Source organism: Strix uralensis, chromosome 5, assembly GCF_047716275.1.
Source record: "Strix uralensis isolate ZFMK-TIS-50842 chromosome 5, bStrUra1, whole genome shotgun sequence".
Lineage (NCBI taxonomy): Eukaryota > Metazoa > Chordata > Aves > Strigiformes > Strigidae > Strix > Strix uralensis.
In genome coordinates, this window is record NC_133976.1 from 72,792,890 (window position 1) to 73,231,118 (window position 438,229).

The 438,229-nt window shown below is 43.9% G+C and overlaps 7 protein-coding genes and 4 long non-coding RNA genes across 32 annotated transcripts; 3 read left to right on the forward strand and 8 right to left on the reverse strand.

Annotated features, from left to right (window-relative positions):
- Nucleotides 1–12,676: 12,676 nt before the first annotated feature.
- SLC6A12 (solute carrier family 6 member 12) lies at nucleotides 12,677–52,434 on the reverse strand. Its single transcript, XM_074871636.1, has 15 exons — nucleotides 52,410–52,434; nucleotides 42,629–42,825; nucleotides 38,748–38,882; nucleotides 37,366–37,506; nucleotides 35,670–35,757; nucleotides 34,165–34,297; nucleotides 31,147–31,281; nucleotides 28,889–28,992; nucleotides 27,190–27,314; nucleotides 26,793–26,905; nucleotides 25,288–25,425; nucleotides 23,744–23,846; nucleotides 17,363–17,463; nucleotides 16,117–16,287; nucleotides 12,677–12,820 (listed from the first exon to the last, which is right to left on the reverse strand). Exons 2-15 carry the CDS (start codon nucleotides 42,819–42,821, stop codon nucleotides 12,677–12,679), a joined length of 1,824 nt encoding a protein of 607 aa, XP_074727737.1. The 5' UTR covers nucleotides 42,822–42,825; nucleotides 52,410–52,434.
- An 8,309-nt stretch (nucleotides 52,435–60,743) lies between these two features.
- Nucleotides 60,744–106,691, reverse strand: LOC141944658 (sodium- and chloride-dependent GABA transporter 2). 6 transcript variants are annotated; one of them, XM_074871622.1, is made up of 16 exons: nucleotides 104,910–106,691; nucleotides 102,561–102,727; nucleotides 91,230–91,448; nucleotides 87,762–87,896; nucleotides 86,599–86,739; nucleotides 85,898–85,982; nucleotides 82,996–83,128; nucleotides 78,872–79,006; nucleotides 68,912–69,015; nucleotides 65,964–66,088; nucleotides 65,238–65,350; nucleotides 64,954–65,091; nucleotides 63,710–63,812; nucleotides 62,953–63,053; nucleotides 62,350–62,520; nucleotides 60,744–61,254 (listed from the first exon to the last, which is right to left on the reverse strand). In XM_074871622.1, the coding sequence occupies exons 3-16, from the start codon at nucleotides 91,441–91,443 to the stop codon at nucleotides 61,135–61,137; spliced, it is 1,818 nt and encodes a 605-aa protein (XP_074727723.1). In that variant the 5' UTR covers nucleotides 91,444–91,448; nucleotides 102,561–102,727; nucleotides 104,910–106,691; the 3' UTR covers nucleotides 60,744–61,134. The 6 variants fall into 6 exon arrangements, with proteins under 6 accessions (XP_074727723.1, XP_074727722.1, XP_074727726.1 ...); XM_074871621.1 differs by lacking the exons at nucleotides 102,561–102,727; nucleotides 104,910–106,691 and adding an exon at nucleotides 93,026–97,127; XM_074871623.1 differs by lacking the exons at nucleotides 60,744–61,254; nucleotides 102,561–102,727; nucleotides 104,910–106,691 and adding exons at nucleotides 61,819–62,109; nucleotides 93,026–97,127.
- A 137-nt stretch (nucleotides 106,692–106,828) lies between these two features.
- Nucleotides 106,829–158,481, reverse strand: KDM5A (lysine demethylase 5A). 2 transcript variants are annotated; one of them, XM_074871619.1, is made up of 28 exons: nucleotides 158,002–158,481; nucleotides 156,005–156,082; nucleotides 154,847–154,969; nucleotides 152,526–152,696; nucleotides 151,892–152,026; nucleotides 145,601–145,706; nucleotides 144,959–145,047; nucleotides 141,831–141,989; nucleotides 139,338–139,457; nucleotides 138,069–138,227; nucleotides 136,293–136,474; nucleotides 134,375–134,537; nucleotides 133,422–133,541; nucleotides 131,979–132,173; nucleotides 131,688–131,869; nucleotides 131,292–131,416; nucleotides 130,891–131,041; nucleotides 127,725–127,842; nucleotides 124,098–124,453; nucleotides 123,428–123,566; nucleotides 122,308–122,487; nucleotides 120,621–120,782; nucleotides 119,059–119,610; nucleotides 118,135–118,278; nucleotides 114,834–114,993; nucleotides 114,320–114,540; nucleotides 111,718–112,128; nucleotides 106,829–109,505 (listed from the first exon to the last, which is right to left on the reverse strand). In XM_074871619.1, exons 1-28 carry the CDS (start codon nucleotides 158,164–158,166, stop codon nucleotides 109,293–109,295), a joined length of 5,079 nt encoding a protein of 1,692 aa, XP_074727720.1. In that variant the 5' UTR covers nucleotides 158,167–158,481; the 3' UTR covers nucleotides 106,829–109,292. The 2 variants fall into 2 exon arrangements, with proteins under 2 accessions (XP_074727720.1, XP_074727721.1); XM_074871620.1 differs by lacking the exons at nucleotides 106,829–109,505; nucleotides 111,718–112,128; nucleotides 114,320–114,540 and adding an exon at nucleotides 116,078–116,137 and having other exon boundaries at nucleotides 114,909–114,993; nucleotides 158,002–158,283.
- A 2,335-nt stretch (nucleotides 158,482–160,816) lies between these two features.
- On the forward strand, nucleotides 160,817–174,595 carry CCDC77 (coiled-coil domain containing 77). Of its 2 annotated transcripts, none has more exons than XM_074871637.1 (11): nucleotides 160,817–161,159; nucleotides 162,548–162,764; nucleotides 164,061–164,203; nucleotides 166,234–166,330; nucleotides 167,662–167,728; nucleotides 168,511–168,605; nucleotides 169,903–170,051; nucleotides 170,414–170,654; nucleotides 171,527–171,652; nucleotides 171,738–171,890; nucleotides 173,627–174,595. In XM_074871637.1, the coding sequence occupies exons 1-11, from the start codon at nucleotides 161,128–161,130 to the stop codon at nucleotides 173,771–173,773; spliced, it is 1,467 nt and encodes a 488-aa protein (XP_074727738.1). In that variant the 5' UTR covers nucleotides 160,817–161,127; the 3' UTR covers nucleotides 173,774–174,595. The 2 variants fall into 2 exon arrangements, with proteins under 2 accessions (XP_074727738.1, XP_074727739.1); XM_074871638.1 differs by having other exon boundaries at nucleotides 162,548–162,722.
- Nucleotides 174,596–183,101: 8,506 nt separating this feature from the next.
- B4GALNT3 (beta-1,4-N-acetyl-galactosaminyltransferase 3) lies at nucleotides 183,102–251,745 on the forward strand. Its single transcript, XM_074871639.1, has 20 exons — nucleotides 183,102–183,266; nucleotides 223,665–223,768; nucleotides 224,448–224,525; nucleotides 232,304–232,399; nucleotides 232,957–233,047; nucleotides 233,934–234,034; nucleotides 234,393–234,460; nucleotides 235,021–235,099; nucleotides 235,525–235,591; nucleotides 237,366–237,509; nucleotides 237,920–238,029; nucleotides 238,948–239,048; nucleotides 240,367–240,443; nucleotides 241,040–242,048; nucleotides 243,620–243,918; nucleotides 244,311–244,464; nucleotides 245,225–245,297; nucleotides 245,760–245,913; nucleotides 246,641–246,767; nucleotides 247,564–251,745. The coding sequence occupies exons 1-20, from the start codon at nucleotides 183,122–183,124 to the stop codon at nucleotides 247,670–247,672; spliced, it is 3,186 nt and encodes a 1,061-aa protein (XP_074727740.1). The 5' UTR covers nucleotides 183,102–183,121; the 3' UTR covers nucleotides 247,673–251,745.
- A 1,615-nt stretch (nucleotides 251,746–253,360) lies between these two features.
- NINJ2 (ninjurin 2) lies at nucleotides 253,361–330,930 on the reverse strand. Of its 3 annotated transcripts, XM_074871654.1 has the most exons (5): nucleotides 303,243–303,282; nucleotides 266,295–266,389; nucleotides 257,681–257,912; nucleotides 255,305–255,489; nucleotides 253,361–254,409 (listed from the first exon to the last, which is right to left on the reverse strand). In XM_074871654.1, the coding sequence occupies exons 3-4, from the start codon at nucleotides 257,907–257,909 to the stop codon at nucleotides 255,326–255,328; spliced, it is 393 nt and encodes a 130-aa protein (XP_074727755.1). In that variant the 5' UTR covers nucleotides 257,910–257,912; nucleotides 266,295–266,389; nucleotides 303,243–303,282; the 3' UTR covers nucleotides 253,361–254,409; nucleotides 255,305–255,325. The 3 variants fall into 3 exon arrangements, with proteins under 3 accessions (XP_074727755.1, XP_074727757.1, XP_074727754.1); XM_074871656.1 differs by lacking the exons at nucleotides 266,295–266,389; nucleotides 303,243–303,282 and adding an exon at nucleotides 330,912–330,930; XM_074871653.1 differs by lacking the exon at nucleotides 266,295–266,389 and having other exon boundaries at nucleotides 303,243–303,376.
- On the reverse strand, nucleotides 304,897–313,247 carry LOC141943811 (uncharacterized). The gene is made up of 2 exons (XR_012629064.1): nucleotides 313,006–313,247; nucleotides 304,897–308,639 (listed from the first exon to the last, which is right to left on the reverse strand). It is a non-coding gene; the product is annotated as an uncharacterized LOC141943811 (long non-coding RNA).
- On the forward strand, nucleotides 330,811–436,200 carry WNK1 (WNK lysine deficient protein kinase 1). 12 transcript variants are annotated; one of them, XM_074871641.1, is made up of 33 exons: nucleotides 330,815–332,545; nucleotides 366,022–366,194; nucleotides 370,413–370,633; nucleotides 372,652–372,809; nucleotides 389,747–389,835; nucleotides 391,195–391,414; nucleotides 391,638–391,974; nucleotides 393,056–393,243; nucleotides 396,330–396,587; nucleotides 398,354–398,782; nucleotides 402,032–402,103; nucleotides 402,723–402,872; nucleotides 403,931–404,404; nucleotides 405,523–405,804; nucleotides 405,940–405,993; nucleotides 406,478–406,569; nucleotides 407,124–407,286; nucleotides 407,693–407,809; nucleotides 409,258–409,431; nucleotides 410,181–410,232; nucleotides 410,393–410,533; nucleotides 410,885–412,311; nucleotides 415,037–415,120; nucleotides 419,551–419,637; nucleotides 420,317–420,386; nucleotides 421,893–421,972; nucleotides 422,496–423,154; nucleotides 424,115–424,317; nucleotides 425,567–425,761; nucleotides 427,015–427,107; nucleotides 429,487–429,528; nucleotides 432,651–432,838; nucleotides 433,146–436,200. In XM_074871641.1, the coding sequence occupies exons 1-33, from the start codon at nucleotides 331,757–331,759 to the stop codon at nucleotides 433,458–433,460; spliced, it is 8,076 nt and encodes a 2,691-aa protein (XP_074727742.1). In that variant the 5' UTR covers nucleotides 330,815–331,756; the 3' UTR covers nucleotides 433,461–436,200. The 12 variants fall into 12 exon arrangements, with proteins under 12 accessions (XP_074727741.1, XP_074727748.1, XP_074727742.1 ...); XM_074871642.1 differs by having other exon boundaries at nucleotides 427,015–427,086; XM_074871640.1 differs by lacking the exon at nucleotides 405,940–405,993 and having other exon boundaries at nucleotides 330,811–332,545; nucleotides 398,354–399,574.
- On the reverse strand, nucleotides 362,056–366,127 carry LOC141944667 (uncharacterized). The gene is made up of 2 exons (XR_012629302.1): nucleotides 366,005–366,127; nucleotides 362,056–364,928 (listed from the first exon to the last, which is right to left on the reverse strand). It is a non-coding gene; the product is annotated as an uncharacterized LOC141944667 (long non-coding RNA).
- On the reverse strand, nucleotides 366,245–370,014 carry LOC141944666 (uncharacterized). Its single transcript, XR_012629301.1, has 2 exons — nucleotides 368,084–370,014; nucleotides 366,245–366,562 (listed from the first exon to the last, which is right to left on the reverse strand). It is a non-coding gene; the product is annotated as an uncharacterized LOC141944666 (long non-coding RNA).
- LOC141944665 (uncharacterized) lies at nucleotides 372,989–378,074 on the reverse strand. 2 transcript variants are annotated; one of them, XR_012629300.1, is made up of 3 exons: nucleotides 377,943–378,074; nucleotides 374,543–374,602; nucleotides 372,989–373,224 (listed from the first exon to the last, which is right to left on the reverse strand). It is a non-coding gene; the product is annotated as an uncharacterized LOC141944665 (long non-coding RNA). The 2 variants fall into 2 exon arrangements; XR_012629299.1 differs by lacking the exon at nucleotides 377,943–378,074 and having other exon boundaries at nucleotides 374,543–374,898.
- Nucleotides 436,201–438,229: the final 2,029 nt, after the last annotated feature.

The window sequence follows — 438,229 nt, forward strand, 5'->3', positions numbered from 1 at the left end:
AAGGCAGAGGAAGAGGGATCCTTCTCATTTGAGGTGTCAGGTACCAGCCACCAGCCAAGGAAAGGAGCCACAGGCTAATGACCACAGGCTTAGTGTGTAGATCCTGTCATTGGCTCTAAAAGGAGTTGAGTGAACCCTTTATTTCCCTTTTCTTTTCCTTTTTGGGGCCCAAGACAATTTGCATCCACTGGGAACATGGAGAAGTCTCCTGCAAAGGCAGTGTGCAGGAGCTGCTGGCTCTGTGAGCACTGCCTTATTAGCGGCAGCATTTTCAGAGGTGCAGGGGAAGTAGCCCAAGTGAATCAAAGTATAATTTTGCCCAGAGATTGCAGGTAAAAATGACACCTTCTCACTTACCAGCTCCTCTCTTTGTGTGAAAGCAGAGCTGGGTATGCTTAAATTAGTGACAAAAGTACACTTAGCAGCTTTCAGTGCTGCGGAGACTGTATGGCCAGTGACCTGGATTCCCCTCCATACCCTCCAGCCCATATATGAGGGTTTGCTTCATCCTAGCCATGATCCCACACCAGCTCCCTGGATGATCAGGGGGGGCTGAGGGTGCTCCAGCAATCCCACACGTTTTATTCCTCATTAACAGAACTCATCTTCTTTAAAAGTCCCCTGTGTCTCCTTAGAGCAGGCAATCACACCCACAACCCATCACAGCTAAACCTAACACAGCTCACCTGCCAAAGCCCTTAACCCATATGGATGGGTAGGAAAACAGGCTGCCATATATCTTTGCTGAGGTTGCTGCTAGTGGTTCCATCTATGTCTGTGCTAATATCCTGCTAATGGGTTACATTTAAAAATCAGGTTTCAGGCTAAGCAGGCACTAGAGGAGCATGGAGGAGGCTGTAACACCCCCACCAGGTTATTTCGGCCATTAAAGGAGAAAGATAGTGGTGCCAGGAGGGCTGGCAAGAGGGAAAATGACAAAAGGAAATTATTTTTGCTGGGTAAACCCAGGAGGGTTTGAGACTTGAGTGGGAGGATTGCATGCAGGCTGGAGGCATCCTGACAAACAGGCATCCTCTCTAAGCTGAAGCAAATGCTGTGAGTGGAAACCCCTTCTGAGAGCGAGTCAGGGGTCTGACAGAGCACCTTGATTCCTCTCCTCTGCCAGGGAGCCTGTGTTCCCCACACCACTCTGTGAGCTTGAGTATTTCTTATTTAACAGCTAATAAAAGAGAGGTAAACTACATCTCTCTCATAAATCTTTCCTTTAGACTCTTGTCTAGGATAAAAAACAGTCGGTGAAAATGTGCTGCCCTCGCTCCCTAGAAAACCCATTCTGCATTTTTGCATGTGAGCGTAGCCTGCACTGGCCAGACCTGCAAGGACAGGGAGCGTGCAGTGCAGAACAGGGAAATCATTATTGTCTGTCATGCCATGGAGCTCTGCTGGAATTGATGACAGCTGAGTCCCACAGGAGCGAGATTGAGTCCCTGCCCAAGGCTTACAGTGTTTCGGAGAGCTTCTTCCCAGCTCTCAGTGAAAGCGGGACTGGCAGAGGTGTGCTTCCCCCGTCCCCTGGGGAATGCATGGGCACAGCCCTGGATGTGCTGGACCATGTAGGAGGCTCAGCTCTCACTCATCTGCCAGGCTTGCTTTGCAGCTGCCACGGGGCCCAAGCTAGCAAAGGGCTTTTTGAATGTAATGCTGTGTTACCAGGTCAGATTTGCTTCAGCCAAACAAACCAAATTAGAGCAGGTACCTGCAGATGGTAGTTTCAGTGGGGAGCCAGCAGCAAAGCCCCTGGCCTCATTTTGTCAAAAGGAATGAAACTTCAGCTACCGAGATATCATAACTCACCCTTTCCTGAGCATACCATGCCTGGCATTAGCCTGTCCATCACTGTTCCCTCTTGGTCTTCGATCTCTCCTCAAGGCCCACTGCTGATGTGACACCTCCTAAAATAAACAGACAGAGAGAGATGGTAGCAGTTTGCTTGCAGGGCAGGTGCAGATCTCAGGTCCGAGGAAACCAGCCTGTTATATGCATTTTCACAGCTCCCCACAAAGTCCTGGCTGAGGAACACCTGAGAACAGCAGCAGGTCTGCTGGAAACACCAGTTGCCGTAGGCATAGACATTCAATCCTTTCACTGGAAGCACAGCAAACCATCTCCCCACTTCATGTACAGGTGGTCTGGAGAGAAAACAGGCCAGGAAGCAGTCATTTCCACTAAAGGGATAAAAATTGAATTTGAAAGCAACAAGTGTTTTCTGTATAACAGTTGTGTGAGTGAGAGGCAGAAGCAGGCAGTGAGTATCAAAGGCACTGAGGAGTAGGAATGTCTCTCAGCATCAGTCAGAGCAATCCCTTCCTTTCCCAGAAGAAAGGAAAGTGGGACCAAGAAAAGAAGGGAGTACATGCATATTTCATACTTGGCTAGAACTAGACACGGACTGGTAAGCCCAAATGAATTTGGAAACATGCCTTAGGAGAGAAGCGGAATTTGTTTGGAAGGGTGGGATTTGGAGCTGTTCTCTTGGTTGTTGTCCATAAACATTCATGAGACTAAATTTTGATTCACCAGCCTGTTTCCAAAAAATGGGAGCTTGGCAGATACTCAGACAAATAGTTGCTGGCTTGAGTATTCATATTTGAAACGTTTGGGCTGCCACCTCCAAAGCTTTTGGTGGCTTGGGAAGTATCCAGCAAAAGAGCCCAACATCACCATATAATCTGGGTGAGTAAACACAAGTGCAAAGAGTGTTTTCTGAATAACAGCTATGGGATGTGATGACAGCAGTAAAAGCAGCCAAATAATCAGGCTAGCCATCTCTTGGTTTAAAATTCATTTGCAAAAATCATTAGCACAATCATTGTAAAATAAGCAGAAGTATAATCACTCAAGGATAATTTGCAAAGAGGAATAGGGCTGTGCTCACTGAAAAGAGCTGCTACTAGCTGTGAGGCTGCCTGGCTCTGACTAAGCCCACCAAGTCCACCACCTCCAAAGGAAAGCAAAGCTGGCCACCACAGCAGGTCTGGCAGGCATTGCTTTTTTGAGCCCAACCTGAGGCATGGCCTTCTCCTCCACAACCTCAGCAATTCTGCCAGCCTGTGGTTGGGAGGCCAAACTGGCTTGCCTCCTTTCTCCCTGAGCAGGCTGAGACCTCAGGTCTGGTCTGCCTTCTGCCACCCAAGCCATCCTCCCCCAGACAGTGGTCAGTAGGGTATAGACAGGGAAAATATGTAAGACGAGGGTAGGTAAGGCAGGACATTTCCTGTGCTCAATCCTCCCAGCTTCCACCCACAGGTGCTATACAGGACTCCCAACTCAGGTGGCCTGTTGAAAACTCCCCTGGAGGGGTCTAGGATTGCTTCCTGAGCAGTGGCTGGGCTGTTAATACCCAGTAACGTCATCACCTCCCAGCCTCGCTGGCTTCTCCCCAGGAAAGCTGCCAGAACCTGGGCTCCTCCTGACCTTGGGCAACTTGTGCAATTGCTCTCAGTCAAGGTGGGATAAGCCAGTCCTACAGCATAGGGAGAGGTCTCCCCCACACATTTATATTTTTCCACAGGCTGCCAGGCATGCTCCTGGGACAACCATCTTCTTTGAAATATCCTTCCAGAAACCTGTCCAATACTTTCCACAGCTAGCACTTTTATTTACAGTTGCCTTCACCCAGTGGTCTTAAATCTACATTTATGCCACTTGCTCCTGCAGCTGGTAGGAGCCCTTGGGAACAATTTCATCTGGAGATCACTTGTTTCAAAGACTGGACGTTTTTAAATCACTTCCACTGCCAGCAGTGCAAACAAAGCAGAACATGGTGGAGGAACAAAAGATGTAAAAGAAATATAGTAAGAACAAACTGAAATAAGTATGAGAAAAGAAAAGGAATATTCACCCTGGAGGAGTTTAAAGGTGACCTGCAAAAGAAAAATAGATTGGGTTGAAGCACTTTTGTTCAGGCCTCACCTATTCGGTTTTTTTCCCCTGGAATACTCTGGACACAGGGAGAACTAGTGAGATAATGTCACTGGAGATACTGGCAGTAAGACTTCATCCACTGTGAAACAGCCAAGTTCTGTTAAGCTCAATGTTTTTTCTATTGTTTGTCCTGTGCATTTCACCTTAACTCATGTGGCTGAGAAATGCCTGGGAGAAAAGCTTCCTCTGCTAAAGATTTATCAGCACTGAGCTTTTGGTCAGCAAGTGAGACCTGAAGGACCAAGGGTCCTCCAGCACAAAATGAAGAAGATCAATCTGACAAGTCCTGAAATGTGTTACAGGAGGAGAGGGAATATTAGGTAGAAGAGAAAGAAAAGGCCATTAAAATAAAATCCATGCATTCAAAGAGGTCACAATGGCATTTTTCCTACTTTCTTTCAGTGAAGAGCCTTCACTTCCAGTTTGTTTGGACAGAGTATTTCTAGGTGTGTGACCAATTTTTCCATTTGTTTGAAATAAATAAAGCTGTATATACAGAAGTTTCTGAGAGGAGAGAAACACTGCTTCACACAGGGTAGCATGCCTATTGATTTTGTCAACAGCTAAAGCACAGTGAAAGCTCAGGCCTCTGCACTGTCACAATGCCTCCTTCTCCGGCTGCAGCAAAGCTGGCAATGGTGCTTGAGGATGGCCTGTACCTGTGGGTAGCCCAGCCCGTTCATCTCATCAGGCTGGTAGCTACAGCACCTCACTGCAACACAGAGTCTGTTTCCTGCTGGGCAAAGACAGACCCGAGTTGCCCTTCCAAAATGTGAGGTTTAATTACCAGCGCCTGCCTCCCAGGAGCTGCCAGAAAGCTCTCAAGCTGACTGCTGGTTAGTCTCTAAGCACTGAAAAGGGTACAGCACCCGCCTGTGCGCTTTTGGCTTTCTCCAGAGATGCTCTGAAGGCCAGAGTCCCCAGACTGCAAGCATGCCTGGAGTCCAGGTGACACAGGGACACTGGTGTTGCCAGGGGGCCCCACAGGGTCCAGAAGGCCATGTACCAGTGGTGTCCATGGTGGGATTTGGGAGCAGACTCAGCATGGCAGAGTCTCCCCTTGCCCCTATTTTCCCAGGTATCTCCCCTGTCGCAGGGGTATCTGAGTGAAACTGGATGCCCAATGCCCCTGTGATTGCACATCCTGGCCAGCACACCAACAAGGAGCACGAGGCCCTGGGAACCAGAAGCAAGCGCTATCATGGACACCAACCACAGGATTTCTGCAGGGAGAAGGACTTCTGGCAGGGCTTGTATAACAGCACGTTTACAGTACCTACCCACTGCAGGGAGCTCTCTTAGGTCTTATCTACGCATAAGCAAGCAGTGCTGCCCATCTAAATCAAACCCAGTTAGGCTAAATTAAATCAGAGCAGCCCACTTTGCAAGCATGATTATTCTAGTTTAAAGACTATTTGGGTGATAGGCAGACATAGTCACATTGATAAAATTGTGCCTGTGTCTGCAGGTTGTTCTGATAAATGTAGTTAAAAAACCTGAGCATCTTTCTATGAGTGAAACTGCTCTCACAAGGGTCTGTGATGATTTAGCTCTATTGCTTCTAATCCATCCAAAGCAGTGTGAAAAGTAACACTGTGTTCAACTTAGCTCAAACTTGATCCTGATGGACTTAATATAAATTCAAATTAATATGAATGGAACATAAATAGAAGTGTCCTAACATACTTTGGAAAATTTAACTGAAATCACATATCCTAACTTTAAAGTAAATGTGCCCTTAGGTCTAGTTACATCGTTGGTATAACTCTGCCAGGAGACTGTATGATTTTTCCCCTCTTTATTAAGAGGCTTATGCTGATAAAAGCTGAGGTAGGTGCTTTAAATCAGCATAAGTACAGTCATACTAATGCCACTTCTCAGTACAACTGCATGGCAATGTTCTCCTAGAGGGAGAAGAAGCCTTGCTGAGTGACTGTGCTTGACCTCAAAAGCATAGGGGTGTGGGGAAAAATGTGATAGGTGTGGAGGAAAAAGAGGATGAAATTGAGTATGAGATGCAAGCCAGGGCAATTTAACAACAGAGGCAGTGTAACCAATGCCCACCACAGGTGCTCCATCATGGTAAGTACATGGGCCTTGGGGACAAGAGGAGGAGAAAAAACAAAGGCCCAGCTCCTCTGTGAAGTGCCACACAGGTGCAACCTCATTTATCACCACGTAGGAAGGGATGGTGCCTGCACCGTGGGGGAAAATGTCTCCAGCCTGCATCCTTGCTGCTGCTCGCCCATGTGAGGCACACAACCAAAACAAGCCCTTGTTTGCGACAATCACAATCCTGTTTCAACCCCTGGGGGAATTGCTTCTATTGATAGAATCAGATGGCGGGAAATTGCTTTGCTGTCATTCAATGTGCCGTACATCAGCCCATTCAAGGGACTTTGGCCAGAACAACCAGAAGGTGCTGCTGACACCTCTGCCCAGGGTCAGTAAAACACACTTCCCTTCCTTACAGAGAGGGAAGACATTTTAGAAAGTTTTACCAAGACTACAAATTACGACTATTTATAGTCAAGGTCTGGACGCTCACAAACTCGAAACACCAGCAGCAACATATTTACTCACCAGTGTCTGTCACAACATGGACATCAGTAGTGTGATCAAGATACAAAAAAATACCAAAGCATAATTCTCCCCAATGCCCCAACACACATGCAACCATGTGGAGATGCACATCTCCGATCAGTATCTCTAACTTTCTGAAAGGGACCAGCCCCCTTTTGCCCTTCTCCCCTTCACATGAAGCCTTTTGGGGCCCGAGGACTGAACTGTAAAGGTTTTGCATCTGCCTCCCCAAACTGCAGGCTATGACAGCTGCTTGGAGAGACCCCACAGAAGTAACCATACAGATCAGCACTCCCCTGACCTGATAAAGCCCAACTCCAACTGCCTGGAGATCAGGGAAGCAGGAAACTGGGACTGAGCTCGACCACCCCCAAATGCAAGGGAAATACCACCCCTGTCTTGAATTGCAAAAGATGCTGGGGTCAGGAGTCATATTGAAAATTACATTATGTAAAATTTTAGGCACCAAATAACTTTAAAAAGCTGGATCTTTTAACTGCTGTCCAGGGCAGGTAGCTCACAAAAAAAAAAAAAACCCAAAAAAAACCCACAGGGGGAATTAATTCCTGGCATTTTCCCAGTTTGTCACTGTAAAATTAAAATATTCAAATATCCCTCACCCACAGCCTCTGAAAAAAACTACCTGTGCCTGACCGCACCACTTGCCCACACAGAGACAAATGGTCCTATGCTTGGGCTCCTGGACAAGGAGGTTTATGGGACAGGACAACTGGAGGCTGCCCCCAGGCTCATTTTAGCTTACACTTTAGCTAAGCATCGGGTGTAAAGTTGAGCCCTACAAAAGCAGCCAGGAATGGGAGAGCCCGGTGTTGGTGACAGGACAGACACCCATGGGACAGGGCTGCGTGGGGCATGGGAGAGAAGACTCCACCACCATCTCCCTGTTACATGACTGATGTACATATCACACCAGTGCCAATGGGAGCCGCAGTCCCCCAGCCTGCCTGGGGAATTCATACCTCATCCAGAAGCATAACACAAAAAACTAACAGTGCCTGGACATTTTTACCCCAAAGTTATGAGATTAAGCCCCAGCACTGGGCCAGTTCCCATTGCCAGGCTGCCTTCCGCCATCCTGAAGAGGCTAAGCCAGGGTTTCCAATTTACACCACTGTGCCTTGCCACTGGTGGGATTTCTCTTCAGCAGCTCCTGGGCCCACCTGTGCGCTTCTTGCAGTACCCCAGCACAAAGCCCTCTGCTCCTGGAGAGCCTGGTCAAGAAACAGTGGGCTCCAGCTCTCAGGTCATCCTCAATTCAAAGCTAGTGCATGGGGAAGGAGGTTCATGTTGCACGACATGGCAATGGCCCTTCTCTGGGATACGGGAAAGTGACCAGTTGTATTTTTGTTTGGGGATGGGTCTATTTCTCCATGAGAAAAAGAAGCTCGTTTCATCTCCTTTTGAAATGCGAGGTCAAGAAAGGCACCAGACTGCCTGTAATGACTCACCCTTCTCCAGAGACCACTATTGACACCATAGCACAACAAAAACCTCACACTCAATAAAGCATATTTGGGAAAAGTCTAGTGGCCACTGGCAAATAACAAATGAGCGTGAGCACACCTCCGCTCCAGAGCAGTCATCCTAGACAGCTAGCAGGGCAAAGCTTCCTATCTTGGCTGTAACCCAGACAAGGCAGGAAACTATTCTACAGCCTGTAAAAAAAGGAGAAAAAAATCAAAAGACCATTTCACAGCATGATCTTGGCATGTCACCAAAAGCAAGACAGGACAGAGTCACCCATGACTGGCTTTGCACAGCCACTGAAAGCATTTCTCCCTGGGAATCCCTTTCTTTTCCACATAGCTTTCCAAGCACAGGCTTGACAAACCAGAACAGACAGCTCCAAAAATACATGTCCTTCTTTGTAGAGACAGTCATGGGTCAGGGATTCAAAACAGAGCCAGGATCGTGCTCTGAGAGCAGTCAAGGGGACAGAGCTTATTCTGAGTTTCAGAACAAAACAAAGCAAAACAAACTCCCCACTGCCCCCTGCCAAGTGCCGTTAGACACGTTTCTTCTCTTCCCTTGGCCCTAGCAAGAGATTTAGGAATGAAGTCTTTGACTTTGATGCTCCAGCCCTTCCCTGCAGCCCTGTGGGGGGAACTGGATGGCAGCATATACACATCTTCTCATCCCTTCAGATTTTAAAATGTAATTCTTACTTTTTGAAAGCTTATATTATTTTATCTTCTCCTTTGATGAGCATTACTCCCTTCTTACCCTGTTCAAACCCGACTTAGCTAATTAGTAAGAGGTTACCGTTCATAAGTGCATGTAACCTAATAAGGCAAAGAACAGCAAGACAACCTGACTCTCCTTATATCCTCATGACTGCAGATCACCTCTCTCTTGGCACTTGTTGGCTGTGCACACAAGTCACTTGGCTACTTATTTCTACCTGGGCAAGGCCCACCTCCCTTCAAGACCAGGAAAGCACCTCACCAAGCCTCTCCTGCCACACAGCAGGAAAGCAAAAGCTCAGGAAAGTTCCCAGATGCAAGCACAAACCACACACACACTGCAGAGCACCCATAAATCACACAATGCAAACATCACCCAAGGTCCGTGGTGTCTGAGAAACCAGTCTCCCCTGCTCTTCTAAGGGTTTTCACAAAGGAAAATGCCCTGCTTCCTCCAGCTTAGTCCCTACTGCCCTTTGTCCTCTACTGGCCCTTGGCAAGGTACAATACATGCACAGGATCAAGGGAAAATCAAGAGGTTTGCTGAGCACAGAGCTGTGGCTCCAATCCTTGGTAGCTAACCCCTGCACTATGTCTATCTATCATGGGCATAGCTTCACTCCACCCAAAAAACTAAGATGAAGGCTGGAGGGAGGGCACAGCTGCATCTTTAGCTCATTGGGAGCTACAATAGATCACTGTCCTTTGCTTGAAGGGTACCATGGTCACCTGAGGCAGGGAAAGGTTTGAGAGAGGTTCTGGAGAGAGTGGTGAAAATGGTCTTTTAATTAAAAAAAAAAAAAAAAAAAAAAAAGAAAATCCAAAAGTGGTAATTAGGTGGTTGATGGATGTCTGTCCTTTCTTCTCTATACAGTGTTTTTCCTCTGACTAGGAGGAGCAGCGAAGTATGGCATCTCATAACTTCCCTTGGACTTCAGCTTCAAATGCATCATGCCTTGGCCTCTTATCAACAATTACAGGGGAAAAAGAATCTCTTCCTCCTTTCCATATCATCCTTTCAATATGTAATCAACCCTTACATGCTGATGGCATGTAGGAAGGGAGCAGTTTTCCATCAGATAGACTCAGAAGCCTCCAGAAGTGCCTACTTCCAGGCGCTGATGAAGACCCATCAGATCTGTCATATGCACGCAGCAATGCCTGAGATGTTGGTGGCATTTTCCCTTGTTCCCCCAGCTGGGTGTACCTGGGTCACTGAGCTTTCCTTTAAACTTCCTTAGACTCTGTCAATCCCATCCAAAGCATCTGGATTAATTTCCTGATCCTGGGAATTTTGTCATTTCTCTCAATGGGAACAACAATACCTCCTCTGACTTTATTAAAATATGCTGCCTCCTGGCAGAGGTGGGATGCTACTATCAGATTATACATAAGCAACAGAGGAACCAGTTCATGCAGTATTTATTTTCAATAACACAGCTCCATATTTGTGCTTAAAATTGAAAAGTGATTTATTTCTATCTAGGATTTTTGCAGTGTTATCCGATGACCTCAGAAAAAGGAGTGAACACATCTCCACAACTTCTCTGGCAGTATGACACTACCTTACATCTTAAAGGCATGGCAGCAGGAGGAAAGGGGTTAAATGTCCTACCAAGGGTGGTACAAGAAACCCGTGCTAATGCCTAAGACTGAACCTGGATGGCAAGTCCCAGTCCTTTAACTTTCCTTTCGGTTGCTTGAAGAGAAAAGGCAGGTTTCCTTCTCAAAGCCAATACCATCATTCCAACCATGGGTACTGTCAAGGCAGCTGCAGCCCGTGCCTGAAATCAAACCTCTCGTGCATGGCCCTGTGGCAGCTTCGAGTGTGGGGAAGTAGCCACAGAGCAAGCACCCAGCGGGCACCCAGCATCCCCTCAGGGCCAGTGACTCCTCCAGGTGATCGGGCTGTGCCACCCTGGCACTGCTGCTCCTTGGTGGCAGCCACTGGCTTTTGCTCCATCTGCATGTGGAGATCCACTGCAGGGAGCTGCTCCCTCTCACCAAATCGTGAGCAACACCACTGAGAGGGAGAGGAAAAATACCATGAGGCCTCTGGATGTTAAGCTCTTCCCATGACTATCACTGCAATGTGACATTTAGCTCTTTAAAAAGTAGAAATAAAATAAATGATGTCTTATGTGATGCTGCAGTCCTTTGCAGGGAGCAAGAATAAGGTTTGCCAGCTATCTCTGCCTTTACAGTAAATTATCTCCAGTCAAACGATAATCTCCCAGAGAGGTACAAATTTTGGTACTTGAGTTTCAGTGTTCATTTCACCAACAATTTTTAGGTTTTAGTTTTTAAAGGAAATGAAATTAAATGGGGAAAAGATTGCTTTTTGCTATTTCACCAGTTAAACTCACAGGAAACTGCAAAAGATAAGGTTCCCATAGCAATTGGAATAGGTACCACATTGCACAGATGAGGTCCGATTTTCCCACTTATTTTCAGTGCCGGTGGTTTATCTCCACACAGCACAGGGAAAAACAATTACTTGGAATGAGGAACAGGGAAAGGAGCCTGTGACATCTCTGATTCTTTTTAATGTCCATTCTCCGGTGTGCTTTGTCGCACCACTATTGCAACACAACCATGCACTGGTGCATGTACCCTCGACCACGGCAAAGCTCCTGAGAGGAACTTGTCACTGGTTTTTCCTGTGGTTTTAGCTGTGAAATTCTGATAGGCGTTCAAGCAGGTTTTGGCTGGGAGTTTTACAGCCCCTGCCTCCACAGGACAGAGCTGTCTGGCACCGTACCAAATGCCGCATCCAAGTGCAATCCCTCCCAGCCATCGCCTCACATTCATGACTACCCTGGCAACAAGAGACCTTTAATACAACAGTCTGCTTCCAATGAACCCATCTTACCTATTAATTATTGCTTTATCTTGCCTGACCTTATGATTATTGCACCTGATTATGTCTTCTTTATCCTCTGAGCAGTCATCTGCAGCAAAGCCAATGGAGCACAATCCTTCTTCCACCCGTGCCCCAAAGACACTCTGCAGCACAGAATCAGGCCCATCAACTCCTCCGTTAATTCCTCTACAAAATGCCCCAGCAGTGCAGTTAAATTTGTGGGCGTGCAGTCCCCACGGTCTCATTTCTCCCTGCTATGCTGCAGCTCAATTTTTATACCAACTGCTCTGGGACTCTTCCTGCACTCCATGAATTTTCTGAAAGAATTGTCATTCAGCTGTTTCACTCTTGGATGCATTTTCACTGAGCTGTGTAGTTTTGACCAAGAGCGAGTCCCCTAGATAGTTATTCCTCACCCCCTTTCCAGTCTGAGACTGCCTTGAGATCCATCATCAATATCTATGATTGCATCGAACACCCTGTCACTCTCTTCCCTTTCAGTGACAACTGAAGCTGTAACTACTAACGCTGCAGCCTCCTTTTATCATTGCCTATGATATGTTCCTGACTCCCTCTCCCTCGTACATAGGTGACCTCGCAATGCACTTTCCTTTGTCATCCTCCAGCTTATGTACTTCTGAACCAACTTACTTATTCCCTGTGCTAACGCCCCATCATTTTGTGCCTTTGCATCCCTAACTTTGCTCCTGCACACCTTTATTCTCTGATTTCTCTCACCACTGTGGTTTCCTTTCCTCCTCCCAACACAACCACTTTTTTTTTATTTTATTTTTTTGTTATCACGTTGTTTTTCTCTTCCCCACCAGTGTCAGTACTGAAGGACACTTCTGACAAAAGCGTTGCTCTCTCCCCGGCTGCTGACAGGCAGAGTTGTCCCCAGGGTGTCAAAAGAAATGCTGTCCCCTGGGGGTGCAACCAGCTGTCTAGAAGGAGAGGGTATCCCAGATGCTTCTGTCTCAGATGTGAAGGAGAGAAAGGAAGAGCCCAGGAGAAAAAAGAAACCACTTCAGGAAGGAGAGAGCGAATCAGTCCAGGGTATGGAGGAGACATCCACGGTGCCCTAGAAGTGGGTTTCTCTCTCTGTGATGCTGAGCACCTCTTGGACTGGAGGGGACCATCCCTTGCGTTTCAGTTCGGACAGCCCCGCCACACGTTTCTTCGGCTGCGGCAGATCCTCCGCTGGGGAAATCAGCTGTGTTAGCCGCTGCAGAGAGGAAGTCTGTTAATTAAGCTGATAAACAAACTGACACCCAATAGTGATCCACAACCACTGCTGGGGGCAAAGGCATCTAGAGAGCTGATGCTCCCAGCTCCCTGCTCCTCTCTCGCTGAATGGCTGTGAAAGGGAGAGGAAGGAGAGCAGGCTTACTCTTGGTGACAATTATTCCACCTCTAGGCTCAAACTTGGGCCATGGACTGACAACCTGATGTATAGGGCTCCTCACAGACATGTTTCTGGGAGCAAGGATGCTAGGGATTAGCCCCACAGACATTTTCTGTGGCCATGTTAAAAACACCATAAAGCCTTTTTTTCCCTGTGCCAAGTAGCTGTGCTGTGCATTGACTTTGGAGGGAGCTGTGGAGCCTTCCAAATGATCTGACCATCAGAAAGTGCTGGGCATCTCCTGATATGGTCCAAAACAGGGTGGCAGGTGATACCTAACTCAGTGGCACTTCCCTGGTAAAGCAGTCCCTCCACAGACTGGTTCCTGCCCCCAGGACATCCCAGATCCTCTCTTTGAGCCAACCAGATTGCGATGGCGAATGCATGGGTTGTGGGCCAGCTGCCTGCCGTTAGCTCTCACCATCCTCTGCCAGGCATGGGTGCTGCAAGCTGTTCCACACACATGTACTCTAGTGTTGTGTCAGCTTTGGGGACTCTACTCTTAAAAAAATGCAAAGAACTTGGAGCTCTTTGTCCAAAAGGTGCTGGCCGGCAGAGACAGGTTCTGGTCTTTCAGAGACATTTCTGGTCTTTCTCATCCCATTTTTGAAGCCCCTCTGGTGCCACACACCTTCCTGAGCACCCGGTCTCCTCCCAAAGCCAAGTAACACATGATGTCCTGCAGACACCTGCCTGGCTCCATGGGCCAGAGTATGATTTCCCTGCTGAAAATCAACTTTCACAGTTACTAACTTATTCCATCACAAGCTGTTCAGGCCAGTGCACGCTCCTCCCTTGCACAGTGCATCACAACCAGAGCAGGCAATTCATCCATGACTGGTCAAATTGATTTCAGTCCTTCCACTCCTTGTGAAGTGTACCAGAATCCCCGATTTCACTCATTTTTTCAAAACTATTTGCCCCATGATTTCTGAAATTGGCCTTGGCCTGCAGCTGCTCTGTGAACAGTTCGTCATGAGTTTTCAGTCTTTGCAGCTTGAGTTGTCTTAATCAGACACATTAGGAAACAACATTTGTGTTTCTTGGTCAGTCAAGTGTAACAAGAGGAATCATTTTATTGCAGTGACTGACCATAATTACCAACTACAAACTTGCTTTCAGTGAATGGTTTGCAATATTCAGTTGAAAGGAACTGTACCTGGAGGATCTGTGTCAAGAAATTAATTCAGTACATTTCTGTGGTGTAACCGGAAAAGGAGAACAGGTAGATTTTGAGAAAATCTGTTTTCAAAACAGGTGCAACTATTCCAGAAGGTATCATGTGGTTGGCTTTGTTTCTCCCATGAACTGGCCCAGGATTAGCAGCTGATTCCTTCCTAAACCATGCCTAAACCATATCCTTGGAAGTTTCTTCATACTAATATAACTGAGAAGTCCCTGGAAATTACAACAAATATCATTTAAACCAGGACAAATAGAAAAACCCTCCATCTGAAATTGGCCAAATTGATTCCTCAGATGTGCTGTAAAATAAGCATTAATACTACTCACAGCAGCATTTCAGTCCAAGGGCTCAAGACACTTTGCAACAGGTGACAAATATTGCTTGTTTAGCAGGTAGGATATTTGAGCAATTACTTCACTGACAGCTCCATGTCCTCATTTAGACATATGAAACCCCTGAGCTGAGGGAAGTCAGACATTGTCAGCCACCCAGTTAAACCCTGCAAACCAGCCAGGGGAGAGGACAAATGCATTACCACTAAATGGTAACAGGAGAACAGGAGGGGGCTGTAAGAGGCAGGACTCAAGGTCTGAACTTGGAGCAAACCATATCGCAGCACCTTGGCACAAGATTCACCTGGAGTTCCTCATACTGGGAGGTGTACAGTTCCCAGCTGCCTGTCAAACTCTCTCTTCGTAGCCACCAATGGCAACCAGGAGGCCCAAGGGCCAAAGGCAGCTAAACAGGAACTATTTCATAGCATCACACTTCTCCACCTTCCTGCCTGCATGGTTTGTGCCCCTCTCATTGTTTCACTGAAGACTTTCATCGCTCCCGTTCCCATCCAGGCATTGCACTGTATCTTCTCCTGAGCCTGAGATGGGCATTAGCCAGCTCTGCCACAACTCCTGTCACTCCCTATTAAGTCACATCTCCCAGCCAGTAAATAAGAGTTTCTGTGGGCATAGATTCACCTTCCCTGAGGCAATGGAGCCAGTGAGGACATCCTGCACCCAGCCTGTCTCTGACTGTGTTGGCAGTGCAGGGTCCTCCTCCCCACGACCCCACAATGTGACCGCCACACCTCCACCACAGCCAGAGGGATGCTCCCATCCACTGTTCCGCTGCTCCCCCCCACAACTAGCCGCAGATGAACCTGCAGCCAGTGAGGATGGGGAAGGACCAGAAGACAAATTGTGCAGAAATTTATATGCACTGTACATCACTCAGATCTTTCTTCATGGGTCAGGTGGGGTGTCATCTCCATGACACCATCTTCTTAGACACAGTTCTTCCTAGGACAAGGTGTCTACAGTGAAAGGGGACAGACTTGGGCATGGCACAAGGTAGACCTTTACAGCTCTGTGAGCATGTCCTCTTTAATAACTATGGATAATTTCTTCAGAGAAAATAACACGGTCCTGACCTAGGACTAAAAGGGGAGCAGGAGCAAGGGACAAGAAGTAAGGGCAAAACAGATCCTGGTTTTGCGCTTGGTTTGCACTGACACCAGTCAGTAACAGAAGAGCAGGCAAAGGTGCCATCTTTACTTACATGACCAGTGGGACCACCTGAACCATAAACCAAACCAATCAGACTGTGGCCTCAGGTAGCCCACACTGAGATGGTCCTCTACCATCCAGTGGAGCCAGCGTTAAGAGACACTGCATATGTCTACCTATTGCACCCAGCATGGTGGTGCAACGTCTCACGGAAAACTCTGGACATTTGATGATCACCCTGGGAGCTGTGCTGAGATGCTCCAAACTCTTCAAACTGCCAGCAAGAGCTACAAGGCATTCTGGGGAAAAGCCACCCTCATCCTCCCTTGCCTTCTCTGAGGAGAAATATGCCATGTTCCCTGGGGCCCTTCCCATGAACTGTCTGGGGGAAGCAGCAGCAACTCGCCCAGTGACCACAATCCCAGTACCTGCTTCAGGGGTCCTTTGGTTTTCAGGAGGATGAAGATGGCGTAGAGAGGAATGCAGACCATGGAGGAGAGTGCCATAAACCAGCCCACCACATAGCCCCAGGGTGGGTACACGTAGGAATTGTTGTATTTCAAGGGTGTGTACTTGATCAGGGAAAACAGGAAGACAGCCTGAGGAGCAGAAAACACAGACATAGCCAGAGCAAAAGGAGCAGTCAAGCTGGGCAGCCTGCCCACCCTGCAAGCACCAGCTGGGTGGCAATGGGTGTGCTGCTTTACATGAGCTAGCGTGGACCTTGCTAGCTGCAGCAAGGCAGAGCTTGGTGCATGCTGACTGCACAAGGAGTTATCTCAGAGCCGGGGACAGATTTGTCCACAGTGTAAATCCTTTAGGCTTCCTAAAAGTTCAACCTAGGCAAAGTTGGCAGCAGCTTTGAGGGTCCAGCAACATTCAGACAGCAATTTATTCATATTAAAGTCAGGAATTGTTGTTGTCTCTGGCAGAAGCCCTCCAGAAGTACCACATGGGCACAGATTTACACCTCTTGGTCTCTCTAGCCACAGAGCTCTCTGATGATTTGGGCTGGATCAGGCTTGCTTTGAAAATTTCCCTGATATTCAACTCCTGCTGGAGCCTGAGGACAAAGGACGAGAAATCTTTTGTAAGTAGCTATAGATGCCATCTGTGTTCCCACTGAGGTCAAAGAAAACAACTCTCAACATCAGATGCAGGAGCAGCATTTGGCTCAGAAATCATGTAAAAGTCAGTGGAGCAAGACTGGACATAAAACAGGCAAGAACTCGCCTGACTTAGGGTGCATTTTCTTTAAACACAGTTGTCACAGAAGTTTTAAAAGAGATTTAATAACAAAAGCAAATGGCTGTGGAAAGATATTTCTGAACCACAGGAGGTCACAGGAACACAGGCTAAAGCAAGTCTTTCAGAACAGAGTAATTCTCACTGGTCTTCTATTCAAAAGTAATTTGACCAAACCTCTCCAGAGTTTGAGGATACATTTCCCTTTGTCTTCACAGTAAACAAGTGGCTTTTCAGGCTCAGTTAATTTTCTAGGCAAAAGATAAGGCTTTACAATGGAAAAAAATAGCCGCTTCAGCTGTGGACAATCTTCTGCTTCTCCATAGCAGTTTCAAAAAATTACAGCAACACCTTGAAGACAAATCAACCTTTTCCCCTGAGAACCCAGGGACCCAGAATAATATGCCATGTTGTCATAATTGTACTTACCAAGCACAGACCTGGGGTGAACACCAGCCAGCATATCTTGATCAAGGGCCATGGCCGGAAACCAATCATGTCCTCAATGTTGTCGTAGAAGCGGTTGGCACCTTGGCCACCAGCCAGCACAGAGACAAAGTCATAGGTCAGATCGTCGTTGTTTCCTTCAACCACTATTCACATCAGATCCCAATTTTCTTTATCCTCAGTGTCTACTCCTGGCAAAACCACGGCTATGCTAATAATATGGCATCAGGTATCGGGCTTTTCTGGCATTGGAAAGGCACCCATCTGTGGCTACATACAGATGGAGGTTTTTAACTTCAGCCATAAGTTATCAGAAAGCTTGACACAGAAGAAATGCCCTGTCCCTCAGACAGCAGCAGCTGTAATGAGAGGGTGCAGCCCATGTACCACCAAGAGCTGGTAAAGGACCAGCACAAGGCAAGGAGGAGTGTCTGGTTTATAGGTCAGCAAGGGAAAGCTCTTGCAGGTTGAGCACATGGGATTGTGTGAGCCCATAGTGCTAAAAAGAACAAAGAGAGTGGGGGACACCAAACAAACCCCCTTCTTTGTAACCAGACTGGCACACCAGTGAAGTCATGTCAAGAATCCCCACTGAGCTAGGCCTTACCCCTGTCATCAAGAACCTGCTTTCCACAGAATTTTAATTCTTTTTGGCATAAACCCAGAAGACCTCACAATCAAAACTCTTCTGGAAACCAGATCTTCCATCTGCAAGTGCTGCTGTACTGTCCAATGGGAGTTGTCTGGTGGGTGCCTGATCTCTTTCTTCTCCTCTCATTAGTTTCACTTATTAGATTATGTTGTTCACAGTATGAGGGCCCCACCTGAATCTCAGGGTGAGCCAGAGTGGGATATACCTCTGAAGAGCATCTAAAAGCCCTGCCACTGGCTCTTCCCAACCCAAAGCACAAAGATGAAATGGACGCAATGGTATAGAGAGGAGATGGCATAATGCAGATGGACATCAGCAGACCTTATAGTAAGCTCTAAGATGTCTTCAAGGAACAAAAGCCTAATGTTGGTAAAAAAGAGATGTAAAATGAAGAGGAATCAAAAAGTCATTCATAAGATGCCCTGAATTCTTCCTGACTAGAGTTAACCAGAGGTACTATATCAGACTGCCTCAGGTAAAGTATTAGACAAAAAAATTGAGCTAGACTGTCCATAGAAAGGGTTACTAATTAAGCACCTCTGGGATGAAATAATACCCTATTTGTCTTATTGAAGTTCAATCATGGTGTTTAGCTGATACAGAATGGCTCTGCCTTTAGGGGTGTTCATCCTGCTGTGAACTCAAGGTTGTGCCACAGTTCCCACCTACAAGCATGATGAGACCTTACTTCTTTGCATCTTAACATCAGAAGTCTGGGCTGCGCAAAATATATGCCTAGAGCACTGGCCACACTTGTGAGTGGTTGGGGTTTGGTAAGTTTTATTTTGTTTTGTGTATTTTATGTCTTTTAGAATTAAATTGCCATATTATGTTTCCTTTAAATATATGAATTCTAAAAAAGCACATTATGTGTGCTTTTCTTTTTTTTTTTTAATTCTTTGCATTATTTGCTATATCCCATGACTAATGTTTGCAGGAAATCTTCTTAAATGTAGCTTTTTGAAGTATTTAGGCTGAGGAGGGCAGGTTCCCATCTTGAGTTGGCAAGTTAACAAGTAGCCTCAAGCAAAGACAATAAGCTGTGGCATATCAAGGGACATGCAGCCTTGTGTGGGAGCCCAGCCTACACCAGAGAACAGAACCCTAAGAATTCCAAGCTGTAAATATCATGAGGCTCCAGATAGCATTTCTGAAAATATACTGGGGATGAAAGGGAGATAGTATAAAAAATTTATCTTTCCAAAAAGCCAAAATCTTCCACAGGGTGAAAAAAAAAAGGACTGAGATATAAATGATGCAACTTCCAGTTTAGAATATGAGCATAGCACCGTCTCCTATACCATACAGTGTTTCCACAAAACTGTGATGTCAGACATATGATGGATAAATTCATTCACAATACAACTTTGAGGAAGCCAAAGTTTTGCTGCAAATTTGGATCTAGGATCTAGTGGAAGAGTCATAGCAATTAAAGAACTACAAAGATGCCAAGTAACAAGAAAGACACAGCAGACATCTATCCTTCACCAAGAAAACCCAAAACTTACATTGTTAGTTATGGTGTGCCTCCAGCTGTACTTATCCCTATTCTCTGTAGTACAACCATCAGGTCCTGCATTTCCACAACCACTGTGGCAGTCAGTAGGTGATGTGATGAAATACAACGGGGACTAACATGGACATCCTCAGAGAGTATATGAACAGGAGGTTTTACACGTTCTGCATTTCACAGGCAGATGAAAAAGTAATCAAGCTCAAGAATTCATCAGTTCAATCACTCAACATTGGCTTTTTGAGAAAAATTAGAAGCTGGAGGTTACGTGCAGTCCTCCTTCCTTCCCAGCACATTAAAAGGATTAGATAAAACTCCTGCAGAGAAAACCATAAAGATTTCCCCAAAGAGATTTTTGTTGGAGTGAACAAAGATGTTTGCTGTTATCACCAATATCTTAAGACAAGGAAGAATGGTATGCAGGCACAGGGCAATTATCCATGCATGCTGGTACCACTTCTCTTGTGCTGACCAATCCCATATACCTTCAAAGCTGTTGCATGTTTTTCTGACAAATCATTTAATTTTGCTACATAAATTCATAGGAATAAATTTCACATGAACTCAACTAGAGATTTGCTTACAGCCTTATGTCTTGTCCTCATGGAGGCCTTCTTATTTTACGTAGCTTATAACAAACTGAAAGGGACAAAGATTTTATTTTATTTTTACAATGTCCAGAAACAGTAGTTTCACAGATCTGCCAGTTTGGAATTTATGAAAAAGCCCTCCCCTTTAAATTTTTTATCCCAAGCTGCATTTATTCTCATTCATCTAAATCAAATTTCATCCACAGGATTTCAACAGGTGATGACCCCGTCTCTATGCCATAGTGCTAAGCTTGTATCTGGTCCCTCTCTGTCTCAAACCTGCAGCATCAGCAGTTGTGCAAAATGCCAGCAGCAGAGATGTTGAGGCACTGCAACAAGTGCGCACCCTTTGGGTACCAGGTGCACAGAGCAGGCCCCTTATGGTCCATAAATAAGTGTGTAAGATTTCCTGTAGCCAGTGCATCCAAGAGGATAAAGCACACACAGCCAGAGCAGGCCTGACAGGCAGGATCCAGGCAGAAGGAGGCTGCTGTTTCTGGTAGCCACGCTGCACGTGAGCAAGAGAGCGAGAGAAAGATTTATTCCAGCACAACATGGGTTCACCCTATGGCCACTCACAGGTACCCGCTGGCATCAGTTGGCTTTAGCTTTGTAAACAGTTCTAATGGTTTCAGCTCCGGCTCTCCTGCAGTGATGGATGCACTCACTTTCTCCTGGAACAGCGAATCCTAATGTGCATGCTGTGACTGCCTGGAAAATTTCCTCCCTGCAGCATGTTTCGGTGGCATCATGTTGTGAATCCCCGTGCTCAAAACCCATGCCTGCTTATATGAGGGCTGCCTGTCCCACAGTGGAAGGGAGAGAGGAGAAGGGGGAAAAAAATCCTGAAAAACCCTCAAGCACTCCCCTCTAGGGAATGCGATCAGCAGGCCTGATGCCACATGATCCTTTCACAGGCAGAGTGCAGTACGCAAGGAAATCCTCAGATCTTTTCGAGAGCAGCTGCCTGGCAGCAGAGGGAAGCTGCCAAGTGGTGGGTGGCTGGCGTATGTGCTGGGAGAAGGGAAACTCAGAACACGTATTTGTGTTAGCAAAAATGTTGTAATTCTTCACAGTGTAAGCAAGAGGCTCAGTCCTGCCAATTCTGAGACTGGGAAAAGAAAACATTAATTGGCACCAGACACTTTTTTTTTTTCCACTAAGATGCCTCACCTTGGCCCTCTGACTACATTTCAGACCAGAATCAGCCTAATGGATGTGAAGCAGAACATCAAGAGGGTAAAATCCCACTGTGTGGAGTGGGGCAACTGAACCCATGGTGGTGAGGGAAAGGGCCATTTCTCAGTCCTCAGCTGCTCCGTCCCCCTTCCAGGCTGCTGGGGCAGCATCACCTCTCCTGCTGCTCATTGTCTGCCACTGCTCCTCTCCTTGGAAGAGGCATGTGGCCTGTGTGAACGTAAAAATGGCAGGGGGGGTTCCATACGTTAAAATATAATTCAGTTTAATGTAACTGAGCATGCTGATGATGAAGCCCTGTCACAGATGAATGGGAATCTCCATTTCCCTGTAAATCCCACAGGGACTGGGTAGAAGGTGACTCTCAGTTTAAATCTGGCCAAGGTCTGGCATTGCAAGCTCTCAGGTGAGCTTCCCGTACAGGACATCTCTCTAGAATAAATCTCTCTTACAGATCTGCTTCTCTTGCATTCCCTGAAGGTCAAACCCAAGCAGCTGGACCTGCCACCATTTCAGTAAGAGAGGAGTCCATGCAGACTAGCAGTTGGCTCCTACTGTACATAAGCTTTTGGAAACACTGGTAACTCCTTCATCAGCAACTGCACTGCAGCCAATGCAACCTCTACAAAACTGTAAGCACTGAAGAGAGCACACAGGGACTAACTGTTCACTGTCTCTTCTAAAATAAGGCAAGGGTGGCACCAAACGAAATTAACAAGTGGCAGATTCAAAACAAGGAAGAGAGTGACTCCTCACACAACACCTGATCAAGCCGTGGAGCTCCTTGCTGAAGCATTCTGTGGATGATAAATGCTTATCTGAGTCAACTGGAAAAATTAACAGAAGAGAAATAGATTTTACTTCTTGCTCTGGATAATCCCTGGGCAACAAGCTGAGTATTGCACCTGGCTCTGGGACTCTCAGCACAAGACATGGACCCGTTAGAGTGGGTCCAGAGAAGGGCCATGAAAATGATCAGAGGGCTGGAACACCTCTCCTATGAAGAGAGGCTGAGAGATTTGGGGTTGTTCAGCCTGGAGAAGAGAAGGCTCCAGGGAGACCTTGCTGCAACCTTTCAATATATAAAGGGGGTTTGTAAGAAAGACAGACTTCTTACTGGGGCTTGTAGTGACAGGACAAGGAGTAACAGTTTTAAACTGAAAGAGGGTAGATTTAGACTGGATATAAGGAAGAAATTTTTTACTATGAGAGTGCTGAGACACTGGAACAGGTTGCCTAGAGAAGTTGTGGATGTCCCATCATTGCAAGTGTTCAAGGTCAGGTTGGACAGGGCTTTGAGCAACCTGACCTAGTAAAAGATATCCCTGTCCATGGCGGGGGGGGGGGGGGGGGGGTGGACTAGATGACCTTTAAGGGTCCTTTCAACCCAAACCATTCTATGGTTCTATAATAACTTGTTAGAAGCTGGAAAAATATTCACAGAAAATATCATTGCTAACTTTTCTGCTATTATACTCTTTCCTGAACATCTACTCCTGGCCATTGAAAGAGACACAACATGGTGCTTGTGCCTGCAATCTTTTCCTTAGTTTGGGATGGCCACACTGTTTGGCGTAGCTAGGAGCCAGCACATGCGTGACTGTGGGATGTTGAGGGCCTGGCCTAAGCTGGCATCTACTATAGCTTTGCACAATCCTTACAGGTACTGAGTTCCTGTAGCTCCATGAAGCCAAGGAGAGAGAGCAGCTGCTCTGCATCACACACAACTAGATCCTATGCCTGAAAACCACCAGACCCAAGGCGAGCTTCAGGGAGATGAACTGCATTCTGTGTGCTAAGGCACCATTCAGCAGGGAAGAGATCTCCCATAGGATATCACAGGATACTCTTCTTACTGCACAGACCAACAAGCAGTTGGTTTCCTTCTGACAGTTCATGGAGCTTGGTTTAATCCTGCTCCTGAGTAGTTTAGTTACAGACTTCACTGAGAGCCAAAGCAGTCCTTCCCATTTCTTTTAGGAGTGCCATCACAGCCCATGCAAACAGGAAGCATGTATCATCACGGAAGTAACATACAGCAAATCTGCATCCCAGCATTTTGTGTTAAATTAACTGACAGGACTAAACTAAAGGTACAACATAAGCAGATAGTAACAAAGAGCAAAGAACAGCAGTGACTCCTCTATAGCTGATTTTCTAATTCAAAGGGCAGATGGGAACAGTGGCAAGGTAGTTCAACATGAGGAACCTTAAGAGAGGGAAAAAACATTCCTACTCTGAATGTGGAGCAATTAAGAAATGTTGCGAGGAAACACGGTGGAAAGAAGACAAGAAAGAGAGTAATTACAGTATTTCTTTGCTCCCTAAGGATCTTTTCTATCCACTCCCACTTCTCAACACCCCATCCTTGCCTTGAGAAAGAGAAACACGGGTTTTTGTCCTCCACTTACCATACACCCACCCTACACAGATGACTTCAAAAATGGCCAGGAAGAGCAGGCACATGCCACTGGCAGCATAGTAGTCAAAGAGCTGGAAGATGTACATCCCCCCCTGTTGAAGAGGTAGGGAACAGAGTGTCACAGCAAGACTATTCCATGTGTGGGAAACATGACTAAGGCAAGCAGAAGAATAGCAGCATAAACACTGCACCTAGAGCAGGTGGGAGAAGAAGAGCCTTCTCTTGGGGCTGCCCCCACTCTGTCCCAAAAAGACTGTCAGGCCTGGTGGCAGGAGAGCATTTCATGCCCATGATACTGCTGGGCTAGGCTGGATTCTATGTTCATAGGAGCAGGAGCCAGTTTGTTTGCTTGTTTTAAATCAGTTAGCAAGTTTCCAGCATACCTTCAAAATACCGTGTTGCAGTATAGAACTTTGCACCCAAGAAATTGGGATCCTCAGGATCATGACATTCAGATACCTCATTTTAACTGCATTCATCCTTACATATTGCTCAAGGCCCAAGCCCTGCATGTGGCTTCCCTGCTGCCTCTGCCTTTGAGCTGAGCCCTGCATAGTTGCCATCAGCTACCTCTACAGGTCAGTGAATGACTCTTCTCTCATACTTTCATGTGTTTTCTCAAAGAGAAAACCCCTCCAATACAAGTCAAGCAGATGCTTTCAAACAGTGCTGAAGGGCTCTAGACACTGCCAGAGTAGCAGAGCAGTTACCCCTTCATCCCACCACATATGAAGTGACATCCTGCAATGGTGGCACTAGATGCCTCCATGCAAGGGGGAATGCAAAAGCCATGGGAACCCTTAATGCAATTTCACTCAAAGCTCTCTCGATCGCAGTGGGAGCTGCCTTCAGCAAATCCTTAGCCAGGATCCTGTTGGAGGATCATTCAGCAGTGCCTAAGAGGTTTAACAGGAATTAGCTGTCATTACACAGGACATGGGGACAACACAGATCCTCTAAGACCCCCACCCAAGCATGTGGTATGCATGCACAGTGCAGCACAGCACACCACTGTGCAGGAAGAGGTGCTTGGCTGTTAGCTGCAGAGCAGGGCAACCACCATGCGCATAGCATCACACCAACACCACTCTGCTCCTTCTGGTCCCAGGGATCACAGGCTTCCCACTGGCTCAGGCAGGGTTACAGTGCAGCCATTACCCCCAGCCTCCCCTCCTGCTGCTCTGCTTCTTGTGGAAAGCAGCCAGCAAATGATCACTGCCCTTAGAAGAGCTTCTGCTTGTGCAGCTCAGCTTGTTTTAGCCACCAGGCCTAGTATTTGAACAAAGCTACATGTCAGGGGCAACCTCTCTGAGCTGCAAGACCATCTCACTGGAAGGCTCAGTCATGCAGTGAGCACACTAGCATCACACAGGGTAAAAGCAGCACCGGCAGTGAGAGACACCGGCTAATGCATTAGAAATGAAAGATAATTAACAACATTAACAATGAATTTGCTGTCTCTACCCACTCCTCCAGAGCAGTCTAGCAGGGTTTCTGATGCTCAGCTGTATACCCCAGCTACTCCTTTCTTACCTCAGTAACCAACAATAAGCCCAGCAGGTAGCATATGACTGCAATGGCCAGGATCAGTAGCTCCCGACGCCCCTTCTTCCGAAACACTCCCGGGAACATGTCAATAAGAGATGTCACCATGCTTTCCACACAGACGAACTGCAGAAGACGACAGGCAAGAAAAAACAGTGTCTCCCCTTCCCCACGCACACACTCCCTCTTACTGTCCTTTATTCCTCCAGACACTTAAATCCTTATTTTTTTGTTTTCTCTTTTTGTCTGTCTTGATTCCACCAAGGGCCAGCTGCAGTTGCTAGGGACCCAAACACAGCTTGATATATCAGTGAAGTCTCCTCTGGAGCTGCAGACCAAAGGGATTAAAAGTACAGCCCCATGTTGGGGGATTGAACTGTGAGATGTACAAGGAATTGCCTCAAAGCCAACAGAGCATACTGCTGCACAGCAGGAATGACCAAGGGTTGGGAAGGCAAGGGGCAGACTGTGACCCTCAAGCAGGGTGAGGAAGCACCTGAGATGGCACAAGGAACCCTTGTGACAGAGGGGAGCTCCCGCTGCCACTGTGAAGCTAAGGGGAGCCAGGCAACTATGGGGGCACAGTTCAGCCCTAACATCAAGCACACCCCTCGTACAGCAGGACTGGTTGCAAAATATGCCACAACTACCTAGGACAACCCAGTAAAGCAGGTGGCCAAGGGTCCCACGGGTGAATTGCTGGCTTTGGGGGCTGACCATGGGGCAGGACACCTGCTCATCACTGCACAGCTCTCAGTCCCACAGTGCACATCACCCATGGGGTACATAAAAGAACATCAGCCACTGCTGGGACAGTCCAGCCAGCATGAAGCAGAGCCCTAACTGAGATGAGGCAGGAGGAGACCTCGACCCAGAGAAACTGAGGAAAGAGACCTCATTCTCCAGGTGTGAGGGCTGAGGTGCTGCAAAGCAGAGCCTGAGCAGAGCACCCTGCCTGGCAGACTTGCTAGGACATCCATCCCCTGCTCCCCTCGGGCCAGCACACCAGGGCAGCACACTGCACTCTGCAGGGTACTCTAATGGGTTTTGCTCCTGGCATAACAGGTGTATGGGAGGGTAAGAGATGGGCACACCAGTGAGGAGAGCACAGAGGGATTGCTCTGGTGAGATGCAGCTGGGAGAAAACAGCCCCATTCCCCTTTCCAGACTGCCCTGCTCTGTGCCAGGCCTCACTCCGCAGTGTACACGGTTTCAGTGCTGGCATAGAGGTGGAAGGGTATGTAGCTGGGACACCCTCACACACGCACAGGGAGAAGGATGCCAAACAGAGATGTCAGCACACATAACCACGGGCCTCCCATCGGCCCTGTCTCTGAGCTCCCACAGCGTGAAAGTGCTGCAGACAATGTGGAAAACTTGTTTGAGGTACCAGCAAAGCACATAACCACCTTATCCCTTCCCATGGCATTGGGGGGTGCTCAGGGTAGGGACAGGCACCTGGGCGTTAGATGAGAAGGTGGCATTTGCTGTACCTGGCTGTCCAATCCCAAGAAGATAAGCATGAGGAAGAAGAGGCAGGACCAGAGCTGAGACACGGGCATCATCGTTACTGCCGTTGGATATGCTATGAAAGCCAGGCCAGGACCTGCCAAGAGACCACAGGATAACCACATGTGCCCTCCACCCCACCACCTGCCACCACCACCCTGCAGCACAGAGTGAGCTCACATACTGCTTCAAAGCTCATATCACTACAGCTCCTTGCCCACACAGGGCTGAAAGCTGTGTCAGGGAGCACTGGACCTGCAGACCTCACTGCAGACACCCATAGTGAGAGAGGATGTAGACAACATCCTGAGCTTCACTTCAGAAAAGTCCCCTCCCCTTCAGGGTTTTGCCTTGGCTCTGAAGTCTCCCAGAACAACCTACCTGATTCAGCCACTTCTGCAATGGGTACACCCTGCTCTTGAGCCATGAAGCCCAGCACAGAGAAAATGGCAAAGCCAGCAACAAAGCTGGTGGCACTGTTCAGGAAGCAGAGCATGATGCAGTCCCTGCAGGGGGGAGACCAGAGATAAATCAGTGTTTCCTACTGCAGAATGGGTTCACTTCTGATCATGTCTGTACTCAGCTTCCCCAATTGGGCAGGACTGACCAAGGAACAGCAATGTTGCTATTGAACTCCCTCAGAAGTGAAAAGCTCAAAACAGAGCCAAAAATCAGCCTGCCTACCTACCTCATACCCCACTGTTCAAGAATTATCAGACTATACATGGCACAAAGAGAGACATAGGGCACCATCAGTGGCTTGTGAATAGGATGCCACAGTGATATATAGGTAGGGACAGGGCAACAAAAAAGTTGACAGGAGTCAAGAGAATAAGAAAAACAACAGCGAAAATGAGGCAAACAGAAAATTAGAAAAGGGAAGAGACTGCAAAAGTAACCATAGTCAAAAAAGAGGAGCATCTGAAAGCATGAACATGTACAGGTTCAGCAGGTCTGGTAAAACAAGGACTAATGGGTTAACAAAAATCGTCACCTGACAAAGGTTTGGGTTGACAAAAGTCGTCACCTGACAAAGGTTGTGTCTATACTGTCTTTATTAACTATGCTCAGATGGAGGCTAGAACATGCTATGTCACTTGTCCTGAAATGTTTGTGCACTTGCTGCAAAAACAGGGCACCAGTCTGAGCTGGCTGGGCTGAAAGCCCCAAACCCTGGGATTCTGCCTGGGCAGCTGCCAGAGCTGACCCACAGCATGAGCTGTTATGGGGCAGTGTGAACATCCAGCACATTTTGGCCACTCAGAGCTAAGCTGCCAGTCCAAGGCACCTAAGGCATTAGAGGAAGGCATCAGCACACCGCTCCATTGGTGACAGATACATTTTGGGAGAGCCAGGGGAAAGTATTAATTGCCTGACCAATAGCCATGGCAGCACCTATTGGAGAACAGAAGAAGAGGAGAGATGATTGATGTCTCCCAAGTACCATTACATTTTCCTATCCATGCTGGAGCAATACATGAAGGAATAACAAAGACCCTGCTCCTCAGGGCTCTGTGGAAGTTGTCAGAAATTCTCCTGATGGCTTCACTGTCAGGCCATGGATAAAACAGATCTGTAATGCAAGGGCAAGGAAGAGGCCAGACAGACTTGATTAATCTCCTTGATGGGATCAAAAAGCCACTGGCAGTACATTATCCTGATTGTAGAAAAGCACTGGAGACAGGGGGCCCAGCCATCATCTTTGTACCATCTCCCCTGCCTAGCTAGTGACAGCAGAGTTGGCCACGCCACCCCTGCTCACTCATCCTGTCAAAATAGCCCATGGTGTCTCCACAGTGGCTGGAGACACTCTCATTTTCATTCCTCCGCCTCCTCCAATCTCTCCCAAGCTGACTCACACAGGAGAGCATTACTAAAGACATTTTCTGGAGCTCCTGTGTTCCCTCAGCCACTCTCCATCCTCACACCGAGTCCTCTGCAGCTTCCACACTCTGAACAGCTTGTCAGTCAAAGTAGCATGACCCAAGGTCTCCCCTGGGGACAGAGCCTGCCTCAGATGCAGCTCTGTGCTGTTTGAGCAAACTTCTGGAAGGATACGAGGAGTCTAGGCTCCTCTTACCTGTAACAGTTGTTGGTATATTTGTTGTAGCTGCCCAAAGCTGTCAGGCAGCCCTGGCAGATGGCATAAGAGAAGAGGATCTGAGTGCCTGCATCCATCCAGACCTGGAACAGAGAAGGTCAGTGGTCTCCAGACCTGGCAACTAAATAAACAAATGGCTGTGCCCTGTCTAGCAACAACCCCTCTATACATGCAGAACAAACCCCATGAGACAGAGCTCAGCGGATGTAGAAACTGGGAATCCTCTCTGGGAAAACTGAGCTATAGGATTGAAAGTCCTCTAGGAAAAGTCTCCTGAGGGGACCATATTTTTACATCTCACTCAGGGTGACACCAATTCTCCATCCTGCATCTTCACATTCTGGGTGCAGATGGCATCCCCGATAGCATGGCTCTGGCTAAAGTTGACACTGCAGATGTCTGTGGTCCCTATGTGGCTCAGGGTTCACAGAGCCACTGGTGAGTCATCACAAACAAGGGCCAGCGAGTCCTTTGCACGATCAATATACTCCCCTCCCTGCTCCCCAGTCTAGTTTCCCACATCTCTGTGGCCACAGTGCAAGGTGAAGGGAAGAAAATTGCCAGGCTGGGAGATTTCAGACCAGTGGGGTGCTATGCACCCAGGTTCCCCTTTGGTCTGGCATTGCATGGGAAAAGCTGAGTGGGCTTGTTCACCGCTGCTCCAGCCCTTTTCCCCAGGGAGGATTCCCTTCACTCCGTGTGTTGTGGCCTGGACTGCAGCTCCACTCTCACACCCTCCCAGGAAAGGCCCTGAGCTGCACATTAGCAGGCAGACAGGAAAGCAGCCCACCTTTCTGTTTGTCTGTGTGTTCTCTCTCACTTTTTCTTCCTTCTAAACAACCCCTAGCTGCAAGCATCCAGGCAGCTGCAATTTGGCAGCCTTCAAAATATCCCAGCCATTGCTGCTTAAATTCACACGGATCTCTCACAGATAGGCATGTACATGGGAGCCCTTCAGGCCCGGACACGAGCACACATCCCGCTTTACACCAAAGACCCACATTCTGCCTGAACTCAGTAGAAGGATCTTTCAGTCCTGCTGTGCTGAGTTTCAGCAGCCTGGAAAGACCATATCAGCTTTAGTTAGGCTGTGAAAGATAGGGAGGTTTTCAGTGAATAAGCTCTGACCATGAATAAAACACACTCAGCCCCAGTCACCCCCCTGTTATTTATTTTGATATTAAAATGCCATTTATGTTCAGCTGGCTCTTTGAGTTCACCCCACCACGGATTTTGTATTGACAACACATAATTGCATCTGAAAGCCATTTGGGGAAGACAGTGTGCTTGGCAGCTGGTTTGGGAGCAGTTGGGACTTTGGCCATCTGGGAAGATGCAGGAGGTAAGCTGAGACTGTGGGCTAAGCATATTGCTTGGCTGCCTCCACAAAAAGATTCGGCAGTGGAATAATTAGCAGCAGTGTCATTTAAATGTAGGGGGGTCTGCATTAACACCTCCGTGGGATGGCGGAGGCAGCCTGCACAGTGCTGCTGAGGCCACATGGGGAAGGGAAGCAACCTGCTGCTACAGAAAGGTGCTCGAGCAGATACCCCAGGGGGAATCCTCCAAGGGGAGTCCTGCTGCCTGCCCTGTGCAGCCCCCAAGAGTGCTGCCCACCTGCTGCCTACTTGGGCTACCTTGCAGGTCCTGGGTTTGGCTGCACCCTCTGCCCTAATCTAGACTTGCCCTCCCTGGGTACACAGCACCCTCCCTGCCCAGGGCGGGAGGCCCTGACCCAGGCAGGTGGGACCGGCCCCTGGGAAGGGTGAAGGGAACCTGTTGCCCAGCTGGAGCACAGCCTGCCTTACCTGTGTGCACTTGGTCTCTGCAAACACAGGGGCCCTGCACCCCCTGGGAGGGCCCTGTTGGAGCCAAGGTGCTAAACCAGGCCAGAAAAAATGAAAAGTGGTAGACTATTCTGCTCCCCCCAGCCCTTAATTATTTGCATTTAAGACCCAGCAAAACCATCTGTTACATGCTGAATATTTAATACACTCTTCTGGTTTTGCTGAGCCCATGAGTAGAAATGACCTAATATGCCCATATGCTACAGACACATAAGCGAAAAGGCTGTGCTGTGCAGAGGGACTAGACCCCTCTCAGCTCTTTTAAGGAGGTCTCACTGGTTCCCTGGTCTCCTTTCCGAGAAGACAGCCAGATCCTCAGCTAGCAGCAGATCCAAGGGCCAGGGCTCTGGAAACCTTCCCATGGCTGGCACTTGCCTGACCCCCACCCACCTGCGGGTCTGCCAGCCTGGAAATGTCTGGCTTCAGGTAGAAGATGATCCCCTCGGCAGCACCCGGCAGCGTGACTCCTCGCACCAGCAGGATGATAAGCATTGCATATGGGAAGGTGGCAGTGAAGTAAACAACCTGTGGGTGCAGGGAAACAAGAGGAGGGAAGGTCAGCGAGGTGGGGGTGCAGGCATCATCTCGTCTCATTTCATCTGCAGGCTCCCACCCCAGAAAACATCCCTGGACTCTGCTGTTGGCTATAGCTGCTATTGCTAGCATAGAAAAGGGATGGGAAAGAAATTAATCCAGGTTACATCTCACTGGTGATTTAGTTAATCTACATTTTGTTCCTCAGCCAAGACTCTGCCACTGGTTGCTCTGCTTTGTTTTCTCTTTCCAGTCAGTGTAATTTCCCTGCTCTCCGGCTGTTCTCTTCATCTTTCTAGAGCTGCAGAAGAAACCCAGATCTCTTCCTGTCACTGAGTTTTAATGAGGAGTTATTAAAATGGTCCTATTCTCAGCAAGAGTTTTCCAAATTAAATTGCAACTTTTGCTGCCCAATTTGAGACACCTCTGAGGGGTCTCATTTCCAGGGGTGCTCATGTGGCTCTTGCATCCCTTCAATGCCTCTAAGCTCACAGATAAAAAATGGGGGCACCTCAAAGCCTTTAAAGAAAATGCAGATCATTATTTCTGTAAAACCTTCTTTTCACTTCTTGTGTGTGATGTAAATAAATATCACAGCTGAATTAATCATCTCTAATCCATTGCCTAATGTAACTTTTTTTTTCTATTTGCAAAATATCCATGAGCAAGTTGTAGCTTTCTAACATTTGTTCATTATTAAAATTCATGCAAGTAATATGAAGGCTTGTTTGTTCTATGGATTCATAGTGAGGGGCCTAAAATAATATTTTTTTCTGCTTAGTGATAATTGGTCAAATAAGTCACAGTGCGTGGTACTTTTGCTGTTCCCTGATTGAATGAGAATGTGAGCACTTTTGGCACAAGTACTAAAATCTACCTTCAGAAATCACTTCTGGGGAACATTTGTACACATCAGCTGAATGCATAAGGAAAGGAAACATGGAAAGAGCACAAGAGTGGGCAAAATGAATAAAAGAAAAAGGCTTTTAGAGAAAATGAGTCTTCACAGAGTTATTTGAAATTATTTTCCTGAGGTAGCTATTGTTTCTTTAAGTTTGGACTCCTTAAATCACAGAAGCATAAACACAAGGGTCTGGCAGAGTTATCCGATTAAAGCAGCCTCTCAGTCAAGCACAACATCCTGTTTACTCTGCAGCTGTTAAGCCAAATTATGCACTTACTCAGAATTCCTGGGACCTCCCTACTGCTTATCCTAATACATAGTCAGTGAGGAAAAAGAAGGAAGGAACTGATTTTTTTGGCAGTGCCCCTGTAAAACTCAAAATGACTACCTGCAGAGAAGACAAGTGGCCTGTCTGACTTGTGGTATGTCTTGGGACAGAAAAATCCACCCTGTATTGCTGCACCATGTCCATAACATCTAGCTGGTAGGAAGTAAGCCCTGTATCCTAAAACCTGTGATGGAAAAATCTTCTGTGGTCCCAGGAAAACAATTCTGTCTACTAGGTGCACTCACCGTTTCCTCTCACTTTCTGGTTTGACTTTGCCAAACACGATCAGCCCAGCCAGCCTGACTGAACTTCTTTAGCTTTCTCCTTGTGCAGGCAAGCTCTGCGTGCTGGGGCAGCACCAAGCAAGGGAAAGACTTGGTGGAGATGGCTGAGAGCTGAAGGGAACCTGCAATGACTTAATTACACTTCCATGTGAATCAAACAGCCTCTCAGACCCAATCTCCCAAGATCAGAATGATACCTCCTGTGGAGATGGCACTGTGGTATTCAAACCAGGGAGCATCAGAGATTTAAGATTTAAAATGTGGAGCATCCCCTCTCCCTGTAGATATGGAGTCTGGCTCTCCCTCCCTGAGAAATAGTGGACAGCAGGTCAGCACCAGCAAGAGCCAGAGTCATCAGCAAAGAGTGAGAGAAACCTAGTGAGCAGAGCAATCTAGTGTCTTGCTCTGTTAAAATGGGTGCCCAGTGCAGTTTTGAGGTGGGAGATGGAATTTGGCACGGAAACATGTGTGTCCAGTACTACAGGGAACATCTGCCCATACTAGGGGTAGTGATTTGAAGGAAGAAGTCTGTTGTAGAAATTGGTTCCCCTCCCTTTGTAATTGGGACATTTCTTGGATGCCCACAAGACCCAACCGTCATTAATGACCCACCCATCTCATTGCAGCTCCAGGAAGGAAGGAGGTCCTGAACAAGTCAAGGACATAGCAGTGTCCCTAACACCCACCCCAAGGCATCACACACTCATTCACTCCCAAAGGATAACCAGTCCACCTGGTTTATGGGATCAACATCAGGAGAGAGCATTGGCTCCAGCCTCACTAGCAAAAGTGACCTGCTGAGCCAGAAACCACAGAGCCAGGGACAGTACAAAGGAGAGCACAGACACCTCTCCCACCCCAAGTATTTTGCAGAATAAAGAAGCCGGAGAGATTTATTATCTATTCACTGAGCTGGTTACAGGTAGCAGCTTGTCTATTTTGCTCAAGTGTTTAATTATTGCCAGGGATAGGAAGTTTGCCACTGCAGAGGATCTTGTTAAAAACACCAGCAAGCCACACCAGGACAACATACTGGTGAGTGGATGATTCCCAAGGGCACTTGGAGAGTATCTATCAGCCACTGTGGGTATCTGCTAGGGAAAAGGTGACTCAAGACTCCCCTCAATTCCCAGGTCTTTCCCTGTTCTCCCCTCCCTGTTCTCCCTATTGTTTTATTCTTCCTCTTATGGGTCAAACACAACTGGTGTAAATCTGTACGGCCTAACCAGGTTTTATGTTTGACTTTGGTGCTGTGTGTCTTCTGCCTCTACTTCACGAAGAGGGAAAAGAGATTGGGGAAGAAATGTAAAATGGGTACAGGGAGACTTATGGACCAGGAGGACAATCTCTGTTCCTACTTTGCCTGTGGACTTGACCCCTTTCCAGATGCAGAAGTAGCAGATGATCCACGCCAGCAGGAGACACAGAGCCAGCTCCCAGCGCACAGTGCCCAGTTTGTGAATACCATCCGTGAGCCCCAGGACTCGCTTCCTGCCGGTGTCCAGGGACAGGGAGAGAATCATTAACACCCCACACCCCATTCACCCATACAGACCTTTCCCATATTACCCCATCCAAAGACTTAACAGACTATCCACAACACATCTGCCCAAGGTTCCCAGCCATGCAAATCACCCTAGCTCTGCCTAGGGCTCCCCTCTCTGTCATTCCTGCTGATGCTGCTCCAACATGTCCTGTAGCTGGCCTGAGACCTCCCACTCTCATTCCTTGAAGACTCACCATCATGAAGGTGGGTCACACAAGAGCTCAGCACTGCAGCTCATGCAGCCCCCAGAAGCCCAACCCCGCACTTTCAATTCCTCTGCACAGCCTTCTCCAAACCAGTCCCCTCAGGGTCCCCTTGCCTTTGTAATCTCTGCAGAAAACCTGAACAACCATTTCAGAGGGGTCACAGCTCTCGCTACATGGTATATGCAAAGAACAGGGCAGGAGAGGGGGTCCAGCACTGTGCAGACTCCTTCTGCACCCTTGAGTGCATATCATCTTCTGTGTTCCCTGTGGTGGTAGCAAAGGACAAAGGACACTCAACCCTCTCAGAGGCACTTTAGGAGTCATAAATGGGGAAAAAAAAACTACTGCTGAAGCTGAGCCCCTGGCACCCCTCTTTATGAGTGCTTCCTCAGTTGAATGTGGAGAGGTAGTGTGGCCCCAGCAGCCATTCCAACCTCTCCAGGCTGCAGTAATGATTCTTTCTGGGATGTTGTCTGGCCTGCGGCAGGACCCCTGCCTCAGAGGTGTTTTATTGCCTCCAGCCACATGACCAAACCTCCCCCAGCCCCTCTCTGGCATCTCATGCATGTGCCTAAGATCCCTGCTGTCCAGGGATGAGCCTGAGCAGTCTGATGAACCACTTCCCTTAGGCACCAAGCAAGACATGGTCAGAAGAAAGGAAAAGGCAGTTTTGTCCCTTTGTGTTTCACTATAGAGGACTTTTCAGTCTGTCCTGGCCTCTCATGTTTGTCTGCCAGTAGTAGCCTACAACACCCAACAGAAGTACTCCCCACTTACAGCAAGTCCTCATCTTCTTTTGGTGCCTCTTTCTGTGTCCACACTCACCCGGGCACCTCAATGCCAGAAAGGGAACATGCCTGTGCATGTGTGCACACGAGCACCCCCGGGCAGGCACACTGCGAGCAGCCTTCAGCATGTATCTAGCCCTTGTGCCCCTGGGCTCTGTGTCAATCTCCTTGGCAGCTTGGTGCATTGTGCTCCCCACGTTTGGGTCTGATGTGTGGCACCTCACTTGGTCCTACAGAGATGCACAGCCCTTCACCCAGATACTCCTACAGCTGCAGCTTTTGCATGAGAGAGAAGCCTGAACAGGGGGAAAGTGATCACGTACTCCCAAAACTCAATCATTGGGGAGGTGGCGTTCGCAGGCAAGGTCCTGTTGTCCAGGCTGGAGCTATTCAGAATGTCCACACAGAGATCTACCAAAAGAAAAGGAAGCTGATGAGCCAGAGAAATTCCCCAAGGCTCCTCCATGAGGGATGCTTCTTCCCCTCTGTACCCTGACGCTCACTCTGGCAGCACACAGACCCTTCACCCCCTGCTATAGAGCATCTCATCAAACTCTTGCATCTCATTAAGCATCTCATTAAACTCTAGCTCTCCCCAGCTACAAATCCCAATCCAGCAGTAGCCAGAGGGCTTCAGGAAGGGGAGAGGGGAAGGAGGAAGCAATTCCCTGCCAAATGGAAACCAGATGGCTGCAAAGTATAGATTATTGAGGGATAGCCACTATGAGTAGCCAGGATAGAAAACCCCATTCTCCTCCCACACCACGCACCATTCCCTGTCCACACATGCATGCATATGTTCACACACACCACAGATGCATTCATGTTCCACTCTGCCATCCCCATCCCTGCCACATAGCATGAAATTACTAAAAACAGAGGAGATGCCACGCATGCAAGAAATGCATCTCATCTTGCATTTGGCAAGAAAAAGACAATCCACTGGAAAACCAAGGAAGCCCAGTTCTGGCTGGGAAGCTTCTGCCTGTTAAGAGAACATCTGTGGCTTTCCTTGCAAACAAACCCATTCTGGGGAAACTGAAGGAATCAGATCAACTCTTTAAAAGGCTGGTAACCTCTACTGGGATGAAGGGTCAGAGGAAGCTGTGAGTGAATGGCCCATGGGGTGGAGAAATTTAACACTTCACAGAAATTAATCACCTGACCCAAGAGAAAAAGAGAAGGAACTGAGCTGCTGTCAAAGCTCCTTCCAGCCTGGCTTTCCACTGAAAGCAAAATAAGCTGTTCAACATGGTAAAAAGGCCTGTCAAGGACATCAGATCCATGAGGATTACTTCACCTACCCTATCTCTCCAGGCACAGCCCAAGTACCTTGAATAAAACCAAAGCCAGGTTTTCTCTGCTGGCCACAGTTATGTGAATTGTGGGCATGAGGAGATGAGACCCCTGGCCAATGTAATGGTATTGAGGCTTGTATGGATGTGATTAGACCATAAAAATAGCACCTTTAGAGTTTTGTGCTACTGGTTCCTGCACTGGGAGATCTGTACTGGCAAAATTTTCCAGTGCAGGCTTGGCCTGATTTAGCCAAAAGCTGAGCACACAAAGGAAACTGTTCAGTGCACGGCAGCAACTTTCCCACTAATTCCAAAGGAGTGGCATAAAGTCAGGGAACTGTAAGATAAATTGTTGTACCAGAGCTAATGAAGAGCTTCTGACACATGAGGAGGACTCTAGATTGGCTCAAAAATTCTCTCAATCCATCTACATCTCCCACTTGCCAGAAAATGCAGAATTTTCAGTGAAATCTTGAATGCCCAAAACATCCCCATGCAGAAATAGTTTTGCTGTCCCCTGCTGCTAGGCATAGGGTCATACCACTCACCTTTCCTGACACTTGCCCATGGTGAATGAAGACAGTCGCCTTTGCAGGAGTCCCTAACCTCATTGCAGCTCATGAGAGCTTTTTATCTGAATAAAAAATATTTTCTACAAAACCCAAATAATTTCTGGGAATTGGGAAGGAGATAGATAGAAGCTAACCAAGGGAAAGCGTACCTGAGTTCCAGGGGTTATTGCAGCTGGCCCATGGTAGCACTGCAGTGAAGGAGCTGAACAGGTAGAATAGTGCCCAGGACAGGATGATGATGTAGTAGATATTCAGATAGCACTCAATGACTTGTGAGGCATACCCAACTCCTGTGAAAGAAAGCAGAGGAGGTGAGGATGGGGCTGCCAACCAACTTCCAACACATTGGGCTTAACCCCAAACAAAGACATAGACCATACTATGGTAAGAAGGGTGCAACACCAACTGCATAGCTCACTAGAGAATAGGGCAAGACCTTCCTCATGGAAAGAGAAGGGACTTTGTGACTGTGCATGCAGACAGGAAACACTGTTGATATCTCTAGACAGGTCTAAGGTGGACAGAGGAAAAAAAGCTTTCACTGATGGTGGTTTTTTCTGACCACTACCATGCCACTGCATTACACTGCCTCTCTTGCAGGAAAGTCAGCTCTAGCCTTTAAAGAAAAGAAATGCGGGTGAGTTTCTTCCTTCTGGAAACCCAGGTTCTCTAAATCCTAAACTCTAAAAAGGGTTCTCACAGCTGACATACATCATACATAACGTATGGTGTTGGGACAAAAGTACAGACTTAGGAGCTGAGCTTGGGTCCTGCTTGTGCCCATCGCTCACTGAGATGTCAGAATGGTAATTGTGTCAGAAAAGCCCAATTCATTTGTTTAAAACGGTTGTCAGTGCCCTTTGAGATGCCACTGCTGTCCACCTGCAGGCCCTGTGCCAGAGCTCACAGGTCTCCAGCACAGGAGGTCCCGGACTCCCCAGGGAGTTTCAAGTAGCACTGCACACCTGTGCTTGAGCAAACTAACCAGTCCTGAGCACGGGTTCCTCTGTCTGCAAAACCTGGGTAATAAGCTCTCCCCTAGACAGGAGAATTGTGGACAATTAGATTCGTTAACGGGGCTGTCAGACCAGTGCATGCAGTGCGATTCCCCCAATTTGCAGGACACCAGCCTGCAAATGCTGCCACAGCAGCCCTGGGCACAGCAATGGGCAGGGAAAGCATCATAAGCCTTCCTCATCCTCTTCTCTCTTCAGTATTTGTCCTGAACCACATGCAGGTGCTTGTGTATTGACACTTCCATCCTCCTCCTGTTTGCTGGCCATCCTGCTTCTCCTCTCTCCTGGGCTCTGAGTATCTCAGAGACCGTGGCTCGGTTGGACCAGCACAGCCCCCAGCCAGCACCACACACCCTCAGTCACCTATGGGGGAGTCGGGGCACTGCCCTGCACACACAGCAGTCACCAGGAGGGATAACAAGGCTGGGAGAGACAGGAAGAAAGGGAGAATAAAGGAGAAGTTAAAAGCCAGAATAACATTTCAAACAAAGGCTCTGAGTCACTAATTGACTGACCTTCAAAGATGGGACAGATCTTCCTCCAGGCAGTCACCCCTCCCTGGCTGGTGTACTGCCCCAGTGCTGTCTCCAGGAAGAATAGGGGGATCCCACAGGTGAAGAGGAAGATGAGGTAAGGGATGAGGAAGGCTCCTGCAGAGACAAGCAAGATGCTGCCTTAGAAACCAGAAACCTCTTTAAAACCTTATCCCCACTACCCCTTGCCAGGTACCTGGAGCCACAGCTGGAATCAGCTAACACAAATATTTATCTGAAGTAACTGTGCAACCTCTGCTAAAAAGCAAACAAGTTCTCCAACACCATAATTTCTTGGAAAAAAATACAAGCGTGATCTGTCTTGTGCTACTGCAGTACTTCCGCATTCGGTCTTGGCCAAAACCTAAAGGTAAGGAATAGTCAGGCAAGGGGATAAAAAAAGACAGTGCTGGAGAAGTTGTCCCTGCTTCACGCTCTTGACTTCATTTCTAGCTTTCAGCAGGAGTCAGGCAAAGAAAAAGGAGTCCTTGTTTCACATAACCACATTCGTTCTGCCTTTCTCAGGAGTCACAGCAAAACTCCTACTTGCCCAGAGGATACAAACCTGGAGGCTGGTGACATTTCTTGGTAAGTAATAAATTTGCCAGGATATAAATTTGCTTGAGACATATTTCACATCAAATTTGAAAAGCAGTTTGCACCAAAAGAATAGAAATAGGGGAAGGGCAACAGAGTATATTTCCAGCATTTTCAAAATGAGAAACTTTAACTTCTCTCTTCAAATTCATTTTTTTATTAAAATATAGAGAAATGTCTTAAGAGAAATAAGCCTGAAGAGCCCTCAGATTAACCCTTGATGAAATGGAAGAGGAAGGGGAGAGCAGGTTTTTTCCCCAGAAACAATGACCAACAAAAACAAAGCATCAGAAAAGACAAACAAATCAAACAAAACAAAACAAAAACAAACAAAAAAGGTTTAATGCCCTGTTCAGCTGTTTGAACCTTATTTTTTTCTTTTCAGTTCTGCTGCCAAACTGAAAAACCCAGTATTTTTGCTGCTCTGCTCAAAACTGTTCCTGACAGCTCAGTTTCACTGCTGACCTTCCTTCTACCACCTCACAGCCTTTCTCCCCATCATTACTGTAGGTTTTCACACTTTTGCTCACCTCCAAACAGGCTAAGATGACTGCCTTCCTCACTGGAACAACTGTCAAGGTCTTGCCATACCATGCAGTAAACTTTTGGTCTTGAGTACCTCCCACCACCAGAACCTGGAGAGCATCTCAGCTGTTTGCAACCGAGATAAGAGCCCCTTTTTCAGCCAAGCCAGACATTGTCTTCCAGGACCTCTCCTCCCCTGCCAGCACAGGTATTCGCACTGAAATTCCTTCCCATGACAATTAGCAACTAGGAACACTTCCTCTTGTTTTTAGGCCAACAATGTTACAATAACAAGGAACATCTATATTTCCTCAAAACACAGCTGTGCCATAGCTGCAGGGGTCCTGGGGCAAGAGGGAGGGAGGCTGGTTCACAGCCTCAGTCCTGGTTTGCAGAGCAGGGAATGGGAACCACACAGATAATCATAGAGTCATATCATAGAATCACAGAATGGTTTGGTTTGGAAGGGACCTTCACGATCATCTAGTTCCAACCCTCCTGCCGTGGGCAGGGACACCTTCCACCACATCAGGTTGCTCAACCTTCCACTAGATCATGTATGCTGCACTAGAGGCAGCTACTGCCTTTGATGTTGCAAGACACTTATCTGTATGCCAAATCTGCAAGACAGTTTTATTATCCTGCACACAGATGAGCCTTTTAGCAGGTTCCAGACCCTCTCTTCTGATACCATTTCTCCCAGAGGTTGATCCATTTTGGTCTCTGAGTAATGAGGGCTTTCTTACACATCTATTGTCTTGCCTCTCTTAACCTTCCCAGAGCAGTTACCAGCTGAAACTCTAGTTGTGATCTGCTCCCCAGTTTGCTGCTCCACTGGAGGATACTCAGTCCTGAGAGGGGCCCCCAGAAACAGACTCTCTTTCCCTAGAGTCAATAGCAAATTCATGATGCTGAACAATTAGATCAAATTTGAAAGTGCAACCATAGGTAAGTTTACACTTGGTTGCTTTACAGCAAGTTAACACAATCGTTTTCATGACATCTGTCTCTACAGCTTTATAACCATCTCAGTACATCCAAAGGTGGAGAAAGGTGATAGGACAGCAGTCTCCACTTTGGGGAAGAGTGTGGGATGAAGACATGGTATTTATAGGTAGAAAACATCTGGTTTGCAATTTCAAGGACTTTTCCAATGGTGAGATATCTTTGTCACAGGAAAGGCAGTGCCTTGTGCCATACTAGTTTGTTGGTCATCTGGTTCCCTAGAGCCCTAGAGAGAGAAATGTACCTTCTATAGTAGTAGCATACTTTCTGCAAAGCCAGTATGTGGGCTGTGATGGAAGAACTCTCCCATTCTACTTTTTCCCAAGCCTAGCCCTGTTGGCCTCTGAATCACAGCATTAGATGTTCTAGAGTAGTTTAATCAAAAAAAAAATTCAATAGGTATCTAAAATGTACAAAAGAAGCCTTTTCATTTACACTAATTAGCATACAAATTGCAAGGACTACTGAACCGGCTACCATAGGCATAAACTGCACAGATATCATCTGAGCTCAGGAAGGAATTTTCCATGCAAAACCCATGACTTCTCTCTCAAAGCATCACTGCAGAATGGACTGTTTAATCAATGCACCACTAGCGTTTACTAACTCATGCCAGTCTGACTTACTTTTGGTGACTCCAGCGCCTACCATCAAAACCTCAGAGAAGGAGACCGGAGGATCTGCTAAAAACCATTCTAGGTTCAAGAAAAACTCAATTCCATTTTCTTTAACCGTCCTCTTATCCAACCCCCACTTGGTTCAGAGTAGACATTGTATTGACTCCTGCTTGATCTGAATAAACCCCAGTAACAGCACAGGGGACAGGAATTTGGTAGTCCTGGGATGAACTACAGCTGAATCACTCATCCATTGGTGAAAGCTCACAGCACCTTGGGAAAGATGGCATGGTCTGCAGAGAAAGGAAGTTTAAAGTGGGGGGAACATGAAAGTCCCATAGATGTCTCTAGAGAACAAGAACAAAAGAGAAGTTACTGCTGTATTTGACATGTAATTTATTATTCCTCCTTTTCTTTTATGAAGTTAGATCTTGATTCACCAAGAAAAGTTAGTGACAGTCAATTATTCCCTTCCTCTTTCTTAGTTTCATTTTATTGTTATGAGAAAATTTCATTTTTAACCATGTAATGATCTTATTGTAGTACTATTGGAAAAGGAGTGTCACGCAAGAAACAAAAGGGAAGGGGAATGAACTCTTCCTGGGGACAGGTTTCCCTAACAGTGGGCTGACCACTGAGAGAACTGTTCCTGGGGAAGAGGTAGCAATGTCCTTCTAGGGGATATCAGGCCTTGGCCTTGGCAAGGACACCAGCGCCATCAAAGACTTTCCTCCTCTGTAACAAGGGCCCGAGAGAGGTGGGGGTGACACGGAGAGTGGGAAAAGGGAATTCTGCTGATGGCTTTCTGACCACTCACAGCACTGATAGTTTTGGAAGACTATCTCTTTCTCGACATGCCCAAGAGCCTTAAAGTGTTACTAAAGTTCAATTTTGCATCCAAACTTCGGAGAGTTGCTTTGAGAAACAGTACCAGCTGGGGAGATGGATTCACCCCTCAGTTTTTATTCCTCCTGATGTTGGCAGGAGCTAACTTGCTGGAGGAGAGAATAAGGGAGTGCATGCAGGGACACATGAAGCATAGGAGAAATGGGTCCAAGCACAACATATGTCTTGTCATACCTACAGATCTAGGACAACTCAGGCATGCTGTGAACTTACCACCGCCGTTCTTGTAGCAGAGGTATGGGAACCTCCACACATTACCCAGACCAATGATCTCTCCAGCCACAGACAGCACAAACTCCATTTTGCTACTCCACTGGCCTCTCTCTTCCATTTCCTCCTTTTTTATTTCTTCAGGAGCTGTGATAGCCCCATTGGGCTCTCCTTCCTTAGCCACAGCTCTTGTCATGTCTCTGTGGGACAGAGGTAAAAGAGAGCATGGGATGTAGGGAGCTGCTGCAGGACATGCTGGTGGGTAGAGGAGGGATGGGACCAGTCACCACAACAGAGGTGTTCCTAGTATCACAGTGAGGTTCCCTCATCCTCTGTAAAGTTGCTTCTTTAGCATCAGCATGAAGCATTTCCCCAGGTTATTTCTGTGGAACAGAAAGTCTGTGCTGAAGGGACAGAGGAAAGGTCACTGCTCAGGTGAGATGGGCCCACCCACACCACCCTTTCACTGGACTCACCCCCAAATTCACCCTTACCCCCACACAGCCTCCTACCTCATCTTCCCAGACCACCAGTCTTAGTGTACCTCCATCTGCACTTCTGCACCCTGACTAAATGCTCTGCATCTCCATCATTGCTGGAAACTTGGCTGGGACTTTGGAAACAGCAGTTCAGAAGAAGAGAAAAGGAGTTGGAGCAAGGCACAGGGGCAAAAGGAGTTTCCCTTCCCCGTGTGCTTTATACAGCAACTGTCTCCTTCTGGAGAATGCTATGGATTAATAATCCGAACAAAAATGGATGACCTACCATCTTACTTCAAGGCATTGCCAGGAGTGCTGTCTTTGACCATGTGGATACCATGTTACACTACCATACAGCCTGCCGCCTCAGCAAAATGCACACATACTTACGTGACCTAGGCTCCCTTCAGTAACAAACATGCATGAGCACAAATCCCCCACCTTTGCCCAACCCTGCAAAGAATACAGAGCAAGGAAACAATGCCCCTGAGATAAGCAAAAGGACCTCACACTTGTGATGTGTTTCAGGTCTGGGCAAGGGAATGCACAGATTAAACAAGCTCAATTATTGCAGTGAAAATGTTATGCAGAAAAAGCCCAGCCATGGAAACATGCAGCAAAGTCACTGTTGGAAGAGGCACACTGAATATGACTGGGCCTGTAGGCTGGTACAAGGAAGGCATTCTCTGATCTATACTGAATTATGTTTAGCATCATCTTACTTAAGCAAAGTTAGTGACTGCTTGTTACAAGATAGAATCTTCTATCATACACAAAGTCCTTTAATTAGCTAGTTAATGTAAATCCAGTCAACATTCACACAGACCAGACTGAATCTTCTTTTTGACAACATTTTCATATTGTTTACAGGCATTTGATTATGAGAAGAAACCAAAGTGTGCAGAGAGGAGGCTCCCTTTGACTTAGCTAAAAAAATTCTCCTTAAAAGCTTACTCTAATACATTACCTGAGGTAGGGGTGCACATGTTAGTCCAGCCAGAAAGCACAGACCTAACATGAGCAGGGTAGCTGACAAACTATACCAAGGAAGTCCTAACTCGAGCTACATGTCACTGGTGGCATTACTGAGCAGAAGTTGAAGTCACCCACCTTTGAAGGGGTGACTGGCATCAGCAAGGAAGACACATTCCTGTGTTGGGATTAGGAAACTACACTGGAAACCAGCCTCTCCAAAACAGTAGCATCTCTGCTTCCATTCCCACCAGCTGAGTGCGCTAAGAAATCAGGGCTTCACGTTAATTTACAGATTCAGTTTTCTGGTGGTTTGATAGTTTTTTTAATAGCACATCCATCATTCCTTCCGTGCCTCCTACGGGGACATCCCCATCTCCAGGGAGCAACAGGGACAGCAATCTGCATCACCCACACTACTTAACTCTTCTGCTGCCCCTAGATCTGCTCTGGACCACTTCAGCTTGGTCTCTCCCAGGCTCTTGAGGCATCTCAGGCCAGGGACCTCTCTCAGTCAGCAAGTCAGTGATGAGCAAGACCTCATCACCCTTGATGGCCTCTACCTGATAGGACCACCAAACCTATCCACCAACCTTTTGCACCAGGATGGTGTGCCAGGACTGGCAAACTACGGTTTGCATGATGGCAAACTATTCCCTCCCTCCTTGCCCCTAGTCTCTCTACAGTCATCTCCCTCTTGGCTAGCATCAGGGTATGAGCCATCTCATGAGGAGTGGGGACTACCAGGGAGTCTGACCTAACTGGGAATAACAGCAAGTGTAGTCCTAACATCAAACTGGCCCAGCAGCCTAGAAACACCATGGCACTTGTGTTGGTGTAGTTTTCAATAAGGCAAGAAGGAAGCAGGAGCAGGAACTGGTTTGCCATGTTTGCGCTTACTCCACACAAAGACATCATCGTTATCACCGTGTCTCATTTGCTTCTGTAAACTGCCCAGTGCAAATGAAATTATTTCCTAAATGCTAACCCTCTGGATATATCAGGCCCTGGGGCAAAGAAAGATGCTTGCATATGAAAAGAAAACTTCTACTGAATCTTCACAGCAAAGCAAGCATTTTTTTTGGCACAAGGCATGTTTCCTCCCTCTGTCATTCAAGTAAAGAAAGGAAACTGGATCTCACAGTGTAATACACTAATTGCTTTCTAAATGCCCTTTTTTCCCCCACCTGCCTTCATGCTTGTGCTGGTTTTGGCTGGGATACAGTTAAGTTTCTTCGTAGTAGCTAGTAAGGGGCTATGTTTTGGATTTGTGCTGGAAACAGTGTTGATAACTCAGGGATGTTTTAGTTACTGCTGAGCAGTGCTTACACAGAGTCAAGGCCTTTTCTGCTCCTCACACCACCCCACCAGCGAGTAGGCTGGGGGTGCACAAGAAGTTGGGCAGAGACTCAGCCAGGACAGCTGACCCCAACTGCCCAAAGGGATATTCCATAGCATATGATGTCATGCTCAACATACAAACTAGGGGCCACTGCTCAGGTACTGTTTGGGCATCGCTTGGTTGGTGGTGCACAATTGTTTTTCTTGCTTGGGTTTTATTTCTCTCTTTTTCTGTTATTTTCCTTTTCATTAAAATTTTAATTGTTATTATTTTATTATTAAACTGTTCTTATCTTAACCCATGAGTTTTCTCACTTTTACTCTTCTGATTCAAGAAGGCAGGTGGCTGTGTGGTGCTTATTTGTCAGCTGGGGTTAAACCACAACAGTGCTGAAGGGCCCATCCTATTCCCTTTGAAATCAGCAGCACATTTCCATGGACTCTGAATGCCGAAGGCTGAATCCCATGCAAAGCATTAACACTACCCTTAGTAAGAGGGGCTGCAGCAAGAACAAGGGAGCATAAACCATGGAGGAGGGCAGTCACAGGTCTGTGAAAACCATCCTCCAGGCCATATAGCTGCCTCTTCAAAAACATCACAGAAATATTCTGGTCCCCTATTAAATTTAAGAGGTTTTTTAGTTATTTCCAAGAAGGGCTTATATATGGGCAGTACCACAGTGGACACAACCAGTTTCAGTGTCAAATACAGATGCAGCAGGGCACTAAGGAAGCAACCTCCCTTTTTTCCCCAGCCCTTGTCCTTTATTGTCCATATGCTGGAATGCACCTATTTACCAGTATGGCTTGCACTGCCCCAAATCCACCAACTACTACAACGCATGTGGATCTACACTTGAGTGTGAAGCTGAATCAGTCCTCTAACAGTCTCGTACAAACCTACAAACCTCTAATCCCACATTTAAAGAAAGTGGTGCAACCCAGAAGTCAAGGCACACACCCTTCCTGCTGGCTGGTGCAGAGCTAGGAGCTCTGCAGCTCACCAACAGCTCACCAGCACAGAGGCCCTCCCAGTCCCAACTTTGCCCCCTTCACTTAGATTGCCTGCTGGCTTGGATCAGGAGGTAGAAACATCAGGTCCTCCTGTCAGTCTTTTCTCAGCTTGTAAATCCCAGGCAAGTCCCCTTTTCCCACTGCCTGCTCACAGCAAGGCCTGCCAGCTGGCTAATCAGTTCATTCAGATGCTGCAGCACAGCCTTCTCATCTTTGAGAGGAGCAGAGCTCCACGCACTGTCAAATGTGAGTGAAAAAATAACACATACTTAATGAAACGTGTTTGATCTGTCACAGTCCTTGGCACGTTCCAATTTGCTGCAGTCCAGGGCACATTATCAAGTACAATAATGCTTAAGTCTGGGCTTATTGAGGATGTCATGAGAAGCTGACAGGAGAGGACTTAGCTAATTCTTTGCTATTGTTCTTTTAATGCAAGGTGACTCCAAGAGCCAGACTATTTCTACTAATATTTGTGTTTTGCCTGTTTTTGCATTAGACCTGTTTCACAGATGGGGGCAGGGGAAGATCACAATCAGGAAGTCACCTGCTCTCACCTAAGCCCAGGAAGGGGATGCCCCAAGTGCCAGCCCGAAGTCTCAACCCTGTCACCAGCCTCCACCACAGGGCCCTGACTCTGTACCTGTCCTCTGGCTCCTGAATAGACCAACACAAAGGACAGAAGCTGGGATGCTGCAATGGGGAGCAAGGCTGGGACAAACACAGACCAGAAGGGGGGATGCAGCTCTTGTGGTTTCATTTTCCTATTTTAAAAAGGGGGAAAGCACCCTGGTTATGGAATCAAACCTTTTCAACTGGCAACAGGTGGTAGATTAAACCGGTGCCCAAAGTTTTGGTCATTCATGCCACAAGCTTCAGCTTCTCCCTTCCTAGACAAAACGATGCACAGCATTACACATCCCCACTACTTCCCTCTCTGCTTTGCCTGCTGTTTCTATGAGAAAGCCTATTCACACACCTCCTGGCTCTTTTCCTGAACATCTAATCCTACTGTGCCCCTGCCCTATATGTTCTCAGGCCAGATGGAGACTCAAATAACTTCTTGTTTCCAGCTAGGAACAATTTGGCTCTCCCACAGCAGCCACAGCCACCCACTGTGTTATGTCCTCCCCAACAGGCAGATATTTTCTTCTCCCTTTGGATGCCCCTCTCCTTAATATAGGAGTTCAGAGAAAAGACTTTGCCCCTCGCTGCCTGCCTGCACTTTTCCTGCTGTTCCTTCATCAAAGTTTGGAGAAAAATCCTCTGACTCCTTCATTCCCAGCCTCTTTTTTCCCTCTGCCGTAGTTTTTCCAACTGTTAAGATGCCACCTGACACAGTCCACAGCCTACCTTTTCCCTGGACCCACTCAGCCACCACCTTCCCTCCTCAGCTCCCTCTGACCTCATCAGCCTCTTCTAGAGGTCCCTGGCTGTATTTTCAACCCTCAGCACTTTGAGAAGGTGTCTTTTTCCAGGCCTGATGTACCCTTTGCAGACATGACCCCTAGCCTGTCATCTTCCCACAGAGAGAAGGGAGCTTCCTCTGAGCCCAGTGTAACAGGCAGCTCGCTATGAAATGATACAGGACTTGGTACTGGGCTTGGTGCATGGAGGCAGCCACATTTTTCCCCACAAGATTTAGTGCTGAGAAAATAAGAATACACCTGGATTCCCCCAGGTACTGGAAAGACAGCAGGCAGCATGCAGGTAGCCATAAACACAGACCACACCAACAAGTTCCATACAAGATTTGAATGAGAGGGCCCAGTTTTCCCTTGGTCACAGATTTTGAGCTGTTTTTGTCCCACACCTACCACCATAGGATCCTTCAAGTGTGGCCACAAAAGGCAAGGAAAGCGAAGGACACCCCTGAAGTGCTGCGGACTCTCACCAGTTGGGTCCGATGTGCCGAATGCACGATGCAGAGATGCAGAACAGCATTTGTTGGCTTTATTTGGGAACAAGCTGCAACTAAAGCGGGGAGACAGGAATCAGAAAGAAGAAAATGAAAGTGTTATTTGAAAGCAAACCATGGTGGTATCCTCAGCCTCTTCCAGGGCAAAAAGGGCTTAATTAGAGCTGCTCAGGTGAGTCAAGGAACAAGAGAGAGATGAGAGAGACAAGAGAGAAGCTGCCTGGGGTTTTGACACCAGAGGAAGAAGCCGTTAGAGATTCTCCTAAAGCTTTTCTTCCCGCAAACTTACTGCCTGTTCCCGACTGCCATCACACAGGAACTCCTACTGCTAGGAAGCTAACATCCTCCGTTTGACTTCTTCTGCAGTTTTATCTGAAGGCAAATGAGAGGAGGACAATCTCAAGAGCGAACAGTTAAACAGAGTGAACAGTGAACAGATAAAAAAAAGCAGCCATTAACGCTTATTAGAGGAAGCACAGTTTTAAAGCACTTAGACACTCGTAGGTTCTGCCTGAACTGCAGAAGGCAGAATTGCAGGTGATGCTGCAGACAGCTGCACTGCATTTGTATTTATTGCTTCCATTTTGAAACAAGCAGCAACCAAGCACTTAAACTGCAGTTTACGGTGGGGGGGAGGAATCAGAAAGCAAGCAGGCTGGGCTGTGTTAAAAAAGGAGGAGCAAGAGGACACAAAAAATTCTCTGGTTGCACAATATGAGCCAGCAGGTTTGTTGGCAGCTGAAATCCTGCGTTGCATTTCAATGGCAGGAGGCGGGGGCGGTTGTGGGAGCAGACCGAAAATCAGGGCTCAGTGAGGAACAGCAGTGCCAAGGTACAGCTTAAGGAACAAACCCGGTTAGATTAGTGTGTGGGGGCTGGTACTGGAATAGGTCATATCAGCAAGATGGACAGGAAAATATTAGCGGTAGAAGTAAGCATTTTCCAGCCAACCTAAGAGCAGCGACGTGAGCAGGGACAGCTGCTTCAACCATGGCTGCTTCCAAACCCAAATGCTGCTGGAGAACAACTCACTCCAGCTGCAAAAAGGAGAAAGGCAAGGGAAGATGTAGCAGAGAAAAACTGATCAACTCCAGGACAGCAGTCGAAATTAAAACTCCTTTCATTTGAAGCTGTTGAAAGCTAGTTGGCTTCTTTACACCTTCTAATTAATTTCCAGGTTGTGTGGGCTGCAGGGCATTCTCAAAGCATCTGTTCAGCAAGGTTCATGGGGCACAGGAGACTGTCACAAGGATCAGATCCTGCTTACATTTTCTCCAGTGTGAAATAAGAGCAAGACTTCTGCAGTCAGTGAGCTTGCTGCTTATTGACACCAGCAAGAGTGAGATAAGCAACTCTGACTTTACTAATGACACATACATCTTGATACAAGCTGCGAGGATTATAGAGCATCAACCTTCAGAGCACACACCCCCAGCTCAGGAGGAGATCAAACGGCTCCTGCCCTGTCCTCTGCTGCCAGGACAGGAGAGCCTCCCATGTACCTAACAGCAACTGGAATTTCCTGAGGATCAGTGGCAAATCCCTTGCTAAAAGCAGAGTAGGCTGTTGTTCTCAATGCTGGTTCAGTCTCTTGTCAGTGGCTTACCATCCCTGCTCTGGACTACACAGACACAGAGGTGGTTTCTTACTTCAGGCTAGAAAAAAATCAAGACTAACTGATGAAGTCCATAAATGAGGTGTAAATATGATCAGAAACCAGCCTTTGCATCAAATCAGATACTCAAGACTTCCACTTGGCCCATAGTCTGGTTGTATTCACTGCCACATAGCAGGAGGCCCAGTAGTATGCAACCATGGCAGGATCCATCTTTCTTACAGAGCACCACAGTGACAGGTCTCCTACAGACACAGAGTCGGGCTGGCCCCAGCCTGGCCCCAGTGGAGCCCCTACAGCCACCCACCTGGTGGCCAGGGGGGTCTGGCTGAAGTCCTGAAGCTGTGCCAGGCTTGCTCAGAGGTCCTTGTGCACAGCCAAGGGAGGGACAGCATGACTCCTGTCACAGGCTGGAGGAGCAGAGCAGGTGAACGGCACAGAGGGCAAAAGCCACGCTGCTCCGGCATCCGCTCTGCAAACAGACACCTCAGGGGCACGGTGGGGCAGCCATCCGTGGTGCAGCCTGGAGGTGCCCTACAGGGACAGGACAGAGTCCGCAGGAGGGAACACGGTGGCTATAGAGCTGCCTTCTCACCGGGACAGCAAATTCACCGAGCAAGGCACACCACTCGGCCATCCTGGGCTGGGCAGGTGAGGGAAGGGAGGCTGCCAGCCCCCAGTGCACCTCTGCAGTGCCTAACATCTGAACCTTGCAGTCGCTTCCCTGGGGCTGCTGCTCTGGGGCAGGAGAGCAGAGGAGCCAACACTGCTGGTAGCCAATGACTCCAAAAGTCTGCGGCTCAAAGGCGGAAGAGCAGCACAGAGGATTTGGCACCACACTGCTCTAGACACTTCTAGCTAAACTGCCCCAGGCAGGCACACCCTGCCTAACCTCTGGAAAGCACAGCCTGGGGACACTTGCTATCATAGTCATGAGAAACAGGGAGCACGGGGAAGAATACACAAGCCAAACTCTTCCAAAAGGCGGATGAGGTTATGGCATGACACATTTCCTTATGCCTCCCAGCACAGAGGACAAGGGGAGACAACAGCTTATTTGGCAGAGCCCGGTGCCTCGGCACAGATGTGTGTGCAGCCATCGCTGAGCAGTGCCACACGGCCTCCCCACCATGAACGTCCACACACCAAGCTCCCTGTTTGGCCCTGCACAGGGAGCCCAGCACCCCACCTCCTGCTCAGGTGCTGGCTGGGGATCTACCTGGCTGACCCTGGGCAGGCTCAGCCATCAACAGCTGGTGCACAGGACAAAGCATGTCAGGTGAAATGAGGACAGGCAGACGCAGTGCGGACTATGACTCCAGCAGTGCTGTAAGCCCTTCCTAGCAATGCCTGCTGTAACGCCGTGATGCAATGCAACAGGGCTGCATCCCACCTGCACCCTCTGAGAGGCAAGGTATCTACCTTCCAACCTGGGGCACCAAAACTTTCCTGTAGCCCTGCCCAGGAGCACAGGCAGGTAGGGATACGGCACAGGGCTCATTAGCCTCCCCTCTGCAAGGACCACGTCTGCAACCATGAATCCAGCAAAGCTGGGCTGTTGCAGAGCTGCAAAGGTCAGGTCCAAGGTTCAGCCTCTCGTATCAGCAGCTGTCAAAGATGAAAAACTGGGGCAATGGCATTTCCAATGGCATTGAATGAAAGCCCTGATTAGTAGTGATTAAAAGCCCTGTTGATTTAAGGAGACACAGACCAGGTGTTATGAAACCCCCATGTGTTCTGCCTGGGCTTGTTCACAAATATGCCCACAGATTACCAGAGTTTAGCACATACACAAACTGTGCTGTCTCCCTGTCTCACCCATACAGGGGAACAAATTTGATGAAGCCTCTGAGGCAAGAAGAACAAGGAGCACACTCCCAGGCACATCTTTCAGAGCTGCAGCCCCCAAGTCAATGTGCCAGGGGCAGCACCTCTGCAGGACAGCACAGGAGGAGAGGGAGTCACTGCCTCATGTTTGCAGGAGCTGAAATGCCTACAGCCTACCTCACTCCTAGCACCTTTGCTCCTGTACCTATTACCACCTATTCACCACTGCCCTTCCTTCCCATCCCTGTCTGACCCACTTTCATCTCTTTTCTCAATCTTTCTGCTGTCTGAGTCGTTTTCTTTCTCTCTGCTGCTGCAACCTTCAGACCAATTACCCATCCTTCAGGCATCCCTTTGCAGCTTCCCAGCAGCCCCCCAGCAGCATTGCTGCCTAGCCTCTCCTATAGGAACCATTGAAAGAAAAACCTCTTCCCTGTATTGATCCAAACAATTGTTTGCTCCCCATCCTCCAGCTTTCTCTTCCTTTGCTTCATGTTGGGAAGCTTTTCCCCTTGCAGACTTGCTGGCCCACTCCCCAGAGCATGGCAGGCAGCTGGCACTCCCAGCATAACACACACATCCAGCCAGATCTGCTCAACGAGCAAACACCCAGCTCACCTGAACCCAGCGCAGGTCTCCCCCAGGCAAGCCTGTCCCGTCCTGTCCTGTCCTGTCCCACTGGAGTCCAGGCAGGAAATCCACCGATTGGTAAAGCAAGAGTTAAGGCAGACTCCCCTCTCTCCTCCTCCTGTCCCTCCCCCTCCACCGGCTCCCCCCACCAAATTATCACCCAGTGTGTGCGGTGAGATGGCAGGAAGGGAGGTACATCGAGGTGGGAGAACTTTCTCCCCAGCTCCCTTACAACATACACCTCTCCAGACCTTGAACTGTGGCCCTGACAGGAAAGCAAGTAAAGAAAGCAACCATGGTCAGGCAGGGTAAAGGCCCAAAGTTTGTGAAAATCAACTGCAGCAGTCAGTGGAGTGACTCCAGGTCCTTTCGACCTCAGTGGGAGGGAGCTCTCCCCTTGCAGACCCTGCAGCATGGCCCAGGCTGGCTGCCCCACACCCCCACTGCTCCAGGACTCCAGCACATTAGTGGGAGAGTGACATCCGTTAAAACCATCCTGCAAATGTACAGAACAAATCATCTCCACCTCCAGGGACCACTACACTAAATCTTCTTCAGCGGCCAAGCTCAAGGCTCACCAACACCACCAGGCAGATGGAGCAAAAGGCAGGGAGCTGGTGGAGTGGGGACATTTGTCCCAGGCTCATGCAGACCCATCTGTGCCATACGCTGCGAGTGCAAACACAGCTCATAGGAGAGCGCTCTGTCAACAGAGAGAGATACTGTCAGAGTCTTTATTTTTGTAGGGCTGTGTGCTTACTAGAAGTGAGCAATTCCCCTGTGTCTGTCCTGGCAGCTTTTTTTAATCCGCCTCAGCCCCGATGCACTTTTCCAAGGCTTCTTGTGACCAACACCAGCAGCAGGCATTCCAGTTATGCCATTTTTCTCAAGATGGCTCAGCTCAAATTTTTTTTAATGTTATGTTTAACGCTATTACTGTTTTGTCTTTTGCTTTGCCTGTTAAAGTGCCTACCAAATTCCTATTGACCTTTTCATGTACCCATGAGGTCAAACCACATCAGCACACGGGATAGAAGCTAGGACACTTCCAGCACATGCTCTGCTCGCCTGTGTCAGAGCTCACCAGATGAGCATCCCCCAGCCCCCTCAGTAGGAAACCTGGGAGCTGACAAAAGCCCTCACCATTGCAGAGTGGGGAAGCAGTAGGTTTACGTGCCTGCATGCTTGAAAGAGGTCATTTGTAATGTTGTCTCAAAAAAATCCTCCATGGGTGCCAGAAGCAAGTAAATCAGATCACATTAGAGCATGACGGATTGCCCTGGAGACGTGCATGAAGGGAGTCACCCTTGCGCCTGGCAGGATAAACCCCTGAGGCCAGTGCTGGAAACAGTAGGGGAAAACGTCTCCTTCTACTTTAGGGGTGTTTATTTACTACCTCAGCGGACGCTGGGGGCAGCTGGTCTGAGCCCACGCTGCTGGGCAGTGGAAAGAGGGGGCAGAGCTGCTTAGGGTGAGTGTCAGGGGATGTCCCCGGGGCTGGGGAGCTCTGAGCCAGCCCAGTCCTGCCCCAGAGGCCCCAGCTGGGCAATGGGGCCATGAGGGCAGAGAGCTGGGGTGGCAGCTGAAGCAGGCAAGGCCTCTTCACAGGCAGCCAAAGACAATGTGCAGTACCCTGTTTCCAGGATTAAACTTTCCAAGCATGCCATTTTTCAAAGCTCTGGGTTTCACCTACCATTTAGGCTGGTTGAGTGGATTGGTCCCATACCCAAAGAAATACGGGCTGATTCTTCCCTTGCATGGGCTGGAATCAGCATCAGAGGGGTCAGGATCCATCTTCTGCCTTTTGGGGGCTGTCCCTCAAGTCCTGAAAGACTGCAAGGTGAACGTCATGTGCTGGCTACACAACACAGGCACTGCACTGCCGTTGTCCCTGCTAACAAAAGACAGTGCTGCTGCCCATCCTGTCACAGAGGACTGGTTTGACCCAGCACAGCTGGGGAAAAGGTGCAATAGAGGTTATCCAGATATGAAAAGGGGATTGAGATAAACCTAGGTAAGCAGAGCTGACCTAAAAACTTGATTTATCCACACTGAAATGTTTCACAGGAACATCACAGTTTTTTGCAAAACTGTAGATGGGAAATGACCTGTGACATTAAGGTAAAACAAGAAAAAAGTCAACCTAAATGAAAACTTTATCCAGCAATGTGTGAAAATCATTCTCCAGCAGGAAAAAAGGCTGCTATTTCTGCTTTCCAGCCCAGAAGGTACCAGAAGTTATACTCAGGCTTCAGAGTTTCCCCACCAGGCAATATTTCACTGTTTTTAAATCCTTCCACAGGCATGGGGCATCTTTATCCCACCATGGTAGCCTCCACATGAGGGATTGCACTAGTGTGACAGCACAGACTGAAAACCAGAAACCACTTTCTGACCAGCTCAGCCGTGGGGGTATGGACTGTGCTCAGTCCCATCCTGGCAGAGGGCAAGGGAAGGGGTGGTGCACTCCCTGACCACTAATTGCCACTTTCAGTGGCAGAGACAGCTCCTGAGCAGGCACCCTGGGCTGAGCAGCTGTGTAGGTAGGGCAGGGCTGTTAAAGGACGCAGCAATCTGACTGCAGGTCTCCCCATAGCACGGATCCCTCCTCTGTCATTGCCACGGGTGCAGGCAGCTTCCCACAGGGGCTAGCAGAGGGATTATAAAACAGGATGCAAATTTGCAAGCAAGCCCAAAGAGAGGAGCCACAGCCAAGGCTCAGCTGGCATAGGGGTCAGACACCAGCAAGGATGAGCTCTGGGAGCTTCTGAGGGGGATAAATGGCAACAGGAAAAATGTCTTGACACAGGGATATGAAGGGAGCTGGGAGGAGAAGAAGCAGCCCTGCTCACAGCAGGGAGGGGGAGACTGTGGGTGAGATTGCTCTTAAACACTCCATCCCCAAAAGGGAAGCACTGTTTGCAATAAATCCTGGAAACGTTCAAAGCAACCCCCTCCCCAGCCTCTTCCCAGTCAACATGAACCCCTCAAAGCTGGGACCCCCCCCACTTTGTGCAGCTGTGACACCAGCAGCACCCAGCTCTCAGTAGTCCTCCCCACAGTGCATCCCGAGGCACTTTTCAAAGGAAGGGGTGGCAGCATCCAATTTTGCAGGCAGGAAAATCAAGACAAGAGGAAGCCCTGTTGCTGAGCCCGAGGGTGCTTTGGAGGAATGGGAAAGCACTGTTGTCCCACGACACAAAGACACCCACTCCCTCTGCAGCTGCCAGCCCAGAGCCTGCTATATGGGTTTCCATCTCCTCCTGTCAGCAGAGGGGGGAAAACTCCCCTCAGAATGATCTGATTCCCTCAGCCTGCCAGGTGCAGGGTGACTGGAGACCAGGACTCAGCCAGCTGCACCAGCCTATGCCCTGACATCTGGCTAACCCCAACTTCAGAGACATATTGCACCTCCACAAAGGTCTCCTCCTCCGCACCCCACTCACCACCTACCAGCTGGCAGTGCACCCTTGCCTCCCTTTTTACCTTCCCTTTTCTTTCCTCAGAGCACATGTTGGCTTTTCCCATTATTTGGGTCTCCCCACCGTTTCCTCCCTTTCAACCAGCTCTGACACGCCTGCCAAAGAGCCAGCCTGGAGCAGCAGGCTGCCAACATCAGCCCACGCCAGGGCCATGCTCCCCAGCAGCAATGATCCCCAGGCCTCATGATGCTTCCCTCCTCCATGAGCCAGCAAGACACAGAGCTCTGAGCCAAAATTAACCTCTTTTCCCCACAGCCCAGTTGCTGGGAGAAGTCTGTTGGCGTGACATACAAAACGTGCTCCTGCTTTCCAAACATTAGGGGGGCTGGAGGAAGCAGGCACTGGGTTTTGTGTTAGAGACAGAGGAGCCTGCAGCCCTGGCTGCCCACCTTGCCAGGCCACCTGCGGGAGAAGCCACCACTGTCCTTACTTGTCCAGACTAATCCCACCTCTTGACACTTTTGCTAATGAAACAGGAGAAACACTGGTTCCCCCGTGGGCACAGTGCAGCTGCTTCTTTGGTCAGGAAACTTGACGAGCTGACTGAACACTATGTTTGCAGAGGAGTTTCCCCTAGGCATTCGTATAATTTATTTTTTGTTTATGGCTAATTTCTGCTTAAGTAAGCCTGTGACTTCCTACAACAGTTCCACTGTAACTAGTCACAAGTGAACATAACCAAAGTAACAAGTGCTAGTGAGGCCCCTCAGAACCATGATGGGCTCCGGCAGCCACAGCACTGCTCCTGCACGGGGCTCCCATGGAAGAGGTGGCTGTCAGGAGCCTCCACCTTTGGAAGTACAGGCAGGATGAGACAGCCCCTATTTCACAGCATCCCCGGTGGGGGAGAGGATGATGCAAGGGCAAATGGCTTAGGAACCTGGTGTCAGCAATAAAAGCGATCAGGAGGGAGGATTAGCAATGCTGGGAATACATCTGTGGTCTAACAGTCTCTCTGAGTCTAACAGCAATGCTCACTGTTGATCAGAGACCAAGGAGGACCACAGAAGAAAGGCAGGCAGAGGACAGATGGGTACGTGCCTGTTTGTTCCTGATTTCCCTCCCTGTTTCCTCAGGGCAGCTGAACCTGATGCTGCAGGATGTGTGTTGTGACAGCAAACGCCTCTAATGCACAAGGCACAACGACGCAAAGGACAAGGTCAGTCTGCAGGGACAGAGAAGCACATGTTGCTGCCCAAAGTGATGTGGCTCTGGACAGCTCAGATGGAGAAGAGAGCAACCAAGTCACTGGTACCTCGTCAGAAGTAATGACTTCCCAAATCTGTCTTCATGCTCCCCCACATGCACTTCCCTTATCTAGGCTGTGCAGATCCCCATCCTGCAGGCTGCTAACCACATTAGCAGACAAGGGCTCAGCCAAATACCCTGCTCTGAGGGATATGCTCATCTGCACTGGCCTTTAGGACACACTTAACAGATTATTTGGGGATCTCTGCTTCACAGGATTACATATCCCATGTGTTAAGATGTTAACCTTACTCTGTTCTCTCCAGTTATGGTCTGTGACATGTCCTCTCCCCACACATCCACCTTTCTTGTCACCTAAATGTGCAACACAGCTTACACTGCATGATTCTTCAATAGCCACGGAAAATCATCTTATATATCACTAGTGGCAAATGGATATGGACCCCACAGGGCATCTGTTCAAACACGCTGGGAGCCCCAGGTTCGGGCTGCTCCCCACAGCAACAGATGCATCCTGGTCCACAGGTCCATCCCCAAGATCTGAAATCTCTCCCATGCCCTGTGTGGGCATCTCTATCCATGGAGGAGGACAGCAGCATCAGCAGTATCTCTTTGCCTGATTAGGGGACTGAGACTCTTCCCGAGGCACCACTGATGCAAGCACTGCAGTATGGGAAAAGCAGAGCCTGGTTTTCATGGACAGGTGAACAGAAAGGTCAGTCATCCCTTTCAAGCACTAACGACCCAGCACAGAATCTCAGGGACATCTTTAGTTTTATGTGAACTTCTCATCTGAAACGGGAGGGGGAAAAAAGAAAGAAAAAAATGGTTCTTTAATCTCATCCCCATTTTTCTGAAACTAATGGGTTGAATTCTCAGGTTAAGTTGCAGATTTTAGATTCTGAAGGTGGAAAATTTCCAGCAGGTTTCCTGTCTCAAGAGACATCAGCATCTCCCCAGATGGAGAAGGTACGAGTAGGGGTAAATTTCACAGACTGCAAGAAGACCAGTACTGGGCTGATCTTGAATGCAATGAGAAACCCTTTCACTATATTCCAGATCATGAACAATAACCATATTCCAAAATCTTCATAATCCAAATTTCACCAAAATTCCCTCTAACCATGGGGTCTTAAGTGCTGTGAAGAATATCATGTCTGTAAGTTTAAAATATATTAATTCCAGATTTAGTCCATCAGGTTCCTCAATGAGAAATACAGAATATACCTGATTCATATTTTAAGCCAGGCGTCATAAGTTCCAATTCTTTGTCCTAAAGTCCTATCAAAAGTAAGACATTTATTTAAGAATGTCTAGCAAAACCTTTCACTTCATTTTCTTGCTTATCTGAGCTGCCTAGCTCATCCAAAGCTTTACAGCAAGTGGGTCGTGTAGGAACACAGGCTTGGGAGGTTTCCTAGCTCATATATAACCAGCTCAATAAACCACATGCCCAGTTCACTGGACACTAGACTATTTTGAACTAAAGCAAGTCACAAGCCTTTCAGCAGACTCCCACTTTGCCTACATGCAGCTGAGCAGACTTTCTACATCAGCCATATGTTGGAGAGAGCTGTGACAATTACTATCGTCTATTAGGGTTAAATTATCTTCCCAGTGGGCCAAAGCTCTTATAGATATTACTGGAAAATGAAAGTTTAGTTCTGTTTAAGATTAGAATTACATTACATGAATAAAAATATCTGTTCCTGGAGCTTCTAATACGATTCACACAAAAAGCCAACAGAAAAAATTTCTTTACTGAACTCCACTCATTTCTGGAAGTAATTTCTACAGCCAGTACCGTATTCAAGTGGCATGGCAGCTGGGTGGCTCCATCCTCCATCATACTGTGGGTCTCTTCCAAAAGGGGCTTTCCCTGGGTTTCTAAGCTCTTTCCTACCCTCAGCTCACATATGAGCACCATGAAGTTCTGCGACATCTGGGGAATCTGGAGCTCTGAGACTTTGAGGCTGCCCAGGAGAACTGTGACAGCCAGTTCAGCCCTGACCTCCCACTCCCCAGCCCTATGCCTTCAGCATCACCGGCATCCTCCAGAGGCAGGGAGGGAGGCGTGCAGAAACCCAGTGGCTGAGCTTCTGACAGGGGACGTGCAGGGCTGACCATGGCGGGGTTCACCCATGGTTGCGCATGCAGCCTACCAAAGGAACCTGCCTGCCCTCATGTCCTCATGGAAAATGGGTCGGGACGAGGGAAAATGGGCTGGAAATGAGATGAGGTTTCCACAGGCATTCTGGAACAGTCGATGAAGCCCCAGAGGGCCACAGATCAATGGGCTCTCCCTCCTGGAGTTTAAATCTGCTCTCTCAGAAACCCTCCCAGCAACAATCCCCTCAGTACTTGGTGCTCACCAGAGTTTCACAGCCTCTGAGTGACAGCTTCTGACCCCTTTCCATCATCGACCTGTCTCCCATCTCAGGTCACCAGGCTCCAACAACTGGGGAAAACCAAGCCCAAGAAAACCAAGCCAGGTAACTTGCCATTGCCTATAGGTCCTCGGGGACCTAAACCAATGTTTGTCACAGCTGAGGTCACTCTTCCTTGTGGGATGCAGCTGTCTGCAGAGAAAACCTCAAGCCGGGGAGGGGGGAGGTGCTGCTAAGAAAAATGCCCAGGTCATCGTGACCCAGAAGGCAATCCCTCGCCAGCCCTACAGCCTGGGCTGCCACCGACCCTAAGAGCCAACAGCCGCCCAGCTCAGAGGATTTCCCGAAGCGGGGGCTCCCGCTGCCCCCCGCCCGCCCCGGGGGACCCCAGCCCGCGCTGTGGCGGTCAGTGAAGTCCTGGGGCCACCTTGTGGCTAATGGCGCGGATTGCTTTCATTTGCGTCTCCCTCTCCCCACGGCACCAGAAGCCTTGGCCGTAGCGCGGTGCCCACCCGTGTCCGTGTGCGCTTTGGGAAGCCGAGCACCGCCGGCTGCTCGCTCAGCTCTGCCCGGGCTCCGGCTTCCTCGGGCTTTCCTGGGAGCCATCCAGCTTCCCGGGGTTACACGTCCTCTGGCTGCCCTCCTCGGATGCTGGGACTACAGCATGTAGAACACAAGCTCTTTGATATTATTTTTTTTTTTTTTTTTTACCCAAACAGCCTGGAAATGAGGGGCCCTGTTTGTTGACATAACATGCAGATCCCTCTTCAACCACACAGCCCTTCTTCCGCACACAGGAAAACCAAAATGTCTGGCTCTAGAGCACCTGGAAGGCAGTCAGCACAAAAAAGACACACCTGCAGAGACAAGGGAGAGTTTCCTGTGATCCTTCACTTGAATGAAGAAAAGGCAAACCCACGCACTTCTCTCAGACCCCGGGAATAGCCCAGTGACTCATCACCCAGATGACTTGTGGCTGGGAGCTGGCACCAGCTCCAGCAGAAGGTGGCATTGCACTCTCTGCTTCACCTAGGTACACCAGGCCTAGCACTTACAGGGGCTTCCGAACCAGTGTTCCTTCCTACCCTAACCAAGCCTTCTCTCCATTCGCCACCCTCCCATACCGATGTGCCAGTGCAACAGAGATGCAGACCTGAATGCCCAGCACAGCTCTGCTAACACACATCCCGCCTAACATGCTGTGAGCAAGGGATGGTGGTGAGACAAAACTGAGACAGAGCAGGTCTAGAGGGGAAAACCAAGGATTTAATGGAATGAATGGAGAAGCTCCCAAAGTCCACAGTGGAGCCACACCTCTGAGACTCTCTGACACTCTCCACTCCAGGATCAGTCCTTCCTTTCTGCCCACCAGAAGGCTGGGGATGTTCAGGACAACCGATGCTTGATCTGCCCCTTTAGAGCCCTCTCCAGAGAGAGGATTAAGGTGCATTGCTAACTCCACGCAGACCATCTTCACGGCAGCATCTTCCTCAGCAATTCAAATCTTCCAGGGAAGGGAGCTCAGCCCAGAAATCCCTCTCTCCTTGGTGAGCGAAGAATCCTTGAGTTATCCAACAGGTGGTAAAGGCTGTATAAAAACCGTCCTGGCAGGAGGGAGGGAGAGCCACACTGATCCTAGCAATGAGATTCGAGCTCTGTCAACATCAGTAGGCCAGCTCTGGTGGAGGGAGGGGCCTGTCCCGTGCCGGGCCTGGAAGGCAAGTCCTCAAGTGGGCAGGTGAGTTGGCGGAGCCTCTGGAAGGCAAAGGCAGGCATTGAACACAGCTGCAAGGACAAAAAGTGATCTGGGCCCTCCCCTTCCACTCACAGGTACCATGCAGCCAGCCAGGCAGGGCTCAGATCTAGTCCCTAAATGCCAGAGATGTCCCAAATAAGGACAGTCAGCACTTCAGAAACTGAGGCGATAACCTCATCTTTGAAACCATTCATGCCAAGACAAGCACTGAGCACGAGAGACCTCAGACACCATAGGAAAGCTCTGTCCTCCATTTGTTCCAGGCCAGGGCTAGTAAGCAGTCCAAAGAAAGATTGGTGCCCAAGTACCTCCAGATCATCCTCTCCATCAGCACAGACTGCAAAGGGAGAGCCTGTGCACATAGGTTTGGCTTTCACTGGGACAGCAAGTGTGTAAGGGGCTACGTTATACAATATGGTCCTTGCTATGCTCCTGCAGCTGTGCCCACTCCTCCCTGTCCATACTGGACATGAGGATGAGCAGCCCATTGCTGTCACACCGACTCCTGAGCACTTGCAGGATGCAGAGAATGGATGGGATCCTGGGATATCAGGATGTCTGTGAAACCTCCAGTGAGCCACGGCAGGGACAGGATGCCTGTCTGGAGTAAGGTCTGCTTTGCCAGGTCCCTGGCTCTCCCAAGGCACGTTCAGAGCAGCCAGCAATGGGACACAGCAGTTCCCGGAGCTGGGCAGGCCCAGGCCACTGATACTCAGCTGCTCGCAACACTCATGGGATCTGGAACTTTCTCAGAGCAAGTCCCCAGTCCTCAGTCAAGGGCAGCCTCCAAACTGACTCGAGGCACTGGAGATCATCTTTATCCTCTCCATCTAATGAACTTTTTCATAAGGGTGCTTGCAAAGAGACAGAAGCAATAAAAAAAGGTCACCAAGAGGCAACAGACAGCTTGGAGCAGCCCTCCAGCCAGGCAGAACTTAATAAAAGCAACAGTCAGTTATAGCAACAGACTCATTCAATATGTTTATTCTAGGCTCCCTGCTAATTAACCTACAACACACAAATGATCCCCCTTCAAGGCTGGACTTCAACACAGAAGCACAGTCCATGCCCTGGTTCCAGAGCACCAGCCTCACCTCTCTGAGGGAGCCTTTGATGGTGGAGAGTTTGTAGATGATCCAGAGAGGGATGCACACCATGGAGGAGAGGGCCAGCAGCCAGCCCAGGGTGTCTCCCCACCATGGATACACATACTTCTTGTTGTAGGTCAGGGGGGTGTATTTGATCAGAGAGAACAGGAACGTTGCCTGGCAAGGTGGAAGAGACCAAGAGAAAAAGAGAAAGAAAATCAACACCATTAGCCAAGAGAGGTCTTCCTGATGAGTCCTCACTTTCACAGTCTCATCATAACAAAGAGCTCCCCAGGACAATGGAAGAGACACCAGTCAAGCAAGCTTTGCTGGGACAGCCCCCATGTGCAGCACTGGGCACGGCAGCAAGGAGCTCACCCCACCAGCAGATACCTCTATCATTGCTGAGCTGGGCCCCTCTCCCCATTGTTTAGCCCCACGCCTGCCCCCTAAAGTCACAAACACACAAAACAACAGGCTCCCATAGTACAGGCCACATAATCCCCTATACATATGCACATCCCTCTATATATATAGGTATCTATATCTCAGAGGCACCCAGATCTGCCCATCTTCCTGCCCACAGCTCCTCTTCCTGTAGGCCCTCACCATGCAAACCGCTGGGGTGATGAAAAGCCAGCAGTATTTGATGATGGGCCATGGCCGGTAGCCGATCATATCTTCAATGTTATCGTAGAAACGCTCAGCACCTGCAGAAATGGGGAAGGATGCCTCGCTGCTACCAGGGAAGGAGGGCAGCAGGGTCTGCATGTCTGGGGTCCTGCTTCAACAGTGTTTGGGCGCTTCCCAAAAGACAAGGCAGTAACCTCAGCATAGCTGACAACACTGTCAGGGAGCTCACCAGAACTGTGGCCAGCTTCAGTCTTTGTCCTGGACTAACATCCTCTAGCCACAAAACAGCCCAAGTGGATCAGCAGGGCCAGCCCCTCAGCATCTCCCAGGCTAGCACCTGAACCCAGGCTAGGACCTGAACCCAGGTTTTATCCATCCCTTGTGAACATCAAGGCTGAGAGGGGGCTCTCAAAAATGTTTGAGGGTCTCAGACTCCTCTATACACAGGTTGGGAAAAGATTTCCCAGCCAGGTCCAAGTCCCGGAGGAAGGAGGGCCTCAAAAGCAGGGGCACATAGCAACATGCTGGGGATATCTGCCAAGCAGATCCCCCAGGGCATTGCTGTGAGGAAGGCCCCACCAGCTAAGTCCAGGGGCACCAAAGCAAGGGTTTAGAGGTCTGCCTTGCAGTGCAAAGCAATTGCTACAATGAGCTACAGAGTGGCATTTTGAGGATGGACTGAGAGCCTGAGAGACCAGAGCTGGGAACCGCCCCCCTCCCAGTTCATACTCACCATAGACCCAAGCGATGCAGAGAGTCTCGAAAATGGCCACAAAGAGCAGGCACATGCCACTGGCAGCATAGTAATCAAAGAGCTGGAAGACATACATCCCACCCTGGGAAGGGCCAAGTGGGCCGTGAGGCGAGGTGGGGAGGGAGAGAGGGGAAAGGAATCAGTCACAGGCAAAAAGCTCCAGCTGGAGTAGGAAGCAAACTCAACATCTTCCCCAGAGTTGGAGGCACCTTTCTCTCTGGGGCAGGGTTTTAGCCAACGGCAAGGGCCACATCCCTTGCGCTCAAGGCCTGACGGAGACATGCAGCAGCCCTACCCTCAGGAGTCTCTGCAACCCTTCATTCCTGGGCTGGGCAGAGGAGGGCAAGTGACTGCCAGAGGTAGTGGGGATATTTTAGGAGAAGACAAAAACAAAGCAAGGCTTGTAGCTGGAAGTGAGGGTGGAAACCCCCTTAAGAGAGACACAATGCATATGATTTACTTTATTCTCCTAATTTGGTGAGGGAAGTAGCTGTGCATGCAGTTTTCCATGCATGTGTTGCTGTGGGTCTAGAGGCTGGCAGCCTGGGCTGTTTCACTGCCCAGGTCTGCAAGGCTGTCTACAAAACAGGCCTGCAGGTAAGCCCAGGCACAAAACTGCAGGTGCAACGTCCAAGGCAGCTTTTTCAAAATTATGTCCAAATGAAAACAGAAGATGCAAAGAGCATCATGGCAGCATCAATCCACACACACATACTGCTAGAAGGAGTTAAAGGTTTTAAACCATAACAGTTTAACTCCCAGGCAATTAATCACAACAAGGGGAATATGTAGGAAATCATTGTAATAGATACAGGGTGCACTCAGACCCACCAAGTTTCTTTACACTGAGTGTTCATGTAGCTCCATCCAGGAGGAAAAAGGACAAAGGCACTTCCCTCACCATGCAGCAGGCTACAGATGTAAAGGTTTGTCTCGTGTAAAGATAAATCTATACGTTAAATATGGGCTGTTCAGAGCTCCAATTATCTGTCTTGGCAGGAGAAGTGTCAGGACTGTGACTGGCACAAGGGGTGAGGGCTGGAAGGGAAAATGCAAAAGCCACGGGAAGGGAAGGGCAGTCTCCACCAGCACTGTGCAGCAGGATGGGCCTCACCAGCAAGCTCTTGGCCCCAGCACGGACCCCACCACCCGCCAGGCCCCCCTCTGCCAGAGGGGCACTCAGACCCAGCAAGCACCACACAGGTGGTCTGAGCCCAAAATACCTCTGTGAGCATCACCAACCCAACCAGATAGGAGAGGATGGAGACCAGCAGGATAAGGGTCTCCCGGCGGTTCTTCTTGCGGAAGATGGTGGGGTACATGTCCACAAGAGCTGTGACAAGGCTCTCCACGCAGACAAACTGCAAAGAGCAGAGATCCCATCTCTGTCAGCCCATCCTGACCAGCTCCCAAGCCCTGCTGCCCCCCACTCAGCCAGGTTCAAGCCTGTCCCAAAGGGATGGTGACTTTTGTCTGGCAGAAGATCATCCTGCACCTGCGCCTTTACCTGACTGTCCAGTCCCAGCAAAACAACCATCAGGAAGAAGAAGCATGCCCAGAGCGGTGAGAAGGGCAGCATGACCACAGCCCGAGGGTAGGCGATGAATGCCAGGCCAGGCCCTGCGGGGAGAAGGGCTTTCAGAGCGGGCAGCAGCATAGCAGCAGCACAGCACAGCTGGTGCAGACCCACCTGAGGCAGCCACCTGGCCAAGACACAGCCTGCAGCCATGCAGCCTCTCCAGTTATAACAGCACCGTGCATGAAACCCAGGATGAAACCCAGGCTCCTCGATGGGTGGAGGAGCACAGGCAGAAAGGAGGGAAAGGTGACACAGCAAGCTCCAGCTGCATTGCTGTCACGAGGGCTGGGAGTCAGGGAAAGCCTCTAAGCCCAGCGGGGCAAAACACAAGTCTGGGTATATGCCATGCAGGCACTTCACCCCCCCCACCCCCCACCCCCCCCCACCCCGAGAGACAGCAGCTGTCTAACCCTAACCCTTACAGGCAGCTTGTATCAACCTCAGGACGCGGCCATTGCATCTTAATATTTCATGAGCATGCATTTTTTTCTCCCTGGTTTTTGGAGGCAGAAAGCAGAGCTGCCCACGAGGATGGGAACCTGTAGCTGCAATATTGTTTGTCCCAGGATGGGTATCCTGTGGGCATGCACCCCTTGCTGAGGGGGGACAAACAGCAGCACCCCCATAACCCCATCCCACCTCAGCCCCACTCACCTGACTCAGCCACCTCGGCGATGGGCACGCCCTGCTCCCCTGCCATGAAGCCGAGGATGGAGAAGATGGCAAAACCAGCCACAAAGCTGGTGCCACTGTTGAGGAAGCAGAGGGCCACGCAGTCCCTGGTAGGAGGGGACACAGCATCAGCCAGGTGGGGGTCCAGGTATGACCCACACCCCATGGCAGTCCCCCAGCGCAGTACCCGCTCTCCCACCCCAGTCACTGTGCCCACAGCAGGCCCTCTCTCCCAGCACCTCCACAGCTCAGCTCAGCACCAGGACATGCAGGATGCCCCAGGGTGGGAAACACATCAGGACCTCCCCCAGGGAAAGCCTTCTTCACTGACAGCATAAAGATGCATTCCTCACCTAAGCTCCTCACTCATGAGACAATGTTGCTACACATCTAAATGCCTGATTTTTTCTTTTTAACTCTCTCTCCCCTGGTTCCTCCTGTAGCAGAAAGTACCAGAGATTATTTTTGTCTAAGAAGGGGGCATGGTCTTTTTCCTTAATATATTTCTCAGACCAGTTACAATCTTCTTGGTTCTCAGCACTACTAGATATCTCCCGGTCCTTACACTATGAGAAAAAGATGAACAGAGCCATCCAATTTATTTTCTCTGATTTATTCCCTTTTGTCTCTGCTTCATCTCATTCTCATCCATCTACTCTTTAAACTAAACATCTCTTATCTAATTCCTTTTCACACTCCAGTCTCCTTAGTCCTTTTGTGACTGCAATGCTGGAGACAACAGTAACATTTGCAGCATCTTTCCAAGATATTCTGAACCAAACTGAATGCACCCCTTCTGGCATTTCATGACCCACTTTGACTTTATTAAATGCTACTCTGCAAATCCAGCATGATTTTCTGTATCAGACTTTAGGTATCTAGCATTCTGGGGGCTTCATGCTCCTCCCTGCACACAGTCTGCAACTATTTCTAGAGAGAAAATACAGTTCACACAGAGCCCCTACGCCATACAAATTCAGATATTCCTTCCAAAACACATCTCTTTGCATATCAAGGACTGTACAGCACCCAACACCATTTCTCTGTTTTGCACCTGGTTTCTAAGGCAGAAGAGACTGAAAGAGGCCTGCAGGGTGAGTCCCCATGAATCTACCAGCTGATGAGGAGGGTAACACTCTGCCAAGCTCAGCTAACTCAGTGGGAAGCCCAGGTCAGAACCTCGGTTTTCCATTTGCTATAAACCGCCTGCTCTCAACTCAAATTATATTATCAGTAATTTTATACAAATTTCCATTTATTTCAAATAGTTCCTCTCCCTTCCCAGTGTTTCTCCCTCTTTCCCCTAGATGTACACATGACAGGTAAAACCCTCCTTGGAAAGGCATGGGCTAGGAGGTGCTCTCCAGTCACCTGGCAGGTGGAAAGGGATGTCATGGTGGAGGGTAACATGCAGGGAATGGCCAGAGCAAAGAGGTGTCTCAAAATTTTCACCTGAAAGGGAGCAAGAGAGCCCTGATGATATCCCTTGCTGTCCCAGAAAACAAGAAATGCTCTGTTCCATTTGGTGCCATAGGAACAATGGTCCCACCTGCCCACATCCTCTTCCAGGTCACCAAAGGTTACACCTGGCCTGGGATAACTGAGTGGGGCACCATGCTGGTGTTCTTCTGCCCTGTTAAAGCCTGGTCCTGTCTTCCTACACACACGAAGGCTGCAGAGCACAGAACCAACTCATTAAAACCGGGTCCATGACTGTTCAGATGCCTGACACCAAAACTAAGAACAATTTCCCTAGCAAAGCCAAATAACATAAAGAGGTTTTGTGCAAGCAGATGTCTCTCCCCTTTCTATAACATCTCCCAGCTGCAGCTACAGAAGCTCTTTACAACTTGCTGCTAAGGGGCCCCTGTCATCATTTCTGTATTACACATCCAAGCTGGAGATGCAGAGGGCTAGTGCCCAAGGACATGCAGCAGGCCAAAGCCAAATCCATTATCTCTTCTTTTCCCAGAGGTTTTTCTCTCAAAACTGCATCTGGGAGAAGGGACATGAAAAGGAAGAGGAGTCCCACCCCAGCTGCTGTTGGAGAGGCATCCCTACAGCAGGAGTGAACTTCTAAGGTGAAGAGAGAGAAAGATGCCAAGCAAGGACTGTGTAGCCAGTGGTCTGTCTGGACCTTCCATGGCAACAGCCACAATTTCGAATTTAAAAGGTGGGTCAAGAACCCAGTGCCAGAAGCAACACAGTCAGCAGAGAAAGGGTGGGAAGAGAGGTGGGTAGTTTTACCTTGAGGTGGCCTCTCCCATTCAAACTAGCCTTTTATCCCTGGGGATGCAGCACCAGATGCTGGATACATCTACAGCAAAATGAATTTCTTTTCTCCTAATCACTTCAACTTCACAGCCTGATTCTGTTTGGCAACCTGGCCCATCTCTGTTCAAAGGCAGTCCAGCACAGGAAGAGTACTCAAGAAACAGAAGTCATAACTGCAGGTGTATATGTAGGCCATAGATAGCACGTAGGAACCCAGAGCACTGACAACTGTGCAAGGCACTAGGTCCAAATGAACCTAGGAAGACAAATCACAAGGTGAAAAGACCCCAGTCTAGAGCCGTTAGATCTCACAGCTCTGCTTCCCCTATGGCTACTCATGTACCCATGTAATAGAGGAGAGTGTCATGTGGGCTGGGATCGCAAAACTGATGAAGAGGATCTGGCTTTGCTGGGTGTCAGCTGGTGTGGAAGAGGGGATTTGTCACCCATGACGTGGACAGAAAGTTCCCTTGGGTAGAAGGCACAGAGAGCTGGATTTGGGGAGACAACACCTGGAAAGAGTTTTCTTACGCCTTGAGTAGAAACAGAAAACATGACACTTCAAAAGGCCAGTAGCCTCCAGCAGTTCACCAGTCTATATACACTGATGTTCAGGGAGGGGAAGGCTCTAGGCAGCAGAGCCGTGCTCCAGTTACCTGTAGCAGTTGTTATGGTATTTGTTATAGCTGCCCAGAGCTGTCAGGCATCCCAGACAAATTGCATACGAAAAGAAGATTTGAGTGCCTGCGTCCATCCAGACCTGCAAGGGAGATGCAAACATAGGTGAGAAGACAAAGCCAGCACAGAGCTCAGACGCTGCATGGATGCGGAGAGGCAGAGCCTCAGGGGCTGCCATAACCAGCAGAAAGGCCAGTTATTGGGAAGTCGGCAATACCCAGGACTTAGATAATCCTTTTCCAGGGGCAGGTTATACAGTGCCAAGAATTACAGTGCTCAGTGAGGCACCCAGGGGGTGCTAAGAGTGCCAAAGGGAAGGAATGAACTGGGAGCCTTGCAAACCCACAGCACGTATGGCTCTTCATCATCATATCTTTCTTCCTTGGACAAATCTGCAGAACCCTGTGACTCCCAGAGCCTTCCAGCAGCAAGAGACTGAATGAACACTCCACAAGAGCTAAAGGAGCCCTCTGCTAGCAGAGGAGGGTGACTTGATTCGGGCAAGCCTGGTCTCCCACCAGGTGGCACCGTGTGGTGATTTAAGCCCAGCCAGCAACTAAGCACCATACAGCCACTCACTCCCCTCCCTCACAGCGGGATGGGGGGAAGAACAAAAAAAACCCAAAACAAACAAAAAAAAACCCACAGAGTAAAACTCATGGGTTGAGAAAAAGAACAGTTTAATAATTAAAATAAAATATAACAACAGTAATATTATAATAATAATGAAAAGGAATATAACAGAGAGAAATAAAACCCAAGAAAAGACAAGTGATGCACAATGCAATTGCTCACCACCTGCTGACTGATGCCCAAGCAGCAATACGTCCCTCTCGGCCCACTCCCCCAAGTTTACATACTAAGAATGATGTTCTATGGTATAGAATACCCCTTTGGCTAGTTCAGGTCAGCTGTCCTGGCCGCGCTCCTTCCCAGCTTCTTGTGCACCTGCTCGCTGGTAGAGCATGGAGAAACTGAAAAATCCTTAACTTATCCTAAGTGCTACTTAGCAATAACTGAAACATCAGTGTGTTATCAACATTATTCTCATACTAAGTCCAAAAACCAGCACTGTACCAGCTGCTAGGAATAAAATTAACTCTATCCCAGCTGAAACCAGGACACACAGCTTCTGGTGGTGGCCCTTCTCTCCAAGACCTAATTTAAAGGCTCCAAAAAGAGAAAATGAACTGGGGAGGAGAGGAGTACTAGGAATGGAGTTGTTTACAAAAGACAGCTCCTAAAAGAAAATACAAGAACGCTGTTAGTCTCACGAGGCCTCTTTGAACTCCACTTTGCTCTCACTGTCAATAACATGTCCCAGTGCTCCAAGGCTGACATTTGTCAATGCCAAATTTGATCTGAAAGCCAAGCTGTGTGCAGTCACCAATGCAAGCACTGCCACTGCCTTCTGCAGAGAACAGCAAAAGCAGGAACCAACAGTGAGGAATGAAGCAATGACAAAGATTATTAATTAAACCCTCTGTTTTCTAAGAACTTTCTTCCTAATGGGTTTATAAAATAGAGATAAGACAATCATTTAAACCATGCTGAAGGGTAGCCACATTCTAGAGACAAAAGAGGAACTGTCACGAAAGAAAAGCGGGAGAAAAGTATTACTGGGACAACTTAAATGAGGAAAGTCTGCATTTGGCTATACTCTTCTTCCCCAGGGTAGCAGTGCTGGTGAGCCCTCAAACACCAGCCTTGCCCCAGGATTCCCTCTGGGAAGAACAGAAGTCAATGGAAAGCATCAGAGCAGTTCTAATGACTCTGAATCACACTTGTACCTGTCAGCCAAGACCTCATGTCCTGAGGCAACGGTCAGCTGGGGAGGACCTGCCCATCCACCCCCATTGCTCAGGGCACTCTCACCAATGCATGGTGCTGCCTCTCCTCTTCTACACTGGCCAAAAAGCAACCATGTGGTAAAAGGTTTTGTTTCATATTTACCTCTTCTCCTTCCTAGGCTGATGAGCCTTACAAAGGGATGTTACAATCCCATTAGCTGTAATTTTCTGGAGGAAATTCTGGCTTTAGCTCCATGGACAGCTGCACAGAATGAATCCTCTCCCTGCCCACTGCTGCAAGACCCAGCAGTGCAGTCCGCGGGGAGGCAGAAGTGCTGCTAGGGCTGGATTTGGTGAAACTGCTCTCCCTGACTGTCCTGCAAGAAACTCAGCTAATGTTCAGCCCCACCACCTCCTCTTTGGTCCATGGAAACCCTGTTCACAATTTCACAGGGGATCAGATCAAATCTCTGATTTGTAGAATGGGAAGGGACAGATGATGAGGTGGGACTGGGACAGCTAATTCAAGGCACTGGGACATTGAAAAAGTAACTGGCCTCAGTGCATTTTACTCTTTTTGGAGGAGCTACATGGGGACGTGGGTTTAGAGAGCAGGGTATTCATTTATTTTTGCATTTCAAAAAGATTAGAAAAGAAAAATCAAAGCCCTTTCTATAATTGATTCCTAAAACATCACTCTGCTTGTGGGCAGTAAGGGCACAGCCTTCACTAATCAGCTAGTTTTTAGACACAGTAAGGCACTGAGGTGAGCTGGACCAGCTGAAACCTTTGCATCAATAATTTGCATCTTTGCACAGATGAGGGTGAAATGTTTTGTTAAATTCATTTTTTATTTTGCTGTTCATTGCTAGAGCTTTGGTTTTTCATCAAAGTTGAGCTCAAATCACACCCTCTCATGGGTTTTGGAGCCCTTGTAGTTCAATTTGTCAAGATAACAAGACTTTTGCCATCTAACTGTCAACCCCCATGCTTGCCATAACATTGGACCCAGTTGACCAGTTTCAACCACATTTAACAGTTGGTAGAAACCTCAAGGATATCAACTATCTATGAATTTCACATCACCCAGGGAACAGGAAAAAGACAGGAACTCAGCATCCCCACTGCGTGGAAAGCTACAGGGAGGAAGAGTCAACCAGTGTTAAATATCAGATAAATCACACAAGCAAGAGGCATGAGAAATATCCCAAGGGCAGGAAAAGAACTGGTGCTTTACCAGCCATGATAGAAGACAAATATCAAGACACCAAGCTTCATTAGCTCTGTGGCTTATGAAGTGGCTCATTTCTAAAACCCAATGATACCCTTGACTGTGTAGCAGAGACCAGCGCAGGGTCTATGGGCTCCTTGCTCCGCTGCCTGCTCTGCCCAACACAACACCCATGGGGTGCACACTGGGCTGTGTAGGAACCCAGCCCCAAAGGGCTGTATTCTTTAGGAAATACAGGACCTGCCTTAGCATATGCTCCCATTTGAAGCAAGGCAGCCTGTGCCTGAAACTGTAAATAAAGCTAAGCTTGGCTTGCAGAGCTTATGATCCTACTTAGTTAGCATGACTGTGAGCACCAGCTCAGGCAGCACACACTTTATTTCTCATTTTATAAAGTTACTGCAGCTCTTGGGCCAAAGACCAAGCCACATTTGTGCCCTTCACAGCCCCCTGGCAGTTCCCAAATTGTTTGGGGATCAATGGACTGCAACAAGACTGATGGTGTGGGTGCTCCTGACAGAGCCAAGCAGTGACAGCGAGTCCCAGAACTGCAGAACCACTGGGGTCGGAAGGGACCTTAGCCCGTCTGTGGTCCAGCTTCCTCCTCAAGCCTCTCACGAGAGTCACCACAGTCCTCCCAGCCCCATGGGCTCACAGGGGCTACACAGATCATTCGCTTCAGAAAACAGCAACCCAAATCTTCCCTCCCCAACCTGCTGCCTGTGCTCATTCCTCTCCCTGCAGTGACTCAGAGAAATGTTTTTTTTCAGTCCTTCCAAGACCCTCCTTTCCCTCCTGTGCTGCTGATCAACAGCCTCTCATTATTTTAATATTTCCACTTTGACTAAAAGGGCTTGCTGGGGTCAGGTAGAGCTCTCTTTCCCCGGCAGATAAAAGCATGCTGCTGTTCTCTAGCTGCTGCTTCCAAAGAGACTGGTAAAGTTTATCTCGTTCAGATTTTGTTGGCACATAGGCAGCACGGGTATTTTGATTTGATTGTTGTCTGCAGTTTTCTAAGCCATCCACTTTATTTAATTCATAATTCAATTTCCTTGAACATGTTGTTCACTCCAGTTTGTAATAACCTCCTACTCTCTGTTTTTAGCCAAAGCATTCGCACCTGAGCTGCAGTTATCCAAGATGGTTATGGTCTATAAGAGGACATACTCTTTTGGCCCTTAATTTTTTCAGCAATATTTGCTTTATTACATGTACTGGAATTTAATAGCCCCCTGTTCTGAAGCAGATCCTTCCTTAGGAAGATCACAAAGCACTTACTTACAAATAACAGTAAACACCATTTTCAAGCAAAATGTTATTGAAACCCAGTGCATGTCATACATCAAATACAGGTGTCACACTGAGAAGTGCCAAACTGTGCCCATCATGAAGCAGAGATGATACAGCATGGCATGGGTACATGCTGCGTGGAGGGTCACGCTTGGTGTAATGCAGAGCAGAGAGGAAAAACCACCCAAGTCTTGAGCTGCAGTTCAACCAGCATTTCTTTTGCTCCCAGCATCACAGCTCAGGAGTCAGCCTGTGGCGCTGGTGTTACCCATCAGCCACCCACTGCACCATGCAAACACATCTCTTCAGCCCAGCCTTAAAAAGGGAGATCTTGATTCCTGAGATTTCACCTCAAGACACCCAGGGCACCATTTCCAGATTATTGCCTTTCTCCCTTCATTCAGGACTGGCCCACAGGCCTCAGCCCAAAGACCCAGTCCATGTCCTGCAGCACTGCAGTGGTGCAGGGCTGTGCAGCCCTGGGGCCCTTCTGCAAAGAGTCCACCACCGTGCTGCACAGCCCAGGCCAACACTTTCCCTCATCCTCATTTACACCAGGAGAGAGGAGGCAGGGCCTCCTCTTGGAGTCACTGCCATTTCTGTAAAGCATTCCTGGTCCTTCTGCCCACCCTACGCTCAGCCAAGCATCACGTTCCCAGTCCTTCTGCCCTCCCTACATGTAGCCAAGCATCATATTCCCAGCCCCAAGCCCCAGCTGCTTGGAAAATACATCCTTGGTCTCCTTGGGAGTGGAGGACTGGGGCTTTGTTCCCTGGTTAATCTCCCTGTGCCAGCACTTAAGGCCCCGCAATGCCCTGCCAGAGACCACGAAACTCATGCAACCCCCACACCTCGGTACCCACAGGGATGTTTTACACCCAGGAGGGCCCACCCACTGCTGGGGTTTCTTTAAACAGTGCAAGAAAACAAACAGGTTTCTGGTTCATCCTGAGGAGCATAGCTGCCTGACCCAAAGTGGTGCAGAGGGGCAAGGGATGCTCCAAGGGATGCCCCTTGCTGCTTGGGAAGCTGGGCTTTATGGTCCACCCTGCCTTGCTGCTTGTGGGTGGACAGAAAGATGGCTTTATTCCTTCCTGCTATGTCAGCGCTGAGATCAGACTCAGCAGGGCTGCGTGGCTGCAGCCAGCCAACCACCTGGGTCCCATACCGGTAGGACTGACAAAAGGCGTGGGAGGAGGAGGAGGAGGAGAAGGAGGAGGAGGAAGACCCACAAGGTAAATACAGCTGTGGTTCATCCCACGTGGATGCATTGCTCCAGCAAGGCGTAGGAGAGGACGCCAGCCCCAAGCCCCTCCAGCACGCTGCGGGAGCCTCAAGGTCTCCCTCCCTGCTGCCCCGTACCTGCCCTCTAAACCCCAGGAAGGGTGAGCAGTGGTGCCTAGGCTCCCAGACCCTCTGCTGGGGCCAGAGGGCACAGGGTCCTCGGCCAGGGAGTGAGGGCACATGGTGGGAGCGAGCGTACAGTGCCAGCGGCAGCCCCTCCAGCACACGTGTCCACGCACAGGCGCAGCGTGTCACCCTCCGGCACGAAAACAAACACATTTGCCTTCAGAAAGGGGAAGCGGGGGGCCGGCAACAGCACAAACCGAGTGCACAGGGTCAAGTTAAAGGCTTGCTGTGAAAAAAATAAATAAGGGGAACAAATAATATTTAACAGGCCCGCAGTCACCCTCCCCTCTTGCTGGGAAGCAGCAGCTTTCGCTGGCCATGGAGCAGCAGCAGGAGGGGCCTGAATTTGGAGAGGTTCTGGGGGCTCTGACCCCTTCCCCAGCGTGGCTTTGGGGGCCCATGGTTAACCCAGCAGGTCACAGCCCTGCAAGATGCACGAACCTCCAGTCCAACCTGTGGTGGTCCGAGGGGATTATCCTCAGTGCAGCCTCTGCAGCAAGAGCTGCTTGCAAACTGTGAGCTGGACCCCAGCAGCCTCTCTCTCCAGCCACAGGCACAGTGGACAGCCCCCCAAAGAGCAGGGGGCATCTTCATCTCTTGCCTCCCCATCCTGCTGCATCCATCAGAAAGCAGGAGCCAGTGGAGACTTTGCAGGGGTGAACTGCTCCAAAAAGCAACTGCCAGGGAAATGGGTGAAAGAAAATGAGGGGGGTGCAAGGAAGGTTACTGGAAAAGTAGCACAGATGAGAGAGGGAGACACAAGGAGAAGCAGAGCTTGGATGAAGGTGATGCTCTGAATTTAGCTGCACAGAGCAAGTCAGGGTGTCTCGGCATGGTGCTGTGCAGTGTCCAGTGTGGCAGTGGGGACTGCTTACAGGGTGTCCACAGAACTGCAGGTCCTCTGATGGTCCTCGGCACTGCCAGCACTTCCCTGCCCCCAGAACCAGGGGCACAGTCCCCCCTGGGCCCTTCGGCATGTCTGGGCCAGATGGAAAGCAGCTCGTCACAGAAAGTTTTTTTCTTTATATAAAGAGTGGATAAAGTATAAGGACATACAGCAAGGTGGTGGGTTTTCTGAAAATTTCAAGAGGAAGACAAGAGTGGGAGGTTTTGAGAAACATTTGCTGTTTTTCCAGAGAGGGATATGCTCAGAGGCTGCTGAATTTAACTCCTTCTCCATTCTCACTCATTAAATCTAATGAAATTTAGCTAAAATCACTTCAGACTTGATACCATAGTGAAAGGAGACCATTACATTTCTTCCTTTTAAAGCAAACCCAAACACACAGCTGGCACTTTCTGCATCAAACCCATCATTCTTCTCTTTAAATCTGTCTATTAAAACATCAAGAGACAGAGAGCCTGCCAGTGCCTGAGAAAAGTTCTTCTAATGAGAAGTTTCCCACACTTAAACCTTATTTCTACTCTGAATTCCTCTTGTTTCAGCTTCCTGCTAGTGGATCACACTGTGCATCCCTCTCCTTAATCACATCCATAAATTCCCAGTGTTATCTATGGAAATAAACAATTGATAAAATCGCCACAAAGATAATTGCAAAGGGTGGAGGGATCAAAAGTGGAAATGATGAACAACCCCAAGACACCCTTTCAGTTAAAACACCACCCATACTATGAAATAAGTAGGAAACTTCTGGAACACAGAAATTGTGATCAAGGAGGGGGAAAAAGATTTGGCCCTAGCAACGGCTGGTATGCTAACATCATAATACTAGATATTATACAAATAAAAAACAAACCATGGGGTTGCTTTTTTGGATTTGTTCATTTGGGGGCATGCAGTTCAAAACAGATGATCTCTTTGGCAGTTTTGCTATTATCTGCTTGCATTTGAGCAGAACTGGACTTCAGTATTCAAAACTTCTGTTTGGCAGTTTCTATGTATAGTCTGATCTACCTATCAAATGCATTTTATTTACCATTTTAATTATAAGAATTTCATAGGTTTATAAAATGAAGGTGCAGGAAGATTTAGGGCACTGTAGCCTTCATGGCCAGAAGGGACCACCATCAATCAGCTAGCCTGAGCTCTTGTAGGCAGGATTTTCCAGTTCTGTCCAAGGTCATTTGGCAGGTGAAAAGCAATGATTTCCACACACCAGTCTGATATTCTGACACTTAATCACATCTCAGCTGCTGCTGCTCCCCTGGTAGAATCTGCTAAATAATTCATCCCCTCTTTTCACCTAGATTTTCATATACTTTAAAGGAGTTTTGATTTTGTCTCCTTGTATATTGTTTTCCCTTTGTTTAAACCTCCCCTTGAGATGCCTTAGGCTCAGACTGGAGAGGGTATTCCTGAATTTTTCTTCTATTTCCAGAGTCCCTTCCCAGGCACTAAAGAATCTTCCATTTTTCCAGGCAGTGCAGGATTGTGGGTAAACAATTACAGTTTGCTGTCCTCTGAGCACAAATCAATTGTAATTGACTTGGCCCCCATGGGCTGGCAGGACTCATGGTGTCCCTGCACAGAGAGGGGGCACAGCAGCAGCCGTGTGGGGCTTGGGGCACTAACCCTTTCCTTCCCTCTCTAATGGGAAAACAAAGAGAAACCTCAAGCCCTGCTACAGGGTTCAGTAGAACGGCTAAAGCTTGCTGGAAGAAGGCAACCACTGCTGCCGACTACTGCTTTTCTCCCACAGAAGTGAAGCATTCATTGGGGAATGATGGAGTCAGGGAGGGAGGAGCAAGGATAAGCCATCCTCTTGCTCTGAAGGGTTATTCTGCCCTGACACCAGCACATAGGCATTTTCCAGGCTGGAAGGAAGCTGTGCTTCTAAAGCTCAGGCTGTAATTGGAAAAGTTTGCCAGGACAGACCTAATGAGGACACAGCTAGTACCAGCAAAACCATGCCACACCTGAAGTGCTTTCATTCAGTCCCCTGGGCAAAACAGCCACAGTAATAACAGGACTTTTCAGAAGTGAATGAACAGCATTCGAAAACGTTATTTCATTTCAGAAGTCTCTTGCACTTCGTCAGCACAAATGGAGTCACAAACACTGCAGACACAGATTTGTCCTTATCCCCTTCCAAGCCTTGCTGCACCTTCACACAGAGGTAGCAGCTGTCCTACCCACCTCCTGCCCACAGCAAAACCCAGAGAGCAAGAAAGCAGCCGGCACTGTAAAACAAGGCTTTTCACCCCCTGCTCAGGCACAGCCTTGACCAGAGAGCGACTTCCAGAAAGCTGAACAGGAACTCCGAGTCCTTCCCATGATAAAAACCAGACTGCCTGGAGCTGGAAACCAGACGCTCGTGTTTAGCTCCTCAGATCGGAAACCATAAGTCAAATTGACTTGCATAGAGCCACACTGCATCAGTGGCACAGGCAGGACCCGGGGGTGCCCTGCAGCCCCTGACACACTGCCACCCCACCCACAGGGAACAGGGATCCCCTCTCCTCCATCGCAGAGGGCAGGATCAGCCGGAGCTGTTCCTCCCGCAGTACTTATGCCCCCATTCGCAAATTAATAACCAAGGCAGCTCTGGGGCTAGACCAGAAAGAGTTAATGGGGTTACAAAGGGTTTTGCTGGCCTATTTTCCAGGCAGGCACCCTTTAATCTCCTTTGGAAACACCTTCACACAAAGGCTGGTACAGCAGCTCAGCTGGAGCCAGGATTTAACGTGGAAGAACTTGTCCCAAAGAGATTAAAAGCAGCAGTCGGGCGCTGACCCTCCCGTCAGACAGGCAGGAATTTTTTCACTGCAGATGGGGAGGCAAAAAGGGCGGCTGTGTCCTGGGGACTGCTGCAGCATGCCACGGCTCCCGCCATCCGTACACCCGTCATGCTTCCCAGGGAAGCTGGAGCAAGCACGCCAGGAGCAGGGCTCGTCCCTGCAAGCTGCCAGCACAGTGCACCGGCTGCCTCCACAGCAGAGGAGTCTCCCCGAGAAAGAGGGAGGACAGATGACACCACTTGTGATGAAGGGTTAAATCCCACTCCCATACCCCTGAGCAACTCAGACTCAACTCAGACTAGAAAATACAGGTAACAACACAGGTGTAGACCGAGGGCAAGAGAGCACAGGGACATCAAGAGTATGCACAAATATTACAGCCCTGCCTTATGCCCACAGAGGGGGGAAAAGAGGAGACAAAGAAGAAATTGGAAGAAAGTGGGAAAAGGATGGAGACAGGACAGCCACAAGTATCCATGCAAGCACAGCTCAGCCATTTGGTTCCCCCTCCACCTTACCTGGGGGTCCCCAAGGCGACTGAGGTCTGGATAAAGGTAAAACAGGATTCCCTGGGATGCCCCGGGCAGGGAGACTCCTCTGATCAGCAGAACGACCAGCATGAGGTATGGGAACGTGGCCGTGAAATACACCACCTGGAAGGAGGACAAAGGGAAAAGTGTGAGTGAGCAGCACGGGCCAGAGCACACGGCGTCAGCTGGCAGCACAGCACGGACCCCTGGGCTGGGGAAGATGGGCAACAGCAGGGGACGGGTCAGGCTGCCTTGCCAAGCACCTTGCTGTCACCTGCAGCAGAAAGAAATGCCTTTTAAAATGTGCCCAGGAAAACTGTGACATGCCATGGTGCATCTGGAGACAGAGAAAACTTTCCTAGTCCTAAAAGCAATCCAGACCCTTAACCAGGCTGTCACCAGGTTGGAGTCAGAGTAGCTCTACTGAAGCCAGCAGTGTAATACCTATGTGCATCAGAGAAGGAGCTGACCCCACTATCCATCTGCACATCCCTATCCCAAATAGAGGTCTGACTCACACATAGAAAGTCTCTTTTCCACAGCATTTAGTGGCAAGGGTGAAGGGGTGTGCAGATAAGCGATACACGTGATTGTTACCGAAGGACCACCAGGAACAACACTGGGCATCCCCCACTCAGGGCTGGCACTGGTGACTGTCTTGTGCCCACCACTCCCCGCTGCAGTGGCTCACAGCTGCTGCCTCAGACTGACCCCTGTTCAAATACCCAACATGGGCACTTCAGGCAGAGCAGGGCAGAATGTCTCAGACTTACCACCAAGGATGCAGACCCGAACAGGACCTGTGTCCTCTTGCTTTTTATGCCCCTAGTCCCATGAGCAATGCAGATGTACTCAGGTAGGGTTGAAATCCCTTCCTTTACAAAGGAGCCATGTCCCCTGGGGGAATGCTGCAGGCCAGTATCAGCTAATCCTTTCAGGGACTCCACATCTGGTAAATATAGCACTCAATTTGGGGATTACAAAGGTACTTTCAGGACTGTTCACGCTAATTGCTGTAGCATGCCACAACAACAACATGTTGTAGTCTGTGTTTCCTGCACAAACTCAAATCAAGGGCTCATGCAGCACCCCCAGCAATTCAAGTAGTGTCATTAATCCCTTTGTATTGCCCCCACACCTTCAAGACTTATTGACCACCTTGAAAAAAAAATATCGTTCAGTCTGTTGTATCATGCTAGGCCAAAAAAGAAATGTTGCTCCTTCAGGTTTTTGCTGTGTGGATGTACTAAGTGAGGATTTGCATCAGCATGCTTCACCTGCATGCTACCCTACAGCTCTTCTCAGCTTTGGCAGTCACATACCAGAGAGCTAAAGCTCATCTCTGGAGGAACCGCAAAATGTAATGATGTGAAATGATCTATTTCTCACACCTGCTCATCCATCCAGAATGAGTTGTTTCCAAATCCACCCAAAGCCCACCATCCCTGCGTGGGGGTCGCAGGCTCGGCCACAGCTAGAGCAGTTTCTGCATTAGAGGGGTTCCTACTAAGAACGAGTGCATGATTTCCCTGGACAGTATGACCACTTCCACTTTCTGCCCTGGGTAGTCCTTATGATCTGAATAGTGATTCAAAAAGAGATTATTTTTCTGGATCACCTCAGATGTACTCCATCTGAATAAAGCAACACCCAAAGCACCTGGCACTGCAACACAAGCCCTCCTCTAAGTCAGGATACACTCTTCGGTGATTCAGTTTTGTAATGCAGAAGGACAGAAGGATTTGAGATATCCCATCCTTGAAAAACCACACTACTAGATCATTATCTCCGTCCGCAGCTCCAGGTTTTCTATGCATTTCATGTGCCCTGCTCTATATATCACAGCAGTCTTGCATAATGCCACAGAGGTCGGTGAAAAACACCTCCTTGCTGGGGATCACGATTGCCTGAGATGTCTGTGTGAGCAGATCCATCCCTGTCCCTCTGAATCTGCATCCTGAGCGTTGAAGGAACCCAGGAACAGCATCCTTCAACTCAGGCAAACACCATCACTCATTTCATTCTCAAATTTTCAAGGAGTCTCTGATTTAGAGATTTTCAGTGACAGTTAATCAAATCTGCAGGTCCTGCGAGTTTACCAATCATCCCTGTATTTACCACACAACCAAATTTTTCCTTCAGGAAATTACAAGATGCAAGATTAATCTTTCTTAGCTCATGAAAGCAAGGTTGAAAACAAAAATCCTAAAAACAATCCATTGCCTTTGAACCCTAGTACACGTTCTTCCAGGATGCCAGGTTGCACATTCTTGGCTGGATCTCTAATTAACGTAAGTTTTAGGAGCTCAGAATACAGACTGGTAGTTGTCTGGCATATGATTTGGATTCACATTTTGGTAACATCCTATGTGCTTTACAGCCTGCACAAACTATCGTGTTAGGCTTTTCACTCAACAGTCGCTCACATCTGCACTGAGACCAGAGACCTGAACTTGGAGAATGTTTTGCTGGATTAAGAGTGCTAAACTTTTATCTAACAACAGGAACATCTGGATCCAATGAGATATTACTCAGTGCTTGGCTCAGACCCAACCTTTTTATTTCTGGGGCATTGTTAGCACTAGCTACATCACTAGGAACCTTGCCGGGATCAGTGTGATCATTCTGTCACATGCTGGCCAACAACATCTAGGGTTTTATTTGTATCTGATCCACATGCCTCGGCAAAGTGGTTCCATCTGTGACAACCTCCTGCATCTGTGAGTGCTCCTCGGGAACGGGCAGTCCCCACGTCAGAGGATGCAAACTGCTGCTGCTGTTCTGTGTAGGGTGATTTCAGCTCATGGTGCTTGCCCCTCCACAGGCAAATGCCCAGAACTAAGGTATATCTCCTCCCCAGTGGGATTGTATTCCCACAGCCATCATTTTACCTAGATTATTAAATATGCAGAGGGTTGATAAACTTACGGACACTGTTGCTTTACTGAAAGGTTTCCGTTTTCAAGAAGATAAGATCTCACCATCACTAGTCCTTTTAGCTAAATAGCACTTGCATTTAACCTAGAGCTTGTAGCTAAAATAGATTGAATTTGTTCCCAGCACTTCCCACACTATGTTTGCTGTATCTTAGTATCATATTTGCTGTTATTAGACTGCCTCTGCTTTCTTATACCAGGCCACCATAGCAAGCAGTTGCTCTTTTCTTCTAATTTTACTCCATGGAAACCAGAAAACATCATCTCTGCAAGCTGCTTGATTTCCCTGTCATGTTTCATAACCCCGGACCATTCTGGAAGCAGGAGAAACTGCTAACATCCATGCCATCAACTTGATGGAAACAGATGCAGCTAAAAGTTACAACCCATCACACATGATGTCTTGTTCAAAGCATGCAGAGAAGACACCATTTAGGTAACATACTGAACCTTTTCATTTCCATCTGTTCTTGCTGACTCCAGACAAAACTGGCTGGGAATGGGTCAGGAGGTGGTAGCAAAAACTAAGTAATGGGACCAGTGCAAATGACAGTGGCACACTCTGCAACAGAGGGAGCATGGGATGGAGCCAGACAGTCACACCAACCCTCCCCAGAAGCATTCAAAGAAATACCTCTGTGGTGACTAGTGTAGGGGAATAAAAGGAGACCTTTATTGCTGGGGAATAAAAGCAACTGTAGGAAGAGTTGGAATGAACAAAAAGAAAAAAAGAAGATCCCTATGGTGATGAGGCAGAGGGCTCTGAGGCCATCAGAGTTACCTCCATTACTACTGAATTTCCAGCTGCACGTGCCAGCAGAGGCAAAACCATGCTGCTTGCTTACTCTGTGGTGGGAGGGAGTGGAACATGCAACCACCCCATAAATAGGAAGATTGTAGGGTGTCCCAGGCCTGTGGATGGAAAGGGACCAGATGGGAATATACATCTTGGAAGTTAGTGCTCTGAAACGTCTTGGTTCTCCCATCCTTTCCTACCCAAAACACAGAGCCTGGCTCACACTCCTGCTGCAAATTGAGCCCCACAGGCTCCTGCCATCTTATTCAGAGGGTGGTTCCAGGGGATCCCTAGGACCTCTCTGAATGTACAAAATGTGAGCAGATCAAGCGCTCCAGCTGTGATCAAGGGAAGAGGCTTGATCTGAACCAAAGACTCACCTTGCCTGTGGACTTGACCCCTTTCCAAATGCAGAAGTAACAGATGATCCACGCCAGCAAGAGACAGAGAGCCAGCTCCCAGCGCAGGCTGCCCAGGTGCTGGATGCCATCAGAAATCTTTAGCACTCTCCTCCTGCATTGAGGGAAGGAAAGGAACATCCAAGTGTCACTGATGTTGGCCATAAATGTTCCCAACACCACGCTGGTTCTCACCACACCTCCACAGCACCTGATATCTTTGGGGAGAAGAGCTATTTTACTAACAAGGCCCAGGTCTGAGCTGCAAGTCTCAGAGGAATCAACCAGTGCTCCCCTCTTAAAAGTACTACCAGCCTGACAGGTGACACATGGACCCTTGCTTCTACACTCACTCCAGCGCTGGCCCATTGGGCCAAGACGTTTCTTCTGCTGTCCTCCCACCCTTCATCTATCTTGTCCTCTAGGGTAAGAGCTCTCTCTCTGCAAGAACATGCAGCACTTTGCACATAGAAACTCTGCCTGGGCCTTTTTCATGCACATTACAAAGCTCACCTACATTTCTGACATGCTTCAAACCTCAAAATGAATGATATGTTGCACTTACCATGCAGAATCCATCAGGACCACCCAAGAAGAAATGCTGTCCAACCCCTTCTCCATAGCACACTTCTGTCTTTAGGAGCAGCCACATATTTCACCTCAGGACCCAGAGCAGCATAGCATCCCATACCATAACTAAGACCCAACAAAGACCACAATAATCTCCACTGCACAGACAGAAGAGGCAACCTTGGGCATCCTGTTTCAGCCAGGGTGGAGATAGGATGCTGGGCTAGATGGACCTTGGTTCAGCTAAGGTCTTGCAGTCTCACCCTGGCCATATAGCAGCTTTCCGTGTCACTTGTATGTCAAATCTTCCTCATCACTTACAGAAGGACTCAGCCTCCTCCACCTCCTACACCAGACAGATGGATCTGAGCGTGAAACACCATGGTGCACCCAAAACCCAAACCCCCAAGTCTGATACAGGCAGAGAGGGACAAGCACTACCCTGGAGCCCAGCAGCAATGTTCACTACAAAAGACAGAGCTTATCCCAAGATAAAGTTTGCACTCTTGGAGAATCACAGTCTAAGACACACTGCCTCCTTTCCTGCCCCACAGCCTGGTGACGGATTGAGAGAATGAGAGGGGGGTCAGAAAAATCGCACTGGTCCACCAGATACATTTCATCACATTGCTCTTTGCCTGCTTCTAAGGACATGGACTCTGTAACCAGTGGGGAAAGGGTGTCAGTGGACCATAACTAACTGGGCACTGTACTGCAGCCAGAAGAGGCTTCAGAAGCGTGCCATCAGCCCACGTGCCATCAGCCCACGTGCCATCAGCCCACGTGCCATCAGCCCACTGGCAGGTCAGTGCTACTCGAGGAAACAGTGGCCTCCTACCTCCCTGCCCAGGAAGGGCAGGAACAGATGCTGCATCAGAAGCAATGGCTCTGTGCACTGACAGCACCCAGCAGCACTGCTGAGGGCAGAGCCCTTCATCCATCTAAACACACAAGGGAAATTCATGGTGGCAGCAGAGGGGTTACTTGCACAGTCTATTAGCCAGGGATCAGTGCTTAACTGGGCCTTTTTCCCAAGAGATGCTGAGGGTCATCAGAGATCCCAAGCCAACAGGCCTATGCCTTCATGACAGAAATAAAGCTACTCTGTACCTCAGGGTGACTAACACAAGGGGAGAAAGCAACAAAAATGAAGGAAAAAATTTCAGCGTGAAGTAAGCTGACACTAGCACTTAATTTTGATTTTGGTGAGCTTCTCTCCTTAGGATAGCTTGCATATTAGTCACTCTAAAGTGAAAACATCACCTCTTTTTCTGTTTTTAAGATGAAGACTAGCCCACATACAAAAGTCACCACCCACCATGCCAGAGCCTTCTGGGAACATGCTGGTATCACACAGTAGCACAGATCCGAAGGAAAGAGATCATCTAGTGCATCACTAGCATGGACTCCTGCAGTACATCACAGGGCTCTAAGGTCTCCTCTTCAACAGCTGAACACGCTACAGCTTGCAAGACATGCAGACAAAAACCCATTGCAGAGCTGTTGCTTTGTGGATCACCACAGATCTCACTCCACTTTCACCTATAGTCTTGGCACCCATGTCCTGAGCACGGTTACGCTGGCTGCAGCCACCAGGCCCATCAAGGACTGCATGGGGCAGAGTGCTCCAAACAGAACAAGAGCAATGGATAATGCAGCAGATAGATAAACTGTCATCCAAACCGTAGGGTAATGGCCACTACACCCTGAGGGAGCGCCACTAATTTTATTGAGGTTTGTACCCTGGGTGAGTCTGAACCAAAGCTTCAGGATGGGGAACATGCAGCCAATTCACCTACATTGCAGGAGGAAACATCTGATAAGGAAGTTCATAGCTGGCAATGAAGAACAAGGGAGGAGGCAGGGAATGGAGTAGCACAAATGGAGAAAGGGAGTGTACAATAGCAGAGAAGGAATAAGGGAGAAAAGGACAGTAAATGAAATATCAAGGACCAGAGGAGGCAAAGCATCTGTGAGGTAAAGTCTTGCACAGTCAGCTAGCCATCATGGAGGTCAGTGAGACCGAGAAGCCCAAAAGGTCCAGAGGCACAGGAATATAGCATCAGAGAAGAACAAAGTCAGATGGCTCTGAGGCATTCCAGCACAGCTCCAGACAAACACCACGAGCCCAGCGACATTACCCTTGGCTGATGGTGCTGCCCCTGAGAGCCTTCACTCTGACCTGCCCAGATTCCTCTTGTGTCCTCTTCTATCAAGGATGGGTTAATAGGATGTGCCACTGCAGGGTTTGTTCCTTGCCCAGGGAAGGTACATCCTGGAGGAAAGGGGGGGTACAAGCCTGTCCTTTACTTACTCCCAGAACTCGATGACAGGGGACGTGGCGTTTTCATTGGTCACGTTGAGTGTTGAGTTTGCCTTCTGAAGTTCCATGCAGTTCCCTGCAGGAGACGCCCAGGGAGAGAGGGAGCATAAGTAGCAGTGGCTATAGTACTGGAGGATCTGAAAAATCCCTCCATTTCCATCCACAGTGTCAACAGTCATTGACATGGACTCTGAGAAAAATTTTGTAGAGTCCCAAAGATGCACGAAAGGAGAGCTCTCCAGGGTAAGGCTGGCGAGAAACCTGAGACAATTAAGACAATGGCATTTAATTTTTCTTTCCAGTGGGCACAGTGAGCAGTCCCAACCAGCACTGGATCTTTAGCTAACACACAGCAGAGGATGACTGGAAGATGCCAAGAAGGAAGGTGCCCACAGTGTCTGGACCCCAGAGCAGGAGCCACTAGGAACGCCACCACTGCGTGGCACTGGCCAGGTGCTGCAAGTGCTTGGGCAGTGCCAGCACTGGTGCTCTCTAGCAAAGACCCAGATCAACCGAGCCTCTTCCCCAAAAGCGCCAGCAGCACTGCGCTGACCCAGCACTCTCCACCCCTATGACCAGTGGTCCCACCCACAAAGGGGCAAGCCTCTCTCCTGAGGTTTTGTCCTGGGCAGCAGCAGGTTTCCCTCAGCCAGGATCCGATGGAGGACTGGGAGGGGACTCCACACACACACCTGTGTTCCACTCGTGGTCACAGCTGCCCCAGGGGAGGTCGATGGTGAACGAACTGAAGAGATAAAACAAGGCCCAGGCCAGGACAATGATGTAGTAGAAGTTCAGCAGTACGACGATGACCTGTGAGGCGTAGCCAATTCCTGCAGAAAGTGAGCCCCGAAGGCAGGTGACCCACGTGCTGGGGGATGGGAACAGGAATCCCCTTGGGAGGGGATTTTCATCTGCTGCTCTGCATTTTGACTGCACTGCCAGATGATTGCCAGTGGGGTGGCCACCAGAGCCACCATGCCCTCCCCAAAGCCCACCATGCAACATCAGTGGGGGTCCAAGCAGGGGGCCCCAGGGACTCTCTCTTCCTGCCACCCCACTGCAGGCTTCCCTGGTGAAAGGGTGGCAATGGGATAAAATCTGGACAAGGGATGGGCAGATTATGGTTGGAAAGCCACACAAAGGGAAGAAACATATGATGGTTCTCCACCTGCTGAATAACATGTCTTCCACCAAAATTTGCTTTTCATTTTGTTCATTCATCCCTTTTAATTTCTGTTTTGGAAGCTTTTGTATTAACGCCACACTTTCTCTGGGAGGTGCTGGAGGAGCATCTAAAGGTTTTGGTACATGGGGTGGAGGAAACTGAGACTTTCAGAGAGATCATGGAAAGTGGCTTAAAGCTGGATGACTGCTGAAACAGTGCAAGAAGAGGATCTGACTGCTAACAATTTATTAAGACAGCTGACACCTTTCACCACTAAGGTTTTAAGCCATCTGAAAACTCAGAAAAATAACATAGCATTGACTTAAAAAAATAATAGTACATTTTAGGTCCCTTATAACCACCAGAAGCATTTTCATCATTTAGCTCTTTGGAGGCCAACCCTGATTAGCTGCAAAGCTCCTGGCCAGAGCCATGGCCATGAAGGAGTAAACCAGGATGATACATAATGATGGGAACTATTTAGTGAAAAAGATAATCACTTTTTCCAGCGTGATTTTGGAAAGGGGGCAGCCAGTGGCCCTCCCAGGCTGAGATCCTCAGGGATGGGCAGAAAATGCGTGGAAGTACCTAACGATCCAGTCTGTGGGGAGAGGCATCACCGCTTGTCACCCCAGGGCCCTGTGGTCCCCCCACCTCGCCGTGCCCTCCCAGGCTCACCCCACTCACCTTCAAAGAGGGGACAGATCCTACGCCAGGCCGTCACCCCTCCCTGGCTGGTGTACTGCCCCAGCGCTGTCTCCAGGAAGAAGACGGGGATCCCACAGGTGAAGAGGAAGATGAGGTAGGGGATGAAGAAGGCACCTGGCAGATTCAAGTGGCAGATAAGAAAAATAAGCCCCAGGGGTTGACTGGGCTCAGGCCCTCTCCAACCTGGCACAAGGCAGGTTCCTCCTGGGGAGGTGGGGACTGGGAGCCTCGGAGGGATGGGGGCTGCAGGGGTGGAAAGACCACAGACAGAATGCCAGGAAAAAGAGATTTTCCCCACATTTCATCTCCCGGAGTGATGTGATTGCATGAGAAACTCAACATTTAGAAAAGATGGAGAGGAAAGGAAAGTTTCTAGGCCTGATTTTTGTGAAGAAAAGAGTGAAACAAGTTCTCAGCAGCTGTATAGAAATACAGAACACCCTGCTGTAAAACCATTATGACTTTTAATCAAGTTGGTGACTCCTTTTACATTGATTATACTGACTGGACAAGCTGACAAAGTCATGATGACAACACCAAAGCACTGAGGAGCACATAGAGACTGACACCTTCCCCCAGTCTGTGGGTTTGTCAATCACTTGCTCACTGAAAAGCAGCAGACACGCAAATGATAACCAAGTAGAGCAGGAATGTACCTCATGCTAGCAGCCCTAGTGCAGGATGGTCTTCAGGCAAGGAGGAAAAGCCAAGGAGAGGTGCCTAGCAAAGCCACCCTGCACAACCACTCTGGCCTGGGGGTGGCAGGTAGGGCAGCCCGTAGCAGAGGGCTGTGGTGCACACGGGTGTCCATCAGTACACCTGAGCAGCCCCCCAGTACTGGCTGACATCCCTCTGGGCCAGCCCCATCCATCCTCCCCACGGGTGAGCCCCGACACCCATCAGAGGTTTGCCTGGCTGAAGGGGAAGGAGAAAGCACCATCACACATGCAGGACAGCGGCAGTGGTGGGCCCTTGGACCAGCCGGTTTGGGGAGCACTGGGGAGGGCTGCGGCACCGGCAGCCACACCACCAGACAGGCTTCCCCAGTATTTCCCAACTGGTGGGGCCAGCCTGCCCAGGGAGGGCCTGACCCCACCACAGAAGGTGAAAGCAAGAGTGAACAAGAGCAAAAAGAACGGTTTTTGCTTTTTTTTTTTTTTCCTGCCACTATATAGGACCTTGGTATCAGGCACTGAACACTAAATGCGTAAAGGACTACTCTTTCTTTGTTATGTGGAAATATCCCTAAAAAAGGAAAAGTGACCGGCTGCCCCTCTTTGCATAGCTCAGATTTTGCAGATACCTTTCTTGTGAAGAGTCTGACTTACTTAGGAAAGCAAAGTGTGAGATGAGAGGAGTTATCACCACTGTCTACATACAATTCAGCAGGGGGAGAAAAAGTCAGCCAGCAGAGCAGAGCTGTTTCAGCTGGATGGTAATGCTGGCAGAAGAGAAAATGGTTGTAGGCTGGCCATGATTGACCTGGAGCTGGAAATTAAATAAAGGTCCCTCACCTTTATGGAAGTACCAAAAAAGCAAATGCCTGAACCAGCAGGAGTACAGGACAAAACCTTTGGCAGCCTTTAAAATTAAATCTTGAGGTGTTACAAGGGATTTGATACAGCACCAGCTGGGGCAGGCTGGACTCCATGGTGCGGGAGGAAGCCTTGAGTCCTGCACAGCCTTGTTGCACTGCCCTGCCCCAGGAGAAGTCATGCAGGAAACACTTTCTCTGCACAAGAGTCTCATGCCCCATCCTTGCTCTAACCTCATGGGAAGGCAGCCAGAGATGAAAAATTTGCCTGAGACTTCAAACTCCTCATAGTCTCTGCCACTTCACAGGGCTTTGCTTCATTTTCTGGGGGAAAAAAAATGCTGAGAAATCCCTATCCCTTTGCATCTTGCCTCTGCTGTCCAACCACACACTGTGGCTCCCCATTCCCCAAAACCTGCCCTCAGCTCTCCCCCAACCCCAGTGGGGGAACACGGTGGGAGGAGCAGCAGGGAAAGGGGTGCCAGGTCCCACTCCCCCCGGAGAGGATGGCGCCCAGGAAGGGTGCAGCAGTGGGAGCAGACATGGCTCAGCAAGCAGCCAAGAAACATTCCCTGTGGAAAAGGAGAATAGGAAAAATCCTAATTTTTCAAAGGAAAAGAAAATGCCTGACCACCTGGTGAAAAGAAACAAGCACTGAGCAAAGTATGGCATGAAAGTAGCTAAACAGCAGTTAATCCTCTTTTATGCCACTGGGATGAAAGCAGTTTAGTGAGGCCCATGAGACTACCCCAAGCTCAAGCCAGGGGATTTCAGCCCCAGGTCCCCAGTGCTCGCTCCCTGCCAGCTCCCAGCCAAGCACCATTTCCCCTCTCCCCTGCCCTTCCGGAGAGCCCAATTAGCAATTAATCACCAGACAGGGAGAGAAACTCCCTCTCTCCATGTGCCACCAAGCCAAACTTGAGAAGAGCTTTGGTCTTTCAGTTTTTCAGACAATTTTCTCCCTTAAAAAGCAGCCACAAACACCTATGAAAGTCCACAGCAACCCTCCACCTGTAAAAGCAAGCCTGGTTCTGCCGCTAAGTCATGGACAGCCCAGGGGATCAGCCACCGGTCACTGCTGAGCACAGCTGGAGTAGCACCAATGTGCCAGAACCTCGGCAGTAGCAACAACACCCCACTGCCTCTCTCTCCATCAAGCATGTCCATCCGCACACCTCACTGCCCTGCAGCATGGCTCAGAGGCAGGGGTCCCCTCTCCCAGGGGGGCACCACGGGGTGCAGGAGGGGTGCTGTCCTGCAACGAGTCGAGGAAAACCCCTTCAACTCTGATCCATCCCTGACACCTGGCTCCAGCACCCAGGGGACATCCCTCCACGGTCAGACACCAGACCAGCACCTGTGGACAAGAGCCCCTTGGAGGCCCCTCGAGCCTCCAGGAAATGCTGCAGCTCCTCACAGCGCCTGCAAAGACATGGGTGTCTTGTGGCCTCCAGCACCGCTCCCTGCTATGCCACTGGGACTCACTGTCTTACTTGCACAGGGTGCCTGATGCTCCTCAAGGAGGGGGTGCCTGGAGTGAGTCACACTGCTCAGAGCTGAGCCCCCACCCTGCTCCTCCTGCCTCCCCCTGCAGATAGCCACCCACATCACCAGCAGGACCAGGGCTCTACACACCTCAAGGAAACATGGCTACAGCCACCAGAAACCCTAGGATGTTGCTGCTCAGTCACCCACATCCCACCAGGTCAAAACAAACCCGGCTTACAGCCAAGATGGCAACACTATGCTGGCAGGTTGGCACCCTCTCTTCAGACTCATGACTTGGACATTGCTGAGAAGCTGCTGCCAGGGGTGAGCAAGGCTGGACACAGGTTGCAGAGGCAGAAGGCACCGTGGAAGGAGGACAGTGACCAGGCACCCCTGGGGCTGGCCAGGGCCAGGGCTGCACTTACCTCCACCGTTCTTGTAGCAGAGGTAGGGAAAGCGCCAGACATTTCCCAGGCCGATGATCTCCCCAGCCACAGACAGGACGTACTCCAGCTTATTGTTCCACTGCCCTCGCTCCAGGGTCTGCTCCTCCTCCTCCTCCTCCTTCTCCTTCTCCATGCCGGGGTGTGCGGGCACTGTTTCGCCATTGCTGACAGCACCAGGGACTCTGTAATCCATCCCACCTTCAGAAGGAGTTTCCTCCGTTACGTTCAGCACAAGCCATGCAACGAGGCAGAAATTTGGGCTACGGGAGGCAAGAGAGGGCAAAGGACACGCACCCTCACCCACGCCAAACCATTCATCTCTTGCTCTGATTTTTATACCAATTCATGCTGGCAGCCAGGTGCTAAGACCATGCATGCATTTTCATTGCTTAGTGCAAAACTAGTCCTTAAAGGCCACTATCTGTTTCATTATTTTTAATTGACTTATTTCAAAACTCTCCTGCTTCTGGAAACCTATCCTCTAAGCACAGTGTTACACAGAAGATCCAGCAGCTCAGCCAGGCTGGAGCTCCCACTGCAGCAGGTACTGGGAACAGACTTAGGGCTGGAGCAGGGTGAGAAAGGGATCAAATACTTGACAAGGTATTTTATAAGGGTTTCTCTTCTCTCCTGTTGCTGCTTACCAAGGTCTGGTTTTACAGACCACGCAATGAAAGCCACAAAACACACGGAAGTCTTAAATGCAGGAAGAGGACAAACTGAAATAAGAGGCAAACAAGTTTCTGCTTTTGGTGGTGGCAACTCTTGCTGGCAATCTATTAGGCTGTAAGAAAAGGAGATTTTTCAGAAAGGTACTATCTTTCTAATAGCAGGAAAAGATAGGGTACAGATGCCATGGCCACCTGGGATCTCTCCTCTCCCAGGTTCTGCCCCTCCAAACATCTGCCCATTGCCTGCAAAGGCTCCCCACAGTACCGCTCTCGGGAAGCTTCGGCACTGCAAGAGCTTCTCCCATCTCTAAACAGATCTCTGCGAAGAGAAGTCAAAGATGGGCACAGAGTAGGTGTGCACCTATCCTGCTGTCCCACCTTTCCCCAAAAACCTCTGAGAGGACACTTCTTCTCCCAAGAAAGCCAGGGCATCACATACGTGACTGTTGGTGTGCAGCTGGTGCCTCAGAGCACAGCAAGGAGACGTGTATGGGCAGCACAGGTGGCATCAGCTCTGCTGCAACAGAGGCTCAGGGGGTGTTTGAGCCTGTTCCTCGTGGGCTGCCGAGTCCCACAGGGCAAAGGCTAAGGACCACGGTTCCCACCAACATCTGGTGCCAAAGCTGGAATCGCTCAGGACCTCATGCCAAGGAGGGCACCTTCCTTTGCGCAGTGCCAGCCCTCGAGCCTGCTCGTGCCCTGCAGAGGCAGCTGCCCCAGCCCCATGCTGCCATTCATTCCTGCCTGGAACTCCCTCTCCAAGAGAGCAGGAAAAGGCACTGGCAGCAAATGACACTCTCCTCCATCCGGGGAGAGGGAAAAAAAAAAAAAGGGGGGGGGGGGGGGGGGGGGCAAAGCAGCACTTTCAGTCTCTCCCCTCCCCCTACATAGACCCCTATAAAACACTTTGGGACGTGAAGAGGAGCAAGAAAACACTGGCAGGCGTTTGACAGCGACCGCAAGGAAGGACTGGGAGGACCCCTCCACGCTAGAAAATGATTAAACAGGCAGAAAGCGCACAGTGACCTCTCATCCACGGCGGACCCGGGTGGGTGTGGGGCGCGGGGGGAGCAGGGCAGAAGAAAACAGGGGCAGAGGTGTTACCTTGCAGACGGTGCTGTCAGGGCGCGAGCCGACAGGAGACGCAAAGGCAGGACTGAAAGGTGCTGGCTATTTAAAGTGTGGAAAGAAAAAATTCAGCCGTGGTGTAATCCTAGACTTCGCCCAACCCACATTCCTTCCCCCACCCCCCAGGGCTGGACAAAAACCTACACATGACTGATTTCATGGCCAGTGCAAAGGGGTTTGTTCCCCCCGCCTTCAAGAAGGACTCACACCACCACCGCCAGCGCTCTCCCTCCCGGGCCAGGGACCGCTTGGCTCCCGCTCTCCATCTTCTCACTGCCCAGTGCTGTCCCTGCCTGGAAGCACAGGAGAAAGGGGAGATCACCGCACACAGGTGCCTCTGCAGCCCTGCCCGAGGGAGCCGAAACCCCGAGACCTGCTGGGAAGAGGTAAGAGATGAAATACGAATTCATGGTGAATTCCCATCACAGAGCATCTCCTCAGTGGGGAAGACATGGGCACAGGGCAAGGTCCTGCATCGCAACCCAAGCTGCAATGCCCACGGGGGCAGCTGGGCTGTGCCGTGGCCAGGAGCAGGGGTGGACAGCAGAGCTCTGAGCTGGAAATAAACTCTGCTAAATGCTCTGCTGCTTCTTACTAAGGGCCCAAAACAGCCTCGTTCAGAAATTCAGCAGGTTGCAAACTCTCTTCCCTCACACCCAGGGATCTTTGCCACTGGTCTTTCCCAGGAGCAGCACTGCCCCATCCCAGGACATCACTCCAGAAGCCACAATGGGAGCAGGCAAGCAGCAGATGAAAAATCACGCAGCAGGGATAAAAACAGCCACAGTTGTGCATACCCAACCCTAGGTTAGCTGTGGCTGTTCAAGAAGGAGGTCTTGGGATTACTGCAGGTATTTACCCAATGACCTTAGCTTCGTGCTTTGAGGCCATAAGAAAGGCAAACAGAACAGAATATTGTTCAGGCTAGATGTGTTACAGCTGTGATGGTCCAAAGATGTAAGGGAGGCAAGGTTTTAAAATATTTTTATTACATCTGTTGAAGAATATCTGGGGCAAGAGAGAACAACCAAAAAATCACGCTTTTGGGTTCAGTGTCCTTGTATCAGGCCTGCAAGCAGCAGCAGAACCTGAGCTGTGTACAGGGAGTTTGAGAAGATAGTAGAACAACAGCAACGAAGCAGAAAACACTGTGGTGCCACCACATTAATCTGTGGTGTACCCACACAGCACCGGACTTCCTACAGGAGAAACAGGGAAAGGGACAAAGGACAGGCAGAGGTAAGGAACAGATTCAACCAAGGAGTGATCAAATACACAACTCCTCGTCTCAGGAAGAGATGCCTAGCATAAAAAGAGGGTGACAACAGAAGTCTAGGAAACAAGGAAAAGACAGAGACAATGAATATATCTTTCACTACATCTCATAGTGCAACAACTAATGGCATCTAATTAAAATATTCATATTTAAAACAAAAGGAAATACTTTTCCCTCCCACTGTGCATAATTAATTAAATGTGGTACTTCTGGCCATTGCCACAGAATATCATTCAGAAAGGAACTAGGCAAATTCACAGAGGACTGCTCCACAGCAGCAACGATTAAACAGGATGGCCCACATAAAAGTCAGCTCCAGTCCTCAAATCAGTGACTGCTGGAAACCAGGGAAGATGTTCGAGAGTAGGAATTACACAAGACAGTAAGAAGCAGAGAACATCCCTGTGCAGAAACCGTCTCCCAGTGAATAGTGCAGTTGTTAAATAGTTAGGGTAAGGATATAGGGATTAAAAAAACAACAGCAAAGTCAAATAATACCTTACCTTGTGCAACAGATTGGTGTAAGGAGAGAGGAGATTGAATAAGGAAACATTTCTAGGGATTCTCAAAACTTCTGTGTGCATCAGCATCGCTGCTCAAATATCCCTGGATAACCACGATCACTACAGCACACCAATGGCAATAATCTTATCAACAAGACAAGCTAATTGGCAGGAACTAATAGACTGTGATAGGAAACCGTGTAATCAATAAACTATTTGACTTCCACCCAGCAAGATAAGACTGTGCTGAACACAACAATAAGTTGAAAATGAAAACAAATGTTTAGTGTAAACATATGCAGCAAGGGGAAATATTAAATCTACAAGTGCAAAAACAAGCTGGAAAATCCTAAGCGAAGCATATTTAAAGTAAAACATCACTTTACACATCTTCTGGGGTGAAACAAGAAAAAGTCCATATGGTTTTGGGAGATGGTATTTGAGAGATTTTAAAAAAAACCAACGAAACAACAATCTTTTTACTTAAGATAGGAAGAGAACCAACAAATATCACACAGGATCAGTTAAGACTACAGAAAAAGATGTTTTCAATACACATTTTTGAAATTGCAGAAGGCAAAGAAACTGGGAGGGGCTTTAATCTGCCCATCAGAGGCAATGAAAATCTAAAGGGAAAAATGCAAAGGATGCAATCTCAATGTCTAAGATTTTGAGTCTGTAACCATATCTAAGCCAAGTGGAAGAACAGGGACAGTCGGAAACAAAACCTTAGGAAATATTTGCAAGAAACAAATAAGAGATATGGAAGAATGTGAGTATTTAAAAAAAAAAACACCAAAAAGCAAAAACAGAAAACCAACAAGCCTAGCTAACATGCATGCTGTAGTAACAGGAAACTAATTTCATCCTGAGATCTACTGAGATAATGTCATTTAAAAATATTTGGATACATACACATACATATACTTTATTTGTATGAATAAGGAGAACACCAGGGAAGGGCTTTTGCAGCAGCGTGTACCACCTGGAGTTGTGCAAAATGAACCTCACCGGGCAGCTGCAGAGCATCTTCCTCTCAATGCTACAAGTGCTGGGCAAGTGGCAGTGCTGGTGCTGGCACCTGTGCACCACTCATGTCAGCCCCCCAGATGGCACAAGGGTGTTATTTTGCGTGTGACCTCCCCTGCTGGAGGTGTGAAATGGGAGGCATGAAATGGGAGGCTGCCTATCTAGAGCACAGGGCTGAAGACATTGCCAGCTGGAGCAGCCACACTCCTTCCAGCCGCGTCCCAGGTGGCCAAGCCGTGACCCGCCGTTTACTGGGACAGCTGGCGCTGGAGCAATGCCTCCCCGAGCAGGTCTTGCTGCAGCTTCCAGGTCCGGGCAGGCTGCCAAGCTGCCTTTGCTGGCGCAGAGCAGCGCAGCGCTGCCGCACAGGATATGAGTGTTCCGCGGCTGGCTTAGCCACTTCTCCCCAACACCCGTTTTGGAGAACATCAAGAGCGCTGGACCAGGGCGTCTCTGTCAGGGTACCTCGCACCACAGCCAGGACAAGAGCTGGAAAATCCTGATCCTAAAGGCTATGGATTCCTCTCTTGAAATTTATGTTGCATTTTGCTCATCTTTCTCTCTACTGTGCAACATTTGCCAAGATTTCTGTCTTCAGCTTGGTCCCAGTCTTCCACCAGCAGCTGAGGCTGCACTCCCAGGGAAGTGCTCACAGTCCAGACAAATCAAGCCTGGAATGAGCTTCCTCTGGAGATAACAAGGTACTTTGACATTTTCTGGGTCAGATGTGCGCAAGAACTGGCCCCATCCTGCACAGCCTGCACACAGGAGTGCTGGCCCTGCATGCTCTAGTAGGAACCACAGGACCTACTCCTAGGTCTGGTCTCACTTCACATCTACATCCAGCTATGCAGGGAATGAACGTTAATTCGATTTCTCTCATCTAAAGCACCCAGCCACCTCCAGCCACCCAGAGAGGCGGTTCAAACCTAAAAGGAGTAGGGATTCAAAAGCACCAGCTTTAGAGGAATGATGAGGGAGAACGAGGAGAGGGAAATGAAGACATATGCTATCTCTTACTGCTCTGCAAGTAGCAGAGACTTTTAAATGAACTTATACTCCTGACCAAAGCACTTTTATGAGAGCAGCCAAGGCACAATTGCTGCTGCTTCGGCGCTCCCGAGGTGAAGAAGCCATCAGCCACACCTGGCCTTTGCTAAGCACCAAGAGCAGCTTCGCTCCTCACTTCCACCTCCCCCTCCGCTTCTCTGTCACACATGACAAACTGCCTCCATGCGTTTTGGGGCCATGTAATCTTGCAAGCCACCTCCCAGCTTCCAGGAACTCAATTTGCCGTTATATTATCTGGGAACCAAAGGCCAGAGCAAATACGATACATTTCCTCTATCTGATAATCACCCTGCTACTGGCCATTTCAGCCTGAAAATGTTATTCAGCTTAAGTGACCATGGCTGTAGCAAGCAAAATTGTCACAAATACGCACAGAAGAGGGATAAATAGAGACTGATACTGGCTAGCACATTACAGGAACCTGGAGACTGCTGAGCAGAGAAAGAAGCCAAAGTAAGCACAAAGGACTGACTCGTGCTTGAGCCACTAAGCTCCCTCCCAGAAAGGCACATATATTTTGAAACTACACCATCAGGAGCCAAAAGCCATTGCAAGAGCCTGCCAGTGACAGAAGATCCTGCTGCAGCCATGGGGGCAGCCTCATTCAGATGCAGCCTCCCTAGCAAATACCCGCTTCCAAATAATGACCTGAAGGACCAGAATCCCAAGGCAAGAACAACCATGTCTCCACTGAATGCCTGCAGACCAGCGAAGGTCTCATTTCTGTGCCCAGGTTGTTTGTGGGGTAAGATACGACTGTCTGTGGACACCGTGCTCTGTGTACAGGAGATAAGTGGATGACACTCCTGCACTAGCCAGAGCTCAGGGACTAGCTTGAACACAGGACGGCATGCTCACAGCGAGTACACACTGGAGAACCCTCACCTGCAGATATTGCTGCCTTACCCTCCACTCCTCTGCACGCAGAAGCTGAGGGTGATGCTTGCACTGTGCTCAGCGTAGGCTGACAGCATACTGTAGAGTCCCTCTCTGTGTGCCTCAGATCAAAGGTCAAAAGCAGTAGAGCATAGGGGAGGATGAGACCCAAAGGACCGTGCCCCCAGACCTGCTTTGGCCATAATGTGAATTCCCAGCTGTGTAAGGGAGGGGCAGGAACAGGGCTGCCGATTCCCACCACTGCTGTCTCAGCTACGTCCAGTGCCAGTGGTTCCCCCTCAGAACAGGTTGGAAAGCGCAGTGCTTCTCAGGTGTGCGCTCGCCTGTCTGGAACAGCAAACCCAACACTAAGGCAGGAACGTGTAGGCATTTGTATTGCACGCACAACCACAAGCACAGCAGGAATGCCCAGGCAGGCAGATCTGCAGCGCTTCGCATCTTACCTCTGCTTTGACATCTGCTTAGTAGCTTGTCTCTGTTAAACACTCTGGCCCTTTGCACGCATGAGCAATGAACAGGTTTTTTTCTGCTCAGAATTCAAAAGTGTCTCCATTTAATTTATGGGCAAAACCAAAAGCACTGCAAGGTTATGCAGTTATAAGCACATATGTATAGATACCTATATATATGCTTATAATATAATACATAATATAAACAAGGGTTGAGTAGCAATCAAAGACTCCTGAGTCTGGAGTCTTCATACTTTTAGCATCTCCTTCTGCTTTCCTTCCAACTCTGACAGGTCCCACTAGTTCCTCAGGGCTCTTCCCTAGTTCCACTTCACCAGCAATTGGACATCCTGAATAAACCCTTGCAGAGTAACTGCAGGAACAGAGCCTGAGCACATTTTAGTGACAGGATAGGAATTACAGCTCTTCCGAAGACCTCCTGATGTGAAAATTGATAGTTTGCATCAAGAACATAACTCACCAGTTTGTTCTTGCAGCCAAAGAGCTAATTAGAGGGCATTTTCACATCAAGAACCATATGCTAAAGGAAATCGTAATTTCAGTCTAGTAACAATAGCAGTATTGCTTAAGTGACCCAGAAGTGAGAAGTATGAGATCAGCAGATTGATTAGGTACAGGGTAGATTGGGGGGGTAGAGAAGGAGCTGCGTATTAGGACCGTTGGGATGATGGTCCTTCCTTATGCTCTGCACACCTTATTCTTACTCTTACACGGCATTGATAAGGCTGGGATTTTAGATGCGCCTGTGCCCTGTCTGCCTGGAAGAGGTATGCTCCAGCAGGAAAAAGGAAAAGCTTTTCTCGGAGGTGAGACAGGGTTGCACCTGCTTAACTGATTCTTGCACAGAAAACCCATAATCTGGTTTTAAACAGGCAATGTCTGGGCAATGTTCTCAGAGCATCTGTTCATACTTATTTACATACTCTAAAAAAAGTGAAAGAACACTTTTAAATTCAAGAGACCTACTGGGCTGGTAACTACTCAGAACAGAAAGTTTCCATTCTGGGAGAAAAATCCACTAGATAGTAATTGGTGAACAAAATGAGAGAAAGTTTTAAAAAGTTTCTCAGAAATAAGTTTTCTAAGAGATGACAAAGCAAAAAACTTTGGCATTTTGAAAAAGGGCAGTAAGAAATAAAACAAGGGTTCAGTTTTTCCAGCCTCCAAAAATCAGAAATATAACAGATTTTTAGAAAGCCCCTGCATTGCCAGATGTGTTACCTCTTCAAAACATCCCAGGCAGCCCTCATCTCGGCAGGAGTGCCCCGGCTGAGCGCCTGGGCCAGCGCAGTGCAGAGGGATGCTGTGCTCAGAGAAGCACCATCTGGGAGTCCGGAGCCCACCCCTGAAATGCTGCTCAGTCCCAGGAACACCGCAAGGCTCTGCAGAGCTTTGCTGCAAGCACCACAGAGCCCATCCGGTCCCAGCTGCTGCTCGCCAGAAGTGGCTTGTGTCTCTTGTTTTGCTTCTGTGGTCGCCGGCAGCCTGAGGCAGGGCAGGAGGAAGCGGAGGGACCTGTGCTGCCTGTCTTCTCTAACCTGCTCTTGGCTGTCCTGCTGAGGTCCCTGCAAGGTAGCGTAGGCAGACACTCAAGAGTGCTGAGTTACCTCTGCGGAGAGATTAAAAAGGAGCTCACATACTGGAAGTGTGCTTCCTACCACTCATCTACTGAACTGGTTCAGTGTGTGGTAGGGATCCGAGACATAACATGAGCAAGACCTAGAGCCTTTAGACAGACATCTTCCCAGATGGATGGGATTCTGCCTGAAGTGAGCTTCACACTGAGGCTGATCTCTCTACGAGTCATTCCTGTTCTGGTGGTCAGTTGCAACATACCACAGCACTGAGTCTCTTTCAAGCTTAGACATTTTTTCCTCAAAAATTTAGGTAAAGAGTCATTTGCAAGTTTTGATAACTTAAGACAATCTATTTTTCTATTGATGAGTGCCAGAGATGAAAAAGCTAAGCCTCAAATTAGATCCAGGTGATGTCTGAAGAAAGCTAACCCTTCCACAGTCAAGAGGAGGAATGGCAGTGGAGCAGGGGCTCAGTGCCCAGGCACCAAGATATCAGCAAAGCCATGTGCTACATGGAGTAGTAGGTAGCTTCTTGGCATTGCTCAAGAGCAGCCTTCTCCCGAGGGAACGAAAGGGGTGCTGCTGCTCACGTGCATCACTCTGTCACTTCTGAATACCAAATTCCAAGCCACATTACCCTCTTGCCACCATCAATTCAAATACTGATGCCCAGCTGAAATAAAACATACAGGGTCTGACCTGATCAAGAGATCAGAGGAAGAAATACACACAAACACAAGGTCTTCCCGTCATGAACTACTTTCTTCAGCCAGACAGGCTCAGAGCATCACTGCTCTTCTTGATAGAAGACACTTCATTCTTGACCACTGCAAGCTAAGGCAGAGGGTCAGGTACTGCTTGCCTATCATGTGACGAGTGCTGGAAATGTGGTTTCATTAAGTCAGTCACAGCCCAGATATGAAGTTTTCATGGCAATCAGAGAAAAAAATGCAAGCATTCGTGGTGATGTGTCCAGATAGGGGAAATAATTAGAAATATGTAGTCAATTAAACCTTTAGTCTTGGTAGCCACCAGAACTGGTATCTAGGTGGAAAATGGGACTAGTCTTTGATATTATTTACCCTACAAATTTCCTATAGCAATGCTTGAACTGCATAGCAGTACCAGCTATACACCCTACTGCTAGCAGAGAAGCTGGGAATTTACACCAGAGCAAACCAGAAAACACCCCTTTTTTATTGCAGTCCAAATCTGGTCCTAACAATGCTAACGGACAGGGACATAGCACTCAGCTCACCGAGGAGGAAAGACAGGAACTTCAGGACAAAGCAACACTTGAGAGATAAAACCAGGCAAGGTGCTAACCTGCATGGAGGATGCTCCAGCTTGGAGGTGAGAAAAGGCAGCTCCACGCTTCCCTGCAACGGGGTAAGGAAATACTGAGCTGCTAAGTAGGAAAAGCTCTGGGGAGGCAGTTTGCAGTCTCACAGCTTCTCTGGAAGTAGACAGGCAGCCCTAGAAAGGTGGGAGGTGAGACCTCCCCTGCTGGGAAGCAAAAGCAGCTGGGGAGGAGCAAAAAGAGCCTGCAAAGGGCATTTGCCCTGATTTCCTTTGGCCTCACTTCTCTTGGAACAGTGATTTTCTAAGGTGTAACGGGACGGCCTGAGGGAAAAACACATGGAGCAACTACGCAATTGTGTTCGACATCAGCAGAGCTAAGAAAAACAGGGACTCAGAACAGCTGTTTTCTTGGGACAAAGCAAAGAAAGTTCCTTTTTGCAGAAATATCAGGTGTTGCTTGTGCAGCAGCACTCTGCACACTGTAAACAGGAGTTAGAAAAAAAAAGTGCCTGCTTTCTGCTCCAAACAGGAATCTGACCCATCAGCTTCCTAGAATTGCCTTACTCAGCAAGAAAAAAGAAAAAACCCCTTCAAATTGTGAATAGCTTTTCTGTGCTGTGTACTGTCTTCCATTATTTGTTATTCAGTTTTGTGCATTCTCTTAATTTTCTAACACCTCTAAATCCTGGGGTGTGACCATTCCAAGTGTATTCCTACTAGAAGCCAGGGAAAATCAGTGTTCCAGCCTTCAATTCCCTGTGCACAGACACACATTCAGGAACAGGGCAGGATCCTCTCAGAGCACTGTAAGGCGTCTTCACTAATTCATAACCTGTCATCCATTCCCTTCTAATACAGCTTGCAAAAATACTGGAAATATGAAAGGTCATTAAAGCACCATAAACATCATGGAAAGCACTCTCCTAAACTCCTTATTTCTTCCGAAAACCACTTATAATCCCATTTCTCCCACACCTACATTCCCTGCAGAGACAGCAAGTGGTAGTCCAGGGATTAGGGCATCAGTGCCAGACTATGTCAGTTTTTTCCCTCCTTCACATTCAGCAGGCACTCCAGACATATGTTGATTATCAGGGAAGTCTGTCCACCCCTCAGGGCAAAGACTCTGGTTTCCCTCTGCTAAACTATTCCACTATCTTCTTTCATACAACAGTAATTGTGGAAACCAGTAGCCAGGACTGATGATCTGCCAATCTTGGTTAAAAATTACAGAAAAGGCCATGGTGTGAGGCAACTCCCAGAAAAGAAGCAACCCAGATGTGCTTAAACCTTACCATTACGGATACAAACCTGGATAATGGTTTGCAGCTGCACCAGTAATCACCACCTTCTAGCAACAGGTGAAGAACAGTACTACACACTCACCTGGGGGTTCATCAGCAAGAGGTAGGGTTGCTACCAGATGATTCCACTACTTCTTTACCAGGTATTCTCACACACTGGTGTGCCGCAACCTTCTCTTCCAAGAATACTTCTAGGCAAAGCTAAGGCATCTAGCTTCTGCCTCCCCTCCTAAGAGACTATCAGGAAAGCTGGCAAGGAAATAATGGGATGCAACGCTATCAATACACTGATAATGTCTAGATTTTGATCTTTACAGTATTTCGCTCTGATAATGCCATTGCAGGGACATACGCAAGACCTGGCTAACATTTTCCAGCTGCATAAAGGGAAAAGTCAAACCATTAACTGACAGAAGCAAACAGAATGTGCTGCTCATCTCACATCCCACTAAAATCTGAGCTGTTTCTCAAATTCGTAATTTGGATTTGTGCAGGCTCCACTGCTATTATCATAGAACAGCAGTAGCCAACACCTTATTTCTCTGGGGAGCAATACAGTGTGCCCATTGCCTGCCGGGTGACTTGAGTTGATGCAAGACCGAGCACAGTCTGTGTTAACCTGGACACGGCTGCAACAGGTTGATCTGCTGGCACATCACCCATCCATTAAAAGCAGATGCCAGGCTGGCTGGTGACATCAAGCATCTCGGGATCTGCGTGCTCAGAGATGGCTGCTCTCCTCAGATATTAATACCCACAGCAGTTCCCTCTGGCATGTAGCTTGCTTTTTTTTTTTTCGGGGGGGGGGGGGGGGGGGGTGCGCAGTGACAGACTGCCAAAAATTGGCCTCTGAAAAGCCTCCAATTGAGGTGAGGCACAATGCCCCATCTAGGATTAAAACTATTTACTGCAGCAGGGCTTTTGTTTCAAAGGCATTCAGAGCATGTCCCCTTAACAAATATTTCTGTTTTTCAATAAATCCATGCTACTTTCATTGCCTTTACCTTACAACTTAACATTCGTTTGTACCAAGCCATCTCATTACACAAGGCTCAATGCTCTCAACGTCTTGCTGTGCAGTTTCCAGCTGTCCTACGCATTTATCACCCTCCCAAAGCCAACGTGGCTAGAATTTCGGTAAGGGCTGGATTTATTGCATCTCCCTGCTGCCTCAGTGCTCCAAGCAGAGTTCCTGTTTGGTTCAGGCAGGCTGACCAAACACATTTTTAGTGACTGCAGCTGGAGAGGATTTGAAGGAGTTCCCTGCTTTTCATTTTCATGTAACTTGAGGAAACCTCAAATCTTGCTTTTAGCAGACCACAGTTCTCAAGTTCTTGCAGGGGCATTAACAGTGATTTCAGGAATGATTTTAAGAAACTTTTTCCACCCTTTTAAAATCTTTCATTTCCAACATACAAAATGACTGCTAGTGTACAGTGGTGCTATCAATCATTATTTTTAAAGGTATGCAACATCCACCTAAAATGACAGCAAGGCATGTCTGATAAGCAACTGATGAATATCTGAATACTTTTTGCTTTCCTTTGCTACAATTGTGTTGCACTCACTCTAATAGCTGTTACTAGAACACCACAAAGGTGACAGCTATCCTGGGACAGCTGTCTAGTAAACAGCCTAATGTTGAATGAACAAGGCTGTGGACTGTTTCATTTCTCCTAAAAGATCAGATGCGCCCGTTCGTGCTCATTTGTATTATGCTTTTCTTCTAGTGTGAAGAACTGTGTACAGAAGGACTATGCATCAGTAACACTGACTTCAGCCAGGCCAGCTTGGTCTTGTATCTAGATGCATGGGAGCAACATAACCGCTCACTAGCCCTCATGGAGTTTAGGTATGAGCAGCACTTGAAGAAGCTTGGTTCTGCCATTTAGTTTTCCACGCATCTTACAAACAGCAATTCAAATAGGTTGTTTTTTGCCTTTGAATCTTATATGCCACCATGATGAAGCAAGCTTAGGAAACTGTCTGTATGGAAAATCATTTTGATCATTTGATGGATTGTAATGAACCCTTCTGCATGTCATGTCCATTCAATGAAGAGGAAGAAACAAGGAGGATGTAGGGAACTACAGGGCAGCTAGTCTCCCCCTGGTCCCTGGGAAAATTACAAAACAAACACTCCTCAAAGTCACATCCAGGTCAATGAGGGATAAGGTGACTGATAACAGCCACCACTATAATCATAGCCCAATCTGGTTGCTCTGTAGACAAGGGGAGAGCAATGGATGTATACCCTGACTTACAGCAAGAACACACTTACATAGATGGACAACATACAACAGGGGTGAAAAAAGGGGTGTGGACTGTTGTGCTCAGACTTGTCAACAACTTGAAATCTAGGAGGTGGCCAGCTGCAAGTGGAGTACCTCAGGGGCTGGTACAAGAGACTACGGGTTTATGTCTTACCCACCTGGGTGGTGGGATGAAGCACACTCAAGTTTGCAGATGACCCCAAACTGAATGTTGGTGGAGGACAGGAGCAGGACAACCCAAAACAGGGGAGGAGAGGGCTCCTATTCAGTTGGATCTTGACAGGCTGGAGTAATGTGCTGCTGGAAAGTTTAAGTTCATCAGTCCTGCACCTGAGAAATAATAAACCAAGGGACCTGGGGCTAACAGTAAACACAATGACTAGGAGTCAGCAGTGTGACTCCTTGCAGCTATAAACACCAACCCTGTACCAGGCTACATAGTAAAAGCATGGCCAGCAGGTTAAAGGAAGTTATTTTTCCCCTGTATCGAACACTTGTAAACTGCATTCGGAGTAACACATCCAGTTTTGGGCTCCTCAGTACAAAACCAGACATTGACAAACAAGCAACAAGTCCAGCTGAGGACCACCAAGATTGTTCAAGGGCTGCAGCTCATGACATGGTCAAGGGAGGCTGAGCCAGGTTTGTTCAGCTTGGAATTTAAGGCTGCAGGACCTGCAGTCTTCAATTACCTAATGGATGGTTACAGAAAATATGGAGCCAGACTCTTCAAGAGGCAACAGGCAAGCTACAGCAAGTGAATCTTTGACTGTACAATAGACAAAAGTTTGCACTGAAGGTGCTACAAAACTGGAACAGGAAGCCAGAGAGGTTGTCAAATTCCCATCCCTGGAAATACTCAAAACTTGGACACAGCTCTGGAAAACTTAACCTACATTCGAAGTCAGCCCTGCTTTGGTCAGGAGATTGACCCAGATGACCTCCAGAAGTCCCCTCAACCGAAATTACTAAATTCTAAAAACTGAAAAGATCAATGCCAGCTTCACAGTGTGGCTGATGACACACAGACATCTATCTATCTTATGCTGTGTAACTGTATGTCCCTTAAGATAATTTCCATAATATCATCAATTTTACCTTAAGTCCTCGTTATCAAATAGTCCAGGCTGCACAAGCATTCAGCTACAGATGATCTGCCAGAAGCATAAATCCTAAAAGTAATGGTACTGAAGTTCAGCAGTGACGTTTATCCCTATGCAAGTAAAGCTGCCCAATTCCAGGCCCTGGTTCTTACCAAAAAAAAGAAAAAAAGCTTGAAACCACATGGTTCAGATAAGATATACAACTCAAGTCTTGGCCATTTTTAGTTCCTCACAACAGCTCAGGTCGTTTCTTTGACCTTTTGTGTCAGACACATGAAGAGAAATAACATGAACAGTGGCTAGCATCCATGTAGAATATGGCATTAAGACATGTACCTTTCTAGATACACATGAGCTAAGATTTTGTGTATACTGAGATTCTGTCCCCAAACCATGAGATTTTTTCCTACAGCTGTAGCAGACCTGTAAGAAAATTATTTCCTTATCTTAACTTTGGCTTGCTTCTTTGCATACATTTTTATAAAAATTCAAAACCCTAAGATCTGGAGACAATACCACAGCTGTAGCTTTAGGTTTTTCAACCACTAACTACATATCTACAGATTTTTCAAAAAGTTAACATTTATTCATAAGTTCATACTACCAGCAATCTGTTGATAGGAATTATGCTCTTAAAAATAAGCTGAAACAATAAGATGTAAAGCTAATAATGATCTTTGCATTACGAACACCTTACCCGAAAGCAGATGAGACATCTGTAACTAGAAAAAGTGTGGCAATATCCTTCCAACAATGTAATAAAAGAGCCTCTCCATGTGATAATATGAAAAATGCCTACTAAAAATGTGACCTTCTGCACATTATTTGCACTTTCTTTCTGTTGTTCACTCTTTTCCATGCCTGTTACAAGCAGAATGATTTACCATTGCATCGTATAGCTGTGTGTTTCCTTCTCGTTGTAACTAGTGCTACTGTTAACATTCTCCACCACACCTTCTACTCAGAGAAACAGGAACATTCAATGCAGATTTACTTGAAGATCTCTTTTTCCAGTTGATGGTAATTACATACAACAATGACTTTATCGCGAGAGAGAATGTAGGAATGGTTAAGAGGATATGCTCAGTGGCTAACAGGATATGCTAACCATATTTTCCCTGTTGTGTCACGGATTCTAGGAGTCAGGAAAGAATACAGAACACTGGGACTCTTTAAGAAATCTTGTACTAGTCTACTTCTGGAACGATAAAAACATCTGTGACAGATAGTCTATCCACTCCATATAGGGAAACATTTACGTAGTACCATCAGTTAAAGCTTGAAGGAAAGTAACATCTGTTTAAACCAGTTTACCAAAACTAAGCATACACTGAGAAGAAAAAAATGTAACTGGAGGCAAAAAGAGGGTATGTCTAGCTATAGCATAGACTCCTTCATAAATAAGTAAACAAATAATACTCTTAAGTTTGCTAGGGTTCCCATTCAGCCGCATGCTTAAACACAGCTTGCTTTTACCACCATATCAGTCTTTAAGGAGCAGGAATTGGAAGTCTGTGCCCAATTTGCACTCAAAGCTCCAAAGACCCTGTATCTTCTGCCCTCCATCTTACTTTTTTCTTTTGCACATCTTCCTCTTCCCAGGTAACAGGCACAAATAAAACAAACTGATAAAGTTCGTCTACCTGAGCTGAATTTTTTTTTGGATGGACAATTCTGCCAGATAAATAAACTTGCAAATATTAAAGAACAAGAGAAGGGACACAGAACAGTCAAGACAGAACACTTTTGTTTTTGTCAATATTTCTTTAAATCCCAATCCAGCTCCTAGTAAGACTGGACACTACTTACAACACTCCTAGAACTGCAGAAGAATGGAAACACAATAGGGAGCGAGTAGAGAGGGGGACAAGACAGCCCAGTGGCTGGCTTCAGACATTCACATACACAAAGCCAGCATCCACTGGAGTTGTTAAGGCCCAGATGCCCCACTAATAGGAACAAACCCAAACACAAAGGTAGCACATGAAATGTATTTACCTATTTAAACACAGGCAGCTGGTCAAGCTAGAATGGGGAAGGTAACTGCTAATTCCTTGTACTACAAGGAAGGAATGGAGTAAAAAAACCCAAGCCCACGGGCAGGTTTTTGCTTTGTGAACCTCTGTCTGTGCTGCTGGTTAACAGTGGTAAGTATAAAAAAATCAAAGAAAAATAATCTATTTATAGAACAAGTCAGTAGTCTGAGACATTTAGAAAAAAGTAAAAACAAGTCCTTCTTTAAAAATGGATTTACTAAAACAACTGTCACCCAGGATGACCCCAAGCCCTCTGGTCCTCTGGCAAAGCCAGGGGCAACTTCAAACAAGAACTGTTGCTGATTGTACACTGGTACACATCCAGCAAAGCCAGCAGGGAGGGGGATTTGCGTTGCGAACAGTATCTGCAGACTGCTTTCTGGTATCGCTTGAGACCATGCCCGTAGCCTGGTGATACTGGAAATAGTTGTGAGTGAAACTTTTCACAGAAGCACATGTCAGTGTAACCTCTGAGGTAAGTGGGCTGTCTTCTTTCCTTCCCATCCCTGGGTACAGATCACAGAAGCTGGTGCCCTGGGTGCTGTACCTCCTTGCCAGCTCCATCCTGCGTGAGACAACTTTAATGTGCAGGAGTGCAGAATTCTAAGCAAAGCCTAGAACAGGAGAGGGCACCCCTGTGGAAAGGGAAGCACTCTGCTCTTCCCAAGCTCTGGTCTAGCTAGACATCTTCATCAATGTTTTCTGGCCCTCCTCAGGACAGGAAGATCAGCTGTTCCCCACTAAGGATAAAAATCTTGCCTAGTGGAGTAGAGTTGGGTTTCTTTTTTGGTAAACAGAACCTTTGCTGATTTCTGAGATCATGAGCTCCTCTGCCCTTTAGCTACAAAAGAGAAATTAAAAGAAATTCATCCACTTGCTCCCATCCTTATAGTGTAGTGTTAGCTGCCTGGATATGGAGGCAACTTAACTCTCCCAAGACATTGCCCTACTCACTGGGTTGGCATAGGGAGGCAAAAGATAACTTCCAAAGTCACCTCCTTAGGGTAATCTGGTAGGCCTAAAAGCTCCAGCCTATGCCCACCAATTCCAGGCCATCTCCACTGCCATCATGTACTTCTAACACCCTGAAGTGTCTTATCTATCAGCCTCGGGTTTGCTCAGTCTCTAAGAGCAACAGCCACACTCAAAGATGGAAATACTCAAGTCAAAAAACAGTGGCTGGAGCTCCTAATCAGGCGGTGTCTGCATAGATGAGTCGGTACCACTGTGCCTTGACGTCCCCGTTGTATGAAGGAAGCCAGCTGTAAGGAAGGGACCAACTCTGCTGCAGGTCTGTACATCCTTGGAAGTGAAGCTCAGTGGCTACATTAGCTTCAAACCCTCTCTCTCTGTAGGGTTTCAGTGGTCCATTTCCCAACAAGTTCCAGGCATCGAGTAGTTGCTAACTTGTCTCTTTAAGATCTTCCATTGGTAGTTTGTAGCTCAGTAAGAAAGGAGGAGGTGGTGCATGAGCAGGGCTACTGGGACCCTGCATTGGCTTCTTTGCACAGTTTATACAGATGTAATCCTCATTTTCAGCCATTTCTGGAGAGACACCAACACAAATTTGATGAAACCACTCATCGCAGCCGCCATCGCACTGCACCCAGTCTACCTGCAAGAGATCAGATCAGCAACACATAGCACATTACAAGGCAAGACAGATAGGCATAGTTTCTATGAAGAAAATACCTTCTATTAAACCCACCTGATACACCTAGAACACAAAAGCTTTTGGACACAAATTAATGCCCTATAGAGCTTGTTTAAACAAGCTGCTTCAGTTTAATAAAAAATAACACTTTTCCAACAAACCTTGGCCCTCTTGCATCCTTAGACCACAACAATACAAACACACACTACCATTACTGAGGAAGATGACACCCAGTTCTCCTCAGATGAAAGACAGGTATGCCAGAACACACTTAGAATAGGAGCAGGCTCAGGGACAGTTACTTCAGCATAGATGATAGTCCACAAATACACATCCTAAATCATACACATCCCCTTAGACTGTATTATCAAATAGTAGCTTTCGCAACTTGAAAATTACAGAAAACAAGAGGACTTGACTACTGCTTTTGGCTAAAAAAAAGCCGCATGACATCAACAGCTTTAATACTTTTCTAGCAGCTACATATTAGGTATACAGCTGGTCATCAAATGCCAAAAAAATGCACACAAACTGTAACTCCAAAGTGTCAGAACATTTAAGCTAAAATATTTCAAACTTTCTGCTGAACTTGCTATAGAACAGTTAGGAAAAGGCATAAAAAGTAAATTAAAACTTAGGAAGGAAAAAAGATTAATTACTGGATTTCTGTAGTTCCCTGAGTAAAAGTACATGTTAATTTGGGTCAGTGGGCAGACACTGAGATCTGCAGGATAGAGACCAGATTCTTAATTTTAATGGCATGCACTGGTACAGCTGTAAAAATTGTTACTGCTGTAGTTCTGCTTTCACCTTACAGGGGAATGTGAAAATGAAAATATATTAGAAAAATAACAGTAGTGGTAACCTATCTAAAATGAAGAAACATTATCAGCTCAATATTTTGCTTTAGTTTATAGGAAAACTACTCCTGAACAATTTTTTTTAAGTGACTAGTAATGGACACTAACAGCTGCAGCTTCAGTCATCACATTGCTATATCTGCCATTTTTGCCTTGTATGACATTCACCTGCAGAATGTACAAAAATACATCCAACCTTATGGCAAGACAGTCATTCCATTAAAAGCTTTGATTATACAATGAGGAATTTTACTCAGTTTCATTTATGGAAGTTTGACAAATTTTGTATAACCTTCTTTATAATATGAACTTAAAGGCACTCTTCTCCCTCTTGCAATCTCAATTTCTGTAGAAACTGTACTAATACAAGCTAATTATCATCTATGAAATAAAAAGAACAGTGGTACAAAGACTGTATCATCTTTTGAGCAACTGAGTGTAATTTCTAACCTTGGTCTAAGTTTAAGACTTTAAAATTGGTCTTTTAACTGGACTTTTTAAGTGTTCAAATGAACACTTTAATGCCATGTTACAATTTTGCAAAACAAGAAATAAGATCTTGGTATTTGCAGTTGTTCCTACTCTCTCTTGTACAAGCCAGTGCAGTATAGTGTCTATCCCAGTTATTATTAGGAGTGGTTTTGTCTTCTTTCTAAAAAGAACAAGAAAAAAATTTCAAAAAAACCATTTTTTTGATCATCAATTAGTCTGTGTTAAAAGCTGACAATCAGGACAGGTAGTACCACAGAGAGAGGTGGTTCAAGTTTCTTTTGTAATAATCCAATCAGGTCTAAAATTATTGATTATTTATCTCCAACAAGAAAAGTGAAGCACTCCAGTTGGAAATCTCTCAGCCTGCATCATCACTGTTCACCAACTGTATGTAAGAAATACAGAAAACTCAGTTCATTTAGAAACATTGCACATCCCACTTCTGCTCAGAAACACACTGAAGTCAGAAACATTTCTAGCTGAGTCAAAGAATTTATCCTTTGAATCAGCCAATGTGTTGCACAAAGCCAGCAAAAAATTACACAGCTTGAAGAAATTAAACTTCCCAACCAAGACAGAGTACTTTTTCCCAGATTCTAACTTTCCTTCATCTTCTCCTGGTGTAAAGTACCTAAGAGAATAAGGAAGTTCTATAGTTTTATCTACTACATCTGTGTACCTATCCAAGCACTACTCAATTCCTCTCTCATTCCCAATCATACTACTTTTGTTGCTCATGCTGTTCAACCTAATTATTAAATTGCACTGGAGTTTTTGACTTTGCATGGAATGTCTCGTGACAGAACTAAGCGAAAACTCACTTTGTCCTTGCAGGGCCTCTGGCAGTTTTGTGCAGCACATACAGCATTCTCATCATCCGACTCTTCTGCTCCTGACCAGTCATACTTCGAAGGAATATCTAGAACCTTCTTCTCTCTTTTTTTCTCTGTGCTCTCCCTTGCTAGTTCCACCTTTGCAACAACTGCCTTCTCTCGCTTCTTCTTCCGTTCTTCTTCCTTAGCCAGTTTCTTTGCCAGCTTGTTCAGCTCCTTTGTCTTATCCATGGTGAGTTTTAGCTTCTTCTTCTTGGGTTTTTCCAGTTTTTTCAGCTCTTTAGATTTTTGCTTCATATCTCCAAAGAACTGCTCTGCTCTCTCCAGCTTCCTTTTCCGCTTTCTCTCAGAAGAGTCTCTCCCTCTCATTTTCAGTGGTTTCTCATCCATGCTGTCATCCTTCACAGAAAGGGTGAAAAGAGATTTTTTTTTTTTCAAAGTGCAAATTTCCACATACTGCAAAGCTGTGGTTTGAGAGATATACTCAACTCCACTATTACCCTGACAAGGTATGAAGGAACCTATTCAACAGCATACTGTTACAAATTCTAAAACAAAAAGGGGGGGTTCAACTTTATTTTCACCATACTAGAAAAAAAATCATAAGTGGTATCAATCGTGTCAAAGTACAATGAATCAAAAATGTCCAGTGGAAAAAGTAAATCATCAGCAAGGGTAAGAAGGCAGAATATGCAATAATTACAACTCCCTTCTCACATTGCTTTTTAATAAAAGTTGAGAAGATTAATCATTTGTTAGATGCTCTTGCTTATTTTTCATCCCAGATCAGTCTTGCTTGTAATTATTTTTGAGAGAAAGCAATTGCTATTCTGGAGATTAAGAAAGAGCAATTCGTGAATTCTTAAAATGTATCATCAACTCAAGCAAGAAAGGAAAGTAACAGATCCATTATTTGAATAGCTTCCAAACTGGCACACATTGTAAATATCCTGGCATCATTAACAACTCTGAAATAGCAGATTCAGATCAGAAGTGAGGCTTAAAATTGGCAAACTGTCACTGCAGGTAGTATCCACAATGACAAGTCCTACTTATATCCGAAAGACTCACATGTATAGCTCCTTTGTACAAACAGGACTGACTCAATTTCTGTTAATACAACTAGATACTTTAGCCTTAATCATTATTAATAGATTAAGGACATACTACAAGCCAGTAAAGAAAGACTCTGTTTACTGTACATTACTTAATATAGCTACTCCACTCAAAACCAAATCCTCTGAATATTATTATACAAAAGTCTAACTGTTTTGCATGTAAATAGACATAAAAAGGTATACAATTCAAAATGAGTAGTTCTGGCCAAACAAGTATTCATAAGGGTTAACCAGAACATGTCATAATACATACACCCTCTTACCCCCTTCTCTGAAAAGAAAGCTGTGCTTAACTATTAATATCAGTCTGGCACACTATTTAGAAATTGCTATTTGCTGGCATTCAAACTGTTCTTTAATCAATTTCATGCCAAACCTGTTAGATTAAAAAAAACATTAAGCTTATGAAGTACTTAGGTCAAAACACGGTAAAGCAGTACTTTGGAGGCAGGATCTGTTTTATACTACTGTCCTAACTGATGGCAGCTTCACAACACTGATTTATCCACTGTTTATGGACGCCACTCAGAAAATGAGACAACTGATTAACATGTTCACCTAACCTCACTGTTCACGGCATGTAACCTTCCATCTTATATTACTGTACACTACCAAAAAGTCAAGGAAGAACCATCTTCAATATACTTCCTGTGCACTTTAGTAACCCAAAAAGTGATCATACACTCCGTAACTAAACATGGGCAAACTGACCCCTAACTTTAGCTGACAGATGATAAGGGGTGGGTTCCAGTACAGCTCTTCAACACAAGAGCCTACCTTCTCTTCCAGCACACCTCCATCATTCACACACACCATTTTCCCACCGCATCAATGAGGCTAAATGACTTGGACTAGACCTAAGATTCAGCAGATAAGTCTGCCTCATTCATTGTCAGCTGAGCAGTGATCAGCACACCTTCACAGTATAAGTATTTTTATTTATATAATTTTTATAAATGTAATAAAAAAATTGCTATGTTATTCTGAGGAAGAATAGGAATCTTATTATCTGCATTACCAAACCATTTTTTATTAAAGTGTTCTTTTCCCAGTAACAACAAAAGTTCAGCAACATACAAATACCAAGTTATATAAGTGTAGACTTTCTATCTTTCTAAATGTTTCCTGTAATTCTTTTGCAGATCAGTTTTGATTCCAAGCATAATCAAGAACAACGTTTCCTTCCCTAACCTTGTATCTTCTAAAATAAGGTTTGCATATGGAACTGCCTGAGCAAACTGTTCTAAATATACTTGTGGAGGACAGTGCTACGGCATAAGTGATCAAGAATCGAATTTTTGCATCTCTTATTCTGTTATTTTCTGGAATCTACTATTCCCCTGTTGAAATCCAAACATGTCAAAGTAACTAAGGATTCAACTACCCAAGATTATATTTTTTCAAAAAATACCAAAATAATGTGGGTTGGGGTTTTTTTTTCCTATACCAGAATATTTCTTCAAGTTCCATACCTCCATGACATGAAGGAACCTGTCCTCAGAGGGTGGATGAGTAGCCTGTAAAATCCGCCAGATGTGCTGAGTCTCATCCAGCGACACCTCTAGCAGATCTCCTACCATCATTAGATCTTCTAGCTGAGCTTTTGCTCCAGGTGACAGCTCCAATACAGGGGGCTCCAGACTGCGAGGTACCAGTGGACTCTTCCGAGGCTGCTTCCTTGGAGTGCTAGAACCTTTCAGATGGAAGGCAAGTCATGTAAGGATAAAAGGAAGAGATCAAAACCAAAAGAAGTTACATACTTTTTACAACAACAATCTAAGGAGGGAGACAATCCCAAGCAAAAACATTGACGCAGGTTTATATATCAGACATCAGGAAACTAGCTGCAATGTAACTCTACCGTACCTTCTTACAAACAACATATCCTCTACAACTAGCACAGGTCACAGAGCAGTTTCCCTCCTTACTGACTGCTCATCCCAGCTGTCTGTTCAATTTTATCTCAGCATATACAAAAGTAAATACCTTGAGAGCAGCTTTTAGAAGCAGACGAATATGCATGTTCAGCACAGAATGAGGGAGCAGTCCACATGTGTGTCACCACTTCCTCTGATTTAATGGGGATTTCCTCATCACAGAACAAATTGGGCTCCAAGCTGCTAGAAGATTTTACACTGGCATTGTCCTGAAAAAGACCCACAGAAAACATGCAACATCTGGATCCAGAAAATACCTACCTCAAAGTAAATTCTACTAAGACTGACCAGTCTGCTGTTCCTGAAACTACTTTGAAGTACCCCACCTGAGACACCAAGACCACGTGCAAAAGGTACAAGTTACATCCCTACTTAAATAGTGGATGAACACAGCAACTGCAAAGACAGGTCAATAGATTTATAGCTAGTGCATGAGAAACACTGGACAGTTCTCCTCACTCTGCAGTTCCTGAAGTATGGTCTTCAGAAGACAACATAATGAAAAGAGGCTTACTGTTAGCCTACAAAGTTTTTTTTTGCTTGAAAAATTTAACTGCAAGACCATAAAGACTGGCATCTTTAGTAAAGCAGGAGTATACTGAGTAAATAATGGTTACTACAGAAAGAAATGATTAAAGATCTTACAGGCAAGGAAAAAACAGGGTGCTCCAGCACAGCAAATATCAACAGTGGCAAACAATCAAAGGTTGGCCTGGGATCAGGACTTTTATGGCAGTCTTGAACCATTTTAAGATGGGCCCAAACACTGAAATGAAGAGGGCTGTAAGAGGGCTTGAGACTACTGTGAATATTTCCCTGAACAGAATAATGATGGCATTGGCTTATGCTCAGCTCAATGCACTGTGTAGGATGGCTGCTTAACTTTTTAGAAGCATCACCCTCTGAAATGGGACAGATGCCTTCAGGTGCAGGTGGATCCATTAAGAGAAAAGAGATTAGGAATCTCTTATCAGTGGGAGCAGCTTTGCTTGATTTTGCATTACATTAGGCAGAGAATCCAGAGAAGGAACAAGCCCACCTAGTACTAACTTCTTCCTCTTCTTATTCACCCCTGCAGATGAAATTAATAAGGATAATCTCCTCAACCAGGTGTCTACTTCCACAGCACTTTCCAGAACTTAGCTACCCCATCATATTTGTGATGAAACTGGCCAACAGGTTAAACAAACTTAGCATGCCATGTAAGACTGAAACCTTTCAGAAAACAATATAAAACAAGAAGCTGGCTTAAAAGAAGAGAACGGCTGTAGAGCAGTTATTGACAATATTTACCTGAAGATTAGCTGTGTGGGTCCCAAAATGGCCAACTCAGGAAATTGTACCACCCAGACACTGTCATTTCATGACATAAAAAGGGAGTTTAAGAATGGTAATCTCTCTCTGGCTTTCAGTTACACTCTTAAAAGGAAGTGAAGTACACACTAATGATTTCAGGACAGCACTAGAAGTGGGAAATTCAGATTCAAATCGCCCAGATGAAAAGGTAGAATACATTCAGAAAGAGGAAGATGTTTCTCCCTACATATTAAAGGCTGTATCTCATACAGTATCTGGATATCATATTATACTAAAGGAAGTTCAGGGCCAATAGGTGAATTAATAAAAAGTTACCACCATTTGGTGGCCACAGGAAACAAAGGTGCAAAGAAATGAGAAAAAACATGAGAAAAAAAATGAAGGCAATTAAAGATGAAGAAATTTTACAGTAAATTTGACCAGTGAATCAGTCTGCTTATAAATCTTAGAACAAGTCTAGATATTGCACTCATAATGAAGTATTTGCTGGCAAGAATCATGTTTTAATTAGAAGAAACACAATATAATCAGACAGGCCTTTTCACATGTGTTTTTGTAACCACTGCTGTACTTCAGAAGTTTAAGAGCATGGTTTTGGATATACAGTCTCTGGACCCTTAGGGGATCCAAGGATTACTTCTACAACATCCACAAGAAGTTATTAAGAGCAAGTTCATACATCATAATCTATACACTTTTTTTTTTTTAAAACACATCACTCCACTGGAAAATGTTTACAGATCAAACTGAAAAAACCCAACCCTTGAAAGCCAAGTATAAAAATGATTAAACTTTGAGCAACTTTGCTATTTCTTTTGAACTTTGCTGCTTCTAGTTTAGACCTGAAGAATTTGGCTGCCTGAACATGTGTCTTCCATTCCAACCATGTTAGCTGACCTAACAGAAGACATTTCTGGTCCCTATTGGCTTTGCCTCCAACAGATTTTTACTTTCACAATTACATGTAGTGGTGGACATCCAAATCAAAAGGGTTAAGCAACAGATTTTGAAATCATAACACCACAATCATTAAACAAACAAGATTACACTCCTGCAAAACCCTCCAATCCTGACAAGCATATGCCATCTTTCTTGACATATGCTTTATCACAGCCTCAGAAAATGCCACATCTTCCAGAAATGCCTTAGTATGATTCCTGATGCAAAGAACAGTTTGAAAATCTTTTTTTTAAAATATAAAACTAATTTAATTAAAAGCTGTGACATCCACTTGCAATACATTCTTGTTGACATTTCACATGGGACTAAGACACATGTCTGTATTTGCATAAAGCTGCTTAGAAACTAAATACTAAAAGAGATAGAGGCAAATCATACCTGGAAAATTTGCTGTCCATTTATAAACCAGAAAATCTGCCTTAGAAGAATTTATATGATCACACTGTCTTCTAACTTAGCATCTTTTAAAGTACATATGACACTATCCCTAAAAAGAAAACACTGCACAAGAACAAACATGGTTGTCTCTGCATGTATCAAAAAGGACAATTCAGAAGTTCTGAAGTGAAATACATCACACTGAAAACACGGTTATCTCTACAATTGCCTTTTCTCATGACAGTTCTTCTCTAATTAAAATATTTTAAAAATTTAACTGCAGCTACAATTTCTGAACTGAATCCAGACACTAATTTTACAACACGATCCACACATCTCATTCTGAGTATTTCCACACATTGCAAACTAAGCGGATATTCCTTTATACGAGGGTTGAATGAAGAGAAAGGTATGGAAACTTGAAAGCAGCTCTGGCATCAGGAAACTTCTTACAGGGCACACAGCTTTCAAAGACTAATTTTTTGCTGTAGCAAAAACTGTTGAACAACTCTCCATATAGACAGTTACTCATATTTATTCAGACAAAATCAAGAAGTACCTCTTCTGCAACAGGAGCCTGGGCAGAATGTACAGAGATAGTTTAAGATATGAAAAATATTCCAAAATAAATTGAATTAATAAAAACAAGTGTTCTGGATTAATTCCATGTAGACAAGCCACATTGGACTGCTTACCTTTATGTCATAGCCATACGTCTCTCTTATGTCTTCATCAGAGTCTGTCTCTTCATCATCATAATCCAAAGTCTGCCGTGGGGATGAGGACACACTCCCTATCACTCTGTTAAAGGCTGACTGCTGGAAACTAGTCAAGTGTCCCTGAAAGAAAAATGGAATATGGGAATGAAAGAGTAAAATTTCCAGAAAAATCTATAAAAAAGCTGAGTTATTGACAAAGAAAACAGTGGTTCTTTTGGCCTGAGGATAACTGCCTGGACAGACACAGAAAAGCCTACTTACAGCAAGATGTGAAGAAACACAGGTAAATTTCCAAGGAAAAGGCTCTATTACATTTTATTTCTATGTTTATGAATAGTGACTAGAACAATCCAGATACTGCTGTTCAGTGCTACCAAATTACAGCCTGTGGTTGTACAAACTTCATCTTCATCATCTGATTACTGATCTCAATCTCAAGATGAAGAGGTCAGCAGTACAAGTACCAGTGTTCCCTACAGTCCTCGTCGAAATTTACTAACAAGACCCCAAATGCCTGAGAATGACAATCCATGAGAAATCGTAGATATCAAGATCTTCAATTCTGTCAAGAGAGAAATGGAATTTGGACACCAAAGCAGTCACCGCTTTACACATCTTCAGGCCCTTAGCCACCTGTTGTATCTGAACTGAGGTTTCTTACAAGCACCTTCAACAGTTGCTCTTGAGAGTGAGTACAAAGTACCAGGCCTGTTCCTGCAGCAGCCTGTAACTGACTGAAGCCAGCCACAGCCTGAGGAGCACTGAATTTTGGTCTAATTTTGGTCTAATTCTCAGCCTTTAACTGCCCTCCCTTCTCCCCCAAGCTTCTCCAAGAAAGATAAGGCATTTCAACACACTGAAGGACAAGCATGGTAAAGAGCAAGATATCCACATCCTCACCTGCAGGTCTGGGTTAGCTGCTGCTTTCTGTAGCTCTGCACTGATTATTTTCTCTGTTTTCTCCCGTGCTGCCTGCTCCACCATTCGTTGGCTGAGCACAGAAAGCTTAGCCAAAGCAGAGGACAACTCGTCAGTGGCCAAAGCCTGCCGCGCTCGGTCCTGCCAACTCATTGCACGTTCTGTCAAGCACTGCAACGCCTCCCCTTCCGGCAGCCGTACAGGCAGCTTCTGCAGGGACACCAGCAGAGACAGTATCGTCTCAAGCCGTGGCCTCCGGGAACGCATGCAAAGTGGACACAGAAACTTCACTTCTTTAGCCTGCCAACTAGAGCCCTTCTTCTGAGAACTTGTTTTGGGAAGGGGCACGCAGCCACTATGAAACCAGTCTTTGCACAGCTCACACTGTAGCATGAATCCACTAGCTGTTTTGCGGCAGACACAGAATTTGACTTCTTCGATCCGATCCACCATAGTCATCTTGGCCAGGTTAGCTGCCCTGAGAGCATGCATGGCTTCAATCTCCTTCTGTTCCCGCTCCTTGAATATAGCCACCTACGCAGCAAAGACAAAGAACAGCTCATGACCTTCACAGCTAAGAGAGATCACATTTTATTAGCAACGTAGGGAAAAAAAAACCCCACAATCACATAAAGAGATCTTCCTAGTTAAACTAGCCCAAAATTTAGGAATTATGGTATCTAATTAAAAGTTTAGGTAAAATACCTCTTTCTCAATTACTAATGACTCCCCCGAGTCCTTCTGACAGAGGTTCTATGTAAACTTTAGATAACTTTCTCCATATCTACAAAGTTTCTGAAGTTCATAATTATATCTGTCATACGGCCACCAGAAGAACAGGTTTTGACCCCAGGAAAAAAGTCAGAATCAGTTCCACCCATCTACCGAGACAATGCAGCTGAGCATTGTTTCAATGCTGTCTCATCACCAGGAACATCTGAGTGACCATATATCTCCCAAAGCAACTTGCATTTCCTCAGTGTCTCCATTCAAGTAACTATAACAGGGCATACTAAAGTAAAATAGACTGTGTATATGCCACATTAACGAGCCTGCATATATTTTCTTTGTTTCTAGAGAAACAGCAGCCACATGACACTAGATTCTTCTCACAAGCTGCATCAATATCTTCCCAAGGAGAAATCAAATACAACATTCCCCCCCAGCTCAGTTTCCATGACCAAGCACTTACAGGCTGCCCTCAAAATCAACCTAACCAAATATGTCTTGGTACTGTTTAAGGTAGACCTGTGCCTCATTTCACATTATTTTGATGGGATTTCAATAAATGTTAATATTAGATGAGCATTACAGATATTAACCCAAGAGCGTAAGTCTTACACATAGCCCAATACATACTAAATACCAGCACTTATACTCTGAACTGTGCTTCCCTCTACTTTCACTACAATTAACTGAACTACGTTCTTGTGTCAAACATCATTATATTTGTTTTAGTGAGATTTATTTATCAGTTCTTGCATCAGATTTCTACACAGATTAAACCCACGTATGAGGAGACACTACCTTTCATTGCTCCTTACCACAGCTGCAGTGTCCCTGGCCTCCTCCAGACCATCCTCCAGTTCACTTAAGGATTCCAAGTCAAGATCTTTCTCCTTTTCCTTCTCCATCAACTCCTTTGCCCTCTTCCGCCTATTCTTACTGCTCCCATAAACACCGATATCAGTTCGAGGGCTCAGAACCTGTAACCACGAAGAACTCTTAGACTGTCAGAGCCAAGGATGCCAAGAACAGAAGAAAGTTCTAATCTATAATGTTATCATTTCAGGGACACATACGAGAACATCTGATAAAGGAATTACAACAGAGTCATCAAAGCACAAAAAATACCCAGCAATCTAACACCTTTGATATCTGTCAATTAATACTAGGAAGAGAAGAAATAAACAGAAAATGATGCAAGTATTTCATACATATGGAATTTGAATGTAATCAGCACCAGAGTGATGTGGCAGGTCAACTTGAAAGCCACTGTGTTTTCATGATTAAATTACACAATCTAGTCAGATTAAGCTATCATACATACAGTTAACTGAAATACTGTATACAGATATCAGTAGTTTAACATTCATTTCAAGTACTTTCATCAATTGCAAGTCAAAGATCTGCTATGATTCCGTATTTATGTCAGCAATTTTGTGGCTGAAACAAAACTGAAAAATATACGCTATAAGCCTTTTAATATCAAATATGAGAGGCTGCAAAGCACTTTTAAGGACAAGAATTAAATTTTAGGTCATCTTGATTAGTTGAAAGGCATACCTAAATATAAAATCTATACGGGAAAGTTCAAATTGGTACATTCTGGGAAATAGTCAAATGCAAAACCAGAACATATTAAATAACTGGTTAGGCAGAGAAAAAAATTTGGACCTAGAGTACAAAAACAAAACTGAACATCAACTGCCCCTATTGCAACATCAGTGTGATGATGTTGCAATAGGGCAAATCCCATTGGGAAACATTAAACAGCAGTATCCCCTTTGAAACACAAGATGTAATTTACTGCACTTCATAAAGCACTAGGGAAGCCATAGTGAGAGCCATAGCCTGGTATTGGACATCACAGTAAAAGTGAAGACAAACCACAGAGAATAGCAACAAGATAAGAGTATGAAAAATTCAGCCTACAAGAAAGCGTTGAAAGAACTGGAATTGTTTCCCCTAGAAAAGGGAAGCCTGTCAAGTAGATATGATAAATCTTCAAACACATGAATGATTTTTATTAAAACGAAGACAATTACTATATTCACCGAAGTGAAATAAATAGTGGACTTATTTTATAAGCTGTTTAACTGTAAGAAAAATTATCTAATCTATTGTCTTAGAATTTAAATCATGGAGCAAGGGAAACATCCATCAATTAAAGACAGTTTCTATGACCATTTCAGGACTACATTTTTACACTTACACATTTACACTTACACAAAAAAATAAATCCTTTTCTTTCCCTCCCAAAAAGGAGAGTTTTAATACGTTTCTTCAAAAGTAACAGTTGAGATTGTCTATACATAAAACAAGACTAACCAAACATGGACTTTTTACCTTTTTCATTCTTTTCACCCAACAACAGCTGAAGTTTTTTATTCTATTCCATTATCAAAAGGAGCTGTAATCTACTGTAACTGAACCAGCTGTTCCCTCTAGACCACAGAGGACCATCAAGATCAGTTTCTGAAGGCTGACACAGAGGTCTTTGTTGCTCACCTGTAACAGACTGTAGCTTGAGTTCTTCTTCAGGAAGGTCCTTCCTGTGCGCTCTCTCCAGGCACGTGCTGCAGCTACCTGTGACTCCAGCTGTGGCAGGGCATCAAGACGCACTGGTATTGGGCGACCTTTGGCAGACAAGCTCTCCAGTTGCTCCAGATAGGCATAGTTGCTCCCATTCTGGGGTTAAAGAAATTTTTTTTAAGCCAACAATTTCACCACTATATCGGCGGCCAGCTTAATTTCAAGCCATACACTATTTTTGTCACGGACGAAATAGAGTTCCATAGGAAAGGAAAGGAGGGCAAGTTTTCAATCTTACTGATATTTTAAAAAACTCTCTCATACAGTTTTTGTTTTAACAGTCATTCTGACATGGCCAGCTGGCTTAGGGAGTAAGACAACATTCCATTTCTAGACTGTTGTCTTAAATGCTGTCTGCTTAACAGCAGGCTATTATATCTGAGAGTTGTACAGGGGCTGATGTGAAATCCACTGGGATTCTCACTTCAGTTCCTAACAAATACCTGATATAAGAATAGCAGTTGCAGTCCAGAGATCAACACCTAGAAATATCACAGAAGCCATAACCTTTTTGGATCAAGTTATATGGGTAGACCAACAGAAGGGGAGGCTACTGAACCAACAATTTCATAACTTCATCTATTTCAGATAGAAAATTTTGGCCATCAGTGCCATTAAATCTTACACCATTTGGGGGAGAAAAAACAAACAGACAAAACATTTCCATAGCCAGCTCCAAAACTGAAGACCTGTGAGCAGAACATCTTCTGCTGCAGCTAAGTATTTCCAGTGAGAGCATGTGGAACAGTTTCAGTACCAAATACCCTTTGAGAGTTACATTTGTGTCATAATGAATTTGCTGGCTTTTACATCCCCCATGAAGTGCATAAAAGGAAGGGAAATCAAAACTGGATAGCCAATGGGGAAACAGCAGCACAAAAAGAAATTTAAGCACATGAGCAATGGTAAGCACATTTAACAGCTATAGCAAAGCCTCCCTTCAGGTCACCTTTGTAGGTAGAGGGGCTAGAAGTAAACAACATGTCTAAATAAAAGGATGCAAGCAGAAGATTCCAGTCCCTGCTGTAACCCCTACCTGAATGGCCTCCACTTTGGCTGTCCAGTCTCTAGCCCGCTGCAGGGCTTCTTTCAGTGCCAGCACATTGGGCAGGTAAGCAGGGATGTTCTTTGCTTCATTCACGATGCCCTCCAGAGCCATCATACTTTGGCGTGGTCTAGAGTAAGAAAAACCCAATTCCAGCCTTCTCCCAAAATGCCAGCCAACTAAAGCCATAAATTTGACAGGCTGGTGATGCAACTTCATCACTACACTGCAGTGTAGCATGCCATGGCTCTATTCTTGGAGGGCGCTACTGGCTACCAAAGAACAGGAGAGGTGAGAAAGCTGATGAATTTTGCACAATCAAGTTCAAAAGAGCACAGCATCAGAACTCCTTAACATCAAGGAAGCTGTCTTGTGTAGCATACTCAGTGTTTTTTGTTGAGGGAGATGAACAGCAAGGACAGTAGCAACACTCGCAGCCTCCTATCACTGTGCAACATGACAGGGAATCAACTCTTCTGCAACTCATCAACAACTTCAAATCCAACTCTTGAGCAATCAAACTGCTGGGAGGTACAAACAAAAAGAAAAACCCAATGCCCTACAGCTTCAAAGCCCCTACCTTTTCACTATACTCTGGGGATTCTCAGCCTCTTTTGAGAAGTGTGTGACCTATAAGAACAATTTGCAAAGAAACACTCACCTGGCCTGCAGGCAGACCTTGGCCTTCTCCTCCCATCTCTCTGAGACTGTAAGCAGCTCCTGAAGCTCAGCCATGGCTTTCTCTACAGCATGGTGTGGTGCCAAGCCCACACCCGAGTCAATCAGCTTCTTCATCACATCCAGGGTGACCCTCTGGGGATCCAAGAGGGTGGACCTCACCTCATCCAGCCACCGTGCCTGCTGTAGCTCTTGCTTCAGCCTTGGCAGTTCAGGAAGTTCTACATAAAGGCCAGAGCCCATGTCTATCAACTCCTGCAGCTTGGAAGAGTCTGGGATCTCATCCATCATAGCTTCTTGAGCACGCTCATGAAATTCTTCAACATCATCAAGCAGATTCTGAAGTAACATACAGGAAAAACCACCCATAGAATCAAAAGGGAAAGTTGACTGAGGGATCAGTCAGCTGTGAATTTCTATGTGATCATCACATAATCAGTCAAAGCTTCTAAACACAATGCCAGATAGTTGTCACAAACCATTAAGTCTGATACATATTAAGTAACAGACCATCTAAACTCATTTGGTGGCCTAATGTTTCATACATTAGGCACATTAGTTTCATCAGACTCTGCACCTAAAATAGTACAACTGCAACTGGCTACAGCTCCCAACGAAACAAGAGAATTAAGCACTGCCCGGTCAACATTAACTTTAAAATAGTGGGGGGAAGGGGGACTTGTACAAACAGATTGTCCTTTCAATCTAGTGTCAGAGGCATTACAGTAATGATGGTAATACACAACAAAACATGCTGAGGGGAAAGAACAAGCCAGAGTTGTATGAGGATGTGAATACCTAAAGATGATTAAAATAATGATGGTCAAGTTTGAAATCACCATTTCCTAAAGCAGGCCCACCACTTAAACACATCAGAGTTTTACTGCACAAAGGAAAGAAATGAAAATGAAAAACCCTCTAATGAAAGGAGACAATTTCAAACAAATCCAACTGCACTGCTGCAGTTGTCCTCATCCCTCAAGTTTTGGCACTGCAATGAAAAAAAAAAATTCAAAGACAGCAAACCGACAGGAAAGAATCACTGCAGGAGATTCATTCAAGGACATTCAACCAGTATACTCAATTGATTCACTCTTGAGTCTCTTACAAAAAGACAGGTATTTCTGAGAGCAAGTCGATAGCACAGTGAGGAGCAAACCTGCATTTCCTAACCCTTAGCTTACTGCCCTTTTTGTCTGATGCTGCTTTTCATAACTGTCTGGAAACCAGAAGGCATTTACAAAAAAGAACAAGATCCACATTCTAAAGATTTTGATTTAGGGAACATAATGCTGAATGCTTCATAGTGACAACAGTAAATTATTACAGTTTAATAATTATAATGTCTTTTGTGTTACAAAATACTCATCATCCAACATGACAATTATTTTGCAATTCATTATGATGTGTAATTGCATTCAAATGCCATGCTGAAAGTTAGTGAGTGCTTAGGCATAAATGATCATTATCCGACTTCATTAAGAAACTAAGAGATTACTGTCTGTAACCAATAAAATTATAATATTTATTTTATTGGCTAGTGATTACATTGACGCTTCAAGAACATACACATGCATAGACAGAGTACTTTAACAGAACCAGTTTCCTAAGACTGGGGGGCAGGGGAAAGAGAGACTAGTTGGGAAAAAATATTTAGACAAGAATACAGATTAAAACTGTTAAAAGAGTTTACTGTATTCCTGCAGCTCTGTCATCTACGAATGTCTTAATTAGAAACAGATTTTAAATACACTTGAAAAAAAACTCTTTTGAGAAGAATCTTATAGGTCCATTAGTAGATGATAAAATCTCGTTAATATGTACTAGTAAATATTTCTGGTTTGTATGTGGACAGAAGTGTAATAAAATCATCCTACGATATAAGGATGACGATATACCTTCCACTCTATTAGCTGCTGGGAAACACATTAAGGAACATCTTTGAAGGATAAAGATTAGCATCAACAGGCCTGGAAAACCTGCATCCTGGAGTCCTGTAGTTTTCTGAAAGTACTTGTTTTCAGCAACAACATGTCAACATCATAAAGAAAAGAAGAAGGTCCAATATAAAGTCTCTCTGTGATATCAACACTGAACTACCATGACAAAGTTAATAGAGAATTCATGAATGAAGAAGGACATAACTAACACTAGTAAACACTTACAGAAAACAGGCCTTCTCAAAAAAACCTGACACGTTGTTACAAACTGTATGTTTGGTTATGTAGCAGTAGCTGCACATATGGTAATGTTTAGAATTTTAGGCCCCCAATTCACCACTATAGAACATTCTTCTTAAAACTCTATCAACAGAGAACATCTGTGTTAGTAAATGGTTAACATATATCTCAAGAATCATTTCTCAAGGTGAAAAATCTTTATTAAGGATGTTTCTTGAAGGAGTTTTCTAGATGTTAGTTAGTAGGCGAGACACTATTTAACATTTCATCATCAGTGACAGAGAAACAAATTAAGATTGCTGCTGAAAACACTTGCTATGATACAGACTGCCAGCGTGATAAACGGTAATAGCAGCCAGGGGAATCAGTATGATCTGGATTACTTATTAGTCTAGATTCATTCAAAGACAGGGGCAAAGATATATATGAAGGACAAGAAATGCAGGCTGTGCATACAGATTAAGGGGACTATAACCTGGAAAGCAAGGCTGAGAAGTATTTACAGAACAACTGTCAATGTGGTACTGCCTTCCCTCTCCCCTGAAGAAGCACACCAATATAACCTTCAGAAGTTTCTACAAAAATACACGAAGGGTAGGATTTAACTGGAAATTTCCACCACTATAGATAGCACTAATGATGCTGGAATAAGAATAACTGGTTCAGAGAGATAAAACCGGGCTGCCTGGACAGTAAGAGGTGGGGGGGATCTTTTATCTTGGTTTAGCTACAGTGAGACCACCACAATTGACAATGGTCCCTGCAACAGGCACCTTAAAAAATGTACACACAGTCACATAAAGGGCTGTTTGTTTGCCTAAATGCTGACTGCCATGTGCAATACCCCACACTGTCTGAGACTGCTACACAAGAGCTAAGGTACTCTTCCAAAATGGCAATGGAGGCCACGTGCAATATTTTAGAGCATCTCACAGGGCACTAGATATCCATGCTCAGGCTACCAAATTGAGCCCCACGTACTCAGCTGCTATGACTACGCTAGCATAAGTAAAAATGCCATCATTGTCCACTTAGAGATATGCTTGCAAATGAGCAGGAAATAACGTGTTACCATTCCATTACGGACAGACAGCAACACGACATCAGCAAAACTTCAATGACAACAGCAAGATTACCCAGTAAAGCAGGGAGACACTGAGGAAGATGCATCCAGGGTCTTTTACTCTCGTTCTTGAGGCCACAGGTATCATTGCAAAGTAGCTATTTGCTTTACATTAGAAGCTAGAAATGAAACACCCCATTCAATCCATCTCTGCCAGTGCAGGACTGATTCCTAAAGAAAAAAAGCCTTTCATCCTTTACAGGAGGCAACATTACCTGTTAAAAAAAAAAAAGCCCAAAACAAACCACCACAAAACCAGAACAAAGTTAAAAGCATGACATTATCTGAGGAGCAGATGCAAACTTACCTTTACTTGTCGGGCCTGGCTGATAACGCAGGGCAAGCTAAACAACTGCTGTACAAATGCTTTAAGCTCCTCCATAGTTAGCTTGGTGCGTGTCCTTCCACTATCTTGGCTCTGTCTGCTGTATGAGTGGACATAATTAAACAATATTAGGTGAGAGAGAAGATGATGATCCCTGGATTTAATCCCAATGACAGAAAGCTATCAAGATTACTGAGAAATTACAAAAAATTTAATCACTTGAGAACTCAAAAGAACCCCAAACTCCACAAGAATGCCAAAATCTTGAAAACTAAATTTAATGTAATTCTTCTCAGCACCTTTAAGAGAATTTACCCTGCTCCTCAGAGGTAGGAGTGTCTAGATGACTTTCAAATTGTTTGTTCGAAATAGGTAAAAGAACATAGCCCCCAAAAGCCTGCTTTGAGCAGCTGAAGAAGTTGACTGCCACGACAGGCACTGCAAGAAGTCTGAGATATGCAACAGCAACAAGCTCTGAGAATAAGTCTTATTTTCTAGAGCACTCTCTTGTAGCGAGAGAACTGCGGAAACTGGCCTTGCAACTGGAGAAGACTGCTATTGAGTAGGACATGTTCTGCAAAGACACTTCCATTACATATCACTCGAAGCAAGCGTAACAAGCCTGCTGAATGCAGTAAAAGACTTAAGTGACACAATGCACAAATTAAACACTTAGTATACATATCCCTGGCGGTCACAACTTCACAAGCAGGAGATATTTTTAAACACTGAAGAGTTGTTCCCTGCTAACGAATCTACATTTTATTACTATAGAAACACTAAAGAAAAAATTCAATCTTTCAACCTAAGGACTTAAATATAATTGTAAAATTAAGATTAATGATCAAACATAATTACAGATTATCTAAAACTCAAAAGGAGAAAAAAGAATACTGCAGGCTTTGACTTGCTATGACAGACAGTGAGAAGTGGTGGCTGCACTTGGACCTGCTGTGCCTCCAATATTCCTGCACGAGAGTGAATGTGTGTGGCACTCCAAGAGACACCACTGCGGGGGGGTACTCTCCGAAACATCGCACCGCCATTCTGTTCCTAGTCCAACCATGGACTGCCACAGCACGAGGTGCTGCACAAGAAGATATGCCTGCCTACAGAAACTCACAACTTTCAACAGCGGGGAGAGATACAGGATTGGAATGTTGGACACATCTTCACAGCTGCAAGTTACCTATTTTTCAGGTTTATATCTAATCAGATGCGTAAGACACATTTTCTTTTGCTACATTTGACCATGAGCTTATTGCTGCTTTAATCCCTGCCAAATTGTTCTGTTTGAGCACTCATTTTTAATTTGCTTTTTTAATAACCTTATCCTTTGTGTAAATGTGATCCTTCTCAATGTATTAAATATGAGCATAAATGTTAAAGAAGCTGAACGTGACCTGTATATTTAAATTTCCTAACACTGTTCATCAGGATGGTTTCAAAATCTTTCTCTAATCTCAATTTTGTAACATATTGCTATTTACCATACAACAGCCCCCAAATGTATATACAAGACCTTCTTTTTTTTCCCCCCAAGGAATTCTTTCAGCTTTAGATCAGAGTCACCACTGCAAGTTGTCAAATCTTTCTACCCCTTCTGTTTCTTAGGATAGTGCTGGAAATCCACCACATAACTAACTGAAGGCAAGTCTGCTGAGAGAAGGCTGACACTCCAACAGCAGGAGGAAGAAGCAGCAACAGACCAGGAACACCTGGGAGCTACCAAAATAATTAAACTTCACTAGGAACAGGGCAATGCAAGCCCTGTAGCTTTGCCTCCCTCACCCAGACCAGAGTTCTAAGTGACCATACCTCTGTGGTAGTGTGATCCTACAAGCAACAAAAACCAAACAGGAGAGCGCCTTCTTTCCCCTTCAAATTCAACAAAAATGCTTCTCTATTTTATAATAGCTTTCCAATTACATCAGGTATTATACTCGGATCTGTGATGTAACTAACATTTCAGTGTTCAAATTCAAGCAATTATGATATGCATTATGATCTGCGTAGCAAAGTTGGGTATTATAATTAACAAGGTATTTACTTTTTAATCCCTCCCTTGAAAAGTCTTAAGCTATACACAAAAACTACAAATGTAAAAACCCCCAACCAACTACAAAGCCCAATCCTATACTCAACAGAGGAAACGAAAGCTATAAAAGTTTACCATACAACTGCTGGCACAAGAATTACGGTCACCTGGTCAAATTATTTTCTACGGGACTTTTATTCAGTGGACAGAATGGATAGAAGAAAGAACATGTTGCTGAAGGCAGGGGGACACATCCAGCAGATGGCTGAGGTAGGGCCAGGGGACGGAGTAACACTGAGGCAGCCACAGGCAAGGCAGGGAACATGGAGAACTAAGGGAGTCTAAACTGCCAGAAGTTACTGAAGCAAGCCACTACTTTTCAGCCACACATCACTGCCTCCTGTGGTCCTTCCCAAGAGTAAAAGACTGGCTCAAACTATGGACTGGTTTTGCTCTCTGCACTGTTATGCTCCCCAAGATCCTTTTGTCCCAGCTAATGCTGGCAAGACATAATTCTTTTGCATCTTCCAGTAACTCTACCTGCATCACAACACACTCTACAACTTGAGAGCAGCTGGCAAAATTATAAGTATTTCTGAAAAATGCTGTACCAGAAGATACAACTGTGTTTGCCTCACCAACTGTAATTGGTATTTCTTACTTTTCAAGGATTTTGCTTTGCAATCCAATGTTTTAACAGATTCTCTTTTCATAGCTTTAAGCTATGTACTTAGCCATGTTACTTAAAATACAAAAATTCATGTCAAGACTTATTTTCATTATATTTTTTCTCCAGTTGTCTTTCCCTACAACTCTCCCACCGTCAGAGAATACCTGATCAGCAATCAAACACAGAACTTCTCCAAATAACTTCACATTTCAGTACATAAGTCAGCTGAAAAGTGTGTTTAACACATTCCAACTAAGTCCACTTTTTCGGCCCTTTGTGTCACTGTGTCACCCAACCCCCCAACCTCTCAATGAGTCACAGCACTAAGGGCAGAAACACTGAAAGTAGCAGGCAGTGAGATCTCAAGGTTCTTACATTTCCAGGTCCAGTCAAGTAACAAAACAGACAAATGGAAACCGTTGAAAAAATGCCTGTCCTACCTGTGTTTTTGCTTTTTACTCAGAAGCAGCTGTGCTACTGAAGCACAGGTCTCTGCTTCTTTCACAGCATCTCTGAGCCTGCGGAAAAGATCATTCTCTGGGTATTTCCTGTCTTCGGCATCCTCCAACATTACTCTCAGCTCAATCACATCTGTAATAACAGTACATAAATAATTTGTATGCAAAAACAAAAGAAATTTTACACTGGCTCAAAGGCCTTCAATCAATGTTCCAACAGGCTAGTTTAATTAGAAATGCACAATGATGAGTTGCACTGCACTCTCAGATCAGCTCTTTTTTTTTTCCCCACTAAACATACACAGTGCTTCTCTCATTAAATGAGAACACAGAACAAATGTAGGAGTCTCAGGACATCCTACTATGAACAATAGAAGTCTGACCTTTCTTGTGGTTGAGATTGGCAGACAGAGCCTCTGTAACTCTACTGACCCAAGTGTCATAAGACTGTGCTCTAACTTTCACTCCATACAGCAAAGAAGGAAGGTCTTCTAGTGGGTACCGGTACCTATAGATATGGAAGGAAAATACAGAAAGAGTACTAATGCCCATACAAAAGCCAGGATATTGCTTACATTGAGTTTTCCCAGCTACAACAAGGCCAGAAAGACAGAACATGTATAGTATCTGCTGCCTTGGAACCAAGAAACAAGCAAAGAGGATAAAAATACTCCTTAAAATAAAGGAAGAGAGAAGTATGGCCAAAGGTATTTGGTCACTGGTCTCCAGCAAACTACTGGATAGGGAAGAAAAGTGGGGAAAAAAAAAATCCTGTGTACCTTAGACACTTCTTCTGCATGGGACATGGACATAAATCAGATGGATGGTATAAGCATACCAGACGCTCAGGATTACAGGAACATGTAAGAGCTGACAAGAAGCACGTGGTTCTGCAAGCTGTGCACTGACGCTCATCATCTGGAACCAGTTCAAACACCTCTTCTTCAGACATCAACACTCCCTAACAAAAAAAATTAAGTCACTTGCTAAAAAACTCTAAAATCCAGGCAGGGGGAGGGGAAAGCAAAAGTTCTTCTGCAGCAAAGTAAGAGTTGTCTTTTATTACTCACCATCTGCACAACAGACTCCCTTAACCTTGTCTCTTCCTCTATCATTAGAGTCATCTCCTTGCAGACCATGGCAGCTAGCCCAACATCCAAACACTCTGGATCTGCAGCCATCTTGAAGATTAGCTCTTCATGGGAGAAAACACAGTGACGTCCTAGCCTTCGGTAATGACTCACACACTGACGTCCAATGGGAAGCTACAAAAAAACCAACAACTATCATTCTGAGAAAAGACATCACAAGATTATCTCTTAGCTGCCACTCTTCTTCCTTTGACAAAAAGACTGGAAAAAGACTAAGAGAGTCGTATCTTATCGGACAGAGCCAATTCTAACAACCTTAAATCATGTCACAGATGATGACAAAAAGGATATCCATTGTGGGGGGATGCCCATCTGCCATAACTTTATGTGTCTAACTTTCAGACACAAGTTTAATAGTTGTCCTAAGCTCTTTTTACTTCCAGTGGAAAGAATCTGGCACCAAAAAGAAGTCATATGGTCAATGCTAAGGTGAATGCATTGCCCTCTGGGTATTACTGTGCTTGGACAAACATTTAACACAAGATGTCTAGAGTTAACCAAAATTGATATCACTCATTTTGTGCCTTTTAAATCAAAAGAAATAAAATGGTAGATGACTTTGCTACACAGATTTCCAGATTCATTTTGCATAAGCAAAGGAAATTTCACATGGCTGGTGTGAATTTAGCAGTTTTCCAGAGGCTATATGCAGATTACATCATGAGCACAGGAGAAAAAAGAACACTGACACACTGTCAATCCTGCAGATAATTTTTCTGATGAATTAATAAAATTCTCTGATAAAGGACTAAAATTCTTATTTGAAGGTAACAAAAAAACAAGTTAAGAGAGATAAACTACAGATGAGATAGTAACTTCCAACTGTAAACCCTAGATAGTGATAGGACACACTTTTGACAACTTACTGAAGAATCCACATAAGCTATGCTCTGGTGTGGCATGGCTATTAGAACAAGCACTAATATGATTAAGAGGTGGAATGAGCTGGCACAAAAGGAGAGCAAAAGACTGTTAGATGCCTACCTCCAACATTCAAATGACAGCAGCTGTTCAAGACACTACATTAATCTGTATCAAATTCAAAAAGAGGCATCACAGAAATACTAGCTAAAGGTACTGTGAGATGTCACTTCTTGGTTGGATCAATGCTTAAAAAAGATCACATGCCAAAGTAAAAGACCACATGCCAAAGTTTCAGCTTGAAGCTACTTAAAATTATGTGCTCAAATTATTTTGTGTAATGGAAACTCACATCAGTCTTTAACTGTTATACCAGGAACTATAAACATAAAACATACTACGTAACTTAAAAGACTATTCTTCAGATAATGAAGTTACTAACACACTCCTTGCGAAGGTCACCTAGCAGAGACATAGCAAACATATACAAAAACAACAGACCCAGTCAGCAGTGCAGAAGTTCACAGCTTCAGCAAAGTTATATCCCTGGTTAAATCCAGAGTGATAGGCACGAGGAAAGGTCACAACAAACTCGCCAGCACACTGATTGGTCCTGTATACCTAATACAAGTGAAGATAAAGAAAAAAAAAAAAGAAAAAATGTGAAACTTGCAACAGCGTTTAAGACGCATAATTACAAGACATTTGAACACCATTTTCTTTACCCATAGAACACCACAGGCAACAGAGCCACCCCAAAAGTGGTAAGGATTGGTTCTGTCTTCTTAAAGTGAATCCTCAATTTACAGCTTTACTCAAAAAAGCTGAATATATAAGCCAGCAGTTGGAAATTCTCTTTATGAATCCCAAAAGGGATGTTTCTCTATCATCATTTAATCCATTGCACCACAAAGCGCAAAAGCTTCTGGAAACAGTTTATGGTTTGCTTTGTTGGGGTATTTGCCAGGGAAGCAATTTATCCTAAGACAAAAGCAAATGATAGTGACTGCTGCTTAAAGGTCTGCAGTCAATTATGTTTGGTCAAAAAAGCATTTTCTAATGCTAGGATTTCTACTGAATATAAGAGAAGTATTTTGCTGTCAAAAGATATTAAAAGCATTTCTCAGACAAACTTGCTGCTATGGCAGGGTGGGTTTTTTTTTATTAAAAATTAACTCTAACACAATGTAGACTTGTTCTATATGATGTTTTACATAGGAAGCTTGGAACACTCACTTCTGATATAAGATACTTTAAATTGCATGGTGAGTCTAGGGAAGATTCTAGAAAATAGCTTTAAAAAACACCCCATAACTAATGAATTGAATATGCAAATGTCCACCATAAAAATTCTTCAGAGTTATGCCAAACCATTGTTACACAAATCTGGCACAGAATGAAAAACGGAGAGCACATAGGAGTACTTATGTAAAAAATGCTCATGTGCTACTCACTGGTACACCATGTTCCATCAGCACATTGGGGTTCATAATAGTGACCAGCTGATGCAGGAGATCAGGCTGGGATTCAAATAGCTCAGGAGCCAATTCCTTCATCACATCTTCTAGCTGCTCTGCTGCATGAGAGGGCACGCCATACCATGTCTTCGGCTCTCCCCTAACAAAACACAACCACAGTAGTAAACACATTACTTAAAGGAAAGCAGTGGTGCCACCCAACTGCTAAGTACACCTCAAATCTAGCACCACTGGCCACACAAGCCAAATACTTTGCATATAGACATAAAAATGTGTTTAATCAACCACCATCTTCTACAGGATGTACCATTCCAATCTGAAAAATCAATTACACTACAACACAATTCTCAACATACCTGACAGCAGATTTGCCATGACAAGCCTAATGTGGAAGATAATTGTCATTTACCATGCTCTAAAGGGATAAAATGGGCAATTATTTTCCTTTAGGAAGAAGAAAGTAAGTTTAACAAGCAAAACCTTGGTCATCACAGCTAACGTTTAAGAGAAGAGAGAGCATGGTACTCTTTCACTCACTCAATTAGGCTTGCAGTAGTCATATTCCTGAAACCAATGGAATAGTACACCAGCTAAGCATAAGTGGAAAGAATAAAACACGAGTGCAATGAAATATCAGCAATCCTTCTAATATACATAACTAATTACTAAAAACCAATGGTCCATTGGACTCTTAAGATAAAAAATGCCTAAAATCATGAATTACTTACGTATGAGGAAAGAAAAAGATTAACAAGATCAAAACTTAATAGAAAATTACTTGAGAACATATTACTCCAGTCCTTCCAGTCCTGTCTTAACCAAAATAAACTGTAAGGCTGAGATTTATTTTTTAATTCTATTTTATTAAGAAGTACAAGCAGTAGTCTGCTGAAATATCTGAAACTGTTCACATTGCACTATTTAACTGTATTAATAATTTTGTCACCAACCATCCCAAGAGTTAGATGAGGCACAGTGCAACACTTTCTGTGGTTCCCACAGGCTTCAGTGACACCTGCTGGTAGGACACAGCTAGTAAACCCCAGTAAATTACTACTACTCTGCATCTGGGCTGCTGGAATTCACCAGCTGACAAAAAACCCCCACATACTGATCTAGTTAATACATGCTGAAGACAGTAACTGAACTCAAAACAAAATTAATTCCTCTCCTAGGCCTATGGATCAGATCTTAATAGCAAACGTGCTTCTCCAGAAATGTGCAATCACAGTCTAAAGGCTATCAACTCATCCTTACATAATGTACAACAAATTCTGTTCTAACCCCACAGCTTCCCCCTCCTACCCCTCTGCTCCATCCACTGTGACTGAGCTTGGTGAACAGGGAAGACTGCAATGCAAATAGTTAATCTGTCATGATTTCTCTTTTCAAACACAAAAGCTGAACTCCAGAACACTTCTAGGATTGTTCTGAAAGTCAGAATTACTTTCAAATTTCTCTTCTCTTAACTCGGAGTATTTCTGTGTATACATAGATCTGCCGCTGAACTTTCACCTCTAATTCCTGTGTAAGCCACTTCCAGCATAGGGGCATATCAGCTTTAAATCATAAAGCAGTGAAACAGTGAACTGCAACTCAGTTCAAAACCAAAAGCTTTCTTAGAAAAGATGTCAGCCTGTAAAGCATGATTTTACAGTGACACTGGATTTTTGGCAAAAAAAGAATATTTAATCGGTTAATGAAAAACACTGAAGTGCTTAAAACAGTATCTGTATTTGCTTTTAATCAGCCTCAGCTAAGAATATAGACTGCTTATCACATTTAGGTTTTTGGTTAAAAATGTCAGTGTGTGTAGGCATTTTCAAGTAGAACTACAAATTTACTAACAGCAAACAGGGCAGCGTAAGATAGATGCACAAAGGAGAGTCCATACCAATGCAGGTAGTTGATGGAATAGCTCCAGTGATCTTCAATATGCCAGCAAAATGAGGAGAAGCACATCCCTACATACAGCCAAGGTACCTTCATGCCAGAGATATCTGCGTTGATGTGAGCAAGAACTGATTGTTCTAGAATTGGCATGTTATTCAAGTTCCAACCAGAAAGCGCATAATCCTGCCAACAAAAAAAGAGAAAATTCAGAAGAACATAAGGACACCAACTCCAGAAAAGGAAAAGATCAGCCTATCCATTTCTGCAGTAGACAGTGGGTAATATTCTGCAACAATGAAGCATCAAAACTAGGAAATAATCACTTAAATATCTTAGCCAGCAATCAGACTAAGATTTAAGGCCAGTCCTAGTATTTCAACATACATAGCCCATCCTCTTTGGATCAAGGCTTATATATACTTAGGCTTTGATACCCCTGCTCACCCCCCCACACACACACACCCCCCCCCCCCCCGCCCCAAGTTTATAGGGTTCATGCTTTTCTGGTGGAACAAAATACCAGCCATGCTAGCAGAAGAACAAAAGATAGAAGTCTTTAAAAAAATGGGTAAGACTGTAAACAACACAGTGAATCTTATGTTCCTATTTCAGCTTAAGACCCGCCTTAAACTGCAGTGCAGTTTATCTTGATCTTCTCTATATGTTACTTTAGGAAGTTTTCTCAAGAGAAGAAATTCCTACACACTCATTTCTGAGAAGAGAGCATCACCAGTTAACAATCCCACCTTTACTTTCAAATACAGACAATCTGTACAAAAATGAGAATCCAAACAGACTGCATTAAAAGCTCACTACTGTGCTTTAACATTAGTATACTTTCCACCTGTAAAAAAGCTGTTAGTACAGATTCACAGTCATTTTAGGCATATCCCATAGTTGCTGCAAGGACTGGTGACACCCTCGGCTCAGCCACGCATTCCTGCTTCTTCCTTTGCTCTGACACTATAAAGACAATGCAGTGAGTCAGATGACCTATGTGATCTGGCTAGAAAACATTTTTTTAAATCACTATTTTCATACAAACAGATCAACAAGCAGTTCTGACTCACTAAGCAGCTACACAATCACTGCACAGCTAACAAAGGTGCAGGTATGGATGGAAGACAACAGTGAGCAGGACTATCTCTTCCAGTGAGCACTATAAATTCATTTGGAGCTGTGTAATCACAAAGCCACATACTTACTCTCATTTCATCAGAATTTAAACATATAAGCAACCAGAAAATTGATATGCTACAGTAAGGTCTGAGGGAAAATAGGCAATATACTTACCAGATGTTCATTATAAAATCCTCTATAAGAGGATGCTGTATCTACATCTTTTCATTCTTACAGTATGCAGTCAGAGAAACAAGCCAAATCCAATTAGTTTGTTTTACCTACTATGAACCTCCTAAGGAGGTTAGAATCATGTTTCTGTAGCTAACAAAAAGGTTCAGAACAAGAAAGAAAAAAATCTTATCAGTCTCCTCATACTCAGACATACTGTAACAACTTGCACATCTTTGCCTGCTAAGATTAAGTGATACAAAACAGGTGTGACTGCGAAGAGCAGCTTGTCTATCAGCAACCAGATCTGTAAAATAACCTAAAATATCAGATTAATGCCCTGCTCAAAAGGAATGTTAAGTGCATGCAAAAGCCTTAAGCAATTTCTTCATGAAAAAAAATCCATGCTGGTTTTTGACCTAAATTCTTAATGTGAAATCTTACACAGAGCAAAGAATGGGGTCAGTTTGCATATCCTGTTCCTCACCTCCTCCTCTGGCATCAGCTTTCGTCGGCCATCCTTCACTGGGAAGCCACTGCCAAAGTCCTTGGATGAGATATCAGCCCCATATTCCACAATGACATCTTCTTCTATGCTGCTCACCAATCGCCAGAATTCTTTTTCTACGAGCTCAGTGGGAACCATCTGAAAGTGGGAAAGATGTTAGGGTATGTGCAGATAAGACTCAACATAAAAGTTATCATTCAAGCAATAAATCATTGCTAATCCCCCATGAATTTTCAAACACCAAGGCCACTCCCTCTCTCTCCTCCATCTCTTCAAAATCATAGTTTGGGCTGCATCCCTTAGCAGTGGTTGCCATTTAACAGAAACGGGATGCCACATCGTAAGGGATGGAATGAACAAAGATGGGGTTACCAGAAGTACATCTAAAAAGAAGGGGAGAAGGATAAAGCCAGCAGAAGCCAAGCAGCAAACAATTAGCAGAATGCAAATTCCAAACTATTTCAGAGTATGATGACCAGAACACTTCTGAGTAACAGTAAGGAAATTCAGATAAAGAATTGCATTCAAAAGCGTATTCTTCATATAGCTCATTACAACTCCTACTTATATGCACTTATTTATGAAGCTTATTTGTAAAATAAGCTTTGTTTCTTGCTTTGTTCAGTGTCCCCAGTTGTATTATAAACTGGAGTTCTTAAAAGGCAGAAGCTTTAGCAAGAATGCCCGTAAATTACCAAAGAACCCTGAAAGGAGAAGGAGATTGGTGCTGCATGCAGTCTACGGGACAGTGGAATTATGGAAGTGTGCCAAAGCAGAAATGCTAGTTTCAAAAATGCTGCTGAGATGCAGAACAAAAAAACCTGTGATTATCAGACAGACTCAGTCTATTGACTTGTCTACAAGAAAAGACTGTAACAGGGAGGAAAACAATGATTTACCCTGTGAACAAACTAAGCCAAGACAAAAGCCATAGGAAGGGCATGAGAAGGACCCTTTTGCCAAAGAGGAACAAGATACTTGGTTCAATTAATCAAAAAGGGCAAAAACTTAATTAGAGTACGGCCAATAAGGTGTACCTTAACAAGCAATAAAGCTACCTATCCAGCACAGGAAAAGGGTGAAATGAAGCTGAAATGAGACTAGATGCCAGAAAGCTAAATAATTTGTTTACATGTTTGAAGCTTTTGGTGCCTCCTTAAACAAAGCTAAGACACCTCAGCAAAAATCCAGGATCAGCTGAAAACTCTTTTTCCCCTACAAGGAATCACAACAGAAGTTGAAACTCACATGGACTGGCATGTTGAAATAATCAGACTTGAAGTTATCAGCCATTTCACCAAAGCTCTGGAGAGTATATTCCCTGACAGCTTGTTCAAATCCAAAGGCCTCACGGGGTTTGTTGCATTCCTAGGAGACAGAACATAAAAATATTGTTCCCTGCAGCAGATTATGACACAGTTACACTTTTAGCAAAAAAACCTAGTGTCCATCTGAGTCCTTACCAAACACAGTAAGCTATCAGTTTTGAGCACTTTTCTCAGCTGAGGAAGTCCTACCACAATGGAAACTGAACAGAATTAATTGTACAGAAGCTAATCTAACACAGTAAACTCCAATGCTACGCAATTCTGTTTTCCTGTCCAAAACGAAGTTTCATCATCTACTGTTGCCAGACAGCGTAAGACAGTGCACAAGACGCTTCGACAGCCATAAGACATTTCGACACACTGGATTCAAGCACCTGCAGAATAACTAGAAACCCTGCAAGTGCTTCAGTCTTATCAAGTCCGCAAATCATCAATGGATTTGGCACTGTGAAAGTATACAGGAGGAAAGAGGAAGAAGGAAATTAAAACAATCCCAACACACCTAACACCAGATATGGTCTATCCGACAGAAAATCTCCAAGTCTTCCACTGTTCTATTCCCATTCATGCCAAAAGCTTTAAAAATATTAGTGCACATTTCAGCTACTCTCCCCACCCATTTCTACAGTGTCCTTTTCAGCCCCTTTGTATCTGACACAATGTTTATATATACAAGACATATCTGAACACAAACATGACACAGAACTATCCCATAGTCAGCTGTTCAGTCATAAAGAAACAGGACTGGAAAGGAATTCAAGAAATCAGTAGTTTCTTTTTCTTCAAGAGGAACTACCCTTAGACTATACCAAACATTTATCAAAGTAGTTCTTAAATGGAGCCTGCAACAGAGAATCTACAACATCTGTAAACACTGTCAAACAATATTGACCTGAATATATATAAAGAGCCCTTCCCTTATCCTTCCTAGCTTCTGTTCCACCACCCTGCTGTTAGCATTACATTAAGCATCTGTGCACAATTAACATTTAAAGTAAAAACTGAGGCAAAAAGCACTACCGAGCATTTCAAACATCCTTCTGCTGTTGTTTACTCTCCATTACATAACACAGCTGTGTTTTTCCCTTCTTCCTCTTACTTTCAATGTATTTCCAGATTTTTTCAAGTACTTTCTGTATTATTTGCTAGTAATTTATTTGGCACCTTAACTTTCCTGATTATGTCCCTACATGCATACTTTTTCCTTGGGAACAAATGTATCCATTTTTACTAGTAGTAGTACTGAAATTTCTTGTTTCCACATTCTTAAACCACTGCAGTCACTATATTTACTACTATATTCTCTAAATTATGTCCATACTGGATTGCTGTAGTTTGCTAATGCTCCTTAATTGCTCTCTCTTAAGGGAACAATAAACAAGCAGCTTAATCCATTCTGTGAGCAGCAGCCTAAAGGGTTAGTTGCATCTTTTCCTTTTCCTGCAACTACAAATTTCCACCTCTCACAAGAGTTCATCTGACAACCTAATCTCTCTTGGTGAAGGGTTAGAGATCAGCAAGCTGATGCACCTCATTATGTGGCTGCACTATTCATACACCACCATAAACAAAACAGCAGAAGCTCACAGCCAGGAAGGCTGTGAGGGATGGGGGGGGAAATACGCATACACACGTGTGTATGACTGCCCCTTTTTGAAAAAACAGTCTAAAAAGTTAAAGCGAGTCATAAAATTACAGATTTATAAACAGTAAGCTTTTTCCTTTGAATCCTACATCTACCAATTTCCTGGGCTCCCAAAATTTGTTTTATTAAAACAAATACCAATCCAATCAAATGATGTTTGCTGCCTTTAGGCTGTTGCTCAGTCACCTCTTGGAACTTGGTAGCTCATCTTTTTGAACAATGAAATTCAACTAGCTTCCAATTTTGGAGCCCCAACAGTTCCTTTTTTAGTCTAAATCAAATCTAAAATAACTACAAATTTTTTAAGTAGTCCTTTCATTTTCTGCTACAAGCTGTTCTAAACAATGCCATAATGACTTCCCAATAATCAAAACTGTTACATCCAAATCGCGTACTTTGATTACTTCGAGGTTTACAAAATGTCTCATCATTACGCTGAAACACCCATCACAATCCTACTTCTCACCCTGATTTCCCACTACCAGCTTATCAAATTGAGTTTCAGCTCTTAGCACAAAGGCCAAAGTTTTAGCTGTCATGTGACTGTAAAATAAATAGAGGTTATGTCCAAGCTCTAGAAGGAACATTTCTCTCTCCTTACAGCTCATCAACCAAGAACAGCTGGAGATTCACAGCTCATCTTGACAATACTCCAAACAACACTACACTTCTACCCAGATAGAACAGCACTGAGCTGAACTGCTGCTCTTCTCATCTTTCCAGGAACACAAGTATACATCCAAAGCTTGAGCAGTCCTTGAACTGTACCTCAGCAACGCACTTCGGACACCTCCAGTCACCCTTGGGGACATCAGGTAAAGGAGGAATTAAGCAAAAAGTGTGATAGCTGTCATCACATCCATCACACAGTAGCAGTTTGTCCTCGTTATTTCCTCTGCCACAGAATAAGCAAACATACAGATCAACCTGTGAAGAAAAAAGAAAAAAAAAAGAAGTTACAAAAAAGTTTCCTCATCCAGAACCTGGCATGCTTAAACTAAGGAACAAAGGATGTAATCCTAAAGTCCGATATATCAACGCAGTCTCCTCTGATTTTTGAGAAGCACTGATAATGAACGATTACACTTCAACTTCCCAAAGCAGTAATACGTGGCAGGCAGGGGGACTTTGGGTGCCACAAAATAACTACCTGGTTCAGTTGGACAATTGTTTTCTATGTAACTCAAAGTAGCATCTCATTTATGTTATTCTAAGGCAAAGGAGTAGGTTACAGCTTTTAGAATGCCATGCTCTCCCTCTCTTTGGGCCTTTATCATGGAAAACAATTCAAACTAAACCCCTATAAAGAGCCCATGGCTGAGGAATATCTCCAAAACCATACATGCCATCACTTGCAACAGTACAGTGATTATCTTTACAATGGAAAAGAAGAGATAAACCCCACAGAACTACAGATTTCAACCTAAAAATCCAAGGGGAAGGAAAGGCAACGGCATGTAAAGGTACCAACTTCTTTCCCATCTTCTCCAAAATAAAGGATAAAAACCCCAAATGGTAAGAGAAGTATTAATCCCAATACAACAGCAATTTCCGCAGGTGTCTGTCCAAGATAATCTCTCAACAAGAACATCACTCACTGGGAAATATTCTCGGGGACCAAAGAGAAAACTGTATCAACAGGTTTCAAATTTTCTTTGCTGTTGCTTCCTGTATTGTTCAAGGGACTTCTAATTTAATATAAACATTTAATACAGTACTGAAGATCTGTAACAATCTAAATGAAGAAACTGTGTATTACTATACTAAAAAATTATCTTACATATACATTTTTAATAACAACATGAACTTCATGAATAACACTTGCTCCAAATTCTGCTACAACTCCTGTCAGTCACCAGACAACTCAGGTTATGCGTATTTCCTTCACGCAGCTCAAAATAACACAAGAAGTGGTGGGGTTGTTTTGCGGGGGTCTTACTTTCATCAAGATGTCAAAGACATGTGCTTTTCAGCTGATTGGGTTCACACAGTTGTGTTGATGTCAACCCCATCGTGGTTACACCAGCTAGTTAAGTATGCAATTTCCTAGCTATGCAGTAATATACTTAAGAAGATTGCTCAGGTTTCTTAAGAAACAATTTTTTTGAAAAATGCAGTTCTGTTGAGACATATCTGTCTACCCCTTTTTAAAAAAGTCCATGCACTCACCCTCATGGAATATCATGTCTGTCTAAAACACCAAACTAGTTGCTTTTGTTGCAAGTATATAAAACAGAGGAAGGGTACCATAGCAGACATTTCCAGGTTCTCTTCCCAAAACTATAAATGCATTAAAATGGCAACAGGAGGCTATTCTGTGATAACCACTAGTTAACCCATCACTGATAATACCTTCTTTTCTCCAAATTCATATTTCTCAAATACCAAGACTCCACTGAAATACATATCCACAAGCAGATCTGTGATTACACAATAACCACAAATAAGCCGCCTAGCCATGGAACAAAACACAGTAAGAATATGATGATATTTAACTGTATTTATGAGGGGGGAAGGGATAAAAAGAAAAATGTATATTATTTCACAGTTAGCATTTCACATAGACAAATTTCACAGTTAGCATTTCACAAATAGATAAATGAAGAAGTATAAACAAAACTGCAGCACAGTATTTTTCAGACAAAAGTTATATAAGGCTAATGTATCACCTGTGCACTTCAAAGACTGCTTTCCTTGAAGATCTCTCATCCCAGTATAAAAAAAAGTGTGGAACCAAATGGTACCAAGTCACAGAATTTCACAAGATTACAGTTACAGCCATACAGTTCCAAAAAAGCAGTTCTGCTGCTACAGTATTTTCATTTTCTCTTATAAATAGGAGTAAATGGAAAGAGTAAACAAATACAATTTTCTATAAAGAAACAGAGACTAGACAAAATATTTTCAAATTAAAGCATGCTTAAACAGAACAGTCACAACACTTACACAGCCTAGGAACACCACATACTCAGAAGTAGAAGTAGTACAATTAAAGTACAATTAAAAAAAATTCAAGTCACAAATTCTAACTTAGATGCAATTAAAAAAATTCACACACAAATTCTAACTTCGATGCAATGGCACAATGATCTGGTTTTCAAATATCCAACTTCTCCCACATTTTTTTTCCCCGGGAGGCATTTCCACATATAAAAATATGTTACTAGGGACTTTCGGTTGCCTTGGCCTTCTATGGTTGAAATTTAAAATAAGCTCTTGTAAGTGTTCTCAGGCTAAGGAAAAAAGAACAGTTGAATTATGAAGAGTCTAATTCTTAAGACATTAAAAGCATGCATCTTCATTCATGGTTGTGTACACATGCTACATTATGACACTTTAAAAGTACAAAGTCATGTACTATGAAAGATGTTAAGAACAACTATACACTGCTTTTCCAAGGTCAAACATCAGAGAGCTAACATTTCATTTTTCCCCTTTGGGGTTTCTCTTGCATGAACTTGCGTAATGACTAGTTCAGTCTCAAAACAGAAAAGACATGAAAGCTGGAATTGCTAAAGAACAAACTCCTGAAGCACTGGAGTGCCTCAAAATATCTTTTAAGAAAGAGAAGTAGTATAATAATTGTTCTACAAGGGGAGCTCAAATAGAAAGTGAACTACTGCAGGCATGCAAGAAGTGTGTGGCAAAGCAAGGCCTCAAACCCATGATCAGCAAGTATTTTCAGGTTGCAATATCCTTCCTGACCAGAAGATTAAAACAAACCTAGAGCATAGATTATTTTTCAAAATACTGTTCATTCTTCCCGTAACAGTATCATCTGCTGCAGTGTCCATCCATTCATCTAGCGGGGGGAGAGGCAGGGGGGGTGTTTAAAAAAATAAATCTTAATAAATCAATGAATTTATCAGAAATCACAGCAAAAGAATCAAACTTACGAAGTTGACAGAAAGAGTTCCTTTGCGCTGCCTCATCTGCATTCCAAATGCTTCTGATCTGGTTCCCTTGCGTCTTCGTGTCACCTCATCTTGAAGTAAAATAAAGTTAAGTGTTATTCCTATCACATCAAGATAGACTTAACTTGCAAAAAACAACACAGATACCCAGCCTGATACCCTGCCTTTTGTATCAGAAACTATCTGAGAGTCCAAAGAAAGCAAAAATGCCTAGTTATACCTGGCCAATCTAAAATCAACAGGGACTGGGAAAACATACTTTGCTTATCCTCACAGGTGATCCTAATTGCCTTACAAAAGAGAGTGAATTACACTCACAATTTGCACACTTAACTGGTAGGATCAGTTTCAGTATTGTCCAATCCTGTTTTCCCTTCCAGTCACTCTGTTCATGCAACAGCTGCTTAATTGTTATTGTTACTATATAACACATAAAGAGCTGAAACTATGCCAAGTTACATGAAGCACCCTGTAAATCTTTCTTATGAATGAAACCCTAGAATACTTAGCTTTCTTTTTCCAGTGATAATGATTTGCTTACTTCTTAATGTTGTATCTAGAAACATTGAGAAAGATTTAACAGCCTCATTACTTTTCAAAGCGATTAGCCCAAGATTTAATTACCCTCTTTATCCTTTGCTCCCAATGCCAGTCCCATCATCTTGGGTCCAGCTCCAAAGATCTGCAGCTTCTTTAGTTCAGTATTTCTACTCATTTCTCCTGCCTCTGCCTAAAAATAAAAACAAGACCAGATCAGCACAAGCCATCAATATTTCCCCTCCAGGTCTCTTTGTAATTTGTTTATATTCCATTCTCCCACAACATCTGCTCATCAAAAGGAAGAAAACAAGAGGTATGAAAAGACCCAATTTTCTGTTCCTAAAGCCAATGAATAAATGCAAACAGAATAAAAGACAGCATTTTTGTCCCAACTTTACAAATTATTTCCCATTTAGTATTATAGATAAACCATAGAAAGTCACCTGTACAGCAAATAAGACAACTAGTTTTGACATTTAGCAAAATAAGAACACCACAGCAGTATTTTTCAAAAATTACCATGATTCAGTCCAAGTGCTTGGATCTTAATACATATACTGTTTCAACAGGACTTTTTAACCTACTTCCTTGAGTAGACACATAGACATGACACTAATAAGAGTTCCAACCTACTTCCTTAAGCTTGGCTGCTCCTGGGTTTATTTGTGATGAAATACAATTTATTTGTGATCAATAAATTCGCAGATGATACTAAATTAAGCGGGAGTATCAATCTGCATGAAGATAGGGAGGCACTACAGAGAGACCTGGATAGGTTGGATCGGTGGGCCAACGTTAACGGGATGAGCTTCAACAAGGCCAAGTGCCAGGTCCTGCACTTGGGCCACAACAACCCCATGCATGGCTACAGGCTTGGGGATGTATGGCTAGAGAGCTGTGTGGAAGAGAAGGATCTGGGGGTTCTAATTAACAAGCAGCTGAATATGAGCCAGCAGTGTGCCCAGGTGGCCAAGAAAGCCAATGGCATCCTGGCTTATATTAGAAATAGTGTGACCAGCAGAAGTAGGGAGGTGATAGTCCCCCTGTACTCTGCATTGGTGAGGCCACACCTTGAGTACTGTGTCCAGTTTTGGGCACCTCAATACGAGAGAGGTATCGAGGTGCTGGAGCGAGTGCAGAGAAGGGCAACAAAGCTGGTGAAGGGCCTGGAGAACAAATCCTATGAGGAGCGATTGAAGGAGCTGGGACTGTTCAGTTTGAGGAAGAGAAGGCTGAGGGGAGACCTCATCACTCTCTACAGCTCCCTGAAAGGACATTGTAGAGAGGTTGGTGCTGGTCTCTTCTCACAGTCATTAGTGACAGAACAAGAGGGAATGGCTTTGAACTTCAACAGGGGAAGTTTAGACTGGACATTAGGAAAAAATTTTTCACAGAAAGAGTGGTCAGACAGTGGAATAGGCTGCCCAGGGAGCTGGTGGAGTCACCATCCCTGGATGTGTTTAAGGGTCGTTTAGATGAGATGTTGGGGGATATGGTGTAGGGGAGAACTTTGTAGAGTAGGGCTGATGGTTGGACTCGATGATCCCAAGGGTCTTTTCCAACCTGAATAATTCTGTGATTCTGTGAAATGACTACAACTCTGAGATCACAGCTACTCATGCTGCCCTTGCAACCTCAAAATCAGAATTGAAAAGACTCATTAGGTGACAATTCCATGCCCCTGCCGGTGTTGTTTCCTAAATGTTCTGTTCAACTCAACTTCTTCCGGTTTGCCATTAGTGACCCATACTGACCCATCATTTTCCCACATAATTGCCACTAACCTAACAAAGAGAATCTCCATATTCTGTTTTTATCTGCAACGCAATCACCTTGGTATTTGGCTTTACGTTGCCTCCTTATACTTTGAAAACCTTTTCTAATCTGGTATAGAAGGCCACTAAAGTCTCACCATTCACAACCTTCCTCCTGAAATTCACTGATCTTAGAAGATCTTAGCAAATCTATCAATTTGAAGGTGATTATCTAATTCTAAAGAGGTTATTCTTCAAGTAACTTCCTGATGATACTTCATCTGTCATTTTCCACAGTTATGGCCTGATACACCATGCATGAAACAAGCTCCCTTGAGGTGACATGCTTCCACGGTTTTTAATCAATAAACAAAAAAAACCTCTTTCAAAAACAGTGTTTAAAATAAGTTCAAATGCATTTGCAATGAAGTTAATAAAATAATTTTCCTTTATTCAGCCTACATCAGTTATTTTTCTTGCTTCCGGAACACATTAAAAGAGATATCATTTCCTAGGCATTATTACTCTAAGAAATTGTTAGTGATATTTAGAGTCCCTGCTCCCACTGAACTGTGTATGCAGTATGCTAACTGGTATCTTTCTAAAATTATTATTCCTGATATTCTAATTTTGAACATTTATGAATTCTATGTTGCTATTAAATTATTTTCACTGTAGATATATGTTACCAACTTTGTAAGTCCACTCTGAAATTGCACTCTAACTGGCAAATTTTTCTCATAAATTCCCCACTTTTTGGCTAACAAGCCATAAGGAAACACTGACTTTTTTGCTGTGCAAGAAAGCCTACCACTTGGAGACTTCATAGTCCCTCACTTCCCATTTGAAATTCATTAACAGCTCATCCATTCTCTCAACTAATAGAAACTGACAGCATTAACCCACATTACATTTCTCAGCACAGTACAATTTTCCATCATTTCAGCAACATTTATGAATGATCCTTACAATTTCTCTCTCCTTCTGTTGTGACCTAAGAAAATTTTCTCAATGATACCAGAAAAATAATTTTACTATCATATTTACTAAAAGTAAATCATTAACATGCAGCAACCTCTCTTCAGTTTTACAGCTTTGTTTAAAAATGCATTGCCTAACTCCATTACCCAGATTTACTTGGATTCCACTAAACCTAAGGGGATGCAATCCATTCATGCCCAGGTGGAAAAAGCTATAAAGTCTTCAGAAAGAACAGGTTGCATATTGAAATGGAAATGTTTTTTTAAAGCTCAACTTCCTATATAACCTTATGAACACTGCCAGAATAGGTAGTTTAAGGTGAGAATACTGAAAGCATTCAGAAGTCTCAATCTTTCTGCGGTGTCCTTTAAGACTGTATAAAAACATCAAACTCAAAACCGTGAACACGTGGAAGCAGAAATCTTGCATTTCTTGTCATTTTCTCATTGCTAACAAAGCTCCATCACACTTTTCCATTATATTTTTTCCGTATAAGCAAAATGAACTTGATTAAACTGCAATTCTGTTCTTACCTCATATTTTTCCTGAAGCTTGTAGACATATTTTTGTTTCTTTTACCTTCTCAACTGAAAGTACAATCCAAAGGCTTTTCTTGTACATGGGCAAAGCCTAATAACATGATCCAGTTACACTGGATTCACACACTATCTTTTTACTGTTGTCCTACCCTCATCCATTTTGAAACATTCACATCCTCACCCCTCCACCCTCAATGCACAGAATGCACAGAATAGTTACAACCAAGAATCAAAATATTTATGTGTTTTGGGCGTTTGTCAGCATCTCAGAGTTCTTTTGTTTCACACAATTATTCCCACAGAAGGAAATCTTTCAAATTAAAAAAATGGAAGCTTATTTCATTAATTCCACTATTCTGCAATCAACGGAATTTGTAAAAGAAACCTGAAAGCAGATATATTACTTAGAATTGGTTTTAATTTTTCAGAAAATTATCTGGACATTAATATGCTTTGGAAAGACAGCACTTCATTATCTTTTCTTCCAGTACTGCATTTCTCTACCAATCATCATGATATAACCTCATTAGAGAAACATCTTGCCAGTTAACACACCCTAACAGATCGTCTATGAAGGTTTACTACTCTCTTCTAAGAAGTATTCTCCTAAATTTAACCTTTCCTTAAGGATATTCTCTTTTCCGAATCTGAATTCATTCTACTTTTTGTTGTCCTTTTCTTTACAAGCCCTTAGCAATTCAGTTGCCCTTCTCCCATTTTTATTTGTGATAGCTTTCTTCAGCAAAAGGGAAAAAGAATGAAGCATTAAGTCTATTTTTGAGCAGAATCTCTCATCACCAAATTATCCTTTTCCAATTCAAAGACAATGTATACAACTGACATTTGATTGTCGTATCCAAAGATTCCCAACCCATCTTTCACAAAAAAAGAATTCTCATTCCCTGTTTTCTTTCATTTTTACTTTCTCTAAAAATTCAAAAATTTGCTTTTTGAAAGTCTGCCACCCCCTTCTACTGCTGATGATCTTTGTTTATTTCAGTAATTTCAGATTACTATCTTTATGCTTTCTTATTCATCACCCATTCTTAGGTAAGTTACCTGCAAGAAGATGCAGAGCATTTTTGGAAAGTACTTTTAGCACTTGGAAGAAATCTACCAACATGCAGAAGTCAGTGCAGTTATCCATGCTCACTACCCAGGCATTGGACTATTCAGCACACTACACACAAATCATTCAGATATTTCCTCTAGAGCAGAATGACATTTACTTAGCAGGTTTTTACATTACTTGCATATTACCTGTTCTCTGAAGACTATCTAGACAATCTCTGGTACAATTCCAGGTAAGCACAAACAAACAGAGTCCTGTCTACAATAAGGAGGTGCACTGAAATCTGGAACAGTTTCTCAGTATTTCCCAGATATTTACACTTCTACCATTTGTGGCTATTGAGGACAAATCTTTGTTTCTAAATACCGTTTCAGAGTTGACTTGAGAGTTGTACATAGCTTCCAACACAGCTAAAAAATACTCCTGGCTATGCGAGTAGGTTGAGTTTTTCCTGCATTAAAGAGCTAATTTCAGCCATTTTAGTAACTATAATGCTTAAAAGACAGCTTGGCTACAGGCCTAATAAAAGGTATTTAAATATGTGTGTGTATATATATATATATATATATATGTATTTACTTTTTGCAGGTGATCCAAGTAAAATCACCTCTCACTTCTGAAATGCAGCCCCTTTAAATGAAATGAAGCAGCTATACTGTACCAGGATCACCACAGAATCATTTTTTCCAACAAGGAGAAATGAGAAGTACCATTATTCTACTGAAATCAGCACGAGAAATGATCCCATAGGATCTTAATAACGTAGTGATACTCTTACACCACATATGAGAAAAAGGTCATACTGGCATTAACCCACAAGATTTGTTCAAATCCAAAGCAGAATTTCACATAATGAATGACTGCTTCAGTTCCTGCAGTTCCCTTGGTTTTTCCGGATAGCTCATTAACAATACATGATTCAAGAGATCTAGTTAAGATCACAGACTGGGACTGTTTGTGTGATGCATTGTTATATGGCTACAATAAATATCAAGTCAGCTTCGGTAAATTCGGTAAAAAAAGACAATTTAGTCTAAATCAATCGTGACATCAGAAAAAAAGAAGTTTATAAAGGATACTGAAATATCTCAGTGACAAGAAAGATGCATTTGAAAAAAGCAGTTTAAGAGCATCTGAAAAATCTCTGTCGTGCTTAAAATAAGTCTAAAATGTCATTAAGCTAGTAGTAAGTTTGTTGCATACAAATCCAGCTTTTACCCAGCAGGGAGTCACCAGACCTGCTGTGAAGAGCCTTAGGATGCTACCTGCAATAGATATCTTTGTCAAAAGGTGAAGGCCTGGTTTAAATAGTGCAATAAAAGCAATGAAGCCATGAGGACAAGCCTCCAAGATTATTTCTAATGATACAGCATTTCAAGCTGAATCACCACCATTTTAACTGAGATTTACTGGGGGGTACTCCCAGGACTTAGTATCACTTAGTAGACTACCAGAAGTTCCTACACCACCACTAATCCAGAAGAAAATAAACTGCTTTTTAGTAGAAAAACTGTGGAAATCCTATATAGTTTCAGTCATCAGTGAGCATCTTCCCACATACAGGTTTCTTTTCTTCACAAAAACAAGTCTGTCCTGCTTCAGATAATTACTCCCAAGTGCAATTTCCACAATTAACAAAGACTTATCTACACATATTTGTGTTCATGTAAAAAAGGGTGTATTTGAGAAAGTTTTAAAAAACTTTTCGAACTTTGCACTGGCAGAAGTTTCAACATTTCACAAATGGCTTTTTACTCACAGATATATTCACAACCACAGTACCTAGGTCACTTGTCAATAAACAAAAAGCAGCTTTTATAAGTTTTCAGATAAACACTGCATCTACCATAAGCAAACCAAGCCTTAGAGAGACATCCTTCTCTGGATTTTATTTAAACGAGCACCGCTTCCTGGTGGTGCTTTTGAGCAGGCTCCTACAGCCAGCCAAAGGCTGTGGCGCTGCCTATGCTGCTGTGCTGGTGGAATGACTAAGTGTTCTCTGTCTGAAAGAGCAAATTAACAGGGGTACCTGGGATTTGACGCGCCTGGTTCTCTTCAGCACAACATTCATTCTTGAGGCCTGCTTTGGGGAAGCCTGGGCATCTGAGCTGAGGTCCTCAGCCTCCACTTTTTCCTTAAGGTCCAAGTTTGGCTTTTGGATGCCCTAGAGGATCAGAGCACAGACCACCAGGTTGATTGATCAAGCAGTGCTAATCATTCCATGGTCTGTGAATCATTCTGTTTGCTAAGAAACAGGATGAGTGAAATCAAACAGTATTACATCTATCATTCAGACAAAGAGGCCAAATTAATCCACACATCCTTCAAAATAAGGAAACTGAATCTCAACTGCCAGCTTATCAAGAGAGAGAGAAAGACATCTTTCCAAATATTCGTATCATCTTTTGCCTCATCTTCCTTCCCCGTAGGGTTGGCCTCAGTTCTATAAAAAAATGGCTATCAGAAAATAACTACACAAGGTCATGTTACAACTTCTAGCACTATCCTGTCACAAGCAAGTATGAGGGTGGTTCTATGTTTGTTTAAATAGATAAAGCTTCTAAAACTGTAGGTCCTATGTCCTAGTTGTGTATGCAATAACAAGTAGCATTCTATGTGTAGTTTGGATCCCCTCTTCATATCATGAAAGAGAAGCATCTCACCATAAGGCTGACCCCAGACTGGAAGAGCTCATAGGGATATAAGATCCGTTCATAATGAGACTTGAGTAATGACCCTGTGCCTTTTCCTGGCAGGTAGCCAAGTCGACTTGCCACTTTAGACCATTTCTTCTCTTTAGTGACTACTTCAAAGCCTCCTTTGCTGGCAACAATCTGAAACGCATAAACAAAAAGTTAAGGGTTTTGAGCTGCTCTCACCACCTTGCACAAACCAAGAATCAATTAAACCAACCAAACATTAAGAGGTTCTATTAAAAAGTAACAGAATCCTGAATTTAGTTTTTGCTTCCTGAAGGACCAGTACTTTAATAACTAAGCACTTTCTTATCCTCATTACTTAATACATTTAACATGACAATTTTCCTAGTAAATGTAAATTGCATACTGTCCTAGACAGGACGAGTCCAACAGTCAAGATTTATGACCTGTTGGAAAGAATACAAACCCCACCATCTGAACAAACTGAAAAGTTAACTCTCACCAGACTTGTACTCTGATGCAAAACACAAGTCTGGCCAGAAGCAAAGCCCATTCTAACAGACCCCAGGCAGAAGGGAGCGTTGGAGCTCACACCTTCAGAGTTATAGAAACTCTAACAAAACCCTGAACGGAAGAGAGACTACTGTAAAAAGAGGAGAAACTGAATTTACCTTCCAATTAACTCAGTCCTGTTTTACACCTGATTTCAATTGGTTTGAGCCTAGTAATTCACATACAGAACTATCACTGCTTACATGTAACTAATATGTGCATAGAATGAAAAACAACAGACCATTTGACTCCAAGCAATGATCATAACAGCATATGAGTTGCTTTCTCAGAAACACTGGCCACATTTCCACCGTCTCCATTCCCTTTACAGTTTCACTGCCAAGTAGCTTAAAACCCAAATGGATTATAATTTCATTTATATTACGGTAAGACTAATAGCATTTCTACAACAGTGCAGTTTTGCATTACGTTTCTTTACACATGAGGACCAAATTTCATGCTTAATGTTTCACAGACTGTTAGAAACCTCAATGCAAAAACATTCTGTTACTGGAGCGAAATTTATGGTTTACTTTTGAGACTGAGGTAAATTCAAAAGTCTAATTGTGACAGTAACAAATAAATTAGTTAATTCTGTTTCCTCCTATAATCAGAGCTAGCTACACTTAGATAAAACAATATTATTTTTCCTCATATTTACAGCAAAGTAATTGAAAAGCCATTTTAAATGAAACTATTCCTAATTTCAACTTATTTTCAAAATGTCCATGAAAATTTATTTCTACATGAACAATGGCTAGAGAAGCCACCAAGTAACTAAATAAGCTTAGACCTGCATATCTGTTCCAGCTCTTAACAGTGACCCAGATACTTCCCAGCACCACTATGATATTCTGCATATCCCAGCAAACCACCATAGACATGAAAAGAAAAAAAAAATACTGAAAGACATTTTATCAGCTTTTCTGCGCATTTTATTGGCAATTCCAGACTGTCCAAAAGACTATGATTAAAATAAAATCTATTCACATCTTTACATTTTTACTTACCTAAGAGAAAGAAATCTTGATGAAGAATGGAAATTGATGCTCTAACCTAGAAGCACTAGAACTACCTTACCTTGCAAGAAAAAAATCCACCTCTTTATACTAACAATCCATCCTTAGCAGGTAAGTTTATATTAATAAATATATTTTACCAATGTAAAAGCAAATTCCAACAGATATTTTATTTGTGTGCAAACTTTAAAAAAAAACAAACACACCAAACACAACTATAGTAGTATAAATTTCTAGCCAGCCTTAAGCCTAGTCTGTTCTGGAATTAAAATAATTATTCCAGAAGTTGACATTGTAAATTCACAAAGATGGATGTTTATGTCATGTGTAGAACATGATGTGGGAACCCTTCACAATGGGAGAGAGGAAGGAGCAATTACAACAATTCATTGCAGAATTGCTAGGTCAGAAGCTGAACTGCATGCAATTACACTGCTGCCTTCTCAAAAACCACCTCAAACTCCTGCAGCTCTACCATATCTGAAAAACAAGAACTAGAAGCTGTACGAAAGGCAACAAATATATGCTCTATAGAACCCAACCAAGGGCAACTGATTTAACTGTGCTTGACAGTCTGCCGTAACCATTCAATTTAAAAGTTCTCTTTCACTGTAATTTTTTTCCACACTCTCATTTAATCTCCGTATTAATGAGATTAATGCTGTAAAACAAGCACTCCCTGTTGCTTGGCTTCCTGAACTTGAATAAAAAACGAGGTCCCTGTCTGACCAAGGCCTACACTTGCTTACTCACCTTACTCAGAGCATAGAGATCCAGTATTTTTCTCTCCACCACGGGGATTTTTAAATTGGATCCTTGGAGTTCCCAAAATTTTGCTAACTGATCCAAGAAGTCCAGCTTCACTCTTGTCATTGCCTGAAATAAAGGAAGAAAAATGCATATGTCCCAAAACAAGCATGACAATACCTTACAGTCCTGAGAAAAAACATGACAAGTTTTTATAGTGTTTACATTTTCAAAGTGCAACTTGGCAAGCGAGGTATTTCTTACTCATGTAAAAAAAACCTAGAAAGAAAAATACTGATAAAAAGAAATATCTTTACAAACAGAAAATTGTATATGCTTTTCTCTCTGCCTTCAAGAGGCTATAAACCAAACTCCTACCTAACAATTTCTTGGTTTGCAACAAAAATGCATACTTATGAAAAAAATCGGCATTCCAGGGAGAAACACAAGAGCAATTATTAAAATATACATTGAAAGGAGGGGGAGAGTTACAAACAGATTTTATATATGCCTTAACCAGGAAGAAGGGCCTCCTCCCTTGAGTACTTCTGGAGTACTCAAATCACTTTCCATAAGGAGACCCATTTACAAGCCAAATAATACATGATGGTTTGGTATTTGAACAGAGCAAAGCTTTGAGAAATGTTGTAGAGAAAAGGAAAAAACCAGGACTGAATGGGACTCATACTGCTTTCAAGAAAGCTCCCATACATTTTTAAATCATAAAATTAACCAACTATAATAAGCCTATAAAAAAACAGTTCATTTTAAGGCTTAAAAGGCATTATCAAGAGTATAAGGTAACCAAGGGCTTCAGAAAATATTTTAAGAAAAAAAAATTCATTGCCTGTGGAGCTCCGAAGGCTAGACACTGGCTGTTCTTACTACACAACATGGTACTTGGCATTCATTTTAGATGTTTCCAGTTGAATGTGAAAAACTCTTGTGGTTATTTTGGGTAATAAAATAAAAACCAGACTTTTCTCAAAGCCGTGGAAAGTTATTTTATATGAACTCTGCCACTGCCAAGTATAAACACTGATGTGGTCTATGGGTTTCTAAAGTCTCCTCCATCCAGAAACCTGCCAAGATGCAAATCTCAAGCAAGGAGACCTACTGTTTTCAGTGCAAACACAGAACTGTATCAACAGTGGAAAAGCTCACCTCCAGTTCATTCAGGCGCTGAATTCGTGGAGTGAAACGAAAACTCTGTACTTCACATGCAAATGGAGGCTGCCAGTCCTAAACAGAGACAGAAAGACATGTTATTGCTTCAGTAAATTTCTCCAAAAAATGCACAAAACAGAAGGCCCTAACAATGTCTGAGTAAACAAGCTCCCAATAGTAAATGAGTTTCTCAGTACAACTGGTGACATCATTTTTCCGATTTTATGACATTCTTGTGCAGTAAAAATAACGTTCTTCCCACAATATTTTAGTTTGAAGAAAGAGATCGTCACAGAATTAAAAATATGAAAGAAAATAAGGTTCAAAGCATTTCAGTGTGCATTACCTCACACTGAGTTTAAATATGAGAGATACTCTGTAGCTTGTTATTTACTTTAAAAAAAGTTCCATATATCCTGCACATTGCAAAATTCTCACCATCAACAGTGACAAAGACTAAATAAGGCACATTATTACGCATTTAACTTTCTTCATGTTTGTCTCCAGTCATTTCAATAAAGATAAGACCACCAGTCGGGAGTTCAATTCTTTAACAGAAAAGCTGCCTTAAATAACACCTTTATCAACAAACACAGTCAGCAGTTGGTTCAACCACAAGTGCCTCCTAGCCCCTTCTCTCAAAACTGTGTTACAACATCAAAACAAGTACAATTCAGCTTTTTAGTACTTTTTAAGAAAACTTAAGTTATAGTAGACTGTCTACCTGGCAGTAAATACAACAGAGTAAGGACACCCCATTCCAGGTGGACGAGCCACACTAAATATTTATTATTTGCACTGCTGTAGCATATAAAGGCCTCAAGCACAATCGTAAAATATTTACAGCTTCTAATAATGGAAAAGAATAATAAATCAGTAAGGTTAGTATAAAGTGTCTGATTTAGTCCTTATTGCAGGTTGCAAATCAACTTGACGCATGCATCCTGCAAAGCCCTGCAATGCAAACAGCTAAGCAATCATGGAGAAATACAAATGCGTTAACAGCCAGGAAAGTTCTAGTTATTCTCAATGAACAGGATCTGGATCAGTTTCTTGCAGCCTCTCAACCTAAGCCATTCTGCTTATTTTAGAAAGGGCAGCCCCTTGGAGGTCAAGTTTTCACCATGTCATTAAACCAACTAAACATATTCCAGCAACCCAGACAGGTCAGAAGGAGAGGAAGGATCGTGAAATCTAATCAGCAACCCCCGTATCCAAGTTGTTCTCAATTACACACTTTCTTTTCAGTTTTTTTCAGCCTCTTTCTCAGTATTTTCAATTTTCTAGTTTTACAGCTATATTTAAAGTTTATTTGTACTTTAATTATGAAGTGATCTAACCACCTTTTGCCAAATTGCCTGATGTTCTCATATAAACAGTTTACCAGGTCACAGGGGAAGTCATCATAAAATAACAATCAAGTCATCAGAGAGATTAAGCTTCTACCTTCTAAACTGCTACGCATAAACATAGTTTCCCTGCACAAACAGGTTGGCTGCACTTATATTAACAGTTTAAAGATTACGTTTATAAACAACGATGTATTAAAAATACCTTTCCTCCTCTCTTTCCCCCCCCTCCCCGGAGCAAACGCCTGATTTCACCTACAACGCATTCACAATTTTCACAAACAGGCTCTTGGGGGTTTTTTTAAAGTAAAAAGAGCGTGAAGTCCCAGACACCGCCATGCACTACTAGTTTCTCACCTGCTCAAAGCAACCTCTACAAACCCCAGCTCTGAGGTCAAAGACTATACAGGTTCCTTGGAGTCCCTGGCACGGACACCGAGGCCTATGGAAGGCGACACACGAAACCCCAGGCGAGCAGCGGGTGTGGGGGAAAGGGTTCCCCGGGTCCCCACGTTCACCGCTCTGCCACCGAGACTCCGGGCCCGCTCAGACCTCCCGGCGCACCCCGCCGAGCCCCTCCCGACCACGCTGGGCCCAGCCCGGTCCCCCGCCCTGCCCCCACCCCAGGCCCCAGACGGGCGGTACCTTGGGGGGCCGGATCTTGCAGATGCCGGTTTTCTCGGCCAGGCCGCGGATGCGGCCGATGAAGCCGAGGGGGTCGCTAAACTCCTCCCAGCTGGGCTCAAATACGGGGCACTCTGGAGGGGGCACGAACTCGGCCGCGTAGCGCGACCCACCACCCCCCGACATGGCCGCAGGGGGAGGGCGCCGCCGACGGGGGGAGCGCACGGAGGGCCGCGGCGGGGCAGGGCAGAAAGGTGCGGCCGGGGACGGCGGGGGGGGGGCCTCAGGGGCGGCCGGCGGGGCTGGGCCGGTGGCCGAGGCGCATCCTGCGGCGGCGGCTGCCGGGCAGGGCGGCCGCCAGGGGGTGGGGGGGTGAGAGGGGCGGCGGAGCGGCCGTGCGGGGCGGCGGGGGCAGCTCCTGCCGACTGTTGTCGTCCCGTCCCCCGGGGCTGCCTCCCCCCTCGCCGAGCCCCTCTCGCTCGCGTTCCAGCTCGCCGGAAGTTACGCGTCTCGCTTTGAGCCCTCCCCCGGAAGCAGGAGGCGCTGTTGCCTTCCGATCCAAAAAGTAGTCCCTCCGCTACTCTTCTGGCGAGGCGGAGCCCAGCGCCGAGGAGCCGACCGCCTCCCGCGCCCGCCGCTCCCGGGGACACTCCTCCGACAGAGCCGAGAGGGAAACCGCTCCGCCGCCGCCCCTCAGGACACCCCGCGACGCGGCCAGAGGAGGAGGGGGCCGGCGGAGGTCGAGGCGGGCGGGGCCCCCTGCGCTTCCGCCGCGGAGGAATGTGCGACGAAACCCGAGCCATTCACTTCCGGTGCTGAAGGGCCGTTTCGCTCATTGTCTGAGCCGGACGTCAGGAGGAGGGCCGGGAGCCCCGCCCCCTCCGCGGGCCCCGCCCCTCCCGCAGGCCCCGCCCCGCGGCCGCCGCTGGGCCGGCGTGGGGGGGCGGCCCGCCGTTCCCTCAGGCCCCGTGGGGCGGGCAGGCCGCGCCGCCGGGGAAACGCCGCCCGAGCCCTCGGAGCGTGTCTGCCGGCAGCTGGCGCACAGCATCTCCCGCGGATTCTTGCCGTCTGTGTTTCACTTGTGTAGGAAGCGAGCCGTCAGCGCCCGCGGCGCTCAGGGCGGGGCCGCGAGCAGGCCGCAGGCGCCTCACGGGAAGGCCTGCGCCTGCGAGCCTGCGAGGCCGGCACTCCGGCCGCGCCCGAGGGTACTGTCAATTAACCGGCGCTAACGACAGTCAGCACACACTCCTATTGACAGCTCCACCACCTCTGGCCCAGACTGTCCCTCTCGCTGCTTCAGTTAAGGTCTCAGATAATTAATAACAAGTAATTAATAACAAGTCCTCCACAACCAACCCCCAACTTCTGCATTAGGTATAGATACTCTGCTGTATATTCTGTGTTATGTATAGATACCCCATATGGAATGTCTTATTTCCAACATCAAGTACCTGCAAGTTGGGACTCACGCAGTACCTCTTTTACCTATCCATAGTCTTCCAAAAAGAATTGTGCGTTTTGGTTTTTAACCGAAACTCTGCCTTCAGCGTTCACCATACTCCACAGATCACTTTCTTCTTACTGCTTATTCCAGCCTTGGTCCTGGTGTACTATTTCAGCCTGAGAAAAAGTTAATTTCCCCCTCCTGTTACCATGAGGCTTACAAGATCTGCTTCAGACACATAAATTTGTCTGCATTGCTCCCTGATAGATTGAAGAGGTGTCACCCTCATTTTACATACGGGAAGCCAATGGCTCTAATGTGAATGGTTAATTTTGACAAAAGTTATAGGTAAGAGGAAACAGATCATAGAACACTGAGTGAATTTATCAATGGTTTTTGTGTTGTTGCAATGTCTTCTTTTATTTTGCAGAGGGATCTTGACATGGATGCCTGATACTTTTATGACTGTAAAAGCACATGGAGTGCAGATATCTCCTTACCAATATCTGTAAATTATATTTCTACATCTTCTCGCCATTATTTTTTTGTCTTTTATTATTTGGTTGTATCTCTCTTCTGATGAGCTGTACCAGATTCTTTTGAGGAAATGTACCTGTGCATGTACATGTATGTGTATTCTATTCCAACAGCAGAATCACCAAGGTATCCGGTTTCCGAGACAAGCTGTGATTTAGCCGGGAGTAGTAGAGGGAAAAAACTCCTTTCTAGAATGCACCTAATCCATGCAAAAGCTTTGTTTTGAAAACCAGTCTTTTGCTGATTTCCATCTAGACTGCTCAAGGTTGTTTTGGCTTTGTGTTAATGTTTGGGCTAGTGGAGGGCACTGCTGGGAAGAGAGCAGGTTTTCCCAATAGAGTAAAAAGCTAAAAATCCCAAATTGCCTGTGAGGGGGCGTTTTTTAATTTCACCACTTCTGCAGATGCCCTTTTTGAAACAGAGTTTTACGCTTTTCCCCGTTACCCCCTCCATTTTGGGGGCTGTTGGCCTCTGAAACACTTGGCTACGCTGAGGCTTGTGTACCCCACGTTAGGCTTTATTCATCTTGGTCATCTGGAAGTATTTACCGCTTCCCTGAGAAGAGACTTCAGCCCCTCGTACAATAAATTTAACTGCTTTTTGAGAACGGTGCTTCTTCCCCAAATACGCACCCCCCCGCGCTGGTGGGTAGGCCGAGGGGGCAGCGCTGCCACCGCCGCCCCGCCCCCGCCGGCCGCGCACGCGCAGTGCCCCCCTCCCCGCCGGCGCCCCGCGGACTCCAACTCCCAGGCGCGCGGGCGCGGGAGCGCTGCCGCCCGTGTCGCGAGCGCTGATTGGCGGAGGCGGTGGGGCCGCATGGAAGGCCGCCTGTGAGTGGAGGGGCGGCGGCGGCAGCTGGTCTCGCTGTTTAAGTGGCGGAGGGGTGGCGGTGGCGGTTATTTTGCCGTTGGGGGCCTCTCGCGGTGCCCGTAAGCGGATGTACCGGCCTCCTCCCGCGCCGCCTCGGGAGCTTGTCCCCGGGTTGTTTGGCAGAGCCCCCTGGGGGCTTTTCCGCGCGGCTACGGCCGTCCTCAGTGGGGCCTGCAGCGTGCCCTAGCTCCTGGTTCTGCCACACGCACCCCCCCCCCCCGCCTCCGGCAGCCTCCCGCGGTACCTGGGGCCGAAGCTTCTGCCCGCAGTGAGCCCGGCCGCTCCGCAGGGGCGCCATGAGCGCGACGGACTCCCCTCGCTCCAGAAGGTAGTGTGGGGGCTGCCTCCATGGCACCCCGCGCCCAAACCGCTCTGCGGCTCTGGCCCTGGAGCTCTCCTCTCTCTGTCCCGTAGCCAGGCTTAACGTTTTGTCCGCTCTGTGCCTGCTGTGATTCCTTATCTTTACGCCTTTCCATTTCTACTCTTCTTTAGTTCGGTAATAAATTATTTACCATGTGCCTATGTTATGTATTTTCTTCTGTCGCTGTTATTTATTTTTCCAAGTGTGGTGTTTAAAGCATTTCTGAGCACAGCTGGTGGGAAAGTTCCTACGTGAAATAATCATATTATTGCATATTTAATACTTTTCTCCAGTGCCAGGAATTAGGGAGCTTGGCATGTTTTCATGGCTGTAACACAGGGGTTCTGAGCTAAGCAGCTTTGGTGAGCTGCTCCATAAAGGTCACTGCCTCAGTGTCACCTGCCACATCACTTTATGATCAAAGTTCTGACACTGGCTCCGGAATCAGATTCTGAGCTGGTTTTTTTGTTAAGCAGATCTTTAATAAAGATGCTTCTTATCTTTAATTGTGTCATTCATGGTATCATTAAACAAAAGTGTCGGATCAACATCAATAATTAAAAGTTTGCAAGAGAATTTTGAATTCTGTGTGTGGCTCTATTTGCAAATTTCACGCTTGTTTAAGCAAATTAAATGCCTGAATGCAGTAAGCATTGCTTAAAAGAAATCAGATATGTAATTATACATACATCTTGTAATATTGACATGATTTCCATCTAGTACCTCAACATAAGATTCAAGAACTTGGAAGCTTCTATTTCACTATCAAGGGTGGACAAGCTATGTGGGTAAGACATTAAGTACACCAGAAAGGAAAGTATGTAGATTCTTAGACCTACACTTTAAATTATGGTGACTTGTGCATCAGCTAACTTGAATTATTGTCTTTAATCAACAGTCTTTCTTTAGATAGCGTTTTTCTCTCTGGATATCAGATGGTGATTGTCACAGATTATGTCTTCCTGTTTATCTTACAGTTGCTGATGCTTCTAATTGCACAACAATGGACTTTTTGTCTTCTTTGTTGTCGTTCTTTTCTTTCCTCCTCTTCCTTTTAGGTTCACCCTTCCGAAATAACCTATGAGACTTTCCTTCCATAACATTTTTCTTTCTCCCTTTTCCCTCAGTTGGCCCCATCTCCACCATACAGTAAAGCCTGCAAGCTGTTCTGTATCAAAGCTTCTGGTTCTCGTAAATGTTGTGATCTCCTGTTAATACCTGGAGCACAGACAAGATAATCTGGTTTTGGAATGGAACCTGTATTAAAATTGAAAATTTATTTTTAACTATTTTAGAAAGTTTTTTAAATTTTATTGCCTGAAGCTTATATGTCATTAGAAACTGTTTCTGTCCAGGCTGGCAACCCCCCATGTCTCATCCAGATATGCTAGTTCTCAGTCTCCAAGTCAGGAGGACTTTACTCCTCTCCCTTCAATCAATGAGCGCTTGGCCTTTCTCCATCCCTCCCGGGAGCTGCTGGAATACTACCGCAAGAAGATTGCTGACTTTGATGAGGAACATGAGGATTTGGTAAAAAGGCTGGAGAGATACAAAGAAACATATGATGAGCAGGTTAGGAAAAGAGTTTTTGAATGATGATGGACTAAGTATCCTTACACAAACTTAATATTTTTTCTTCAGCTGAAAGCACGGATGGTATTAAGATTTACCAGTAATGTGGTAGAATTGAGCTAAGAAAAAATAAGTAGGTTTCAGGGTTTGATTGTAAAATCTAGCTGTTTGAGCTGTTTGTCCTCTGTCAAAGCAAACAGAAACATGCCTGTAGGATATTATTCTATTCTTAAATTACAGTAGCTTGGTTATATCTTCACAGTAGGTTGGTTGTTTCTGTTGTTTTAAAATTAAAGCCCAAGTTTAGATGTTCGGTTTCCATGTTGTCCAACTTCTTTCCCTTGTTTGTCATAGTGAAGAATGAGTGTTCTTTTGTCCAAATTTAATGGGCTTTGAGATACGGATATAATTTGTATTTAGTGCAGTGGAATTCATAAGCTTGGCTGTAGGCTGTTAAGCAGTATACTACTCAGCAAAGAAATGCAAATTTAAAAGAGACTCCAAAATGTAAAAACCTTTGCCTTTTGAGAGTAAGAAAGCTTACAGAGTATCTGTATGATATTTAGTTCTCTTGATATGCCTTACAGCATACACCTGTCTAGCAGTCATCTTTTAATTGTGAATGAATGACCCTTTGGGAATAGAATGATCAATTCTGAAGTGATTGAGGTCCCTTTTCAAGTACTCGTCATGCTTGAAGCAGACCAAAAGTCCTTGGGAAATATGCGGTGTACAAGTTACTTTCATTCAACATATGGTAAAAAGAGCGGCAGGTTCCAAAATAGTGCCTTCTCTCCTATGGGAATGGTTTTCTAAAAGGTTTGTTAGTTTTCCACACCAGGTAGAAAATCATTAATGAAACTTAGTAACTAGTCAGATTTCTCACTACTAAGCCATATGGATATTTTAATGTTTATTCTTCAGTAATTTATTTTAAGAGTAACTGCTATTACAGGGGCTTTGCTAGGTTTTTGTTGATGTCAGACTCCCCATACCTGTGCCATTCTGTCAGTGCAGAAGTGCAACCCCTGGGAACTGGAGACCCTGGCTTAGGCCTTATTTGACTGTTGTATAGTGACAATGATTCTCAGGGTTCTGAACTCCCTGATGAAATATTTTTTAATAATTTTTCCAATACTGCCCTCATCTGGTCAAATTTTCTAAGAGAAAAAAATAATTAATTTGACCTGGCAGTCGTTCTATACCAGTTACAGGCTCAGGGCACAAGCAGTCTGAAGTTTGTAAGTGTTTCCCAATGCTCTGTATCATTTCAAGTACCTTATTCTCTCTACCTAGCACAAATTGCAATGGGAGATTCATCAGCGAGAAGAGGAGATTGTGGAGTTGCAAAAGGCTTTGAGTGATATGCAAGTCTACCTCTTCCAGGAGAGAGAACATGTCCTTCGTCTTTACTCAGAGAATGACCGGCTGAAAATCAGGTGTGCTGTCTTAAATGGTGGGCTGGGTCACTGGCAGTAGCAATTGCATGCATTATGTTCTAGTTCTTACCCAGATCTGGAGTCTTAAGAGAAGCAATTATGCCACGCTTTCCAGAGAGGGCTCCTATGAAATAGTACCAATCTTGGAGGTGGAATGCAATCTGTTGGGCTGCTAAATATGTTTCCACTTATTATGCCTCTTATTCTGTTAGTAGAAGGAAGAGCAGAAGTTGATTGTAGATTCAGATTTGAATTGTGAGTTGCCAGTTTGAATGCAGAGGTTCTGATTTAAGCAGACTGTGGTGAGTTGACCTTGGCTGGATGCCAGGTGCCCACCAAGCTGCTCTATCACTCTCCTCCTCAGCTGGACAGGGGAGAAAAAATGCAATGAAAGACTTGTGGGTCGAGATAAGGTCAGGGAGGTCACTCACCAATTACCATCATGGACAAAACAGACTCATCTTGGGAAATTAATTTATTACCAATCAAATCAGAGTAGGATAATGAGAAGTAAAAAAAAATCTTAAAACAACTTCCCCCCACCCCTCCCTTCTTCCCGGACTCAACTTCACTCCCAAATTTTCTACCTCCTACCTTTGAGCGGCACAGGGGGACAGGGAGTGGGCGTTGCGGTCAGTTCATCACATGTTGTCTCTGCTGCTTCTTCCTCCTTGCTCTCTTCCCCTGCTCCAGCATGGGGTCCCTCACATGGGAGACAGTCCTCCACTAATGTCTCCAACATGAGTCCTTCCCATGGGCTGCAGTTCTTCACAAACTGCTCCAGTGTGAGTCCTTTCCATGTGTCCTTATCACAGGCTGTGGTCCTTCAGGAACAGACTGCTCCAGTATGGATCCTCTGTGGGGTCACAGCTTCCTTTGGGCATTCACCTGCTCTGATGTGGGGTCCCTCCGCGGACCGCAGGTGGAGATCTGCTCCACCATTAACCTCCCTGGGCTGCAGGGGCACAGCTTGCCTCACCATGGGCTGCCCCACGGGCTGCAGGGGAATCTCTGCTCTGCCACCTGGAGCACCTCCTCCCCCTCCCTTCCTCCCTGACCTTGGTGTCTGCAGAGTTGTATCTTGCATATTCTCACTCCCCTCTGGCTGCTGCTGTGCAGTTTTTTCCCCTTCTTAAATATTTTATCACAGAGGTGCTACCACCGTCACTGATGGGCTCAACCTTGGCCAGCGGTGGGTTCACCTTGGAGCCGGCTGGCATTCGTTCTGTTGGACACAGGGGAACCTTCTGGCATCTTATCACAGAAGCCACCCCTGTAGCTCCCCACTGCCACAACCTTGCCACACAAACCCAATACACAGACCTTGTACCTGCCTGGCAAAACTTCCTCCCTCAGCCCTAAAAACGTTTAAGCTCAAATACAGACCAAAGCAAAGTTTCCCCTCACTCTATGACATCATGTTGACAGCCACTCCTTTTTAATGACATTTAGTTGGTGAACTGGAATATAACCTGCTGTATCAGACTAGCTGCCAGTGGCGAAGGAGTTCCCTGCCTTCTTCAGAACATTTGTGGGTGATAATATCATGTTTTCTATTAAAGTTTTAAGAACTTAAGTTAAAACATGGGTTGGTGTACTTTGTCACTTCTCAAGAGTGATGAAACACAGCCCTTGATGTAGTTTGCTTTAAAAAGAGTGGACAGTTACTATCTATTGAATGAAGTATCTGAAAGGATTTTGTATACACCAGATTTTATAAAGGATTTTATAACCAGAGTTCATAACTCAGGAATGCAAATTCTTTACCATTATGTGCTATGGCTGTATCAGCCTATGTAGTAAAGTCATACTTGAAAAGAGGATTGCTCTCCAATGCCAGCAGAATCAGTGGTGTTATTATATCGGCAACATCAGCAATGTCTTTGGGCGTGTGTTTTTAAAGCAGTATTCTCAAGAACTGCAGCTGTTTGGAAAAGTTGCATTAATGAGTGAACTAGAAGGATAGTGTGTCACAATGTCTTGATGTACTTAAAAATAGCAACATGCTGACCACTTTCTTTGAATTCCAGGGAATTGGAGGATAGAAAAAAAATTCAACATCTCCTGGCTTTAGTGAGAACAGACAAAGGAGAAGTTACGTATTTTCACAAGGAGCCTCCGCATAAGGCAAGTTCCATTTTTCTGTAGAACTCTGCTTTTGATTGTAACATGAAGATCTGTACCCCAGAGGCTGACCACAGACCAGATTTGTCCTGTAAGTCAAAAGTTGCTAAATGAGCCCAAAGCAGGAGGGATCTGTAGCTCTGTAGCAACATCAGGTTTTAGTACAGCTGCTGACAGACGAATAGGAACAAGCACACTGGAAGTAGGTCCTCTTAGCATTAGTCCCCTTCTGTCTTCAAAACATACCTCCTGATCAGCCTCCTAAATGCCAGATAGGAGTCTGAAACCATTTGGCAAACAGTCATTGAGAAGTTGGAGAGAACACCACAAAGAGAAAGAAAAAAAACGAAGTGCAGAAAATGACCAGGTGTGGTGTTTGAAGATCAGCTGTCTCAGAGTGCCTATCTCTTAGTGCCTCAATAAACAATAAAGCAGTGTTGAGGTTAATGCAGCAGTTTGCTGGGCAGGAGACTGCAGAAGAGCCATCCCCTCTAGGTAATATTGTATTGCATGTTTCAGAAATAATGTCAAATGGATTAAATGACAGTGCATATGAAGTGCAGCATAGTTGAACCTACTTAAGAAAGTCACGAATTGGGAATGCTTTGAACATACAGAGACTGATGGAATATAGGATTTATCTTGGAATAAGGTGCAGAAAAAGGCTGAAATATGCTGCATCATTTGTGGTTGCTCTGCACTGCTCAAGCAGTTCAAAAATTTCGCAGAAGCTTTGAAATTCCCTGATATAGAGTAGCTCTAAAATTAGGCCTATTATATAGCATTGACCTGAACACAAGCATTGGGGTTATAATGTGCTCCCTCATGGCCTCCTGTTTTTAAGTTGGTTTCAGTTCAACAGTTGAGTTGTTTAAATAGTTTTATTGGTTAGCTTTTTATCCCAGGCTTGTTCAGTAGCTTGAGTGAATATGCTGATAAATCAAGCTTCACGTTTCTCCCTTGCTAAGGCAAGGAGGAGTATGAAAGAAGGAAATAACATAATCTTCATCTTCACCTTCCTCTTCTCCTCTCTGTCCCCAAAATGCTCCTTTTTCCTGCTGAGGGTGCTGATTTTCATCCTAATGAAGCCAGCAAAGGCAGGATTACTTTCCAGTTTCGGTGAAAAAAAATAGAGGCAGAAATGGCAAAACTCAGCCATGATAAAGGAAACTTTTCAACATGGACATCACACTTGTGAATGTCTTCCTTATGGTAGACGTAAGGTAATGCTGTTCTTTTGGATATCTCATTTTACTCTTTAAGATTTGTTCTTGACCACTGCAACTTTGGAGAAGTCAGATGTTCAGCACAGATATCTAATCTTCTTTCTGTAGGTTACTGTTCTGCAAAGGCCAGCTAAATCCAGAGAGTCACATGAACAAAATGATACTTCTAGAACAGGTACCACACCAAGCTGATTAACAGCAACTCAGCTATTGACACTTGTTTCTCTATGTATTGGTGTCCAGTATACCAAAATAATTCCTCACTGTGAATACTTTGGTGTACCTCCACTAAGTTCCCTGAATGTATCCATTAAGTTCCCTGAATGTATCCATGTGTACATACATACACATGCATTACTCTTGGCTTCTGTTCACAATCTTTTAAAATAACCTGAGCTGGCTTTCGTGTCTGTGATCTGCTTAGCTAAGGAAGAGGCTGGTATGACTGTGGAATGGCTGTTCTGGAACTGTGCAGGTACCAGCTGGACAGGCACCCTTAGCCACAGCCTTTCCAAGGTGTGGGGTTCTGCCTGCCTTTAGTGTAGACAGGAGGGTGGTTCTGTATGCCTGCTTACTGATTTTCTCTTTTGAAAGAACTGCCTCTTCCAAATTGACTGAAATTAGCAAACAAGCTCAAAACTCATTCAAGGCTTGATGCTTGTGCAGCTGTGTCATCTGCCTATTCATCATTTCTTTAAGAAAATTTGTTAAGTTTGCTTTCTATATATGCCAAGAGGATTATTAGGTTGCTAAATATTGTGGTGTGATAGTGTGGGATAAAGGTATGCGAACACTGTAAGTTCTGAAACTCTTTTCTTACAGCTAGCCCTCCTAGAAGTCCTTGTGACTATAGCAGTGGCTTGCAGGCCTGCCAGAACATGCTATATTTCATGCTTGGAAAGGTACTGCAGGTAGATTGGAAAACCCTTTTCTACTTCTGTTAAATTTCTGCAATAGGCACCAAGAGGAGCACTTCAAAACCAGCAGCAAAAGGAAATAAACCAGAAAGTCCTGAGAGATATCAGAGAGATAATCAAACACTTCTACTTCAGGTAACAACATTTGCTAACTGATGGCCGTAATTCCTGGCTGTCCAGGAAATTATGATAGACAAATATGCTGCCTGCTTAGATAAGATGTAGACATACCAATTTTATTCGTTCCCATATCTTACTATGGATTCCTACTTTTTGTCTGTTTACATAGCTGTTTCTTTGCGATGAATGTAGGCTTAGATTTAAGAACTTGGGTCTGATTCTGGAAGCTTGACATAAGCAGATGTTCCAGGAATGTCAGCTGGAATGTGTTGCCCTTAAATATAGAATGTGTAATTGATATTATCTCCCATAATTTGGTTGTGGCTATGAATTTATATTATACCCACAGAAGATCTGCAGGGTTGGGTATTTTGTGTAAGTCTGAGAAAAGCAATGTGTCTGAGATGGAATTAGGCAGCTCTGATAAGATGCACTAGTGCAACGAAATGTTCCCTTTGCTAGACTTCAGTGAAAAATAGGGTGTAGATAGCATGACAGAATGAAAGACAAAATGTACAGCATCATGAATTGAGGAAGATCCCAGAAGCTGTATGTAAAACATGAGGAAGGATGAGTCAGGAGAAGCAAATTAAAGAGCAAACTTGTACAGCAGATAGATGATTTTCTTTTTTTTTTATTATTATTATTATTATGTGTTCAAGGGCAGTGGTGACTAACCTAGTGGCCAGTTAACTGTCCAACAACATTTATCATACAAATAACAGCATCATACAAAATTGTCATAAAAATAAGCGATCTAAATATGCACCAAGTTTTTTCAGATAGGCCAGATGTACATTTTTCAATTATTTGTTCCTGTTTGTCTCCCTGACTATGTGCCCTAGATCAAGATTCTTTGCGTCCCACTCCTTCACTCATTATCTTGTTTACATTTAGTAATTCATTCTGGTTGAGTAATTTCTTTTGTTCAAGATATGTGTACTTGCTGCCTTCCTAGAGTTTAGGTATTTTTATATCACCATTTCATTGGAAGATGGTAGCATAGGGACAGATATGTCTCTGCATATTTCACAGGATTTGTTACATCCTGTGTGCAATTTAAATCTTTCCAATATCTTCAATCTATTGTTGCTGCTTATAATATGCCTGTCTTGATGATAGCATGATTTTTTTCTTAAAATGTTTTAGTTGTTTGAAATACTTAGCATTAAAATTAAAATTTCGGAAATTAGAAATCTCAAGGGTATTATTGGGTAGAGTCTTTGATCTACATCTTGGAATTTGAGAGACTTTCAATAACACGATCAGAGCTGCTATGAGGTCTTATTCAGTCATGTCTTTGCTTATTCAGGTGGAGGCCCTTCAAGCTCAGATAGAAGAACAGACACGATTATCCAAGGAACAGGTTGAGGCACTACTAGAGGACAGGCGGATTCACATGGAGGAAGCCCAGGTCCAGCATCAGAGGGACAAGGACAAGATCAAAACTGTAACAGATAAGTGAGTGTGAGAGAATGACCACGATGTAGTCATGAGATGAGAAGAGAGGGGAACAATAGAAATATTTTGGCTTTCAGTATGTTGCTTCCTGCAGCAGGCAGAAAAGCAAATTGTGCAGCCATCTGGTAGTGTGTGTGGAAGAAGATAAAAGGAGTAACCTGCATATTAAAAATCCTATTTCACATTGAAGGAATATCAATTCTTTCATTAGATGAGAAGAGCTAAACTTGTTAGGAAAGCACCTATCTTTTACTTCCATGCTTCTTCCAACTTGCAATAATAATATATAATAAATGTTGGAACTAGGAATAAATGTAGGAACTAGGCAAGTAGTTAACTCCACTGGGTTCTCTTTTTTACAGACTCCATAAGACCCAAAATCTCTTATATGAGAGTACTCGTGACTTTCTGCAGCTCAAGTTTGATGCCCGAGCCAATGAGAAAGCATGGATGGCAGAGAAGGACAGTCTGATGAGGAAACTTGACAAAGATATGGATCAGCTTATTATCAGCAGGGAGCCAGGAAGAGAGAAGCAGAGAGATACCAAGAAGATGCTTCAAGCAGATGATGGAGCTTGGAAGCCCCACAGCAGAGAAATAAAGGTAATTTTTTTGTCCTAGGTAGAGGCTCTTTAACAGTGTTTGACTGGAAAATTGCAAGCATCTGGGTTTTGTCAAGCTGGGCAGTAGCTAGCAGCTGTTCCAAAGCTGTACTGGCTTGCCATAAGTTACATTTTTGTTGGTTCTAATGTAAAAAAAAACTCTCCTGCCTCAAAATCAGCATTGCTTAAAAGTCCAGAGAAAATGTATAGTTGGGATTTATGGTAGCACTTCACTGTCAGTTTCTTTTATGTCCAGAACAAATCCCTACTTCTGCAAGCCACGTGATATGTGGGCCAACAGTTCTTAACCTGCTTGTTGCACACGCCTTTCTTTTAGTGTAAATGTTCTCAGCTAATGGCCTTAGAATGTAGTGTCGATATCTTCCTTGTTGTGGGTAGGGTAGCATAAGCCCTCTCAGTTCATGTCCCCCAGCTCTTCTACAGTAGTCAGGATTTTTTTTTTCCCCTTTCTAGTATACCTCCAGTGAGAAGTTGGGAGATCTGAAGTGGGTAAACAGGTAATAGGGAATTGTTTTCATCTAGCACTGAATGCAGATGCTGCTGAAATGCAGTACTGGGCAAGCAGCTGTGAAAAGGGGAACTACAGCATTAGTTGAATATTCCTTTTAAAGGGAAGAGGAGAGAGTTCTTTAACTGATGATGTAGTCATGCAGAACTGAAAACCTAATTAAAAGGTTTTGGTAATGGAAGTGGTGTTAGAATATTGTTCTTACCTAGTTATTTCATTAGCTGTAGGTCCAGCTGTTTTATTTGCCTGTCATATTGTCCATCTATCACACTTGCTTTTCCAGAGCAGAGGACATGTGAGCACTGGCTTTTGAGTTGATTCTTTCTGTTCCTCCTATGTCCTAGTCACTGCAAGAACAGCTACAGCAGGAACAGCGCCTGTCAAACATGTATAGAGAGCAGTGTGTCACCCTGGAAGGTGAGCTGGCTAGGATTTGTGAGGAGAGAGATGTTGGCAGAGAACTCTTTAAGGTAATTATTCTGTAATCATCTGCTAGCTATGTGATGATCTTGCAGCCTTTATTTTACATACCCTATTGAGTTTTTATCTCCATAGGAACGCTCAGAAAAGATGGGGAAGCGCCTGAAGCTGATGACTCAGCGATATGAGGCTTTGGAAAAACGTCGTAATATGGAAGTGGAAGGCTTCAAGAATGACATTAAACAGCTTCGGCAGAAGCTGAAGGATGTAGAGAAGCAGCTTTTTAAGGTAACAGCTAAGCATTTCTGAGTCAGACTTACTATGGGTTTACCCTACAGAGGTGTATTCTCAGTATTTAAATGCCGTATTTCCCTAGAGTTAAGGAAATAATTTCTTTCTTAAGTGCTCCTTTAGATATTAGTATTTGACAAAACTTGCCCTTTTACATATTTTATGAAGCAAAAAAGTTTTGTCTTTGTTAATCAGTCAGGCATCAAGCTTGTCAGAAACTGTCCTGATTATACATTAGCTGTGTATTTTTGTTGCAACTCTGAAAGCTCTTATCTGATACCTGTAGCTCACTCAGCTGTCTAAAAGTTGCAAGGCAGTGAAGTAGTTTGTTTCAGAAGTAAATCCTGCAAAGAAAATGACTGGTTTTCTTTCTGGGGGCCATAGTGTTTGGTTTTGTTCCAGTAAGAGGTAGATCGTTGACTTAAGTATTGTGAATATTCTATTTATGCCTTTGTTAATATCTCATTTGTAACTACAAAAATCACTGCAGAAACAATGGCTGGAAGTTGAAGCTGCGTACTCTGTAGAAGCTTCCAGATACGTAGATGAACATTGGAAGAGCTTAGAAGGGAAGCCACAGCCTTGATGTTGCTTGGAGTTTAGGTTGAGATATTTATCTAAGATATGCTTGAGAGGATGATCTAGGCATAGCTTTTGTCCAACTGACGCTTCTTCAGGAGTCTGGCAGTGCCACCAATTCACTTGTTTTCTATACTTCTGGTGCACAGTTCAGTTTACTTAGACTAACGCATGTGTCTTCACTAAAGGCTTCGATTTTTTTTTAAATTATTTTTTGTTGGGCTGTGGGTTTTTAAACTTTAAGGACTAAACAGCATATGTGAATAGGGAAGAAATTGCCTGCAGTACCTTCACTACAGACCTGTGTATTTTGTAACTGTGGGTGTGCACACTTTTAACCACAAGAGGGCAGAGGAACAAAATACTTGCTAGAAGTCTTCAGCGTGATCTTTAAATCCTTCTCATCACTTGAGGACAAGATGACTACAGATGACTACATTTTCTGATTTGCGTATTAAAATCTTTGACCAAGAACTACATGATGACAATGAGACACCCTAAAGAGTGGAGAGAAAAGAGGCTTTTGAGAGCAGCTTCCAAGGCTGTGCTGCCAGGGTGACAGGAAATGGCAGCCCTGGCTAGCTTGCCTTCTGGAATTCTGAGTATCCAGCAGCCTTTGTTCAGCTCAGTATGGGCCATATGGCATGGCCTGAGACTGGGCGTTGTACTTGAACTGCTCTTGAATCCTGTGCAGTTCAGAAGGCAGCAGGTTGGCCACAGTAGTTAAAACACATCTAATTCTAGTAGCAAAAGATGACAAAATGTCATATCAGGTGAGGTACTTAGAACTAGATAAAAGTTAGTTGATAAATATTTAAACTTGCCTCTTTTTGTGGGTCTCTAAATAATACAGGAATTAGAAAGGACTCAACAGGTTATGGGTAAAGTTGATTATATTCTATCCAGATTGCTTCCTTGCCAGTAATATAACACCAAAATGTATTCAAGCTTTGTTCTTTATTTTTGGTTCTGGAGCACCTTTCTATTGGTGATATGCATTAGCCTAGTGATATTAGCTTAAGCATCCCCTAAAGGAGATAAAGGAGACCTACAGCAGGTCTCCTTTAGAGCTCTCTCTCTCATATCCTCATCTTAATACTCTCTAAATTGTATCTCAAACAGCTTTGTTGATCTGTATTTCTTCTGCTTTTTAGGTGACTCAGAATATTGGACCAGACCAGGATCTTGCAATTCTACATGAGATCCGCCAAGGAAACAGACTAACCCGTAAAATTCAAGGAGAACTAAAAAACTTAAAAGCAAAAATCTATGGCTTAGAGAATGAATTACGGGTCTGCTAAAGCTGAGGTATTAGCTGGCATCCTAGTTTTAGGAATGGGACATTGCTAGGCTGGAATAGTCATATGTGAGAGCAGCTCCTGCCTGTCTGTTTCCTGGCATCCAGTGACAGAAGGCTTGAGAAAATCTGCAGTTAATGTCGTGACACTGTACACGAGCCATTCCTAACGTGCCAGATGATATTACTGTTTCAACTGAGAGATGGCACCTCGTAAGACTGACATAGAAAGTACATGATGACTGATATATCAGGAATATGCTTATGACTTCATCTTACCTTCATATCTGTGGTAGGGGTCAGTGTATACTGGCCTTCACCTTTATTTGAAGCAAATTATAACCACATATATGGTTATAATGAGGTTAATAATCACAGAAGGATCTAGTTAAAGATCTGATTTGCTTGACTGACCTTTTCCGATGTGAGAAGCAGCTTTTAAAATGGTTTAAATGATGACTGGTTTGGTGCTTAGTCACTTCAGGATGTAACTGGAAATTTTCTTTGAAAAAGACCATGTATAGAAAGTATGTACTAAAGCGTATTACATCTGACTCTCCCCTTGACAGTATAACTATTTTAAAATGGCTTCCCTTTGCTTGGTTCTAACCTAATTGGGACAAACCTGGCTGATTTAATATGGTGGAAAAAGAAAACCTCTTACAGAACTCATCTACAAGAACCAGCAACATCTACACTTGTTTTGAATGTTTGGGGGGGAAGAAATTACTACACTAGTGAGCGTCATCTTCTCATCCCCTTCCTCCCAATTTATGTTAACACACAGAGGAATCCCATAATAAAAGGCATCTAATATCTTCCTTAACCACTATATTATTTATCTTTGTAGCTTTAAACAGTATCATGGTTAGGTACCAACAAATCATGGTCAACTTTTGCTACAGCCATTGTTGCTACTGAACCATAACTGAATTGGGGTGCCTAGTTCCTACATGATAAATATAACTCTAGCTATATGATGATTATCTTCATACCAAACATCAGGGCATTGCAACTCTAGAAAACAGATGAAATCATGAAAAGGGTTACAACATGGCTTCAGCTCAGTTTATAGCTGCGGGTTACTGTTGCATCAGCAAATCTTGTCCACCTTGTAGACTGAGAGCAGATCTCTGTTGGAAAAGGGATTTCAGTGCCTCTGTCTCCTACTGTACCTTTCCTACCTTGTTAAATGTGACAGAAGTGGAATAATATCTTTCCAAAATATAAGCCTATAGGCTACCAGCATTTCCTTTCCCATTGTAAAGAACTGTGTCTGAAAGCAGGCAGTTTCTTTTGGATGTGGTAGCAGCCATGGAGATCCTCATTCAGTGTTTGGGAGAGGTAGATATGTAAAAGATGTTTTTGTGCTGTGAAGATTTGGAGAAAGAGTTGTTTTTATAGCACCAGCTAAAGCAATGCGGGAGGGGAAATTCCCTTAGGAAGTCAAGGCCCATTTCAATTGTATATCCTTTTTTGTGACTGGCTTGCTGTCCCTTATGGTCCTGTACTGTGGCTGTTATTTTGTTTGTGTTGTTGAGGTCAAATTCATCACAAACAGTCTTTAGTGTGGGTGGCTGACAGTCTGCACATGGATGCTCAACTAGTACTACAACTTAGAAGAGGCTGTTTTAAAGTGCGTTGCACTGATTAGTTTAGCTGCAAATGTAGAACTGTTCAGAACCTGATTCATGAACAACTTGGTTGCTGATGCTATGTGGAGAGTTGAGGAAGGTAATTAAACAATGCTATCCATCATTTAGTCTCAGTCTTTCTTAGCTGATTAGTACTTTCTCAGGCAAGTCTAGCTAATTAAAGTGAGTTTGTATGTGAAATAACATGCTACTGGTTTGAAGATAAGATATCAGTTATCACAGGTCCTGGAAGGCTGCTTCTGAAAATTGCTACATAATGAAGTATTAGCCACTTATTCAGCAGGGTCCATCTACTTAAATTCAGCTGATGTGAAGCTAGCAAAAAGGTCTCCTGAACCTATAGAAATAAATGAGTTTCTGTTTATTTTCAACTCTTCCAAGCTAAAGAATTGCCTATGAAATTACATTTTCCTCCCTTGAAAGCCATGAAACATGTCTGGATAAAGACTGTAAGCTTTGACACTGAGGTTTGTAAGACTGGGAGGAAGTATTGGGGGAAGAAGGATGTAAATGTTTAATTTCCTGTCTTCCTTACCAGTATTCCTTATTACTTGAAAGACTGAATAGAATAAAATGACAACATTCCTAATATATCTGTTGGTGTGTCAAAATTCAAGTGGAGCTTGAACTTTCTTTTCAATCTGCCACTAGTCTATGAACCCTTCTTATTCAAGGGGTGGAGAAATTACAGTAGTGCTGATCTGTAAATCCATTCTATTTGTCCAAGCACAGGAATTGCAAAGTATTGTACATGCTCTTTATGTGTGATATTGTGATGATGTGAAATGTTGTTTTCTGTTGCCAAAAAAAATGTGGACCTTCAACCCAAGAACTGCTTTAGAAAGCCAAGTGCTTTCTACCACTGACAACTACTCTTTAAGATGTCGAGTAAAGAATTATTGGCATTTCCAAAAGGGTTTCCTGGGAAAGGTTCCAAGACCTATATTAGTCAATTTTCTTCCACAGTTTTTGGTCAGAAAACAAAAATTGGCATTTACTCCAAAGATTAGCTTTTTTGGCTAATTGAAGTTAGTAATGTGTGACTTGTATCATTCAATACAATGAAATGCCAGGTTACGTATGTAGGAGAATTTGAATGATCTCCAAAATGGCTGATTCTAGGAATATGGAGACTATCCTACGGAGGATTAAAGGTTAGAACTGGACTAATGTTCTTATTGTGAGCCAAGATACTAAAATGTGTTTTGCATAAATAGGAGAAAAATGAGCAGTAGGGGAAAACTTTATAGTTGTGTAGCCTTATTTAGGTATGGAAGGAGTGTGTACATTTCAGAAAGGATGTTGAAATACTGGGTAAGGCACAGAACCACAGATGATTCAGCAGAAGGGAAAAGGTTGTGCAAGAGCTCATATTGTACTACATTAAGAAGACTGATTAATATATGTGTATCTTGAAGATGAAAAACTACCAAAAGCCTCTCTATCCATCCCAACAGAGAAAGGCTGAGCAAGAACCAGTAGCCTGAACCTGAAGTTAATAAAAAAAAAAAGCATACATTTTTAACAGGAAGATTGCTCTTTTCCCCTCATTATAACAAACTGTTTGTGGAGGTAACAAATTCTCCCATCGCTATTTTCACATCAAAAAAATGGTTGCACCTCTGGAGAAGGTAGCTTGTTTTAATAAGTTACTGGGTTTGGCACATTAGAACTTAATGAAATGTAATGATGTGAACTAACAGGAAATCATTTATTGGTTCCTTCTGGCTTTAAACCTATGATTTATTTATATACAATATTCATAGGAGTTTTTTAGCACTCGTGCAGTTGCCTTAATTATAGGAATGTATGCTGTGTCAGCTCAGCCTACGCAGCAAGGTTACACAAGGTGTAAAAAAAGAAAAAAATAAAAAAAAAATAAAAAAACCCCCTACATTTTAAAACCCCCTCATGATCTTCCTATACCACAACTTGCAGTAATTCCCAAATTAATTGACACTGTGACTGCACTTAGAAAGGCGGATTAACAGTGGCCACAGTTCTGATAGCTGTCAGAATAAATCTAAATAGTAGTATAGTATATACTTTATGCAGTGGCTGTACTTAAATTGCTTATGTAAGTAGTAGTATCAATTCAGAAACACGCACATTTTACCAGTATGGATGGATTCTGTGGGCAGCCTAATATTCTGGAATTGTAATGTCTCTGTGTGTAGACCAGGAAGTAATTCTTTGGTAATCAGATACTTCTTTGAGACTAGCTGGGAGCAACATCCTTGTGTACTTTGTTCTGGTAGGTCTGTTCACATTCATGAAAAGCGATGTCATTCAGACTTTTACTTACAGCTCACAAACCCATTTAGTTCTGCTACACTAGAATGTATTTGTGCCTGCTCAGTCAAAATCCTAATAAAGATGTTTCGGGTCCCCATTCAAAGTAACATCATAGGCCATTTGTATATAAGGGAAATGTTAAGATTTTTCTTTCTAATTTTCCACAATATTTTGCTTTTATATTCCCAAGTTGCTTTGAATTGTAAGAAATATCCCCTTTACTTCCTAAACAGTTATTTTTAAATTTGCCAAGTCCAGCTGTAGAAGTATACACATTTTTTAGCATGTGGACTGGGATTATGTACCAAAACATACTTGGATACAGTGTAGAAGGCGTAAGAGGTGAAAGCTGCAGTGATTCTTCTTGGCTGATGAATTCGTAGGGTTTAGGCACAAAGAGCAAAGTTTGTTTTGATTCTTATGTTGCATCAAAAGTTTAGGACTTTGTCTGAAACGTGCCATTGGAGGCAACAGGAATTTAACCCACTAGCAGGAAACATTTCTGCTATCACTGAAGTATTTGAGAAGAATGGGTAGACTTCTGATATTTCCCATTTAGCACCAAATGAACTGTTTGGAGAAAGGGTATATATGAATAGGAGTTAGAGTAGCTGCCCTTCAAGTAAGCTCCAAAAATATAGCTTTGTAAACAGAGCCCTCAGTGGAGTTAACCATTCACTTATACTGACTAAATTGTATGTTTTAAAAATTATGATGCTGTTGGATTGTGGACAAATGTGTAAATACAGATTATTTGTTTTTATTCAGAAAACCCAGAGAGGCTTTCAATACAGAAGTGTTTCAATGTTCAAGCAAGACAATGATTAACTATGCAGACATGAAGGGCTTCATTGTTGAAATGGGTTCGATTTGAATAAAAAGACCCTGGATTTACCATGGTGAAACATATCCAGGATGTGCTGGATTCTCCTGTATTGATTGAGATCAAATTGCCTTTTTTTTTACTGTAAACATTTATCTCAGTATAGAGTCACTTTTAAACTGTCCAGTAAACCAGGTTTTTTTCCTCTTCAGTGCTACCTTGGGTGGATAGAAGTCTGCTCGGTATCATCACAGGGAGAGCTGGTCAGCTTTGCGTTCCGTACTCTCCCCAATAAAATGCCTGTGGCATATCTTTGGAACTTCTTGAAACATAAGGATGATGAGCACAGTATGGTACTTTTAAGATGGGGAGGAGGAAATTTAGGCAAGGCTTGTCAGATTTGAAAATATGAATTTGCAAAATGATCAAACACGTAGATACATCTTTCGTTATGGTAAATGTCTAAAGCCTGAAAAGTCTTTTGAAAGTTCTCAGCTTAAAGTATATAAAAACTTTGTTCTGGAAGTGCAAACATGTGCTCTAGATATTGAGAGTGTTCTGAAGTGTGGAAAGCAATTCAGGCCGATTCATGGGGCAGGACCTACAACAAGGAGGTGCTACTAGAGGAGTACTGGGTGAAGTTCAGGTAAAAATGTGTCCTTTGTACAGCTGAAAAGGAAGGGCAGCCATTTCTATCTAACTTTATCTGGACAGCTAGGGCTTGAGACCTGTGAAAAGGGAGTTATGCAGTGAAAAGACAGGATCGTGAATGAGGCTTTCCACCCAGACAGGTAAGCTGTAGGAGAGCAATGGTGTGACCATGATGCTGTCAGAGTCAGAACTGAGGGAGCATAGCCATGTGAGCAGTGAAAGTGAGAGGAAGTCTCAAACCCCAGCTCGTACAAATGTTGGCAGTGTAACTGTATTGGTAAAAATCACATTGCTGATTGACTGTGTTTGCAAAACCCACTATATCAGCACAACTTTTGCTAATAGTTTGTTAATTATGGGACCATGCTGATTCCCTTACTGTAATGTTAAACTGCAGCGTTGACAGGGATTTTTCTGGGATAGCTCCACCAGTAATGCCTTTTAGAGCCCAGTCCATTCCTGAGGAGCCAAAAAGGGAAATAATGGGGAACTGTGTCTTCAGAGACTGCCTCTTCCTCTTAGAAACACTTCTGCCTTTGAGCCGTTTCGATTATGAATGTTGAGATGAAGTCATTGTTTGTGCTTCAGAGCATGGCTGAGGTCAGGAAGAGGGGTGTGGAGCCACCGTGGTGGTGAAAGCTAGGGACAGTTGGGTATCTTTGGTGTGGAGCTGGTAATTAGTGTTAAAATGAAAATTACACAAGAAGAAAGAAGGGAAGGAGATAATTGAACCTTTGGGGAGCCTACAGAAAAAGGATGTTGGCACAGAGCTAAAAGTAATTTACAGAACAGAGAAACAGTTGTTAGATAACTAGAAGCAGAAGCATAACAAGAAGAGGAAGGGATGCACAGAGACTGAGCCGGAGAGGGGAGCTGGGAGGAACAGGAGATGTGTGTTGTTAAGTGCTGCGCTCCTATCAAAGCCTGCTTTTATCATGAGGAAACATAGCCAAAATGGAAAACAAACAAAAGTCCAAACAAAGCAAAAAATACTCCAGTTGGGTTATCTGGCAAATAGTCAGTTTCTTTGAAGAGGGTGTTCAGGGTAGGTGAGGAGAGGTGTATCCTGAAGTGAGCGGCCATCTGCCCGATGTTCAAGGATGGTCCGTCAGGGCCATCAGCAGTGTGGGCTCCCTGTCCGAGTCATCTAAATGACAGACAGACCCTATTCCTGCGTCACCAGCCTCCAGCTCACTTGCTGCTGCTTCCCCTAATGGTGGTGACCCCAGCGTGTGGGATTATGACGAGCTGTAGTTTCCACTGCTACCGTATTGCACCCAGTGAAGATGAGAGACATGGGGGTCTGGGCACGCATTGTGTGATTTGGGATGCTTGAGAAATTGGGAATACAAGACTGCTGGTAGACTTGGGATAAAAACCTTTATGTGAGGTGTTTTTAAAACATTACTGTAAGTGATAATCTTACTCCTGCAATAAATAAGTGGACCAAATAAGTTACTTTAAATACAGTGTAGGGCTATTCAAATTCCTCATTCCACTATTTATTACATATCCAGATTTTGTTCCTTAATATTGTTCTAGTGTAACTATATTGTAACAGACATCAACATGCCACACTTATTCCTTCAGATTTTTCTCCAGAGAAAAGAGCTTTTCTGTATCTTTATTATAGCATAGTTCTAGCAGGAAAAAGATTTTGTTTCTTTACAAGTCAACAGTACTACTGTTAACCTATAATTTCACTTTCCCCTCCCCTCCATTTTAGTACCATGTTCACATGGGGAAAATATGCTTACTTATTTCAATATTTTAATATGCACCAAAGTTTTAACAAAGTGCAGTTGTCTTTTTCCAAACTTAAGGTTGTTCATTTAAGAAATGCAGACAACTTCCTCCTAAGAACACACTGTCCAACTCTCATTCTTTAAACAGTAAATAAAGTTTCATTTAGATCTGTATTTATTACAAATTTTCCTACTATTTTCTCTTTTTTTTTTTTTTTGAACAAATATGAAAAACTTGGCTTATTTCTCTCATGCTGGAAAAAACCCAAACCCACACATCACCAAAAAACTTCAACAGTAAGTGCCATACCCTTGTATGCAATTCCTGCCTTGCAATGATTAAACTGGCGCACAGCTTCAGGTTTTCAGCCATGGGGGTACTGGAGGTGGCTGGGTATTGGCAGCCCTTTCTGTTTGCGCTGGCAGAAGTAGCACCATGATTCCAGCTCAGGTCGGTGCCACGTGCATCTGCAGCCTCTGGCAAGGTAGGAAGGAGGAACGCAAGTGTTGCACTGCAAAAGCTGCAGCATTGACCTTGTCCCTGGGGAGGCAGGGGAGCCCAGGGGCAGAGCCACTCACAGGCGTCCCCCACCACAGGATTTGTCTCCATCTTAAGAAACATGTCTTTCCACCTCCACAATGAGATATAAAACTCTCTGGATGCACTTTCCCAAACCAGGAAAAATCTCTCCAACACAGGGCTCAAGGGAGATGGCTCTGAAACCTTTGTGAGGCCTTCAGAAAAAGGAAACCTATCATCCGTCTGTCCATCCCAATGTGTGATAGTGTCTCTAGGTGCTGCCTGGACACTGGGAACACGGAGTCCAGCACTTGATGCCAGGGACTAGAGATGTTGCTTCTGTCCCCCACCAGTGCAACACTTGGGATGCCAGCACTCTGCCAGCGTCAGCCTGTCCCTGCTGGGACTCTCACCGCTCTTCCATGGCCCTCCATGCCATTTGGCACATTTTCTAAGGCTAAATAATGGTGAGTGTCCTTTCACACAGCCTCCCACTTCAGAAGGCTGCTGTGAAAGGAACCTGGGCCCTCAAAAAAAGGTCTATCATTGTCGCAATGCATTTTTAAAATTAAATTCAGCCCTGGGGTTTCTCTTAATGGTTGCACAGTCAGGGGCTGCATCTGCGCAGCAGCAGAGCTGTGAAGGGAAATGGTCAATGCCAATGACCCAACACCCACACCATACATGTCTGGAAAGAGGTTGTTCTGGACTAGCTCCCCAGCTGGGTGCATTACATACATCCCAGACAGCCTCTTCCAGTTTCATTTCACCCAGGAGTAATCCAGTTCGCGTCCTCTGAGACCTCCTGGCGATGTGACACACACCAACAGCACGCGGGGCGCGGCTGGGAGTCACTGCAAAGGTGTGCTTGAGGTGTGAAATGAAGCCCTGAGCACACCCAAGGACGGTCCTGAGCTGCACGTGGGCCTCCAACATCCTCCGTAACATCACGACTCCTCAGCTGCTTCAGAAAGGAGATTTGGAGACTGTGAGCCCTGCTCCTCCTGACTGAGCAAAGCTCTTTGAAGTAAATACACTTGTTGCAGTAGGTGAAAAGTCACTTTAAAATTGGTTCAGCTGCGTGTAACCGTGCCAGTTTGAATCGCCCGCTCTCGTCCCGCTTCCCTCCGTGCAGAGGAGTTACCATCTCCCGTCCTCTCACCGGAGGGACCCGCCAACGCTCCTACCGGCACGATAAACCGGCTTTGAGGAGGAATTGGAGCCGGGGGAGCGTGCCCACCGCCAGAGCAGCTTTTCCGGTCGCCCCGGCGGGAGCGCTGACCCCGCGGGACTCCCGCGGCCCGGGCGGGGACGGCTCCGCTCCCGGCGCCCGCCGTCCCTGGGGCGGCCAGCGGGACAATGAGGGAGGGAGGCAGTGCCGCCGCCGCGCAGCCCCCGGCTCGGCCCCCGCGGGGCGGGGGTAGGTGCGGGGGGCGGTGGCAGAGCCCGGCCGGGAGCTGCCCCCGCGGGGGCGCGGCGCCGCCCCGCACCTGGGCCCGCCCCGCGGAGGCGGGGGGTGCGAGGCCGCGGCGCCGTGCCGTGCCGTGCCGTGCCGTGCCGTGCCGTGCCGTGCCGTGCCGTGCCGTGCCGTGCCGTGCCGGTGCGGCGGCGGGAGCATGCCCCGGGGCAGCGGGGGCCGGGGCCGGGCGCGCTGAACGGCGCCATGAGGGGCCGGCTGCTGGCGCGGCTGCGGCGGCGGCGACGGCTGCTGCGGTTGCTGCTGGCCCTGGGCGCGCTGGCCCTGGGGCTCTGGGCCGCTTACCTGGAGCTGGTGGCGGCGGCCGGCGGCGGGGCTCCCCCGGACCGCAGTGAGTTCCCCCGCGGGGCGCCGGGGAGGGGAAGGCAAGGGGGGGGGCGTCCCGTCCCGTCCCGTCCCTTCCCTTGCAGCCCGGGCTCCCCGGTGCCCGGTGCCGCTTGGGAGCCCGGTGCAGTGCCCCCGTCTGCAGGCCGGCCGGGGAAGAGGGGGTGAGCGCAATCTGCTGGAGCGGGGAGCTGCTTCCTGGGGAGCCGCTTCCTGGGGAGCCGCCGGGGGCAGAGGTGGGTTTTGTCCCCCTGGGGAGGAGCTGGGTGTTGGGGGTTTTCGCTTTTCTGCCTTTGGCCTGTCGGCTCTCACCCTCCTCTGTCAGGGGACCTGTCAAAATGTGACCTTCCTGGAATTGCGAAGCCCGGAGTCACGGCTTTGAGGTGTCTCTTGTTGTCGGTGCTCTGGTGCTAACCTGGAAGGTGGCAAAGATGCTTTGAATATTGCTTTGATGAGCGAAGAAGTGTATGCAAAGGAGGAGAGAATGCATACCCTGGAGATGCACGCTGCTCGCCTACTAACGGGTTCATTTTGTGCAAACTTTTAGGAGTACAGCAGGGCTGATACTAAGTGCAGTTAGCTTCTTTTTTTTCTGAAGCAGAGAAAAACAGTTATTTCTATCAGTGTCGTGTGGGGTTTTATGCTTCTCTTCTTTTCTACAGTTACAAGAAAGTTTTGAATGGCCCGAGATTTTGTAAAAGCCAATGGTGTTCTTGCTGCCGTTTTTTAAGTAATATTAGTGCTTGGTGCACATCTAATTTGATAGTAGTTTTTGAAATACATGTGAGCATTTAACTGTTAAAACTTCTCAGTATCTTTGTCCCTTCATTACACATTATGAAACCCCTGATTCTTACTCCCATGAGTCAGGCTTGGTTTCAGCATTAAAGCTTTAGACTGTGCCTGTGCCAGTTGCTCCACGAATGTCTACTCCCACAAAGTCCATTACAGGACTTCAGCTTGTCCATTTATTCCCTATTATATGTGATGTTAAGGCTAAAAACACATATTTATTGTTCCAACAGAGTAAGAAATCTGATTTCTTTGGCTAGGATAAATGCTCTAGCTATAATCTGCTTTCTATGCCTGGTGGAATTAGCTGGGACATGAGAAGATGAGTTGTGCTACAAGTCTACTTTGCATTACATCTTTCATGCAATCTAGCCAAGCCTCTTGTGGTATACCACTTTGCCAATACCCCCCAAAGATCCTTGGAGAAGACTATAAAGGTATGTACAGAACTTGTATGGTGCAGCAAGGGAGAAAACAAACCACTTGGAGGTATTTAACATCGTGGATTATAAGAAGAGAAGAGCTGAGTCAAGTATTTGAAGCTGTACAGTTGACGGTCCTTTTGCTGCCAGCAATGCAAAGGGAGAGGGAGGGGATGGGAGAAACAGGCAGAGAGCGTGAGAACAGAAGAGATGTGCAGGAGCAAACAACTTTTCTTATGAATTGGGTTCTTCCTCCTTGCTTTTAGATGGTTATTTTTACATCTCTGTTATAAAAGTCATTCTGTTTTAAGACTGAAACTGGAAACAGTGACATGACTACGGTCACTACCAACTAAAACAGAGAGTGAGGAAAACTAATTACATTATATAAAAGTTCAATTATATAAACATCCAGATTCACCCAAATCCGCCAGAGATGTTGCCGCTCGTTGCATGCGGAAGGCATTTAAACAGTGCTGGAAAGGGTGGGAGGGTGAAACCCTCCAGCAGGCAGCTCCTCACGGCTCTGCAGCATCACAGAGGAAGAGCAGCTGTGTCTGGAGAGCTGAGGCGCTGCGGGTGTGCTGGGCATTCAGTGTCGTGTTTTCCTGGCCTCGTGGCCAGGATCTGGAACCTGCTAACAGGAGGAAGGTTAAGCTGTGACCCTCCCCACCCTTCCTCTTGCCCCAGTACCTCTGAAAGCCTGTTTTGTTTTATGAGAAATCAGAAGTTGGAGTGAAAGACAAATAGTATTTGTTTTCTTTTGGCTGTTAAAACTAAGTAATGTTTTTTTCTCTGGGGACTGGGGCGGCTGCATTTGTGACTCCACGTGGCGACTCTTTCCAGAGATCCCAGGGAGCTGGTGTAGAAGGGAGTGACTCTCAGAGCAATTAATACTTTTCCCCTCTCCTTTCTGCATTGTCTTCTGCCACATGTCCCAGGTGGGAACCCTGTCGTAAGTCACACCTGGGACCAACCAAGAGCTACCACCTCAACTGATCTGATGCAACAGCCTCCCCAGTTATTAATGATAAAATACAAAGGCTGTTTATTGGGTCATTTTTCTGGGCAAAAGGCTAAAAGACTCCCTCCACTGGGGCCAGAAAGCCGAAGAGCTGCTGGGCTTGGACAGAGATTTGCAGGAGATGACTGTTTCCATCTTCCCATATCTGTAACAGTTTCTTCCTGCCTCCCCAAAAGGCACTGCAGAACAGCCTGTGTATGGAAATACAAGTATGTTTTCTCTTTCCAGAGAGGTGAGCCCTCGTCTTGTAAGACTGTAAGGACTCACAGAAAATACTCCCTTTCCTCTCAGCCATGCATGGGATCGAGCACAAGCCACTGTGATGCCCCCACACCACCCCTGCTCCCAGGTCAGCGCCTTAGAGCAAGTCTTCAGGCATGGTGGATCCTCCCCAGCTTTATGATCCTCTCCTCCTCTTCCCCCACCAGATCAGTGTGTGGTGGAGGAAGCAAATGTCAGATGGCCTGGGTGTGGGTGTTTGAGTAAGTGATGGTTAAAAATTGATGCCCTGACTGTCCTTCTTTGATGAATACACAGCTCTGCTATGCAGCAAAGTTAAGCATATAAATAAGTTTGGATGAAAGAGAATAATGGGCCTAGAAGAATATTCTGCAATCATTGGTACCCGTTGGCTTCCATGGTGCTACATCACTGTATGCTGGGAGAGGCTCTGGCCATGAGATTCGCTTTGCTGTAACGTTAAAGTCAAAGGTTGAGGGACCAGCCTCAGGTGCAGAATTTGTGCTTGATATACCCCATGGGTTGGGATTCACGTGTGTCTAAATTGATCTGGGCCCTTTTCTAGCTGTCAGGGAGGCTTGGGATGGGCTGGACAGATGATAGTATGGGCTCTCATGAGCAATAGCTTTCTTTTGCAGGTGATGCTGAAATGAACAGTCAGTCTGATAAAAAAAAAAAATCTTTTTTTTTCTTGTGATGCGACTGCATCAGGGTATGCCTACATATTCTTCCCAAGGAGCGTTATTGGTGGGAATGTTGTCTCTCATGGGCAGGAGGGTGTTTCTGTTCCTGTTGTTGTGCAGCTTGCCTTTTTTTTCTTTTTTTTAATTGAGCATATTTGGCTGGTCTGCTGCCCAATAGGTATTTATAGGAATCTTAAATGTGTTTACAGGTGAGTGAAGAGAAACAAGCAGGCTGATGTGATTTGAAGATGGGCACAACTCTCCTCACATGAAATGTGGCCCGTTGTCATCCAGAACAAGTTGTAACAGGCAGGACACTGCCTCCCTGCCAAGAAACCTGAGGAATTGGAGACTGTCTGTTTACTCCTGCTGCTGACAGGCACTAACCTCTGTGGAGTAGGCTCTCCAGTAGACATGTTTTTCTCATCTTTACTAGCTGCTACACAGCACACTTTGCTCCCACATGTGAATGCTGGAGATGGGGAAACTTTATTTCAAGGGTGAATGAGGTGTTGGGCAGGGAGAAAAATAGCAGTAAAGTACAGAGCAGCCAGGGCTGAAGAGCGAGTCCTGTGCCCTGCCTTTACTGCTGTAATGCTGTTGGCTTGGCAGCATGGCTGGAAAGGACAAGGGGAGGGACAGGTCTTCCTCAGGGAAGACCCCTACCCCAAGACACTGCCTCTTCCCAGAGCTGCTGCAATGCTCTGTTTGGATAGAAAGGCTGGTGGGTCGGGGACCTCCTCCTGCTACCTCTGTTTTTCTCTTCTGTGCCCAGCAGTGCCTTGTCTCACCCACCCATGCAGAAAGGTATGACTGAGGAAGCAAGGCTGGCATCAGCAAGCTGTGTGTGCAGGCAAGGAGGATGTGCAATGATCCCCCTTTGCTTTAAAACTGTGTGTCAACATAGTAAAAGCAAATCCCAATCCCTGAAGAAACCTGGAGGTGAGGTCATTCCTAGCTGTTGCTGTGCAGTTTTTCTGCTGTAAAGACCATGGTATCTTGGGAGACTACAAATCACTTGCATGGATTTCCTTTATTGCAGATGTGAGCATCTCACTGAGCCATGTACAAGCAGGGTGTGCAGGATTATGCTGGGAGGTGCAGCTTGTAGGAACAAGAGATCAAGGGGCCCTTCTTTAACCTGCCTTTCCTGGTTGCTTCAACCTACCCCTGTTCCTCCACATTTTATTGTTGCGTGTAAATAACACTGGGCGTGTGTTATCTTCCTATCTTGGATTGTGACGAGTGGTTTCTGTCCCACTTCTAGTGTATCAGACTGCTGCTTTTCTAACTTAGTAGTGTGCAGTCCCACTCTCTGAAGTGGGAAATAGGAAGGGTTCAGAAGAAGCCATGGAGATGTGTGAATAAAAAAGTCCTTATGGCAAGGCTTCCACCTCCCCAGTATGTACCTCTTTAGTGTCCCTTTCCTTCCCCAGAAAATTGGTTTCTTACTACCTGCCCCCTAATAGTAAGTGCTCTGATCTTCAGGCATCCAGGCTACTACAAAGCAGTGTGAGTTGCTTAAAAACTGACCCAAGTGTTGGTGTGAATGGGCAGGTGTATGGGTTTGTATGAGAAAAGCACCTGACAGAAAGCTGAAGTTGCTCATTTAATGTAATGCATTGACTTCTTTCTCCAGCCCCCCTGCCCAGGCACCCTCAGAAGCGCCTATGCATATGGGTGAGCACACCTACATACGCAGGTTCATTCACATGCACGCGGGCTGACTTTTGCAATCGCTCACACGTAAGGTTACTTGCCTGTACGTGCACAGTATTGCTGTTTTGCATAGGTAATGGCACCAAAGGTTACTGAGTGTCCATGGGGTGAGATTGGACCATGTGGCTTGTCAGTGGTGGCTGAAGTATCTATTTCCTCTCTGTGGAAACTGTTAACCCAGAGGAAAAGTTTAACTAGGTATCACCCCCAAAGCACCTCATCCCGACTGAAGAAAAGTGTTGGCAGCAGGGCAACATCTATACCATGAAGTTTGCATATGATGTTTCTGTGTTTTTGAAGACACTGGTGAGACCTTCATTCACAGGGACCTGTGCCAAGCAAACCCGTTCCCTAAAGCACTGTTCCGTGGGCCGCTATAGCTGCGGGGAGAAGGATGGGCACTGCAGGTGGGGCAGATTTTTCACTTCCAGGTGGTCAGTTCAGTCTCCCTGGAGGATGGTCAGAAGTGCTGTCACGTGCACTGGTGTGTGTAAAGTGAGTCAAAATTCCCAGGCCCATATTCACAGCACAGACCACTATCACAGACTCAGCGGAGAAGCCAGAGTCACCGAGAGCATTTTGGATCTTACTCTAGCTTGGTTGTGAGGTTCACTAACACAGCAGCCAGGGGATGCCTGGACCTCAAGGTAGCTATGCCATACTCGTCCTGGGCCCATGGTATCCTTTCACTGCTGCTGGGGTATGTACTGCAGGTAATTTGTGAACCTGGCTTTTTCCACCTCTTCACTTGAAGTCAGGTAGGGATTTGACTCTCAAATAACCTTTTTGTGGAGCAGCACTGAGTGCCTGGGTCCCTGTGAACTGAGAGTTGCAAGTGTTTGTGTTCGTGGAACCTGACTTGCAGTTTGTTTGGCCCCAGAAGATCCCCAAATCATTTGCAAAGTTTACATATTATCATTATAAATAAACTCTTGCACCATCCCATTATGTACACGTTACCTGTGACAGATTTGTGTAGTGGTGTGCCAACACAGCATGTATCCCTGCACCACACCTTCCTGTCTTGAGTCAGACTGAATGAGGATGACTTGGATCTCACAGAGCGGTGCCCTCCTGTGCATCTCCTCTGCCCTGTGGGGTTGGCAGAGGAATGCTGTTGTCTTCTGGAGATGTGTTTCTGTGTATGGTATAGTGCCTTCTTTCGCCTGCAGGTTCAGGCAGATGTGAAGGAAGAGTGGCACTGGGAGAGATGATGGACATTGTCTTTCATCTGGCGGTTTGGAATTACTGACATCTGCAATATGGTAAAAGGCAGGATGTTTTCCTGAAGACAGGTTGCCTTGTAGGTCATGGCAGTGGGAAACAGAGTGATGATGGGGTTCTTTCTCCAGCGCTTACAATGATAGCCTCAAGAATTGGTGGGGTTATATATTTTATTGTACTTTGAATTTCCCTTTTGAATTTGTTCTTGCTGTGCATTCATGTTCCCTTTTTCAGTCGCTTCCCAATTCAACAGCTTTTTTCAGGCTTGCAGTAATAGCTGAGCGGGGCTTTCCAAAAAAGGAATTTAGCTGTCTTATTTAGATGTGGTATGAGATTTAAGAAAGATCAATGTAATGCCTTGGGTGGAAACAGATGTGAACCTGGTGCTTAGATACTTATGCTGTTCATGATGTTAGAAATTCATAGTCTGTGTGTGTAACCAGCCAAACCAAAATACACTGGGATCTTGACCAGAGCTCCTCTGTACTTCTGTTTTCCTGAGAAGACTTTCCCATGCCAAAGCACAAAGGCTTTGATATTCCTGATCTGGAGAGAGTCTCCTATACTTTGAGATGCTAAGATGGTCTGGGGCAACGTTGCTGTTAAGTAAATCAGCCTTCTCCAAAGACACCTCAGAACAATAATTCATGTTGGCATAATAAAGAATTTAAATCCACTACACAGAATGATGAGATTCAATTAGGTTTTTGAGATGTTAGATCACTTCAGACAATCCAAAGATTGTTGAGTGGTCTTGTGAGTCCCCCTGAAGCATCAGTGCCCCTCTTAAAAGGTCATTAATTCTGTTTTTATAATTTTGTAAGGCTTAGTTATTTCAGCATTCTGTGACTATTTCCCATTTGAGATTTTTTGAGGGCAAAAGAGGTCAATGTGGCTTCCTATCTCCCTTGGTTTTAGAAGTTGGAAAAGCTGTCACCTATTACTAGACTTCCAGGTCTATCTGATACCCTTAGGTGGCAAAAGTATTGCATCTTGTGCTGTTCTTCCTTGTCTGTGTCACTGTTTTCCATCAGAGATGGAAACAGTAAGTCCCAGGCCTTTGCATCATCCATGGGGGTTTTATTCCTTCCTGGTTTCCATCTCAGTGACCTTGATGTTGATTTCAGACAGACTTAAATATCCTTTTTTTTTTTTTTTTTTTCCCCCTAGTTGAGCCAAATATGAGCAACTGACAGCCAATGCTACTCGGTAATGTAAAAACACCGAATACAGATCAGGGACTTGACTTGACTATGGGGCCTTCCATAACAGGCATGTTTTATGTTTTCAACTTTCTTTTCTGCTAGCCCTCTGGACTGTAAGTATTGGGAGCCATGCCCATATGGAAACCTGTGTTTCACTGAAATTGTTTAAATTCACGCACACTGAACAGTAGTTCATTGTTGTATACTGTTATATCCCATTTACCAGTAAAAATACTTGATCTGCATCATCACCTCTTAGGCTGCAGAATTGCTTAGCAGAGCTCTCTTGAAGTGAGGGTAATCTACATTAATGATATGTGTATTTTTTCCTGCCATTCTAAATAAATCTGTTTCTGCCTTGCTTCAAGAGGCCACTTATTTCCATGTCATTAGTGTGGGCTGTTTGACTTGGCCCGTATATTTGGTGTTGGCAACTCCCAACAGCTTCCTCAGCGCTGCTGTTCATTTGAGCCTAGTTAAGGTATCTGCAGCCCTTCTCGTAAATACTTCACTTCCTAAATTAGTTTTATTTATATTTTGTAATGTTATTTTCTGTAAAATTGCAGTAGTCATGTCTGGGTGCTATTAACCCCATCTAAGCTGCAGAACAAAATTTATAATGGGCTGAGAATATCCTGTCCAGACCACCCTGTACTAATAGCCTCAATTAGCTGCTGCGGCAGCTCACTCAGCATTAGCTGCCACAATCCATGTTTTGTTGTAAGCAGGCCAGCTGGGAGGGTTTTATTTGTTTTCAATCAAAAATGCAAAATAAACCAACAATCTGCCAGAACCAAGTTTTGCTATCAAACCTGACTGAACTATAATTTCCAGAGGTGTACCTTGAAAATATATTGTCTGCCTAACATAAAGAGTTGTCCTGGTTTGAGTGAGTGGCGGGGGTTTTTGGTAGTGGCGGAGGGGGCTACAGCAATGACACCCTGTGAGAAGCTTCTCGAAGCTCCTGCCTTTGCACCAAGGCTGGGCCAATTAGCTGTGGCTCTGCGATAATATATTTAAGAAGGGGAACCTGGGTTGAGTGGTGGGAGTTGTGAGGAGGAGTTGCGAGGAGAACATCTGTGTGAATGCCGAGGTCATTGGAAGAAAGGTGGAGAAGGGGGGGAGGTGCACCAGTGCAGAGCCCCCCTGTATCCTGTGGTGGGACAGTAGGGCCACCTCCCTGCTACCTGTGGAAGTCACAGGTGGAGCAGATACTCATCTGAGGCCTGTGGGGGGCCCCACGCCGTGCCAGGTGACTGTGCCCAAAGAAGGCTGGGACCCCATGGGAAGAAGGTCCCGCTGTTGTAGTTCGAAGCTGGGAGGGCTGCAACATGCAGGGGTGACCCATATGCCCATGGGAGTGACTCGTGTTGGAGTTGGTTTGTGGAGGACTGTCTCCTGTGAGAGGGGGAACAGGGGAGTGATGCCAGAAAGTTCCACCCCCGCCAAGGTGGAAGAACCAGCAGGACTGACCGTACCCCCCATTCCCTGCCCCCTGTGCCGCTGAAGGGGAGGAGGTAGAGATATCAAGAGCAAAGCTGAGCCCAGGAAGAAGGGAAGGATGGGGAAGGTGTTTTCAAGATGTGGTAATGCTTCTCATGGTCCTACTCTGTCTATTAAGTGTTGTTGTTGTTAGTGTCTATATTAAATTTGTGTTCTTTTTTTCTCCTAATGAGTCTGCCTTTTGCCTGTGCTGTAATGGATGAGATCATCCCTCCTTGTCCTTATCTTGATTTCCTGGGCCTTTTGCTTTCCTCCTTCCCAGCGCTGGGGGGAAGGGGGGAGAGAGCAGCACCTTTGCTTTATTTTCCCCTTCTCAGCACCGGAGGGGGAAGGGGAGAGTGAGTGGCTGCATGGTGCTCAGTTGCCCTCTGAGCTCCAACAGGAGTAAATATAAGAAGTCTCATTCTGCAATAGCTATGTTTTGAGAACATAAATGCATGCCTATTTCAGAGGAAATTTTGTGAACAGCAATTATGGCCTGTACTCTTATACCAGTGGGAAGGAGTAGTTGCATCTGCTTAGAAATTCAAAATAACACCAAGCCAAGGTGTTAAGCATGAACACATTATTAAAGTCTTTCCCAGGTCATAGGGCACCCCTTTCTTACTAAGGTGGAAAAATAAAAACCAAACAGTGAGAAGGGTTGTCCTTAAAACTAGGGAACAGAGCAAGGGTGAACCTTGGAGTGAAAGAAACCCTCCCGCCTCCAGGCCCTATGGACCTCTCTTGGTGGCCTCCAACAGACTTCTTGTGTTGTGCCGGCACAGCAGCCTGAGGGACACCAGGCACTATCTTCCCTTCTCCCTCGGGCCTCCATGCAGAGGAGATGGCACTTCTCCATGTGCCAGGGCTGAGGAACAGGAAAGAAGGTCCCACACAACACTTGGCATTCAACAGTGACTTTATGGAGTGCTGGGAGACCTTGCACAGACCAGCTGCACCTCCCCTTCTTGCTGACGGGATGTCTGGATGCTTCTCCCCCTTGTAGCCACTGATGAGTGTGGGGAGCTGAGCTGCTTGCAGGGACCTGGTTTGGTGGCACAGGATGAGGAGGGGACTGGAGCCTAGGGCACGTGAGGGGAGGTGGAGGGCAGTCCCTGTGCCCAAGGGGCAGCAGGATGATGCAGGTGACCAATCCCCAGGAAGGGGGCCCTTAGACTCCCTGACCCTCCTCCTCCTGCCACAGTACGGCATCTTTCAGGCCACAGGCCCCCTAACTCCCAGAACAGCCATCTTTGGCCACATGTATCGCCATCACAGTGGCCTCCTGATGTCATGAGCCATCTCGCTGCCTTCTGTTCCAGTCCCTATAAATCCAGGTAGCTAGCCCACAATTCACTGAGCTTCAAGGCCCTTGGGTTCCAAGGATGATTGGAAAAGGTCCTACAGCAGCAAGGCGAGTGGCTGTCTGCTTTTGAATGGAAAAGCAGATAGGCTGGAGATGTGGATCAAGAAGATGCAGCATCAGAGGGGGGACACCATCAGCTGCATGGTAGCAATGGCCATCACTCATGTGGTTGATGGTGTGGAGCCCATGGAGGTGGATCCACCTGAAGATCAAGAAGAACCAATGGAAGCGGATCCATCTCCAGCATGGCTCACCTGGCACCACTACACTGTGCCACGGTTCCCCTCCACAATGCCGTGGCAGCAGCCTTGCAGGGGCACCCGGCCAGCACCCTGCCATCGGCCCAGCCTCCACACCCAGGATTAGCTGGGAGGCCCAGCCTCTGTGCCTAGCCATCCTGTGGGCTCACCCATTCCACCTCCTGGCATCAACAATTACTTTGTTGATTGACATGGGTTGTGTGAGCCCTTCTTTCCCATCCCCCACACCTCCTGAAGGGGTGCCATCTCTTCTGCTTTCAGCCCCAAGAAAAGGGGATGAGACAACCTGGCTTCCACCAGCCTACTGTGCTGGGGTGACAGGAGTCATTCCTCAGAGAACCACCAAGGTCCCTGGGGCCTGGAGGCGGGTGTTCCTCAGTCTGAGGACGGGAAGGCTGTCTGCTGGGTGGTTGAAGATGAAGCCAGACCCTCTGTGGCAGTGCCAAAAAATAGCAACAGTTCAAACAAAGAAGTTAGAGGGATAGCTGTTCCTGTGGAGAGGCAGGAGACTGCAGTTCTGCCAGGAAGAAGTGCTGGCCTTCAGCGTTAAGGTGCCTTCTAGCTGCTTCATTAGGAGTTCTGTTCAAGATTGGCAATAAATGATTAAAAAAACAACAATAAAACAAGAAAAGGAACAGTAAAAATGCTTTCCTCCTCTCTTATTTGGTACTTTGGCATCTGCATCTGGATTAGTCTGTCCCATCCTGGTCTCTCTAGTCCAGGAAGGACACTGGTGTGTGGGGTGTGGGCCCAGCCCAGGGCCTTCGAGATGGTGAGGGGCCGGGGCACAGAAGGGCAGGCTGAGGGAACTGCCTCCGATCATGACTGTCGTAAGACACTGGAACAGGCTGCCCAGAGAAGTTGTGGATGCTCTATCCCTGGAAACATTCAAAGCTATGAGCGTTGAGAAACCTGATCTAGTGGAAGGTGTCTCTGCCCATGGCAGGGGGGTTAGACTCGGTGATCTTTATAGGTTCCTTCCCACCCAAACCATTCTATGAGTCTGTGAGACAGTATAATACACTGCTGTGCTCCATTCCCCTGCATTTTTGTGGCCTGTGCTAGCAAGTGTCTGCAATTCCCATCTCTCTCTTAGGCTTATATTCAGTTTGTAGAACAGGCTTATACAGCAAAACCAACCAATGTGTCAGCAGTGGATCACTGAATTACTGCTTATTCTCAAAACACTAAACCTGCATTATTTCTTTCTCAGTTTCTCAGCTGAAACCCTGTGCCTATAGGGTGCTTAAACTCTGAAGGAATTTTTTTCAAGCATTTATAATTTGCCTGATATAATACAGTATTCCAAGAATTGTTGTGTACCTTCCTGCTGATTTTGAGACAGGCGACTTGGCAGCTGCTTCAGCGTTACTGTAGCCAACCGCTTCACCTTTCAATTTTTATTTTTCTTTTTGCCACATAGGTTATGTAGAACCTTTTGCTTAAACCCAGCAGGTCTAGCTTTTCCCAAGCCTCGGCTGATGATCCTTTAGAACAATCCCCCTGCCCCAAGTAAACACATCTGCATGGATCTAAGTTCATATGGGTCCTAGAAAGAGCTTCAGTGCCAAACACAGCACCTCAAGCACCAGAAATGGTTTGGTATTGGCCATTATTCTCCTCTCCCCTCACAGGCAGGGACAAAACTCTCTTTATAAAGGTGTTTAATTCTTCAGGGCCTAAGCAATCAGGTTTGTGGTAGGAGGAGCAGGGTGAGCGTTGCTTCATCACCTCTTTCTGCCCAGGCATCTGGGCTGTCCCAGCTCCATCACCAATTCCCAGGGCTGTTCCCAGTCCAGCTCTTTTGCAGCCGCTTCCTCAGGGCAGGAAGAGCTTTGTAAGGTGTGTGAGTTGAAGGACAGTTGTACTGCTCTGGGTTGTGCTATGTTAGGAGCTTATTTATCCTTGGATAGACGTATTCTAATTCAGTCTCTGCTATTTTGGTCTCCTGCCTCTTCAGGGAATTGGACATGCTTTGTGAGACCAGGGTTTGACAGACTTTAACCTTGGTAATAGGTGTTTTCCTTTCCCCCGTAGTTACTGACTGTAGCCAGTCTTGTGTGTTTAGTTGTCTGTGTTGTTCACCTGCTCCACTACTGGAGCTAAGATCGACAGCATTCAGCCTGAATTTAATTTGCTTTTCCTGCCAGTGCTCTTTCATTTGGCAGTTTCTCTGTTGCAGGCATCGTGCTGCTCACCTGTAACTAGTCTGCAGCTAATAAATGCCTCTACCTTTCATGTTCTGTTCCTCTCTCACTGAGCCCTTTTCTTCATCCCTGCTGCCCCTCTGAAGAAGTCCTGCTGATGCTAACGCTGCTGCCATCCCGTAGTTGTGCTCCACACTCGCGATTCCTCTCAACATGCCAGTGATTCCAGGTGTGTCTCCCTGACTTGCACTGCTTGTTGCAGTGGGGAGGAGGGTCTTTTGTGTGTGCTGGTGGGGCAGGGGAGGATGCACTCCCTGTTTGAACTCCTTCTGTCCCCCTGACTCGGTCTGGCGAGTATTATTTCAGTTTGTCTGTACTGTCTGATTGCTGTCTGCATTCCATCAGCTCCAGCCATGCGGCTGATTTCCTTTGCTTCGCAAATTGTAATTGCTTTGCCAATTAACTCTGGGTCTTCCAGTACTCTCTCTTGAGTGCTTTGTCCCAAAACCCCGTGCTTCCCAAATGGCATGATTAGTTGTTCTTCTTCCCTAAACTTAGATCCTTTGTAAATTCTGTTTTCACCTTTTTATTGTAACTCTGTGTTTTAATTAGGTATCTGAAGCTGGTGGGGACCATAAGCAGCTCTACTGAGATGGTTAAGAATGTATTTGGTGTCGTATGGGTGTCTGGTGCCTTGAAAATCAGTACCATGGTGGCTTTTTTTGTGTAGTTGGTGTCTGCCAAGACATCTGGTTTCCCTGTGTAGAGTATTTTGCTCAGTGCTGCAGCTGCTCCACTTGATTTGCAGAGTGTAGTTACCTGTTTTGTCCTGGGTGTCTAGCAAATGCTTAGCACTTTGCCAGTTGCTTCTGTAGAAAAAGGATTTGCTAGTGAAGTCAGGAATTTTTCACGTGTCGCTCATTATTTATGAAGGATGTGAAGTCCCATATCTTTAGGTGCAGCAAGAATCAAAGAAAAGATGCTTGGTTTGTGCATAGTCCTATGGTCCATGGTTGGGTAGTACTCTCTGGATTTGCTGAGGTTCATGCTACCTCTGCTCCTTTTGTAATCCTCCGGGCTCCCTTTCTGTCTTTCCATGCCCTTTTGGGGTTTTTCTCTTACACAGAGGGACAAGCATTGTTTGCTGGAACCAGTGCAAGTTTGCATCCAGGCACAGGGAAGAACTTGCCCCACTCCCACAGCAGAGACTGTGATGTTACAGCTATCAGCCTCAGCAGTGAGGGCATCCCACCTCCGGGGAACCATTTTGTAGTAGGCAGTGTGGTGGAGAAGGGACCATTATGGGAAGGAGCCAAACCAGGCTCTCATATGAGTGGCGTTTGCAAAGCAGTGCTTGCCTGGCATGGCGTGCTGGGGGCTGAGGTGCACCAGCTCCAGATCTGTCCAAAAATATGCAAAACACATGTGATCCTATTGCGAGTTTGCAGCCTTAAATTATCGCTTTGGGCAAAAAGCGAGTCCTGCGAGGGTCGCCCGGGTCAGGAGCAGATCCCCTTGGGAACTACAGTTTGTCCTGGCTCCATCTCTGGGCTATGAGGGAAGGATCTGCTTCAGCCCAAGCCAGCGTGTCTCCCCCTCTGCCCACCACCAGTTTATATTTAGCTGGCGGCGCGTGGCCGCGTGGGCCGCTTGAAGGCAGCGTCTCCCAGCCCTCACCTCGGCGCTGCCCAGCTTTCCATAGCGGTTGAGCTGCTGCTGCCTGGGTGGAGAGCCGGAGGCTAAAATTAGCACGGAGCTCTTCTCTTGCCAAATGCTGTGTCTGACCCAGCTGAGCCTGGCAAGGGGGAGAGGGAAACAGTCTTAAATCTCTCCATACAGAGAGCCCAGCATGCCTGCTGGCTTCTTGGGGGTCTCGTTGCAAGGGGTGGGGATGCCCTGCCGGGAGGAGCTTGGGTGGATGCTGAAGCAGTGGGGAGAGTAGGGCATTGCCAGGACAGTCTCGGGACACGGTAGGAAATCCTGATTGTCAGAGCTCTGTTTCCTTCTCAGTCTTCCTTTGAAGATCACATAAACAGTCAGGGAGGCCAGTTCTTACTCCTGGATGTCTTCAGAGCTGCAGGCATCTCCCCACTTAGGGAGGGGTTTTCTGGGCAGATGTGGGGTTTGGCTGCTGTAAGAAAACTAGTGTGTATTCACTGCTCCCACTCTGCCAGAACAAGCTGCTGAAGATTTCACTGCCCCCAGTATCTGCCCACCCTAAATGAGCAGTTGTTTGCTCTCTATTGCAGGGCGGGCTCCAGGAGGGGCTGTGGTCTGGTGGTTACAGCACAAATTTGGGTGAATCAGGATGCATGCCATCCCTGTCTCTGCTGCTGAGCAGCTAAGGCTTCAGACTGAGCAGCTTCAGAATGAGCTGCTTCAGCAGCCCGTGCCTCAATTAGCCTCTACAGCAAAGTTGTTGATGATAATTGTTATTTATCCTTTTGAAATACTTAAGGTCCATGAATGGAAAAGCATTAATTGGACTCCAAATGACTTCAGTGCAAGGGTAAAGCATGTTGTTTCATTATCGATTATTCTGCTAGACTCAGCCTGCCCTGCTGGTACAGTCCTTCTGGTTTGGCTGCCCCAGGCATGCCACTACGCTGTCTTCTGAGAACCAACTTTGCTAGTGCAACGCAGTGGCAGAAACCCACCTAGGCCCCCAATACAGGTCTGGCCTCTGGCCTTTCCAATTCGTTGCATTTGCCTAAACTGCACAGCCCGGGGCAAGAAATGGGTGGAAGGATGCAGCTGAGGTGGGGACTTGGTCCCAAAACCCTACTCCTTTTATCCGTGGCCTTTGGAAAGATCTGTCTGCAGTATGTGCAAGGGCAACCCATCAGCAAACTGACAGTTGCCGGGAGAACTGCCGTGGGTTTTGCACATTACTGGTTCTGGCAGCTCAGGAGGAGGAGGCAGTCTGAGGGACACGATGGGTGTGGTAGAGCAAAATGAGTGCCCCTTGACAGCCCAGTAAAGGTCAGAGCAAATGTAAACAAGTTTTGCACTGAAATTTATGTTTTTTCAGCAAGGGATCACAGGCATTGCTTGTGAGGAAAGCTGAACCAACTGTAGGAAGAAGAAAAAAAACAGGGAGGCATGTTCATGGTCTGCCTGACAACTGTTTCTGCAGAAAGGGAGGTGAAATTCCCCTTTTCCTGCAAACACCAGAGAAATGAGAGCAGCTGGGATGGCTGCACTCGCTGTGTCTTATGCATTTGAGTAGCTAACTTGGAAAATGGCCTCTCTATTTCTGTCTGGAGGTGTGTACAGAGGATGTGTGCTAGCCCTCTGCCAGGTCTCGGTTACGTTAGGTGTACAGGAAGGAGAGAGCTCCAGGAACTGGAGGGGATGCGGTACTGGCAGTGTCTGTCCTTGCTCCTGTCTCAGCTCCAGGCACAGGTGCCTCCTTCCTGTGAGCACTGCTCTGAGGTTCATTCCAGTGAAGTAAACAAAACTTTCAAGTGTTCCCTGGCTTCCCTTTCCTTTTCCCTGCCGGAGGTAGAATGAGGAGGGTCTATGTGAAGGACATCAAGGTATTTTTAGCATGGGTAAAGAAAGGCAAAATGTAAAATATAGGGGAAAATATGCCTGCTGCAGCTGCAAGAGGAATTGCACTCGGTGTCAGAGCAGCTCAGGGCTACTGTTTTGCTGGGAAGGATTTCTTTGCCTGAAACCCAGCAAAATGAAGAAAAGTGCCACCAGCTGCAAACTTACTGGGAGGCTGGGGGAGAAGGCAGCTGTGTCCTGCTTTTTACCCTTCACACAAATCTGGCAAGTCCTCTAGTGCAAGATTTCTTCTGATGCTGGCACCCCACACTCCTGGCAGCTCCTGGCTCTCTGGGCTGGCACCAGGAACACACAAGGGCTGGGGCTGGAGTGACCCTGCAGGGCAGTGGCGTGGCTGGGGGCTTAAGCCAGTTGTGTCACTTCAACTCACAAGCCTGAGAGGATGGGCTTGTCTTTTCCCAGCTGAATGTTGTTCGGTGATGGAAAAGTGGCTTTTTCCTGCACTTGCTGGTAACAATGAGAGGGACCTCCTTGCTCTTAATAATCGTCATTTACTGAGGAGGGGGGAATTGTTCTTCCATGTTTTCTTCCCCTCACTGAAGTCTGTTCTGGCATTGACTGCTGGCAGAAATAATAATTTCGAACCAGACAGCCACTTGAAATGGCCTGCCTTTGCTGTCTGAGGCTGTCCAGAAAGAGTCTGTCTTCCAGCTGCAGTGCTGGGCTTCTCTGTCCATGCCAGGCAGGCTGTCACATCCCTGCCAGAGGCCCTGCAGAGCTGCTGGGAGGATGCTACATGAGAGTAAATACTTCAGGTGCCATGCAGCATGGAGGCTCCGCCACCGTCCTAGAGAAGGCATTGAGAAGGGGCTGGCGCTCCCCTGAAGCTGGGTCAGCATGCATTGCCAGCACTTTGGCAAAGAAAGGAGGGCTGGAGTATGACTTGGAGGGTGTCCCTGTGTCCCTGTGCTAAATTTACTTCTGCTATGAGTCTGTTTAAAATCCCCCATTGCAATATTCTGCTGCCTCCCCTCTGCAGAGCTGGGCATTTGCAAGGTCTGCTGAGATCTCTTCTCAAAGTCAAGCTGCTAAAATCCACAGAGATGCCTTTCATGGGTGCTGCAGGTCTGAAGACTGCTTGTAATTTTTCTCAGACCCTCAAACTGGAATGGTTCAAGTGAGGTGACCTGCCACTCTTTCCCCAGGGTGGTTCATTACCACGCTGAGCAGGACCCCCATATCCTTGTGGTGTTAGCTCTGGGTGTATCTCCCTACTGCTGAGTGATATGGTGCAAAGGCAGTTTAAGGTTTTAATTACTGTAAAGCTTTTTTCCAGGAGAGTGGGGCTTCTCACATTGCTTGGCCAAGGTTGAGGCCTCTGGTGGGAGGAGGACTGGTTGGGTGAGTGATACTGGTCTGGTCCTCAAACCAGGCAGTGTTGGGGGGGGGGGGTCTCCTAGAGCAGGGATGTTCAAGAAAAAAAAAAAAAAGAATAAGAGAGGAAGTGGTGATGGGGGGGAGGAAAGGATTTCAGCCACCTCTTGTGCTGGTAGCAAATGCTCAGGACAGCCCTTGTCTAGCCCAGGCCACCTCAGCAGTTCCAGTGGAGCTGCTCTGCTCTGAGGACAAGGCAGAGACATGTGGCATCAGTGCTTTTTCTCATGAACATAGTATATATGTTTGTACAGTTGCAGGCACATAGGCTAACATTCTTCTTTCTCACTTTTGGATTTTACCAGCTATGCCTGTTGTGAGTGCTTGGGATTTATCATGTCACTGTATGGCTTAAATGAAACTGTACAAATCCCTGTTTGCATTTCTTTGCATTCCTTTGTAAATAATCCCAGTTTTAAAAATTATTATGATTTAAAATATATGTGATAGTACTGTCTGGATCTGTAGCTTTGTAAATAAATGGCTGTAACTTTACTCTCTGCAGGTATGTCTATCTCGGGTTCTAAATGCATTTCCACGTGTAGCACTTTCCACATATAGAGGGTCTCTGTGTGCTCCAAGTACTACCAAATCAGCCCAGAGTCCAGAAACTAGCAACTGAATCTCCCAAGAAAACAAAGGTCTAACCTAATTTTGCATTGTGTGTTAAGATATTCTCATGATAGCGCCTTTTAAGTGTCCTGGCCTCCTCATGTTTGCTGAGCACATCTAACCAAACCTGTTTGCTCTGGGTTAAGAACAATTATTTCCCAGCAGAAGAATTGCAGCACCTGCACTTCACTGGCCAGGGAATTTGATGCTGAGCTTCACTGCACGGCAGACAGCTAGGCTAGTGCTAGGGCAATTTTACATGCACTTCGTTGACCCAAGGTGGCCTGCATGAAGCTGATCTGTAATGAACATCTAGTTGCAGCTCCTCCCTCCTCCCTCTGAGCCTGAGGAGGCCATGGTGTGAAGTGGAGGTGAGGTGAGGGTTTTAGCAGCTAAACAGTGTGCTGCTGTTCTTAAATGACTTGCTGACAATGGTCGGTGCATTGTTTTATAGACTAGAGGCATGTCTTCTATGCCAGCTTTATTATTCTGCATAAAAGCCTCGCAGGCTGCACTGGTTTCCTTTGTATAGATCAGGGTGTGGGGACAGTTCATTATACTCTACCCTAATGTTTTAACATTAGGGTTAATGTTAAGACCCAGCTTGGGATTCATGAGATCGCAGACTTGGATGCTGTGTTAAAACACCCAGGTGCAGACTGCATTCTGCACTTGGCGTCAACCAGAGGAGCAACTGGTCTCAGGCACTGTTAAATGAGGTTTCTATCCTGTGTTGGTCCCTTGTTGTCTTCCCTCATGCACGGTGATAGCCAAGGATCCTCTCTGTGTAGGATACTCATGCAGTGAATGTGCCACAGGCAACAGACTTCAGTAACTAGTATATGTCTAATAGGTGCTGCTGTCTCCCATGTAAAAGTGTCCTAAGGAATCATTGTACATATGTAGGCACATCACAGATGCGTGCTGCAATTTCTGTACTTGCTCCTTGCCCAGGGGAAGTCAGCAGCACCTGGATAACCCCAGCATGTGTGTAAATGCTTAAAGCACATGCTCACTCCTTTATGCTGCTGCACCAGTTTTTCCTCGTTTCCTGATTTCCCCACCCTCACTTGCACAGAGGCACACCCAAAGCCCCACATGGCTCTCTTTCTCCCTGCAAAACATCTCTCCTCCCACCGAAAGGCTCCATCTCCTCATCTTGCAGCTTCACGCTCCTCTGTGGTCTCTGGGTGTGTAGATGTGCTCTCCATGTATTCACTCCTCTTCATACATACCTGTCCACCCCAGCATGCAAGTACCTGCATGTTGCTGAACTCGCCTACTTAGTGCTCTTTCATAGTGTTCCTTTGCATGTTTTCATGACCTTGAAAGCCTTGCTGTTTCCTGCCAAGCTCCTTGGACTACACAGCTTGCTGTATATTCCAGTGTTTTTCCCTTCTGGGGTCCTTTAAGGTGGAGAGCAATGTTCACAAATGTGGTAGGTCAGATCCTGGAATAAATAAGACATGACATAGCCATGGCCCTTGCAAGTTTCCTTTCTAGGGTTGCAGCCGTGTGTTTCCATTTCAGATTCTGACACTATCCCACACCAGCTCCTCACTGACTTGATCCGTGCATTGCGGAGGGGAACTGCAGCCTCCCCCAGCACTGCTCTGCCAGCGTATCTGAAGGCAGACCAGTGGTCCCCTCTGCTGCTGCGCACCAGCCCCCTTCTCCTCTGCACAGGCCACTCTCTCCAGCCCTGCCCTTTCCCACCCTGTACGTGGCTACCAATGCATGTGCCCGTTTGCACTACAGCCTGTGTTTTGGCCACAGTGAGCTAACTCAGCTGAAGTAGCAGAGCTGGAAGAGGGCGGGGGCCTCTGTGCCCCTAGGGAGAGTGCCACAGAACATAGGCAACATGTTGGTAATGTACTGGCATTTGCCATTTTCTTTGTGGCCCCCTCAGCTACTTGGTGCAGCTCACTCAGGGCTTTCACACAGCTTTTCCTCCTCTTGGCCTCCAGCATTTCTTGCTCTTCCCACCTTGGGTCTTTCTGCACCATGTATGTGCCCCTGCAGACCAGAACTATACCAGGTGATGTGTATTCTTAGAGCCTGTAGTTAATAAGGGAGTGTACCCATGTTATTTTTTAGCATTCTGTTCCTCTGTTGTTTTACAAGGGCTTTCTTAATCTCATGTTGCTTAATCAAAGATCTTCCTGTTTCTCTTCCCAGATGTTTCTTTAGTTTTCAAATGTTGACAGGTGTGCAAGTACCTGAAGGTGTTGGGCACCTTCATAAAGAAAACACAAAGAAACTATTATATCTCAGCAGGCAGAGATCTTAGAGCAAAGAGTTGTCACTTGTAGCTCACTAAGATGAAAAGAATATTGTTGCTAAAAAAAAAAAAAAAAAGTTTAAAATTCTGAGCATTCTTAATTCTGAGAGTCTTGTTTGTGCTCCCATTAGCCAAGATAACAGATAATACTGCTAGTTGTCCAGTCACTGCAGGACCTTCTTAGAGGTTAACAGAGCACAGCAGCACCCAAACAGCACCAAGGCAGTGTGTAGAGGTCTTGAAATTTCAACCTGGTAACAAATTCTTCCCATTTTTCTATATAAAACCTCACAACTGAATTGTGTCATTCTGCCTCACTTTATGCACATGAGAGGGCCAGGTCTCCTTGTCTGCACCTGAGGGGAACTCACCCAGAGGGTCTCCTTGACATGCTCTGCAGCATTTGCCATATTTTCCATCCTGGCACAGCCCATCAGTGCATGACTTGGTAGCTCTCCTGCAGGAAGGCTTTGATGTGAAGGTCTGTACGGGGAGTTGGTGTCAGTTACTGTGTGCTGCTTCTCCGTACACTGTACTGACCCCCAAGCCTGTACTGGACTGTGTCTTCTGGAAGGGTTGCAAAGGGAGAAAGACACAGGGAGGCCAGGGATCAATGGGAAATAGCCAGTGCATAAACTAGGATTAGGGTTACATGTAAGCATCCAAGGAAAAAACCACAGACGGTCAGGATTAGGGGGTAATGGAAAAGACTAGGATTGGGGCAGCTGGGAGGGGATAGTCAGAGCCAGCAGGTCAATACCACCTCCAAGGTGGATGAACTAACCCATGGCATCCCTTCTGGGTTGAGGAGCTGGTGAGGAACTGTCTGCAAGCATGTTTGTACAAGTGTAATTCCTATATGAGTGTCCAAATGCCATCGGTTGCTTCCAAGAACCTCGTGTAGCTTTCAGACCTTCAGCGGGCCCGTACCTCAGCCAGGCTATTTGTGGTGCACAAAGGCATGGTAACAGTCAAGCAGCCCACGCTGTCTGGATATCTGTATGAAGACAGCACCGGAGTGGCAGGAAGATGTCTATGTTAGCGGCAGCATTTGGCAACATTATGCGCTGCAAGGACACCACGGTGCAGGGAGCTGCTCATGGGTCCTGTAAGGCGGTGGGCCAAGCACAGCTCTGATTTGAGCAGGTGATCCTCGGCTGAGATCCTCATGTATGTGCTAGCACTAAACTAAACCTGGGAGGCATAACGCCCTTTGGCTGCACCCAGCTTCAGCTACTCCACAGCAGGACACCCTTTACTCTCCTGTCCTTTATGCTGTTGTCAAGCTGGGCTGAAACGCCTGGGGGTTGGTTTTAGGCAAGCCCGTACTCATCTCCAAGAGTTCCTATGGGAGGGAAGTGTAGGATGCCACAGCAAGGTCCTGACTGCAAGAAGTGCCCGGCTTGACATGGATGAACTCACTGGTTTTGGGGCAGCCGGGTTTGAAAGCTGAGCCCTGCAAGTCTGGTTTTGCCCAAAGCTGCTCTTATGGCCATTTACTGATCAGCCCTTGCAAGAGTGTAAAAGAAGGTCACAACTTCACCACGCGGGCCAAATGCTGTTCTCAAAACCCTGCTCCTCAAGGGAGTTACTCCAGATTTACCATGGCATTTCTGAGATCAAAACCAGGCCATAAGGAGCTAATTAAAGTCAGGCTAGTATGATTTGATATGGTCAAACCAATACATCCTTCACCTGCATAACTGGATCCCTCTCAGTTACCAGAGTTGTCTGGAAAGACCACAATGAAACCAGACACCATTTGCCTGAAACTGAAAAATCCAAGCAGATCTCTTTCAAAAATTGTCATGCACAGGGCTGCTCAGGAGGGTGAGCGACCCTGGAGTTACTCACTAGGCTGCATGGTAAAAATTGGCTAAGCAACAAAGCTGTCTGCCTTTCTTGCTGCAACTAATCAAAATGTAAGTAGAGTGAGGGCCAAGGGCTGGATCTAAGCCCACAGAAGCCAGTGGGAAGGGCTCCCATTGGGTTGAAGCCAACGTGGTCCAGACCAGCCTTGTTTTAAAAATGGAAGAGAACATAAACAGGCATGACTGAGCTCTGACGTTCCCTTGAACCCAGATACATCTCCGTCTGAAGCAGAGCAACTACCTCTGTGTGCCTCAGTGCTCAGGGATATCATGAGTCTGAGAAGGACCAAGGGGAAGGAACAGCAAAGATGGCTGAGGCAGAAGAGATTTACTTGTGACAGGCTTTACTTGTGCAAGATATGTCTATCTACTTCTTCCCCCCCCCCCCCCGCCCCATGAAAAGAGAAGGGTTAAAGCTGGTTCTACAGGAGAATTCAGAGTGACTCTAGAAACTAAATCAGTCTCTTGGTTTCCTTCAGCTCCATATCATAAGGGAGTTATGCTGTTAAATAAAAAAGCGTTATTTGTAAAATAAGTCTATTGTGTATGTGCTGGATAATTTCATCATAGTTAATTCAGAGCTGCAGGAGCCAATGATGCAAGTGGCGTTGCTGGAATTTTTTTTTTAAGGGTTGGATAATTTTATGACTAATAGTAACACTTGCAACTACGCATGGTAAGAGAAGAGTAATCACAGTTTGTGCTGCAGGGCATAAGCTGACTGTTTGCATAGGTCATGAGGATATTTTTTTTTTTCTCCTCTGTAAAGTAATACAGCTAAAGGTACTTTTGAAGGTTGTTTTCGTCTGCCTTCTAAACATTAGATGTTGGCCACTGGTCAAAGGTAGGTTATCTGATGGGATGAACCAATGGTCTGATCTGCTAATTCCTAAATTCCTACGTAAGGCTTTTATTTCCTGCACAGGGAGGTACTGTGCATATGCTGCGCCTTTTCAGAGAGACCATTTTTTGTAAGATGGAATTAAAGCACCAGCTCTGGTCTCTAATTGAAACCAGCAGCGTTCAGTAAGTTTGAACCACATCTGCATGCTGAGTAGCCCTAGGCGGGCCTCAGCAGTTTCTGTTCCATGCACGGGAACTGTATTTCTGGCAGAAGCTCTTAGAGTTGAGTGAAGAAATTGCAATAAATAATCTACTATATTTATTTCACTTTGTGTGTTTGCTCATGGAACTTCCAGGAGCAGATCAAAATCTCCTCACATGTATTTGATGTTGTTTAACAACAGTTCATTACATGGGCATTGCTTTTTTTTTCCTCCTGATTTGGCTAAGGCTAGCTCTTTGATAATCCAGGCCTGTTGTGAATTCTTGTAAGAAGTGAATTAAAAATTGGCCCTCTCTGAGTAAACAAAAACATGGGTTGAAAATACGTTGGGGTTGATTCTTCCAGGGTGGTTCAATTGCCCAGAAAACTGGGAGAAAGCTACCTTAATTACTGGGAAAATGAGTGGTAAAAAAGAATGTTTTTAATGTTGCTGGTTGTGGCAACTTGGTTTTGTTCTGTTCCTTCCGCTCCTATAGCTGTACAGCCCTGTACAAATTGTATACAGCTGTGCACACAAATGAGCAGCTGGGCAGTTTTGACCATTGGGCAAGATCCCTGGTGGGTGGTGTGTTTTTTTTAAAGAGCAAAAATTAACCTGGCTTGTTTTTTCAGCTTGTGGTTTGCAGCACCATTGGTTAGAAAACATCCTTTTGATTTAAAAACTGAGCAAACTGGAGCAAGCTACTAAAAAGAGAAAATACAGGATACTGACATGCTCTTTGACTGTAATTGCATTTTGGTATCTCATGGGTCCTGGTTCAAGCCTGCACATTGGGTTGCTGAGCAAGTGTGCTCTGCTGAAACTCCTGCCTTGCTCGTGGTGTTGAAGCAGCCGGGATTTCACTAGGGGTTTAGTCTTCCGTCTCAGGTTCACAAGTATCAGCGTCTTCCCAAATCCTGCTCCCACCAATCCATTCAAGTTCAGTGCTGCATCTTGTCAGACTGAGGAGGGGAAAGGACTTCCTTTGCTGTAAGAAATGTGACCCTACACCGTAAGGACATTAGCACTAAGGGTTCCTCCCTGCCCTTGTAGCAGGTCAGGAGTCAGCAGGGCCATTCGGTGTCCATCGCACCCAGCCCTGACTGGGGCTCTGGGAGTCTGCTGGAATGGTTTAATAGGTGCTTTTCTCATGTCTGAGATGGGGAAGTTCTGAGCGGGAAGAATAGCTTATGAATTTTTCTCATATGACAAATATTCTTTTTTCTATCTCATCGTTTCTTGTTTTCTTAGCTTTACCTGGGGTGAGGGATGAGTCATGAAATCTAATGGGTTTTCACAAGAAGAGCCTTGGGCACTGAGCGGGAAAGGACCAGGGAGTGGTGGCTGATTTCTCGAGGGCTGTGATGGAGGCAGGAGCTGTCTGTGGCCTCCAGATGAAATGTGGTGGTGCCTCGAGCTCTGATGCCGTGGGAGGCTGCTGGGGAAGCCCCCTCAGTGGAGGTGTCCCCCAGGGGGTGCTGGGCTGGATGGGAGCCCTTGTTGTACCTCAGGCTGGGCCCATCAGGTCTTCTCCACCCAAGGTGCCAGCAGGAGGCCGGGGCAGCTGAGGAAAGCAATGACTTGGCTCACTCATCAACCTGCTCAGATGGCCACCTGGCCTGGAGTCAGCCCTGGGGCTTGACGTGGCAGCACCACAGCAGCCTGGGTGGGTGCTTGCTCATTGCCTCAGCAGCCAGCAGATCGCTTACGGCCAGAGAAGAGGAGATGAAAGGGAGAGGAGGGACTAGCTATCATTTGTTAATGCTATCGGGTTGCGTTTCTTTCCAGTGCTGTAAGACTGGGGCAGGACTTGCAGGCAGCTGATGAAAGAGGAGACAGAGCTCACCAGGAAACGCGAGAGAACTTGAAGGAGGAGTCTCAGGAGGGTCCCTGGGAGATGGGAAGGTCTGGGTGCTCCCCAAAAACTGTCAGAGACTGTAAGAGTCTGGGAGGGCAAGGGAACGACAGGGAGAAAGAAATTAAATAAAAAGCATGGGGAGGCCAACTGAGAGGGGTGGGAGAAACTGGACAGTCATCTTGTTATTGCAGAGTTGGTAGAAAAAAAGGTCTTGGTTTCTTTTTTTTCTCTTCTGTGATGTTTCCTGTTTGCTAATAATTTTGAGATAGTGTTATGCCTGGGGTTCTTTCCTGTCATTTAAGCTGTTGCTGGGTGAGAGCTTACCTATACAGAGACCCTCCTACATTGCTAGCATAAGTGAACTCACGTTTTATGAAGAAGACCCGTAGGAGTTTCTAGGGTTAGCTATAGGGCTCAAATTTAGAAGCATCATAAAAATTTCTGTAGAGTTTGGTGGAAAATTATGCATGCTCTGCATGGTTTTTGTAACTTTCTTTAACAGTCTGTAGCAGGGATAAAGTTGCTAATTAAACTCTTCTTTCATTTGAGACCGCTCAAAATAGAGATGTTCACAAAGGGCATCCCTCCACAAGGGTCGCTTACAGCAGCTGAATGCTTTAGCGACCAGATTTCACCAAGGATCTGGGACATGCTGTGTGTCTCATCTGGTTTTGTGACAATCATGCTTTTGATCATATGCAAAAATGCATAAAAAATGTTACTCTGACATTTCCTAATTATGCAAATTTATAAACATTTGAAGTTAAATCCAGTGAGGCTTACGTTGCCAGCTTCAGAGATGGAGACGTGTAGAGATTCTTAGAAGAGAAATTTTTTTTCCTTTCACTGGAAAGCATTTTTTCTTATTTCTAATGAGGATCAGAGTGACCAGGGGCCTGATTTTCTGATAGGACCAGTAGCATTCCTGTAACAAGTCCATGTAAGCCTGAGTGCGCAGACCCTATCAATCAGACTCTCCATCCTTGTCATTTCTGGTGTTTTAGAAAGTGAGATAATCGAGTCCCCAGTACTCCTGGGAAGCAAACAGATTTGTGTTATTCTCACCATCAAATGATGACTGAAAAACAGTCAGGGAGATCACACCGGCATCCAGGACATACCCAAATTTCACCAACTGTGTGAATGCAGTTCCATTTGTGGGCTGATGCGTCCATATTGACACTGGTGCAGTAATGGCTTGTACTCATGCCGTATTTACTCTTCACAGTGCTTGTCCTGTTACTTCATTGGTGCTGCCATTAGGATTACTGAATTTTCAAACATAACACAGCTGCTTTTCAGGCAGGGTGAAAACCCTGTCTTCACAGTGATGAGGTGTCAAAACCAGTGCTGAACAAACACCTAATGTTTCAGTCAGTATTGCAAAAAAAGCATGATAAAATTCAGTCAAGCAGCCCAGATCCTTAAAAGCAGGTAAAAATCAAGTGTGTGATAGATGTTGTCTGAGTGTCATTTGTTGTCAGCTAAAAGAGCAAAGGCGTAAAGAGAGACTTGTTGGGCTGTTCTGAAATAGTGCTATCTCCATTTCATGCACTACGCCAGGTCTTCCTCCCGGCTTAACTGTCGTTGAGACCCAGGGCAGAGCAGCAAAGAAATGAACCTGGCAGAGGTGAGCAATTTTGGGGTTTTGCCAGTTTACCTGTTAGCATATTGCATCACAGCAGGACTTTTTTGGATGGATAAGCTCACAGACAATAGACTGCTGACAATCCCATTGCATCATTTTGGCATCAATTCTTCAAGCAGAAGAGCGTGTCTAACAGTGGCAGTTATGTGTATTATAAAATATAATAGACAAAGACCTAACATCCTGCAGCAAACAGGATTTACATTCTGCTCCTAGTTTTCTAAATCCTGTGAAATGCTGATGTTGTAACCTGGATATTATTCTGTGGTTGCTTTATTTCAATGAAAAATTGGTATCTCATTAATATAGTAGGGATATGAATAATAAACTTAGCTTACAAACCTCTCCGTATTCCTTCTTGCATTCATTCTCTTCTCTTTTGTCCCTCCATTCTCATTTTTCAGGATCACAAAGATTTTTGATCACAGACTTGAAACTCGCTGTGGAAAAGGTAGCTTTCTGATGGGGAGTTGGAGAGCACAGAAAGACAGAGGAAGGCTCACAGTCATTTTGCAAACTCTGAAGTAGTTATTGTATTGCCATTTTAGGTTGGACTCTGAAAAGGCACATGTGTGGTTTGGCTCAAATCCCAGCACTTTCCCTCAGGACTTCTGCTTCCAAGGTACTTGCAGGCAGATTTTTCAAAAGCACTGAAGTTGTAAACTTTTGGGGTTCAGAGTTATCAGTGTATTTAAATGACTGATTTAAAACTACTTTCACAAATGATTTTTGTCTCATGTAGTCAACAGACTGGAGTTAACTTGGAACAAGGCAAATAACACCCTTCGGCTTCAGGAGAGCAGGCTTTGCTCTCCTCCACGTTCAGGGTACTGCTTCAAAGAATCCCACGGGAGAAAGTCTTAGGGAGCACAATAATAAGCCCATGCCCTGGTACAGGCAGCTTTGCAGGAAAGGACCTTGGGATCATGATGGACAATGAGTTGAACCTGAGCCAGCAACATGCCCTTGCAGCAAAGACCAACAGCCTCCTGGGCTGCATTAGGTCAGATGGAGAGAGATGATCCTTCCACTCTGCTCAGCCCACATGAGACATCTGTAGCACTGTGTCCAGTTCTGGGCTCCCCAGATGAGAGACATGGACAAGCTGGAGTGAGTCCTGTCAAGGGCCATGAAGATGATTACAGGACTGGAGCATCTGACATATGAGGAGAGGCTGAGAGAGCTGAGGCTGTTCAGCCTGGAGAGGAGGAGGCTCAGGGAGACCTTATCCATGTGTATAAATACCTGGTGGGAGGGACTAAGGAATAAGGAGACAGACTCTTCTTAGTGGCATCTAGGGAAAGGGCAGGAAGCAATGAGCACAAATCAAGCCAGAGGAAATTCTGTTTAAACATAAGAAAAACTTTTTTTACTCTAAAGGTCATCAGACATTGGAACAAGTTGCCTAAAGAAGTTGTGGAGTCTATGTCGTTGGAAGTATTCAACACCTGACTGGACGTGGCCCTGTACAACCTGCTTTAGGTGACGGTGACCCTGCTCTGAGCGGGGGTTCAGACTAGATGATTTCCAGAGGTGCCTTCCACCCTCAGCAAGTCTGTGTTTTTGTATTAGCATGCAGAAAAAATAGATTAAAAGAGTAATCAAGAATGGACTGCCCTGGGCTATTTGTGGAGCCTGGGAAGTCACAGGCACACACAATCCTCATCTCCATCCCAGGAGACCACGTTAGGAACATTTCCCATTAAAGTGTGTAGCTTATAAACTGTACTGTAGTGTTTCAGGGCAGCAGACCTGATGCTCTCCTAGGTATGTAAAACCTGGAGTTTTGTGAGTTACTGGGGCCAGAGGCACATAAAGGACAGATGATAAACAACTAGTCCTTTGGCAAAATGCAGTAGAGAGGCCAGCTGCCTTCACTCGCCTTCAGTTTTGGCAGAACTTGCTAGAAAGGGGTATTTTGATATATGTGGTTAAGTTGTATAAGGCAGTATACTCATACCATCATGGAAAGGGAATGAAATTGAACCGAGTCAGTGGAGCTCAGTAGGAATCACACCAGGAGCCTGTGGAAAAGGTCAGTAAAACTTAGCAAAGAGGCTGAGAACAGAGTTTGGATGAAATCTCAGGTCAGCCTGTAAATAACCAATGTCAGATGGCATTTTCATTGGATATTTATTCTGGAGCTGGTGCAGGAATTACTGTGTGAGTTTCCTGTGCTGAATTACACAAGAGGCAGATTGGACAGTTGTTATGGTTTCATTTGTCCTTAAGTTCATTAGGCACTTGCTGGACGAGTGCTGGGCAGTAGGAACACCTCTTCCTTCACTTATGGAAATTTCCAGTGTGTTGGAAGGAAAACGAAAATTTTGCGATCAGTCCTTGCAAGCTACCTTAAGCAGTTGACAGGGTGATTTTAATGCTCTGGTAGAAAACTGTAGCACAGTTAAATATTCCACTGAAACAGGATAGCTCTGTAAGGCACGCTGGCCCAGCTCCAAGGCAACTAACCCGGCTGTCTCCTTCTGGGTGAAGGATCACCTCCTGGAAGCCCTCAGGAATGCCTGCTGGTAGCAGGGATTGCTTGTGGAGAATGGGGCCCCCACAGCAGTGTTTGGCTGGCCCCTGCAGTCTGGGCTCTGAAAAGTTCAGCTGCGTCACCCTGTGAATGGCTCCAGGTTTGTTCTCTCTGGGACAAAGAGTGGTTTCTGTGAACTCCTTCTGCTTCCCACTTTCTTAGTGATTTTTGTCAAGTGTGTTGCGCGGGCTGGTTTGAGACCCAAAGCAAGACACTGACGTGGGATTTAGTCAAGAAAGAGCACAAACACTATTTCAGAAATTGGTATTTTGGAATTATGTCATTGGGTAAGAGCTCTTTAAAGAGAGTTTACACAACCCTGATTCTTCCCCATAGCAACCCATGTTGTGTAAATAAAGCCAGCCCAGAAGTGTCTGTGCTTTGCAGCCCTTTCCATTGCACAGCATACATTTGCTTGGAGGCAGGATGCCCTAGGGGAGGACTGGCGGCTTGTTTTGTCCATGTGAATTTCGAGCCTGTGTCTTGAAGGACCTTGAGTGTGCTCTTGTCCCCTTAGTACTCTGAGACTTGATACAGTTTTTAAACATAGGTATATAGGATTTTCCATAACATATCAAACAGTCCGTCTTACGTGTTTGTCTGCCCTGACTAGCAGTCAGTATTTGATGATGATTCAGAGGAAATCTGTTACAAATCGCACCTTTGCTAAACAGAGATGGTGGTGATGGGTTGAGGGGCCATGCACAGGTCCTCCACAAAGAGGGATGAAGGCTGGCATTTAGGGTTAGAGGCCAAATGATGCTTTGGGCTTAGATTTGGTGTTGTCAGCATCTGATGAGAAATTTCACACATTCTTGAAGAACATAATGAAATTCCAGTTTGTTTTTGCTGCCATTTTAATCATTTGATCATGTGTAAACCTGGACCAGAAGCTGGAGTTTTGAATTTTGAATCAGAATCATGGAAATAAACTTGTACACAGGGATTGCATCCAAGTTCCTGAAATTCTTGGAGTAGTTTTAGAGACTCATCCAAAACCCATTAACATCAATAGAAGGACTTCATCTCACTCAAAATTCAACCATCAAGTTGTTTCTAATCTGACATACCTAGAAAGCAATACCAAAGTAGTACCTCAACCACTGCGGTGTCAGTTCCTCTTTGTTATTTAGAATACTTGTTATATTTCTCTGCTTATGATATTCATCAATATGCCTGCTTTTGTTTCCTCCTCAGCATAGCTGTCAGATAACTGTTGTGTTGTCCCACATTTAGGGGTGTCTCTGTCTTCAGGGCTTTGTTCAGTGTCAGAGCAGGGCATCCCATGCAGAGCCCTGGGAAGACCAGTTGTTCTGCTTCCCTCAAGAACATAGGCAAATGAAAATAATTTAAATCATAAGATACTTCTGGAGTAGGTGGCTTTCAGGAGTGTCGGTTTAGCTTGCTTCCTTGCCTCGAGGTTGGGTCAACCCTACCTGCACCATTTCTGGCAGATGTTTGTCCAGCCTGTTCTTTATCTTAATTCCTCGCTTCCTTTAGTCTCATCCATAGACTGCCACAGTCACCACTGAAACTGATAGCGTAGGGTAATAATTTTGTTGCAATGCTCACAGAGACCATGGAAACAACACATTTCAGCGGGAGTGGATTACTGCCTTTGAGATGAATTCAGGGAAAGAAAATGGCTACAGCAGCTTTGAGTGAAACGGCAAGTAGAGAAATAAATATGGTGTGGGGTTTTTTTCATGGAAGCAGTGCATGACATTTTCCACAGCACAAAATTCCACAAAACTTGACTGAAAATCAAGCTGCAAGCAGATGTTTTGGGAATGCTGAATCTACATGGAAGTGGCAAGCTGTTGAGTCTTCAGGAAAATCCTCATCCAAGATAAAAGAAATAATGCATTAGCTATGTTTGGTAAAGCAATAACAAATGCTGACTTGAAGGTCTATTGCACAGTTGATGTTCAGCTTCACATCCTAGACAGCTCCTGTATAAAAAAAAAAAAATCTCTTGGAAAGCTCTTTGAGCAGTCTGTGTGCTGCAGTGTTTGGATCAGTCGAGAAAAATGCACTTACCAAAGCTTTCTGAAAGCTGCATGGATGACCTTGTTGAACTTTCTTGGGCACAGTCGTGTTGCAAAAAGAAAAACAGATGGCAAAGACTGCTGAGCATAAAATTGCCATTTTCTTTCCTTATTTATTTTTGCAGGTACCTCCCTGTGCTCAGGGAAGGGAAGCCGCATATGTATGTTGCTTCTTTTTCATTGCATTTATTCAGATACCATGGACATCAAAGCAACAGATCAGTTCATGGTTGAAAGCATTGAGAAACGTGCTTCTTTTTGCAAGTCCCTACTGCTGTTAATGATGATGCTATACACAACAAATAAAAGTGGGCAGGAAGCCTCCCAGGTCTGTCTCCAAGTGCAGTGGATATGATTTGCTGCACTAAGCTGGTGATATATGGAGGCAAACGTTAGCTTTAATTAACTTGTTACCGCAGTAGAACAAGCCTTTATTGCCTCTTGTGTCTCTTAAGGGCATGGCTTCACTGGTGCCTCCAGGTGAAGGGGAGAGTGCCATGGAATACCACTTTCAGTGATCACAACCAGGTGGAACATCTGCTTTTCATCTGCTTTTTTCAATCTGCTTTGAGGGCCAGATAAAAATTTTTTAAGTTGTTATTATTTTTATTTGAAAAGCAGACTGTATGCAGAGCTGCAGAGTGTGAGTCAGCAGCTGAGGATGTGGTCACTGGGAGTGAATTGGTAGAAACCCATGTAGATGTTCCAGGATTAAAGGTAATTTTGTTCCAAAAGTCATGTCAGATGTTACCATTTACCAAAAAAAAGAGGGGTGGAAAAAAAAAGAAAATCATTAAACTGGAGTCCACAAAGTAGCAAACTGTCTTGATCTGAAAAGCAGGAACAAAACCCCAAACTTAGACTTACATCAAAACACCTGATTCTGTGCTCTTCTGTCAACCTGCCAATTTTTCCAAGCATCACAAGTATTGTAGTTCAAGCAAAGCAAGCATCTTGATCTCCCATCAGTAAACGGTTTGATGCAAATCACCTTTTAAAGACAATGACTGGCAAAAGCCTGGCTTGGTAAGTGCAATACTGTGATGTGTACTACTCAAATACCCTTAATCTTGCTATGACTGGAAGCAGCTCTTTTTAACACCAGCTGTGGCTGTTTTGAGAAATCTATTGCTGTGCATAAAGATGTAAAAAGTGAGAGACTGTTTCCTTTTGATGGCAGTATCTTACGAGGAGGCAGATACAGAGTCAGCCTGTGTGCAGCACAATGTCTCGGGGACAAGCACACCATAATTGCAGGACAACTGCCACACGTTCTGTAAATTAAAGAGTTGAACTTGCCAGCAGTTAATGATTTTAACTGCACAGCTATTATGGCTGTAATATTGAAAACATATTTTATTATTTAAAAGCTTCTATGTGTGTTAAGATGACCCATGCACTACAGTGAAAGAGTAGCAGAGTAGAAAGCATTTCTTCCCCCTTTGCTGTGGAAGTTAGCAGTGGCAAAATGATGGTCTTTATCTTATGTTCCTAAATACAGCAGTGGATGCTGCTCTTCTCAGGCTTCATTTGAGTCAGTGTTGCCTCCTCCCCTTGAAAAAGGAAGTGCCCTGCTCTTTCCCCTTCCCCAATCTAATCCTTCAGGGCTCCTTAGTGCAACTTTGCAGAGGCAGAAGAGAGGAAGGTGAGGAGGGATTAAGTTGCAATGTCGGAGAGGTGAGGATGGGTAGGAGAGATGTTTCCATTGCTCAGGGTCCCTGTTGGCTGTAATTGCCCCAGGCAGGGGATTACAGCTGGGTAGCCAAAGCTGTGCCTCTGTGGCTGGGCACCTCATCTGGCCGCAGTCCCTAGCCACCCTTCCACACTGACATCAGCTCCTGAACCTTCTCTGCCTTCAGCTTGACAAGTGCTGATAAGCAATAGTTTGGAGTTGTTTTAGTCTAGCACACACTAGGTTGAAACAGAGGCATTTCTGGAACTGACTTAAAAGCTCAGCCCCATAATTTTGAAGAATAGTGCAGCTGACAGCGACATCATGGGCTTTCTCAGTGAAATCCAGCAATGCATCCATGTGCATATCCTTGCTGAGCTTTCAGGAGGCAGGCAGTATTTGCCAGAACATCTTGTGGCATAGGTGGATTTCATTATTAAACTAGGGCAATGGAAAATTTTAGTGACAGAAGCAAGATTTGAATTTTATCTTCCACAAAGCAGGTCAGTGCCCCAGACATTGCTTATCAGTTCCTCCCTTCCTGTATGAAATACATTTCCTATACCTAGAAGGCAACAGCAGCAAGGTATTATTTGGTGGGTGAGTCTTGAAGTGAGACTGCATGGGTGTCCTGGGTAGTTACGTCTGCTCATTTTCCTCTCATTCCCATGTGCAGTGCTCTGCCTTTTCTTCTGTCATGCTTCATGTACTTTTAATGTTCTGCAGTTTATTGTCAGAGTTTGCAGACTCACAGACAGCAAAGCCATGCAGTTTCACAAAGAAGTGAATCAGAGTTGTAACTGGAGGAAGGATGGAGTAATTTATGTCTGCACCACAGTGTCTAACTTGTAATTTATACCTGGAGGAGGTACTTGCAGGGTTCTGCGCTAACCAGAAATGGAAAGGTTTGCAGGACTCCCTCTGTAACACCAGGTTTCATGACTTCTTGTATCCTTTTAACTCCCAAGAGTCTTATTCTGATCTTGATCTGAGGGCAAGGAGTTCACTGATTTCGGCCAGTGCCTTTTATTAACTTAAGTAACCAGAGAGACTCTCTTGGCCCAGATCTACCCTTGAAGGATTTTTTTGGTAGTTTCTCTGGCACCCGGTTTGTGATTCATGACTGGAACTAACCTTCACTCACCCCTACATCCAGTAACCATTTGCTGTTCCTTTTCAGTTATCCTTCCCGCACATCTCTGTAGGAGGTCAGTTTACACCTCATCTTTATGCTTTGTACACTTGGTGTTGTGGGGCTGCATACATGTGTGTGTGGTAGACCAGGAGGTGGGTGTTGCTTCCCCTGCAGCCTGGCACTAGCAGTAGGGGTTTGCTCTGGTCAGGGTGTATGAAAGGCATGTCAGACTCTCTAAATACCCTATTCCCCAAAGCAAAATGCAGCACTGTCTTGGCCAGGCAACAAGGAGATGGCCACTATCAGGCTGCAGCCACAAAACCATGCTGCCTGGGGTGCACAGCACAGCGTGGCAGCTTGTCCTGTGATTTCACTGGCCAGAAGTATTTGGTTGCTGGACTGGACTAGATGATCTTCAAGGTCCTTTCCAACCTAGATGATTCTGTGATTCTGTGATGCCCAGTGTCATGTGGCGAGGTGAAGGCTTTGCCGGTGCACTGCCTATGTGAGTAGGGTATAATCTAAATGAGAGTAACTGGGGCAGGAGGTAGATTTGAGGTTCGTGTTCAGGGCAGGAGGCTTGATGTATATGCGTGTGAGAGACTACAAATAGCTCCCTGAGTTGAGCTCCTATGTCATGTTCAGTTTCAAGCAACCTTCCCCAGCATCTTTTGGACTAGTATGTTTGCAAGCCACCTAATGCTAATATTTGGGGGTACTGCACCTGCATACTTGTTCAGCCAGGAATAATACTGGGAAAGACCTCAAATCACATTGAAGTCCCGTGGGATAACAGCAAGTTGAAAAAATTCAACCAGGATCAGAGGAGAAATAAGACTGTCCAAGAGAGTTAAAACTTCATGTCATGCAGAGGAGTCTGTGAGCACTTCGGGTAATGCACTTCGGGTAATGAAGAACAAAATCCTGCTCCATACCTTCCAGTTTTTTCTTGCCCTGTCCCTGCAACAGAAGAGGAGGAGGATAGTCTCAGATCAGAAGGAAAATGCTTTTGTGCAAACCAGCCTGTGGACCTGCTGTTTCCTGAGGCTGCCGAGTGAAATCATTTAGCAGGGTTACAAAAGGGCTGGATACCATGTGGGCGTTAATAGCATTTGCAGCTATGTAAGCAGCAGTAACAACAGCAGAGTAATCAAATCTCATCCTTCAGAGGGGAAGCTGATCACCTGAGTGGGTCTGGGATTTCCCCCTTGCACAATTGCCAGGTACCTTCACGGGCTAATTGAAATGTGGAGTGGTGGCTGGGGCCAGGGGGGCACCACAGTGGCTTGATGGATCTAATCTCTGAACAGACAGAGCAGCTCTGGTCACGCTCCTGCCCTGAGGCCTGATAGCTCCCTGGGTACTGCTATCTGTTATCTCTGGCTGTGGTTTTCTGTGTTTTTAATTTTTTTTTTTTTTCTCTTGAGCCAGGCTTCAGGTGCATTGCTCTGGCAGAGTCATAACTGCTGGATGAGATCTCCCCATCTTAACTTGCTGTTCCTGCAGCTTCCTTCGCTGACTTTTAACCTGAGAGCAGTAAAAAGCATAGCTGAGAAGAGGCAGACGTAGCCCTGGGCCTGACCGGACCCAAGACAAGAAATATCTCCACCTTATTTCCTCTTGTTACAGCTTTTCTGTCCCTTGATGGTTGGTCTGCTGGCTCTGCAGGCAGCTGTCTCCAGACCAGCTGCCTCTTGTGAGGATTTCTGCTGTAGGATGCAGCATCTTTCTCAGCTTCCTCTTCAGTCTCTTTTTCTTTTCTTTGTGTCCACCTGCCTCTACTTCCAGAAGCAAGCTCAGGTCATGAGGGCTTCCTATCTTAAGTTCAGAGGGGCAGCTGAGGCTCAGCCCCGGTAGGCGTTTGGGTCCTCAGCAGGCAGCAGAGAAATCTGAAGAAGAACCTTCACGTTTCTGGGCAGTGGCTGATCCCCATGAAGCTTGAACCTTGGACCACCAGTTCATAAAAGTAGAAAGAAAGGTGGATCTCTGCTTGTAGAAAGGAGGTTGGCCAAGTGTCTTGTTGTAGACATAGGGAAAATGTCATGGAAGTTGGAGTGAGGATAAAAAACGCAGTTTGGGTGCACTCTGTGCAAAACCCCTGTCATTGCCATGAATCTGCCTGCCCTTCCGCCCCTCCACGGTGCCTTTGAGAACATCTCCTTCCTCATCAGGTCCCCCTCAGCACAGAATTGTACAAATCTCCCCACCCACTATGCTCTGGTGCCAGCTGCGCCGTCACAAGCAGGGATGGTGAAGGGCCAGGTCTGATGTCACACCACGCGTGATATAACTGCAGGTCACTGGAAGTGTGGATGCTGCTCTACCCCGGCTACAGTGGCATCCCCCTCCCTGGGGTCTGCTTGGTGCTTGCATGGCCACCGGTCAGCTTGGTTAGGCAAGCTGGCCCAGCAGAAAGCAGTGTGCCTTTCTTTCCTCTGTGCTGAATTTTGGGTGAATCACTGCCCTGAACCATCCTCTGTGGCTGTGGGGAGGCTGGTCCTGATGCCAGGGAAGGCGAGTATGTGGCAGCAAGGCTGGCAGCTGCTTCTGGCAAGCTGTGCCTGCATCAGGGTTGCCTTCTTGGAGGTATTTGGGGTGAAAAAATACCCTTGGAAAAAAACCGAGTGTGCTTCGGGAAATGATGGGAAGTGCTTTGGGAAGTGATGCCCAAAAGGCAGAATGGCCAGGCTGGTGCGTCTGTCTGACAGGCTAGTGGCAAGAAAGCCTGGCCCAATGTCTTCAGCTATTCACCTGGCTGTGCTGTCCCACAGCTGCTGTGCTGTCCTAGGCCTTTGATTTCTGCCTTCACAGTTTTTTGCTTTTTCCCTTCCTAACCAGAACTGGTTTTGTAGAGGGGCTGGAGCAAAACTATAGAAGCTAATAGTTCTGGCATTCCCTCTTAGTAATACAGAAGTGTTTGCTGAGGTGTTTTAGTTCCTGCCTACTGCTTTTTTCCAGCCGTATTCTTGTTGATTTTAAATAGCTATCATGAAAGTGCTTCAGCCAGCTGGGCTGCTGAGCAGTGCTCATGGAGAGCTCAAGGATGGGCTGAACCCTCTCTCCAGTGCTCTTGAGACAGAGCAGTGGAAGTAGCCAAAGGGCTCTGCTCTCCAGCTGTCATGCAGGAGGGGATATCTGCAAGGTGAAGTCTTGAATCCTGTGGCCTGTGCTGAGGAGAAAACCTCAGTCAGCAGTTGGCCTCGGCAGGTCTTCTGGCTGCAGGAAGCTGGAGGAGCTTTGTCTCTTTTCTATAGCTCCTTCCCTCCTTCTAGCGAGGAAAGCATGGACAAAGCCAGGCCATTCTCCAAGGGTGCCCCATGGAGATCCCCAGCGGAAAGCCAGTCTTTTGAGAAGGAACTGGAGAGCCAAGAACTTTCTCTGAAGGGAGTATTTATCCTATTATTTTCTGAAAATCATTTCCTACCACACTGGGAAATTAGCCTGCCAAAGTACAAATTACCCAGCAAGGAAATCACTACCTCCAGATTAATTCCTAGTTGTTTTGTCTCTTCCGTGTTTTGCTAATGTAAGTGTTAGCTAAATATTTGTACAACACAGAGAATTGCCTGCCTTTTTTCTCTTTTCCAAGGGTCAGATAAGTGTCAGCCATTGGCACTTGTTGCAGCCGGGCTTCTGTGTTTGCTGCGAGGCGGGCTCTGTGCCAGCCGTGCACAGGAACTGAAGCGCAGACAAGCCTGGGAGTCACCATGGTGAAGTGGCCGGCGCGGCAGGCTGTAGTGGCCAGCATCCTCTTCCCAAGAAAGGCGGGTTCCTGACACTTCGTCCCGAGTTTACTCCACAGAGCAGTGAAGTCCTGAGTTTAACAATTAAACCAAATAATCTCTCCCCTTTGCACAAAGTAAAAAAACCTGCTTCTCTTGGTGTCCTCCCTCAGTGAATCTCCAGAAGTAAACTGACTTTTGTTGGCTTTTAAAAATTTTATTCCTGTTTTATTTGGTTCCTCTCTAATTTAGCCAGTCCCACTCCCTCTGGAAAGAAGTGTGCTCCCCTCTCCCACTAGTACAGTGAGCCCTTGACGTAATGAGTGCTGAATTTCATGCCAACTACAAGGTCTGTTTCAGCCCCACCGCAAGTGCGGCCATGAGTCCAGCTGCAGGACACTCAGAAACGGTGGTTCCTACCTCATTGCTCTCAACGAGGTAGAAGCTCACCAGTTATACATTATTTTATGTGAAGACACAAGAATTTCTCCTTCTTTCCCATGACAGTCAGTCGCTGAAGCACGAGATGTGCTTCGCTGCATTAATTAGGTTACTCACCCAGAGTGTCTGACTGAAAAATCTTCTGCAGAAGATAAATACTGATGTTGATGTTTTTAGTCATAAACGCATAGATTCAGATCAGAATCTTGGGGTGGGAAGACCTAGATCAGAAATTCATGGCTGTTCAGCATCTAACAGGGCCTGAATGAAACCCACAATCTAAACCAACACTCATGTCAGGAAAGAAGGACACCCTAGCTGCCCGAGTCTTGTCTCTCAGTTGCATTTCTGACTACTTTCACATTTTCCACATTTCTTGCACTTTCTTTTCATTAATTGTCCTCTTTTTTCACCACATCTTAGGAGGCAGCTTCAACATCTTTGCTTTCTGCTCTCTTCCGACAGACCCCACAGCACCCACATTCAGGAGCAAGTAGAGGCAGTTTTGCAACCCTGTTTGTAGGTTCAGTAACAGGGCAAGAGCTTAGCACAGCTAGGGAGGGGGATCTGTGAAAGAGTTGTTTGTGAATTCTAGATCCTGGGGTTGTTTTGGGTTTGCCTTGGCCTCTACATAGCTCAGAGATGTTTTGGAGCTGATTTAAGTCATGTGGCTTGTAAATGCCCGCTCCAAAGCAAACTGATGGAGCATGCGCCTACTTAAGCCACAGTGAGTCTCCTGTGCTGCTGGGTTGGGTGGGCTGGGTGAAGATGGGTATGCTGGCTCCAAAGCAGTACGGGTTTCCCCAGTAGTGGGCTGTGCTGCCCCCTCAGAGCATGTCCCTGCCATGGCTGGCTGCAGGAGCAGTGCAGAAGGCTCAGACCATTTGTCTCAATGCTCAGACTTGAAGCTGGCAAGATGGTTCCCTTTATATACCAAGGCAGCCAACTTCTCTGGACCTCCTAGAGCTTTGGGGATGATTTCCATTTCTGAAAAAAATGGGAAGAGAGCGTGGCTCTGCTCCCTGGTACATGGCTATTGAGCTGGTCCGCCACCAGCCTGGGAGAGGCAAGTGCTCACGGAGGTTTTGGCACTTGTGTTCTTTTCAATTAAACTATCCTGTGGTGTGGGCACAGCGCTGAGCTGCTGGCAGGTTCATTAGTCGGTGACTCAATGCCAAAAAGTTTAGCAGATCTGAAAACCTCATAGTGTGAGCCACCATAACATTGCTGGGAGGTGTGAGCTCTGCTCACCAGCACTGCCTTGTTAGTGATACAGATGGCGGTTACAGAGAGCTACAAGGTTATGCTGCATCTGCTTGTCTTTGTCCCTCCTAAACCCAGGAGGCCAATGGAGTTGTAGAAGGAAACCAAAATTGATCCTGGCTCCTGAATCAAGCAGACTAGGAGGGGAGGAGGTGTCAAATGAAATTGCTTTGAACCTGGAAGCTGACTTTGCTTAAATAGCGACATCCTTAACCGCATCACTGCTAATACTTTAGGCATTACAGCTGAATGTCCGTCCCATCAGGTGCATTCTTTGCCCTCATTTCCTCCAAGAAAAGAAGATCAAAAGCTTTTATTGTGCAACTAGGTGCATATTCAGAATAATAGGCTTTTGATGGTTAAACTGATTAGTAATCTGGTTATTTTTCTTTGGGATGGCTAGTTAAAAAAAATTGATGTTCTTTAGTTTGACTAATGGGATTATCTGAGGGGTCTACAAAGAAGTTCCTAGTCCTGTGGTGATTAATGAAATCTTTGACATGTATTTTAGAACTATGATGAATCTTTAATATAACAAATTAATATGAAAGAGGGAAGAGCTTTTAAGGGAGACAAAGGCCATTTTTCTCTCTGTGTCAGTCTGCCAGCTCTGAGTAACGTAAACAACTGGTCTCTGCTGGACTGTTCCAGAGTGTTAGAGGTCTCTCAGCCTTGTAAAGGACCAGTTCATTCTGGTAACTGCTGCAGCTTCTTTTTTTAGCCTGTACTCTTGACATCTCTTTGTTTCCTCTGCGCAGGATACGAAAGCTGGAGGGAGCTGGCTAAGGCTCTGGCAGACACAAATGTCCCAGGTGGGGACCCAAGCCTTCAGTTTTACTATCCGCAGAAGCTGGGACACCAGGTGAGGAGGCTTGGGTTGTCTTCTGAATGTTTAGAAGGGCAGACCTTCCTTTCTCTTGCTGGCCCCAAGAGACAGCTCTCTCTTCACGCAGGAAAGAAGGCATGCCACAGGGCAAAATCTGAGCTGACTCACAGCAATGTGAATGTACAATGACTCCACTGTAGTCAATTAAGTTATTTCAGGTGTACTGAGCCACAGTGGTAGGCTGAAACTGTCTGGGTATGTAGCACAGGAAGGTAGCACTCTAAGCAAGATAGAAGCAGAAATGAAAGGTCAGGAGAGAGTTTGTAGCTCTCTAGTGAATCACATCTCGGTACTGTTGCCAGAAGGAAATGTTGGAAGAACTAACTATTGTTTGGACCTTTTTGGAACAAGGAGGGGGGGGGGTGGGTGGGGGAAAGGGAGAATGACCTAAGTTTTAACTTTTTGCTAGCAAACAGTTACGAAGTGCTGGTATCCTTTCCCCTCAGTAGTTCACCATGGAAATTTGCGGTCAAAAAAGCCAGGGAGCATTTTTACCCCACTATGGCCATGATAGCTGGCCTGTCCTTTGGAAAGGGAGCTTGGGAACTTGCTTTTTTCTCCCATGTTCTTGTGACTAGGTTTGAGCCCTCTTGTGTAGGTGTCAGTGCCGGGTCATTTATCGGATTAATTTGACTTTCCTCTACTCGTATTTCAGAATCAAGAGCTGCAAAGAGGTGGGAGGAATAAATCGAATTATGCAGCTGTGGACAGCCCTGTCCGGTGGATGCTAGAGGTGGGTGCCTTTCTTCATTGTTTTGCATAAGGAAGCTGTAGCTAGAGACCTGTGCAGGGAGAACCCAAGGCAGGGACCTCTGCCTGGAAGGTCATTTGCTTCACTAGAAGTCCATTCCCTATCACCCCCTCCTGGCTTAATGACACTTACAGACCTGAGTAATCATCTGGAAGGACAGGAGTGTCCAGATTCCTGATAATCTGTCGTCTCCACCAGCCATCAAGGCACCAAGCACCCACCCATAATACCCTGAGAGCAGGCAGACCGCTACCTTCCTGAAAGGTGAAGTTTATTCAGGACTGGGAGTGCATAGAGCCAAGCATTCAACAAGCAAATACATGACTGTGGCATGCAAAGTGTCACTCTCTGCTCTTGCTCTGGCATTTACTTGCTATCCTACCCCTGTGTGTCATACATAGAGATTTCTTCACTTCAGTGACACTTCTGATAAACAGAGACCTTTGCTAGTGACCCTTGAAGACTGGGGTAAACATTCCCTTTGTTTCCTTCATGCCTCGTTTATTCTTTCTTCCCCTGTTCCCTTATCTCACCATTCCTCTTCAGATAAGGGAGCAATGCAGCCTGCAGATAATGATAGGGACACCAGCCAGGGGGCATTTAGCTAATGGAGTCAGCTCACTAAATTCCTCAAGGTGATTAGAGACCTGCACAAATTAGAAGGGCCTCTGTGGCTCCCCTGGGGAGGGAGCAGGCTGCTGTCCCTGCAGGGCGCAAGATGATCATGGCTGGTGGAGGGAAAGTGCATCATGCTGAGCAGATTAGGTCCCTGCAGCATGAGCTAAAGCTTTCCTGGAAGCAGCCAACACCAGTCACCTTCCAGTGCCCAGAACCAGTCCAGACCAATGATGTGTTCTGCTGTACCGGCTCTGGTGAGTGCCAGTCCCAGCTGGAGCCTGGGGGCTTCCTCTGGCCACAGGGCCTCTCAGGCAGCCTGCGGGCAGGGCTTCCTCCCAGATGAGCAGCTGATGGCGAAGAGCCAGGGGGATGTCAGGACCAGGTGCTGCCACACTTCAGGTGGAGTGTGGCAGATGCACCACGAGAAGACTTTGAGTCCCAGGCCTTACAGATATCAGACTGGGGAGCTGATTTGGGTGGCCTTGTCCCACCCTGCCATTCTCTCCCATCAGCCCTGCTCCCTAACGCTGCCTCTGTGAAGGACCCATCTCCTTCACTTGTTTGCCCTTTGTCTCCATAAGGCAAAATTTCCTGCCCTTGCTGTGGCACTGTCTGTACCCAGAGGGTCAGCAGAGCAACCCTGACTGCAAACAGAGCCCAGCAGTTCACCAGTACCAGCTGCAGGAGATGGAGACAGATCCATGGGCACAGCTCTGTACAGAGCTGCTTGCTGTCCTCTTAAGCACCGGCTGAAATTTCTCCTAGCCTGGGGATTAAGTTTTTCTGTAACTCTGCCCAAATTAATTACCCAGGGTCTATGATCCCATTGTGCAGCATCTCTAAGAACTTAATTGCAGCCTGATTCCTGGGGCGACAGCCGTCAGGTTGCCTCCCACAGGTCGGGGAGCTGGGCTTTGTTTGAATAGAGAGGTATATTCCTGACAAATATAAATAATTAACAGGGTTGCAGGGTGAGCTAGCAGTCAGCATGGCCAAAAAAGGACAGGTTTCAGTTTTCCTCTTTCAGTTTCAGGAGACGAAACTGGCGGTTTAAATCTCCAGCCTCGGATAATGTGGTGGGAAAGTGTGCGCGTAGGAAATCCCTAATGCAGTTATACCCTGTGTATGGGGGAAAGCAGGGTTCAGCCTCACTCCTGGGTGAGGTTCCTCAAGGTGCCCATGTACATGATCCCTACCCTCACTGTCCCTTCCAGGCACCAGAGCAAAGTCTTACAGCTCCCAGCATCACCCACTGCCTCCTCAGGCTGGAGAGATGTGTGTCATTTTGTTTCATTAATTCAGAAAGGTGCCTGGCTATCACCAGGGCGAACCTGCGCTGTGGGACCATGAGTGTCACCATTTGGCACGGCCATAGGTGTGGGGGGAGGATTTTCAGAAATGCGCTTGGTTAGCCTGATCGTTCTCATTTACCTCTGCAAAAGCCTCTCTTCAGCTCTGAGAGAAGAAGGGTCTGGGCAGAGCTGGGGAGCATTTAAAATGAGTAATGTCTGCACAGCCTCAGGACTTCCTTCTCACTGGAAGGAGGTGTGAGGGGACGTCCAGGAGCACAGCCCCTTGCAGGCAGCACCTGTATAGTGCACAGCTGCTGCACAAAACCAGAGCATTGTGCTAGGGCATCCTCCTGCTACCAAACCTGCCCTGAGAGGAAGCATCCTTTCCTTAGAGGACTAAAAGACAAAGCTGTTGCTGCTCGCTCTGTCCCTGCCCACGTCCCTTCCTCACCCGTTCACGCTCATCAGGTGTCAGGCCTCGGTGGGACAGGGGGGCTTTGTTGCTAACTTGTCTTGATGGATTCCTGCAAGTGCCTGGCGTGGCAGAGCTTGCAGCGAAGCCCAGCTGCCGGCTGCTGAATGTCACCCAGTCAGGGGAGCTGGGCCAGGCAGGAGGAGGGGCTGCAGCCACTCCGCAGAGACAGAAGAGTCTTATAAACTCAGGAGTTTCCAGTTGGCAGCACAATATCGCCTTTCTTCCCTGGCTCAGGCCCTCTCTGTGCCTCGTTTATCATCCCCAGCACTGTGCATTCCCTGGGCTGCACGGAGCTGTGCAGCTGATTTGCCTTTGTGATGCCAAAGCCACCCGGGATTAAATTAGGAAAGACCTCTCTTCTCCATCCTGCTCCAGTTACAGTGCAGGCAGATCATGTCTCTGCTGCTGCAATCCTCCCAGCTTCGCTGCTTGCCCTGGCCTCTGCTGCTGCTTTGCCTTTCTTCCCTGGGGCTCCTTGCTCACCAGGAGCCGCTGGGTGTGTGGTGCCACCCCCCTGAGCAGTTTTGACATGATAGGGTTTGGGCTAGGAAGAAGGGTCTGTGCTTTCTGTGTGCCTGATCCTCCTTTGCAGTCTGTTTTCCTAGGAGGGGCTGATAATCTAAAATTCCTTGCTAGAAGGAAGCGGAAATACCAGAGTCTTTTAGTACAAAGCCAGGGCTGCAGGCGGGTGTTAATTCAGCACGCTCAGCGGGAAGGGTTGGTGCTGGGGCTCAGAGCCCAGCTGCACTCCCAAATCTGCGGAGGCTGCTGTGTCAGCACCGAAGCAAGGGCCTGTCCCAGCTCTCGCCTCCCTGCACTTGTTAAGGTTCATCTCTCCCTTCCCTCGGGCGGTGTTGTGTTCAGGAGGGTATCAACCTTCCCAGACCTCCTTGGGAAGAACAGCTCTTGCACCTGTGCTCCTGGGCGTACTCACGCCATGCTGGCAGTGCCCTTGGTGCACAACCCGGGCCTGTTTTGGATCCGAGCTGGGTTCTTGCAATGCTACTATTTCAGCAGGGTGGAGATAAGCAACTAGGAGGTGGGGTTGAAACAGGTTGAAACAGTGAGGAAGCCAAGGGGCAGGAGGAGCCCTCTAAATGGGAAGGTGCAGACCACATAATACCAGCTCCCATTGAAAGCCCAGACTCTTGGCTTCTGTTCCTGGTTCTGGCCAAATCAGTCTATCCAAAATTTTTTAGCCAAGCAGATTTTTTTAAGGGGAGAAGGGGAACTCAACTTGTTGCTTACCAGGTCCTAAATTTCCAGCCCTTTAAAAACCAGGGCCAGGTAGTTCCAAGCTGGGAAGTCAAACTCCGTAGCCATGTTTTAGAAAGTCCATCAACATTTCTAAGGATCTGTGTGCATGAATTGGGAATGATGGTGCTGTTTATCTATTGCTGCAATCTGTCAAAGCCCCAGGCAGGACGTATTTACTGCTTGTTCCAGAGGAGACCCAAATAGCAAACAGAGGAATTTCTCAGCTGCCTGCAATGGGCAGCCGTGAGTTGAGTTGGAGGGACAGAGGTGATAGGGTTTCAAAACAGCTGCTGCATTGATGATTTGCGGGGGCCTAAAATGAAAGCCTAGCTCAGTTTTCAGTCCCAGAGCAGCACTTTGGGCAGCCAGCACTTATCTGTCAATGATGTTCTTCTTTTCCCTTTCAGAGGAAGCAGAAAGTAAGTTAGCCTGCTGTAGCTCAGGAGAAAATCTGTTGCTTTAGAAAAGACTCTGAAACCACATGCAAGAAGTGCTTATTATTTACCAGTTAATTATTTCTAACAGCTGTGAGCACAGGAAAGCGAAGTGATCTCATTAACTTCTGACAGAATCTCCTCTCAGGTGGCTTTGTAAAGACTTTAGAGACAGGGGTGTAAGGCTAGAAATCTCAAGGACCATCACTTACAGCATTGATGGAGTACTTAATACAGTGGTGTCTGCCTTATTTTTTAATAGGCTGTTCTCTCTCTAATACTGCCAAACTCTGCAGTAAAGTATTGTATTAGAATGGGACTCGTCCAAGTTTCCTCTGCAAACACTTGAGCAAGGCTTGCTGCTCTTTTGGGACTTCCCTCATAAAGATCTGTTTTGGCATTTGGGTTATCCTGTGCCAAAGCCAGCCCAGCTCCACTGCAGTCATGAGCCTCTGGAGCATCCACTGTGTCTGCCTTTGCCAGGAGGGAACTGCAGCACCAGCCTTTCCACGGTGTGGGAGTGTTGTGCTACATTTGATAGAGATCTGAGACTGCTATCTGCAGTGTGCAAACAATTCTCTAAGAAGAAAAACTAGCATCACTTGTGGATATCAGCAAACCACCATAAGACTGTTTCTGGCAGTGACTCGCTGTGGGAGCCCAGCCTGTTCATCTAACTTCATGTTCCACAAAACCCAGCAATTCTCATTATTTGATTTGGCTGTGAAAAGTAGTGTAAGACCCTTGGGTGTGAACCTGGATTTGGCCAAGGGGCATGGGACTGCCTGGTAATTACATTCCAATTCAATGTTGTGTCACACTTGGAGTGATTTATTTGTATCGTAAGTCCCTGCAGAGTCCCAGGTTTCTCTTGGCTGCGTCCATTGCCCCAAGCCCTCTGTGTAGTTCCTCTGTGATTTTGTGCAGTATCACTCTGGGGAATTACATCCACTTTGTCTCACTGCTTTTCCTCTTGCCTGATGGGCAGAATCCAGGCTGAGGGATGTCAGCAGAGGAGGAAAGAAGAGGAGATAGCAGTGGGGGATGACATGGGCTTGCAGACATCAGCCAAGCCCTGGCAGCGTGGACACGAGTGAGAGAGGGCTGGCGCGAGACCACTCAAGAACAGCCGTGTTTGTGAATGTGTTTTGCCTGGCACACAGAGATGGTTTTCACGTGCATGACTAAAGCCCACAGCTCTCAAGGAGCATTACTGCATAAGCTGGTGCCAGGCCAAGTCTGCTCCACGTCCGTCCTTCAAGCCACGGTTTATTACAAAATGAAACCCTGACCCGCTATCCTGGGAAAAATAATTCCGTGAGCGGTTTCTCTGCCAGGAGTGCACGGAGGGGTTGGACCCTGCTCCACCGTGCTGCTTCAGCCCTGCTAGAGACTCCCCAGCGAAAACTAGGAATTTGCTGCCATCTGTAGACATTTGGGTGCTGTTCAGGCGGTTTCCCCAGCTCTGCTCCCACAGCCCTTATATAGGCAAGACAGCTGCCGCAAAACCTCCCTGGTCCCAAGGCAACCTATTCCTTCCTTCAGCATTTCCCCATCTAAGGTAGCTTCTGCAGTCTCCAGCTTATTTATTCCTGCTGTTGGATGTCGATCCTGCGAGGAGGGTTTCAGCATCTAGCTCCACTGGTTGCAGGCAGAGAGCTCGGACTTTGCTGGGGGCGCAGCCAGCTCCTCCCTTTGGAATGGCTTCGACAAAAAGGAAGTCTGTCCCTTGAGGAGCATATGGCTGAAATCCCACAGTGGCCAGCAAGCTTTTCCCAGCAAAGCTGTGCTCCAGGTCTCTCTCTTGGGCACTGACAGCCTCTCCCAGTGGGGCTGGCTGGATAGCGGGGACAGCCACCTGTACCCACACTGCACACCCTCGTATGCTGTCCAGGAGGGGACCTCTGCTCCCCCCAGTGTTTCTGTGTCTCTGTGGGCACATGGAGGCCATGCTGCCCACTGACCCACCTGTGCTCCTGCTCCCCTCCCTGCTGAGCCTCTGTCTCCCTGTCCCCACTGTCCACCATGAGCTTTACCTTGCACATATGCTTTGAGAAAGGGATCTGTCATTTCCCCTCCCCAGGGTGTCCCCTTTTCCTCGAGTCAGGAAAATAGCCCTGAAATGGTGAGGGAGTCCAAAACACCATCTTGGAGGACATAAGACCCTACACTCTCTTTGCTGGATCATGGGAGACTATTGCCACCCTGCAGCATGTCCCACACCATGGCCTCAGAGCATAGCTCTCTAGTTAAACACCTCCTTGATGGAGCAAAATGGAGTGAACCGCAGCCACTTAAGGTGCTGTTCAGACTGTCACCTTTGACAACCCCAAACCCTCAGCAGATGAGAAACGGGACTGGACCCACATCTCCTGCAGATCGGCCTGTCGCAGCAGCAGCATCTTCCTTCACTCCCACAAGCACTCCAGTTCCAGGGGCCGTGGCCAAGGTTGGCAGAACAGGAGAGGGACACAGGGGAGGGATGCAGAAAAATGCTTACTAAAGCAGACTTCAGTAAGGTCTTTGACACCGTTTCCCACAGCATTCTCCTGGCAAAACTGGCTGCTCGTGGCTTGGATGGGCACACGGTTTGCTGGGTAAAAAACTGGCTGGATGGCCGGGCCCAAAGAGTTGTGGTGAATGGAGTTAAATCCAGTTGGTGGCCGGTCACAAGTGCTGTCCCCCAGGGCTCGGTTTTGGGGCCAGTCCTGTTTAACATCTTTATTGGTGATCTAGACGAGGGGATCGAGTGCACCCTCAGTAAGTTTGCAGATGACACCAAGTTGGGTGGGAGTGTTGATCTGCTCGAGGGTAGGGAGGCTCTGCAGAGAGACCTGGACAGGCTGGAGCGATGGGCTAAGGCCAACTGTAAGAGCTTCAATAAGGCCAAATGCTGGGTGCTGCACTTCGGCCACAACAACCCCCAGCAGCGCTACAGGCTTGGGGAGGAGTGGCTGGAGAGCTGCCAGTCAGAGAGGGACCTGGGGGTGTTGATTGACAGCCGGCTGAACATGAGCCAGCAGTGTGCCCAGGTGGCCAAGAAGACCAATGGCATCCTGGCTTGTATCAGCAACAGCATGGCCAGCAGGGACAGGGAAGGGATCTTACCCCTGTACTCGGCACTGGTGAGGCTGCACCTCAATGACTGTGTTCAGTTTTGGGCCCCTCACTACAAAAAGGACATTGAATGTCTCGAGCGTGTCCAGAGAAGGGCAACAAAGCTGGTGCAGGGTCTGGAGCACATGTCGTATGAGGAGCGGCTGAGGGAACTGGGGTTGTTTAGTCTGGAGAAGAGGAGGCTGAGGGGAGACCTCATTGCCCTCTACAACTACCTGAAAGGAGGTTGCAGAGAGCTGTGGATGAGCCTCTTTAACCAAGTATACAAGCGATAGGACAAGAGGGAATGGCCTCAAGTTGCTCCAGGGAAGGTTTAGACTGGATATTAGGAAGCATTTCTTTCCAGAACAGGTTGTGAGGCGTTGGAATGGGCTGCCCAGGGAGGTGGTGGAATCCCCATCCCTGGAGGTGTTTAAGAGTAGAGTCGACTTAGCGCTGAGGGATATGGTGTAGTTGGGAACTGTTAATGTTGTGTTGATGGTTGGACTGGATGATCTTCAAGGTCTTTTCCAACGTAGACAATTCTGTGATTCTGTGAATTCATGGTGCTCCACTTCTGTCCCCCAGTTCCAGGGCCAGGCCAATCTACATGTGTTTGAGGACTGGTGTGGCAGCTCCACTGAACAGCTCAGGAAGAACCTCCACTTCCCCCTCTTCCCCCACGTGAGTAAGACCATGACACTCTCTGTCCCATGCTTCCCAGCTGCATCGCCCCTGCTCCCCTCACATCCTATCCCTATCCCTCTCCATCATCTCCTCTATCCTCCTGCTCCTGAGCATCCAACATCTCCCTCTCCATCACCTTCTTTGTCCTCCTGCTGAGGCAGCAGGAAGCTTTCACAAGGATTCAACAGTGGCAGCTCTTCTGCTGCACGGGGGAGGCTCGTTTTACCCATGCTGGCCTGCCGGGCCTCGGACTCGAGGTGAAGGAGCCCTGTATTTGGTGCTCTCCCCCCAGGTGGCTAGCAAACGCTACGTCCTGTCTCCGCCGTCTCACTAGCATTTCCCCATGCAGCTCTCCCCTCCACAGCAGCACTTGCTCCAGTTCATCTCTCATCTGGCCTGCTCTTTCCTGCTGCCTCTGTCACACAGCGTGCCCCATCCTCCTCCCAGAGCAAACCTCATAGTTGCCTCTGCCCACCTGTCCCAGGGATTTTGCATCCTGCCTTGTTCCTGTCACATTTAATTATTGTTATTATTTTTTTCTTCTTCCACTCCAGACGCGAACTACACTGAAGAAGCTGGCTGTGTCCCCAAAATGGACCAACTATGGTCTCCGGATATTTGGCTACCTGCACCCTTTCACTGATGGTGAGGGCTCTGAGGCTGCTGTGTGGCTGCTTGTGTCTCTTCTCACCTGTCTCCCCCTCCCCTCCTGGTGCTGAACCACTGGTGCCCTCACCCCGGCAAGCCCAACGCCAGGTCCCTCACATGGGTGGCCCAGCTAGCTGTGCGTGACTGGTTGTGGCCTTGGCATGGGTGAAACACATCTGCCTTCTCTGTAGGGTGGAAATGAGGAGCACAGAGGAAAACAGATGGGAAGTGCTAGATAAAAAACAGTGCTATTGTGAATGCACAGCCCCATGGCGTGTATGTGGACACGAGCAATCCCTGAGCCTTTCCTCCCTCCCTCCCATGCACAGGGCTGTACATGATACCATTTATGTTCCTGCTGCTCCCCAGGTGCATGAATACTGTCTGACAGCAGCTGACATCTGTATTGCCCATCTGCATGCTTCTGCCCGGAGCAGTCTGCTAGCACTCACCCACATCTCCTGGTCCCCTGGCCCTCAGCTGCCATCCCTGTAACCCCAGCCAGATCAGTGAGATTCAAGCACCTCTGTCTCCCTTCGTAGCTCTATGTGCACGTTCCTCCATCCAAACACAGCTTCTCACACAAAAATTTGCTCTGGAAACAAAAGGGGAGGCAGGGAGACTTTGCATGGACTTGGTTAGATGTCAGGTGAAGCCAGTGCAGGAGGGATAGTGAACCAGTTGCATCTGTAAAGTTTTGGTTTCAATCACAGCACAGATAGAGAATTCAGAGAGGTTCAAAGGGTTGGGGGTGGTAATACGAAAAGGGAAGGTATGGTCTCACCAGGAAAAATGCTGAAGACAACATTTTAGAGGAGCAGAATCTGTTCTGTGCACAAGCCCTTACCCCAGAGCCCTACTTACTCCCTCCATCTCTTGTCAGGGGAGTTTCAGTTTGCCATTGCTGCAGATGACAATGCTGAGTTCTGGCTGAGCCCAGATGAAAAGACCTCTGATCTCCAGCTGCTGGCCAGCGTAGGCAAGGTACAGTGCATGCTGCAGGGCCTCTTCCATCAAGGCTTTAACGTTTCTGTGGGGATCGAGACCTTCCTGTCTTACATGCTTCCCTGGACTACCCAAGTTTCTCTTCCTGCCCAACTATGGACACCACCACCACAGATGCCAGATGAGTATGACACAACATACCTTAAGCCAGTTACATATTGGCAGTGCTGTTGGGAGCCTCATGTTCCTGATTAAGGGACTTAAATCTGTCCACAGGTTATGGATCTCACTGACAACTTACCAGGAGGAGTAGCTCAGTTTTCCCTCTTCATCACTCCCAGCGCAGTAACCAGAGAAGAAACTCACCTTAACTAGAGCATTTTCTTTTTCTTCACAGACAGGGAAGGAGTGGACCGCACCGGGGGAGTTTGGGAAATTTCACAGCCAGCAGTCAAAGATGGTGAGGTGAGTGAGCAGAGCCCCTCGCTCCCAGCCACCTCTTCACATGGCCAGGAAATCACAAGGACAAGGAAAAGGAAAAGGAGCCTGGGCTTGTTCTGAAGAATTTAGCAATATAGAGAAAGGGATTACTCTGGGGTATTGCCAAATCTGAAGAGACACATCCACACCTGTGCCAGTTGCTTTGCTGATTTACTGCAGGAATGCAACAGTGAATTTTTCTTCCCTGGAGGAAGCAGCCACCAGCAGATCCAGACTCCTCCATATGAACTGTATCCTGAGCTTCCTGCCTTGGAACTAGCCAGGTTTCCCAGAGGCCAAAAGCCAGCAGGCAAGACTGAAAGGGAGTTATTCAGAATTAACTGAGAAGGGTCTGGAGCGCTCCAGGTGCACAAGGGAAGCTACCTATTTCACTGTCAGCATCTGGATTTTCTTGGCAGTCCTAACCCTGCTCACCCTGAGAATTAGGTTGTTTCATGGGTGTGGTTGCTCTCCACTCATTGTCTGCTGACAAGCTAAGAAATGTTCCTTAATGCTGTTGGTGACAGACACGTTGTTCTTCACAGGTTGTCAGCTGCAGGCAGGTACTATTTTGAGGTACTGCACAAGCAGGATGACAGAGGAACAGACCATGTGGAAGTAGCAGTGAGTCTGTGCAAATGGCCGTGCTGTATATGCGTCCCCGCAGAGCTCGGGAATGACATTTGTAATGGTTTTCCTCCTTTCCCAGGCCCCAGATCCTCTTTGCATGAGATGTATCTAATCCCTTCCAGAGCCCTTACCTACTTCTGTGTGGGATAGTCCTGGCCACATGTCAGGACCCCTTCCTCTGCTTGCTTGGGGTGGTTCTGCCCTCTCCAGTCTCTGTTGCAGCAATTTGTCTTTTCCTGCTTTGGATGTGTCTTGGGGGATCTCAGCTCATTCCCAGTCTTTTGCTGCTAGGTAAACTCAGTCATAGTAAGGAGAAAGAGGAAGCTGCAAGTCCATCTGGTGAAAAAACATCTTGTGTCTGTTCCTTTTGTTCAGGCTTGGTTAACTCTGCTTCATTTTAATGTGTTTCTCTGTTCCAGTGGAGACTGAATGACCCAGAGGCGAAGTTCAAAGTCATTGACTCCCAATACCTCTCCCTTTTTGCTAGTAAGTATCTTCACCACAGGTTTCCCAAGCACCTCCCCATTCTTCCAAAACATATCAGTGGTGTTCCACCATGAATCATAGTCTAGCCAGGGAAATACCATGCGTACAGATCATTACAAGAAAAAAGTGGAGACAGGTCAGGGGAGAGACCTCTGAACAAGAGCATGACTCATTACTAAATATGGGGGAATTGGAAGTAGGATTGAAACATTATTTCAGGAAAATCTAGAGGCGGTGAGGAAGGGCAGATTGGAGAATCTGCAAGGGTGAGAACTATTCCAGATGTGAGAGTTACATGGGCTGGAGGTTGCCTGCAGAGAGCTAGGGGGAACATGAGACCCATAACATGGGAGCTGTGGGGGTGCGCTGGCAGCTGGACATGACCCAGGAGAAGGGGCCGCTGTAGCACTTCCAGGAGATTTCACTCTGGGTGCTGGACACAATGGGATGCACTAGCGATATTGGGGGATGCTACTTTCTTCTGTATCAGCCTCAAGTCTCTTCAAGTTCCTGCTGGATCGCAGCAAGCACATCAGCTGAGTCCCTCCTGTTTTGTAAACCCTTCTTAGCATGTCAGGTGATGCCATTATCAGTTGAGGAGCTCCTTAGTCCTGTTTACCTTTATCTAGCTTTGTCAGCATCTCTTTCCTCTGCCAGCATTCCCCCTTTCTGTATCTACCACTGTTGCCTCCCAACATCTCTGGGCTTCTTTCCATGCCAACACTTTTACCCATGGAAGACTCCCTGATGTAACTGAGACATCTGTTTGCTGTGTCTTGGATTGCAACCTGCTGCTATATTTTCTGCAACCTGCCTTTTGGCCAAGACTAGCCTTTCCATTAGATCTTCTGTCCCCACCCTTTTTCCTTCTGCTCTTTTCTTCTTACTAATTCCCTGTAGAAGGGAAAACAGACATCCCAGAAAATCCCTTCATGCTTGGGCACAGTGCTGCAGTCTCATCTTCATCTGGCACCTTCTGCCCATACAGTGTTTCCGTCTTCCATATCAGCCTTTGCCTGTATCACATGTCATCCTATTCCTTCTTTTGTTCCCATGTTGTTCAGTACCCAAAAGTTCTAACAATAACCCTAGTGCCTTTGCAGCATGTTGCACTTCCCTCCTGGATATTTATTCAGTTCCCCTCATCTCGGAGTAAGAACCATGAAGTCCTCTGGCAGCAGCACCCAAGAAAAAACATAACCAATACCCAGTCTTGAATTTAAGCTTCCCATTGCTCCTGGCTTATTGTGGGTCTCCATTCCTCTGCTGGAGCATCATCCTCCTCAGCCACTGAAGGTCTCATCCCAGGCTCCTGCTCCTTTTCCAGCACAGGAGAAAGCTCCACTCCTCAAGTTTCTCCTCCCTTTCACCTTTTCTATCTCCTTTTAGGATGATTTTTAATGCTAATAATTCAGATGTGTCCAGTAATTCCTGCCAGCATGAGGCTGCTTCAGCACACCACTGCTGGTGTGTCCAAGTGGGAGGTCATTTTCCTCCATTACTCATCACTGTATGTGTTTGCTTTCAGTGACAGCCATGTTCCTACCCCACAGCTTTTGTATTTCCAGCTTTCTGAGTCAAAGCCTTTCCTTCCCATGGTGTCTTTGCAGTGAAGATCCTGATCATCACCATTTAAGCATTTCTATGCCAGAGATAGCGTTAGTGCCATGAATGCAATGCCATTTGGAAAGGGCTGACACTGGAGAAGGGCATTTTTGGGGACAAGGGATGAATTAGCCCTTCCTCCACTTTCCTTTCTCTCTCTGGTTTCTAGATGAGACGCTTTTAAAGATGGATGAGGTTGGGCATATCCCGCAGACGTTGGCCAGTCACACGAGCCGGCCTGCTGACAGCACAGGCAGCAAGGCACACCCAGCTGACATGTTGAAGCCTGACCCCCGGGACACTCTTTACAAAGGTAAGACTTGCAAAGCAGTCGAGGTGGTAGCTGCAGCCTGTCACAGCACGTGCTGTAGCACAGCTGAGGAAGATTGTCCTCCTGTGCCATGGATATCAAAGGCCACGCTTTTTTCTCCCCAGTGCAGAGGAGAGGGGCAGCATACAATATCAGTCACTGTGGGAGACAGAGCACAAACTAAACGCAGCTCCTCTTTCTTGTCATCCAGGTCATGCAACATCACCGTAATATTTTAGTGTAAGTGCTGTAGAATGATGTAAAGAGATGAGCCATGCAAGATAGTTTGCTTTGTGTATCTGTTAGTGTTTCACATGGATAAATAGAAACCAGGCACAGAAGTAGCTAAGCTGGTGCAGTGGTTGCAGCAGGGCTCCTCCAGCAACACTTGCCTACATGTTTCTTTTTCTCAGTGCCTCTGCTCAGCAAGTCTCGTGTGCGCCGTGCCTTGCCAGACTGCTCATACAAGCCCAGCTACCTGGTGAATGGATTTCCTCTGCAGCGCTACCAGGGACTCCAGTTTGTAAGTTTTATTCCTTGAGCAGATACTTGCCCAGGGGGACGCAAGGAGGAAGGAGGGAGGCCCCATTACTCATGGACCTCTCCACCGATCTGAAGCTTCTGGGCAGATTTGACCATCTGCTGTTCAGGTCTGTGCATCCCAGTACATGCCAAAGGACAACACCAAGAAAAGGGAGATGGGTGCTATTCACTGATCATGAGTCTCACTGGGGTACAAGTGTTTGTGTCTTACAGAGCTCCTCAGACCTCAGACCAAAGAGCTGAGCTTGCCTTCACATGGAGCTTCACAACAGCCAAGGATTTTATTCTCCATGGGGTGAACTGTAGTCTGTGTGGACTACTAGAGCCTCAGGCAAGCTTAAAACTGGTATTGAGAGGGAGCTTACATTTGTGGGGCATGCAGCATAGCAGGGATTAATCCCCTGCAGAGCAGAGCAGACTCGGAGGTCTGCTGGGGACAGGTCACCAGCACGGTTTGCCCTCCCTGGATGCCAGTGCAAGCCTACACTCCCGGGGGTACTCATGTCCTGGGAGGCCCTGGCTCCCTCAGCTGTGCCTGGAGGTCTCCCCACATGCTTTCTGGGCTCCTGTGATCCCCTGCATCTCTTCAGGACTTGCCCACCTCTCTCCCAGATAGTTCTCGCTCTGTTATAGAGCTTAAATGCACAGTTACAGAGATGGACAGACAGATACTGAGAGAGAGAGAAAAAGGCACATCTGTGCACACATCCCAGCATGCTTCCTTCTGTTTTCCATTCTCACAGCCTGCTGCTGGGTGCCTTGGAGAGGCAAATAGTTAGTGAGCAACCCCTGCTCCCTCTCAAAAGGGCTGGTCACCCTACAACTGTGTCTGAGTCACCTTGTGACTGATATCTGGCATTTATGAGGGTTTTATTTTATTTTCCTCCCTTCTTCCCAGGTTCACTTATCCTTTGTTTACCCGAATGATTACAGCCGCCTGAGCCACATGGAGAAAGACAACAAATGCTTCTATCAGGAAAACCCTTATTACTTGGAAAGGTAGGATGCTGCAAACGTAGATTTACTAGCAGAGAGGGAGGAGATGTTTTGAAGGCTGGATTTGGGGTGGAATGTCATATTCACTTCTGTAGGTCTCTCAATTCTTAAAGATCCCCTAGGACCTGCAAAACATGAAAGCATTTATAGTTTCTTTCAATAACCTATGCTCCCTTTAAGTGAAATATGTTTAGGTCTCAAGGGGAAACTGCTGCTGCTTTTCTTGCTCTGTTAAGCCAGAAGCTGAGTCAGAGCGTGTTTGTTCCACTACATCAGGGAATGGATTTCCAGCAAACTTTGTCTGCCAGCAGCTGGAGCCTCCTGATGGCTGTTGCTATGAAAGCCAAACCATGCTCACCACCAGGCACCTCTCTGGGGGAATAAATGCATGTCATTCATCTTCACTGGGGTCTGGCTCCCAGCGGTGGCCCTGTGAGAGAACTGTCACTCACATGCTCCCCCCTGCCACAGGCAGATACCCTGTGTGAGGATCCCTCTCCATGCAGGAGGACTTTCTTTGCAGGATAAGGAGAGTCACTTTTCCAGTGAGATAACTGATGGTGGCCTTCCTGTGCTCAGGATCTTCTTCCTCCCTACAAGACTATTCTGAGGACAGAAACAACAGATTGTATTGTAGGTTTGGGGGGGAACTCCTGGGACTAGGGATTGTAGTGAAGTGTGGAGAAGGTGGCTGCCATGGGCTGGAAGGTTCCACCCAGGTTTATTGCTTTGACAATTAATTTGTATTGTGACAGAATATGGGAACTGGGGGCCCATTTTTCTTGGCATCAAGCACACATGGAGGGAAACAGTCCCAGAAATCCTTCCCAAAAGCTTGAAGCACAGACATACAAGGACAGCACACAGACAGTGGTGGTATGAGAGAAGAGAGAGAGAGATCATAAGAGAGAGAGAGATCATTGCAATTACCTGCCTGAGCCGCTTTTGCAGCATAATGACTTGCATTTGTGAGCACTACATCATAAGTGAGCTTTAAGGAGCAGTTTAAGGGAGGCTAAAGAAGTGTTTCAGGGTACTTATATTTGGATTTCCTCCTGTGCTTATGAGAAAATGTCTGAGAGACTGGGATGATAAGCAAGGAAAGCTGATGTCTTTGACAGTGCAGAGTAAGATCTGATTGCCCAAGATTTGAAAGATACGGATGATGATAGTCTAAGACTTGCTGGGAAAGGAGGATCTAGAGATGCTGGGTAGATGTAATCAGAGTAATGGACCATCACCCCTGAAGCAGTGGCCATTATTTATTTGGAGAGGACAAAGTAACTTTCATTAAACTTGTGTTTTGCTCTTCCCTCTGCAGATTTGGATTCTACAAGTACATGAAAATGGATCGGCCAGAGAAGAGCCTGCACTCTGGAGAAAAGACAGAGCAGCCAGGTAGGGGCCCTAATGTCAGAGCCCAGAGGATCCTTTTATCTGTCACTTTTGTGTGTGATCTTCCAGCACCAGCTGAAAGAAGCTGTGGACTTTCTGTATCAAGGACTTTCTGTATCCCTGCCAGATTTCTGTGGCTGGGAGGAGATTTTTCCTGCCACTTTCACTTCTCTTAAGGGCTAGTTGGGAGGTCACCAAGCAGTGTGCTGTGGTGGACAATGTGACAACTACCTCTCAGGCCTGCAGCTTAGCTGAGGTGCGATTCCAGCAAAAATGTGGGCAGAAGCGACAGAGCCAAAGGTGTGCAGAGTGGCAATCCATGCTCACACCCGCCCTACAAAGCTGCGGCCAGACCCACAGCTAAAGGCAAAGCCAGACACCTCCACAGCCTTTGGCAAGGCTGGCTAATAGGTGCTGAGGAGGTTGGTACCAGCAAGAGCACGACTCCCATGTGTGAGAGCATCCCTGTCCCTCTGAGCAGGAGAGACAATGCTGAGATGAGGCGAGAAGTAGGCTGCTCCCAGCGGGGTGGGTGTCTGGGTCAGGACAGGGGAGGCAGCGGGAGGATGCCAGAGGTGTAACTGCGATTACTCCTGCAGGCTTACAGGAGGGGAACCTGGACGACTTGCAGTACGCAGAGCAGGATGAGGAGAGTACCAGTCCCCCCAAGCGCCGTGGCATGGGGAGGGCAGAGCCAGCAGGCAACGCTCCCAGCAGCGTGGTGGGCAGCGATAACGTTCACAAGGACTATTCCCTCCGAGAGCGTCGTCGGCTCCTCTCGGTGACGGGTGGTGACATAGGAGAGGGGCAACAGAGGAGAAGGACAAAGAGGTCTGATGTCAAATCAGCCACGTTGGCCTCTGCCAACCAAAGCCTCAACCAGGCTGGCTTAGAGGGGAACCCAATAATGAAAAAACCCTATTTAAAAGCTGGTGTCAAAGATAACTCCAAGAGCCCTCTGCAGCACGCCAGGGCTGCCCAGGGGAGAGCGCCTGTCAAAAAGGCGAACCCTCTTTCTAGGACCGTGTCTCAAAGGCAGCAGCCTCTCGGTGGCCCCAGGGACTCAGGGGTCACAGTTCCCAAAGGGGTGAGACCTCGAGGAGACCTCAGCACTGCTAAGGACGGGCTGCAGCCAGCAGGCACCGTGCCAGCCAGGAAAAGAGGCCCAGTCTCCGGCAAAGCCAGCAGACACGCTGTGAGCACTGCCAGCCCCAGCCAGAAGCCTGGGCTGCCGCAGTGGCTTAACCAAGTGGAATCCTACATTGCTGAGCAGAAGGCAGCCAACGGTGGGGACATGAGCGAGGGAGAGGTGCAGGTGGCATCTCCTGTGAAGGGCAAGTCTGGACCTGTGGCAGCAGAAGAGGAAGAGGAAGAAGCAGATGGGGAGCCAGAAGAGGAAGATGAGGAGGATTTCGATTATGTACCAGTGTTCGACCAGGCGGTGAACTGGGAGCAGACCTTCAGCATGAGCAACTTGGACTTCCATATGCTGCGCACAGACTGGATTGACCTGAAATGCAACACGTCAGGAAACTTGCTGCTAAGAGAAAGGGAGGCCCTGGAAGTCACACGTGTCTTCCTGAAGAAGCTTAACCAGAGGAGTAAAGGGTAAGGCACAGTGTAAAAACCAAGGGGCAGTGTCCCAGAGGTTGTGTAACTAACATGCTGCACAGGGAATACCTGTTGTGTGAGGAGCTAGTGGGAATCAGAGAATAAACTAGATATGGAAAATAAGACTTCAGACAAGGAATCTGTGCAAAAACCTGGGCTTTAAATACCTGTTTTGACTGAGAAATGGGAGTTGTTGGACACCAGACCATGTCTGGGGGCTGAATGTTGTCCTCCAACAGCTGATGGCAGTAAATCTAAAAGATTGGAGGTTTCCATCCAGCTGGCATCACTGGCCTTTTGCTGGCTTCCTCCTTGGGCAGTGTAGGTATTGAGAGTGCATATGAGCATTTTACCAGCTGAAGATTAAGAAACCCTCCTGATACGAAGTAGGACTGGAGCTCCTTGTGCTTGCGGTTTCATGTCAGCCACATCTCAGCTTGTGAATCACTTAGGACATAGGACCAGAAGGGACCTATCAGATAATCAGTGGATCAGTACACTGACCTCAGAGACAACCAAGTACCCTACACTGTTATCTGAATGTGTGCACCTCCATCTTAAAACTAGCTAGATTTCTAGATCCTAGTACTGAGTTTGAAAGATGTTTCAGCTCCTTGGTTCTTTGATGACCCACTGGAGATCAGCTTTTGCTGGTATTCTGTTTTTACATGGTCTTGATATGGTTCTTCTCAAGACTTACTGTCTTGATTGCCTTTCTGGCAAACAGACATACCTCCTCTGAGCCTCTAAGCTAAACAATCCAACTCCTGACCCTTCTGTTGAGTTGGCCTCTATTTCCATAATTTTCCTATCCGTCCTTTTCCATGTGGGTTTCAGTTTGCGTTAATTTTCCTGTACATAAGTGACCAGTATCCTTGCTGTTTTATAGAATGGGTGTTATTAGTTCCCAGTCCCTGCTGGAAGTAGCTCTAATGATACATCTTAGGATCGCTTTTTTTTGTCAGGGTCATATCAGTCACAGTCACGGTATGACTGATCAGTACACACAGGCTTTTCTAAGCATTTTTAAGTGGTGAGCATCCATTTTACAGCAGAAACTCTTGTTATGATCTGAAAGGGCATGACCTGGCATTTCTTCCTGTTTTGGCCATTCTGAACCTACAGCTCACCCCAGTTTTTACTGTATGATTGCTCAGTCCTACTCCATGTTATTGGCTGATAAGCTGTCATCAGCCAATTTCACTAGCCCAAACATACTCCTCGTGCCAAGATCGTTGTAGGAGGTGTTGAATACACCCACTATCACCAGCCCTACTATCATTCAGACACATTTGTTATTTTCTGTGTCACCTTTATTTCGTTTCCCTTGCTAACTATTTTCTCTTGGCTGGAATCCCAGATCTAATGCCACATGCTTGTGGATTTAGGAAACAGGTGCTAAACCTTCCCATGGGACTTTGGAAGCAGTGCAGCAAAGCAGGGGGAAGCTGGGGACAAAAAGGTTTGTGCTAGCCAGGAGGAAAGAGCCTAGCAGAGCTGAAAGGGCTGGAGGTGGGAGAGGGGCTGGTGTACAGAGGACATGCCCACCCCGGCTGTATCTCCTGCAGGCGGTTTCAGCTGCAGCGTATCGTGAACGTGGAGAAGCGCCAGGACCGCATGCGGGGCAGCCGCTACCTGCTGGAGCTGGAGCTGCTGGAGCAGGGAGAGCGGCTCGTCCGCTTCTCCGAGTACATTTTTGCACGGGGCTGGCAGGGCATTGGTGGCAATGAGGAGGAGGAAAGGAAGATGAGGAACCTGGCATGGGGTCGCCGGCGGCATTTGATGGCTGTGGCGAAGGAGCCAGAGCTGTGCTGGCCCCAGGGCTTTTCCTGGAACCACCGTGCTATGGTTCACTTTGTGGTGCCAGGTAAGGGGGACCTGCCTCCCCAGGACACTGAGGGATGGCACGGCGGGCAGTTCCCATGAGGGCAGTCTGGAATGGTGGGTGTGGGCCAGCCTCAACTGTCTTATTTGGGTCACATCCAATTTCTGTTCTTTCCAAGTTAAACCCCCTCAGAAATATGACAGGGCCCAAACTCCTATGGCTTGTAAGCTCAAATAAAACTCCTGTCATGCACTGAGAAGGAACCCGCCCTGATTCCTGGGTTCTTTGGTCCGGATTTTCAGCCTGGGCCTATTTCAGCATCCCTGTAAGATTAGAGGGGTTTGAAGGGAGGCAAGAAACCTTGCCTGTTGAGAAGCCACACCACCTTTGAAATCAGTTTTGCTTTGATTCTCTCCGTTTTGCAACACAACCAGTGAAAAACCAGGCACGCTGGGTGCTGCAGTTCATCTCTGACATGGAAGAGCTGTTCCGAGTCACTAAGGATCCGTACTTCAACATCATCATCACGGACTACAGCAGTGATGACATGGATGTAGAGAAGGCTCTGAAAAGGTCTACCTTGCACAGGTGAGAGTACTTCTTGGTCACAAAAAACTGCTCACATGCATATGCTTGCAAACACAGCGCATCTGCCAGTCTCTGTGTATTGACCAACCACAGCCTCCTACAGCTGGAAACCCAAAGATAACATCCATCCAGACCTTGCACATATACTTGAATATATTGTTGTTATAATGTACATACACGTATACTGCATATAATAGTGTTATAAAACTGTGAGGCAATACCTATTGTAGTCATCCATCCAGATGCATCTCTTTTCTCCTGGCTTTCGTTCAAGTTTGCAAGAGAGGAGAGAAAGCAATTCTTGCAGCGATGGGACAGGAGGAGGACAAAGAAGACGAGAAAGCTGTGAGAAATGGGACAGAGAGTGTGAAGACTTCTGGGGACTCTGCTTGCTGGAATAACTGTCTGGCTTACTCTACTCTGATATGGCACAGCCTTGGCTGGTCATTTCCTTTACGTGGCAGGGGTTCCCAGTAACAGGTCTAGTCCTAGGATAGAGCTAGACTAGAGCTGAAAAATCTTTTGCTAGGGACTGCCCTGTCCTTGCTGCACAAGGGGTAAGACCCTCAGGGCATGCTGGGATGTGGAGCAGGGCTGAGCTTGTGCATTCACACAGCAAAGACTTTCGTCCTTCTGGAAAGGGTGCATGGGGGTAAGAGCAGCTCCACAGCATGACATCTGCGGCATAACGCTGCTCACGGTTCTTTCTGTGCTCGCTGGCCTGCACACACTGAACTTCTCTTTCCCATCTGACCTCCAGCTATCAGTACTTGAAGCTGACAGGGAATTTCGAGCGTTCTGCTGGGCTGCAGGCGGGAATAGACCTCGTGACGGTAAGCCTGGGAGGCCTTGGGGTGGACAGGGAAGTTTCTAGTATGTCTGGCACTACCTCTGCCTCTCATACTGAGCACGCTGCTTTTTGGGGAAGGGAATAGCCTACCAGACCAGATCAAATGCAGATGTGTTTCTTAGCCCTCCAGAGTAAGGGTCTCACCCTTTATTCTGAGGAGCCTGTGTCCATTTGGTTCTTGGTCCACCTGCTGGGACTATCAGACAGGAGGGAAATCAGCAGTAGCAGCTTTGTGATACTGGCACTGCCAGGTCATAGTCATAGCATTTCACACCTATCGTTGAACAACCACTCAATGGCTGATTTGCCAGCCCCTAGGATCTCAGTTTCTGATGTAACAACGAATGGCTCTTTAATTCACTCCCATATGTCTGTGTCCTGCCCCTCAAGAAAGACTTACTTAAAGTCAACCTTTTTTTTCCCCAACCGGTGTGGTCGGTTCCAGGACCCACACAGCATCGTTTTCCTGTGTGACCTTCACATCCACTTCCCAGCTGGAGTCATTGATTCAATCCGGAAGCACTGCGTGGAAGGCAAGATGGCCTTTGCACCCATGGTCATGAGGCTGCACTGCGGCATGTCCCCACAGTGGCCTGATGGTAAGAGGGAGTGGAGCCTCTTTGGCTCAGACCTTGGGGAATGGGGAAAGAAGGAGGGTTCCTGCCACCCATAGATTTGTTCCTCTGGTGCTGTCAAGGTCTGGAGTTTAAGGTACTTCCAGGGCCAGTAGGTGAGAGTGCATTAGACGTAGGATGGTACCTGGAATTTGAGATCAAAGAGCCAGCAGAGCCCTTTATATGACATTTCTCCTGGTCATCTCCTAGGACTCTCTTTGGATTTGAGGTTAAAAAAACCCTCCTTTACTCCTTTCCATCTGTTTCTCTCTTTTCTTAGAGAGCACAGCCTGTCCTGATGAGAACTCATAGCACCAGGGTGAGGGAAACCAACTGAAGCCAGGGGGAGGAAAGTTGTACTGATCATCTGAGCGTAGGATTTCCTTTAGACAGAGGTGGCCATCCTGAGCCATCCAGACACAGGGACAGCCCTCTGAAGTTGGGACAGTCCAGGTACATTAGATATTATGTGGCCAGACAAGAGATGTGAGAGTCTTTGCTAACAAGTTCATAGGATAGCCCATGCTGTCTGTCTGTGTGACTTTCTCACTTCCCAAAGCTTTAATACAGTTGTCTCTGCCTTGGTGCTGAGTTGACTCTCTGGTGTCAACATTGTGCTAAAAGTAGCTTGAGTCTCACTCCAGCAGCCCTGCTGGAGTCATCAGTGGTTCAAAGCACCAATGTACTTGTGCCTCTTTTGTGCTGTCCTCAGGCTATTGGGAGGTGAATGGGTTTGGTCTCCTGGGCATATACAAGTCTGACCTGGACAAGATCGGAGGCATGAACACAAAAGAGTTTCGGGACCGTTGGGGAGGAGAGGACTGGGAACTCCTGGACAGGTATGCATCCATTGTCATCATTCGTGTGCTCAGGAGGGGAGACCCATTAGATCCTGAAGGACCAGTGACCAGGGGAACAGGGATCTGAGGAGATTGAGGTGACTAATGCCTTCATAAGCTTGGTCAGTGAGGGAGAGTCTTTGAGCATGTCCTGACCTCAAACCTAGTAGGTGAGTAGACCCAAAATACGCCACTACAGTCACTGATAAAAGAAGAGAGAAGCCATTTCCTGGTGCCTTCCAGCCACGCTGCTGGTTGGACAGGCAGATCAGGCACTGGTGACTGAGAAGACTTTGTCCTCTTCAAACACTGCAGCACACAGTGGGTCCAGTTTGTATCCCTCATTGCCCAGAAGAGCAACTGTCAGAGAGACATCTAAGGATCGTGAGGTAGTTACAGTTTCTGAGAAGTTTATGATGAGGGATCTCTGCTGTACAAATTCTAGGCCTCTGGGGTTGTAGTTCTAGGTTTTGGGGCCTGTCCTGTCTTTTCTGTCAGATGACTGCAGGAAAGACTAGCATCCTGAGCAATCCCATGTTGCCAGCTGTCTTTCCTCCTAGCCTGGTGTGTGCAGGCAACTCCTGGCCAGTCCTGCTCTCAAGGGTACATAAACACTCAGCAAGTGTCATTAGATGCCTGCTTATGGATATGAGATACCCCTGAGCTATTCTGGACTCTTCAATTTGGTTGCAGTCTCTTGACAGCAGCACAACTTAAAAGAGATTCCCTGGGGCTAAGCCCCCCAGTATCTCTGTGATCAAGTCTTCCCTAAGTCTACCCTTCTCCTTTCTGCCAGGATCTTGCAGGCCGGGCTGGAAGTGGAGCGTCTCTCCCTGAGAAACTTTTTCCACTGGTTTCACTCGAAGCGGGGCATGTGGAACCGGCGCCAGCTGAAGACACTGTAGCCTTCAACCCCAGAGCTGCTCAGCAGCACTGTCCACCGTCTCATCTCGATGTGCACTTTATCGAGGCACACAGCTGAGCACACCAACTCTTCCTCTGCCTCCAGAGCCCTCCGATGGGACGGCACAGCTGAGGAAGGGACGGTCAGGCTAGAGGAGCAGGAGCTTCTCTTGTGAGCCTTTGTGTCCAAGACGAGGGATCCGTGTCTTGCTTGGAGGGCATGCAGGGGAGATGTTGACAAGTGAAGGACTTGTATTTCCTGCCATGCAGTCTGGTGGATGGTACAGTGGGAGAGGTGCCATATTTCCCGTTGAGTCTTGCGTGGTGCAAACCAAACAAACACAAATCCCAGCTAAGCCCAGAATGGTTTTAACACAGCTTCTCTTTCAATACTTGAAGAAAAAAAAAAAAAGAAGAAAAAAACAACCCTCCCCATTTTCCCTCCTTCCCCATCTCTCCGGTATCCATGCTTTTGGCAGGGGACCAAAATAAGTTCTCTGAACTGTACTGTGTCCACATGCCCATGTGCTGACCCAAGGAGATCTGGATGTGGAGGAGCTGATAGGCACTTTAGGCTGCTAGTGCTTAGATGTTTCTCTGTGCTTTCCACTTTAGTCATGATGAAAAACTATGCTCATATTCAGCAAATTATGGGCCATGGTTGGAGACTCAAGTACACTTCCCTTGTGAGAGCCACGTTTGCCTGCAGCTGGGTGAGGTGGCAGGGGTTGATGTTACACGTCCACCTAAATTACTGATCCACTGTCTGAGGATAGTGGAGGGGTTATACAGAGAAGCTAGGAGGGCATCTCAGGAGGAACTTTGCAGCCTTATCTGACAGACATGTGTGTTTGTCCTACGGTATCAGGGAAACCCTAGCAGGGAAGAAGTGGCAATATTTTATTAGTTGAAATATTGTGATTTTGTCAGAAAAAGAGGAGACAGAGCATTCTGCTCTCTAAATCCTGTACGTTTATGCAGCAGCTAAAGGTTAATTTAATAAGTTATGGCCTCACAGTTATGTCTTGTCATAGTTTGACTTTTATGTAAAGAGCAGGCTTCTTGGTTGAAGAACCAGCACAGCTGTTGATACTTCGTCTCTGGAACAGCCTTGGGAGCTCTGGCCCAGTACAGGGGAGGTGGCCTCAGGCCTTGGCACTTGCACTGAGTGCGGGGAACAGTGAGGACAGAGGGTTGAGTGAATAAAAGGGAGGGCAGACCCATGCCAGCAAGATCTAAGAACTGTGGAAAGAGCCCCCATCCACAGCCAGCCTGATGCTACTGGAAATTCTCATCCCCTAAAACTCCCGTTGATGTAAGGCAAGATTATTTGCCCCTGTAACCATTTTAGAGGACTATAGAAGCCCAGATATCCCAGCACAGTCAGTGCTCTGCACTGGACCTTCGATGTCCCCATACTGTGCTGAAAAGGCTGCTACTTGATTTCAAACTTCAGGGAAGAGCATGACAGGATGCTGCTCATGGTGCCCAGCTCTGTGGGGAGTTGTTGAGAAGTGAGTAATGGAGGTATGCAGGATACAAGCAATGCTGACATGGTACTTGAGTTGTTGCTTTTTACGCTGATGGACTGGATGCTAATTCAGAATAGGCGTTCATTTATTATTAATTGTGGTGCTTGACAAGTCCATCAAGTTCCACTATTGCAGAAGAAAACTGAACATGCAAGTTCTGGCACGTGAGATAGAGATCTTGTCAAATCATCTGCTTGCCTCAGTCTGGATTTTGTGATGATGGAGTCAGAAAAAGACAACCAGAATTCAGAAAGTTTCACTGTACAGTGCAGCTGTGGCGAGAAGTAGACAAGAGATGGCTGTGTCTCTGAGTCCACAGAGCCTTTGCCAGAATATCTCAGAAGAGGCGGCCTTAGCCTACTGCCCAAGCCAGAGCAGTCTTTTTTATTGAGGGAAAGTACTTTACCCATGTAGAGACTAAGAAATGAAACACTGCAGTTGGGGCAAGAGGGAAGAGGCTGACAGCAGTCTATTCTTTTTAAAAAAATGTATTATAGGAGTTTAGGAGGCCAGAGCCCTGTGATGCAATGATGCAATAAGCTCTGTTTCTGCCTGGAATGTGCAGTGTCAGTCATGCTCTCGGTGCGTGTCAGAGCCTGTGCTTCGCTCAAACACAGGCACAACCCTGCAAGTATGCAGGTGAGCTGCTCTCCAGGCTCCAGGACTGTGCCTCTGCAGCCTGTCTGGGCTGGCTCTGTCACGCAATCCCTGTGGAATGGGGAGAGGCTGGCAGCGAGGGCGAGCACCGGGATGCAGCGAAGCATTAGCAGGACCCGTCTCTTTGGCCGCATCGAGCAGAGAACAGCATGATGCCTATTTTGCAGATGGAGAGGTGATGGATTTGGTGGCGGCCCTTATGTCATGCACAGGGAGGGAGGGTTGTTTGTACTGTGTGCTTTCACATCTGGCTTAGATGTGGTCTGCAGCATCTAAAGTTAGCAGCTGCTGTTCGTCTGCAGACACTGGCAAGCATTAGGTGCATCCAGAAGGTAACTCACTTGGCTTAAATGATATGAGTAACCCCTCTTCCTCACCAGAGAGGACAGTCAGCAAAGAGTGGACTGGAAAGTAGGGTGAAGCCCTCACTCCAGCACTGCCAGCAGAATTTGAGGATTTCACCCCCATGCTTTAGCTGTGAGTGTGCTCTTTCCTTCATGCCTTGTAACTCAGGCCAGTGGCAAGCAGAACTGTTTACCTCGTGAGGGCTCCTTGGTGGAGATGTAAGAAGTTAGTGGGTTTCAGTCCAGTTTCCTGATGGCCAGTATCCCCACCGTCAAAGTTGCCATCACAAATGTTCTTCCCTTTCTAGCACAGTGGAAATTCTTAGTTGGTATTTAAGCATTGGGGTAGTAAACGTGATTAATACTAATTGGCACTAGTTGGCAGCCTCCGTGGAGGAGCTTGGAGAGAGCCCACGGGGATAAAAGCTGTCTTCCAGCCCACATGCACAGAGACCGCTGAGGGTTGTGGGGAGAGAAGGGGCTACACACTCCCCAGCTTGCCGGCCAGCAGCAAATCTTGCAGGAGTGGCACCAGGCTTTGCTCTGAGGCTGCTGCCCCTCTTCCAAAACAACCTGCATTTTTTCTCCCCAAAGAGTCATGAGGAGGGGGAGAGCAGGGAGCACGGCAGCAGCAGGTAGTCCTGCAGCCATGAAGTGAGAGGATGTGGCCATCCAGGGTGGTGGCCAGGCCACCATGGTCCCTGATGGGCAGGTGGTTCGCCCCATCACTAGTGATGCACGGCGTGCACTGCCACTGCGAGGAGGGCTCGCCTCTGGGTGCGGCACAGCTCCCAGAGAGCAAGGGAGAACCTGGCTTCACCATGGCCGGGAAACTGACTGCCCCCAACAGTCAATGTCATTTCTGTCACCAGGATGTTTTTAGGAAGCTGTGCCTGAGTTTGTGGTGAAGTTTACCCCGAGTTCCTGGCCTTCATGTGCATCCTGGCTGTGTCCTGCCTCGACAGCAGGAGGAAATCGGTTGCATGGAATTTCCCGTGCATCAGGCAGGCAGGCAGGAGGGAGCTGCTCTGGCAGCTCTCTGGCTGGGAGCATCTGGGGAGATGATGGGCCATGCTGCACAGAGACCATCCCTGGGGCAGGATGTGGCCAGTCTGGGGACCCTGTGCCCCCAGGTGCGGGGTGCATGGCAAGGGGGCTCTGCCCACAAATGTTGACTCCATCTTCAGGACTGTGAATTGTGGGGCTGAGGCTTGTTTTGCAGGTCAGCGAAGGGAACGAGGGAGGGCTGGCTTCTATTCTGACAGAAATGTATTGTGTGAAAATTACCATGTTACTTGTTTTGTCATTGTCTTAACGTTTGCCCGGTATGAATGTCTCACTTCTCATTGCCTACAAATGTCTGAAGTTGATTGTTTTTTAGATAACGATGCCTTGTGTTAAAAACCTGAATTGTACCTTTGAATTATCTGCCTTAAAGGGGCTCTGTGCCCTCAAAATGACTCCTGGGCCACCTTTCTATTAGAGCTGGGGGATGTACTGGTTCTCCCTCAGGTTTTATAAATACATTGTCTTCCTACAAGAGCTCAGTCCTGTCTGTGTGTTACTCACACCCACATCACCGTGCAGCAGGGATTAGAAACCAGGTGTTGCTCCTCTGGCTTCATATAACCGAAGGTGTAGGCAATACCAGAGAGATAGGTCACTCTGCCCAAGCCAGGAAGAGCCCTGCAGCAGGAGGTGGGTGGGAGGTGCAGTGAGCAAGGTTAGCCAGGAGCGAGACCTGTTTCAGTCCCCTCTAGGGCTATAGGAAGTGGAATGGCAATAAAAGTTTTTCTCCTGTCTTCCTGGGTTTATCATGTGAAACAAAGTAGAAACATTGGACAAATACACATCCCAGCAAAGCACAAATGCAATGTGATCCTAGAGAGAGAATGCAGAGAACAAAGTGGTCCCTCTCGCAAGCAGGGGACAATTCCTGGAGAAGACCACAGGAGAGAGCCTAGACCTGAGCTAGGTACTTGACACAGCCTACACACATGGGAGGTCAGCTTTCACAGCAACTGCTTATGTAGATTTATATTTGGCCCCTTTTCACTTTAGCTGTGCCTCCTTTGAGTATAAAAAGCTTGGCAGGAATGGGAGTCAGACATGGAGAGGGAAAAAGGCAGCCAAGGTTACTAATGAGTCTGATTCCATTATAATGAGAAACCATTATTAAAGGTGACAGGGGAAAAAGCATTCCAGTGTGCTGCTGGTCTTCTGCTCGCCTGGGCTGGGTGATGGGAAGCCCTCTCTGCTCAGGCAGGCCTCGCACGCCACTCTACCTGACCTGGCAGCTCTCGGAGACAGTGATGTTGAAGTTAAGATCTGGAAATGAAATTCACCTCACTGCTTCTTTCCCAGCTGAACCTTTTCTCTTTTTTTCCTCCCTTTATATTCAGTCGTCAATGCAAATTGCTTTGCCTCCTGCTCTCTGAAGCAATGAGTCACAGGATTTGGGATCTGCACACAGGATGCATAATTTTTTACCTTTTCATGAACCCAGCAGGCCAGTAGTGGCTGAAAGCCCTTAGCTGGTGGTTTTACATTGGCTGGAGCTAGTTTTGCTGCCTCTACAGTGAAGCCTTTTTCTAGAGGAGAGCAGGGTAACAGAGGCTTCCCAGAAACACTCATCCCTGTTTGCTGTTGGTCTCGGCAGAGACTGAGGACTGAGATAAGCAGCAAACTCAGTGTCACTCCAGGGACAAAGTGGAGGACGAGTCTTTACCTGCTTTGTCAAACAGATCCCAGACTGTACACAGCTTTGTTGATTTAAATTCTGGTAAATGCATAACTAACATTTTCCACCCTACTCTTTCTATGTAAAAATATATATACTGTTCCCTTCAGCTGCAAAAAAGGTACTATCATTTGCAGATACTAGATGATGCTGGCCTGTAGCCTTACCCACCAGCCTTTGTGGGCAAGATCAGAAAAAAACACCCTCTCCAGAAAAAAGCACCATGAGTGGCTTAAACAGAAATTTAGTTCTGTAAAGTCAAATATAGAGTACAAATTAAATCTGCCCCTATCTGGTTTTTTTAAATGTCAGACACTCCCAGTAGCTCCTGAAGACCAATATGTGGACATTTTTGTGACGTTTCTTTCTCAGTCATGGGAAGAGTATGCAAAGTGAAAAATCCATATTGAACTCTGATTCTGCTGTACAATGAAAAAATTATTTAATAACCAGAAAAGCATGTCATTATTTAAATAGGTTTACACCAGACTATTAAAATACCAATTTTTTAGCATAACTACAGAGCTAAAAAATTTAGGATAGAAAACTTTTTCAAAAAAAATCTGAAAAATCTTAATTCAAAGACCTTTTTTTAACAGAAACAAATTGGTCTAGTACAAGAGAATTCCCAGCATTGTCAATATAAAAATCATATATTTAAAAACATGTATGTTAGTGATAAGACCTTAAATTTTTTTAATAAAGTAATACACTATGCACCTGTCAGTTCTCATTGTGGCAATAAGCCTAGACTGTCTCCTTATGTATAATGTTTCTTCATTTTCTACTAAATATTGTCAGGCTATTCTGACATCATTCCTGATAGGTCCCTGGCAATGACATCAGACCATAATATCTATTTTCTGTCATTGTTAATTTTCCAATGCTGGAAATAACTGATTGTTTTCTTAACTGGGTTGCATTTAATTCGAAATAACTGGGAAAACATTTGAACTGGTTTTAGCTATGTTGACATAAACACAGTTTTCTATCCTTCCATGAGAACTTCTTTTTTTTGTTTGAGAAATCCATTCCAACATTTGGGAGGTAAACTATTGGATAGCATTGCTTTATAGCAACTTATGCTTGACACAAAAAAGCTGGACTTTTCTTGTCTATTTAGCCTACAAAGTAAATCATTCAGTCTTCTCTACAAAATGAGCCAATATTGAATATGTGAAGCAGGCAACTAAAATAAGAGATGAGATTTAGAGAACTGTGCTTTGAAATTGTGTACCTGCTGCTGTTCCTGCAGCTTTCTCTAGCAAAGTTTGCTCTAGCTTTGAAAGGCAATGTTTTCACCCCTCAGAACTGCAAAAGCATTACGGTAAGGGGCTGGTATATCATGACATGCACACAGTTTTGAAAGTTTAACCCAGTTCTCTGGATTCATCGATGGGCTCCTGGTGAGGCCAATGAAAACATGGAGGAGGAGAGCTTTCCCTGCCAGCCGCGCTGCTCAGATCCTGCAGGGAAGACAAGAAATGCCAGTAAGGTAACAGCAGGCTCCTCTGCACTGCCCGGGCAGAGAGGAGCAGTCACAGTGTACCGGGTCACTCCGCACCATGGCCACCCCTATGGGTGTGGGGTGCTGCTCTTCAGCACTTGCACCCTTCTGGATTCCAAGCCAGCAATGGTTTTGTAGAGGCTTTTGGCCTTTGCATCCTCCCTCATCATACCATGTGTCTATCAAGCTTTCTTGCTGGCTGTTGCTGCAGTATATTGCATTTAAACTATGTTTACATGTTGCAGGTCTTGTAAGCAAGAGATGTGAACTTTGCTTCTTGACCTAAAGCACTTTTGACCTAAGAACATGTCATTTCCTCATTTGACCTGACTTGGGAATCCAAGCATTTGCTTGGATTCTTATTCACAAGGCTCTCTCTTGAAAATGAGAGATTCTGAAAACAGCCCCTGCAAAGCACACTGGCTGTTGTGAAGAGCTCTTTCATGGCCACCTCACCAGCCCCTTCCTTTTCTTCTGCTCAGATAATGCTGCCATCTTTGGATACCTCCCAGAACACACCTAGTTTTCTTTCCCAAATTTAGGTCCCATCCACAACTGCTATCTGTATCTAGCATGAGGTCTGCAGCCTTCTGAAAACCACTAGCTGCTGATAAATCTCAGCAGTTGGGATGTTTGATGTTCTTGCTTTAAAGATCAAGCAAGGTCTTTAATCCTCCTTCTCTGAGGGAATTTGTTCAGTGGCCCCAGATGCTCATAGGACAGCAACATGCCCCTGAAAAGACTTTGTTAATTTGTGCAGCTGTGCCTTCTCCCTCTCCACCTTGCAATGATGGTTTCTGACACTGAGAGACCTTCCAGGGGCTAGCAGTGATGGGAACTCACCCCTTTCTTACCTGACTCCATTGCAACATGACTTAATAAGGTCGAAAATTCCTGGTAGGGTAGAGGCCAGTCTTCTGCACCCCAAAGGCTGTGATGAAGATGTTGAGGATGACCGTGATGAAGATGAGAGCTGTGGCAGCGTTGTTGAGTATATTCAGGCGGGGTTGCTTTGCAACATCATTCAGGTTCAAACGAGCTGTGCAATACAATGCAAAAAGAAAGCGAGATTTGTAGCTTGACTCCAAGTCCTCCAGCCCCTGTAAGCCTTCTCTGCCTGGCGAATGTCCATGGTGCCCCTGGGCACTTGTTTTGCTGATTAAGGATACCAATTAAACTCGGACACCAGAGTGAAAAGAGTAGGCGTACTCTACTAGTGATAACCAAGTAATGTAACAGTGTAATACAGAGAACATGCAGTAAGAAGAAGCAGAATAGTGCACTTAAAGCAACAAACAGAGTAATGCATCAAATCATTACTACATGAGAGAGAGAGAGAGAGAATAGTAATTAAGAGAAATACATCACCACTTGCATATATAATCATCATCATCCAGATCTGCAGACGCTGGGGAGCCCCGGTTACAGCGAGGATTTGGGGAGCCTGTCCCGGCAAGTGGGAAATCCTACGCGGTGCGTCCACCCATAGGTGAGGCATCCAAAGTCGCTGTGAACGGGCCCAGCCTTATATACCAGAGATCGACAAGCCAGAATAGCTGGCACCTTTGTTTTGAGCGGAAAGTTTCTGGTTTCATTCTCCTGTTGGATTCCACCCAAAGCTTGGCCAGGGCTTGGGGGGGAGACCAAGGGAGTTTCTAACAAGGCCAAATACTTAGGTTCTCAGCCTTGAAGAAGGCTGCGAAGGGAAAGTCGGATACATTCTCTCCTCTCTACTGATTATATTTTGTCTTTCACTAGCGAGTTTACATATTTTACTAATGACTACATGCTAAGTTAGCAGCTTCAGCTTGGGGCCTGTTGTTCAGGCTGCAGTATTTCAATACTTTAGCGCTTTTTACACCAGCATAAGTGGGTTGTTATAACTTAGTACAATACCTACTAGCACAATGGTTATCAGTTATAAAATATACAGGATTCATCTATAGGTCAACTCAGGCTTGGGCCTGTTGTCCAAGCCTTAGCACTTCAGCACTGCAGCCACAGAGCTGGGGGAATAGTCCCAGGAACTTCACAGGGGCCACAGCTTACCCTAGGATGACAAAGGAGGATGGAGCAGAGGAAAAATATCTTTTCTTTATGTCATGTCTTTGTTTTGCCATGGAGGTGCCACAGCCCTCCGATGGGCCAACTCTAAATAGCCAAATTACTGCTCCATGGTAGCCAGACATGTGCCGTGTGACTCCCCCACTGCATGGACATGGCAAGCAAGGGCTGGGTGATGTGGGGGGACAAGGTCAGCAACGTTGTACTCTGATTGGGAGACCAGTTTCTCCTTGACACAGCTATCAACCCCCTCCTTGCCCCCAGACCAAGAGGAATCTGGGTACATGAATGGGACCAGCCCTAGCTGATGGGCATTGGTCAGTTTAGACACAGGAACGCTCCAGTTACTGGGGCTGTCTGGCCAATAAGCTGTGCAAACAGCAGCTTGTGGCTCCCTGTCCTCAGTTGTGGTCCCCTGTCCCCCTTCTCCTCACAGCTGGCTCCAGCCGCAGCAGCTGCCACTGGGAAAGGTTGTGCCATGTGAGGCAGGGGAAGGAACACATCACAGGATTTCCCATAGCCTCCGAACCCATGTCCCATGTAAAAAAAAGACACATAGGGTATACAGGAAAAGGCAGTGTTCTGCAGACTTTTAATACTGGGCATGTGTTGGAGGCTGAAATACAGCAATTCCTGTATCAGATGGAACACTGGGCAAGCCTGTTTGAAATGCTGGTGTTAACGTACTGTCTGTATGGCACAAGGAGAACTGTGGGATTGGTTAAATGTGAGGTTAATACAGAGAATACTTCCACCTAAATTGTTCTGTTAGGCCCCAGCTTGAGTGAGGCGAAAGATACAGCTAAAATGTAGTATTTGCAGGAGCTGCATGAAGGGCACGTTAGAGGATGGGCAGCAAGAGGCCCAAAACCCAGCTCTCTCCCTGCAATAGGGACTCATCAGTGGGGAAGTGAAGGAAGAGTAGTGCTCACAGCTGTTATGCAAGAGAAAAACCCAACCCACTCCCCACTTTGAAAAACGGTAACACAGACCTCCCCACTGCCCACGTCAAGCTGTCTTCAACCCTCCCGCAGCCCTGGTTGGAGCCAGGGGGAATGATTTGGGAGAAGAGGCTTCTCCTTTCCACCCCCATGCCAGCCAAACCACAGGATGCCCTGCCCCTTTAGCATCCTGCAAGGGTGGATGTGCCTTGGTGGCTGCCTTACCAGTGATGATGAGGAGAATCCCGATCATCACCTGGAAGAAGAGAGAGATGCTGATGAGCACGATGAGGGTGGTGTAGTACTGGAAGGAAGTCCCCTGCTCCAGCACTGCTTTGAGCTGCGTGACGTTCGCCATGAACAACGCCACATCCAGCATGCTCTCTGCCACGCTCTTCTTCGTTGCGTAGTGGTTGATGTTCATCGGCCCGTTAATCCGGAGCTGAGGATTCATGCCCTGGGGAGACAGGAGAAACCACATGAACTGGTACAATTGCTAAGCTGACAGACCTGTCTGTGTCGAATGGGCTGCTGCCTCCCCATGGGGTTTATCCAGAAAGCCTGGGAAAGAGTCAAAGTTGCGTGTTTCAAAAATGTTGAAAGCACCCAGTTTCCCCTCACAGTCACCTCGTGATATTAATAGGCACAAGATACTTGTGGTGATCAAGAGCTCGGCAAGGTTAGAAAAATACTGGGTATTTTTGTGGAAAACAAACTTGTCCAGAGTTACAATAATGTAGATTACCCAGAGCCAGGGATTTTGCAAGAAATATTAAATTCTCTTCCTTCAGGGCACAGACAAGCCTCAAACTTAGAGGGGATTAGAGAGACATCTTCTCTTTGGGTTGGCGTTCAAAGGATTGTCAGTAGCTGGGCTTTATATCTCCTCTGAACACTTTTTGCTGGTTACTGTCTTACACAAGATGCTAGAGCAGATGGGGCATTTTTGTTTCTGAAACTAGTGACACTATTTCTTCAAAACATCAGTCACTGAAGCACACCATGACAAGGAGTGGGAACCATCACACCTAACTTTAATCATTCAGGCACATTTTTTGTCAATGGAAAAAGACAGGTATTTACAAGGGATAAATCACCTGGTTGCCCTTAACCTAACTGCACGCTCTAGGTCATTTGGTTGCTTGACCCAAATGATGAAAAAAAAAATTAAAAAAGGGAGTGATAGTTTTCAATTCACCCAGAGTGTCATCAGCTGGTAATAAACTACCAGCAAAGGCAACAACTACAAAAGATTTGGATATATCTGCAACAAGCTATGATCTTCTTTCTTAGAAAGAAAGAAAAATGCTTCCACATAGCAGACAGGCTGCAGTTCTGGGTAATCAGCCTCATGTCAGCTGTAGTGAAGACCAGCAGCCTTGCCCTCTGTGCTGTCTGATGGATAACCTTTTAAATCTGGAGGTAAGGGTCAGGTGTGGGCCTGAGGTGACCTTTGTTGCTCAGAGTGGTGGAAGAGCTTTCTCCAGGTGCATACTGGAAGTAGGACTGTGCTACATCAAATGGTAAGAAGTCCTATTTTAGTCCTTTTGTACCGGATAAAGTACAAAAGATAATCTTTTCTCCAAGTATGACACTAGAGGAGGGTTATGGCTAGTGATTCATGCTGCTGTCTCTGGTCTCTTTGTGCATCACTGTGCAAGAGTGGCTTTTTCTGTGCTGGGGTGGGAGTGTGAGCGAAGTCAGGGATCGTGGGAGAATGCTGTGTGTAGTTGTGTGTCTGATACCGAAATTAGGGCTGAATTTCAGAAGGGGGTTGTGGCCTGTGCCAGCATTCACCCTCACATGAAAAAGATGCAGAGTAAAAAGCAGCCAGGAAGGACTATGTCCAATTTGAACTATTGGTGAACTGTGAGCCCTAAGAAGGGGCTGGCTTGGGGTAGGAAATTACTTTTGGGGATTTTTTTTCTTTGATACCTTAAAGCATGTAATTCTTGTGGGTTCTAACAGTAAAGTGACTGTGGTTAAGTGGCTCCTTTGCAAAGCCTGTATTTCTTGCTGTGGAAGGTAGAAGTTAAAAGATACTGGAAGGAGATAAAAGTAGATGTCTAGAGAGCTGGTAAGGACTCTAAAGCAGTGCATAGGGGTTCAAGATTTCCTAAATGTTACTGTCTGGTGTCTGGGGCAGAATAGAGGTATCTCATGTCTTGGGGAGAGGAGGCCAGCAAAAGGTCTGATCCTGGGAATATGTTTTAAAAACCTGTATTTAGGTACTGCCCCTTCTCAGTTGGCTTAAAAGCACATGATCCTGTTGCAACAGAGTGGTACCCATACCAAGTGGTGCAAGGTTTGAGATTTGACCCCTTTCATGTGTTTTCTTCCTTATTCCTGAGGAGTCAGCCCTCCTCTCTGCAGCGTCACAAGGCTGGGCATTGATAGTTTATCTCTGTGTAATGATGAGTTAAGGGTGAGAGAACAAGGACGCTGTACAAACAAGACAGAGCTTTTGTTAAATGAGTGACTGGTACAAGGAGGCTGAGACATCTGTTCCCAGTTGCTTATGTGGAGACAAATAAAGCAAGTCAGTAGCTCTTGTTGAATGAAAACACATCCTCCTTTTGAGCTGCCCCCACGCTTCTTTACCTGGAGTGTGAAATGGGGCGGAGCTGCAACATACGGAGCTCTGTGTCCCAGATGATCAGGCAATGAAAATAGAAAGCTTTCACATGGTCTTTTCTTGTATGGATTAGTGCAATGGCATATTCCCTTGTTTGGGACATGATACTACAGGCAGGGATGGCCACTGCTCTCCGTTGTGGAGTCACTGGATCTAGGAAACCCTATGAAAAACTGTGATTCTTGTTTCAAAGTTCTGTCAACTTAGTAGATCCACAAATGTGGCCAAAAGGTTACTGGATGATGAAAGCTGGACACCAAGCTTTCACTTAGGCAGCTTAAACAATCAATCAGTTTGCAGGAGTCCTTATGATGACAGCTAAAGTTAGAGAAATCCAGCTCCTGTATGGATTTGGCCCTTACAGAGTATTCTGCCTAGTCCAGCAGCTACGAATGCAAGCCCGGAGTCTCAAATAACAAGAGACTTAAACAAACCAGGAGTCTTCAGAGACCCAGCGTTTCAATTAATGCAGGAGGATGGCTTTGCTTGGGATGCCTGGTGCCATAGCTGTTGCCAGCTAACCTCTGCATTGCTGGAGTATGAACACATGGCTGTGACTCTTTTTCTGAGCTGTCACAATGCATGCACAATTTTCCAATATAGGACCATTTCTGCTTTTGCTTTGTCTTAAAGTTTAGTCCTGTAAACTGCTGCAGCTCAGGAGCTGATTCACAAGCAACTCTGGTTTCCCTGCAGCAGGATTGCCCAGGCAGCTGTGGGGGGTTATGTGGGATCGCTGGGGAGATTAAATGATTCCCTTTTGGCAAACGGAGCCATAAGTGAAGTCACAGAACATACCTGAAGGCTCATCAAAGTGATTTATGTCATCAGGCTAGAGCTGGTGTCTTTATGGTCACTGTGAAAGTGTTCCCCTTCTGAGAGTGGGGATCGCTGCCTTTTCTTCTCTGTATTGTGTCAAAGAGAGGAAACCTGGATCTGTCAGTCAGACACCAAGTTCATCTTGCAAGCGTTGTTGTGGAGCCAGCATGTCTGCTGGAAAATAGCACCTACCAGTATGCAGCACCTTCCCAAGATGGGGATGCATCATTATTGCCCTCTTTTTAAGGGTAGGGAAATCAGGACTTGAAAAAGTACAGTCCAGTCACAACAGCACTGGCTGAACTGGTGCTGGAGCTCAGCTCCTGTGTCCAATTTCCGGATGTTTTGGCTTTCCATAGGAGACAGCCTCTTTCCCTGCAAAGACTCTGCTGACTTCAATCTGACCTCAGGCAAATCCCCTTTCTGCTTCCTTTTGTGTAAACGTGGCACAGCGATACAGATCACTCCAGGGGCTGAGTGAGGCACCCAGTTACGTTTTGCAAGTTAGAGGCTTTATTGTTACTCAAAGAGTGCGCACACACACACAAATATTTACTTTCACTGCTATTGTTATTTTTGATTTTTGTAGGAATTACAGAAAGAAGAGTGAATATCACCACAAGCGTGGGATTTTTTTTTTTTTCTTCTTTTTAAACTTGATCTCTGTTTTTTCTGTAGGGAGCTGGCAGGTCCCAGGGCCTGTAAAACCTGGCTCTGGCACCAGAGGGCATGCTGATCTCCACAGCTCACTGAAGCTACCTGAAAAATTTCCACTGAAATTAGTTTTCAATGGAAATTCTTTGCTTTTTATTATGCATTTAGTTTTACAAGAAATATCTACTTTTTTCTGAAAACTTTTGGAGGAGATTCATCTAAATATTTCTTTCCAAAGCTTGCATATTTTGGGCTGAGGGTAGCACAGAGCTTTCTTAAAGCTACTTGGACAATTTCTACAAAACTTACAGTTTCTCTGTTGTATTTTTCAGGGCAGAAAAAAAAATTACAGAGCAGATCTAATTGCAAATCTCTGTGCTTTGTGGGTTTTGTGACCCTCTCCCCAGGGGCCAACAGCCTGAAAGAGACAGTGGGACAGCATGAGGCTCACAAGTATGAGAATGATAATCCTCTTCATGGGAGCGCTGTGGCAGAGGGGGATGTCTGGGGAGAAACTATATTATTGGCCATTAGTTCCAAGGGAAATACTGGAGAATGCCAGAGAAAACAGAAACATGAATGCAGGCTGTGCACTCAGAGGGGTAGGTGCAGAGACGCCCATTGTGGGGATCCCGGCCGATAAACAGCCGGCCGCACACAGGCGAGCACACGCAGGCATGCACACACGCAGCATCAGGCACCAGGGAAAAGCCGGGGTATTTTTCCATAGTATTTGCCAGTTGGCAGCTTTAGAAGTACTTTGTAAACGTCGGTTGATGAAGGTTGAAGCGCACAGAAAGTCATCATCTTGCAAGGTAGGAGAGGAGCACAGTTCCCTTTCTATGGTCAGAAAGCAGAGAGATTAAAGGCCCTGCTCTCAATCAATACTGCTACTTTTAAGTGCAGTTATTAGCTACTCTGCTGTTCCAGGGGAGCTAACTCCCTGCAGCTCCTAACCACCTCACTTGGGATGAAGAGAGCCAATTTTAATATTTTTGGCCTACATGCCATTCCTAGGCACAGGCAGCATCAGTGGCAGCACTAGGAATAGTAGCAATTACCAGGCATCTGCCCACTGCACGAGCTGGACTTCCATCACAGAGCTGTACCTGTCAGCTTGCAGGCGAGGAAGCAGGTTTGTGCACAGCCACACTTGTGCAAGAGAAAGGGACACACAGGGAATGCTTTGGTCAACTATATTGCAAACTCTGCAAGGCTGGTTTTCTCCAATTTGGCACAACAGCAAGCATCTTGGCTGCATTCCATGAACAAAAGTAATAGTAAACTTCGTCATGGATGCTGCAGGCAGAAGGAAAACTGAGTGTTCAGGTCCAGTCCCCCTCTTCCACCTCTGTGGAGGCTGTCAGCTAGTCCAGTTGTGCTTAGGGTTTTTTCCTTTTACTATAGCCATCTGTTCTGCTTGCAAGGGGTCCTGTTTGGAGCCAGATGGTTGTGTTGCCTTCAATTCATATTGGATAAATCCCAGAAAATAAATCAGGGATGCTGTCGTGGTATCTGAGGCTCTCCCCATGTACAGACTGGTCCTGATGGGGATCTTTCTCTGAGGTGTTCCTACACTTCAGTGACAGGTCACTGCTCAGTGTAACAGAGGGCTCACTGACACTGATGGTTTGGATGAGAGCTCTCCGACCAAAATGTAACTTCCAGGAGCTGAGAGTCAGTGCCTCTTCAGAAGTGGAGGCCTAGGCAAATGGCAGGTACAGATCCTGTGTGCTTGCTAAGCACTGTTCATGCTCTCTAGTCTCACCAAACTCCCACTCTCCATTTGCTTTATCTGCCTTCTATGTCTCATCTACCACCCACAAGCAAACTTGGTGAGCTCTCTTGGGCAGAGATGTCACCACAGTGCAGCACTTAGGACCTTCATCCTTGAGCTAAGGAGTGCCCAGGTGGAACACTAGTATTGCTGAAGGGATGACAGTGAGAGCTGGGTGAGAGTGCTAGCAGAGCCTCTCCGATTTACCCAGCTGGAAGGCTGGCCTTGTATCCTCATACAACTTCCTGAAATGAGGCCATGCAAGAGCAGGAGGCCAACAGCAAAACCTAAAACCACGCAGAGCTGAAGGGCTGGAAGTGGGTAGGGAAGCCAGGCAGTCCCCTGACTGTGGCTGGCGGGGGGAGCAGAGGAGAGGAGCGGGGGGTGAATCATGAGGTAGCCAAGCCCCAGGAGAGCTGGGGTGTCTCTCCTCGCCCTTGCCCTCCGGCTGACATGGCAGTTGGTTCTGCTTCCTGGCTGGCTGCAGCACTCAAAGCCTGCAGAGACCTGCTTGTCACATCAAGTGTGCATGCTCTGCTCTCCATTTCTCCCTTTCCATGCTTCTGCTCATCTCTTATTCATCCTGCAGACCTTCTCTGCCCCTGTCTGCATCTTCTGTTCAGCTCCTCCTCTCTCCTTTCATCCTCTTCTTCTCTCATTCTCCAGTCTTTTCTCACCCTGTGCCTTTCACCTTGTCTTTCTTTCACATTTTTTCCTGCTATTGAGCTCTTCTCCTTTATACACCCCCTTCCTTGGGTTGCTCGCTCTCCTTTTTCTTCCCCAATCTTTTCTCCCTTTGGCAGTTTGTGCTGCTGTATGGCAAATTTCCTGAATCCATTCACTCTCAGACGCCACTCACGGCTTCCTATGCTACAGGGCAACATAAATTATGTATCGCTCAAATAACTGTCGTACCAAATCTATATTAAACTCCCTTGTTAAGTGTATTTATGATACTGAATTGAAGGGATCCAGGAATCGACTGGCAGGCTGCAGGGCTGAGCTGGAATAGAAGATAATTTTTCTTTTCCAGGTAGCTGGGATGAGAACAAGGTGGGAAGGGCAGTGACATTGGTAGAGGAGCCTCCATCCATAGCTCGGAAGCAGTTAGTAGGTTTGGGGGCTCAAGAACTGCTTGGCACCAGCAATTACAATGTGCTGATGCATGATCTCTGATTGCTGAACAGAAGCAATTGGGTGTGTATGTGGGGGGGGACATGACAGCTCTTTGAATGTATGGAATTGGGAGTGCATTCAAAAGGATTAGTGGGAACAATTATTTCCAAAGCCAGGATATAGAAGCTGGAGCCTATTCAAATCACTAGTGTTTAGCACCCGGAGAAGTTTTACCCCAGTGTTTGGAGGGGGTGAGAAGAAAAAAAAAAAAAAAGGCAAGAGAATACTAAAAACAGCTTTACAAGAAAAAATTAAAAGTAGGTTAGCAGAGAAAATTAGTTTATAAAAAATGGAAGAGCAGCCGGGAGGCACAACAGTAACTACTGCATTGTGCTTACAAAGCTAAACACGTTAAGATGAATAAATCCCCATGCTGGATGGCTTATGGCCCAAAATATTAAGAAAAGCTGGGCCTGATTGCAGGCTGCTGCCAGATCCAAAGAGCGAATGTGTTTATATAAATCATTTTAATACAAAACATTCCTAAAGCAAGGTCCTAAATTTGAACTTCTTCCAAGTCTAACGGTGTTTGCATCCAATGCTGAGGGGTCAGGTTGATTTCTAAAACTGAAGGAGCATAGTAACAGCTGTACTGGATCAGACCAAAGATCCAACTCCCCTCTGACTGTGGTTTGTAGCAGATGTGTAGGGTAAAAAAAACAAACAAACAAAAATTTTTAAAATCTTAGAATGGGACAAGCATAACAACAGTCCCTCATGCTCTGTTCACCCAGTGGCCTGTAACTCTGTATACAGAACCATCCCAGCCCTGGTCTGATGTTGCTTTTCATATGAGGAAGCCTAAGGCTAATTTGTCTTTGCTGTGTGGCTTAGGGCATCCTACTTGATCCTCCCTGGATCTTGGTTTCCTCCTCTGTAAAGTAATGAGAATGCTCAGATAGGTGATGTGTAGGGAGAGAGATGCTTAAGATCTACTGTAGAAGTGCAATATCTGCCTGTGTTGCATATATACTAGACATGAACTGAATTCATCATGGAAGTAAGCCACTGAAGCTGATGAAATTAGGTAGGTGATTTTTCTTATTTCCAGGGGGGCTTTACATCTTGCAGTATTTCCCAGGTAAACCTCACTCTGAGGCACTGGAGTTCAGGTGCATCTGGAGGTTATGACGTGTATGTGTCCCAGGTCACCCTCTGAGTGCTCAGGGGAAAGGAAGCTGTGAGAGTCTGGATGGAAAGAGGGGAGAACATGACTGAGGGTTTGAACAGAGGCAGGGCTGATTAAATCACATCCATAAACAGTGAAACTCAGGGGTTTTGGTCACTCTATTATTTATAAGGTCTTTCATCTGCAAAGCATTTTTTCCAGTGTCATGTGTAGTAACACTCTCAATGTCCTGCGGGTCAGTGTCTGTCTCCTATTGCAGTGCTCACCAGCATCTCCAAGCAGATCCTGCTGATTTCGTCTCACCTGGGTGCATAGTATTCTCTTTTTTCAAAAACTGCCAGGCTTAGCTTCCTCCTCTGCCGGGAAATTGAGCCAATCTCTGGATCTAAAAAGGCTGAATCTGCGGATTTTGTTCAGAACTGGCACACCCTGAGTTGTGTCAGTTCGCAGCTGAGCATCTGGCCTTATGCCATAAGGAGAGGTTAAAAAAAAAAAAAAAAGGTGCTATTGCTGATCTAAACTTTCATAAATCCTTAATTCCAATTGTTTATGTGGTTTTTTTTTTTTTTTTTCCCAAGGCTGGCCAAACTAGGTATTGCATTCAGAAACTAGTGAGTTAGTAACCGGGGTGAGAGGTGCAGATACTTGCAGTCAGTAATGGAGTTCAGGGTAGGGAAGTCTGCAGAGCGACATCTCAGGTCTATGCTAGGCTGCTTGAGAATGCCAGCTTAGAACCAACATCAGCTGTCAATGGAAAGATTTTAAACACATTAGGAGTGCTCTAACAAATGGCTGTTGCATTTTAACATGAGAAAATGCGAAGTGATGCATGGCTAGGGCTGTTCAGATTCAATTAGCGTTCACGCCCTTCCGTTAAGCTCTGTCTTGCCCGGCTGCCTCTTGCTTGGGAGCCTGCTGTGCCAAGGAAGGCTGCTATTGCCTTGCCGGGGCAATGGGTAGCCTGGAGAGGATGTGAGGTGCTGTGCCTGAAAGGAGGATGGCTGTCTTCTCAGCGGCATGTGTGGGAGCACCTCTGAGTACCACTGAGCACATCCGTGGCGTCTCTCTGAGCCTGGCTGAAGGACTGTCATGTTTGTTTGCCCTGGGTTTAGTGTTGCTTTGTGTGGGGTGAATACATTAGCATTTCTGCTTGTGGTTTGGTTATTGTCTGACTGAGGCTATTGCTCCTGTTCTTGGATTGATTATGGCAAGTCATTTAGCTACGTTTTAGAGGGCTTCACTGCTGCTGTGGCTAAAGTGGGCAAGAATGGGGCTGTGTGGGTAAAGGCACTTCTAGGAGTTGGAGAGGTCTGATCTTGGTTCTAAGCTGTTGTGTAATTTCTGTCTTTGTAAAAATGTGGATAAAACTATTTTAGTTCTCATATATTAAGAGCTTTCCAGCCCAAGAAAATGCCTCCTTTTTTTTTTTTTTTTTTTTTTTAATGTGTACAGTAACTAGTTCAATGGCGCTCTGGTCTCAGTCAGAGCCTCTTATCCTAACTCTATTAGAGACAAAAAGGTAGGAAGTTCCTCAAAGTTTAACTGAATCTTTAATAGGATTTATTGTTAGCTTGTGCAGAGCATTTACACATGTAACTATTACCCATGTTTTAATAAGTGAACCAGCTGAGAAGCCAAAAGGCATCATCACAGATCAGTGAAGGATGGCAGAGTACAGAATGAGACCGGTGTCCTGCCCTTGAGTCTCTTGCTTTCACTACAAAGCTTCACTTACCTGACAGCAGTCATGGATGGTTACCAGCAACTATCTATAAGTACTCTGTTTTTTCAGGACAAGATATGAGCATAGCTAATTTCTGAAGTACGCAGTACAGAGCTTTTCTGTCTCCTACGCTTGCTACATCAACCCTCAAGATGTATATTCAAGTTTCTTAATTGAGTATGGATTCACTGGCTTAAATGTCGTTTCTCCTTCAAGTGGCAAAGCATTGAGCAGTTTAGGCATGCATTGCTTCAGAAAGGTCAGTGTGAAGAAAGATTGAGTCAAGAAGATACTTGAAACAAATTCCTACTAGAGAAGGCAGCTGGTTTTCATCTGTATCCTATGGACCATTCGAGATGTCTGCTTCTTAGGCATCCTCAAAAGGCAACTAAGAAAAGTGAGCTTATATATGCAAGACAGCTCTTGAACATATACATGATATTTCTGAAACTATCTGCCAATCTGGTGGGAAACATCTACAAGTTCAGAGTTTTAAAGCAGTGAAAACACTCAGTGACATGCCTTAGAGAGGCCTAGAGGTATTCCCTTCTGAGCAGCTAAGGTTAAGCTTTTGCCTCTGAAGCCTGTAAGTATGTAATGTGTTGAATACAACAGCTCCTTGCTCCTCTCATCTTCTGGAAGAAATCATCACTGTAGTTCAGGTCAGGAAGGAGATACCTCAATTGCAGAAGCAGGGGATATGTCTGACAAGGAGGGGATGCTATTATTTTCTGATTCAAGTGGCACGTAGACACTTCATCACACCATGGGTGTCCTGTTATGACAGCCACAAATAAACTTGCTTAGGAGCACACAGGCAGCCTGCAACCCAGAATTCTGTAACCCAGAATTTGATCTAGTTTTCCGACAGATGCAGCATTACCTCCCTTCCTTCAGACTGTAGTTTGCTGAGTCCTTGCCCACTGTTGGAACCAAATAATCCTACCCTTTGGCTCTTCCTCTCCAATTTTCCTCTTTCATTGACACATCTAGTGTCTTTTGAAAGGGGGGATGCAGATATTGTTTTGGGGATGATATTGCTCAGGCTTCTCTACAGTCTTACTGCTGTTAGCTGAAGTCACCTGAATGTGAACCAACAGGAAAATCCAGATGGGGTCAGGGTGAGTTTTGTGCCGGAACCTGGGGTTTTGGGGTTTTTTTGACCATATGTGACAGAAACCTGAAACAGCCAGAACCTTGAGGTGGCATTGCCTCACATCAAAAGTCAAAAACAGCCTCTAGTCTATAAAATTGGAGTTATGAGAACAGTCTGTTAAGCTAAAAAAAGGGTAATTCTTTAATTAGAGAAATCATTGGGTGAGACACATTAACTTTTAAAACAAAGTCTCTTTGCACAGTGAGTCTATTTCTTCAGTCTTGGTTTCCCTTCCAGCAACTTCCATGGATTACCTGGTGTATATAAACCTGCTGATCTCCTTTAAGTCCCCAGGTGAGCCCTCTCCCTGATGCTTGCTGAGTTACTTGCCCTCTTTCCCCTGCATAGCCCTGTGGTGTGTGCTCTGGATGCTCTTCTCTCTCTTCTAGAACCTTCTGATGGCCAAGGGAACAATATCTGGCACAGGGCAAATGGGCAGCTGTCCTCCCACACCATCCCCAAGTGGGGAAGTGTGTCCCAACCATGCCCTTTTTACTGGAATGTGCAACTTACAGTTTCTATACAATAAATTGGAAGCAACCAAGCTATGCAGTTATGCCATCTTCTGAAATTAGTCTGGAAGAAGCTAGCCCTGTGCAAGACCCAGCACCCCCACCCAAGCTCACGTACCAGCCCCTGTGATGAGTCCCCTTGCAGAAAGGCAGCAGCACTGGGCTCTGTTGGATATTCTCATGTCCCATGCAAGTCCCTAGAGGTGGCTGCTTCAGAAGGCTGACCCTGACAATGGGAGACGGTGAAGGAGTTGGGAGCAGCAAAAAGGTTGCAAGGAGCAATTATTGGGTTTGGTTTGTTTGGTTTTTTGTTTTTCCCCCGCCTGGTGCAGATTTTTCCAAACCACACAGACCCAATGAGATCTCAAGCAATGTCACACAGGGTGTTCAGGCTCTGTAATTAAGCCCCTACAGAGGCTTATAGGGGACCCAGCATTCCCAGGCAAGGTGGTGTCACTAGAGAGCACTAGGGCCCAGGGACACAGCGAACTGGGTCACCAAGGGAGCCCTTCCTACCTTTGGAACAAAGGAAAGAGCCAACACAAAATCCTTGCACAACCCTGGGTACAGGAAGAAAATCTGAAATCAGCGTATCTAGTGTTGTGTTGTTTTATATGGGTTTAAAAACTTGAGGCATCTCAGTTGGGAAACTTTGACTCTATTGTTCATATTAATAATTTAATTGAAAGTTGAGCCAAGGCCCTGCCTTAGGGTGTACAGTAAAGCTCAGGGAGGAGGTTTAAGGTGGTTATAGAGTGGAAGGTTTTCCTTGATAATTAGAAATATTAAGTTTGGCTTTGCCTTGTCTTTCTGGAGGAATTTCAAGGGTGGGCTCATCCTGTTGTTTGGGTTTATAGCTTGCTGTGTTGACAGAAGAATTCATAAGAAGGGGTTATTTTTCCTTTTTCTTTCCATCCTTCAGTGCAGCTTGATGGTGCTGTAACAGCTAGCCACACTAAATTCAGAGCAGTGATATAGTGGGCTACAGAAATGGCCATTGGTATATCAGTACTATTACACATCAATTGTGAATTGCTGTTGGGCAGAGAACAGAAGTGAAACAGCTGGTAGCCAGTAATGTTTCCCACTTCTGAAAAATGGTGCTGGGACTTCCCTATCCAACTTCCACTGAGTTCAATGAAAGTTAAACAATTAAAACACTCATCTTTGGCCATCTCGGCTTAAGTTCACAGTGTTAAATTAAATTATACTCCAGCAGCGTGGCTCTGAAAGCATCTCTGTTAAGATACTCTATAAGATCAATGTGGCAAAATTGAAGTGTCAGGATCAGAATTTTTTCATAACAGTAGGTAACAGACCTGTTCCTCTTGGCAAACTGGGTTAAGTAGTTAATGTTAAGCTGAGATCACAAGGTCACTGACACAACAGAACTAGGTGAGAAAATCAGCAAATTGCATTTCAACTAGGGGATGCTGGAGAGAGGCAAAATCATAAATTTCAGGGGAAGTCAATTAAAATGAGAATGAGGCACACAGGAATTCAACAGAAAAGGAAGGGACTTCTGCTGCTTTTGCTTTTTATTTGTGAATTGTTTTGTATTGATCTCTGAGACAGAGTGGGGAGTGGATGCAGTAGGGAGGGCTATTTTCTGCTGCCCTCCCTGTTGGGGGGCTGCAGAGTTTTGTCTCCCTCTGGTGGCTGCTCCAGCTGTGGCATTACAGCTGTCTCCACCTTCGTGTCTTGCTGAGTTCAGAAGCTCGGCTTTGAAATCTCAGGTCCCTTGTCACAGCACCCAGCTGTAACATCTACATCGGTCTGTCTTCCTAAAATCTAGGATCTGCTCTTAGGATTTACTGGTAGGAGGGTGGCAAGAGAAATAGCCAGATTAGATGAGATATCCAGCAGGTGGTGCTCAGCTGTAAATGCAAAGGGTTGCTCCATAGTTAAGATGGTAGCAAGAATTTTTGCAGTGCAATCGGTTATCCTATGCCTCTGCTAATATGCTAGCAATTTTTTCCAGTGGATTATGAATTTAGATATAACCATTACTAAAAGGGGTTTTATGCTTTCTAGATAGAGTCCTAGGTTAGGAGATATTGCAAAAGTACGTTGTATAATTTGGAAATTTCTCTAACCAGCTGCAGAGCACAGATTGAAGTCTAAGGGCAAAGAGTTCAGAAAGCATAATTGGTGTTCAAAGATGCCTGATATAACTTATTTAAAATAGAGTGCTGCAGGAATCCACACAGTAAAAGTAATACGCAGCAACTGTAGTGCATTCTCTCCCTCCTTTTTCCTCTATTAATCATGTATTTTAGAGTTAACTTTGTGTTTTTATGTTGTGTTAAAATAATACACAAGACCCTGGACTAAGTTGTGACTGGAAGATAATAGTGAGTAAAGTTTATAGCAAAGCTCAAGAGTGGAGCTCTGTGAAAAGAACTACTTCAGGAGTTGGTCATGCATGTAAAACTGGCTCTTATAAAATTCGATACTTTTTTAGTGGTGGCCCTAGATTGTATTCTTTTGAATATTGGATACCAACCACCTGACACACATTCTTCCAATAAAATTTCTCTTCAGTTAAAACTCTCTCTCCTGCTTTAACACTACATACCCTGAATGTCAATAGTAGCCTCCTGAAGTCTTAAATTTCTCTTCCCTGCACCACAGGAAGGACACTGCAGTAGGGCTTGGAGAAGTATTATGTTTTGGGCTCAGTTCCTCATATAGCTGTTGCTGTGGCTGTTCAGTTTTATGTAAAAGCAATACTAAAGGTCAGATTGGATAGCGTTTTAGAAATAAAATTGGCCTTGACCTAAATCCTGTGCTACCTCACTTACTGAGAGTGCACAGAATGCAAGCAAGCATAGACTTCATTCTCCTGTTTCAGTTTCTAAAACAATGATTTAGAGCAATCGTGCTCTGAAGGAAGTGTTCCCATATAGCCTTAAATGGTGAAGGTCTACTTGTCTCAGATCTGTCAGAGAATGAACATGCACCATCACTTTTTACCCCAAGACATGGATGATAAAGCTTAGGGGAAAGTATCTCAAAAATAGACTGTTTAAGTGCCCCAGATAGTGGGGTTTGATCCAAAAGTGCTGAGGGCTTTCTAGATTATTGAATAGAAATGAGTTAGTAAGCATTCACGGGCTACTAAGAAAGCTCATGTGGCTGAAGTTGTGCTTGTGAGAAGGCTCTGCAAACAGCAGGTGTGTGTGAGGAGGAAGATCAGATGGCTGGTTCCTGCCTAGCTAGTGGAGCCAAGGTGTCCTGTATGGGTTTGTCTCTGGCCACAGCGGTAGAACACATCAGACCTTGTTGTTGTTACCCATCCGGTCCAGCATTCTGTCTCAGACTTACAGAAGCAATAACTGATTTATAAATCCTACACTTCAAAATTAATAGTGGTCTCTCCTAACCATTAAGCTGAGTGCTGTTCCTTTTAATGAGCCTAACAGGGCTGGAACTTCTAGTATAACCAGTGGGAGCTTCTCAGCCGCAATACTTTGCTTAGGCAGCTGTTACAGGCAACAGTGCAGCAAACTACTGCTCTCTGAAAATTATACCATCTTTCTAGTCACTTGAAAGGAGGTGGATGGAAATAAACTCTGAGCTTCATTATGCTGATATATCTAAAGTGTCACAGGAAGTGCTTTGCATCAGGGAAGCCAAAGCAACATTTAAGCAAATGGCTGTGGAATGGCCTTTTGGCTGCAGCTAGCTTCAGCCAGGGACCTGTTTGACATGTACCTGACTCAATGACCAACTGTGTTTCTGTTGAAGGCTGTGGGGAAGAAAGCTTCCAGTGACCTCCTGCGGGGGGGAACAGGAGCAGGCATTCAGTGAGCAGTGCTGGGGTGTGGGTTTCTGTCCAAGGGCACTGATTAATAGCTCCTCCTGCCTTTGGTGGATTTGGCACACTCTCAGCATTTCTGTAAGTCAGACTGGGTTTGTATGCATTTGAGGCAATCTTCTTTAGTGTAATTAATTAACTAAAAGTTGCATTTAATTAGGCTGCAGAAATAAATTAAGAAAATTAGAGCCCAGTTCAACTGAAGCTATACTTGCTTTGATAACCAAAACAATGCCTTTGAAACAGTTTCCTGTGAATTAATCTCATCAAGGAGTTTCCTTAAGTATCCTTGCCGACAACAGAACTGTCATCTGCGGGAAGAGTTACATCAGTACATTAGAGGGGGGGAATCAAAACCCAACCCCCCAAAAGCAAAAAAAAAAAAAAAAAAAAGCGCCCAACAAAACCAAATAACACAAAAAGAATAAAACAAAAACCCCATGAGATTAGGCAAATCTAGAACTGTAACTTGGTCACTGGACACACCTGGTAGTTATGGGAAGTTTAGTTAGTGATGTCCGAGTTTATAACAGCAACTATGAATGCTCAAACTGAATGAAAATGTCATTGCAGACAAGCCAAGAGAACTCGGATGGACATCCAGATCTAGCATAGAGGTTGCATCACTCAGATGCGTCATATCTTAATGTGGAAAGTGAGATGAAAAGTTCAAACTGTGGCCAGGAAGGAATTCAGGAATGGTCATTGTCTCTAGCTGTGCTGTCAGCTCCACTCCAGCTGCTGATATGGCACCTGCACTTTTGAATTTGTATTCTCTTATCACTGACGCACTTGAGGGTTTGGCAGGTGATTCATGTACACTGATTCACAATTCATCCTGGGTGAAGTTTGCAGCAAAAAGTATTATCTTTGGTGTTGTGCGCACAGGGAAAACACACAACTCCTGATCAGATTTTTCCCTAGCATAAATTTTCTTCACTGTGACCTACAGACTTCTACCTGTGAAGTTGGAATCAAGATTTTGTTCTGACAATTTACACACCATCATCTCTCACTTATCTCTGGGTGGTTTATTCAGGTTATGGATTAACTGAGCAATCATTTAGCAACACCCTGCTCTCTGTTGCTTCCACTCCAATTTGGTACAGCTGCATGACGCTATGTAGGGCTGCACAGACTTACTGACTTAGCTCAGTGCTAATTTAGGAATCTCCACAGCCTGCTGTCTGCCGTATTGCTGAGCTTTCTTTTCTCCTTTATGCTTTTGGTGCTTGCTCTCACAGCCTGGACACAGTAATACCCTGCTGCAGCAAAATGTCAGTTATGACAGTTACCTAGAAAATCATCAACTGAGTGTGTCAGCAAACAGATTTAATTTTTTTATGCATCCTTTTTCTTGGTAGGAAGATTATCCAGGGCAGAAAATGCCATCAGATTCTCCCTTTTCAAGCAGTTACTTTTGATGGAAGAAGAACCATGGAGTGACTCCACAGGAGGAGGAAATAGTCTGCAATAATGATTGCCTGTCAATCCAAGGACTCCCAAGACCAAACCCAACAAAGCCTCTCGGCAATTCTCAGAGTGTCAGCACAGTTGTTGACTTTGAAATGCCAGCAAGAGCTGTGCTGGGGCACTCTCTGTACTTTCTTAGACACCAGAATGAGAGCCACAGACCTCTCTGAAGGGACAGGAAGGTCCACATATGAAAAGTGCTAGTTCTGGAGCTTACATTCTTCATGGAAGGAGATTGTCACAGAATACTGTCCTGTTCTAAGCCTTGAGCTGCTGTGGGATTTGTACATGAAGTCTCAGGGCCCCAGCCAGACTTCACTAACATTAATGGAACATGTAATTGATTTTGTGGTGAGGTAAAAAGATGCATCCTGCAACCTTGTGAGTAAAGAAAGGACTATTCAGTTAATGATGCAGGATTCAGATGCACACAGTGCTGGAGCACCTCAGAATAATCAGCCACTTTCCCAGAGCAGCTTACACTATCATTCTGAATGTTTACCTTCACACTACAAACAAAAAAGAGGTGTATTTATTGACGGGGTAAACAAGTACAATTCACTCCAAAGAAACCAGTTTGGTTAGTCAGCCTGGGTGTTGACAAGAGATGGAAGGAAATCATTAAAAGAGACTGCATAGTAGGTATGATAATTAGCCATGTTCTTGGTACCAAACAATAGAGGCTTATGTGGAGCCTAGGGAATGTGGAGACATAACTTTACCTTTCCAAACAGGGGGGCATCAAGCTGTGCTTCCTGACCTGGGAAGTAGGTCAAGAGAAAGTGCATTTTCAATTCATATTCATCTCATAATTATTTCACGTACTGAAGAACAGCATTTCTGTCAAGGGGAAGATGCCTCTGCGGCCAGTCTTATGGAAGAACAATTCTCCACTCAAAGCAACAGCATGCATGTTTGACGCTTTCAGCATCAGCACCAATCAGCGCTGCCTTCCACATGATCTCTCATTGCACTTCTGCTGTTAGTCCTGACCTTGCCAAGCTTCACAGTCACTCCAGACAGCCCCACCAGTGATCCAAAATCCTAGGTCCTAGCATGAGAGTGCACGCTTCACATTTGCCAATGGGACTCAAATGAAGATGTGCTGTGCTGTTGCTCCATGTGATAAAGCCAATCATCTTTCACTGGCACTGCCGGAGAAGCGAGTAGATCCTGGCAGAAACATGTTTTATGTGTATGTTAAACAGGACACCATTAAAAATGTCTCTCTTTTTTTGATTCTTGAGAGGGGAAAAGAGAATACTTCAGCGTGTATTTGCTTATTTTCATATGTAAGAGAGAATAACTTAAGTTGGAAAGGACTTTGGAGGTTGTCTGGCCCAACCCTCTGCTCAAAGCTAAGCCAATTGTGAAGATGCCTGAGGTATCTCAGGGTCATATCACTAAAGTGTTAAATGGATGGAGTATCCAGAACCTCTCTGAGAAACCTATTGCAACATTTGACCACCAATATAGAGATTTTTTTTTTTTTCTTGGAGGTTTTAAAGGTGTGTTTTAAAGATGGACATCAAAGGTTAAGTGAGGATAAACCTGTATTATTCTAGGTAGAGAACAAGTGTCGTATAGTCATCTACAGTACCTGTTCTTGTTTTTTTGGTATATAAGAACTAGGTTTCTGAAGTAGAAGAGAGCCTTTCCCAGGAAAAAAAACCCAAAAACAAAACCACAAAAACCACCAAATACTTATGTTCAAAGTAAATTTTCCCATGATTTGAAGGAATGGGTAAAGAAACGGGGAGGGGGGTGGGGGGAAGCCAAGCAACAGTGTCTTAGAGAATGGTGACAATATGATGGCTCTAACTTAGCATTCAACTATAGAGAAATGTAAACATAAGACTCAATACAACCACTCCAATTTGACAAATCTTCTGTTGCATGTTGAAAAACAATGTATGTAGGATGTGAAATACTAGTTAAAAAGCACATTGCTTTCAAGCTGCAGTGTATAATCTCCACATATGCAGCTTATTGTTTCTTAAAAAAACCCCTAATTTTAAAAGAATTGCCAATAGCACAGAAAACCAAATCTGCTGCACCAAATTGTGTATGTTACAGATCATCTTCTGCAGTAAAATATTTAGTAGCTAGTTCTATTCTCTGCCCCAGTTAAACAATATTTTTTTTTCATAAAACTTTCTTGGTTTCACCATAACTGAGAACTAGTTGTAGTATTATTTTATCATCATGTTTTCAAGATAACTAACTTGAAGTCCAGTGGAGATAAGACACTGTGGGTCTTATTTTAGTTTGGAAATTTGAGACTAATCCTTTATGTTAATTTTTGCCAGCTAAGGAAACCAGTAAAGTCAGAAATTTCTGAACCTCTTCTTATCCAAGTTTTCAAACTTAAAAATAAGCTAATGCAAGGAGGCTGGTTTGGTGGAAAAAAATCCACTTTTTTATTCCTGTACTGGAATTACTTCTTCTGTAATACTATCATAAAACACAAAACTCAGCCCTTGCATCAGTTATATTGCCTGAAGTAACAGTATTACTGCAGACATGCCTGGGATGAATAAGTCTTTTCTTAAGGCTAGCAATTTTCATTTTCCTTCCAACAGACCCCTGACTTCTGAATACCCCAAAGTCCTGATTTCTCCCGATATAGATTTAATTTTTGCTTGCTGCCAGCCATTTTTACCTGTTTTGTGCTATAACTATTTTCCTCACAAATCTAAAATCAAGTAAGTAGCTATAATGTTGTAGCAAAGTTTGAATAATGTTTATTAGGAAGACTATTTTCTTAAAACTTTACTCTTTTTTTCTTTTTTTCCCCTTCCCTCTAGCTACTGCAGTAGATCTAACTTAAGAGAAAAAGGAAAAACCAAAAAAACACCACCAAAACAAACATAAAAGCTATTTAGGAGTTCTGTTTATACATGATTAGATGCTCCTCTTGTTGTGTGTTATCATACTTACCCTCAAACAAAAAGAAGTCTACCAAGAATTAGCTTTATATTCATACCACATCTTTGCTAAATCAATGCTCAATTGTAATCAGGACTAATCTCATAATCTTTAGCCCTTTCAGTTCTAGCAAAATTCTGTATCATCAGGAACACTTGCTCTTTGCTTTCCTATAATTCTCAAACAGCAGCATTTAACAGAAAGGAAAAGCATCAACTAGGCAACTTCATTCATGTGTTCTTAGTTTTTTGGGTACACTACACGTTTTGCACCCTTCACCAAGGTAGTCCAAAAAAATCTGTCAAGCTAATGTTATGCCTTAGTGTTTTCCCCCAGGTCTCCCCAGTCCAACACAGCTCACTAACCCTACATTTAATCATCGTTACTGTTAATAAAGCACAAGATTCTGAAAGGTTTAATAGGAGTAAGTACTCAGTATTTTAGTGCTTCTTTGACCTTCTAGGCTTTTTAATCTAATTTTCCCAGTAGCCTCTCATTTCTTTGGTAATAGTGCCTATAACAAATTTCCAATAATTTTCAAGCTGAGTAGAGCTGGTTAATTCCTAGAAAACAGACTGCCAGGGCAAGCCTAGTAACTCCTGCTAATGACTATCTAATTAGACTAAATTAGAACAGGAATTGAACCCTAGTCCAGCATTTTCTGAAGTGACATTGAAAATAATCTCCTTTTTTCTTGTTAGGGTGCTAAACCAAGAGCTTTCCATCCTGCTTATAACCTGCCTAAGTAAAGACATAGGAATGACTTTCTATTCTGTTTACTATATCTCTGTCTAGTCATGTAGTTGGTGCTGCCAAATGGCTTATTTTGCAAAGCAACCAACTATGAATGAAAGTGGTTGGGAGGAGAAACTTGGATGGAAGTAGTGAGATTTAGACAGGAAAATGTGAATGAAAACTGGAAATTATTCTAGGAAAGTTTACTAGATGACTAAAACCCACAATTTCATAATTGTGAATAAGGACATCTTTGGTTAGCGACACCTGCTTATTAAGTGAGGAAGTAAAGGCAGCTATTAAAGATATATCAAATAAATATGAAAGAGGAGAAGAAAGAGGAAGGAGGCAGCAATTATGTAAATTAGAGACTGTGGAAATATGAAGAGGGGAAAGACTTGAGAGGGAGCAAAAGAAACCGCTATCTCGCAGCCTAAGGGCTGTAAGGCATTTTAAAGGATGACAGCAATAAAATAATTCCTAACAATAGTATAGCTCACTTGCTAGCAGAAGATGGTGAAAATCTTAACGATTTGGGAAAGACAGAAATACTCATTAGTTCTCTTGTATTTAGAAAGAAGCAGGATGATGTAATCGGGCATCGTGGGAATGCAGAAGCACCTTACAACCCTCCCAAGTAACTATGAAAGATGATAAACAGCAACCATAAAGAACTGAGAAAATAAAAGCCAGCATGCCTAGATAGCACCAGATAAGCAAAAGAGAGTTGTGTGAGAAGCGTAGCCTTCTCTCGCTAACTCATAATAAGTCTTTGAGCAATAAGGAAATGTTTGAGTCTAGAGGAGAGTTAATTCAAAGAAAGGTAAAGCAAGATGACCTGGAAAATCCTGGCCCAGCTTCTTTGGTAGTAGAGGACAAATATTGATAAAGCTTGATATGGGATTCAACTAGTAAAGGAGGAAAGGGAATATACCACATTGTGCCCAGTATAAAGCGAGGTTTGGATTTTTTGACGTTAGTTTTTATTGCAGAAAATATTATTTGAAAATATACATTGTGTTATATGATACCCTGCCAGATTTGTTGACCTTTACAGCCCTTTATCAGCCCCAGTGATGTGCTCTGGTGGCCAGAATTAATTGGTGCTATAGCTAGATCTGGCACAGATGTTGAGTGCTAGAGCTGGAACCATCCAAACTAGGATCAACGTGTTGACTGTTGCTGAGACAGTTCAGTATTTTATCTGTGTCATTTCTTGAGCCCAAAGCTGGCTAAAAGACCCTTGCAAGCCTTGAGAATAGAATATGTGAGAGGTAGCCTGTGACAGAAGGCATGTGGGACATGAGGCTACAAATATGACTAAGGGAGCATGTAAGACTAATATTTTAAGACAAATATCTATTCATTTTTATTTGTAGAGATAGGGAAGACAGGAGATCATCTAACTTTGTGTGTCACAAGGTGAAACCAGCCTCAGTTGAACAGCTGAGAAACCCATAAAATCTGGAGAGTGCACAGGAAAAAAACCATACAAATTATGAAAATACTAAAAAATACCTTCCAATGGGAAACTGAAAGAGATCCAGCTGTCCTGCTTAGAAGACTTGATTCAGACTTAATAACTAGCACAGAGTCTAGCTGGTACTAAACCAACTTTGTATTACTGCTGGAGAAAGCATATTAAAAAACCTATAACAGGAAGCTGAATCGAGGTAAGTTTAAAGTAGAAATGAAATCGGTGAGATAACTTGCCAAGAGAGGGGGTAAATTCTCCATCTCTTGAAACCTTAAAATCAAGATGTGACACCTTTATATGCTCTAGTCAAATACTAGTTACTGGATTCAGTGCAGAAGCGGCAAAGTGATACAGCATCAGCCTTACACAGAATGTGGCACTGAATAATTCAGAGGGGCCCAAGGACTCATGAGTATCTGCTACTCTTCCTAGACTTTTGAAATTTGTTGCTGTACACTGGTAAACTTGAGTCAGCTTTGGTGCTGATATAGCAGTTATTCTATCAATCTATTACACTGGGGGTAAAGTTAGACTTAGTCAATTCTTTAGTTTAATCAAGTAACCTGTGTAACATCTTTGTTCAAACAGCTCTGTGGGATCAGGATATCGATGCCAAAAAGTGTAAGTTTAAGAGATTCCAAAACCAAGGGTGCTTGTAAGGACCTTGCCATGTGATGATGACAAAGTACATTTGTCTTAGTACTGGTTTTTATTTTTTTAAAGGAAGTTGTATTTTCCCTGAAGTAACTTCTTTGCTTTTGCTTAGTTTCCTGCCAGAGAATAGTACATCTTCTAAAATCTCTCCAATATATCAGTATCTTTTATTATTTTCCTCTCTATAAATAATCTAGCGTGACTTGAAAAGACAATAAATTGCAGAGTTAGACAGTGAAGGCAGTGTATCATTTGGATCTGGTTATGCCCTGACATTGAAAGTTTCTTTTATTGAATTGATTCACCTAGCTTTAATGAAATACCAAAGACTTAAATGTTTGGTCAGTAGGATTATGCAAGGCTTAAATAGATTTACATCCCCTGTGGAACTGTACTAATACTATTGCAGTTGCATGACAAGCAGGATGGGTATTGAACCACCTGAAGGATGTTCCTGTTTTGTCTTTCCCTGTTATGGTTACTTCAACAGAACACAACTATGGAACCTGAAGGTGGTGTTATGTCTAGCTCTTGACCTCAGCATCGCATGACCTTCTGCAGGATCTTTCAAGTATGTGAATAACCACAAGCACCAGAGGGATGTTGTATGCGTGGCTCCATAAGCAGCATAATTTCTTCATAAATTCAAGGTAGTGATGAATTATGAAGATCTGAATGACAGCTTAAGAGCCCATGGCATACCAGTACATGTGACATCTTCCTTTGGAGGGCAGACTTTAGCATAAAAAAATCCATCTGGCTGCTGTGCTGCAGCTAAGCCTGCCTGGCCAAGCTGTAGATCATGAACATCTACAGAGGTATCTGCATATCTGGAAGTAACATAAAAACACAGCAGTCAGAGACATGGCCACTGTCTGAGTCAAATCCTGAACCAAAACTTTCCTCTGCTTCACTCTTCTACACCAAAGCCATCTGAAGCAATGCATGAACATGTTAACCTTCCGAGAACAGGTTGGAAAGGGGTTAATTCTTGGTATATGCTGGAACAGCATGAACGCTAGCTGGTTTTGGCTGGTAAATTTTCAATTCTTTCCAGGGTTTACCTGTAACAACCTCAATTACATGCCCTAGCAACCGTCATTGAATTTCTTGTAGTGGAGTTAAGATTGTTGTATTCAGCTAGAGAAAACACGGATCTCAAACAATAGTTATATAAAATTAGTAATTGCATAGTGGATAACTGACTGCTTTCAGCTCTTCCTCTCTTTTCCAAGATCAAGAAAGGGAAACATTTTTTGCAGAAAATCTCAGTTCTCCATGCAACAGTCTCATAAAAACTGAACTCTCCCATTTTATTAATCGGTGTATTATAAGTACAAAATGTTTGCTCAAGATATCTTGTAACGGAGTTTGGAATTTGCTCTGTGTTTACCAAGACCACACAGTCGGTGGGTTTTACAGCACTAGGATTACAGAATCCAGTGAATATAGATACTGTTGTGAAAGCCAATGCTTTGACACTGAAGTCTCAACTAGAGAACGTCCAAAGCTGAGCACGTGAGTCCCTGCAGTCTGAGGTGAAGAGCCAAGCTTTTCAGCAGAAAGCTGTAACTGATCCAGATCTTGTGTGGCTCAGATCCAGGGGAGAGTACGTAATATACACTGATTACTTGGTTACATTCAGTTTATTTTGTTCTGATCTGGAAGGATGGTGCTAAGTGATTCAAAATTGTCTGGGAAAGAAAAGTCAAAGGGAAAAAAATCTATATTATGTTGAGAGAAAACATTTTAACTAATCCAACAATAATTTAAATGTTTTATAACATAAAATACCAGGACAATTAAATCCAAAATAAAGAGCTATTTCAAAGTGAAAAGGTGAAATGTTTCATTCATTTCACAAATTTTGGTTCTGTTAACAGAGTTTTGAAAATATTTATTAGAACTGTCTTTATACCATATCAAGATTTTCTTCTGTATAAAACTTATAGCTAAGCTGTTATATTGCTTCAAATAACTGTTAACAGTTCTTGTTCAATATTTCATCATCAGCTCTTTCAGAACACTGGGGGGAAAAAAAAAACCAACCAAACAAAACCAAAACGTTCCTGTAAAATATGCATATGTCAACTGGCAATCGCAACACCAGCATATATTTGGGAAGATGGACATTTTTTGTTTCAAGAGTACTCATCATTCCAAAGAAGACCATAAAATCATTTCAGACTAGGTTTTTAAACCTGGAGAGAGGAAGAAATAACTGCGCATTATGACTTGCTTTGTAATGAACCCAGATAGTGCATATGTGTAGCCTCACTTGATAATGTTAATGTTCAGTTATTTACAAGTCATAATCGAAAAAGAAAATGGAGATTCACTGTTTGAATAGCAACAGCCTAGGAAATAGTAATTAATTTAGATCATGACTCAACAATGTGGTTCAGAAAATATAGTTCAGCAGTTTGAAACACATTGGAAATGGTTTAAATTTTTCCTGGTTTTTCATCTTGGCAAATATATCTATAGAAAAAAAACCCTGCTGGCCAATTGCATAGAGACCTTGAATGCATGCCACTGGTGAATAATAGCATATATAGTGGACACTGATTCCAAAAGAAATTTTAATCGGTGCTCAGCTATCAAATTCTACTCTGGCAAAAGCTTGAGTGGTTAGTATCTTATATTTTGTGGTCAAATGATGTCAGCCTCTGTGGACCAGCTAGGTCTACAGCATGAAGAATTAAGGGCTTGCTATTAAAAATACCCTGTCCCTGTGAATAGTCAGGTCACTGGAATGTTAGCAAAATCACTGCAGTGGGTCTGAGCCTTTCCAGCTACAGCTAGAGTAAGAGATGGCTACTACTGCAAACAGATCGTAAGTGCTTTTAAAACTGCATTTAATCCCTTGGAGTACATCTAGAAAGGAAGAGGAAAACAGAGAAAGCACTTCTTACATCAGCTATATATTTGACAGTTAAATGAACAAGCAGTCCCATTTGGACTACCTAGTGTTTCTGGACAGCTTGCAAGTCTGTACTCTCTGGAATATATCCTTGAAATGACTAAGAAATCGCTGTATTGTGGAAATGACATCTCCATATGCAAGAAATTATTGCAGCTACCTGGAAAATGCACACAAAGGACTTTTCTGGCAATTCTTTTCCTCTGGGAATCCAGGATCCCATAGAAAGACAGACCATAATGAAATCTAAGAGTTGGTTTTCATTCTATTCACTTTTTTCCATTCCAAAGACCCCCCCAAACTGTTTCTGCTACTGTGGCATAGGGCTATGCAATGTGCATGCCTTGCAGATGTGTTTGAAAGTACCTGCGTAATAAAGTAGATGCTGCCCCACCACCATTTTTCCCCCATCACCCCTACATACCACAACCATCTTTAGAATTCACTTTTCAGTCAATGTGCTATTGTGTCTTGACACTGAGGAAACAGAAAGAGTAGATAGTTCCAGTGTGAATGTTTACTGTGTATTGAAGATGTCCCAGCTGAAATGATTTAACCAGCTACCTTCAGAATCCCTTCATCAAAGTCAATAGGAAAAGGGTCATGTGGTTCCCCGTGGAACCCCTATTGATGGGGACATGGTTGCGTGTGTCTAATTTGCCTAATGTCTGCCTCCAGGCCTGCCTCCACTGGTGCTCCTCTTGCACACATGCTGCATTCTGCCACTGCCTCCATGGTTATCATCCGTCTCTTCTTACTCACATATCCACACCTTTTCCATACTGCCATGTATTCTTGAAAGCTTTGATTTGGTACAGCAAGTGATCTTGTGTGCTTTTAATTTTTTTTTTTTTTAAAGAAAAAAATTCTGCAGCTGCAGAGGGATTACCAAATCTTAGTAGTGTAAAGGATTGAACAAAGTAGGAGTTTAGGAAAAAAAATTCAAGGCTATTGATGCAACTGAATCAAAGTTGGCATCAAATCTCATAATTCAAAACTGCTATCAAATCTAGTTCAGACTGAAAGGAATCAGGAAAATAAAAAATTTTTACAGAGTACTGAAGTCAAAGTTAATCACATCTTTCTTAATAATACACGATCAGAATAAATGTTGTCTTAATCAAGCTAAGACGAGCTATCATCCCATGACCCCAGCCATTCAGAAGCACTAGCAAACTCCACTTGTAAGGGACTAAGCTAACATCCAGCAGATGTGGTGGACTGAACCTTGTAAATTATCTTCTTTCTACCATAAAAGCAACTTTATTGGTACTGATAAATACGTAGGACTCATTGAAATCTACTTTGGAATTCAAAAGTGAAGTAATATTTTTTCTTTCTTAAGTAAGATGGAGAAACCATTTTCTTTTCATCTCAGTTCGCAATAAATAGAGAGTGTCTCAGGATCTTTGGGAAAACTGGCGTGAACTGAAAAGCAGAGAACGTGTTAGGTACTCCAGTGAAAGACCAAGACAAGATTTCAAATGAGTTCAGAAATACTTTATAAGTGTTAGTTTCACATGTCTCTGGAGTGCTTCTTGCTTTGCCTCATATACAAGTCATAGGAGGGAATGGATAATTTCAAGCTAAAGCCCCTGCAGTGACAACAGAGTCAAAAGGTGAATCTGCTTCGTACCCACAGGAGAAGAGTCCCTCTTTATAGAATGGAGGTTGGTGTTGAAGAGTTCCAGATGTCCTCCAGGTTATAGGTTGAGGTATTGAATGTAAATCATGGCTGCTTTTCCAACCTCTGTGGGTTTGGCTGGATGCAAATATCCTTGCTATTTCACACTTCAGATATTTAGAAATGCTTCTCATGCTGAGAGAAGTTTGAAATCAGCAATTTAAGAACCTAAAACAAGAAAGGCTAATATCCATGTTCTTAATTAGCAAGACACAGTTATTGCATATAACTAAATCAGAGCCTGGAGTGTGAATTTTCCAGGTGTTATAAAGTGATGATTAATCCCTAAATGAAGATTCCTCCCCTGTTCTTTAAATTCAGGGATTGTTCTCCCTGTTAACAGAGGAAAGGACTTTGCTAAGCTATGTTTGCCAAATCTTACTGGCAAATACGCTGCTGGTAAAGACAAAAGCTGTTGTGTTATTAATGCATCAAAATTAATTATGCCTGTATAACTGGTTATCTTTGGCACAAGTACAGAGCTTGAGGGACCAGACATGGCGCTGCACTATTTGTTACCATGGTAGACAATTATGAAAGAAGTACAGATCTGGACTTGTATAACTCGAAAGCAGTGCTGAGCAGATTGTAAATTTCCAGGTTAAAGAGTAAAAGAAATATTCCTTTCTCAAAAGCTATCATTTAGGACCCAGAAGGAATCCAACCCACTTGCAGGGGGAAAAAAGTACAGTTTAAAGAGCTATGATCAATGTTGTACTGACTAACGGGTTTTCACAAACCGCTCTGGAAGATTCACTTGATGTGCACTTAATCTGGTACAAAGTGGTAAAAGCAATCTAGGTGTGGCACCAGTTTGATATTTTTAGCTTGGACTTCTCCGGCCATACTTTCTATAGTTGGGGCTGAATATGCAAGCAAAATGGTGGGCAGCTTCTGTGAGACTGTAATAAAATATTCAATCTGGGTAAAACACTATAACTACTTGCTGCTTTAGATAGCTGCTTTACTTGAAATTGGAGCTTGGGCAAACTATGCAGTTAGCTTAGGAACTGTGATGCTTCTAAGTGCTGCTTTGAACTTGCACAGGGTAAACAAGTAACATCTGGGATATGGAGATAGCTTTTCTACTTCCCAAGAATGAAAAGCACCTATTTTGATAATCCCACGGATGCAAGGCTGCAGAAGCTTCATGAGGAAATGGCAGGCAGTAGTGAGCATCTTTGATGCGTAAGAATATCAGCAAAATACTTAGTAAGGTTTTGTGTCTTCTGACTACAAAGAAACTTTTTCAAAATTATCTTCAGACCTGAATGCAGTCCAGTAGTTGAAGTACATTTAAACAGTGTGCCAAGCAGCGTGTTCTTTGCGTGTGCCAGATGTAAGCAAGCTGTGATTTATGTGTGCAAATGCCTCTATGCATACGTGCGTATTATCTCAGCCGGAATTTAACATGAGCACTTTCTAAAACTTGAATTCTGAGTTGCACTTCCCACGTTGTTTGTTCTTCTGTATTAGAACAGGCTCTTGCATTTGAAAAGATACAGAGTGGAACTTTACAAGAAGCTGAGGAGATAAAAGTTTTAGCTCAGTAACAAACTGAGGTGAGTGCTAGTGAGTCATCTGCTAAGTTTTGAGGGCAGATGGCTGGACAAGAAATTCCAAACCATTCTTTTAACACCACAAAAATCTCTCTAATCTCTGACCATAACTATGGGGTTGTTCAAAACCAAAATCTGGAAAGATGAGAACAGTTCACTTTCTCAGAACTCAGCTTCCAAATGCAGCTGCTAAGACCAATTTGTACACTTTTAACCTGTGTCCAATGATAGCAGTTACACATCTGTCATCTCTGTGCAGAAACTGAGTGCTGAAAGGATCAAATGCACATGCATTTGAGGGGAGGCGAAGACGCTCCAGTGGGGGTGGCGTTGAAGGATTCTGACAAGGTGCCCTCCAGGTCCAGGACAAACAAAACTAGACAGAGAAAATGGACTTGAATTCTGCAGTGACTCATGATGCTTGGTGTGCTTCTGTATGTTTTAGCCTAGTGATGCTGTTTCAAGCCACAGGGAAGACATGTGGGTATATCTGATAGTGAGTAAAGTGTTACACAGCTCTTAGTGGCTGTGATGCCTTGCCATCATGGTATGTTCAAGCCATAAAAGCTATTCCAGTTGTGTGTCATCAGTTCTAATTGCCCCCCTTCATTTTTTTGTGGTATTGTATGGTACAGCTCTAAGAGGCCAGAGTTACTCTCTCTTCTGCATTCGTAGCTGAATACAACCTCTGAATTACACCAATTATTCTGTTAATCCCCTTCCTGACTTGACCAAATTATTTCAGAAAGTAGCTATGGTCATCTATATGAAAAAGTGAAACTAACAGCTAGAGAGTTATCTTCTGCATAACTCTGAGGGTTACACCTTGTAGTTACGGTGATCTAAGAGTCCAGAGCAAATGCTCCTGCTATGAGTCTTGTGCTCTCTTGCACTCTTGCTTTCACAAGATCCTGTTCTGAGCCAATTCAGCTCATTAAGCCAAGCTAAATTTAAAAAAAAAAAAAAAAAAAAAAAGAAAAGAAAAATAAACCATTTTCTCCAGCTTTAATGAGCTGAATTGTTTGTGAGAAGGGTTTGGCAAATGCCAGCACAAGGGCAAGGTGGGATGTGTCTCTGGGAGCAGGAGATAAGGAGGGAGCAAAGGGTCGTAGGCTGAAGAGGAGCAGGACCTCCCCCTTTTGAGAGCAGCAGGCTATTAGATCATCCTGATAGCTAATCTTTCTGGTTGTTAGTCATTGCCTTAGACTGGGGGTGTCATGACAAAACCCTCGTTGCTATTGTTGTTACCCTTATGACACAGAGGAAACATGACTTGTTTCACATAATTTCCTTCATGTAAACAGTGAGTAGGAATTTCATGTGTCTGTGTTCAGGACACAGACAATGACTTCTCAACAGCTTTTGCTGGCTGATGAGAGTGCTGGGCTGGGAAATAAGGGTGGTATTGACTCTGGAAATGGCTACAAAGAGCAAGATGTAATCCTTATGTGAAAGACACACTGAGAGACCCTGAAGAAAGAAACCACTTATTTCAATATATGTTATCCTCTTAAGGTCACTTAGGTAAGGTCAGTGCAGCACCATTTGATGGTATACTTGTGCCAAAAAGTCATAAGCAATCCAATTAAGCCATAAAAGCTGTTAATGGTGCAGTAAAAGCTGTATTTCCACTGGATGTTTTGCCACTATAATACCACCAGCAACATAGTCACACTATGCTATATGAGTATAGGCTGAGATTTATATGTGGCCCAGAGTGATGCAGCATCTTGAGTTTTGTGAAAGGTAGCCATGCCGTGGAATGGTTCCCCCGCAGAGATAGGCTAACAATGCAAAGTGTGGGTCTGGATCCAAAACTTCTAGCAGTTCACAAGTGGCCTACACCAATCTCTTATTTCTAGTCCCTAACTTTTCATAAACTTATATATGGTTATATATATTTTTAAAGTCCCAGACCGGTCTCAGAAAACATACAGGAGCATGCCAAGCAGGAATTGCAAGCATAGTATATAGAATTTCATGTTAGAGTCAAGTAGCTGTGCATGAAGGCACCTAGTACTTTGTGTATTTGCACAATGTAATCTTTGGTTACCTGATTTGTGTACAGGTGCTCAAATTGCGTATGTGGAATGTCAGCAGTTGATTTACTGGAAACATTAAAAAATAGGTTACTATGTCTATGCAAGTTCACTACAAAGAATGCTCTCAAGCTTGCCTATACATGTTAACTCTTTCTTTCTGTACCCTCTAACACTCTACATAATAATATATCTTCTAAATCAGTGAATCAGTGGCAACATCTATGGAGCATCAATTTCATTTACCCCTCCTCAAGGAGCTTGTTCACTATTTGCAGAAGCCTTTTGTGACCCTTAGATGAAAGACACTTCATCTGTGTAAAATATTATTGTTGTTGTTGTTAGTCTAGTGTTTTCAGTGGGTTTTATTGGAACCTGATGTCCTGCCAAAAGTAACACCCTGGGAATCTTTCAACAACTGTTCCTGGGTGTTCTGTAGATTACTGCTGTTTTCTCATACACTGTCCCTGGGAATTACATTCTCAGATTAGAAGAAATGTCAGTTGTCTTCCCTCTGTGAAAAGAACTGCTGTTCAGGCTCTATATTAAAAGATTAGGCTAGTAATTTTTTCTGGTGACTTATTATTCAGTTGTGTTTTGTTTTCTCATTAACCCCTTTGCAAAACAGGTTCAAAATGTTAAATAAGATTGATGTGAATGGTCTTGTAGCATTATGCAAACACTCCACATAGCTGAGAATGGCCAGTTAAAGGAAGACTGGTGGAAAATTGGACCCAGACATTCAGTCAGCAACTTTCAACCCTGCAGAGACAAAGAACCTTTAAGAGCTAACTTTATAATGAGGAGCTATAGTACAGCATGGCAGAAATTAAAGGGAGGCCCAAATCCCCTTAGTGACAATTGTGTTTTTCAGAGATCTCCTGGGTAGACATGGCTTTGAGAGACCTTTGGGAAGGGGTGTAGCAAATGAGGCCTTCCTAGGAGACTATTGGGGAAGCAAATGCCTCTGGGCCAGAATAGGAATGGGAGGAGATTAAAGCAGAACAACCATTTCTCTGACAATTGAATGCCCAAATTCTGCAAATATTGTCTTCTTCTGAAACACATTCACATTCAGCCACCAAAACAAAATTTGCAGGAACTGAAGTTCCTTATAATTCCTTTGTCATTGTATCTGGTGTTTATCCTGTAGTTACTCACTTCAAGATGGCTGAGAGACGAAAGAAGTGGGAACCACTGATGCAGAACAAATGCCCTGGATTTCAAGCAGGGTTCACTCAGTATGCATTTTGTATCAGAGCTGCATTCTTATAAGGGGGTAGCCAAAAAGCTGTGTCCAAATGAACTCCTGGAGGTTTGAGAAGGGATGGAAGAGTTAGGGAGAAGGAGGAAAAAAACCCCCTGGACCAAGTGGGGCAGACTAGGCACTGGATGCCTGTGTTTGGAGCACCATGGTGGATGTGGTGGTCATCAATTGGCATGGGCTTAGAGAAGTAGCTCATATTAGCTCCCAGTTTTAGTTGCGCATCGAAACATTTACACATACCTAGCACAAAGTGATGGAGGGGTTTATCCCTACAGTTTAACCACTTTTGATCACACTCTTCCTTTTCTGGTTTCTGCCTTCCCCAGCAGCTCAGCTGTCATTGGAGCAGCTCAGCTTTATTGTCAATATGCTGTGCAGTATTCCTTTGAAGGGGTTTTGTGGTGCCTTTCTGTGCACTCACTCCAGTCTTTTTTTTCTGAAAAACAAAACCAAAAGCCAGTCTGCCCCTTTTTTCTTGTTCACAGTTTCTCATACCCTGTTTGGGCACCCTGATACTCTGTTTGATGCTGCTGCTGACATGATCAGAGAAGACAGGCAAAAGAAACTTCTTTCCACCTATTAATATGATTATCATGACCAGTGACTCAATCTATATTTATCCCTACCTGACAGGAAGATAAATATTTAGTGAAATCATTACAATTGTTCTCAGTTCTTGACCCTGGCACCAAATAGTCTTGTTTTTGTTGGGCCTTTTGAAGATATTTTCCCTTGTAATCTACCTTCTGAAGAAATACTGCCTCAAAGGATACCTCTTCAATCTTCCATCTTGAAGGCCTTCACTCATCTACACCTATTACATTTGAATGTAGCTGCAAAGTCTTTCCTCTCCTTACTGCCCTCCCAATTTCATACATCCTTCTAACAGCTCAGCTCCTGCAGCATTTGAGTACAGAATGTGAATTTCCCTCTGCTTGCAGGTATCAACATGTTAGTGTTGATTATGTACATAATACAGGTGCCTTGGGCAAAAGGCAGACTGAATGCTGCTTGGTAACAGATACAATATTCCCACAGTTTTGGGCCCATAGGATATTATCTATAGCACGACCAAGAGGAGTCACAGAGTCCTACCTGCCCTTCACAATGCACCAGGAGGAGAAGAGGGCCTTCAAAGGACATAGATCATTTCATACAAAGATTGTGATCAGTAAGTCACAGCCTTCTCTTAGCTTGTGTATTTTGCTGGTCCTAAGACAAACTTCCCACAAGTATTGCTCTCACTTCTGCTGAATCAGCCTTACAATTACACCCACTGAGCAGATGATAACAAATGAAGATGTACTTTGTCATGTACAGGGTACAAATGTATCATGTGTATGGAAATGGCTGATATAGCTGAAGGAGTTACTCAGCTAGATACTGTCCCTTATTTCTCAGAGAGGTCAAGAATAGTGCTAGAGACAGTGTCTTCTGATTGAAGGATAGTCACTGGGAACAGTATCCTTTCAGAGTGCTCCAACCAGGTCTGCAATAGTATATACCCACCTAATAAACAGATTTATCAAGTCCATGGACATACACGGTTAATTTTTCAGGGCTCATGGTAAAGCTCAGTGCTACTTGCTCTTGCATAACTCCTTTGAGGTTTAGTTGGCTGAACTTTATTTTTCATAAGTCATTTGATAATATGTAAAATTTAAAAATGGGAGGAATATAAAAATTATGTTAGGCATACCAATAACAGACAGACTGGGCTCCTAGCTGAGAAATGAGTTCTCATCAGATAGGAAAAAACAGGGAGGGGAACAAAGGAAGAAAAAAAGTGCTTTTGGATCAGAATAAAGAAAAATGTATTGTTATCATTTGCAGCCAAAGAGCAATGCATCTTTTTGTTTTTTTAGCTATTCTTTGCTGTTGGCGGTTACAGGGATACCTTTCCCTGCAGCTGGCCAAGCATCTGAGTCAGTTGCTCCCACAGGAGAGATAATGTCCTTGTTTGCGTGTGAGTGGGGCAAGAGGAAGCGCTTTAAAACGACCCTGCCCCACCCTGGCTGTCACCACCACACTGGCCCACAGCCGAACCCTGAGCCTATTCCCCCACCTGGGGATCCGTAAGAGAGCTGCCATTTTGCCATGGCCCAAAAAAGTGAACACTGTAAGACTGACCTAGTTCGGGTGATGCCTGGAGGATTGTGGCTGAGGATAGTGCAGAAAGGGTTGGAAATGAATCAGACGGCTACTCAGCTCAACATCGCTAACCAAAAGCTAACCTAATTAGTAGCCACCAAGACCTGTTGCCATCTGCTCTTGAGTTGCCTGTCTGAGCCTGGTCCTGAGCTCAAATCTCTGCAGAAAGATACAGATCTACAGCATGCCTGCAACACTGTCCACATCAGAGATGGCTTTAGTTATCTCTTTTTTTTCATGGTCTCAGCAGAATAATTGAGCATTAGATCATCTCAGAGTTGAAACACACTTCTTGCTATACTTAGTAGCTCAGGCTAGGATGAAGTTGAGAGCTCCATCTTCTCTGGTTTCTGGAGACAGAGACCTTCAGGACTCTCAGTTCTCTCTATCTGTTCCCCCCATTTGGCTTACTAGCATTCATAATCCATCATTTTGTGGACCAAACCCTGCTGGAACTCTCTTCTGGGGCTGCAATCCTCTTTTTCTGGTTTGTTTCTCCTTCATGATTTGCTTCCTATACTTAAGTATTTGTTTTGGGATGTGTTTGTTTGGGGTTTTTTTCTTTTTTTTTTTCTTTTCCTGGGATGCTGAAGGTATTGCCTCCTCTGAGCATATGTTAACATTTTTTTTTTGGTAGGCCTATATCTCTTTCCCCCAAGATCTGTCTAGCTGCACCTGGATACGAGTAGTTTTCTCCCTCAAACTCTGTTGCGCCCTGGCTCCTCATCTGAGAAGGAGGGAAGAGGGGCTTTTATTGTGCTGGTGGACTTTGCCCACCCCTCTCTGGATCTGAATAGGCCAGCATTATTTCACAAGTGCTAAATCCACTCACAATGGTTTTAAATGGTTGAGCTGCTGAGCCAGCTGAACAGCCAACACCAGAGGGGAAACCACATTTCGTGAGCGCTTCAGATTCCTTCAGACTGTACGTGGAGCCATTAAGAGCAAAGTAAAAGCCCTTTGACACAACACCCTTCGGCAATTTTTTCACAGCTACATGCCAAAAATGGGGACTGGCTAAAGAATTGGTCCAGAATCAGCTCCCAAGAATCTAGCACATGAAAATGGAGTTCAAATCTGTTTCTGTTAAAAGGGAGGAAAATAGCAGCATATTATATTTTCCTGTAGCACATTAGTTCTTTGCTGGATGTCTCTGATAGTGTGGATTGCCAGTCAAGGTATCACCATGGGCAAAAGATAAAAAAACCCCACATTCTTATGTTATGCAGAAATATTTTTTATTTTATTTTTGTTTTTATCTGTTTTCCTTATTCTTTACACCTAAGTTTAGAATAACCCAGATTTTATACCTCATGGTCGATCATCCCAGAAGAACTAGATCTTCAGCTAACATGACCAGCCAAGAAATATCCAAGAATGCAAACAATAATCCTATTGCAATAAGATGGATGAAGACCTATCTAAAGGAGCTGCTATTTCTGTCTCTGTCCAGACTTGTGAAGACAGGGGACTTAGTTCTTCCTTAGAAGACATAATTGCATATTCCCTAAACAACTTCTTTCACAATCATCTGGGTTAGTTTAGACATTCAGTAATGGAGGTTTCCTAGCCCAGACAGTCTTGATAGAGTGATTACTTTGAGCAGTTGCATTGAGAGAGCAATAATAATTGATGGTGGTGACGAGAATGAACCTCCCCCCTTCAGCGCTTCAGCTTCAGTCAGCAAAAAATGTGTGGCCACAGCCTGAAATCACACAGGGACATGCAGGAACATTTCATCTTGAATCAGCTAAAAAAAGGTGCAAACTTGAAGTTGCATCAAGAACCTGTATGGTCATTCTGAGTCAGAATTTGTTTAATATAATTTGTTTAATATAATTTAGGTTGTTTCACTTCAGCTTTGGGGCTTGCTTTCTACACCATCAAGGTTGAGCATGACTGTAACACCACCAAGAAAGAGGTGCAAACACAGCTGTGTGCCTGAACTTTTGAAAGTGTGTCGAAATTTGTTTCAAATTGATGTTGAAGTTACATTCAGCAGGGAAGAAATTGTGTTTGTTCTCTCATTGACAACTTCAATTAATGTTCTTCTTTACACTGTCTGAAGTAACAGAGTGGTCTCTGATGACTAAATAAAACAATCCTTAACATTTCCTTTAAAAAAATAATGGAGATTAAGAATTTAGCCAGTGAGAAGTAAAAGTGAAACCACAGAACACACTGCTGCTGCATGGCAATTCACCCATCCAGAGATGCTCAGTCTTTCCTTCCTGCTTCTATCACTTTCTACTTGTGTGTCCTTGAGTATATTTGTGGTCATTTAACTGTCTCTGCCTTGACCTAATATCTGTAAAATAGGCAGGGAAACACCTCTTGTTCCATATGGGGATTGTGATATTTACGAAATGCTTGGAGAACTAGGGACAACAGAACTTGGTTCTCATACATGTCCTGTGAGAGGACAAAGTATTGCTGTGTTGTTATTTTCTGCAGAAACATTCCTTCAGTAAAACATAGGCTACAGAAGAATGGTTGGTTGCCCTTCAGCTCTTGTTAGATTGGTAGGAACGGTTATTTTTCTCACATAACTAAGGTCTGCAGTGAATTTGGGGCTTTTTTTTTTTAATCCCCCAAAATATCATTTGGAGTTGTGTGAGTGCAAAGAGAAAACTTCTTCAAATATGCATAAATATTTGCAAAAATGAAAAACCTAAAGAAAAAAAATGAGCCCAAACAATCCCCAAACCAATACATCATCTCATTTTCTTGTTCTCATTTCTCTAAACCTGTTGACAGGATTCCCCCAGAATTTCCAGCACTTGATGAACCTTGACCTAAGCAGCTTCATGAGAAATTTCTTCCCCAAGGGTTATTTCGGATAGAAAGTTCTAAGATCCTGAGTATAATGGTTTTCACAGCTGTAATTATAGAGTCACATATCTGATTCATGTAATTTGACAAGGAATTATAACTTGCCTGGTTCAAAGGAGTGTGTCAAGGTGTATGGTAACTGGTGATGTGAATCTTGCAGCATCTGCACATGGGCTCTTCCATCATTCCGGTGTCTAATTCAAATGTTTCTGTTATGTGTTTACATACCTGGGGCAGTCTACATTACAATATTCTTGTATTGCCTTTTCTCAGAGAGAATTTTATAAACATTTGACTCACAAGCCAGGGATGGGGAAACGGCAGTGAAAATGCTCATGCACCCTTTTGTACTTGGAGAAACTCACACTTCTCTGTGTGGTTATTGTATGGACACAGCATTGCCCATTTTTGGTTCTCAGAATAGAAATGTAACGAATACATATTTTACAGGAAGGGCTGAGAAATGGTAACTTGGCTTCCATTTTTAGTGGCTAAATGAGTAGAGATGCTGTACCTGTTTGTTGGCTGAGAGCAAACAGAGTGTGTGGTTCAGCTCTCAGGCATGGGCTGGAATGAAGCTGAGGGAGGCAACTTTTTGACAGAAGACACAAAAATCAATTTAGCCATGGTTTAGCAGGTACTTCACATTGCAGAGGACTCCCACTCACAAAGATGTCTCCATGGGAGGTTTTACTGTTGGCCAGCCAGGAGAACGTGTGTTGCCCCCATCATAACCAGGCTTATGATTAAATAAATAAAACTAAATAAAAGCCACTCCTCATGTGCTCAAATCTGCAAGGTGCAAGTGTGGGTGGGATGTATCTGTATCTCAATGTGTGAAACAGGTACATGGCGAGAGATGGTGCCCCTAAAGGTTGTGGCTGAGTAGGAGATGGTGGAATGAGGAGAAAGGGGTCCTGCTGGCAGCAACACGCAGGTGCTGTGAGCAGGCCAAGCTGGTCTGGCGATGTGGCACAGGGGTAGTAGGAGGGTTGTCCTTGGCTGGTTTGGTGCAGCTGGCAGCTGACCTTATCCTCCAGACAGGGTGCAGCCATGCTGTTGCTACTGCTCTCAGTGGGGCATGGGGCCCCCAGTACACAAAGCCCTGAGTGTCTCCTCAGCCCCCAGTGCTGCACAGGCACCATCTTGTCACCCCAGGTCCTGTGCCACTTCACCCCCTTCCCACCCCCTCAGGGAGACCCCATGCCTCCTGAGCCTTGCTCCTTCTCTGCTCCCCCTGCTTTAGTTGTATGAGCTTTATAAAGTAGCCACAGAAATCTATTATTAATAAGTTTTTGTAGCTGCCAACCTCTGGGGTCCTCTCCCCTTACCTCAGGGGAGATGGCAGCACCCTCCGACCCAAGTGACTCCCTCCCTTCCTCCCTCCCTCTCTCCCAATCTCCTCTTCGGAAATGTCTGGGTTTCCTCAGATTACTTTTATATTGCCCATTTCCCCTCCCTTGCAACTTTGACAGTTTCTAGCTGTGACCCAAGGTCTGGCTCTGCTGTGGTTACCAGACATGGAGGTGAGGTGCTGTGTGCTCCAGTCTGCGATGGACCAACCCTACAAGGCAGTGGGGGAAAATGTCCCATAATTTACTGTTATGGCACCCCCAGCTCTGAGTGTAACTTCTATGTCTACTGCCACACGTTGTAGACCGGCATGCATTGTTGCTGTGGACCTATGTGCAACTGCAGGCAGAGCCTCTCATGGAGCCCTGTGAGGTCTGGGGGTCCCTTGTCCCTGCGAGGCCAAAGAGCTGGCAGCACTTGTACAGCAGCTTTGTCCTCCGCCACAGTGAGCCTGGGGTTTGAATGCTCTGCAGTCAGTGTTCTCTGGAAGAACAACCTCCTTTCTGTAGTTTATAGCACTGGTGGGCAACTTTTTAGATACATCAGAGGAAATGACTGTTCTAACAGCACGTCATTGCCTTTTTCTTTCTGCTGCAGGGTTATCTTAATCCTACCCTAACCCTAAACCTAGTGGAAGAATCCTATTTAACAACAGTCCCTTGCACTTTTCTGCGGGAGGCCCCTGCATGCCAATTGTTTCAGTGAGAGCAGATTCCCCAACCAATGGATCAGTCAGGCTAATTCATTATTTGATATGGTCTCTATCTTTTTGCCCCCTTTCCCTTCTCTGCCTTCACATGCAGTGTTTCATGATGGACATGGCCTGCCTAGTGCATGGGACCAGGCTTTCTCCAGGTCCTCAGAAGGACACTGATACTCTTCTCTCACCACCCCTCAACAATGTGGAGTGCGAGGCACCAGATCAACCTCTGGTGTAAGGCCGCTGAATTCCATAGGATAACTCCAAGGGTATATTTGACTCCACATGTGCCTCATTTTCCCTAGATACCCTAAAACCTGACGTCCAATTCCTCAAGATGAAAAATACCATCCCCATGTTTGGGAACAGCATAAGTGAATGTTCACCCTAAGTGGGAAGGCTGGCCGTGTCCAGGTAGAGCAAGCAGGAGGAATGTATAGGGGAGAGGAGAAATGCCACATCTGACTATAGAACAAAGGACTGATTAGTACTGGCTGTAAGAAAAAGTCTCTTTCTTCTCAGTGTGTTGTGATCACACTTCTCTGTCTTCTACTATGAGAGTTTCCAGTTTCTGGGACCAGTACAGGTAATGCTACGCAGACTTGCAGGTCCCTGCAGCTGGGGGAGGAGAGCATAGGATCATTATTGCTTTGAAGCATGATATCCTATTTCACACCTGTTTTTTGACCAACTAGGGCATGGTGAATCTCTGCCTAAGCCTCTAGTTAGGCCTGTAAAGGCTTTACTCTCAAGTAGCAGTCCAAAATCTTGCAGTCTGAGTGACGTCCACTAGTGAGAACAGCAATCATTGCTACTGCTTGGGCCTTCCCTGCGTCTTCCACTGGCTACACCCAGACTTGGACCTTCAGCTAACTGATCTGAAGTGAGGGGTAGCTGCCACTGAAAGGACAGATCCTGCTGCCTCTACATGCTTTCATGGCCACACAGTCCTAGTCATTGGCAGTTGTCTGATCCTCTCAGGAACCACTGCAGGACAGCAAACCAGAACACTAGCCCTGCCAAAAAGTTGTTAGTTTTCTGAGTTTAGCTCCCTGAACTAGCTTTACCGGGGTCAAATGAATGGCACAGGTAGTGGGGTGCACCCCTGGGAGTAGGGAGTGGGATCCTGCTTGAGGGACTGAGTAATTGGGTTAGTTTAGTTAAAAACACAGTGAGATGAGTTCTTCAACTCTTGACGGCTGTGGCACACACCATACAGGGATGACACAGGAATGGGTCTTTCTGAAGCACTTGAGATTTTCTTTCTGAAAGGCTCTTTTTCTCTCTCAATGCAGACTGTCTATCCAGGCCCAAATTAGAGAATCCAGATAACGCTACTGAAACCCACTGGGGCAGGGATGCTGCTCAGTTGGCGATATCAGATTGCCACTGTTCCAGGAAATCACTGAAGGAGAGTAAAGGCCCTATGGCACTAGAAAGCACAAGCTGGTTGTTGCTGCAGAAGCAGGCAAATACGTGCCCAAGCCAAGAACTTGTAAGCACATCATAGCCTCGAGGCACACATTAAAGCCACAAAAAAACACAAACCCAAAAGTCTAACCCAGTTGTGAACACACTCCCTGCATCCCCTCATCAGGCCTAGACTGAAAGTGGGATGTGGGAGATGGCATTTACAGTGGTAAGTGGCTTTCCATTTGTTTTGTGGGCATTTTGGAAAAGTTTGCATTGTCATGCCTATAGCTAACTCTATTTATTTGTCTGTCTAAAATCCCTGCTGTAAATCTGGTCAAAAACTGAGCACTAGAAGTAAACTGTCCAATTATTTAAAATCTTTTTTCTTTGCAAGTTGCTTGTAAACCTGTCTTCATTTCTGCAGACGTATTTCACATTCGAAGTATTTGCCAGACAGCTTCTGCCAAAAAATTTCAGTGTAGGGTCTGTTTTCAACTATGATTATTTTACCTGTTTACTCTTTTTACTTTTGATGTATGAATGATTCCCTAAATGGTGAGGTATTATTTCTGCTTTTCGTCCCAGAGGATTGTAAATCTTTTTATCCAAAGAGTAAGAAACTATAAAAAGAAAGACGCAACAGACAATATATAGGGTCTTTTGAAATACGAATATGGATGACATTCATCCAGTGCACATCCCTTAAAACACCCATTTATACAGAATATAACACTGATTCATAAGAAAATATAAAAATACAAACCTAATAAAACTCTGGAGCCGTTTAGTATCAGCCCCAATCTTTGCTCCATTCTGCAGTATTCATCTGGGGCTCTGACAGATTTAGCCATGGCAATAATGTGTGAGTGTTACTGATTTCAGCTGTCCACAGACTTTCCCCCAGTTACGGCTGCTGTGGTGGGAGTGGTGGAACGGATGTTGTCTCAGTCGCTCCCATTCAAAATCTGGTACATTAGCTTAAATCACCGATGAAACAGGGTTGTGTTAAGATGCCAGGTCGTGAACTGCAGCAGCTGAGGTACACAGCTAAACAGATTTAATGGGTCTTTTGCTGCTGAAAAGAATGGTCCTGTATAACTCCCTCCTCCTCTCTCCCCCCTGCAAATCTCTATGGAAGGGTTGGAGGTGAGAGTCAGGGGGAATAATAGCATAAAGAATTGCAGATAAATCAGCCAGAAATTGATTATCAAAGCCATACTTCTATTTTAATTTATAAACCTTTGTTTCCTGAAGTAAAAAAGAAGTTGAGGATGGGATCTTGTTGTGTTGTTTTATTTGTTTCTATCCTAGATGTGTTTTTCTGATCCCAGCTATCTCAGGATGTACTCTTGTTATATCTCATCAGGTTACCGGTCTGCCTGCCTGGTTTCTCATCCATGGCAGATACTTAATAGGGGAAGGTGAAAGTTTCACTTGGAAGCCACAAATAGAGATGTCTAGGAAGAAAAATACATCATTCAAATTAATTGATGATAAAATTTTAGCTTTTAATAGGTAAATTAATCTTTTTAATTCAGATTTTATCTTTTGTCTTAGACTTGGCTGGCTGGCATATATCTGGTGAGGCTGCTCTACAGTCTTGTGGCTTTTTTTTTTAATTTCAGTCCCATTTCCTTTTAGCATCTCTCTGTGCACAGTTTGAGGTTTTGTTGGTCTTCCTAGAAGTCAGATCCGGAAAACAGACTCCTTTGAAACACAGAGGACAAGAGAATTTTTGTGAGGGAGAAAGTGGGTTAATGAGAGATACTTCTTGCTGTTAAAAAGCAGTACTAGGTCTCACTTATGGAGTGTATATGGGTGTATAACTTCTCTAATGCAAGATACCACTTGCGGTCTGGTCAGCAGTTGTGCCATTGCCTGTAGGGAACTGAAAAGCCTATTTATTTTTACCCTGCTATTGGCTTATGGGATTCGAGAGTACCTTTTTTAGCTTGCATAACTGTAAATATTGTTACTGGACCTCTCGAACTCTTCTCAATGCTTGCTCCAATATTTGACCTTCTAACCTGCTCCAGGAGATGGCAAATTCCACAGGCTGATGACATGCTGGGTGAGGGAGTGTCTCCTGTTATGGAGACTTTCAGTTTTGCTGAGTGAACTCCTCATGCTTTAGGATAAGCAAAAATGTTGGGACTGATCAGTTCTCCTTAGAGCCTTCTTAAATCTTAATTGATTCTTCTAGGTCTCTCCTATGCTAGGCCAGAAGCTCACACTGTTTTCATTCTCTTGTTACCTGTATAGTCTGGCCATGTAAATGTATAAGAAATGCTAGTAGGTACTGTGCAACTGCTTTGGGCACAGGATCGTCCCTCTATAACTAAAAATTCCTATTTCTGTATTGTATCTTAACTTTCGTGACTGTTCCTGCTACTCCATCCAGGAGCTCTTTGAGGAGTGAGTCATGCATTGCCAGCCCAGAGTGTGCAGTGCACATTCCCACAGGCTCTTCATAAACCCACAGCTGGAAACTTCCAAGAAGACATGAAGACACCTGCTCTGCGTTTAGTGCTCAGAGCAGGGACTCAAAAGAGGCTTTTAAATGTACTTTCAACTGAAAGACTTCTTTTTTTTTTCTCCACCACTGATCACTCCTCCCCTCACCTCACACTTGTCAAGTCATGTCATTGCCAGGACCCTCTGCTTGTCTCAGCTATGTGTCATGAATCCTGATTTAGAATTCTGCCAACCACTCCAATTTGTCATGAATGGGTGATTTAGATCACTTAAAGAATCACATTCAAAGCTACTAGCAAAAGCGGGTTTAATATGTTATAAAAGTGCAACTGAACAAAGTTGAGTGGCAAGGTTCACTCTATTACTGTACAGCACAATCGTTTGAACAATGATTCAAAACTACCAAGACACAAATCAAAGTTACCAAGACAAAATCAAAGTTACCAAGGCACAAATTAGAGTTACCATACTACAAGGTTATGCACGATATCAGTTGCTTACCAAAGATCTGCTGTTGGTAAAAGGTCTCTCTGCCTTGAGGAGCAATCTTGAGAGGTGTCCTAGCTCAAGAGGAGATCACTGCCATGCAGCCAAGCTGCCTAGCTGGGAAAGCTCAAAGAAGGCTCACTTAGGCTGTCATATTTATGGAATAAAGTGGTTGGCTTGTAGTCAAATTACATGCGATGGGAAAGGTATGTATGAGACTCCTTGTACCCACAACTTCATTTGTTCCTTGATAAATGAGTCTTGGAAAAGCCACTCGCTATTCATGTGTTAAGCACATGATTGGTGTTCCAAGCTCATATGCATCAATGCCCACTGTGTCACTCTGCTCCTTTGTGGGTTTCCAGGGAACAGATTGAAATTAGAGGAGTTGTTGGCCTGTTTACGGCTTACGCCTTTACCTCCTTTGGAGCCTGAACCAAACTACTACTTGTTTGGTTAAAAGGTTGAGTGCATTCATCTCACTATGTGGTTGTATGTAATACTTTTTCCCTCCCCTGCTAGCACTGTATATTTCCCAGTCATAAGCCTGCAGGAATCGGTGTGCATTCACCTATATTTTGTACTGTCTGGTGGCTTCATGAAATCCCTGTAAGGTATCGCAAAGAAAATCTCAGTAGCATGATTTTTCTTGTGGCAACTTGTGTAGAGGTGGATAGAAACACTCCACACCTTCCTGCTCTAGAAGCAGATATGTATGCTCTTTTCAATTTTGTAACTCAAGGAACCTTTAATCTTCTGGGCTTATTTATTTGAGTATTGTAAAGACTGAAGATGGTGACAATCACTTTTGGCTCTTTACTTAACCTCAAGATGGGCTGAAAGAGAAAAATCCAAACCCTGGATTTTTCAGAAGTTTATGAGCATTTTAACTGGTGAAGCTGTTTTTTTCATCTATGAAACCTGGGCTTCAAATCAATGATAGACCTGAAACTTTCCATTGGGTGGAGTGATTTAATATACAAGGAGTTAATTTGACTTTTTGTCTAGCATAATTTTCTTGTCCTCTTTGCCCTTTGCCCCAGTTCCTGGCTTACTGATTTCTATACTTTTCCCCTTATTATCTAGCTCTAGGAAAGCCTCTCTCTTCCTCAGTCCTAGAGTACGTTTTCACCAGCTGTCATAGCTACCTGTGTATCCTCCTCGGTTATCATATTTCTTATCCGAGCATAACTGTTCCCAGGTCTTCAAAAACTGCTCTGCACCTCATATCTCAGTGGAGATACATTCTGCAGGATCAGGGAGTCTCACTCCTTCCTTCTAGTTAAGGATAGTTATCCAGATTATTCTCCAAGAACACAAATCTTTCCATTTTAGTTTCTTTGACATGGGCCAAAGAAATAAAAATTGAGACACCAGATATACTTCCCCACTTTCAAGTCTAAGGATGGTTAAGAGCATTACAGACAGAAAAATCAGCTGCAAAATTTGGACCCTGCTGCCAACCTACTCAGGGCTGGAAGCTGTACCCTGGGCAGTCCTTCATATTCTTCCCTTCTCCAGAGTTGTCTGAAGTGCGGACCTGGACTTGAACTTCTGAAGTTTGATCGGTGTTTGTGATCTGGGCTTTTGATTCCATTTCATCTCTAATAGTTTCTTTTTCCAAACCCTTGGGTAGTTGCCCTTTCCTAGAACACATGCTGAGCACAAGAAACACCCTTCTTAAAAAACACAAACACTCAGAAGAGGAACACAGAGAACTGAAAGAGCTTCACCAAGAAGTTTTGTTTCTCTATAAACCCTACATAGGAAACCCTGGCCTCTGTGCTCCCTCCACATTTGCTGTATTTATTTCTTTTCCTCCTCTCCAGATTGGGAGCACTTTCTGCCAAACAGAGAAAGGCTTTGTGAGATGAGGCATGGCTCAGATTTTTGCAGCCTGTAAAGTATGTGCTGCCTCCTTCTGAGAGCTAAAGGCTAACTTCTGCCCTTGCTGCCCCTCCTTCCCCCTAAAAGCAGCTCTTTTTAGTAATACCCCTCTTCTTACCCTCACTCTTTTTGCAAAAGGCCCATTACAGCTCCTGGCAGAACAGGGCAGAGATCCTGCTGCTAGCTTTTCTTCAAATGAGAACAGAGAGAAAAAACAGCACTGGGTTTTCAAGGGAAATTGGCTGCCAAAGCTGAGGAACAAATGATAGGAGCAATGGATATTTCCCCCAAACTGGGGACCTTCCCTCCCGCTTCTCCCTCCCATGGGTATTTCCCCGAAATGGACTCACTTGAAGATTGATGCTCTCCCCTTCCAAGGCCATCCTTTTGCCCCCAAGTCCCTTCCTCTGCAGACGGCACACAGCACGGGGCACTCTGAACTCCTGGAGACTCTCTCTTCGCTGGACCGGGACGCGCAGCTGCTGGAACAGACCTGCTATTCATCTGCCGGCGGCCGGCCGCCCGCCTTGGCATCAGCTGGGGGGCGAGAAAGGGGGTGGCACGCCAATTCTTCATTGTCCGGGCAGTCCGTGGAACAAGCACTCCTCTTAGACTTTCCGTGACAGTTGTGTTCATTACGTGTCTGTGCTACCTCTCTGAGTCCAGCTGAGCCTCATGAGCTCACTTGGGCTGGGACACGGTGATGCAGCCAGTGTACCAAGAGGTTCCTGGCATGGGCTGTGCAGCCACAGCAGCGATTCCGATCTCTCCCTCTCTCACCAGTGCACCGATGAAAAACTGACAGTGGAAGAGATTAGATCCAAAAAAGTTGTGCCAGCTAGCTGCTGCTGTTACTGCTGCAAAGATACTGTTACATCTCAGCTAAAATTTACACTTTACTCTCTTTATAGTCCCTTCTTCTCATTTTTCTCCCCAGCCAAAATGCCCTTCCTTTCCCCTGCCCAACACTTTTTTTGGTTGAATTTGATATGCCTGGTCTTAGCTGAAATTAAATCTTGCTTTTTGCTTCTGTTAAAAGCAACTATGAATGACACTGGAATGGAAATGTATGCAGCCAGAATTAAGTCACAGCATAGAAAAATACGTTGTTATTATTAGGTGGAATCCTCAGGCAGAAAATCAGAGTAATTCTCTAGATTTTAGAGAAACTTTGCTACTCTGTACTACCTGCAGATCGGGTAGGCATGTCTGGCTTTTGAAGGACAATTTCTGTAGTTACAGTAGCATAGAAAATTTATAGTAATATATTCTGTTTAAGCAGTTTATCCAAATGCACGTTGTAGCACTCCAGCCTGACTAAAAGTGCTGACAAGTCTGTCAGTAGATGATCCTGTTGCACTGATGCTTCCCAGCAAAAGGCCTCATTTTGCAATGAAAATACCAGTGCTTAGTGCTGCAAGTTCATTTCAAAGTGCTGATGAATTTAGCCTCTCTGCATTCCTCTCTAACAGCTTTTTTTTTTTTTAACTTATAGATGTATGAGCTGAAGCAGTGAGATGTGTTTAGGGAGCAGGCTAATGTCATGCTGGAAAGTAGGGCCAGGATACAGCTCATTTCATCCTTAGGGTTTGACCTAACATTGAAAGCCCATCAGGAACCATGAGGCTGATTCTACAACCAAAAGCCACCCTCACGGTTCCGACTTTTGAATGAAAATTAAGATACCTGTATCTTGTTATCACTGAAGTGATTGTTTTAATACTAAGGGAAATGGAGTTGAGGGGAAAGAGGCTACTCATCCCTACTCTTCAGCACCTGTTGGCTTTTGCTTTGCTTTTTTTTTTTAAGGTAAGGAGTATTTAACCCAAAATGCAGCCATCTGCTGGTGCTGTTGATTTGCTCTCCTGATGGGAATCTGTATGTTAACTAAAAACTCCCTGTAAGTATACTGTTGCACATATGTTAATATACCATCATATACGGGTAAGTACCTGTTTTAATTTACTTTTCTTAGTGTGGCCTATAAAAAGATGTTACGGTTGATCAGTTTATAAATAAATATTGTTTATTAATAGATAATTTACAGTGAGTGAGTGTCCGCTGTGGTTTTTTGGGCACTTCTGGGAGTTAAAAGGACTTCATGTTGTGCAGGTCCTTTGTGAACTGACTTCCAGCAAACTACCCATGAAGTCTGGCTAAAGTTTTCTGAGTTCCTATATATGCCATAAGCATAAAAACAAGTCCAAAATATCTTCTAGTGGTCAGGCAGGAATGAAGTAGCTATCATTTTATTTAGTAGATAAACAAATATCAGCAGTGTACAAATTTCAGACAAGACTGCATATATAACAATGTGCCTTTTAAAAATTATTTTTTCTTAGTATATCTAAATGCTGTGCTAGAAGCTTTTTTTTTTTTTTACTCACTCTCCACAGAGGTATTGCAAAGAGTAATAATCTTGCACTATGTCCTTAGAATATCTACAGAAATCAGTCAAAACTTACAGTAACCCTTGTGTCCTTGTAGACACTTCAATTAAACCAGGTTCCCAATGCCCTCTGCCAGGATAACATGAAAGAGTCTTTCTGCAAAGCATGTTAGTAGTAATGGCTGTATCAGCCTCCCCTGAAGTGTCTGGAGTCAAGCACATTAGAATGAAAAAACTTCAAATAACAAAATTTCTCTTGGAAATTATTTGTCAGTGTCATTAATAGCAAAGCTAAGAGCCAAAAAACATGAGAAGACAGGGGAGTGGGTTTATTTTAACTTGAATTGTAATAGCTGCCCAAGAAAGGAGTGCCTCAATGAACAGTTATAACTAAGATTTACTTGTTACTAAATGCAATTACAAAGAACTACATTTTTCAAACTATCTAGTAACTGTTAATTATGATGCAAGAATGCACCATTGTAATGGTCCAAAGATTAAGGCATAGAAAATGCAGCCCAACTTCTAAAAGGGATTGTGTGACATGAGTGGCAGCACTCACCAATTTTAGACTCAACAGCCCCTGAACTCTCTTCCAGTCTTTTTTATAACACAAGTGGGAGACCTCCAAAACCTGGCTGTTCTAATGGATGTTGATTGATTAGAGAGTCTTTCTGGTAATGCATACTAGAGGCAGATGGGGAAAGAGCAGTGTTCCTTGAAAGGAGGGTGGGGACATCTGGGGCATGATGAAGAACGAGTATGTGATTTTCCTTGCAAGACCAGCCCACGCTAGCTGAGAGTGGAGGGGAGGCTCTGTGGATCAGCCACATTCACTTGGGAGGATCACGCATGGCAAAGTTGCTTATTTCCACCCCCATCCTCTTCCCTCCCTTATGCCAGCCAAAGTGCTTGTGCAGCCACCCAAGAAACCAGACAGAAGAACTTCTTCCAGCTGGGAAAAAAAAAAAAAAAAAAAATACAGGCTATTTTTTTGGCTGGGATCAGATCCCTGACCTGGTTCTGCACATAACTGCACAAACACTTACACTGGCAGCAGTGAGGGCGCCTGGCGGGAAATGGAAAAAACAGCTGGGAGTGGAGAAGGGTGGGGACAAGCCGGTTCAAGCAGCATTGCTGCTGAATGTGTAACCACAGCGTTGCAGTGCCGGTGCCACCAGTGGGGCTGGCCTCTGCGAAGGGGACATGGGAAGAAGAGCTGCAATTCTTGGGCTTCAGCACTAGCCAGTAGAGACTGCTGGCAGCAGAAAGTAGGCCATGCTGTGTGAAGACTGATGCAAGAATTACTCTTCCCCACCATTCTCAGATGTGTTGCGATACTCAAGAGAGAGCCATAACCAAGACCACAAGAGTTTCTGTAGGACAACTACACTTCTAACAGCAAATAACAGGGCAACTTCACTTCTTAACCCTTCTCAGGCCTCGATTTTGTGTTACAAAAGTGGTTTGGTTTTGGTTTTGAGACACCCTTTCTTCAGCCCATAATTTTGGGCCACTTCTTCACTATATCAGGGAAGAAGTGTGCTACTGATCTATTATGGGTGCACTCACCTGACTGAGAGGATATGAAAAGAGCTTGATTTGTCTAGCCTTACAGAATGAAAAACCAAGAGGGAACTGATGCAAACTACAAATTCACTAAACTGGAGAACTCTATGGAGATGGAAATGCAGCATTAGCACAGGAAATAATTAATAAACTGGCCAAGAAAAAATTCTAGGTTAGAAATTAGAGGAAGGTTCTTGGCTGCCTGAGTGCTGATGTTCTGAAGAAGCCAACCAGTGAGAGAAGCAAGGACAATGCTACAACCCCCACCATGGCAGGGTGGTTGGAACTAGATGATCTTTAAGGTGCCTTCAAACCCAAACCATTCTATGATTCTATGACAAGAAAGCAAACTGGACTGGAGATGAAGTTTTTTGAGTTTACTGAAAGGACTACCTGATATGGCTGCCCGTGACAGCCAGGGGCTGACCCTGCTAACCATTCCTGTCCCAGGTCCTATTTTCTGTGTTTCACTGGTGGTTGCCTTTGAAGAGCAAAACTCGGCAGTGCTGTAGTGCATGCTGCTGCAGAGGTGAAGGCAAGTAACTAGGTAGCCAAAGGCCCATTTTTTTGTAATTTCTTTAGGAGCATTAGTCCCATTGTCTTTCAATTAATGGTAGGTTTATATAGCTCCTGGTTGGCAGGACTGGCTTCACCTTTTATAGGAGAGAACCACAGAGTATAGCCTAGTGTGTGGAAGAGTAATCATCTTAAGGAAGGCTCTGGAGACAAAGAACACAAAGATGCAAGTAATACTTCTAAAATTCTCCCAGAGGGTGATAAATGAACATGTACTTATCCAATGAATCATTAAATTATATGAAAGCAAGGCTAGAAGGGATTATAAGGAGTCACCAATTCCTTCTCACTCTCCAAGAGAACAGCGGGTCAGTGGTATCTGTCCCATTAGCACAGACGCTGTCCCAGCCTGCTTCAAAAACATTCCAGATGTGGAGATTTCCAAGACAGCCTATCCCAGTACTTCAGTAACACCATCCTAACAGCTAGAAACGGTTTTGCTAATATCTAATAAAAAAACTTCCCTGCTGCAATTTTAGCCTGTTATTCTTATCCTCTCCACGTGGGAGAGAAGAGATTATTTCCTTCCTCTTTGCTGCAATCATTTACATTTTTGAGGGCTGTTATCATGTCTCTGTTCAGTCTTCTCTATACTTAAGAAAACAAAAATTCCTTTGCAGTTTCCTCATAAGTTGTATTTCATAGATCTCTGAGTGCTCTTGTTGCTCTCTGAGCTCTTTTCTGTTGAATTATTGGAGAGTTTTGAACTGTTAGCAGTCTGCATTAGCACAGGTGAAAATAGTCATAGGGGTGCAAGTGTGAGAAATAATCTTCTGTGTATTTGGATTGATAATGGGAGTCTGGAGCACAGACTGTAATTTTTGTGGGGTCTGACTAAGTGCAAGTTTTCTGTCTGTCCTTGAGAGAAAATCACTACTTCCCACTAGAAAGCCAGGACAGATGCTAGAAAGAAAGATTCTTTTAGCACTCTTCAATGTTTTAAAATGTTGTAGTAAGCCACAATCAAAGTGAGAATAAAGGTAGATCAGGCTGTAGGAAGTCCAAGGTCACCTCCTGAGCACCATCTGAAGCTCATATAACTGGTTACTGATAATTCCCAGAAATCCTAGCAGCCCAGCCTTGCTTTGGCTCTCAAAGGAAGGATTTGGAGTGATGAAGCCATGTCCTGTTTGGAGAACATCTTCTGAAGCCTGAATGCTCTTTCTTGGGTGCTAGACTGTTGGATTTTGTCTTCCTTAGTCAAACATCTGCACTGGAAAGGTAGATTAAGAACATTAATTAACCACAGGCCTCGCAGAAGAAGATATCGCTCAAGAAACAGGGAGCTCATCGGACTACAGTTGACTGGCACTTCCTTCAGCTCTTTGAGAGCTTAAGTGGACAAATAACTCTGGATGTCAGTCCTTATCTTCTACAGAGGAAGGTGTGAGAGGTTAGAAAAGGGTTATGTGCATTCCAGTATACACCCCCTCTCTTTAACACCTCAGCCACAGCCTACAGAAATTACAGGTTGCTTCATGCTCTTTTTCTCTCATTAGTTCTAGACAGACTGATACTTGAAGCTTTTTCAACAGCAGTGGGTCAGGAGGCACGCACGTGCATGCCCACACAGACAGGCACACCCCCCATTACATGATTGTTGTTAATACTGCATGGTCTTTTAGAGAGTCATAATACATTCTTTTTTTCTGAGTCCTCCAGTGATTACCAAAACATCTTCCTGATACTTCTGAGCCTAAAACTTGCTGCTATCTAAATTTCCTTGTGGACATTTCTACTGACTCCAGCACTTATGGCCTTGATCCGTATCTGACTTTGGCCTCAGCAGTGTTTCCCAGCCTTGCTGTGCCTGGCAGCTTTGAAAGTCATTTTCTAGGGTGAAGCTTGGAAAGCTCATCTAATTAAGACTCCCTATTATATGTTTCTTTGCTTTACTTCTGGAAGTCTCCTCTGAATCTGGCCCTTGGGAACTAGGCAAAATAAGGATCTCCCCTTTTTGCCCCTTTCTGCATTGGTACTTCTCCTGGTGTTCCTCTCTGCTTGAACTGAGTCTTTCCTAAATCTGACCCTGGCAGCAGATCTTGCCATGGGCACATTTTGCATGCTGTGAACAAATGCTGAAAAGTTCCCTATGTTTTCCCTATTTCACCTGTATGACATTTTCCCAAGGACTGTTTTGAAGCTCAAACACAATTGTGGATTACTCATACAGACTAATTCATAATATTCACTCCCATTTACTTCAGCTGAAGTTGAATATGTTTTGCAGGAACAAATCCTCTACAATGAACAACTCCCAAATTCCCTTTCTTGTATCCTTCCTCCTTCCAGTGTTAACCCCCATCTCCCCACCTACTGCTGCAAAGAACTGACCCAACAATAAGCCAAGGGGTAGATCTAGAAATGGTATGTTAATGGCATTCCCTTCTGCCACCTTTGTTTATTCCCATCTTAATGCCACACACTAAATATAAAAGAAACCCTCAGCCTTGCTTACTCTCTCCCTTCCTCCATCTCTGCCCTCCTGACAGTTTCCAAATAAACCTTGAAACCCACTATCAGTTGTAAAGTCTAATCAATGAAAGACATAGGTGCCAGTAATATGAAACCCTCTGCCTCAAGATCTTAGTGTTTCTTACTGAACTTCAGTCTTTAAGGTCAGGCATTCTAGTTGCTGTTTGGCTTGATGTACATTGAATACAAAGTCAAACAAGGGGCAAGCCTGAGTAGGTTATTCCTCTGTTTACAAAGCAAGCAGCATACTGACTTCTGGCAAAGTGGACACTAAAAGGGCATCCTCACCTAAAGGACAGTGGAGAAAAATAGGGAGGGATTTTATATGGCAGGACCTGGAGCATCATTCTCAGTGGGCTGGTTGCAATACTGAGTATTGATGAACTGCAGACAACTCAAGCAGCAATGACTGCAAGACAGTGAAAGACATAATTTCCAAAGAAGTCTTTTAAAAGCAAAGCATGTGAAGGATATATAAAGTCAGTACCTCCTACAAAGCTCCTTTAAATCCACAGATAGTTCTCTTGTCTACAGTTAGCTTTACAGCAGCCCTGAAAGGAGACAGGAGGAGAGGGGAAGATTCCACCAATGTTTGAAATGGGGGTAGGAAGGAAGTTATTTAAGGAGGTAAAAATACAAGTGTAATGGGATGAAATTAAAACAGCAGCACCTGACATCACACAAAATTTACTGATGTTTCGGCATCATGTCTCCGGGAAGAGGAAGACCCATGTTTTTATGATGGTTCTAATTTGATGTGATTTAGCTCTGAGAAGTGTGCAGCAACAAGACAAAATAATTGATTTTTATGGTGGAAGGTGGGATTAGTAAATTTAATGCAGTTATTGGATCTGTGTCTTGAATGTACTTTCGGTTTCTTGCTGCAGGATTCCAAGGGAAAACAGAATTTTCAGGCTCAAAAACGGTTTCTGTACAGACATTTATGGCTACATTGTTCCTCCCTGCTAGGATTTCCCTACAACAAATGGGGACTAAGAGGTTTTAATGCCTAGTGTCTTCAAGCAATTTTGTCAGCAAGCAGCTGAGATTTGTCTATATTTTAAAGACAGTCTATTTAGTTAAATTGCCAAGCGTTCAAGTGCAGTTGGTTATGGCAGTGCCTGAGGTCAGGACCAGAAATACAAAGTGCAACAATGTGTATTATTCAGAAGGTCATGTTACTGACGACAACCCACCCTGCAGTCAGTGGAAAGACTTTCTCTGTCTTTAAAGGGCTTAAGAGCAACCATGTACTAACACACTGACCACGTGTAAAATATATTTATTTGCTCTCAAACTCCCTTTTTGTGCTGCAAATCAAAAACTTGTGCTTAATCTGGTTTGACGGGTATTTTACATTATGTGATGCCACACAAGAGCTACTAAAGCATTTAGCTTTGTCGCTTCCTCAGCATTTGTGATATTGGTGAGATGCTCTTTTGAAGATCTCTTGCAGTAAAATTTCCCAGCGGAATGGGAGAATTTCAGGCCTGACAGTGAGTCTTACTTGATGAAAATCACTGGTCTCTACAGTTTTCATTCTGAATCAGACACAAGTATTTCACTGGTGTGGTTCCAAAGGCTTTGCTGGAATCCCTCTGATTTACACCCATATGAGATCAGCATTAGGCCCCAGTGTTTTCATTTTTCATTTGTTATTCTTGGCCCTAGTGTCCTTTTACCACTGTTGAATACAATGTTCCTAAAACACCAGATGTGCTTGTAAGATGAGGGAATATGGCAAAAAAAATAGATTGCAGGGTTTCACTAAACAACACATGATCTTCTTTTGCCCCGTAGTCTGAATTCTGGACTTTTACACCAGTGTAACTGCATTTATTTCTACAGGACTGTTTCTGATTACCATTGAGAAATGAAGTTATAAATCCTTCCTGGTATATTTTTGTTACAGTAGCTCCTTAACAGGATCACTGCGCTGTGCTCAGTATTAGTTTGTATAATGACTGATGCTTAATATACAACATTGGCCACAGATTTTGTACAAATTCTGGGTTTCTAATCACTTTTATAATACTCCAATCACTATATTAGTTACTGGTTTCAAAGTGTTATGGGCACTGTTGCTCTTTCAGTACAGGCTAACTCAGTGCTCACATTAGGTGCTTGGAGATCTTAAGTAACATAGTTATTACACATAGTTTATCCCAGTTATCACATAGTTTATACCAGTTAAAACTGGTGGGAGATCCAAATCTGCCCCAGTATACAGATTCCTTTGATGTGGTAGGAAGAACAGGTTCAAATCTGCAGAGTGCTGGCCACTCCAATCTTAAACAGCAAAGCATTAAACAAACTGCTGAGCTTTAGTTGAATGAGTAATGTGACCAAATGACCCATCTGCTCTTCAACCTGCACAACCAAGCCCTGTGTGAACAGGGAAGCCAAGGCTGTGTGTAATCACCTGAATTATTTTGTGCTTGAACCTGAGACCTGGCTACTATAGCAAGCTGCTCACAGTGTCATCTCTTTAAAAGGTCTGAGGTATCTTCACTGGTTATGGAAGTTACAGGGAATTGTTTTTTCCCATCTTGAAGTCATTCATTCACTATTGCCACTGAAGAACAGGATGCAGGTAAGGGAAATGAATGAATGGAAAAAAACAGCCAGAGAGCATCAACGGCATTCTACTGTGCATCCCATCAGAGATTAACTCTCAGTTTGTAAGGGTGAGCTGTTGCTAAATTAGTCATTTGGGCTGATAAAAGCTTTGAAACACTTCTTAAAGCACTGACAGTCATTCAGGCAGCAACAGTAGATTCAGTACTTTAGAACCATGTTTTGCTCTCATTTATACTGCACTATATTTGGAGTTGATCACTTGATGTCAGAAATTTACCTCAAATTAACACTGGTACAAATTATGCTAGAATCTACTCCAGTGAATATCCCCTTCTGCTGCACCCACAAATCACAATGAAATCAAGTAGTGGGAGCAAGATCCAACCCTTCCCTGCATGTGCATGAATACAAGTATTGGTATTTCCAAGGGACAGTGTGTCCATCCTGATTGAACCATGAAGTGGGGGTCTGCCAAGGTAGAAGAGAGGATGAAAAGGTGCTACCCTTGATACAGCCTTGCTTACCAGAGATCCGTAACTGACTCAGACCCACTGGCAGAAAGCAGAGACCTTGTAGCAGACACCTATCAGTGGGATTACATCAGTATGGTCACTTATTATGTCTGTTTCTCCAGGCACAAATTCTTCTTAGGAAGTATTCAAAACGCAGACAGAGTTAGTCCCTCTTCTCCTGAAAAATATTAGAAAACAGTGTTGGCAGTACTTTCCACTGAGCGAATCTCCAGCATGCTATTTAGCAGGCAGAGTGTTTTATATGGTGGTGGCTTTCAGCTCAGAAGTAAAACCAGGGACTTAAATAACTATCAGATAAAATCCTGTATCACTTTCTTTGTAAAGCTCTCTTATTCAGATAACATCCTCAATGGGTAATTAATTAATTTCTGTCTAAAATTCCCTCTTAGTATTATTAAGAACATGATATTCAGTACTTTATGCTTAGATCCCTCAGGTATTACATGCTCTCTGCCTAAAACACTGTCTTTCATCCCAGAGGTGGCTGAATTGCAATGGTGAGCAAAATGCTCTTTGAGTACACAGTAAATAATCAGGTGGTGAAATAGATTAGATGCTGGATATCTTTGGACAGAGGATACAGCATATAGTCAGTCACTCCTTCACAGGAGTATATGTGGGCTCTGGATGATGAGCAAAGTGAGAAGGCCAAGAGTGTTGAGAATCTAACAACATAAGCTGAAGGCTTAGAGTAAGCCATCCTTTCTCTTCTTTTCATACTCAATTTTTCAGTGTTACAAAAGAAACCACATTTTAAAAGGATTTTCTATTGCATAAGTAAAAGGTGTCAAAGACATTAAAAAACAACAATCATCTCTGTGGCTTTCCTCTGTCTTACCCAGTGAATTTCATCTGGGATCTGAAGGGGTTGCTCAAAGCATAAGAGACAACATCATACCTATGTTCATGTTTAAAAAAGTCTACTAGGGTGATGGTTCTGTGTCATGGATCTAAGTGACAGGTGACCAAATACCTGTGCTCCAGAAGTTTTAAGAACATGATTGAAACACACTGAAGGTAATGGAAACATCCCTAGTGACTGTAATGTAGACCCAGAACGTTTCATTCTGCCACCATACTTGTGCAATTTCAAATGTTTGCTCTTTATGCTGTAAATCCTCCACTCCAGTAGGTTAATTATGTATCAGTATTCCTTTACAAAGTGATTGGGATGCTCCTCAAGGTAGTAAGTGAAGGAAAAATAAATATGTGTTATTTTTCAGTCCACCATCCCATGCTTAGTCGTAAGTGAATTTCATGTCTTGAAAAGTGTCAGGTTGATGGCCCAGGCGCAGACGTTCTTTCATCTACAAATACTTACTCCAGCAGCAGAACAAAAGCCTTCTCCATACTGATCCCTGACAGTACATCTTCAAACTGAAGGGACTTCAAATGGCAGGCCCTCTAAGTCCTTGATCTGTCTGGCAGCCTCTGTAACAAAGGGGCAAATTTGTGATGGTGCTTTTTATGATACGCTTCTCTAGCAGAAGCTCGACTGGGAGTCTCAAATTGTCTCAGAGATCAGTGCTGTCTAACATCATTATTCACTGGTGTTCTAAAAATAGTTCTGATTAGATTATAGTAGATAGAAACCCACAGAAATGGCTTAGAATGCTAACAGTTTATTTTTGAATAAATGGAATTTTTTCCTAGTGAAATCTATCATTACGCTAGAAAAATATTGCTCCCAAAGGAAAATAGTTTTATTTTTTTATATGCCCGTTAACTAATATGAAGGGTGGTTTGTTTTGGTTTGTTATATTTTTTACAAAAAAAGCCCAGACTGTGGAAGCCAAGAAATATGATAACAAAAGCATTTCTCACAAACATCACCAGTCTTGTGGAAATGCTGACCATGATACCTGATTATATCAGGCATCTGTGACTGCCCATCGTGTAGGAGTTACAAGGTCACCATGACCTAAACAGGCAAAGGAGAATCATAGTCTTTCCCAGTATATAATCCATAGCAAATGCAAAGCATATTGGGGATTATGAGTTAGTGTGATAAGGTAACCATCTTGCTTATAGATGTCTGAAACAGGACTTCCAAAATCCACTGTTTATAACTATCAAACTTCATCCTGACTCACTTTTTTTTCTTCTCTTTATAGTAGATTTACTGTTTCAGGAGCAGTTCTTCCTTGAAAACTGGTTTAGAAATTTTTCCTGTTAGACAGCACCAGTCATCTGAATGAAATGGCATCCTTAGAAACTGGTATTTTATCCTGGTCACCTGCAGAGAGAGGTTCTGAGCCTTCACTACCTGTTCCCTGATTTGAAACATCAGAACCAGGTTTCCCTCATCACTGAGGGCTGCTGGCAGCGTGCATCCCTCAGGAAGGAGAAAAGGGAGAGAGGGAAGAAAGTGGAATAGCTTTACAAACAGATTGGATGGAGTGATGCTGATAGAGGAAAGTTCCTGCTCTTTACCATCACAGGACAGTCTTGCATCCTGCCAGCTTATGATAATGAACACCACGGACACTCGCCTGAAAGCACAAGCTTAAGCTTTTTTCCCCATAATGAATCAAAGGAAAGGAACAATTCAATCCATTAAATAGGAAAAATCCCTGGTGCTTCTGCCCAGGCAGAAGTGCCTGTTGGGATACCCTAGGGGAAGGGCTGCCCTTGTGTTGGACTGTTGGACCGATCTCTGTGTCCATCCCCGACCGAAGCATTGCACCTCCTCCTCCCTATTTGCATCTCTCATCTGGGACCCATGCCCTGGGGCGAATTCCCAGCACCTGTGCATTTTTCATTGCAGAGCTGGACCAGCTGCTTCTGCTGGCTTCTTAGAGGGCCAGCACTCACTGCTATGAGCAGCAGCAGGGGGAGAAGGACAGTATGTCCTTCTGCCAGTCCCTACCTAAAAAAGAAAGTTGCAATTTACCTTTCAGTAGTCCTAAAGTAAGCATGAAGGGTGGACTTGTACCCAGAGATGGATGGTGCTTCGGGCAGCACTGGGAGACGGAGGAGCCTGCTGTGTGCTTTCTCACATGTGGAGCAGGGTGTGACAACAATTAGCTTTTCTTTGGAAGCAATGAGGAGAAAAAGAGAAATTCCATTCACATTGCAAGATTTTATTCTCCTTTTTTTTTGTTCCTGTCTAAATGTATCTGTCTATCTGAGGTGCTCCTGTATTCTAGCATAACAGAGATCCAATGGATAATAAAAACAATCAGAAAACTGAACTGCAGAAAAGAAATGTAAGGAAACAAAATAGAGCGCAACTAAAAAACTAAATCATATTTACACTTGCAAATTCCATCTCAGGTTAGCCAGAAGTATTTTCAAGGAATACACAAAAAGAAAAGAAATGAATTGCTATAACCCACAAGTACACATCATGTTGTACTTCAAAGGTAAATAAAGACTGGCCAACAGCACAGGGACAACCTAATTTTCTAAGGAAACTGTAGAGTAGCCAGACCTTTGGTTCTGAAAGTGCCTTTTGTGAGTTCTCTGCCCAGTGAGCTGTGTGGATTTACTTCAGTGTTACACAAGCCTGAAAGCCTCTTGAGCTTTGGACTGTCTGTACCAGAGTTCTGAAAACTTCTCCTGATTGTTTCAAACGTCCATTTTGTTTGAAATCTTTTATATACTTGAACTGTTTTCTACCTCTATAAAATTTCTACTCTCTCCTCAGTTCTTTTAGTACAATTCAGGAGCAACTCCATAGAAATCAGTGGTGCTTGTTGTACAACCTGCCTTACTGAAACACTGGGGTTTTTTTTAAAAAAATTGTTTTTCCAGCAGCATTGGCATTTCCTCCTCCTCCCCAAACCACCTCACCTTTTTCCAGTTATCTATTCTTTTGACTATTATTTTAAGTACACCAATAACAATATTGATGTAAATTCAGTCCAGAGCGCTTAAAATAATAGCAAACCGCAGGCAAACCCTTTGGCTTCTTTTTTGTACTCAGTGTGGAACTGTTAGCACAAAAGCTGATAGCTGATAATGAGCAACCCTATTGTGAAGGATGCTGGAACACTAAGCTGTTTTTGCGGGCTGATCCAAAGTATAAGGAAGTTAATGAATGGCTTTATACTTCGGGCTCCAAGATGAGGGGCTGGTATCAGGTTTTAAGGGGATGTATAATAGGCTAATTGTTCTGAACAGATAACAGCAATTTGCAGCTGGATGGGTATAATGGGACATTCATTCTAGAATGTTTTTACATGTGGTAAAGCAATTTTCTTACTCTTTATAAACCTATTTACCAAGAAATTTAATACAAGAGAAAATTAATAATTTTGGAAGGGCTGGATCCCGTAACTGGGATATTCTACCTGCATACCTGACAGCAAATTCATCTGCTGATTGGAAGGGTAGTTATACTCAAAATGGTTGCAGGATGTACTGTAGAGTATCGTATGCTGCCTACGTTACCTGCAGAATTACCAGAAAAGACAAATACAAATATAATCAGAATGGCATAACAATGAGAAAAAACCCCACGCAACACGACAGAAAGAATGAAACTATTCTCAGTCACATATCTGCAGTCCAATTGATCTCTGCAGGGGTTGCATGGTTTTAGTGCACAAGAGTGATGTTTGCCTCAGAAGATCTAAAATAAAAGTAGAAGGGAATAATTGATGACTAACAGGGAAGTTCGAGGGAAAGACCCCTATTATAATAAGAAGTATCTATAGCCGTTGTACTTGGAAAACAAAATGACTGAAAATGAAAGTAATTTGATAACCTTATGGAGAGAAGAAGCTGAAATGGCAAGCCTGAGCCCTGGCACTAGCTGCAGCCTGTGCTACCCTGCAGACAGCCAAAAGGGGAGCTCCAGCTGCAAACCCAAGAGTCCAAGATAACAATCGCTTGGAAACATTCGTGCCAAGAAGTGTGGCTCCATTACTGCTCTCCCACTAATGCGGAGGATAATAGAATCAGAAAGATGCAGGTCTGGAAGGGTCCTCAGTAAGTCCTTTAATTGGTTTCCTGCCCGAAGGCACAATGAACTGTACTTAAGCTGTTTCTGGTAAGTGTGTGCCTAACCCGTTCTTAAAGGACTCCACTGATGGAAGCCCTTTGCAGGCTCAGAGGGCAGGTGGTGATGACACCCAAGGTGGGATGGCAAGATGGAAAGGCAGACAGAGGTGGAGAACCAGTTAATCAGGAGGAGCTGAGTGCAAGAGCAAGGGAATGTGATAAAAAGAAGGAAAAAAGTGAAAAATCTCAGCTATAGCATCTATAGGAAAAATCCAGAGAATGTGGGGCATAGGATACAAAAGCCAGAGTAAAGTTGTTTGTCAGGAATTCGTTGAGGAAAACTGGATTTCACACAGGAGGAAGTTAGATGTGAGAAGGAGGACCTGTGTAGCAGGAAAGGTGCACAAGTGCTGGATTCCCTGCACATTTTATTATTTGATTTTTTAAAAATATTATTCTTCTTGTTGCTTAACAAATGATCCTATGAACTTTCACGCAATCGTTACCTTGAGGTCTCTGTAGATGCCCAGAGCACACTTTATAAATTGCTGCGATCTAGAGGTGGTTGTTGTAACTGATAGGTCTATGAGTAAGGGTCTCATGATAAGCACTTAAGTGTTTCCATATAAAGGTAAGAGCACATTACAGTCAAGTGTGAAAGCCTAGCTAGTGACATGAAGTTCTTTCCTGGACATCTGCCAAATAATGCTGCCATTATAAAGCTAGATAAATATAAATATATGCTGCCAAATAACACTAGACCATTGGGGGAACTTCTTTCTAAGATAACAAATTTGATATATACATTTTTACAAGCAATTTGCATCTACTGAAAATAGTATACCAGTACCAGATGAGGAGGGGAACATAAGAGAAAGGAGGAGAAAATGGAGGCTGAGCACTTCACCTGGTATAAATTAACTTGCTGCCTGTACCAGCTGACTTGACAACACTCATGGAGGCTTGGAGACAAATTGCAGAAGGGCATCCTCAGGCCTTTGTTTAGATACTGAACACCTCTACGATTCCAATGTGGTTCAACCAGTTAGGCTTATCATATGGGAGTGAAAGAACCACTGTCATTCTACAGCTCAGGTTAAATAGGGCGTCCAGTCAGACTGTGGTGATGATCCCTTTTGGCCTTTAAGTTCATGTATCCTAGAAGTGTCCACAACTAGTTGGTAACCCTGTTCTCAGCCTATACCTGAAATGGAAATTTCCTCAGGAGAACAGTGCTACTTCAAACACCTTCATCCCACCTAACCAGCGCATAGGTGGCTCTGATGAGCCATATGGCCTTTGTTAGAACAGGTAGCAGATGGAAATCAGGAAGAGATCAAAACTCCCTGAAAAGAGCTGAAGTTACAGCACACAGTATGTGGCTATTCATTATCACCAGACATATTGTCCTGACAATGATTGCACATAGGGTGGAAAATCCATATAAGATAGGGTAAATTAAATAGGGTTTTACTTGGTAATATGCTTTTCAAGCACACACCCCAGCAGAAACAGACAGAGAAGCTGCATTTTAGAGAAACCCCCTCTGCCTGTTTTATAGGGACTGCACCATTAATCTAACTGTGCAGGAGTATGACGCATTAAAGATGCCCCAGGTGAGACAGTGATGACAGAAGCTTGATAATAATGCTTATCTTACTTCTAAGTAAAGAACAGTACTATACTACATCATCAGCTCTGGACCAAATCCCAGCTTGCTTGATGGTGAGATGATGTAATGGCTCGAGCCTGGAATGACACTGAGGAACTGTAAGTAAGAAAGGATGCTCTGTAGTACCTCTGTGCAGGGCCTTGCTGCCCCACATGCAAAAGGTTTCCTATAAAAGAGCTGTGCTCCGCATAGACAGGATAATAATGGTTGCTTTGTTGGGGGCGGGTTATGCTATAGAAAGCCACCCTCTAGCTCACATGTCAGGTGTTGAATACATTATTATATGAGTGCAGCAGAACTATGTGATTACTTAGAAGAACATCCTTGAAGTAATAAAAAACTTTAAGATTGAGGCAGGATCTCTAATAACTCTGATAAAAGTATTGCTTTCCTGCCTTTTCTCCATTCAATGGTGAAAAGTCACAGCGCATTGGCCAGCAGGCAACTACACCACCACAGTTCAAGACCTTCTGGCCCTTTCCTTCCTAGAAAGTTTTAAGTTAGCCAGCTGAAGAGTATAATGCCTGGACTCTCATGAACTCAACCTAGCATGAAAACAGACAAAAGTGGTCATTCTGGCCACCACAAACAAGGGGGATATCTGTTTGCATAGCAGCCAGGGTTCATCAGTCCCTGCTGATGAAACCCTGCCTGGATTTCACCCGCGTGACTTCACTTGTGAGACAAGGAATGGTTGCACGTATTGCTCCAAGGCCAAGTTTGAGGCGAGATTCCTTCCCTGTCTCCAGTGTTATTTTGGTATATTTTATTTGGCCTAGAATTTGGAAAAACAAGAGGGAGGTTTTCCGTAGGGAGTGGAATGAGGAGGCAGGAAGGGCTACCATATTTCTCCAGACGGAAACTCCTACAGTGTTAAGAGTCCAGCACTGCTGCAAGTGTCAACAGATCAAATATGATACAGAAGGCCCTCTGCCAACTCTTTGCTACTGCAGCAGCAAACTGGGAGGAAAGCAGAAACTAATATCCAGTGCCACTGAGCAAGGTTCAGTCTCTGCTGCAGAGGGATGGAGCAGGAAGAAATTAGCAACCACTTTCTCCTTTCTATGCAGTACTACATGGGCTGGTCCAGGGCCGCCAGCGGGACAGGGCTGACCTGGGGAGGCTCAGAGCCAGGGTGTTCAGGCCATCTCCTGAGTCAGATATGATGGGAGCAGCCTCTGTGATAGGATCTTAATATGTGGAGTCCTTGTCCCAGTTGCTGTCTCCCAAGGGAGACCCTGAAAATTAAGTTGCCTCCAGAGCACTGCACTGCAAACTGTGCCCCTCCATGCCAGCAGGTGTGATTAAGACCAATAGCTGCTGAGGGCAACAGATTGAGCAGTAATAAGCTGCTGTTAGTCATCCTCTTCCCAAGTACAAGTGGTATAGCATTTGATTATTTCAACACAGTTGGATGTGGGAGGGAAGGTAGGCCTGGAAATGTTTTCCTGACAGCATACTTCTCAGCTCTTTTAAAACACCTCTCATGTTGACACTCAGTGCAGCATTTCAAATAAAATGCTATTTCCTCTTGTAGAGCAGCAAGGAAAAAATGCTGTCACAGGTTTTATAACAAACATTGGTAAGCAGCAATCATACCCATTGTGCAATCTGGGATTCAGGCAGGAAAACAATCCATAGATGACTTAGAGAGAGGTACCAGGTGTCTCAACAATTTGAATAAGATGTGACCTGCTCAAGGACTACAGAGGCAGGACAGGGTTGAATGGGTTAGTGGGACAACTTCACGCTGGTGTGAAGAACAAAAAGGCATAGTTTATAGACTGGAAGCTAAAAACTGACACTGCTGGAGAAAATATGGGTTACTTGTGCTCAGCTAAGCTCTCGTTCCTTTCTCATAACATCATGAAAATATGCAGTGGTCTGCCTTCAGCAATCTTCTGTCCTTCTGACAGAGATCTCACCCACCTTGTAGTGCCAGTGGTGATATTTATTCGTACTATGAAAACCACATTCTCTAAACAGAAAAAATACAAAACCTTTTCCAAGGGTTTCAATAACCTTTTTTTTTTCACTTTCTGCCTCAGTATTTCACCCTCCTCCTGAATTCACAACGGCCCGGATATTTGAGAGCTGTCTTTCTCCTACTCTTCTCTTGGGCAAACACATTTGAACTTCCTACTCATCACTTGCTGTAGCACCTGGAACACTGTACCTCTGTCTGAAGGGCTTTGTGTCGGTCCTCTCAAAATCCTGGATGTACAGAAGTCCCTTTGGAGGGAAGCATTTAGCAATATGGGACATCTACAGATCCTGAGTGAGTATAATGTTCTCAAAATCCAGAGAGTAAATTTCTGACTGCTAGCAGAGGATTTAACATGGGAAGTCCCCATGTATAATATTTGGCTTACTTTCGGAGTGCTTAATGAGACTCAAGTAAAACGTAGTTAGGATTATGTTAGGATTCTAGCATTCCCAACATCATGCGTGCAGACTAAGAGTGTCTCCTGCACAAGTAGAGCCTGCGTTGTGTACTACAGGTTTAGACAAATGCTGTCTGTCTGTGATCAGCTTTTTTAAGGCAAAATATTTCTTACCAAGCAAACTTGAAAGAAAAAGGAATCAAGACAGCAAGCTAAATATGCATCCTGAAATTGCTTAGTCCAACATTTAGAGCATGTTGTTGTCAGCATGCATCTTTAAAAACTCTGAACCAGCCAGCTGAGTTAGCTGAGCTGCTAACAAGCAGGTCAGAAACCACACCACAGTGGTGGTTACTTCTGTCTCCTGTACAAAGATCTCAACAGCATTGATAAAATGATATGAATAGCTTGATATCCTGGCATGGTGTACAGGTGTTACCAGTTTTACAAGCACTAAAGAGGGTGTACGTCTTGGTTTTGAAACAGGAGGGGTGTATGACCAAGAAAGTGTCCGTATTCAGGATGTGAAAATTAAGAGATGTAAACCAATGTGGGGCTTTTTTCTCAACCAAATAATTCCAACTATACCGTTTACTGACAGTGATGAACTCATTACTCTTAGTATCAGGGTAATGGACTCTGTTTATAGCAGTTTGCACAAGTAATCAGTTTCATGTTTTAATATGTCTCTCATCTTACATGTTTCAACTTAGTAGATTTTGAATGCTCTTTTGGGATCGTCACTGAAACAATGTCAAGTAATGCAGTATCAGCTCTGTCTTACTGGGAGATTATTTCACATTCAAACATATTCAAACTTTTCCATTTTTCCATTCCACAATTCATCCTAGTAGTTCTAATGTTACTTTCCTGTACTACATTAACCCTCTCTGGCATTTAATGCTTTAAATATTTATAGACTGTTATAATGCCCAAATAATCACATTTCTAGTCCTTGATAATAACTGCATGGTAATAATACCTAAATTTTAACAGAACTTCAGGCCCTTTAAGGAGGTAAATAATGGCTTAATAAAGAAGAAATCATCACAGCATTGTAACTGTCCTCCTTTTTGTTGGCTTTATGTTACAATTGAATGTGAATACATGATCTATCATGTATGATGTTACATATCCAGTAGAGTGAGGGGACACAAAAGATTCAGATTCAAGGAATAACCATAATTTTTCTGATATGTCTGATAACATATATGATGTTTGAATTTTGGGCAAAGAAACCAAGCATCAGCTAGGATTTTTTTACTGTTAGGAAGAAAGCTCATGCAGATGTTGATCACAGAATTTACACAAACTCAGATATTTGTGTGATTTGTGCCTCATGGTATCTTGGGCTGCTGCCAGAAGCGTAAGCTGCTCAGAGACTGTTTGGCTCCCCTGAGGTTATATATTCCCTGTAATGCAAGATGTTTTTAAAAAGTAATTTACTCACTGCGATATTAGAAGTCCTATATTTCCTTCTGGGTCTTTTCTGCTTGAAAATCCTGGCAAACCTTGTAATGAATGTTGTGTAATCTCTATCACTTGATTGTGGATCTAATTTTAGGTACTGATGTTTGATTTGGGGATTTTTAGTACTTTAGGAGAGACCATAATGATTTGCATTTCCATGACCTGCATTGTTTTGAATCTTAACTGCTGTACCTGTAATCACGTAATCACATAATCACTAAGAGCCTGATCCTTCAACACTGCTGTCTGCAATGTAAAATGTCAATGGGACTATTCATAGGACTAAATAGTTTCCCAGTTGAAGTGTTTGTGGATTTGGGTCCTGACAATGCACATTTGTGTGCCCATCTCCAGCCACAGTGGAGAGGCTACTGATGGGGGTACAAGGTGCTGTGAGTAAACAGCTCCCAGTTCAGGTTGTAGGTACCAGGAGAAGTTAAGCACTGCATCCCAAAGAGGGTGGACCGGACTACAGGATATGAGTCTGAATCATGAAAAAGTTTTAATAATTTGTCCTTTATACTGGTGTTGCTGTAGACAATCTGTCTACTTAATCTTTGTCTAGCTGAAAGTTTTGAAGCCATGGCTGTATCTAAACATACCTGTTGCCTGAGGCTTTGTCCTATCTACCTAAGGCAATTGAGGAGTTGATTGAGCAGAAGAACATCACTCCTGCTATACTTCAGTCTTGTCTTTAGTGTGATGTTGCTTGTGTCCCCACAATTTCCAGCTATCGGTGGCAGCTAATAGTTTGTGGAGGGATGTATAAGAAGGGAAAGTTGCTTTCAGAGAATAAGAATGAAACAGAAATATTTTAAAAGATTGATGTTTCAGAACCAAACCAGCAGAACCGCTGTGTTCAGAGAAAGACATTAAAATAGAGGAGTCTCATATATATATTTGAAATACTTTTAAAAACATTTCTGTCACATCTCAAAGACAGTTTAACTATTAATTTCCATTCTGCTTTATTTGAGGCTATTTGATGAGTTCTTGTGTACCTCATCAGTTTGGAGAGGCTGGTGTTTTGCGACACAGTTAGTCATCAACAATTTGTGACAGTCCTATCAGGGCTGTCCGCATCTAGGTAGTATCACATGGATGCAAATGAAACTGAGATCTTTTCTAGTTTCTATCAGTTTTCAAATACACTCAGATCTCCTCTCCCTTCTCACCTGGAGCTTTAAGACACTCATCAGCCTCCTGAGATCTCTGATAAACATGAAGTAGATTCCCTGGAGCATTTCACTTAAGATCAAGAGCAGCAAAAGATGTCGCACTATCTGCGAGACAGCTACCGCTCCCTGATTCTCTGCCCAGCCTTGGACACAGATTTGAGCAACATGAGAGCTGCTCTGCCCTGTGTCATCTGGCAGTGGTCCCCAAGAGCTTGTTTACACTGGATATTTTTTCATTAGACTGTAATTACATCACTGAAACTACATGAGTGTGAAAACTGCACATGTGTAGCAGAGGTCATTCAGGTAGGAGCTTTGTTTTAAGTCACTTTTAATACCAGAGTGCTTATATCAATAAACACTTTCACTACTGACAAACCACTACAGTAGGCCATGCATCAGCTGTGGATTGCCAGAATGTGTTATGTTTCAACTTTGTGCCTTCGCTCCCTCCCCCAGAGGAGCCAGCTGACTGAGTCCACAAGCTGACAGCTCTGTAACATGCACAACATGCCAATCACTCCTTGTGCTAAGTAGTTTGCAAGGAGAGAAGTGGTCTGAGAAGGTTACTCAAGATTTATATTGCTCTCTTCAGCCAAATAGATCACATGTTCCTTTTTTCTTTAGGACTCCTGCCTTATCAAGGGCTCAATTCTGCAAGGTGTTGAGCCCTGCCATGAGGGGCTGCGTACTCTCACTTTCCCGGCCACCAGTGGCCATGGAGAGCACTTGTTATCCTTCAGGAATGCACAACACCTTTCAGAAATAACTAGTACCTTCCAGTACTGGAGCCGGGATAAACAACCCAGGAACAGACTAATGCTTTGCATTTGGACCAGACTGTGCTTATGAAGGACATGAGGAAGTTCTTTATCCTGGACTATAAGCCTCCTCCTGCTTTGACTAAAGTGAGTAGTATTTTATTTTTGTACTTTGATGTAGAAGGAGCAGGACTGGACCTGCTGTGAGCGTGATTGATTTTCATCAGCTTGTGAGCGGTGAACAGCAAGCAGGGCAGGTTGACTGCTGCACAGCATCACTAACAGATTCAGTCGCAAACCATCACCATCTTTTTCACACTTCCCTCCACCCACCTTCATCAAACAGCTCCTTTTCATTAAAGCAGTGCCCCTGCTTCTGTACTTGCTTTAGAAGTGTTATGACACTACTGTGAAGCATAGAATTCCCTAAAGCCTTAGAGAGAAAAAACATAAATGAGGCATCCTGAGCAATAACTAAAGACACAGAAAAAGGAAGAACACAATGCCGATTTCAGCAAATATCCATGCCTCCACAACACTTACTCACTGTTAGACTACTTCACAAACTTGTATAAAGAAACATTGCAAGAATAGCCAGGAAGATGACATAAAGAATGAAGCGAGCAATGATTTTCCTCTGCCCCCAGTAGGAGTGACATTGAATTTGGCCACAACATCTACCATTATGGCTTAATACAGTTTGAAATAGTGCACGAACAACAACTGAGTTTCATCTCTGATAAAATTCAGTGTTTATTTTAAATGTTATTTTATCATGTTCCTGTTGTTTGACTGTATCTGAATGGATTATGTTTGGAGAACGTACATAAATAGAGATGCTAATAATAAATACAATAGTTGATTAGATACAAACAACAGGGAGCCAGCAGCACAGCCTACAATGAGCTCTAGAATAAAAATGGTTACTCATATAACTGAAAATTGTACTTTGATCATTAAAAAACACAGGTAACAAACCAGCGATATATCCTTCTACTGGTTCTCTCACTGGTTTACTTTCACGTGGCTAGAATACATTTGTTTATGTAGCTCAAGAGAATGGTTAAAGAAGGGAAAGAAAAAGAGTTATGCTTTCTATGCTAGTAGCTAGGATGGGGATGGACGGGTGGGTGAAAGGGAAATTTAGGTTTCAATCTGATGAAGAAGCACATGCTACACTACAGTTTTATGGTGCAGAGTTGTTGACATTTTCTCAAGCAATAAATAAGAAATGTCACATAAATTCATCATCTCTGGATTCAGTCTGTCTTATAGATTCTGGCTGCCTCTTTCACTAGTCCTTTAGTTAGGGCTCATACTTTGCTCAAGTGTCTTGGCCCTAGTGTGGACCCGTCCTTCTGCAGAACTAGCAGACTCTGTAAGCTTGAACAGCACAAAGAGGGATGTTTAGTTTTGAGCACTGTAAGACTTGTAGTTCTTGCTCTTTATCAGTTCCCATGGTCCCTGCTTGTGGAGAGACTACCCACGTTCAGAGGTTTTGGCAGGACTCACCATCCAACGCCATCTGATGGATCACTTACTGCAGAGTCTGAATATTTAAAATGCTCATAGATCCTAGAGATGGCTACAATGATTTCATAATCAACCTGACTTCTAGAGCCACTTGCAAGAACAAAACCTCACTAAAGATAAAAGAATAGCAGAAATGTAAGGTTTTAGAACAAGTTTCTAATTAAATTTGATTTGCTGGGGGGAAAAACAAAGCAAAACATAATATCTGGAAAGTTAAACACTAATTTCTCAAGCATGCAGTCTTGAAACACTTTGTTTCACTAACTTCCAGCATTCAGAAACAAAAGTGAACACTGGCAGAAACCTAGATTTGAGAAATGTCAAGGAAAAAGAAGAAACTGTGGTAGAAAAATTTGGATTGTCACTGTCTTTATATGGCACTATAGCTGCAACCTGGTAATGTGCAATAAAACTGAGACCAACAGTTTGCTTTGAAAAGCACTTAGGTTATGGAATAAAATCACATGCATCAAAATTATGGCATAGCCTTCTGTATTGCATAATGTATTGCATAAGAGAAAATAGAGAATAGCTGTTTCACATTAATACTTTGTCACATGGGCAGGTCATGAATGCCAACAGTGAATGAAATTTCACTGGAGAAAGCAAAACAGAAAAAAAGTTTCTGATTCAGTCAACTTCAAAATCACACTTCATTCAGAGTAATTTTTTAAACTATTATTGTTCCAAGCAAGATGACTGTAACTCAAAGAGGCTTGACAGAAGGAGGATATTTTTACTATGTCAAGTGCCAGCCCTTTGGATTTAATGAAAAGATTATTTAAGCCTCTTTGCCTGTAATTTCTCAAGTATAGTCAGACTCCTTATTTCTGTGGATTTTTCTTACAGCAATGGGCAAAAGAAATATTTTTAATTGCCTGAGGAACTCTGGCACCAAAACTATTTTAATTACTTGTTTCTAAACATAGAATACATATAGAATTTACTTTAATGCTTTATTAAATCTTGCTGCAATACTGAAATTTTCCATTTAGCCTAAACACAGTTTTAGAGATTAAAAGAAATAAAATTGAAGGGAAAGCAAGCCCATACTCTTTATTACATTCGTCTTTTTTTAGAATGACAAAATTAAAACAACACCCACATAAAATATAATTGCCAATATCATTCCACTTCATTTTTCATAGCCAAAGAAGACAAAATCCATCATTCCCACCTCCAGGTCAGCTGCTCAGCTTTTTTTTTTTTTTTTTTTTTACACCGAGATAACTGCTAAACCTATCTCTGCCCAGAAGAGGAGCCAGTGAGAAGAGCTGGGTGTTAGGGACCTTGCAGTGAACACGCTGGGCTCAGAGGACTCACCTTCTTGAATTTCAAGAGTAGTAAGGAATGTGCTGGATCAGACACCAGGGAGGTGCTTTTTTACATAATTACAACAATTTTTTAGTGGAAGACTGCCTCAGGCCCCCTGTGGCTATGCACTGCTGGGCTGCAAGTCTCTTTTGCAAAGCTTCTGCTTAATTAACTAAGGGAAAATATATTTAAGAACAATGGGTGAAAGGCATTTAAGTATGAGAGGGGGCTACACGCAAGGTCTCATTTAAACCACATGTGTAGACCACAGGGCGGTGGTTCCCCAGCTGCAGCCCATCTACCTTTTGCAGTAGATCATATGGTATGTGGCTGGGCGCAGACCTGGGAGTTGCTTGCCAAAGACTACTGATGATGCAAGTGGAATTCACCTAACAGCTCTGTAGGCTTACACCACAAGGAATGATTTATCACTGTCTTATTTTAGGTATATGCTCACAAAGTTTCATCAGGCATCAAGCTGGAGCAAGGTTTGCTATCTACTCCTACTTACCCCATCCAAAGGGTTAGTAAAAATGCAACAGGCAGTGGAGGAAAGCAGATGTCTTCTTTAACGTAACTCCAGAAGGCAACAACAGTGGTGAAGATGGAGTGGCAAAGACCAGTGTAGGTAATGGGGCCTTGGTTGCCAGGCCTTGCTGAAGCTCTGCTACTATGTCCTCCTACTCTTAACAGTATAAAGCTAGCATGGATAAGCCTGCTGATGCTGCAAATGAATCTTCATTCTGGTGTCTAGAGAGATGCACAAATACCTGTAGCAAAGTGTTGAGTGAAGCTGAACCCTGCTTGGTATCAGAGGAGATGCTGATGGTCAATGGCTGGTGCCCTTGGTGCTGGCAGTGCAGCGGGGTGTGGCACGCTGAACTGTGAGTTAATCAGTTTCGATCCAGTCACTCGTTGCTGCTAATGAAATTACTCTGTTCTGCTCAGCATTGTTTTGCAGAGTGTCTACTCTTGTGCTGATGCGGTTGAAGTGGCACACTAACGAATATACTTTTTCACTGAAGGCAAGCTCTAGAAGGCTTAAACCATGCAGAAGTCTTTACTGAAGAGTTGTAAAATGAAGTACATTTTGTCCTCTTTGTGAAGACTGTATAATTATTGTTTGTTATTACAAAGAGAAGTAGTACAGAAAGATGTACAGAAAACAACAATATTCTGATTACCATGTGGTATTAAATTTTATATGTGAGGAATACAAGTATGTGAGAATTTCTCAGGTTGGTATGTTGTGGCTGGGGGCTGTGGAGGTCTGAAAGGGCCATTTGTGTTACATTCTGCACAAGGAGTTAAGGCCTCACATCAGCAACACACAACTTCCTCTAAATTGCTGGTTTAAAAGTAACTTTTAAAAAAGTATTTGAAATGCCAGTGTGTTTGCTGGGAATGTATTATTTACATAGGGAAATTTCCTCATTTTTTTTTCCCTGAACGTAATTTTTGATTTGTAGTTGCCTGAAAGGCATGGTACCAAATTGTTCACTCTGCCCTCAGTACATTCCCGTTGACTTCAAAAGACTGCTCTCGTAAGAAGGAAAGTGCTTGGTTTTCATTTATTAATACAAAAGAGGAACATGATATAAATAAAATAGATGACTCGTGTTCTAATGCTTTGTTAACCTGAAAATGCCCGATTTGTGACAGTGTTCACATGGGCTCCCACTGCTCCTCTGGCTGCTGTATAACCGTGATTCGGCTGCAGGAGCTGCGGTCATGACTGAAGTGGCCATAGCACATTGGTAATTTTCAGGGCAAAGGCTGCAAATCCCGTTTCTTTTAAATAATGGAGCGCACGTGTTTACATGGTGGTTACTGCATTTTAGGTTGCCCGGCCGATTAGTGCCTCTTCAGATGACCGAAACTGAGGAAAAGCCTCACTTGTTCATACAGTATTCATGTACACGGAGTTATCGTTACCCACAATTTTAAAGAATTTTAAAGGCTGTTTGGAAACACAAAGATAACATATTAAATAGGTGTAACATAGGACTTGAAGAAACAAGCAACGGTAGCAGACTCAGCGCCTTTTGAACCTCCTGCGGCCCAACCCGCCGCGGCCGGCAGCTCCCGCCCAGGCGGCCCCGAGGGCCGGGCGGGCGGCGGCGGAGGAGGTGGCTGCGCGCCCCGCCACCGCCCCGCTTCGGAAAGAGCAGGAGTTGGGGGGCAGCCTCGCTCCCCCGCACCACAGCGGCCCCCCGACCCTGGGCGCTGCTGGACACGCTGAGCGCTCCCTCCCTCCCTGCCCCGGGGGAAGCCACGGGCAGCGTCCCCGGCCCGGCCCGGCGCCCGCCCACCAACGGCGACTACAACTCCCGTGATGCTCCGCGTGCGGCGCGGTGCACGACGGGAGCTGCCACCTCCGAGTCTGCGGCGAGGCGCGGGGCCGAGCCGCTCCCCCAGCGCGGGCGGGCGCGCGTGCGCAGAGCGGGCGCGGAAGGGGGCGTGACCGGCGGCGCTGGCCCTGCCCCCGCCACCCTCCACCCCCCCGCCTCGTCCTGTGTGTCGGTTTCGGGCTCCCGTCGCCATTTAGCGCGGAGACGTCCCCGGGGCGGCCGCGGCGGCTCCCGCTCCCTCCTCCCCGCCCCGCCGCGGCGCGGGGCGCCACCCGGACTCGGCTCACCTGTGGCGGGCGGCCCCCGGTGAGGAGAGGCTGCGAGCCGCGGGCGGGGGGCAGGAGGAGGGTTTCCGGCTCCGTGCGAGGCGGCGGCGGCGGCTGTTGGAGGGAGCGCGGCCCGGCCGCGCGCGGGCGGTGGCTGCCTGCCGGGAGGTGGAGGCCGCGGCCGCCATGGGCGCCCCTGTGAGGCGGGGCTGAGCCCCCGGGCCCCCTTCCCCTGCCCCCTCAGCCGGGGTGAGAGCGCTGGGCCTGCCCAGGCCTCCCCCGCCCGGTGCGAGTGACTGAGCGCGGCAGCTTCCTCCGCGGCCGGCGTGCGGGGCCTGCCCCCTTCTCTCCCTACCTCGCCTCCCGCCCCCTTCCCCTCCCCGCAGGCCCTCGCTCCGGGGGGGGGCACCCGGACGTGCCCCGCTTTCTCGCCATCGCCGGGGAATAATTGCAGCGCGCTCCTCTCGCCTTAAAGCAGCGGGGCGAGGCACCGGCTTCTCCCCCGTCGGGGCCCTGCCTCGGGGCGCCTCCCTCCCCGTCCGGGCCCGGTGCTTGGGTTTTTCCTCTCCTCGTCGCCCCCATCCCCGCGCCCCGTCTCCGCTCCTGGTGCTCCATGTCGGCCCCGCTGCCCGGCTCCCCGCTGCAGGATGGATGCAGACACTGACCGGGGACCCACCCCGCCGGCTCAGCCTCCCCAGCAGCCGCCTCCCAGCTCCGCCGTAAGGAGCCCTTGGGACCCTCCTCTGTTGCAGCTGCAACGGCAGCCGCGGACAGGCGCGCTCCCCGCTCAGTGACCGGCCCCTTCCCTCACCTCCCCCCACCCCCTTCCCCGCCGCCGCCTCGCCCTCGCAGCGCTCCCCCGGGGCATGATGTCGGGGGGCGCCGCAGACAGCGGCACCCCGGCCCCTCGCTTCCTGGCTCCTCCGCCGCCGCCGCCCAAGAACGGTTCCAGCTCGGACAGCTCCATCGGGGAGAAGCTGGGAGCCGCCGCCGCCGACCACGGAGCCTCCGGGGCCGGTGGAGCTAGCGGCGGAGCAGGGAGCGGAGGCCGTAGTGAGGAGTACCGGCGCCGCCGCCACACCATGGACAAGGACAGCCGAGGGGCGGCAGCCACCGAGCACCGCTTCTTCCGCCGTAGCGTGATCTGCGACTCCAACGCTACGGCCTTGGAGCTACCCAGTTTGCAGCCCGCAGCGCCCTCGGCCCCTGTCTCGGGAGGCAGCGCCGCTCCCTTGGTCTCTCCTCCCGAGGGTGCCAGCCGGACTTCTTGCATCGCTCTCAGCGCTGCCCAGGCTCCCTCGCTGCTGCAGCAGCCGCCGCCACCTGCACCGCTTCCCCTCGAAGGACAGTCTGCTCAGGAGCCCCCGGCCGCGAAGGATGCCGCCCCGCTACTGCTGCCCAAGGAGGAGGAGGACGAGGCAACCGCTCTACCCCCCACCAGTGCCGCTGGCAGCGCGTCAGCTGCCAGCCGGGAATTTGAGGAGCGGAGAACACAGCAGGAAGACATCGAAGAGCTTGAGACCAAGGCAGTGGGCATCTCCCCAGATGGTCGCTTCCTGAAGTTTGACATCGAGATTGGAAGAGGCTCTTTCAAAACTGTGTATAAAGGACTGGATACGGACACCACTGTGGAAGTCGCCTGGTGCGAGCTGCAGGTAAAATAAGTAAATAAAAATTGTGAATTACCAAAGAGCAGACACTCTCCCAGGTGCTAGGCTGGGTGCTTGAGGGAGGTAAAATCCATCAACTCGAGGTCTGCTTTATTCAGACCGGGAACTGCAGACCTTACCTACGGCACTCCTTTGGAAGAAATGTGCAGCCTTTCCTTGGAGTCAGTTTTAATTCTTTTAAATACTCTGCTCTCTGAAGAATTTTTTAGCTTTTATCATCAGAAAATGTACTACACTTCCATTTCTTACAGTGTCTTGCATTTTACGCCTCCAAAAGGTAGCTTGGAGGATTGTAAAAATACTTGTACACAGCTTCAGGGAGGCTGAGGGAAAATGTGAATATCAACTTGAGCAAGCCTTAGTTATTCAAAATTTGTTTAGGTGCTTTTCTTAGAAAAAAGTACTAAAATGTTAATTTCACAGACATTTCGTATATTTTAGGCAGTGGATTCTTGTAGATGGTAGAATATACATAGAGTCATGTAGTGCATCACATAGCTTAGTTTTGCAAAGCTGTTTTTTTCATTCTGAGTTCTAGGGTTCACACTTGGTACAGGCACAAGGAAAGGAAGAAAGTAATTGTCTTTTCTGAAGCTTTAAAAAAAACCCTTGAAGTTTAATCTTTCCAAATGACTGGTAGGTTAAACTGGACTAAGACACTAGTCTTCCACCAGGTTTCTAACCTGAGCAGAGCCAGAGTTCTGTAAAAGCCCAGTCTAACAATGGCAAGAGCAAACACCCTTAGTTTCACGCAAGTCAGAGCTTGTATAACTGAGACGCAGGTTGCTGTGCAACAACCTTAAAAGAAGTGGGAAGAGCTTGGAGTATCAGAAACAAATACCTGGTGTCCTAGCTTGTTTTCAGAGCCTCAGCATTCAATGAAAAGCGTAGTGCTTGTTTGTAGTGTTGGGTTTTGGTGCAGTTCATAGAGGAGTTCGTGCATTAGTATTGTGTACATTATCATCCAATTTAGGGCAGACAAAAGAGCATTGGGTCAAAATCCCAGAAGTCTTCGTGGGGTTTTTAAGCAGTTAGCTGCTCACAAATGACTGATTGCAGGAGCTGCACCAAAACTTTATTCCCCTCAAAAACACTTTTATATCTATTCCAGTCAAACTGAGAGAATTTATGAAGAGATTTCTCGATTTGTATTCATTTTTGCTTTTGGATGATTGCTCAAGCATTCTACCAGTATCTTGGTTCATTATGTTATTGCCATTATTCTGTGCTTACTGACTGTGGAAGTAAGCTTCCAATTTTCTTTGTGACCCTTAAGCATGCCTTGCTCCTGCATGCTAGCTATGTACTTGCTGTGGTGGTCTTCTGAACATTAATTTTAAATTCAAAAGGTGAAATGATTTGGTGATGGGCTCTGCTTGAGCTTTTCATGTGCAGTTTGAACTGAGAAGAGATTAATAATGCACCAAAATTATGACTTACTTGAAATTTTAATCTTTGCAGTTTTGGAGTTCCTTGACTTTACCTCCTGAAGTCTGTTTTAATCTTCACACTTTACTTACTGATTGGAAACTAATGTCAAGCTTGGCATCAGTCACTTTTCACTGACATTGCTTCCGTTGAAGCGTCCTAGCCATCATCAGTACCATGTGGACAAACTTTAAAGAAGCACCTTCTTTGAAGTAATTTATTAAAGAAGCTCATTTATAAAGGGCATGTTGCTGAGCTTTCAATTGATTAAAGAATTTAATGAGTTGTATTTAAAATGACAGATTGCAAAAAGCATGAATGAATGTATTTGTAAGGGGGAAATATTTGATGTTTTGCTTGGAGGTTAGATACATAGAGTGCCTTGTGGGTTGAGTTATTCTGAAGGCTGTAGTTTTCCTGTCGTAAGGAGACTGCATACAAAATTACAAGTTTGAAGCAACAATATAAATTTTATAGCTGTTAAAGGTATTTGTTAAAGTAGCTGGACTCTATGGCTAGTAGAACATTTTAAGATCAAGTCCTGCTTTATTGTTTGTGTCTAGAAATAAAAGGAGGAACTTGGTATTTATTGGTATGATGGGTACATCCTCTTCTTTCTCTAGGAAAATATAATTAGTGGTATTCGTTATGCATGATTTGTATAAAATACAATCTGGATTCACAAAGATGGACTGAAACTTAGATGTCATTGGTTTTCCAGAATGCCATGGTTTGAGGATTGGTGAACCTTCAAAGCATAATTATTTTATTAGGGAAATGTGAATGATTTTCTTCCATGCTGTATTACACTAACCATAACTAACTGATGGTTACTTTTAATTGTCTTGAAATAATGTTCCTTAGCAATCACAGAGCTTTTCTTCTCTGTATTCATGCTAGCAAGTGCTGCAATCCTAGGTGTCCCTCCTCTCTAGAGTCTTCTAAACAGTGCTGCTGGAGTGAGGCTGCTTAGCATGATTATGCAGGCAAAGTTGTTCCTCTCATGGCTTGTCCAAAGTTGATAAAGGTTTATCACAGTTCTTGATTGCAAGATGTATAACAGAATGTGGTGAGAACAGTTGGTACTTTTGCAGAGTCTTTGGGTGTATGTTCTTTTAGGGCTTTTCTAGCATACCTAGAATGCGTAAGTTTCTTTAAAATCTCTGCTGTTTGGAAGGAAGCAAAATGCCAGCTGCTTGCAGCTCAGTTAAACTACAGCATTTAGTATTGGAGCAAATTCTGTAGTAGGAATCTTGTGGATCAAGGACATCACAGAAGACTTTGCAATGGTCTCTGGCAGAATGACTTTTTAATGCTGAATAAGGCAACTATATCTAATTTTTATGTATGCGCTCTGTGTAGTGATAAAGTGTAAAAATCTGAGAATTTCAATATACTTCCTTTCAAAGGGAGTTTGGATGCTGCTTATAAAATGTGCTTGGGTTCCCAGGTTGCTCATGATACTCTGGAGAATATTGTTCCATATCCTTAAGAAGGCTCTCGAACTGCCTTGTAATGCCCCTTGATGTACTGAACTGTGGAGCAAATAGGAGAAAGAGCTGAAATTCTATGGGTGATCTAATGGTGTTCTTGGTATCTCCAGCAAAGGAGGTCCTGGCCGAGACTCTATATTTTCTTGATTTGTGGAAGATGGGAAGATTTGATTTGAAGAAATTGAGTATTTCAAGGTTGCTTGTAGATGTGTAGAAAAATCCGAACAAAGGTGCGACTGATGGACTATCCTAGTTTACTTTGTGGTCTGTCTATATGAAGCAAATTATAACTGAACCTAGTTTAAATATTGGATGTAGGTATTTAAATGTGAAATATCCGCCCTGCTGTAAGTGTAGTGGAGCTGTGAAGAGCTCAGCAGCAACTGCTTAGGGCCAGTGCTCAGTTTCAGTTACTGTAAGGAAATTGTTAGTGTAGTGTTAGCCTTCAAATACTTTTATGCCCGTTGTATATACTCATCTCAACTGTAGTTATTCTGAGTCAAGTGTGCCTCCTACTGTTGTCATTAGCACATCTCTCAAATTGAGTGAAGTATTAGTTAGGGTTACTGCTTTTATGATCTTTAGGTAGAAGTTGGCAAAAGTGGTTACTGCCGCTGCTTTCTATTTTAATTTAAAATAACTTCCTGTACAATTGTGTTACTGGTTAGTCTTTTTAAATTACATTTCTGAGCAGTGAGTCTTTTGTCACCTCTGTATGGTTCAGGTAACATTGCGGCTAAAATGTGATGCCTTTTCCTGTTTCACTGTTTATCTATGTGAAGAAATACTTTTATGCCAGAAGTAGCAAGAGTCACATAGTTGTAGAAGCCAAATCTTAGGGGTAATATGTCATCCTCTGAGACCCTTTTTCAGTTTGAGTTGGTTTTAAATCAAGACTGTAATTTAACTTCTAGTGTACAGAACAATACAGGGTGGTGCAGTCACTTGCAGGACTGCAGAATCTTGTATCTAGAATTATTGCTCTGGGTTCTGTCATTCAAATTAGTAAGTTCAAATATGAAAGTGCACTTGGTGATACGGAGGTAGATTGGACTCTTTTTTGAACTGTGTATTTGTCTGGCATTTGAAGACTTTTCTTCCATTTGGACAGTGTCTTCTCTTAAAGGCAGCATGATTTAGAAACTGTTTGGAAAGATAATTTACGCATTCCTGGTAACCTGTGTTCATTGGAGAACAGCACCGCTTGTCTGGTATGTGCTGTATCACTCCTGTCCTTTGTATTCCTTTGACAGAAAGGGTGGGTTGGTCAGCACTTACAGTTCACGAATGCGTCTTCTTGCCAATATGTCACTTTGCCATTCTTACTCTGGCTTCAGTGCAGTGCTAGGTTGTTGTGCTTCATGTGAGCTGCTGAAGGGGAAAAGGAGGTTGAAGGCTGTCTCTAAGCGAGATAGAGCTTCTGGGGGTAAGAAATGAATTTGAAAGGTGAAAGTGGTGCAAGAAGAGTATGCTGTACTCATTACTACTTTGAGGGGAAGCTGAATGAATTTAGCTACCTTTTGTTGAAATCATCTGAGTAGTAAACTAGTGTAGGTTACATGTATGCAGTTCTGTTGCAGACTGTTAACTGTAGGCCAAGTGTACTATACAAATACTCCAACTTACAAATGGATTTTTAGTTATATAGGCAGTAGTAATGAAAAACCAGGAGAACAAACATAATGCCACAACCAAATGTGAACCATGACATTCTGTAGTGCACTCTGGTAAAAATGATAATGCAACTGGTCGTCACTTTTTACAGGAAGTAGTGAGGTGCTAAATAATATTTCCATATGTCAGAATTTTTCTGGGGTAATAATGTATAGAAGTTGACTTAAAATGGTACAGGAAGTTGCTTGGATATGATGTATATCTTCACTTCTAGTGACATGTCAGATTTTAACTATACCTACCTTTATGTCTTAGACTTAAAGTTATATTTAATACTGATTTTTAGTTCAGCAGATGACAATGGAATGTAGTTTCTATAATGTGGAGTATAGGCTCCACTGCAGGCTCACCATGATAAATATCAGTTTACTGAAGTCAAAGTATAATTCTTAAAAATCTCATTGCTTTCTGGACTGGCTGAGCTGGGAATGTTTCAGAAGCTGCACGTTCAAGTCTGACAACCAAAAAAGGTCTTGTATCGCATAACTGTGGCATCCTGTAGTCTTTCTGGTTGCAGATTGCTCACTAGGAGGCCTGACTGCAAAGATGCTAGCTCTGATGCACAGTCGTAATGTAGCACAAGCTACATTAAAGCCCAGTGGAAAACCAGATCAAAACCTTTGTGCAGCCGGAGGAAGCTGAGGAGTGTGGACCTGGAATTCATCTCTCTGTCAAGTGCTGTTGGAAAAAGATTACATTCTGCTAGTTCTGGAGGAATAGTCAACATCCTGAAACAAATACACATTCTTTGAAAGCCCTAACTGTGGTTTAATTCTGAATATTTAAAAATATATTTTATAAAACTCTTACTGAAAGATCAAGCTCAAGTCTAATGCAGTATGGCAACTCCCATGCCTACTCTTGTCAGTGTTTAAATTACTAGTCTGTGAGCATTACTATATGTGGCTACAGCCACTGTAACAGCAGCAGCGAGCCTCCTGTTCATGGCTACTTCTGCGTCAGATGTATAATTGTCACAAATGCAGATTAATAAAGGTATGTGACAATCTGTGAACATCATTCTGTCCTTATTAGCTCTTTTTCTGTTCTCAGCTCTACAAATTCCAGAATACTTAAATCAAAAAGCTGTAAAACCATAAGTGTACAATGGGTTTATAGCACTTCCAGGTTACACTGGATTTCCAAGTGTCTTCAAGTGTGCACACATAGGGAGCTTGAAATTTTGTGCAGTAATGTCTAAATTTCCTGTTGGTTTTCCATGTCCTAGGGTAGAACAAGTTACTGGTACTTACTGGCTTCAAATCTCTGATGTAAAAATTTCTCCTTTGCCTAAAGAACAAAACCCAGCCCTATTCCCGAGTGTTTGTGCTGTAATTGATACAATTGACAACTTGATAAATGACATGGGAAAGGAGCCAGACTAATTACCTGCAGAAGTATAAACAGTGGTTAGGCTCCCTCAGACTTTACAAAGGTGACCCTGAAAGAGAGAAGGGAGCTTTAAAGTACATTCTGGAGCTGCAGCTGTTGGGAGACCTCTACTTAGGAAAATAATCTTACCTCAAAGGGATATCGCTTTTGGAGATGGCTGTGGTTCAATTTGTAACTGGCTGGTTGCGAGGCAATAAATATAATCGGATAAGTACATTCTGAAAATGCAGCATTTCTTATGGAAATAAACAGGTTCTTATTTGTCAGTTTGGGTGGGTTTGAGAGCTGCAGAATTAAATCTCTTAAATGAGATTTGGTTTGGGCTGTTGTGGTTTAAAATAAAAACACTCAGCTTCATAAATAAACTTTTGAGGGCTAAGGAAAAGTATAAGGACTATAATCTTTCTTTGAAAGGGGGGAAAAACCCCCACCTGATAAAACTCCCCAGAGACATCCTGTATAGAGTCCTTTGAGAGCTGTCTAGCAGAGTAATAAATAAAACAAGCAGTAACAGATCTGTGGTAGTCTCCATGGATGCAGTGCATGGTGCACTGTAGATTCTGTACCTTTTGGTTAGCAATACCCCTTTGGGCTCCACGTTCCTTTTCTTATTTTGTCATGGCTGTTTTTATTTCATACTAGCGGTTTGTTAAACAGCACAGCTCTAACTGTCATCCAGGTCATCATACTGTGTGTGACAAAGTTTGTGCTAAGCAGTGGCAGCCTTGATGCTTCCTGTCATGCATCTCTTCAGAAACTCTTATTTCCTGTAATGATTAGTGACTTTTTTTTGAGATCACTAATTGGTTCTTTGAAATTGTGGTTGAGTTGAAGGAAGAGTATTTTTCTGTTTCAGTCTTTAAGTTCACATTTTCAAGCTTGTTTTAGTCTACATAATGGCTGTAACATTTGGGCTATAAGAAAAATAATAAATATTATGCAAGTTTGCAGTGCTTCTGCAGCTGGACACAGGACTTTCTCTTGGCAGAGCATGTGGGTTTTGTTTTTTAATAGCAGATGGTAGAAAGCTACTGGTTTTGACTCTTAAAACTTTAGATAACAATTCCATGGTTTTAACTTGGATCATGACACATGTACATGATGTCTGGAAAAACACTCTTCCAGTATACTCCAAGCAATTCCTATTCTAAATAGTAGGATTTGTAGTGCTGATTGAAAATCGATTTCTCTGAATAGTTAAAGGCTTTTATCTAACAAGCCATCTGAAAATCTTTTCAAATATGGTGTTAAAATTCTTGTCCTAGTGAATGAGACTCAAATTTTATACTGTCGTCTTAAGTATTTTATGGAAGCTGCTTACAGTCCCCAGGACTGACTGCTAGCTGATTTTGGGAATCATTTAGGTTATGTACTGAACCTTAGACAGTATTAGAATATTTCTGGTCAAGATACTACAGATACCTTTCTTTCTGCCTTATTTCCAGCTTCCTCAGCCTATTTAGAAACCGTCATACCAGCACTTCTCAATGTGTGGTTTTGGTTTTCCTCGTTATTCCTCTTGGGAGAGCTGGGGGAAGTGAAGAGGTGACTAGGATTGAATCTGTGGCTCACTTGAGGTCATCTGTGAGAGAGGGACCTTGCTTACTTCTTGTCCTATGTGCATAACCTGCAGAATACTCCTTCACTCCATGCTCCAAAGGATAAACTTTAACGTTCTATGCTGTGTGATGCTATCCTCTTAACCCAAAAGGAGAGCATTGCAACAAAACCACTAGAGATATTGCCAAATCTTTTTTTCTTATAAGCCAGAGTAAAATAACTGGGATGCAATACAGTGACCAGAAGAATTCAGATTCAGTTCTCAAACATACTTCTGAACTTCATCCCAGTTGTCATCTTCACCTGGTGATGACAGGTGCATTACATATACCCAGATTATTCTAAAGGACTTCCAAATTTGCCTAGATAATTCCAAGCAGCACTTTGTGTTTCTTTGCCTGGATTCCAAGCAATTTAACATGATCTCAGTTTATTTTTCAGCAATGGAAACTGTAATGTGCTAAAAATTGGACTGGTATGGTATTTTTTTTTTTGTCTTCCAGAAGCTATTTAAGTATTAATATGCATCTAAAGCAGTAAGCAGTTTTTATGGGGATAACTCATTCTAAATCACTCAGAGGGACAAACTTGCTAAGTTTGGCTTTATCATTTTAGGTCTAAGCAGACTCTTTTGGAATGCTACCTACCTACTTAGAATCTAGAAATCCTTCAGAAATTATGTTTACACTTGATGGCCATCTACCTTGTAACTAAAATGTCTGTGAGGTTTTAAGTGATGTGTCAGCAGGAGTGGAACGAATGCTTTGCCCAGGGCTGTGTAATTTAGTGTAGGGGATGCCATTTTTTTTTTTTTTTGTACTCAGTGTGGCCGAGAACATGACTCTGAAATAATCTGGTTCATCTACTGGCAATAGTCTGGACAGCAATTCTCTGGAGTATTGGTTCTCAGGACAGGATCACTATGGTGCTTTTCAAGTCTTCCAGTGTTGCATGTGGTTAGCAGGACTCCTTCTAGCATGTTACCAGTAAGATTAAAACAAAGAGGAAGCTTTGGCAACTCTGATAACTTGTGATGTGGATGCTATGTTTTGAGCCATAGTCCAGAATGGTTCTGATCCTATTGCCTCTGTTAATAAACAGTCATTGATAGAAGCTTTCAATAGCTATCCACTGAACTGCAATTTTTCTGCTTTAGGATAGCAGATGGTGTGGAAAATAAGCTTTATTAGACCCCTTATGTGAGGGAGAATCTTTGTTGTTTCTGTTTAGCTGTTCTGGATCATCTTTTTCATCTGGATGGTATCAGCCATTCCTAATTTTATTGTGTCAGTAGTTAAAGGTAGTGGGTTCTAATAGCAGATTCGGGGCTAGCAACAGAAAGCAAAAACTCATTTAAGTGATTGAAAGCTTATTACCACCATTTAGAAGAATTTGAAAAGAATAGGAATACCGATCTCTTTGTACGTAATGGGAGTAAATCTGAAACAACTATGTAGGAATGCTGAGCTAAACGGAAGATAGTACAAAGCTGATACCAACAATTATGTGCATTTTATTTGATTTTGGCCAGTTAATATAGTCTCATGATAGTTTAAGACTATCCAGCTGATGGTGTTACCCGGTTTTCTTTGGACATTTTCTTCTCATAGAGTAACCCTGTGACTTCTTACTCCTTTGCTGATTGTTGCTGGTGAGTTTATGACCCCAATCTGAATGTAATTTGACTGCTTCTATCCTGGCAAAGACTAATGACATACAAACAATAACCCACAAATATTGCTATTAAAAGCTTCAGCAATCCAGGCTGATTATCTTAAGGATCTGCAAATCTGCGTACACTTATGTAATATGCATCTGTTAACGGCAATTTCTGAACTGTTAGCAGGTTTTGCTTAAATGTTGCAAAATGTTACCATGTCTGTTTTTAAATCTGCTTCTTTTAAGTGAGGCTTTTATTCTTCCAGATATTTTCTGACATAAAACTATTTTTGCTTTGTCTCTTTCTTTATTGAGCTGCTTATGGTATGTTTTCATTTGGGAAATGTAAGTTGTGTATCTATATAAAAGTGCAAGGTGCTAACTTAATGTACTCTGTTAGTGTTGGAGCTGATTTGGACTCTCAGCCTTTGAGTCTTCCCTAAAGAGAAAATATGATAAGTGAGACTAAACTTGGAGAGTTCTGGAGAAGCAGTCCATTTAGACAAGTATCCTACAGTAAGAAATACTATCTGAGAAGTGTTTGAAATTTTTTTAATATTGCCCTCTCTGGATGTAGACAGAGATTGACGGTATTTGGAATAGCCTTTGAGGGCATGGGTTTTATTTGCATTTATGTGGGGCTTAGTGTTAGGTTTGCCAGGAACAGTGTGCTGAAAATGGAGAAACTGCAGAAATGTCTGATATAAAAATAAGGCTTTAAGTTTAGTTTTAGAATGTTTTTTCTGTGGTTTTTCTCTACTTCCTTTGCATGCAGCTTGAGCTTTTTTCTGCAGACAAGTGGCTCAAAAGCAGAATGCATTTCAGGTTATCTGTACCTGTGAGGGAAAAATATTGCAGAGGGTACTTGAATTTGAATTTTTTTACCTCTTGATGGCAACTGTGAGCCAGTTCATGTGATGTTATGGTTTCTTTTGCTGACCGCATGATACAAGCCTGAATTTATCTGAGAGGTTCGGTATTTATTCTCAGGATTAAAAAAAGTGGAGAGGCTCTGGCTTGCTGCTGAAGACTTAAATGGTGTGTAGTACTTTAATAGATTGTGCATGGTCTGTACCTGAAGATCTGTCACAAAAAACTGTCTTTAATACTCACGTCTTCCTCTAGTGTTTCCTATGGACTTCTTTTGGTTTTGTAGACTACCTGCTTGAATGTTTAGTGCTTTTCAGTGGCAAGAAAAAAAAATTCGGAAATCTGAGGAGGAAGAACAAGGAATTTTGGCCTCTCAAGTTGTAGTCATCTTGTGTTTGCAGAAAGTGACAAGATCCCAGAGAATTCTAGTTCAAGCAGCATTTTTGCTTGAAGTAAGTCTCATGTACAGACCAAAATATAAGTAGTTATCCTGTTGTTTAGGGACTGCATTTTTTTTTCTATGTAGAACAAATCTTTCCAGTTGCTTTAGATTGTAATGCAACTATTGAAGAATGGCCCTGTACTTTGTAATTTGTCCCTTCTATCTGGGAGTTAGCAGTGAAAACAGTTTTGTCCAAATGAGTTTCTTGGTTTATTCAGGTAGTATGCCTGTGAAGCAAAACTTGCTACAGTCAGATTAGACTAATATAGTTTAATAACTTACACTGTTCACTTCCTTTTTTGTTTTTTTGACAGACTGGTGATTTTTCTTATAGCTGGTATCCCTAGAGTTTCCAAGGTGTTTGTATAGATGAATGGGATATATGTTGTGGAACTGTGTATGTATGGGGAGGGTAGGAAAAAAAAGTGCCACAAAAGTAATACAGCCCAAACTACAGCATATCAGTGCAACCGAACATGACTATATGATAGCATTTACTTCAAACGGGAAAAATTGCCAGTTGTCTCGTCTGTGTTGTGGGACTAGGGTTCAAAAAAAAATGTTTTTCTTCCATCCATTATGAAATCTTCTCAAATTTGAGCAAATCCCAGAAAACTAAGGAGAACTGAAGTTTGATTTATTGGTGTTGGAGACTCTTAAATCTGTCATTACTGTTGACAGATGGTCATTCATCAGATGTTGAAGTGGTTTCTTCTAAGGAACTTTGAGAGTTGAAAAGTCATTTACAAGAGAAAGGTGAATGGCAAAGAACTGGTTTCTTAGGATGTAAATGACATGAATTTTAAAGTTTTAGGACCAGGCAAGTTTAAAACAATGAATTGATTCTGAAAATTCCCATTTCTATGAATGACTAGTTTCATGAAAGTATCGTTAATATAATACTCGTACTAAAGTTTTATTTATTTCCTCACTGCTTTTTTTCCCAAATGCCTCCCTTTGTATTCTTCATCTAGTAATATCTCACTGAATAAGCTACCTACTTTTGTCATACCTCAGTTTCTCAGGTTTTTACAGATTTGTGGATTAAATATTTGTGTAACTTGAACATGTAGTGTCATTTTGTGTCTGTATTCAGACTTTGAGCTGCATAAGGGCAGCAGTGAGTAATTAGGAACATTTTGTTGCTATTTGTTGTGGGTTTTTTAATATTTTGTAATGGACTGTGAACCTGCACATTTCATCTTTAAGGTAAAACTTTGTGACCATAATTAAGATGTTTGAAAGAGGGTTTTCTTTTTTTGGAACTGGAGAGACATCTATTCCAAACCAGCCTCTGTGGCCTAGTTAGTGGTAGACGACTAGCTGTTCCAGAAGGTTTTCTGGGCCTGTTTTCTAAGATATATAGGTGAAGAGCTCTGAAGTGTTGAGTTAAACAAGAGCGAGAAAAACTTTGCAGAGTATTGCTCCCTAAATGTAGAGATGTTGGGAAAACTCCTAACGTATCTACTACTATAAATGGTTTCTGCTTGATAAACCCATACTGTAGAATCCCATCATTCCTTGGCATCTGGGAGAAACCATCCTTAGGTTCTAAACCGTGTAAGTGATAGAGTTTTGAGTTAGGTTGCTGATTAACTGATTCAGAAGAACTGCAAGAGCTCTGGTAGTCCTTTTTTCACATATGTAAACTAACATTAGTGCAAACAGTAATTATCTCAAATGGTGAAGCAAAGAAATAGTTCAGCTTTGTGAAGAAAGCTTAAGTAGTTTTAGATTAGGTTGGGGTAACCAAAGGAAGTAAGCCAGGATCTGCTGTGCTAAAGCAGCTAGCTGTACTTTCAACATCTCCAAAATAATTCCCAAAATTCTTTTTGTGGTAGCCTCTCTTATTTACTATTATTGCATATTGCTGGTTGGGGTTCTGAATTGTTTAACTGAAGGTTTGCTTCACTACAATTCTTCAGTGGTTTGACCTCTGTCAGAAAACAGTTGTGGCTCCTAATGTGGCAGCTTATAAAATGATACTGAATTTCTAAAGTATGCTTGTGTTGTGTGATTTTACTGTTGTATCACATCCAACACTATATGTTTGCTCAACTTCTGATCCTCAGCTTTTTGCAACAAACAGCATAGTTTGGGTAAACTTGTAAAATTTGAAGGAGCGCAACCACTTTATCTAAAATCACTGATAAATACCAGGTAATGATGCAACTGATAGGCATGTTAACTAAGTTGGTGTGGATGAGTGCAGTTAAAAAGCAGGAGGCTGTAAGCATAGTGATGTTTTAACTATATTTTGTCAGTTAAGAGGAGTATGAAATCTGAGGAAGTTGGCATTGGAATTTAGAATGGAAAGAATGAGTTGGTTGATGATGTAGAAAACGATTTTCCACTTTTCCCTTTGACTTCTGTCCTTATCTTCTGTGGCAATAATATGCAGGGAAATGGTATCTTTTGTTTTTCTTGTTCCTGTGTGGGAATGGTAATTGTTTTTGATTCTTACCTGTTCAGGAAGTATTCTCATTCCTCCCCCTCAACAAAACACTGTATCAGTCATTGCCAATGTTGTTTTTTTGCTTTATTTTCTAACTTTGGCCTTCCTGAATCCTCATGTGGTCCCTGTATAAGCCATCTGGCAAAACAACGATTTCTTTTTTTTTTTCTTTTCTCTCCCTGGTTTCCCCCTGTACTCTGGAATGAAGCGGATTTTGTATCTGTGTCTGTCTTTGACTACCCTATGTAAAATAATAATGAGCATGGTTAAAACCTGCATCTACATTTTGACTCCTGGATCAGCCTTCTTCCAAACTTAGATTTTCCAGCTGGTAAATCAATCTTTTCCATGGAAATGTGCTTACAGTTCTCTTGGGAATTTGGCTTATACTCTTGCCTTCTCCCTCCCCCCTTCTCAAGCCAAATCTCTTTCCAGGAAGGTAAAAAAATCCATGGACTAGATTGAGCTTCAGCTGAATAGGGTGTCTCATTTCAGATATACTTTCTGCTGCTTCTCAAATGACCAAACCATAAGTGACAGCTGAGTTGTCTGTTTGTCGTGGGTCAAGGGCAGTCCAACTCAGCAGTTTCCCTTTCCTCTTCCCTGAGTTTTGTTTGGAAGCAGTAGTGATTTGCCGTTCTATACAGTCATCCTCTTGTCATGAAGACCAGATGGAAGTACGTCAGTTGTTTCATGTATAAATACTCAGTCCAACAGCTGTGAGTGTATCAGGAATCTCTGGGATCACAAGTTGGTGACCAAATTGTTAGTTTAGAGGGCTGGAAGCATTACTCTAACTTGAAATAAAGCTGTACTATGAAACTGTTAGAAGCATCTAAGACTCACTGAAAGAAGAAGGAATGAAGTTGAACCACTGAAATGCAAATTCTTTTTTCAGGTGAAGTTACAATATTTTTTCTAGAGTATTACAGAAGTCCTCTTATACTGATGATAATGTTTAAACCGCTGATGCTGGATTTTACTGATGCTGTTTCTAAAGTAGCTAAAAGGATTGCTCTGAAATCTTCTAATTGTCTCCTTTCCTTTTGTAGTTTTATTAGGTAGGAACACTTATCCAGACTATTACCCAGTAGTCTTTTGGCCAGTTGATAATCCTCAGTCTGTTTCAGTATGGATTTCTAGCAAAATGCTGAGATACCTGATGTGATCCTAGCTAACAATGAATCAAGTGTAATGAGATTTGTAATAAATCTACTTGACACTGATAATTAAGGGAGTTAACTTGACTTTGTAGGTTGCAGAGGGTTTTTGCTGCCATCCCTGTGCAAATAAGCCTTGATTTATTCCAATCATACAGAGAAAGGGAGGGTGGAAGTCTGCCAGTGGCCATTGGCTATTTGGTTGCAAAATTCAATGTGTTGCATGGGCTGCTGAGCATAATGTGAAACAAAGTGCCATAAAAAAAAACTTGAGTGCTGAGTACATGACTGAAAAAACACATTAATGGGAGAATGGGCATGGTCATTAACTTAAAATAGCTTCTCTGCAGAAAACTAATGTAAAGCAAGGTTGTAGTTCTTGACTAGTGAAGACTGCAGTGTATAGGACTGAAACTGAATTAGAAATAAAACAAAAATTTGCAATAACTACAGATTTGTGCTAAAAAAGCCCAACTAAACCAACAGGGAAATTGGCCATATTTTAGTTGAACCACCCGCTTCCCAAACCTTGAGAGGAGTTGTGCCTGTTGCTCAAAAGCTTTCTAGTTCAAAGTGGTACTTAACCATTGACATTAAAAATAAGATCTTAACACTTGCAGACAATGGAACATTAAATGCACCTGACCACACTGTTAGCTCCTAGTGTCCTCAGGCCTCAAAAAAGCCCGCAGCAAAACCCGCCAAAAAACCCCAAAACAAACTCCCAAAATATTGTTTGGTTGAGTTACTTTGTCTGCATAGATCTCACTTTTGCTTCCAGGTATGTTGTGTTTAAGAAATGGTTTTCTGGCTTGTAGAATCCACTAATGCAGTGCCTGTACAATAGAAGCCCTTGTAGCCAGTATGAAAGAGGTGATTTTCAGCTCTAGAGGTTCAGGGAGTCTAGTGGGAGGTAGGGAGGCTGAAGCTCTTCTGGAGTCCTTTAATGAGGATTTTGTGGCCTTTCAATTGCACGTGTCCTTCAGTGAAAACTTCTCTTGTGCTTGAATCCATGCAGTTGGTCTAGATGATGGGAACTGAGCGCTTGCTTTTCATTGACGTATTGATGGTGTTTATGGATATATATTTTAAAAAGTCTGCAACTTCCTTCAGAATTATGATGGACTTAATTTTCCCTGTCCTCTGACTTCCTGTAGAATACGTTGTCTGGAATAGGTCATAATCTGATAAATGTTGATGCTTTTTCAGCCATATATTGGCATGTGATCTCTTGCTTTGGTGTCAAAGCACTAGGAGGTCTTTCATCAGGAACCTCGTCTGAATGGTCATTTTCTAGTTTAGCATCAGGTTTACAGTATGAGGGTCTAGGATTCATCAGTGTGTGCTCCTGGAAATAGCAAGTATAGATGTTAGCCTAGCTGTCTTCTGTGGGTTTTGAACAGTCTGTTAGACATGGTAGGATAACAAAGTATCTTGTGCCTTGAATGATGACTGCTGTCAAGCAGAGATCAAGGGTCATGGTGCTCTGCACTTTATCATATCTTGGGACAGCTTCATTGAAGAGAAGAGGGATCGACTGTCTTATTGGGGAAACCAAGCTGAATTAATTTGCCTTTGTATCAGTTTAGTTTCACTTTTGTGTAAGCATCTGTGGCTATTACGTTGTTTGGTTTTTAGTTCTTCCTGAATGGTGGAAGCGCAGAGGCTATTCGTATCTAGCCACATGCCCACATTACCCCAGAGTATCTAATAGGACTGTGACTGTGATGGTATAATGTGGAGACTCCAAATAATAGCACAGGGGTTTTTTTGTTGTTTTTTTTTTTTCCTGTTCCTATCGAAATACTCACCATGATTTTTTCTTCAGTGTTCCTCCATGATTGTTGTTGTAGTGTCTATGAAAAAAAGTTTGATTGGGTGAAGGGTCTTAGTTTTATCTGTTTTGTATCTTGGCTTCTAATTCAATGTCTGACTAGCACTAATGACACTGTATAAGCTAACCGTAGGGACCCAACTGGTTATTCCATGACACGTATGCCACTTTCCCTGAAAGAAGTGATGCAGAGGAAACCGCACCAGACAGAGGGTGCAGAAGAAGGCTTACTAGTAGACTTGAGTGACACTGCAGCTACTTTCAATAGTTGTTATTGATGTGGGGCATTATTAGGTTATTGTGCCGTATAGGTTGTGGATGTCAAGTGTAGTTTTCTTTGATCCCAAGTGTCAAGGAGATGATGTGTATTGTCTAGTCTCATCTTGCTGTTTTCTACTATCTTCTTCTAAGAAGTGAACTTACCCCACTGGATTACTTGTAGATCTAATTTGGATATTGACACTATGGAGCTTTGGACAGAAAACATCTTCTGGAGTTACTAAGCAGTAGTTCAAAGGACTGAGCTTCGTGTGTAACATTTGGAGTGTTGTGCTTTAGAAAACGCAACCTGTAGAGCATTAATAGTTTTCTGATTTTATTCAGAAAAGGGTCTGAAAAAGGAGCAATAGCTGCTGTTAGCTCTTTTCAGTAACTCTATTCTAAAAGCATTAGAGGAGTATGTTGTTGTGCTGAGTAACTAAAAATCCAAGCATTGTAGTAGCAGGGAGATAAAGTTGCAAAAGAGAAGTAATTTTGGGGAGTTGTTTGGGTGAAGTGACATGAAGAGACATCTTGCTTACTTTTGCAGCCCCTCTGGGCATTGCTGGCAAAAATTGTACGACAACGATTTAGTATTTGAATGTTCAGTGCACGATATGGTGACAATGCCTAAAATCATGGTTAAAATTATTAAGCTGTATATAACACAATTTCTTTGCATTACCACCCATCGGTGGACATGATATGCAAGTTGATACGTATTTTGCTTCTTCAGAAAGTATGAAAATTTGCATATTTGTCTTTCATGTTCATGATGGGCTGCATTCCTTCAGTAAAACTGCTGATCTTAATCTAAGGGAGAACATTTTATCTCTTTCCAGATGAGTCTCATCAGTCACCGGAAATACTCTATGAAATAAATATTGTCTAATGCCATGAAACCTTTTGGTTTTAACCTGGATTGAAGTGAAGTGAAAAGAGTCTGTGTCTGAGAGCCCAGAACTGAGAAATCAGTTGTATATATATTGTTGTAATACTCTTAGTGCAGTGCAGGTGATGCATGTGCTATACATGAATGTCAATCAGGTGTTTTCTCCTCTTGACAGTATGAATACAGTTCACTCACCCAGTGTTAGGAAGCTGCTTACTGAAGTCAGTGCACTTCTTGGACTGCACAGTCAATCAAGAAGATTGAGAGGTCAGCTCTCTAGCATAAGTACACAACTTTCCTGGAGTTTGGATCTGTAATGGCCTGTAATTTTGCAGGGTGTCTTTGGAAGAAATGTGTTGGTAATGCTCTGTGTTTACATATAGTGGTCACATACTTCTAAATTCTTTACTAGGACACAGGGGAGTAAGACATTAGGTAGCACCACTTAAGCTTGATTCCGTCGAAAGATCTCGCTTTCAGTTGCCCAACTGGTGTGTATGTTAACCACTTAGGCTGCAAGTTTTCAAGCCAAGTGTCTGTTTTGAGCTTAATTGTTTAAGAAGCTTCAGCCAAGGTAGTACAGATGCTTCAGAGAAAAGCGCTTGCGTTGTTGCATCCTTAAGCTTTTGTACATCAAGTTGTGAAGCAGGCACTTAAAAGCAGTGTTGAGACAGGTGGGTTGTCTTTATGCTGAGGAAGTATTTCCAAGTAAATGTTTTTCATATAATAAAGCTTTAAAATAAGTGACATTTTCTAGATTGCACTTAGTTGGAAACTGTATCTTTTTAAACTCTAAAGACTTGATCCATGTTCTAGTCTGCCAGTAGTCCGTGTTAACATCCATATGATGTCATATGAAGCAGTTTGTTCAACTTAACAATGCGTGTTGGCTTGTGTTTTACAAATGTATAATTACTTTTTGTACAGCAAGTGTAAGTCAAACCCTCAGGTTGGGAAATGCAAGATACAAAGCTGTACAATATAATTCAGTTCCCTTGTTTGTGTTGCAACTGTTTAAGTTAGTAAAGTTTAATATCCTCAGAAATGGCTTGCTTCATCAGGACGTAAGTTTCTCTGGAGGAATAGGAATTGGTGTTTTCAAGTAGAAAATATGTTTTGGAATAGCAGCCTTTATTTTTGCAGAGCAGCCAACTTTGCAGCTATTAACCTCAGTGTTCAGATAACAGAGAACTAGCTTTGGTACTGATATGTTGTAGTTAGTCTGATGCAAACATCTGTGAAAATATACTGCTCAGATGGCTTTAGTTACCGTAAATTTGGATCTTGCAAAGTGAATTTTTAAATTATTTTAAAAGCAAACGCCCTTGTCAAAATCTGTTTGCTTTCCCACAATCCTTGAGAGAAAAATGATATGGATAGAATGGAATATAGATACTATTTTTTTACTAGATTTGGCAATTGTCTTTATCTTTTTCTGTATAATGTATTTTAAAATACAGGAGTTTGTATGTTTACAGTTCGGTCTTTTAAATACCTTTTGGATTTTTCACATCAAACTGGACTCTTGATGTTCAGGGTTTAAGTGAAATAGGGCCACCAGCAAACACACTGTTGATATACAGACTGCAGAGTTAGGGAAATGTTTGTGGGTTTTTAAATGATAGTAGTCTTTGTGCGGAAGGAGGGGAAAAATAAAAGTCCAAAGAAGTGTATGTAAATTAAACAAGTGCAAAAACTCTAAACAGTTTAAACACAGCTATAATCAGAGTAGTACTTGACTGCTTTTAGTTTGGTCTAGTGTTTAGTATCTAGCACACTGTATGGGAATTCCTTTTTAATTAGCTCAGAACTGGGTCTGTGCTATGTCTAATGTTGTTTGCCCCTCCTGGGAAGTGGAAACTTGAAAGTGCTTTAGAAGGAAGAGTTGGCAGGAGCTTATAATAGGAAAAGGTAGTTATCCCTTGGATTACCTGGAAATTGTTTCCTCCATTTTTTTAAAAACTAAATTCTAGGTACTTATAGCTATAGTGTCTTCTATGTTGTTAAGATTTCACCATGTTCTTACAATACCATCCTATTCCACTGTCTGTCTTTGGAAAGAACATGAATTTTGGAGAAACACGTCCTATTTCTACAAAGCTGATCACTGCTAATAGATCTCTTGTGAAGTCCTTATTTAGACACAAGCGTGCTGAAGTCAGTTGAGATAAAAAGTTCATAGTGGCACAAATTTCAGTTTCCACCTTATGTGAGTGACTAATTCTGAAATGGAGTTGTTTGGACTGTGTCAGCAATTTAGTATGTCGAAAGTGCTCAGGCTATCTTAGTTTGGTTTGTATTGAGCATTAATTTGCTATGATGTAGAGCCAAACCGATTGGTTATGTGAACCTTCAACAGCAGGTATGGAAGTACGGACTAGGTCTGTCTGAGAAAGCACACTTTGAAATAGATTACAAGAAAGTTTCTGAGAGATCCAACATGTGTTGGAAGCATAGGAGAGATTAAAATAGCATCAAAAAACTAGCAGCCTCTGTAGCCAAAGTGCTCAGGGCAAGAGCAAGCAGGGGGGGGAACTGCAGTTCTTTGTTTGCAGTGCAGTCTGGATTTTATTACTTGCAAAGTGAAATCACAAGGAGGAATGTCTGTTTCTGATGGACAGATATGTTGCAACTCATTCTGAAGAAGCCTGTTCATAAATTTTTCAGTCTGCTAACAGCTTTGAAGATAGGACTGTAACTTTGAGACTGATTCATCTGTCCAACTCCTGCTCATTGGACATCCCGTTGGTCTCATCCCTCTTTCAAAATTGCAGGGTGTTAAGTATCAATGCTGGTGCAGTTAATCCTAAATTTTGAGTTTTAAAACTTGCTACTCTGTAGTCTAATATTGTTACTGGCTACTGAAGCCTATTTCTAATATTTCTGAGGTGCTGCAGCAGCAGGTGCTTACACTTGGTCCTCATTTTAGGTAAACAATTAGAAAATGAGGAGTTGTTGAAGTACTTACCTCCCTCTCTGCCTCTTTTGTAATAATTCAATTTTGTGGCCCAGACTAACAAACTTAAATTTCGAAGCACAAAACCCTGTGGTGGTAACAAGAAACCTGTCTTAAGAATTTTCTTGTATTTTGAGGATTTAAAACTATCTAACGACACTGCCACCTTTTGATCCCTTAGCATAAGAAGTCTTAGAATTGGACTTGCAAGAGACTATTTCACACAGCTGTCCATTGAAAGTACTGAAGTTCCTATTTGGATCCTACCCGTCTTGTGGAAGAATTTTATATAGTAGTGGTAGGGTCCTAAGGAGAAAAAATGATGATGCTATCTGCAACTCTTCAGAAGAAATCGGTGAGGTTCTCATCAATATTTCTAGATACTAAGCATCCAAACATTAGAATTTCGATTGGAAAGTTTATCTTGGCACTCGGATTGTTTCAGAGTTAATTGAAGAAAATGTGGAAGTGGCAACAGAGGATGAGCGAAGGAGCTGGTTCTTGGGTGCTTCCAGAGTGCTGCTTATATGGACTTAGTCCTGTTTCTGCTCACGTCCTGTTGCCTGATAGTTGGACAAAAGGCTCTTATTCTGAAAATTAATATGGCTGCTGTATTAGGTATCTGTCCAGAGATCCTGTCTCTGCCTGTGAAAAAGGGGGCTTGTGCCTTGGTTGTCTCAAGAGTGGGACAAGGTAATTCTTGACTGACCTTTCTAGCAAGAGTAAGCCTGCGTACTTGTTAAAGTAGTAACTAGTGGATTTGAGACTAAAACCAGGTCTGAAAGTCTGTTATCTTTGTGATATTGTCTTTAGCTTAATTAAAATTGTTTTACTGATGTTGTTTGGGGTTGTGTGGTAGGGCAAGGAATTTAATTCAAACAGAAATTCGGAATGTCTCGAATCTACTTACTCTTATCCCCACAGAAGTGTAGTTATTGCCACTGAAGCAAGGGATGCAGTACTAAAACACTTCTGCAGTTTTTGTGACAAACCACTTTCATTTGAATTCCAGCTTCCATGGCTGCTTGTGTATGCAGACTCGCTGAACACATAAGTATGTGTTTCAGTCAGAGTCATGGTGCTAAAAATGTTTTCAGATAACTTTTGGCTAAGGAAGCTTTTTCAATGTTAAACATGATTATAATTAATAATTTTGGTATATGATGCACAGAACATCAGATATTTCACTGTATGAAAAGAGTATTTGAATGTTTTTAACTTTTGGCTGATGCTCATTAGTTCACAACTAAAATTAATTTTGAACTGCAGGTAGAGTTCTTCAGTGTGACAAAGTAGGAGGTAAACTGAAAACAAGCCTGTTTGTGATGACCCATTTAAGGTAGGCCCTTTGGATCATGACATCCTTGGGCATTATAGTTAGTCTTCAAGAAATTCCTTCAGCGTTCCTGTTCAAACAGTTGAGATAAAGTGGCACCAGACCAAGGACAGGCAGTATGTGACTAAAGCACAACATAATGAGAAACAGACTTTTTGAATAAGCTGTAACAGTTTGAATAGCTGATATACAGACAGGTTGTGGTGAGTATCTGAGGCTGCCTAGGTCCTAGTTGGTCTTCTGACAGTGCAGGATATTCCCAGTAGTATTCTTCAGAAAAAACCTTAGTTTAATACAGACTAATCTTGTCAATGGCAGTACTACTATATGTAGTCCCCAAATTCCAAGAAAAAATCCTGAATATTCATCTTAAACTTCTCTAGCACTTTCCCTAGCTGTCTGCTTTGAATCACCTTGGAGATTACTCTGTTGATAATCTTTCATCTTGGCTGTTTTACAGCACTAGCCTTTTCTTGTAGGTCAGTCCAACACTTAAGGATTTTTTTTTTCCAACTTTTATAAAGATAGCCTTTTTATGTCCAAGGTGTGCATATTACCTTGATTTATTGTACAGCAAAACACTGTTTTTATGTATTGTATCCTGTGTTGCTTTAGATAATAGGAGCTAACTGGTCACTCCATCTGCATTTCAGTTACACTGTTCCCTTCTATTTTAACTAATTTTAAAATTATTCAGGGTTGAACAGTAAAGCTAATTATGCTTCTGGATGCAGACTATGCGTCCTCATGCCAGTATTCTTTGTTGTTCATAATGCCACTTGCCTACTGTTAAATGTTTGAGTGTTTTCTTTCTCCTGACTCATCTATGTTCAGTTTCCTTGCTCTGTGAAAGATAATATGCATATTTTTAAATTTACATATTAGTGGTGCATTTGATGTTGTCTGAAATATTTCTGACTTTTAAAGTAGCTTTTTAGATCTACATCTTGTGTGGTGTTTGCCAAGGAAGATGTACAAGGTTCGTTGTAAACGTAGGTGTGTCTAATGTATTGGTATCATTGTGAAAGTCTACAATAATCATACAAGCGATGAGAGAACCTGATTTCATAAGTAAACCTGTCAGGTAAGCATGGAAGAATTATTACTGCCTCCCTTTATGAGAAGTCTGAGGTGAAGGTGGGCATTCTGGTAGATCACAGGAAGGCTGCATCATTCATGCAGTGAAGCTTAGAAAAAATAAAGTGCTACTCCAGTGTGTCTTAGGACTTTAATGTTTGTGAAATGCCAGTACTAATACTACTGTTTATGTAAGGTATTCCTGAGACCTCATCTAGAATGCAAATTTTGGTCACCTCCTATAACTCACTGTTTCTGGAACTCTTTAGTCTTTCCCTACAGGAGATCCCTTTTTGATTTCATCTGTCTTGCAAGAACATGCAGAACACCTGGCAATTATTTGAGGGGTTTATGATGACTCCTGGAAGGATCACTGAATGAGAGATCTGTCTCTGAACAAGAGATGTCTGGCATGGAGTTCTTTAGTGATTATTGTAAGGATTTTCTGTTGGCTGCCAGTACTTGGCCTACACTTCGTATGTTATGCTGTCATAACTGATAGTAATCCACAATTTTGTAAAGTAGATGAAGTACTTTTTTTGGATGTGTTTGCAGAAAAAGAAACAAAACTGAGAAGAGTAACTTCTCTGGTGTAATCAGGCTGCATATGCAATATATATATACTGATGTTATATGTAAACTTGAAGCTAATGAGTAGTGTAGGCTGATGTGAGTTCATTTTACAACTGGAGGAGTGCAGGGGGCAGCCTTGCAGGGACTGCTGCTTAAATACTTGCATAGATAATTTAAGTTTATTGCCTCTAGGCTTTATGCTGGGATTTTTGCAAGGGAACTAGTCAGAGACACAGGAACATTACTAGTTTTTGTGTACCTTCTGCTTTGTTTGTTATTAGTAAATCTTGATGCTTCTGCATGGCTTCCAACCAGCATATTGATACAACTTTCCAACATACTGAAAAGTGATTATAGCTAACTCTTGCCCTTCACCAGTAGCTTTGTGAAGTATATAGAATGAAGAATTGTAGTATGTTTTTGATTCTCTAAATTGATTTGCTTGTATCAAAATCAGTTGAAGCTTCACCCTAATGTTCTAGATGTGTACCTACTCACAAAAGGACTCTTATGGTCATACAGAGATATGTGAAACAAAGAGCTACAGTTTCTCTTTTGATACAATTGTTAATAAATCTGTAAGGTAACCAGAATGGATTGTGGAGGCTTTTTTCCTGCAGTATTGTCACCCCCTGAATGGAGAATTGGATTTTCATAGTAAAATTAAACTGAGATGATTGGCTGTACCTTCCCTCTCACTGACAAAGCGATCAGTTCAGTGCAAAATGAGAATTGACATGAGCTTCAAAACTTTTAATGAGCCATCTGAGCCAAGTGACAAGATGCTCCAGCTGGTTAATAGCTCATCAAGAATTCGGTTCAGCTAACACTTCAATTCTGTAATAAGCTGTGTGTAATATGCATAAGCCTTATTGTGAACTGGTATCAGATAGCAAACTTATCCATTTATCTTCCATGGATCAAATAGCAATTTTAAAGTGGAAATAAATAGATGAGCTCTCTGTTCTAATACTGATTATTTTTGTACAACCCAGCATTTTGATTACTGCCCCTTATGTTCAGCCTCTCAGGATGAATAAATTGAATAAAACTTATAGCCATCTTTTTTTTTCCAGACTTCTGTGTCAGGAAGCACAAGTGCTGCCTAGAGCAACCTTAGAATAGAAATGACTGAAGCCTAAACAGTTGCTTGCCATTCTTAGACCAGATTCCTGAGGACCTGAGAGATTCCAGAGGAGGTCATGTCTAAGCCATAGGCTTCATATCTGCTGTTTAAAATTCTTCTCTTACTGGTTGTGTGGAGAGCAAAGGGAAATATATGAATGATTTGATAAAAGTATGGGTATAGTTCTTAATTTACTCTGAAGCTGCTATGCAGTTTACATGGCTGATGCTGAAGAGTGCAAGTTTCCCAAAGGAAATTGTGGGATTAAGCAATGTACTGATTAGTCTTAGTAACTGTTTTCTGCGAAAGTGGAATTTGGTTCAGTTCTTCAGCTTGGCCTACTTGTTTTGCTTATGAATGTTTGTGCTGATGTGAGAGTGTGGGGAGAGTAATAGTGTAGACTTGTATTAATGTGTATATTCACACACAGCACAGCTCTGAAAAACAAGCTAGTAATCTGAGAGACTTGCAGGTGGTACAATTTTGCTGATGTTTGATTTTCCTGGGAAAAGCGAGGCACGTTACTGCCAGGTATATTGTATTCATACTTCTTAAAATTTAAGTGGAAACCTAAAAATCTACACTGGCTGAATTCTTTTGAAGCCTGTCAGACAGACAGATTATTCTAGCCCTTTTGGAGTTGTAAATGTTCTCTGTCATTATCTTTTCAAGAGGGACTTGAGGTATAGCTGACTGCCCCAGTCTCTAAGCAGCATGCTTGCATCTGTCTGTCTCTGAGCACTGAGCATGAGCCTTCCATCTAGTATTGCACATGATATTGAAGTGTACTAGTGTAGCAGTGTAGCCATGTTTGGCATTGTTGAAAATAAAAATTCCCCCAGTGCTACTGTGACAAAAGATAAACTTTGCTACTGGGAGTCCGGCATTAAGATTTCTTGTGACATTAGATAAAGAGGAAACATTCTGATCAACTGCTGTCCTGCAGGAGAAGCAAAAGTGGTTTTCTGCTGCTGTGTTCATGATGCATGTTGTATTTGCATGCTCCTTACACTTCTGATCCCACTTCTGCCATTTGTTCACTTTGAGGAAGTAAGGCAAAATGCTTTGTATCTCACCAAGTTAGTGAACTCATGTCTGATGCAGTGTTCCTAACTTCCTATATTTTAAAAACATACTTCTTTTTGCATGTTCTAGTTATTCCTTCCTGTACAGTAATAACAGTATTAGCAGTAGACTTCTTCTGAATGTTCTCATGAATTATGGGATCCTGGAAACTTAAGGGTTCGCCAACTTTATTTTTTCCAGCTGAAGACCTGGAAGGACTGTATAATTGTGACTAGTTACAGGTCAGTTGTGCTCAGTCATGCTAGAACCTGGTGCAGGCAAGCACAGACTTCAGTTCTGATGCCTGTTCTGTTATTGGGAGACTCGCTGAGGATGTCTCTTCAAGCATAGGTTAAGTCTATGACATTGCTGCCACCAGGTGTCTTAGATGCTGCTACTACTGCTGCTGGCACAGGTGTTACTACATATGTAAAAGTGGGAAGTGACCACATCAGAGGAATATAATTATTGGTCGTGTTCTCACCCCTTCCCCTCTGGTGATGAATCATAGCTTTATCAAAACTGACAAACAATTGCAGGATAAAATGGGGAGCAGTACTGTATCTTTCAGTCACATACCTAGGTTTTAGTTGCAGATATTCCCTGTTCAGTGTTAAGACAAAGTTGTATTTCTTGTTTTCTGAAGCTTACTCAAGTATCGATTCTTTCAGGATTTGTGTAATTGACTTCTTCAGACTAAATCCTGACTGATGAAGGCTTGTGTCTGTTCCCCTTCTGTCTGATCATTGAGAGTTTAATTTCCCTCCTCTTCTTACTCCCACTATCCGTTTACCCAAGTATAATCTCTGTTGAGATGTGTAATTTGTTTCTTTAATTCTGACCTTCAAGCAGCAGCAATAAACTTGCATATATTTGCTTTATTACTTACCTGTATCAATGGTAAAAGAAAGGACAAGAAGCAATTTTATTTTTTGGTGTGTTTTTAACTAACTGCATCTTCTAATGAATTTTGTGCTCTATTGTGCATTGAAATGCCAGAAATAAAAATACAGAAGAGAATGTACAGGTAGATGCCTTTCACCAGGAAACTGTACAACTACTGTGAATAACCCTTCAACCTTTCACTTAAGTTGACTACTTGTGTACTTTCCTGAAACTTAAAGTGTTTTTAATACCTTGTGTAAGAGGAAGCCTGCAAAAAAAAAAAAAAAATTGACCCTTAATTAGGAACTTTAAAAGGTGTAATAGATAACTGTCTTAAGCCTACTCTTTTCCATTGTGTTAGATATATATATTATACTTCAGTGTTATCTTTCTCAAGGTTATTTTACACGCTTCACAAAGACTGTCTGTAGTTTATATAAAATTGATTCTTCTTGTATAGACTTGCCAAGCAGCAATGTGAAATTGTACTTTCAGTAAGTGTTAACTTGGCATTTCTTTTCATTCTGCTACCTATCCTCATGAACTTTGTCTTCTACCCTCAAACTAAGATGAGGAAGAAAGGGACTGAAAAGTTTTGGGCCCCTCAGTAAGAAAGACATTGAGGTGCTGGAGCACGTCCAAAGAAGAGCAACGAGGCTGGTGAAGGGTCTAGAGCATAAGTCTTATGAGGAGCAGCTGAGGGAACTGTCATTGTTTAGCCTGGATGCATACTTTTGGAACAGCAGCTGTTCAGCTCCATTTAACCACTTTTTCATGTTCAGTGGTTTGCAGAAAGGTATACTGGTGGAAGGATCTGTGCAGATCCTTGATCAATTTTTATGCCTGTTGCTGTGCAGGGATGCATTTTGAGCAGTCTCTTTCCCTCCCAACATCTTTTCTCTCTACCTAATTTTTAACACTGGAAAAGTCTGAGGTGGTTTATGTGTTGACACAGTTCTTATGCACAGAGATTTCCATTTCTAGGTACCGACTGTGTAATGCTGGATGATTTTTAAGCTCAGTGGATTCTTTGTTGATACTTTGTTAATCTAGCTCAATGGTCACTGTGCTCTTTTTTTCCTCTTAACTGCTAGATTTTTTCAGGATGAGAACACTGCAGCCCACAAAGCCTCAGTTCCATTAACAGTGCTGCATCAGAGCACAGTCTTGCTAGCTTCTCCTCTGATGACCCCTCATTAACCTTGCCTAAAAGGCTTGCAAAGCCTTTCTCAGATGCTGCAGAAATGCACACAGAAGAACATTTGTCTCTTCTGTATACTACTTCTTCCTCTGAATAATAGGCTGGGAGCAGCAGTGTCTTCCCCTTACATTTTCAGACATTGGGAAAGCTTGATAAAATGCTGCTTGGTGTAACCTCAGCACAGATAGATATAATTTACCTTGGTTATGATTCAGATTATCTATAATTCAACAGCACTTTGAAGTCTGTCATGGCTGTACATTTTCAGATTGTACCACTTGAAGACAGTTCATTGCAGTTTTTCTAGTGTGCTTTCTAGTGCATCTCTTTGGATGAAAGCTACATAGTGTTGCTCTAGTGTAGTTTAAAAAACCCAAAACAACAACCCACTAACTGTCCCTACAATATAGCTATGTAGAATTTCTGGATCTAGTGACAGAATATGCAGAAAGCTAGTAAAACCTGTGTGTAGCATGTAATGTGTCCAGTCTTTCTTTGTTTCCTCTTTATTGATCATCTTCCTAATATTGTGGAAGAGGGAACAGCTCTTTAAATTGTGTAGCAGTTCACACATTAAGCCTTTCTTTTAAAAAAAAAAATCCAGTTTAAAGTTGACCTCTATCACCTGTGAGTCTACTTATTTGTAGAAGATGGACACCATGGAAAGATTTCAAGTCAGATTTGTTCTGTTGTGCATAAAGGTTCCCTGGCACTTTGGCTATGTTAATTGTACTTGATATTAAGGAACAGAAAGTTACCTTTGCGGATGTATAGCATGAGTTAGCAGATCTAGTTCCTTGCATGTAGAGTATTTCTCTTGTTATTCATTTGCTTGCTATCCTGAAGCATGCGTTTGAGAGTGCAGTGTGTTTCTTGTGCATAACTGTGTCTGTTTAATGCCATCTGAATTGTCCTGGAATTTAGCTCAGGCCATTTGGTGTCAGTTAGTAAAAAATGGACAGTGGAGGCAAGACCCTTAGTTGAGCTCAGTCTGAACGAAGAGCAGGCTCAAATGGCCTGAGCAGAGTATGATGCCTTGCTAAGGCGGCTCTCCTGCTGCTTCAGGGGTCTGAGCCAGGCTCTGCAACTGCTTGTGGTAGTGTGACATGCTTTGCAGATGTGTCATTTCTTGTCATGATGTTTATAGGACAGAACTCAGAAGGACTGTGGAAAGTTAGAAAGGAAAACATATGAGAAATCACTCAGTAGACTCAACGGCTAAGTGAGCAACCCAGTTGAAATCTAAGATTAATTTAGGTGCCAGAAATGTATTTTCTTTCCTCATTAAGGTTGCTGAATAGATATTAAGCTTTGGCTGAAAAAAATCACCAGAGCAATATAGGCATTTTTTGCTGATGAGCCTTGGTTTTTGTGGCTCGGCACAATAGGTAGTCTTGGGAGTGGGGGTTTGGTTTGGGTTGTTTTTTTTTAATTTATGTAAGGCACCTAGGTACAGGGATAGAAAGAGGATGGTAATAGTTCTATGTGTAATTCATGCTCCTGTAAATCAAGTACATTGGTGAAAGAGTATGCCTATACCTGATTTATCATGAATGACCAAGATCCCTGTTTTACATTGAATAATGTAAACACCTCTGAGAGATCTTTCCTGACCAAAAGAAATTAGAGGGGAAGTACATGGATAAGTGGAAACAGCCAAGAAAAGCTTATTTGAATCGTTCTGAGCTGAACAATTGTTTCACTTGCTGCCTGTCTCTGTTCAGGCCCCTGGCACTGCAGAACTGTGGGTCACGTGCTGGGAAGCCTTGCTGTTTGTCCTGGCTTGTCAAAACAATTTAATGTAGGTGGAAAGGAATGAATGAAATGAACAGAGTGGGCTTGATGCATCTGTTTCAGTTTGTTCGAAGGGCAGCCCAGTGATTGGGATGTGACACTTAAGTCCACCGGGGAAGCTATCAATTCAGGAAGAACAATGCTGGCCATTTTATAGGACAGTTAAATCCATTTTAGGAAGCAAGCTCTCCTACAGTTGGGCAGCTTTGTATATTTTTAAATATTTGGGCTATATCTGCTCAGCATGTGCTAAATGAGATACAAGAATGTGATTTGCTAACTTCTAGACTTAGGACTTTGTCTTGTCTGCCTAAGGTTGTTTCGCTATGGTGGTAAAAAGACTGGGGGAGGAGAGAGGGTATCCATCTTTTAATTTTATTAGTAGGAATTCCAAAACAAACTTGTCTTTGAAGGATAGGATATCAAGCCATATATTATTAACTGTTCTTAAAGTGGTGGTTTCTTTAAAATTGTTCAAGTTTCCTAGGCTTATGGAGAAGCATCTTATGTGTCTTTCTATTTTGTTTAGCTCCTGTCTGATTTAAAAATAAAGTAGAAATCAAAGAAAACATTAAATTTGTTTAACCAATCTTATACTTTGTGATACTGGAATGTTAAGTTGTGAAACCTCTATTTGTGCTTCCAGATGAAAGCAGCGAATACATGCTGAAATGATCCATCTATATACCTATGTAGACAGTGAGTTACAGGAAGAAGGCTGCAGGGGATAGATCTGCTTATTTGATTCATCTTCAAGATAATTTAATCAAATGGAGTGCTTATTTTGAAAGATGTGCCACAAACTTTTTGCTAACTCTTTAGAGGTGGAGATAGAGCTGTGGGTGTTGCATTCCTGCAGACTCCTGCTCAAAGACCACAGTGGAATCTGAGTATTGCCCCAAGTAGCTGCCTTGTTGGAAAGACTCATCTGCGCTTTTGAATCTCTTGGAGTATGCACTTATAACTGATTGTGAAAGCTGACCCCTTCCCAAATTGTTGAAAAATGCTTTTTAAAATTCACATTAAGTGCTGATGGCTTCTTCCTCTCTGCTACAGCTCTGCTGTACAGCAACTCTGTCTGTGGATTTCATGTGATAAGAAGATGTTCTCATTCTCCTGCCTTTCCCCAAGTATTCATACCTAACATGGCTGGTAGCACCATGTCTCAGTCTCCCAAATTACATATGGTACTCTATTTTTTTCCTTACCTCAGTATTTTAGTAGTTGCAGCTGCTTAAATTGCATCTTTGTACAAGAAGGAGCATAAAGTTGTGACATTTGGCCATACTAACAGCTCAAAGGATGCCAAAATGTAATATTTGGGATGGGCTTTGTTCTAGTTCATCTCTGTGCAGTCTTGGGAGGTCTTACTGTCTAATGTATTTTAAGATTCTGGTGTATGGAATACTCAAGTTTTGAAAATGTACTTGTCATTTAAAAATTGCATGTTAGCCTGTAGGCTATTTGCAGGCTGCATTAGAATGTGGTTTGTACAACTATAACCAGTCATTGTGTATACAGGTTTGTTGGCATAATTGTACATGAGATCTAATATTTTCCTGAATGATAGGGTTGTGTGTTTTTCAAAAGTATATTTATCCTTTTCTGTTTCCTAGCATTAGTGTTCCTTTAGGAAAAGAATATAAAAAAACCTGTTATGGATGAGTGTATGGGCTGTGTATCCAAGGAAATAAGGGTAGTTAATGGTAGTATGCATTGCTAGTCTTATGAAACAAGTGGCCTCTCTGTCTTTTTCTTACAGCTCTGTTTAATGTTAGCTTTTGCTGCTGCAGTATGCTACTGAAGGATGCAGCCTTTCCTTGGTTGCAAAAAACGTATCTGTCTTCTCTGGGTGAAGTTTGTTGGCCTGTGTTTGTGTCCAGAATTGTCCCAGATCATTAGGGCACTGTGACTTTCAAAGTAGTGTTGAATTACTTAGTATATTGTCACTGTCCTGGTGTGTGTGTGTTTTTTTTTTTTTAACGCCAGCACTGAAGTGTTGAGTACCTGTTTTAAACGTCACAGATATGTTTGCAGGAACATGATGCTACCACTGATGTGACCAAAAAGAGAAATGAGTCAAAATATGCATGCCTATTAAGAGTCTGTTCATTGATAAGAGTGATTAGCACTTGTTAGTTTCTATTTGGGGCTGGTAGTACAGTGGTAGGGAAAATGGAGTAAGGCCCTTAAGGGAGATTAGGTTTACATAGATTAAGGTGAGAATTTAATTGTCAAGTGTAGTCTAAAACTGGTTAGTAGTGTTTGTGGTAGATAACTTGTTAGAATGCACAAAATAAAGGAAATTTAATCCAAATGTATATCTAAAATCTAGGTTTTGGATAAAAATGAATTCAGGTGTTCACATTACATGGCTAAATTTAATAGTGATATAAAAGTAACTGTTGCAGCCTTGTTTTTATAATTACCATATGTAATAATTGGATTGACAGCTGTACACTATTTTTAAAATGTGGATTATATGGATCAAGTGCAGAGGCTGAGAAGACTGCTTTATTTTACTGTAAGGATAATTATGTTAATGTGATCTTTGTATTGTTTGAAGCATCAAGTGTTTCTTAGAAGCATGTGTGTATGGTCTGTTGACCGATATACCTATTGCAGCTCACTGCTTTTCTGTATCACAGCTGTTTGTAGTAGTCAAGATTAACTGGTTTTGAACAGAACTTGTGCTGCCCTGTTTATAGTAATGAAAGAAGCTATCAGATGGGTAGGATAGCTCAAAGGGAAGTATTACTTCCATATTTAATAAATCCCCAACACCTAAGTAGACATGAATACTTAAATGTTTGTGGAGTGTCTGCAAACATGTTATATTGAAATTTATTTGTGTAAGTATGCTTATGAAGGAGTGAGAAGAGGTGGTAGTGCCTATTTCTGCAGAGTGAAATAGTTGCAAGGATTGAATGCTTTGTCTATAGACTAAATTTGAGAGGCTTAAGAATTCAGCATTGTCCTAAGAACTGTAGAAGTATGTGTGTATTTGACATTCATAGGCACTGATAAGATACTGATCCCTGAGGTAATTTCAAACCTGTTTTCAAACTTTCACTTGGAAGACTTTTACACTTCTGAAAATTGGAGCTTCGTCTGGAAATGAAGTTTGTCCATGCCCAAAGATAGTCTGTGAACTTCTTTGAAAAAGTTAATGATCTAAGTAAATATAGGATCGTTTTGATATTAGCATGGCTGAATGGTATTGAAAAGAACACATTACCTGTAAACAAAGGAAGAGGAATTACTGCCTGGAGGACAATAGGAGGTTGTGAGCAGTATAAGTAAACCTGGTATGTTTTTACTACCTCCTAATTGAAAAGGAAATATGAAGTGACTTAAAATTATTACTCAGATTTGACAAATAGGTCACTGGTTCCTAAATAACTGTTAGAAACAATGATTCTAAAATTCTGGGTTTTAAGTATATCCTGCAGTGGTTTTTTAATATAAACTGCATGTGAATCCAATTTATGTCAGTCAATCTGGTGCATCGGTAATGCATTGGTAAGCTGAGAACACTGACACAGAGGGTCTGTTTTATCTTGAGATGTGCAGCTTATTCTAGTAATAGGTGCTCAGAGTCTTGACAATATCTTATAACCAGTTGTTGATAAATAATACAACAGTATTGTCCAGGAATGCTTTTTCATGATCTGTCTCTGGCCAAAAGACTGCTTTCTGTCACTAGTGTGAGTTATGTTTTTGTTTTCCTTGATGCTAGATTACAGGAAACTTGCTAAATGATGAGGTCATGCTTTTAATCAAAGAAAATCCAACTCATTTACTTGTTCTACAGTTATAAGTACACAGTATATGTTAGAGAGGTTTGGTGCTGTACCCCCTATACAAAGGGTTTATCCCATCTGTTACCAGTGGTCTGGATATTATACACATAGGAATAACTAAAGACTGTTATTTTGTACAACATGAGACAGATGCTTTAAATGATCCAATTTTGTCTACTCTTGAACACCTGAATATTTGAGGACATTGTGTCCCCCTTCCACCTCAAGTCAGGCAATGACTAAATTTATTAAAAGTAGGGGAAGAGGAAACAGGAAGAGGACATAATCTACAGGCTTGCAATTCTTACCTCTGAGAGCAATCAGATTGTAAGGAAAAATATATGATTAAAAAGACTGTAACAGAATGTCTTCTAAACAGAGTATTTAAGGGTAATTGCAAACCAAATAGCATTTAAGACTGCTGATTCTTACTTGTTCACTGAGTGTACCCAACTGTTTTTCAAGTTGCTGTTTCTCTGAGTAAGAAATAAAGCAAAGCTTTCTGATGTACCTTTTCTTTTTCAATAGGATCGGAAGCTGTCCAAGTCAGAGCGACAAAGATTTAAAGAGGAAGCTGGGATGTTGAAAGGGCTTCAGCATCCCAATATTGTCAGGTTCTATGATTCTTGGGAGTCTACAGTCAAAGGAAAAAAGTGTATTGTTCTTGTGACAGAACTCATGACATCTGGAACATTGAAAACGTAAGTAAATTAAGGCATGTCAAAACATTTAAAAATCATTAGCACAAAATCAGAGCAATAGAAATAGATCATATTTCGGAATGGATTAGAAGGTTAGCCCTTTTTATCAGAATGGATAAGAAGGTTAGCCCTTTTGCTGAGGGCTAACCTTCTGTAGGGAAATTCTTATTTAAGAGGTGTCTTACTAGCACTGCAGGGTATGGTAGAACATCCTTTAAGTTAGCAAGCTTGTCAGATTCTTCCTTGTGGTGTCCTAATGAGCACATGCAGAAAACTTGCAGATTTTGAGAGCTTAGGAAGACAATGCTCTATTTTCGCTTCTCAGAATTTTTCATTTTCCTCTCCAGATGCTTTCCATTTAGCATGAGCTGGTTTGTAAAGTTCAAAGCATGAATTAATTCACCTCTTTTGGGAGGTTTTGGGTGTTACTACAGTACAAATAATATGTAAAAAGAAAAAAACCTCACCACCTATTTGTTTAGCTGAAAAGTCACGAAGTAGTACCTGACAAAAATCTGAAAGTATGCAAATGCCTGCAATTTCAACCTGTGAAGTAGCTGAGTGAAACTAGGTCTATTTTTAAGCCAGTTAAAACTAGACACCAGGAAATCAAACTGCTGCGAGGGCCCTCTAGTGGTGTGGGGAGCCTGCGGGGAGTTAGACTGAAACCACCCCTTCGCCTTGCGCTGCAGAAACTTAGAGCCGTGAGCTTATTCGCGAGCATGCAGTCACCATTAATCTACTGGAAATAAAACTGCAAGCATGTGAAATTCAGGGTTTGTGGGTCGTTATTTTAATTCAGTGCCCATTTCAGTCTGGAAGAAGCATTCAGATCCTAAATGTGTAAGCAGGCTGTAGGAACTGGAAACAATTTGCCATCTATTTGGTTAAAATAGACTGTGAACATCTTGTGTTTTTGTGATGCTTATTGATAGCCACAAATGGACATACTTAAAGAAGGAAAAAATGACTCTTTGGGAGTCTGGACTGCAATTACGGAGAAGTGTTTGTCTCTTGAAATGGTACTGGAGCGCTAAAGATACTGCAACTTTCTTTTTAGCTGTATGATGAGGGGAAGACTTTTCTGAGGTTGTTTAAGGTATTTCAGATAATAGATCTGTTGTTTCATGTGCTGTTTTCAGAGCAGTAATAAACTAAAGGTTTTACAGCTCTCTACAGATGCCTTTAAATAAAGTTACTTAATTTTACGCTAGAATATGTAGTGTTAGATTTAACTATTTTCTCCCTTTCTCCACCTCACAGATTTTAGTATTTGGATTGGCTTGTTATGTGGTGGCATAACCAAGATGATAAAGTAATAATAGACAATTATAAAGTAGGGTGTTGGTAGGAAGAAATTACTCAGATTTGCTGACTGTAAGATTATTTTGTACTCTGAAGTATGAAGGTCTTTTTTATTTTATCCAGAAAGAACTAAGAGGTTCTTTAATTGAAGATCTTTTAAACTGTAGACTTCTGGATGGTTTTTTTTCCCCACTATTGTATAGTTTGTTCCTAATCCACTTTAAATGAATGTGTCAGCTATCTGGTAGGACACATACCTTCATAACTACCTCTGCTAACTTAGTAGGGTTTCCTACAGCTTCTTGAGCTGGAATGCTGTAGATCAGCAGCCTTCCTGCTTAAAAAAAAAAAAAAAAAGAAATCCAAACAACCTTGAGACAGAAAGCCAAACTCTAGTTCCTGTTTCTCTCTATTCACTGAAGCTATTAAGAAGGCCTTGTGTTCTCATCTGTGCTTGTATTCTGTGCAAAAATCAAATATCTTTTTTAAATTGACTACTACCCTGTAAAATCAACAAGAACAACATTGATTAAGCAGGAACAGGGTCAGTGGAGGACCAGCAAGATGGTCAGATGCTGGAATACCTGCTCTGTGAGGAGGGGCTGAGGGAACCGGACTTGGTCATGCTGAAGAAGGATCCTTTGTGGGAGACCTAACAACAGCCTTCCAGGGCATATGCGGGAGTCAGGTTCTTCACAGTGGTGCATGTATTAGAGACAACAGGCATAAACTGAAACAAAAGAAGTTCAGACTGATGTAAGGGGAAGTTCTTTTCAGTGATGATAGTCAGGCAGTGGAACAGGTTGCCCCAAGATGTTGTGTAGGCTGCATCCTTGGAGATACTACAAACCTGGCTGGATACAGCCCAGAGTATCCATGTGTGACTTCATGGCTGACCTTACCTTGAGCAGAAACTTAGACTAGAAGCCTCCTGAGGTCTCTTCAAACCCGAGTTACCCTATGATACTAGGAAATTTGAAAACATACTGGCTAGTAGGATTGTCTGTGTATTTTTATGTATTTATATACACTTTCATTTTGAAATGGTTTCTGCCTTAAGTGACATGTGACTTAGTTCATGACAGTGTTATGGAAGAATGACAGCAACACTGCAGGATGCTGGGTGATGGTTGGACTGAGGTCCTTTTAACAGTGAGAAGCTGGCAGTAGACTAGCATATTTGAAACCAAGAATGCAATTAGGGATTCCAGATGCTGAACTGAAGTGCCCCTACCATGTGATCTTTGGAACAGGCTCAAGAGAGATGAATGAGGGTTGTGTCAATAGCAAGAATTCAAGTGGTAGCTGATGTGATTCAGAACCTCCTTTGGTTTGTTTCCTTCCTTGGCTTGGCTTTTTCCCTGCCTGTCTTTACATTCTGTTTTGAGACTTCATTTCCTTCTGGAACTGGGTCCCGATTGCTTTTACAGGTCTGTTTTCACAGCAGGATTATTGCTAGCAACTTGATTTTCCAGATCTTCTTTTGAACAGGAGAAATTAAAGTAAAAGGGATTAATATACTGCATTTTTATGTTGGCATTCATTCAAGTGATTCATCAAGACTTCTCCTGATTAAGTGGATATGCAGAAGAGACTAAACACTAGCACAGAATAATTGAACATGACTCGGTTTAATTTTAAGATTGTAGTTGCTAGACTCCATTCTGGTTGCAGAATTTACTACCAGTCTTGCAGTAGTGTGAAACTGGTCTTCATCTGAGACTTTGACTGAGTAACACTGGCTGAATAAGAATAAAGTCCTTGCTCTATACAGCATGGTAGTTTGTTTGTCCAAATGTATTCCAGCCCATACTTTTTCAAAAGGAAGAAAACAACAACTCTTCACTTTAAATTTTTTTACCCAAAGAAAGGTAGTGAGAATACACTGCTGGAAAGCAACTGAATACTGTCATAGGTTATTTACCTTGTGGCATCTCTAATCTGTCAAAATTAAGGAGTCAATTAAGGTCATAGTCTTAGGTCACAAGCATTGGAAAATATTTTTGTTATGAAATTTGATTCTTCTGACATGGGATATTAAAAAATGGCAATGTTAGAACAATTAAGGTTGGATCAAATTTGCTACCTGCTAAGGGATACTGACTTTACATATGAATTCTTCCACGTCAATTATTTGGCAGAGCCTTTTTGAAGATTTGCCTGCCTTGTCCATATCTGTCCATATTTTTGAAGTAGTGAGTAGTACCAGTCAGATCAAACCCTGCCCTGCACCAGGGAAATGACCTCTAAGCATTTCTAATTTGCTTGACAACTCAGCAAGTAAATTTGAAACAGGTTTAAAGTGTAACCTGGAAACCTTGACCAGAGTGCTTGGACTAATATTGATAACTAAGGTGTAGTGACTTCAGGGCTCTAGCACAGTTTGCAACAACTCTGTACTTAGGTGGTTGTTATTAGTGTTTTGGCTCTAGTACCCCACCTTCCCACTCAGTCCCATTTAATCATAGTTGTAACTGCTTAAGCAGTTTCAGGATAAAAGGGAAGGGAAAAAAACCTCTTAAATGAATAGATAAAGAATTGTTGTAATGCATAAGCCTTTAACTCTTGTTTTAGGGAAGCAGTGCCTTGAAACTTAGCAAGCCAACTGTCTTAATTACCATAGAGTGTCTTTGTATGCAAATCAGTTATCAGCTATTGATCATGCATTTCACATTTATCTTTCAGCATTATAGTCCCCTGGCTAGAAGAAAGGGGGTGGGTTTTAGGAGTGGGAATCATCTCTAGCTTCTCTGAAGTCTTGAAATGCCCAGGTAGATTTTAAAATAGAAGGCAAAGTTGAAATTTGTGTGTCTCTTTACTTACTGCTTTTTTACTTCAGAACAACAAATGATATAGCATAATCTACTACTTGTTAGCAGAACCTGTTTAACCTACTGTTACTTTTTTCATTAGGTATTTGAAAAGATTTAAAGTGATGAAAATCAAAGTACTACGAAGCTGGTGCCGTCAGATACTGAAAGGCTTACAATTTCTACACACGCGCACTCCTCCCATTATTCATAGAGACTTAAAATGTGACAACATCTTCATTACTGGCCCCACTGGATCGGTCAAGATTGGAGACCTTGGTCTGGCAACCCTGAAACGAGCTTCTTTTGCCAAAAGTGTGATAGGTAAGCCTCTCCTGTTTTAGAGGCTGGTGAGCCAGTCTACCTACTTGGAAACTTGAGTCTTTTAAGAGCTTTCCTTGAAAATGTAGTTTCAAAGGTACATGGTCAAAGCCTGAAAGCACGTAGGCTTTGTTTCTTGGCTGTTGAGGTCATTCTGTGTTCCTGATGAGATTACATGCTGTAATTTTGGTTGTGTTTTTTATATTTGTATATTAACAAATATTTTGGAATATAGATTCATTGCCCTGCCCAACAGTTTAGTGCAACATTGTTGATAAAACCACTCTTGATTACATACAAATCTCTCTTCAAGAAATGTACAAATGCATTTTGGTGACAAAATAACATCTTAATATTTACTGTAGCATTAGTTTATATAGCCAATATTTTATTTGATTGTCACCAGAGGTTAATACAAAATCTCTTATACCTTGTGAGTAATCAGAAACTAAGGTATATCAAAGAAAGTCAATATATATATTGTATCACAGTCAGACTGTGGTATAATGCCTTACTCAGGGAGTCTGTAGAATGTGGATTTACATTAATTTAGGAGGATGCGTTGGGGAAGTATTGCTTTACACTGACTTTGTGTATCCTCTAATAATCTTTTTCAGAAATTGGTTTGAAACTAGTATAGTCTTTCTTGTGAATTCTTGAAAGAATTGGTTTTATCAGCTTTGTTTTTATAGTTGGGTGGATAGACTGCAGGGAATGAAGTTGCTCTCACTGTCAGTATTTAGCTTGCTAAAATGCAGTATTACTCAACAGTCCTATACTAGATTCCTGGATGGGATCAATGGTGTATACCTGTAAATTGTCTTGCAAGCTGTTGCTGAAATATTTCCTGCTTCTTAACCAGCTCAAAGTATTAATAGGAATGAAAAGTATACAGTGTCAAAAAATATATTTTCTTGAGCATATTCATTTTATCCTCAAATTTATCATTGGAAAAATTACCACTTCATATCTAGCTATCTGTTAATGGTTAGCCTTTGGATAAATGACTGCAATTACACTCTCGGTTTTTTTTTTTTGGTTTAGTGTGGTGAAAGCAAGCAGTGTGGCTATAGAATGAGCTGTAAACTGTCTTGAATCTGGTGTCTGCAGGAAATAATTCTGTACTTAAATTTACAAAAAGCATCTCTGGATTAAAGTAAATTGATCACACAATGCAGTCCCTTTGCTTACTGAGGGGACGCTGTGATGCTTCACTGGGCAATAATTTTCTGCACACTATTTAAATGGGACTTGTTGAATCTCACGCTCTATGCCTGTAACTCAATCTCTCTGTATTTCTGAGTATTTTTGACTGTAGGATGTCCCTCACTAATGCCTGTATCTGCAGTAGGCCTATAAATATACTGCAGGTGGGAAGGTAAGTATATGAAGAAAAGGGCTCTGGTGAGTGGCCTTTGCAGAAAATTACTTTTTATCCTTTTTTCATGAAGATTTATGTTTGTAAACAACAGAGTTTTTCATTGCAAGGCCTTTCCCAAACTATTCTGCTTCAAAAAGTAGATGGAGAGCACCAGGTCAGAGACTAGCTGTGGGCTCTTACCAATACTACTTCTTTTGCAGCAGAGGGCAGTCGGGTAATTCTTGAAACAAGGTTTAATGTGCCTCCTTTCTTACAGGGAGAAAAGGTAAGTGTCTTAACTCTCCTTAGTATTTGGTTTGCAGCCTATGGCTAGTCTACAGTTTTCCCCTCTTCTTATTTCCCTTCTCCATTTGACTCCAGCCTGATCCAGTCTGTTTTAATACTTATATTAACTAACATGCATAAACCAGGAATTGCATCAGTCCTTTTATGCCATTCTTACTCCATAAAGGCCTTGCAATGGAAGACTCACAAAGTATGTTGATGTAACAGAGTGACTAAGGGTTTCCTCCCTCTCTTTTTGCCTCCACTTTCTCTTCTCTCACAGGTCTGCCCATCAGCTTCCTCCTGCGGTGAGTAACGCCAGCAGCCTCTGCTCGCTTTGAGACATTTAGAGTCTGAATCGTTCTTTTAATTTAAGGTACCCCAGAGTTCATGGCCCCCGAGATGTATGAGGAGAAATATGATGAATCCGTTGATGTATATGCTTTTGGGATGTGTATGCTAGAGATGGCCACGTCTGAGTATCCTTATTCCGAGTGCCAAAATGCTGCGCAGATCTACCGTCGAGTGACCAGTGTAAGTCCCTGCCCACTACTGATTCTAAAGCTACTACTATTAGCAGCGAAGGAGTACAGCTGGGTAGCATGGTACTGTGCAAGTGTGTGTAGGGGGGAAAGAGAAGCTGACAAGAGGCTTTTGGGGGATGGGTGGAAAGGTATAGGATGGTTCAATTTACCAAACAGAAGCCTGTAAAATATGTGAACGGAAATAAAATTTTGCATGTATTCATACTCTTTCTTCAGTATATAAGAAGATACTGCAAAAGGTTTAAAAACCAAAACCAAACAACAAAACACATTAGAATAATAACAGATTATTTTCTAAGCCACTGGAGGGATGGTGGAAGTATTTCAGTCTTGAAGATTAGCTGGTAACTTTGTTCTCTGAAATAAAGCTGGATCACAAATTCAGAGCACTTTGGCTTAGCTGCCTGCCAAGGCAAATGACAAATTGTTAGCTAGAGTGATTTTAAGTTAATAGTTTACTGAATTCCAAATGTCTCTTAGCTACTGTGTGTTGGATGCACTTTTTATGCGGTGGAAATACTTGATAAATAGCAGGAAGGTGTTCCACCCTGAAAAGTGCTGGTAAGTGTAGTAAAAGTGCTGGTAAGCATAGTAGTGGTGGTGGAGGCATTGTGAATGAAACCAAATAAGGCTTAGAAGGCAAACAGGAGATTTGAGTTTGCCCGTCTGACTAGACTAAGTGGAACCTACAGACCTTGAATGCAGGAGGCAGAACTGTAGTGCTAGAAATGTTCAGAATGGTTGTGGTTAGATTTACTTTGTGATCTCTAAAACAATGTTCTGAAGACTATACCAGTGCAGTAAAACAAACCTCCCGATCTAAGCATTCAGAAAGAATAGTGAGGTGGCCACTTGGGGAGTAAAAACTGGTATTGAATTTCTCAGAATACCTGTGAGGATGTGCAAACAGAGGTAAAAAACCTTACTTCTTTCTCTCATCTGTAGACAAATGAATTCCTGTTAATCTTTTTGTTGAGGATTTAATAAATGACTTGCTTAGCTTTGGAAAAATAAAATGCGCTCTTATTCCTGATGCCTCACACTATAAAAGGCAGATATAATTACTGACGTACAGATGTGGAAGGAAGGGTCTTCATCAGAAGTAATGAATTCTGAAGAAAGGCTTGGTGAACTAAAAGACTATCCCCTGTTTGAAGGGGGTATATTGGAGAGGCACAGAAGGAGGAAGAAAGAAGGGGTAAATGGCCATTTTGGTTTTTTGAACAGATGTTAGAGTAAGTTTATTAGATATGTATGCACACATGCAGGGTCTTTTTTTTTGTATGTTGGTCTTACCTGTAATTTTCTAAATAGAGAGGAGAACCAAGGGTAAAGTCTAGCCTTTACTCTGCTTATGGCATAATCTCTGCAAGCTATTTGGATCAGTGAAATAAAACTAAGTATCTTACCAAAACAGTCTTAGTTTTACCTTTTGCTGTGCTTATGTATGTGCTTTGGCCAGAACCAAAGAAGCATAATTTGGATGGGCATTTTTTCTCAGAACAGGTACCTGATGTAAGTGCTGTGCCTGTTCCTTAAAAAGTGCTAGGAACTGGACTGTGTTGAGAATCAGCTTTTGACACAAGCTCAGGCTTGGAAGTCCCCAGGTCTTAAAAGAGCTGTGTTTTTTTCCCTGGTCTGTGAAGTACTTAGTGATTGGAAAGCCTTGTAGGGGCTTGTAGCAGACAAACTGATCTAGAGACTTACCAGGGTTCAACTTACCATTGTTTATTGTGCTTGATGCTTCTTTTTCCCCATTGTTTTTGGTTGACTGTTGAACTTCTAAGTGGATGAGAAAGACTGCTAATTTTTTGGTCTGTCCAACTCCACCTTCTAATCTACTCTGACGATGCTTCACAGATTGAATTTGATTGTAGAACTTTTTTTCCTGCTGTTTCATCTACTGCTTGAGAGCTCTAAAATGTACTTTGATATGAAATCAATGAAATTTTGTTTTCTTTCAGAAGGAGCAAAGGACAGGAAGGTAAATAAAATGAAATGTAAGTTTATCTGCTGCTAGGCAGAGAGTGAAAGGCTATGTGCTTTGGTATATTTGGGTTGGTTTATTTCTTTGTAGTTGAAAAGCAGTTTGTAAAACAAAAAAAAACACAACCCCAAAACCCAACACCTCCCCCCACCCCACCCCCCCCCCCGAAAAAAAAAAACAAACAAAAAACCACCCCAAAACCCCAAAAAAACCCCCCCAAAAAACAAAACAACCGCCAAACCAACCAAAAACCCCCAAGAAACCCCAAACAAAACCAGCCACAAACAAAACTTTCAAGAAAGGCTTTCAGTGAAGAAAAGACAATGTTATCTGAAAATAAAGCACAAACCTGTCTGAAAGGATAATGGAGAATTCAGTGTTTCTTCTATAATGTGGAAAGCAGAAACATGTTATGAAAGCGAAATAAAATACTATGTATTCTTTTTACCACTCTGTGGAAAGCTCTGTGAACCAATGTGAAAAAGAGCCATATAGTTTTCTGCCCTTGTCCTTTGCTCCCTGTTAAAGAAAATTTTCTTTCATTCAAAGGAGACTTTAGAAGTATAGACAATGTCTGGTGAGGGGTGAACCAGTTGAGAAATTCAGTACTTAAAAGGATGGTGTGTGAATCATCAATAACAGAGTGGAGTCAGAGAACTTCCTGTGTAGGTGGATCCAACAGTACTTACATTAAAAGGAAATGTGTTGGTATGTTGGAAGGTGAATGTGGTTTGTGGAAGATGTTTAACATTTCAATTTCAACCCCTTAGTTTACTGCTCTCCTAGGTATGTTTAGGAATATTTTGAGGTGCCACCTGTAGTCCTGCTGGGCCTTAAAGGATTATTTTATCTAGATGCATACATAGAGACCAGATGGAAAGACAATAATAATGGTCTGCTATTGACAGTCATGAAAGACCATACCATGTGGGAGCCTAAAAACCACTGAAACCCCAAAGGCAAAAGGTCAGTGCAGGTGATATGTAAATTAATTGATTTTCCTCACCCTCTTTGCAGTCACTGTTAGGCTTAGTAAAAAGCAGAGTTGCTCCATTAGCTTAAATCCTTGCTATTGCTTAGGACAGAAGCCTGTAAAAGGTGTCTTAATGCCTAAGGCTGTCCTCTCAGGACTGGATTTGGTACTACCAGCTTACATTCTTTCTCCCAATTTGGCTGTGTGTTGGTCTCTTTTTTTTAGGATGGCCTTCAGCTGCATTGCATTTTCACCTTACACCTTTTGTGATAAGGATTGCTCTAGCTGATGCCCAGATACTTCAGTGTTGGGTTGGGGTGTTTGCTGGGATTGCTTGGAGTACTTGGTTATGTGTTCAGGGTCTTCCCTCATGGTTGGTTCCATCATATTTTCTGATTAAATAATACAGTTAGGTAAGCAAAGATCTGATACCAGATCTAAAGGCTGAAGTTCCTCCTAGAGATGAGACAATTTTTGGCCCAGGCAGTTACTGTTGCTTCACATCTTGGATAATAGCACTGCTGTGTGAGTCTGCTGTTCACAAGATGCTTTCTATATTGTCTACGTTGTCTCACTGGGAGGTTCCTGCTTTTCCTTAAAGCAGTGCTGGGGTGAAGTGCACAAATTTTCCCTGACCCAAGAAACAGAAGTGCAATTAAAATGGTTTTCTGGCTCACTTTAACTAGAAGAGTTCTCCTTTTGATAGGAGAATCTGGGTAAATGCCTGGCTTAAAACCCAACTGTCCGCAATTTGTAGGTCTCAAGTTGTTATGCTGAACTTTGTTTTACAGTTCTGATAAGGAAGTCGGCAGGAGTTTGACACAGAGTATTGACCTCTGTACTTGCATCCTCTAGCATACTCAGTCCAGACCCTTTCACTAGTAGTTTCTTTAGAAAGGAAAATAAGATCTGCATGTCTTGTCACAAGCATAAATGAACTTAGCCTTCCTCTTTGTTTTCATTAAATCCTAATGTTGCAATTTTGTCTCAAAAAACCCCCGTTTTCTTGGAAGCTATCTCTGCTGTTCTTTGGAAATGGTTCCAAATAAATTAGTACTTAAAGAAATTGCAACTCCTGGGATTTTTACCTTATTGGGTATGGGGTAGGGTGGGGGAAATATCCTCTGAGGTTTAAGCCCTATGTCTATTCAGCTGGGACTGAATGCATCCAGTGGGCACTTATTACTGCTTTCTTGGCCTCAGAAAAAAACATATAAGCCTGTAATTAATTGAAAATAAGCTGCATCATTAAGGTAGTCTTGCCTGCTTCTGTGATTTATTTTTTTCTCCTCTGCTGTTTTGTGCAGACACAACTGTCTGTGATACATAGTTTAGGGAATGGGCCATGCATTTTTCTTTTTTTTCAATTCTGCACCATATCAAAGCAATACAGACAGTTCCAATACAAAACATAATCAAGATACTTAATTCCATTACATACTCTCTTGCACAAAAAGGGAATTTAAGATCTGGGTAAAATTTAGGAAGGTTTCCCTGTCTGACTTCATTTCTCTCTGGAGACTGGTATTCTTTCTTAGACCTGTTCCACACATATTTCAGTGAAACAATTTGTCACAGGAGATACTTGAAATAGGCTACATGTGCATTTAAATCAAAACAGAGATATTTATAGAACAGATATCTTAAGTATGATTTCTTAATTTAGTCTGGGAAGCAATGCAGTGAAGGCATAACTAACTTCAGTAGCTTCAGCTGCTTTGTCTCAGCCTCTGTTGAGGCTAATGTAATCCATGCAGTTGCCTAAAAAGCTAGCTTGGTTTTTTCTTGTTCATGTTCCACTCACAGATGTTGTATAGACCTCAATTTACTTCTACACTATATTTCCTTCAAATTTTCTTTTTGCATCACGGATTATTTTTGCAAGCGTGTAGAGGTACGGATTACTCAATCTCTAATACTTGAACATCGCAAGTCTTAAATTTTCTAGGTGATTGACTAGTCCCAGGACTAGTAAAAAGACAGTTAATGGGTTTATTATGCAGATTTGTCTCATTCTTGCATATCTGCCACTAACATAAAAATCCAAACATTTTCATTGCAAAAAAGTTAACGATCATCCTCTGTTTCAAATGTACTAATCGGCTGAGTTTGAGCAGAAAACTCCCTTTTCTCTTTTGCCCCCTCCCATTGTATAAGCTTACCTTTTAAGTTCTCCTGATGGACTTGTGCTCTATACTTAATTTTCTCCATGCTTACTTTGACAAAGTGATGTTTTGCACTTGCCCTTGCTTTCACCAAAAGTCCGGTCTCTTCTCAGTAAACAAATGTCTGCCTTCTGAGCTGGCCTTAAGATGTGAAGGCAAAAAAAAAAAAAAAATATTTTGCATTTTGACTTTAAAAAAAAAAAGTTGCACTGTACTGAAATGTTCCACAGAGTGGGCACAACATTTTTCTTCTCTGTTCTACAGAGCTTAATAAAAGGCCCAAGGGAAAAAGGTACATAATGAGTAACCTGACCAGGCAGTGTCTAACTGGTTTAAAAATCCTTAATTTCCCTAACTGGTGGGAACTGAAGCTCACTGGTTAGAGTGAAGGTCATTCTCTTGGCTAGAAACCAGGCAGTTACAAAGCACTGCAGTTCGGTCAGTTGAGATAAAATTAATCTCTTCTTTAGTGTCTTAAAAGTTAGGCATCATAATTGTCTAGACTAGTCAACTACTTCATTTTTACTAGAGATGCAAAGGGAAAAGTATCCCAGCTCTTTTTTTCTTCTTCCTGAGGGGTCCTAGGCAGCAAATATAAATGCTTAACCTTTAGAGTTACAATTAATTTTACTTGTAGTGCTTAAGAAATGTTGATGTATGTCCTCTTTTGCTTTCTGGAAGCAATATACAACTTTTTAAAGGCATACGTAAAACTCTGTTTCTTTACCTTGAATAACTTGGTTTCTTGGCCTGGTTCAGACACCCTCCTATCAAGCTTTGAAGTGGAAAAAGCATTGGAAAAAATCAATGGAAAAGTAGGGGAAGGGAACCACCTCAAACAGGGCAAATAGTCTTTTGTTAAAGCAGATACCAAATGGCCATGAACCTTCAACTGAGCACAGGAAACATGAATTGTAAGAAAGAGCAAACTCTTGTAATTGCATGCATTGAAAGAAGAAATTTCAGGTACTTAAGTATCGAACGGAAAAAACTGCACATCACGTTCATCACACTGAATGGACTAAAGAATACTTAAGCTTCTACCACTTGCCTCTCATAGCTGTTCAACTCAGTTGCAAGCATTTTGCCGGAATGTCTTTAACAGTGAAGAATCTTCCTGGGTGGAGGTTCAGTCACTGACTCATCAGTTCAGAAATATGTGGCCTTAAAAATGGAAGATAGGAATTCAAGGTTTTGAAGCACTAATATCTTAAGAAGCTTTGTGTGTTAGAAGTCCTCTTTAAGAAATAACAATGATCTAAGTAAGGAAAAGCAGGGATCAGCTTGAACACTGAGATACAACATGCTGTATGGCTTGCATGACTAGGGCAGATGATATCTGAAGTTGGAAGGAAAAAGGCCTTTCTAAAAGTAGCTGACTTTTACGAGCTGATCTTACAGGCATTTGTACTATTCAGCATCAAAAGCTTCTAGATTACAGCTAAAACTTTTGTCAATATTATTGTAAACTTGGTTTGAAGTGAAAGGAGATATTTGTGTATATTCACTGCTGAGCCTGGAATGTGTCTGACCAATTTTGAATTGGATATGATATTAAACTGATCAGGAATAAAAAGGGGGGGAGGGGTGTGAGGTTTGGTTGAGTTGCATAAAATCAAGATCTGATGTATTTTTAAAATCTGAAATTCTAAAATTTGGTTATATTGCAGAGTTTCCAAATGTGTTTTTAGAAACCTAAATAAATTCAGGGATTACTGAGTAAACAATGTATGTTTAAAAATGAAAGTTGTTCATTATCTGTTAAGGATCAGGCTTCTTAAAACTGTGATACTAATATTTAATATTCTATCCTGTACTGACATCTATTTAGCTGTACATTAACTGAGGTTAATTTAATTTAACAAGAGATGGGAAGGTGGCTCTTCTTAGGAACAGGGAGGTGGTAAGTGTTTTTAAAATGCCTGGCTTTGCAGTGTGATGGGAACCATTAATGAATCACTGAAGCATTACTGTGGGGAGACTGATAGCTCAATGTTATTTGTCAGTATAATGCCACTAGTCAAAAATACTGACATTAAGAATGCACGAGCTACTATTTGTTGTCCTGCCAACTGTACTGCTGTAGTTGCAGAGGGGTAGGAATGAGATAAATCCAGCAAAGTTTTAGTCTAGTGGAAGCTCACAGGGATGTTGAGTAATAATAAGTTATTTCGAGATTGTTATGTGATCCATAGGCCAGAACTACACCAGTGTTACATAAACCCGTTATAGTTACCTCCAGATTACTCAGGGCTGTTGCCAGAGCAGGCAGTGACATGGGGGTATGTGTGCTTGTTGGAATGCTTTTGTTTGTCCCTGTGTTAGAGGAGTGAAGGTCACCAAAGTTGAATGGGACTTTGCAGATACAGTTTATTCCCCAAAATAGAGACATAACAGGCTAAAATGTAAATATAAGAAACTCCATTGCTTTTTGTGAATAAAGTTTTTATGCTAAAGAGAAAAAAGGTGGTTGCTTCTGTGTCCAGTGTAAGTATTTAGAAGCTTTCTAACATAATGAGTTTGTGACTTTGTTTTAAGGTAAATTTCTTTCAGAGACATATTTCTACCTTACCACCCATTACCACCATCATAAAGTTCTCTGCATAGTAGGGATACTTTTTAGGACCACCCTCTGAAACTGTTGAATCTTCTTGAACACAAATAGGAGGCTTCGCTCCTATTAGAGTAAGTCATAAAATATAAGGGACGATGACTTTTGGTGCATTGTCTGAGTTGTGCACTATTTTTGTTGTTTGCAACATTATCTTAGGCCTTTTAGTTCTGGTACCAAATGGGTTTTGTGGCCCATGTTGGATCGTTCCTTCTAATTCAGTTCAAACTCCACTGGAACTAAAATGTTATCTTTGAATTACTGTTGCTATACCTGATTTTAAAAATGAGTACAAGATGATGTTTTTCTATCAGAATGGTAGCTAATTAAAGCAGAGAATGCAACTAATATAATCTGATTTTTCAAAAATGTATTTTCCATACTGAAAATAGAGTAAAGATACTTTTAGTATTGTGTCACTGCGGCATTTCTAAATTTGTATCACTGAAATGTGTGTCTAGGCATGTCTGTATTTTTTGAAAGCCATTTCCAAGCAGAAGTCCCGATAATGCAAAAGGTCATACGGATAGTTCAAGATGTTCACTGCTGCATATTCTTGTTCGGATGATAAAGGCAGCATCCCTGCTCCTAAGTGTGAGGTTAAAGAACTGTGCACAATAGATTAATTAAACTGATCTTAGCTTTACACTCTTGTGTAAGAGTAAAAACTGAAAAGTTAGTGCCTGGTCCACTTGTCCAGTCAGACTTCACTGTTTCAGAAGAGCTTCTGTCCTCATGTTGTGTGTTTCTAAACAAGGCCCTTCTCACTGTTACATGCTCCAATATCCTAATTGTTTGCCAGCTGTACACTAAGGAACTGTGTCCTGCCTTGTAGTTACCAAATTTCCTGTTCTAGAGCTTGAGTAATTTCTTCTATTCATTGGAATTGCTGCAGTTACAGTAGGTGCTGTGATTAATTAATCTGCTTTTTAACTAAAGCCATCTGCTTAGCTAGCCATAAGGGTTCCAGATTCTTGGGACTTTTGAAATAGGTTGATATTTTTATTTACCTGTAGGTGCTGCAGTACAGTGGACTCTAATGTCTGAAGTAAAACTTAAAATGCCTTGTGTGCTGGGCTAGATAATTAGTCAATGGGGTGGTTGTAAGGCATGGCGCATATTCAGCAGTAGTGCATAGCATAAGTTGCATTTCAGTATTATCACAAATACTTTGTTACAGCATTTTACTTGGGTGCTGGAAAGGATCACAGCCAATGAATTCTAGGAAGAGTTATGACTAGTTCTTGTTCAAACTTAACTGTATGGAAACAAAGCAACAGAACTGTAGCCTACTGTACCAGTCTTTATAAGGCTTTTAATGGTGTAAATTCTCTGGCTTTAATAAGTAAAAATACAGTATTGAGAAATGGGCAAAGAAGTTGGTTAAGCAGGCAGTGTCAGTGTCCTGTGGCTCCTGGACCTGGAGATCAGCTGTAGAGTACACATGTGGAGGTGATAGTGAGCAGTGATGTCTAGTCAAATGAGGAGTCTTTTATTCTTTTCACCAAAGATTCTCTCATACATATGGCTAGGTGCTTCTTTTAAGCTTCTTTTAAGCAACGTTAGGAATAAGCAGTTAGTATGGGTGTGTCAATCAAAGTACAAATATACTTTGTGTGTATAACAACTTTAATCATGTATGTTTGGGAATTTTTTTTACTGTTGTGACTGGCCTCTTGTTTTTCATTAATGCCTCAAAAATTGATGAGATGGTAGATTGAGGAGGAAAAGCATTGTGATCAGTCAGGCTGCAGCAAGCAGACCTGTATAAATACTACAGGGTCTCCATTGTTTTTACAATGTGTTTGTGAAATCTGGACATATATCTGTTGCAAGTTGTGAAGACAGCTGGTCTGGAGAAATTTAAGATTCATGGGACTTAGTTTATTACACACCTGCATTACAAAGGGTGAAGACTAACTGGTTAAGCTGTTTCAGTGCTATAGAGCTTTCAGTTTTGATCTGGATCATGGTAGATCAGTCAAGTTCAAAAGGTATTGGGTTCAAAATGTGCAATAGTTTTTGATGAGAAGAAAACTAGGTCTGTCCTGATCTAAATAGTGCCTCATGAGCTAACTCTAGCTCACTGGAAGCTTTCATCTGCTCCTACTGCTTGTATTGCAGTAATGCTATTTACTCTGTTAGGATACTGATCTGGTGCAGAGCTTATTCTGCAGGATTTACTGATGTAATTCTTGGCAGAATTATCAATTGTCCAGAATTAATTGCTATGAAAATACTGCAATCAGAGAAGCTAAATTTTCACTTCTGTGAAATGTGTTGCATACATTTTTTCCCCTGCAGCCTCAACTACTCTAGCTTGCTTTTTAACAAGAACAATAAAATCTATTTTATGTAGGCAACGCATATCTCCTTTCAATGGAGTAAATCTTATGCTGAAGTTTTCCTTTTCACAATAGGTATTCGACTGAACTGGGACGAGTATTATCAAATAAGTTATAGGTGTATGCTGTGTGAAATAAGGAAAGAACTACATCTGAAAGATTTTCTAGAACAGACAACAGGATTAAGATGAAGGATTAGAGATGGAAAAGGTGATGAAATGGTTAAACATGTAGGTTTTGAGGGCTGGGTAAGTAATTAATAGCAGGTAGTAAAATTCAGAAGATCATGGGATAAACCAATTTAAATGCCATATATACCATTGCCTGGGGACTTCTTTTGAGACTATGGGGAAGGAGGTAGGATCATTGGCTTGTTTTCCACTGGAATCATATGCTTTGTCTAAATTCCTGGAATTAATGGTTTGTGGCAGCCTGGGACTGGCTCAAACTAGAATGGTAACAACTTAGCAAAAAGAAAATATAGAGACTTTAATTACTTTGTGTGATTTGACTTTGCTACTGATTCTATTAGCCTCTGGACTGCAAAGTTAGAACACTTTGTTTGAGAAGATTAATCAGTTACGGTAGAATTCCTTTCAAGCTCTGCAGTTATAGCACCTTTGAAAAGAGTTAAGCAAGAATTGTGGTTAGACTGGAACAGGTAGAGTCTGCACTTGTTAAATGCTGAAACATTTAATGTTCTTTGCAGGTCATGCAGTGTACCCCAGAAAAGTGTAGCCTTAATTAGGTGTGCTAAATATTAGATTGTTATTCCAGTGAAGTAGATTTGCTTTGACTACAGAGTGTCTATTTGGTTTGAGCACAACTGTAACAATAAAAAAAATTATAAGCAATGGCAAGCAAAATATTTGTGATACAAGTAAGCACTGTTAAAATGGAGATGGTAATCAACAGTTAGTTGATTTGGGGTGGGGGGGGTGTATAAAATGTCTAGCAAAGGACTTGGAAGGCCACGTAGGATCTTTAATGATCCCCTTTCCCTTGACCCATCTAAACTTTCACAGCAACTGGTGGAGAGGATTTCTGAAATGCCCAGTAAAGGATCAAAAAGTGTTACTTTTGCAACATTGATAGTGTGGTATAACAGCAACACTGGTATAATTGTTATACTTGAGGAACTAAGTATATTTTGGGCTGAAAAGTGATCTTGATAATTTGAAATTGAATTTTATCACAGTTTATCATCACTAGTTGGTCAAAATTCATTTGCTCATTTCACACTTTAAAATGGTGTATGTGATCTTTCTTAGCATTGCTCCTTATGTCCTTCCAAAAAAACCCCCAAAAGCCCTGAAGCTGTGGACAACTCATTAGTGAACAAGTTTTACAGTGTCTGTTTGAAAATAGGTACCGGGGGGTGGGGGGGGGGAGAGGTCAGATTTCAGATTTAGGTTTGGAGTCTAGCAAGAGGCATTAGAAGACATAACTCTGGATTATTTCTGTGCATATGGCGTAAAACAAGCAACAATGTAGCTTTCTAACTTTGTCCCACAGTTTGAAAATCATCTTCAAATCCCTGTTCCCATACACTAAGTACCAGGTAAAAGGAAAGCAGATGATGTTGTCAAAGGTAGCAGAATGCGATTGTCAGGAAGGAGGGAGGTGGAATGTATTATATTATCCTAGTGCTGACTTGTATATTGTTAGGATTAAATTCTGGTCAGCTGTATGTATACTTCTGTTGCTCCATGGAAAGAAGAGGAGAAACAGCAGCTGCCTTTGTCCCCCAGTACAAGACTAGTGCCAGCAACCTTGGGTCGGAACAACACACTGACTGACCTGTTCCCCTTTGTTTAAAAGGGTACTTCTGCAACATCAGGAGTGAACTGGTTGATGATCCTACATGCAGCCTTAAACTATTGAGAAAACCTGGGTGGAGAATAGGCAGGGCAACCAAGCAGAGGGGGCGGGGACATGCAGGAAGTAAAGGATCCCTGTGCTGCCTCCTTACATCTAACTTCTTCCTCCTTTACATCTAGCTGGGCAGGCAGAAAAGGACACACTTGGCTCTTGCTTATATTGATTCTTTCTATTCAGTATTTGAGTGTCAAAAGCAGATATTAAGCTCAAATCTCTGCAGCCTCATGTACTGGACTTGGAAAAGTACAAGAGGGGTCAAACAGAAAACAATGCTCCCTTCTAACTTTGATGTCTGCTTTCCTTCTGCTGTGCGTTAAGTCCACAGCCTAGTGGATTTCTACTGGAAACTAGCAGCTAACTAACGCTTTGGTATATATGTGTCTCTTTTCCTGATGGATTTTACAAAAAGAGAAATCTGTCCTGTATTTGTAATTGTTAGTTCCCACTGTTGCTGCTCACACAAGGATTGCGCTAAAGAGGTAAGAATTTCAGCTCTGTAAAGTGTGTGTAGCCACAGAAGAGGATTTTGGGGTGAATCAGAATTCTTGACAAATCTGCTGAACTGCTTTATAGTTGCATAGCTTGGGTCTTCAGCTTTTAAACTTAACTGTACTTTTTTCCCCTGTAATTTTTAAAATGTAGATTAAATCCTGAACAGCAAGGCTGGAACACTTATTGCTTCTGCTCTTTTCCACTTACATTGTTATTCCAAGTCTAAGTATTTTTTTTAAATTTAGAATTGCTGAGGGTATGTAATACTCCCTGTGTCTTCCTTTTGGTTTAGTGTAAGAGTTATAAAGCAGTGATACCTCCTCTTATGAAGTAAATGATATTTTCACTATCTCTTGCAGTAGAACAAGATGCTAAACCACTGACCCAGTAATCTAGTGATCTAACTAATGCAAAACACCACATGTTTCTAAGCAAAAGTTGTGAGGAGGAGTTCTGAATAGCTTATACTTTGGTGTTTAAAGAATTTTGAAAATCTAGTGTTTTTAAGGGTACCTAACTCGTCTTTAATGGATCAAATAACCCTATAAATGTGGATGTTGAATTTTGGAACACACTTTTTTCACCTGATTGAAATCTGATAAAATTGCAAGCTTTACCATGTCTAAGATAAGTGAAATATGAAATCTCTTCTTATGCTTAACATGAAGACTGTAAGATAGTTTTGCATCAGTTGTGCTTTGTGCTACCTACGTATATGCCCATATTTTAGAGGTGCTCTCAAGATGTAAGGGTTCAGTGGGTTTTATCTTAAGTTGGTACTTCTCTCAAAAGAAGCAGTTCTGCCCTTGTTAGCTATTGCACTATCACTTTCCTCCTGTCAGCCTGAGAACTGGTGCAGCAGCGTAGGGAACCAGATTGGGAGCTTCATCTCACTGGAAACTTCTGCAGGCTTTTTTTGGTTGGATTTGTTTCAAGTCTGATAAACACCATGATCTGGTTCATTATGCAGCTGTATAAATGTGTGTGCTGGCAAAAGGGAGGAAATGACATGGGTGTGGGAATGGGAGGTGGAGAACAGGGGACTGCTGCTTTCAGCAGCACTGCCAGTTCATGCTATTTTAGATGGTAGCTTGAGAAAATAATGATGATTTTCATGTGTGCATGTTACACCTATCTACACTTCTTCTTTCTCTGCAAGAGCTCTTCTTTCTGTTTCTTTAGAAAACTCAGAAAAAATGCTAGTGGGATTTGGGTGTTTAGTTCTTAAACTGCCACTGGGGAATAGGACTAGCAGATTAGAATATTTGAATTATCCTGTGATTCTTCTAAGGAATTTGGGTACTGGGGGAGGCATATAATAATGTGACCATCTTGCAGTAAGTTTGGTGAAAACCCAGAAATACTGAATGGCTTAGTATGTACTTGAGTGCCTTTGGTTTCAGAAAGTGATGAACATATGCTTGGCTGCACAGCTCGTGCACTCTTAAGGGCACATCAAGGTTATGTGAACTGCAGGGCCTGGCCTCCCTTTGGTTTCTCTGTGATGGCAGATTAAGATATATAGGCAGCTTTGGGTAGAAAAGGGTTCACCGATTTATTGATTTTTATCATTCATAGTATCCTCTGTCTTGTTATGTAAAATAGTTTGACACTTCCCCTAGCGTTTGGAGGAGGGGGAAAAATGTTTGGAAAGCTGATGGTACTTACATGGCCTGAAGTTCAGCACGTAAGGGTGCTTGGCTAGTACTGTAGACTAGGCTTAGGCAACCCTTCTCATGGACTGTGGAGCAGACTGAGAAATAGGTAGCTGTTTGAACACAGAATCCTCTGGTTTTAAGCCCTAGTGTGAGGTTCTCAGATTTTCTGAGGAGCAGTTAGGAACATAGAAGCTATGCTGGTGGAGGCTGGTGGGAGCTTCTCTTTTTAACTGAGCTCTTGGTATTGTAAAATGGCCCTCATGTAAGGGTCTGAAGATTTTGGACAGGTATTTAATTTCTTTCAGGATAGAGAAACATGGGGTTAGCAGACTGAATAATTTTAAAAACTGTTCTCAGCTTTACCTTTTCAGGCTTTGTGCAAGAACAGAGCATGTGGTAAAATAGTTAACAAGAAAACTCATGTTCTGGCTTTGTTATGGTAATATTTTGCTGTATCAGTTGTCTTATTCATCTTAGCTTTTAGTTTTTCCAAAATGAGATTGTCACAGATCTGACATCTTCCTTCTGCTGCCATAGTGTAAACGAACATGCATGCAGGCTGCTGCTATGTCTGGGGCTTGAGCTATTTAGGACTTAGATGTGTTAAACTTTGGCAAATTTAGATACAATACATGCAATAAGCAGTTGAATAATTATTGCATAGGTTATGTATGTGTACATAGGAGAGCATTTAATTATGTATAGAAACATTTATCTCTACATGTATGAACCTGAACTCTTGGGACCCTTTTAAGCTTGGTCGTTATTAAAGTTGGGTGTCTCTGACTAGTCTGTTATATGAGCAGAGACAGTTGCAAACAGGTACTTGATGCCAGTAGTAAACACTAAAACTACTTTTATAAATCCTTATAGGGTGTAGGGCTCTGTGATGTCCTGCTAGGAAGCTGAAGATTTATGGTATGACCTGGTAGCAATATTAAACTTACCTGTCCAAACTTCAGTCTGGTGTCTTATCAGCTGAGACATTGATCTCCAAAAGTCTTAATGTTCAGTGAAGTTTTTAAAAGTGTTAAGCAAATGTTCACTGACAGACTGTGTTTCAGGGCTTATTCTAGTCACAATATACTCTTCAGTTCTGTGAATTCCAATTGCTAGAATTTTGTAAGAACAAACTTTAGAGCAAAGAAATAGATAACCAGAATGCTGTTGTAACAGGAAATTTTTATCAAGTGAAAAACTGTGTCTTTCTGTAGTTGTTTTTTGGTCCATTTAGAAATTCTACATACAACACCTTCGTAAAATGTAGTGACAAATAGTACTGTTGTCTACTGAAAGACTGGACTCTTGTGCTTCTCCCAGTCTTGTGTTTGCATCTGTTAAAGCTGATGTTGACTGTGCCCTCTCCTGGAAGAGTGTGGTAGAGAATATTTTAGGCGGTGAACATAGGAAGTCAATATACTGCCATGTCTGACCAAGGGGAAAAAAAGTATCTAAATGTAGATGGAAATTGTTATCGTATTAAGTTAACTCTACATGTTTAGTTAAATGAAGGTCTGTAGTTACAAAGGCTCTGGTTTAGAGACTCGAACTGTTCGTTTCAAGACTTGTTTCCCCTTGACAGTACAGGAAGGGGGAAGGGTCATGTCTTGATGTCCCCATTTGGTGGGCAGCAGTATCATCTAGGATGTTGAGAGAAGTACTTTCTGGTAAGGACACAAATGATGATGCTTGTACTAATACTTCATTTATTTCTGTACTTCAGCCTCTATGGTTTTCACTTTTTCTTTAGTTGTGATTTACCAGTGAGACAGGGTCAGATACACTAAGTGTATGATTTCAGGATTGTTCGGCTTGAAAACATGGGTTCTTCAGATAACAGAATTTGAACAGGATGTCTTCATCCTCTCTCATTCTGCTGTCTTAAATACAGAGTTTGAAGCTAAAGGCTGAATCAAGTAAAATTGAGTGCCAGATTTTGCTGTTGTGGACAATTGCCCCTGAAATAGAGCTTTTGACTGTGATTAAGTGATGAAGCTTGGCTCTCTGCCTGTAGTGTTTTAAAGAATTCCCAGATGGTCCTATCTTCTGGCCTGTTTGCTTTACTGATTTGAGTGGCTGATCATACTTAGATTTTGCTTTGGTTTCCCCAATGATTTTAGCATGTATTGGAAAAAGGATTACTGTGTGTTGTGAAGGGCTTTCGTAAAGGTCTGTATTGCTAAGCTCATTTTCCTGAACTCACAACAGTAGTGATGTAGGAGTGTGGTTTGAGTATAGTGGGTCTTCTCGTGAGAGCTAAGATACAGGAAGGTCTTTTTTAATTTCCTTTTTTTAAACACATTGGACAAGTTACTTAATGACCCAGTCATCATTCTGGGCTAAGGTCTTTCCTGTAAAATCCATCTATGCCAAAATTACTTTATGTAGTGGCATGTTGGAAACATTCTGGGAAGCAGCAGAATCCTTTGAAGACTGTTAAATTAATCATGTGGGTTCATGCATTAGTGTTCCATAGGAAACATTTCCTTCCATTTTCAGTCCAGTCTGTGTACTTATCTCTAACCAGCATAACTTCCATGGAAACATGGTTGTCCTATCATAACTGAGAACCTAACTACCAAAGCCTTCTGTTATGGAAGTGTAGCTGAGAAATGGGGGGTGTGTGTGAAATATTTGCAAAAGTCACTAACAAACAGCTGAACAGTAAGATTGTGGTCAGATTTCTCTATCACTTGCACTAGTGGGGAATTCAGGCCAGTTATCTATTGAGTAAAAATAGTTGGTCTGTAAACACAATCAAAACTTAAATCAAGTGGGCCTTCCAGTTTCTCTGTTGTTATTTGTATGTTCCAGGGTGTTAAGCCAGCCAGCTTTGATAAAGTAGCAATCCCTGAAGTGAAGGAGATTATTGAGGGATGCATTCGACAGAACAAAGGTGAAAGGTAAGTACTTTCTTTTCAAATGGACATTTATCTGAGTCCTTTATCTGTGATGATACCAGATCCAGTTAGTTCCTGGGGTCTTCTGTGTTCTGATGAAAGTTGGGAAGCCGGTATTACTTCAGCAGCTTCTATTCTTTGGTAGATTCTTATTCAATGATTGTTTTAGGGAATTAACAGTATCAGGAAAAGTGCAAATGCTATAGTAACCATTCATATCAGTTTATTCAGAAATTCTACTGCTTTTATTAAAGCTTTGACCTAGTCAGCAATATAGTGGAAGACAATCCTCCTGTGTTCCCAGGTATTTGGATTGTTTGATTTGTTTGTTATTCTGTAATCCTTTGTTTTTCCTGTCCCTCTGATTTTGTTGTTAGTTTATGGCTGATTATTTTGAGGGCTCTTTTTATTTTTTAAATTTGTCCTGCTCATTCTCATCCACATTTTCTGCACGGTGACTTCTACTTCAAGTGATTAACTTACACCATTGCAGGAAATCTGTAACTGTTCTGATAGCTTATTTGTGGGGTTTTGTTTTCTGCTTTTACATAGTTGTTGCTTACTGAATGCTTCAGCCTTCGTCCCTCCTCCAGCCTTCTGCTATTCTGTTCAGAGATAGTTTTGTCTGTTCATGGATGTTTATTCATCCCCTCTAACTCTTGAAGTTTTGCATCTGATGGCATTGCTGTGTATTTCTAATTTCTGATCTTCATATTTTCTTCCCATTTTAAGTTAATTTTGTAGCTTCACATCACTTATTTCTTGCCATTTAGTTTAAGTGGTTAACTTTTAGACTACTGCTGTTAATGCTGTGCATATATGAACATAGATCTTGTTTTGTACCTTCAGGATGCTTCTAATTGTGTCAGAATGCAAGTTGAAGTGGTTCAAGATAGTATAAAATATGAAAGGAATCATTTGGTGCTTACCTAGTGCTGAATTTACTAGATGAGGCTTTTGATAAAAATCTTGAAATAGACTGGAATACATGGGATTACTGTACTGATTTGGGGACTAAAGGTTGTGTGTTGGATTTTAATGTTCAGTAAAGCCAAAATGTTTCTTCAAGGCTTCTTATTATTTTATTTAATATATATTCTGTTCAGTTGGCTTAAATCTGTTGGTACTTCTGATGACCAATGTGTGCTGGTTTGGGTTTTTTTTGGTACATCTGTACCATTGTTGCATTTTGTTTCTCCATTGTGCTTTTAAGTATAAATTTGAATGATGAGCTGTCAATTCATGGAAGAAGCATAAATGTAGAGAACAAATTTGGGGGGTCATCAGGCAAGGATATTCCTTAATATTTTATGAAAACATAATAACTGTTTACACTTTCTACATTCTTTCCCAATATGCTAGATATGCTATTAAGGACCTTTTGAATCATGCTTTCTTCCAAGAAGAGACTGGAGTACGGGTAGAACTAGCAGAGGAAGATGATGGAGAAAAAATTGCCATTAAACTCTGGCTGCGAATTGAAGACATCAAAAAACTTAAGGGCAAATATAAAGATAATGAGGCAATAGAGTTTTCCTTTGACTTGGAGAGAGATGTCCCAGAGGATGTAGCACAGGAAATGGTAAGTGTTGGTGGTCTTACAAAGTGTCAGAAGTACTGGCGTACTCTGACAGTGAAATGTAGTCTGTCAGCCTCTGCGTTTGCCATTGTTATTGCCTAGAAATAGAACAGCTTTGGAAGTTTGTGAATGAGAAGTTAGTGCCAGAGAGTGGTAGCTTATGTTGTAGCACTACAACAGTGGCTGTCTATGACAGTCTGAATTCTGTGAATATATCCTCCTTCAGGTGGAATCTGGCTATGTCTGTGAAGGGGATCACAAGACAATGGCGAAAGCTATCAAGGACAGGGTATCTTTGATTAAGCGAAAGAGAGAGCAGCGTCAGTTGGTGCGAGAAGAACAGGAGAAGAAGCTTCAGGAAGAAGGTAGTCAGAAGCAGCAGCTGGAGCAACAGCAACCATCAAGTGCTTCCCATGCAGGGTCAAAGCATCCCCTATCTGTCACTGGTACTACTCCTGTCCCCACTACTTCAGCATCGGTTTCTACACAAGTGGAGCCTGAAGAACCAGAAGCTGATCAACACCAACAACTGCAGTTCCAGCAACCCAGTATATCTATTCTTTGTAAGTGTGTCAGCTGGTTTATTTAGGAACTCTTGCACTTACACAGTTCCCCCCTTAGAGTCTAAAACTTTTGGTGTGTATAGCAGTAAATATCTTAAGGTGTTGCTGTCTGCCATTGCTGTCTGCTGAAGAACATTAGCACACTAGAAAGCACAGCAAAATAAGATGCATTCCTGTGCCTTAGCTGAGCCATGTATTGGCACAATTCACAGTCCAGTGACTTAGCACAAAATAATTTTCCACAAAACTTTCCTCTGTTTCAAGGTAATACGCTAGATGAACTGGAGCTCCTGCAGCACGAACACCTGTCCTAATTTTTGCTGTCCTTCTATAGGGACACTGTATTCTGGCCCTGCAGAAGGCTGTGTACTCTTGCACCAGTGCTGTTAAAGCTATTAGAAACACTTATTTGAATTCTTGTTAACTTAAGTTTAAGGGGGAAATGAGATTAATGTACAAGCAGTTCAGCTCATAATTTGCTTTCTGAAAAGTTTTGTTTTACATACTATACATGAAAAGATGAATTAACACTCCTAACTTTTCCTCTTCTGCCATCCTAACATTTGAATCACTATTTGAATAGTGATGGTGGATGAGAACTTCTGTACTAGAATGGTGAAGTTAGAAAGCAAATTACTATCTGCTCTTTAGGTAATAGGGATTTTAAGTTTGGGTGCATCTGTCAGCCAGCACAACAGACCTGTTTTATATGTCTGTGTAAAATTAAAAAAATAATAATTAAAACCCCCTGAAAGATCATTCATAACAATGTGGAATTTAAGTTTCTATTTCTAGTCTAGCCTTTTATAGGAAGCATAATTTACTATAAGATACTTAATTACTGATTTTTTTTTTTTTTCAGAGGTTAGGGGAAACCATATTGGTAAGGAATTACTGTATTGAGGAAGAAAAAAAAAATTTTTTTAACTAGCTTAAATATCACAAAAGGTAAAATGCTGATAAGGTCCATTTGATGTGGCACAAACATCAACCTAATACTTGATTGATTATAATATTGTTAAAGTTGTGAAATCCAGACTGCAGTTCTTCAAATTCAGATTTTTATCTTTAACTTCTGCAGCTGATGGGACAGTTGACAGTGGCCAGGGGTCATCTGTTTATACTGAATCATGTGTGAGCAGTCAGCAGACAGTGTCGTATGGTTCCCAGCATGACCAGTCAATCTCAACAGCTGCAGTCCAGGGATATGCAGCTTCAGTTGGCCAAGTGCAGTCGCAGCAACATGGAGGATATCAGCCACCTGCAGTGGTAAGAGAGTATTGCAAATGCATGGAATTATTTGATTTTGTATTTCTCTTGAAAGGTGAGAGGGAAGTCTGCCAGGCAATCTTCCGTGTGTGTTTTGTTTTGCATGTGGTACAAATCCTGTATGGGAGTAGTTAAGGGGCTGGTTTTGCAAGGTGACTGAGTCTAGGTGGGGAGGGGAAAGTGCGAGGGCATATTTTTCTTCAAAGCTTTTATTTAATCTTGAGTGCAGAATGGTGGGTTGGTTTTTTTTATGGATGAAGTAATATCCTCAGAACAAGACTATCTCATGAAAGTAAGCATTTAATCTCACTTGGGAAGGTGATGTGTGTATGTGTATATGAAGTTACCAGGATCAAGCTGTTAGTTTGGTTTGAAGAAGGGTTAGAATAATTTGAGCTACTGTATAAGTGTGAAATTGCTGTGTGTGTTCTGTGAGGCTTTGATTACAGATTCTGCAGGTAAGATTTTAACTGTTATAGAATGCTGCATGTGAGAACTCCAGATCAAAAAGACCCCAAACCCTTGTTCCCAATTTTATTTCTAGCTTGTGTTGATTTGCTCATCAGTTGTCATGCGTATTTCTTTTGCCTGGAAAGTCTGCACTGGGCACAAATACTTTTCCTACTATGTTCATTTGTGTTGCCCTTTTATTTTGGTATGTTTTTCTCCTTGGTATGTTTTTAGATCTGAGTATGAGAGTACGCAGAAATCTATTCTAATTCTGGAGTAGAACTTCTGCTACTGTTACGTTGTCCTCAGTGGTTCCCTTGTCTCTTGTTTTTTACACAAATAAAAATCTAAGCCTGAGGCAGAGACATTATGGTATAATGTAGTAATACCATAAGGGAGAAGATGTGACACTTAAGACTGAGGGTCCTCACTTTTTTGCTACCTGTGGTTGTAGGCTTTATTACAGCATCATTGGTGTCACTAGCTTTTTGGAAAACATGCTGGTTTCACTCACAAGCAAAGCATCTCCATCTTTTTCAGAGGCACTTAACTTGAAGTGTGTGGTATTGCTAATCCGTGATCAAATGAGTTTTTAATTCCTCTAAATAAGCTCTTGTTCTGGATAAGCCATATTTTCATGTGTGGGCATATGTTGAACCAGAAGCCATTTCACTGTCTTGGGATGTCTAGCTTCCAGGTTGAAGAACCATAATCTTTTTAGAGAAGATGAGAGAATGAGCATATGACAGAGGTATAGTCAAGCTGCTTAGTTCACTGCTAAGATCTGCTCATGCTCTATGATGACAACAGTGATACCAGGCGGTTGACAGAATGGAGTAGAACACTCTACAGGAACTGCTAACTGTTGGGAAGATAGGATGACAAGTGAAAATGATATTGATAGCTGGAGAAATGGTCTTAAACAGAAGTAGAATGAAATTCAATCAGGACAAGAACAAGGTTCATGCTTAAGCAGGAATAATCAGCTACACAAGTACAGGATGAGTAACAACTGACTAGGCAGCAATTCTGCCCCTCAGAAGTCAGGGTTTACATTGGACCACAAGCTGGACATGGTCAAAAACATCATGCTGTTGTGAAAAAGGCAAACATCATGTTATACAAAATAGTTGTTCTGCTCTTGGCCATTGGTAAGTCTATCCTGGACACCCTGCTTGAGTGATTTTGAGGGTGAACTGAGAGAATTCAGAGGAGAGTGACAAAAAAACCCCACCAGAAATACAGAAAACATGCTTTTTGTGGGAAGACTGAAATAGTTAAGCTGAGCCTATGAAAGAGGAGTTTGAGGAGGAAGAAAGCTGTAAAAGGCTGCTTTAAAATAGGAGAAGGCTAATCCGATCACAGCTTTGTTGTCAGCTAGAATAAGAAATAATAAGCCTAAATTGCAGCATGGAATTACTGTTTGGGGAGGTGGGTTTTTTTTCCCTAACCAAGAAGGACAGTTAAGTATGGCATTCTCCATCACATGTTTCTGAACAGTTTAGATAAATTAGTCAGGAAGGACATATATAACTAGTCCTGCCTTGGAACAGATGAAGATTATGGGTAAAGTATTTATTTAACCCTTTGAGTTCCCTTATGGGCCTCTCCCAAATTTTGGGCAGTCTAGCAAGATTTCCCACATCAGAAATCATTAAAATCAGATCTCCACTGGGTATATTGAGGTTTTTTTCCCTGGAGGTCTGTATTTGATTTCAGTTATGTTAAGAAATTGTGGATTACATTCATAAGAGGCATATATCATTAGAGAAGGAAAGCCTGCAGTTGAAGACTGTGTCTTTAAAACATCATCTTTCCATTCACTTAAACCACAACAAAATGCACCACACCAAAAAGGCAGTAACAAAAAACCCCCAAACAAAACCTCCCAAAAAACCAAACAACCCCAAAACATAGTTCTGTTTCTTCCAATTTGGTTGAATTTTGAACTATGGCCTTCTGGATTGTGGCAAGATTACAAAATCCTGATGCTTTTATTGGCCCAGTGTCTGGAAAATGCTTGTCTAAGACTAATTTTACTGAGTTTTCCACACATTAAACAACTGGTTTTCCACAACACATGTTGTAGAATGTGTAATGTTTAGATTTTTGTGGTAATGTTTTAGTTAATAACGACCCAGCTGCATACAGTTAGTCCACTTAATTCAGGCAGAGAGGTGCCCAAGCAAAGAGAGGGAGTGAGGTGTTATGTGTAAACACATACCCACTCACTAAACTAAGAATGAATGTTTGAAAACTCATCAGTATCTGTTTAGGTTTTTTTATTTGTCAGACTACCAGATGCTGTGAGTACGCACAGTATGGGCTGCGTCAGTGGCCCCAGAGAAAATATTCTCCTGTCTGTTCTGCCTTCCACATGCTTCTTTTAAGGGTACTTGGGAACTTCCCACACTGCTCAGTAACCTAAGGCAAACTTGAGTCCTCAGAGGTGTTCAGAGCCTGTTCCCAGTGTGTGTTGGCATTCATTCAGTGTTCTCATATCTTCTTGCACACATGTTACTATTGGGCCTCTCATTGTGTGTCTGCATTTCTTTTCTATCTCATTATAGTTTTTGCTTGTTTTGTTAATCATTTTTTTAATTGTTCAATTCTTAACTTTTGTTTTCCTTCTTTAGCCTCAACGTGGTCGTAGCATGTCAGTTTGTGTCCCCCACCTTCCTGCTCTTCCCTCTATGTCCTGCATCCCTCTCAGTGCTCCTTGTACCCCACCACCAGCGCTGTCTGCACCTCTTTCTCCTTTCTACCTTCGGACTGTCCCTGAAGAAACCTTTGCAGAAAAGCTTTCTAAAGCCCTGGAAAGTGTCCTGCCCATGCACTCTGCCTCTCCACGCAAGCATCGACGCTCCAGCCTGCCCTCCCTCTCTGTCAGTCCTGTATGTGTTACCATTTGCCTCCCGGCACAGTAAGATAAGTTATCATTAAATACATCCTGGGCTTTGGGCATTTTTAAAATGAGCAAATGAAGAGTTGATTCCTTATTCCTTACACTGTGCTGCTGGAATGTTGATTTTTTCTTTTTTCTGGGAAGCAGTACACTTAAACAATATCAAACAGTGGCTGACCATTTTTGGTTCTTTGTATTTTAGGATAGTATAAATGTAAATTACCCAGTTGTAGCACAGAAGGTAAAGGGAAGACTATTTCTTATCGCCTTAAGTCAGAAGACCAGCTTCTTATTTTCTACCTTCTAAGCAAACATTGAATGTTAGTTAAGCCCTCCACAAAACAACCAGCTTTTAAAGCTTGATTGCTGTGGCTGTTTTTTCTAAGAGCTTTGGCTAGCTGTGCTAGTGATACTAGAAATTCAGAGTATAAATACTTTTGAGGATTTTTCTGTAAGTTTTAATCGGAAATGCCACTTCAGCTACTTCTTAATGGGAAGAAGCCATAGTTTCATGTTTCTTAAAGTTAGTTGTAAGATAGCTTGCAAGACAGGAGATAGTCTCTTCAGTTTTGGGCTTTGTTTTACACAAAATAAACTTTGAGAAACATTTATCTGTAAATGAAGTAATTGGAACCAGTTCTCAGAATGTAGGAAGAGTTCTTCATCCTGTAGGACCTTCTTGTTAGTATCAGTCAATATGGAAATTTGCTGCTGCTTTTCTGGAGAAAAGAGTTTGGGGAGAAAGAGAACAATGTGGAAACAGCAACTTGAAAAAGTCATAAATGCCCTCTGTCTTACAGACAGTATATTTGCCACTGATTCTTGCTTTTTTTTTTTTTTTCCCTTTAGGGTAGATAATACATTGTCTCTCAGCATACTCTAGGCAGAGATGAAAAAAAGCAGAATTACTAAATTGTTTGGTATTCTTACACAGAACTTTCCTTAGTGAAATTTTCCCTACAAATCTTAAATAAGATGAACCTCATCTGAAGTTAAGTCCATCAGATGGAGTGGAATTGCCCGAGGGCTCTGCTATTACTAAACCTATGAATGTTTTATTGTCCAGACAAGAGTTAGGTTTGTTTCAGTGAGTGCTAATTTTCTATGTGAAAAGGTATGATCAGAAGTGATAAAAGGGATTGAAAGAGATGATCAACTTTGGCAGAATCCAGAGGCGCTGCAGTTTCATCATACTTTTTTTTCCAGCTGTGGGCTGGAATGGTTCAGTTTTGCTCATAAAAGGTTCCTCTTTAGCTCTCTGGATAGCATACAGGACACCAGCACTGTGTTTTGTGTTGGATAATAGTAAGATTTAATGTCGTTTTATCTTCTAAGTGCAAAATAGAGCCTCTGCATTGTTACTGCTACCAAGTTCTGAATTTTCATATTTGCCATATGGCAGTAGCCTTAGGGGTTTGATTGGATTTCAAGCCCTGATCACAATGGATAGCCCATGACAATAAATCTCATTCCATTGTCAGGAGCAAAACTAGTTTCTTCTTCTGAATTACTGGAATTGGACTGGAAAAGCAGCTCTAACATAAGCAAATGTTTCCATTTGTAGCTATGCCTGCCATGGATGTATTTAATGGATATTTACAACTCACCTAAATTTCCTAAGTATTGTATGTTTTTGACCATGAATTGAGTAGTCATTCTATAAAGTTACTTCACAGAACTGCCTAGTGAACTGTGCATGTTGATGTGCTTTCACTTTTAATGTATGAATTACTTGTCTTGTTCATGTCAATACAGCCTCAGCATCCGCGTGGGGGAACACCAACGTTCCCAGATTCACAGATATTTTTCCCAACCGTTCATGAACGGCCGGTGTCTTTCTCACCACCACCTGCCTGCCCGCCGAAGGTGGCAGTTGCTCAGCGGCGCAAGAGCACTTCATTTTTGGAAGCCCAAACTTGCCACTTCCAGCCATTGCTGAAGACTGGCCAGAGTTTAGTTCCACCTGGTGGTAGTCCCACCAATTGGACACCAGAGGCATTCGTTATGCTGGGCACAGCAGCTCAGAGAGTCGCTGGAGAGCCTCTGCATGTGCAAGTTAATCCTGTGTTTGAGCCAGCTCCTGTCCACAGTGACTATAGATCTGGACCAACACCTCCAGAGGATGCTCACTACAGAATGCATCCAGAAGCTGTATATTTGGTGGGCATGCACTACCCATCACAGGTATCGGAGCAGTATGATCAAGTAGCTTATAACTCTCATGTGACTGAACAACATTTGAAGCAGGTCTCTGAGTCAAACCATGGGCAAGGTGGTCCTCCACAAAGCTCTGTGTTCGACTTTCAGTCGGGGCAAACATACCTGGCAAGACATGTTCAGAACCTGAGGCTGGATTCTGGGATGGGTCCCCTTTCTCCATTATCCAGTGTTTCAGCTCCTCTGAGTGCAGATCCTGCTCAGATGACGTTCCACCAGGTATTTGTTCCACACTCTGCCCCGGCTGTGCTCTCTCACAGTGGTGATGGCAGAGCGAGCTGTGTCTTTGAGTTCCATGTGCACACACCGACTTCTGCTTCAGCAGAAGGGGCAGTTTTACCCCAGCGGGTCTACAGAAGTCGCCGGGGCTCTATGGAGATCAGTCAAGAGGAATCCACTCAAGGCATAGGGTCGCATGGTCGGCTTCAGCCTGTGACAGAGGAGCAGTGTAACTATCTTGGTCCTGAGTTAGCAGATCCCAGAGGGGGCTCTGCCAGGCGGAGCTGGCCGGAAGGAAGCCCAGAATACTCCAGTGATTCCTCACAGCTGACTTCCTCTGACACTGGCGATTTCCAGTCTCCTCCCCCTACAGGGGGGTCATCTTCTGCTTTTGGTTCAGACTTCTCATTGCCCATTGTTCAGCTGCCTCAGAAGGTATTGCAAGAGTCGCAGCTCTTCATCTGCTTCCCCCAGGGAGCCTCGACTCAGCAGGCCTTGTCCACCTCGCTTTCATCAGGACCACCTGCACTCTATCCTCAGGTTACAGGAGCAAACCCTTCCAGAATGTCTCTGCTTTTTATAAGTCATACCTTGCACTGAAAGGGGAGCCTTGGTCTTAGACTTGCTCCACGTGGTTCTAAGTATTAGCATGCATGGGAGTGTCTTTCCACCAAGTCAGTAGAATACTAGGATCCCTTTAACTTACCCGGTTGCGATGAGATAATGGGGTATCAGCAACCACTTGGTCTGTGTTCAGCTTTGGCTGAAATATTGGTAGGGCTTTTGTGTTAAGGGTAACAAATAGTCAGCGTTCCTCCTGGGACTAGTTGTTCTTGTGGCAAGAGATAGCTGCAGTACCAAACTGGCTTTTAAACAATGGGTTTAATGAAATATGTCTTCTCCACAGTTTGAATCAGCAGTGATAGTAAAACTGCTTTGTATTCTTGTTGTTGCTCCTTAGCCATTTAATGAGAATGTGTTACATGAAGTTGAACTTTTGTATGAATAATGTTTCATTAGACAACAACAAGGTTAACTTGGTGACTGTTCAAAATGCAAGAGGTTTTTCTAGGCTTGGGGGAAGAAAGTGGGAAGAGAGGAATGGAAGGAGCTGTATTATGTATGTGTACACAGATTTGGAAATGTACTTTCAGGATTGTTAAACTAAACGAGCTGAGTAGTAATTTTGTGGCACAAACAACTGTTGCTAATAGATGTTGCTTCTTTATAAGCCTAGAATATGGTGTCCTTTTAAAAAGCAAAATTTGAGGCCTGAAGCTTAGTTTGGAGGTACGTGTTTTATCAGCATATATGGTACTTGCAGTAGTCAGTAACACGTTTGTACACTGTGACTGTGAGGTGTATGTGTATATACATTGTGTCTGCACTTGTAGTCTGAAACTTCTCATAAGATAATTGTGAAAAGAGAGGATTCACTTTAAGTAGACTTCTCTCTTACTCCTGTTCTTGGAATTAGGGGCGCTCTGACATTTTTGTTATTGGAGTATTAGCAACTTTGGGATTTGTGTGAAGGAACTGGAGGAGAATCTTTTTGCTTTTTGTGGTAAGATCAAAAACTAAATATTTAAGGCTTTCTGTATGAGATAATAAAGGTGTTTTATTAAAGCTGAAACAGCTTTAATCACTAGTTTAATAGATAGTTTCTGTGCTGTAGGAGAACTTGTGGAGTGATGCTGCTACTTGGGGAGTGAAGCTGGGGATTGTTTCTCCATAAACCACCTTTTGTTAAATGTCAGGAAGTGAATTCTGATGCATGTAAAATACATCTGGGAAACACGATAAGGGATTACAAATATTTTACAGAATGTAATTTCTGGGATCTTTTATCTAATTCATTAAAAGATCAGAATTTGAAGCACAAACTGAGTCAACGTGAACAGATGTTACAACAGTGGGATATAGCACATGTTTAGATCCTAGCCAATAAGGGTGTCAAGCTTCTAAAACAGCAAAGAAAAAAATGGTTCTTTTCATTGGCAGTCTGCTTTCTCCAAAGTTTCTGTAATTAAAGTATATAATTTTAATAAACTTGTTCCTAATAAGCTTCTGCAAGCTGAATGATCAGAACATTAAGGAATTTTAGTAGATATTTCTGATATGATGCATATGCACTAGATATATTTCTTATATAGGTGGTTCACCAAAGTGGTGTGTGCTCAGGGAGCTCATCTGGAGGTCTTTGTCTAGTTATCTCCCAGGAGCTGATAAAGAAATATAATTGCCACAAAAAAAATAATGAAAATCCTGGGATCTGATAAAAAAAATGTCAGTCCCAGAAATAATAATGAAAATCCATTCCATTTTCCTCTGCATCTTCCACATTCATTTGTATGCCACTCATCCATTTTTTTCATTGCTTATTCAAAAATTCTGTCTTAGCTAGAATGTGAACCCCCATATTCTTCAATATTTAATTCTTGGTAGCCTTTGAATTGTAGTGAGTCTAGAAATGATTTCTAGCTTGTATTTTGACATGTCACTCAAAGGGAACTCATGACATGTACATGTACTGAGTACTTTGTTATTGGTCTAGAATTCTGTATATCTTTAATTTTTTTTAACAGATAGTTTTATTTCCTTCTAGCCTCCTTGTATCCCCCCACCTAAGTGTGTTTAGAACACATGTAAAGGTAAAACTTAATGCCTCTATTTCCAGTTATTATACCAAGGCATCCTGCTCTTAAAGCATCATCAGTGGAAGAAGCAGCTGGTAGGCTGATCTGTCTCATGTCGAGGGGCATGTGGGTTGCAAAGACTTTCCATATTGGTTGTTTTGGAAGACTTAAAATGGAGTTTGGTACTTTCCAGATTGCTCTGCTTTGTTCTGGTTGTTGTAGTGGAATTTGGCCAAAAGGACTGCTTGTCCAAAAGGACAGCTAGAAACCTATTCCAGGCAGAAATGATTTTAACTGCCTGCTGAAGAAACCATAGGGGTTTTTTAAGCTGATTCTCTGTCTTTTTTTTTTTCTCCTCCAGACACAAGTGCAAGGCCAGTCAGCCTCAAGCAGTGCATCGGTGCCATCCCAGCCTACCCAACATACTCAGCAGGTGAGATCACAGTTTCTAAACCCAGGACTAAAATACTTTTAACAATAGGATTTTGATGACTCTTTAAGAGCATCTGTCCCCCTTTAACCCATAGTTTTGGACAAAAGCAAAGGAATCCTCTGGTTCTTACCCAGTGTAACATGCAATGAAATTAACTTCACTGACTTTCTGAAATTTATTTTTAGAATCATGTTAATGCTTTTTTCATGTGTCTGTCATCCCCAACTTCCACCTGAGCTTGCAGTGGCAGCCCCATTCAAGGGGAGGCATGTCAGGATTTGCAAGTTAGACTGTTTAGAGAGGTGGATTTCATTCTCATTATTTCTTCTAACTGGAAATACTATCTTCTGCAACAATCTCTTAACTGCTTTTTTTTTTCCTTTATAGCATCTTAATTCTTGTTTTCACAGGTAAAATAATAATTCTGTTGCAAGATTTGGTGTTGATAAAGGAGTTGTATTAATAATGCTAATAAGTAATTGCTAAAGCTTAATTGACAGCATATTCAGAAGAACCACCGATGTCACTTAGGAGGGAGTAAAAAGTACATTTAAATAGGATATGCTTAAAAAACTTCTGTGGGGGGAAAAATAGCTTCTGCCTCTTTTCCCTACTACAGAATGCACAGCAGCCAGCCTCTTCCCAACAGCCTGGACAATACCAGCTGCAGCAGCCATCAGTTTCTGCTGGCGCTACTCCCACTCAAACTGTCTCTCAAACTCAAACTTCACAGATTATGCCAATGCCTCAGGCAGCAGCTGGGACACAGGTAAACAAATTCTTCTTTCTAGCAGAAGATTTTTTTCTTCTTCACAGCTGGCAAATTCAACATGCTGCTCCTTTCACTTTTGTCATCTTTTCTAATGGTTCCAAAACATTCATCCAGAAAATAGTATTCTTAGTGTACTACAACTGTCAATTTTGTTGGAAAATGTGTTGGAAACCCTTTCTTTCACACGTGGCAGTCGTGAGTAATTTGAGGGAGGGATAGCACTTCCATGCACAAAGATCTTTAAAATGTCAAAAGTATCATGAGGCATACTGATGAATGGTATATTATGAATGGATTTTGAGGAACTTGTAATTTCTCTGCTTCCCACATAATGTCTATCTTCTGCACCGTTATGTGTGTAAAACACATTCACTTATTTGGGTAGTGAACCATAAGGACTGCCTTCTCCACTCTGTCATCTTTCTTAATCCGCTCTTCTCCTTTACTCCTTGGTCAAGAAGCTTCTGTTACTGAATATTACTTCATTTTGGCTCATATCTCTATCTTGAACATGTGAGCCTTGATTTTGTTTTTTAAAATTGTTGTTTTGTTGCTTGTTCATCTAAACTGCCTTCCCAGTTGCATCGTTCGCTGGCTTTAATTGACATGCACCCTGCCATTCTCTGAATGCTGGCACAGTGGCTTCTCATTCTCCATCGCTTTAGTCCCCAAACCCAAAGCTGACAGATTTGTTGAAAGATTTGCACTTCTTTCCTGTAAGAAGGCAGGCTTGGCTCTGGGGACAGAGTTGAGGGGAATTCGATTCTGTTTATGCACAAGTCAGTGCTTCAGGGTATTCAAATGTTGCTCTTTCACCCTCTGTGGGTGTCTGTTTCAAGAGCCTGTTGAGTTCTTCAAGGGAAGTGTTGCGAAGTGAGGACCTTTTGGAACTCCAGCCAACTTCCCAGCCACTCTGCCAACTGTGCTTCCCCACCCACTTTAACAGAGTGCTGTAACTTGAATAACTCTATCTTTGACTAATGTGTAAAAACTCTGCTTTCTGCAACCCTGCTTTAAAAAAAAAAAATCTATCTCTATTTTCTTTACCTCCCCAGCTTCCTGTTTCCCAACCAGTGTCGATCATCCAAGGCGAGCCTCAATTACCTGTTGCAGCACCTTCTCTCCCTCAGCCTTCAGTTGCCCCATCAGTCCCCATTGGCTCTCATTTTCTACCCGTGGGACAGCCCTTGCCAACTTCCATGGTTCCCCAGTTCTCAGTCTCTCAGTTGCCCATAGCAGCTCCTCATGTGTCAGTGGCTCAGCCAGGTTTCCAGTCACTGCCCGTTTCAATGGCAGCTGGCATGAATCAGCCATTGCTCACACTGGCAACATCTGCTGCGGCAACCGCTGTCCCTGTAGGATCAACTCTTGGTCCTAGCCAGCTTCCCACTCTGATGCAGCCTGTGGCTCAGTTGCCCAGCCAGGTTCTCCCGCAGCTCCTGCAGCCGGCTGTCCAGTCCGTGGGATTGCCAGTCAGCATTGGACAAGCTGCTGAAGCTTCACTTCCTGCTGGAGATGCTCTTTACCAGGTATTGTTGCAAGCCAGCAGAGCTCTTCTCCACATTTTTACCTGTTCCTCTAAAGTACCAGATCTGAACTGTGTGCCCTGGCCAACCCACTTCTCATAAGAGAGCCATTAAGCCACCAAGGTGAATTCTGTTGTGTGGTAAAGGACCATTTTAAGGAGGGGGAAAAAAGAAAGTCCTTGGACACCCTGGTGTTTTGAGCTTTTTGTATTTGGCAATGGAATTTGTCTAAAATGACAGAATTATAGTGCAGGACTTTTTTCAACCACTGTGTGAAAGAGGACAGCTATATATCCAAGAGATTTGTCAATGGTGGTGGTGGGGGGGAAGTAATTTTAAAAATGGGAGATATGTGTTGGAAAGAAAATCAATGGCAGCATATTCAGCAATGTCAGTATTTCATTCCAAGTCTGGGGAGGGGTGGGAAATGGATTTTCTAGAAATAAGACAGCATGGATCTTGAACATGACGTAAGTACCTGATGCTAGTCATGAAATGTTGGACTGGTGGGCATGGGCTGCTTCGGCTACTTTGTGTGATCACTGTAAAAATGGCAATCTGAATAGTGACAAAAACAGTGACTCAGCATATGACTGTTCTTCTAGAACAAAAATTGTATAGATGTAGAAACACCTGCACTGGGATTATAAGGGGTGCTGTAGAACAGCAACAGTGTGTAGGAACGTTCCGTGGTTCCCGGGTCAGCTTATCATGAGAGGATGGGAAAAACACAAGAGCGTTTTTGCTATTACTGTCAAGAATCAGCAGCAGTTGCATAACATCACCTCAACAGTAGTTGTTCAGCCTGAAAATTCTTCAAACTCATTTCAAGTCTCAGACCTTAAAATATTAAGCTAACTAGGCAACTGTGAGAGTTGGGAGATGAAGATTGTTTTGCTTAAGACTTGGAACTTTGAGTGGGAATTTGCTTGTTCAAGCATGGTGTCTTGCAAGCTGAGTTTTGGCTATGTGAGCAGTTTGCGTCTCTGGGAAGATTTTGGGAGTGCTTGAACAAGTACAGAAGGTTGGAACATGCCCCTGAAACTGATACTTTTTTTTTAATTTTGGTTTCCTAATTAGCTCTGACATTCACTGACTTGGCGCTCTCATTTCTATTACAGGGCTTCCCATCTCGGCTGCCGCCTCAGTACCCAGGGGACTCGAATGTTGCACCTTCCTCTGCTGTGGCCTCTGTTAGCATTCCTTCTGCCGTGCTGTCCCCTCCCTTACCCACAGATGCAATGGCTCAGCCGGGCTATCTTGCTCCTGTTGTGCAGCCGTATGTGGAGCAGAATGTTTTAGTTCCCATGGGCAGCCTAGGAGGACAGGTTCAAGTGCCCCAGCCTACAGTGAGTTTAGCTCAACAGGCCTCATCTGCCTCCTCGCAGCAAGCAGTTTTGGAGGTAAATATGTTGAATATAACCTAACAATACATTTAGGGTGTTTGAATTGTGCAACAGTATGTCTGTGGGGAACTAATCCCTTCCATGCTTGTCTTCAGTTGGAAATTAATATTTCAAATGACCTTTTTCTTACAGCAGAATGTCATGCCAATGTGGGGACCTTGTTGTCACTGGCTGTTCTGTTGGGAAGTGAGTGTGCGTCCTGCAGGCAAAATCCTGTTAACACTTCACTTCTTGCTAGTACTGTAGAACATTTTTTGCCGTATCAAAGACAAACTGCAACTGATAGCCTTTCAGAATCTCGTTATGCCTATTCCCTGCAGCATTCTTGCTAGGGAGAATTTGAATTGTCTTTGTGTTCTGCATTGGCTTGCCTTTTGCACATTCTGTTAGTAAGACTGTGGCTGCATGGCAAACTGTAGTGACACGTAGCAGTAGAAAGGATGGCTGATTCCCTCTCCCCACCCCCCCCAGATGATCATTTGCTTCACTGCAGTTTGCTCTAGAATCTTTTGTAAATTAGAGCTGTCTAGATGCCAGCTGTTTGAAGTTCTAAAACGGGAGTGCTTTTAGCTTTACAACTGATTTGGGATAAAACATTGAAGACTACTGGGTTACTTGAAAAGGAATGGTATTCTTTGGGGGGGTTCTTGATGTAGATTTCTATCCATAGGGCACTCCGGGAGTCTCACAGACTGCTCCTTCAGAAACTCTTCCAGCAACACAGCCTGCTCAGTCTACCCCTTTGGCTTCCTCTATGGATAGGTAAGCATTGTGTGCTTTTCACCAAACTGAATTTCAATTTCATGTGTTAGATTATTCTTCCTTGGGTGATCTTTAGGTGTCTTTTTTTCACCATGAGTGTGTTCTTGAGGATGTGAGGAAATAAACTTCCTAGAAGAAAAACAGGTTTATGACAGGTGGAGTAAGTTTTGGTTTCCAGCAGGATATGGAGGGAGTAAATAGGATTGTGTATAGTAATTTCACTTCTAATCCTTTTTTATTTGTTAGTTAAATGTATCATAAGGGATGTTTTTCTGTCCTTTTGGCACTTAAACAGAATTCAAACTCCAGATAAGTTGAAAACATATTTAGAAAATGTAGTTGTACAACTCCGCTTGCAGGAGATATGTAGCTAAATAATTACTATTAGAATTGCTAATCAAAGCAAACATAAGTGTTGACAGGACTCTTCTCCCCCCTACCCTGTGATTAACAGACATCTACTGCTATCCGGAAGAAAATACCATCTCGTAGGGCAAACTGTATTGTTGTAGTTATGGAGTGCATGGACACTAATGTAAAGTTGCTTTTTTTAGTGCGCATTCTGATGTTGCTTCAGGATTGAGTGATGGCAACGAGAATGTTCCAGCTTCTAGTGGCAGGCACGAAGGGAGGGCTACTAAGCGTCATATGCGGAGGTCTGTCCGCAGTCGCTCTCGCCATGAGAAGACTGCTAGGCCAAAACTGAGAATTCTAAATGTGAGTATTTTTATTTTAGTGGCAGTTTGGTAGTGATGATACCTTTTTCGAGCTTCAAAAAGTTTCTTTTGAGGAATGCATGTCTTCTGCCGTCTTGTTCCCTGTGAGCACTCAAGCTATCCAGTGTACTGACTTCTGGAGTCAGTGTTCCTAATGTCATCTATTAAGAGCTTTTTGGAACATTAGATATGGCAAACAGGTTTGCTTAGCCACCAGTGATTCCACAGACTATTCCAGAATATTTGACGTATCCTCAGAAAAAAATGGTGCTGTACATGGCACCACTTTAGACTGGAAAGAGAGAATGTGTTTGTATTAGACCAGTACCATTCGTTTGTCTCAGCTTTAAAGCACAACTTTTAGATTCTCATGCTTTTTGTTTGAACTATTGTTTTATTTGCTGTAGGTTTCAAATAAAGGTGATCGGGTAGTGGAATGCCAGCTAGAGACACACAATCGGAAAATGGTTACTTTCAAATTTGATTTGGATGGTGACAACCCTGAGGAAATAGCTTCAATTATGGTAAGATATGTTTTAGAGATGAAGAATTGAATGCAGTCTTAATCACAGTAGTTATATAAGCAATCTTAATTTCTCATTTGTGTTTCAGAATTGTTCTTCCGTGTAGCATGGCATATGCTCACCTTATTGGTACACAAGCATAACTAGAAACTCTGGGCACAGCGGTATGCCAAATTGACAGTTAATGTTGTGTGCTAAGTTCACGTGAAAATTTGCATCAGTTTTTACCTTAGAAATGTGGTTTTGTCAAGTAAATCTGTTTTTTTTGCAATCTAATTTGTTGGAAAACTGCAAACAACTTTCTGTAAATGACAGGTTAAAGTTCTGTTTGCTTTTCTAAGAGCAACCATTGCTAGATCTTTAAAATTTATGCTTAAGCTTTGAGTTTTTTGCCACTGTTCTCAACTGAAATGGCAAGATTCTGCCCTTAAAGTAAAGAATGTGAATCACTTTCTAGTTTCTGAAAGTCAGTAATGACTGATGCTGCTTTTGACTTTCTCAAAGGAAAAAACCTCTCCATTCAGTTTAGAATGGTCAAGCATAGGAAAGAACTTGCCCTGCAGAGGTGTGTTTAAATGAGTACTGTGTAGCATTTTTTTTTTTAAATTTAAACTTGTATTCTTGGGCTGGTACAATCTGAATGAAACTGAGACTGTTTTAGTATTACTGAAGTGAGGGGGATGACAGAAAGCTGTATCTTTTGCCAGCTTCCTGGATACCTGTGCAGTGTTCATCTTTTAGCTTAGAGAGCTGGCAGAATCATAGGTAGTGTGCTGGGTTTGTACTTGTCAAAAAGGAAGCAAATCAGTGACATGGGAGAAATGATCTCTTTGCCACTAACGGCTTTCCGAGAAAGAGGAAGAGGTTGATTCTTGCTGTGTACATGTATTGGCAGTGTAACCAAGTCAATAACATCAAGTCAAGTGTCAAGGAATAGGGAGAGAATACACAGATTTTGCCTCAAAGCTGAAGTGATCCTATGGAGGTATAAGTGTTATGGTTGATTTAAAAAACCAGACCAAACAAAAAACAACACACACCTGCCACAAACAACAAAAACCACAAATATGAGAAGATGAGTAGAAGCAAAATACATGAACTGTGCATCTAAAATGCAGTCACATAGTTAAAAGTGTGCAACCTAATTTAGACAACTGAATATGGAATTTTGTGCTCATTGGTTTCTTGTTGAATATTGAGGAAACTTTTGATTGTAAGACTTTCTGGTTTCCTTTTAATAAGGGTACTATAAGGTATACCCCATATATGTATCTGTCATTGCTCAAATTAAAGCACTGAAGGTTTCTTTAGCAAGTATTCTGCATTGCAAAGGCTGATAGAAGCACATCATTCTTTCTTTTTAATGAACGAGTAACACTAAAAGTAAATTATGGTTATTGTTTTGAAATAATTGGTGGAAAATTATTGTTGTTTTGTTCTCTTTACAGGTGCAGAATGAGTTTATTTTAGCAACCGAGAGAGACTCATTTGTAGAACAGGTACGAGAGATTATTGAGAAAGCAGATGAAATGCTAAGTGAAGATGTAAGTGTGGAGCCAGAAGGTGATCAGGGTTTGGAGAGTATGCAGACAAAAGATGATGGCTTCTTTCCAGGGTCACAGGTATGTAAAGGACAGATTGCCTTAGATATTCGTGTTTTCCATTTTGGGTGGTATGGTTTTGTGATTAGAGCTAGCTAGAAACTGAAACTTTCTTTCATGAGAAATGTCAAAGCTTAATAATTAAATGAAAAGACAAGCAGAGGAAGTTCCATATCATCTTGCTTTTTGACGTGTTCTTCTAACACTTCTGAAGCTGCTGAATCTCCTAAACAGTCCACTAAACAGATAATCTGAAATGATGAGGCTTCTTGGATTTGAGGTTATTGTGAGGTAGGACAGTAAAACCCCCAGCCCTGTGCTGCTCACTAAACACTGAGATCCTGGACTCAGGCTCTCTGCTCAGTGAGAGCTACTAAGAGATTGAATGACTTGGTTAGGAAACACAGGTTTTGAAACTAGTTGCTGGGAATAAGGAGGAGTGACATTTCCTGAATCTCTGCCTAATTTCCACCCAGAATGAGTTTGAAACATCCATTTATCTGCAGAATGTTTAAGGAAATCAGTTGGACTGCCTGTTAACAAAAGAGTGTTTACATCAATTTGTTATATTGATGGTCACTAAGCTGAGAAGCTCTAAAAGCACTGTAGCTGACATTTATCTGGGCAGAATTCAACTAGTTTGGTGATAGTGCTTGGGTCCAAGGTACTGCTTACCTTAAATGCCCACACTTCAGTAAGCTAGCATTTTAAGAACTATCTTGTGGGTTTCTGTTTCAGAATAGAACTTTAAATTTTATCTTACTTTACAGAAATTAGAGTTCAAACAGCCAGATCCTACATCTTCCATGCCACAAAGAATAGGTAAGTCTTTTGTGATTTTTTCAACAGTTACCCTTTTCTGTTTCAGCGGATGGGTGCAGCCAAGTTTTTATTTTGTATGATGGAGTGCACATTCCATATTGCAGGTTATGTATTTAGTTGCAACCATATATCACTAAACATGTAACTTCTTTCTGTTTAGGGGTTCCTCCTAGCTCCTTTACCCAGGTTGTCCATTCTGCAGGAAGACGGTTTATTGTCAGCCCTGTCCCTGAGAGTCGGTTAAAAGAACAGGGCTTTTTCACATCTGCTGTTCCTGGAGGAAAAGAAACTCCAGATATAGGTAAGTTATCTAAATTCTTAAAATCTGATGGCTAGGACATGTTCATCAGAACTGGGAAGTTAACTAAACTGTTCCTAAAGACCTCTTAAAGTACTTAAGGAAGTAAGGAACTGTCTGTGCTGGTAAGAAGTGAGTATAATTTGGGTGATACTATGCACAATTCTCAGAGGGGAAAAAAAAAGCTGATGGGCTGTCTGCAAGACTCTGAAACCTTAATTCTGTATTTTAATGTAAGCCTGGATGTAACTTTTTTTTATTATGCAGAGGGGTAAATGTGATCTTAGTCTAGCAATAGACAGTAATACCGTAATGAACTTTTCTAGGTTGACTGACATTTTTCTGTTCTTCCAGTTGCTGCATCTCCACTACATGGTCCTGGAATGAATCTCTCCCACTCAGCATCATCACTGAGCTTGCAACAAGCTTTCTCTGAGATGGGGCATGCTCAAATGACAGAAGGACCTAGTACAGCTCCTCCAGTGTTTAATCAAACAATTCCACCATTTCCACCTGCACTTTCTACTATGGCGGGCAGTGGTGCACCTCCCGCATCTTTGGCTGCTTCTTCAGTATCTGTTCCCTCCAGCACAGGTGTTTCTCTTCCAGGATCTGTTACTTTGCCTTCAGAAAGTGCAGCTGTTGGAGTTGCACCAAGCACAAGCGTGCCAAGCTCTATTTCTCCACCTTCAGCCTCACAATCTGGACAGCCAACGACTGGTGTCGCTTCCAGTGTGAGCGCCCCTGCTTCTTTCTCCTTACCCACCACATCCCAGCCTGCTCAACCAGTAACTGGAGACATTGCCCCCAGTATCAGCACACCGTTGTCTTTGGCACTGCCATCTACCCAGGTTCCTGGTGTCGCTGGTCTTGGTGTTGTTGCACCAGCTGTGACATCGCAGTCTACTCCTCAGATTGGAAGTAGTATGGCAGCACCACAGACATCTCTTGCCCTGTCTCTGGCTCAGAATGTGGCTTTGCAGCTTCCTCAGCTTAGTAGCAGTGGCTCTGTCTCCAATCTGGCAGAAACAGTAGTTGTAAGTGCTCCACAGTCACTACCTGAGAGTGGGCAGTCTATGGATAAATCACAGCTCTGCAGTGCAGCTGGCTTATCTCTTCCAGTCTCTGCATCTTTATCATCCTCAGTAGCAACAAGCTTATGTGGTTCAGTTACTCAGCCAGTGATACACCCCTTACTTGTCCCATCAGGAATTACATCAACACCTGTCCTACCCCAGATTCCAGGTGCAACACCCATGTTGCCCCAGGTTCCCTTACCTGGTGTCTTACCACAACCAGTCACTAACCTGCCTGCAGTACAGCAAACTTTGATACACAGCCAGCCTCAGCCAGCTCCGTTACCCAATCAGCCTCATACTCACTGTCTGGAGGCTGATGCTGATGCTCAGTCTAAAGCTCCTGGTATTGATGATATAAAGACCTTAGAAGAAAAACTACGGTCTCTCTTCAGTGAGCATGGTAACGTGGGAACAGCACATCCATCAGTATCTCTGGAGACATCGTTGGTAATGGAAACTACAGTTATTCCTGGGGTACCAACCACTGTTGTTGCACCAACTAAACCCCTGACATCCATTAGCACTTGTATACCTCCGAGCAGTTTGCCTCTTGGACCAACTGGCTTGCCAGTGCTGACACCAGTTGCCACTCCCGGGCAAGTGATCACCCCAGTCAGCTATATTTCGGCATCGAGCAGCATTGCAACAGCAGTAGTGAAACCAGGGACCTCTCCTTCAAAGCCCCCTCTTAGCAGGGTACCGGTAAGAAATGCAACATTTGTGTGAATATTCAAGTATTGTAGGAAACAGCCGCCTTGAGCAGAATCCTTTTTATGAAGCAAAATACTTATTCAGGCAGAGGTGTCTTCATTTAATATAATATTGAAAGTTTTATGCTCTGGTTGTTTTTATGTGTCCCAAGAGGTGTTTTATTTTGTCTGTATTGGGGAAAAAAAGTCCAATTCTATCCCGTGCCTCTGAGAGAGCTCTCTAGTGTCACTGTTAATTTTTCCTACTCCTAAACTACAAAGAGTGAGGCAACTGTGGTTTGTTTTTTTGTGGGGTTTTGGTGTTGTTTTTTCAAATAGAATTTGGAAGGCTTGTTTTAAATAGCTTTTTATTTTGTACATGATCATGAGAATGAGACAGGGTGGTTGCATGTTTCACAAAGTAGTCAGGATAGCTTAGCTTTGCTTCTTAGCATCAGCCTGTTCCTTGATGGCAAGAGTGAACCTGACTGAAAGTTTGTATTTTTTTTAAAAAAAAAATCGTCTGCTGCTTATGGGGTGCCTTGGATATGCTTTCCTTCCAAATGTCAGATTTGTGAAAGCAGAATTTCGAGAAGTTTCAAAGATATCTTAAAACAAACTTTTTTGTTCACTTACTGAATTGTGTTCTTCAAACCCTTTCATACAGAGATAGTAATGACTTATAGTAAAAACTTGAGATGTGTTGTGGATGTTGCTACCTGCTCGCTAACCAGATGTATCAATATGTGAAATCAGACTACCTATTTTCTTTTAAATGGCTCCCTGTGTTGGGAGACAGTGCATTTCAGTATTTTTAAGCTATTGGTAGCCCTTCCCTTTTCAAAGTTAAATAAGTTGAAGAAACTTTCAGGTGTTTAACAAGCCAAATATCTTAATACTCACTTCTTTTTGTTTCTGTAATGTTCTTTTCCACTCACCAACACTTTGTGTTGGCCTTTAGCCAGCCTTGCTGTTAACCAGTTTCAGGCCATTAAAATTGAGCTAATGCTCCTAGCATCTCCACTCATTAGTAGTCTTTCCCTTGTACTCTTTATATTCAAACAAAGTAGAAGATTTTTGCCATGGAGGAGCAGGAATATGTGCTAAGGAAGTTGGGAAGGAAATCTAGACACAGAGGCATTAATTTATGTTGAAATGAAGTTGAGAATTAGAAAAGAAAGATCAGAAAATAATAAAAATTGGTATTGGTTCAGGAACAGTTGGAACAGTTAGAAACCTGCTAATTGCAAACCTGTAATTGCAAAGGATTGGATTTAAATGTGTTAAATGTTTGGGGTTTTTGATTGTCAGTTGTGGAGAAACTACCTCCTCTCTGAAGTTTCCACTTATAAATTAGTTTGGTTTTCTTCAAAGTTTAATTTCAGTTTCACTTTCTGTGTTGTTTTTGAGCTTTTAGTTTTCTGGGTTTTACTAAACTCTGCGTGTTTGCATTTTATTTTGTTTATGGCCAACCTGTTAACCTGGGCAGTTAAATGTGTTTAGACTTGTCATGTGAATTTATTTAAAGTATGTTTTGCCTCTTAGTTATAAACTAAATGATTAACTTACCACAGCTTAATTCATCATGCCTCAGAATAGGTAACATCCGTGTGTATGTTCCTAGTGCACAGAAAAGCTGGGGTAATGCAACTTGACGTAGTTCCTGCTGAAACGTTTTGGGGAGGATAGATAATTATGGAGTGTATCTTCACCGGGCAGTTATTACTGCAGTTCGAACCATTAGTTAAGCTGCGGTAACGTGACTGCAAGCTAGAACTGGTTCTGCTTGTTGAGGACTGGGGTAGACTTTGTGCCAGTTACCCATATCCAGCAGTGCTCACTCGTACAAGGGAAGCCAGCTGACCAACGCTATAACTCATAAGGCTATCATGTGTTTCTCAAACTTTAAAGTCATGGTCAAGCCTCAAGATTACAGCTAAGAATAAGAATTCCAAATTGTGTAATGGATCGCTTAATTCCTAGAACTTCCCACTTGCCTAACAATGGAAATAACTAACAGGAATGTGCTATCTGACCTGGCGAGGAGGCTTTGATGCCCTCTTCTAACCTTTCCAGTCTCTCTAACCCCTTCCACATAACCTGGATGACTTCCCCCTACCCAGTTGCATGGCCTAGTCATCTTCTGTTGGTCATCAACAACCTTCAGGTTCAAAAAAAAAGTGATGGATCAAGAGATTGGTGTAAGAGGTCTATAAATCTGCTTCCCAACAAGTGGAGACATCCTCAGGCATGACAGTTCCTGTTCTCAAGTCATGTTGCTTGGAACAGTTTGCCAGAAGCACATAGCTTACTGTTGCTGATGGGCAGTTAACATAGATCTGTTGTAAGGAGATTGAGTGCATTCTTGCACCCTTTTATAAATTAAGCTTCTTGGAAACTTAATTACTTTTTGGAAGAATTGTTGTAGCCTTCTTGCAGACTTGAAAATAATATTGCCAAGATACTTTGCTCCTGGACACAGCAGCTTGTTTAAATTGGAAATTGTGGCTGCTCAAAAATAATCTGGATTAAAAAATAAAACAAAAGCAAACAAACAACTTCCCCTAACTTTGTTGCAGAAGACTCTAAAGACTCTTTGCTAACTCTCCAGGAAGGAAGTCTCTACAGAAGAAAGCGTTGAGGCTTCTGTTGTATGACATGACTGACTGTAGCTTGGTATCTGATCCTTCTGTTGTTTCGTGTCTGATGGACTCGCGTTTCCTCTTCGTTATCCATAGGTGCTACCAGTAGGTTCTGAACTTCCGGCTGGCACTCCATCCAGTGAGCCGCTGCCACCTTTTCCAGGACCTTCACTAACTCAGGTGCTACATGACTGGGCAGATTTTATCTGCTGCTTTTCCTTTCAAAGAGCATGTTTCGATTAAACTCTCCATTGCATGTTATTAATGTCTTTGGTTTTCTTTCTTTTGACCGAGTAACCCCTTTTGTGTAACTGTAGCAGCAGCCAGAGTCACTTCAGCACTGGATGTGTAGCTTGCCCTTTGGAATGCTGTACCCAGTGTCTGAAGTACACTGAAGCTTGGGTTTTTTTAGTGTGTTAACCTGCACTTTAGAGGGTGGGTTTTCTTAAATATAACACAGGTGAATGTGTGCATAAAACTCGAACCTGTTTTCTTCTTGAAAAGGGTATAGTTACAAAATAATAGCTCTTTAGGGAAGCAGCATATACTGCAGTTAAATTTTAATGAAAATGCTGGCTTTGCAAATTTCTGTTTCGTTTTTCTGTGGTTATTACTACACTCTGATTTCACTAGGCTTTCAGATTTGCAAAAGGTATTTGAAGCTCCTGATCATAAACATGAGTTGAAATGTAACAGCGGCTTCCCTTGCTCAGGTTCTGTCCTTGTATGCAATAGTTAGCCTGGATATTTTGTGTGTAAATTGGACAGGTGATCAGCTCAAGACCACAAAGACTAAATCTGTCTTCTCTTCTGTTTAAAAAGTAGAAAAAAATCCCCTGTAATTGAAAGAACTGTATTAAGACAGAACTTTTATGGATCTTCTAAATGCTGTGCAATGAGATGTACCATGGGAACACTACACTTCAATACGCCAAGAAAAGCTGAAAAAATAACTGAACAACACCCATGAGACCATGAGATAGTTGTGCTACTTTTGATAGAAGTTTGTGAATAAACACAAAGATGGCTTTCTATAGTATTATATTAAAGTACGCTTGGCACAGAATTATCACCCCATTTTTATATTCAAACCTGTAAACAAGATATGATTCAAGTGGGTACCTAGTGGTGACTACATAAGGCTTAGAGTAATTTTGTGTTAAATCTAGTGCTTCCTGCGTACATGTGCTTCTTATAGAATTAACCTCTTCCACCCGTGGCTTAAGTCCACAGTGAATAGTTCTGCAATATATATCCAAAAGCTATGCTTGAGTTGGAGTCTGTCCTTTTATGGAATGGAATTATTCACTTAAGTCCTAACTATAATTTTAAAGTAATTCCAATAAAATAGCTACAGTATGAAAATTTGTACAATACTTATTAGTATTATGGCCTGATTTCTTTTTTGTTCTCTTGACCACTGAGAATTTTCATGCAGACTGAGCTAATGATAAAGTTTTCTCCGTAATACTCTGGTAACGTTCTCCTCCTCATCTCATGCGATGGAGCTCTTGAATTCAAGTTTCACCTGTGGAAGGGAATTTAAAACAAACTTTAAAAGTAATTTTAGTTCTTTGTTCCTTTTTTGGGGATTTACAGTAGCTTGATGAACTTCTATCTGAAAGGATTTAAGCTGACTCATACAAAGGAATAGTGTTAGAAAATCACAAATTCAAACTGTGCGAAGGCAGCTTTGGTTAATGAACTGCCATGGTTCATGTTCTTACAGCTAAAACTGTAGAAACTGATTTTCATGTAGTAGGGTACTGATCTTCAAAGATACCATTGGAAGAGTATTGCCATTTCTGTCTTTCAAATGTGAGAACCACGGTATTATCTGGTTCTAAAGACATGAGTAGAGTTAAGCAGCAGGGCATGTTAGCTGCTTTCGTGTGGTTTTATGTTGGCTATGACATTAGTAGTCCCTTTTTAACTATTGCAACTTTTTTTCCTCCAGTGCTCTCTGTGCAGAAGCTCTGTCTTTATTCAGCAGTTTCTCTAATTCTCCCAGTAAATGTAATTATTTTGTGATCTCTTAAGAATATCTCTTAGACAAAGTTTACGGAGAGTATGACCTGGAGGTTAGAACGGAAACAGTCTAGTGGACCTATGTTACATCCTGTCTATTCCTGCTCTTCCACCTTCTTGGTCTTCAAATAATGGAGCAAATGCAAATCAGTGATGTTAATCAAGGAGTCCTCACAGATGGCCTCTGTGTCCCAAACTACTTGTTGGTTGTCTCTTCTTTTTTAATTAAAGCATGTTTGAATCTTCTGTAAGCAGTGAGAATCAATCCACTACTTGGAAAGTATTTTTCAGTGTGAAAAGGCAGAAATTTGTGCTCTTTATGTAAGAAAACTATGAAAGTGAACATATGGCTCTTGAAACCTGTCATGAAAGGACTGCTGCTGTATTTGGTTTTATGCAGTTTCTTTCTAGCAGGCTGAATGAGGGCCATATTCCTGCTCTGTGAGTAAGCAGGAAATGGTATCTTTAGCCTCCAAACTAAGCAAGAAGCTGAATGACTTATGTAGAGCTGTAAGATGGTAGAGTTAGCAAGCAACACTTCTTTTTCCCTTTGACTTCTGGAGGCACAACCTGGTTTATGCCTTTCAGCCAGTTCTTCCTGAAGCATGGTTTTGGTGAAGAGGAGACTACAGTTTGGTGATAATTCTTATAGGCATTCTTACCATGAGCAAGGGTGGCAAAGGGATCTGGAGGCAGCTAGTTAAAATCGGTCACGCTAAGTTCATAGTTCTTTTTATTGTCATTTCTTGGAACTGGGTATATTAGTAATGTTTTCCCCCAAACTCAGAGCACTTGTAGACACTTCTGTGACTCAAGTCACTGTACCACTGCAAAAGGCTTCTTCCTGTTTGTCATAGGTATTTCTGGCAGGATTTGTGGTATGGAAGAGTCACAAATATAGATCCCTTGCTTCTTGTCCTTTGCAAACAGCTTACCTAATTTCACTTCTCATTTGAACTCTAAAGCCTGTCTAGAAGTGAGACAAAATTGGAGGAGACCAACTGCATCAAATCTAATTGACTGTTAAGAGCATTTGCTGCTATCACATAATACTAGCTGGAAAAATACTGGCTTGTTTTAAAGTAGATAGGCTTGCCTTCCTTACTGCTTCTGTCAGTAGCTCATTACACAACTTTTTTTTTTTGGTCTTAGTATCAGACTCCTAATTTGCAGACAAAGTACATGTCATCTCAAGACCAGTTTTGGACAGTTTGTTCTTTAGTCGTAAATACCTGTTCTATTTATTCCTTAATTGCTTTTTAAAGTGTATTTAGATTAATTTTTCAAGCTTCATTTTGGTACACTTGTTCCACAAGGAAATCTTTATTTCCTGATCATTCTGATATCTCAGCTTTTTGTTTACTTGAAGCAAATATCTTCTTGTGAGCATAAGTGATGAGAATTACATTGTATTTCAGGTGAAATATCCTATTTATTTTACAGTATGATTGAATTAAATGTCACTTGTCTGCTTAGCATTTGGATTTCTGAATGGAGTCGTAGAAGCCTGCATCGTCCTGTGCTTTTTTTTTATTTGGAGGGAATTGGTACAGTGTGTATTGTTCTTAGGTTTTATGGTTGTGTTTTAAAATCCACAATTCAGGAATAATGCAATCCTGGCAACCCGTTGAAAGCATCTTTATGCTATTGTGTACTTCTAACTTTCATTTTTTTGAAAGTGGAAGGTAATGTTTTTATGTTGCCATGACCTCAGCTTCAGTTCTAAAAGCAGATCTAGTTTTTTAATACAAAAGACTTGGAAAGATTAATGATACTAAAATTTGGATGGAAATTTCTACTCCATAGGGTCAGAATTGCAAATTAGCGATATCTGCCAACACTTTCTTCTTCCATATGTACCTTATGGGTATGGCCCTAATTAATAACTCTGAGTGAATCTGAACTTTTCTTATCTTTAAGATATTTTTAGGTAATTCTTCTCTTCCCTTCCCCAATTCAGTTGGCCAAGTTTGAAAAACATCTTGGATGTCAACTCAGAGTTGAACTCTAAGTAATAAGCATACTTGAGAGAGATTCTGCCCCTCTCCCTTTCTCCTCTTCAAGTCAGTCCATCCAGATAGCTTCTTTGAGGGAACTTATAAATAGTTGTTTTGGTGTTATCCTCCAATCTTGCTTTATCCAGGCTTGCTTTTGAAATTATGGGCATCTTTTTGAATTTGTCTGTAATTTTTTTTTTCCTAGTTGACTTACTTTCTTCAAGATTTTGTATAATCCATAATACAAATTACCTCTGTTATTCTCCAACCAAAAAATATAGAACTTGGAGGCTTGCAGCATCTTTGCCTAGTTCTTAAGAGTGGGAATGCAAACTTCATGCTAACTGTGGGGAAAACAGAAATTTCAGTTAATGCTTCTTTTATGTTTTTTACCAAATATGTTGCTCAGATTGCTTCCAGTCTTATTGTGCTATACATGTTAAATGTAAACATATAGGAAGGGAACTTGGTAGAAGTATGGAAGTTGTACTGACTGCTTTAAATTTCAGTATTAAATATGTCTGTTTCTCAAATGTGGTGTATTGCTCCTGAGCTGGGACAGCTCTTTACTCTTTCCTTTCTCAGTCCCAACAGCCACTGGAAGATCTGGATGCTAAGCTGAGAAGAACTCTTAGTCCAGAGACGGTTCCAGTGACATCTGCTCCTGCCTGTGTACGTTTGCGTTGTTGACAGTTCAGTACTCTTGAAAAACTGTAGTGCTTTCTCAAGGTTGTGCTCTTAAGTCACTGCCTTTAATATCAGTACACCAGTCTTTAGACTTTTAAAAATAAAAATGAAGAGTCGTCTTTCAGTTTGAGGGACTGAGTCAGCCGAAATGGGAAAATCTGTATGTTGCAATAGGTTACGTATTTCCTGAGGCTGGTTTTGGTATTAGTTCTTAATCCAGCTTTTCTAGTGATGTCATTAATGTCACCAAACTAGAAGGGGCAGTGACTAGGGAATAGAGGGAAAGAGCACTAAACAAGTGCTATGTGATATGTCAGTCTTAATTTGAAAGGGATGTTTAAAGTGTGACTCTGAAATTTTAAAGAACTGTAATAATAAACTTTAATACAAAGTGAAGATAATGATGACAATGTGATCTTCAAGTGGCTACTTATGCATTAATTCTGCAAAGCAAAAGGGGATGTTCTGCTATAAGGCGTGCAAAATCTCTTGCTGGTGTTGCTTGCTTTGGAGGTTAAAAACTTGTATTTGTCTTGTCATGGGTCATACTTTGACCCTGGTAGAACTAAAAGATTATGTAATATGCACTATGGTGGATTTGTTGGCATTCAATCAAATTGCTGATTCTTTTAATTTTATTTTGTTGTCCCCCTTGAACCTGTAGTCTGTGCCCTCAGTAGCATCTACAACGGTTACCGGGCTGGTGTCCACAGCAACACAGTCTCTGAAGGATGGTAAGATAGCTTTGATTATTTTAGATGGTTTCTCAGCATAGATATATAATCCAAAATTGAACAGACTGGCAACTTCAAAGGATATAGCCTTTTTTAGTAAGTCATACAATGGCAATCCCTTAATGATCATATTAGTATTTAGTACCTAGACTGAAATTTTCCACTGTAGGCCAGGAGAGGGAAATGATATATGCACATTATAGTAACTCATTTAGGATTTAAAGTTGTCCAAAATGCTAAATTATGACTTGTAAAGAATCTCCAGTATCCTCCTAAGGTAGAGCTTTAGGATTTGAAGGAACTGTTTTGTCTTGTGTTATGCTATTGGCAACAAGAGTAAGACTTGTCATTTTGCGTCATCGTGCTGCATTCTCTATGTAGGATACCTCTTCCTAACGTAAGAGTGTTACTTTCTATTTAAATAGAGAAGTGAAGGTTAAACTACTAAAGCTTTAAGAAAAGTAGGAGGAAAACCAGACTCCCTTCTGGCTGCTTCAGAACAACTGAAGGTTGACTGGATGATCAATAATTGATGTCTAAATGATCAATGACTTTCAAATCTAAATGAGTTCAGTTGTTGGTGGGGGGAACCCAACAACTTGAAAAATAGTCTGAGACTTTCCTGTCAGTATTCCCCTAATTGCTTTAATTTTAAAAAAATCTTCCATTTTTAAAAGAAACTGTTAATGTGGTACTAAAATTATTTCTGAACTATCTAGTAAACATTATTTAACTTGCACATGCCTCTGAAGTTCAATGACAGACCTTCAAAAACTAATAAAACCAGTAGGAAAATAACGTTCCCATTTTGGTATGTCAGTAGTTGAACTATAGAACTCATTTGTCTGCTAGAAAATGAGTTGGGTTTTGCCAGCTAAAGTTTAGAAGGTAAAAGTAAACAAATGGGGAAGTTGCTTACTAAACACAGCAAGCTGTCCAATAGAACTGTTTTAAAAATAGAATGTTATTTCTCAGCTTTGTAACCTTATGCTGCCAGTGCATACAGCAACAAAATTAGGAGCTGACACCTAAGAATCCAGCTCTGAAAGCTTCAGATAGACTGCTTTGAGTAAATGTGGTTTATAGCATTTCTTCAGCTTGCCACTTCTCTATTAATAAATTGTCCCTAGTGTTTGTGAAATTTAGGTAGTCAGTGTGGGTATTGAATTAAAATAAGCTTTTTCTTACATAAATTTCAGTTCTGTTTTTTGTTCTTTGGCTATTTCATATTGCTGTTTGAAATCAGTGTGCTTTTTTTACTGCTATCTAAAAGTGCACTTTTAGCAAGTATACTGTGCAGGGAAACTCTATAGAAAAATACTTCATTTTAACACTGTGGTTTGATATTCTATATGGTAAAATTGAAAAAAGAGATCAGGTTCCATGAATCCAAAGGCCTGTTAGGAGTTAACAGATAGTTGAGTTTGAAGTAGGTAAAAACAAATGGTTGGAGCTCAAAGAACATCTTGCTTGTTTTCTTCTTAATCCTATTCTCCTTTTCCTTAGCATCAGCATCATGTAGTGGAGAGAGCAGTGCTATGGCTACCACAGCAGGAGCTGGTGTTCTTAAGATGGGACGGTTTCAGGTAGGAGATGTTAAACTGATTTGGTTATTGATACAGGATCTTTGAGCAGTTCCTGTGTAGTGCCAGCTCAGTGTGCCTCATGGTGGGCTTTTCTGTTGGGAAGTCCAGTGGTTTGTGTACATGCTGTTTTCATTCAGGGCAGAGGTTGCACTAGATGATGCAGGTCTAGAATTGTGAATCCAGCATTTCATCCTGTCAGGCCTTAGCTGTGTAACTGTTGGCCTTAGTCTTTAATGTTAGTTTCTTTTTGGCTAACAATGCTGGAATGGTCACTGTATTATGTCCTGTTAGTGAAAGAAGTCCCCTCTGACTCTGCTGTGTTTCTTGGAGTTAATCCTCTATATTACTTAAAAGTACTATTTTGTGTGACAGTGTTTTACCTGGAAGGAAGCAGTAGCTTGCTTTGTGGCATACCAAGGAAATGAGTTATTTTCCTTTCGGATGCATTTTACTATTCAGGTAAATAAAAGCGTCATGTTAAGGAAGAACTAAGAAAGTCTGCATGACTGCGTTTCTATTCTAGGTATCCGTGGCAGTGGATGATGTGCTAAAAGAGGGTGACAAACCTGAAACTAAGCCGGTGCAATTTGAAACCACCTCCACTGATTCTTCATCTCTTTCTGGCAGTAGCCCAGAGAGTACACTGGTAAAGCAGGCTGGCAGTCGGAAAAGCGAGGCTGTCGCTGACTCTTCCTTGGATGTGGTAGATGGCGTTCCTCAGACAGTTCCTGTGCTGCAATTACCAGTAGATGTTGGTCAGCCTACTAAGGTAGGGCGCTTTCAGGTAACAACAACAACGGATCAAGTGGGGCGCTTTTCGGTGTCAAAGACTCAGGATGAGGTCAGCTGTGCAGAGAAAGAGCCAATGACGCTTCCTCTCTCTGTGGGCTTGGAACAAGTTGCTTCTTCAGCTGCAGCTCCGAAGAAAGAGTTGGAGTCAAGGCAGTCTCCACACATGAACGGTCCGTCCTCTGAACCGGAGGCCGCCTTCTTAAGTGGGATGGCTAAGGATTTGGATGATGGCTCGGGGAGCCCAGACTCCCTCCAGCCCCTGGGGTCAAAGATCAGCCTCCCCGTTCAGAGCCTTAGCAACTCGTTCAACTCTTCCTACATGAGCAGCGACAATGAGTCGGATATTGAAGATGAAGACTTGAAATTGGAACTCCGTCGGTTACGGGAGAAGTAAGGCTTTTTTCCTTGTGTGGTTGTGTATGAAATTTATGTAACAGGGTTAATATGAATTTCAACTGTACTTTACTTTTCACAAAGAACAAAAGTAAACTTCTTTAAAAGACTCAACCTTTGCTAAGTGTCAGGACCCATTGTCAGTGTTTATGTGGGAAGTAAGATCCTTCAGTGGGAAAGTATTACACAGTTGTTACAAAGGTGTATATATGCTTGCTGTGCTTAATTTTCTAACCTGTAACCTTGTATGTATTTACATGTAGATTGTTTGCTGCACTGTGGATAAGACTGCAGATGTATAGAAACTTTTGCATATCACTGAAGTTTAGTAGTTAGTGGAAATAGTGGTGTCTCCTTTGAAAATGTCACTCAACTCTGCATTTCTAATATGCATTTCTGGCATTTCTAATGGTTCTCCTTTTCCTGAAGAATCTTTGTTGGATTAGAAAAAAATTTTAGAAGTCAAGATGACCTGCTAATTTATTTATACTGTAAGCTGAACTTTTTTTAGGGCAGCTTGGCAATTTTAAATCTTGTGTATGCAACTGCTCTGAAAAAAAACCTAAGGTAATACAAATGTAGAAGCTTCCAAGGCCATATGTCACAGAAAATGAGTAATCTAGCTATTCCTTGTAGCATTTCAGTGCTGAATGATTTGATCTTGTACAATCGGTGTATGTTCTAGTTTGTACTTCCTTTTATCCTGGTTTTATGATTACAACATTGGCAACTTTTTGTTGGAATTCTACCCAGGGTTAGAGCACAGTGGAAAATGGCAAGTGTTCTACCATGTGTGTTCAGTGGTTATTTGTGGAAAAGACTTATTTCCTTCTTTCTTAAATGTTAATGAGAGTTTGACCAAAGAAGCTGGTCAAGCTTGACTGGAGGGGAGGGATTGTATGCATGCATCTATATACATATAATTTTTGTAAGTCATACTCTTTTGTAACTTATTAGGCACCTTAAAGAGATCCAGGAACTGCAGAGTCGCCAGAAGCAGGAGATTGAGTCACTATACATGAAATTGGGAAAGGCCCCACCTGCAGTAATTATTCCCCCGGCTGCACCCCTTTCGGGAAGGAGGAGACGACCTACTAAAGGAAAAAGCAGCAAGTCCAGTCGTAGCAGCTCCCAGGGAAATAAAAGCCCCCAGCTATCAGGTAGGACTTCCTTCAGTTTTCTGAGTGGATAAAACAGACAAGGTACCATCTCTCATTCCTAGATCTATGTCTGTGTGTCTGTCTCTCTGTCTTGTCTTTTGGAAACGGGAGTGGGGAGGTGTGTGTCCCAGTTCTTCCATTGCCTGGAGTTCTGGATCATTTCTGAATTTGTGTTTGCTATTTGGTAGACTTGTGACTTTTGCAATCTGATGAAAGATACCATTACATTGTTCTGTAAGAGCAGTTTTAAAGTTGTGATTTGATTTGTTAGAGGTTGTAGGGCTTGAACTAAGAAGAAAAGTGTAAATTTACAGCATGGGGAAAAACTTTGATTTATTTTTTTTATTTTAAGATAACTGTTCTTGTTGCCTCCTGAAACTGATTTTGCAGAATGGGGCTGATCTCTTCAATCATCTTCAGAGATTTTTTTTTTCCTACTTTAATAACGCTTAAGTATGGTATCACTAGTGTCCTTACACTTCAGAAACTTAGTCACAGTTGATGGATGTTAAAGTAGTGCTTTTTTTTGAATGGAGCTGCAATTTTTTTGTACTTAAAAATTGAGAAACAGTTTCAGTTGTTAATGGTTTTAGTAAATAAGAAAGCCTTTTTATAATAAACAGAACTCAAAAGTAGTTCTATTTACTGTTTGAATGACATGGATGTCAGATGCTTGCTGGGTAATTGTAGATACCTCTCAAATCCTGTAGCCCTGAGTAAACAATAATGGAGGGCCAGCACTGTGAGCGGAAGTAGGTGTTACTGCTTCCTGCACATTCACTTTGGTGGTTCCATGTCATGCTGCAGTTTCTGTATCCAGTCACCCTGGCTGCTCACTTCTGTGTTGTTCTGTGATAGAGGAGCTATGTGTGAGCATGTGACAGTAAGCTAGCACAGAGTTGCCTTAAAACTTAAGTAAAGAAGAATTTTTCTAGTCCTACTACTTTCTCAAAAACTAGAGTAGTTCCCTCCCCCTGCTTCCCCCTGTCTTGCATGGATTGTCATGCTTGACCAGAGGATGATATCCTTTTTTCCCCCCTACCACAGCACTTTGTCCTGTATCACTAGCGTAGTAGCTCAACTGATCATTTGAGTTACTTGGTAAGGATTTCACTCCCTAGTAAATGTTCCAGTCAAACTTCCCTCTGTTTTTTTTCCCCTGTCCCTTGGGAGCAGTGGCAGAAGCTTCAAAAAATGATGTGGGGAAACTGAAACGTTAAATGATTTCTTGCCTTCCTTCTTCCTCTAGGCAATCTGTCAGCTCAAAGTGCACCATCAGTCTTGCCCCCACAGCAGACTCTTCATCCTCCTGGTAGTGTGCCAGACACTGGGCAGAACCATTTGTTACAGCCCCTCAAACCTTCACCTTCTAGCGAAAATCTCTACTCTGCCTTTACCAGTGATGGTGCCCTTTCAGTACCAAGCCTTTCAGCACCAGGCCAAGGTAAGACTTTAAATGGAATTAGTGTCGAGTCTTGCACCTTTGTTACTGGTGAACGAATGATCACCTTGGTGATGCTTGATTTTTAATACATAGCATAAAGTAGATTGGTAGTCTCCGACCTTTGTGTGGAGGCTTGTAAGGGTGTGTTTTGCATGTAGATTTCTACCTTCTCTGTGAGGTTGTTGAAGTAATAAATACGTAGTGCATGGCCCTGTCTGCTGTAATGAAAGCACCGAGGAGAACACAAAAGAGTGCAGTGTGGTGGTGGCAAGCAATGTTCTGCTGACCTGGGGGAAAGGTATTGGCTGAGAAGATGGGGAGACAGATGAGAACGGGGGGTCAGAAATGTGAAGTGAGACTAAGGAAGGGGCAGAGCAGCTTTGGTGTTAACAGAGAATTGAAATGGTAGGAGATTTCTGAAGACTCAGAATCCTTTTAGACTTCCAAATTGCTTTGGCTGTTTCTGGAATTTTTAACAATAAAAGGTAAAAAAGGCTCATGTTCTGCAATTGTGAGTTAAAGAACCTGGAAGGAAGAGTTAGTGTAGGAGGACGGGATGGTAGGAATAATAAACTGTTCATTTACTAAATTTACTCAAGTTGTGGATTAGTACATTACCAAATAATTTCTCAGACGTAGCTCTGATTTATTTGGTAGGGAAGACTTTTTTTTGCTTGTCAGTCATTAAGGGGATGATAGCTTGATTCCTTTACTTCTCTGAACTTGGCTGTTCCTTTTTTTTTTCCCCCTTGAACATCTTTTTGAAAAGCTTTGCCATGAACTGACTGAGTACACCAATTCTCGTGTGTGTGTGTGTGCTGAAATTTGAGAAGTACAGACAGAAAATAGAAACAAACTTCTTGGAAGAATTTTCTTCAGAGGTTTTTTTAATGAATTGTTTCAAGTATTCTGGAGCTATTTCAATCGTCTCCCTGTATCTAGAGTTGTTCAGTATGGTTTTATAATTGGATACTTTTGCCAGGATTTGGCTTTCCTATAGATCACAACCCTATTATTGGGCTATGTGCTAGAGAGTAACACTGCAAACTTGGCCTAATGACTGGAGGTATTGGAGGGAGTTCCTTCACTCCGTATATTGTCTACATACTCTTTGGTCCACACTTTGAGGCTTATTCTTGTGTGTCATGTTAATGCATTTCACCCTTCCAACCTCAAGTTGCTAACATCTTGTAGTGGTGTTCTGTCTCTTCTCCTCTCCTTTCTCTGTTCTTCCCGTTTTTGTTTTCTCACAGGCTGTGCGAAGTTTAACTGTGCATCTGAGAGAGTGACGTTCAAGCCTGGTGGCAGGAGGACCCGATTTCTGAGTACGCCCTGCTTGGCTCTTTGTGTGTAACACCTTTACTCCTTCCTTGTCTGTTTTCTGTTTTGCCTTTTTTTTTCTGCTGCTTGGATCTGTTTCATGCAGCCCATTCTCATCTGCCACCTTGTATTCCTCTCATTCCATGGCTCAGCTGAGCTGCTCTTAGCACACCTTTAGAAGTTTGGGTTCTCGTGTTGGGTATTCTCTGTTGTTAAACTCATAATAACAAGCACTCATTTTCTCTAAGCTTTTGGTGGAAACTTTCAGAACAGTTCAGTGAAATAACAAACTGGGGAGAGATAAGAAGTTGTGGGTGCATGGGTATTTTCTTTTGGCCTGCCTTAGTAATTATGCTTCGGCATATGTTAACTGACAATAAGACTTGGAGGGGAGGTAGTCTTTCTAGTGGAACAGCAAGAAAGATTTGTTTTCCAAATTATTCCTTTGCTGGACACTTCTCTAAGTGATGGGGGGAATATGTTGACTTCCTCCAGCAGTATGCTTGCTGTGCAAGTTGTATGTGTTTTTGCATGTTCTCAGCACTAGTGCTGATTACAGTGCAGAGCATTGATGCCACCTGTAGGCAGTTAATATTGACTTCTTATGTTTGTTAGCAGACAGACAGCTAAAGTTTGAAGTGTTAAGGGGTTTAAAAATCCTTAGATAATATTTTCAGGCAAACTCAAAAGATCCTTACCTACTAATGGGCCCAGGTTTAGAAGTTTTTACTGTGAATAGGAGACACAGTAAATGTGTGCCAAATAGCAGTAAAGGTGGGTAAATAGACATCTTCAGACATCCTGTCAACCCTCACGAGTTACCTTGCAGCTCTTTTCAAAATCCTTTTGTTTGTACTTACATTAAGCCAGACTTAAAAGAGAGCCTCAAACTTCTGATGTGATTGAAGTAATCATATGCTTGAGCTGAGGCTGCTGATGTGATGCTTTTTATTGGGAGTGCTGCAACATCTCCCATGCTGCTTCTGCAGGCTGGACCCTTTCAATGTCCAACATTTGTTTTCCACCCTCTGGAATGACTTGATATGATAGAGCTTTAAGTGCTGTAAAGAGACCTTCAGTCGCTGCACTGCATGACAGTACCACGCATCTGTAGCATCTGTGTCTCTGCAGTTGACAGCGGCACAGCTGAGCCAAGAGCTGTGTGGGGGGACTGGGCCTGGCCTTCTGCAGAGACAGCTGCAATGCAACCACCTCCATCCTCTGAGAGAGGGAGTGAGTCAGAGGGAGGGGAAATTTTTTCCTGGCTGCTCAGTTTTGCAATGATGCCTCTATCCCACTTCATTGGATTTGGGGATATATATATACACACACACACACACTAATGGTATTTAATTTTTCAAATTGAGCAGTTTTAAATGTTTTTGCAAGCTATGTTAATGTGCAGGTGTGCACTAACTGATATCTGCAGTCTCAAGATTTATGACTCCTTTCTTGGAAGAAGTTAAATTCTTACCAAAGCTAACTTTTAAAAGTCATCTTTAGTCTGGCCTGTCTTTTTTTGAGGTAGGGAATAATAAAGAACAGCCATTCTGTTTCTAGAATTCACAATGAACTGGGTGTATGAGAGGATCATTTACTTATAAGGCCTTGGCTTGCTGCAAATTGGCCATCATCTGGCTATAAGAATACTTTGGCATGTATATCTCTTGCTTATGGGACTGGTGCTAAGGGAAACGGATTCCTTTTGAAAAGCGTGTTGTAGCTGTCCTGTAAAAGCAGGTAATACTTGGCATGGCGCAGCTTGGCTGGCACTTGGCTTATTGCAGGTTGCTTGCTCCCTGGAGTCTTGTCCTTGAAATGCTATTGCAGACTGTGGTGGAGAGTGACAACTGGAGAAGATGCTGGGTTAGAATCAGCAGTGTTGAGGAAACAGTGCAGTAATTGATGCTTTTAACTGTACAGCTGGAGAAACAGAGTGGTACAGCTTGGCAGGGAATGTCTGAACTATTCCATGGATTTGTGAAAATAGGGTGACAAAGTAAAAGCACTTGACCTATCAACTAAATTGTTCTCATGTTGTAAAATGGTCAAACTTAGTTGTAAAATGGTTCATATGTCCTGACAAGAATGTAAGATGTGCTTGCTTTTCCTTTAGTGGTAACAGTCAGTTGTGACAGTAATGTCTCTTGACATTCTTCACCACGGTGTGGCAATTCTAAAGAATAAATGTAGGAGGCTGGGCCTCTTCTCTTTCTGAAAGTACAAGTCATTAAACTGTCAGACCAGTCTTTGGGTTTTTCCTAGAATGTCCCAGTAGTGACTACAAGAGCCCTGCTGTGCTGTGTTCTCTGTTTCTCGCCAAGCTTTTTGTACTGTTTGCTGATACTAAACATTTCTCACTGTTTCTCTTATCTTTAACAAATTACTCTCTCTTTGTGCTTCAGGGAAGATGGTGAAAAAAGTCTGTCCTTGCAACCAGCTCTGTAGTAATTATCTTATTTCTGTTATCTCCGATTCCCGAGTGTAAAGCTATTCATCAGCTTTTCTGGTCACCGAAGCCTTACCTCCCTGACTCTGTCTTCAGCACAGCATCTGTCTGTCTGTGTTACGCCCTCTAATGTGTACTCTGTCGTTAGTATACTGAATAGTCTGGCTATTACTCTTGCAGACAAGTGGAGGCAGGCAGAACCTCACCTTCACTGTGGAACTCCGCTCATCGCTAATGAGAGCGACTTGAGCATCAGGGTCAGTTGCTCGCTGTAATGTGCCAGATTTGTACCTCTGAGCAGCTGGTTTGTTTACAGATCTGATGGGGCTTGGCACCTCAGTGATGGATCCAATTGCAGACACTCCTTCAACATTGTAAGAGTAAGCCATCAGAGATCTCCAGTGTGTCTCCCAAAGCAAGAGATGTTTAGAAAAGCCCGTGTATGCTCATGTCATTTAAGACTGTTTTAAAGGTGTCTTTTGACTGCTGGTTTATGGGGGGAAAATAAAAGGACAGAATGGAGGCATTATAGGTAGCGGGCTGGAGAGGGAGAAGCCTGTTTCACTTCAGATCCTTCATGTCAGAGCAGAACTGGGGACGGCTGCTGTGACCGAGCAGGAATGTGGGGGGTTGTTTCCATTGAATGCTACAAGTTGAAGCACTTCCTTTTCAGGCTCTTTTGGACGGCAGTTTCTGCAGGTGGTGACTACGTCAGAGCTAAAATGTGAAATTCCTGAGAAGTTGTTTTTTTAAATTGACATTACTTGGGAGCTTTAGTAATTGTATAGTTTACCTATAATGGTGCAGGCTGGTCTGTCTGTGACCTGAAATAGGAGCTCCCTAACAAAATTGCTTTTGGAAACAAAGCTGTCGCAACTTCCCACCTTTCCCATCCTGGACCAATCCAGTCCTTTTCTAAATACTTAAACTTTCCTAAATGATCTTTCACATCTTCAGCTGAATGCATTGTAGTATATACCTTGCTTAATTCTGCCCCTTCTGTGGCCTGAGGAAGCTCTCCAGTGTAGGTCCAGGATCCAGCGTGCTTACTGATTCAAGTGGAAATGTGAAGTATCAAAAGCAGAAACTGGCCATCAGGAAGAGGCTGGGAGCGAGTGTGTCAATTGCTGCATGAACCCTCACGGTGGAATGTGATTATTACTGGTTTTGGCAGTTCTCCCCAAGTACCTCTTTCTTGCTTTTGCCTCATTTGCCTTTAATTTCACCTTTCACATCATTGCTTTTATTAAATAATTGTGTTCTGAGCCCTTTCCACATGATGCATGCTTAAGGTTCTTGTTGTTTTGCTGTAGATTTCCTTGCCACTTTACAGTGTGTTCCTATTACTCTTCATCTGTGCTGCAGCTGCACACCCTGGTCAGGGAACCTCCTTCTTTCCGCGTGTACTGTTGCATGTGTCTGCCTGCCTGTAACAACTGCTGCCCCACCTGCGGGCACCCTGACTGGGAGCCACTGCCGTGCTTGAGCGGGAGCCGGTGGGAGGGATACGTATCCTTCCCTCCTCAGCACTACTAGAGGCAGTAACACTTTTGCTTATTTGTCCTGCATAGTAAGTACGTCACCTTCCTAATTCACTCCTCGATATGAAACATTCCTGCAGGGGTTTGGAGCCAGTTCTTTGATATGGTGGTTGCAAGGAATGTGGCTGATAGCCGGGGAAAGTGGAACAGATGAAGTAGCTGTCAGGCAAGAGACAGCAACTTCGTCATTTGGCCTTTGCAATAGAGAGACGATTTTCATTGCTGGATTTTTGATGCTCCACTTCTAATCAGTTTGCTTCAGAAATGTCTGCCACAGACTCAGGGTTTTTTTGGATTTCTCAGTTGCAGTCTTCAGAGTGAGCAAGTAGAAATGTTTGAGGAACTTTGAGAACCAAGTACATGAGGCTGTGTGCTTGCAAGGGGTGCTGGGTTTAGCCCTGCAGTGGCGAGATACTGATTTTGTTGTTTGGTTTTGAAAAAATCTAGATTCATGCTGTCCTTACCATGTCCTTCAGAAGAAGTCTGCCCTAGTGGTTAACTGTCATATCCACATCTGTAAATGAGGATACTTTGCAGTACTGCTGGGAATTTAGGATACTTGATAATATACAGTTTCTTGGATTCCTGTTATGAGATCTGCCTTTGAAAAAAAATGAAGTTGGAGTGGAGTTCCTTGTTTATAAGTGTGAGGGAGATAGTGAGGCTATTTAAAACAAAGCTTCTAGATTTTTTTTTTTACAGGATATTGTTCAGCAAGCTTTCTAGCAGAACCGAAACCTGTTATTGATGTGAAAAGTTTTTTGTGTTCTTGCAATCAACCCAGTGAATAGAAAAACTTGTCAAAGCATGTCTGAGGAACTACTCTCATTTCTGCCTTCTTCAAGCTATTAGTTGTTTGCATCTGAAATGCTTGTTCTTCTGACATAGGAAATCTGAACATAATGGCAAAAAAATGCTTTCAGAGGCAAAAAGCAAAATTTAATGCAGTGCAGACTTCCCCTGCTGATCCTGGCTGTTTGGCGGATGAAGACAGTCCCATCTGGTTATCCTCAAGAACATAAGTATGGCAGCTATTGGAAACAACAGTTGCTGTTTGTCACTGTGGCTTTTTTGCGTAATCTGGGTGAATTTTTCTCTTCATTTTACAAAGTGGAGATAATTTGCTACAGAGCATCTGGTGATGCTGATTGTACTGCTCCTTATTCAGCATCCAGCATTGTCCTCCAAGATGGATTTGACCTGTGCCAGTAGTGGTTGCTGCTAATTAAAAGGTGTAGGATGAGAGAATGATGTGACCGTACTGTCATTCAGTGCTGAAATCTAATCTACTTTTTGCTCTGCAAAGAACTGTAGGCTGCTACCATTCCCCTCTTAAGATGACTACTTGCAGCATTTCTTGAAAAGTGAACATATCTATGAAATGCTCTTAATCTGAGAAAATGCCTGTAGGAGTCCTTGTAGTTCCCACTTCAGTGTGTCCTGGAATTGAAATTTAGAATTAATCTGCATGGCATTTTAACTGGCTCTCTATTTGATGTACCATTACCACAGTTATTAAATTTACTAGAGAAAGATGATCTTTAACCTAAGTTTTGATTCCTGTTTTTTACATTTGTAGGGACCAGCAGCACTAACACAGTTGGGGCCACAGTGAACAGCCAAGCACCCCAGTCTCAGCCTACTGCTATCGCCTCAAGCCGGAAAGGGACTTTCACAGATGACCTGCACAAGCTGGTAGATAACTGGGCCCGAGATGCCATGAACCTGTCTGGCAAGAAAGTTGGCAAAGGGCATAGCAACTATGAGGTAAGACGTGATCCCGGAACATTTATGGTAAGAAAGTGCCAGTGTTGTTGCTCTTGCATGAGGGTGTCAAACATGGTTAGAGTGGAGTTGCCATGTAGCTTGGACAGCTGCTCTGGAAAACCTTTAGCTGTATCTTTTCTGCGCAGGATTGTATCGCCTGCAGTGGGAGGGAAGGGGGTCACTAAAGAGGAGGGCCCTGGCGTGGTCTTGTAAACATCCCTTGGGAACGGCTTGTGGACCAAGGGGTGAGCCTGGGGTTTTTAAACACAGTTGTGTAACTTTTCTTGGGGTTTGGGTTTTCTTTCAGGGCCCTGGAATGGCAAGAAAATTCTCAGCACCAGGTCAGCTCTGTATCTCTATGACATCTTCCCTGGGTGCTACGCCCATCTCTGCAGCATCAGCTACCTCTTTAGGTCCCTTCACCAAGGCTATGTGCCCTCCGCAGCAGTACGGTTATCCAGCAGCGTCTTTTGCCGCTCCGTGGAGTGGGACGGGTGGTCCAGCACAGCCACCGCTTGGCCAGTTCCAGCCCGTAGGTGCCGCGTCTTTGCAAAGCTTCAACATCAGCAATTTGCAGAAATCGATCAGCAACCCTCCAGGCTCCAACCTGCGGACCACCTAGCCGTGCTCGGCGACCATGCTGGCTAGACCTCGGGACAGGACGTGGGGAGGGAGACGGGGCCCTGTATCAACTACCAGTGCTGCAATGAACTGGTAGCTTGCCAGACTGGGAATGAATTTCTCTTTTCCAACCATTGCTGTCAACTCCCTGTAAAGGGGGTTTCCCCACACACTTTCAAGGGGGAGGAGGATGATCAGCATCCTTATGATGGGACAGTGCTTTTGACCGAGGGGTTCTGCTCTTGTACGGAACAAGAGCTGTGAAGAGAAGTCACGGGGTCAGTTAATGCAGTCTTGCTGTAAAATTTCTCTCTGGTGTGAGGCTGAATCCACACATGTTTGAGGTGGGAGAGCTGAATCCTAGCATGAGGCTTTAGCACGCTTCTCATCTCTCCCTGAAGAACCAAGACCAGGAGAAAAGCTGTCCAAATCCCCCTCCTCTCCCTCTCCCCAGTCAATTGTATCTGGCTCCGAAATGATGGGGCACACGAATGGACTTGCAGTGCAGCCCGTGCTTGATAGGTCATTACTGCTTTAAGTAAGATATTAACAGCTTTGACTGCAGCATTAGAGCAATTTAAATTGTTTAAAATTTTTTAAAAGTTCCCTGCGGACATGTACTTACCATCAGTTTTGATGTGGAAACACTGTGATATATAAATGTTGTTGGACAACAGTAGTTTAAAAATGAGTGGAATATAGAGGGTTAAAAAGTTAAAAAGAAAAAAATGGGAAAAAAAGCTAGCTATATCCTTATACTTATTGGAGACACTTTAACTTTTTCCTTTGTATTTTCATTGTATTAGATAAATAAATGTGAATGTAAAATTGTATAAATTAATGTACTTGAATACTTGTCTGTTCTCCCAGTATGCTTGCTGGATATTTTAGTGCCTTGGACTTCTATTGCTTCTGCAGTTAGCGTCGTCTTCCCAGCAGACCCCCAGGTGGGCAGAGGGCAAGTTCAGAGAAGGACGGGTTATTCGTACCTAGTGACTGGGACATTGGAGTTCATTTAGTGATACCGTTACTGTTTAGAGTAGGCGTACGGAGGGGGAAGTCACTGAGGGTTGGAACAACTTCTGTGTGTTGGGGAAACTTGTCCAGGCGGGCAGATCTGAAGTTGCTGGTGTGACAGGGGCCAGGTGGGGGTGGGACAGAGGGTTGTGGGTGAAGCTAAACCGAGACGAACCAATATTGCCTACGGGGCAGGAGGTCTGGATCAGAAACGGAGGGAGGATGGGGAGAACGTGTATCTTTGGGAAAGGCCCAACTTAAGATGCAGTTTGACTCCACCTGCGAAGTGGTGAAGATGTTTGGTCAGGATGTGACTTGAAGGAGAGGTGCCATTGCTCGTTGGCATGATGGGCTTGTCTGCTGGGATTGCTTTTCTTCTTACCTTTTTTTTTTTTGGGTAAATCCATTTAAGCCAGGAATAGACTGTCCTGGTGCAACGTCCATTGCCGGCAATGGATGTACTTGAAACAGCCGGCATCAAGAAGTTTCCTCTGTCTTACTTGGAGGATTTACAATTTTGTTCACTCTTAACAAATTTCAAGCTGGTACCAGGACTGTAACTATCTGTCACCTCTTAGTAACTGTACTGTACCTTCTGTTTCGGTCATTTTCCATATTTGGTCTCTCTTCATATTTAAAAAAATACTGGTTTCCTCTTCAAAGTAAAAATAATACCAGCCAGTATTTATGTAGTGCTGCAAAAAGCTGTGAAGGGTGGGAGTACTGCTTCCTGCTACTTGGGAGTAGCTCCTGGAAGCTGGTGCATCACAGAGATGTTACTTGCCTGAATTTTTTTCTAGGAGCGCTGTTCCCCCGTGGAACCTTAATAGGGAGTTTTTCTGTCTGTGGATGTTCTCTTTTATTTTTACAAAGAAGCACGCAAGATCTGTCCCTTTCCTGTCACTTTTTACAGAATTTTTGGCAGTAAGGGCAGGTACAGGCTGGAGACGAATGCCTGAGGGTGAAAGCTAGTGGCGAGGTGGCTGGGCTCCGAGTTCCCTGCATTTGGGGTTTATTCTTTGTACCTGAAGTGCAGACTAGAGCTACAGAGTGAGAGGAGGCTCGTGGTGTGCGTGTGGTGAAAGGGGGAGATGCAGGGCTCCCTGCGGCTGAAGTGGAGCGGAGGCCTCTGCTCTCCCTCAAAGGGATGCAGAGAAGCCGCCTGAACACGCCCAGTGCGAGGGGAGAGGCGAGCTCTGGGAAGGGGAGCGGTGACAGACCTGAGGCAGTAATGAAACAAGGGGAGTATTTGTGACAGGGGACCCAATCAGCTGGATGCAGCACATGGTTATTTAATTTTGATCTAATAAGTTTGAGGTCGTTTTTTCACTTAATGTTATGCAAGAACTGGTTTTATTTACCATTGATTTATTCCCCCCCTTCCTGTGGATGAATAACTGAAGTCTAGAGGAATAAACTAATGCTACTGAACTGTTAAATTATTTTGTTTAATATTACACTTTGAGTATCTTTTTCCACATAAAATCTGTTTCTGAATTACAAGCATTTTCTTTACATTATTTAACAATGTACACTGTAAAAAATAAAAATAAAAAAAATAAAATGAATTGAAACTTTGGGCTTCCCTGGCCGTAGTTAGTTGTATGTTTTGCACTAAACCCAGGCACTGCGCTTCTTGTATGATTGCGCTTTGTGCTGCAATTTGTTACCTTTGTAGAATATTTAATGAAGTCATTCAAATAAACCAAACCTGCTTTTGTTGAGCTGTGGGTTTTCTTGTTGAACAGCAGGTTCCAACCTCTCCGTCCTCTTCCTGGAGTGTTCTGTTACCCAATTTATCAGTTTATCACAGGAAAGTACAAGAAACCCATTTTAATGAGATGCTTAACTTCTCAAAACCAGCGATCAGTAATGAGCCTCTGGCTTTTTAATAGAATACTCTGAAACAAGGTTCTGTAAAGAATAATTAATAGAATGGTGGTTCTGTATGAGAGGAGGGGCTGAGGGGAAGGGGAGGGCAAAGCTGTGGAGTGTAGGCAGTAGGATTGCTTTTATGGCTGAAACTGTCAAGAAGTTACTAAATAGCAGAGAAACAGGCTCGGCTGTGACCGTCAGGAACTTGGCGGCTCTCCCTGTTGGCAGCTTCGCTAGCAGCGGTTCTGTGCTTCCTTCGGGCAGTGAAGCTGGAGCAGGGCCTGCGGCGAGGGCTGGGGGAGCCCCCGTACCCCCTCCCGGGCACGGAAGGGTCCTACTCCGCTGGGCCCCTTGCCCTCCTCCCTGCGGTGGAAGGGAGCAGGGCTGGGCACCTGCAGTGCTGGGGAGGAGGAACTTTTTAGTGTAGCTCTAGAATAGAAATTCCATCCCCAAATTTGCAACTGTACTGGTAAAGTAGAAGAGTGGAGCTACTTTACAGGGTCATTCTCTGCTGTAGACTTGCAGGAATTATTTGGTATTTTTAAACACTAATTGCTGCTGCATTTCTTTCCATTTTAAGAACAGCTTCTGTTATGAGTCATGCTGCACAAGGCCTTAAAGAAAAAAAAAAAAAAACAACTAGTATAAGTTTTACTGCCCTTTTCAAAGGGACCAATCCTGAGAGGCGTGTTGGGGTGATTTCTCTTAGAGGAGGCCTGGCTGTGTTTGCATCATTTCCATAGGGTCAAGAAAGCTGATGCAGTTGTATTATGAGACTTTTTTTGTTGTTGTAAAAGTTCAGAGCAGCTTTGAATACATTAATTCTGAATGTCTGCACATTCCCATCCTAACAGGTATCCGATTTCAACAGAACAGGGGGTGCATGACTCAAGCATGTGGTACGTATTTCTTCCCTGAGCTGTTCTGAATGCAGCACTGGAGAGAAACTAGTACAGTGAAATGTGAAACTATTTTCTAGATGTCATTTATTACAGTTAATTATAATTTCTCCTATCTTTCCCTACTGAAGTCAATGCTTATTCTTTGTCCTGTTGAGGAGTTAACTGGGTAGATCTTTTAAGGAAAAAGGACCAATTAAGTGGTGAAGGGAAAGTAGGAGGAACAGGAATAAATGCTGAATACTTTGAATGTATTTACATTTAGACTGCTTTAAGAGGCTTGACCAGATAGAGCGGTGACTGTAAAGTACAGGAACAAAGTCTTGTTTCAAGTCCAACATTGATTTTGCAGTTGGACTAATTAGAGTTTGTGTAAATTTTCCCGGTTCAGCTCTAACTGCCAGTCCTGTGCTATCATCCTCCTCATCTCCAGCACTGCACTTCTGAAAAATACTACTGTATCCAGTTTGAAATACAGCTTAAGAACTCTTTCTTTGACCTTATTGGAAGGAACTGCTGTTACTTTGCTCTGAAGTTTAAAACGCACTTGAAGTTTTCTGTTGCCCATGTTAAAGCAAATGCAAGGCTGTACAGACGTGGGGGTAGTCTCTTTAGCTTCCTACCTGTAAGGAGGCAGAATGTGTTCACTTCTTTGAGCTTGTTAAACGGGAAATGAGTTGTAATGGTTTGAAGGGTTTTGCCAGTCAGAGAGGGACCTGGGGGTGTGGATTGACAGCCGGCTGAACATGATCCAGCAGTGTGCCCAGGGGGCCAAGGCCAATGGCATCTTGGCTTGTATCAGCAATAGCGTGGCCAGCAGGGACAGGGAAGTGATCTTACCCCTGTACTCAGCACTGGTGAGGCCGCACCTCGATTACTGGGTTCAGGTTTGGGCCCCTCACTACAAAAAGGACATTGAATTACTCGAGCGTGTCCAAAGAAGGGCAACGAAGCTGGTGCAGGGTCTGGAGCACAGGTC

Bases quoted from the DNA above. Each gene is read 5' to 3' on its own strand.
- NINJ2 (XM_074871653.1), bottom strand. From the start codon at position 303,275: ATGGCCTTGGAAGGGGAGAGCATCAATCTTCAA. The intron at 257,913-303,242 runs GTGAGTCCATTT...CTGTCTCCCCAG, and splicing joins GGGAGAGCATCAATCTTCAA to GGCATGAATCCTCAGCTCCG. The intron at 255,490-257,680 runs GTAAGGCAGCCA...TGTATTGCACAG, and splicing joins GATTCTCCTCATCATCACTG to CTCGTTTGAACCTGAATGAT.
- KDM5A (XM_074871619.1), bottom strand. From the start codon at position 158,166: ATGTCGGGGGGTGGTGGGTCGCGCTACGCGGCCGAGTTCGTGCCCCCT. The intron at 152,697-154,846 runs GTGAGTAAGCAA...TATGCGTTTCAG, and splicing joins ATCTCTATGCTCTGAGTAAG to ATTGTTGCCAGCAAAGGAGG. The intron at 131,042-131,291 runs GTCAGACTTCTA...CTGTTATTACAG, and splicing joins CAATCTCAACCACAAGAAAG to ATGTGATTGAGCTGAGAGTA.
- WNK1 (XM_074871640.1), top strand. From the start codon at position 331,757: ATGATGTCGGGGGGCGCCGCAGACAGCGGCACCCCGGCCCCTCGCTTC. The intron at 405,805-406,477 runs GTAAATATGTTG...TTCTATCCATAG, and splicing joins CGCAGCAAGCAGTTTTGGAG to GGCACTCCGGGAGTCTCACA. The intron at 407,287-407,692 runs GTGAGTATTTTT...TATTTGCTGTAG, and splicing joins CAAAACTGAGAATTCTAAAT to GTTTCAAATAAAGGTGATCG.
- LOC141944658 (XM_074871622.1), bottom strand. From the start codon at position 91,443: ATGGATTACAGAGTCCCTGGTGCTGTCAGCAATGGCGAAACAGTGCCC. The intron at 86,740-87,761 runs GTGAGTGGGGTG...CACTTTCTGCAG, and splicing joins GATCTGTCCCCTCTTTGAAG to GAATTGGCTACGCCTCACAG. The intron at 62,521-62,952 runs GTGAGGGCCTAC...CCACCTTGCCAG, and splicing joins TCACCCCAGCGGTTTGCATG to GCAACGTTCCTGTTCTCTCT.
- B4GALNT3 (XM_074871639.1), top strand. From the start codon at position 183,122: ATGAGGGGCCGGCTGCTGGCGCGGCTGCGGCGGCGGCGACGGCTGCTG. The intron at 224,526-232,303 runs GTGGGTGCCTTT...TCTGTCCCCCAG, and splicing joins CTGTCCGGTGGATGCTAGAG to TTCCAGGGCCAGGCCAATCT. The intron at 242,049-243,619 runs GTAAGGCACAGT...TATCTCCTGCAG, and splicing joins CTTAACCAGAGGAGTAAAGG to GCGGTTTCAGCTGCAGCGTA.
- CCDC77 (XM_074871637.1), top strand. From the start codon at position 161,128: ATGAGCGCGACGGACTCCCCTCGCTCCAGAAG. The intron at 164,204-166,233 runs GTGTGCTGTCTT...TTTGAATTCCAG, and splicing joins AATGACCGGCTGAAAATCAG to GGAATTGGAGGATAGAAAAA. The intron at 168,606-169,902 runs GTAACAACATTT...TTGCTTATTCAG, and splicing joins ATCAAACACTTCTACTTCAG to GTGGAGGCCCTTCAAGCTCA.
- SLC6A12 (XM_074871636.1), bottom strand. From the start codon at position 42,821: ATGACAAGAGCTGTGGCTAAGGAAGGAGAGCCCAATGGGGCTATCACA. The intron at 38,883-42,628 runs GTAAGTTCACAG...TTGTCTCTGCAG, and splicing joins CTGCTACAAGAACGGCGGTG to GAGCCTTCCTCATCCCTTAC. The intron at 17,464-23,743 runs GTAAGTGGAGGA...CTGGTGGCCAAG, and splicing joins CTGTGTAGGGTGGGTGTATG to GTGCCAACCGCTTCTACGAC.